Here is a 414,159-nt window from a genome sequence, read left to right as displayed (position 1 = left end):
CCCTAACCCTAACCCTAACCCTAACCCTAACCAAACACCGTACCAAAGATTGCCATGGATGATTGGACGATCATGGTCGTTGCCAAGCAGTCGGATTTAGTGAGCAGGTGCCTCTTTGACGCCGACGAAGATAGCGCACGTAGCTATGATATGGAACCCCCCAAAACGCCTGGTTTGATGAGTTCGAGAGGCCTCTTGTCATGATAGTCGCGAAGCTTGGGAAAGCTCTCGAGGGGCGGCATCAAGCTGCCCTGAGATGGGCCAAGTCCAGACCGTACAGCTTCGCATCGGTCTCTCTCGTGTAGCCAACCTCCTTCGTAGTCTTTCCCCAGCCGATCAAGCACGAGATTTATCAGGCGCGGAAGGCTAGCAAGAGGCAAGACAGTGGACAAGTACCTGGCAGGCCTCGTTAGATATGAACCAGAGCTCAATCAGGGCATCAATGTCTCATGCATGAATAATCAGAAAATATCTGCCATTGGAAAGCATGAGCAGTTCCTTAAACCATCCACATGCCACGAGCTCGACCCAGTCGGAGCCATTGAAGAATCCGGCAGGTACAGCATTGGATTGGCATACAAGGGACGTCGTCGTCGTAGTGCCACTGACGGTTTGCATCTTGTCAGTCCAAGGACAGTGCATGATGTGGAGGCCTATGAACTACATATGCAACGCCGTATTCGGGGACCCCCTGATCTCCCAGTGCTTGCAGATGGCTTTCGCCTGGAGGCGGGTAATGCTTGGCAACTTGGCCTCCTCAGTCTCATGGCTTTATGCCCCAGGCACTTTTCTTGCGACGTCGAAACATGACCAAGGTTGAGGATGGCCGTGGGAGGCCAATGTGGAAGTTGCTTCACACAGATCAAAATAAATTTCGCATCATCGCGTCGCATGGGGAAGTCAGGGTATCTCTCAGCAGTGGTAAGTGTCATGATAGTTTCCTCGTTGGTGCGAAATTGGGCTTGAAACCCTTCGTCTGAGCCAGCCTCGAAGAACAATCTGTAGACCCTTGCAATCAAGATGCGTTCTTTACCACCCATGTCAAACACAGCGAAGACGCATGTGATATGTTGGACAATTGCGGTGCAAATGAATTTTCGAAACCGGCGGATGTCGTTATCCCAGATAGGAAGCCGTGGTCGACTCCCGCGTGTAAAAGTCCTGGTGCTGGATGAAAAACTCTTCGTCTTAGCTGGAATGATCCGGCATTCTGGGAACACTCCCACCAGGACCCCGGGCGCGTCGCTCCATCCTGAGAGATGTTACAAGACAAAGTTGGGTTGTGCTTGACACTACAGGAGATTAGAAATTGCGAAGCTGTAGTTGGGAAGGAATATTGGAAATCGTCAAGACAGCTTCCGCGCCCAAACAAAGAATAAATCACAAGCAGTGTAACTGGCCAGCCTGAGTGGCTGCTGACAAGATACCAATGCAGTCTCGGAGCTCTCAAGTTGGCTGGGCTTGGTGAGGATTGACTGGAAATGATGGCAGGCACTGTAATGGATCCTGCTTGGCACACTGATATGACGAAAAACAAGATACCAGACCATTTACCAGACGTATAGACAGCAATATTGTGTTACTGTGCCAGTGCTCGAGTTTCTAGCTGTGGATAGAAGACCGCATGTGCAACGTTGAGAAGGTGTCACAAAAGATGGGATGGAATGTTTGAGGGCAGTCCGTGAAATGGCCGCAGAAGAAGGTATTGTGGGCAAATGTCAAATTGTAGAGAGCGCACGAGGTCGGCTTCTATTATACTCCCCCCTACAGCCCTACGGTTGCAGACGAGTGACCGTATCGAGATGGCGGGAGAATGAAGTTTAATCGTGATGCTAGGATGCCAAGATGGTGAAAGAAAGAAGAGCGGAATACCTTTGTGCCGAGATCAGCTAGAAAAGTTCATGTATCAGGGAAGGAACAGCTTATGTTAGACGCACCTTCCGCAACTGCAATAAGCGAGGACTTGGATATTTGGCATGCTTTCTTCTGCACCTATGCAGGCGGATTTGTATATCTAGTTGTAAAGACAGAGGGCTGGCACCCGCAGTTGGACGCTATCCAAGAGAGATCGAATAACACCAACGATCCAACACGGGATAAAGTCACAATCATTAAAGCAGAAGGGGGAGAGAGCTCTTAGCAATAAGTAGTATTATGGAATTATACGGTACATATCATATGCTTCATTGCTATTTTCAGGCTATTGACAATACATGTGTGCAGCAGCAGCTACGATATCGACAACGGCGTCTTCGTGTTCCGCATGGTGAGTTCCTCATACAAATCCGGTACTCTCTCACAAAAACGGGTACAATAGCAGTAGCCAGCTTGAATACAGTGCACCCCAGCTTAGGGCACATTATTTTCGAAATTGAATGCAGCACATGTATCATGGCCGCTGCATCGCTGTATTCAATCATTTAGTCCAGCTTGCATTCAATTCTCGGAGGCGAAAATCACTATAAAGCCTCATCACTTTCCCTCCACAACCATCTTCCCTTCATACTTCGCCTGTCACCTGTACGCCATTGCCACACAATCCAAATTGATCGTGGCCTTTCCATCCTCATCACTGTTACAGACACACGACGCTTGTCCTCAAGAGGCCACTGCCTGCTCCCGCACCTCACCATACCCATCTACCTGATCATTATAATTAGTAAGTGCCATTTCAATCCACCACACCACCTGTCCGCTGACAAGATACTAATATAACCCTGAGTCAGGCATCGGGTCAAATATGTCCACAATGGCGACCGAATCTGCTCATCTACAGAAATGGGCCAGAGGAAGCGACGGGAAGATACCAGGCCTTCGAAACGTTAAGCTACCACTCGACGACTCAAAACACCGCGTCATACTCTACCTGTGGGACCTCTACCGAATCGGCCATGGACTACCAGCCGACTATCGCGCTGAGCGGGATGCTTACCTGTATCTCCTGTTCGCCCGTGCTATGACAGAGCTCAGGAAGCGGGCATCGAAAAGCCTCAACATTCGCACATGGGCCGCTCTCCCGAATACAAAGTTTCATCGCGACATGGATATTCTCCGGAGCGTCGACAACGAGGATACTTTGAGATTCGTTGCCGACCACATCGACATGTATCGTGGGGCTGACGATGAACCTTGCGATCCTCTGAAGCATCCTTTCATACGGGTACTTTGCCCAAGAGCATGTGAGCTGCGCAGCCAAAAGATGGGCCGGCAACTGCCGATCCCTAGTACCGCCATCAAGCCAATTTCCGGCCAAGAGAAACAAGACCGGCCTGAGTGGGAAATAGTGTGCCCAGGCTATCGTGAGGCACATCTTGAGGAGCGGTACTATCCACTGGCACTGCATCTAGAGGAACGAGAGTCCAATGTTTGCTGCAACAACCTGCACTATAGCGGCCGGAATTATGAAGGGAAAGCAGACAAGGCCACCAAATTCCTTGAGCAGGGGCTTAGCAAGAAAGATCTGAAGCCGGTGTTGCGAATGTTCGCAGTGCTGGAGGATATGTACCGAACGCATAAGGTGCCTGCTAACTACGATGCGGCTCTTGACCGGAATTTATGGGACTTTGAGCGCCGCTGGACTTACGGCGCCATGAAACTGATTACTGGATGGGACTACGGAGACGTGAGTGAGGCACTGATCTGCTACAACTGGGAGCCTCGCACCCTATCTAATTCGCCCGAAGCCCATGTCAAGAGCTTGTTTTCCGACAATCAGTTCGACAATTGGCGCACCCTCCAGTCTGTCGCCAGGGCTTGTATTAATTACTTTGGGCGTGGTCCCCTCAACGCTCGCTACCTCAAGGGCACTGATGTCGCTTTGCCGTGGGCATTGCAACTTTATAAGACAAAGCCTGAACAAGAGGAGGGTACCTTGTCAGAGCCTTTCCAGTGGCGCTACGACCCACACCAGGACAGGTTCTTGCGCCTGCTGTTCCCAGACGCATCTCAGAAATGCGACTTGGAAATCATTTGGCCCGGAGACATGGGTGCCCAGACGCCGTATAGCAACCCGGCCCAGTTGCAGAAAGAGGACGCTGAACCATACAAGTTGTATCCTTTGCTGTGTATTCGCTCGAACTGTCTTGACAAGGCTGCCAAGACTATTGGGGGCTTCAAATACGACTCTCGTACTAGTCACCCACCCGAGACAGAATCCGTATATTTCAACGGGGGCGATCCAGTATTCCCAGACAAGTCATGGACGGATTCGGACGCGGACTCGGACGCGGACTCGGACGCGGACTCGGACTTGGAAGACGGCTCTGGTGGAGATATCTTGATCGACGAAAGTGAGGTGGAGGATGTTGCTGGGATCCAGGCTTCGCGTGCCAGAATTCCTCGTCGGAGCCCCTCCGTCGCAGAGATGGATGTCGGTGATGTCGGTGGTCTAGGTAGGTCTGTCAGTGGTGCCGGAGCGGGAGATCACCTAGAGTCCAGTCAGAATGGGAGCGATGTCAACCAAGAAACCGATGCTGGCGGTCGAGTAGTCACACGAGAGCCCATCGACAATCAGGCAAGGAATGATCGCAAGCGGAAAGTCGCCCCCAGCGCTGACGTACTTGCCCAGGATGGCGAGGAGATACATGATGAGGACGCGGAACCCCGAAAGTCACAGAAGCTGGGGGGTCAGGAGCAATTGACTTCCGGACAGAATGCTCAGAGACGTGGGGAGAACCTTCCGCCCGCTGAGACTGATCCTATGGTACTGGCGAGTCGTCATGACGAGCTCCAGACAAAGGTCTTCCTGCAAGAGAAGCAGCTCGAACTGCAGAACATGAAGACGGAGACTATGCAAACGACTGTCGATACACAAGCAAGGGAAGTGGCACGCCTCAATCGCGATCGTGACCTACAGGCCGATCAAATTAAGCTACTTCAGGAGGAAAAGTCTGGTCTTGAAGGGCGACTAGAGTCGCTGAAGTCTGAGAGGGACTCACTGGCGATGGACAATGACGATTCCAGGCAACAGATCACCTCGCTCAAGGACAAGATCATCGCATTCGAGAAGGCACTCAGTTCGCGGAACGAGCAGATCAAGCTTCTGAAGGAAGCCAATCAGGTACTGGAAGAGATGGTGGAACGGCTGAAGCAGAAATGATCAATTGGGAATTTGGCTTGGAGATACATTTTCCCTCTTGACTAAAGCCCGACGGATGGTGATGCCTACTCGTCTCGTCGTTAGATCGCTTATTGAGTTATGTACAAGACACAAGAAGGCGTGAGAGAGATGACCTTTGGCACCATCATTTTCATGGGCCTTGACATCCGCTCCTGCGTTTTGAGCCGCGATGATTTCATTAGTCTCTGAACATAGAGAAGACATTCATGTTTTTTAGTTTTCGCAGATACACGCAATAAATTCGTTGCCATTGCGGGGGAGCGTCAATCCGTTGTATATAGGTCCTGGTTTAACATGACGGTAGGTAAAGCGTCTTCGTAAAAAAGACCCCCCCCTCTGTGAGCTCCCCGTGCAGCATTTACATTACTGTGGGTTAGGTGTCTTCTTGAAGGAGGAGTACCCCTCCGTAATACGCAAGTGCCGGTTCTATGTGGCGATAAGCGAAGCGCCACTGTAACCCCCCCCCCCCCTCTCTCCGAGCTCCCACTAGTTTTTACATCGCCATAAGCGAGGCGTCTCAGTAGGAAAGGAATACCCCTCCCGTAGTGTATAAGTGCCAGTTTTATTTGGTTACCCCCCTTAAGCTGTAATCAAGGTTAACTGTACTTGATTTTGTTAGATAGTACTCGATTTTCAAGCACTCATGGGCGGCCGCAGTGTTGCTGGCAGGGTAGTCTCCAAGATCCAAGCCAAGACTGGCCGGCAGAGTATCTTACCGTTGTCCCAGGATCGTATATTTAAACGTGGCTATACACAGGCCTCTCACTCCCTTTCTGTCAAATCTGCATCATATCGTGACTGCCTAGCGATGATACTAGATATAAGAGCGACTCAGTCAATGGATTATTATGATATGGCACGTTTCTCCGACATTGGTACTTTGAAAGGTGCCGGTATCGGTGCCGGCCCTCTCCATAACGGGCATTTTTGCCTTCTTGTATTCCAGCTGCTCATCGATGGAGATGTAGTGGATCTCGCCCGTGTGGCTGATGACAGGACCACGACCTCCTCTCCGTGTGGGCAGTCGACGGCGCCGGAGAAGGCGGGGCGCGTCTCATTCCCGTCCAAGTGGCCGTTCCCGCGCAGGCCGGCGAGCTGATAGCGAGCCGCGGCGAGAGCCTCGGGCGGGGCGCGAAGACGCTGACGATCTCGATGTGCTGCAGGCCGTTCTGGATCAGGTCAATGGTAGTCTCGACCACGTAGGGGAGCTGGCAGGCAGCCTCTCCAAGTTGGGTTTGGTAGATCTCCCAGTTGCTGGGGGCGCGCGCCCACCCCAGCGCTCCTTTGCCATGAGCCCAAGTGTCCGGGTCAGACTCTGGCGCCGAGCCGTGGATGTCAAGGATTTGGAATTCGTCGGGGTCGTACCCGAGGCTTTGGGGGGCGTGGCGGCGAAAGTCCTTGGCGGGGATGAGGTCGGTGTGTGTTGATGGCATTTTCTCAAGTGGAGGACATTGGCTCTCGGCGACTTTTTCTGTCGCGGAAAGTTAATCTTGCCCACGATCCGAGGCTGCCCCAGCTTGAAGGGAACCAAGCCTCCCTCAATGCGATGGCAATAGTCTATTAATTGGGGAATCCGACCATATACATGCTGTTATAAGGTCAGGCTATCAGGAAATACGCACTCACGAGTCGGCAGCAAAAGGACATGTTGTTGACTTTAGCTTATTTGCTGACTCATACGGCATGCAGCGTTGTAGCATAGCTTTGGAGCTGGACCGACATGCATGATGCCATCGGTGTCGAATGAGGGCTGGCCAATTGGAACTGACAGAGTCTTGGATTGGAGAGTTAGATGCCACATGAATGTTGAGGTATCTGATTGCTGCAGCTCAGGGGCGGTGGCAATGGGACTGTTCGCGTGCGCCCGCCTCATCTAGGCAGCAGGGCCTTCTAAATTGGATAAGCCAGCCACTAAATCGCATAATCCGCACTTGTAGTGCCTTTTTGGTACTCAGTGTTAGGCGCCGCAAGCTAGCTTGCGCTGGGTAACTGTCCAAGCTGTCCTGGGCTGGGTAAACCAATGCGGGGCAGGCCACAGGTGGTTTCAGCGGTCTTGCCAGAGCTACTGCGGGGTAGATGGGCAGACCCCACGCCAAATGAATGCGCGCGAGACTGAGGAGGCTGCTCGCGAGGCACGCCAATGAGGTAGTTCTTACAGGTCGGGAGGATGGTAGTGGCGGGCGTCGGCGCGCTCAACATAGCCATTTTCTCTGGCCACATTGCCCGGGACGATGAAGAATCCGCGCCCCATCAGGCCCGGAACGTTGCTTCATTCGATGTACAGTGCGCAATATCGGGGTTGATATTTCATCGGCTCCTCTGTCAGGGAAAGGAACCGCAGCCGAATCGACGACATGCTGCAGGGCTGTTCTCGCTTGAAGGCGCCGGCGGCTGCTCGGGACGATTTCGTAGATGGGCAGGTTTGTTGAGTCCAAGGGCGGCTGCTGCTTGTTGGCCAATGTCAAGTAATATGCAAAAGCCATAGAGGAGATCCTGGAAGCAGCCTTCCAAGAGAGCTTGCATCACATCAGCGTTGTGGTTACTTCTGTATCTTGCTTAATACGGCCCACGATGGTATAAATCCAATTTGTGGTCTTGAGAACGCCCAAGAGTACTTAGAAAGCATTCGAAAGTAATCCAATCAAGAAGAGCCAAGAGTACTCAAAAGAATTGGAGAGCACCCCAGGGACACGCTCCTGGGCAACATTGCACTGTCTCATTTACTACTGTGATACTTTGGCTATGCCCATGTTCACACCCCCATCCTCAAGCCTGCACCACTGCCTCGACGATGGAAAACTCGTCCCTCTCCGAGTCCAGCACCGCCAGCCCGTCGTACGGCAAGGTGACCATGGGCGTCGTGTGCCCAAAGTCGACGCCGAACAGGATGGGAAATGCATTGGTGGAAGCCAGTCGACCCTCGCACAGGAGCTCCCGGATGACCTGCATGTAGCTTTCCCGCATTTCGGCCGAGTTATACCCAAACGGTCTGCCTACCACCAGCCCGGCGGCCTCCTCAAATACCCCTTGCGCAATCAGATCTGCCACGGCGGCCTGCACCCGGTAGAGCGGGTTGCCCTTGCCCTCGTCGTTGTCGGCCATGGCCGTCTCGAGAAGACGATGCGGCCCTTCCAGTCCGGCACAATCGCACGCACGCCGCCGAGACGCACCATGACGGTCAAGCAACCCCCGAACAGCCGGCCCCGGGCCTTACCGCCGCGCAACCAGGTCCAGCCGGGGTTGGGCACGAGCCGGGGCCGCTCCGTCGAGTCCGGGTCGGTGAAGAGGCGGGCGGGATCCGGCGCGTACATGGGCGATCGAGCCACGGCGCCAATGGGTGTGGGATCCGTCATGGCCCTAAACACATGTTGGACGCAGAATCCCAGCGCCGAGGCTTCATATGCGTCCTTTTCCGCAGCACGAGGCTCGCCTAGCTCCGGGAAGATGCCGGGCCCGTAGAAGGTGCGCAGCCCTAGCGAGTACAAGAACCAGTGCAGGCCCGTAATGTCCGAGTAGCCCACGACGATCTTGGGGTGGGCGCGTATGACGTCGTGGAGCTTCGTGTCGGCGAGAAGGGCCGGCAGCAGCTCGGTGAACGTGGAACCGCCGATGGTGGCCCAGACGACCGACACCGTGGGGTCCGAAAAGGCGGCGCGCAGCTCGGCCAGCCGATTGGCAATGCCGGACTGGATCCCGGAATCCGGGCCGTGGTAGATCTCGACGACTTGGTAGCCCCGGCTGGAGATGACGTCAATGCCGCGCGCGAGGGCGGCGGGGAGCTCGTGGTTCAGCCGCGCCGAGGGCGAGATGAGGGCAATCTTGGCGCCGGGCTGCAGAGCCCTGGGGACGACGGTCGGCGACATTGGTTTCTACTTGGGCGTCTCGTGCTTGAGGTCGGAGATAGCTGGCATCGAGTGTGATCAAGAGTGATGGGCTTGGCTTTTATAAGCACTCATTGCGCCAGTCAGGTTTCCAATGCGATGGCGTGACAAGTGGGGGGTCGTCGCCAATGGGCGGAGACAGGCGTCAGCACTTGTGCAGCTTTCGTTTCTGTAGTATGCAATACTCTCCGAGCCGAGTCGAATCCTTCGGAGTCAATTGATCAGATGAATGTGGATATCGCATCCTTTTCAGACATGTCAAGTCTAGGGCGCGCCCTTTTCTTTTGCTTACCACTTACCTGCCGAGCAGGGGGCGTAGCTCTTGCCCCTCCGACGCAGATGTAAAGCGATTGAAGCTACCCCTCCCTGCCCCCTGGCCCTGTCATTCAGCGGGCCAAAACCCTGCAGCAGCTCTAAATAGACGACGTCCCGCATTCGATGCTGTCGGCTTTTATACCGAATGATTTGGCAGCCATGATGACTGTCCTGAAGAATCATTCCTAAGCATGACGTTTCAAGTAAATGCTAGAAAACCAGTCGCTTTTGATGTTACCTGTTGCCATGATGTCCTGGCATATGCAAATCTGGTGCGGCAGGGAGAGCTCGAACAGGCACTCGCAGCTGGTGTATGATCATCCACATCCAGCCCATGGATTGTAGAGTGCAGCATTCGTTCTGACATAGAAATGCAACAACGAAAACCCATTTACTCCTGATATCTCGCAGTAATGCAGTCCTTCAGGTCCGCTTCGCCTCGGCCCTCGAGTTACAAGGGGTGCGACATCCCATTACAACGGCCAGTGGTTCCCGCCACCAACAGTGGAGGGTGTCCAATCATAGCACAGATCTGGCCCCCACGCCCAGCCGGGGCCAAGACCGTCGGCCCATGGCCCAGAAAGCTTAAAGCAACGTTCTCCAGGGGCTCCCAACGGCAATTGGCTGTCAAAATTGCAGAGCCACGATCAAGAACACAAGGGCAATAGTTATAAGCTGATTACCCAATCGGCACATCCACCATCGCCGGCCATGACGTTGAGAAAGCCTAAATCCCTCCAGTTCGGGGCGGCCTTAGATCGTACACAAGGCTATAGCTGGGACAGAACAATCTGCTGAGAGCCAGGCGCCGGCAGAGGGGGGGTTTTTTTACACAGACGCTTTGCCTAACGCTATGTAAATCCGGCACTTGTGTGCAACAGGGGGCACCACACTCATTTTACGCCTAGGTGATCAATCACGCGAGCAAAAAACCAGTCGTTACGTAGCGGTGAATATTTCGGGGTTGCAAAATAAGTCCTTTTCCTTGCACTGAGGCATGATGCCCGTGAAAGCATCGCGAAAACAAAGTCTAGAAGCAAGATCCACCCCAGCTGCCCGAGTCTGCCGGCTATCCCATTGGCCCGACGATCCGAGGCTCTGGACCAGAGATCTCTGGACTTGGGAGTGTTTCTCCAAGGAAACAACCCTTAGTACTAATACAAAGACCAAGACGATTAAACTTGACCAGCAGCGTCATCCTCGCCATCGTCGTCACCGCCGTCTTCTCCCTCCGAACCCAGCCCGCCGCTGTTTCCGCTACCGATTGCATCGCTCTCTAGCATTTCGCCATTCACAGTGCGCTCGCCTTCAGCTCTATGGAGAGCATCAATCAAGGACGCTTTGGTGGCTCCCTGGGCGGCTTGGGATGGCTCTCCAAGGGCTTCGCTGACGTAGACGTCGTTGTTCTGGAGCAGGCCGTCCGCCGTCTCCAACATGTGGCCAAGTGCGGAAACCGGGGTTGGCTCCAAGCAGGTATACCGGATGCGCGGGCTGAATCGCGTCAAGAGCGGGGCCTTGATCATCTTGCGTAGACGAAAGGAGCACTCGATGGCTCTCTCCAGGATAGCCAGCTGGGTCAGATGCTCCTTCTTGAACTTGGTGTGCCTGGGAATGGACAAGAGCTTCATGATGTCGCAAAGCTGCATGGACAAGGCGCTCTTCAGGACATGCGTCGTCCGCAGGTGCTGCCTCCACTGAGACATCGTCCTCATGCAGAAGGGATCGTCGTTGCCAGAGACAAGGTGGAAGAGGTTGGACGGCTCAGGGGCTGTGACCTTGGCGCCGGCGCCGTTGGTCTTTCGCCGCTTCGCACCCGACTTGGAGCTTTCTGCGACGGCAGGCTCCTCATCCCCTAATCTCTTGCCATTCTGCAAGCACACCGTATCCTCGCACGTCAAGATCTTGATGGGCCCACTGGCCTCGCCCGCTTTGACTCTGCGTGGCCCCAGGTTCAGGATCCCTTGCAACTTTGCCAAGCCGACGCGCAGTCTCTTCTCTATCTCCAGTCTCTCGCCGTCGTAGTCCTCGTCCGAAGTAGCGAAAACCCGACAATGCGAGGGGTTCTCTTGGAGGTAGATGCCCAGCTCGGATTCATGCGCAGCATTGACCTCGCCCATGAACTGGTTCAACAATGCTGCGAGCGTTGGATGGCGGCTCGACTCGGCCCGACTCATCATGTCCAGTCTGATCTTGTAGAACTGGCGGGCCACCTTCCAATCGTCATGGGAGTTCTCCAGGTGCAGATAGAAGACGTCCACCGTCTCCTTTTGCGCAATCTACTCCATGTTAGCACGAATTCCGTATGCCGATAGCTTGGTGGCCACTCACCCGAATGGTGCGATGGACGGCCTGCTCTTCCGTGGCCAGGTTGTACCCGGGAGTGGATACAATGACCGTCGAGCAGCAATCATGCAGGTTGATCCCGTGCGCTCCCGATGCCTGATACAGCTGCACCATCACCATGGTGGACTCCGGCTTTTCGGATCGGAATGATTCAATCAGCTTGACGCGGGCATCGTCGGGCAAACCGGAACGCATCGTATCCGTGTTGATGTACAGCAAGTTAAGCATCAACTCGATCAGGTACGCCAGAGCAGGCACCTCCTCGACAATAAGAATCTTCGAGGGTCGCTTGCCATCTTGCACCGAGCGGAGGAGCTTGGCTTCGACAATGTCGAGAATGGCCAGTAGCTTGGGAGACGACTCCACAAGATGGTACAGCCAGTCGTAGGCCGTGGTGAAGGGTGCGGCGTTCTCGTCCAGCAGGGGCTGCAAGATGCCGGTCAGATCACGTCCGAGACGGCGGGCTTCGTCGATGTACGGGACCGTCGAGTTCTTGCCCAAGCCCTTCATATGCTCGGTCCACTGGTATAGTACCGTGGAGCCGGTCAGGATATCCAATTCTCTTTGGACCCTGATGAGGTTGCCGAATATCTCGGCCACGTCAGCCTTCTTCTTGGTACTGCTGTCCACCTGGTTGCAATACTCCCTGGATCGGGGCCGGATTAGTTCATTCTGCTGCAATAGGACGGTTTGTCTTATAAATGGGAACTTACCAGGCTAGAGCCTTGTGAGCCGTTTGGTACTTGAGTTCCTCCGAGGCATTGCAATGCCGTACGCGGTAGGAGACCTTTCGGACGCGTGGCAACAATGACTGCAGGGAGACCTTTTCATGGGTCCTGTCGTTGTATACGAGTTCACTTGCCGGGCCCCGTCGAATGACAAACGCCTCCTCGAGGCGCATGGCGAATGTGGAATACATCTCTTCTTGCAACCTATCCTGCTCGTGCTTCTTGTTAAAGATCTTCTTGGTGCTGTTTAGTGTCAGTTACGAATACATTGCTAATGTTAGACCAAGTAACCGGAAGGCCGGGATAGGAAACTTGCATGGACGGATTCAAGATGGCCTCGTATGAAGACGCGTCCTCTCGCGGGTTCTCACCCTTCTTTCGATTCGACGTAAACTCGTCGAACGTCATGGCTTCGATCCGCGTTTGGGTGTCCTCCGGAAGCCTGTCCCAGTTCTTGCCGTGGAATAGTTTCACGATGTTAAACAGGTCCTGCGGTCTAGTCAGTATAGCATTCTCGACAACAGTCATGCAGAGGGCGACTCACCATGGGGTCATTGACAATCGGGGTGGCCGTAAGCCCAAGGAAGTATCTGAACTTCGTTGTGTCGATGGCCTCCCAGATCTTCGTGGCCGGGTTGCGATACTCGTGGACCTCGTCGACGATGGCTATACTGAATTCTCTCCCGGTGTTGGTGAGCTTGTTATTGCAAACTCTCCCCTTTACTTCCTCTCCCCTTGCCTCGTTTCCCGCGCCCTCGTTTCTTGGGCTTGCCCAGGACACGGCCCGCGTAGGTGTGCTTGGTCGTGATGATGAAGGGGACGATCCGCTCTTCATCCTTCCTGTTTGCGTGTGGCCCGGCCGGCTTGTCCCAGAACCTGTCAAAGTCGGGGTTTTTGCCTGTCGCATTCTCGGGGTCGGTAAAGTACTTGGGTGGCACCCGGTCTCTTAGTGGAACATTGCGCGATCCTGTGTCGCGAGAGTCACTGCCATGGGCCACAAAGGGCCGTATCAAGGTGGTGAAAGACATAATCTTCTCGTACCACTGCAGAGCGACGCCAATGTCGGGACAAACGAGGATAATCGGCTGCGTGTAACCCTCATCGTCCTCGAGAAAGCCCATACGAGCCATGTACTCCACCAGCATCAGAATGGTATGCGTCTTTCCCAGGCCCATAGCGTCGCCAAGAATGGCTCCCGTCGTCTGGATGAGGCGAAAGGTCGTGTTGGCCACTTCCGGGGTTTTGCCGCCTTCTTTGGCCGTACGCAAGGCCTCAAGCGAGCACCCAGTCACGCGGGAGATCAGAGACAGCGCTCCCGTGATCTGATGCGCAAGGAAGCCATCCTTGTCGTCGTATGCGGGAAACGCTTCTGAGCGGTAGTACTTCAGGTTTGTATCGCCATTGTGACAGCGACCGGTCGGCTTTGCCAGGGCCAACTCCAAGCAAGGCTGGATCGGGAGACCGTTGGTGAAGTTGGACCCCGTCACAAGCGACGAGACGGTCTGGTCTATGTGCAACAGGCCGTGCTCCAGGTTACCCTCGGAGTCGACGTCGACACGCTCCTGCTGGTCAAGCTCTGCTAGCTGCTTCTCGTTGAGCGCCGGGAACATGGATTGTCTCGTGTGCTTCTTATGGATTTGGCTGTGGTTCAGTGCAATGCGGAGTCTCTCGATCATCTTAGATGCATATACGTATTGCGCTTTTCGATCTGACACGTCCATGTTGTCGTAGAAAGCGGGCTCGTACACTTTGTCCTCGCCTGCAAACGTCGGACGCGGTGGCTGGTTCTCGTATCCCACCTCCAAAGCCGCATCCGGAGAGGCAGCGGGGGCAGAATCGTTGAGCGTGGCCCGGGCAGGCCGCCCGACGCCAAACACAGCATGGCCTACTGGCGCAAGTTGGGTAGATAGCCCCACGGCCATGTCGTTATACCTCGTCGATTCGAACGGGTAGTCGTGGTCCTCGTCAATATTGAGGGAGCAATGACCAATAATTATGGTCTTTTTGCTTTGACTGCTAGCCATAGTCTCCTTCGTCTCGTCCCATGACTTCAGATCGCCCTGTCCCCCTCGATATATCGGTGTATATCTGTCGGCTCGTGTGCGATCAATATCTTGAAGCACCCCGCAGTCCATCTCCCCGTCGTAAACCACGACTGACGATATATTGCGTAGCGATTCGCGATTGGTGAACCCCAGGGTCAGACGCATATCGTCACGCCACTCCGTGGACCGCTCGAATTTTGACAGGGCAATACTGCCGTGGGACATCTTGACGACTGCCGAATGTGTTGGCAATCCTTTCGCGAACGGGTCACTGTTGGACATCTCCTCCTTGATCTCGTCGGGTCCGAAGATGGGCTTGCCTCTCGGTACCAGGATGTAATCGATATCTACCGTATGCTGCGGCTTGGGACGAGTCATCTCGACGATGTGAGCTCGTCCCTTTGGCGAATCTCCCTCGTGTGTCACCATCCATCCAGGTCTTTGGTGGTGGTCGAGGGGGTGTCACGGCCGGTGAGGATCTGTTGCATCATGACATTTCGTTTCTCTTGCAGTGTCAGCCTCTGGCCGCCGTTGGTCTTCTCCACCTTCTCGACTTCCTTTCGGAGGCGTTTGTGCGTCTTGGCAAGCTCGAATTTGGTTAACAGGCGTCGATTGCATCCTCGTATCAGCGCGAGGAGCCGCAAGTATTTCTCGAACGCGATCTCGTTGAATTCTGGGTAGTGCACCAGTTCGGGGCGGGTCTCCTCGTTCCAGGGAATCTGCCACGAGACGGAAAGGTTAGTAACGTATTTGCCTGAACGCACCAATTCGACAGGAACATACCAGTGGCAGGACCCCCTCTTTGTCCTCACCGATCATGGTGGGTATCAATCTCTCGTAGCTTTCAGGATATGCTTCCTCCTCCCCTTTGGCAGTTGTCCAGACGGGATCGTGGGTTCCGGCAGCTGCCGAGAGAAACTCCAAGCCCCAGACGAAAGCCTCACACCGGGCTCGGATTGAATCAGCGTTCTTGGGACCAGTGGGGACGTTGAGTTTTCCTGTCTTCCCGTAGTCGCGAATTTTGGATTCATCCACGCGGTACTCCTCGCGAAACGTCTCGTCATCTTTGTGACGACGCCACTCCTGGAACACATGATTCATGTGTTTCTCGCTGAATACTTTTTCTAAGAATGGCTTCAGCAGTCGCGTCGCGTGGAGTACTCGAGGACTGTACATGGCACGCTTTAGGTGCCAAGTGCTGGTATAGCCCAGATAGTACGCGAGCCGATGATCACTTTGGTGGATTACTGTATGGGCCACCAGTGTATCATCGCCGGGGCCTGTGACGCGCTCGCTCTGGTTACCGGATTCGCAAATCGCGGCTTCGGGCTCGGCTTCGGGCGCTTGGCTCTGCTCGGCAGTGCCGTTCTTCGGTAAAGCCTTCTTGTTTCTCGGCATGATGACGGATCTTTGCCAGTGGGTGCGGCTCAGTTGCTTTATATTCGTTAGCTGGAATACGCCAGATTACATAGGCAAAGAGACTTTGTGAACTTGATGAGAAATAAGAAATGGCGAGAAGTAAAGCTGGAGCGCCACGGCAGGGTGAAGGGATGGTGCTGGAACAAGAGGAAATTGTGAAGTGGGAAACGGAATCATGACATCGTTCTTGACCCAGGACAGAGAATCAAGCTCAGATTATCGAAGCCGCTGCAAGTGAGCAGATACCATGTCCGGAGCGGGAAGGATGGTTGTACAAAATGAAGATTACGGAAAGACGGGCAAGATTGAGCAGACGCTGCTCACGGCCACCTTGCGCAATGGCATGGATGGGGAAAGTGTCAATCAATCATGTCGCAGACTGGACTTACCGTGGATGGTGTTGCAGTCGTTGCGATGCTGGGGATTTGGGTTAGTTGGCAGAAAGCGGTGTCCCTAGGGAAAGTTGAGGCGTAGAATGAGAAGGTGCGGGAGAGGAGCGATTGTGCAAGGAAGAGAATGAAATGAGAGAAAGAAGAGGCTTGAGAAACACAGTCTCTTAAATATGTTGCACAACCTAGGAATTCAGAGTGAATGCAAGGTTTGACTGTGGGTTGTGAATGGAAGCCCGCAGTTGAATACAGCTGGGGAAGACCAACTTGAGAGATATCGAACGACGATCAAGTCGCACGATGTTCGAACTGCAATGAGGCGGCCTCTTGAGACAATCCCATGAAGTGCGAGCCTTTGATCACCCCAATGACGATCATGGTCGTTGGAGAATCGAATACCCGAGGTTCCCACAGATTACAGGAAGAGATAGGTATGGGGTGTGCTTGTTTGACCGACCTGACCAGCTGGAGAAGGCACTTGGGAAGGGACTTGGGAAGAAGAAGGGGTAGGTCGCAACATGATGGGAAGCTGCGGCAGATGCCAGACATGGACCGTACATATCAAAGAAGGGAGTCTAAATTCGCCATGCTTTTGGAGGTTTCTTGAGGGGGGAAGGTGCTTCATCCTAAGACGCGAATGCATGTGTTCATTTTACCAGTCCAACCTAGCCACGCTCCCAAGCGCGAGCGAGGCTGGGGTGTTATATAAGCTTACTGGAACAAATCTCAGTTCCTACTAGCACTGCAAGACAGTCAACTACAATCGATGGGATGTGTCGAGGAGGTGTTAAGTAGTAGTTGGTTGAGACATTGTTCTTTCTTTTTTTACGGAGTCGCGAGATACCTGCTTGGCTTTGTCATTGTCAGAGGAAGACGACAAGTACTGAGGATGTGAACTTACCGTAGGATATTGGATTTGATCCGATTTACAAAGCAGCGTTGGGCTCTTAGGACTTGAATTCAGGTTGTGTGATGGATGGCAACCACGATAGCCAATCAACACTAACTGGCGGCCTAGAATAATCGCAAAGTCAAAGCGGCAGAGCGGAAGACCGTGGGGGGAGGATTCCCGAAAGGTGAATGGGGTCCAGTGATACTCCCATTTTCACATGAAGGGGGGATTTCGTGCAGGCAGGGGGATTTCGTGCAGGCAGGGGGATTTCGTGCAGGCAGGGGAGGGGGATCTCATAGAGAGAATTCCATCAGAAGGCGGCGACAGGCCGGGCAAACTTACCTCGGTTCTAAACTGCAGCTGGCGTAGGGGAACGGTATATGGCTAGAGGTGTTTACGTGTATCATTCTGCCTTAGTGCAAATCTATGGAGAAGAAGAGGAAATCAATATGCGGTATGACTATGACGAAAGCATGAGCCCAGAGACGCACACCGGCTGAGTCAAGTGCTACTCTACGAAGGCAATGGTCTGCAGCTGAGACATCCCTATCCAGGGTCCCTGCGTCTGCAGAGTGGAAGAAACCAAGCTGTGAGAAGAGAGAAAGAAGAACGCCCGTACTCCAAACTTCCATTACGTAGGGTGGAGGGGGATGGATGGTGGGGAGCAAGAAGGAAAGGTTCTTTGGCCTGATAGCTGGTAGGTGTGGGTGAAATTGAATATCATAGGTGATCAATGGACAACATTGAATTGAGGGAGCTTTGCTTTCAAACTGTTTCAGTGTTCTACCTCTTAAAAGAAGACATCGCAAGTACTTAATGCATTTCAACCCCGATGCATGGAACGGAGATGTTTTCATAGAAGTGAAATTTTAATTACGAGCTGTATCGGTCAACCTCCTTTTTAACGTGATACCATGACATTCTGGTAATGGATGGGCCGAATCTCTGCCACAGCCACTCCAAGTCTTCCTCATCATTGCGTTCCGGTGGGACCGAGACTTGGGGGCCGTCTGGGTTTGCCGCTGACGAGGAGATCGAGGCAATGGCTGAATCAAGAAGATGAGCGCCCTGAAGATCATTGATGGGTGAAGAACCACCATTAAGGCGTGGAGTATCCGGCAGATGAGCAACGGGACGCGTTACAGCATCTGATGGCTGGGGACTTGATTCCTGTGGACTCGATGCACCTAGAATCGACGCCTCTGGTTCTGGCGACTGCGCACCAGAAGGGCCTGGTTGTAGTGCCTGGGGTGATGACGGGTGTGGCTCTGACAGGTGTGGGTCTTGCAGCTCTGCCTCTGGGAGCTCTGTATTTGACACTTCTGGCTCTCCCATTGGTAGTCCTGCCGTGCCAGAGTCAGACTGTCGAGCGTCTTCACCAGCAACCGGAGAGGCGTTTGCGAGTGGAAGAACCGTTTCACCACGACGGGGTTTGCTTCTCTCTATCTGATTCCGCGAATGCGACTGTCGCTTCTTTCGATCAGGTTTGTACTTTCCCTTATGAGTTGGTTCCTGCGGGAAGCGAATTCGAAGCACCCGAGCCATCATCTGGGCTTGAATCGTTTTCTTGAAGTCTGATCTATCCTTGGCCGTAGGAAGAGCATGAAGCGTCTTTTGTTGTTCGGGTTCATACTTCTTCCAATATCGGATAACTGCATCCTGAAATGGTTTAATATACCAGAGTTCAACCGCAGCTGTGAACTCGAAGGCGTTTTCCCAAGGCTGCCGAGGATCCCACATAACCTCTTTGCTCACACCTGGCACATCTCTTCCAGGAAGAACCTGGATCGTGGTGGGACGGCATTCCCCATGCCCCAACCTCCCATGCTGGTGCAGGCACCCCAGCTGCGCTACATGGTCATTGGGACGAGCTGCCCAATCGACTACATGTGCCTGCCCTCGCTTCTCAAGAACGTCCATGATGAACTTCGACATCTGCCGATCGGCGGTAGTAGCCATGATGGCTGCTAATGCACCAATCTCTGCCTCTTTCTTGTAGACCCACACGGTCACGGGTTGGGGTTTCCCAAGTTGAAGGCAATTCTCTATGACGTAGACGGTTTAGCGGTTCCCTTGGGCCGCTTCTCTTCGCTCGCGAGGTAGGGCGAAGTCTTTACCGGGCCCTCCGTGAAGAGTCGATCGCTCCGATATATGATCTGCACTCTAAGAACCGGTTTTGCCTGCTGTATAGCAAGATCTGAGAAGCTAACACGTCGCAAGTCATCGATGGCCTGACTAGCTATTCGCGCATGCTCCGTCTTCTTGGCAGCAACGAGCCCTCATATCTTGGAACGGATATCGGCCGCGGTTGGTGGGGCGTGCTGAATCTGTTAACTGGCTCGGTCTTCATGTCATCTTCGGACCCGAGGTGGGATTCTGCGCCGGCGTTGGTATCTATAAAATGCATCTCAGCTTCGAGGTTTGCTAGTAACCTGGCCCACACTGATACTCACCAATATTGCCCACTGGGATCTTGTAACGACCGGATTGCCCATGCCCAGAACTTGCACAAGCTTGCAGCCGAGAGCCCGTCACTCTAGGGGCCAATTGATAACGCCATCGGCCCACTCCTCATCTAGGCCATCCTCATCGGTATCCAAGGGTAGACACATGTCAGGTAAAGACATGTTATCCCGTATCTGTTTGTACGCTGAATCGAGTCCCATCTTCAGTTCTAGCGTTCGCAAGTATGACGGATTGGAACAACCCTATTTGTTTCCATCCTGTCGGGTGCCCTTTGCCTGCACGTCATGCGAAGGAGCCTGGGTGACATCAGGCTCAGCTGTGCTGGTGGTGGATGGAGATTCATGCAAGAAGCGTGTGACATTGGGTTTTCTCAAAACCTGGTTGTCGACACTGAACTTTGCGGCGGTTTTCTCAAACAATTCTAGTGTACAGGTTGACCTTGGGGCCAGTGGCCGAGGCGGGGCCGGATCCCGTACCTGCTCAGGTGTAGGAGTAGATGGTCTGGGCGAGGACGGAGATTGCGTCTGCGGGGAGATGAGAGTGGAAGGCGAAGGTTCGGTTCGGTCTCGGGCTGTTGCTTGAGGCATCGTGACTACCGGTGATGCTCGATCGTATCCATGCCCGGCATCGTCCTTGGTGTCGGTAGGGCCCATATCGGCGCCAATGTCGTCTAACTCATCGCGTGGGTTAGCACACTAGAATGAAGTCGCACTGAGGAAGAGGTACAATAATCCAAGGGGCGAAGAGGTGAGGTTGAGACTTGTGGGCTACATACCTTTTGAACCTCTATCTTTATGCAAACTCGAGTCTGTGGCTTGGTGGAGAGCGTGAGGAGAGGTTGTTGATGGAAGGGGAATGAGTGGAGTGGAGGGGTGGGGGAGAGAAAAAAGGTAGGTAAGTGTTTGTCGAGAAAATCCCCCAGTGGGGCAAGATTGAATACTTACAGGTAGTAAACAATTGAATGGATCTTTATGTTGGCTTTTTGCAGTGTACCTGCTAAAATGCAAAATGTGCTGATGTGCTGGTCGAATGATGAATTCTGAGCACGGTTGGGCGACGTGGGTTAGGTTTGTGTTAAGAATCGGTCCAAGAGATTACCGAGAGACAGTACGCCAGAAGGGGAGATTGAGAAGGATGGCAACTGGTTGAATTGCTTGTTGCCCTCTCACCTTGTGTTATGCGATGAAGCCGATGTGCCGCTGCTATCAGTGAGGGACTTCAGGTTTGGTTTGGGTGACTGCAGCGATCGGTACTGGTGAGTATGTGAAATGATGGCGGTTGGTTGAATTGGTTTCTTCAATTGTAGTCCAGAAAAGAAAGCATTTGTGTGCGGTGAATATTCAATGTGAAATGCTGCTTGGAACAATTCAACGAATAGTATCGAATCAGACATTTATTCCCTGGCAAGACCGCGGCCAAGTAAGGCTCGTTGGGCAGACTCTAGACTGACTCCGTGTTTGATAATTGTTTATTATATAATGGCACAAGAATTGGCTTGACTCACTCGGAGATAGAGAATTAGTCAGTTCCCATGAAGCTCGTAGGCATTGATTGCTGACCTGTCCAGTTCGGTCGCTTGCATGACATATGACTGGCGCTGAGTTGATGCGAATCTCGCATCTTCTCGGCATTGACGGATGGGAGTACTTATACCACATGAATCTCCTATTCTCGTGTCTTGGGCCCAAGGCTCATCTGACCAAGACGAGATCCATTGACAGCCGTCCCCGAGTTGGCTACATATATCCAGCGAAGCATATCGAAAGTGGTGGATCCTGCACGATCTCATATAACAGTAGAATTTGCTGACTATATCCACCAATCTCAGCGCCTTCATCCGCCATGGCCGCATTTGTGCCTAGGTTGGAGAACATAGAGATCCTGGCCATGGCGCTAAGAGAACACTACGACGCCTCGACCGCCAATCCATCCCCTGCCTTCTCGGCCGAAGTACGCGGTCCGATCTACGGCCTCGACTTGGACGAACAGCTGGGACCTCACCCCGCCTGCTTCAGCCCACACGAGTTCTTTGTCTTTGTGCGCACCATCGGCACCGAGTTCGGCCGCGCCAACATGCCGCCCACGCAAATCTGCCAGGGCGTTCTCCGCTCCGAGCTCCGTGTAGTCCCCAACAGCAATGCCGACGGAGGGGCCAGGCTCAATAACGCGGCGGGCCCGCAGCTGCAACTGCAGGGCATCCCCGTTCTGTTCGCCATGGTGGCCTTCGAGCGCGGCGACGCCGCCGAGTACGCCGAGTTCGACCGGATCGTCGGCGTGGTGCACGAGCGCTGTTGTGCCTCGGCCCGGGACGCTTTGGGGGACGTCACGCGGCGTGGCGTAGGGTGGGCGCTCTGCGTCATGGGGATTGGGCGGGACTCGACGACCCGCTCCCTGCCCCAGGTGGTGGCCTTTGCCGCCGTTCGTCGGCAGCGTCCCCGGTGATGCGGACGATGGACGATGGACGATCCGGGGAACAAGCTCCGAGGTAGACACCGGATCCCGTAGATGAATTGAAGTAACGAAATGTGTACCTGTTGGAACAAGATACTGTTATGTTGCAATCAAGTTCGAATGACATTTACTTATTTTGATTGGCTTCTAAAAGGACTGCAGCTTGCTACAATTCTTGGACGAACTTGGCCTCGTCGTCCCAAATGCCGTGACCAATCGTGCTGGAGGGTTCTATATCAATCCCATGGGGCATGCCCTGCACCACAAATGCATGCGCCCGGACGCCCTGCGCCTTTAACCTCTCCGCAAAGGCGACGGCATCATCGCAAAAGAGGTCCATGCTGCCGACGCCGATCTGCGTGGGCGGGAGGCCTCGCACGTCCTGCGCCCGGCCCGGGGCGGCGGTGTCGGGCACGGCCGCCGGGCGTCCGTCCGCGGTCCAAGGCAGGTTCTTCAGGTACGCCCCCCACGCGACTTGGTTGGCGCTGGGGGTCCACGTCAAGTACGGCAGCTTGTACTCTTGGGCGTCGGCCAGCCGGGCCCGGTCGTCGAGCATGGGGTAGCGCAGCACCTGGCCGGCGATGGGCGGCGCCAGCTTCTCGTCCCGGGCCCGCAGCGCCACGGCCACCATGAGGTTGGCGCCGGCGCTGGCCCCGATCGTGACGATGCGCGCCGGGTCCAGGCGGAACTCGGCGGCGCGCCCCCGGACCCAGAGCAGGCTCGCGTACATGTCCTCCAAGGCGGCCGGGTAGGGGTGCTCGGGGGCCAGGCGGTAGTCGGTGGCGAAGACCTGGGTCGCCGCCCGCTCGGCGAAGATGGCGATCAGGGGGCGCCACCCGGCCACGGTGCCCGTCACCATGCCGCCCCCAAAGGCGAAGACGACGGACCGCTGCGCCATGTCGGGGCTCTCCTCTTGCTGCTGCTGCACGCTGCGGGGCACGAAGCGGGTCATGTTGATCTCGGTGCCGTCGGCCGAGGTGAGGGTGTGGTCCGTCATGACCATGCCGGCGGGGATGGGAGTCCTGTCAGCAGCCGACTTGGCTCCGGCGTTGATGGACGCGCGGAGGGCAAACACGTCCGGGAACGGCGGCGCCGGGGCCGGGGTTTGGCCTCCCAGCAGCCGCCAGTATTCCGGGTGGATAAAGGTTGGGCATTCCATGGCGGGCGGCGATGATGACAAGGACAAGCAGTTGATGTTGCTCACGAACAGTTCCTACGGATGGCTTGCCCTATTTATCCTACTCCCTGCCCGTCTCGCCCCGGCTTACGTCTACTTTGGGCAGACCTGGAAGTCATGTTTCATGGAGGCGCAGCAGCGAGGGGCAGTGGGTTCTCTGCACATGGTGAGTGAGATAAGGGCAAGGTTCAGGAAGAATAGGAGATCGCCTCGGCAGACGTGGGCTACCAAGATGGGCCGTACCGGCACTAGCAGGAATACCCCCTGTAAAGTACGTCAAGTAGCCAAGTTTAGCCTCTCCACCCACTATACGAACCCACTTGGCAGGGATCGTCACATCACCCGTATTATAGGCTGGCCGGGTATAATACACGAGCGGCATAAAGATATTCAGGTGATGCCAAGTAATTGCCCCTTAGTGTTGTACCCACGTAGTACCTAAGCGCAACTAGAAACACTGCCACATCCTGCCCACTGAACCCTGTTTCAACTTCACATCTCGGCACCGAGGAACATGTCATTAATTGTCTGCTACCTGCTCGCCCTTTCATGCTGTCGGATGTGTTCATGTCGGATCTCGGCGGTGCTGCCAACTGATCAATCAGCCAATATTTATTTGTCTACCAAACCAAGCAGCCTCCACACACCAGGGTGCCAGTGACCGCGGTGAAGACGGTACTGGATTGTCTTTATAGCATCCGGGTTGTCGGCCTCTCATGCCACTATGGTCAGCCATCCTTACTTGTATTCCCCCTCGACCAAAGCCTCGTGGTCGTATATGAGGCCATGTGCTGATAAGTAGTGCGTACGGAGGTGTTGCAAGTACTGCCCATCGATGTCCTGTGCAACCTTGACACGGAATCGCTCAGCCTTCTCGTCGTAGAACTTTGGATCGTCCACTTGGACCCCATCGCCGCCGGGAGGTCCGCCCATGGGTTGATGCGGCGCATTGTTCAATCGGAAACAGTATTCGCATTGGGCCTGGTTTAGACGGGTGGGATAGCCTTGTGTCTGGGCGCGGTACTTGGCGCGTTGAGCCTCATCGCCGTCGATGAGGCTGTGGATGCGGTCGCAGAGTTCAATGCGTCGCGCAGGATCCAAGACCACATCCGTGCACATGTCTCCGAGATCAGAATGCTCCCAGATCAAGCTAGGTCGCCACTCTCTGATATCCAGCCTTTCCACGCCGCCATGTTGGCCCAGGTCCCTGAGCAAACCGACAAACGGCCAGATCCATTCCGGAACGACACCGAAGCCTACTCGTTCTCCCATATCGGGGACCCAGCAATGAAGCCAGCGGTTGGCGTTGGGGAACTCACTCCGCCGCCAATATCGGTCGGCTACAAAGCGGCTGCGGGAAGTCCGCTCGTTCCAAAAGGGGTGGTCTCCTAGTCCGTCGGGTCTCATGTTGTCACGAATGCTGACTTCGGCTACCACCAGGTTTCTGACAGCAGCCAGTTCGCTAGTAGCAAGTCGCGCACTGATGAAGCGTGCAAAAGGCCCCTCGTAGCCCTCCGTTTCCCATTCATGAAGTCGTAGAAACGATGGCGCAAATCCATCGTGGCCATTGCCAATCTTCACAAGAAAGTCGGTTTCCGGACGGAGGTAGACGGTTCCAGCCTCTGCTTCTGGTGTCGTCTCGGCGTACCAGACTTCTCGATTCAGCTTCCTTCTGGTGGAACCATCAAGAAACTTGGGACCGGAAAAGGAGAGCTTGTCGACAGGGCGCATTCTATAGACCTTGAGCTGGACAGAGTAGAACTCTTGGGCAAAACGTCGCGTCTCCCGGCAGATTCCCGCCATGGTGCTGACCAGCTGCTTCCGAGGTATGATGCGTGGGCCATGGTTGCCGAACGTGTGGTCGTAGAAGACGACGCGGCCTTCGGCTTCATGCTTAAGCGCTTCTATCCAGATCTTTTCCCGCAGCTCGGGTGCTAGACCCATGAGTGAAGGCATCTCGCCTAGAGGGTTCGACCTCAACGGGAACTGATCGAGTTTACTGTGGCTCAGATCTGACTTGTCAGTGGATTGCAGATGATTGCCGGGGGATGCGAACAGAGCAAATGTTTGTACTTTGGCATGCGCAGCGCAATGACTGGGGGCGATTTGGTCCGTTGCGAACTATTGACGGATGGGGAGCGTAGACAAACGTACGAGATGTGTGAGACTTGTTTCTAAACTAGGCAATTAGTGTGATTGGTAAAGGCGGATGTGATGTTGCACGCAGAACCTGATTGCAGTAGCTGTTGTCGACTGGCAGTTGGTGCGATCGATGTGGTGAAACAAGTGAGGAGGGAAAGTTAGAAATCAGAAGTGAGAAGTCAGAGGTGATTGTATTTATAGCATTTTGGCAAGCGCCTCCATCAAACTTACATTCAATGGATGCTCTTGTGTGTATTCACTACAGACGAAAAGCTGTAGCTTGACCCAGGGAAACCACTACCTTTCCTACCTATAAAGCCTCTACAGCTGCTGCTGTTGTTCACCCACTACAACTCAGCAGTCGCATCACTAGCACATGGAAATTTTGCTACCCACACCTCTTGCCCACGATCATAGCTCACATAATTCAAATCATCATCACCCGAGGCAAGTGCTTACCCATTCCCCACCATCACCCTCTTGAATTCAAGCCTTGTAACCCACCACATCGTCACCATGCCCAGCCCGTACCAGCTCATGGGAGTCCACACCAAGGGACCCAACAAGACGACAATGGATACGTTCGTCCTCCACCGCCAGCTTGGCGGCCAGATGCTGGTCCCCGGAGACGCCGACGCCAGCCTAAACAACCACTGGGACGACGCCAAGTTTGCCGACGTCCAGAAGGCCATCACGGATGATTGGAAGACCATCAAGGATGGAGGCGATCAGCAGCGGCGTCCGCACTTTTTCAAGTCCACCTTCCACCGCAACCAGGTCCAGCACGGCAACGCCACCCTCGTTCTCGAACACGGCCGCGACGTCACCACCGAGCTCGTGGCCCTGCACCCGATCCCCGCCACCGTCATCGTGGTCCCCCACATCGAGAAGCTCCCCCGGGAGAAGCTGTTCATGCTGGCCCATAACACGGTCGAGGTGATGAGGAAAGGTACCGACCTGGACCAGTGGTGGGCGGCGGTCATCTACATGCTGCCCAAGAACCAGTCGGTTGACTGCTTCCCGTTCGCCGGCGTCCAGGCTGCCAACACGGCATAGACTCGCCATCGAGGGGAAAGGTGGCTCATGATGGGGAGCTGTGGTTTCAGTGTTGGCATCACCGTATTGAAGGGCATCACTTCATCAATCATTGCATTAGGGTAGAACTAGATATTCGGAATGAGAGGCGAAGTGTTCAGACCCGTGAATTTATTTTAGGGTTGCTAGACAACCTTGCCTATGACGTGATGTTTATTGAGCTGTCGCCATCCGCAATGTGTCGTCCCCCTGAGGTATCCTATTCAGTCTCCTCCTCCGTGCTGCTATGCCCTTATGCACTTCCACCTGGGAACAGCTGACTCCACTGCGCGTCACTGAGTTGTTTCCCTGTCAGGCCTTGAAACACACGATCCCACTGTCCCTTGGTCGCTCTTTGGCATGCCATTATGACAGCCAGTTGTCGGTACGGATCTGCCTGCCGGTCTTTTGCCATGGCTGCCAGCTCTGCTTCGATCCTTGTCTGGCGCGACTCGTTTTCGGCTGCCGTGGCCCGGAATGCTGCGATGTCGTTCTGTGCGTCCTCGAGTGCACGTTGGTTTCGGGCCCTCTCGGCATCCCACTCGGCTTTTAGATTCTCAAAGCCGAGATCGAGCTCGGCGTTGGAGTGGCGCTCGGCTTGGACCATCTCATGAAGCTTCGCGATGCAGTCATGTCCTTTATCAACATTGGCAATGGTGCTCTGCTGTGACCTTTCCAAGCCACTCATCCGGCCTTTGAGGTCTTTCACATCTTGGCCGATCGGGACGAGAAGGCGTTCCATGTCGCCCACGACGGGGTTGCTGCTGGGTGGGGTGGGTTTCTTCGGCATGTTGGCGAGAACTGAAGAGGGCTGGCTTGGAGGGAATGGGGGTCGGGCTTTCAGTTGGGGTTCGGACGTTTGCTCCGGCTTATGTAGATGCTGATGAGCGGAGAAGGAAAGGTGTAGAATGGAGGAAGGGCAGAGTGATAGTGGGAGGGAGACTGGTGGTTTTATAACATGGAAACCTCCAAGTGCTTTTGTGTGCACAACAAGGGTGCATTGAATGCAGCCGGCCACTGGGGAGCGTGTGGGGGCCTGTGGCTTGCAAAAATTGAATTGTCTGCGTTGCGCCGCTGTATTCAATGTCGTTGTCAAGATAATGACTCCTCAAGCACCTAAGTGGCTGCTGGTTGATTCCTGACAGCTTCACTTTGGATCGACAGCCACAAGTTCATCATCTTGGTTTCGCTCCTCCCCAACTGCCTCACGATCGACTAGTAAGTAGGTACCCATCCCATACACTATCAAGTCGCATTCTGACAAATGCAAGCCTCTCGACGCAAGTCCCAGCACCCATCCGAAATGGCATCATCCGTGATCCGGCTGAATCCCGAACTTTCTCGACTTCTCCGAGAATGCCGAGACGAATCAGACTTTGGCACTCTTCAGCATCTATTGAGGCACGCCAATGAAGACATGTCCATCAAGAACCTGCCGCTCGCAGGCGAGGATGGATTCTACAACCATTTCGACTTCACATTCCTCTTCGATGGCAAGCCCTACAGCTTCAACCTCACCTACATGATTAAGAATGTGACGAGACACGCCGACGAGATTGCGCGCTATGGAGTCGACATCGACAACGCCGGCAGTCTGCACCGGTTTCGAGTCGTTGCCGAAAAGGCTGATTTGTGCTTTCGCCACGCAAACGCATGGATGGCCGGAGCGAAAAGCCTGGAAATCGCTTTCCACGTGGCTACGCGGAACTTCGCGCGCCCTCTCACCGCCGCTGAGCGCCGAGGTCTCGTTGGCCTTCCTTTGCCGCCTGACCTCGACCTCAGCAGGCTGGAACCCTGGTTCGGACGAGATCGCCCTTTTCTCCAAGCCCAATGCAATGGCGCGCCGAGTGCCGCTGGTGTTGCCTCGGACTATGTACGGGGCCGACCCTCCTCGTCGTCGCAGCAAGTTACTGATCCTCGCCCATCGGCGGCGCCAGAGTACGCTGAGGGTCGGGTTTCAGTAGAGGGCGAAAATAGAGTGAGGGCTATTACGGGGGTTCTCAAGTCGCTTCTCACTCCCGAGGATGTAGGCAAAGTCCTCGCCGACGGTTTGGTGGACTATGTTCGTCCGATGGGCTCGGACGCCAAGACCTCTGATGAGATAGCAGTGCCCGGGGCCTCGTCGAAAGGTACGATTGCTTCATATTTGACAGGCACTCTTTAAGTCTGCTAACTCCCAAGAACCGACAGGTGACCTATGAACGGCATAGAAACCGCCAGCAAACCCGGACGATAATAGAATGGTTTCGATGTCAGTTTCCCAACTGTGACCCAACCAAGGATTCTTTGCCTGCGCGGTCGAAACTTCGTGTCGGCTACAAAGACACCTGGGTAGTCAAGGCACAGATCCGTTTAGGTATCAAAGTTACTGCGTCGGGGATGAGACATTGCATTGGGAGAAGAGCGTAGGCATGTCTGTTTCTAAGACAGATTTAGGTACCTAGAGGCCATCAACGAATGAGAAGAAGCTGATAGCACTGTATTATGAACTACAGAGCTATGGTCATCGACAGCTGCCTACCCCACACTGCTGCTCCTCAAGTACAGCAAACAGCTTCAAGTCTTCTAATTGGTGCTTCAGCATCGCGTCCTGTAACAAAGAACCGGGCTCGGATATAAACATGACCGCAGCTACGTCCATTCCCAGCCTGTACCATTCCCAGATTATTGCCCGTTTCCAGGTGTCATCAGAATGTCACAACCACCCGAGCAAGGAGCCCATCAGAGGGTGGCGCAAGAGCAGCCCGAAGTTGCTGATGGAAACTCATCGGGTCCGCAAAACGTCGACATTTCCCTCGAAAAGTTCAGTGTCGACATGGTCAAACTGGTCGACAACCAGGAAAAGACGACAAAGTTCATCGAGACCATCACGGAAGGGCTTAGCCAACTCAAAGCAAACACCGATGCCAAGATCAGCGCCGTGAAGTCGGAGCTGGAGAAAGAGCTGGTCGACCAGAAAGCCGCCATGGAATCCGACATCATAACAGCCAACCACACCTTGGTTGTCGTCTTTGACAAACGCATCGAGGCCCTCGACGCCAAACTGGACGGTATCAAGGCTGGACTGGAGGCGGAGCTAGCCCAGCAGAATGCCATCCTCAACCAAGCGATCGGGCAGATCCGGTATTCTCAGGACTTCGCCGCCAGCATCAACGGCCGCCTTAACCATCTCCATATGAAGATCGACACGTTCATTTACGGCCAGATGTTGCCCCCTACAGTCACGCCTACGCCCGCTCCTGCAATGCCTTCACCCCCCTGTCTTCGCAGCTCCTGTTGCCGCTTCTATGCCTGCTACTCCGACTGCCCCCTTCGCCAGACGACGAGCCACTGCCGATGCCCCTTTTGCGGCAGCTACGCCCGCTACTGCCAATCCGTCTACTCCAATCATCGCAGCTGGTGCTGTAGCGTCTCCATCCCACGCTCCTGCTCCATCTGGCCCTTTCTCCACACGAAGAGCCTCATCCGATGCCTCTGTTTCCACAGCTGTGCCCACTGCTGCAATGACTTCGACTCAAGTCCATGCTTCTGCTGGTTTCGCTATGCCCGATACGCCAACAGCCTCTTTCACGACACGGGCAGCTACGACTGGTCCCTCGCTTGCCACCCACTCATTCCATCCGCGACAAGGTCCTGCCGCTGGTAGCGTCGCCAGATCCGCACCGGCCATCGACCTCATCGGTGCTCCGGCCTCGCGGAATACCCCGGCATCACGACCTCAACAGAGACCTGTTCCCGGCCAAGGTCCCGTCCGTCACGCCGAGGACTCGACCGCGGCTACCCAGTCGCACTTTAACCGCCTTCTGAAATCCCCACATGGATCTCGTCCGGCAGGTGGGAATGACGCACCGGAGTCATGACTGGGTTTGCTCTGACGTTGGTTACGGATACGCAATCGAGTCGGCTGGAAGAGAACGTCGAACATGGCACTTGCACGCTTGAGATCCTAGCCGCGGTTCAGTTATGCTTATGGCTTCAATTCCTGTCTTCATGTCAAGACTTGTAATACTAGATAGTACCTAATCAGACAAGCTGCCCCAGCAATTGAACTCTGCTGTTTCTATAAAATCACAGGAAGCAAAGGAAGACGAAGGTGTGCTTATAGCTCGCGAGCCGTAGCGCCGCGGTCCTATCATTATGTCGTATCTATATCTATGAGCAACCGAAGCCCGTACATAAAGTATTCTCTCTAAATATGTGGTAGTGTCATTGCGAATAAACCGCCCAGAACTCCGGAACTTTTTCTTTCAAAAATCAAGCAATCTCGCCCATCGTCAAAACGCGCTCATTATATAGGCCAACTGCCTTTGGTATCATCAATCGTTCGTAACAAAGCATCTTTCAGCTCGCGTGTTCCCAGCTCGCATGCTCCCAGCTTACACGTAGTTCTCGAGCGTCTTGCGGGCACCGACGGTGTAGAGGCTCTCCATGGCGTCGGTGAGCTCGCGGACGAAGCGCTCGTCGCCGCGCAGGTCGTCACCAAACAACATCTTGATGCCGAGCAGGCCGTGGGGCCCGTGGCCGCCCTCGAGGGCCTTCTCCTTGAGCTCGGCGGCCATGGGGTCGTCGACCTTGATGGGGTTGCCGGCCTCGTCGACGGCGCTGGAGAAGCGGAACCAGCCGGCGACGGCTAGCGTCAAACGGCGCAGGGGGGCGCCGTCGGCGGGGTTGTCGGGCAGGCGGCGGATCTGCTCGGCGATGGAGGGCATGATGAACTGGGGGAACTTGCCGGAGCCGCCGAGGCAGAGGCGGGTGACCTCGTCCTTGAGGATGGGGTTGCCGAAGCGGGCGAGCAGCGTCTTGCAGTACTGGTTGATGTCGACGCCCTCGATCTCGGGCAGCAGCGGGCGCACCTCCTTCTCCATCATGTTGATGATGTACGAGTTGAAGACGGGGTCGGCGATGACGTCGTGCACGTACTCGAAGTTGGCCAGGTAGGCGAGGTAGGCCAGGGCCGAGTGCGAGGCGTTGAGCAGGCGCAGCTTGTGCATCTCGAACTGCTCGACCTCGTGCAGCGTCTTGACGACCTGGACGCCCACTTGCTCAAAGGGCGGGCGGCCGTCGCTGAACTGGTCCTCGAGCACCCACTGCATGAAGGGCTCCGTCACGACGGGCCAGGCGTCCTGGATGCCGAAGGTGTCGGCCAGGAACGTCTTGTGCTCCTCGACGGTGCGCGGCGTGATGCGGTCGACCATGCTGTTGGGGAAGGCGCCCTCCTTCTCGAGCCAGGCGTTGATGGCCGGGTCCTTGAGCTTGGCAAAGGACAGCAGCATGGCGCGCGTGATGGTGCCGTTGGCCTGCATGTTGTCGCACGACATGACGGTAAAGGGCTTGAGGCCGGCCGCGTGCCGCCGCGCCTGCGCCGCGAAGAGGAAGCCGAAGATGGTGCGCGGGGGCCCGTCGCCCTTGAGGTCGGCGACGATCTCGGGGCGGTGGGCCTCGAGCTGGTGGGTGTTCTCGTTGTAGAAGTAGCCGCTCTCGGTGATGGTCATGGAGACGATGTGGGTTTGGGGGTCGGCCATCTTGGCGACGACGGCCTCGGCGTCGTCCTCGGCCAGCAGGAAGTCGGTCAGGGGCCCGTTGACCTTGGGCACGCTGCCCTGCTCGGAGCGCTCAATGATGGTGTAGAGGTAGTCCTGGGGCTTGAGGGCGTCGCGCATGGGGGCGTCCCACTTGGTGATGCCGACGCCGCATATCGCCCAGTCCTTGAGCTTGAACTGCGACAGGAGCCGGTCGACGTAGACGCCCAGGTGCGCCCGGTGGAAGCCGCCGATGCCGACGTGGACGATGCCGTGCTTGAGGTCGTCGCGCGAGTAGCTGCACGCCTCGACGTCCGTGTTGCGCGAGCAGATCTCGGGCAGGTTCTTGTTGCTGAGTCGCAGCGCGGCGGGCGAGAGGCTGTGAGGCATGATGTGTGTGATTGTCCGTGTGTGTGTGATTACGTCCTAGGTGTTCGTGGTAGGTAGAATGGTCGTGGTGAAAGGGTATAAAGATGGTTGGACGTAAGTATGCAATGGGAAGACGAGGACAATAAGACAGAAGAATGAAACAAAGACCGCGGCACCCAGCCCGGAGCTGACGTCCTGCGCCCTCTTCTTATCTAGCAGGGCAGGCAGCTGGGTAGGATTTTCCTGCTGGGAACCGGGGCCAGGGCTTGTGGCAAAGAGCGGTGGATGACGGCGGCTCCACCTTATGCGATACGTGTAGCGCCTGGACGGGGCGTTGGAGACACTTGTCATAAATGTGGATGGCATCTCTCGAGGGTTCTCGGGTGGGTTATCGAGTGACGACAGGCCATATTTTGCTACTGTAACTTGGTAAGGGAGTTTGGTTGCCGTTGATGGCGGGCAGATTCTTTGTTTGTGAAGCAAGAAGAGGATGGTGGGGGTGTCAAAGAGCAGTGTGCAGGGCGGGACAGAATCCGGATGCCGAATGCTACCCCGTCTATCGGTGTACGCGCCCGCCTGCCGTCTTCTCGGGGGCCTAGAATCGACTTCTGGCGCCGGGAATATGAGATTATCTCGTCGACTTCCCAATACTGCAGCTGCATGCATTCGACCATTGGAAAAGTCTGGCGATGGTCAGTCGCTATGGCTGTTTGCAGCGTCGGATTGGACACATAAACTGGAGTGGGCGAGTGCTTGCTGCGTCCGGTTCGCGGAAGGCTCCAGCCCCTTGGACCCCTGACTCGAGCAAACATCTGGGCCAGGATTGCCCAGCCAGTCCAGACCCGCGAGGCCAGTCAGCCTGCACTCAGGCTTCTGCCCAGGCTTCTGCTCAGGGCCTCAGGCTTCTTGGCTGCTTCTCAGGACTCCCAGCACTACCGGCCAGGCTAACCTGGATGCTTCTGCTGGATCTACTGCTGGATGCACTGAGCCCCCACAGCACCATCAACCGCCCTGTCCGGTCCGCCCGGATCACATTTTTGCTAGTGTGACTGATTTTGGAGGCTTGCGTCATTTAGCACCGTCACCTTGACCCTGCCTTGCCATTTATCTAACCTCAACCTTTGTCGCAAAGGTTCAATAAAAAGGCAGCGAGGGCCGAATTCTCTTGGATTACACTGGGGTCTCCATCCACCCTTGGGAATGGAGGGCAGAAGTACACCTGTCGGTTGAGAGAGGCAAGAGGCGTCTCGCACAATAAGGTTCTCCCCGGTCGCAGCTCCCTCACCTCTTTCGTCGGTCGGGCTTGCTGGTAGTTCAGCCCTGCTCGCCGCAAATTACGTCAGATTGGCGCCCGCGTTTCCACTGTATCGACCCTGAGTAGAGGGCGATCGCCTTCGAATGCTTTCGCTTCCACGACCCGACGATGCGATTCCACGATGAGCGAGAACTGGGTCAAGAATGGGGTCGAGCATTTGCTCATGGCGACGTCAAGGTGCGGCTCAAGCTCAATTGACCAACCCCGCAGCGACCGATAAGCAAGGGACCATGCGTTCATCCCACTCTTATCTCCGACGGCCAGTCGCCGGTCGCAGGTTTCAGATGCCAACAAGCCAATTGAGCTCCTCAGAGCTTCTGCTTGGAGGGGCAGAATGACCAGCAGAATGACGGCCAAGCCTCAAGCCTACTTCGCCCTGTGACAATCTTGGGCTGCGGCTCGGGGGATTCTGCGACATTGGAACGGTCGTCAACAGACCTCGATCAGAAGCATAATCAAGTAAAAGGGTGGCATGGCATAGGTTAGGATCTGACTTTTGCTGCAACAATTTCGCGTATCTGCATGTAGACAGGCAGGCAGACCTCTTGGCAAAGCTACTATCTGGTTGTTGCTTGACTTTGCTGGAGCTTTTCTCCTCTATCTCGATATATTTACATCATGTCGCATCCACCAGAATGCGGAATAAACAGGCAGAAAGAGCATGTCTCTGACGTATTGAGAGATCGCCCATTGATGGATTCCATCCAACGTTTGTGAAGAACACGCATAGCCGCGGACGTACTGTAAGCTCTCAGGAGTGACCCCTGGTTCAAATTCAGAATACCCCCCACGCTTGCGCTGCATTTTGAAAACCCAATTGCATACCACAACCTGTCCGCTGCGGCCCGAACTCCCACACTCCGGATATTTCCAAAACTCCGGTCGATGCAGACGGCAGTCTTGAATTGTAAACTACAATTCGCAATCCAGGGGTGAAGCTTCTCTGCCGCTATTTGAGAACCGTGGGGGTAGCGTTTGCACATCAACACCAGCACGACGAAGCTGAAGACCAACAAGTCTCACAGCCGGCAGTTTCGTCCTCGCCAAAAACGCAATCTTCAATGTAGTTCAAAGTAAGTCAATTGACCACAGGCAATCACACTATCAATAAACAACCTCCTTATATCCAACCTTGTGTCATCTTGGCCGAGAGTCTACGGTACCATGTCTGCCAAGTTGCGCGTCGAAGTTTGGATAGCAGGTCCTGCCAGTCGCAAGGCGGGGGGATTGTCCACATGCAACCGTGACTGGATTTCGTTGCAGATGCTGCCAACGGTCTAACGACGGCAGGCAGCTCCAATTGAAACGCTCACAAGTATATTCTTCTATGGAAACAGCAGTGCAATGGCGAGGATTCTGGGCAGTCTACCCGCGTTCTACCAGATGGTTCCGTCGCATCTAAGGTTCGTCGAAAACCTCGTCGTGGCGGGCTTTGCTGATGGCTCCCGCGGCAAAGGCCTTCGTGCCCGTTGGGCCAGGAACTCAGGAGACCCAAGCTACAATACCCCCCTCACCTCTCAGTAACGAGAATTTCACTTACAATGAATGCAATCCGGTTTCCTCTTTGTCAGCTCTCAGGTGGATTCGAATGCAGCTTGCCCGGAGGCACATATATTACGTAATCACGAGTTTTGGGGGAGACTCCCCAAGGCAGCAGCCGGAATGGCATCTCGCTGAAGCCTGAAGCAGCTCTAGCTAGCGCGCCGAGGAGCCAGGCACCCATTGATGCAGAAACTACGAGGAGATGGCTCCGCCGCATCGCAGGTTGAGGATTAGAGAAAGATAAACTGTTCCGACTTTTTGATGTTCTGCTATTACATTTGCGCAAAACCAGAAGACGTGACAAAAAGACAATAGAGACAGAAACGTGAATTCGGGATATCTCTTTCAGAATCTCTTTATACCTACTTACTGACTGATGGACACAAGCATGTTCAAAAAGTACCTGGATAAGATGATGCCGGCCAGCTCCCCGCCCGAGACGGCGAAACTGGAGGACTACATCCGCAAGGCCTGGACCAAAGACCCCTCCGTCAAACCATTCACCACCGCCGAAGCAACGGGATCAGCAGGTGAAGAAGAGGGTACACCGCCGCCGCCGACGCTGCGGCGCGACCGCCCGAACCGCATCATCTACTACATCGGCAGCTTCCACCCGCCGCACCTCGGCCACGCCGCCCTGCTGGACCACGCCTACCGCCACAGCAATGACCCGGATGGTTTCAATGCCGTCGCCGTCTTCGTAATGGCGCACGGCAACAGCTGGGTGCAGCGCAAGGTCCGGAACGACGCGCAACCCTTGCAGCTCACCTTTGACCAGCGCCGACGATTAGTAGAAGACGGGCTGGGCGAAGAGAGGCGACGCTGGCTCTGGGTCCTGCCCCGCGACGTCAACGCGTGGTGGGTGTTCCAGGCCAAGCTCCACGAGGCCTGCGCCCGGGACGGGTTCGCGCTCGAGTTCCACGAGCTGCTGGGGCCCGACTACGTCAAGGCGGACAGGCCGCAGTGTCATGGCTGGCACGGCGTCGTCACCTCCAACATCTGCCGGACGGCCGACTTTGACCGGGGGGCCGGGCACTCGCTCCTTCCCATGGTCGGGTTCCAGCCCTGGGAGCAGGAGCAGAAGAACCAGCAGCAGCAGCAGCAGGGTCCAGACCAGGGGGCAGAAGAGACCAACAACAACAGCGACAGCGACAGCGAAGTCTGGATGTGCCGCAAGCACGTACAGGGCCACGGGGACTACAGCATCCGGTACATCCGGGCGACGCAGCCGGGCCTGGACCCCGACCTGAGCTCCACCCAGCTGCGCAGCATCATCGCGGCGTCGCCCCCGGACGAGCTGGCGGTGAACCTGCGTGGCCTGGCCATGAACCCGGAGCTGCTGATTCAGGTCATGCAGGAGGCCAAAGAGCAGTAGTCTGGGGTCTGGATATTACTCGGAGACCGAAAGCGAAGGCGGTTCGAGCTATCTGTGCCAAGACCACGTCGTTGGCTGACAGACAGGTGATGATCTGGCATGGCTCGTCAAGCCAAGGGCCACCGCCAATCAATAATCCGTCCCCAAGCACATGATAGTTTCGCAATCGTCCGTGCTGGCCTCGATTACCCCACTGACCCTTGATCACCTCCCCCTTCGGGCGGCTGGCCTGGGTTCGAAGAAGCATTCCATACCGCTTCTTCGCATGATGTGGGGGTGTCGCAGTAGGACAGGGGAGAAGCACTGCATGCAGTTTGTGGGGATATCGGCACGCATCATTACTGGTTGCTGCTCTACCCGCGGACGAAGAGCTCGCATCACGAAAAAGGCGGGCGGACGGGAATCGCCAGACGATAGTCCCCCGGATGGAGCGGTTGGCTTCCCCGTACTCCATACATGTCCCGCCTCCGCATAAGCTGGGTTAGAAGGGAACCAGACCCACCAACCCCCTTCACCGACCCCTAAGCAGCTAAGACCGGCGGACAAGCTGGGCGTGGGGTCTTGCATGCAGTCTGTGGTATGACATGAAGCGAGAATGGGATTGCATGGTATTGATTGCGCGTTAGCTGCTTTGGTTCAATAGTTCAATTCTTGTCTATAGCGATGCGTCTTAACACCTGGCAAGATGTGCCCAAGGTTGTAGGTATCCCCAAAAAATCAGATTGCGCCGCCCACGAAAAACCCCTTGCCGCTTTTGCCCGTCCCAGGAATGTCATAGCCCACGGGGTGTACCAAGTCGTCATGTCCCATCATCCCTGAACTTACATAATATACAAAGTAGAGTCCCCGTCCTCCCGCGCCATTCCTTATACCGAAGGCCAGATGGGCTTTTTGCACTCGCCCTGCCGCTCAATCCACTTGTTGATCTTGGGCACGATCCAGCCGCTCTTCCAGCGCTTCGCGGGGCTCTGCTCGCTGCGGTTGGGCTTGCCCAGTTTGAAGGACAGGCTCGAGGCGCAGAGGCCGTCTTGGTAGAGGAACTGGAAGCAGCTCTCGACGGCCTCGCACATGGCGCGGCAGTCCTCGAAGCTCTTGTGCGCCTTGCGCTCGACCTGCGACATGGGGCCCTTCTTGGCCCGCTCCAGCTCGAACGTGTCCCACTTGCGGCCCGAGTCGCGGTCGATGTAGAAGACGTCGTCGCTCAGGTTGTCCCAGTCCTCGCGGCTGGCCTGCATCTTGGGCGCGAAGTAGCGCGTGTAGATGTCCTTGAGCAGCAGCGTGCGCTGCGTCGTCAGCGACCGCGCCTTGTCGCGCGGCTGGAAGAAGTCGCGCTCGTACTCCCAGAAGGACGACACCTCTTCGGCGTTCATGTGGTGCATCGTGACGACGGGGTGGCACCAGTGGAGCGGTCCAAAGGGCAGCGTGTAGGGCTTCTCGCCGTTGATGGTGGGCCACTGGGGATACAAGTCAGTTTAAGGCGTCCTGCATCATGACTTGGGAAAAGAAGGGAAAAAGACAGGACTACTTACCACGTTCTTGACCGAGACGTCGGTGGCCTCCTTCAAGGCCTTGGCGAACATGTAGTCGCCACAGCAGGACTCGTGGATCCTGGTGTCCCACTTGTTGGCGATGCTCTCGTCGCCGGGCCGTCCGGCAAACTCGCGCATGGCGGCCTTGGAGACGACGTAGCCGCTGCCGCCGTGGCCGAAGGGGAACTGGCTGATCATGGTCATGCTGCCAAAGTAGTGCTTGTTGGTGGGGCTGAACTTCTTGAGCCACTGCACCAGGTTGGGCCAGAGCACGTACGTGTCGGCGTCGACGAAGATGTACCAGTCGTAGTTGGGCCGCAGGTTGAACGTCTTCTCCGCCATGTGGATGTTCTTGTACTTGTCCAGGTTCCACCCGGCCTTCGCCGCGTCCCCGCCCTCCTTGTTGCAGTTCTCCAGGTCCACCTCGCAGGCCTTTTGGTAGTTGTAGAGCACAAAGTCCGAATTGTCCTTCTTGGCCTCCTCCAGGACCGTGTCCAGGCTATCGCGGATCTCCACGCCGGCGATGGTCTGCTTCATGTCGGAGAAGATGAGGTAGTCGGGGAGGCAGCGCAACGTCGTCATCAGCTGCGTCGGCACCTTGGAAAAGGCTTCGCTTGCGCCGGTCTTCATGACGACGAGAATGTTGGAGGTTTCGGGCATCCAGGCGCAGGCGGGATCCTTGGGCGGCGGCGGTTGTGTTGCGGCGCCATCTTGAGTTTCGGTGGTGGTGTTAGCGCCGGCGGCGGCGGCAGCGGCATCCCCATGGTAATAAGGGTGTGGTGGTTTTAAGTAGGAGGGGCCCAGAATGCCGATGCGGGCGGCCGTGTAAAAAGTGGCGACCAGGAAGATGGCGAGTAGCAGGGTCGCCGTGCAAGAGCGCCGCGATTGAATCATGATGTCGAGCGGAACATGTCGGCGGGGCGAGACAAGAAAAAAAGAAGTAAAAAGGGTTTGGAGGAATGAGGGAACACAATAAAGGAAAAGAGGTAAGGCAAAGCAAGGCGAGGCGAGGCAGGTAAGACGTAACACGAGGTGTTAGGTTATGTTGGTTGGTGTGACGGATCCGGGAAGTGGTTAGAGTGCCAGTTTTGGTGTGTCATTTGTTTGTTTGACGAGTGGTGTGTCCCTTGCTGATGCTGATGCATCCGGGGCTGGCTGTTGGGTGGGCAGGTACGGCCAACAGGGAAGTGGGATCCTGCAAATCAATTACACCACCGCGGCGGCTGTGGATGGCGTCCAAAGAAATCACCTGAAGCAGGGCACCCCCGTCGCCAGCTGAATACAAGTCGGTCGCTTGGATGCAGTGTGCTTTTGCTTGCTGCCAGATGACTGGGATGCGATGCTCATTGCGATACGATACGGCCGACGCCACTTGATCACTGAAGTGCACATTCTCTCAGCACACAGCTGCAGGGAGATTACGAGGTGCATTCCCACTTAGCCAAGATGCAAGTCTCGCATGAGATGTCACGTAGGGTCAAATGGCCTGCGAGTGTCAATTGCCAAGTGCTGCTAAACCATTGACAGCTCCCATCTCACTGGCTGCAACTGTTGCAACTGCACCTAAACTCAAGCTGCCATGCGCCAACTCTCCCGGAGTAACTGCAGTTTCCTTATTTAGTCCTTCCGAGCCGCCGGGCTGGGACGAACCGAACCATTCCAAACGAAAAAGGCGCGATGCATGGGAGAATTGAACTCCAGCCCAAAATCAGCCCCCGTCGGCGACCCAGTTTCAACACAAGTCACGTCACCCGTCAGTACGCAACGCATGTTTTTGATGCAGACAGCCATCGGCTCTCGGGTGCCTGGAGAGGGGTGAACACGTAATATGGAGCCCCAGCCGTACGCGTTCGTCTGCATCAGCTATGTTGATCCAATCTCGTGGCTTGGCAACTGATCAATCTCGTCTCGCCTGTTGCCTGTCGGTGGGGTCCATCGAAAAAAGCCAAGTTGGCTTTCGCATTCTTTTTTTTTTTTCTTCATTCGGTTAATGGCGAGCGAGAACCGACAACCAAGCAAAACTGCCCAGATAAAGTAGCGTCTAGAAGCATCTTTGGCTAGGCTTAACTCCAACTGACACCGTCGCATGCAGGAGCACCAGGCACTAAGCATCAAGCACCAGCACGCCAGGGGTTTCTAGTGGCCCGCCTGGAGAACCGTGGGGTCGGCGTTTGGGGCAATCTCCTGCGTGTAAAAATAACTTGGCCGCCGCCCCGATTGAAGACGTAATCTTGGGATCGCATCAGCCCCCTTAGGAGTTCAGTGCGCTGCGCAAAACTATGTGACAACATGGCATATGTATTCTTCTCTGTCGGTCGATTTGCATTTGGATGGCTATGAGTTTGGTGGAAATAGGAGTGCTGGGTATTCAAGCAGATGACAGATGACACCCCTCCACCCACCCTCTCCTCCCGTCGCAACCACTCAAAACTGCCCGTTCTATCTGCGGACCCTAGCTCCCCGTTGCTTGTTTCTGATGTTGGAAGGGTGGTCAAGTCTGAGCCGCCTGATCGCGCGTCGTCGTGTTAGAGTTGGACGTTTGCCGAGCTAGCCCCAAGTCTGCCCCATCTGAAGTTCGGGTTGATGTTGCTTTTCGCTTTTCTTGGGTCATGTCGTGACCATGCTCCATCAGACCCAAGCGTGCACGCCCAAGGCACCCCCGCATATGGCTCAACCAACTTGCGACTGTCTTCGCAGCTTGCTCGCGTTCCGCACGATCGTACTCAACTTATGCGAAGTCATAAAAACGACTCTCGCTGACGACCTAATTTGGGAGTTACCCCGCCACCGTCCAACTCCAGGGCGGCGCTGTACATTTTGGAAGCTTGCTTGATGACATTGTGAGATGATGGCTTTAATGACTCCCTGCCGCTGGATTGTAACGGGAAGAGATACAGAAGACTTTCCTGGTTTCCATTTCAAGGGTAATGATCCCTTCCAGGTAAGGTTTTCCGGGCCATTCATTTGGGGGCTGGCCAAAGTGGCCAGCAAAGATGACGAGGGTTACCGCACGACAGTCGACGTAGCTGAACTGATACTGGAGAGACACCTAGCAAGTTGAATTGCCCGACGAGAGTAGGCTGATTAGACGACCAAATGTTATATTCCAACCAGATTGTATTGAATAGTTTGTTATGTTAAACGCAATTTCTAATAGAAATCAGAAAAACATGGACAGTACGAATTTCAGCTGTCGAAGAATAGCTTCATACCACCATGAAAATACGCCGGGGAATACTGCATGCTTCATCACATCACTCCAGTCACTAGCACACCACTCTTCCCATGAACCCTGGGACTCAATAATTGCCGTCGTCGGGAGTTACAGCTGATATGGCCACTTCAGTCCCGAGTCGACCTTGGGCGGACAGATAGGCTCGTTCCGCTTCTCGACCCACTCCTCGTAGGACTTGGGATATCGGTTCTCGAGGTCGGTCATGTAGCGCACCATTCTGTGGAGCATCACAAAGTGAAGTTAATACCTCAGCCAGAAGCACAGTTTCTCTTTTCTTGGGGTGACTTACTCATCTCGGTAAAGGGGGTTGCCAACTTTGGTGGCTGCTACCCTGATCTCGAAGACGCTAGTGTCATATCAGTTCAGTTGTATACCAGGCCATCGGTGGTCTCAACCTAGGCCCAGGATGCGTGATTCGAGTTTATACTCACAGTGCATACAGCTGGATGCGGCCGTACGAGTCCTCCTTCGGCGCCGATCTTGGATACATGCTGTGGTAGTGGTTGATGAAGGGCATGCCCGTTTTCTGACGTGCATTGTTCCAAACACCGATATCCACTGCTTGGCGATTAGCAAAGACATTCCTAGAGGCCATGGCACGGCTGAGTCTGCACATACTTTCGTTGTGGCTGTACATAGACATGGGATCAAATATGATGGCCTCCCCCTCTTCGTTGACCCCTAGATTGCCTGTCCAAAGATCGGTATGGAGCAGCCGGGGCACGACTTCTCGACCACCCGTCTCCAAGGGTCTCAACAGTCTCGGGATGATCCGGTTGAACAGCACCCCCGCGAGACGCTCAATCTCGGGGGCTCGTGGGCCCTGAGCCATCTCCTCGGCGCGAAACATGTAGCGCGTGTAGCGCGTGAAGAAGTCCTCCCAGGATCTGCTCTTGGCCACCACCACCGGCATCTGGCCGCCTGCAATGGGCACATGCCACCCATACTTCCCATCCTTGGCGATGGCCTTGTCATGAAGCTGGGCCATCCTACGAGGCAGAAGATTGATGTCGGGCGGCTCGTTGAAGATGTCGACGAAGTGGCATAGCAGGAAGAAGACGGAAGGGTCGGATGCATAGTGGCCCCAGCCGATCGGCTCCGGGCAGATGCCAGGCACCGCTTCATACATGGCCTTGAGCGACTCATACTCGCTATGGTACATGACCCTGCCAGACCGGTAGTCCGTGGTTTTGATGAAGTACGAGATGGGTTGGCCATCTAGTTCAGTCTGGATCTCGGCAGTACGAGACCAAGTACTGTTTCCATGCGGATCGATAGAAATGACTTCCGTTCCGTCCGGCAATACTGAGAAGCGTCAGATGCTGAGCTCGTGGAGTACATGGATTGATCATGATGTAGATACGAAAATCGGGAGACAAACAGAGAAACAGAGAAAAGGAAGGGGCGTATCATACAGGCCAAGACATTGTCATCGACGTCTTCAATGATATGTTGGGGAATCACGTGTGCGCCCATCGTCCACCAAGCCCCGGTGCCGTCCTCAAGACCGCTGAAGTGTTCTTTAGCTAGTATAGCATCGTTGGTAAGGAATGCCGCCCGGTTCTTTTCAATCAAGGCGTCTGCCGTCAATTGTGCATCCTTCTCGACTTTGGGCAGCGTATCCGCTCTTGCCTCAACTGAGGTTGACATCGTGCCTCCTAAGTACGGTGGGATCCCGTACCATAGAACTGGAACCTTCTCTCATAAGTAGATTTGGAGGAATGGAAACCCAAGCGGAACTAGAAAGGATGTCATGCGACGGAGAGAGATGCCTGGGGAGGTCTGGGGATTCCCGTGTCTTCAAAAGCGATTTGATCTGCGGGTGCCATTCGAATACATGCATGTACGGGGATGTTTGACCAATTGATAACCGCTGCGTTGGGTGCTCCCAGGCGAAGACTTGGGCCAGGTCAGGGGTGGCGCTTCGCTAGTATCTTGGCACCAGAGTGTTCGGGCGTGACCAATATGCAGGCGTCCTTCACCCCGCGCGAGGCTCTGAGGAAAGCGGTCACGGACATGATGTCGAGGAAGCTCTGTGCTCCCACACGCCTGTTCCCTAGTTGTTGTGTTGTCGATTCAGCGCGCGCCTTTTTGTTGTCACAGTCCAAAGTATCAAGTCACGATCGCAGAGCCCGTGGTCGACTCGGCCCGGTACACTGAGGTCTCACACCCGGGAATGCATCACCCTCCCGCGCGACTATTCCGCATTGATCAGGATGGGCTCCCCACAAAGGCCGCCCTATCACACACAGTCCAGCTCGGAGGATCATCTCTCACGCTCGTCCAGCGCTGGATGGTCGCATTCCGAAGCCGACTCCTTGCCGAGACAGTCCACCCTGCCAAATCGATCCCGCTTTACACGTCACTTCACTCTTCGGCAATCTTCGTCTCAGTCATCAGGCATCAGTGACGTAAACACCAAGGGACCCCTCGGCCTCACCACTGTCCACCAACCATCGTCGGGAGACTTGGCCACCGCACATGTCGTGTTCGTCCACGGCTTAGGTGGAGGCTCTGAACATACATGGTCCAAGAATGGCGTCCTTTGGCCACGCGACCTGCTCCCCAAGCAGCCACCTTTTAGGGAAACCAGCGTCCACATCTTTGGGTATGATTCAAACTTCAAGAAGAGCAGCACCTTGAATATTCAAGATTTCTCCAAGTCGCTGCTCAATAATCTGCTCAACAATCCCGTCGTCAACGAGTCAAACGTATGAAGCCCCTTTCTCTTTCACTTCATCCCATCATATTCTCTTGAGCAAGGAGGACCCCAAGCCAGCTTGTTGAACAGACCTGTGTATTTGGAAACGTGCCCATACCATTGCTAACAACGCAACAGAGTCCTATCATCCTCGTTGGCCACAGTATGGGCGGTCTGATCATGAAGCAGACCTATATACTTGCCAAGCAGATGACAGTATACAAGGACATTTCAGAAAGGATCAAGGCTATAGTATTTATTGCAACCCCGCACACGGGATCCGAGTTGGCACCGATACTCGACAGGATATTCCGCATGACTTCGGGGCTGAAACCATACCTCGAAGACCTACGACGCAACTCGGATACGGTACAGACGATTAACACGCTGTTCCCAGCCCACTCAACAGATCTGATGCTCCACTCCTTCTATGAAACAGAGCCTCTCAGCCTGGGGGGGCTAAGAGATGTCATGATCGTCCCCAAGGTGGACGCGATCCTCAACTATGCCCATGAACAGTCTGCTCTCTTATATGGGGACCACCGAAGCGTGTGCAAGTTTGAGTCCGCAGATGAACACAACTTTATCGCTATATGGCAAGCCATATCTTCATGTCTACCAGATAGCGCCGGACCCAAAGTGGAGATGGAAGCCACCGCGTCGCCCGTTAGCAGCATTTACCAGAGCGACACCGAAATCAGCGAGTTTCTCGGCGTTTGGGAACCCCCTGCCATGAGCTGCACCGCGTTCGAGCTGACCGTCACCCGGGAACTTGCGAATGGCTGTGCGTGGATGACGACTACTGCAAGTGGCTGCAAGATGCTACACAGCCTAGCATCTTCTGGGTCCGAGGCCCACCCGGATGTGGCAAGTCCTATCTGACCGGCCATATCGTGGAGGAGCTAGAGCTGGCCAAGAATCGATGTTGCTACTACTTCTTCAGGCACGGCGACAAGGCCAGGTCGTCCATGGAGAACTTTCTGCTTTCTATCACATGGCAGATGTCCAAGCATCCGGATGTGAGGCGACGGATTCTCCAAATTTGCAGGAGAGACCCAGGTGCGGCCTCAGGCGATTACAGGACTCTGCATAGGAAGCTCTGGGACGAAGGGATATTTCGAGCTTCGCTTGGCAACCAAGCAACGTATTTGGTGGTCGATGCCATTGACGAATGCCGCGCTGGGCCCGAGCTGGCCAAGTTCCTGCTCCGTGTTAGGGAGAAGTCCAAAGGGCTTGTGAGAATCATCGCGACATCCAGGCATCCATTCACACATTACCTCGTCCCCCCAACGTTGGTCACACCTAGAGACATCCACATACCCGATGTCCAGGGAGACATTGCCAGGTATCTCGACGCTACAGAACACGAGCTTCAAGGTGCAACCAAACGGGAAAGAAGCAGACTGAAAGAGCTTGTTCTTGAGAAGTCAAACGGGTGCTTCCTCTGGGTCGTGCTTGTGCTCCGACGGCTGCGGGGCATTCCTGGTTCTCAAGCCCGCCTGAGAGCACTCGAGGAGACCCCGCCAGGCATGGATCAGCTGTATGCGCGAATCCTGCAAACCATGCCAGACAAGGACGGTCTGGCTCAAGAGATTCTTCTTTGGGCTACATGCGCTGTTCGGCCCCTGACCACGGCGGAGTTGAAGTTTGTCCTCGAAAGCCAGACCGACGACGATATCAGCGACGTCGAATCCATCATATCCCAGTATTGCTACGACTTGGTCTACGTGGACGAGAGCTCTCGTGTCAAAATGCGTCATTCTAGTGCCACGCGCTTCCTCATGCGCAGAGACATCAATTCCGAGTTCGACGCCCTGACAATCGACGAGGAGGTTGTGAACAAGAAGCTGGGCATGGCCTGCCTTGGCTACTTGAATGGTCCCGAACTCAAGGCCAAGAAGCGCAAAATGGTGGCTACTGCTCATGAACAGTCCGCTTTCGCCTCGTATGCATGTACGGCTCTCCATGAACATGTCAACAAGTGCTCTGCATCGGACCCCGACATGCTCGAGTCGCTTGCTCTGTTCCTCAAAACGAACGTGCTACACTGGATCGAACATCTGGCCAGCATGGGTGAGCTGGACACCGTGTTGCAGATGGCGCAGGTCCTCAAGCTCTTCCTACGCCGGAAGTCCCGCGTCAGCCTCTTGTTGGGCGATGAGGTCATTGTTGTCGACGCATGGGCGACCGATCTTGTCCGACTGGTTGGCAAGTTCAACAAGCAGCTTTTGGTCCACCCGGAGTCTATTTTGAATCTCGTGCCGCCCTTCTGTCCGACCGAGTCGGCGCCGTATACCCAGTTTGCCTCTTCGGGCACTTCAGCAGCACTTCAAGTGCGCGGTCTGTCAAACAAGACTTGGGATGACTACTTGTGTGCTGTCATACCCAGTGATCCGACCATAGTCAGCGCCTCCTCTGGTGCGGCGAGACGCGAGAGACTTCCCTCGATCGGCGTGTCCGACAATGCATTTTGCATTGGGACGTCTCTTGGACGAATATGTATATTCAACGATAAGACTTGTCTCGAAGAAAAGTCGATATCCCATGGTGGCCCCGTTACCCATCTCCACTTTGCTACCTCGCGGCCGCTACTAGCAAGCTTTGGGAAGCGCATCGTTCGGATATGGAACACCGAGACGTGGGAGAAGCAGTGGGAGCTCAACACAAGGTACAACTGCCTGGCCATGCACTTTGTGGACGATGACCAGCTGCTTTTGGTAGCCCTGCATAACAACACCCTGCTAGCCTTGAACCTGATCAGCCGCACGTTCGAGGCTACCAGCTGGACCGACAACCTCGACGACCCGTACAGGAACTGGTACAGTGGCATTGCCCCCCAGTGCGCTACTTTCAACACGGACCTGGGTCTTCTTGCCGTCGGCTACACGTGTCGGAGTGTTTTGGTGTACAACTACGAGTCGGAGTCGCATCAAGTGTTTGATCACGAGAAGGGCCTCTCGGACGACGTCGAACAGGAGAAGATCATCCAGATCTACTGCATGACCTTCAGCCGGCTGCCGGATACGTCTCTGCTGGTGGTGAACTGCGGCACGGCCGAGCTGGTGCTGTTTGACACCGAGGCTGGCAACGTGGTGGCGAGGCTGTCGTCTGTGTATTTCTCCGGCCTCGTTTCCTCTCCGGATGGGAGGACCTTGGCCGCGGCGCGGAACGACGGGGCCATTGAGCTGTACGATTTTGAAACCCTGCACAAGATCTACCGCATACGTCCCAGCGATGGCGCCGTGGCCTCGTTGGCTTTTGCGTCAGACAATACCCGCTTTCTGGTCATCCGGGCCGGTACCCGCAACTGCAGTGTCTGGAGTCCCGTCTCGCTCTTCCGCCGGGACGTTGGCCATGAGAGCGTGCGATCCCCGTCCTTGGGAAGTGGCAGCCAAGACGGCGCGTATGAAAAGCAGGAGGCCGAGGTTTCTCGCATATCTGCGCTGGCTACCGACGCAGACGGCGACGTGTTCTTCGTCGGCAAGGAGGATTCGACTGTGGCAGTCCATGAGACCAAAACCGGTACTACTCTCGGGACTCTCTTCTCTCATGTCTCGTCCATCAAGGCCCTGCACTGCGGGAAAACCAAGCTGCGCCGGACTCTGTTCAGTGTGGACACCGACGGCTTCATGATGGCACACGATGTCGCCCGAGAAGGTGCTCAATGGACTGCGAAACTCCTATGGAAACATCATGTATCTTTGAAGGGGATTCGGCAGTTCTTGAGCCACCCAGACCCCTCATTTATCCTGATCTGCTCCGAGGACCAAGCAGTCGTCTGCTCTGCTCTTGACGGACAGGAGACTGCGCTACTCGAGTGCGGAGATCCGGACGGTGAGCCCCATCTATGGGCACAACACCCGAAAGACCCTTCTTTACTACTGTACCTTACGGCGACGAAAGTCCGGCTACACAAGTGGGCAGACCTGGAGATAGCCTGGACGGTACCAGGGGGTTTGTCTCTTCTGGAAGGACACCCTGCCAACCCCAGGATCCAGAAGGCGTCTACCATCTTTGCCAATACTAACACTATACTCATGATCTCGTTTGCAGCAGAGGATTTACATACGGGGGCATCTAGAATGTGTTTCCCCGCCAATAGCTTCACCACAGGAGCAGAGTCAGTGCCTGCTTTGCCTGAGTGTCAGATTCACGCCGAACCGATCACCTTGGCTGTAGGAATATTTCGTGACCGTCTGGTATTTCTCCACAGAGAAGGGTGGATATGCTCCATCAAGGCCAACGGGATGAGAGGTCGAGGTGGTGAGAAGCTGATGTTTCACTTCGCCCCGCCGGTCGACTGGCTCCGTACGAACCACGAGCCTCTCATCAGCATCACTAAGTTGGGAGACATACTGTTTGTGGTCAAAGGGGAAGTGGCGGTCGTTAAGAAAGGTCTTAATAAGGTGGTGGACGTCAACCCGTTCCAGTGAGCTTGTGGCTTTGACCGACGGCGTGAGCCGGTGTTGGAGAGCTACGTGGGTGTCAACATAGCATGCAGATATAGAGCGGAAGTTTCCCAAATTCGTAGTCCGCAATAGATCTTAATTCCATGATCTTATGCATGTGCCTCAGATTCCAGCAGCCAAATCAGCCACTCATGGCTTTCACCCTGATCGGCACGCATTTGTTGGTTGGGGATGCAGCATGCCAAGGAACCAACGAACCCCGCATTGCCCCCTGTTTGCCCTGAACATGCCCATCTGCCGGCGGACTTGACCGTCAGCACTCAATCGGCCTCATTCCAACTAGCTTTTCAAGCTTTGGGACGCCTCCAAGACAGAGAACCAAAACCACCCTTGGCTCCATGTCAATAAGGCTACTCGACAGAGTTGTGCTATCATGGTGTCAACCAATACGTCCCCTGCACCAGGGGGAGAATCGTATTCCATTCTCACACCTCGACACCGAACGGTCTTGACGATTCTTCTTGGACTGGCCAGCGTGACGTCCCCGCTGACCGCCAACATCTACCTACCCCTGCTCCCACTCCTCCAGGAGCAATACCATGCCTCGGCCCAGGCCATCAACCTCACCATCACGCTCTACGTAGTAGTGGCCGCGGTCATGCCCATCTTCTTCGCCCCGACCGCAGACCAGTACGGGCGCCGCCTGGTGAGCATCGCAAACTTGTTAGTCTACACCGCCGGCAGCGTTGGGCTGGCCGTCAACGACATCGCCGGCCGGAGCTACCCCGCCCTGCTGCTGCTCCGGGCGCTGCAGGCCTTTGGGTCCAGCGCGTGCGCCACCACCATCTGGGGCGTGGTCAGCGACGTGTGCATCCCGGCCGAGCGAGGTGGCATGGTAGGCCCGGTGATCAGCATCTCAAATATCGGCATGGCCGTGGGACCGGTGGTGGGGGGTTTGGTGGCCTGGCGGACGGGGAACGCGACTTGGGTGTTTGCGTCCATGGCCATCTTCTCGGCGGTGACCCTGGTGTCGATCACGCTGTTGCTGCCCGAGACTGCTCGCTCCGTGGTGGGCAACGGCGGCCAGGGGAAGAGACTGACCCGGAAGGGGGCTCGTCGGTGGTTGACGCTTGGACCGCGATGGTCAGCAAAAGCATCAGAATCAGAGATGGAAAGTACTGTGGGGGTCAAGAAAGACAGCACAACTAAAGGCCAGGCCTCCGCCACAAGGTCGAGTGAGAAGACCAACACCCAATCCAAGCCTCGATTCCCGAACCCGCTCTCGAGTCTCCGGATCATGCTCTGGAAGGATACCGCCCTCATCCTGTGGCTCGGCAGCTGCACCTACGCCGAGTGGTACACCATTAACGCCGCCTGGCCCCAGATCTTCAAGCAGAACTACGGCTGGAGCGAGCTCTACATCGGACTGTCCTACCTGCCGGGCGCCGTGACCATCATCATCGCCGGGTTCGTGGCGGGGCCTTGGATGCGAGCCCGCTACCGCCGTACGGCTCGTGAGGCCGGTTTGCCTGCCGACGGGCACGGGGTCGACGGCTTCCCCATCGAGAAGGCCCGCATCCGCGAGATGTGGATCGCGTACGGCGTGACGCACCTGAGCATCGGGGGGCTCGGCTGGGCGGTCCAGTACCGCGCCCACCCGGCGGTCATCCTGGTGCTGCAGGGGGTCGCGGGGTTCGTCAAGTCGCTGCTGTTCTCCTCGTTCAACACCCTCCTGATCGACGTGCACCCGGACCGCCCGAGCACGGCGGCCGCCGCAGCGTCGCTGACGCGGAGCGGCTTGAGCGGTGTCGGGCTGGCCATCCTCCAGCCGCTGGCCGACGCGTTGGGCTGGGCCTGGTTGTTTACGGTGTTGGCGCTGGTTGTTGGGGTCTCACAGGGTGTGGGTATGCTTGTGCTGCTGCGATGGGGACAGGGGTGGCGAGAGGCGAGGATGCGCGCGAGTCACTCCGGTGATAAACCACCCGACTCAAGCAAGTAAGATTGGTTGGCAGGTCTGTAAAGGGTTTATGCACCATATTTAGTTGTCTATACTGTTCTCCTCGAGGAGAAACCTTTGTCAGCAACTCGTGAAAGTCCGGGAGAAACATCTGACATGTGTTCGCTGGCGACTACTCGACAGAAACAGGAGCCGCCTCCATCTCGATCGGCTAGCTGATCTATATAGAAGATTTTACTTCCAAACCTTCTCAAGAAGTACAATCCAAGTGACCAGCTATCCAGGGACACTTGGAGGGGGCAATGGGATAACCAGAGGTCAGGTCATGTTTATCCCACCACCATCAAATGCCGAGAATTCCAGCGTTAGTCCAATGGAAGATTTATTTATTCACCTTTCTTAGCCTGGACCCTCTCAAAAGGCTTTCCAAGTATGTGAATGGTTTCCTGCAGCGCGTTTATGAGTGATTTGGCACATTCTCATGACAGCTGGGAACAATGCTATCAGCTCAAGCAAGTGGGGGTGATTGTTACGTGAAATGATTGTGTAGACTTCCGACATCGTGACTAGACCCCATTTGATTCCAACTGTTGGGCACCTACTGGCACACATCCTTACCTTACACAGTCGCTTTCTTCTTCCGGCTGAATTGCTTTATTTTATATTACTTCAGCCCATTCAAACTGAATTGAGCAAGTAGAAACTTACGTTTTTCTTGCTTGATCTTCTCTCTTCTTTGGCAATTTTTAGTCAAGGCATTCGCAACCAAGTACGCCAATACCTCACGACTTACCTCCACATGACAACTCAGCTCGACCGCATTCCGACCTGAACAACCAGTATGGTGTCGGCGCCAGACGACCGTCGATAATACAGCATCAAGACTTGCTCAGTGCTCGAGTGGTTGGTACCTACTAGTCAATCGATGTCATTCATCCTTGAGCCAATCGACCATAACCGAGTCTCGGGGGTGTGGAACACCAAGACGGAATCTTACGTCTACACGGGCGAGCAGTACAACAAGATGAGCTCTTTCCTCGCCAAGAGTCACGACGATAAGGTGGTGGTCCCCGGCTACATAATTCGCGACCTGAAGTCGGCCATCAAGCTGCGGACGAAAACTACACAATGGTATCAGGAGTCGGGCGTGTCGGATCCCGACAGCGACATTCGCCATATGCACTTTGTCACCAAGGTACTCGAGGAGATCCTGTGCGACTTACAGGCCATGCAGGCTCGGCGGGAGAATCTCAGAGCTTATCAATGCACGGCCACCATGGGAAACAATGCAGACTACGCTGCCAGGTATGGTGGCCTCATCCCGCTCAGTTCTGATCCCCTCTAGGTACACTGACACGAACTTCAGCAACCCGTACCAGGCCTTAGACATGGACGAAGACCGGGATCTCGCCGCGGACACGCCCTCTGACGAGGACGTCTTCGTTCCGGCCCAGACACAGATCCTCTACAAGATGCAAGAGGAGATGCAGGAGAAATCAGAAGACGGCAAGCCGGACGCTACTTCCGATCCAAGGTGCTTTTGCCCATTGAAGCCATGGTGGATTATATTGCTTCGCTGGCAGAAGAGGAAATGGCGCCTGCACTGCAGCCATCTCGAGGCTGTCCGGCTCCCCTGCCGCTGCCGTCGGGTCGCACCAATGTTGGTCTCATGATCCAGCTCGCCATGACCATCGCGGACGAGCTGCAGTACAGTTGGATTCGAGATTTGGCAGCTTGATTCTTGATCACGCAGGAGCTGACGATGATGTCGAATTCGCCCGACCGGACCTCGATCAGATCCTGGTCTTCCTTGGACATGACAGTGACTTGTCCAGGGAGAGATTTGGGGCCTCTACGTTTGCATCCCGCGTTCGGTTTCTAGAAGGCATCAAGGACCGCGTGGGGCCCCATTGGCCCTGGCGACGAGGCGTGGCCGGTATATCTCCCTCCACAGGCCATGGACCCGCACGAGAGACGCCCCGGCGGCCCGGGCCTGGACCTGATCGACTCCTACCGCGCCCATCAACAGCTCGGCTGCCTTCTGTTTGACTTTATGCATCTGGACCGATGTTGTCACCTCATGCCCGACCGCCTCTATGGCCCCACGCTCATCTCTCCTCTGCATGCCGAGGTCGCCAAGATTTGGTCTGGTCCGCGTGTCATCACCATCGGCGCCTGGCTCGCTACAGGCGTAATGCTGCGCACCCAGACCAACGTCGAGAAGAGCGTGCCGGGCTTTAAATCCACCAACGAGGCCATTGAGGGTTCCATTTGTCGGAGTGCCTACGCCTGTATCATTCTCAAGATGGTTCGCAATGACAACGCTTCCAATCCACTCCCCCCAATCATGACACACCCAGACGCACTCAGAAAACTAATGTGGCTGGACACGGAGGTCCTGGAGCGGAATTCGGTCGGGTTCCCGTCGCCTGCCACGATGAAGCAGGAGTGCGAAGCCAACTTCGGCGCCGTGGCGAGATACACCTGCTGTAATCGCAAGGCTATCACCCACAGACGGATCCGCCGCTACAAAGAATCGATGCAGAAGAGCGCAGCTGTCGGCGATCCGGAGCGATCCGGACCTATGTCCGACACCCATGGCGGAGCTCCAGAGGCACCCCATCGACCAGTTCTTCCTCCCGCCCCCGAAGCAGACGCCATTCCGCAGATGGACCGGAACCCTGTTGCGAACAAGTCCGCCTGCCCACCTATACAACGCCCTCCAAGTCTACGACCTGTTGCCTGACGGGACGTGGCCCGATATGGAGGTTATGCTCCTGAGACACAAAGATGTGCTATTCGCGAACCAACGTACTACCTCCTGGGGATATCATGGACCGGTACTGCCACTGGGCAGCATTGGGGTGTGCGATACGATCGTGTGGCAGGTAATATGGCATGGCCACGTTGTTCATTGTGTGCTGACTTGGTAGCTCTGGCGGCAGCTTTGGCTAGGGAGAAAACACTTGAATACTCGACCTCATTTGCATTTGAAGTAACATCAAAGATTTGGTAGAATATATTGCTGCAACGTTGAATTGAGTACTGTCATTGAAGTCTTCATGCGAAATCGAGTACTGCCACGTAAAATCGAGTATCGCATATGACTGAGTTTGATTTCATGTGTACTTTGAAACTGCGTAGAAATAGACAATGCTCCTGTCTACATCGCCTTCACCTGCAACTTTATCTTTATTCACAGAGCATCATGTAAGAAGGCATTGTTGGGAACCTGTACGTCGATGCGACCGGGGAAACGGTCTTGCACCACTAGAAGCGCTGTTTAGCTGGTTGCGAGGAAAGAGCAGGTCCCATCATCTCTTATCGATTGTTCATCCTCTACATGTACGTTTATCTGGAAGGTGCAATGCAGCCAGCTACCTGATTGTCCCGCCCCATTGCGATTTTGCTGGTTGCAATCTTTCCACTCCTTCCATGGTAGAGGATCATTGCAGCAAGGCAGCAACCAAATCTTTGCAACATCTGAAGTTGCCCGCTCGCACATCCTCCATTTCATGTTCCCTCGTCGGAAATCAATCCACTCATCAACAACACCCGACCACCAACTGCCACACATCATGGCGTCCCACCAATCCAAGCGCGCCGCCAGCCCGATCGACAGTGGTCGGCGCATCAAGGCAAGACCCGAGGATCCGGCACAGTCTGGCGCTTCTCTCGACCAACCCACCGACCCGAATGACGAGCAAGCTTCGGAGGGTCTCTCATGCAACGGGTTCGTCCTGAGCACAGAGATCGAACTTTTGATCTTTAAGCACTTGGACACCAACAGCCTGCGATCGCTCTGCTTGACCAGCAAGTACTTCCGCAAGATTGTCATGGGCGAATACTTCAGAGTGATCGCCTTGAGCGACTCTCCCAAAACCTTGTCTTCCACGATCCAAGTCATCCAAAGGCAGCCTGAGGGCTGGTTCAATCACGTCCAGTAAGTGCCCCATTCTAGAGAACACAACAAGTTTTGCTAATATGTTATAAACACAGGGAACTTTCAATTTCAATCAGCCCCAACCATCTGCAGCTGGAATATCAAGATAATCCGTTTTTCTTCACGGCCATGAAAAAAGTAACCAGCATGACCCAATGCCACTGCCCAAAGTTTCCTGCACGACTTGTCAATCTTCTTGGTGGGTCCATTCCAGGATCCGTCGCCACGCCGATGCGTTTCCCCAACCTGAGACGCCTCAGCCTTCACATTGGAGGACTAGTGCAATCTGGTGAACGTGAGCTTGAGGAACTCGCCAACTGTGGACCTCTCCAAGGACTTTCTGGTCTAACGGCGCTCTCTATTCGCGGATTAACCGGCTCTGGACGATCCGAGATGGGGCGCAAGTTTACCACTCGACTTGTCACCGCCTGCCCGTCTCTCAAGGAACTTGATATCGACACATACTGTGAAGGGTTTTGGGACGATCTGTGGAGGACTGTCTACATGGCTGAGGGCTTAGAGGCTTTACAGATGGTCTCAGATCGCCGAAATGGTTACGGGAGTATCGCCGGAGTACTTCCCTGGCTGAAAAGTCGTGGCAGTCTGAAATCCTTCTCTGTTATCGGCTGTCTAATCGAGGAGGAGCTCACTGGGGCCCGCGTTTTCTACGAAGACAGAGGAACAGATGTGAGTAGCCTTTACCCCAAGCTCCCTTTTGGCACTGTTGTAGTTTTCGGTGCATCCTCAACTGACTTTAATTCTCTTATTAACAGCTTGATCGGTTTGCGAAGCATGTCTGCCAGTGCCCTTCCCTCGACCGGGTCTCTATCCAGATAACAATCCTGGATGGTGACTACCACAACAACAGAGATGCCTTCATTGCATGGATCATCACTGGTCTCTTTCAACGTGCGCCTCACTTGAAACACATCGTTGTCGCATACAAAAAGAGGGGTTTACCATATCAGGCAATGAAGGGAGTACTACAGAAGGGTGCTCGCCTAGAGGATAAGGTGACAATTGAAAGTGAGGATTGGTCTGGATCCCCGGATGGGTTCGGCCTTCTATAGCCCCTAGGAACTGGGAAGATGATGGCATCCCACAAGAGGGAACTGGTGAGAGATGCATATGACGGGGAAATAGGAACATTTGCTGCTCTGTCATTGATGAATAGTGAGGTATAACGAGACGATGTGGCATGTAACTAGAGTGATCAAGATGCCCCTGGAATTGCTACTCCAGGGGAAGATGCAATTCAGAGACCAGATATCAGAATAATGGCCCAATTGAGAATCCCATCCAGAAACTGCGTGCATTGCAATTTTGAAAGCATCAGCCAGCGGGCAAAAGGCCCTCCCAAAATTCAAGATCAATTCTGTGTTGACTGAGGGGCAACTGGGGGGCGGGTGTTGCTGTCCCCTGTGGCTAGGCAGTGGCCACAGTAAGTATTAACAAGAAACGCCATCTTGGGGGAGCTTTCCCTAGGCACTCACTGTGAAATCCAATCGCAGCGATTGCATACACCATTCGTAGATCCCGCCAGCTACTCGCACAGAATGCCCCAGCAATTGGCTTCCAGTGCTAACTCAACTTGGTTTTGGCGACAGTCTGTTTGCCCTTTATCCAATTGTCCTTTGGCATCTTTAGTCGCATGAGGCCAGGGGTCACAGAGCCCCAACATCCAGACGAGTAACATGGCAGCCATTAGAAACATCTCCCTCTCGTCTCGTTTATACCAAAATGAACCTTTCGCCTTGTTTCCGCGGAGGAGACGTTTCGCAAGGCCATACAACAAAAGGAATGAAATTCTGACCGTGTTGCAGCTATTAGCCAAACAGCAATCACCACCGCTGCAAAGAGCTCAACCCAGACTCGGCCAGACTTACTCCCATCCACCAGCAATCCAGTAGGACCCTCGAAGCGAGATCAACTGAGAAAATCCAAGTACAAGACGGACGCCGCAGAGACTCCGCCCGACGGTCATGCCACCGCGAGGAAAACTGTTGCAAACGAGAGCCATGGTCTCCATCTCTTCGCTACGGCTGCCGCTGTCCATGATCGTCTCCAACATTCCCCAATTGCCTGAGCCTGGCCAGGCGCCGGAATGTTCAATTTCGCTGATGTCACCACTGTCGCTCTGCTCGCTACTATCTCTCCGACAGACACTTCGTTTCCACTTAAGTTGCCAAGCCCTATGCTGCCGAGGCCCCTGCCGCCAAGCCGGCCGCCAAGCCCGTTGTTAGACACGACTCGAACTACATCAAGAGACCGGTGCCCAGTCCACAGTAACATCCCCAGCGCCAGCCAGCGACCTGCTCCTTATAAGACGCAAGCGGTGGTCAGAAAGTGGTTTTGGTGTGCTCCACGCTTCCACAGCTGACTGCAATAGCTCTAACATACTTGCAACCGTCGAGTACCAATCCCGGCACCTTCCCCGTTCCAGTCGTTGGATACATTACCAACCCATTACGAGCTAGCTATAGGTTACGTAGACAAATCTTGAAGGCGGACAAGCAATCATTTGCAAGGGATCTACATCTATCGAGGTAAATCTCAAGTCATGTTTGCGTCCACCTGGTAAATTTTTCTCCCCGAGCACGCGCGTTTACTGTCACGCCAAAAAGACACAGCACTCGATAATGATCTAATCAAGGCCTTAAATTAGACATAACAGTCGTCCTACCTGTCACCATGACGTCCAACAACAACTCCATCATTGGTATGATGCTGTCCATCGACAATCTGGTCACTAGCAACCAAGAAGGCTTGGAGAACGTCTCATTTGGCATGGCTCCAAAAGACAAGGAGGACTACGAGGTGGTGTCCGAATCTCGCCGGGATCCGGCCACCACTTGGACCATTGCCCAGTTTGCCAGCTTCCGCACTGATGCGAGTAGAGCCTCCATCTCAGCGAGGGACTGTTGTTCAACACCAACCTGGCCAAGGTTCGAGAGGAACGAGCCACCGAGCCCATCACCATCAACATCGAGGACCTCTATCCCGTCCCTACCATGGTCGTTATGGTATCATCCGCTGACGTGAGCGATGATTAGAAGCTCCTGGTCAGACTCAACTCGATTACACTTATGGGCAAGATCGAAACCCCTAACGGCTTCTCGTTCATGACGGTCCTGGTGGCCTCCGACCACCCCACAAAGACTCTGCCTGCCAATTTCAAGGCATAGCCATGGCACCACAACATCTGCATTGGTACGCTCGATGGAGGAGAGGAAACACGGTCGGTTTACTACAGTGAGCACTTCAACAATCCTCCAAGCCACTACACTTCTTTTCTTTTTTCTCTCTCCTTTTTCATCATTTTCTTGGAAGTTCGTACTGACAGTGTTTGTGTGTGCCAAAGAAACACGACAGTCTCTTCGCTAAGATGTCTGCTCAGAAGACCCACCGCCATTCCAAAATCAATGAAGGGCTGCTTGCAGAGACAGAAGGTGCCACCTTGCAGCACCAGAACGATTCCAGCCCAAACACCACACAAGAATCTGTGGTCGCCACCATGCCGTCTAAGAGCGCCGACAACGGCGGTGCCAATGCCAAAAAACCAAACCCGGCCCGGCACAGGCGGCCCATCAGTCTGCTCCGGGAAATGTTGTGCCCCCGATGGCCATCGCTGGCAACAAGATGAAGAATAAGGTGGGCCAGAACGACAAGAAGACAAAGCCCTCTGGGGATGCCAACTTGCCCGGACCCAAGGGCACCAACAAGGCTGAGCTCACTGGAAGCGAGAAGCACGGTGAGCCCAGCCCTGCCAGTCCCGTCAACGGCAATGACACCAAGTCTGCCAAGGCTGCCAAACCCAAGGACGCTGTATCCACGGTCGCATCTGCTGCCAAGGCCAAGTCCAACAACAAGTCCAACAACAAGGGTAACGCAAATGAGCGCGTTATGGCTGGTGAAGGCAACGGTGCTCTCCAGATCCAATCTGCCCCCGATTCCAAGAAAGCTTCGAGCAGCCGTTCCTCCACTGGCAACGCAAAGAGAACTTCGGACGAGCCTGGCAAGAAGAGACGGGTTACGGAGATCCATTCGTGTTCTACTGCTTCCCAGCCCTCTTCGTCCAAGTAGGCGAAGACAGGCAAGACCGAGTCGCAGAACAGCCACAATGCTGCACCTCCCGCCCCAGCCGATGGCAGCGGGGACATGGTCACCCTGGCAAATAAGCAATGCGACATGCTCCAGTCAGTCTCGGCTCGGAATATGAAGCTGAGCGACGAGAACATGAAGCTGAGTAAGGAGAACCAGTCTCTGAGACGTGAGCTTGAGGCCACCAAGGCGCAGAACAAGCAGCATACAGCCCACCCACCCTCGGGTCCAGACACGGACCGAAGCCGCGACATTGCGACCCAAGCCCATCGTGAGATCAATGAGAGTCGGGCAAACTAGGTGCGAGGCATCAAAGACCGCCTCAAGGCCCTCCGCGATGACCTTGGCCGTTGAGCAATGCCTGTTACATTATGCATTTATTCAACTCCCTCTGTGGAAGCCTGGCGGTAGATGCACGTATTTGTTGTCGTTTTTGCTACCTACAGATGGTTCAAGGATTGACCGGTATCGGTTCCAGGGCGTGATACTCAGGTTCTGGACATCACCACGAATCTCGCAAAGGGGTCACCGACAAACGGAAAAGGGAATACAGTGTGCCGGCGTTGGGATCGACAGCTTCCAGAAACGCTGCACATTTCTTATTTCTTCTTGCATGCGAAGGGATGGGCGGCCAGCCAAGTCGAGTCCACGAAGCTACCAGACCCAACAATATCTACAACATACTGCTCTTCCCTCTGTTTGTCCAGCCAAAATCCCTTGATAACGGTACGAAGGCGACCAATTCTTTCTGAATTCCATTTCTTGTGATCCAGCTGCACATCGACCCGTTTGTCAAGGCGCATCCCTCGCTTCTGGTCCCAGACGCCAATACCAATACATGCACAGTAATTGTCGAGACCTCGGTGTAGAGCCAACAACCAGCTTCGGCCGGATTATGGCGAGTAGGACACTTGGCACTTCCAGTACGTCTTGCGTCTCCTGTTTGCCCCTCCCCCCATTTCCCTACATATACTGTGCGGTGGGATATCTTGCTTCAAAGGCTAAATGGTTACTCTACTGCATAGGCGCTAGTATCGTCCGGGATTTCGCAAAAGAATCCACCGTCCGACCTGAAGCCAGTGCAACGCTCCGCGCCCTCCAAGCACCCTACGAAATGTGAAATTTGCGGGATCGCATTTGCAGCTTCGAGCATGGGGCAGCACCGGGAACATGCAGCGCCGTGTCCATATTGCAAGCGGATGGTCGGCAAGAAGTGTCTCGACAGCCACCTCGGCCAGAAACACCCGGTAATGTTGGGCCCACGCAGTATATGCCAGTTTGGCTGCGGACTTCACAGCTCGAAGACGAGAGACGCCAAGATTCATGCAGCCCTGCCACGTTATGCCTGCTCGCAGTGCGGAATGATGTTCCCCGGTGACAAGAAGCGTCAACCCCTTGCTACCCACTTGGTAACTCTATTTGCGCTCCGAGGAGGACGCCACGAACCATATCGAGGAGTATTGCAAGCTCACCAACCACAGCAGGCCTTCGCCTTCTGCACAGCAGCCTGTGCATGATAGCATTCTGCCTAAGCAGCCGGGAATGGATTTTCGCCAAGAATCGAACCGGACTCGAAAGTCCACGCAAGATGCTCTCCTTCAAGCCAAGGTGGACATCATACAAGTTCGTCAGCAGTCCAACGAAAACCAATTCTTTTATTTCGATCCGTACAACATGTTGGCCATCCTAGACGCCTGCATCGGCAATTCTTTACAGCTCACTACGGCTTCGACCTACAAGAGTATCCTTAGCAAGTGTGACAAGGGGGACCAATCCGGCGGCACCTTCCCGCGAGCTTGCATCGTACTGTGCACGCCCGAGGAAGTAACCGGGATCCTGTCGAATGCCAGGAATCCCGCATGCCCGCTCTCTGCACCCAAGGCTTGGCGACATAACTTGGAGAAGAAATGTTCTCCATAGAACACGCCCTGGACTTGATGGAGATTCACACAATACTGGCTGTCTTGCCTCCATGTCAGAGATGGGCATCTGCCCCAAGGCTGACACCAAAATCGCCAATTCCACTGTCGACACGACTCCGCCGACCCAACCCTACCACGCAACCAATAACCTGCACGATCCATCCGATCCTGGTGGGATGTCTACTGTTGGAATATCATGGATTGGTATTTTGACATGCTCTATCTAAATAGTCGACAAGCTGGGGGGAATCGCAGTCACGCCTAACTTTGCATCGATCGTATTCAAGCATCCAGCGTATCTACATGTTCGTTGCATCTTCCATGCATTTTGTCTGGCCAGGATGAACTCCTGCTCTTTGTTTCCGTCTTGCCATCATGCTTTTTCGATTCTAGAGTAATGATTGACCGTTTGAGGTCAGGTCATCATCTTCAATATAAACTGCTGGCACACTGATTAGTTTCTTAGGTGACCACTGACATCATTGTCACTTCTTTTCCTGTGAGCGTATACTGACACACACACCAAATATCCCACTTCCTAGTTTGGGAGCCGTATGATTCCAACTAGAGCCTTTGGTCGCTTTCTGGTCCCTTTGTTGCACATGTGTACTGCGTTGACGAGTAAACAAACACAAAACCAAAATCCGAATTCGACGCCATTGAACCAGACATATGAACCTTGCCAGTACTCGATTTTGTGTGGCAATACTCGATTTACCAGACTCATCGAAATGCGAAGTTGCTCTGTACCTTCGTACTGCGTGCGTCTAGTGGCTGTTGAATCACCCCACAAGACGCCCCTCCCTCGTACTTTCTATATTAAGTATGGGCAAGCGCATGCTTCCTACGTGCTTAGGTAGTTAGACTGTTGCTTGCCACTGCTCCATTGGATGATTTGAAGTGCGGGTACTGCAAATCGCTACCAAACGGCCAGTGCAGCAGAATGTGCCTTCCCCATGCCTATATCCCTCCGTCCCTTCGCCATCTCGGCAAGCGCATATTGCTTGGGGTGTCAAAAATGACTGTTGCTACTAGGCAACGACTTCCGTGGATGGTTTGAAATGCGGGTCCTGACAGTTCGGCACCAAGCAGCCAGTGTCACCAGAGCATGCCGATTAGACACGCCGGGGAGCACCTGCCTATTATCTTGCGTTTCCCACACACAAATCTCAGCCCTAGAGATATCTCTTCAAAACCAATCACCGCCCGTCTGTCAGATTCTCCCCCATCTCTCCCTCGGTCTCCAACCGTCAACTCTCCCGCATGAGAATAGGTATCTCATTCATGCTCCGTAACCTGCACTCCCTTTGTCAGTAGCTATCAGCAGCTATCATCAACCATCTCCTGCTACAGCTCCAACTCCTTCTCTGCTACTATTGGCCTTCACGCCGAGTCCAGGCAAGCCTACCACATTCAGATCATCTCTTTCTCCCCTGATACAGCAATCTCAAACTAGAAACGTTGAGACATCGTGCTACAGCACAGCTAGCTCAGCATGTCTTTGCTACTCGGTGCCGCTTCGGGTGCTCTCGCATTCATGGCTTGGGGCTATGGCGTTCGGGCCTCGGCCGATGCTAATAACATCGACGACGATGCAGGCACAGACACCCAGTTTGCCGACGTTGCTCATGATGTCCCGTATCGTACTACCCATCTATCTGATATTGACTTGCATCGGATCCCCCGCACGCAGGGACTGCTTCCAGCCCCATCTGCCGGTCTTCCACTCCCTCCACTCCCACACCCACATCATACACCACATTCAGCCCAAGTCACTCAAACCAGTGTACCCGTTTCCACGCTGCAGCCTATGCATGACAGGGAGCAGCAGCTCGAGATTACGAAGCGGGAGCTGGAGGCGGAACTGCTGGCTGCCAAGACGCCCTTGGAGCAGAGCGCGACGCAGGGCAGACTCAAAGCCACAGTGAACGACCTCAATCGTCTGCGTCCACGTCGACTCAAGAAGGAACAGGCCTACGCCGTGTACCTCCAACGACAGGCGGACGCGGGTCGCCGCAAGTGGGACATGGCACAGAACGACAGTCGTAATCTCCGAGGTAGGCCCCGAGCTTTTGACTCCCAGTCCCAGAAACCAGGCCCGCCTGTCTAACTATTTGCTCTCTTGGTATAGGTCTCTCTACAAAGCCCGTGGGTGGTCGTGTAGAGGCAACCAGGGCCACTCCCAAGCTGGCAGTCGGCCAGACGCCTTGCCTTTCCGACATTGTTGCAAAGGGCAACAGAGCTGCGTCGATCGACTTCGATGATGAGTTCGGGGACGACGACGACCATGGCACCCACCGACGGAGCCCCGTCATGCGAGGCGACCCGTACATGCCACCATCTTCCCCCAGAGCTACACCTCCCCCATCTGTGGCCAGTGATGACTTCCTGGACCTCACACACACTACGCCTGCCCGTCGCCGCCTCCCACCAACACGCGTCGAGGACCCGTACCTGATATCAAGTAGCCGGAGCTCAAGCCCAAGCTTGAGTCCCAGTCCCAGCTCCTCCTCAACCATGCCGGCTACCTCACAGCCGATGCGCAAAGGTAGACGCAAGAGGGCTGCCAACAGTCCTGACCCCGACGAAGAGTACGAGGGCTCCGCAGTAATGACGGGTTTTCGGCCTGCAGATGAGACTGTGTCATCTAACAGCCGGTTGCAGCATCAGCAGAAGGCCAAGCGCGCCCGTCGGCAGTAGAATGAGCAAGGGGAGCGGGATGATCCAGGCGAGGTTTGAAGAACCAGGTGGAGGGCTAGGAACATCTGTTACCATGGCTTCCATTGTATTCGAGTTTTTCTTATGTTCTTCATTGTGATGAAATTTGCTCTTGTTAGTATCTCGGTCGGAGTAGCGTGACAGAAGAAGCTGAATGACCAAAAACTAGATGGGCCATCATATGGGTCTAGATGACATGATGAACTGAATGGCAGGGTCACTGAGTATATTTTCAGCAAGAAGCAAGACACGTAGCGGCGTAGACGGCATCACGTCTTAGTATTCAATCAAGTATCATTCCTGGACTGAACTAGATAATTCCTCCCTTCCCGATCCATAAAGATATATGGTAGTACTCAATTTTCAACAGCACTTAGGTAAGTGCACATACCCTGTGTTGGGGTGGAGCAAGTACCTGTCCAGTGGGCCACCAGTTAGATCCCCTCTCGGTTCTCGATTTTTGTATGGCAATACTCGATTTTGTATGGCAGTACTCGATTTTTATATGGTAGTACTCGCTTTTGCAGCATCGTACAAGTACGCGCACACACTGCTACTTCCTTACATACTTTACGTATATATACAAGCTCCTAAGAATCAGTGCCCGCACCGTCCCGAAGTTCAATTCCGGACATATTCTTGCAACTGTACTTGCCGACTTAGCTGCCTCGTCAACAAATCGGACCGACCCAGGCGCCAACAGCAAACACATTACACCCAACCTCGTCATATTGTAACCACCCCCAAGAGCGGCTGCCTACTGGATCAAGCAAAATCTCTGCTAGCGAGCGAGCAACTATCGCCAAACAACCTCATCGCGTCTTACCAAGACGCCTTCTACGCAGACCAAGCAGCCAGTCCCGACACACCTCACCATGGACCGGGCTGGCGAGTTGCCCGACGAGCGCTTCTGGTACGGTGCAGCCGGAGCTCAATGGCAACTGACTGGGCACACAGGGGTCCAAAGTACCAACCCTGCGGCTTTGGCCAGCGCCGGCTTGGCAATTCCGGACGACAACCGAGTAGATCTAGACCACATGATTGGAACGCTCGAGAAGCTGCGCGAGGAGGCGCAGGGCCGCCACAAGGGGGCCGAAGATGCAGGCAAGGGTGACGATAGGGGTGATGGCTGTTGGGCCTGGTGGCGAATGGCTCTCAACCGTGAAGGGAAATACCAAGGAGAGTTGTACCATTGGGAGAGATTACCGGGAGAGAGGGATTAGATGGGCTAGAAGCTCGGCTATTGACTATTCTAGTTGTGCTCTTGATTTTACTTCTTGAGCATTCTGTGAAGGTGTTCCTTGCAGGCATCGATTTGAGTCTGCACAACCGCAACTTTCTTGCGTGTCGAATCGAGTTGGGCGTCCTTGGAACGCATTCCCTCCTCAAGTTATGCGACACGGTGCTTCGGCCTTCGAGGTCCCGTTGTAGGGCCTGCATCTGTAACTCGAGGCCTTGGCGGCCTTCACGGGAAAGCGCAGCCTTCGCCTCCTGTTCTTTGGCTTTGGCAGGACCGCTGTCCGATGCATTCTTCCGTTTCTCTGTCTCCAAGAGGCTATCCAACTTGGCCACCTCGGTCTCCAAGAGGGCGACCCTGTCTTTGAGGTCTGTCTCGGTGCGGCCAGAGAAAAGCTGGGTCGAGGGTGTGCGCAGTCCACTGAGCGCGGCTGAGGATGCCCGGGGAGGGTTTGAATGGTAAGCGCCTTTCGGTGTTTATTCCTTCCTGCTCTAGTGTTTATTCCACGTTAGTCCAGTGTCTCACGAGGGATGGAATAAGTGCTTATTCCAAAAGTTCCACTCCTCTTGAGACATTCTATTCACCCCAAGCAGAGTAAATGGTGACACCGAGAGTCGATAAGTCGACGTGCGCATCTTCTTGGCTGTACTTTGTGCATCCGCGTTCGCACCCGACCTGTTGGTGCCAAGTGCGCCATCTTGGAAGTTGTCAATAGTGCGCTTCTGATGGTTTGGTTTACGGCGGCGGCTGGCAGCAGGGTTGTTCGCTCGCGGGGCCCCATTTGACGTGGCGGTGGGAGAGGCTGCTCTGGGCGCTTTCGGGATTTGTTCCCGGGCGAGCGTTCCATCCTCTTGCCGGGCCTCCGGCTTGAAAGCCGCGGTGTCACGGTCGGAGCTCGCCTGAGGTGGCCGGTCTTGGTGAGTTGGGGGCTCATTGACCATCATGATAGGCGGCTGTAGCAGATCGGGTACGGGAACATTGTTCTGCTCCTCGGGGCGACCGCCATCGGCCACATACCACGCCGGCCAGTGTTTCTGGTCAATAGGCTTCTGCACGGGCTCGAGGCACGCTGGCGTAAACATCCGGCGTTTTTCAATTCAATGTCGTCAAGGTTGGGGGTATTGGTCGCCTTGATGGATTTCTCCGTTAATTGAACACTTCTTGTGATGCTTCTCGCTCAGGGCGTGGCCTATGTTACGTCGTGCAAGAGCGACGATCCGATGGTACTGCTCGGATTCCGACTCGCCATGCTCTGGAAAGTACAGCTTGGGACGAACCTCTTCTGTCCATTCGATCTGTACAGGAAGCTAGTGTTAGTTACAGGTGTCTCTCATCACGCTTGGAGTTTGGACAGGCGTAGATGTTCTCTTACCACGGGTAGGACGGGGATTTCGACGCCTTTCGCTTTCAGTAGAGCTTCGGCTTGCTGTGGGTACGGAACGTCTTTCCAAGTCGGGCTGGGCGTGCCGGCAGGTTGAGCCAGCCATTTGCGGGCCAATACCAGCAACTTGGCGAAGATTTTGAGTTTGGTACCGAGACCTCGGATATCCAGGCGTCCGTGAGAGTTCATGGAGCTCATAAGATCGGCTTCATTAACTTCGTAGTGGCGGCGGAATCCTTCGTCGGAGCGGAAACTCAGGAACGTCTGGTACAGCTCCCGCAGTAGGATGGGGGCATTATAGGAGAGAGAGTCGAGTAGGATAGTGACGTGAATGAGAATTGCCGCAACAAACGAGTGTTGCTGTAGCCCCGGTAGACGGACATGGCGCTCTCGCTCTTCCTCAAGCCGGGGTGCAACAGCAACAAGAACTCTCGATCACCAGGGCGGGTGACAATCGGGCTCCCCTTGCCGCCCTTGGTGTGCTGCATGGCTTGCTCCATTTCCGGCTTGTCCTCGAGTCCAGACTTTTCCTCATCGCCGGTTGCGACCTGGGCTTCGAGGTGGCGGATGTTGACATCACGAGACTCAAGCTGGCCCTCTAGCTCCTTGACTCGGCCATCTCTGGCGGCCAGGGCAGTCTTCATGTTGGTTACCTGCTTCTCCAGGCTAGGATCGGGCCCTTTATTGATCTGCTCCTGGAGGTTACTCTTCTCCTGCAGAAGCTCTGAAAGGCGTCGTCTGTAGTCCATGGCTTCACGCTCCAGATCACGGATCCGGGTCTCCAGATCATCAACGTCGTCATCATGCTTGGTGATCCAGTCATCTCGCAGAGCGAGTTTGCTCGCGAGTGTGGCGTTCCGAGCTGTCAATGCGTTAACGCGGTTCGACAAAGACAAGCTACTAATTCCTGCCTGCTGACCAGGAACGAACGCCTTGGAAAATTCACCGAGTTGTTCATCGGCAACGGTGTTGCGTGATTCATTGTGAGGGGAACCGACAGGCGAAATCTTGCGTGCTTTGTTCGGGTAATCGGTCCCGTCTTCAGCATCGTCATCATCGTCTTCGATAGTGATGTAAACACGTTTGTCTCCAGGTGTAGGTTGCGACTGTTGGGAGCCCGGGGGATAATCAACGCCAGCAGCACTGCTCTTCTTACCCGAAGAGCCGGAGGCGGAAGCTGTATCAGCAGCGCGGGTCTCAGGTTTTGCATCTACGACCACCGGCATAGAATCGGGTAGCTCGTCCTCCATGTGCGAGTCCGAGTCCGAGTCGGATTCGGAATCAGGGTTGCCCGTGTCGCTAGAACCGTCAGAGCCGTTAGGACCGCCAGAGCCACCAGGATTGCCCGAGTTGCCAGAGCCCTCGCCCAGATCCGAATTGGCATTGTCAGACTGTGGCTCGCCGTCTGAGACAGACTGTCCAGGCTCGCTGAGTGGAGCAGAAACGTTTGCAGTGTTCTGCTGAGTGACCAAAGGCTGCATCCACTTTGGAGCACGCTCGGCCTTTATGGGAGATCCGATTCCTGGAACTCCATCAGGACCCGAGCGAACGAGTTGCATACTCCAGAGGATGTTGCGCTTTGTGGTGAGGCTGACCTGGCCAAGCTGCGGCTGCATGGGTATACCTTTCGCAACACGCCGATCAACGTGGTTGATGTACGACTTGCTAGCTAGGACCACCTTGGCGCAACGACGAGACACAGCGATGACTCTGTAATACTTCTTAAAGGACGACTCGCCGACTTCGGTATCATGCTGAATCTTGGGGCGTATATCATCAGTCCATGGCACCTGTGACGGTCAATTAGCATTATGTGTTGGCGTGCAGCACAATGCTGGGTGTAGCTGCGAGACAGGCATCGCATTATACTATACGTACCGAGGGGAGGACTCCTTCAACGTCGCTCTGAGAGAGCAGCTACACGACGCAGTCGGGGTATTCGACACCTTGCCAAGTAGGGTCCGCGGTACCAGCAGCTTCAGCAAGCATGTCACAGGTCCATACTAATATATTGGCCAAAACCACCGCCTTGTCCTCAATAGAGTACCGCAACTGACCATTGCTTTGGATGAGGTCCATGATTGACTCATTGCTGACTCGATAGGTGGCTTGGAATGTATCGTCCAGGTCGCATGGGAGGAACATAGCATAGTTAACGTCGAGCTGGACCCCGATCCTGGTCTTGACGCTGTATGCATTGATGATGCGTGCGACGTGTAGGGCTCGAGGGGAAAGGCAGAAGCGTCTGAAGGTAACGATGTGGGTGAAACCCAGGTAAGCAGCCAATGTCTCCTCGTTGTTATGAATCCTGAGGTGGTGCGTGAACTGATCGTCGCCAGGGTGCGTGAAACGCTCGGTGCCACCGTCCTGTTCGGCCTTGCACGACATTTTGGCGGTTGGATTGGGATGGAACTTCGTTTTGGGTTTGACGCAGATCGGGTCTGGTTATTCGTCGCTTTGACTCTCGCCGGTCGCAATAAGATGTCAGATACGAAACTGTTCAATGACGTCAGAATGTAGAAGCAAGGTGGATGAAGGCCTGAAGGAATTCCTAGGAAGGTGCAGTGTGCAAATGTGTACATGTTGCAGGCTGTGTGAACGAGGTTTTAGATAGTAAAGATATTTATTCGCAGGAAGAAGGAAAAAATAGATGAAAAAAAGAAAAGCAATACTTACAAAGGACGAAATATCTGGATGTTGTTGACTGCGATGAGCTTAGGGTGGTAGTGAGCTGGCCTGGAGTAAAATTTCCAGAATAATAGTCAACGAATGAGGAAGGCAATTTGGAGCATCAGGGCCTTGGTGCAAGAAAAGAAGGATTGGGAAGCATAGGAACAATTCAATTGCTTGATTTGATGAAAGTAACGGAATGGGAGGCTGCTTGGAACTGGATTGTGAGAAGATGAGGCTCTAGTGACCAACATGCGTTGCCCTCTAGCTTGATGATGATGGCGGTCATGTGTTGAGGCATCAGCCTCTTGATCCCTTGCCATTCCAGAGCCTGTTAACAACTTCGAGCTTTGTGCATTGTGTTCTGTTCAGTGGGATTGACCTTCTGCTCTGTGAGGGATGACTCCTTTTGTCGAAGCTATTCAACCTCGGTCTTGGCCCCCTTGAGTTCTTCTTTCTTGTTGATCACATACAAACTGAGGCCTTTCGATTATTCTCAATGACCGAAAGTAGGGGTCGCGGTGGATGCCTTGTCGGCAGCAAGGGTTCGAGACTCTATAGGCGTCGAGTCGGCTATAACTGGTGCGAGACGTCGATCTTGGTATTTGACGATATATGTGTGTCTGCGATGGTGATAGCACAAACACGACCTGCTGGATTCCAGGTGAAGCTGAAGATTTGGTTCCAGGAGTGTGAAGGTGGGGATGGAGATGTGGAAGTTTTTTTGGTGCAGGAGCGTTGTTGGTAATGGGGGAGCACCGGTGCTCAGGACTTTCATGGAGGGGATTTCATGCAGGATGGGGGATTTCATGCAGGAGATATGAAGGGGATCTTATGGAAGCAGCTCAAGGTTTTCATTCAATGGGAACATTATCTACATTTCAGCCTATTCCCTCTCATGTCATGACACTGCAGGTAGCCTTTATGTCACTTACCAGGTCCAGCAAGATGAGACTCTTTCTCATTGTACCAAGGCGTGCTGATGTGGTTCAACTCTCCTGAACAGTATCGGTGCATCTATAATTCTAAGCTTCCCTATTCTCCAGTAAATCGAAACCATTCAATGCCTATAGGCATGGTTCTGACCCTCTTGTCTGTTCAGGTCAACCAGGCTTCTTCGGCGGGTTTGATAGCTCCTCATCACTGCATCCGCTACCATCTTCCTCCTACACAAAATGCCAACTGGGTTCTTTTCACACTGACTGGCTTTTCCACTGTGAAATACCCACAAATGTAGGAAGAAACTGCATTAAAGAGGCAGAACCGCCACTTTACCATCAACAAATCACCCCAAAGCACCAACCCAGCTTCCCTGTCGAGTTTTGACTCGGAAAATCGCCGAGACACAGCCACCGCACTGCGCCGAAAAACGGCATCCGGCACTCTTTCACTTGGATTGGCTGGCAGTGACTGTGATCAATCAGCAGCTCCTCCATTGCATACAAAAGCCCTCACGTCCCAATTGCCATCACCGCCACCAGACACCCGACCGAAGCCATGGCTGACCAAAAGACCAAGTCGAGCGCCGCCCAACCCCAGTCGACTGTGCCGAAGAAACCCGATGAGACCAAGAAGCCGACCGCGCCAGAGGAATCTGATGTGACCATGAAGTTGAGAGCACGCGCCAAGGAGCTCGAGGCCAAGATTCGGCTGCAAAATGCCCAGCTGCACGCCGCCGATGACCGGATCGCCTGGGAAGATCGCAAATTGGCCTCGAAGAATGAGCAGGTTGAGTCTCTCACTGAACAGGTTGAGTCTCTCACCGAGCAGGCTGAGTCTCGTACCAAACAGCTCGCCTCCAAGGAGCAAGAGATCCAACGACTCCAGCGCAGGATCGCTGTACAAAGCGGGCGAATCACCGACCTCCAGCGCATACTGGATGCCTGCGGCAAGAAACTAGCTCTGCTTGCCCAAGAAGCCCCCGAGGAATACCGTAGTCGAATCGCCGAGCTCAAACAGGAACTCGAAAGCCTCCGGCGCTGGGACATTGGAGCGATGGATCCATCATGCATCCCGCTCTGAGCGAGTGCTTCTCAGCATACTGGTGGGCCTATTGCCTGGATCGTGCTACGCGCGTGGTTTGGTTCCGAGAGAAGAACATGGATCCGAGGAGGAGCAAAGAGCCACCTGGGCAGTCTTTGGCTACATGCTTATGGAGAACCGAGGTGTTGAGGACTTCGCCTCAAACGGCCGTATGTGGAACTAAAGACGATCCCTTCTCCCTTAGGCGACATGTGAGCCAGCCACAGTTCGTTGTGTCACATATGGCAAAGGGAAAGTTTGCATCTCAACGTTTCCTGCTCCTCTTCAAGATCACTCCGGTCTCGTATGGTCACAGGTCTTGCTACTGCCACGGCCATGGCCATGTCTTTTCTCTATTTCCTGTGTTGCCCATCTGGTCTACCTTTCACCCTACGGTGGCAATGCCCTTTTCACTAGACAGGTAGTTAACAACAGTCACTAGATGAAGGATAATGGGAGATTTGAGACCACTATAATGCCGCGTTTCGTGATCCTAGTTTCGTCATAAATATGCTCTTGCAATAAGAAACCATAACCTATTGGATGTATTAACCAGACAAGTAGTGTTTTCCTAAAAGCTACATGCATAGGAAGTTCTTCTTGCATCTCTCGATGGTGACATTCGTCGTAGCCTGCTGCTTCTCAGCCTCCGTCTCCAGCTCCTGTACTGCGCTCATGGGCGTATCGAGTTGCTCTTGGGCCCGATCTGCCCGCTTCTCCGATGCAGCCAGGGCGGTCTTGGTCTTCTTATGCGCCTCCCTCTCACTGGCCAGATATGTTTCTTTCTGCTCCAGCTTTGCCGACAGGTCATGCCGTTTCGCCTCGGTCTTCTCGACCGCTGCTTGTCCGCTTCGGAGAGCCTGCAAGAGCGTTTCGTTGTCCATGTTCTGGGACGTAGAGGCCTTGTTGTTGCTGCTTCCAGCCGTCAGTGGGTTACCATTGTCTGTCTGCTGGGCTTTGGCCCTTTTGGCCGGCGAGGGGCTCGGGCCCGCCTCCTCGCGCGCTGGTCTCTTCACTGTGAACTTGCGACTCTCCAGTCTGATGACGTTGATGTCACTGTTGGCTGTGGTGGCAGAATTCTTGGACAGCTCGATACATCGTCGGTGGTATCAGTAGTACTCGTCGCTCGTGTCGCTGGCTCTGCGAAATGCGAGAGGCCGAAATTCGTAGTTGATGGTCACCCGCGCCAGACCCGATTGTCTCATTCGGCCTCTTTTGTGTGTCTTTGGCATCTTCGTGACTCGATTCTCTCCACCAGCGCAGGAATGGCTGCTCGACATACAGCTGCTTGGCTGCCTCGGTCCCGCCCCAGCCGCGTGCGACCGTCTGTAGGATCTCGAGCTGCATGGCGGTGCATCGCAGTTCCTGGGTCGGTTTTCTTGTGGGGTACAGATGGTTCTCCGTGTCCTTCTCGACTCCTCCATGAACGTTGTCGGGGTTGTCGTGGGTGATATCTACCACTAGAGGCCGACCCGTCCAAGGCTTTGTCTCCTTGAAGTTGAATGCGTGCGGGAACATGTTGGATTTCAGGGAGAGGACGATGTAGTCGCGGACAATTCTGGGTAGCAGAATGTTGATTCTGATGAGAGCGACGATGGTGGAAATCATAAGTGTAGGGTCGATGGCGCGGTTGGTGGGATCAGCTTCCGCAGCTGCTTTGCTGCATCGGGTTGACTGGTTCGACGTGGATGCCCTGGGCGACTCGGAGTGCAGCCTGTACGGCGGCTGCAAGCTTGTCAACAAAGACTTGCTTGTCTTTGTTGAAGCTCCTCGCTGACCCATTTCTTGCTGTTGACGTCACCTCAGGCCAGTCTAGGTCTCTCGGGTGACTGTAAGGTGGGCTAACCAGGCTCCAACAGCTTATCCAAGCAGTGGCCCCCACCCTCTTACGGACAGTGGGCAGTGACACTGGTCCATCCTTGAGGACTTCTGTGTCATACCACGTCCCCTCATAGCAAGCATGCCGGTGCCTAGTCCGAGGTTGGCTCGGAGAATGCGCTAAGCGCCGTCGAGAGATGCGAGATGGTCAATTTCATGAAGCCAGCGGAGGAGGAGATCACGACACACTCGATGGGAATTTTGCAGCCCTTGAGCAGTCACGGAGAAAGTATTTAATCATTTGCAGCTTTTCGCTTAGAGGGGATCAAATCGCATCTTACTACCAAAGAATTATCTACTCTACATAACGCAAATCTCCAGACTCTCACAAAGTCCCGTCAAATGTCGAGGATGTAACTGCCCCAGCGAAGACAGGTCGGATCCAATTGTCGACAAGGGCCAATCCATGTATCATCACTTGAATGTATTGCGGAGGCAACGTGGAGCTGGATCCCGCGGCCAACTTGATTTATTCATCCTCATCCTCCTCATCCTCATCTTGATCCCCGAGTGCTGCAATCTCCTTTCCGAGCACCTTCAGGATCTCTTTGAGTGTGGCGAGGCGACTCTCCTTCAGAGCGACCTGCTGGTCAAGCCAGCCAATATGCTCATCCCGACGGGCGATTCGGCGTTTGCCCGACTCGACTTCGTTCCGGAGCGAGTCGATCGTGGCCTGGAGACGCTTGGCTTGGCCATTCCGGGCAGCCTGGCGCTTGAGGTCGGCGTTCTCGCGAGTGAGAACCTTGTTCTGGTCTCGGAGCAGAGCCAGCTTGGCTTCTCGGTCGGCGACCTTGTCCTTTTCGGCGGCTAGCTTGGCATCTCGCGTCGCGAGCTCTTCCTCGTGCTCGTTAATAAGCTCATTCAGCTCGTCGGCATCGTGCATGTCCAACTGTCTCGTAGGGCGGCGAGGGGAGTGGCCAGGACCATGGAGCCGCCGTCAGTGTTGCTCTCGTCCTGTTCGTTTTCGCTTGCGCTCGATTCGTCTTCGTTCGATGCTGATACTTCTTGCTCTCGATCGAGTCTCTCCCGCAAAGGCCGCAGGAGCTCGTACTCTGGCGTCTCCTTGATATCTTCCCATCCTCTTTCTTCCTGAGGTCGAGGGTCAGGGCGCAGTGTCGGGTTATTCTCATCTCCCGGTGCCATTCCTTTCTTGACGATGATCTTGGAGGGTCGCTTCTCGGCAATGGTCCCGTCCCAGTCTTTATGGTACTCGCCAAGCTCCACCTTGTACTTGACCGGGTCCTGAATGAAGACTAGCAGGTCCTCTTGTCCTCTGTCCTTCAATGCCCCCGAGAGTATGCCTGGGAGTTTGCCCGATCTCATCAAGCCCTGAACCGCCTTGAGGAGCCCCAAGGGAGCCTTCTTGACGTAGACCTCTGCGTGGTGCCAAGGCGATCTTGCTCCAGCTGGTTGGAAAGAGCCCATCGGGGCCATTTCGCGCAATGAATCGTGTAGGATGGAGACAATCTTGGCATCATTGGCTCGCTTAAGGTTGTGTTTGAGCTGGACCTGCGCTTTCAAGGCCTGTTTGGCCTCGTCGATGGCAATCTCAGACCAGATGCCGGGGTCCAAGCCGTCGATGCATTTGTTGGCCAAAGCCTTGTTGCTCTTGAAGACATCTTCGCGCATGTTATGTGGCTGCGCCACGTCGCTAAAGTGGTCGACCATCGTCAATGGGTAAGTGCCGAATTCAAGATCGAAGGATGTTGCTGAGTTTTCTTCGTCTTTTCTATCAATGTTTGGTCAGAGATGGATAATGAAGAGAAAATGGTATCCTGGGTTCTTACGCTGGTGGAACAGTGTGGTGCTGTTTCTATTCCCTTTTTGCAGGACCTTTGATGCACAGATTGGCGCAATGAAAATGAAATTTGCGTGGGAGGGGGATGGGTAAAGGTGTTTTTGTGGTCTTATGCGCAAGGGTCAGTGTGTGTGCAGTTGAGGGTTGGAAAGGTAGCTTGGTTTCAAAGGGTCAGTTACATTCAATTGTCTGCGGCTTTGATATCGTCGACCTGCAGCTTGGCGATGGCAAGAGAGCCCCCCGGCGGCCGAGCCGAAGAGGTCGTCGTTGTCGGCGTTCTCGGCGTTGGCGTCCCCGGCGTTGTCGTTGTCGTCGTCGTCGTCATTTCTGTCTCTCAAGGGGCCCACCGGACAATAGCCGTCCGAATCTTGGTTGTGTTCCCAGCCTCGCCGCATGTGCATTTACACACCACTGGTTCGCGCCTCCTGTGAAGCGAGTCAGGTAACGAGACAGCAGCCCCTTATTGCAGCTCCCAGAAGTCACTGCTGATGGCTTCTTTATCTTTCATTGGACGATGCGCGGCGAAGGCTACCAAGACGTCTTTGTGGCAGATCCAGGTCAACGCTGTATATAATCGGCTATTTTATGATATCCATCTATCTGCCACAAGCGCGCAAGAACTATCCAGGTCCTCTATGTAGTTGGAAACTCTGTCCACCAACCAACCTGCTTTGATGAATTGATTTGGACTGCTCAGACTACTGTTTCTGGGATGGTCAGGTTTGAGGCACCTCGACGCAGCATTGGAGTACTCCAGGCAAGGCGACTTGGCAGCGTGGCCCAGACGGAGTTCCGCAGAGGTAACACACCTGCCCGCAGAGAAGGAAAACTGGATGCAGTCGCGTTTGCACTCGCATAGTGTCCGGCAACCCTCGAAGGAGACCGGGGCCTGCCGCTCCGCATACGTCAAGGCATCGCGGTCCTTCTCGGACATCTTCTCGAAGCCTCTTCGCTGTGCTCAATCCCGGCCGCCATGTTGTCCCACGAGTCTCGCCGTTCGCGAAGCTGGGGCAGGATGATGCCTTTGAAGACATCTCCAAATCTGGGGGCACTCCCCGGATGACCAACCAGCCAACGCAGCTCGAATCTCCACATCGCCTCGTACTCCAGGCGGTTCAGGTGGTGGAAAGTGGTCGGCGAGTAGCACCAGGGCTCCCGCCCAATCTTGGAGACGTTCCAGTCCATGGTAGTCGGGCTGTCCCCCTGAAGATTGGGGAACGCCCAGAACATGTCGATCCCAACATCCCTGATAACTTTGCCAAGAACCATGTCGCCAGCCCATTGCTCCGCGGTATAAGCCTCGATCTCTGCCCTCTTCTCCCTCCATCGCTGCGACACCATCTGCATGGCCGGTTTGGAGAGCACAAACCCGGAACCCCCGTGTCCGAAAAGAACGTCGCCGATGTACATGTGCTTCCCCAGATAGTGAGGTTTCTCCGGGTCAAACTGGGACAGCCACTCCAGCATATTCTGCCAGACCAAGTAGGTGTCGCCTTCGACGAACACGAACCATTTCGCCCTGGGCCGGTGACGCAAGGCCCTTTCCACCATCGGCAGGAACTTCCACTTGTCGAGTTTCCACCCAGGGTTGTCCGTGGCCCCGCCGCCGCCGCTGCCGAACAGGGTCTGATAGTCAAGACCTTCCCTGCCGCTGGCACGGAGCTTGTTGTACAGCTCAAAGTCGGGGTTGGACCGCCGGATCTCCTCGTCCACCTCGTCGAGGACATCATGGAGGTGGTGCCCGGCAATGTCCTCTTCAAAATCCGAATAGATGACGAGATCCGGGATGCAGCTGAGCACCGTCTGGAAGTGGACGGGGAGCTTCTCGCGGGCCTCGGTGGCTCCCGTGCGAAGGACTACCAGGATGTCGTCCAGCAGAGGTGACTGTGGGCAAATCGGGGCGTTCGGTTCGGCAACACACGGAAAATGGGACCAAGGGTCCAATGACCAATAGAGGCAGAAAGTGAGAACGGCTGCGGCGAACAACACCCTTCGCGGCCTGTTATAAAGTCCCATAATGGACGGATAGTTGGCGCATCGATCAACAACGCGCTCTGATTTACTCATTTTGTTTAAGAAAGGAAAATAGGAAGAGAACTTGAAAGGCGTTTTCTTTCATTTTCCTCTTTGTTTCGCTTGGGATACCACTCCTCCGGGAATAGACCGCACCCGACAATGCGGTCGCTGCATTAGCCGCCGTGGGGAATGAGAACGGCAGGGGTGACCCAACGCAATTACATGATTGGTCCATTTCGCCATCATGGTGCATCAGTTGGGTTGCTGCAATGCTACGGGGCCTGCTCAGAAATAGAAATAACAGATGTCGGTCGGCGCGTATCCAGGCAATAAGATCCACGTTCGGTCCATCGGGATTGTTAAAACCTTTCATTCAGATCCCATATTTCTTTCTGGACCGTGTTGCACCAGATGCACACCTAATTGTCTAATATTGCGTTGTTGCTTGCCGATCGGATTCGGTTCTCATTCACTATGCTGGAACATAGGGAAGAGAATACCGGCCTCATATATTACACACCGGGAGATTCTGATAACGGGTCATTCATCTATCCATGGGTGTTTGCGGAACGATTCCGGGAGAGCTCTTCGGTGAATGTTTCGTGGATGACGCATTACGATGCGATCAATCTCTACTGCTACCAGCGAGGCAAGGTGGCATCATCAATGCAACTCTCGAGTGAGCTATGAGTGCCTGATAATCAGCATATGCATCAAGTCACTGATATTGTGTACTTATCAATAGCAAACCTAGCTGCCAGGTGGTTCCAGTGGGAGGTGCGGGTGCAGGAAACCAACCTCACCGAGCCCTACGTTTTCCGAATTGTTGATGCATTTGGGACACCAGAAGAACAAGTGCAGAGCGGGTTCTGGAGCAGCAGTTTCTTCATCATGAGAGAGGCAGCGTCTAGGTCGACTACAACTTCGACAAGCTCGTCCAGTGCATCCAGTCCTTGCGGCTCGTCCGGCCTCTCCAGTTCACCCAGCTTTCGCCCCCCTACATCGACACCGACAAGTTCCAAAACCCCCGGCCCGGCATCTTCGCCTACCACTACCAACAGCGCCCATTCACAAACCTCCATATCGTCCGCATCTGAAACCAAAGCTTCGACTCTCGGTGCAGGTACAATCACTGGGATTGTCCTGGGCTCCACCGCCGTCGCCATTGTACTTGGCTGTATGGCGTTCTGGTACGGGAGGAGGAAGGGGGTAAAGAGGGAACATGTTCCTCCATTACATTTTAGACACGAAGAAACTACAATCAAGCCCGAAGGGGATGCTTAAAAACAGGTGGCCGAGCTATATGTACAGCCCGTGGAATTGCAGGGTGGCGGTCCAACGTCTTATTACGAGCTCCCAGGAAACATGAGGTAGAGATAGGCAATTACATTATTCAAATATCCAGTGCAACGAAGCAATTGATCTACATGCACTTGTGCTCTAATACATGTTTCCTGGTATGAAAGACGGATGACCATCAGCAAGCAAAGCTCTCCTCCCGCAGCCTGACTGCTACCCCCTTTCTGCCTAGCCCAGCAACAATGGACCTAACCTCATCCGCCATACCCGGCGGCCCGCAAACCGCGACGGTCGTGCCGCCACTCTCGCGGCCTACCGCAACTTCCAGCACCGACTGGAGGTCTAAACGCATGCCGACCAAGATAGACACGTTGGCGTGACCCCAAGCCATGTTGGTCGCGGTGTTGGGACCTACTACGGCCTCCTGCCATACTGCCCGTGCCACCGCCTCAACAAGGGGTACACTTCGCACGCCCCAGTACAGCTCCGTCGTGCCCGACGAAGACGCGTTGCCTTTGAGTAGGGGCAGCATCGGCGTGATCCCCACCCCGCCCGCGATGCAGACCAGGTTTGGGTACTTCGGATACGACCCCCACCCCAAGCTGCACCGTGAGATGAGTGGTACGTCGGCGCCGTAGGACGACTCCACCAGGACCTTGACACCCTGCCTCTGCCCCGCGTGCTTCCGAAGCTTCGCGGTGAGGCCGCCTCGACGGCGAACAAAGAAGACTATGCCGGGTATCTGGGACGCGCCGGTGTGGTTCCCGACGGCCCGGCTCCTGGCGCTTACGTTCTTCTCTGCGGGCCCAGGCGATGGTGCATCCGAATCGGAGTCGGGGAGTAACGACGTGGGCCGAGCCGGGAAACTCACGGTCGCAACAGAGAACGGATGGTTCTCCCAGAAACGCCAGCTTAAAGATGGGAAGTACAGGTACGCGTGCCCTTCAGCAATCACGCCAGGTATCTGAACCATGAGATAGTCGGGATCGACGACCGTTACCTTGGCCTTCTTGAGTCCCCCGTTCCTCCAAATGCGGACCGGCCGCGCCAGGAGACGGTCGAAACCCCAGATCCCCAACGCGGCCACGAGCCAGGCCTGGTACTCCCACCGCCACCTGTAGCGGTAGAAGATGTGCAGGCAGCAGCCGGCCATCACCGCGGCAGAGAGTACGATGTGGCAGGCCAGGAAGGTCTCGTACACTCTCCGCCGCAAGGGCAGCGTCGAGGCGGGGATGAGCACCACCATGGCCACCAACGCGACGATGCCCCATATCAAGTACTCCTTCTGCGCCACGCCCGCGTGTCCCAGTACCGTGTCGTGGTGCTTCTGCAGGAAGATGGCGGAGTGGAGACAGGCTTGCAGAATGCTGATGACGGCAGTCCAGCGATGCAGCAGAAGGAACGTGGCGTGCGACCAGTCGGTCAGATGCAGCAGGAGACTGTTCCGGCTCGCGTACAGCACGGTCAGGGCGAGATTGGCGAAGCTAAAGAGCCCGACGCGGTGTCCGACCAGCGACACGAGATCTGGCCGGGTCGCCGACGGGGGGTACGCCACGGCCGTGAGGGTGATGTTGAGGATCCACAGGTAGGCAATGAAGAGGGCTTGTCCGCGCGTGGGGACGAGTCCGAGGCCCAGGAGGGGAACGGCGTGGCGGTTTCCGAGGATCGGGGGGTCGATGAGGTGGGCGAAGATGCGGCTGGACAGTGACGGCGGGAGAGGCAGGAACCGGAAAAGCGACAGGACTACTGGCGCGAGGATGCCTGTACCAAACAAGACAATTCTGTTCCAAGTCAGTAGAAGACACTGTGTGGTTGTCTAAAAAGTGAAATACCCATATCGCCCGGCTGTGTCACTGGTCGGACGAACCCGGCCGTCGCCGCCGTCTGGCTGGGCGGGACTAGGCGAAGCTGCTTTCAACGATGCTGAGAAACGGGCCTGGACCTGAGGAATCCAAGTCTCATTCAGCGATCGCATACTGTCACTTGAAATCCTCTGGCAGGTTTCTGTCGTCGGAGGGTTGCATGATTGGATCTTAGCCTCAAGGAGGCCATGCCGGTAGTTGACGGCCGGGTGGAAGATGCCCTGTCCTCCACCGACCCAAACGCCGAGCAGAACCAAATACACTCGAGGAGTCATCCGGACACTGGGCAAAGGGCAAAAGAACTCTTGCATATGAGCAGCATGATTATTGAGACATCGGGGTGACCTGGTGATATAGCAACGGCGATGCAGATCATTGCCCACTGTGCAACATCCCAGACTCTGGAGGGTTCGTGGCCGCAGGGCACCAAAGTCTATTAACCGAGAGACTTTTGACAAAGTAACACTTTCGGCAGTCTACTAGCTGGCCGGGTACCAACGATTGTCAATGACTTATCGGGGGTGAGCGACACCATGGTACTGCGCAAGCATCCTACGCTGCACGCAATCCTCTGGAGCTCCCTCTTCGCATTTACAGTAACTTTGCTTCATGCGTAACAGTGACATGCCAGGGTGCCAGAAAGGACTCTATAAAGTCAAAAATGCAGCTGCGGGCAACCGGGGCAGCAACCTGAGAAAACCTAAAAAGTAAAGTTCTTGGATATGCGTCGTCGGCTCTTGGTACTTCGAAGTGGGGGAGAACAGTTGGTCAAGTCACAAGCAGGCAAGGAGGAGACATGATTTGGAACATCAATTGGATATTTGCATTCAGAAGTATCTACCAGGAAGCCCAATATACAGTTACAGACCGATGAAGAGAACAAGCGGGTTCTCATCCAAACTATTTGAAAAGGGGTTGTACACGAATCGAAAGAAGAAGGATTGATATGCTGCTAGAGCATATCTGGTTGGATGGTTGCCTTGTCCAAGCATGCAGCTTACAGGCTGGCGACCTGGCGGGCGTGGCGGCGCTTCTTGCAGGGCTTCTTGGTAGGCTGGGCGGCGGCCGAGGTGGGAGCGGCAGCAGCAGACGAGGTCTTGGCCGGGGCGGGGGCGGCAGAAGAGGCCTTGGCGGGAGCAGAGGAGGCAGGGGCGGTGGAGGCGGGGGCAGCACCGGAGCCGGCCTTGGAAGAGCCAGCACCGAAAGCCAGCTTGGGGCCGGGGATGGGGTACGAGTCCAGCTTCTGGTAGATGTTGAACTTGATACCGGCGTCGGAGGCGGTGTAGAGCTTGGTGGCGGGAGTGCCCTCGGGCTGCTCGGTGCCGGAGCCGGTGACCTCGAGGTTGATGCACTGGGGGTAGTTCTGGGCGCCGTTCTCCTGGCCGGCCGAGTGGAGGGCGATGATCTCGTGGCGCAGGACGTAGTTGCCGGCCTTGAGGGTGGAGGGGATGGTGGCGGTCCAGCTGTTGTTGTTGGCCACGAGGTCGTCCGAGGCGAACTTGGCCGGGTTGGAGGAGCCGTCGACGAGACCGGCCTCGGCGATCTTGAAGAAGTTCAGGGCGCCGGGGCTGGCCTTGGAGCAGTCGCCGTCGCAGGCGGCCATGTAGTCGATGACGGGGCCCTTGTGAGACTCGGGCCAGGTGTCCCAGAAGAGCTCGACCTTGTCGCCAGCGGCAACCTTGGCGCTCAGGGCACCGGGGGCACCGCCACGGTGGCAGGCGATGTCGCTGGTGCCGAAGGCCTCGGGGCCGACGAAGCCGTTGTCGGTGGCGGTGTCGGCCCAGGCGATGCGGTCGACCTTGGGGTTCTCATAGGGGGCCGAGCTGGCCGGGTAGCCCTGGTAGGACTTGCCGTTGATCTTGATCTCCTGGACGTGGCCGTGGGCGGCGACGAGACCGGCACCGGCGGCAATGGCCAGGGTGAGAGGGTTGAAGGAAGGCATGTTGGGTATGTGGTGGTGTGATGGACGTGTAGTCAAAAAGTTGGACAGGGTGCAAGAAGCAAATGGGTTGCTGGTAGGCGAGAAGTTGTAGTAGTTGGCCGGCTTGCGGAGAAAAGAGTGTGAAGTTGACTGCAGTCGATACAGGAGCGAAAGAATGAAGCTCGAAAGAGTGAAAGCGAATGAATGCAATACCAATGATGCGTCTGATGAGGAGGGAAAGAGAGGAAAAAGCTAATGCATCGTGAGGATATTTCTACCTTTAAGTACGGCCGTCTTGGCAACTCATCCCATCACTTGGGTCCAGGCACCACACCCATTCTGTTCCCTTCCGCACCACTTACAAGTTACAACGGCCAGGGGGAAGTCATCCTGGCGCTCAAATCGGGTGTGCTCCACTGGTAAACGCCGAGACTGCAGGGAGGATTGTGGATGCCATTTCGACACGAATGGGACTCACAGCCTCAAGTTGTCAAAAATCCCGCCAAGGGCTCCGGGGGTGTCAATCAATGTGACGAGACCATGTGGTGAGGTCGCGGCTTACAGTACCTAGTTGTGGGCAGAGGAAATGAAATGAGCAGGGGAGAGGCTGACTGTTGGCGTTCCGGGGGGCTGTCAGGCTGTTTGTTTCATCGTAGTGGGTGCGGCGTTGAGAGAGGGGGGGCCGTTGTCAACGGGACTGCCAGACTGGGCCGATAATCACGAGACTTCAGACGAAACCCGATCCAGAAAAAAGAGGAAGAAACGCTCGAGCAGTTGTTTGTTCCAACTACTGCGACTGTATCCATACTGTTGACCGCGGTAGAATATCTCCGAGGGGAGTTGCTGTATTCGGGGAGGAATGAATCGTTTGGGTTCAATCAACACACCATTTTGTCGCTTTTACGCGACTCTCATGCACCGACAGCAATCATGTATGCACCCACCTGGGCTTGCTAGGATCCCAACAATTGACGAAATAACAACGAAAGCGACCCGGTCCTGGGCTGGCCAATTGAAGCGACTGTTGCGAAATGGCGGCATAAAGATGAAGGCATCGTCATCACCATCCATGGCCGCGGGAGATTGTCGAGGGACTGCAGGTGAAGACAAGCGAAGGGGTTTCCATGTCGAAGGCTTGCAGGTGGGGTTTTCTCGCTGGGCTAGCGGGCGGCTCAATGATTCAAGCAGGGGTTCGGCAGGGGCTCCTGGCGGGAACTTAGGCCGACTAGGCCTAGATTGGGCCTAGGGGCCAACCCGATGTGCTGGAATTCAGAGGGGTTTCCAGGGGAGTGCAGAGGAGTTCAGGGGTGACAGCCCCGAGGGTGGCGCTTGAACCACCAACCACGTCGCGGATATATTGCGATTACTCTCTGGGATCTCGACCGCGCACGCAAATCTTGCCCAAACAAAAAAGTACTCAGATCTCGCGGGCCTCTATCCGACAATGACTCTCATTTCTCGGCAGATCCCGATCCAACCAGTCTGCCGCGCTGCTGCAAGGCATCTCTCGATCTGATCAACATTGAGCGCAAGAACATCAGGAAGGAACCGAGGCCGACACCGTGCTGAGGCAAGTGGGGTTCCTCTGCTTTGGTGTCAAAACCGCGGAAGCTGCCATGGGCAATTTGAAGCGGCCCAATAAGCTGCACCACGTGTACATGTTTTACAATTGACATTATTTTCTCGTGCCGACCGACGATATTCTTTGCCGAAGCGCGTAAGGATCGGAATTACTACCTCGGCTGAAGCCGACGACTACATTTGGTTCACCGTTCCTGCAAGGGGGCTTACCAGCAGGCACCCACCCAAATTTCAGCTCGTTCTGGAAACGACAGGGACGACGAGGGCCCATGTTGGCGGTGGACCATCGATTTGTACGTGCAAAAGTACGTCCGTCAATTGCTAAACGCTCGGCAAAGCTTGTCTCAAGATGGAGGGCCCCATCCACCCTCGGTTTTCCCACCAGTCGGGTCGACCACCCGTCGCGGCGGGGCAGATTCACTCATCGTCGTCCATCGGAACAACTCAAGATTCAATTTCCGTGATATTCGATCCCTACCTACTCCGATGAAATCTACCGTACCTGGTCCAAGTACGCACACACGTCCTCCACTGTTGACAGCTGGCATGTGACTGCTCCGTAGGCTACTCTGCTTCCATGTCCAACTGCCATCCGTTGCTGGCCACCTTGGTGTATTGGTTCTTTTTGTCCGTGACGTTCTGCGGGACCTCCATGCCCTCGAGCCCCTTTCGGTACGAAGCGAGGTTCTTGAGCCGCTCGCACATTTGGCGCCCAGGGGTCGAGGTGCCGGGCCCGTCCAGGTCCATGAAGTAGGCACCCAGCCCCGCCACGAACGGCGCCGCCATCGAGGTTCCGTCCAGGACCTTGGTCTTGTTCATGGGCCAGGCCGAGAGGATGGCCACACCTGGCGCCAGAATATCCTGCGTGCGGCAATTAGTCAATAACGGTCGAACGATCTAGGGCAGCTCTGCTTACCACTTCAGGGCCGTAGTTGTTGAACTTGGCGGGCTTGTCGTTTCGGTCGATGGCGCTGACGGCGCACACCTCGGGCTCGGCTGCCGGCGAGGCCTTCCTGGCCGGCATAGCAGAGTTGCCCGACGCCGCGACCATGAAGATGCCCTTCAGGGAGGCGGCGCGCGCCGCTAGCATGACGGCGTTTGGTTTTCCCGTCTTCAGGTTTTCGGACTTGATGAACCCACCGATCGACATGCTAAACACCGACTTGTCGAGTCCTGTAGGATCCCAGCAAGCGGGAAACCGTTAGCCTAGTCTGGAAGTGATACGTATGCGATGCTACGTACGGTCGTGTTCTTCTGCATCCTTGACCGCCCACTCCAGGCCTCGGAGGAAATTGCTGTCCATTCCTTCGCCGTGCTTGTTCATGACCTTGACGGCCACCAGGTTGGCCTCTTGGGCCACACCCAACGACGAACCGCCAGCAATACCCGCACAGTCTTGAACACATTGGGCTGTTAGTATCTACATGATCAAATCGATTTCGGAAAGACAAGGGACTTACGCGTGCCATGGCCGTGGTCGTCACCGCCGACTGGCATCCACGACTCGTTGCTTTTGCATGCGTGTCAGTGATCAAGGACCCGCTCTATGCACAAGTGTTCGACTTACACGTTCTTCAGAAACGTGCCGCCCCATTTGGCCCGACCGCCGAACTCGGGGTGCTTGAGCGCGATGCCGGTGTCGATGATGTACACCCAGCCGGTCCGGCCCGTGCCATTGCGCCGGTACTCGAGAGTCTGGTTACTCTTGAGGGGCCCGTGAGAAAGTCGATGGAGGCCCCAAGATTTGGTCGATTTGTCGATCGGACCGCCGTCGACGCCGCGCTTGAAGTCGTCCAGCGATACCGGTGAGTCGGGCTCGATGAAGTCGACCTAGATGGAGGCATCCTCAATCAGGTGGGCTGGGACTTTCGACTTGGAACATGCGTGGGGTAGGGTAGGAGAATAAACATCGTGTTCGCATCAGATCCGCTACTCACGTGAGGCGATTCCGCCATGGACGCGACCGCCAGCTCGGAGCCCGGCCCGGACACGACGTGGCCCCGCAGCGAGCCCTGGCCAAAGTCGAAGCTGTAGCGGGGGACCGCGAACCCGGCGACGGTCAGGTCGCGCGTGGTGCGGCGGAGGGCGCCCGGGGGCGCGTCGCCCTTGAGCACCACGATCCAGCCGTTGACGGCCCCCTCCTTGGTGAACTGGGGCGGTTTCCGGGCCTGGGCGGTGTCCGTGCCGGGCAGGGGGGCGGCCAGGGCGGCCGAGGCGGCGAGGAGCAGGAAGGGGGCGAAGGGGAGTCTCATTTCGGGAATTGGGCGGCGGCGGCGCTTCTGCGTGGGATACGTCAGGTAGGGTGCTTTAGTTGGCGAGCGAATCCAGGAGCCCGGCCGGCTGGGGCCGAGAGCAATTTATGATCATGGTTGCTGCTCGTCTGGGTCTGTCTATCTCACGCTACTTACACGCGAGTGCACTTAATGGTCTCGAATCTGCCCCTCAAGGTTTGCCGTTCACGTATCACTTCGCTCAGCAAGGTGCCCAGCATAGATAAGTCGCACCAGACCGGACTTTAGCACCGGAGCGGCGTCATGTAGGACGATAACGCGATATGTCTTCCCAGCCTCCTGGTTTCATGATCTCTTGATCAAGGGGGGAAACAGATAGTAAACACGCCGTATCTTCTTATCAAAGTCTCAACCATGCTTTATTAGTACAGAGCGAATGTGTTCTAGCCGTCTTCTCTGTATGCGAGACGAGGGAGCCCAGGCCCGGCGACACAATTAGTGCCGGCCGAGCTTGAGTCTATTCGCGTCCCAGCCACGGAAATGTCTTCCCGCAGCCGAGCCTCTCCAAATCACGCCATAAGCCACGCCGGCGATGTACGCGAAGAGCTTCTGCCGGTCTGCCCATTACCATGCTATCTCTGTTCATTCTCATATACACGTGACACCCTGTCTGTATCGACTGCACAGGCCGCTGCTCTTCTGTAACCATGTCCACATCCGAAGGATCCTTGCCTTATCGAGGGGCTGGACGTCCCGAATGGTCCCCGACGCCGCTTCCGTGCGACTGAGATCGAAGACGGGTCCAGACTTCTTCGGGGTCGCGAGTTCAGCATTACTGTTCGCGTATTTGCCCTTCCAGAGGTCCAGAAGACCTTGGGATGAGTGTCCTGACGTTCCGCGACTGAGGCTGGTCTCCAGCTTCTTGACCCAGACCGACGGGGGAACCGTCTCGAAAGGGGTACCTTCTTGTTGCTGCTGGCCATCGCCGCTGCCACCCTCTGAGATGATCTTCAGCATCTCGTGCCAAGTGGGTTCGCGGTGAGGATTCAGCACGTGATAAACCGGGATCCCATCATCATGATTCCCTTCACCTGATTCGCTGCTGCCATTTGGCAGGTGTGGTTTGGTTTCACCCCCACGACCCAAGGCAATCTCGATGACCGCCTGCGCCGCCAGCTCGACGGGCAGCCAGTTCAGCGGCGCGTCCCCGAGGTCCGGCAGGCAGCCCGTGAAGCTCGCAGTCGACAGCATGAGGGGATACGCCTCGGTCTCGTTCCAGATGCCCAGGTGGTTCGCAAAGAGCTGGCCGACGCGGATGATGGATACCAGAGGCTGAATGTCCGAATCATTCATTTCCCCTTGTTTCGCTCTGGTGATATACTTGCCGTGGGCTGCGGCGCATATGCCCTCGGCCACCCACTTGGACCTCGCATACCCCAGAGGCGCCGCGTCGGTCGGATGCCGCGAGACCTCCTCCGCGATGCTCCCCGACGGCGACGACGGCACGTTGTTGATGACGGCCGCCGTGGAACTGACGAAGTAGAACCGCGACCCGGACTGGGCGGCGAGCCGGATCAGGTTCCGCGCGGCCGCAAAGTGCTGCCCAAACGAGCCGAGGCGCAAGCTGAAGTTGACGGGCCAGGCCGCATGGACCACAACCGCCGGCTGGTCCCGGACGATGCGCTCGAGGAGCCGCGGGGCCAGCCCCAAGTCAGGGCGGTCCAGCTCGCTCGGCAGGCAGACGATCCGACCCTCGGGCCAGCGGGTCTCGTCCCAGTCTTCCAGAGTGCCTAGGCCTCGCTTCGAGAGCGACTGGGAGACGCGGGCGTGGGCGACCGAGGGGCTCTGCGCGCGGAGAAGGCAGTAGATCCGGCTGATGCTGCTGTCCTTCAAGAGGTAGTGCACAATGTGGGCGCCGAGGGCGCCGGTCGCACCCGTCAGGACGACAGTTATACCGCCGCCACCGCCGCCGATGGGTTCCGACCGTCGGCGGAAATACAGATCATCAAAATTGCTGTTCTGCTTCACCAAGTCCCCCATCAACGCCAGATCGGCATCCCGCTCTTTGCCGCCGGGGCCGTCTTCCCCCGACTGCTTCCGCCGGACTCGCAGTACATACTCCACTAGTGCGTCAATGGTGCCGCAGTCGTAGATGACGTTCATCGGCAGCGGTCCGGACCCTTCCGGCAGCAGGTCGCGCTCGATGGCCTTGCGGACCTGGATGCAGGCGATGGAGTCCACGCCCTGCCCGTACAGATCTCGAGACGGGTACAGATCCTGCCGGCCCAACACCTGGGCGAACTTTTCGGCGATGGCCGCCGGGACGTCATCGTCATTCGACATATACTGAGACGACGTATTTGCCGCCGACCCTCCTCCTTCGTAGGCCTTGTCGATCAGATCGCCGTACTGATCCTCGGCCTGCCGGCGCATGATGGTCCCCTTGCTGCTTTTGGGCAGCGTCTTTTCCGCCCCGTCCGTCCCCGGCAGCACCACGACCAACATGGACCTGGTGAGACGCGCATGGCCCGGCGAGTCCCGGTTCAGCTTCTGTATCGCCGGCCACACCGCATCCACGACCTCGGACCCCTTCGATGCTCGACCGTCGCTCGGAAATAGAAGGGCGCCGGGGTAGTCCCTCCCACCCCCAAAGACCAACACGTCCCGCAAGCGCCACGCCGACGCGGCCAGGACGGCGCCCTCGAGCGGCGACGGGTCGAACTTCTTGCCGTTGGCCAGCGTGATCTGCGCGTCGGACCGGCTGTGGTAGCGCCACGCCCCCGGGAGGGACGGGTGCGGCGCGAACAGGTCGGCCGTCGCGTACGACCCGTCGGCGCGGTTCGTCTGGGCCCGCAGCGGCCAGCCGGGGCGCGCGACCAGCTCCGACAGGCCGTCGTCCCCGCGGGGCTCGAAAGCCAGGATCCCATCATCGTTTTCATCGGATGCGACGACGCCCGCGGCGGGGCGGAGGAACTGCCATTCCCTGTCGGTGGCGTAGTCGCGGTGCGACGACAGGAGGAAGCCGCACTCGGCGCTGCCCATGCGCGAGACGAGGTTCACGTCCTGCCCGACCAGCGCATCCCCGACGGCGGCCGGGAGCGCGGCGCCGCCCACGCCGACCAGGTCCATGGATTGCAGCAGCCGGAGCCCGTCGGCGGACTCGGACAGCATCTGCAGCACGTACGGCACCGAGGTGAAGTAGCCCACCTTGGCCACCACCTTGGCCCCCGCCGACGATGAGTTCCGCTGCCGCCTCGCGCACTCGACCGCTTTCACGACGTTGGCCCCCGTGACGGGCGCGACGCCCTCGGGGAAGCACCAGACCATGGCCCCCGCAGCCCAGGCGCGGAAGCAGTCGGCCAGGCCGCCGTGGTAGAGCGGCGTGGTCGAGAAGGTGGCGGGGCGGTTCGCGATGGTCGGGGCCGGGGCCAGGCGGGGCAGGATGCCGACGGCGCCCCAGTGGCTCTGGCGGATGGGCTTGGGCAGGCCGGACGAGGTGCCCGAGGTGTGACGGAGGTAGGCGACGTCAAGGTTCTTTCGACGGTCCGTCGAGGTCGACGACGGTTGGGACGAGTAGTGGTCATCATTGTTAGAGGGGGAGATGGCCGATCTGTCATAAGAGGGGATATCTAGTATGCTCAGGGTTTCTTGGAGGCCTTCGACCTTGTCGCGGTACATCCGATCCACGAATATGATGTCCGCGCCCGAGGTCGAGCACAAGTGTACGATTGCCTTTTCTTCCAATTGGGGCCTGTATCTTCAGCGTTAGAAGAGCGACCCATGTGGTTTTTCATAGTCATGACTTACGCCAAAAGAAAGACGGTATAGCCCAGTCGCATAAGTCCCAGCCAAGTAAGGACGAAATCCAGGCTGCTCGCGCACATCAGCCCGATGGTGCCCTTCACGTCAGGGGTAGTTTGCGGCTGCCCCAAGCGATTACTCAACACCGTAGCTGCACGGCATGAGAGCTGTTTCAGTTCCCCAAACGTCACTTGTGGCGGACGCTCATCGCTGAAGTCAGCGAACCCGATGGCTGGTTCATTCGGGATATCTCGTCCTTGGTCGTCTATCAACTCGAGCACGGTGGAGAACTCGGTGGGCTGCTCGGTCGATTGGCTCTTCTTCCACAAAGCCGCTTCGCCGAGGGTGCAGGTGAAGTAGTTCATGTCATGGGATTCCATGGCTTACTCTTCACAATTGGAACCGCACGCTCTCAACATGAGATTCATTAAAACTGTATTTAATTACTGAAGATCTAGGTCCACCAGAGATGCTTGGTGTCGCTTGAAGACTGGCAATGGTGGTGTCGGGAGCATTTCCCCCACATGCCGACTGCATCATGGCCGGAGCCGCGCATACCAGAGAAGCCACATCGAAATTTCATTTCAAGCCGTCATATAACATCCAAGTGAGGAACTCGGGAGTGAACTACTTAGGCGTAGCGAGGTGTGCTTCAAGCCAGCACACATGCTAGGCATGGTTATGACGTAATCGACTTGCAGGCGGTGCCTCACGCCAACTCCACCAAGAGCTGCACATGCCAGCAAGCGTCAAGCGTACTTGTACAGACGAGGAAACAGAGACACACACTTGGCACACCTCGGGGAGACCACCGCGCCACCAAACCATTGGACGAGCTGAAACCGTACCTGAGCATACTCGACCCCTCTACCGCGATCCCGAGCATCAACCTTAAACAACAACACCACCACCAAGACACCCAAAATGACGAAAAGAGCCATCACTGACACGATCCGCCTGGCGAGCGCCCGCCCGATCCCGCAGCTGGGGTTCGGCGTGTACAAGTCGCCGCCGGAGCTGTGCATCCAGTCGGTGCTGACGGCGCTGCGGTACGGCTACCGCCACGTCGACACGGCGCAGTACTACGCCAACGAGGCCGAGGTGGGCCAAGCTATTCAGATGACGGAGCTCGTCGACCGGGCCGACGTCTTCCTGACCACCAAGATCCTCACGCCCGCGGAGGAGGGGTCGGTGGAGGCCAACTACCGGAAGTGCGTCGAGAGCGTGCGGAAGCTGGACGCCTCCGGTGAGGATGGCGGGTACGTGGACTTGTTCCTGATCCATAGCCCCAACTGCGGCGGCGCCGAGAACCGCAAGATGCTCTGGCAGGCGCTCGAGCGGCTGCACAGGGAGGGCAAGGCCAAGAGCATCGGCGTCAGCAATTTCGGGATCCAGCACATCGAGGAGCTCAAGGCGTTTGCCGAGGTCTGGCCGCCGCACGTCAATCAGATCGAGGTAAGCACTTCACTACACCACAGTCTCCGTCTACATGTTACTGACTGACTCCTCTCAAGCTCCACCCGTGGTCGCAACAGACGGAAATCGTCGAGTACTGCGAAAAGCAGGGCATCACCATCGAGGCCTACTGCCCGCTCGTCCGCAACACCAAGGCGGATGATCCGACCCTGGCGAAAGTGGCCGAGAAGCACGGGGTGGCGCCGAGCCAGGTGCTGGTGCGGTACTGCCTGGAGCGGGGCTGGGTCCCGCTGCCCAAGAGCGACAACACGGAGCGCATCGCCATGAACGCCGACGTGTTTGAGTTCGCGCTGGATCAGGAGGACATGGCGGCGCTGAACGGGCTCAACCAGGGGGCGGCGGGGGCGATTGTGCAGGCCGTGTCAAATTAGAGGAAGTAGTGAATAAGTTGGTTCATTCGAGGCATCAGAAGAAATCACTTCATGAGATTTACATTGATTAGCTGTGTCGGTTCAGTCGGATGCAACGTGGGAGGTCCAAGCACCATTTAAATCAATTCGGCCTCTTGAAGAAACTCGACAATTTGATCTACTACTTTATTATTAAAATACATGCCGAGTCTCTATCGTATTAATCACCCTATCGAATGTTGCTATATCGAATACACCAAGAATTCCCCCTTCCACACGCTCACGATGTCTAGCAGCCAAACATCTTGGTGGTGCTGACATTGACCCGGCTCCACCGCTGGCCCCGCCGCCAGGCGCCCAGAATGCTCAGCGGCCAGTACGCGTGGTAGAGCGCGACCGCCGGCCACGGGTCCCCAGCCTCCCACGTGCCCTCCTTCCAGGTCAGAACGTGGGTGAAGAAGGCGAGGAGACCGGCGAGGAACTCCTGAAGCGCGATGCGGCCGGTCACGAGTCGGTAAGCTGGGTGCACGACCAGCGACACGAGGTCGTGGCCGATCCAGTACCGCGCGTCCGCGTCCGCCGGCGGCACGACCAGTTCCAATCCTTCCCCTCCATCGCCGTTCGCGGAACTGCCGTTGACGCGCTTGGACGGCCCGGCGGCGGACAGGTAGGCGCGCACCATGCCGCGCATCTCGGGCCCCGGCCGCGCGAACAGGACGACGGCGGTGTGGGCGCGGGGATTGCACTCGATCGCGTACATGCTGCGCCGGAACCCGTTTTCTGTCACCTCGTCTTCCTCGACCATGAAATCAAAACTCAAATGCCCCGTCATCTCCTCCGGAGTATCCGACCGCGCCACGAACTCGCGCGTGAACTTGAGCATGGCTTGGAATAAAGCCGAGCCCGCCGGCAGCGGTTGGTAGTGCATCAGCAGCTCGGCGCTGGGGCAGGCGGCGAAGCAGCGCACCTGGCCCCGCACCACGAGGGCGTGGGTGCAGTACTCGGCGCCGCCCGGGACGAACTGCTGGACGATCCAGGGGTTCGCGGCCGACACGGGGAGGCGGGCGAGGTGGGCCTCGGTTTCGTGGCGGGTGGCGAGCGGGAGGAGGGTCATGTTGCCGCGGTTGGCGTCGTCGACGCCGATGGGCTTGAGGATGAACTGTTTCGGTTTCTTCTTCTGCTTCTCGGGGTTGCTGTTTTCCTGGCCCGAGGCCGCTGAAGAAGAAGCGTCGAGGATGCGCAAGATCTCCCGCTGCGACGTTACCGTGTGCGTCTCGGGGCAGGGCAGGCCGAGCCGCGCCGTCTCCCGCATGAACGCGTCCTTCTCGTGCAGCCGCATCGTGGTCGCGAGGTCGAACTGGATACACTTGCACCTGGTGCGCCGCTCGATGGCCTCCTTGGCCACGGCGTCCTCGGCGGCGCTCGCCACGCCCGAGCACGAGACCCAGAGGTCCACGCCGTCCGTCCGGACGATGTCGACGAGCCGCTCGACGTACGCGTCGGCTTTGGAGCTGCTGCTGCCACTAATAGAATGGTGATGGTCGGGCTTGGGCATGCGGTAGAAGGCGGACAGGCTGCGCGACGAGCGGCCCGAGCACGGGATGCCGGGGGCCTCGAAGTCGGCGCCGATGACGCGGTGGCCGGACAGGTGGAAGGCCCGCGCCAGCGTCAGGCCCTTGGCCATGCCGACGCCCGTCACCAAGACGGTGCGCCGGTCTCGCGCATCTTCTTCTTGTTCTTGGTGGCGGCGCTGGTCGGGAGAGCCCGGTGGGCCGGCGGCGACGACGTATTGGGCAATGCGGCCGAGGCACAGGGCGAGCAGCGACAGCGGCAACAGTAGGATGCTGAGGGCAGTGAGACTGAAAGTCCGGATGGTGTCTGACACGGGATAGCCCGCCATGGTGACTGCGAGGTCTGAAGCTATTCCCAACGTCGTGGTTACGATGAGGTTCGTGGTCCCAGAGCAAGTAAGTGTCCGATTGGGCAAGTCCTAGGATCGACGAATCATCATGTTTAGATCCTACTCTCTCGCTTATTTCTCCTACACAGTGCACACGGCCGAGTGGGCAGGACATCCACGAAGGGAGCGGGTCCTCTCGTCGTATGGGTGGGACGGCCTACTAAACGAGCCTCCACGGGTTCGCGGCTGAAAACGGGTAGCGATCTGGGCCTAGCTGGGTAGTATGCGCCGCTAGAAGGCCATTCATCGCGGATGGGATGGTGTGCAGTAGATTAGGATAGGCCCTCCCTAGAAGGCCCGGTCCAGAGCCGCTTGGCGTCGACTACCGGGGCGATCTACCGACCAGCACCAGTAGTAGTCCCCATTGGATCTGAGTTGATGAATCATGGGAAATCTGTCGGCTGTCCACCACCTCAACATTCCCATTCCTCAGGAACGCATTCGTGTCCAAAGGTGTTTCTTTTTCCTCGAACCGATCATGCAGTTTTGGCTTGGCGAGTTGGGGTATGGAATACGTCATGACTTTGACCACCACGCGTGCCAGCCAGCCTGCATTACGTCGGAGTGAAACATCCGGGACGTCACGTACATACGCGGGGAACCGTAACGCAATACTGACCGAACGAAAGAAGAAGGACATTTCACGAACGTTTTTGGTGCTTGTTACGTTACTTGGCGCAAGGTGGTCTGTCACACTGAGTTTTCAGGAGCAACAAGTCAAGTGTTGGGAACGCAACGCTATTTCATTTAACTCTTTTTTGGAAATTCTAATATAGGATCAGCGCACCGTGGTGGCAACCGACTCTCTACACATTATGATAATAACCCCCCTTGATACTCCGGAAAATTCAATGTCCTAGTTAGGACCCCATTTAGACCCCTTCGTGATCATCGCTATGCTACTTTCGTGAACTGTGTCTTCAAAATGCAAGTCCAACGGGCTATCTACGCCTGGACCTTGATGCCGTTAGAGCCGCCGTTCAGCAGGCCATTGGCAGTCGTCTTGGCCTTCTCGAGGAGAGACTCGTTGCCGTTCGCGTGGCCGTTGGTGTGGCCATTGGTGCCTTTACCGTTCACGCTCTGTGACTCGGAAATGACGCCGGCCTGCTTGGCGGCCGCCTCGACGCCGAGCTCCTCGGTCGCGTTGTCGGTGTAGCCCGTGTCGCTCTGGTCGACGTAGGCCTCGAGACCGGCGCCCTCGCGCGGGTACGTCTTGCAGGCCGCCTTGTGCAGGCGGAGCGTCTCCTGGAGCTCCTCGACGGAGACGTCGTTGAGGAAGGAGCAGCTGCCCAGGGGGTTGGGCACGGCGAGGCGGAGCAGGCCGTCGCGGGTCTTGAGGATGGCGGCAGTGCCCTTGTCGACGACGTCGTCGTCGAATAAGGGGTGGTCGATGGACAGGCCGGCGCGGGAGAAGAGGGTGAGCAGGCGCGCGTGCTCGGCGTCGGAGAGCAGGCCGCGCTTCTTGGCCAGGGTCGCCGTAAAAGCCATGTCGATGGAGATGGCGTGGCCGTGGCGCAGGGGCGTCTCGGGGATGAGCTCGTGCAGGGGCGACCAGGTGTGGCCGTAGGCGATGACGCGGTCGAGGCCGATCTCGTGCAGGTTGGGCGACTCGAGCTTGAGCATCTCGTAGATGGCCTCGCGGTTGATGATGTCGGCGGCCGTCGCGAGCTCGCGGGTGGCGCCGTCGCCGCGGCCGAACTTGTGCTCGATGAGCTGCTCGCAGAACTTGTCGAGCAGGTCGAAGACCTGCAGGTGCGAGCACGACGAGATCTTGATGAGCTCGGCGAACCCGTTGCGCACCTGGGCGACGGGCAGGGTCCGCAGGAAGGTGAAGTCGAGGAAGGTGTGCATGGGGGCGTGGTAGGCGCCGAGCCGGTTCTTGTAGTTGCCGTAGTTGACGGCCACCTTGATGGAGACGCTGGCGTCGATGAGGCCGATGACGGTGGTGGGGACCCGGATGAAGTTGGTGTTTCTACGGTACGAAGCGCAAGCGAAGCTGGCATTAAAGTCAGTAAGAGTCTACGATTATTCTTGTTAAGGCCAGACTTACCCAGCCACATCCGTCACGAGACCACCGCCGACAACCAGCACAGGCTCCTTGCGGATGATGCCGAACTCGGTCATGGAGTCGCAGATGCTCAGGTACGTGTCGATGGTTTTGGCCTTCTCGCCGATGGACGTCTTGTGCACCTTGAGGGTGAGGCCGTAGTGCTCAAAGTACTTCTCCATCTTCTTGCCGTACATGCTGAAGACGTTCTTGTCCGTCACGGCCAGCACGCGGCCCCATTTCTTGTAGCAGTCGGCCAGGCCCGAGTTGTTGACGTCGAAGACGCCATCCACAAAGGTGAAGTCGTACTCGATCTTCTCGTAGCCCTCGACGTGGAAGCCCGCCTTGGTCTCCGAGACGTTGGCCTTGAGATCAGACATGGTGGATGGGATTTGGAGGGGTGATTTGGTGAGGGGGGAGAAGATGCTAATACACCTAATGTTCGATTGCTGGGATCTGAGGAAGGGCTGGGAGGAGAAAGGATGAGTGGGATGGGACAATGAAAACCCCATGTTGGATGCCGGCCCGTGGCCTTCAAGTAATGGCTGCGTCCCATCCCAAAGCGTACCACATCGCCGAGTCAATTCGTCATGATATTCAGTCATTGACACGACGATTCTTTGTCGAGCACTGCAACCGAATGCCACTGGCATTAGCCCACGCGCCATCCGCGCCGTCCAAATGGCTGCCTTCCGTACTGAAATGTGTTGAGACATGGCTTATTTGCATGGCGTGGATGGTGTTGCATCCCCTGGCGCTAGCATCAACGGGGGCTAGCAGGGGGCTAGCATGGAGTATGGGCTCTGGTATGGGGGGCCAAGATCCGGATGGGAAAGCTCCAAAATGCCATTCCCAATCAATGCCCATTCCCATAGTCGGACCTTTGACCGGACCAAGCCCCCCCCCCTCTCGCCTATCTGAATTCGGTCGCTAGGCCCTCGCGCTAGCGTAGAGCTGGTCATGGCGACGTATAGCAGCTACAGGAAGCCAGGTGGGGGCCCGAAGGCTCGCTTGGGCCCGGCGCCCGAGTCGATGACTTCAAGACACGAGATGGTGACACCCTCGAGCCCTTAGCAGCGAAAAACGCGTCGCAAGTGCAATTTCCCTCGGCTGCAAGCGGGGGGCATCCTGACGGGTATGTAGATCCTGGACCGAAGGGTAGCTGCCGACTGTTGGCTGGGAGACTAGGTAGGAGCCTTACAGTAGTAGTGAGCGAGCTTGGGCATGAGAAGTTGACAGGCACGCGAATCTGACTTAGAACACCATCGTTAACAATCAGATAGGTGCAATTCGACTCCTGAACTCTTGAACAGACTCTTCAAGAAGCTATCAACACATTTCACCATCATGAGCAGCACACTCAAGCAAGCCGACTTCAAGGGGCAGGCGTACCAGACCCAGGAAGATGTCTACGTATGTGTATCCCCGAATCGTACTCACCAATTCTGAACCCCGTGAGGACTGACGCCGGACCATCCAGTTTGACGATGGCCGCGAGATCGCCTTGTTGCACTTCATGTACAGCCACCCGAAACTCGAGGAGCTGCGAGGCCACCCCCAAAAGGTCCTCGACGCAATCGACGAGTACGGGCGCACCCAAAAGTACCTCATGAACATCGGCGAGTACAAATCCAAGACCGTCGTCGACCTCATCCGCAAGGAGAAGCCGCAGGTCATGCTGGAGCTGGGCGGCTATGTCGGGTACTCCGCCATCGCCTTCGGCGCCGCCGTGAAGGAAGCGGGCGGGAAACGCTACTTCAGTCTGGAGAAGAGCCCCGAGTTCGGCGCCGTGATTGCCATGCTGGTAGATCTGGCCGGATTGAGCGATGTGGTCAAGGTCATTGTCGGTAGCAGCTCCGATTCCTTACGGCGGCTTCACAGGACGGGCCAGCTCCAGCACATCGACCTCCTCTTCCTCGACCACTACAAGCCTCTCTACACCGAAGACCTGAAGCTGTGCGAAGAGCTGGATCTCGTGGGGCCCGGATCCGTTTACGCGGCCGACAATGGTGAGTAAAACCTCGCGCGAAACATTCAAAGCTATAATACGATGCGGAAGACTAACGTTGAGCGAACAGTTGTCAAACCCGGGAACCCTCCGTACCTCGAGTATGTCCGCAGCACCGTCGAGCAAAAGCGCCAGAAGGCGTCGAGCGCCAATGGCAACGGACCCAAGGGACGACCCGAGCTCGTGTACGATAGCAAGTTCGTCGAGGGTTGGGAGCCCAGCGGTGTACCGGTGAGTTTATGCGACACAGCCAGCATCATCTCCGAATACTATTTGCTAACGGTTTCATAGGATGCGCTCGAGATTACACGATGCGTACGGGTCGAATCATAGCCGGAAAATACTATCTAGCTGCATTGATGGGAAATATTCAATTTTGACATAGCAATAGTCATTTAGTTACGTTGCAATGAAGTGAATGAAATGGTACCACATACACTCCAAATGCTACCTGTCTTGCGATGGTTTGTTGTTGTAACGCTGCCATCTGCATTTCGGACCGCTTCCGGGACCTGATACCCCTCTTTTAGTGCTGGAGCCCTGGGCCCTGTAGTTTACCCCACCACTAGCGCTACAGGGGGTCGATCGCCCTAAGAATCGCCCTAGGATCGCAAGGTTCATCTCGTCTCATCTTAGCGATGCAACCCGCCCGACCCAACCTTGCGGGAAGGACAGATGGGAAAATCTCAGATCAACTAAATCCAATCAGGCAGATAAAAGTACAACCACGTGCGAAGATCTCTGCCCGGTATTGACTGGCCTTCTCTCGTAGGCGCATCTTGGTTCCATCTAGGCTATTGCCAAACCGGCTTCTGCTGAATCCCATGTGTAACTGCAACGCCTAGTCACGGCCGCCTGCAGAAGAGGAAGGGGCGACATGTGCTTCCAGGCCCTTTTGCGTCCAGTTGTCATGAATCATCACCCCGCGGTCACACAGTGCAACCCCGCGGGCATCATGACGTTTCTGGTCGGGGAAGTGATAGATCACATACTGTAGCTTGGCGCTGTTTTTCTAGCAACGGATTATTTCCGTGGTCGATAACGAAATGGGTACGATTTCATGAACGAGGTGAGTTGAACCTAAGTACGTGTCCAAGACTTGGTGGTCAAGGCCCGGCAACGTGTGTGCTCCAACATCGAGTAACCCACAATATGGCGCCTCCTCGTTCATCCACTCAGCGATATGCTTACGTAACCCTCATCACGCGCGCCAGCTACCTGGCCGGCGTGGTGCTGCTGGCCGACACGCTGCGGCGCCACGGCAGCCGGCACCCGCTCATCGTGCTCTACACGCCCAGCCTGTCGGCCGACGCCGTGCGGGCGCTGGAGCTCGAGGCGCCGCGGCAGAACCTGGTGCTGCGGCGGTGCGAGCCCCTGCTGCCGCCCGGCGACGCCCAGATCACCCTGATCGCCCAGCGCTTCGAGGACACCTGGACCAAGCTCCGCGTCTTCGAGCGGTGCGTCGACTACGACGTGGTCTGCTACCTCGACGCCGACATGGCCGTCTTCAACCGCAACATGGATGCCATCTTCGAGAGGGCGGAAAGGGAGCTGCCGGACGGCTGGCTGGGCGCCAACCACTGCTGCGTCTGCAACCGGGACAAAGACCCCTGGGCCCCGGCGGACTGGCGCCGGGAGAACTGCGCCTACACGCCCGTCTCGCACCCCGGCGGGCTCACCAAGCCGACGCAGCCGCCCAGTAGTGAGGATGGTAACGACAAGGACCACCTGGAACCCATCGCCGCCCTGGACGAGGGCCCGTCCCGCACGCACCGGCTGCTCAACGGCGGCATGTTCGTGTTCCGCCCCACGCCGGCGCTGCGCGACTCCCTGCTGTCCTTCTTCCGCACCAACGCGGCCCTGCTGTCGACCTTCAAGTTCCCGGACCAGGATTTCCTGGCGCACTTCTTCCGGGGCCGGTGGCGGGCCCTGGGGTGGCAGTACAACGCCCTCAAGACGATGCGGTACTGGCACGGCGGGCTCTGGCGCGACGGCGAGGTCGTGTGTTTGCACTACATCGTCGACAAGCCTTGGGCCCGCCGCGTGGGCGCGGACGGGGTCGCCGGGTACAAGGGACGGGACGGGGCGACGCACCAGTGGTGGTGGGACGCCTACGAGAGGTGGGAGGAGGAGCGACTGGGCGGTGGGAGCATCAACAGCGGAAAGACGGCGGAAGACGAGGGGGAGCGGTGGATAGGGAGGTGGTGGCGCTCGTTCGCAAGGGAGTGGCCCCGCCCCTGGGGGTTTCGGACGGATGGTTCGAGGGGGACGATCCGGATCTGCAGGCCATTGGGGCCTCGGTCCAGGGGTTCGCCCACAACCAGGCCCCGTCGTCGTCGCTTGAGGTGGCCACCAAGGCTTGAATGTTCGTGCGTGTCTGGCGGAAGGGCGGGCACTCAAAGTCTGAGCTGCTCGTGCCTGACTAACCTGGGGTTCTGGGGATGGGTGCGGGGAAGCCGTAGCTCGGGGTCTCGCGGTCTCGAGGTATCATGAGGCGCGGACAGTAGCGCAGTAATACAGGGGATTTTGGCTTTTTCCAGGACCTTGCCCTACGGAGAGCATGCCTTGTACGACGTGTCAGTTGATGCCGGTGCCCGTTTGTGGAATCTGAATGTGAGCTGAAGGAAAGACGAAAGTATACTCTAAAAAGGGCTCTCAGGGCTGAACTCGCTGATCGCCGTCGTCTTGTCCATTGCTAAGAACAGTAGGGTGTCGTCCGGTGAGCTGCGGGAATCGCAAACCGTAATGTGCCGAGGGCTCGACTGTTTATGTTAGACCTTTGCCGGAGTCCATAGGAGCTATATTTCCATTTTGCGTCGAGTCCCTCGTCGAATGCCTTCTCCAAAGGGAGTCCAAAAGGAAGGAAGCCAGAACCTTTAAGGGCAAGCGAGCTTCTGCATTTGCAATTGAGCAACGAACCCCCAATTCCCAATCCCGGTTCCCATTGGGAACGTGAAGTGCTTCTCATGGAGCCCGCTATTTACTTTTGCTGCAACCGTAATGCGAAACAGGCGGCCCTGGGCTGCGGGTCGAGAAGCATGTCTCAGTAAGATTGGCGAGCCATTCGCTATGACCCAGGGACCTTCGTGCAGCCAACCTAACGGCGGCTGCACACCAGATTCGAGCCGGCAGAATGGTCCAAAGAATACCCGGCTCACGTCAATCCAGATAAGCAATCGGCTATCCGCCGTCGCAATTTCCGGCGGCTTTCGCTAGGACCCAGGGCATCAAAACAACGCGCGATGAGACAGAGAGCGAGAGCGCCCGTTCTCGTTGCCCACGAAGTGGTGTGAGACGCCCATTCGAATAGATCGTAGGGCGCGCGATGGGGATTTCTATATATGGCCGTGGAAGACTTCGATTCCAGAAATACGAAAGCTGAATCAGCAAGTCCTTCCTCTCACGCACTCACTCACTCACCAACCATCCACACGCTCATTCCGAGTATCGCCAACGAACTCACGCCTCTCCTTTCGACCAACCGATCAATCGATACCGACTAAACAATAACCTAATAACCAACAACAAACCGCTCCCGCCAAAATGAAGTACTCCCTCGTCCAGGTCACCACCACCCTGCTCGCCGGCATGGCCGCCGCCCGCGGCGTCGAGAAGCGCCACGGCGGCGGCAAGAGCAGCGACAACCTGCACGTCGCCATGGCCGACGTGATCGACGCGACCAACACGCTGGACCACGTCGTGTCGGCCTACAGCGGGGGCGAGGCCGAGGAGGTCGACTGCGCCGTCAACACGGCCGTCACCGTCCTGCGCCACGCCACCGAGGTCGCCAACACCCTGGCCGCCCCCATGAGCGAGGAGGAGGCCGAGGACTGGAAGGCCTCGACCGTCAAGCTCTGCGACGTCGGCGACAGCCTCGTCAAGACTTTCGACGCGAAGGTCGAGGCCTTCAACGACGCGCGCATCTGCAACAGCGTCAACACCCACGTTACGGACTTGGGTATGTTTTTTTTTTTTTTTTTTTTTTTTTTCTTTTTTTTTCTTTTTTTTTTTCCTCGCCGAGCCCGACATTTGGAAAAAGAAAAACCGAGAGGAACAGGATGCTAACACCCCACAGACGACCAGGTCACGGCCCTGATCAAGGCCGTCGGCAACAAGCTGCCCGAGGGCAGCGACGCCGCCTTCCCGCAGAAGACCAAGACGTACTTCAGCCGGATCAAGGACGGCATGGACGAGCACTGCAACGCCTGCGGCGTCCTCGACGACGCCCCCTACTCGGGCGTGCCCCTGAACGGCAGCAGCAGCACCGGCACCACCGGCGCCGGCATCTACCCGGGTCCCATCATCACCAACGGCGCCGCGGCCGTCGGCGTGTCGGGCGTCATGGGCGTCCTGGCCCTGGTCGCCTTCTTGGTCTAGGGTGGCACCTGGGTCGGTTTTTTTTTTTTTTTTTGGAGGCGGGCTCTCTCGATCCACTGTATTTAAAGTATGGGGATAGGATGGCCGTACGCAAGCCTCGGGCTCCTGGCTTTTGCCCCATATCTAATGAGTGTCCGGCTACCCTCCCTCAATCCCGGACTGTAAGATAGCTGTAAAGTATGTACAACTCATGTATTCTAATTGAGAACAACCCGATTATGCCCCGGTCACCCGCAGCTGCTGTTTCTTTTACTCTATTTCAATGTTTGGCACCACTCAGTTGTCGCCGTTGAACGCTGCATCCTTACTTGTCATATTCGTGGGTTTAATCAATTTGAAAGATTGCGTGCAGCCAACGCGGGGTTTCCAACCCCTCAACCTTCCAGGGGTTACGCGGTGCGGGTGAGAGAGCCATTCTGGGCAGCCCCAGCTAAGCCCCAGGTTTATTTGATGCAAATGCTACGCCACGGCAGCCGGCAGCCGGCGGCTGAGCATGTATGCCAATGCGGCACACTCACTGTACATGCAACATGCGATTCTCTCTTTTGCCCGCATTGCATTTCCTCGACATGGGTGCAAAAAGTGAACGCAGACCCGGGGGAGGAAATGTGTCCATTCCTGTTTGCTTGAAGCGCCGCCCACACACGGGTGCTACTGCTACTGCTAGAGTCACGTACTAGGCGGAACTAGCGCCGACCTAGAAAAGAGAATCAAAGAGACAGAACCTTGCGTACCCGGCAAATCACAGCACGCAGCATTGCATCGCGTACGGATGCAGCCGTATGGAACATGCCGAGCCGTCGTGTCCCGCCCGAACGGCGGAAGCGCACTGAGATTAGCTGCGACAAGTAAGGAGTTTTCGATTACCTATCATCCCGTTTCCCTTCGTTCTTTCTTCCTTTCCTCTCTTCTCTTCGTGTTCCCAGCTCTCAAACCATCCCCTAAAGCCAGCCTCTTTGATTTGCCGCGCATTCCTGGCTCTAACATGACTGCCATAGATGCAAGTCCCGCAAGCAAAAGTGCCACCGGCTGCTGTCGGAGCTGAGCCGGGATGGGTACGACAGCCGCGCCCCGTGCCGGTACTGCCAGACGCACGGCTTCGAGTGCGTGACGACGCAGATGCGCAAGAAGCGCGTCTTCGCCACCGTCGAGGAGAGCCTCGAGGCGCGCGTGGGCCTGCTCGAGAGCCTGGTCAAGGGGTTGGTGCCCGAAGTTGACACGTCGAGCGTCGAGGGCCTGCGCGCGCTGGGGGTTTCGCTGGGTATCACTATGCCGGAGCTGTCGGACACCCGGCGCGGCAGCGGCACGCCCGCGGGGGCGTCTTCGTCGGACCAGGTGGATTTCAAGGGAGTTGACGGTAAATCAGGTACTGTTGCCCACGAGGGGAAGAGGGAGGAGCAGATGCCCGTCCTGCGCGACCAGCAGGGTCAGATGCAGTACATCGGCCCCGCCAGCAGCTACATCTTCCAGATCCGCATGCGCGCCATCCTCGCCGGCCGCAACTCGCACTGCCAGAGCCAGGGGCAGTTCTTCCTCTTCGCCAACAACGCCACCGACAAGGCCTGGGTGGGCAAGGTGGCGGACATCCAGCGCGAGATGAGCGCCGGGCGTACCCCGCCGCTCGAGCCCGACGAGCTTGGTAGCGGGGTTGACGAGGACGACTACGATAGCGATGATGGGCGCGAAGAATCGGTGCGCACGGAGGAGAGCCTACTGTCGGGGGCCCTCCCCAACCGGCTCGTTGATGCCTTTTTCGAGCGCATACACCCGGACTTTCCGGTGCTGTCCGAAGAGTGCTTTCGGCGGAAGTACGAGCGGTTCCGTCAGCGGAAGTCTTCGCCGCTGGGCGGCGGCGGCGGCGCAGATACCGACGCGTCTTGGGTATGCAGTTTTCTTTGCATCCTGATCCTTGCGAGGCGGACGGTCCCTCCCGACGGCGGCGATGACGACATTTTGTCTACTGCCCTAGGCCAGGAAGCCGAAGCCCGCTGGTGGCGCAAGGTGCAGACCCTATTGCCCAGCGTCGTCTTCACGTCGTGCACCACGGCGGTGCAGGCCTTGCTCCTCGCCGCCCTGCATCTCAACAACACCAACAACAAGGACTCGTGCTGGACCCTGACCGGGGCCGCAGTGCGCATCGCCATTGCCATCGGCCTGCACCGCGACGCGACGCTTGGCACCGACCCCAAAGGAGCAGCAGAGGCAGCTCAGAACCCGGTACTGCTGCTCAGGAAACGCCTCTGGTGGACGTTGTACCAGTTCGAGCTGATGCAGGCCGCCTCGCTCGACCGGCCGAGCGCAATCGATGATGCTGCGTGTAATACCCGCGTCACGATCCAGCCGCTTCCAAGCACGGGAGCCGACGCGGCGGAGTACTACTCGATCCGCCTGTTGCGGATGCTGTCGCAGGCCTGTCGGGTCGTGCGGACCATGAACAACAGTAGCTCCGCCAGCGGAGAGAGTTCCGACGATTCCTACAGTGGGCCGGTGTCCCCAGCGGCCAGCCTCATCCGCGACATGCGCAGGTGGAGGGATGGCCTCCCACGCGAACTGTCTCAGCAGGCCGCCACCATGGAAACAAGCACCTTCAAGCAGGAAGCAGGCCAAGGCTCAATCATGGCGCCGCGGTCGAGAAGGACCCTTCTCCTGATGCACGTGCAATACCACCACATTCTCTGCGTCATCACCCGGAACCCCATGCTCGCCGCCGCCAGCCGCCTGTTCGACAACAGCAGCAGCCATAATGACGACGAAAACCAGCACCACTCCTCCAACCGCCTGGGCGTCCCCGAAGGCGGCGGCGGCTGCAACGCCTTCCTCACCGACGTCTGCATCGCCGCTGCCCAGGACTCGGCCCGCCTGCTCCTCCGGCTCGACGCCGACGGCCTCTTCGACCAGGTCACCTGGTTCGACTTCTACTTCCTCTACCAGGCCGCGCAGGTCCTGGTCCTGGGCGTCATGTACGACGCCAAGCGCGGGGACAACCGCCGCCAACCTTCTCATACTACTACTCCTGCAGCAATTGATGGTGGTGGTGGTGATAGCAACAGCCGTTTGGACACGTCGCGGGCGCTGCTGCATAGCTGTGCCGAGCTCGCTGGCCGCGTCGCGCGGAACCCGCTCGTGCCGGGCACGATTCACCGGTTCGCTGTCGTGGTGGGTGAGCTGGTCGGCCTGGTCGAGGACTTTATACGAGGGCCGGCCATAGTCGAAGGCCGCGTCGCTGTTGATGTTGCTACTGGTCCGCCCACTGCCGCCTCTGCCGGTGTGCCTTTATCTTCTCATCCGGGTTTGCCGACGATGTCCGAGAGCGGCGGTGCATATGCCCACCAGCACCAGCATCAGCACCAGCAACATCAACCTTCATACTGCCATGCCGACGATGGCCCCCACATCAACGATCATCAGGCATCTCATATGGATATCGACGCAGCTGCAGCGGTATTCGAACATGAGGGCGGAATTCACCACGAGCAAGAGCCAGGTAGTAGCGACTTGGTCATGGTCGGGACGCCGTCGGACATCCAGTTCCCGGCCGACATGGCCGCTCACTTCGGATTTCCCGACGGTTCCTGGACGTACCGGGAGGGCCAGTGGAATGACTTTGGCAGCATGATTTTGGGGGGCGGCTATGGTTCTTGAGGGGATGCTGATCAATGAATGGGGTTACATACTGGGCAGGAATGGAAACCCAAAAGACGCAGTTTGCGTGTACATATGAGCCACTGTTAGTTATCCCTGTCCAGCCATCCTATCGAAGATGTTTCTGGTGCCACGTGAGCAAAATCAGACTTATTCCTGTGGATACCTATACCGGGGTGAAGCTATAGTTCATGAAGATTAAGCTTGTTTCCCTCCCGAGCTACGAACTGGTGTCCGGTAGAGCGGTATATAAAGGACTCGGTAATTGACGGATAGGGCTGTTGGGCTTTCGGCACTATTGACAGTCTCATGAGCTCCCTTGTTGCTTGCAAATGTGGGCTATTGCGCCGCCGGGGTCTTTCATCATTCGGAGTCGGCCGGCTCCTGTGCCACACCTCATACCGCTTGCCCGTACGCCTCTCATGTACCTGCTTCTTTATTCGCCGTGCCCCTGGCTGTTCATATATACCTATATACTTAACTCTGCTCTTTTCTGCCCCGTGTGGGTGCAAGCTTTCATCTCACACATCACAGCGCAACACCGTCTAAGCCTTCTATCGCCATTATCGCCAAGACACCATCCCCCTCGGCAGGGTCTATACCAAAAAACAAAATCGATGAATTTCTAAAGGATAGCAGTCGGGAAAGCTTAGCCGAGCGAAAGGCCAAAGTGCAGGGCGCCCCCTAGCGAACCACGTGGTGGAGCGCCTATACGCAATGCAACTAACTGAATATAAGTAATCCCAAGTCACGTCTCCCAATCTCATTTCGTACCATAGCCAGTGTAACCTCCGCGCGCTGTGATTGGGCGCGATCAACAGACAACTTGTTTGTTCTTTCTGACTGACACATTACATACTTACATAATGCAGGGAGCGTGATATTGAACCACTAGTCTTCATCTCGTCTTCGCATTGGAGAGATTAGCGCAGCTATAAGCCCCGACAATCTGGGTCGCGTAGGGGGCTAAACCTAGGCGGACTGCGCGGGTATAAGAGTGACCCAACCCTCGAGTCCTCTTTTCTTCCCTTGTGGAAATATGGGCAGGAATCTTGCGGATACGTTTCCGAGTGGACAATGGGGCTAGATAAGACTTTGGTTTGGGATAACTGGTATGTGCTGATGGGCGCATTTGGTTGTGGTTGTGACGGTCTTCCGGAGGTTTGGACGCTTTGGCGGTTGTAGAATGGCGGGGTGGCACTGGTCACAATGGAAAAGAGATCGCGAACTTTCTGCGTCGGATGCCGCAGCGTGCATGTAAATGGGCTGGCTCATGTCCACGTCAGAAGGAAGATGTACTGAACCGACATGAAAACTCTCAGGTTGATCAACTCAAGGGCTTTTCATTAATGGCGCATTGCCATGATCGGAGGCAGTGACGGCGAGAGTCATAATCTTCACCGATGGTACTGCCACCGGGATCGCGCAACTGGACCAAGTCAGCCGCACGCAAATTTACGATGTTGGCGGCAGTTACAATTTGCCCCGTCTTCGGCTCGACCGATAGCCGAAATAGCTGCGAACGGGAGTGTTGGTATGGAGCTGGTTTTGGTCAGATGCCAATCGCCAGTGTCTGGCCGCATCTGCCTGCCCGTCGTACAACCCTGTGCCTAGGCGAGCTAAAGTGAATTCATCTCTGCCGCTGCGCTGCGCCGGGGCGATACTCGTGCCTATCAAGGTTAAGTGGGAGAGGTAAGCTTTGTTTGTCTTCCCGAGACTGGGGCCCAGCAAAGTGGGCTTTGTATGGTGGGTAGGGCTATTCGCACGAGGCACCATCGACCGTCGTTCTGGCCTCCGCTGTTCGCTGCGGGTGTGCCAGAATGGGCAGCCAGAGGGACAACCCCTCGAGATTTGAGGGTGACCCCTGGCTACGTGTTCATCGCCTTGTTTCAGCGGTTTTGAAGCGCTCGGCATGGCAATTGGACCACCGGAGATTTGATGATCATGTACGTTCCCCCGATTTGATTATACCTGGCTCTATTCTCGTTGCGAGTCTTGCGTGCCGCGATCTCCAGTTGATGTGACCCCCGCCATCCGTCAGCCAGTGCCTGGCCTATGTAGCACTTAGCGCCATCTGCGTATCCAAGACACTTTCCTAATGTCGTGGCCCTGCAATTTCTCCATCGTCTTCCTCGTGACTTTTCTCTTCTTCGTGGCCAAGCTAGCAGATCTTTTGGAAGAGATTACGTAGTCTCTTGTGATATGTACATCCATGTCCTGAACTTAGAACTGAGAGTCGTCAACCGAATAGATCACTGTGCACCCCACCCCGTCTTGATTGGAGCCGGGTGTCGTGATGATAGTCAAAGGTGAGATGAGGTAATGTACGCACCATCTGGCACATGGGGTGCCTTCAGCAACAGCGAAACTACTGTGTGAATCGACGTCGTGCTACCTGATGCAGTGTAGAGTGAAAATGCAGCGCAGAGAGGACTGCTGGAGACCTACCGCATCTACTGGCCCTCGGCCCATCCCTCGACACTAAACAGGTTCGTCTGTGCTTTCCTTATGGGGCAAAATCGAGTCCCTGTTGGGGAAACAGGACTGACGGCCACAAAATGTAGTTCCAAGGACCCAGATCCAAGCAAAAGTGGTTGGCACCCTTGCAGGGATGGAATTCTACACAAACCCGACCGCATGTAGCATGGTACTGCAAAGTACCCCGGAAGTGGAGGGCCCTGAACGATTGGATTTAAGGAGAGGAGTGAGAAAAAGGGTCCCTTGGTCTTCCCTACAGGGCACACTCACACACACGCACTGGAGTGTAACCCACTGCCTGCGATACATAGGTACATTATAGGACAGGCATGGCTCAATAAGAGGATTCCTGCCCTGCCGCCTGCAACCGTCGAAAAGGGTTGGACACCGGTTTTGCGCCCGACGCCGTTGGCGATTCCATTTGGCACCTGTCTTGACGGTTTTCTTTTTCTGTCCCCCTTCCATCTAATCTCAATGTACTCTACACCCACAGTGACACGAGGGGATACCCAAGGGAGGCTCCAAACCTCCAGCCATCTCATGCATACAACGGTCGCCTGGTCGATCTGGTCCCACCCATTCGTTCATTCTTATAGTAAGGAAGAAGAAAACGCCATCTTCTAGGTACGGGGGATTGCGATTCAACAAGTCAGTCGTACGTGGCTTTATGGATGCATTATACAATAACTACAAGAGGCTAGTTGGACATCACTAGATGCCGACGTTCCCTCATTTGGCATCCAACCCACTGCCAGGTGCGATTGCTGCTCACGCCGGTGACATACGTAGAATCCTGCTGAAAGCTGCATGAGCGAGAAAACTCGAATCAAGGTAATGAATGCGGGTGTCCATGGATTCGCAGCGCAGGTGCCCTATTCAGGGTATTAATAATACCATATCGAGGCAGCCAGGCGGCGAGGTAGGTAGCCGGCCGCTCATGCAATGTCATGCATTACCGCAAGATCATATATACCCCTTGCCATATTAACCGGACTGGTGGTTCTCTTTTTTTTTTTTTTTTTTTTTTTTTTTCTGTAGTGGTAAACTGAAGAACTGGAAAGGCCAGGTAAGAAGGCCCGGTCAGTCCGAGGCTGGTTGTTGCTTGCTGCCGATCGTGTTTCATCCATGCAAAACGGCGATAGCCACTACGGCATCTAGCTGGCGAGTTGGGATGTGCGACCCAGGTCGGCAGCTTCTTGGCATTCCCTATCTAAAGTACTCTCGGCAGCACGGTAAAGACAGCGACCCGACTTAGCTGGACCAAACTAAGATATTGTGCCCACCCAAATGCCCGTACGAATAGCGCTAGCTCGTCCTGAAATGATGCGAATGCCGGCCGGCATGGTGGTCGACAAATAAGCTGTGGCCCGGAAGCTCACCCTTCGGTTGCTTGCCCGACCACCACCGAGTTGAAGAACTGGCTTGTCATTGCTGCATGTAGCAGCCGCATCGAGCTTCAAAATATCTTAACATTGGGAAGTTCCAGCAAGAAACAGCATCTGCCACCACGGATGCGTTCTGCTTAGCATCTGGCAAAAAGCGAGGTTGGTGGCGTTACCGCCTCGGACTTGACCTCTCCCATATGTACAAAGCAGTCTTGTAAGTCGCTGCCCTAATGCCATGCTCGTGCTACCAACTACTAAAGCGACGCACCCCATCCATCTGCCAGGCACAGTGATCGCCACTCGTCGGCTCCTTCTCCACTGTCCCTGACCATCTGCAAGGCAATTGGATGCAATGCACCTTCACCGAAATAACAACATGAAGGAACTAGCCCAGTGTGCTCAAGAAAAAAACGCGACTAGCGGCAAGCGTTTGGGTGGGATGACCAGCGACCAAGGTGAAAACCTGAAAACAAATCCCCCCTTACCCCTCACGGGGCGAAGCGGTCCTTGATTCACAATGCAGGTCCAGAGGGAAGGATGCGTACGTGCTTGGCCTATCAAATCATCATGCCACGGCAAAATTTTCTCTTTCTGCCCTTCTCAAAACTCTCAGATGCCTCACTAGTAAACATGTGCATCTGGTACCTGGATTTCAAAGCGGGCCATTACGAATGTCGTCCAACGAACCGTTGATCAGCTGTGTGGTTCACTAGCAAGCCCACCCCATCTCTCCCGTTCTAAATTTCTTCCATCGCTAGAAACAGGTGCCCGACCTTCAGAGACGGACCTCCGCCCCCTCAGTAAGAATGGTATCCCAGCCTCTGAGTAGAAAGAATTCAGATACCGCCTCTCATTCAAGTTACCGATTTCCGGCAGCTGTTGAATGTGTGTTTGTTTCCAAATCTCAAACAAGATATCGGAGATAAGAACTGTCGATATTTAGCGAAGTTTCTGTCGATTTTGGTTCCCGTTCGCGCCCGCTGGCTGGGCAGCCTAGTGCAGATCATGTCCAATCCACTTCGCCTGCAGCATCCCTGTCTGGCACTTCCACCCGAATTACGTAGGCACAGCATTGTCGTACCCTGCATATAGGTACACGAACCCGACCGCATGTAGTGAGGTGTGGTAAAGTACTGCATCGTACTCTGAAAGAACTGGAAGAGGCAGAGGGGAGTTGTAGCCATCTTGCGTTGGCCAGCAGGGGTCGCCCTGGCTCGTCACCACAACCTAGGAAATTACCACTGCACGAGAGAGAGGGAGGGAGAAGAGATGGTATCATTCTCGAGAGGTATGTATGCAGCGTTGAGAAATCGCCTGGGCTCGATGAGCAGCCCCAAGACGAAGGTGGTGTATAAATCGAGCCTGGGCGCCCAAGTCCTGCCGCCGCCATGTTGTTGGATGTTCTCATCGACTTCAATCAACAGGCGAACAAGACCAAGCAAGAGCAGGAAGTTTCATTCCTTACCCAACGCGAGTTCTTCCACTTTCTTGCCACCAGAGCCCTTGCACATCTCATCAACACCTGTCTGTCTTACTACATGGTTGCTTGACCGACCTCGGTCGTCGTGCACCTCTCCGAGTTGTCTACTACAGCTGACTGGCATACACACTCATTACTATATATATTTACGATGACTGGTTCATCCACTCGAAGCCTCTATGGAGGGTACGTTGATGCTTTCGTTGCTTCTCTTCGCCGGCCAAGAACCTGATACTCACTGCAATGTTCCCCATATTCCACGCTGTATCCCCTCTGTTTTGCAGTCCCATGAGATCGGGGTGCCGGGCATATGCCCCCGCCTTCTTGTTGGTGGGGGTGGATCAGTCCCTCCCACACAATGATTCTTTGTTTGATTTTGCCGACCCAACGTCCCTCCCTTCCCATCCCGCCCATTCTCTGTCCCCCCCACCGGTCTAGCAAAGCCACTAGCCACACAAATTGCCTTACTATTCGTCCCTTGCTGTGACTTGGGCGCGTCGAATGGAATCTCATATAGGATAATAGGGCGGCTCCATCCAAGCCCTCCCACTTAATCAATCGCCAAATCGCATCTCCCTCCGAGAAGTCAATGTCTGACGCGAGGACGAACTCGTACATGTCGGAAGTTAACGGCGGCGGTGATCCCGTGACCGCCCTGGCCCTGCGGCCTGGATCCCAGCAGAGCGCGGCTGAACGACAAGCCAGGGTTGAGCGGGAGACGGCCACATACCTGGCGCAGCTGTAGGCTACCTGCTACAGAATCTCGGAGAGCTGCACGCGCAATACAGCTTTCTTAGATGTAAGTTTCCTTTTTTTCATGGTCGTTTTTTCATGGTCGTTGGATGAGAGTCCCGAATACTTCAAGTTGTGTCATATGTTTCATCTATGGAAATGGAAGGCTCGACCGAACAGCATTCGCATGTAGTTCGCCGACCGTTGAAGGTTGTTAGTCTGACTTGGACTGACATAATCAATAGCGCAGTGACATATTGCGACCCTGGCACGTCAATTGTCCCCGTCCAGTCTGATAAAGCAGATCGGGGTACACTAACAACAACTTCCCGACGACAAGGGTCTGGCACGTGGCATGAGACCCCACCATCAAGGCTGATTCGCACCAGCGCTCGCCTACTAATACCCGAGTTAGTCGCCCCGGTCGGTCTGGCCTAGTCTCATCTCACAAAAGGTGTACCTGGGATCGTGGGGTTTTGTCCGACCGGGTTGGCTGGGATTTCCCATCTTGTTTTCTTTTCGCCTTTCTCATTTTCATCTCTAGATCATATCTTGCCGATCGGGTTTGGAGGGAAACAGCACTCCTCACGCCTAGTCTTTCCTTTCCACCTCTTTATTTGATCGCTTCTTCTTACTTGCGCGCCTCACCACACTAAATTTCGCAATCTCTCACAATCAGGCGAGGGAAACGGCACGACCATGATCTCTATATACTTCTCTTTTGTCTCTTCATGAGCTTGGTCTATTTTCTAGCATTGTCTGTCCTAGAAAGATCACGACATTATATTCGCATGACGGGGATACACTGGGTACAAGCAGATTTCGTGGGACAAGACGTAGAGATGGCAAGGAAAAGGAAAAGGTTGTCGATTTTCGACAGATTACGTTATCTGCGGCCAGACCAAGACCGGTCGCATTTCTTGTATCCACACATTCTGACCCTCAGTCCCAGCTCAAGCCTGTCTCCAAAATTTGTTAAGAACGAGCTGGCGGTTCCATTGCTAAATATAACACATGAGAACTACACTTGATGAAAAGGAGATACTGACCCGCTGTCGGATGCTCGGCTTCTTATAGCCTGCGCTGTCATCAATCATCATTGCGACGGATTCTGGATAGATTCGATCAGAGTAAAAACGTGCAATTAAGCACCACCAACCTGTTTCACGGATAACTGGGGAGCCTGCAGTTTGGGTGGCTTGGACTCAAAACTCCTACCAATGCCCCCAGGCGTTTTGCCCTGGGATGATGTATACCACTGCCGATATAGGAGTGCACAGACAAGCTGGAAAGCCTAGCCTCCAAATGGTTGGCGGGCGCCGATGAGAGAAATGCGGAGGTTGTCACCATCAGCCCATCGCATTTGGGTGAAAGCAGCTGGAGCAACGCCCCTACAACTTGGGCGACGCACCCACATACCTGCCAGTCTCAGTCGACTCTGGTTGTAATCTACTGCCTCTGGCCTTTTGACAATTAATTGGACGTGGTGTGCATTCGCGGAAATGACGAAACAACCCAGTCACCTGCGCGAAACGGCACTAGCAAGAGATGAGCAGGAACAGCAGCTAGGGAGGAAAAAAAGATCTGAAAGCCCGCCCGGGCAAAGAAGGCATGGGTCCACTATGCAGGTCCGAAGAATGGGTGGTACACCCATCCTATCGTATCGCAACGCTCATTAGGGCGTGTCGTTTCGCAGGTCGAATAACACAGACTAGTGTGAGTGGTGGCCTATCCTTCAGGGTCACCCACCGGGAAAAATCCAAGCACATGGACCCTTGTCGCTTGTTTTACTCCTCAGATCGTCAAGAGCTCCCACTTCTTCCACGGTACTTTGCAGTACCACGCGACATGCGATCGGATTTACGTAGAACAATTCCGTCCCAACCAGTTGGTTGGTCCAACGCATTACTTGGTGCGTAATACTCCTTAGTGCATCTGGGATAGGACTAGGGTTCATACGCATGTATCCCCATTGTACCCGGTAGGCTGGTTGTACCCTGAATACGCCCGAGTACCTATTTGGGGGAAACAAGAAGCTGGCAGTGCGCAGTTGCATGCGAGCGTATGAGTGGGTGTGGGCATCTTCTCGGGTCCTTAGCTTGCTGAAGGCCGTATCAGACAGCCCTTGGCGCTGCAAGATGCGGCATACTTACTACCTACTACACACCCGTGTGCTGCATCGCTGTGGTGGGTTTGGTGGCTAACGCTGCACTCATGTTCAGGTGGCCTGTTTTTCATTCCCTCTAAGCCCAGTGTGCTACTCAACGACACATGCAAGTAGACCACATTGGGAGCAACCATCACGACGATTGCACCAGCCGTCCGCCGTCGAACCGCATGTTGGAAAAGTTTCGGTGTCAAAATGCTACATGAGACCCCTGCCGACACGTTTAAGCCGTCCTGTCAATTGGCCAACGCATTTTTAAGAAACCCCACCACAGATGGTAACGGGCCACCCTGGAGTGAAATCATCGCACCCAGCGCCTGGGAAAGCCGGACTGGCCCTCTGCAAGGAACCCCCCAAGCGAGCGCAATTCGCATCCCAATTCTACCTAGCGCTCCTCATTCTGCTTCTGACTCGCGAACCTCCAAGAGAGATCCCGCACTCACATAGCAATTACATGGACGCTGGTATGTAGAGCCAACATTGTCTTCCCCAGGTCTCGTTACTATATAATTGCTAAGCGTCCTTGTCGAAAACGATTGCAGGTAAGGCCAACCATCTCCGTTTTGCTATTTGACCTATCACCCGACCTTCTCTTACCATGCACATATCCCGAAAACAATCGTAGCAAGGGACAAGGCCGAAGACGTAGTCTCGCATTGGCCCATCACTTGTCTCTCACCCTGCACCGACTCAAGCTAATACTGGTTGTTCCGTGAACTACCTGCCCATTTACTATCTAATTCATCTCATGTGCCCTCCACGCCTCGACTTACAATGCCTGGCTCATCTGCTTGCACCGTTTATGGGGGGTGCGTTACATGACACTATTTCTTGCCTTGTCATCTTCACAGACTGCTACCTGCTCTTCCAACATTGAGGTCAGTCCGACCTCATCATTATCAGCAACCTAGGTGTAGCTGAATCAGATGGTCACTCATTGTTCCCTTTCTTCCGATCAGATCTAGAACCCTTATCCATGTCAGTGTCAGTGGGTAGGTATTTGCTGGTATTGTTTAGTGTTACCGCCAAGTACCGAAGTACCTGGCCCAGCACCCTGACAGGTTTCTCTTCCACTGCAGCATCGGCATGCAACCCCACCTAAAAACGACTGTGCCAATTACTAAACATCCATCCAATCATACTACACCATCTCTTGCTACTCAAATGTGTCGAGTCTTACACGGAACAGTGCCACCCCGTCCAAGCCCCCCACCGTTGTCACCACAAACACCGAGTCCCGTCCTAAGATCAAGGCCCCTCGAAACAATGTACAGTCATACATGGCCACCAAGAACGAGGGCGGTGATCCCGTGACGGCCTTGGCCTTGAGATCCGACACGCCGTCTCAAAGCGTAGCTCAACGCCGGGCCAGGGTGCTGAACGAGATGACAGCATCACTGAACCTGTACAGTACTTCATGATCTACGCGCGCGATGCAACAAGCGCAGCGGTAAGTGCCATGTTGCTGTAGTGGAATGCGACCGATGAACGATGCATAGTTTGACTGACACAGAGTATGCAGTGCATCCGATCTCGAGACGTCAAAGCTCATCCTTTCTTTGACATACCGATTGACAGAGCTAAAAAGTTCCGGCCTGGGCTGGTGGGGGCGGTCCGCTTAATAAGCTCGTTTTTAGAGGCGACCCGCACTATGACGGGTATCCATCTGGTCGGGCAGGTAACTTTAGTTTTGTCTGTGCTCAGCTCAATCCAGCATCTTCCCTTACCTCAGACCCGAGCAGCGGAGGGCTCTTGGGATGATCACAGAGGGAGAAAAAGGAGCAGTGTACTTCTGTATAGTTCATAATTCATCTTGAAATTCCGGGTTATCTCTTCTGCGATCGCATATTCTGGGTGACAGGTCAGTATCAAGCACACGCGACACTCAACCGTAACCATGACCAATCACCCCCATCTCGCCTATCTTCCGCCAGGTCGCTCACTCTCCAACTGGGACACATGTTGAAGTGTCGAGATTGTATTATGTGATCCATCATCCTTCGAACCCGGCCGGAGAGCCGCAACTTTCTTTCGCATTGGCGCAAGATACACGGGACCGAATTGTATCGTCAATTGAACCTATTGGTGAAATTGCCCATCCGCCGCGTGGTTGATTAACGGATTGGTTGGATAGCACCTGGCCAATCATACCTGGCCACCTAAGTCCACCTCGTATGCAGCAGCGTCCGGATGTCTCATCCTCGAATTGCCCCAAAGAGATGCGGTTGCTCGCCGGCATCGGACTCGCCATCCATGACGCAAACATCCAAGCTGCCCAAATGGGTCCCGTCTAGGGCTCCCTTTGTTCCTTGGGCTAGGGCAGACAAGTCAGGCGATCCATCGGTCAATCGGTTGGTCGAGCTGTTAGAATGCACCATGCGCAAACCGATCTGCCGCTTCCTATATCTTACATAGGCTTTTGTTCACTTGGTCTCTTTCTCATTGCTGTATGTTGGTACATTTTGACTGGCTAGAATACATTAGTTAGAGTCTGAGTTTCTACGCCAATGGAGCCAGCTTCATTATAGTCAGCCGTATCATAAAGGTGTTATAGCGAAAGAAATTAAACTACCTTGTTAAAAAGTCCGATATAGGATGAAACACTGAGAATGTAGGATATTATTAACGTCGCCTTTTGGGGTATGGCACATGGTAACGCCATCATGTGTCGGCAGCATACGGATTTTGAGCCGCATGCACCAGACTGTGTGTGAGCCGCATTCTCTCGAGCAAAACAACTGAGAGCGGGTAGGGAATCGGAGAGGAGGGGGAGGGAATTGTATACACAAGACGACATGTGAGCCGCATTGGCCATGGTTCGCGCCCATGAATACTTGGGTACTTAGGCAACCATAACTAGGGCATGTACTTAGATGAGAAACACTGTATTGTACCGGTTCGCGCATATTGTATGTACAAATGTACTCACGTCTCCCATGTGCGAACCACACGTTCATAATCATTCATACATTACCTCCAAGTCGCATCTAGGAAACTGGTATTCTTACTACTATTATAAAATCCTAATTTCTTCCTCTCTAATCCCCCTGCTAATTGCTACAGTCACCTTTCCTCTTATCTTTTACATCCCTCTTCAATGAAGCGTAAAGACCTTGTCGTCCTTACTCGTTGGATATCAGTCTGATCTCGACTTTGTTCAGTGTTTTCTCGGCAGGTTTTGCTCTACTACCTCCCCTCGCTCAATGGCATAAGGCCCACGACGCCCTCACTACTTGGTCTAATCAGGAGCATCCCAACAGACGGTCCACACGTTCCCCTTCTTCTCGCGGTTTCGACTTTCATCGCTTCTCTCCCAGACCCCTTGACGAACATATTATTTGCCGTAAGATTCTCGAAGGCATCGCCAAAATGGATGGTTCTTCGGATCGCAGTGTGTACGGAGGGTACGTACGACGCATTCTTATCTCACCCGTTCCTTCCATCTACAGAAACCTGCTTTCCAAGCCTACTTCCATAACTGGAGTGATGATGTGTCTTAGTTGGTACATTTTCAGTTCTCTCCTTTGGTAAAACAATTTAAATGGGCATGTGCAGGTCTGGTGATGGCTGAGTCCAAGTGTATGCATTCCCCTTCTACAGTCGCCGAAGTGAAGGGTATCTGCACTGGCTTGGTCATGGTAGAATCTAAATGCATAAATCTCATTTCCTCTGCTGCTCACTCTTTCCTCTACCCCTTGACAAACTACTCTTGCAGGTTGCAAGATCCTATTCAGCTGTTCTTCGATCATGGGGCACGTCGCTTTCGGGACGACACCCCTCATTCTTCTTGCTGCCGACATCGATTCTTGTTTCTTGTCTGTCACCATCATTCAGAATGATCTTAGCTACCGAAGTCAAGTCATCAGACTTTCTCGAGCCCTCAATCTAACTCCCAGTCCGTGTGTAATAGAAAGACACCACGCAAGCCTTCGCACACTATCGCCGCCAACACCGGGTCCCCGTCCAAGGCGTCAACGTCTAAGAAAGCCGTCAAATCATACATGTCGAAGAAGAACAGCGGCGCAGACCCCGTAACAGCTTTATCTCTCCGGGGTGAATCATCTTCCAAGAGCGTGAGCAAGCGCCGTAGCAAAGTCAAGCGTGAGATGGCAGCATCCCTCGCAAAGCTGAATGGAAACCCGTGATTCCAACCACCACATCATCAAGCAAACTGTCCAGCTTTCAAATTTGTAAGTATTATGCCTTACGAGTATCCAGACCACCTCGTACAGGCACATAGGCGTTATTGACCATCGCTTGCATGATGTGATGGGGGCTCGATATACTAACAACATGGGACATGTAGCAGTGCGGATGCAAAAACCAGTTTACTGTGTCAAGTACCGTCTCTGCCTGACGAATCTTGGTGCCCGCTGTCCCGGACAGGGGTGGGACTTAGCGTCTTGGCTCATCCCATTCAGGACAAGTGCGGGCTCCCTGGCAAAAGTCTCCAACCATACGGAGCGCGCTACAGAACCCTCTTGGGGTGGCCCTCAGCTCATCAACCGAGATTTGGCCAAGTCATCCGCCGCCCCGTTGCAGTTCATTCCACAGACCGAGGCCGGGGTGCATCAAGCTTCAGGCCCCGGTCTGCGAGCTGCTTGTATCGACACTTGGGGGAACCAAAGCTTAGCCACATGCACAATATGTTGTCATTGTGCCTGCAGCTTATTTTTGGAAACCCCAGAATTGTCGGACGATTTGTTGATAAAAACGCCTTTGGTCACCAGTCCCTCTCCTCCCATTTCTTCCCCCCTCTCTCATCGATTTCCTTCCATTTCGCTAGTCCTCACTTTCAGTCGTGAGGTGTTGGGGGTATATTGAACGTACCATGGGCTCAATTTTCCTCCCTTTTCCATTTCATTGCCCCTCGTTGGTCGCTGCATATCAATCCACAACATAAAAATTTCTCCTACAAACTGGTAGCTGCTTGATGTTGAAAGCGCGGAGAAAGACAAATCATGTTCGTCGCATTTATGTTCTGTTTCTTGTCGGGTTTCCTTGACCTGTTTCTTTCCTTGGCTACTATACTACGACATCATGAATTACGACTGGGAAACGAAAGGATGAAAACGAGTAACAGAAGGAAAGGAAGGAATAACAGTTGGCTTTTGAAAGCATTGCATTCTCACGTTGGTTATTTCAGTTCTCAATGAATCCATGTTCTGTTCTCAATCCGAGCTCGATCCTGTCCAAGTGCCGCCTCAGCTACTCCTCTGATGAATCGCACTTTCTCAACTGTTGCATGCCAGGACTTGCGCATCTTGACCAAATTCCTTATCACTTTAACCAATCACGAGGACCAGTGGAATGCACCTCGTTGAGACTCCTGAACTCCTGCTCCTGTATTGTATGCCGCCCCCGCAGCTCTCATCGACTACAAGAATCTATTACTGTTAGCCATTTCCTTCCAAATGGCCTCACGCGCCCATCGTACCCTTTGACGGGCGACATGCCGTGGTATCTATTGGGCAATCTACTACCGTACTGACGGGCTGGCTTGACGAAAGCCAGTGGATCTGGTCTGCCCATACTGCTTCAGAAAGAAGCATTTGGATACCTCCATCTGGTATGACATCCATCCGACCGTGTATATATTCAAATAAGCACACTCTATGTGTTGCACATGGATGATCCACCGCCAAATCTCCGAGAGCGCAGGCCGTCGGAAAGCCTCGGGCTCGGGACGGCACAGGGAGGCCACCAGTCTGGTGGCCGCGGGCAGGTGGGTGCTGTCGGACAGGTCGATACGCTTGACCGCTTTGCGAATGTACGTTGTGACGTTGCAGGTCAGGTGCTGCGATCTCCTCATGAAGCTGTCGAACTTTTGTAGCTTGGCCATGCTCTCAGTCCTGTCCCAGCCGCCGCCAAATAACGGGAAGACCAGTTTTGGTCTACGACATTGCCACACTGTAATGAGATGACCCCAGAGTCTTAGCAGACGATTACTTTGACAGTAGCCAGTCTGCCACACAGGTAGCTATCTTCCAACAATCCCACGTGCGCCCCCTCCGGCGTAGCATTGTCGACGTCGCAGCACTTGCCCATCGAGACCGTCATCAAGCAATTCAAGCGCACACGCGAGTCTTCCTACTCTACGACCTTGGACATCTTTCTAAGGACAGTGAAGCTACTAAGTCCAGCTCAAGTGAAGGGGCAGAAGATCAAGAGGACCGGTGTTGAAAGGCAGGCACAACCACGAACAACGCGCGAAAAGAGTAATCCCAATCAACCTCGGTCTCGTTCCCATTCCAGTTTGTCGGTTTTCATCACCAAGGCATCCTTCACCGGCTGGATCTGCAGCAGAAGTTTCATTAAGCCACCTGGTATACTGAAGAATCTCTTCTCCAACATGCAAGCCTCTATTGAACGATTCGAGTGCTTCAGAGGTCGCGGTGGTGGCATTTCAGACTTTGTTTCTCATTGCAGTCGTTTTCAATCCCAGCCCCTCCCTGTGCCCCACTTACCCCGCCGTCACTTTTGGAAACCCCAGTGAGCGACGCTCTCTTTTATGGACTCTGCTACATTATTGCGACCAGCAACATTGTAATTTCTTGCAAACAGCAGCCGAGGAGAAGGAGTACGACAAGTAAGAAACTGAAAGGAATCTATGCACACCCGTCACGTCTCCTTACTCTGGTTAAGCTACGTCACAGTCAGGTGGGATGTGGTATTTGGTGTTGGCGTGGGATGCGTAGCGAGTCGCGACAGCTATTGACAGGCCATGCATGGGCCGTGTTTGCGCCAGGAACATTCTCCAGGGGCTGCCTCGGAGAAAGTCTGTAGGGCTGGCCTGCTCCGGCTGCCGATGGCCGGGCCGACTCGGATGCGTCTACCTGCAAGCAGCTGCCTTGCACCAACGCCGCTCACCCGATGGTAATCGGGGGCCAGCGCGTGTGATTGCCGCCTTTTGATGGTGACATTCTCATGTATCGTATGGTACTGGACGCATGTATAGAAGCGGGCATCGGTACAAGCTCGCGAGGGGCGGGTGGTTGCCTTTGGATGCGGGTGCAAGCAAGGAAAGACAGGGATGAGCACCAGACGTGCTTTCCGAAATAGAAAGTACCGCAGCCGCGAGCCTTCCTGCAGTCAAGCAAGCAAGAACAGCGCGCTTCATGTCGACGTTCCGCATATGCTCTTTCCGCGTCTATTGCCGCCGTAGACGAGGCGCGCCTCGAGAAGATCGTCCGTCAGCTTACTCCAGAGAATTCTCGCTCCCACTTAACATCATGCAGTTGGGCAATGCAAAGAACAGCGGTGAGTGCGGCGCTTGATATCCACGTTCCACCGACTATACCTCCGCGCCTATTGCCGCCGTAGGCGAGGCTTCGAGAAGGACCAGTGGCTTGACAGCAACCCAATGGGGCTGCGGTCTACATCCTTCAATTACAACATCTTTCGCTCACTGATATTGGTATTGGACTGGCTACCGGAGATTCCTTGGCTTTCACAGATGATGGTTTATAGTGTCCATATGGATTCGTCGCACGCACGCGATGGCTGCTACCGTATCCCTTTAGATATGGTGGTGCAAATAGCTCTCGAAAGATGCAAGAGGGTTCGTATCAATTATGTCTTGGATGGCATTAGGTGACATTGGGACTTCGTGTAAATATATGAACTGCCAACATGCATAAGGCTGGTGTAATGGTTCAACCTGTCTGATGTATGCGTAGGGCAAGTTTACTAGCCAAGTATCTCGTGTCGGTTGAAGCGTCAGCATCGGCAGGTCGATGGCTTTTAGAATGCTGTTCGACCTGACCAGAGAGAGTCCGACCCACGCTGCACGTCATATTCACATTTGGCAAGGAACAATTTGTGGGAGGTGCTGACCAGACAGGATACCTAACCAATAGCCGGCAACCATTGTCCCAATGCGACATCTCTGCCTTCTAGGTGCCTAAGTACTTCGAAAAGTCACCGAACAAAGTGGTTCGTCCGTCTCGCGATGACAGCTATCTTCCATCTTCAAACTACCTGGTCTTGCACAGAATATAAATATCTATCAAATAATCAGAATCTGAACGTCATGAACTCCTCCCGAGAAAAGACATGTGAAACCCTCTGGAGTTTACCAAGCAGTTACCAGATACTCTACATCCAGTGATGCCCGGCATTTAACCAGGCCCCGGTCCCGTCCGTCTTGCACTCACCAGACTGGCCCCGCCACCAACGTACCAGTCTAGGTGATGAATCCGCGAGCAAAACTTGCTGCGTCTAAATTGTATTTTCTCGGCATCCAATATTATTATTCGATTTATTTTTTTCTTGTTTGGGCTTCAAGTTGTGAAGTCTTCAGCAATGGATGGCGCTTCGGATCGTTCCGTGTGTAACGGGTAAGTGTACCTCGAGATTCAAATTTCCTCCATGTTCACCCCGTATTCCAACCCGTGCCCGATTGGGATTTGGCAAAACTCTCCTTGCATATCCCTCCACCGTCGAAGCCAGTAGCTCATCTCCATCTTGCTCATTTTTGAGCCGTTAAGATGATCATCTTCGATGCGAAAGTCCGCCCATCTACGAAGATCCCAGGTTTAGAACGCCAATTGCACCACTTGGACCACATCCCAAACTAACTATCGATATTTCCAGAGAAACCCCACACAAGCACTGGCACGCTGTTGCCAAGAAGAATAAGTCGCCATCTGAGAAGTCAATGTCTCGCAAGGCGGTCAAAACGTACCTGTCGACCTCGAACGAAGGCGGCGACCCCGTGACTGCCATGGCCCTCCGACCTGGCTCATCATCAGAAAAAAGCAGCGCCGACCGGCAGGCCAGAGTTCAGCATGAGATGGATGCAGCACTGAGGAAGATGAATAAAACTCAGTGATATCTACGCGTAATATAAAGCGCTTGCAGGTAAGTGTCTGGTAAGCATCTTGTGGCAGTTGGATGTAACTAATGAGCAACAAGTGCAAGGTTCAAGTGGGACGAAAAGTTCCGACGCCCAGGGAGTGGGGGATGCTAGCCCGTCAAATAAGGTTGGCTTAACGGCGGCCCACACCATCGGCTCAGGTACAGTGCCCTAGCACGCTCTTTGGATCCGTCGGGCGGGATCTTGCTCTTATAGACTTTGGATGAAGGCATTCGGAGGTATGCATCTCGGGCGCGACACATGATGGATGTCTGACAAGGTCACGATGGGCGGCTGATCATGGCGAATGTATGTAGCTACGTAGCGGTAGCTGAATGCGAAATCAGACGGAATATTGTGTTGGCCTGTAACAAGAATCAGTACAGTAGCTGCTAGTAATTAGGGTGGGTGCATGGGAGTCGGCGGGCAGGGCGGGAATATTCTCCGATGTTACGTGTTTGCCTGAGCCGCTCCTCGCCCTTTGTTCCGGAGCAGCCAGATTTTTCCTATCCAAGCTTATGGCAAGTGACACTGTACATACTTGCTATTATAACTCCAAGCACCCCGCGCAGGCTAACTACTATATCGGATTTTTACCTCGAGGACTACACTCTAGGAACCCTCTTCTTGAACATTTCCTTTTTGGCATGCGGCCAATCACTGTTGCACCTCCCCACCCACACCGCAGGACACATTCAGGCCGCCCGCCCTCCCTTGTCGACAAGGGTTCGTTTTGCCTGGATTCCCTCCCCCTGGCCTTCTTGTTGATTGACCACACTGGGAAAAGAGGAAGAATGCAATGTTGATCATGTACATGTATGGCACGAGGAACTCGAGGTGCTTGCGTGTCAAAGGTGGCAGGGGTTCGGAGGGAGCGATAGGTTGTTGCGGCTAACATATTTCGCTCCCCATCTAAGTATGTATGTAATGCATGGTATGTTTGGACCCTTGTCATTGTCGCTCAGTTTGTGTGAGGGCTTGCAGCAACGACCGATCATTGGGCTGCCAGCTAGCCGTTGCCCCTCATAAGAAGTCTAGCAGCGAAGACGGACGATTGATCCTTGCCATTACAGCCCGGCTTGTATGAGGGCTTGCAGCAACGACGGATGATTGGCCTCTCATGCTGGCCGGCCTGCTTGTTAGTAATGATACCTGAATTTGGCGTCGCTGCTACTATACTTTCCGGAGTCTGCGAAGCCAACACTCGCATCAGGTAGCCAAAGGTCAACGAAAGTAGCAAGCGATTAGGGGTGCACACCGGATCGCTGTCGTTGGACTTTGGCGTTGCCTAAGTACCTTCTTCCATGGTCCGCAGGCGCACCATGGCTTCCCCGAGTTTTGATTGGCTTCTGCTTGCCTGGCCGAGCTCTGATTGGATCGACATTCTCACCTTACACAAAAACATCATCATGCAAGTGTGCGGTATACATTGGCCCTTCAACCCTCTAATCCCGTTGACCGTCTGACCCCCTTCACTTTGCTTGAGTAGAACACACGTATATAAAAAGGATCCATATCCAGATGTAATAAAAGTCTAAACGGACCATCCTCCGCAGTTAGAATGCATATACCACATGATCGAAAGCTAGGTACGGACCCGACACTCAACTTAGCCCCGACCCCGTCACCCCAACTGCACCTCACATAGACCGCATCAGCAACCCATACGAAGGTCTACATCGTAACCATTTTATCAGTATCCAAGCTTGTTCATCAATTTTCTGGATTTGTATATACACCTTTTTAGGCCTGATCGCGAACTCCCTTCGGACTTTTCCATCTGCAACGGGTATGCAAACCCTGTGAGGGTCATATTTCTTACCTTACCTTCCCTTCTTTCCAACTCCTGCCGCAACTGTTTTCCGCTCCACCTGGTGCTATGACAACATGAATACTTCGGGAGACTTTCCATATATTAAGACCCCCGAATGCACGACGACAAGTATACGACTTGAACCTGGGCTTATCTGTTTACATATATCGCCAGAGAAATCACGATGCCCTCATCTAACAGTTCGATGTCCCGCAAGGCGGTCAAGTCCTTCATGTCGACCAAGAACGAAGGCGGGGACCCAGTCACTGCCCGAGGTCTCCGACCTGAGTCCTCAAAAAAGAGCACCTCCGACCGGCAGGCCAAAGTTGAGCGAGACGTCGCGGCGGCCCTCGCAAAGCTCAACGGGACCTCTGCCTAGTCCCAGAAACCAATTTATACCTTGAGGTGAAGGGATACACTTCCCAAGATCATGTGAGCGCTTCAATCTCTGTAAAAGTCACAAGCCTGCAGGTAACAGGCAGTGTTACTGACAGAAAATACGCACACAGCTAGTGAGACGAACCCTGAGCGACACACAGCCCACTTACCTAAACCGTCCAGGCACTCTTTTCTGATTCGCTACCCGACCCGCCGCTATGGAAACGTGGGGTGAGCCCACCCGACAAGGTTAAGCTTGATCGGTTCCACCATCACTAAAAATTGAGACAGGGGCCTAACGGCTTAGCGACCGACGTACATGTTCGTGCCAGGTACATCTGCCCTCGTCCGATTCGAGCGACCGATGCGCAAGAGGTACCTGGTGTCGTGCCGTAACATGCCCCCAAGCTGCAAGAGCTGGACACAACATTCTGTTTCTGCATCTCCACAGATCTCAGAGTACTTTGAAGACAGGGCCGGCCAGACTTAGCAATTGGAGAAGACCCTACGAAATTTGTTTCCTTCCACATTTCCTTGGCTGGGCATTCTGAGAGAGGGTACTGCAGAATTGATGATATACGAGATTTGGAGGAACATGGACACACAACTGGCCCCTACCTTTCCCCTTTCTTTTTATAACCGTTTCTTTCTGGACTTCGCCCACAGGCGTCTCACACATCATGTCCCACGACGGCTGCAAAGCAAAATGATGGCTTTCTACAATTGTAGAAATCGAAGGGCATATGTATCATTTCCTGCTTTCTTTCCTCTCCCCCATTTCCCATTTATTTTCGTTCTCTTTCTTAGCAAGTATCCCAGGGTTGATGGCGATGATGCTTATGGGAAAAACTCCGTGTAGGGAGGGGTATTAGTGGCATTCGGAGCAAGATCAGAACACAGAGAGCAGACGGGTGCAGCCGATTCGCTGTCGTGAGCTCCCTTGTAGCTGCACCAACGAAGTTACGACATCACGAAACAACGACGGGAAGACGTCATGCACGAGGAGATGCCAAGGAGGGAAAAAGGATTGGATCTTTAGAGACTACATTTATTTCACTGTTTCAATACACATTTCCTCTGAAAAGGTTACGACATCACGATTCGAATGACAGAAAACGATGAGTGCTTGCAGGCGTCGCAAAAAATTGGGAATCGGGTCTTCAAACAATTACATTTTCCCATTGCTTTTGTTATAATCACATCAAGACAGGCGAGTGGTCTCAATATATTTCCTTGTTTGTCTGTCCCTCGATCCAGGCCCGAGCCTTTTCCCAATCTCTCTCAAACCAAACCCGCAAGATCGGGCGCAGTATCTGTCTGGGGTATCTCTATCGTATCTTATCTTTCACCAACCCAAAAACGCCATGCCATGTCATGCCGTGCAAACTGTGGCTCTTGGACAGACAGGCCTCTCGCTCGCTCGCTCGCTCCGTACTGTAGTAGTAAGCCGCGTTTTCCTCCTCGGGGGTATCACAAAGTGTCCGCATTCCTGTTTCATCATACAAATCTCGTCCCTCATCTAGTAGGCCTGATGAGGGAGAGAGCCCAACCATAATACAATAACAATAACCTTCAGCGTCTTCATCAGAAGCTGTCGCCAATCCGCAGCACATACGGCAAATCCACCCCGTCCTCCCGCCGCGACAGCCTAATAACGCTGTTCTCGCTGTTCTGACTGGCGGATCTCCGTAAACTACTCCCGTCGCTTGCGCTCCCGCTCCTGCCGCCGCCGCCGCCAAAGGTGCTCGGCGAGTAGGGCGGCCGCGTCTGCGCGAAGCTGTTGCCGCTGTGGGTGCTCGAGCTCCGCGACAAGCCCCGCAGCCGGCCGCCGATGATACCGGGTGTGATGATGGACCGCGAGCCGCCGCCCGCCCGCGAGCTCATCGGGGTCGACGGGGCGGTGCCGTACTGCCCCCGCGAGGCCCCAGACGAGTTCCGCGCCACCATGACGGGCCGTTTCTGTTTCGGCAGCGCCCGCGGCGAGGTGACGCGGCTGACGGGCGTCCGCACGCTGGACGAGCTGGCCATGCTGTGTATGCTGCCGCCCTCGGGCGTGGTGGGGCTCGACTCGCGGGGCGCGTCGTCGTCGATGTTGCTGTGGCTGTCGGTGTACATGCTGTTGGCGTCGTTCTCGTCCATGACGTTGAGGGCGGACGGGTCCAGCGGCTGCATGCTGCGGAGCACCTCGGCGAACAGGTGCATCAGGTCCCGGAACGCCGCGTTGGACAGGGGCCGCGGGAGAAGCGCCCCCGCTCGTAGGCGTCGAGGAAGTCGGAGACGTTTCGCGTGGACGGGATGGCGCCGAGCGACGTCAGGTGGAGGACGTAGTCGCGCAGGCTCATTTGCGGCGCGCGCTGCAGCATGGCCACCGCTTCGGGGTCGAACGCGGGCAGCTCGGGCGAGGCGAAGCGGTCGGGCGGGGCCTGCGAGACGGCCTTGGCCTCGATCAGGTTCGGCAGCTCGGACAGGACGGTGCTGTACTGCAGGTTGGGCAGGTCGGGCGAGTTGGGGCTGCCCCAGCCGTTGTGCTCGATCTCGCCCCAGACGGGCTTGGTCGGGGGCAGCGCGATGCCCATCTTGCTCTCGACCGTCCGTGACTTCTTCAGCGTGGGCCAGGAAAACGGTGATCGGCGCAGCTTCTCGTTCCCGACATCGTTGGTCTTTTCGTTGTGGTGTTGGTCGAACTCGTTGTCCTCCTCCGCCAATACGCCCAGACCGAAGGGCTCTTCGTTGGGTCCGGTGACTTTCGGTCGGGCCTCCCAGGCGATGGCGGCGCTCCTGCCGACCTCCTTGGCAATCATCTGCCGGACCTGCTTCTTGACATCGCCCTTGCCGATGGGGATCGTGTTGCGCGGGATGGCGGCGAGGACGGTCCGCGTGATGTAGAGCCGCAGGAAGTAGACAAAGAGGACGATGATGACGGAGACGAGGTAGACGCCCGAGATGATGATGATGTTGGAGTACTGGAAGGTGAACAGGTAGGCCTGGCGGATGATGTCGCCCGGCACCGCGAGCAGCAGCGCGACCAGGATGAGCTGGAAGAGAAAGTAGAGCGAGTTGTAGAAGATGCGAAAGGCGGTATGCAGTTTTGCTTTTGACTGCGCCATGGTGGTTGCTGCGGTCCGTCGCTGGCCGTCAACATATTATTATTAGGGATTTTCGCACACACAACAAGGTATATCGTGGGCGAGCCTTGTTTATTAAATTAGAAGGGAGCTGCCGGCTGGACCGGTTGGCGATCTCGAAAGTCGATGGCGGCTGGGTAATTGAAGGACGGAATCATCGCATCCTATCAATCAATTGCGTGATTAGGACCAAGACATCTCGAGTCTCGCGGTCAGTCAGGCCGCAACGAAAAGAGGGACAACAGGAAAGGGAGATGACGAAGCCGTGGAAGCAGCAAAAGAGAAGGGGAGGGATCGTGGAGTGGGAAGGCCCCCAGCGGAGCTTTAAATTAGATGCTGGGGCGCCGGGAATTAGCTGCCCCGCTCCAACATGCAGGTTGCCTGCACCCTGAGGTCAGACATGTCCAACTGGAATGGTTGCCTCGTAATGTCGTGGCTGGCATGGGACGCCCTACAGCACATTTATCGTCGCCCGGATTCCTGATGGTGTACCAGGGATCTAATCTGAGAGATAAATATATTACCGATCGAAAGTATCAACATCCTTGGCTTGAATGGCGCACGATTCCAGAAGCCGTCTATTTATAATCCCCTGTGGAAATGGTCCAGAAGGCTGCCGTGCAACCGTGGCAACCCACTAGAACATTAGCCGTAAACATTCTATTTCTTTCACAGCATCAATCTTCAACAGGTGTAACTTGTCGGCGATCAATATTCAATAATTGAAGCAGACGAGTTTCATACTCAATTCATAGTTTTCTGATTACGAATCATGATCTATGTTCCATCTACCCCCTTCGAACTACAGCAATAATATTCGGCACTCATCTTTGCCGAGGTGGTACAGATGCGACCCGCCTGTGGCTTTGACCTCCAGTGGCTTTCACCGAAAACCAACCGACAGTAACGGTGAAAGAAACTGACATTATGCTACACGAATGTTTTTGCCGATTTGGCCAGTATCTGCCTGGAAAGTCCATGATGCGTTGGGTCACCTGCAACCTGAGAGGTGTACCCAAACGCCCGACGCCGACTTTGGACTATGCAAGTGTGACAAGGCTATTGGCTCCTGTCGCCAAAGCCGGGCACTGCATCTCTCTTCTGGGCGAGCAGCTCCATCTGCCGTGTTGGCGAAATGCTGTTGCTTTGTTGCGTGAAGCGCCATAGCTCGGGCAAGCGCCGAGAGACTTTCGTGTGCCACTAGCTCACTTGCTTCATCTCGGGCTGCTTTTCCTCTGCTCGCTTCTGCTGTCGCTCCTGTTGCCTCTCCTGCGGCCGCTCCTGAGGCTTCTCTACAGGAGGTGCCGGGACGGCCTTCTTCGTCGCCTCCTTGGCTAACCGGAGGTCGGTCCGGCTGAGACGCAGATCCGTGCTGTACTGCTCAAACGCACCGACGACGGTGTCGAGAGCATCCTTGAAAGCGTCCAGCATTTCCTCCACGGGCTCGCATTGCCGGCTGCCCTCCAGGTCGGTCCAGTGGATGACGAGGTTATCGCGGAAGATCTCCAGCTTCTTAATCACGGTGGTCAACGTCCGGATAATAGCCGGGACATCGCGGTGGACGTTTCCGTAATTATCCTCGCTCAAACTCGAGACAGCCAGTTGGGACAGGGTATACGCGGCGTTGATGTAGATGCTGGCCTCTCCGTGCGGAGTACCAAGGACGGCAGTGGCAAGGCGGCGCGAGAAGAGCTGCTTGAAGGGCCATCCAATAGGGTACTGCAGAAGCCACAAGAAGATGTTGGTCCACATAGCAGCAATGCCGTTGGGGTTCGCGTACTGTTGCTGCTCCTTGGTCAGAAGGGAGTCCCGGAGCTCGGTGATCGTCTGCTTGGCCAGGGGCCCGATCTCGGCGGGTTTTCTGCCCGGGGACCTCATCTTCTTGCCAACGTAAGTGCCCACCGAATCTCGGAATGTCTTGGGCGCCGGTGCATCCTGCCAGACCATGGCCGACACGGGAGGCTCGACGAGGCGAGTGGGGGGTGGGGCGGCAGCATCCTTGTTTACGGCGGCGGGCGGAGGAGCTGGCGGCTTGCCGTACTCATCGATGCGCTTCTCAATCTGCTTGATGGTGTCGAGGCAAATCACATAAAGTTGCGACCACATTGGACCATCTTTGCGATCAATGTCCTCAAAGATGCCCTTGCGGCGGGCATCAAAGTCTCGGGCAATCAGAGCCGTCTCCCAGATAGCAAATGCCTAGTCATGTTAGCAACTGCAGGGGAAATGTTGAGCGCAGAGGACACATACCTGGTTACGGGGCTTCTTCGCCTTCAGGCCATTCAAGAGACTGCCGTTGGGGTCCTTGGACTCGGCAGTCAAGGGTTGCCCGTTCTTGATGGGCTCCTTGGCCAGGCGCAGAGTCAAGGTCGCGTTGCCAAAGTTCCAAAGCAGGCACAAGAGGAAGCCTGCCAGGATGGATCGAAAGAGCATCCAGACGCTCCACGGGCCGCTGGCCGGGGGAATGTTGGTCTTGGGGAGATTGTAGAGCGGGCGGAAGAGGGTCATGGTCCACCACCACGCAGTGCGGCGGAAGAAGAGGCTGTAGAGCGTGAGGTAGTTGGCCAGACAGACGCCAATCGAGTTGGTGGCAGCACGCATGACGAGTCGCGGGGCGCACTTGACCAGCTTCTCGAAGGGATCCTCCTTGGACGCCGGCTGTCCGTTGCCATTCTCTTTCTCCTCCGACTTGGCCTTGATGGACCCCAGCAGCAGCCGGTCGTAGTCGAGAGCCGAGTGCATGATGCCCTCAAAGATGCCCAGAAGAGTCAGGCTGACAGTGTAGAACAAGGCGCGCTCGTTGAGGCGCGCTCGGCCGCTGTGGTAGGTGATCCATTGGAGGCCGGCATGCTCGCCAACGGAGTAAAGGTACACCTGGCTGAAGGAGAAGGCGGAAATGGCGTAGGTAAGGATGTTCTCGCACGTCTCGAGCGTGAGCGCATACTGGCGGAAGGTCTGGAAGCCCGAATTGGAGGTGCGCAGGCCGATGTGAGGGTGGGCTATCCGCAGAATGACGATGAAGAGCGCCGAGCCGAAGATGGCCAGGGTTCGCAGGCCTGCTATGCCCAGCGGAAACCAGGACCAGATTACGGAGGTCCAGCTAGAGAGTGTGAGGGATTCGGCGTAGGAGATGGCGAGGACGACGAGGAGGGTCGAGGCGAATCGTCGTTGGAGGCATGGTTGGAGGAAGTCCTTGTAGGGCGCCCTTCGCACCACCGGCGCAGGCATGGTGGCAATTCCCGTCTGTCTGTCTTCGTGTTTGATTGATTATCGTGGGTTCATATCGATCGGTCGAGTCGCGTAGGGAAGGGCAGTTTGGGGCAGCAGACTGGAGGGCGGGTGCGCGAGTCCAGCTGTGGATTTTATAGAATCGTTGGCAGCGGGCGGGCCAAGATGGGCAAAGTAAATAAAAAGATTCCAGCACATGGAGCATGGAGCTTTCAAAATGTTAAGGTGCAGCTGCAGCAACACCTGCTAGCAGCTAAGGCATGAGGCGCTAAGCCACAAACGGTTAGGCGTCCCCAATGCTGTCTTTCAGTGCTGGCAGTTCTGATGATGTGGCTGACAGCGACAACCACTGCATACCCGGGGCATTATGCCGAAATGCATTGCACTATATATAAAGACGGTTCAGTATGAATTTATGACTCTAATCCCAAGGCATCTACTAAGGCGGTTATGCAGCATTATCATGGCGGATACAAGTATGCAGTTGCGCATTTCCCGTTTCTGTCTGCCTGATTAGTGTGGCCGTGTACAGCACATTACGTAGCGTCCCTGCGCAATCAATCTGGGCAGTCACCAGTCACCTGAACCAACCACCAGCCCGAGATAAGCCGAACCGCTGATTGTCAATCATCAACTTTCAACATCAACAACGACGAGGTGCATCATTTGCTTGCTTTCTTTCTGCCACGACCAATCAAATTCCATCTCTCTTTTGTCATAAAACCCCCGATCCCGCTCTCTACAGCGAAAACCGCCAGCGATGTCGTTTGATCAACTCTCCAACCTGGAGTCCGGCGGCGGCGGCCGTCGGTCAGGCAACAGCAACATCAACCGCAGCGGCGGCGCCTACAGCGACTCCCCCGAGTTCTCGCGCCTGAACCAGACCCTCACCAATTCGCTCTTCCACCTGCAGGGCAACAACGACAAACTGCGCACCGAGATCGACCGCCTGGGAACGAGGCAGGACAAGCCGAGATTGCGAGAACGGGTGCAGGCCCTCCTCGAAGAATCGCGCGACCAGTTCAAGGAGGTGGGCGAGGGCGTCAAGAAGCTGCAGACGTGGGACGACCCCGTGGGCATCACGCCGACGCAAAAGTACCAACAGCAGAAACTGGCCCGCGACTTCGGCGCCAGCCTGCGCGAGTTTCAGGGCCTGCAGCGCACCGCCCTCGAGAAGCTCAACGCCAGCGTGACGGCCGCCAAGGCCGCCGCCCACGACGAAGCCCAGTCCCCGAGCGCCGAGCACTTCCACGGCAGCGGCGAGCAGCTGCAGCAGCTCCAGCAGCAGGAGCAGGCGCACCTGGCCGCGCAGGACGAGGTGGACTTCCAGGACGCCCTGATCCAGGAGCGCGAGGACGAGATCCGGCAGATCGAGGAGGGCGTGACGGACCTCAACACGCTCTTCAAGCAGGTGGCCCAGATCGTCGGGGAGCAGGGCGAGCAGCTCGAGACCATCGAGACCAACGCCATCAACGTGCGCGACGACACCCGCGGCGCCGACGTCGAGCTGCGCAGCGCGGCCCGGTACCAGAAGAACGCCCGCAGCAAGGCCTGCTGCCTGCTGCTCATCCTGGCCGTCATCTTGACGATTGTGCTGCTGGCCGTGTTCTTGGGTTGAGAGTGAAAGAGATGGGATTGATACCCGCCTACTGCTGGTTGGAGGAAAGGGAAGGTATACGGCAATGGCATTCATGGTGTTTGTGGGCGTTTATTCAAGTTGAGCGTATTTTGTTTATAGGACCTCGTTTAGTAAATTCGCAACGCAAGTGTTCAAGATGCAAAATCAGCCGGTAGAATTACCATTCTACTGTCATCCATACCGGTTACTCCGGCGGAAACTGGCAAACTTGTATAACAAGTTGGTGTATGCGGTTAGCCTATCGAAATAACCATTTATTCTCTCGTGTTGACACTCCATCCCACGGGTCACTGGCCACTGCAACGCAGTACCTCAAAGTAATGTTGAAATCAGGATCCCCCGCTTATGTACATCAGAATAGCTTCTCCCAGTCCTTGTGTCCCGTCTTAGACTTTGGGGCTACGATCATGGGGGCTATGCCCTTGCACTTCTCCATGGGCTCCTGCTTGAGCGGCATCACCAAGCTCAGCACCTGCCCGAAGGCAAAGTGCGCCGCCGCCGACGAAAGCCAGTACAGGTGGAGCGCCGCCGGCATGTCCATCAGGACGAACGTCGCGAGCGGCATGACGTAGATGATACCGCGGTACAGGCCCCGGGTCATGAGCCGCGGGTTGAACTTGGTCAGGTCCTCCTGGGGCGACTGGCGCCACCACTGTCCGAAGAGGGCGGACCGCGCGGCCTGGTTCTTGGGGACCAGGTTGAGCATCAGCATACCCACGAGGGCGACGGGCAGGATGTGGTAGGGGTCGGCGGCGGTCAGGTCGGTAAACCAGAGCGCGCCCTCGGTGGCCAGCGATGGGTCCAGGGCCGTGTTGGTAGGTCCGACGGCTGCGGAGGCCGCAGAAGAAACATCGGCTAGAGACGTATCGACGGCAGTACTGACTCCTTGGGCGACAGGACCTCCTGTGGTCGGTGTGGCGACTGCTGCAGCATTGCTTCCATCAGCAGCAACTTGGCCGGCAGCCGATTCGGCATCAAGGCTCTTCTCGCCCGTCAGCAACCCCAGCAGCACGCCTTTCTGCCCTCCGCAGACTCGGCGGATGCCATCAAGGGCCAGGAGCCAGACAGGAAAACTGGTGATGCTGAGGTAGAACCTCCACTGCCGGAGCCCCAGGGCAGAATATATTAGGTTCTGGGTCGTCTTGAGGCGGTCTTCGACCTTGGCTTTGGCCTTGGAGGTATCTGTCCGCTCACGGATAATGACGTCTCTGATGATCCTCTCGCGCCAGGCTTGCATCAGAGGCTCAACCCGCTTGCGCCGCTGCAGGAGCTTCTGGGAGTAGGCGCTGAAAGGGAGCCGGAAGACGGCATTGACCGAGACGGCGATGAGGGGGATGACTACCGCCCATGGCAGGCCGGTGTAGGCGTGAACCCCTAATATGAGGTCCTGGGTGCCTTGGACGGCCGTCAGGACGGACTCGGTGAAGATTGTGCGATGCCTTGGACGGCCAGGTTGTTGTTGTAAGTGAGCCGCAGCATTTAGGCGTTTGAGTGGTGAGTGTGGGTGGGTGAAGCTGCTGCACGGGCGCTTGAGCAGCGCAGATGCAGTGGTCGCCTGAGCGAAATGTCGTTGTAGATGAAGACTCATGATGCTACATCGTCAGAATGGGCCAATGAGATTTACAGGTGCGGCAGTTACGAATTGACCTTGGAGCTGCGCCTTCCATCACAAGATTGAGGCAGCTGATCCCGTTCCTACAATGAGAATCTCTCGCCTATCCCAATCCCAGGCACAGGGTCCAGTTGATCTTGACTGGCCCGTGCTTTCTCGAGTACCACCAAGAAGGGCTTTGACAAAGCTGTCTGTGTTATGTTCCTCGTTTAAGGTACTTAGCACTCACGACGCTGCGAAGAACACATATTTTTGGCATATGGTTATAATGTCTATGTATACTAATGCACAACTCAAATGTCTCTTACATATACAAGCAAACAGTGAATTCTCTGGATGATATCCCAGTAGATTCCAAGAGTTGATGACCAAGCCACAGCACCCCACCAAGGCCTTGACAGGCGACTCGGTTTTAGCGAGCGAGCTCCCCTGTACCCAATCTGCAGCAGGTGCATTGACAAGTGGGACGTGACGTGTGAGCCCGGCACCCGGCGAACGGAATGCTGGCTTCTGGGCAGGGACACACCATTTTCGTCCCATCCTTGACTTGATGACAGCGTAAACCTCTCTAGTTTATTTGGACTGACCACTCCCCGACACACTCTCTCCGACTTGTCCACGTCTCCTTCCTTCCTTGACTTTTCCTCCCGACAGCCAGTACATCCAATCGATGGGCGACAGCGATCACTGCACCCCAGCCTGAACAGGCACGACCGACCCTAATCGTTCCGTCCCCCGCCTTTTTTGTGTGCGCCCGAACCCGAGCTTCACGATCGAGCAACGCACGCACCGCACAGCAGTTTGTGGGATCCATTCGCTACTAAGGTCGACCTTCCCCCAAAACCCCGCCGCCTGCCACTTCACGACAATTCCCCACTGCGTGTGGTCTGGTCTACTACGAACGAATTCCATACGAAATGGCGCTGGCGACGGCAGTCTACACGCTCCTTGCGTTCGCCTGCACGCCCTTGGTCGGCCTGCTGCTCTGGAACTACGGCGTGCCGGTCCTGTTCCACACCCTGGCCAACACCGTCGGCACCACGCTGGGCTGGTACTTGCGCAAGAAGACCGACGGGCGCCGCTCCCTCATACTCCGCCTCACCGACGACGACGAGAAGGCCTACGCCGAGAACCGGTCAAGGAGCAAGAGCGGCAGCAGCAGCAGCAGCCTCGACAACGACTGGGAGAACATTGAGAAGTCGGTGCTGGGCGCCTCCCCCAACGGCGACAAGGGCGAGCAGGACTGGGACGGCATCGTCGGCTTCTTCCACCCCTTCTGCAATGCCGGCGGCGGTGGCGAGCGCGTGCTGTGGGCGGCCATTCGCGCGACGCAGAAGCGCTGGCCCAAGGCCAAGTGCGTCGTCTACACGGGCGACCACGATGTGAACAAGGAGAAGATGCTCATCCGGGTCGAGAACACCTTCAGCATCCACATCCACCCGCCCACCGTCACCTTCCTGTACCTGTCCACACGACACTGGGTTCTCTCCTCGACATGGCCGCACTTCACCCTTCTTGGCCAATCTCTTGGGTCTCTGGTGCTGGGTTGGGATGCCTTTTCTCTGCTGGTGCCCGACATCTTTGTCGACACCATGGGATACTCCTTCGTCCTCGGCCTCAGCAAGCTCTTATTTCCTCAGATGCCCACCGGCGCCTACGTACACTACCCTACCATTTCGACAGACATGCTGGACTCGCTGGATCCTACCAAGGCCAACGGAGATAAGGGGGTCAATGCCGGCCAGGGTACTGGTTTCCGAGGCAAGGCCAAGATGTTCTACTGGAAGCTGTTTGCATCGACCTACTCTTGGATGGGCGCCTCGGTCGACGTCGTCATGACCAACTCGACCTGGACCCAAGACCACATCCAGAAGATTTGGGGCCCCCGCCGCCAGCACCGGAAGCAGAACCACCCCATCGCCGTCGTCTACCCGCCTTGCGCCGTCAGCGAGCTTGCCGCCCAGATCGAAGTCGACGCCAAGAGCGAGAAGCGCCGCGAAAAGGTCCTCGTCTACATTGCCCAATTCCGGCCTGAGAAGAACCACACCCTCATCCTCGACGCCTTTGCCGAGTTTGTCAACTCCAAGACCAAGGCCTCGGAAGACGCCAAGCTGGTCCTCGTGGGTAGCGTCCGCGACGACACCGACTCGAAGCGCGTCTACCAGCTGCGCCTGCTGGTCAATGAGCTGCAGATCAAGGATCGCGTCATTTTCCAGCTCGATGCCTCGTGGCCCGACATCCTCATGTGGCTGAGCAAGGCCTACGTCGGCGTCAACGGCATGTGGAACGAGCATTTCGGCATTGGCGTCGTCGAGTACCAGGCGGCCGGTCTCATTGCCGTGGTGCACGACAGTGGTGGCCCGAAGCTTGACATTGTCATCAAGGTAGACGGAGAACCCACAGGTACAGTTTTCCCCCTTTTTCCGCATTGACCCCACTCCTGAACATTGGCTAATTGTACCCAGGATTCCACGCCACTACCGCTACCGAATTCGCCCAGGGCTTCGAGAAGGCACTGTCACTACCAGACCCCCTCTCGGTCAGAAAGCGAGCCCGTATTTCGGCCACCCGGTTCAGCGAGGAGGAGTTTGCCAAGAAGTGGCTCGCACAGATGAACCTGTTAGTAGATATCAAGGCCAGCAAGTCTTGAGTGAGAGAGATGGATAGGAGGTGAATTGATGAGCAAGAAGCAGCAAGTGTGTGATTTTGATTTTGGCCGTTGAGCCCCCCAATGCAAAAAGATAGACGGCTGGGCATTTTGATACCCCGGGGTTGCATCGGCGGAATAGATGCAAGATGGTTAGAGGGCGGCGGCAAGAAGCTACTTCGCGTCCAATAGAGATCTTTTGCAAGTGATTGGCGCTCCAGCATGCGCGGGTGAGGTCGAAACCGACTGGTTGCTTTGCACAATGTCTAAGTGACATACATAAGAACTGTAAACTGCCTGGACTGTGTCTGGTGTTGTCGAATAGCCTTGTTGAGTGCTGGGCCGCATCCATTGCCGGCCATTTCCCATCCGTTTACTCTGTTGATTCTGTTGATTCCGTTTACTCTGGCTATTCTATTTACTCCGTCTTACACAATATTTGAAGCATTCGTTACGACACTTGGATAATGCGAGAATCCATGATTATGACAAGGCAGGGCAGTGGAATGGTCTGGGTCTAACGCGTTTGCAGCCCAGCGGCCGCAGTAGACCCCATGTATTGATGGAGCTGTTTATTCTACTGCAGCCTAGGCGTTGAGGGACTCAGATTATTGCAGGTGGCAATTCCCATGTCACAAACAAGGCATATCGGATCACAATGGGAACAATCCCAAAATATGAGGTTCTAGCAAGAAGTTCTCAATTCCTCTTCTATGGTGGCAGCTTAATGCTGCGGGGTGCAGCTCTCATAAGTGTTCGTGAACCCACGTCCCTATCGACGTGGCATGGACGTTTCCGGTGTAATGTGCAATCTTTGCGGTCGTTTGCGCTGAGGGCGCCAGTGTCCATATGTTCGCATCGTGTCTGGATGCGACGTGGGACAGTCTCGATGTAGTGTACAGTTTTGCGGTCGCTTGCGCTGAGAGCGCGTCTGGTGATGTCGCTCTTGCGGGTTTCGTCGAGCAGGTTCGTCTGTGTGTTCGGTCCCGGTCCTCTTGGTCCGGCTCTTACTCGCATAGACCCGACATGACCTTCTCCATGCCCTCCTTCATCTTGCTGTGTGTCTCCAAGAGCTTGATGTGGGCCTTTTCCCTCTGATAAAGACTTGCCCGGAGGACATCATTCTCCTTCTGAAGACGGCCGCTCTTGTCCTCTGCCTCATTGTGACGACGGGCTTCTTCATGAAGACGACGGTTCTCCGCCTCCACCTCGACCAGACGTCGATTCTTCTCCGCTAACTCCGTGTCTTTGGCCTTGTATTTCTTCTCCATCTCACGTAGCTCAGCTTTGGTCGAATCGAGTCTCTCAGATAGGAAGTGGGAAATCTTGGACTGGCGTGTGAGGGCCGTAGCAGCCTTGAGGTCGTCCATGTCGGCTGGGTGGTTAGGCTTCGACTTCTTCCCGAGAGGAGAGGACCCAGAGGCGAGGTAGGGCGCCGGTCTCTTGATGATAGGCGTGCCCAGGACCCTGATCCTGATCTTAGATCTTGATGAGTCCAGGATGCTTGTGTTGGAAGGACAAGACATGGTGGCTTTCTTCGCAGTGTGGCCAGACCGAAGATATCTGGCTACGGGGCCGGATCGGTCGTACCGGAGGGTGACGATGTGGGATTGTGTTCCGTCTTCAGTGTGCTGGGCGGGTTCTTTCTCCGGCTCCCGAATGGCGCTTCCAGATAACATGTCCTGGCTATGTCCTTGATTGCTATGGTTAGCAGGCGTCGCGGAACTTGCACTGAGAAAGTGTTGCGGGAAGCTGCGGGTTGGGCGACACGACACGATGTTGTGGGCGCTTGCAGGTGCTTCCAATGAAGACCCCAAACCCAGGAAAGACGGATGGGGTGTGAAGAGGGCAACGGGAACTCACTTGTTTGACAGCTACCTTCGACTGTATCTACCAGCGAAGGTGCTTGCCACAGAGCAAAGGAAATCTAGCTGGCAGTGTTGATGAAAGTGGCGAGACAGTAATCGCCGAGGCGATTGACAGTAAGATGATGAGATCAAGATTCGCGACAGGAAAGGCAACCTAGCGGCAAAATATGTGCAGCAGGAATGATTCAAGAAATGGATGGTCAAGGAAAAAGTACCATGCCTATGTTGGGATCTTGTAGTGAAGAGGTGGTTGCCGAACCTGGAAAATGCGGCGAACGGTTGGTACAGGCCATGTAGCTGTAAAGTGAAGGTTCAGTGAGCTCGTGTAATTGATAGGGCATATCAGTAACAGAAAGGCACCGGGCTTTTACTTGCGCAAAGCTGTACACAGTTGGATGAATGCAGGTAGGTAAGCGGTATGTGATTGTTCCCCAGGGACAGCCAGTTCCAAGGAACCTTCCCAACCCTGTACAAAGTCATGTCTATCCCGCGCGGCTACCGTTCTAATCCAGCCTGCAAGTGGCAGGTGCTATCTAAGAAATGTGAAGGGTTGGTACTTGTAGCCTCGAAGGCCTCAAGCCCATTGTACCTCTTGCCATATTCAGCTGCCATTGCAGTTGGCTGGCGACCGATACAGGTCTGTCTTCTTGGTTCGTGTTCTACTCGGGCAGGGCCGATTTGGCCTTCGCCACATCATCCTTGTATTTGCTGTGTGTCTTCTTGGGCTTGAAGAAGTCCTCCTCCACCCCCTGAAGACGACGGTTCTCCTCTTCCAGTTGTTCAATGCGTTTCTCAGCCTCTTGAAGGCGACTGTCGTTGTTTCCCTGCAAACGGCTAACCTCCCCCTGAAGACGACTGTTCTCGTTCTTTGCCTCGTTAAGTAGACGATCCTTGGCTTTCATCTCCTCGTGTTTTGCCTTGAGCTTCTGTTCCGACTCGCGATTCACGCGTTCAACCGTTTTTTGAAACGTTGCAAATCTCTCTGCCTTTTTCTTTGCAGTATTATTGTTATTCTTTATCTCTCGGTCCACGAATCCCATGACCTCCTCCTCGAATGTGAGTTCAGGCTTCGCTTTGGGATCAGGTTTCGGTTTCTTCGGGGGAGCTGGCTTAGAGCCCGAAGGTGCGCCACTGGAGCCCTGTCGCTTGCGGGCATTCTTGTTCGGAAGTTGCGAAGGGCCTGCTTCGGTGTCGTCGTCGCCTGTCTCGGGCCCATGTCCATTCTTGCTGTCGCGGCTGCTCGCACCACCAGGCTCGGTTGCGGCTTGGTGGGACATCTGCTGCTTGCCGCGGAGGATGCGAAGGGGTACCTCGTCGCCACTGGAATCGGAAGGCTCTCCGTCGGTTGACGCAAAGAATATGTACGACATGGTCTTAGCTGTGCTACTGACAATTGATGTTAGCAGTGTACAGTCCACCAGCAGGAATGTATAAGTGATGAATAGATCAAGTGCTGGATACTTAAAGAGAAAGTTTCAAACCTACCTTGGTCCGCTTGGGAAAGAGGCAGTTGAATGAATTCAGGTAACTGTTGAAGCGGGTTAGATACCCATGGAGTGAGGATGGTTCAAATTGATGGGTGAGATAGGCGATGTGTGGAGGGTTGGTACTCCTAACATCCAAAGCCTTGAGCCCAACCTACCTCTTGAGAAATATTGAAAGTGATGACTGGGGCTGTAGGGTATTTGGGTTGCTACTGAAGCAGAGAGGCTACAGCTTGTGACAATGGTGAGAGATGGGAAGGCAGAGTGATATGATTAATCATGGAATGCCTTGCCAATGGTGAAGTCTGCTTCTAACCAGAGACTGGTGGCAGAATCTTACCTTTCTGGCTCGTTTTGTAGACGTGAAGATAAAAAAAAGAAAATGGTCTCAAAAGGAAAAGGATGGGAGAGATATGGATGCTGTGCTCAAGCCCAACCTACCACTAAATAATAGGCAGGAGTGTGTTGGGCTTGTTGCTGAAGCAGGAGATGAGCAGGCAGAGTGGGAGAGAGGATCGTGAAATGCCCTGGCATCAATATGTTACAGTCTGCCGGTAGGTACAAAGACTGACTGGTGAGAGTATGAGAAAATCTTACCTTTCTGGCTTGTAGCGTAGATTTGAAGTCCAATGGCAGGTCCCAGAGTAAAGAGGAAGAGGTAAGCAGGAGTGGTTTGTACGTGACTTTAAGTGATTGGGATATTGTAGAATCACTGGCTACCCAAGGGAAACAATGGGTGGTGGTGATGTACACAATTGGACTAAACGGGATGGTTGGAACTGATTATTCCAATCGATGCATACCTGCTAAGCTAGCTGTGACCATCCCCCCGATCGCGTATTATTACCTGTCCCGTGATCGATGTTCGCAGCGAGCCTGCAGAGTTGCAAACAAGAGTAATAGTAGCCAAAGTGGCAGGACCAAGGGTTTGGTAGTCAACCCTACCACCATCGTCAGCTTCACTCACTCTAAGCCTTGAAGCAAGACGTATCAGCTGCTTCATCGGTACCAAACACTATGGAATAGCCTTCCCACGGTCGTCACATAGACCCAAGATTCCATCATTCAAAGAATGGCCAAGTTGGGTACACAAGTTCACATATTATTCGAATTAGAAGGTATGTTATCCGATTTAGTAGCTAACATTATCCAAGATAGAAGACTTTCGCTATCCCATCCGCTGCGGACCAATGCTTCATGTACATGTACAGGCACCCCTACGTGCCTGCTTTCTGCGTGGCCCGTCTCCCCGAAACCCTGCCGACATGATATCTACTTCTTCTATCCTTCCATCACCATACCCCACCGGGGAGCGTTGATGATGAAGCCCATCAGGCAGCCCGAGATGATGCCGGCACAGGGGAGGGTGATGATCCAACCGCCGTAGATCCAGCCAATCATGCGCCAGTTGAGGGCACGCCAGTCGCCATTGCACAAGCCGACGCCGACGACGGCGCCGGTGATGCACTGGGTAGTCGAAACGGGGAGCTCTGTGAGTCAAGAAAGTCAGTAAATGTTGGGATCCAATGTAAACGAGAAGAGAAAGTGAGCAGCAAGGACATACTGAGACGGGTGGCAATGATGATGGTGATGGTGCTGCCGAGCTCCATGGAGAAGCCGCGCGAGGGCGAGTGCAGGGTGAGCTTGTTGCCCAGGTTGGACATGATGCGGTACCCGTACGTCCAGAGCCCAATCGCAATACCCGCGCCGCCGAAGACGAGAATCCAGATGGGCACGTTGGACTTCTTGCCGGGGACCTGCCCTTCGTTCCAGATCTGGTAGATGGTCGAGTAGGGCCCGATGGCGTTGGACACGTCGTTGGCGCCGTGCGTAAACGAGGCGGCGCAGGCGGTCAGGATCTGCAGGAAGGTGTACATGAACTCGGCCTTGTTGTTGTAGTGGGCCGAGTGGGCGTGCGTCTCCTCGAGGTCGCCCGAGAGAAGGTCCTTCTTGTGCTGCATGCTGACCACGTCGCGGTCGACGCCGTTGAACAGCAGCTTCTTGACCCACCAGAACGCCACGGGCGGCGTGAACCACTTGCCCTCGGGCTTGGGTCCGACGATGCCCTTCTTCAGCATGGGGTGGTCGTCATGCGGCTGCGAGTGCGTCTCCGAAGAGTCGAGGGCCGAGTCGATGATCTTCTTCTCGGCCGGGGTCTCGCCGGCGCGGGCCGAGTTGGCGGCGGAGGCGGACTCCTCGTCGCCGCCGGGGGCGCGGTGGGCCATGCGCTTGGCCTCAAGCTCCTCACGCGTCAGGTGGCCCTCGTAGTAGTTCTGGACGGGCCCGCCAAAGTCGGCCGGGGGCGGGGGCACGGCGCCGCGCCGCAGGAGGAGCGGGCCTTGGGGCAGGTGGTACCAGCGCAGCTGCCAGTCCTCGAGCACGACGACGCGGTAGATCCAGGGCAGCACGAAGAGGGAGGCCAGCATAGCAAAGCCGGCGCCGGCGCCGATGATGGTGCCGATGAGCTCGGGGTCGGTCAGGTTGATGGTGTAGCCGCCGCCCTTCCAGAGCAGCAGCATGCAGATGAGCGAGGCCGTCAGCCAGAAGTAGACGGGGATGGCGAACAGGGCCATCTTGACCGGGTCCTTGCGCAGCATCACGCCGAATTTGGTAATCAGGAACATGATGGCACCGAAGATGCCGGCGATGCCCGGGGCGATGATCCAGGCCAGGAACACCTGGACCACGCCGCCGTTGATGACGGCGGTTCCGGCGCCCTCCTTGACCCAGATGACGCCGTCGGCGCCCAGCGAGGCGACGCCCATGCCGATGACGCCGCCGAGGATGGAGTGGGTGGTCGAGACGGGCAGGCCGATGCGGGTGGCGATGGTGAGCCAGACGGACGAGCCGATGACGGCGCACGTCATGCCGAGCATCAGCAGGCCCGGGTTGTCGGTGAACTGGTCCGTCTCGACGATGCCGGTGCGGATGACGTCGGTGATGCGCGCGCCTACTCCGACGGCGCCCGTGAACTCCATGATGGCGGCCAGCACCATGGCCTGGACCAGGGTGACGGACCGGGACCCGACCGAGGTGGCCCACGAGTTGGCGACATCGTTGGCGCCTGTTTCATTCGGGTGGTTTTGTCAGTGGCTGTCTCCGTTACAGTAGAATCATATGAGTATATAAATGCAGCTGCGACATACCGATATTCCACGCGTCCAAGAAGGCGAAGATGGTGCCAATGGCAAAGAGGTAGTCGAGCTGATGCAGCACAGGCATCCTGTCGGTCTTGGTCAAGCCAGAAGAACGAAAGTCTCAATGACTGTCGTCTCTTTTTGGGCGTGAAGCAGTGACGCGAGGATCACTGGTTGAGTTGCGACTGCAGGACAAGAGAAGAACTCAGCTGGGGAGACGAGGCGATGCACGCGTTCATATATATATACCTGCAGGCCCTTCTACGTACTTACTACTGCTGCGCGGGATGGTTACATGCCATGTGTGGATCAGGCCGCCGATCCCAGGGCAGTGGTTCAGGGAAAAGACTTCGGTGCATGCTTCTGGGCAGAGAGGCAACTTCAACACATGCTCAGCAGCACGCAATGAGGAACCCATGATGACCGGGTTCTGGTGCAAATTCTGACCCTCAGTCGTCCCTTATGGACGTGAATGCAACCAATGATGCCGATCGACGAGGGGCGTGTTCGACTGCAGCAGCCGTTATAGCTGGATTGCGCCAGGTCTAGAGTCTTGGAAGTTTCTTGGAAGATATATGCCCAGACGTTAGATGGGTAGGTTCGGCTGCAGCCCCAATGTTCCGGTGTCTTGGTGTGTACATGTTGGATTACTGGCGTGCGAGCTGAAAACCCATCGAAGGCCTTGGCTAATCGAGAGGCAGCCCAAAGAGTTCGCCCGCATGCCGTTCGAGCCGTTCATTCGCCCGCGGATGCATGCATGGCCAAGTACCAAGATATCAGATCCCAACTGGTTCCCACTGTCATCCCGCGCATATAACCGCATGCGCTGACCGACGGCGATGAAAAGAGAAAAAGATCCGCCGAGAGACAGAAAGCTGCGCAAGACTTCTTGCCATCATCGTCCCACAGGTTGCGATGTGAATACAGACAGCGCATAGTACTCGGCTCGGCTCGACTTATGGGGAAGCCTTCCTGGAGTCCTTGAGTGCTTGGGCACGATGGTGGTTCAACTCTTTGTGGCAGTTCGAATGAACCTCCAGGGTCCAATCAATGCCACGAGCAGGCTGAACGGGTCCCCCATCTCCAAATGGGCCATATTTTGGAATAACGGTCAATCCCCCATGGTTGTCTCCTGCGCTCTCAGCAGTGCCTGTTGTTGGACCGCGGCGCGACCATGATCTCTCGTTTTCACCCGCAGCAAATGGCCCGATTTCTCGTTAACGCCCCAATAAGTCGAGCCGAGAGATCAAAGGAACATCAGCGCCTTGGCCGGCGACTTGGCAGGTATCCTTTTATATGTATTCGTGCTGCCTGGCAAGCTGGTTGACGTCGAAGAGGACTTGAGGCTCTTGGCGGGTCCATATTGCCCAGGCCAAGTAAGCACCCTATGAGAGAGCTTGATTCCACCACGTGTGCTCGGATTGAGGCCTTATTAGCGGGCGGGCAGCTTGAAGCATTCTTGGCGTGTAAGTAAGCACCGGCGCTGTCTTGTACGCCAAGCGTGGAAAGGAGCTAGGGGTCAACCCCTCGGCTGTCGTATCCTTACATCTCCACACGGTCGCCGGGTGCCAATTGATTTCCATGACGGAAAATGCAATGCCCTGGATGGCGAAAGCGCTGCCCGCGTGTGATATTAGCAGATCCGTCATCGAATATTCGGGTATCGCATTTGACAGAGAACACATCACCTATGCCAATGGCACCAAGTGATACCTGATGTGTAAAGTACATCATGATCTGGTGTGCAAAAGTGTGTGTATCTCGCCGGCGGCGGCATCATCAAGGCCAATTGGCAGAAACAGTGGAAGCAGCGTTTTCGCCATCAAGGGGACAGAAGAAAGAGTTGTACCCCAAAGTCGCTGCAGAATGTTCTGAGTCCATCCTGAGTCCTGTGCCAAAGCTGGCGCCAGTCATATCAACACACCCACAATGCTCAGGATTGGCGAGCGCAAATGGCATCACCTGACATTGGGGTCTCAACAACTCTCCCTTGTGGAAATCTGCTGAGTTGAAGACACACCAGGAACATTCCAGGACCAGCTGGAAGCGCGTGGTGGCTAATGCGACAGACGGGACGTCGTTGCTCTTCTCTCCCTGCGCTCGTTCAGCCCCAGCACGTCTTTGAGACATACGACCAATGATGAGAGGCGAATTACAGAGGGCGCTTTGGCGGTGAATCATACGCATGAGCTCCGTTCAGCCTCATCCCATCGAGCCGTTTATTTCTTTGTGCCACAAGGAATCTAGACCGGCTCCCGCATTATGGCGCGTCGCGAGCCGCAGTTCAGGCGCCACCAAAGCTGTAGCTGTTTGCGAGAGGCTGGCTGTGGCCAAGACATTGCTCAAGACCGCAACATCGTTATCGATGCTCAGCTATGCACCACCAATATGCTAGGTCGAACGTGGACTGCCTGGGGACTGGACCAGCGCCATGGGATTGCCGCTGAGCTGAAACAACCGCCGTTTTTCGCATATAGGAGGTCTAGATCGTGGGCCACGATGCCTGTGTCTTTCGACACAGTGCTGGAAAGCCGGGAGCATGCCTGCGATAGGAACACCGCTGAGGAAGCCACAATGTGATTTCTGACAATGAGAGCGGATGGGGTAGTCTCATACCTACGTTGAAAAGCATCACTGCCAAATTGGAAACATGGACCTTGTTGCAAAGACCATCAAGGGCAAGGTCGCTTCGCAACATAAAAGGGATGCCTTCGCAACATCTGGTCAATCACTTAGACCATCTCGCGGCATCCTTGGGTCATTCTTGCAGATCCAATCCCTTATCCAACAAGCTCCATCCATCTTCAATACCACTTCAATCCAGACAGAATGGCTACCGAGGCCGATACCATCGCCCTGAACCCAGGCGCTGCGGTCGTCCCGAACCCGTCTGGACCCGTGGTGGTGCGCAAGAGGACGGAGGGAGATTGGCCCGCCGATGTGGAGAAGGTCCCCATCCCGGCCTTTGACACGGGTGTTTTCATCACCGAGCTCACCAACGTGAATCTCCTTCCCAAGAAGCTGGCCCCCTTGACGGACGACGAGAAGTCGGCCGCCCGGGAGAACCCGGAAGCCCTGCTCGAGAAGGCCAGGGAAGATGAGAATCGCCCCGACAGCCTCAGGGAGGGGACCTACCGCGGGACGCAGCTGGCGCTCACCAAGGTCTACGATCTCATCGAGAAGAAGTACGGGTCGTTCATGGACACGGCCAACTTCGAGCCGACGGTGCCATCGCCCCTGTCGCTCAAGCAGAAGAAGCAGTTCTTCATCTTCACCGACCCGGCCACGGACAACTACCCGCCCCATCTCAACCTCGGCGCCAACCAGCCGGCCAACAAGGACGTGACCAAGCAGCAAGGCTCGGGCATGGACCAGGGCGAGATCTTCAGCCAGCTGCGCCTCGCCCAGCTGACCACGCTGCTGCCGGCCGTCGTGCCCGACAAGTTCGTGGACCAGACCAAGGCCGCCATCGGCCGTGGCGTCGCCACGCTGTTCGCGTACGGCAGCATGGGCCGGCCCGACCAGGGCACCACGCTGGCCGAAGTCGAGAAGTACAACAACTACGAGTCGAGCAAGTGGTTCTACCAGAAGGACATCTTCGACCTGCCCAACATCGGCAACCTGCCCGACTGGTACTCGGACGCCCGCTTCGCCCAGCAGTTCTTCACCGGCACGAACCCGACCACGATCCGGCAGGCGGGCAAATGGGCCCAGGTCTTCCTCGACGCCGCCACCGATCCCCGAGACGGCCGGATGAAGGACAAGATCGGCCAGCGAGCCCGAGAGTCGCCCGAGTCGCTCTACGTGCAGGACTACTCGTACTTCCGCGAGGCCGCCGGGACCAACGACTTCAGCTACACCTACAAGGAGACCTACGAGGAGGGCGGCAAGACCAAGGAGCGGGAGGCGACCAAGTATGCCACGGCCTCGGTCTGCCTCTTCAACCTGACGGACCGGGGCAGGCTGGAGCCGCTCGCCATCATCCTCGACTGGCGTGGCAGCGCCGACAAGTCCGTCTTCATCTACAACCGGGAGCTGAACGTGGACGAGCAGAAGGGCGACTGGGCGTGGCGATACGGTAGGTCCTTTCTTATACATCACAGCGCACCTACACAAATCACTAACCCTTATCCATTCTAGCCAAAACCTGTGTCATGGCCAGCGACTGGATCCAGCACAACGTCACCGTGCACCTGTGCCGCACCCACCTGGTCGAGGAGGCCGTCATCGTGGCCGCGAACCGGACGCTGCCGCAGGACCACGACGTCTACCAGCTGCTGTACCCGCACTGGCTCAAGACGCTGTCGCTCAACGCGGCCGCCCGCAGCGTGCTCGTGCCCCACGTCGTGGCGCCGCTCATGGGCGTGCCCAACGACAACGTCTACCAGTTCCTGCGCTGGGAGTACGAGCACTTCGACTTCCAGGGCAGCTACATCCCCGAGGACCTCCGGCGCCGCGGCTTCCCGGCCGAGCGGCTCAACGACCTCAAGTACCACAACTACGCCTGGGCCCGCTGCATCCACAGCATGTGGTACAAGATCCGCGGCTACGTCCGCGAGATGCTGCTGCTCAAGTATACCAGCGCCGACCGCGACCACGAGGTGCGCCAGGACGACTGCGTGCAGGCCTGGTCGCGCGAGATGCGCGCCCCCGCGGCGGAGCAGGGCGCCAACCTGGCCTCGTTCCCCGAGCTGACCTCGTTCGCGGCCCTCGTCGACTGCGTCACCATGTGCATCCACATCGCGTCCCCGCAGCACACGTCGGTCAACTACCTGCAGAACTACTACCAGGCCTTCGTCGTCAACAAGCCGCCGGCGCTGTACCGGGCGCCGCCGACGTCGCGGGACCAGCTGCTGGCCTACACGGAGCAGGACCTGGTCGCGGCGCTGCCCATGAACCGGCCGCACGAGTGGCTGCTGGCCTCGCACATTCCTTATTTGTTGTCGTTCAAGCCGGGCGACAAGGAGTCCCTGATTATTTACGCGGCCTCCAAGTACCACGTCTACAAGTGCAAGACGGAGCCCAAGGAGCAGCGGATCAAGGAGGCGGCCGCGCGCTTCTACGAGGAGCTCGCCCGGTCCGAGGCCGAGTTCAAGTACTACGGCGAGGCCACCGACGACCAGACCATCACCTACGACGTCCTGAGCCCGAGCTGGAATGCCGTCAGCATCTTGATCTGAGTGGGAGGGGCGTGATTAGACATGAAGTGGTACAGATTAGTTCAAGTAAACGTATGAACAGAATCAGAATCAGACTTATGAAGCAATGAAGAAACAGAGATTAAATCCAAATTAGACCGAGCAATACTTTGATAGTATTCATTAGGTGAACAAGTAGAATCGACTTTTGTAGCCCCGTATCGACGACGCCCTGGAACCTCATCCAGCACCACCAAGTCGCTGTGATGTATGCAATATCGTTACACACAAAGACACCCAAGAAACACCACGGCCTGCCCTGCACTGCCTAAAATCAAGCTAGTCCCTCCTAAACTCCTTTCGCTTTTAAAAGCCCAAAGCATTACAGCAATTATATGCACATCTCAGGATAAGGTTGCGAGTGTGTGTATGCCGCAGGGCAGCCCCATCCGAAACTGGCCCCAATAACTCTCCTTCTCGTTTTCAAGAATAGCCCGAACAACCTGCCAGAAGGGGCTACGGTGACAGCAAACCGCCTCACGCCTCACGCCTCACGCCTCGATCTCCGACAGCTCGTCGTCCATGAACAGCTTGGGCACCCGCATGTGCAGCAGCCCGTCCCTGACCTCGGTGGTGACGTGGCCCTGGTCGACGTCGACGTGAAAACTAAAGGCGCGGGCAAAGGCGCAGTCGCGGCGCTCCCGCATCAGGAAGTGGAAGGGGTGCTTCCAGCTCGTGCTGCTGTTGCTCCCGTCGCTACCATTACCACTTCCATTGCTGTTGAAGGCGAACATGCTGCTCCTCCTCTTGTTGAAGCTGCCGCTGTTGTTGCTGCCAACAAAACCCCCGAAGCTGCCGCTCCGCTTAAACTTGTCCTGCCGCGGCAATGACAGGTACTGCCGCTGCTGCTGCTGCTGCCCCTGTTGGCCGCCAGCGCCGGAAGCCGTCCGGTCCTCGGGGTGGTACCGGTGGTGGTGATGCCACTGCTGCGTGCACTGCCGGCAATTGTCGTCGTGGGACCAGACGCGCGTCAGCCCGCCGCCGTCCTCGGCCGCCTCCTCCTCCTCGACCGTCTCGGGCGGGCGCTGGGCGTCGGCCTCCACCAAAAGCACGCGCGAGTCGGTCCAGTTGAGCCGGATGTCGTCGGTCACGACCCCGGGCAGCTCGATGTCGATGAAGTAGGCGTCGTCGCTCTCGCGGATGTCGGTGCAGGGGCTCCGCGGCTCGGCGGCGGCGGCGCGCGGGTGGATGATGTCTTGGAAGAGGTGGCCCACTTTCTGGCCCGCCGTGGAGAGGAAGGGCATGTTGCTGCTGTTGCTGTGGTGATGTTGGGGGTGGGTGTTTGGAGGTTCGGGGAACGTCTCGGGGACGCCGGTGACGGGGTAGTTGTGCGACGGTGGGGATAACATGAAGAGGACGGACATATATGTAAGTAATCTGTCTGTCGTCAGAAACTAAAGTTTGGAATGGTCTGTTTCAAGAAACTTGGAGAAAGTCCGTGTAAGTAAGTAGGCATCGAGACTCGAGAGCCAGTCAGCCAAAGTGGCCAGGCCTCCTAGGAAATTTATTTATTCGGGGGGGAGGGAAACAGTCATGCCGTAGGTATCTGGGGTCACTGCTGGGGTCACATTGGGGTATCATGTGAAAACTATCGAAAGTACCAGGATTCCCTCCGCGCCTCTCCCGGGATCGCAATCCGCGGCGAACTATTGGATGCCAGAGCCATTCCGACTATGCTGTTTTCTCGTTTTTTCCCCCTCTTGTTCTGTTCTAGGTACTTAGTATCAGCAGTGCAGGCATGGGGTCTCCTGATGGTAGGTTGGGGATGGGCTGACCAGGATCCCGGCAGTGGCACGATGCGTGGATGGCGCCCCCACTAAATTCCCCAATAGGGGTGGTGCCCGGGGACAACCGCCGCGGGAGGGTACCGGTTTGCGCCGTTGCATTGCGAGCAGCTCATTTGTCTGGCCCTCAGTGCTTGTGCTAAATTTTACGTTCGGACGGCGTCATTTATACTCAGTATCTATCGGATGCGTTACATCCAACGTTGCTTGTAATTCGATAGCTGTTGGCGATTATTGATGTCAATCAAGGGTCTGCCAAGTCGCTGGACGGTGGTAGCGGTGGTCGATGGTCGATCATGGCCGTTTGTGGCCATGGTTCGTGTTGGTCATCAATCACCACGAATCCGTACAGCCCAACTGCCGGAACCAACACGACCATCTCGGGAAACGAACACTCAATATGACGCCAGCATTTGTTGGCATGCGACCTGTTCTACCTCGGCGCCCTTTTGATATTACCGTCGCATATTGATTTGTACGCTTCCCTCGGCGAACCATTCTCTTCTTCAAGGTCCCCTCTCGGTACATCTAACCGAAGCGGCGCCGAGTCAGTGACCCCACAGATTCATCGTGAAATGGGTCTGCCTGTTTAATGGACGTCCGAATAAGGTTTCTATGCAATAAAAAGCGCCGAAATTGCACGATGCTATCAGACGGTAAGTGGAGAAATGAACAGATGGGTTTTGAGAGAAGACGTTTGCTGGTCGGTATGGACGGCGTCTGGTCTACTCGATCGCGGATGTCTCGGGCGCCGTGCACCGCGATGCGACTAGATTCAACGGCCAGAAGGCGCCGTCCGATTTGTTCATCTTGGAAAAAGCCGGGGGTGGGGTATGGATATATCAATCTCTTAATAGCGGTACAATCATAGGTCAATTCATGCAAACCGTCTTCTGATGGGCGGAATGATGCTGTCGCAGTCCGTTGTTGCCGACAGCTCAAAGAGAAATGTAAAGAACGCCGCTTCGCTCCGCGAGCGTCAATAGGGGGGTTTATTTTACTTGAATCATTATCTACATCATTAAAATATGGAGGTGCCAGCCAACCACCATGAATTCAATTAAAGTCTGGCGGGTATTTCTGCTCGACGCACTGCGGATAGGTCCAGTATATCAGGCCGGTTATTAAAAAGTTCAGCATGCGCCGCCGCAGGGGGATCTCGGGCATGTAGTGTTTGGTCATATTGTACTCGAACATTAGAAGGAGGTTACCGATGAAGTTGAGGAGCCGGAAGAACCTGGGTTGCCGGAAGTCAGCATACATTATCAAGGAAGTGCTGAGCGCAAAGACCTGTGCACGACTTACATGTTCACCGTAAAGAAGACTATTGCCGCAATGGTAGCGGCGCGGATCGGGCTGGCCAAGTGCACCTCGAGGTTCTTGGCCACCATGTAGAGCGGCGGTATCCAGAGCCCGAGGATGATGAGCTCGACCAGGGCGGTCCAGTGATACGTCCTCACGTAGTTGCCCCGGAGCACGAGGAACATCATGCACACCCAAAGCAAGACGAAGTTGATCTGCCAAAAGCCAATCATCATTAGCATAAAACCCGACCACCTTTTGAGAGAGTAAGTAAGTAATAGGCTCGCGACATACCACGGACGGCACAAACACCACCAAGTCCTGCCGGAAGTACGCCAAGCTCAGCGCCCCCGCCACCACGCCGACGGAGAACTGCGCGAAGCCGAACAGGAGGAAACACCAGAGCACGCGGTAGTAGCGGTCGTAGCAGTCGCCGTGGAACTGCTCGCTGGCCCAGCTGTGGGTGCCGCCGACGACGGGCCAGCCGCACCAGCGGCAGATCCAGGCGCGCCCCGCGTTGGCGAGCACGACGGCGTCGCCCACGTGCAGGTCGCGGTTCTGCACGCTGCAGCGGAAGCACTTGGAGGTCAGCGGGTGCGAGCCGGGCTGCAGGATGAGGGCGGGCGCCGTCTCCTCGTGGGCCTCCTCGTCGGGCATGTAGTGGCAGACCTGGCAGACGCGCGGGAACTGGCTGACGAGGGCCTGGGGCCCGCCGAACAGGTCGCGCACGAAGTCGGGCGTCAGCAGGTCGTGGTAGAAGCGGCAGGTGCGGCGCAGGCGCTCCACGTCGCCGAAGCGCATCTGGTCGATGATGAGGTAGTGCAGCTCGAGCGGCAGCGCCATGAGGCGGCTGGGCGCGTCGAGGTGGGCGGCCGACCCGTTGGCCGCCACCCACTTCTCGCGCATGCGGTCGGCGAGGCCCTCGAGCGGCATGATGGCGCTGTGGATCAGCGGCGACCGCGGCGGCAGCAGGTTGCCCTCGTCGTCGTAGACGGGCGACGGCGCCCGCTGCAGGCCCTCGACGCCCCGGCGCACCAGAAATTCCAGCCCGCTGGTCGGGGTGATGGAGTTGAGCGAGTTGCGCCGGCGCTTCTCCAGGGCGCGCAGCTGGTCCCGGACCTCGAGCCGCAGCGAGTCCCGCTTGTCGCCGGGGCGCGACTTCCATGAGGCCCGCCGCTCGCTCTTGAGCGACGTCGGCCGGGAGAGCCGGAAGGAAAAGGCATCTTCGTCCATCGCTAAATTCCTCGGTTAGGTAGGTTAGGGATGGACGAGTGGCAAAACGGATCCTCTTGGCTCGACGCGACGACAATGCGATGGCGAGTTGGGGGAAATGGTATTAATGCGATTTGTTGTTTGGATGGTTAGTTAGTAGTAGAAAAGGCGGTTGTCCGTTACCCAGGCGAACCCATTGGTCACGGAGGGGTGGGACTTTGCGGAGGTTTCGATGCGGGCAGAAATTTAAATTAATTGCACTTGCACTTGCTGGGTTACCATCGCTCGCATTCCCATGCAACACCATGGCCTTTTTTGGTCAATGGCGGTGGGCGGGTGGTGGTTTTTTTCCCGTCCCCCTGGCGGGCGCCCCCGTGAAACTCCAGGTGTAAGAGGCCCAGGGGTGGAGCAGTTGAAACGGGATCGGCAGACGTTAGAGACTGTTTCGACGACCGCCTTGCTAATCACTTGCCCAAAAACTAAAACTAGACAAAAAGGCCTCGTCGTCGGGGGTAGCTGCGGTTTTCGGGACGTCAGCACTTGCCTCTCCAACTCCAGACGACGACATGGGAGATGAGATGTTTATCCTTTGCCACTTGGTCCTAGTGCCAAGTACGCCGCTCACGCTCGTTACATAGCCGCTGCCAGGTGACGACTGGTGCCACGTTTCAGAGTATTGACCCCGCCATTCATTCGCCTCGCCATCCTGCGATCCCAGCTGCCACCGAGCTGGAAACCGCTGGGCAATTCCTTCTTCCTTTCCATTGGCTCAAGTCACAAGTCAGACGCAAGACACTCACCGACAGACCATTTTTCTTATAAACAAACCTGAAAAAGCATGGAGAAACGCCGCCCACCTGCACGTCGTCAACTCAGCTTGCTTAGCTAAGTCGTTCGACTACCGAGGCTCCAGTTGCAGCGAGCTAGCTTCTGCTCAGCTCTTCCGCCCTATCTTGGCCGACCCCTGCATCATGCACGTGCTTGCCTGCCCTTGCCGATAATTCGGGTGGCTGGGGCTGCAGGTCCAGGTTCAATTGTTCTAGAGTCTAGACACTCATTCTAGATGCCACCCAGACCCGTACTCAGCCAAGGCGAGCGCCAGTACGGCGGCCCGAATAGGGCAGAGCTCTTTTAGCGCAGTCCCTTATGCTACAGGGTAGGCTCCGGCCGGACTTGATAGTCGGTCTACGCCTTAACAGGCCCCGTCTGCTTCGGAGACTCCCACCAGGGTTCTCCATATGGTCTATTGTAGAAACTCTTTATCAAGATGTGCTATGTGAGGAAACCATCAGGGTGCATTATCTCGGCAATACATGCCCTGCCAAGTTTCCAGGCGTCTGGTTGAGTTTGGTTCTTGTGCAGGATTAATGGGCGGTGGCGCGCTTACCAGAATCCAGGACGGTCTCGACTAGGACTGGGCTCGAATTCGGGTCGAGGTATAGACTGAATACATACAGAATGGCTATTTCTTAATAGGAGTAATGCTGTCATACCGTATACAGATCGATCTGAGATAGAGGTGGCTTGGATCGAGATAACTCGTAACACCGGAATGGCGTTTTGAGCTCCCTTGAGGACATAGCTAGCACATAGCGAGGGTCGGCATATGACGGACTCGCCTCTGACTGCTCGAAAAGGGCATATAAAGAGCACACAATCCGGTAGTAGTTATTGAAATCCATTCTGCACTTGATCTATAAGCCTTCACTGGAGCAAACAAGACAGTAGCCGCAGACAGCCATCGCGATGAAGTACCTGTACCTAGCAGTGCTCTCCATGCTCTCCGGGGCCGTCATGGCCTCGGAGCCGGAGCCGGACCCTCCCCTCGATGCCGACGGGAAGCCGTTCCCCGCCACCTGGGTTTACGTGGCCGAGACGTCGTACTACTGCTACGCCGACAACTGCGCGCGAGCCGTGACCGGCACCCGGACTGCTGCTGACATGCCGGCTCCGTCCGTCCGTCAGGCCGACTGCTCCAGCTACATGCACACCACCGTGACCCCTGCGCCAGTGTGAGTCCACAGGCAGATGCCCTCCCTCTTTAACTACATGCCTTGAGTAGGCAGGCGGAACGCGGTGTGCTGATGCCGGAGATATAGGACTACGACTACGACTACGACCACGACCACCACGACCACCACAACTACAACTACGACGGCGACATTGACCGCCAGGACGACTGTGGGTACCACGAAGGTCACCACCACGGCCATAACCACGACGAAGACGGTCACGGCCGCGCAGGGCCAACGCAAGCGAGAGGCCGTCACCGCAGCCGCGGCCCCAGCCGTAGCCGATGGAGAGCCGGCCAAGCAAGCCCGAGCGGCCGCGGCCACCATCCCGACCTACGCCAGCTTCTGCACCGAGCAGTTCCCCGGAGCCACGCCCCACTACTCCTCGGCTTGCAACTGTAAGACTAGCCGTTGCCCTCCGTGGCCTCTTCCAACTAAAGTTGCTAACACCCGTCCCGTAGGCTGGTCCATCACGGCTTCCTCCACCACCCTGCCTCCGCAGACCGTCACGCAGACCGCGACGCGGACCGTCACGCAAACCGACACCGTGACCGTCACGCAGGCGGCGACCACCACGGCCACATCCACGACTACGGCTTCATCCACGACCACGGCCACGGCCACAGCCACGGCCACTGTCGCACCACCCGTGGCGGGCTGCGCCAAGCCAGGGAACTGCAACGGGGGCACCCAGTACTACCCCAACAACCAGGCGTGTCCGGCCCCGAACGGCGACAAGGGCTGCGTCTGCGGCGACAGCGTCGAGGGCACGCCCACCTGCTACATGACCACCTCTGCCAATTGCGATGATTACCCGACATGCTCCTCCAGCTCGCAATGCGCCCAGGGGAAATCGTGCACGCGATTCTGCTGCAATACCGGGATCTGCGTGCTGACCGCGCCGGACAGTTCCTGCCCCAACCCCTCCTTCGCCCGGGCCATCTTCGCCCGGAAGCGGGACGCCCGGGCCGACGTGGCGCGCTCCGCGGCCGCTGCTGCTCTTGACGACGAAGACGAGGAGGAGGAGGAGGAGGAGGAGGAGGGCGACGAGGAAGAAGACGGCGAAGAGGAGGGGGAAGAGTATGAGGACGATAATGTCGCCGCCCACGTCAAACCCGCCGCCGCCGCCGCCGCCGCCCCTACCCCGCCCGTATACACGTCCGTCATCATGTGTCTCTTTGGCCCATGCGGGACCACCACCATCACCAGCAGCCCCACCGCCACGGCCGCGCCGGCCCAGGCGCTCGCCGGGCGCAGAAGAGGCGAAAGCCGCGGCCGTGGCAATGGTGTCGACGCCTTCGAGGCCGCCGCTGCCGCCCCTCTCCTCCACCCCGCTGTTTCCACCTATACGTCCGTCATCATGTGCCTCTTTGGTCCTTGCGGCACCACGACCGTCACCGTCCAGTCTCAGGCGACCGCCGCAGCATAACGAACAATGAGTAGGTAGTGGCTGGCTGGGCGGGACCAGTGACACGGAGCTATTCACTCCTTTGTTTTTGTTTTTGTTCTTCTGGGAAATGGACTGTATGCTTCAAGGAGGGATCGTCGGCAATTGGAGTGATACATGTGCATTCAATCGTTCTGGGATACCGGTAATACCTAATAATCGGACGAGGGATAAACATCAGAGTAAGAAATACGTGGTGACCCTCGAAACTCGTCTATCAAGTTACATCGTCTTACCAGGCGGCGCCACGAAAGAGTGGGAAGACGGAAGAACAAATCCGAGGGACCATATCAAAGGTCGACAAAGTGAGGACAAGAAGCGGTAAACAAAGAGGAAGGCTTGTATGTAGACTTCATGATCTGCAACTTCGTTGTTAGCAATATACTTACGAAGCTGCTCACCGTCCTATTGCAGTAAACGCTGCGAACTGCATTGAACTGCTAGACGAGATTATACTGTCATCGATTCTTCTCTCCCGGTTTTGTCTGCCGCTAGGGGTTGGCTGGCTTCGGGTTCTGGCTGAGAAAACCTTTAGCTGGACGGCTGCGCTGTTAGATCGGTGACGAGAGTAAAGATCATCTGCATCCAAGCATTGCCAAGATACGTGATGTTCCGGCAACACCTAGAAGAGGAGCAGTAAGCGTCAAATTTCTTCAAGTATCCCGTGGCGTACTTTGATATCACATGACCCCCTTGCGCCATTTGGCCGTAGATATCCGTACCAGCATTTGAAAAGAGGCACAGAGAACACAATTAATTTAGGGGGCGAAGTACGGCGCTCGACCAGATGGCTACTGAATGTCATAAATTGATCATGGTGTTGTTTTGTCCACCGGCTTCTCCTATACATGAAGTTCTTAAAAAACATTTTCGCCAGTGAAAGCAAGGGAAATCTACGAGCCACCCGGACCTCCAAGCAGGGCGAATCTTCGGACGATACTGGGTCCATATTCTTGGTACTGTGATGCAAAAGTCAGCAGGTAAACATTCAAAAACAGACCCGGGACCACCAACCTCGGCCTTCGTGTGGCAGTACGAGCGGAACTCGGGCGTCTGGCCCAGCAAGCTGCCTCCGAACCAGGGACCGTGTCGTTGACGCTTGTGTGTAATGACCTGCACTTCCAAACCGCCACTCCGCGCGCCGCCGCTGCGGACCTCGCTGGCCCGGATGCGGGCGTCGACCAGGTGCTTGATGTCGCGTTGTAAACGACGACCAAAGTCCTTGTAGAGCGTGCTGCCACCCGACAGCACAATGTTCTTGTAGAGACCCCGACGCACATCGATGGGGCTCTGCTGGATCACGTTGTCCACGACCACGGGCAGCGGGGTCAGGAAGTCGGACGAGTAGATCTCGGGGTTGAAGAAGATCTCGGGCGCCAAGAAGCGCTCGTAACCAACATCAACCTGCACCTCGCGGCCGCCGGGCTGGCGGACGACGTGCTTGGCGAACTTGGTCGGGTCGCGGTCGTACCGCGAGAACTCCTTGACGATGTCGGGGCAGACGTAGCAGTGCTCCTCCTTGATCTCCTGGGCCGTCTTCAGGGAGCTGTCGGCCTCGCCACGGTCGCGGAGCAGGGACTGGACGAAGTAGGTGATGTCTCGGCCGGCGATGGGGATCGACTTTATCGAGGAACCGATGACATAGCCCTCGGCGACGGGGATGACGTGGGTGACACCATCACCCGAGTCGATGACGGTACCGGTGAGGGAGCGATCCGACACCTTTGCTGACGTCCACGAGGCAGCCAGGGCCAGGACAGCCTGGACGGCAATGTAGAGACCGGCGCAGTTGAAAGACTCGAAGAAGATCTCGGCCGTGTTTTCTCGGTTCTCGGGAGGGTTCAGAGGCTGTGGGGCGGATTTGTCAGTACCGTAGGTCAGGGGCGGATTGTTTGATTGAGCATCCGGGGATTGGAGTGCCCAGGGGGCCAGAGGGAGGTCAACTTACGGGCTCCGTCAGTAGGAAGTAGTGATCTTCGGGCTCGACTCGAAGATACTTGAAAATGGAGTTTGACCAGAAGCGCTCCATGTGATCCTGCACCAGCATCAGTTGTCTGTTCCAGCTCGTTCGTTCTCAAGGAGCCCATACCCAGTTTTCTATTTGACCATGGCGGATGGGATAGTGCAGTCCGTATCCTGGGCGCAATCAGGTTCAGCAAGTATTCTCGTGTTTGTGCCCAATGGGTGTATTGGCTCAAGGCTCTTTCTTACCTGGTCCTCCTGATGCCGCGATGGCCTCATCGCCAATGAAGAAGTCGAGATCCTCGGTCCCTCGTTTGCCCGACAGATGGCCAGCAGGGCCGGCACCTCCTGTCAAGAAACTCGGCTTGTTTCCAACGGCCGGGCGGCCAGAGCCTGTACCGCCGGCACCACCTCCGGCACCTTTCGTTGCGATGGCGGTCGGGAAGACGAAGGAGGGAGAATCGTTACCGGCGAAACCTAGAGACGCCCAGGGCGCAAGGTAAGCAAAGGGTAGATGCGCGTGGGGGTATCGTATCGGGGGAAATCGTACCAAGCTTCGAAAAGCCCGTACCGCTGTTATTCAAAAGTCGAGTCAGCAAACCACATGGGATTCCAGCTTGGCCGCTGTCGGCATTGCGGGGTTGGGAGGTGAAGGCGGAACGTACTTGTCCATGACAACGGCCGGCGTTTGGTTCGCCATTTTGAAGGAGGATGCAGCACCCGCTGATTAAATGGCAATTGGATCTGTGTATGGGCGTTGAGCGCGGCGTGCTGGTCGGTCGTGGGGAGGGGAGTTGGGAAGCTGGCGTCGTGTGGTGCTCTCCCAACACTGGGAATAATTACGTTGCCTATCACCAGAGTTGCAGGGAGCAGCAGCAGCTCGCCGTTCGGGCTGTGATGTAGGGGGTTGTGGCGGTGTCGCGTGCTAGGCAGAGGCAGGCCACTGTAATTGCGTGGCTGGTGATCTGGTGGGGTTCATCTCTCGGGCCAATGCAGTGCACTGATCCCAGCTCTTTGGACGCCAGCCAGCTCGAGCTCTGGCTACCCCACCAAGTTCACTGAGCTTAGCTAAGTCAATTGCAGGTGCGTTGATGCAATCAGGCAACGACAGCTCGGCTTGGTTTTTGGCAACATGATCATAAATCATCACCTGTGAGTTCATGCACTTGAACCCTTGAGACATAGCAAAACTCGGTATGGTCATAAAGAATAATTGCAAATAGTAACACTTTTCGATGTCCAGCACAGATAGCAGTGAAACATTGTTGCCCATGTTGGCATCGAGAGTCTTCCAGTAGAAACACACAAATGGGGAAGCCACGACCTAATGGGTTATATTCAACATGACCACTCCACGAAAAATAAATTGAACCCAAAGACCGCAAGGAAGGAAGCAAGTCACAGACAACGGAACTGATTTGATGTTTGACTCATCCAGCCGAGGCTGAGCAGTGAGGTCATCCAATTCTGCACTGAACCTGAACCGTCTCAGCCTCTGTTCTTCCTCCATCATCAACTCCATTCCGGAGTTGGCCCATCTCGTTATATCCATTGGGCACACTCTGCTGCAGCATTTCTAGTCATCACAATTTTTACTCGGCATCATTCATACAGACCTCATCTCTGCCAGTGGATGGCCCGCACCGTCATCTACCTCACCTCTCTTCTTCCGTCGAGTGAACCAGCGCCGATACGCATCCTTGCTGTCAATCGGATCTTCCTGGGGTGTTCATCTACGTCGAAAGGGGCGAGTTGATCCAACCCCCGATCCAACACTGCACCACCGGCCCAGGTCCCATCAATGGCCTCTTGACCACCTCTCGACCCATTGTTACCTGCAGCCCCGGTTCATCGTCGACTCCGTCCCCAACCCTCCACCAAGTCCCGGACAAGACCAAGCCAAGTCTGTTGCAGGAGGGATTTCCAAATACGGTACTTGGGCTTTACACCTGTCCTGCCTGCAGCCACGCCAGTCTCCACAAGCAGTCACAAATCTTCATCTTCTGTAGCAAAGTTGCAACGGACGCCCATCACCAAGGTGGGTTTCGCAGAGGCAAACATCAGTTTCTTGCCTGATTCCCATCGCCACTGCAAACCGCAAACCCAATACTGGCAATCGGCTCCATGTCTGGCCAAGACAGCAAGCAACACCTTCCCCAGGAAGGTGGGCAAAATGAACAACAACCAGTCCTACCACTTGGGCAAGAGGAAGCTCGGGCGAGACGAGCCTGGAATTCCCCAGCCAACTCCCTCACAACGGGTTAGTGGTCCTTGCATCATCAGCTATGACGGAGACTTTGACTTAGATCCTAACGATGATTTCAAGACCGAGATCTTTTCAGAAGGTACTGAGGTGCCTGCATGGCACAATGCCCAACCCGTCTCAGACCCAGCATTGACAGCGTGGCTGGACGGCGGATCAGATCGCAAGGGAAGGCGTTGGAAGCCTCCTGTTGCCGCCATCTTCATACACGCTGGGGCCGGCTACCACAGCACTGCCAATGAACGCATCCATCTACTGGCTTGTAGCGAGTGAGTGGCGATAACTACCCACCCCGATGCGACATGTTATGCCTATACTGACAAATCCAGTGCTGTGCGCGCCGGTATGGCCGTTCTCAAGGGCGGCCTCTCGGCTGTCGACGCGGTTGAAGCAGCCATCAGAGTCCTCGAGGACAAAGAGATTACCAACGCAGGCTATGGAAGCAATTTGTCCATAGATGGCACGGTCGAGTGCGATGCTACTGTTGTTGACCACTATGGTCGAAGCGGCGCCTGTGGTGCCGTCCCCAGTAAGAACGGAGTTGGCATTTCTTTCCGAGGTATTGAGCTGACCAACTCCTTTTAGATATCAAGAACCCCGTCAGCCTGGCCAAGATGATCCTTGACAGCAGCAACGAGCCCCTCTCCCTGCGACGAGTCCCTCCCAATCTCCTGGTCGGCACTGGCGCCAAGGACTTCGCCTGGGACAAGAAGATGCCTATTGTCCCCAACGAGTTTCTCATCTCGCGCAATGCTTTGGATCGCTACAATCGCTGGAGAGAGGATCTCGAACGGGCCAAGCTGGGCGAAAAGGTTCCCGAGCAGACGCCCGCACGCACCACCAAGAAAGACCAGCGCGATCATACCAACGCCATCTTGACGGGAATGTGGAACGAGGGACAGCCGGATTCCCCGGGCCAGCCTAGCACGCCTTCGGAGAATGGAGGCTCGCCCTCTCCGCGAAATGCCTCGAACGCCCAATCTCCTCTACCCAGTCCTACTCGACACTTGCCCAAGGAACGCGGTGTCACGAACCTGCACCTACTTGGCTCCGCGACAGCGCCGAAACCTGTGTTTCCCAGCCCGCCTGCCTTGGATATGTCAATCAACAAGCGACCGCGGTTCATAACCCATCACAGCAATACTTCGCAAGACTCCGACGGCCAGGAGGACGACAGAATGGACGTCGACGAAGGCCCCCACTCTCCATTGCGAGAATCGACATTCCCCCTGCCTGCCAGCAAAACAGGATTGGCGGGCCAAGAACAAGCCGTCGAGGCTTCCAATAATGTCGATGCTGGACTCAAAGACGATGACAACATTACCGACACGGTGGGAGCCATCGCTATAGACCAGAACGGATTTATGGCCGCCGCCTCTTCTTCTGGTGGCATTGGGATGAAGTTCCGTGGTCGTGTTGGCCCAGCCGCCCTGGTCGGCATCGGCACTGCTATTGTTCCCGCCAGCGAAGACGATCCCGACGGCATCACGGTGGGCTCTGTGACCAGCGGCACTGGCGAGCACATGGCCACGACCATGGCAGCTCAGAAGTGTGCTGAACGGCTCTACCACGGAACCAGACGAGGACCTAGAGGGGTCGATGTTCCGGAGGACGACGAAAGCGCCATTCTCCAGGGGTTCGTTGTTAATGACTTTCAACAGCACCCTGGCGTCAAGTACTCGACCAGCGCCGGTGCCATCGGTGTCATGTCTGTCAAGAAAGCCCCCAAGGGCTACTATTTGTACTTTGCGCACAACACCGACAGCTTTGCGCTGGCGAGTATGAGCAGTCGTGATCGCGAGCCGTACTGCGTCATGAGCCGACTTCCCGAGGGGAGCTCTAGGGTCGCTCAAGGTGGAAGGAAGATTTCAGTGGACTGAAAGGTTCTGTTCTGCATTCTCGGCGTTTAGCTTGATACCCTACCTAGATTTTGTTGTTGTCGCCCTTCTTTTACCTCGTTTACGTATTGCATGCTGGTCCTTGGCCGATCGTATCGGTCGAGGCGGCAGCTGCTGGATAGGACAGATGATGGACCCTTTCACGAGCCTACAAACTGAACCTAATGGTTGAGCAAGGACCTGCTACGGCCAACGGCATCGAGAGACCTCACTAGATAGATCCATAGAACAGTATTCGTAGCATGAAATCATTCTTCTTATTCTGTCTAATCTCTTGTCCCAGTGCAGTGCTAACAACCAGCAACGATGAAAATGCCATGCTGAATCCCAGAGATGCTTTCTCGTCCCCCCAAAACGCCGGAACCTGATAAAAAGCCCAATTCCTATCTTGTTGTGCCTGCTTAGTCTCTGTCTGAATCCTACACCGCGAACGACCAAATGCACTTTTGCTGCCCATTAATCACTGAAGTGGAGAAACCTCAAGGCACGGGGGTGCCGGTCGCACTGCCCGTCTCCTCGCGGCCGCTGACGCCGTTGACTCGCTTCTTCTTCTTCTTTTTGCGGGGCACGACGGCGGGCTTATTGCCGTAGTTGCCGAGGGCGAGCTTGGTGCCGCAGGTGAGGCAGCCGCCGTCGGCGGGGGGCTCGCAGAAGATGGAGAGGCAGACGCTGCAGACGAAGCCGGTGTCGACGACGTCGCGGTGGCAGAAGCAGGCGGCGCGGAAGTCGACGCGGTCCTGGGTGGCCTGCAGCAGGTGGGCGCGGGCCTCGGCGTCGGGGAGGAAGCCGAGCATGAGGTAGGTGAGGAGGCCGCGGGGGTTGAGGGCGGCGGCGACGTAGCTGCCGCCCGTGATGAAGGCGGCCTGCTGGAGGAAGGTGGGGCTGGCGTGCGGGGAGAGGGCGAGGGTGTCGATGGGGATGCGGGCGTGGCTGGCGGCGAAGACGGCGTTCATGGTGGCGATGTACTGGGCCGGCTCCGAGTCCGAGACGGAGAGGACGAGGATCCGGGCGTGCAGCGTCGGGGCCTGCTGGACGCCGGCCACGGCGGCGGCGGCGCCGTTGCCGGCGGTGTTGGCGGTGGTGCTGGCGTTGGGGTCGGAGGAGGAGGGCTTCGCGGGCGCGAAGGACAGGGCCGTCTTGTTGATGTAGGAGAGGGCCGTCGTCAGGGCGCCGGCCACCAGGGTCGTGTAGGGGATGTCGCTCGCGTCGGTCTCGGCGATTAGGCTCTGAAGGGACGAGAGGATCGAGGACTCGATGGCGGCGAACTGGGGGTACTTGTTGGCTGACGAAGTCCCGTGAGGAGCGCCGGCTGCTTTGTGGTTCCCGTTCACGCCCGTCATTTCGACGTCGCCATCTCCGCCGCCGTTCGCTTTCTTGAACTTGGCAAAGGAAGAGGAAGGAGGGTTCTTGGTATTGGATCTGCTGCTGGTCGGGGGTCTCGGGTAGAGCCAGACGGCGCGGTGGCTGTGGGCGGCGAGGATGGCGACCTGGTTGTCGTTGCCAAAGGCCAGGTGGGCGTTGACGAAGACGAGGATGTTGGCGAGGGCGGCCGAGATGGAGAGGGTGGAGCCAAGGGCCTGCCAGGCGCGCGGGTTGGTGTCGATGATGATGGTGAGCAGCGAGGGCGTCTGGCCCGTGGCCGTCACCTCGTAGTGGTCCGAGGCGTCTATGCGGTTCATCTTGGGCGGTCGAGGTCGAGGTCGTCGTGGAAGGAGAGCAATCAAAGACTCAAGTGACGCATCAAGAACCGGATCGGGGATCGTCGCGCATCCGGCCCAGACAGGACATAATAGCCTGGGGGTTTGTGGTGCAAGTCGCTCGTTCTTTCAATGTCGTGTGTCGCGTACACGTCCTCCGCTGTACAACCTCTATCGCAAGTGGTTGCCTGACGTCGTTCACCAAAAGCTCATCCTAGGACGGATGGAATTATTGGTGGTCTTGCCTGGTGCTAGCGGGAAACAAGGGATGGCCAGACGTCTGAAGCTTCGATAATTTAGTGGATCGCTGGTTGTTTTAGCGGCTTGGCCCCATCAGAAATAGCACAAAGCAACATCGGCAGTGCCGCCAGTGCAGGCAGTTGGCCGGTCCTCTCTGCCTGGTTGCTGGCATGGATTTCAATTGACATCAATGCCAAGAGCCCCCAAATGAAGTCACTGCCTCTCCGTGTCGCAAAAAGGAAAAAACGTCTGGCTGGACAGGACCGCGAAACCGTTGCACCAAGCCCCTTGCGCATCCGGCACGCCCATCACAGGCGAATCGGGGCTCAACATTACACAGATTGGATGCAGATGCGGGAGCGTAGGTTTGAAACAGCAGGTCTTGTCACAACTCAGAAGGTCATGATGCTCTTGGCATGTGGCATTGATATGGCATGGCATTGATTTTTGGAAATTCCTCTATTCTCTCCTTGCTTGGTTTGCATGCAGCTATCGTCGATGTAAATACGGTCAATTTATTTGATTTGAGCTTGTAGTTGAAGCTGGGATCCATGGATGCCCCTCCGTCAAGTTTGAAGTAGAGGCGGGGCAGGATGCAGCGAAGCCAATTGGTCTCGCCTAGACGACCTGAGCTCGAGCTTTCCCCGCGACGCAGAGTCCATGTACTCCAACACACCTGACCAGATATCGGGACTGGCACCGAACTTTACAAAGACTGTGACTAAAAACATTTCATCGTAAGGCTGAACCTCCCCCCGGTGCATCAGTGACACAGGCACAGACGACGAGCAGAAGACTGATTTGCGACGGGTTGTACAGACCCGGTCCAGACCCTTTTTTACACTTTTTCGCTTCTCTGATGCCAACATCCCATTCATTGTAGCCACCCCGCCAAACAACCAACCGTATGTACGTTCATCGCCATCCCACGCAATCCCCCTCCGTCATGCTCGCAGCAGCTTATTAGAGCAAGCCCCCCGTGCCATCCGAAAAGGCTGCACGACGCGTGGTGAGCATTGCATTGCCTTGTGCCGCCCCAGATTCCAGATTCGCCAATGGCGCCAGCAAAAGGGCCATGTGAACAAGTCATCCCGCGCGCTTCCTCGCTGTACCCCGTACTGCTTTACTCACTTTATTGCCTCTTCCATACTAACTCCCAGCTCCAGCAGGCAAACCACGGCCAAGCCCACCCCTGCCAAAGGCAAATAAAATAAAAATAAGAAACCCGCTCACACACGGCTGGCTTGCCCTGCAGGTGAATGAAGCCAATCCCCTTCTGACTTTCCTCTTGTTCCCCTTGTCGCACATCCAGCCAGCCAAGCGGCAAAAGTCCAAAGCGTCCCGAGTATCTTGGCGCTGCTTCTTATTAGACCGACCTGGCGGCTTCTCGTCCAGCCTCGACAGTCACTTTCCTCCCATCTCCGCCTCTTCCCCTCCTACTTCCTCTGAGTCAAGCTCACTCCAGAATTTGACCCTCCTTCTGTGCGAGACTGTCTTACAGAGATCCAGAGAACTGTCAAATATCTCTTCAACTGACAAAAACAGACGATCTCAAGCCACCGCCACTTATTCTTCTTTCTCATTTTACCTTACCAACAATATACCGCCCACGGTCCTTGACCCCATCCAGCCATTCGCGCATACTTGATTTAATCTGCTACTGAGAGGCACCGCCCTGTCCAACCGCCATGGAAGAGGCACAAATCGCCATCACCTCCAACAAGGAGGAAATGGCCAAGCTGAGCAACGTGGATCAGGCCCAGCTCCTTCTCGCCCGCCTTATGCAAGGCGGCCAAGAAGACGTCGACACCTGCGAAGCTCTGGACCTCCTCACCAAGCTTCTCAACAATGACTTGCAGGCTTGCCAAAAGGACAAAACCCATAAGTCCATATGCAAAGTCTTCGACGACGACTGCATCGACAGCGTCTTCAGCTATCTCGACATGAGACAGGCCGAGCAAGTCCGCGGCCATGCCATCTTGACCGTCTCCGCGTACCTGAAGGCGGCCGGCGACGACGGCGCCAAGGCCCTGTCGCACTTCTTTTTCGACCGCATGAAGCGCGGCACTTACGACGACTACATTGTCGCCTTTTGTGTGGCTGCCGCCGTCTTTCCCATCGCACCGGATATCACGGCCGAGATGTTCCTTAGCGAGGGCTTCCTGGGAAGCCTGGGACCCTTGATGCGACGCAAGTGGAAGAGCCGAAAGGTCGAGACGGCATGCCTGGAGATGCTGAACGCCGCGTCCATGAACGCAAACTGCCGGGACGCGATTATCAAGTACTGCACCGAGTGGCTGGAGGAAGTGGTGGACCAGGACCCGAGCTCCATGTCATCGGCCGTCCACTCGGTCGACCCCGAAGTCGAGGGCACCCACGGATCCATCGCCATGCGGCGCCATTCGGAGGCGGTCCAGAACCTGGCGGCGGTTATCCTGGCCAAACTGAGGGTAGGCACTCTGAAGCTCCCGCTCGCTTCGCCCCCGGCGTTCGAACACCTATACTGGAAATGAAGCGGGGATGTGATTGTAGGAATGGGCTGGCTGACCTGAGGATTCAAGGCGGTACCTTCGTCAGCAAAGCCTGAGGGGGAAGGGGTGGAGGGCTCGAGGGTCTCGCTGGCCACGACCAGCATCGAGGACCTCGCCACCAAGTTCACGACTATGATACTAACGAATGTAGACCACGGGAAAAACCACGCCGTAGAGGGACTGGCGTATGCCACCATCCAACCGACGGTGAAAGAGGAGGTTATCAAGAACACGCCGCTGCTAAAAGACCTGGTCAAGATTCTGGCCGAGGCGCCGGCCAAGTCGACGACGACTTACGGAGCGCTCAGCATTTTCCAGAATCTCACCAGGTATCAGCCTGCGCTATCGGAAGAGGAGAAGAAAATGAACCAGCTGAAGGCGTATGCCAACGCTGGAGGGAAACTGGCGCAAGCCAACCCGCTGAATGACGACGAGCATACCGCCGCCAGGTGCAAAGCGGTGTTCAATGTCGGCCTCGTGCCGGTTCTCGTCACCCACAGCCGGAACGGATCGCTCGCCTCTTTGGCCATCATCATCAACATCATCTACGCACTATCTGTTTCCCCCGCTATTCGAGCTCAGCTGGCCCAGCAGGGTGCTGTTGTTCTTTTGATCGCGGCGTGGTCTGCCTTGCACACAACGGAACATGGAGCCAAGCGGATAGCGGCCCAGGCCCTGGCCAGGATCCTCATCAGCACCAACCCTGCGCTGGTATTTGGTGGCAATCGATCCAGGCCCATGAGTTCAGCCATTCGTCCTCTGGCTTCCATCATTAGACCAGACACGGCGGCTGAGCGACGAGATCTTCTTCCCACTTTTGAGAGTTTGATGGCCCTGACGAACCTTGCATCAACCGACGACGACACGCGAGTCAACATTATCCACACGGCCTGGGAACCTATTGAGGATCAAATTCTGAGCTCGAATAGCAAAGTGACCAAGGCCGCGGTGGAACTGGTCTGCAATCTTGTCCAATGCTACGAGGGCGTCGAGCTCTACGGCGGCGACAACCACAAGGCCAAGAATCGACTACACATTCTTCTCGCCCTCGCCGATGCCGAAGATGAGGGCACGCGCAGTGCGGCGGGCGGCGCTTTGGCATCGCTCACGGCCTTCGAGCCGGTCATCAAGGGGATCCTGAACCGAGAGCGCGGCGTGGACATGGTCCTCGGGCTCTGCGCGGACGAGGCGGAAGACATCCGACACCGGGGCGTGTTCGTGCTGTACAACATCCTGTCGTGCGAGGGTGAGACGGGCAAGGAGGCGCGCGCTAAGGTGCAGCTGGCCAACGGGCTGGAGATTCTCAAGGATTGCGCCAAGAAGAGCCGGAGGGCCGAGGTCGTCGAGGTCACGGTGTCGGCTTTGAAGATTTTGGTGGATGATGGGGGATCGTCGAGGATCGTCGAGGAGGTCGATTAGGTGGGAGGAAGTCTGCAGTTCGTTCACAAACACGGCTCCGGCTTTGGGGCAGAAGAATAAAGGAGCGCATGGTTTCTCATCTTACATGACTGATTTTCGATTATCCTGCAAAGTGATTCGTAGGTGCATGCCACTATTCAGAAATGAGTTCCAAGCGAATGCATGTGAAAGAGTAAGTTGATAGGTTACTTAATACCTTATATATGTTAAAATGCTTACTTTATTGAATGACTTTACCTAAAAATGAAAACCGCAATGCTCCGAGCTGATCTGATCTATCTCTATCTATCTACCGCAAATTCCAATTGCAAGGTAGCAACACGCTTCTTTTCTTCACGAGGTGAGCCCCCCGCTGTTCTTCTGCCTCGTCTCGCCCGCCGCCTCGAAGCCGACAATGTCCTTGCCTCCCTCGACATCATCTCCGAGCAGGACGCGGATGCCCTGGACGGAGCTGTAGCCCTCGCGGACCCAGGTGACGTTGTGGCCGCGGGCGGCGAGGCTGGCGGCGGTGGCGTTGTCGAAGGCGTACTCGACGGTGACGGTGTTGGGCATGAGCTGGTCGTGGAAGCGGGGCTCGCGGATGGCGTCGAGGAGCATGGTGGGGTTCTTCTTCTTCTTCTGAGGGGAAGCCATTTCGCTCTCGAGCAGGCGCCAGGCGACTTGGGCCGTCGAGCTGATGATGCGGCTCCCGCCCGCGGCGCCGTGGACGGCGTAGAGTTGACCGGGGGCGCTGGTGGCGTTGTTGGAGGAGGAGGAGGCCGAGGCGGTCTCGATGATGACGGGGTTGATGGAGCTCAGGGGCCGTTTGCCGGGGCGGACGAAGTTGGCTGGGGAGGGGGCGTAGCCGAACTCGTTGGAGACGCCGGGGATGCTGAAGTCGTTCATCTCGTTGTTGAGGATGACGCCCGTCGCGTTGACCATGATGAGGTTGCCGAACAGCAGGTTGACCGTCGAGGTCGAGGAGACGGCCATGCCCGAGGCGTCGGCCGTCACGACGTGCGAGGTGCCGTGGGAGGAGCGCGTGTACCGCGGCGGGTGCGTGTGGGTCTTGTTGCCGGTCTCGTCGTCGTCGACGGGGAAGTAGGCCTCGACGGGCTGGGTGGCGTTGTCGAGGATCTTGGACCGGGTCGCGGCGGCGTTGGAGGCGGAGAGCAGGCGCGTCTCCAGCCGGGCCAGGTCGGGGCCCAGGAAGTCCGGGTCGCCGAGCTCCTGGTGCGCGGCGTAGCCGAAGCGCATGGCCTCGTCGAAGCGGTGCAGCGTCAGGTTGGCGTCTACTTCGGAGGTGTGGTACCCCTCCATGGTCTTGAGCGTGTTGAGGCAGACGGCGCCGCTTGAGGGGGCGCCCGTCGAGAAGAGGCGGTAGTCGCCGTAGGTGATGTTGATGGGCTCGCGCAGGATGACGCGGTAGTCGCGCATGTCGTCGAGGGTCATGGTGCCGTTGGCGGCCTGCAGGGCGGCGATGGTGGCGTTGGCCTGGGCGCCCTCGTAGAAAACGTCGGCGCCGCCCTCGGCCACGGCGTCGAGGGTGTCGGCGTAGCGCTTGCGCGTCATGGTGTCGCCCAGCTCCACGCGCGAGCCGCCGGGGGCGAAGTCCTGCGCCCAGCTCGGGTCCTCGACCAGGAAGTCCCAGCCGGCGGCCTCGACGCCGTAGTCCATGTACCGCACCGCGTCCTCGGTCACCTCGAAGCCGTGGCGCGCGACGTGGGCGGCCGGGTGCACGACCGCCTGCCAGGGCAGACTGCCGAGCCTGCGGTGGGCCGCCTCGAGCCCGCGCAGCTCGCCGGGCACGGCGGCGGCGAGGCCGCCGAAGACGCTGGCCTTGGCGTCGTGCTCGAACATGCCCTCGTAGGCGGCGGCGGGCGCGGACTCGCGGTAGTCGATGACGGTGTGGTGGCCGTCGGCGTCGCGGACGAGGGCGAAGCCGCCGCCGCCGATGCCCGAGTGGTGCATGCCGATGACGCCGACGCAGAGCTGGGTGCCGACCCAGGCGTCGACGGCGTTGCCGCCGCGGGCCAGCAGGTCGATGCCGATCTGGCTGCAGGTCCGGGACTCGCTGGCCACGGCGCCGTGGGTGCTTCTCTCCTTAGCCGACGACTGCGAGGATTCCGAGTGGTGGGGGAACACGGCCTGGCCCGTTTGGTAGTCTGGCTGCTGCTGCCATGAGGGTTCATGGCTGGCGGCGGCCGAAGAAGCAGAGGCGAGGAGAGCGACGAGGCCTCCGTTTAGGGATTTGAAGAGCACTGTAGCCAGTGTGTCAGTTTTCTGTACTCTGCCATATTTTGAAACTTTTGCGCGCTTAATGTATAAGCGAACAAGTAGCATGCGACTTCTTACCCATCTTGGAAGTTGGAAACCCCTTACGGAGGCTTTCACGTTCAGTAGTTGTTCAGTGCAATCAATGCATGAGTCCACCGCTACGACGCACAAAGGAGTGGGAAAATCACGCTTCTTAATTCCAAAACGTTGGTTACTATCGGAAATGCCTACAGACTTCACCCTCGGCCAGGTTGAGCTGATATGAGCGGATGACAAATTGACGGATGGCCTGGCGTGCTCCCGAGTCGGCAAGCAGCAGGTACCTAATCGGAGGTACACTAAGTACACTAGAGATAAGATAAGCCCCAGGCCCCCACTAGACTAGCTGTGCTCCGCTGATGCAGGGACCCAGCCAATGACAGAAGCTGCTTTGGCAGCATTTTATTTTACTTGTCGCTTTTAATACAGCCAAAGGACGGACCCGATTTACATTTCAGATTCAGACTGGATGAAGAGTGAATGAGCTGGTATTGACTTGAAGCTGGTTAACAAAAACATCGATGCGAATTTCTCACCAAGGCCTATCGCGTGTTCTTCTGGGGGGCCGGTCTCTTCTTGTCACTTCTATTCCAGCTCGCTCATTTTCAGTCTCGGCCAGAGTTTGGAAGCGGAATATGTCAGATACTCTAGCTGCTGCTGCGGCACCCGCCGCCGCCGCCTCTGCGCCGCCACCCCAAGCAAAGCAAGATGCTCCTGCTGCTGCCGGTGGGCCCCGCCAACAGGGCAAGAGGCCATTCAAGCAGAATGGCGGTGGCCAAAACAAGCACAACAAGAAGAAGATGCGCAAGCGGGAACGCGACATGAAGTCGGGCTCTCATGAGGAAATCCTGGCCCTCGACATCAAGGCCCTGCTGGAGTCGCAAAAGTCGGGCGAAGGCGAAGATGCGTCAGCTGCCGCCGCGGAAGAGACCCTGCCCGAGCAGGGAAGCCACATCGACGTCGAAGTCGTCGAGCTCTCGTCAACGGGCGACGGTCTGGCCCAGCTCCCGGGCTCCAAGCAGGTCTACGTAGTGCCCTTCAGCGTGCCCGGCGACACGGTCAAGGTCAAGGCCTACCGCCACATGCAGGAGGGCTACACCATTGCCGACTTCATCTCCATCGTCAAGCCGTCGCCCCTGCGCGACGACTCGCGCATCAACTGCAAGTACTTTGCCACCTGCTCCGGCTGCCAGTTCCAGATGCTCGACTACGACGAGCAGCTGCGCCTCAAGCGCCGCATCGTCGAGAAGGCCTACCGCAACTTCTCGGAGCTGCCCCCCGAGCTCATCCCCACCATTCAGGACACCATCGGCAGCCCGCTCAAGTACGGCTACCGCACCAAGCTGACCCCCCACTTCGACGGCCCCTCCGGCTGGTCCCGGGGCAAGAACCCTTTCACCGCCCGGCCGCCCATCGGCTACATGCCCAAGGGCTCCCGCAAGACCATCGACATTGAGGACTGCCCCATCGGCACCGACGCGGTGCGGGTGGGCATGAAGAAGGAGCGCGAGCGGATGGAGACCGAGTTCAACAAGTACACCCGCGGCTCCACCATCCTCCTCCGCGAAAGCACCAAGCGCGTCCCCAAGGACGCCGCCCTTGCCGCCCCGGAGGAGACCCCGATACCAGCCGACGCCGTCGCGGTGGAGTCGGATCGGCATACGGACTACAAGACGTGCGTGACGGACAACAAGGGCATGTCGACCGAGTACATCGACGACTTCGTCTTCCACAACCCCGCCGGCTCCTTCTTCCAGAACAACAACTCCATCCTGCCGCCCTTTACCGACTACATCCGCCAGCACATCCTCCCCAAGTCCAACGCGGACCCTTCGTCCACCCCCATCAAGTACCTGGTCGACGCCTACTCGGGCTCAGGCCTCTTCACCATCACGCTGTCGTCGCAGTTCCAGCAGAGCGTCGGCATCGACATCGCCGAGCAGTCCATCGAGTACGCGCGCAAGAACGCCGAGGCCAACGGCCTGCCGCCCTCGCAGGCCAAGTTCATCGCCGCCGACGCCAACGAGCTGTTCTCGAGCCTGGGCGGGTACCCGCCCGACGAGACCGTCGTCATGCTCGACCCCCCGCGCAAAGGGTGCGACGCCAACTTCATCAACCAGCTGCTCCGGTTCGGGCCCAAGCGGGTCGTGTACGTCAGCTGCAACGTGCATACGCAGGCGCGCGACGTGGGGCACTTGGTTCGCGGCGAGACGGGCGAGGCTGCCACCGCCGCCGCTGAGGGTGGCAAGGGTGGCAAGAAGGTGCGGTATGATATCGAGAGTTTGATCGGGTTCGATTTCTTCCCGCAGACGGGGCATGTGGAGGGGGTGGCGGTGCTGAACCGGGTGGATGGGGAAGAGGGCGAGACGGACGAGATGAAGGATGTTGGGGGCGAGGCTGCGCAGGAGCCTGTGACACAGGCTTGAGGAGGTTTGGTCAAGATTGACTGGATGAGGTAGAACAATTGAAGCAAAGAACGGTGTTAGACTATGTGTGACTTGAGTGTAATGAGAATTAGTCAATACGAGGTGACTCTTGAGTGCCAACACTGTCGATGCGTTGAATGTGATCTGGATAGTTGTCGATTTGACAGATGTCCTTGTTTTACTTGCTCATGAAGATGACATCGTGACTCCGTGCCATCATCTTTCCGGTCTGCCTCATCACGGCCTTTTCACTCAGGGCACTATAGCAAAGCAAGGAGCCAAGAAACAAGCCGAGTGTGATGTATACAATGCCATTCACTCGACTCACCTTTCCAGGAACAAAGAGTTGGCTTCACCACACAATGTCTTTTTGCTGCTGCCTCCCTTTTCTATTAATTCAAAAGAGTCTACCCCGAATCTAGACCGGTCCAAATCACAGTCATCTCGCGAAGAAACCGAAAAAGCTACTTTACGCTGTGACACCTTACTACAGGAACTCTCACACCCAGTATTAACCAACACTTTCTCACCTAGCGCTACTTTTACCAAAAAGCAGCCATGCCGCCTCGATCCACCACCCTCGCGGTCGTGGGCTTCTACGCCATCTTCCTCGTCGTCGTCATCGGAGGCGCGTACCTGTTCTCCCGATCATCCGCCTTGTCCGACACCGCCTCGTCGACCGCCTCCTCCTCCTCCGGCGGCAGCGTCCACGAGAGCGGCTACGAGGCCGGCTCTGAGGGGAGCGACGGCTACGACAGCAGTACGATCGGCGAACCCGACGAGGAACGTGCGCTTCTGTATTACTATGCCTAAACGGGAAAACTGGCCACATTGTGGACGGCTTCTTATTATTAGACATGGATAACTAACGGAGGCTGCTAGAGCCATGGATTGAAGAAGAAAAAGCGAGTCCGGTAAGGTGGGTGTTGACCTATGCTGGCTAAGTAGATTTACCTTTTTGGGGTTCTTATGAGATTACTTGATAGAGCAGATGATTCGGGTCGAAGGCTGACTTACAGCTTACCCTTAATATATCTTGTTTCTCAGACTACTGTGTGTTCGTATCGTGTACTTGTGTGCCCGTGGCTGCTCCAAACCGACCCCGTATATCTATCTGAACGAAGGGAGACGATACTTCTTTGGTGATACATTTGCTCTCTGCCCCCTAGATTCGGCTTGAGAGGATATTCAACGAGTTCATTGGTGATGATGTGCGTGTGCTTTCTGTCACGATGAGGAAGCCATCAGGAAGCTTTTCATGCTGATGTCCTGTGATAGTGGCGAGCTACCAGAGCGTCTAGACAGGGACCCGTTGCCGAGCAAAATTTGCATTCTCGGCGTCGATTCGGCCCTGATGATGACCGGGATAGCACGCCAACACCCCCAGTAGCTTGTTGTCCGCACCACCATGCCCTGGGTGGCTGGCCCTGATGTCATGGCTCAGGCCCAGCGGCATGTGCCGCACGCCTGTTCGCTCTGCCAGGGATGTTCTGATTGTGACGCTTGCCAAGCGGCTTTGGGTGTTCGGTGTGTATTCCTTCCTGACTTGGTGTTTATTCTACGTTACCCCGATGTCTCACGAGAGAAAGAGAAGCCGTTTGTTCGAGAAATTCCCATTATCCCTCTATCCCAATGGGCTTTACCTTGAATGGCAAAGACGGAGGTGGTGAGTGCCGAGGTAAGAGAGACAGGGAGACGCAATGCCAGGTATGGAGGGATAGCGATGGGTATACCAGGCTGCGGAAGGGCGACACGCTGTCAGCGGACTGGGTTTGAACACGCAAAATTTGTTGTTTCATCGGTATGGTCCGTTGATACTCGTACATAGTCATGGCGTTACCCCTTAGAGCGGAGTAGGGTATCGTCTGAAGGGGGAAGAGGAGCAATAACGTCTTCCTTATCGCAGGGGAGGGGGCGTGGGCGCCGCCGCCTGTTTACTAGTCGATGTGCGCATCGGTAGACAATGTACGGCGACGTACTTCAGCAAGATGGGGTACAAGGTCGTGGAACTCGGTCTGGCCAGCAAGTGCAGCTCCTTAGGCCCACGCGCCAGGCTTTCCAACCCCGGTCGGATCATGTTGGATATGATTCGTGGCCCTATGGTGTCGTATTCCATGTCAAACCCATCCCCATTCTTTAGGTATTACATAATGGATCGTCCAGTGAAGTCACAATCGAGTGAATTACTATGTGTCCTATAGGCTACTCATGCTAAAAAAAAGAAGTAAGAAGCTTAGCAGGGCAACTCCACTGTGGCGTGCAAAACCCGATCTCTGCTTACAACAGCGCGTGCTTCTTCGGGATTCAACCAGGGATTGTTGACCAGTAAACGGCCTGAGCCGTGCTTACGCTCTGGATATTAAAGCCCGACGGTAAGTAGGATTCCAGGTCCCCGAGTCCAGTGGCGGTCTTGGAAAAGGCTGGGTGAGGCCTGGCCGTAGCAGATCTAGATCCCATCGTCAAAGCCGACCTCAGCCCGTTTGCATTGAGGTCGCTTTTCTTTTGCCCTCATTCAAGCTGTGATTCATTTCTGTCCTATCCATGCCCGACATGCGCACACATGTATTTGCAACTGCCGTCTTGTCGGTCTGTCGCACTACCACAAGCTCCCGCACAGGCAAATGACAGGTCGATCCATTGCAGCCGGGAAACGTCGGTGGCGTAGACTAGTCTGGGCTGCGCCAAGCCTCAACGTCGATCCTCAAGCATTAGTTTGCATAAGTGGGTGGTGGATGCAATACCTCAGTATGCACCGTCCTTTCCCAAGGTCTATACCTATCACGCCATCAGTATAGCGCCTCTGAAGACCGAAGACTGAAGACTGAAAACCTTCATGTCGCACATAGCCCTGTACTACCAGGTCGATCCTGCAATCCGCATCTGTAGGAATGTGGCTGCCAACAAGTATTATGCAGGATGCATCTGCACCGCCCCAACCCAAAAGCTCTTCGGCCCCGAGGTGAAACAGACCTCCCAGCCGTTGTGGCGTTTCCACGAGGGGTGTTCCTTGAAAGATATCGAGTCACTCAGGCTGTACTATTTTGGCTCTACATAGCACAGGACGTCAGTGAGGAAGTATTCAGCTGACCATGCCACGTTAGCCAATGAGATCATTCACGTTGCGGCAGATAATGCCTGCTGGTCAACACTGGATTGTGTCTGGTCGTCGACGGTGCTCCCCTATCCCTGATGATCTGCGCATAGGCCGTGTCTTCAGGGCCTTGCCGACATCGACAGATGAACAACGCATTCGCGTGAGATTGTCGGCGACCTGGAGAAGCCCGATTCTTGTTTTATGCAAGCTGCGTACGTGCCGAGGTCGGGGTTGAGAAGAGACAGCGGGGAGGCACCAGGCGTATCTGAGGTATAAATAGGGGGAAAGATCCTCTGTTCAAATTTCGACCCATCCCTCAAGTTCACCATCCAAAACTCCAACACATATCAAACAATACTCAACGTCTCACACAAGATATACCTTGCACCCACCCTTCACCACAATCCAAAATGCAGTTCTCCACGCTCCTCATGGTCGTTGTTGGCCTCGCCGTCACTGGCTCCAGCGCCGACTGCATCGTAAGACCTTCCCTTCCCTGTCTCATCGCATAACCAAATATCGCCAATCTAGACTGCCCCTCTGAATGCATCGTTTCCCCTCAAACTGTTTCAAGTACTGACGAGGAGCCCTCCGGCCTACTGTATAGCGAAAGGACAGGGGCGATGCATGCGGCCTTCAGCGTCCTATCAACTGCGGCCCGATCCCTGGCACCGACAAGCACAAGTGTTGCGTAAGTGATCGCTCTCCTTTTACTCCATTGCATTGAAGCACGGATATGGTTTGGGCTGACTCTGTGTACGTTGGGATCGAAATGTAGCAAGCCGCTGGACAGTGCCAGTAACTGGAGCATCTTGAATCGATCAGCCTTGGTGGGATCTGTTCCCACATCCCAGACGGAACTATACAGCGGGATAACCTGTGGTTCTCTCCCTTTCGGTGACAGGCGTGGGCTCGACTGTTCTGGCGTGACCAAGTTGGAGACTGGGTGCTCGAAGGAGTGGGAACGCGTTTCGTGGTAGCGTACGGACCACGATAGACATTCTTTTATGTTGAGACAGTATGAAACAAATAAAATTGATTGGCCATCAAGACTTCCCTTCATACCACCTGGCTGTGCAAACTATATCCTGCATGCTGGTTTGTTAGGAACACATCCGAGAGGTCATTAGCTCCCCGCGAAATGCATATGTTGACATCAGTCTGGCAGTTTCGTTCAGCCTTGTAGCATGGATACACGGGACGCCACTGGCCCCCAACAGCCCTCGGCCATAATTAGCTCATTATGCATGGGAGCTGAAACCTTAGTAGCCAATAACCGAGAGATGTTTAGATTTCCGGCCTGTTTGCTCTATGCTGGCTTTAAGTCAGCCTGGAATATCATGCGGACTCTGTCTTGGCATGCTGCCATTTAAAACGGTGTTGGCCGGAGTTGACAAGCTTTGTCGCGTTTCTTTTCTGTTCGATACCCACCCCCTGAGAATTCAACCTCACGCTATTGACCATGGAGTCCAACAGCCTTTGGCACATCGACGCATTTGGGCGTGTAGTTGAGATCGATAAGAAGTATCAAGCGGAAGAAATGTATTTGAGTCCTGTCGATGGGCGCCTGAAGCCGCTCTTTGTTCAAGGAATGAAGCACGACCCACACGAGCCTGGTGGTACTGAAGCCACGGGCCGGTGGCAGCGATGCGGACCGCCTGTCATGAGGGTCTCGCTGATACTTCGGCTTGTCCATTGGACTTATTCCTCCATGGTTGTGCTGAAATGGATCCCTTCTTGTTTGCTTCTCCTCCCAATGGTGAGCGGTCCTAACCCCCGGTGCCATGCTCCCGGGCCTATCCTGACGATTGTGTAGCTATTCTGGCCGCAAAACCTCGAGGGGACTTGGAGGAACAATGGAAACTACGACCAAGTGTGCGCCTTCGATCGCCAATACCCCAGAGTTGCGCGCAATCACAAGGAGAATCGTGACAGAAATGATGGTGATGCGACGCGCGAGCGCGAAAACGGAGAAGAATCTCTGCAGCCTCTACTCTCAGATGGACACATTGAGATGACATCTATTTCTCGCGCCTCTGGCGCTTCAGCTATCAACGATAATAGCAGCATCAAGGAAATACAGGACGACTACGATGACCTGCTTCCGCGCCATCTCGGACCACGCTTTCTCTGCTTCCTGCAGTACGATCCTAATGGTAATTTGACAGGATGTGAAACACGCCTCGTGGCTGATTGGGTTCGGGAGCATGGCGACGACTCTGATACAGACTTTGTGTTTCTGTCTTATACCCGGAAACAGTTCTGCGTGGCTACCAGTGAAGAACTGACGAACTGGGATGTTGATTCTACCACACGTGAAACGCTCTTCGGTATTGCGCCACAGGATCGCGAGATGCTGAGAGAGTATGGGATCAAGGCGGCTCTCGCAGCTGGAAAACATGCCTTCTGGCTAGATTTCGAATGCATTCGAGACGCCGATGGACTCTCCAAAGCCACGAGTCAGAGCTTTGATGTTTATCGCATTTGCGACATAGTCCGCGCTGCCCACTCCCTGGCTATTCTCGTCGGGCCGCCCCTCCAGAGCAGATATTCTCCTGCAACCGAACAGCTGTACAGTCCTGAGGCCCTTGCACAATGGCTTAGCGAATGGGGTACGAGGCTGTGGACGCTGCCGGAGATTCTGCTCATTTCTTCGGAGAAACGAGTCAAGATCTTTGTCGTCGACGGGCCCAGTACGCCGCTCGAGTGGGCCAAACGGCATTTCGCCTCCCGCTCAATCTGGCGGGACGCCAAGCTCGTCCGTCAGCTAATCGACCATTATGAATCCTCTATACACTTGAAGCCGCTGGAGCTCATCAGTATTGCTTTGGATTGTTTCACGAGGCGTTCGACGGAACAGTTCAACCAAGCCGATATTGTGTACGCCTTGATGGGGCTTTTACGACGTCGTCCAGCCGTCAACAAGTCGGACACGAGTTTCATAGCCTTTGCGCGACTCTCGCTCGTAAACGACACCGAATCTTTGCTTGAACGTCTCATTTGTTTACAGCCAACTCATCCAGGTTTGCCCTGGTATGACCAAGGGGACTTTTGGTCCTCCAAGCTCTGGGATGTCGAACCCACTTGCCAAGTTGCAGGCATCGTTGATGATGGAACAGTCACACTGGACAGCGCGTACGGGGCTACAATACAATGGGACTCTAGTAAGTCGTACCTGGATCTTTCTGCCTCAAGTCTTTTTTGTCCCCCGCTGATATCGGCGTCCAGTGGAACAGGTACATTTCATCAAGCGCTCAACCTTCATGAGGGCGCTTGCTAAAGTTGTTCTGCGTGGTGTCCCGGTATACCTCGTATTCGGGCTAGTCATGACAATCACCGGTGCAGCAATCAAACAGAACGGTTCTCCTACACTGCCGCTGCTGATCCCTGGAATCATCATTTTGATCCCCAGTGTGATCATATTGATCTTTGCTCCCGCCATGTTGCTCAACATTTACGACGGCAAGTTTTGGTCCACGCAGGCGCTATTTATCGGCATGGAAGGTGTGCCTTCTGAGCTCGGGTACGTCGAGAAGCGGCTGTTCGGCTCTGCCCGCGGTCGCCTCAAGTGGAGCGTTGCCGGGAGCCAGCTCTCGAGACACGAACTGTCACCTAAAGGCGAGTGCGTTGGTTTGCCACCACTCCTGGACAACAATGATCACCTGCCAGTATTCACACTGTTCGACACATTCTCCATGACCGCCGTGGCCTTCCGCTCGGCGCGGCCGCCCACATCGGTCGTGGTCTTTGGGCGCGAAGGGGGCATGCAACGCGCGGCGTTGTGCTCGTACGACTGGAAGCGCAATATATTCGCCCGCGAGCAGATCATCCGACTCAAGACGACGGTCTTGGACCGCATGCCCCGGATGGAACGGTTCCGTTTCTCGCTGGAAAGACAGCCCGCACCAGATAGCGCGCAAGGGACCAGCAGTTATTATCGCCCTCGGGAGCCCGTGGCCAAGCTGAACGTGGACTCATATACGGGCGGTGCGTTCGGGAAATGGACTACTGACGTGGCACTTCTCCCTTATATGTTTGTAAGTTGAACTTCCGTTCTTTTCTTTTCTTTTCGTTTCCTCTCATCTTTTTGTTTCTCCTTCTCTTGTTTCCTTCTGTTTTCTTTTGCCGAATCTCACGTGCTAACCATCTACTACTGTCATCAGGTCATGATTGATGAATTCGCGGTTGATGGCTTCGGCCTCATGTCTCTCGTTTACTTTTTCGGATTCCTAGTGGCCCAGCTATTCGTCCCCTTTTGCTTTAGACACATATCCATGCGTTATGTCACTGGAGGCGTCGGAATTTTAGAATGTAGGCTGAACAGATGGCCTCGTGCATTATCCTATCAGACATTGCTGACTGTAAGATCATAGATGTCATCTTCTTAAGTTGGGACCTCGTTCCGATCAGTGGTGTAATCGTATCGTACAAGACACAAAATGCCCTCTACTTATTGTTTGGTGTAGCACAGGGGCTGCTATCCTCCTCCTTTGTTTTCTTGACCCGCGAATGGTACGGGCCCACCAGTGCTGGCGCGTTCCGACTTCTGATTTGGACGTGCGGTCTGCCCCTATTCACCGGCATATGGAAGCAATTCATCGACCTGGGGCTGTCTTTATCGGACGGGTACTTCAGCTATGCCTTGACCTTGCACGTCGTCCGCCTTCTGCTGTCGGTGTATGCTTGCTTCTTCGTCGGTACGCCAGACCAAGTACATTGGTCAAATCTGCGGGATAGAGCGCGCTATGTGACAATGCAGTCGATGGTACATGATGATAGCGGGCCAACAAAAAAGGTAAGCCTCCCTCCCTGGACGTTTGCAGATATTATCTCGCTAACAACCGCGTCACGCGAAGCCACTGACAAGACTTTCGAGACTATTGAAACGGCCGCACACATGGCTCTTCTTCTCTCTTTCTTTTCTGTCGGCTGGCGTTGGTGTGATTCAAGTGGACGGACTCGAGAACCTTGATGCCCGCAGCCTGAGCTTTGTTACCGTTGCGCTCTTCCCGATCGCCCTGCTTCTCTTAGTCGGCATCGCTTTCCGAACGGCCCCCAAGTTGCGCGGTACGTTATTCCACCAGCTGTTCCTGTCCGGATACTCCAGTTTACTCACTAATAGCCAACCAACCGTACAGTGCCGGTTATACTACTGTTCCTCTGTATAACCTTTGCGCTCGCGATATCGAGCGACAACAATCTGGCCATCTCCAAACCGAGCCACTACCTCTTCGTCATGTTCCCTACCATGACTCAATTGTGTAAGTGGCCTGCTCGTCGTCCGATAAAATCTGCGGATCGTTGGCTAACACGCTGACAACAACAACAGTGGTCTGGGCGTTCCTGATAACCGAAACCCAAGAGCCGGCTTGGCGTGTCGAGACGCTGGCGGTCACGATGGGCGGCTACGCAGCTGGTCGGGTTGTATTGATTGCCGTCAAGGGCTGGAGGATGGTGCGTTGCGACTTTATTGACTGGCCGAACTGCCGCAGCGAGTTGAGCGACTGGTCATGGGAGACCCAGATCAGCTATCTTTCCGTCATGTTCGCGTTGGACGTCGCAGTCATTCTCGCTTGGGGCATCTACAAATGGAAGTCAGACCGCCACCGGCGGAGAGGTCGAGAGGTAGGTCTGCTTTCAGAGCCCGCAATTGGTGTTTTGGGATGAGACGGACGCCCGAAGTACCGGATTTGCCGCTTTCTACACTCTTTTCATGTTAGGCGGTAGTATTCCATTAGGATGACTTTTCGCGCTTTTCGATTTACAGGATTGGTTCTGATAGGTCGGTTCACGCTCTGGAACCCCTGGAGCAAATGAACGCCACCCACGTGAAGGCACGCATTGAATGGGTTCTAGCGCCCGCGTTCCCAGCCTCATGAAATCTCGTCTCTACTCTCTACTATGGTGTTTCCAGCTCATTCTCCGTGAAAACTCCAGCATTCTACCTCTCGCCATGCTCTTGCCACGTCTCATGGCCGGCCACGCGCTGTTCCGGCCAGTAACCGGGACCAAACTTCGTCCTTTAATCGGCCCCGCCGGCCGCATGATCCGGTGCTTCCAACACGACACCGGGCCCAAGCTTTTCCATGGCAGAACCCCCTTGCGATCTCACCGCACAAATGACGGTCTCATTTTCCCCTCTCCAATCCACAGCATCGGCCGCGACGATGTCCACGACGAAGGGGTGATTGACCACGACATAGAAAAGGCAAAGAGCGCGCTGATCGGGAATGACATAAGGAAGTGGCTGCTCCAGGACGACACGCTCGAGGAGGGTCTCTATTCTCTCCCTTATGATGCGATTTCCACGGCGGTCAAAAAGGCCATCAGTACACACCTCCTTCCTGACGCGAGTGAAGTCGACAACATCAAACTCGAGACGCTTTGCTGCGGGCCCTTTTCCGACGGGGTAATGCATGTAGTCGGTGGCGACGATTACGAGTACGAACCGGACGAGCTCTCCATCATGACATTCCGCTTTCCAGACCCCATGCAGGGCGGGTGTGATATGCTACTCTACCTCGGTCTTTGGCAAAACCCACACAGTTCTGGCGATGACGACGTTACCCCCTTGGAAGAAGACTTGGAACATGACAAAAGTTTGCATAGCATAGCAGATTTACAATACCGCGAACTGCTGAGATACGGCAACTACGACTGGAATAGGATGGAAGACGACGGAGGGAGGGACAACGACGAGCGCAGAGACGAGAAAGCGCGGAGGGTGACAATTACGGCCAGCCCCGCCCGTTTCACGACACGATACACCCCTGGGCTCCTACCACACGGCCCTGCAGGCGATTACGTGCTGAGGGGATGGCCGGGAGACTATCCTGCTGCCGTAGCCCGCGAAAAGGCCGCAAACCCGGGACAAACAGCCAAGAGAAGTAGGGAGAAGAGAGATAGGACGACTGGTGCAGACAGACATATTCCCTTATTACCGATTCATTGGTAGGTCGGGGTTGATGCTGGCTAGTTACATGCCATGGAACAATTCTATAGAATGCTTTGCCCTCATAATGATTTTTACTTGCATAACTATGTATGCTGGATATACTTTGCGGTTGCTCCGTGCCCCACAGTGTCTAGGCCTTTCGCACGCCCCCTACTTGATTTCCCCACTTCCGTTTTCATCATTAGACCGGAGCAGCGCGCTGCTTCAAGCGGCGTGTTGGCACCGGGCATGGTGTGCCAGTCAGTGCACCCGAAACGGATTTTATTATTGATGCAGGTCTGGGTCTACCTCATTCCTTCGTGCCAGACCCTTCTTTGACACGCTGCATGCATTCCAAAGCCTTTCTCGCCGCTCCCCTGGTGAACTCGTCCGATTCCTCCCTCTCGATTTCTCCCAGCCTACGCTCCCAATATGCCCACCGGTCCGTAGGACTCGCAAACTGCATAGCGTTGACGGGAATGTCCCTCTCGCTCCAGCTCCGCATCTCGTCCTCGACGAGCGCGGCGTACAGTTTCCCCCCGTCGTGTTCGATCCACCGGGCCGCCGCGGCGACGTGGAAGTCGAGCTTGAGCTGGCCGTCCGCCTGGCCGTCGTTTTCGGCCTCCCGGCGGTCCTCGGGGTCGGGTTTCCGCTCCAGGGCGGCGATGAGGTACTGGAAGGCCCGTTTCCACGGCAGCAGGCCGGCCGCGACCAGGCGCGCCGCCACGTCCTGCTGTTTGATGTAGACGCGGCGCCCGCGGCGCCTGGCGGCCTCGTCCGGCGCCCGGCGCGTCATCATGCCCGGCTGCATCCAGTGGGCGTCGGACCAGACCATGGGGAAGAAAGGCAGCGAGGTCCAGAGCAGCGGCTGGTCGTCGTCGTCGTCGAGGGCTTCGCCGCGGTGGATCGGATCAGGCACGCGGGATACGGCGCTCAGGAGCGCTACGAGGCCGGGGGTGCGGCCGGGAGGCCACTCGATCAGTGCGTCCACCAGTAGGGCCCATAGATGACACAGTGCAGTTGCGTCGTCGGAGTACCCTCCAAGTTCTGGCACGGGGGAACCGGAGATGGGGCGGGTGATGGCCTCGGCGGCCGCGTCGGCTGGAAGCTCTCCGTCGTGGTATAACCGCAAGACTCTAACTTCCTCTTCGTAGAAGGATGCGAGGGCTTTGTTTTGGGTCTTTTGGCGACGCTGGGATAGCTTGGTGTCAAACCACGACTGGGGAACGTCGGACAAGTCCTCGGGAAGCAGTATAGTGTCGTTGAACGTCTCAAGACTCGGGAGGGACTTGTACTACATCCGAAACGTTGTGGGGAAGGCTTCTAGACTGATGCCTAGATCTGCCTAGACACTAGACGCTGATTGGGCAAGAATGTAGACACGAGCTCCACTTGTATCACCTGCAGGAGATTAAGTATGCGACTATATCTTCCCCGGCGCCCTTCTATCGGGGCTCCTTCTTCCTTTCAGCTAACAACCCAACGTCACGATGGCGCACCAACACATCTTGGTCACGCCGCCCTCTGAGGACGCCATCCTCAATGACCTCGTGGACCATATCCGCGCCTGGAACGCGCGCGAGCCGCAGTACATCGGCCTGAACAGTTGGAACTTCGACGGCGAAATCCCGCTGCTGCTCAACCCGCGGGAAGCGCCCTTTGCCTGCCGGGAGCCGCCCGCCGTGTTCGAGGCCATCAACGCCCAGTTCTCCGCCCAAGTGCACGCCATCTTCGGCGTCCTGCAGAAGTACGAGGCGCTGGCCGAGACGGAGCCGGGCCTCATCCGCCAGGCCGACGGCCTGCAGCCCGCGATCCGCGTCAACAACCAGTCCTTCGACATCTACCCGGCCTGCCAGCACTGCGCCTACCACACCCGCCGCCTCACCGTCCGGGACCCGGACCGCCTGCCCCTGCTCCGCCGCGTGCGGCGGCTGCGCGTCTGCCGCGGCTGGACCCTTTCCGACGGGCCGGGCCGGGGCTCGACCCACATGCGGCCCGCGTCGCCGCGCGTGCCCCTCGACCTCGCCACCCGCTGCCCCGACCTCCGCGAGCTCGACTGCCCCTGGCTGTGGGAGCGCCTGCCCATCGCCTTCGCGTCCCGGGCGCTGCGCCAGTTCGCCCGCGTCTGGGAGGGTCCCTGGCGCGACTCCCGGATCGAGTTCGCGCGGGGGGTGCGCGATGTGCTGCCCCGGCTGCCGGCCTCGCTCGCCAAGGCCCGCCTTTGGTTCTGGTGTTTCAATGTCAACGGGGGCGACGCGGACCAGGCGGAGCAGATGCCTGATCTCGTCGGCACGTCGTCGTCGTCGAGTTCTGAGTTTGGAGGCAAGGACCCGGTGTCTCTTGGGTTGCGGGATCTGGGTCGCCGGCTCGAGGAACTCGACGTCCGCGCGCTCATCACCCCCGACCTTTTCGCGACGGGACGTGATGACGATGACGACGAGGGTGCCACAGATGGCAATTTGCCGTCGTGGCCACGAATGCGGCACCTCAAAGTCGAATTCCACCCGTGCGCGCCCGACGGCCGCTGGTACTTCTCCGGCCCGCGCGGCGAAGACCCCCACGCCGCCGCCGGGGGGTTCGCCATCACGACGGAGGCGCACTACCCGCCCACCGACGACGACGGCCTCCACGAGTGTGACGAAGGCGAGGCGACGCACGCACTGTGGGCCCGCGAGCAGGAGGAGCACGAGCTGACGAGGTGGGAGGAGGACATCTGGGACACCCGCGCGCCCGACATGTTCCGCACGCGGCCCATCGCGGCGCGCATCGAGCCCCTGCTCTTGGCGTTTGCCTCGTCGCTGCGGCGGGGGAACATGCCCCTCCTAGAGGACGCCGAGCTGTTCGCCTGGCTTGCGTGGCGTCCGTCCAAGGCGCGGGCACAGACGTACAAAGGTAGCGAGGATGCGCCGCCTTGTTTGGACGAGTTTGAGGACCAGGGCGCAACCATGCAGTTTCGATGGGGGGTGCGGTACGAGGCGCCGAAGGGCGGGGCCGGGAAGGGGAAGTTGACGTGGCAGGTGGGCGAGGACTGGAGGCCGGGGGACGATGTGCTCAGGGCGTTTGAGGACCTGGTAGGCGGGGATCAGGAGAATATGGAGTGGAAAACGTTCGAGTTTGTGGACTCGAGGGATTTTGGCGATGCGTTTATCGGTTAATGCCTGCACCGTGAATCGTAGCCGTGCGGGCCACACTAATATCGGTCACATCAGCCCGCTTATTGCTGTCCTTTGCCTCTTCGGACATGTCGGCTGCAAAGATCAACGCAAGATGCCTCATCCAGCCACTAGTTGGTCGGGGAGTAATGCAAATATATGATAGTAGTACATATAGCCTTTAGCCAACATCAAATCAATATCGGACGAACGTTAAAGCCAAACTCAATTTCAACCCCCGTGTTTCTTGTCATGCATGCCGAACGCAAATATGCGCAGCGCCACGAAGCCTAATGCCTGACACGAGAAGGCACATGTTAGACATCCTGCCCCTCCAATTCTCTCCGAGTCCACTGCCACACCCTAGCTCCCAGCCCCTCATCCAGCATGACGCCCGATGCCTCGGGGCGGTAGCCGACAGGCTCGTAGTGAGCCCCGTTGACGACATCCTCATCGCACGCCGTGGCGGCCCAGAGCTGGTTCTTGACGCCCTCGGCCACGGGCCGGACCACCTTGGGCACGACCGTCTTCTGCAGCCCCGCCATCTGCTCGTCGCCGGGCTCGCGGGTGAAGAGCTGGGTGTTGACCTCGCCCGGGTCCACGGACAGGATGACGAACGGCTTCTTCCCCTTGTTGGTGTTGGTGCCGCCGTGCTTGGCCACCTCGCGCGCGTACAGCATGTTGGCCGTCTTGCTCTGGATGTAGCGTTTCACTGGGGTGACGGCGCCGCCGAACGGGTCCTTGAGCGTGTCCAACTGGATCTGCTCGGGCCCGGCGTACTTCCAGGCCGACGAGGCCATGCTGACGACGCGCGCGGGGGTCCCCGTAATGGTGGAGGTATGTTGTAGCACGGGGGTAAGGAGCTTCAGCAGGAGGGCGTGGCCGATGTGGTTGGTGCCCATCTGTATTTCATAGCCCTCAGCTGTTGCCTTGGGCGGGCATCCCATAACTGTTTGGAGGGGATGTCAATATCGAATCTTTATGGGTGTAGATTGAGTAAAGTGCTGGTCACGTACGCCCAGCATTCAGCATCAGAATGTCCAGTCTGGACGACGACGCCAGGAACGTCTTGGCAGCTTTCTTGATCGAGGCGAAGGAGCTCAGGTCCATCTCCAGGAAAGACACATTGGCATCGGGTACTTGACGGTTGACCTCGGCAACCGCTTCGTTGCCCTTTACAGAGCTACGGGCGGCCATATAGATCATGGCCGGGCTGTGTTTGGCCAAGTCTAGGGACGCCTGCTTGCCTAGGCCGCTGTTGGCGCCTGTGATGAGGATGACCTTACCCTTGAGTGAGGGGATATCGGTCTCTGGGATGAAGTCGATGCCTTTTGATGCGGCCATTTCTGAACTTATGCGGAAACCGGAATTTTGGAAAGGAAAGGTTGAATGTGCTGCCAAATCTGGGAATCGGAACCACTAGATTCGATTGAAGCAGCGTACTTGCTGTTACTTATAGCCAAGTCCACGACAACGACCGGCGCGTCGCACACGGGGATAAGCGTTTGAATCCGTCAGCCGCATCGTCACTTTCCAGCTTCTTGTTGCGGAAACCCAAAAGCCCCTGACCGTTGGCGTATGTGGATTCTTGCAGCCAATCAGACGCACCCGTTTCCGACACGGCCAATCAGGCGTCGAGGATTCCGATGCGCCTAAGTCTAAAGTACAGCTCCCCAGTCAAACGTCTCCACTAGTTAGAAGCTGAACATAGTAATACTTTTGAACATTTTTAGGGGAGGCGGTTTGAACAAGGAGTATATGGAACAGTAAACGCTGCTGTCTCTTGATACGGTACGTTTTATTCCAGCAGTTACTTACCGTACGGCGTCAAATGCGGGTCATGTCTTTCACCCCACCAGATCGTACTGTATTATCGCCTTAACATGTGGAGTTCAAGGGATCCCTGCGGCGATCCCGAGAGGCCCGGCACCTGGGAATGAATGCATGACGAGGCCGTGACGACATCGATTGAGATCTCTCAACGTCTATTACGAATGAAGCTGATTTGTGCCACCGGAGATCTTCGCACATGCATTGCGACTCACACGATTCCCATCTCTCATACATAAACCCCACCCAGCGTCGTGCAAAGTCTTACCACCACTTCATCTACCTAATCATGTCACGACCAGTGTCCTTACTCACTTCAAGACTCACGATCCGTTCTGGCCTACAACTTTCCCCCACATCAGTAGCAACCCGGCTTGTCAACAGAGCAAACCATATTCGCGCTTTCAGCACCACCAAGATGTCTTCCTTCGCAACGCCCTCGAGTGAGCGCCCGAAGAATGAGATGCAGTACTTTCCCGACATGCTCACGGCCCTTCCGTCCAAGTCTGGGGAGTTCCGGAGAGTATTATGGACAGGTATGACCCGAACCTGCCGCTAGAATGATAGTATTATACTGAAAGGCTGTGTTCTGCAGGACTGTACAGCCAGCTTGTCCTAATGACCGTCCCGGTGGGTGGCGACATCGGGGACGAGGTAAATTTTGCTCCAACATCTTAAACCGTCTTGCAAAAGGGGTGGATGCATATCTAACTATCCCCTCAGGTTCATTCGGTCGACCAGATCCTCACCTTCACCTCGGGGACGGGGCTCGCGCAGATCGCCGGCAAGGAGCAAGAGGTGAAAGGGGGCGATCTGGTCATTGTGCCGGCGGGGACCCAGCACCAGTTCATCAATACGGGGCCCACGCCCCTGCTGCTGTACACCGTGTACAGCCCGGCAGAGCACAAGCCGACGACGGTGCATAAAACCAAGGAAGAGGGCGACAAGGAGGAAGAAGATGGCATCGATGTGGCCCCCGAGTGGTCCCGGAGGAGCAAGGCGCAGAACGAGAAGGATGGGTGGGTCAAGGTGCCCGAGGAGTAATGGTTGTTGAAGACGAGTAATAGGTCTTTAAATCATTAGTCTGTAGGGGATTCCAACATAATCGTCTCTCGTCTCACGTGTCCTATTGATGCCCTGATATAAGCATGGGGCTTGAAGGATGAATCCCTGCTTTGGTGTGGCTGTATGTGGCTTAGCCCTACGATTCTGACCATTCCGAGATGACAAGCGGGGCATTGCCGAAACGTTCGAATCCCCTGTCAACTTATTTGGCCCTAATGCCTGTTGTGTCATAGCTCGTCTAAAACAATCGTATGCTGACACGAGCGCGTTTTAATCTCGTCAACAGTCTTGTGGACACATCATGATTGACCAGTACAAACATGCCCCCCTCCAATCCGGCTCGATCCGCCTCCTTGATCTTCTTCCGTCCTCCAGGCCAGAGGCCCCGGTGCGGTGTCGAATTCGTCATGTCAAGTTTGCCAAGGCACAATCTGCCTACGAAGCCCTTTCGTATGTGTGGGGGGCCGCGGAAGGCAGCTGTGCGATCAACTGCGATGGGGGTGAACTTCTTGTTACGCCAAACTGTCATGATGCTGCAAGTTTTGCTCGGAAATAGGTTCTTCTAGCCGACATAATAGGCTGACAACGCCGTAGTTGAAGCAACTTCGCCGTAAATACCGCATTCGTGCGCTATGGATCGATGCAATTTGCATAGACCAAACTGCGGCAGGAGAACCCGAACGAAACGAGCAAATCAAGAATATGGGCCAGGTATACGCGAATGCTTCAACCGTGCTTGTTTGGCTCGGACCTGAGAGTCTTCCGCATGCAACTACAATGGACCTATTAGTTTTGTCCACCGCCTTGATGGCCGATTTACTACAAGGGATTTGGATAATACTGTGCGACTCGATTCACTTCAGAATATCGTCACCGACTTTTAGCTCCCTCAGTTGTACGTTTTAACACAACTCCTCAGTAAGTAGACTGCTAATGCACAGTAGGGAACCCGAAGTATAAGCAAGTTTTTCAGGCGTTAGGCACTCATCCGTGGTTCACACGCGTATGGACTGTACAGGTATGCGATCCCAGGTTTCCGGCCTGCACTAACCACATTGCACAGCACGACGAGCTGACTCACGGTACTGATCAGGAGCTCGCATTTGCAAGAAGGTGTGACATATTGTTCGGATCCAAACGGATAAGCTGGAGGCACCTGCGAGCCCTCATGATCGTCTGCGACATAACCAACAACGTGAGCGACCATGACTTGCACTTCGAGGTTGGGCCCATGTACGAGCGGATCCGGTTCCGAGAAGGTGCGCGGCGGCTGGTGAAGTCCCAGGGCAAATTCGGCCACAACAACAACGACGACTTCTTTCCCGACTGCGATGACAGACGTCGGGCGTTCCTGACCTCGATGACGGGCTTGGAGTCCAAGTTGCCACATGATAAGCTCTACGGTCTTTACCCCATACTACGGCTTCTGAGTATCGACCTGCCGGAACCTGACTACTCCGCATCCATTGTCAAGGTGGCACAAGACTTTACGCGAGCTGCTGTCGCCAGCTTGGGCACTCTTGATGTCATTACATCGGGGCTCCCGAATGAAGATCCAGTAATGCCATCTTGGATCCCGCGCAATCTGACAAATCCAAAGCCCGAGGCATGGGCACGTTAGGGCCATTCGGCAGTGTCATGGTGTTTCCGAGATGATGGGAAAAGGTCAAAGGCCCTCTTGCATCCCGAGACTGAGCCCAGCAAATTGAGTGTATTTGGGAAAAGAATTGGTGTTTTGAGGACAGTACTGGCATACACCGCCGAGCCATTGGACCCTTCCAAGGATCTCGAGGACCTTGTCCGCGTGTTTCGAGAGTGGTGTCGTTTCGCCGACACGCGCCCCGACAGGGAAGCTGCGATTGAGAAGAGCTTTAAGAGCTACGGACTTTATCGGTGGCAATACGCTCTGCTCTATCCAGATTGCCGCATACTGGAGCCAGAGGAGGTGGCAAAGCACACCCCAGCAGGCGCGACCGACAATCCAGTGACCATCATCTCCAACTACTTCCGTTACCTCATGGAGGAAAGTCCGCCTGAGGTGGAACATGAGAAAGAGTCCCTACGGGAGGCACTGCTCAATGGGAAATGGGCATTCGTTACGACAGACAGTGGATATACCGGCAGAGCGTACCGTACCTGCCGAGAAGAAGATGAAGTGTGGCTTCTGGCGGGCTCGAGTGATCCGGTGGTGCTCCGGCCGGCTGGGACTAATATAGGCGAGTTCTACTACATCACGCCTGGTTACTTTTACGGGATGATGGACAAGTCAAGGTCTGGAGATCATAAAACTATTCTAATGTAGGGGTACAAAGAGGAAACGATGTATTGTATAACATGGAGCCTCTGCCTCTGCCCCTTAGTTATTCCATCTATTTCTGGGTACACCATGGAAGTAAACGACGTAAGTATTCAGTTGTTGAAATGTCGTGCAGCTACTGGAGTTTGAATAGCATTCTCCCCTTAATCCTGGCGAAGTCGTAGTCGTCCTTTCTGAGGAAATTGAAGATATTCCATGCATTATGACCAAATCTAGCAGGAGGGGATGGAAACTCGAAAGTGACACCGATCGCGTGGCCTCGAGACGCCAGGGATTCGGCGTCTTCCCCCGGTATCACCAGCTCGAACGTCTCTGCATTCGGAAAACGGTCGACGAGGCTTTCCGCTACTTGCTCGCCGTTTTCAAAGACATCAAAAATCAGTTCTTCAGGCGGGTGATGACTGTACGTCCCAATCGCGACCGGATAGGCCTTTTGAAATGCGCCGAAGTCGAACCGCAGGTGCCGGACGTCGTGGCGGCCGGGAAACTCGGGATCCTTCCGAGCGTTGCAGTGGACGGGCATCCACTCGTGGCCAATGACGTCCCACCAGGACCACTGGTACCTCCACCTGAGCGCGCCGTAGCCGCCGACCAGGTCGTGGCACATCAGGATGTCGCGCTCGGGGTGCCAGGCGACGCCGAGCCCCGACTTCTCCGAGACGAGGCCGGGCGACTCCAGGAAGGCCTTGCGTGCCTCGTGGCAGACGTCGTGCACTGGCGGGAACCGCGGATAGACGCGCAGCCTGTTCTCGTCGGTATCGATCCACTGTGTGTCGACATGGTCTACAACATGGTCTTCTTGATAGAGTTCGACAGTCTCCTCGTCTTCGACTATGTTTTCTTCGTCAACGAAACCCTGGGTGTGCACTACATGAGGCTGTTCCACCACATAGTCCCAGATCTGCCTTCGGATCTCGGGGGGCAGGCTTGAGAACCGGTGGAACTCGGTGCACTGGGTTTCTGCCATTTTGAATTTATGTTATACGATGGCCAGAGTCGTTATTTCAATCGTCTTTTTTTGGGTGTGGAAATGTGTTAAATATGCTCATGAAAGAGGCTTTGACCTTTTTCGGAGATTGGCACGAGCCATTTGTAGTACACATGAGTTAGATGGGAGCCAGAACAACCCCAAACCTTCGTACTACAAACAGTACAGTTTACTTCCGTAGTATGTATGAGCAAGAATAAGAGGTATATTCAGTTAGGTGTGTTTGATCGGCACGGGATTCATTATTCTCTGAAAGGCGGAAAAGTGGCACGGTCTACCAGTCAGCCACCTCCGATACCTTGCAGCAATTGTGTTGGGTATATACCTAACTGCTGCCAAACTCTGATCTTGAGACTGCTGCTCCGTGGGCCGCCAAGAAGCATCGAATTGCTTGGCACAGAAACCCACTCAGATAAGCTGCAACTGTTTTAATATCGGTTTTTCTATGCGCAACCGCCATCTCGTCAAAAATAATACATGCATGAATGCATCCTCGCACTGCAGCAACATGGATCAGGTTCACTGCACCGAATTCCACCGTTTTCCCAACCTACCCCCCGAGCTGCGGCGTGCGATCTGGAACCACGCGATCCAGGAGCCCCAGGTGGTAGAAACTTATGGATTTCTGGATCGAGAGACTGGGATATGTACGCACATAGGCGACAAACTCCACGTTTTTCCGAAATTCCCACCCATATGGAGCGTTTGCCATGAAGCTCGAAAGGCCTTTGTCGAATCCCCTGGCCTCGTCTCGGAGAAGACAGGGCTCGGAGTGGCGTGGCACCCGGAGCGCGATGTTCTGAAATGCCAAAGCATCACGGGCTATCCGACTATACGATCGGACGACTGCTGGGAGTGGTCATGGTGGGATGAGATCGGCTGCGCTTCGTATGGAATCTACTCTTCGAGTCCAGGGCTATCTGGTCGTCGAGATGTTCAGAACATCCAGCTCGACCTAAGCGACTTATCCTATGCTTACCCGTTCTTGCGACGCAGGCTGGTGCACGATGGAGGAATGTTCAAGAGTGGGGACGGGGCGAGCAGGGATATTCGGGGCCGGTTCCCCAACGTCAAGACCGTGGAGCTGGTGGCCGACGGCGAGTTCCGGTCTCCTCCTGGAGAGCATCGCTTGTTTGAGGTTACTTTGAACTTCCCACCCGGACCCATTGACTTCTCGCACGCTTGGGATCTCATCAAAGGTCTCCGGGACGGTTGGCATCAGGGGTTGTCGTTGAACATTGTGGGCAGAGTGGTTTGTCGCATTTAGTGGGATATCTAAGAGAAATTGGAACCGACAGTCAATCTTCATAAACAACTATCATAGGCATGCACATGTACTCTACTCCACGGAGAGGTTCGGAGGAAAGAATATATCGCGATCATTGGCCATGGCGCCTCGAATAATGGTGACGGTGCCATTTTAATACGGCGAAGGTGCTATGATTATCTCTTTGTATACCGGTTTTAATACGATGTAATACAAATCTTCATACAAAATGAGTGTGTTGTTAATTGTGTGATATCTGGGAAATACGATAATGTCTAACAGAGTTGCCTCGACAGCCACTCGAAAATCGAAAAGAAGAAAGAAATGATAATGTGCCAAGGCAAACTTGATCTTGACAACCCAAGACACCTTTCTGTAGACATACTAGGAAGGAGTGAACAGTAGCCTACTACTCCCCCATCTTCGCAACTTCATGCCCGCCCATAATAATAGATATCACCCCCTTATGTTTGCACGAAAGCGTAGTCTCCCCTAATGACGTCGCCGTCAACGTAAGGCGCACACGACTCATGTTCCTCTGTTCGCTTGCCATCGCAGTCCTCCAGGGTGCCCTTGGTGCACCGGAAAAAGGGCGTCCAGCCAATGTACCCGGACTGCCCTGCCGGGATCACAATGGAAATTTGTTCCGATTTGCTGGTGGCGTCTTGCCACTGGACTCCGGTCGAGATGGAAATGACCCCCCACGGGTCGCCGACCGAGGTTTCGAAAGTGGTCGTCTTCGAGGCGGTCCTGGTGTGCTGGAATGTAAAGGTGCGCTCCTCCTCCTCGGCCGGGACATTGGCAGACGCGACTACGGTTTCAAAGGTCTTGTAGTAGATATCCCCGTCGGCGACATACGAGCCATCCTTGTACCCCTTGCATCGGCGGTGGAGTCTTCGCGGCCGGGACGCCGCAGCAGACGAGCTCGGGGGCGATCCGATGGCCAGGGGCTCGATAATGGTGCCGTTCTCGTACTGAAGGTAGACTCCGTGAGATCCACCGCCTCCGGCCTGCATGAAATCAATGCCACGTGTGCCGATAGGGACATGAGCCTTGTCACAGTCTCCCGAACCGCAGCAGAACTGAATCACTATTCGGCAGATTGCCGATTAGTACATAAGCCGACAAAGATGTCCCGGAGCGGATGAGGAGTGTTGAAGGAGGGTTTTAAAGCAAGACGGGTAGTTAGCCACTTACTGAATGTATCCTGGAGGCCCATCTGTGCCGAGCATTGAGCCTTGGTGGTACTGAAGATGAGGTTTCCACAGCCCTCGATGTCCAAAGAGGCGGGAGATCTGATCATGTAGTTTCCCGGCTGGCCGCCGCATGGGGCTTTGAAGTCGCCAAAGACCTTGAACTTAATGTCGCCTACAGTATCCTCGTTGAATCCCTGTCCGCCAAAGACGGTGTTGCTGTCGTAGACGACGCACTCAGGGTATCCGGGCCCACTGGATGCGAGCCCGGAGGGGCAGTCGGCGCACTTCTCATCTTTGCACCACTTCACGTCCTGGCAGGCTATGAGGCCTACGTGTACTAGGAGAGCCGCGAGAGAAGCGAGACGCATATTGGATAGGAGTAAAGGCTTCAGATGGTGTGTAGGCTAAAGGGAAGATAGAGACAATTAGAGTTTCTAGAGGAGTATCGAAAGTATGGCTGATGGATTTAACTGTAGGGTAAGTGGTGGCGAGCCGGTCGATTTTATATTACACTCATTGTGTTTCGCTTACTTTCGTTCACTCAACAAGGTGCGCTGTTGTCAATCGAGTCACGCAGTGGCAAATCGTGCATCATGATATCTGCTGTTGACGTTTAAGAAGCTCTGATGTCCTGAACATCCCATCCGGAAGGATCAGGAATCTGGCACTCTGCGTGATTGGCTGTGGACAACTCGATATTATGCTATGCGAACCAACAGTATGCGGCTAGGCCCCTAATCGAACGAGGCACCGGAACTCGGTTGCCCAAATAATCATCCACGGAGCAACTGTCAGAAAACTCTGCCTTAACAATTACTCCATATAGACCAGCAGGATTCTAGACTAACCATTCCATGCGATACATCGCTCACGAGCTGTTGCCTGGACTGAGGGGAACCGAGGTACTGGTTCACTACCTTCCTGAAACTATCCAACAGCGTCACATGCATTCAAGAGGTTTTCATACGAGACTTTCCATTCTGGGAAGGTTGAAGACCACTTGGGGGCGGTGACAGCTCGATCGTGGGCTTTTGGAAGACTTTACGAGCTGTTGCCATTCATAAATTCGTGCTTTACCAGAAGGGACGATGCTGAGAGCAAGATTCCCAATCCATCTGTGTGACTTAGCGAGTCCAGCCAACTCGGCATGTCCTTGCTGGCTCTGACATGAATACGGCCAGCGGAAAACGGTGATACTAGAGCAGCCGCAGTATGTGGAGGATAACTATATAAACCGACCATACGGCTCCCAGCAGACAAAAACACAAGTGACATCCTCAACCATCTTCTTGTTCTTTTATCCAACCTGCCAGCACATCAAACTATCCAAGCAAAAGCCCATCATCAACACCATGTCTTCTCTCAAGCTTCTCGTCACTGCCGTCCTCTCTGCCACCGGCGCCTTGGGTGCTCCAGCAAGCCTGTTAACCTCTCGTCAGGCGAGTGAGATCCCCCCCAACGCTCTGTACCTCATTGAGTGGTACCCGAACGGCTGTGGCAACGGCAACGGCCGCAGTCTCAGCGGCTACCAAGAGAGCCTGGCCGAGTGCGTCAAGTTCGACGGGCTGTTCGACCCGACCCCTACAGACTCGGCCGCCATCCGATTCCTCTTCCCCGAAGATGGGAAGGAGAACTACAAGTGGAAGCTGTTCGACGGAAACACCTGCGCCAACCAGATTGCCCAGGGAACGGGCGACCAGTGCTTCGCCGTCCCGGCCAACCAGAAAGTTGGGGCTGTCATTGTCTACACTTGAAAGGTGCGTTCGTTTCTGTTTGGTTCGGCCCCACTGATGAAGAACCTGCAGAGAGGCACAGCTGACTGGGCCCAGATATTTATAGCCGATAAACCAAGGAGGAAGCCGGTGGAGGGGGCGGTGAGGTGAGGGGGAAATCTTTGGTTTTGGTTGCCCATATCTGTCACGTTACAGTGCATTTCTATAATTTTCGTCATATTTATAAATACGCAGGATATATATTACTTTGCCGTCCAAGATTCATAATACTGGATCTTCTCCTTAAGTCGTTGTGCCAACCAATAAGACAAAACTGGTTGACGGGCTGTCTCGTTCCTTTCCTTTTTAGGAACGTGGGAGCTTCAGCTCAGCCCAGCAGATGCAGATCTGTCAGAAACCTTGCTGCAATGAAAATCTAATGAATCACCCGTGAAGATATGTTGTGCCTAGGGCGAACTTGGTGCGGCTGGTAGGTGGATCACTTCGGTTAAGTTGTTCCGGACGGCACGGGGCACGGTGCTGATGCCTGGAACCAAGCAGCTGACGTTGCTTTGATTAAGGGCTGACCTTTGCTTGCCTGGGCCGACTGATCACCCGTTTATGCACCTAATGCGGGGCCCCAAACCCGAAATTGCTTCGCGGCACAGCGCACACGGAACCAATGGCTACGTATGTGACGTCATGGTGTTCCAGGCAACCGATTAGCCAGCCTCGACCCCAACACCCAACCACTCCACTGCATCATGCAACGGCTGCATGCAGGGGCAACACCCCATTAACATCTCACGGGCCGATCCTAGTATGGAACGACAAAGTCTCACGTGGCTTTGTAGTTGCTCCATTCGGACGCCTAGAACTTGGCGGTCGCGTAGCGAGATGATGCTTGCTGACGCTCTGTTTCTGGTTCTCGCTGTCATTGGTCAATTCTCTTATAATGGAACACTTGGATCCTGTTCAAGTGCAACATCGGCTAGAAGCTGCCTGAGTTGCCACTCTGGAAGACCAACGCCTTCATGTTGTTGGTTCATGGTAGTATCGTAGGATCGGTGGACCGCAGGACACATAATATTTGACCAAGTAACGACAGCCCTGCCTCTCTGAGCCCAACACTTCCTTCCCCCATAGTCCTCCACGCCCTAATCACTCTCCCTCCACCTTTCCCAGACAAATTGATTTTCAGATTCTCAGACAACATCATCTATCATCATGTATCCTCGAAGCATTACCTCCGTCATGGTTGCGGCCGTCCTGGTCGTCTCGGCTGTCGCCCAGTCGAGCACTTCTGCCCAAGCCGAGTCGAGTTCTACCACAAGAGGAACTGCCACCGCGGAGATAACACCCGGGCCAAACGGGGAGATGAGCCGCGACTGTCTTTCCGAGGTCATGAGCAAGGTCTTCATAGACAAGCAAGACCCGCGTGGCGCTCTCGGTGACTTTGTCAGCTCCTCTAAGCTGTACGATTCGGTCAACATCCCGACGAGCGAGTGCGACCTCTTGAAAAAGATCCCCGCCACACTGCACGAGGAGTACTTCACTTTCGAGTCGTCGAGGTCGGATTGGTGGAAGTCTCACCGGTATGATCCCTACCCTGCATGGGCAATGGTGCCAGGCGTTATATATCAGAAATGACAATGGATAATGAATACTAATGATTGGGCTTTGCCTTCTTTGTGGAACAGATCCGAGTTCACCAAATGGGCATCCACCTGCTCAGGGTCCCCGAACACGGCCTGGGCTGACGTCGTGACGCCCTACCAGAGCCACTCGGCCTTCCTCGACACCTACAACCCGGCTTCGGCCACTACGTGCGAGGGCGTCACCAGGAACGCGGGTGCGCAAGAGACGTCCAGCTCCGAAGGTGCCGCGCCCCGCCAGACTATGGCCGCAGGTGCTGCTTTGGCTGCTGCCGCCGGTGTGTACGCGGCGGCTGTGGCTGTTTGAGCTCCAGTTCTGCAGAACTGGTCCCAGGGGCAACAGCCTCGGTGGAAGGAAGCTTAGACGCAGATATGTGGCGTTTGAGACGTCGCGGGCTGTACATATGTAGACCGGGTCGGGCAGCAGTATGTGTGGCGTAGAGATTGCAATAGTGGAAGAGCTGCCACACCATCCACCAATAATACCCATATAAAACACAGTATTCACTTCTAGGCCAAGCAATCATTCCCATCTGCAAACGCAAGTTGATGGCTCTGGTAAAATCAGCGTACTTGTTGTACCGCCACGCACAATATCTTCGCCATGCAGAGCCATTTGAGTGTGAGGTGGGTCTTCAATCAAGGGTTTGTTATCTATGCGAGCAGCATCGACTCTATAATATGTTTGTCTTCGAAGTGATTACAAACCTCGTATACGTTCTGTTGCTACCCGTTCCATGCGTTTCCGTGCGTGTTGGATGTCAAGGTAGCAAATTGCATATACCGAGCGACAAACTGGCCGTGTGACCACCACTGCTGTTGGATCTACTGGTTTGGCAAACATATAACGTGACATGTAATCGTCAAAATCGATCCTTGCGTGATGCTTTGCAGGGGCATCCGATGCAATGGCCCACTACAAATTCGGGTCGCTTGTTAGCATCGAACCCCCACTCGGATGGTTGTCAGGACTGGGGACTGAAGAGCTCCGACTCGGACCAAATAATACCACAAGGTGCTTACTCGTGTATCATGAATGGTGTCACATACTGTTTCGTCCGGATATGAGCAACATCATGAACATTTAGATAGGCTGCTCAAGAAGGCCGAGTGACAAGAATTTAATATGAACAGGACCGCATATGGTTCTCTCCACAGACGGCGTTACCGATGGTATGGTGTCACTCAATGCTATCCGCCCCATGCACGAAGCAAGCGACGTCAAGGCCACTATCTAGTTAGCTTGAGGCAATTGCACAATGTCGCCGACATGGTTTGGAGCATTCCACAATTAGGTCCCATGTCCTGGCACACTTCAGCCCGCATCGCCTAGCTTGAAGCCAAAAAGGGAAAGAATTGACGACTATACATATGGGCAGATGCCGCGCGAAGGTCTGTACCCTTGAAGGCTTAGTGATCCAATCCTACGCAGCATGATCAATAATCATTGAAGCCACTTTAACCAAGAGACATCATCCTAGTAGGCAAGGGTTTTCCGACGCCAAGAACGTTATGAACAGCAAATCATGCAGTGGTAAGCGACGAACTATGCGCTGAGAGGCAGACTAGCAAACCACTTGTCCCAATCCTAGCAAAGAGCAAGTTTGAAGAAGTAGCAAGCTGCATGATAGAGAAGGATACCTCCCATCGTACAACCGACCTCCAAAGCCATGGTACAGAGCTGCCGCTTATAAAGTCCAAGTATTCCGATCGAATTTCCATCCAACCTAGCGTCGATACCAATCATCACGACTACAGTCGAATCCTTCTTTCATTTCGGCCATCGCTTGGGCTCTGGCACACGGCTACTTTCCAATTACTCTAATCCTAAGCTTTCTTCGCTATTTCGCTTCACTTGAATCAACTTGGCCAACATGCGCTTCTCCTCCGGACTTATCCTCGTCAACTCAGCAATAGCGAAAGTTGTGGGTTTTGCCCTTGAAAGATCCATGATAAAGTCGGCATACTGACCACGGAGGATTCTAGGTACTCGGTGCCCTTCCCCAGGCTCCTATCCCAGGATACGGAGTCGAGCCACTGCAGTGGGCCGTGGAGGTGGCGCCTGGACAGACGGAGCTCCTGAACGGCACGGTTCAGCAGGTTCACGAGCAAGTTCTCCAAATTAACCCGGAGTTCAAGCTCAGCCCGCAGCCAAGAGAACTGCAGACCCAGACACGCCCGCACAAGCGAGACGGCGTCATCTGCTTCCAGCCATACGTCAGCAACGACCACTGGGCTGACGGGATCGATGCCATTCGGCAACTGCCTGGCGCACCTTCGCTCGGACCAGGCCCTGCCGCCTGCGGTGTCGTTAGCTGCGTCTTGGACTCTGCGGTCTGGCTCTGTAACGACGTAAGTCTGCCGTCCCTAATGCTGCCAAAGCCCTGGGAGCGGCCGTTCTATTGGCACTCACGGATTAACACATACGGCGTTTCTCTGACTTAGAATACTACCCCATTGTCTGTCGTGGGTTTCGGGCAGATGGCCGATGCTTCACAGGCTGCATTGAACGCCTGCAGCCAGATTCCAACCGGTCAACATGTGGTTCACGCCAGTAGCCAGACTTCCAAACCGGCAATTGGAACACTTTCTTAAACCTAGCAGATTGCTCAGAGATGGTTGTAGTTGATCAACGTTTATTATACATGCGACGTTTTCTTTTCTGGCCCCTGGTTGGTTCAGCAAAGGTGGACTTTTATCTACTTCTTCCGAGACACTTCAACTTCTTTTCTTAGCTACCTCCTCTTCAACAGAGAGATACGCCATTCAATCGTTATTTTTACACAACGACTTCTGTTGTCTGACCAGCATATCCTAGATCAGAATACAATTACCGTGGGACACAACAAAAATAAATACGTGCAATGTGCCAAATTTAGATGCATGAGATGTAGTCATTCTTGATACAACGTCGAGAGAAGGTGTTATCGGATCCCACACTCACCGTAACAATACGCGCGGTAGATACTTGATAAGATATTTGAGTGAACAATCGTCAAGGGGGCCATGTTTAGAGACTGGGGAGTTCGTTCCAAATCAGACTTTCCGCGGTGATATAGCTTCCAGGGTTCCTTCCAGGGTTCCAAGTCCATCGAAGCCTTCCTTCTCACCCATTCTTTCGGCCGCAACACCATGGAACGTGGGGACAGTAACGCCATGAAATGCCGACTGAGATACAACGCCCATTCCTGTCAGCCTCAAGAACCCCGGTGCATTCCAACCAATCATCTCGGCGCGTGCGATGCGTTAGATCGGACTATGGTGAGACAGGGGAGCAAATAGATACACAAAACGGGACGGGACGTCTGACAACTGCGTCAAAGCGCCCGCTAACGAAGGGTGGGCTTGTTCTCAGCCAGCCACAAACTGCAGCGCGATTCCCAGAGGCATTCCACATCATATCTATATCTGGAACGTGGCGCAAGTCTAGATGTCCTCCAGCTCATGGCCGAAACACGGACGCAGATTCGAGTGCCACATGGACAAATGCTCCAGCAGAACACTCTACCAAGAAGACATCAAGTCTGGATTCGACGCTGGGGGCGAAGTGAGGGGTATCATCGCAGATCACCGAAAGTAGTCCACGGGCAGCCACGAGGTCTAGACACTTCACCTAAGGCGAATGGTGGAAGGGGGATGTATCTTCGCAATTATGGAGTAATTGGAGATCATCGCAGGCCAATACGGTTATATAAAGTAATGCGTCCCACCCCACCAAGGTAGCAGGCGATTCCTGTCTACACAACAGTCATCAAACCCACCCCAAAACACGAGATTACCCCCCCTCTTACTCTATCAACTCGCATCTATCCTTTCACAAGATGTCTTCTTCCGCAGACAAGATCAACGAACTCTTCTGGCTCAACTACGCACAGAAGATCCAGGAGAAGGCCGGCGCCAACTTAGGGCAGGGCAGTGCCTTCTTCGTCGCCAGCGAGACCCAGCAGGGCCCCCCTGGCGGAGATGATATCCCCGACGCGTACACCAACCAAGGCCTCTATGACATTTGCAACAACCTTTTGGCGGCCGACGACCTGTTCTACACTCCCTCAGCTCAGCATGGCTATATCCAGGCATTGAACAGGTGAGGGGATCTTCCCGCATTCGATACTTGAGTTCTCCAAGCTGACAGCTGATAGTTTCCTGAACTACGTCGATATCGTGCGTCCATAGGCTCATTAATATGACTATTGTACTGAGCACTGACATTTGTTGTGCTTTAGGGAGCCGCACCAAGTGCCATCCTTGACGCGCAACTCTTCGAAGCCACCCGAACCCAGGACGCTGCCCAAGCTGCCGTCACAATGGAAAAGTCCAGAGCAGCCGCCGCTTTCAAGGAAGATCAGATGCTAGGTTTGATACAAGGCCAGAACTTCCCCACCTGGGTTCAAAACGGCGGCTTTCCAGCCTTTAAGACGGCGCTGGATTACCAGACTAGCAGTGCGTCTATGATCAAGAATATCCAGCTGAATTCCAGGGGGGGCAAGGCAGTCCAAGTCAGCAATGATCGCGATGCGCTCGCCAAGGCGCTCAATCCCCTTACGCCAACTACTGGGTATCGTGCAACTTCTCATGCCACCCATTGATGAACCAATCAGCTGACGCGGACCTAGTTTCAACATGTCATGCGCCGTCGGGTACTTTCTCGGCTGTGGCGAGCTGAATCGGTTGGTAATGTCAGGAAAAGCTGCGCCGGAGCCAGCTACCCAGCTTCTGCCGCAATACAACGCGCCTGGGTACAAGATGTTCATGCAGGATGCCCTCACCAAGTCGGGCGGGACCTACGAGCCCATCGACTCCATCGAGTTCAGCGTGGACACCAACGACGAGACCTCCAACTATGACTTTGGTCAAACCACAGTGGATGGCAAGGCAGGGTTCACCTATGGCGGCTGGTTCTCGTTCGGCGCTGGCGGCAATTACTCGGACACCTCCTCCAGGCTCGAGACGGGCAGTGACACCACTCAAATCAAGTTCAAGATACTGTTCGACAAGATGGAAACTATTTCCATCACGCCAGGGTCTTGGTGAGTTCCCTGTGACGGTTAAACCGCCGTACTGAGTGCATCGATGCAACATTCATGCTCGCATTGCCTTTATCGTGTAATGCGGTTCCTGACTAAACTGTCTCGATTTCTATAGGAATTTCGACGTCAGCGGCTACTCGCTCCGTCCCGACTCGCCAAAGGAGGTCCGGACCTTGGTGCGACCCTCGCAGCTCGTGGTGGTGACGCAGCTGGGCTACGAAATCACCCTCGCCGGCTCCTCGGCCGTGAGGATGGATGAGTTTTTCACGAAGTCCACCAGCGTCGGCGGCAGCATGAGTATCTTCGGAGTGCCCATCTCCGTGGGCGGCTCGGGCAGCATGATGGAAGAGAAGAGCACCCACAAGGCTCACTGGGACGCCGCCAGCAACACCCTCAAGGTAGTACCCAAGGACGATTCCGGCACCGCCACCGTGGTCGGCATCGTGGGCGAGAAGTTCAACACGGTTGTGGGCTAAACCTACCTGGGGCCCAGTACCCCGCTCGAGTTCTATGGTTCTCTGGAAGTGTAGGTGAAACACTGCGTAGATAGGCATTAGTGACACTGATGGCGCTTCGCACTCCCTACATGGCTTCCTTGTTTTTCATTTGGTCACCACACTAATCAGACATAGCAAGATGTGCGATAGATGCATGGCCCTAGCCCACCAACATCATCAATTACACTAGCTATCTACTAGTCGTTCCTCGTGCCAAAGGGAACAGGTGTGTCTCAGTAACCTAAGAGCCCAAATGTTCTGAGACACTCCCTGCGCAGCCATGCGTACCAGTACCCCTTATCGCCACCCCCCTGATGCCTCTTTCGGGTTCCTCCTGGAGCTGGGAGACATGAATGACCTGGTTGCCTGCCTGGAAGGTGGCGGTGGTCTTTTCCATGAAAGATCTTCTGTTTCATAGCATCCTTTCCGCCTGATGAATCCCGCTAAGTATGTTAAGGGCTGGCTAGATGGCCTTGGAGAGAAGTGACGCGACGACTACCGTGCCGGTTCCATGGCTATCCTAGACTAGAGCACAAATGTGTATATTAATATATTCTATGAATATAAGCGGTAATCATTCTTACCAAAACTTGAAGGGGGTATTATCTAGTTCGCTGTTAATGTAATAAAGATTATAGAATAATCTGTTTACGTTCGTCCGATATTCTTACTTAGTTAAGAAAGATGTTAAAAGTCGATATAAGCTCAACCAATCAGAGTACATCCCGGGCCAGGACTTGCTAATCGTGAGTAATAAACCAAATAGCGTTACAAGTCCATCAATTCGGATTCTTTCTCAGGCTCTTCCCGGCTGTGATGCCTCTTCAATCTTCGGCCACGATGCCCCGATAGCCCGAAGACAGTACCGACACGACACTGCCACCCGACCCAGCCGACTCGGCTGCCCTCTCGTTATCCTCGACCTCATCAAGGACAAAGATTCCAAACCGTCTCGGTCCCACCTCATCCCCGTCATCGTTTAGTCTTTCATTTTCATCCTGGGCCGGTTCCCACCCCATCCAGAGCCGCAGTCCCGGTCCCCCACGCAACGCAGCCGCGATCTCTTGTTCCGATCGCCGCCGCTGCGCATCGGGCGGCACCCGAGAAAGCAGGTCCCCGCCCGCTATGAGCGCCGCCATCGACGCGATGCTTGCCAGGTTACTGCGCGGCAGCACGTCGGTGCGCGGCAGCGTGACCCAGCCGACCGCGAGGAGGACGAGCGCGGCCGCCAAGAGCGCCTCCAGGATGCGCGTCGCCGTCGCGTCCTGGACCACGCGGCGCCGGCCGCTGGGGTCGGTCACCGTCGCGTTGTACAGGCGGCCGGCGTTGGTGATTGCCTGGTCTGGCTGGGCTGGGGGATGCACTCCCGCCAGCGCTGCCAGCGTGGTGTTATTAGTCTTGTTCGTCTGGACGAGCTGCGTCGCGATGTGCTGGGCCACGATGATGCCGTGGTGGTGCTTGATGGCGTCGGCGACGCGGGCGTTGGCCGCGGGGTCGCCGAGGTCGGCCCTGGCGATGGCCCAGGGGGAGGAGACGAGGAGACGAGGAGGGAGAAGAAGTTGTCGAGGGGGCCCGTGTTCATGCTGGCGAGGAAGCAGTACCAGAGGATCGACCTCGGGGATGTGCGCATGGGCCAGCGGCGGGCGGTATCTTCGATGGGCTGCGGTGGGTTCTGGGGGTCGAACGCGATGTCGGTGCCTGTGAATGTCGCGTCCACGCCCACGACCTCGTAGGTCATGTTACACCCCAGAGCGGCGCTGTGGTTCATCCTAGGCTTGGGCTTATGATCGACGCTTCCCCAGATGTAGACAAAATCACTGCAGCCGAAGACCGACACTGAGCCAAAGTAAGTCGCGTTCTCGGAAATGGAGGGAGTATGGTGCTGCCGCTGTTTCTCAGGGGTTATATTCCCGTATTTGCAGTCCTCGCCCTCAACACGCAGGTCCAGGGGGTTTTGATATGCGTTGTTGTATGCGTTGGGTTCTTGATGATGATCGGGATCGATTTGGATCTTGGCAGAGTCGTACAGCCGGCAGTTTAGGCGTGCCCGCATAGCCGGGATGACTGCAGCAACCGAGGCCGTGGAGGATAGAAAAGGAAAAGCAGTCGTGTTGGCCAGCGCTGGGAAAGCCATGTTGTCGTATGTGAACCGGGGAAAGGAGTAGTTACCCTCGAAGATCAGAGTGGAAATCATACTAGCGTTTTCTTCCTCGCGTATTTCCAGGTTGAAGGAGCTGTGTGTTCCAAGTATCACAGAATCAGTAAGTGGAGTAGGTGATATTTGGAACAGAGATCCAGAAAAGGTGTTAAATGTTGATGCAACTAAAAAGGCTGTCGTTATTGAGACTAGCGGGGATTGCTGTCCATGCATAGTGAGCGGAGTCGTCGGTGTCTGCGACATCTTGGAGACCAGCTTCCCTCTTTGACTTCTGCAATGTCGCCTCCAGAGCAATGATGATGGCCACCAGTACGGTACACATGACTGCCCGGCTCAATGGGTGCAAGATGATTGGGTGGGACAAACTCGACTCTTCCTTTTGTTGGCATTCATCCTGGCTCTTCAATTCGAACTTTCCAGTTGGTGTGATGCGAAACTGGCCCCGTCCTGGCTTTTGCTCTGGCTCGGTGTAATTACCTATCGACTCTTGGCGTTAGTAAACACGCTTCTTGGTGTGAACAGGATGTCTTAAGAGGGAACAATAGAAGCTTTTCGAATAAGCGGTTATTCCATCCCTTATAAGACAATCGGATGATGTGGAATAAACATTGGAACAGGAAGGGATAAACATCGAAAGCCACCTACAACTTGATTGGAACGTTGAGTATCACAGACATTTGCCAAGAGAACTGTCGTCAGCGAAGCCAAATGAACGCAAACGTTTCATAACCTCTCCACTATGGACCAGAAGTGATGCCATGCCAAGAATGGTACTCGGGTTGCTGGGCAAAAGGGGATGAGAAGGAACCATGAATAGCAGTATCGCACTTAGCACGATACAGAACACGACCAGCCCGGCCATCCATTGTGCTGCCCAAGAACGCACCACGAGGCAATTCTGGTCCAACGTAGCCAATCCTGTGGTAGGCTTCTTGGCTTGCTGCATCAGCGATGTTTTGGCAATGATTGCGCCGAAATGGCTGTAATAATTGGATGCAGCCTTTCCGAGGGTTTTGGAATCCAGGAGTGACATGACCTCCACGCCATGGTCTATCTGACTGTGTATGAGCATTTTCGTGTAATGATCCACGTCTATCGCATGAGAGGAGACATTGATGCTGGTGACGTTGCTGGCCCAAGGCATGCTGTGATATGTTTTGAAATGGGCATCCATCATGCTCCAGGCGTTCACAGACTTTAATGTCCTCTCAGTGCCGGGTTGCGGCGTCGTAACTGGTCCGGCATGAGTTCCGTTCTGCATAACGTCGACCGTATCCAGTGAGTACTTTGGCACACACAACTGTTGTGTTGAAGAGTCCATGGCCCCGTGATATAAGGCAGTGTGGTTTGGGGTTCTCCATCATATATGTCATATTGTAAGTAGTCGGCGAAGTAACTTAGTATTCCAAAGGTTACAAAGATCCTTCGCCCGGAGTCTCCAGTAGTGCCGTCGCACCTCGTCTCGGTAAACCTGGCGAATGGTGAAGTCGAGGTCTCTAGGCTTTGGCCCTGCCACTGCACACCATGGACTGACAAACCAGTCACATTGCACTCCGGCGAGTGAATTGACAGCTCCAATGCATCCAGAGACTGGTAATCATGATATCTCGGTGGACTTGCATCGATCAATTCGACATCCGCAGGCTGACAATGGAGCCAGGTGGCAAGCCCGTCCACGGTGACACGTGTTTCTGCGCTCGCGGGAAGGTTTGTCTGCACGGACTGAAATGCGTAGTGACTGGATATTCCTTTCGGCGGCGACAGATTCCCGTACAGCAGACCCTGCATGATGTATAAAGAGATTGTGCCAGCACTGCGTAGCCCATTGTCGCTATCGAGGAACTCGTCTTGGATGACCATGGGGTAGGACCCCTGGACGCGTGTCCACGTGAGAGTAATCAGCCCTGTCGATATCACGATGATGGCCTTGATAGCCAGTCCCACGGCAATAGTAATGGAGACCATGAAGTCCCGGCTGCGGAGAGACGTGAAGAAGGCCAAGCCCGAAAACGGCGATATGTAGTCCCGGAGGAGCGTCTGGGACACCGGGGTGCCGGGCTGCGACAGACGGATCCAGGGCGTGATCAGCTTGCTCTGATACTCCACACGGGTCCACATCGCCGCGACGACGGTAAGGAAAGCCGTAGGCCCGTAGGTCCAGAGGTAGTGTTTGTCCGAGGTGCTCGTCGCGATCCCGTTGTCCTTGTTGGAGGTGAAGAGGAGGACCTCCACGGCGACCAGGATGAGGGTGAAGACCAGAAGGAACCCCAGTAGAGCGCGCCGTGTCAAGTAGCGTGGTCGCCAGCGCAATGTGGCACCTTCCGAGAGCAGCTCATGGCCTGTCGAAGAGTCGGAAAAGGAGGCAGAGCTTGGCCGGGAAGGGGGTTCCAGATCACTGACCGCCAAGTCGTGATGGTCGTCTTGGACAGGGACCGGCAAGCTTCGCGCCGATGATACAAGGGACACCCACGACATAGCTGCAGCTTCTGCAGGCTTTTTTCGGACAGATTGTGTTTCCATTGGGCAATTTTCGATATGTAGGTCCCGGTTTCTTACGTGTTTGGTGGTGTTATAAGAAAGATCTGGAGGTCCTGGTGAAAGCTTGGAAGAATATAAATGTTTATTCGATGATGCTATAAGAACTCTGTTCATTGGTCCTCGGTTCTTGGGGGCCTTGGAGTAGAACATCTCACGCAGGGGGCTCAGTACTTCTGTACTACCCTGAGTAAAGTAGGCAGGCACTAGGCGTAGATGATGCATACTAAACACTGTCTACACTTTCGGGTAACGCGTTTCACAAGTTCCAGAACCAAAATCTAAATACAGAGTGGGATTCTCAGCACACCCGAAATCCCAAGAGAGAGATGTCACCATATCTGGGAGGCGATGGCATAACACCCAAGAGAGTCTCCCACCTACTCACACACCTACCTATCCGCGGGGCTTCATGATGGCAGAAGACCGTTGCGCAAAGCCTTACAGGTGCTTCATAGCCCCGGGGCATAACAAGACTATAAATACATGCACCCATCTTATGTCTGAGTCCATGTACTTTGAAGGGCCTGTTTCACATTTCAGCTATGTCTAGCTCTTCTACCTGTACAACTGCTGCTAATTCAATGGCGTGTCTACCCGCTGCTTACCTGTACCCTACCCATAACTCACATCAATGAAATTGATATATTGCCGTTCACAACGGAAACTCAGTACACCGTTGTAGATCACGAGGTTCACTCCCATCGATATGCTCTGTGACGCGCGTGAGTCAACGTGGTAGGTTGGCAACAGACTGCCATCAGCGCGCTTCTCCCCTAACGTGAAAACGCCACAGCCCCCTATTTCAATTGTTTGCGTGCTAAGTAGGTGTTGCTAAATTCCTTTAGCAACATTATCACTCATAGCCCCAGAGCTGCCGCAACAGAGATCGGACAGTTATAACTTAGATCGAAATGGAAATAACAACATTCGGTATGTCTTCGAGGATCATATTCACGCTTCCTCGTTCTGGAGTTTTAGCGTGGTGCAATTTCGACGTCAATTAGTGCTACTTTTCCTGCCACCTCTGACCCAATACCAAATACAATTGAGAGCCTAGTGTGCCTAATCTGCCCCCGGGGTATACGCCATATAAAAACAAAAGTCGTGGTACTCATCAAGTTCTTCCTTGTCTGATGATTCGCATGGGACAGAAGAAACGGTGTGGGGCAGACATGGCCTCACTTGGTCACTGTGCGCGGGTTAGTGTTTGCTTCCTGCTGAAATATGGGCAGCACTAGTAAGGGAACCTACAGGCGAGGACCTCGTAAGCGAACAAGGTGTCTTTGAAGGCTTGACTGTGCTGGCCCGACTTGGCCGCCTTCTTCTGCGCCTTCTCCTCGGGCGAGGTGGATGAACTGCTGAGCTTCGCCTTGGCCTTCTTCATTGCGCCGGAGATTCGGGACGAAGAGGAGGATGAAGAGGACTTTGAGACCGGGCTACTGCTATGGCTCTCCTTCATGGCTGCTATCTCGTCATACGAGTCTGCACATTGGAGTTAGAAAAGTCTTGCTCTGCTAAGAGATGTTGCATTCGGTGGAGAGGTGACCGTACCAGACGAGATGCGGGGAGCCATGTTGGTTGTGGATGACATTGCGACTAGGTTGACTGAGGTATTGGTACACGATTTGGTGATTCGAAGTTTGGTGATACTTGGAGGCAGTGTTATCTGTGTTTGAGGTAGGATGTGAAGATGCAGCTGTCTAAGTGGCAGGGGTTGATGTGCTTGTCCAAAGAAAACTGGAGATTTGTGTAAGTCCGGGGTAGGTGCTGTTTAGGGAAGTGACGAGTACCAAGTTGGGAAGGGGCATCGGGATATATATCTCTGAGTTGGACAAACAATTAAAAGGAAAGCTTTGAAATCCGTCGTCATCCACCAGGCCCGTTTGACTCAGAGCTCTTGCATCAAAATCAGCCAGCTGCAGGGTCTTTTCAGCTTTGCACGGCTTAGAGGCTCTGCGCCGAGCCTGCGTCGGCGTTCCCTCTTTGGCAAAGCCGTTGTTTGAATGCGACGCCAGTCTGATGGGCTAACTTGGGACAAGCGTCATCATGGTAGCGCCTTTCGGCCAGCGGTCAGGCACCCTGGTGGGCATACCGTCGAGGCTTGGCCAGGATTAGAAAAAGGACGACATATTCAGTGGCACCTTCCACGCCTTTGGGGTTACAGTCGACGATTTGATTCGTAATCATAGCTGACAATGCAGGCCGCTACTGCTCGCTTGGCCGAGTTACTCATCGTGCGCTGCTGTCAAAATGACTTGGGGTGACTTGGTGACTCCGCTCTAAGCCGAAGCCGAGAGCCTAGCCAGTTTTGGTGCCCCAGCCTAGAGGAATTGAGCCGAGCCTTGGCAAGTACGTCGGCTTCGGCTTCGTTGCCAGTGACTGCACTCAAATCAAGTCGATCCCCAGTGACACGCCCATCTACTCCGAACCCCAAATTGATGTCAATTGTTCCCTACGGCTTCAACACGACACGGGACTGAGTTGATCGCAAACGAAACGCGCAACTTGCGTGCGCCATCATTACGGTGCGCAATGTCAGACGGGACATCTGAGCTCCGCCGGCGAAACGGCAGGCTCCAGGCGTGCGATACCTGTCGGCAGAGAAAGGTATAGCGTGTATCCACTTTTAGCGTGGTGCAACCCCCCTATTATTAGCCATCGGCTGCGTCGTCGCCATGCCAGGCTGACATGGAAGACTCATAGGTGGCTTGCGACCATACACGTCCAGTCTGCCTCCGATGTAGGAAAGGCGGGAAGCGATGCATCTATACTATATCCGACTCGACGCCGGTCCGGCCCCATGGGAGCAAGCCGTCGTCTCAGATGCGCACAGGGGCTGACAGGTCCCGCCAGCCATCCTCTCCCTCTCCGTCCTCGGTCCAGCTCAATGAGATGCAGAGCCCAAGCCCGAGCCCGAGCTTGCGGAACAACATACTCAATCGCAGGGCTACAGGTGGCCATGGATATCTCGGTGCTACCAGCTACTCGGCCGTCTTCCAGGAGACTCGGGACAACCTGAACCTGCTCGGCGCCACGCCTCAGACGCAAGACAGTAGCCGCGATGTGCTCGGTCGGGAAGAGCCCGACATACTAACTCCAAGCATCCGGGAGCTGTGTTTCACCGTTCTTCGGCTCCTCCCACAGCCAAACAAGGTTGTTTTTCAGAAGAAGGGCAACTCCTCCGTCTATCAGTCTTACATGCACAGGGTAGCCGAGAATATCCTGAAGTCCCTCTACGAGACATGGGGCGAGCACCTCAACGCCGGCGCAGACGATGAGACCAAGCTCGAAGACATGGCCAAGGCCGTGTGCGTCAACAGCATGGAGCCCTTCTCTTATTCCATCCGAGACTCGGAGGAGTGGCTCAGCCAGTTCAGTGGGCCTAACTTGCGCTGGGAATCCATTGGTGCGTCTTCCCATCCACTCCCAAGCGCAAACAGTTTCTTCTTGTTTCTTTGCTTTTCTCCCCCTTTCTCCTTTTGTTTCGTCTGTCACTTTCCGATACACAGCCTTAGTGACGACTAACGCTTACCCCCTTTCGACATAGGCGTCCTCTTTGATTTGCTTGACACCGAGGCCAAATCGGTGAAACGCCGGTTCGTATCGGACACCCAGCATGAATACCTCGAGTATCTCAGGAGGATTGCGGCAGCGGGTATCCGGACCCTGGGACTATGCATTCAGCTGAGTCGAGAGTTCACTGAAGGCAACATCCTCCTGATCTACCTGTACCACCGTCGGGCCACACTGGAGTCAATAACCAGTGGAGATGCCAGTAAGTAATTCACCTTCTTGATCTGGTCTACGACGAGTATCCTCGAGGGCCGTTGCCAACGCAAACATATACAGGTCTTCCAACATGGCAATGCCACGCCGCCCATATGTCCCTTCTCACATTCCACGGCTTTCACGACGAGCCCAGTACCCACAGTTATCGATACAATCCGGATTATCGACCATCACTGGCGGTTGAATGTCGAAGGCGCATCCTAGCCACTTCCTTCTGTTCCGACAATGTGATGGTCACCTTCACAGGCAGACCTCCGCTGCTGGGGACGAGCTACATATCCACGCCGCTGCCACTGGACGTCTCTGACGACGTGTTGTTCTCGGACGAGCAGACACTGGTGCGGGTAGCGTCAGAAATGCTGGACGAGAGGGGATGGGGCACGTCGGGCCACTTCCACCCAGCTACCATGATACGGGCACGCGTGGTGCTTGCGCACATCAGGGCCGAGATTATCGAGCTGGCACTGGGAAAAGACCCCTTTCCATTCGAGCGCATAGGGTATGTCTGGTCGTCTCTTGTATTTGTCAAGTAATACACGCCGCCGCTAACCCGATGGGTGCCAGACAGCTCCGAGCGAAACAAATCCAGGCTGTGTCCGAGTTTCCCAAAATCGTGGTCTTTCAGCTTCATGAAATTCGGGCGGCCGATATGGACAATACCAAGGTTTACCAGCGACTTCTCGTGCGGCTTGAGATTCTGATGAACGAGTTCCTGCTGGACCGGTTGCAGTACCGTCATTTCCAAGCCGACAGCAGTGACCTTTTGGTCACCGCCTATGAGATGGTCGTGCTAGCGCTGACGGTATGGACGCACATGGATTTGTTCACCGAGAAGCGTGATTTTGACTGGGTTGTAAGTCATACCAACCGACTCCCCTACACCCATATATCAAGCTGACCGTTGTCACCCTCCTCATGATAGTTGATGGGCTACGGGGCCCCCGCGGGCGGCGTGCTGTGCATGGAGCTCCTGAACCCGACGCTGCAGGGCGCGCACCCTAAGAACGCCGAGATCAGCCGCTCGTCTATCATCCAGAAGCTCAGTCTGCTGGTCGGCTTCTTCGAGTGGGTCAGCCCCTCGGCGCCCAACGCGGCCCTCTGCGAGAACGCCATGGTGACGATCAAGCATGTCCTGGATGCGACACTCAATACAGGCCCGGCTGCCGCCGGTCAGGGGGCGATGGCCAACATGGACTGGAACTTCTCGACGCAGGTGGATTTCAACTTTGACTTGCTCGATACGTTTGATTGGTTGCGGGCGGATGGGTGATGTGATGTCATGTAGCAAACGGAAACCGACGATGTTGACATCGATTTGGCAATGCTAAACTTGAAATACGAATGCTCACTGCGAAATCGATGTTGGGGCTGCAAGCTGATGTTTTCAATTAAGAATGTAATGTCAGACTGAGCAGCCGTATTCTATATACCTCATCCTGTTCATTTCTACCATACTGGGACATGCAAGTAAGGTGCAGTCACTGGACACTATGAACTCCATGTTAGCAGCAATAGAAGTCCGGTAGTGATGGTTCAGGCCCGCAACAATGAAGGCCCCACTTCTTACTTTGGTGGCTTTCCCCAGCTTTATGCCCGCATGCCGTGTTACTGCCCGTCCATACCAGTTGCTGGGCTGTCCAACAACAACATTGAATTTCACGACGTAACATCTTTCCAAAATCCTCAACAAGCAACCCTTCTTGTTGCATCATTCCCGCATAACTTACTTCTCAACCCATCAATTCGACAAAACATCATCACCAATTCCTGCGAGATTCCACGAGACAACTTAAACCGTACAGCTCACGTGACCCGCTTACATAATTCCGTGAGGTCAGTCGTCCAAGCTTCGGCCGCGGCAGCTCGACCCTCCAAATCATTCATCCAGCGCCTGCTGACCGACCGACCGACCGACAGGGAAGCGCAGCAGCAACGCACAGAGCAGACTCTTCAAGATGGCGAGCGCTCCCACCGAGAACACCAACCCGGTGCCCGCCGGCAACAACGAGGCCCAGGCGGCCGAGGAGGAGGAGAGGAGGTCAACCCGGAGCCCCAGGAGGCTAAGATGCCGACGCGGCGGGACATCTCGCTGAAGGAGTTCCTGAACAAGATGGACGACTACGCGCCAATCGTAAGTCTGCTTTGCTACCCACCCACCTTCCTTCCCCCACCTTGCATTTCAACATCCTATTCAAACATCCTTTCTTGTTTCTTGCAAGGCGCCTGTCGCCGTACTTGCCTACGCGCGCGCGCGCACCAGCGCCGTGTTCCCAAAAATGGTGACCAACTTGCTAACCTTTGCGCCCATCGTCGCTGCCCCCGACGACAGATCCCCGACGCCGTGACCAACTACTACATGACGCGCGCGGGCCTGCCGCCGCCGCCGCAGACGGACCAGCGGCTGGCGCGCCTGCTGGCGCTGGCGACGCAAAAGTTCATCGCCGACATCGCGGCCGACGCCTACCAGTACAGCCGGATCCGCGCCTCCAACACGAGCGCCAACAACCCGATGGGCAACCTGGGCGCCGCGGCGGGCATCCCCATCCCCGGCCAGGCGGCGGGCGGCGGCGGTGGCGGCGCCGGCGGAGGCGGGTCCAAGGTCGACCAGTCGCGCGGCGCGCCGCTGGGCATTCAGCGCGCGGGTTATGGTGGGGGTGGGCAGGGCGGCTCGCAGAACCGGACGGTGCTTACCATGGAGGATCTGGGGATGGCGGTGGGGGAGTACGGCGTCAACGTCAAGCGCAGCGAGTTTTACCGATGATTCCGGCTCATGCGTCTTTCTTCGGCTACGGTACGATAAGATACGGAGTGGTGGTGTTTCTTTTTGAGACAAGGCAGACAGGAAAGGAGGCACACAGATTGCAAGTTATTTCTTCCGGTCATGGTTACGGCGTTTATGGTTATGACAACAAACAAGAGTTTCTGGGGACTTTGGCAGGGAGAGCGAAGTGCTCTTGAGAGTTCCAGTCTGGGTATCACAGATATTCTTCCCAGCAACCAGCAAAGGAAGGGGGGAGGGAATTGGTGGTTCCTCGATTGGCATTGAAACGAGGAAACACCCATCATAGCGAGACATCGATCTTTTGGTCTTCTGTACATATAATTGTAAAACACCTTGCAGCAATGATATCACCGCGTGTCGTCGCGGGTTGCTCCCTCTGCTTATTCGTACACACAAATGCGGGATGCTGTACAATCGTAGTTTTGACGTGAATGCGACTTTGTGTCCTCCGACGCCATGATATATGCTTTATTTGCTTTGTTCTTCCTCTGCTACGTCTGTCGCATTCTAGTTTACTTTCTGGACCAGATGAACGGCTTCCGCGTCCTGTGCACGGTTCGGAGTGTGTCAGCGAAAAACCGGGTTCTTCTCAAATAGCCATCATCGTCTTCTCTTCCTGCGCGATCCCAAGGGAAAAGAGAGGGAGGTAGGTTGGGGAAACGTACATCGAAAACTCGCCGAGCTTGTGGCCGACCATGTCCTCGGTGATGACGACGTCGTTGTAGACCTTGCCGTTGTGCACCTGGAACTTGAGGCCGACGAAGCTGGGCAGGATGGTGGCGGCCCGGGCCTGCGTCCGGATGGGCTTGATCTTCTCGCCGGGCTTGGGGCGCACGATCGGGAGACTGTTCGTGGGGATTGCATGTGGTTAGCGGGGCTCTCTCTTTTTATTCCCAGATAGATCAATTCGTTGGCGGTAGAGACAGGAGGTTTTGGAAGGAATGCTGGCTGCGTCGATTACTTGGCGGGCGCATTGTCGGGAGCGTAGGGAAATGGTAGGCAAAGGCGGGCGATTCTTACGGGACAATGTGAGGTCCTGTTTGCGCGCGGGCGGGTTGTTAGCTTTTTCGGGCGCTTTCCATGGTCCAATTGCCGGGGCGCGAGGGATGGGAGGGATGGGATACTTGCCTTTCCATACGGATCGGCCTTTGAGGAGACACCTGGTGGGCTGCATCGTGTCTGTTTGAGTGTGTCTGGGGAGGTGGACGCTCGCTACAAAACTGCGAACCTCGTGATGACTTCGCACGCCCAGCCGCTTCACGGACCCTCCAAGGCCAAACTAGAGCTGGGAGCTAATCGATAGAAAAGTTTCTCAGCCACGTGGGGCTAATTCCATCACTTGAGGCTGCTGAGCCACAGCTGCACCTTCGCTTACCTACAGCACTCAGCTTCTGGTATTCCCAGAGGATTGGCAAGCGCCTTCCCTACCGGCGGACAAGGTATCAGATTCCCGTCCTTGCATTGCAAGAGTGCCCTTCGTAAATTATGGATGAACTTGACTCTTTCTTGTTTCCCGGGACTTTTACCCTCCTGGACGAACACCCTCTAGATCAGCTCCCTCAATCGGGAATCCGCCAAACCGGACAATAAGGAGCCAAGAGGCACCAGTCACCCAAGCTTTGAATCTCAAATCTATCCCATCAATGAATGACACCCTCTATCTGCCCTGCTTTCTGATACACCGTCGCCGTCATGTCCGTCCGATGACAGAAATGATGATGCACCAAGAGGCCTGGCGAACTGGCTCAATGGTAGGTTGGTTGGTGTTTGCGTCGCTTGGCATACGATTCAGATTAACTCCTGGGTCCTCATCTTACAACCACTGATCGCCTCCCAAGCTCCATGGCGGCCGGGACTGAGATCGTGGAGCATGGGCGGTTAATAATTTTCCGAATACCACATGGTTGATGTTGCTTCCCCTGCCTGCCGCCACATCGTGAACCCTATCGTGGCCTATCGAGGTGCCCGGAGCAGTCTGAAACCACCACCGCTGAAGCCACCATTCATTTCCTGCCAAAGACTGGTAAGCAGGTCACACATCCAATGCAACCCAGGAGATTTGAAATTTGTCACGGCTGGATTTCCCGCCCACGTCGCCCACGAGCGACCTACCGAATGTAGAATGCTCGTTAACCTCGCAATCTGCACTCGGAAATGCCAGTTGCATCGTGGATTTGGCAAATGTTCATTTGTCATTTCGCTTGAATTTGCTGCAGCTGCTTGGCTACGTTGCACGCATTCTTGTGCATGTCTGACATCACACCAGACACAGTCGCAATGTAGGCTCGAGACGACCCTGTCTGGACTCATATCATCTGTTTGCATCAGATTCTGTCGGCAGCCTGACTGCTAAGCGGATGACGGTGCGAACCCTCGGTACAATGGATCGTTCGTTTCACCCACATCAACATTTCGCCGATTACCCTGTAGTGAGCCACCTGCCAGAACCTGCCACACCTTAAGGATAGTGATAATGGAAAACCGTTGGGCAATAGCATGGGCGTTGAGACCCGCACCGGACGTGTCGAAGTCCAGCCATGCCAGCCATACTGGCATTCATAACCGTCTTCTGAACTGACATGTTCATGCTGATCCAATCAAGGAAACCAGAGACGAGCGATTTTCCCTGGATGCAATCATTGTGGCTCAGATCTAGATCTTTACGCGACTGGTCGTTTGTTTTCAAATCTGGTACAGATCACCTCGCGCAGCGAGGACGACAAGACGGCATTGGAGGCATCCCAAGCGTAAGGCAGCCTAGGCTCTGTCTCCGACACCCCGACTAATCAATTTCCGACGAACGCACCAACTTCGGCTCGCTGCACCGGGCGTCAAATAAGCTGAACAGCTATTTGACACGGGCCACAGGCCTACCAACCTGGATTCGGCAACCGATTCGCTTTCAAGGATCAACCCATCAGTAGGAACGTGGCCTTGGCAGTTTGACAGACACTTACAGCACGGAGTCGGAACGGCAAATAAGTCTATTCGTCGGGTTGTTTCCAGGCCCCCTTCTGGAACAAACAAGGGGTCCACGCTAATGTTAAGGTGTATCGGCGATGGGCGATCATATCATCAGCGATGGCTGGCGATGGAGTTGCAGCAGGTTCCCGCTCAGGCAATGTTTCGAACCGCTGACAGCGTTTACCTACTGCACCTGAAGCAACCACCCTCTACAGCTGCGTCGTTTATTTGGTCTTCATGTCCAGGAAGCCGTCGTGAGCTGTCATTTCCCACGACGGGGGTAAAGTGAATGAATCAGCACGCGCGCACTCGGCCTACGACGTATGAACTGCTCTGGACCTATCAATACTGCTGCCAGCACCTGCATACATACAGTAAGGAGTGAATGAGTGCTGACTGCACTGCCTGGTCTTGTCGCTTCTGACAAAAAAAATCAGATGGACTTGAGACTGAAGCCTGATACGATGTTTGCGCTTGTGTTGTTTTACCACCCCGGTCATAAGGACCGCCTGCAGTCATTTTAGCGAATCAGAGCCGCTTGAGGCTCTGCCCACTAGGGATAGTAAAATAAAAAACCGGTTTTTTAGTTTTTTTCTAAAAACCTAATAAAAAACTATAAGATTTTAAAATAGAAATTATATTTATATTTCAATTTATACTTAGGCTTATATTAACTTGGAAAATCTCTTTTTTTATATCGAAATAAGTATAATTTCCGGGTAAATTAAAGATCGAGTTAAGGTTAAAATATAAATATTATAAGTAAAGTTAAATATTATAAATAAAGAACTAAAAAATAATATTTTATTAAAATTATTAAAATATTAAATATAACTCGTAATAGCTTCTTTTACTTTATTTAATATTAATAAAATAATATTAAAATATTACTTTATTATTAAATTAATATATTAAAATATTATAATTTATACACATTTATATATCTTTAAAAACTATTATTATTTAATAAAAAATCGGTATTTTAAAAAAATAAGTAAATTAACGTAGATTAAATAACTTTAAAAAACCAGTTTTTAAATTTTTTACTAGTTCTTTCGATATTCTGCGAAAGTAGTTTTTTAACAATGAACCGGTTTTTTACCATCCCTACTGCCCACGCTACCTTGATCCCGACCTACAGGGACTGTGCTCTCGGACCAGCAACGCCCTTTGCCGCCAAACAGCTCCTCATCCCACCTCCACTGCTACCTCTCCGGGGCGTCGAGTGCCAGTCTCCCAGGCCATCGGAGGGAATCCGGCGGGTCTGCGCGGCCCCACGCAAGGCGTGTCGCTCCAGAATGGATGGTCCATTGCATCGCTGTGATACCCTCTCTTCCCCAGGCGGTTCTGCCCAGCGGCCGCGCGTGTGTGTGTGCGTGTGCTACCACGCTCAGAACCACGCTGTTATTGTGGGCGGAAGAAGCCGTCCAATTCCCAATTCTATTGAGGCCTCTGCGCCAAAGTCTCGCTGTGGCCGCCAAGGTGCGGCAGACCCGGCATCCGTGCCGAGTATCACCAGCGACTTGGGACCACAAGTTGGGATGAATAGATGATAAGGGGATACACCTGCATGTTCGCCCGTTCCCTGGAGCCTGGTCCTGTCTTCGCCTTTTGCTTTTCTTGTTTGCTGGATACAAAACACAGTTCCTGCCACCGTTTCTTGTTTCGTTCTGCGTAGTGTTGCGATTGGTTGCTGGACAAAACAACCACGGTGCTGGATCCTGCATGAGAGAGTATGGGCATTCGGAGCTAACGCCCGCCTTTTTCCCACGCACACCACTTCACACACCATGGCTCGAGTCACCACCATATTCGCCATGTCCCTAACGGCGGCGACGGCGTTAGCGAGCGGCAGCGGCAGCAGTCTCGGCGGAAGAGTATCTCTCGGAGAAAACGAGTCAGGTCTTGCAGGGCTGCGGCAGTCTTCTACGGGGAGCATGCTCGACATCGACGCCGTGGTAGGGAGGAGCCCGTTCCAACAACAACAGCAGCCAGGCGGGACGAGTACAGCCAACATAGCAGTGTCGATCACGCCGGCGCCGACCGCCATCTTGAACAACCGCCAGCTGCCTGCGCCATTGCCTGCCCCGGGGGGCGGTGGCGGAAGACAACCGCTGCCGAACCCGGATACAGGCAGTGCTGCGTCGGCGCTCGCCTCGCTGTCCGCGCAGTCCTCCTCCGACGTCGCCAAAGCCTCGACGGAGGGATTCGCCTCGGGGAGCTCAGTAGCAGCCGCCCAAGCGTCCAGCCAAATAGCGAGCATCAGCGCCAGCCTCGCCGCGAGCCTCTCGAGTGCGATCGCGTCTATAACGGCGACAGCCACGCCCGGCCAGCAGGCGCCGATAACGTTGACGGTGACGCAGACGGTCACCGGCACAGCGGCGCCGGCCCAGCAGCCCCCGGCAACAGTGACCCAGACCCAGACCCAGACCCAAACCGAAACAGCCAGTGCGACTGTAGTAGTCACGTCGATAGTGGCCACGGCGTCGATGAATGCCGCCCAGGTAAGCGATGGCCCCATGACTGCGTCGAGACCAGACTAACTTATTCAGCCGACCAAGCCGGATCTGTTGCCAGCAGCACCCACGACGTCGAACGGCCTCATTTCGGATCCGACAAAAGACCCCAACTTGGTGGACCTGACAGTCAGCCAGCTGGCCGCCGTCATCATAGGGACGATTATCGGGACTGCCCTCGCAGCTGTGCTGCTTACCTTATTCTTGACCCGATTCGCTCAACGCCGGAAGGGTGGCGGCGGCCAGGTTTATGAGAACGAGCAGGACGACTCAGGTTCCCAAGCAGCCCTGAGACCTACATATGTCGCAGACGAGAAGGGAGGCGCGGCTCCCACGGAACAGCACCCCGCGGTCCGGACCAAGTCGCACAAGTCGAACCCGTCCGAGTCGTCACAGCGCATTAGCGTCTTCGATGAGCGGCCACCGGCTGGCGCAGAAACGGCCGGGTTCGGCTTCGGGCCGTTCAACTGGTCTAATGTTCGGAGTTCCATCTTCGGCTCCAAATCGACGTCCCCGTCGCAGTCGCGACCGCAGTCGGGACAGGTGGAGTTCCGGACAGCGCACAAACGAACGATTAGCAACGGAAGCAAGCCCCGGCTCATTCGGTTGGGCAGCCGCGACGACCGGTTGACGCCGGTAACCGAAAAATCGCACGAGTCGCAGGCGGTAGGCCGGAGTCAGCAGCAGCCGGGCGGACTGGTTCCTATGTCCGGGCCCCCGTCGAGGGAGATGTCGACCTCGCCGCTCAACCTGAACCCGCCCAACGCCCCGTTCCGAAACCCCTCGGGCGACGCCGTGTCTTGGGGCTCCTGGGGCGTCGCTCTTCCCGATCCAGGGCCCAAGGACCACATGGAAGTGCTGTTGAAGCAGCCGCCACGGCACCAGCACACACCATCTTCGTCGTCGAGCGGGTCTTCGAAGATCATGGACGCCAACCAACTCCAGGCGGCCATGGCGGCAGACGGCACAATAGACCCGCCGCCGTCCACCCGCCAGCCCAGCAAGCACGAGCGACGTCCGTCGTCGGGGACGTTGGGAGTCATGGGCAGCAACCCGAACGCGGGATCCTCCAGTAGACTCGACGGCCCACCCGACATGCCGTACCCTCTACCCTCGTTCGCGCCGTACGAGCAGCGCCAGCAGCAGCCTCCCCAGGGAAGCTACTGGTCCCCCACGGTCACGACCTCGGGCACCGACACCGAGTCGCCCGTCTCGTCCATCGGCGCCCTCAAGGCCTTCCCGCACCCGCCCGCCAACGTGCGCCGCAGCGTCCACGGGCGCGTGCAGTCCACGTCCTCGTCGCGCTACTCGGCCTACACAGCCGGTGACGGGCTGGACCGGCACCTGAGCCAACAGAGCGTCGACAGCAGCCACCGGCGCTCGGCCTCGGTCAACTCGTTCCTGCTGACCTCCAACACGATCCACACCAACGGCGCCACCTTCAGCCTGTTCCCGGCCCCCGCGCACGGCACCGAGACGCCGCCGCCGCCGATGCCGACGCGCTCCCTGTCCAACGCCTCGGCGGCGGCGGGGGGAAGGCGCCAGCCCGCGATGCCGCGCGCCATCTCGGCTGTTGCGCCGCCGATGCCGCCGCTCGCCTTGGGGGGCCCGCCCTCGCCGCCGGCGCTGCCTAGGGGCGTTCGGTCGAGTCGGCCGCGGGGGTCGGATATGGTGTAGCCGCGGTTATGCGCAAGAGAAGGAGAGAGATTAAGTATGCACGCCTCTCGAGGGCATGCATACATGTACCAAAACATCAAACACTGAAACATTCTCATTTTCCGGCTCTTCTCAAACCGAGGGGGGAGAGCCGGAGAAGAGAGAAGAAACGGGGACGAACTTGACGAACCTAGTTGAAACATGCTATATGCTTTTATTATATATACCCGCTGGCATTTTGGCCCCGTCCAATCCAGCTCGAGGCTGGTTTTGGTTTGGGGACGATTTTGGTTTCGCTGGATAGAGATCGAGACCGGGAAATGGAGAGAGGGAGAGCCTGGATGCAATTACCCTCTTTATTAATCTTCTACTCCTGGTTCTCGGTTCCCCTTTTTTATAATATTTTGGGTGGGTGGGGTGGCTTGCTCTTTCCCCTCGAGAGAGCTTGGGGTTGCGATGCATGGAATGAGATACCAGACCAGAAAATGGGCGAACGGCCGGCCATTGTCGCCGCCCATTGGATGAGATATATATGTACCAATTATGTATTTAGTACAGCATGTGTTAATATTACGAATGCCACGATTATCTGAACGCCTTACTATTCACACATGATGCAGTATTGATCAGAGGAGCAAGTTTGAGATATAGTAAGTTTTGAATTCTTTCAAAAAGGTAATATAACAACAAAGGCGTGTGTACCTCTCCTCCCGTCGCTGCTGCTGCTAACCCCCATTCATGTCACACGTCGCAATCCATTATTCCTAACGCCGACCAATGCAGTGAGGGAAAAAGCCTACACATCCTAAACTCTTTGATCTTCGTACAAGTCGATTTGCCTAGCATATCGACATGATAATTCGTCATGGCCGGCCGACCAGTGTTGCGGGAGGGAAAAAGGTGTAGGATTTTGTTTCTCTTTAAACTCAGATACGAAACACGTCCGGCCCCTGACACGTAGTAGGATCGCATCCACGAACCCTGCGAATCAAAAGCTTTCGTCAAAATCCCTCGAGCAGCTGTCTCTCGCCCGAATCCTTTTTTTTTTTTTGTCCCTGGGAGCCCCCAATTGACCCCGACGACCGAAACCCCGCTGTCCAACTGTTGGGCAGGAAACAAAGGGGCACGCACGAGCTACGCGCGCCAAAATGTCTCCCTTGACGCCCACACGGAGGAGCGGCGGGCTTTATACGGGCAGCTTGAACTTGCGGCCCTTCATGACCTTGGTGTAGTAGATCCAGAAGAAGTCGCTGTAGAGGACGGTCTGGACGATGCCGGCGACGAGGGCGATCCAGTCGACGTGGTGCTTGGGCTCGGTGAAGTAGCGCCAGATCCAGTTGGGGATGTAGAGGGCGCGGTAGAGGCCGAGGGCGAAGAGGTAGTGGGTGGTGATGGTCTCGGCCTCGCCGGTGCGCTGCAACATGAAGAGCTGGGGCAGGATGGCGACGGCCTCGAGCCAGATGCTGAAGGCCCAGAGCATCTCGGACAGGGTCCACTTGTAGGGGATGAGCACGGCCAGCACGGCGGCGCCGCCGAGCAGGTACTGCACGCGGAAGGTGTCGAGGTTCGGGTCGTGCGTCGGCTTGTACTTGGTCGTCATCAGGTAGACGATGTAGCCCTGCGCGCCGATGAAGAGGATCTTGAAGATGACGTTGTACACCGAGTGCGTGACGAAGAGGTCCAGGTACCGCGTGACGTAGACGAGCAGGTACAGCGCCTGCGACTTGAACGAGATGCCGGTGCAGCCCTACGCGAACGAGGAACGGGTTAGCTCACTGTCAGTTGCTCCGGGTGGTTCCGTCCATCTGCAACGCCCACGCTCTTCCTGCGTGGCAAAGCTTCATGGAATACGACACAAGACAAGAAAAGGAAAGAAACGCACATTGAGCTCCGTCATCTTATGCAGCAATATCAGAATCGACGCCAAGTGGGAGAAGTCTCCCGCGACGCGGAAGAGGTTCAACATGATGGGCTGGTTGGTTCGTCGAAGCTTGGGGGAGCTTCAAATGGTGAGGGATCGTCTTTTAATTTGTTGTTGTTGGAGTGTCAAGTTCGAGAGTCGAGGATGGGGCGTTCAATGCTGCCAAGCGCAGCAACTCGGCGGAGAAATCAATGTGGGCAGTGATGGGAGAAGTTTTCGTTGTGGTTATTGCTGTGTGCCATGAGTTGCTCAGAAGAATAAACCCATTGAATCAAGTGAAGAACATGGAACAAGAAATGTAATGGAGAAACAACAGCTCAAGACTTCAATGCCTACCTGGAAGCCAACAAGAGCCAAGAGCTAAAAGAGGACACGACGCGACAGGGCTCTAATTGGTGTCCAGATCCCTGCTAGACCTGTGGCTTGACACCCACCTTTGACACCTTGCACGCTACCGTCGGACAGTGCTACGGTGTCGTCCGCTACAGTGCCTCCGGGGGCCTATTGTACAGCAATTGCAGGCGAGCTGAAGAGATTCTAGCCACACTTGGCAGCATGCTGGCTGAACCACCACTAACGAACATCCCCTGTAGATCTTGGAATGCTTGCGCAATGATCCGCTAGCGGGTCGCTATTTTTGGGAGGCGATGCCGCTACCAGCCTGCCAGCTACCAGCTACCATTTACCATGCGGTCCACTCGGCCATTTACCCTTCTGACGTATTACAAAGCTGCCTGCCTACTGCTTCGTGAATCTTCTTGCCTCCGATGACTGCGACAGCCATGTGGCCACTCATTGATTTCTAAGGCTCGAGGCCTTTCACGGTCGGTTTCTTTTCCTTATAATAGTCTGCGAAGCGTGTCTGTGGCTTTTTCCACTACCTAATCTCTGCTGTTTCAATCCAAAACAACCCACCTGCATTACTTGACCAAACGGCAATCGCCACGACCCACGTAGCCAACCAACATCCACAACCCCCAAAGCGCAACACCGTAGGAGCCGAGGGGAACGCCGTCGCCATGGCCGACGAAGAAGTTCGCGATGTGCAGACCACACCAATAAATGAAGACCTCGTTGAAATCACTCTGACCCACGGCGGCTCGTCGCACGCCATCCTACTTCCTCACGATGCCACCATCACCGATCTGTCGGCAGCCGTCGAGACCGACCTCTCCATCCCCGTCGGCAACCAGAAATTCCTAGTCCCGAAGCTGGGCCTCCAGAAGCCGCCCTTCAAGGACCCTCAGCTATCCGCCGCCCAACTCGCCGGCAAGAAGATCACCCTCATGGGCACGACCGCCTCGGGCGTCGCCTCCCTGACCTCGGCCTCGGCCACCGCCTCCCAAGCCGTCGCGAAGCGCGAGGCCGCCCTCGCGCACCAGCGCCGCCACCAGCCCAAGGCCTTCACGACGCCCGCGACGACGACGGTCGAGACGACGTACACCTTCATGGCGATCCGGCCGCTGCCGCACCTGCCGCACCCGGAGCGGTCGCAAAAGTTCCTCGAGCGGCTCAAGGCGGACCCGGGCATCGTGGCCGCGATGCGCAAGCACCAGTTCCGCGTGGGCCTGCTGACGGAGATGGACCCCCTCGCGTACACGGAGGCGACGCACGAGGGCACGACGCGCATCCTGGGCCTGAACCGCAACCGGGGCGAGGCGGTCGAGCTGCGATTAAGGACCGACGCCTACGACGGCTACCGCGACTACAAGACGATCCGCAACACGCTGTGCCACGAGCTGGCGCACAACGTGCACTCGGACCACGACCGCAACTTCTGGGACCTCTGCCACGAGATCGAGCGCGAGGTCGCCCGTGCCGACTGGCGCAAGAACGGCCGCGCCGTCGGGGGCGAGGACCTGGCCGAGGTCTACGAGCCGAGCGAGGAGGTCGCGTACGACCACGGCGGCTGGACCGGCGGCGAGTTCGTGCTGGGCGGGGGCGCTAATGGGGCCGGGGGTCCGGCGCTGAGTCGGCGCGAGATCATTGCGAGGGCGACGGAGGAGCGCATGAAGAAGATTAATAATGACGGGCTGGGGGGCGGGAAGCCGAGGGGCTCGGGCGAAGGCTCGTCGTCTTGAGCGATTTGCTTGAACATTTGCCGTTTCTGGTTGAGGGTTTGATATGAGGAGTCTGGTTTCTACATTGCGTCGGCGTTTCTTGTTTTGAAGAGGGGGTTCACTCTACTCTGAAGGGTAAATATGGCTCTGGGTACCATATTTGCTACACTTATGATTTGTAATTACGAGGAGCTTGCCGAGGGGTTGTGATGCTTTCTCGAGACACACGAATGCAATCAATTGTCTTCGCGACAGTTCTATAAATCAACTGGTAATTGTATTGCTATATCCAGTGCCCATGCTACAATAGTCATTATGAACAACGTATTCTGGGCTATGCTATGCCTCGCGCCAAGTATGTTCGACAAAGTCTTACTACCTCCGTCTATTGCGCCGCCGCCCACACACAACATACACCATCAGGTATCACCAATCCAGGCCGATCAAACTCGAGGATATCTTTAAAAATTGAAAATGTAGGCTGGAGAAGAGGAAGAAACCAGAACCAAAGACCAACAAAAGAAAACGCCGTCTAATGCAAGAGAGAAAAGGAAAATGCAATGTGCCGTAAACTCGTATATGTCTTGAAACAGAGAGATGATGAAGATTGGAAATGAGTTAAGAAAGTGATCTGTAGAAAGTGTCGTGACGTTGACTTTCGTTGTTGATGCGAACAAGGGGGGCTGCGGGAGATCTTCTGCATCTCTCCACTTTTTCTCCGTCGTGTAAGTCGCCGCCCCTGAGATCGGCGTCGGTGTGATTATTCTTTCTACGCCAAGACGGCGTCCCCCTCGGCCTCGCCGGTGATCCTGACCCACTCCTTGCGCGCCGGCTGCCACCGGTGCCCCTGCCAGGTCGTGCTCGTCATGCTCTTGGCCCCGTACTCGCCGCGCAGGATGGGGTCGAAGCCGTAGGGCACGCTGGCGGGCACGCCCTCGAACTCGCTGCGCCGCAGCGGCCACAGGTCCGTCGTCGGGTAGTGGTGGTAGTTCTTGCAGCTCCAGATGCCCGGGGCGGCGCCCAGGGTGTCGGCGAAGCGCTGTTCCATGAGGGCGGTGATGTCGATGAACATGCCGTTCTGGGTGTCGATCCAGCGGGCGTCGATGACGTTGCGGCCGTCCTGGCGGCTGGGCTCGGCGTAGTAGGGGTTGATGTCGAGGAGGTACTGGTTGGTTATGAGCTGGGCGGTGGTGTTGGTGTTCTTCGAGTCGGCAGTGGTAGTGACGGTGGCGTTGTCCTGGTAGGTGTAGGTGTGCAGGGTGCGGTTGAAGTGCTTGCCGAGGTAGTGCAGGGTCGTCATGGTGACCTGGACGTCGAGGTCGTAGTCCCAGGGCATGATCTGGCCGTTCCACCACCAGCCCAGCAGGGTGCCGTGGGCAAGCCACGTCTCGGCGTGCAGCTCCTTCATGGTCGTCAGGTAGGGACCGGATCAGGTGCCGGAGCACGGCGCGGTGCTCCTCGTAGGGCACCTGCCCCTGGAAGAAGCGCGCGTCGTAGTGCCCCAGCTCCAGGCCGCCGCCGGGCTCGTGGAAGTACTTGGTCGTGTTGACCCGCTGTTGGTGTAGTGGCTGTTGTTGCTGTTGCTGGTCTTGAGTCTGTATCTGCTGCTGTTGCTGTTGTATGTTGTTGTTGGTCTTGCTGCTGCCTTCAGGGTGCCGGCTGGGGGCGGCGCCGACGACCGAGACGGTGCTGGCGGCGACGACGCCCAGGAGAAGTTGCTTGAGGATGTGCATGGTGGATGAGGTGTCGTTTAGGGTGAAGCTAGACCGATCTGCCGTGTATCCGTTCTGGGATCTTCAGAAGCCAAAGGACGTTCAGCTAGTTTAGTAAGAACAGCTGGATGGCGATGATGTTGATGGTATATCTGGCTCAGGTAAGAGACTATCCTTCCTGGCTACCACGACTGGGTGTTATTAGAAGAGGCGAGATGGACTTCGTCTGAAGCAGAAACAAGGATCGGCCCTCTTCCCGGTACACTAGACTTTCTCTCGAGGCGAAGGACAGCTTCAGAGTTTCGGGATACGGTTCGGGGGGCGGGTGCACCCAACAAAGAAACGGACCAGGTATGCTTCGGATGAATCAGCGTACGGTAGAGGAGGCCTTGTCCCTGTCTGCTGCAAGTCGATGAGAACACCCCAGGAAGTTCGGCAAAGACAAGATGATCGGCAACGATATAAGACTCCCCAGGATAAGACTCCTTTGCTACCTACCTGCCGGGCCCCTCAAGCCTCCCCCATCGTCGTAATCGCTTCGGCCGTGGGCGACGCCATCCTATCATACACCCAGCAGACCACGCAACACCCTCTGACGGAAGCCAGCTTGCGTGAGAAGGGCCATCATTAAAGGGATATGACCATGACCGGCAACCGGCACAGACTCTCCCTCATGGTGCCGTACGCCTCACGACTCTAGCGCCAAGCGCGGGCTTATACGCCCTCATTGCTTGTTCCCAGTCGGCTGTACCGCACTATGGTATTCTGGATTCCAGGCTAGGACGTTAGGTTGGTCGATATATTTAGCATTTTGGCTGTTAACGTGACGGTGGACGGTGGACGAGTACGTCAGCAAGCTTTAGATGGCGCTGAAGGAGGGAGCTGGGAAAAGAGTGCGCCCGATATGATGGATTCCTACGGTAAAGAAAGAAAAAAGCGTTGAGCAGTAGCATCGGGTATTGATTGGCAAGATGGGAAAGAGCTCGCGTGAGGTCTGCCTCGATATTGGACGTGCATCCTGTCGGATGCAATCAACTCTGCATCTAGTTACTCTTGTGTTTCAGTTGTCAACGTCAACAAACTGTCGACTCGGCATAGGCTTTTTGGGGATGCTTCTGACGTTGGAAGGAAGTGGCATAAATCTTATTGCTGCAGCATGATCCATCCGCCTGGCGAACCCATTCCTTCCTTCCCCGCCCAATAGATACTACCGTTCAACTGTTGGCAGCCGATATAGACAAATTCCATTCAAGAGGTATCCATCACCCAGTCGAGTCTTTCGCAGGTCAAGAACCTGCGACTAGTGGCTATCCTGCAAGGTTCCCACAACCGGCTACCCGGCATACTGGAAACCAATGATCACGTTGCGTAGTGGCAGACTAAGAACAGCCCCATCGAACACCGGATGCAAGCAAGTCTGACAAACGAAAGAAGACATACCGGGACTTGCTTGGCATTTCCCCAGACAATTCGGGTGTCTCCCGTCTTGGCAGTCTTGGCATGCATGCAGAATTCTGGGTCGGTAGATCCTACCAGTCTTGAATTGATTCCTATCCCCTTGAATGCCATAACGCTGCTTTCCGTACAATACTTCCCGTAAATGATCAACACGACCGTGCGAAACCGAGCAAGGGATCTGGACCAATAAGAGACGAGGAACAAGAGGCGGAACGTCTAAAACGCATTGTTCACTACACTAAATTATCCCTAATCCGTACAGTACGTTATTTTTGGTGGGAAGCAGCGTTATGGCATTCAAGGGGATATCAGATTGCCTTTTTGAGACTGCGCATGCAAGAGACATACAGCTGAGTACAGTGTCCAGTTGCGAAGGAAGGAGGAAAGCCTCGGCTCAAAGTTTGAGACACCACCCGTTCGCCCACATAATTTCGCAGCAGCTGAGACACCGTTTATCTGTCCACGCGGCCAATCGCCATGAGGAGGAAGAGCGAAAAGACCGAGAAAGGGCGACGGAGAAAGAAAAAGGAAGATAACGACCTCAATTACCTAGCCCTTTGGAAAGAACGCTGACGACGCCCATTAGGATGCGCCTCGGCCTCCCGCTAGATGGGCCTTTGGCGTGCGCTAAAAGGCTTGGATGTTGTTTTTCAGGGGCCCTAGAGGTGTGTGGGCACCTGACCCTTAGGGAGGAGAGGATGGGAAGCCGCTGCGATGTGACGACAGCAACATGAACGCACGGTGGCATGCTCTCCTACAAATGGGCGACGCGGCCTTTCGACGTTGTCTCTCAGCGCCCTCCCAGCTGAGGGGCGCACTGAGAGGTCGTCGAGGCTATTCACGTTGTGGCTTCAGGAACGAAGACTCCCGGCGGGCCAAACAGAAGCCGATAGAGTTCAGTAGGTATCGGCAGTGGCTTCCCGATCAGCATTTACTCATTGCATGCCAGTACATACCCACTTCGCTTGCCCTATTTGCACAATGCACAATCTGGTTACTACACTCATGTCGGCTCAACGGTTATCGAAAACATCGAACAGATCAAGATCAAGAAATGGCAATCGCTTTTTACGCTTTAATGAGAGATATTTTTGAAGTTCGTCAATCCCAAGTCGCTCTCCGAAGCAAGAGTAACAATCTCAAATCCAGACTGCTGTGGTGACGAACCAACATCTCGGTACATATCCAAATTTTCCACCCAATCCCTTGGAACCCCATTCTGATTGATTCCTACTTACGCATCCCTATTTCTCCTTGCATTTTTCCAGCATCTCCCTTTGATAGCCCTTGAAGTATTCGTACTGATGTATCGTTAGCACCTGAACCCACGAGCATGAAGTTGGAAGTAGTTATTCGAGAAGTACTTACGCTCTGCCTCAACGTCTCCCGCGCCTCGGGCCAGGCCTTCCGCCCGCAGCCGGGCACGCCGTCCGGGTTGGTGTCGAAGACGCGGTAGGCGTAGTTGTTCATGGGCCCGCGGGCGAGCCAGGTCCACAGCTCAAAGTCCTGCCACCACAGCCGCCAGCCCCGGCCCGACAGGGCGTGGTCGAGGTGCTCGTACAGGCCCGTGCCGGCGGCCCCGTGCAGGAACCGGTAGAAGGGGTGCGCCTGCACGTAGCCCGACCGCATCCCGTGCTCCTTCCGCCACTCCCGTCGCCACCAGGCGTGGTACTGGTCCACCTGCGCGTCCATCGCGGCCCGGCTCGGCAGCAGCGCCGGCGCGCGGTGGTGCTTGCTGACGGCGGCGTCCAACTGCCCCGTGGCCTTGGCCGTCTCGGCGGACCAGACCTGGGCCAGGGCCATGGATGCCAGCTCGGAGATGCTCCAGGATCCTTCCTGGGGCGCCATCCAACTCACGAACGCAATCGAATCGGCACGGCGAGGAGGGAACATCATCTGGTACAGCCGAGGCAGGTGGGGCGGCCCCTTGGGACTGGAGCGAGCCTCGTCCTGGGACCGCTGCTTGGCGAGCTCCTCGGTCGTCTGCAGCGGCAGCCCGCACGCCCCGTTCATCTCGAGCTCGGGCAGGATGTCGAAGTCGTGCGTGTAGCCGGTGCAGAAGATGACGACGTCGACGTCCACGACGGCGTCGTCGGCCAGCTGGACCTGCGTCTTGCCCACGAAATCCTTGAAGCCGCGGACAGGGGTCACGTCGCCCCGGCGCAGCGCGGGCACGAACTCGTCCTGGACGATGGGGTGGACGAACTCGAGGCTCGCGCAGGGCAGGATGTGCCAGTCCTCGCGCATGCGGCGCTCGGTGCGCCGGCGCCTCTCCTCGAGGGAGTCGCTCTTGCTCTCGACGGGCTCGGAGCGCGCGGCGTCGCGGATCATCTGGGCGTTCATGGCGCGGTTGGCGAAGGGCCACGTCAGCCAGGGCACGGCGTAGTCGAGGAAGTACTTGAGCCGCAGGCTGGGCCACGAGAAGCCCGTATCGAAGGGGACGCCGGCCTCGCCCTGCCGCGAGAAGGCGGCGCGGCCGCGCCGGTAGGACTGGTACACCTTGGCGGCGTGCTTGGACAGCTTGACGGCGGCCTCGCAGGCGGTGTTGCCGTTGCCCACCACCAGCACCCGCTTGCCCTTGTAGTCCTCCTCGCTCCGGTAGGCCTGGGCGTGGAGCACCTGGCCGGCGAACTTGGCCCGGTTGGGCATGGCGGGCAGGCTGGGCACGCTCTCGCAGCCGTGGCAGAAGGCGACCTTGTCGAAGGTCAGGATGCTGTCGCCGTTGGCGTCGGTGATGTAGATGTCCCACGCCGTGTCGGCCTTGTTCCGGACCACCTTGTGCACCGTGGTGCCGAAGCGGACGTGTTGGTTCAGGCCAAAGTGCGAAGCGTATCCCTCAAAGTACTTGGCGGCTTTGGCGCTGGTCAGGAAGTCGGGGCCGTCTTTTAAGGTCTGGTTAGTCATGACTTCGTGGTCTAGGGTCTGGATGGAATCTTTCTTTCTTACCTCGGGGCAACGGATAGTCGCTGAAGCCGGTCTATGTCCCGTTGGTTAGCTTGGGCCACAGCAAGGGAACGACGCGGGAGATTGTACATACAATAAACTTGCTGATATTCGTGACGGTGCCGTCCAGTACGGATGTGAACGTTTCGTTGCTGCTGGTGGACCACAGCCCACCAATGTGGTTACGCCTCTCAAGACCGACAGCGTTGAAGCCCTCCTCTCGCAGACACTTCAGCGTCGTCATACCGGCCGGGCCTGCATGTGATGGACAAGTATCACAGTTACTAAGAGGCCCATTGTTGGGGAAGGGGGAGAGGCTGGTGACATACCTGTGCCGATGACGGCAACGCTGACGTTCTCCATACTGTTTTCAGGGGTTGCCTTGTTCATAGCTCTTGTGTGATAGACGATTGTGTTGGTTTGGAGTCCAAATATCCTTCTGACAAGAGCAGTGCAGCATCGTCAAACGTTTATATAACCGTGCCGTGGTACCTGTGTCGAGCTGTGACGTTCATCTCGTCACGTCCGATCTTCTCCATCTTGCTAATAGCCCTCGCCGATGACACCATTTTGCTTATGCTGACACTCTTGTCTAGACAATTTGCAAATACCTCATACGATATAGGGTCGCATTGCGTGCTCACATCTTGCCTCTGAGTATCTACTTGCCGTTTACGCTGGTCCCCCGGATTGCATCAGAGGAATCCCTACACCGACACTATTTTGGCCTTTGGCGATGTGATCGAGGATGAGTCGTTCTGGTCTCTCTGCCTTGCAGCCAGCGTAGCAGTCGAATAGTCCTTGACTAAGACCTAACCAAGATCCCCGTACGTGGGCACTTGCATACAAGGGTTGCACTCGGACTGGCTCTTGGTGCTGGATCTTGTAAGCCCTGTTGATCGCTGATCGCGTATATTTCGGGCAACAGCTGAACAACAGCAGCAGCGGTACAATCAGTATAATTGCTGGTTAGACAGTGCCTGCTTAACTCCGATATTACAATCTTCTCATGATAGATGTAGTATGCCCTGTAATTACTTGAACTGAGATACTTGTTGACATTGGCCTCAGACGCAATCTCCCTTTTCCCCTCCTTTTCTTCGATATAGAGTAGCCGTGGAGCGGCGAGAGACAAAGACACCCGTTTTTGTTATTAGGTGCTGACTATGGCGCCGCTGGCATGCAGGTGAAGAAATTCAGCACACCATTGATCATAGAAATTCGTAATTCAGATGGTATCTTCTGTATCAGAAACCAATCTGTATCTTGGGTAACAATGCTCCTGACCAAAACCTCCCTTAGCGACGTCATTATGGGAGCACTCCTTGTGGCATGGGGCCTTACACAGCATGTATTTGCGAGAGCCGAGACACGTTTGGGCGGCATCAGCGGGCATAGGCGGGAATGGTCGTCAGCATAAGCGTCAGCGCCGGCGGCATGCATACATACGGGCGCGGCATCAAGGTGCGTCCCCATAAGTGGAATAGGGGGGGCCGTCACGGGACGACTGCAGGGATCAAGGGTCGGTGTGATTGAGGCTCTTAGAAAATTAGGCTGTTTTCCTGCTGCATGCCTAGCAATCACGTGCGCGGATCCTATTCGGCGGTGATCGACACCCCCCTTAAGCAAACTCCTGCCGCGTGAGACGGCGCCAATTGCCAATGGAGTGCCAAGGGTAAGCAGTATACTGATCCTTTCCCAAAGCTGCAATTCATGACACATATATACTACACACGCATTCGTCGTGTATCTCCTGAAGAATTCCTCTGCAGAGTATTTTCATGCGGACCTCCCAACTGTCAACTAACGGCCTGCATGCAATGTACGTTTAGGGTTCGTCCCTCACTCGACTGGGGATATGACGCCAAGCCGCGCGGGCAATTGGCCGTTATTGCCAGACCACCCCTTTGACGCCCGGTCCGTCCCTCCCCCTTTACTTTAAACTCCGACTCATGTAATGGATAAAATCTCCGCATCAATCAGACATGGTCGGATGCTGGCGGTCAATGCCCCGCGTGCGCAAGGGCTGACTCACACGGGCAGCTGTCAAAATAAGAGTACCGGGATCAACAACCTCTTCTGCAGGTCGCAATTCGCAATGCTGCTCCCCGCACGATGCCTGTGCCCAAGTGACCAATGATCGACGACCTGGAGCGAGAAGCGAAGCAGGGTCTGTGGGTACATGTATTCGAAGAACATTCTACGCCCAGACCCTGGACTAGAATATTCCGGGTCCGTATTGTACGCGGTGCCTATTGAAGGGTGGCACTTTTCCATGGGATACTAAAATTGGGATGCCGGTCTCCTCCTCTCCGTGTAAGCTGGTGCGTGAAGAAGCGGGCAGATGTGTTGGGATACGCGTGTTTGCTGACCTTGGCGGTTTGGTTGGTTAACATCACAGCACGCCCCTGGCCCCTGCTCAGATATTCTTGGACTCGTTGGTTGTTCTTGAAGACAACAGATTTTGTATTTTGGAATCGAACGATGCTCCTGCTCGGGCAGAAGGCAAAATACAGCACAGGTTTGACTCCTCCCCACGAGTATGTACGCCTTACGCCCTTTGCCACCCACAGCAATAAGCGCTGGTGTTTGGGAATGACCCCTCGGTCAAAGGGGAGATGACGTGATCATTTGCTTTCAGGTAACTGACGTGGGGAAAGGTGTCCATGTTTCCATATAGGGAAAATTCTACCTCGACGCCGGCCGCGTTGCGGTGTAGCTCGGCCTCGACGAAGGGACCAATGCCAGCCGTGCCATGAGTATGATGCAATATAGCAACATCCCAAATCGGAATGGATCTGCGCTTCCTCGGTATACCTCCGTCCAGAAATATCCGAGACCGCCCCTTGACTGACGGTACGGTGCAGCTCTCGCGGAATATTGAGGATCTGCTGGCTGACCACCATCCTCTGTCCCGTTCACAGCTCATCAAAATGCTTGGGGCTCGATGGGAGGTTCTACTAGCCAATAAGGCCGCTGTTGTGTGCGGTCCGTACGAGATTTTCCTGGAAAACTTGCTAGGCTAGAAGCTTCGTGCATCTATCTACCTCGGGGAGACCAACAGACTCGAAAACCGGGGTGGCTCGCCTGCTCACCGATGACCTTTATGCGGTGAGATTGTTTTAGCTTCATTGGCAGCAGGGCATGGCGCTGAGTAACTGGAGACGGGACATCAAGGTGCTCAAGTGTGTTGATCCCCGGAATCGAGTGTATGCGATACGGAAATGATGCTCTGCGCTAAAGGGGGTTGGCCTTGGAGTAGAGCACACGAAATTGGCAGACCAGACTTGCAACGGGTTTGAAGAGCATCATCTGAGCCTTCGATTCCATCTCATCTCCTCGCATGGCAAACTCCCCTAGCGCGACAATTCTTCTCAGAGCCAGTGCTTATTCCATGTTATTCCAGTACCTCATATGCTAAATATCCATGGTTATCCCAGAAGTTGCCTTGATCCGAGGTGCGAGATCACTAGGTAGCAACTGAACGGGTTACAGCCTTAGAATGCGTTTCTGTCTGGTCGGTAACCCCTATCACATCACCCGTCGTAAACACCACGACCTCCACTTCTCTCGCGACTTTGCTGTCCGTATCCGACGCAACCACCGAAAAAAGTTGGTGTGAGGCGTTCTGTGGATCGAGCTTTACAGCCCCTTGTTAAAACTTGCGTAGACTATGAAGCTATTCCCCTACTCTACATCATTAACAACCCAGCGTCGCAGTCTTTGTAGAACGGTACTCAACTTGTCCGAACCCATCCTCCGGTCCTCATCCCGCCTCCGCACCGCAAACGCGGCGGCCCGTTCCAGCACATCGCCCAGCTCGTCGGCCACGCTCAGAAAGGGCGAGTGACCGGCCCGGAGGCTGGCCGTGAACGAGCCGGCCGGGAACTGGCTCTGCATGGCCCGCTGCGCCGCGAGCGGGATGGCCTGGTCCTCCTCGGCGAAGATGTAGCCCATCTCGAACCCGTGGTCCCACGGCGCGAAGGCCGACTTGTCCTCCATGGCCTTGAGGCTGTGCGGCTGGAGGCGGGCCGCGATGTGGGCCGCGAGCGCGGGCTCGACGTCGGCGTAGAAGACGCGGTGGGGATCGATGGGGGTGATGATGTCGCTCTGGGAAGAGAGTCATTGGTTTCAGTGCTCTCCCACCTTATGCTTCTTCTTTTGTTGTATATAATAGGGTTAGGTGTGTAAGGAAGAATCAAGTATCACACCCAGTATTTACCTGCACATTCCACCACGGCGGATAAGCCTTCCCCGGGAGGTTATCCCGCAAACTAGTCCCCACGGGCACGGCAAACGCCCCCAAGTGCAACACCATCAGCACCCCGCCCTTTTTCCCCTCGCGAGCCCGCTCCGCAACGCCCAGCCCCCGCACGGCGCCGGCGGTCGGGATGCCGCCGTACGAGTGGGCCACGACCACGACCTCCTCGCCCGCGTCGCCGAGGATGCGGGCCTCAAGGCCGGCGCGGATAGCGGCCACGTCCTCGGCCAGCCCCGTCCGGGCGGGGTCCGCGGCGCCGACCGTGGCCAGCTCGACGTGGGCGGTGGCGTGGCCGCGGGCCGCGAGGTGGCGGCGCACGAGGTCGAAGGGCCAGGCCTGGTGCCAGGCGCCGGGGACGAAGAGGAAGACGGGGTGGGTGGGTGACCACGCCGCTTCGGGCGTGGGTTGGCCGATTCTCGTACACATGATGGCGAAGGGCGAGCGATCAGGGTGTAATGTGAAGGCAGTGTCTGTTGAGTCTCGTGGGATGAAGGGGGGGTTGTCACCAATGTGTCGGGCTGAAGGGTACCCACTCTCTCCCCACCTGAGCTGTGTTTCGGGGCCGCTATCACTATCACACCGAGCGGCTTGGCGCCAGTACGCTTGGGCAAAATAACTACAGTATCGCCATCGGACTAGTTCCGGGCACTTGTTTAGCCTCCCAACGGGCCAACCCTTTAGCTCTTCAACCCCTCTTGGAGAGCTTTGTGATGGTTCTCACCAGGGAGATGTACTGATTTACATCGCCTTTCCCATACACTGGGGGGCTGCATTCGTCTAATATCTGGGTATTAATGTCTTTAATTATCGCATCGTTAGCCCTATTACAATCAGACCAGGCTGAACATGGCATCATTATTTCTACGCACTATCAGTCAACTGTCTCCCTCTACCTTATGAATCCCTGGCAATGGTTGCCACCGATCACTGGATTTCATCCGTGGTGCCGCTCTCCGAGGTGGCCGGATGCGTCTTAGTCTCCCACGCATGCGGCTTCCGCCCGTAAACGACCCACCTGGAAAAAGACCGGTCAGCAATGGTTGATACCCGAGAACAGGACAGTACCAGATGAGGAGACTAGCGTAGACGTACATGGGAATGTAGGCATGTATGGCCGGACTGAGAAGGTCGGCGCGGAAGCTCATGGCGAATTCCTCGATCTGCTCGGCGGTGTAGCCCAGCGAGCTGAACATCCGGTAGGAGAGCCCGCTGATGTTGTCGTACAGGTTGCGCACCGACAGGCGGCCGACGTGCTTCATGCGCTCCTCCTTGCACCAGGGCCCAATCACACCGGCGTATTTCCGCTCCTGGACTTCGACAACTATAGGCAACAGGAAGCACGGGCTTGGGTTAGCGGCCTCCACGCCTCACAGTGGCGGTCCATGGAGCGGGGCTTGACTTACAGCCGATTTCTTCCATCCATTTCTTATAGTGCTGGCTGACCTCCACATCTCGGCCCCTCGACGCGGCTCCGGCTTTCAGCAATTGGCCCCAGCGCTCCAGAGTCGTACCTATGGTAAGTAGGCGCGAGTCAGTAAGAACCCAGCACCTCGACAGCCCTCTCTATCTCTCCGCGCCGCCCCTTTCTAGGGATCCGTGACTTACCCTCAGAACTGCCGTCCAACGAGACGACATCGGTGCAGCCGTCCACATACTCGATCCAGCCGCCGGGGTTCATGTTGTCGAAGGCCTGCTGCATGACATACTTGGGGTCGTTGAAGCACGAGAAGACGAATCGGGCGTGGATGTAATCGAACTTGGTTGGCCCAAACTCCCACGGCTCCTCGGCATCGTCGCGGATGAACTCGACATTCTCCGGCGGGTTCTCGGGCTGGATCTTGCTCAGGTCGGTTCCGATGATGTGCGATTCCGGGTGCTCTCGGGCTGGGCATCATGAGATCAGTCAGCCACCGACTACGCGTTTACATAAAGGGATATATCGAACCAAACTCCATGGCCCACAGCCCAGTTCCGGTGGCGATGTCGAGAACCTTGGGCGGGTTCGAAATGGGCGCCATGGTTAATCGATGGTGGAGCAGCACATATGTCGACATGGCCTGGAGGTCGAGGCGCTCTTGTTCTGCCTGCTTCCGTCAGCCCAATGGTGCCACCACAATGGGGTAGGGGGGTAGGGGGGTAAAGGTAGGGTAGACGAGTGCTAACCCACCGCGTCGTTGGGCAAATAGTATTTCCCTTCCTTATAACCGTGATAGCTGCGACCATTGGTCTCAACGACCGAGTTGGGCTCGACGACGGAAGCGCCGCTTGTTTCACGGTATATCTCGGCCGGAACCCAAGCCTCCGGCGGAATCCCACTTTCGCTCACCGGGACTGCGGCGGGAGACATGGTGTCAGGCCTGAGGTACAGGGGATCGATCTCGGGGAAGTCCTCTGGCAGAAACTCATGAGGCAAGAACCCGGCCCTCTTGGCGGCCGCAGAAGGATTCGAGGATGGTTCGGGGTCAGCGGCCCGTGGGACATCCTGCTTCTCCGGCTTCCGACCGTATACCGCAATCCTGTAAGCAAACGGGTCAGTGCCGTCAGAGAAACCAGACGCCTTTCACGGCTGTCCCAACTCACATGGGGAGGTATGCGTGGATTGTCGGGTCGACGAGATTGCGCCGGACCTCGGCGATGAACTGCTCGATCTGCTCGTTCGAGTACCCCGCCTTCTGGAGCATGACGTGCGCGATGCCGCTGACGCCGTCGTAAATGTCCCGCTGGCAAAACTTCCCGGCCAGTTTGATGCGCGGGTCCTTGGCCCAGCCGCCGTACGGCCAGGCGAACTTCCGCTCGACCACGTCCACGACTGCATGAGCGGCACACGCCAACGCATACGATTAGCACATGACACATTTGACCACATCTCGATAACGGTAGGTAGGTAGGTCCATGATCAACAACTTACAGCCGATTTCCTCGAGCCACTGCTTGTACTTCTCCGCCACCCGGAGGTCCCGCCCGTTGGTGGCGGCCCCCTGCTGGCAGTAGACGCTGACCTTCTCGAGCGCCGTCCCGCGGAGCGTGCCGTCGAGGCAGCCGGAAGTGCCGGTCGCGTCCATGTACTCGATCCAGCCGCCCGGGTTCAGGTTCTCGAAGGCGCGCTCCAGGACGCCCCGCGGGTTGTCGAAGCAGGTGAAGACGAGGCGGGCGTGGATGAAGTCGAACTTGGCGTCGTAGCACCACTCCTCGTCCGAGTCCTCGCGCACGAACGTCACGTTGGGGGGCTTGGTGTCGGGCTGGATCTGGCTCAGGTCCGACCCGATCACCTGCGCGTCGGGGTAAAGCTCGGCTGGGGATTCCTCAAGGTCAGCATGTACGGAGGATAGTCGGTGGGTCAGCTACTACACACCGAACTCGTTGGGCCATATCCCAGTGCCGGTGGCGAGGTCCAGCACGTGTTTTGGGTTTTTGATCGGGGCCAGAAATAGCTTGCCCCCAAGTAATATCTTCAATCCCTGATGCTGAAGGTCCAGCCGATCCTGTTCTGCCTACACGGCTGTCAGCATACCTGTTGGTGTACTTGTTCTTCACTTTGCGTCTGATAACCCACCGGGTCGTTGGGGAGGAAATACTTCCCCTCCCGGTACCCGTTGTACAGCCTTCCGTTTTCAGCCTGCACGGACGCCGGTTCCACAATCGAGCTTCCCGTCGGAACGCGGTACAGGTCGCCAGGAAGCCAAGCCTCCGGAGGGACATTGGAGGTGATCCTCGGGAGGTTTGCCGGATCGTCTCCGGCGTAGGCAGGGTCGAGTTCGGGGTAGTCTTCCGGCAGGAGCTCGTCCGGGTGCCAGCAGTCGTAGAGCTCAGACTTGGCCTGGACCTGTCTCGCTTCCAGGATCTGCGAAGGCAGCTGCAGCTGGCGAGGAATCGTCGCCGCCGGCGCCGCCGGTTGCTGGGGGACTGCGGGTGGAACGGCATTGTTCAGCACATAGCCGTCGTTACCCCCCGAGTCGTTGCCCATGAAATGTGTTTCTGGGATGGGGAGGCCAGACATCGCCCCAAAGTTTTGCATAGGGTCATTACCGGGCGACTGGAAGATGGGCGCCTGCGCTTGGGTTCCCTGTCGACCTGCCATGGGAAACTCCATGGGAAGGAGCGGTTCCGCATTGGCCTCATAGTTACTCCCAAATCCATGGAAGGGCTGCGAGGAAGAAAGCATCGTGTTAAAACTGCCATCTACTGGTATCGGCCTCATGGTATCCGGGCCGAGCCACATGAAGTCCTGCGCGCCCTCCTCTTGTTGGCGATTGGCGCTTGCGTCGCCTTGGGATTGGTAGGGGGCCGACATTGAAAATGTTGAAGATTTGTTCAATAATGGGGATGAGGATGGACAGAGGACCAACAATGGTGGGAAAGTAAAGCTGGGGATTATTAAGATAAGATCGTTCGATGTCGATGAGGGGTTAATCGGCAGCTGCACGATCGTTCGGGGCGCCGGACCGAGGACGTCCACGGTTCGGTCGTATTGCATACTACAGGGGGAAGGCATGCTCCAATAGAACACACTCAAGAGGTTGGGAATGCTGGCAGGCTCGCATCGCCACCCTGTTTGGGCCGGGCTGGCAAGGATGATAGCTCGTTACCAGAATGTCGGGTTCGAGGGGCCAATCACCACCGAGGCTTTTCATTATCACCCATGCGTCCAGATGGGACGATAAGGTTCTGAGCCAAAACGGGATCATGATTTATTAGTTATGGAGCTCGCGCCAGTCTACGCTTCTAAAACTAGGTAATGCCTTTGAAGTTGTAACTTTTGGACAAGGGGGACATCCCACACAGCAAGCGACCACAGGAGTAAAACCTACTTTCTCCATCAACAACATCTGTCTTGATTATTCCGCTTACCCCAGATAGCAACAGTGGAATGAACAAATACTACTGGAATAGTTTTCCGTGGAAGGTCTTATTCCATAAGAGACTTGACCGGTTTATTGTCGCAGGGGCATGACAGTTCATATCAATAAATGAGTGGATGCAAACGACTGAGCCGCACACTCGCATCCCCGATGTCACCCTGATCCGTTGTTAACCTAGGCACAATGCACCTCGCCATCGGAGTGAGTATGGCATTCCTATTCGTCAGTGTTAGCGTGGGAGTTTTACCACATTCCAGGGTAAACTCACAGCTGCAGCAGCCGACGTGGTCGAAGGCTCGCTCGAAGTCGTCGCAGTCGGGGCCGCGGACCCATGTCCACCGTGTCCCTCCTCTTTGCCCTCCTCCTCCTTGGCCGGCTTGCCCGTGCACCCTTCCCCGGGCACCGCGACATCAAACGCGTAAGCGTCGAGCGCAAAGTACTGCAGCGTGTGCGAGTTGCGGACGGCCCGGGCGGGCTCGGCGCGCGCCAGCTCGAGGCACTCGGCGTACGAGTCGGCAAAGTGCTCGGCGGCGCCCTCGCCCACGCTCGGCATGTGCAGCAGCCGGTGGATCAGGTCGGAGCCGAAGTAGAAGCTGAGCGCGCCCTGGGCCACGGTGTAGCCGTACCCGCACAGGCCCTCGAGCGGCTGGCGGGTGGTGTAGGACAGGGGGCAGACGACGGTCTCGTCGGTGGCGTTTTCGCCGCGCCAGTGGCCTCCCCAGCCTGGTGTTGCATTAGCAGCATATTAAAAGCATGTTTGGCAACCTGAGTATGTAAGGATACAGGGATATTGGGTGACGTACCTGGAAGAACACAGTTGCCATCCGGATCATCGCATCGGAACTTGAACCGGCTCCGGTCGCCGTTGGCGATCTTGTCGTACCACCCAATCACCTCGGCCGAAGGTGCCGTGCCAAAGTACTTTTGGAACAGCTCGGAGCTGTTACCAAAGCGCAGAACGTGGTCCTTGGCGTGGGTAGCCAGCGCGGCGGCGTCATCGAGGCCCTTCTTGAGCAGCGCCCGCTCGGTCGCGTTGCAGGACTCGTGGATGGGCCAGGCCTGCGACCCACCGGCGTTCCATAACCAAGGGGTAGGTGCCGAGGGTGCGCTGGCCGTCACAGTCTGGGTGACAGTCTCCTGGCGCCGTTGGACGGGACCGGCTGAGGCCGGGCTGCCGCTCAGGAGAGCTAGCAGGACGGTAGGGATGGTGCCTTTCATTGTGAGGTCTGTGTGTGTGCCTTGACTGGTTGGATTGGGCCGGAAGGGGTGCGGGCTGAGCGGATGAACATAACCACGGCATACAGACTTCAGACAGACTTATATAACCTTTTGGCTCTTCTCAGTTTGCACGGATTTCTCCTTTCGCCAAGATGCCTAGCCGGGCAGATTTTCAATATCTCGTCACTATCCAGTCACCTTGCTGGCCAGTATACTCAGCTCCCGATCCGCAGGATTTCTCATTTTTCCAAGCGTTTATTCCATGAGGCTAACTGATGATGGACGTTGACCCGAGGGAACGGAATAGTTGGCGGGGGACTGAGTCAGCATTCCCGCCCAGCAATCATGGTTATGACGAGATGAGGATTCCTGGCCGGGGTAGCTCGCCAAGACGCCGACGGTCAAGGGTGGGAGATTCTAGCCAGGAAAAGGTCTGGCGACGTGCATCCAGCCAAGACACGAGTTAAGTAGTTGATATGCGACGGGGCCATCAAGGTCCTTGGGTTGGGGATTAGATGGGTACGCAATAATATAGTCAGAGGATAGACTTTAAGGTACTTAGTTAAGCAAAGTTGAAACATGTATAGAGCGCACGGGCGAAGATACATACAGTTGTGCAGTCACAATGAATACTATCTACTTTTCAATTGTTCTATGATGGAAATTATATTGACCTCGACCTTTTTCAAATAGTATCTCTCTATATGAACACAGATTCGAAAGCCCGGCCAGGTGTGGGTCCAAGTTGGCGTCTTCCGATTCCGAACACCTTGATGGCCGTTATCACCAGTCGCCAAGGCACTATACCGAAATCTCGTTCCTTGGCTACGATACCTCTGAACATCATCAGCTCACCGCATCCGGTGAAATACCGCGGAAATTGGAAGTTGGTCGGTTGTCGTCGCTGTAATGCAATCCCACGGAATCCACCGGGGTGGACAGGCACCTTGTTTTTCTTTTTTCGTCGATGCATGCCAAGGTTCCCCGGCAGACACAAAAGGCTCACAAAGAGCAGGTTACCTCAGAAATAATCAACTCAAATACAACGCATTGCTATGTCATAAATACAGCCGTGTATGCCGCTTGGGAAGTCCGGAGCCCTCTCTGCTACTTGCACTAATCCCCCCACGCCCGTCTCCAAGCCTCTCTATACGTGACGATGCGCTTCATCACCTCCGCCTGCCTCGCGCTCCTGGCCACGGCCAGCGCAGCCAAGTCGCTCGCCCCCTCGCCCACCGAGTCCATCGGCTGCGAGCCGCACGGCGACCATTGGCACTGCGACGGGCCTGCTCCCACCGCGGCGCCCGTCTCTGTCTCCGGCTCGGCGGCGACAGCTGCCGCGACAACCACAGCAACGGAGCATGATCATGATCATGACCATGACCATGACCACGAGCACGAGCACGAGTCAGGCACTGGCAGTCTCAAGCCAAGTCCCACCGAGTCGACAGGCTGTCATGCGCATGGCGACCACTGGTAAGTTTTTAGTCCCAGCCCTTGCGCTCCCTGATACAACATGTGCAAAGGGACGTTCCTAACCCATCATCCAAACCCCAGGCACTGCGACGGACCGGTCGGCGCCGCGACCACCGGAAGCTCCCCGAACTCCGCCGTGAGCCTGGCCCCGAGCCCGACCAACTCAGTTGGCTGCAAACCCCACGGAAACCACTGGTCAGTTCCCCCTCCCTTGCCCTCGTTAACACGGCGAGACAAGGCTTGCTAAACCGGATCCCGTTTTTCCCTCATCAGGCACTGCGACGGGCCAGCCAGCGCCTCGTCGGCACCGACCGGATCTTCGCAGACATCCTCGGGCACAGGACCGGCTGCTGCGTCGTCGACCACACCCGCCAGCGCTGGAGCGGCCCCGCGTGGAGCCAGTGGGGTGGCAGTAGTGGGTGCGGTTCTGGCAGCATGGGTCTTGTGAGAAACTAAAAAAAAGGCTTTTCGTCCGAACCGAAAAGGACAAAAATCTGGGTCTGACCAAACGGCGACAGACAGGACCCTTTTTACAAAATGCATGGAACTTATTTAGACAGCCAAAGTCAGAAAAGTTCCTTTTTACTTTATCATTTCTTGCAGATATATTACGTAAAACGAACCACGCGTGGTGGGTGCGGAGCTAGTGCTGACCCTCGATACGAGAAGACCGTGCGATTGTGATTCGATGCTGCCTAGACTGGCCGCGGTTTCTCGAGGCCCGAATTGGCGGATAGATTTTCGCCAGAGCTGGGGACGTCGGGTGACGTGGCTGACATCGCTTTTCGCCATTTATATAATTTCGAATGCGCAAGTTGAATATCTGATTTTCTAGCAATATAATAGACCTGTGTAACCCTTGCATTTCCAACCGAGCGGCAAAATGTCCCGTCGCGACCCCAGCCGTCTGACGATGTATTCCACCCCATCCGGCTCGGGCACCGCCCTCGCCGCCGAAGACCAGCCGCTCCTCGGACGCCGACCGGGCGACGCAGGCCGCGCCCACGACTTCGACGACTGGGAGGACGATGATGACGACGAAGACGAAGACGACGATGACAGGGAGAAATACATTCTCCGGTTCCTCCCCGTCGCCTTGACCGCCGTCCTGGCCATGACGGCGACGGGCATCTCCAGCGTAATCGTCTACGACAGGATCGCGTGCCCGGACGGGCGGGACTGCGGCGATCGGTGGCGTCTCGAGTACTACCGCACCCTCGAAGTGGCGCGGACCGTCGCCAACGCCTGCGGCGTCCTCTCCGTCGGCATCGCGCGGATCTGGGTCGAGTCCGACCCCAAGTTCTGCCTCTACCTCTGGCTCGCGTGCCGCGCGCTGGGCGTGTGCGTTCTGCTCCTAGGATGTGAGCGCCGAAACCCCTCTCCATCTCTCCCTGTTATGTTTCTGGCGGCTTCGGGAAGAAAGAAAAACGATTGCTGGCCTGATGCGCGCGCGTGGACTGACTGATTGGACAGATTTCCTAACCAACATCCACGTCGCCGCCTCGAGCAGCGTCCTCGACGGCCTGGCCAACGGCAACATCCTGTACTTCGTGCTCGCCGCCGTCTACGTCCGGACCCGGGTCCCCGGCCGCTTCGCGCGCCTGGTGGGGACCTCGCTGGTGCTCTACCTGGTCGGCTGCGCCGTCGGCCCCTGGGCCCCCGCCCTGGTCCCCTCCAGCCTCCTGTTCGGCTTCGCCGCCACCCTCGTCCTCTTGGGGCTGACGGCCGCCTATCTCGTCGTCTTCATTCCAGCGGGCGCCTTCCCGGTGAGAGGCCACATCGGTGACGGCGATGCATCACCTTCCGCGACGACGACGACGAGAAGAAGGGCTATCGCCTCGGCCATGGTCAGTCCCTTCTACTACTTGTACGCCGAGTCCGCCGTCCGGCTCCCCGCCCTGGCGCTGCTTTTGCACCACACGACCCAGGGCTTCCTCTTCATCGCCATCATCGTCCACGCCGTGATCGACCTGGGCTTCTACGGGTTGCAAAACGGCATCGTCTTCGGCATCGAATCGGCGGTGCCGGCCGTTTTCCTGATGCTCGCCCTCTTCGGTGTCCCCGGGCTCCAGAGGATGTGGAAGCGAGGACGCCGTGCCACGGACGACAACGACGATGCTTCCAGCGAAGCCGGTAACAGCAGCCGAAGCAGCATCAGCGAGGGGGGTACAAGAAGGAACACGCGTGCGCCGTCGACCCGGGATTTCGTGTGCTCCATCATCTGCATGCTGGCGCAGCTTGTCGCCCTCCCTTGGTTCCTCGCAGTGACGGCGGAAAGCAGCGGCGCCGTCTACGGCTTGGTGGCCGTCGCCTCCCTTGGCATGGCCGCGCCCGCCTTCTTGAAGAGCTACACCGTCTCCATCGTGGACGCCAAGACGTCGGCGCTGGGGACGCTGACGCTCATGGAGAGCTTCGGCACGCTGATCGCCCCGCTGTTGGTCACCAGTTTCCAGTTCTGGTTCTGGCGGAACGCGATCGTGATCTTGGCGCCGTCGCTGGTGGGGGCGTCGATGGTTTGCTTGGTTGTTAGTTATTTCATGGCGAGATACGCCATGGCTTGGAGGTAAAGGTTGAACGAGACGAAGACGCGGCTTAAGGGCCCCCAAAAAGTAAGGACTGTCCAAGACTTTGGGCCATTCCGTTATATCGTCCGGTTGAACGGAGCAGTTTGGTAATAGTTGCGATTATACCAAAGGCAATGATGCTCCGACTGGATGGAGTTACCAACGAGTCAAGGTCTGATGAAGTACGGATGCGCCAGGCAATCTCGTCATGAAAATATGACATGCCCAAAATCCAGACTCCATAGAGGTGAAAAAACGTATCTAGCCCTCTATGACCCGCAGAGAGTCGGAGTATCAAATCAAGCTTCCTGTTAGCTTGCAAGTGTGGGGACTCCAGGTTTAAGCGGGTCCCGGGTCTAGATTCACAAGTCTCGGTACCCGGGTAAGTTCCTGGGGTCCCTGATGAGCCTTTCTCTTTCGGGTGACAACTACTACGGGGAAGTATTTGCAATGGATGACAGGTTGAGTGACAAAGTGGATGCATGAAGTAGAAGCTGTCTCCAGTATGACGCTGGGGATGAGTGAGTCGAATTAAGCATCTGCCATTGCCACGGCGCCTTCGAGAGACTACCGTCGTTCTGATGGTATTAGCCCAAGTGATCTTCAAAGTTGGAAGGAAGCTGAGCCATGAAGGAAATTAAAGATCTCAGCCCCCGAGGTTCGTAGTCCGGGGCTAGACTCCTCTGATCCCTGCTTCGATGCAAGGGGCATAGACTGTACGGCTTCTAGCCGCACTAGAGCGGCTGGGCTAGCGTGGACTATTGGCACCAAAGAGCACGTCGGCGACTTTAAACCCAACTCTAGTCGATCTTATAAGTGTAGCTGACGCGCTTTCAGCTGCGATCTAGCAGGCGCCAACCAGCTAATTTGCCAGCCGCATACGATACTTTATATATTAGAGAAGGCCGATGCAACATGGCGCATCGACGGGACTCTTTGCTATGCCCATTCGTTCGTTCATTCACTCATTCATTCGTTTGTACTGACCAGAATACACTCTTTCAACAGCCCGGATCCCGTGGCTCTTAATTTACAATAATAATGCAGCTGCACCCCTTCCTGGCCGCGGGCCTCGGCGCCGCCGTCGTGGCCGCCGCCCCGTCACCCCTCATCATCTCATCGCCGGTCCTGAGCCCGCAGCAGCTGTCCTGCGACGACATCCCGGCGCTGCCGGTCCTGCAGGCCCTAGGCGACGCCGCCGCCGCCTCCATCTGCAGCCGGCTCGCCCCGGTCCCGACGCAGACGGCCCAGAGCACGACGACGCGGACGGAGACGGCCACGGCCACCGTCACCGAGACCGTCACCGAGACCGACGCCCAGACGGCCTCGGTGACGGCCAGCACCGTCGTCCAGACCACCGAGACTGCCATCGTCGACGGGCCCACGGACATCTCGACGGAAACCATCACGTGCGTGCCACAGTCAAGTGCTCAGTCATGTTGTGTTATATATTAATAAGAGTTGCTGACCCCCGCCAACAGCGAGACCGCGACCATCACCCAGCCCGCCACCTCCACCGTCTATACGACAAGAGCGGTGTATGTCTCGACCCCCCCTCAACTCTCATGTTTCCTCGCTGCCGTACCAAAGGATTCTCCGTTTTCTTTTCCTTTTCTTTAGTTTTTCTTCTGACACGAAACCCACAGGACGGTCACGACGGTCGGACGAACCGGTCCCTACAAGAAGAAGCACAAGCGCGGCGACAAGTGCGCGGCCAAGCCCAAGTCGAGCAGCAGCAGCAGCTCCGCCACTACTACGACCAGCTCCGCCCCGACCAGCTCCGCTTCGAGCGACCCCGTCGATGGTAAGCCTACGTGCCCTTCTTTGCTCCCGCCATGAAATTCATCTGCCTGACGCCCTAAACAGCCCTCGAGAGCTTCCCCGACGACGTCGTCGCCGCGGCGTGCGCCTGCCTCAACCTCGCCGCCCCGACCACGACAGAAACCGTCACCGTGACCGCGACGGTCCCCGCCTCGGCCTCGGCAACCCAGTCGACGTCCGTGACCGTCTCCCCCACACTCGCGACCGCGTTCCAGACCGTCACGGCCGGCACCGAGACCGCCACCACCACCACCACGGCCCCGGGCCTGACGACGGTCGTCACCACGGCCACCACGGCCACCACCACCGCCACCGTGGTAACCGCGACCGTCACCACCGCCGACCCCACCGCCCCCGCCACGACGAGCACCGTGACGTCCAACTGGCAGTACGTCCAGGCCTTCGACAACCGCTGCGCCCCGACCAAGTGGGGCTTCTCGGGCGACAACTACGGCGGCAGCCCGCCCACCTACGGCGGCGCCTTCCAGAGCTGCGTCGACCAGTGCGCCGGCGACTACCGCTGCGGCCAGATCTACTTCACCTACGACGACCCCGTCCGCGAGTACGGCGGCGTCTGCTACACGGGCGGCCACCCGGAAATCGCCCCCTCCGGTACCAACAGCGTCAACGACCGCATCACCTGGCGAAGCGGCGCCGACTTCCAGTGCGGGATCCCCTACGAATCCGTGCACGGAGTGTGGTACAACAAGCCTATGTAGGCGTAGGCGAACAAGCAACAATCAGGGCCCAATCGCACTCACTACCCTAAGTACCATGGTTGGTCGTGTGACGTCTAGTATACTTACTTTCCAACTCCTCAAAGCAGACGCGGGCCGAGTCAACAGCCGTGCTTTCATCAACTAATATCGCTTTCTCTTCTCACTACCAAGTAATTACTTAGCAAAGACAGCTCAGGGGGTAATAATATGCAGCGCTTTAGTACTTGTAACATGGATTTATATCTATCTGTCGTACTTCCAAGGCCCATCCAAGATCGATTTCGATTTGGTTTCATGTTTTATATGCATTTGTTATCGTCTTGTTTCTATATTCGTGCACCATCGAGTCCAAGTCAAAAGCAATCAATCAATCTACTTGCATCATCCCAACCAGCCGCCAACGCCGCAGAATGCCCACTCACCTACCTACCCTGCCCTGCCTCCCTACCTGATCAATATCATTTTGAAAGAACAGAAAGAGAAAAAAAGCCTTACCAATCCGTAAACAACTAACAATGCAACTCGTGCTCGATATCTATAATATTTAACCGATCCATCTGCGAGCACTCTGGAACAGCCTCAACCAAGGTCCGTACAGCTCCCACTCCTTCCGCTGGTTGGGAGGCAGGTAGCTGGCCACATCGGCCATGACGGTGCGTTCGGGATGGGGCATAATAGCCAGCACGCGACCGTCGGCGCTAGAGACGGCCGCCACACCGCCGGGGCTGCCGTTGGGGTTGTAGGGGTACTGCTCCGTCACCTGGAGGCGGTTGTCGACGTAACGAACGGGTACTTGCTTGCCCTGCGACAGGGTCTCGAGGTCGCCGTCCGCAGAGAAAGAGGCGCGGCCCTCGCCGTGGGAGACGGCGATGGGCAGGTAGGAGCCGCCCATGCCTTGGAAGAAGACGGGCGACGCGCTCTCGTCCACCTTGACCATGCTGAAACGCGCCTCAAACTGGTCGCTCCGGTTGGCGACGAAGTCGGGCCAGGCGCTGGCGCCGGGGATGATCTCCTTCAACTTGGAGAGGGCCTGGCAACCATTGCAGACACCGAGCGAGAATGTGTTTGTCCGCTTGAAGAACTCTTCAAACTCCACTCGGGCATTCTCGTGCAACAGGACAGACTTGGCCCAGCCTTGACCGGCGCCCAGGACGTCACCGTAACTAAAACCACCACAGGCGGCGAGACCAGAGAACTCGGTGAGTTTGCGACCATTGAGAATATCCGACATGTGGATATCGACCGGGTCGAAACCGGCCGCCTTGAAGGCGAAGGCCATCTCAGCATACGAGTTGACACCCTGCTCTCGGAGGATAGCAACACGAGGCCGCTTGAACATCCCAGTGAAAGATGCAGTCAGGGGGATGATGTTCTCGGATGGGGAGTATGTGAGTCGGTACGAGATACCGGGGTCCTCCGAGTCCGAGACGGTGGCATATTCCGACTCGGCGCAGGCCGGGTTGTCTCGGATCTTCTGCATCTCGTACGAAGTCTTGGCCCACCACTGCTGCATCTCGGCCCGCTCGATAGAGGCGAAGACAGGCTGGGTGCCGTAACGGATGGTCAAGTTTTGCTTCTTGTAGGACTGGACGATACCGCAGCGCTTGATCAGACCGGGCGGGGGTCCGCAGGTGGCAAAGCATCTCTTGAAGTTGATCTCGTCCTTGGCGCGAACCTGGAAGACGGCGCCCAGCTCCTCATTGAAGAGAGCCTCGGTCATGTCCTTGAGGCTGCCAGACTTGGCAACATCATCCAGGAACATGCTGACGCCGCATCGGCCGGCAAACATCATCTCCGCAATCGTAGTGAAAAGACCACCATCCGAGATATCGTGGTAAGCAAGGACGATTCCGCTCTCGTGAAGCTGGGCAATGGCATCGAAGTAATCTCGGAGCAGCTCAACATCGCGGACATCGGGCGACTCGTTTCCGACCTGACCGAACGACTGTGCGAGAGCAGAACCACCCAGAGCCTTCCGGCCCTGGGCCAGATCGACGTACATCAGCAGCGTATCGCCGACGTCTTCGACGCGTCGGAGTTGCGGGGTCCAGGTGTTCTTGATGTCTTCGACAGTTGTGAAGGCGGAGATGACCACAGACATGGGGGCAGTGACACTCTTGTTGCCCGCATCGTCCTTCCAAGATGCCTTCATGGACATAGAGTCCTTACCTACGGGAATGCTCACACCAAGTTGCGGGCACATTTGCGCACCGATAGCTTCCACGGCCTCGAATAGCGCTGCTCCCTCACCGGGTTCCTTCACAGCAGACATCCAGTTAGCCGAGAGCTTGACGCGCTCGAGGTCGCCCTTGTGGGCACCACCTAGGATATGGGCGGCACCGAGGTTGAGTAAACTCTCAGCCACGGCCATTCGTGCAGAGGCGGCCGCGGAAATCAAGGCCAAGGTAGGCTTTTCACCCATCGCCATAGCCTCACCCGTCTTCATCTCCTCCAGGCTGAAAGAGGTCGCAGTGACGGCAACGTCGGCAACGGGAGTCTGCCATGGGCCGACCATCTGGTCTCTGGTAGTGAGACCACCGACGGTCCGATCGCCGATAGTAATCAAGAAGGACTTGGAGCCGACAGCGGGCATGTGAAGAACGCGCTGTGCGGATTTCTTGAAAAGCTCAGTCTCACTGGTGGACTCGCCGAAAGCACTCTTCATGCTTGCGACGGGGTCAAAAGCCGGCAGCGAAGGCTTCAAAGAAGTGACAACACGTTCCTGCTTTCGGCCAGCCGGGAACAGCAGATCCATGGGGAGATCGATGGGGTACGGGTGTTCCTTGGAGTCTCGGTCAGAGAGGATAAGCTTGGCAGATCCGCTGGCCGGCTGAGGCAGAACCCGTCCAACATCCGAGAAACCGCAGCGCTCCCTCCGGCAAATGCTGACAAATTTGTTAATGTCGTCGGGGTTGACCAGAAGGACATATCGTTCTTGCGCCTCGTTGCAGAAGATCTCCATGGGGCTCATGCTTTGGTCGGCGCTTTCGACTTGGCGCAGCTCAAATTGACCGCCGAATCCGCTGTCCTTTACCAGTTCCGGCAAAGCATTGCTGAGACCACCGGCGCCAACATCATGGATGAAGGCAATGGGGCTTAGGTCGCCCAATTCATTGCAAGTGTTGATGACCATCTGAGCACGTCGCTCCATCTCGGGGTTGCCACGCTGAACACTGGCGAAATCGAGTTCGGCACTGGCTTCGTTGCCCGTAGCCGATGACGCAGCACCACCACCAAGACCGATGAGCATTGCAGGGCCTCCGAGAACAATGACATGTGCGCCCTCGTGCACTTTCTTCTCGTCCTTCAACGCATGCTGGGGTCGAACGGAGCCAACACCACCGGCAATCTATCGAGAGGTTAGCCGAGAATAATTAGACAAAATGGATATACTGACCATGATCGGCTTATGGTATCCCTTGTATTCTTGCGACTCGGGGTTGAGCGCGTTGGTCTGTAATGTGCGGAAAACACCGGTCAAGGAAGGGCGACCAAACTATTGAGAGGTCAGCATATGGTCCAGTCCGGAGACAACTGGCAAGAGATGACCTACTTCGTTGTTGAAGCGAGCAGATCCAATCGGAGCCTCGAGCATAATGTCCATAGCGCTGGCATAATGCGAAGGCCGGCCGATATCAGCCTCCCATGGGTAGGCGTCTGCTTGGCCAGGAATATGAAGGTCGGAAACAAAGAAGCCGCAGAGGCCAGCCTTGGGGGTGGAACCACGACCCACGGCACCCTGGACAGAGGTTAGCAACCGACACTTAGACTTGAATGATAGTGGCACTTATGTACATACCTCATCTCGGATTTCTCCTCCACTACCAGTAGCCGCACCAGGGAAGGGGCTGATGGCTGTGGGGTGATTGTGCTGGTGAAATATCAGCGATTGTTGTCGGTAGTACGGAAGTCCTCGTGCCAGGGACTTACCGTCTCAACCTTGATTAGGGGCATGACGGTTTCCTTGGTCAACTTGTAGCTGCCGGTCGAGTAGTCAGGGGCCCAGTGGTTGCCGTCCAGGCCGCTCATCACCGCCGCATTGTCGCTGTAGGCCGACTCGGTGTACTGGGGGTTCTTCTGGTGGGTGTTCTTGATCATGCCGAAAAGACTCTGGGTTTTCTGTTCGCCGTCGACGTTCCAGGCCGAGTTGAAAACGTGATGCCGGCAGTGCTCGCTGTTGACCTGGGCGAACATGAACAGCTCCACGTCGCTCGGGGGACGTCCGAGCTCCTTGTACTTGCTGACGAGGTACTCCATGTTGGACTCGTCGAGACCGAGGCCATTCTTCTTGTTGTAGTCATGGAGAACTTCGAGAGCGTCCTGGCCCTCTGCAAAGATGTCGACAATAACGAGCTGTCTTCGCTCGCCCTCGGTGAAGATGGTAGAGGAGGTCGGCGAGTCGAGGCTGATGGTCTCGGTCATGCGGTCGTAGATGGTGTCTCGGAAGGATGCAATGTCCTCGACGCTCTTGAACTTGTTCTCGCCCTCCAACTCTATACGAATGACGCGGCCCCTTTCGATCCTTCGCACCTGGTCTTGCAGGTTGCAGACGTGGGCGATGCTCGTGGCCTTGGAGCTCCACGGGGAGATGTTCCTGGGCGTAATGTAGACATCGAGGACGTTGGGCATGTCGCTGGAGACTACGCCGGTGCTTTGCTCGACGGGAACGCCCAACAACCCCTTGACGGCATCAAGGCTGCCCGCCTCCTTATTGAACTGCACGTAGAACACCCACTGGCCGGTGATGCCGGCGACTTTTTCGGTGTCGACATTGGCGTTGATTCGGGCCAGGAGTTTGGCCTCCTCTGCCTTGGTCAAGCACGGCCCGCCGACAATCGTTTCGTACATTTTGGGGGTAGGAAAGTGATTGAACAGCGACGTGCGCAGCCCGTTTGGATGTGACTCCGGGGTGGTGGAAACGAAGTTCGGTGTCGTACGTAAGTCGCCAAAGTTGTTCAATGCGTTCTCGGATGGATGGCGGGGTATTTCCAGCAACGCAGCGGGCAGCGGGCGGCGTGGGAAAAATTGTTATCGATTAGAGATTTTTTGGAGGGGCTAAGCTGTCACCTTTTAGGAGTGGAGGCGGGGGGCTTGGGGGCCGACACAGCGTTCGCGGGGATAAGCCTTACGCCCTACAGGCAGCGGCTAGGGTCCTGTCTCTAATCGTGGAGGGCAGATGGCGGGTTACCTGCGTCAACTGTACGTCAGGCTGCGCCGGCTCATTGTTACTGACACTGAGCGGCTGTTTGTCAGTGAATATGTCACTGGTAAATACTCTCGATGGTCTATATGTATGTACTTACTTCCAAGACACTGATGTCCTGGTCACTGTGGTAATGTGGTATGCAGCAGGGGAAATATCCCACTCAGCTATGACTTACTACAGCAGGTTTTATATATTCATCAGGGGGAAATCTATCATGCTCATTACTGTGCGCAAAATACATATTATAAGTTAAGTATCTTGAATTTAACATGAAGAGCACAGCACGCCTTGCTATTCGCAGCCCAATCATTAGGGGGCTGCTAAAGGCTTGAGGGCGTATTCAATGTAGTGGTACTGTTCAGTGGTCGTGATGATGTCCCCACTTTTGTAGGCTAGTAAGCGGCGGCGGCTCCCATTTTTATGGCTGGTAAGAATTTCATGGTAGGACAAGGTGTGACAAGATGTCCGTAATTGGAACCCAGAAACGTCGTACAAAGCCAAAGCAGAAGCCTGTACTCCCAATTGAGGCTGCCATAACAGCATGGGCTTCGAACTTACCGGCAGAGTCTGGCGCACCAGGGGAAATCAACGCCACTGAGCTTGCCGCCCAGGCCCCTAAAAGATGGACCGTTTACGAGCCCATGGTCCTGCTGCCGTCGGGCTCCTTCGCATCGCCAGCATGGGTTTCTCTCAAGTCAACACTATCAACTACACAACTCGGCGACTTGTGGTCGAGGATACTGTCCGAGATCTCCCGCAAATCGGGCACTTCTTTCACCCATCTTGCCGTGAATGAAGGCATACCGCTGCATCTGCGGGAACAGGACGATTGCGGCCCCGCCGAGGAGGGCAAGGAGAACATCCTAAGGAGTCCAAGCGGTCTACAGGTCCTGTACGGCGACTTCGGGTCATGCGACCTGCACCTGGCCGGTGAGGAAGTGTCCGAGGCGGATTTCGAGGCCGCCTTTTGGGTTTCCACCAAGCAGAACGGCATACACCAAACATGGGCACCGCGGTGGACCATGTTCAGCCGGGGCAACATCAAAGAAAAAGCCCGGGTCCTTTCCTTCCATGAGCCGATTGAACCGGCGCTGCAGCACAGGGCCATGAGCTCGAGCGTGTTGTGCAACCAGTGGGCGGTGGACATGTACGCCGGGATCGGGTACTTCGTCTTCTCGTATGCGAAGCTCGGCATGCGCGTGCTGTGCTGGGAGCTCAACCCCTGGAGCGTGGAAGGCCTGCGGCGGGGCGCACTTGCCAATGGCTGGAGTGTGCGGGTGATACGAGGGGCCGAGCTGACTTCCGACGTGGATTTTAGCGAGATCGTGGCAGGAGACGTGAAGATCGTGGTGTTCCAAGAAGACAACGCGATGGCTCTGCAGCGAATACAAAAAGCCAGGAAGAAACTGGCGAAACAGCAGCTGGACGTTCTTCACGTCAATTGCGGATTTCTCCCAAGCAGCGAGCTGTGTTGGAAGGACGCCATGGAGATTGCCAAGGAGAGTCCCCAGGCATGGTTGCATCTACATGAAAATGTTAGCGTGGCAGACATCGAAAAGAGGCGGCTAGACATCAAGGAGACGTTGGCCGGCATGGTGCCACGCGGAGATCCTTCCCGGACTTGCGCATTGGTTGATGTAGAGCACGCTGAGCTTGTCAAGACATATGCCCCTGGCGTGTGGCACTGCGTATTCGACGCGTATGCTTGCACGTCATAACGATTGGAGTGTAATTGGCAATTCCCATATGAATGTACTACAAATAGTCACCAGGCCGTTTGCGCAAGTGAGGGAAGCATCTGCTGCAATTGGGCAGCTTATGTTAATGCAAGGGCGGCAGCTGCTGTGTGTTGAACCTGATGATACCTCATAACCTCCATCCATACGGAAGGTATGGTATGTGATCCGGTTCCTGCATGGGCTCATGGGTGGGTGGGGTCAAAGCAGGTAAGGAACCCGAAAGGTTGAGACCATCAGATTGATCGATCAGTGACTCCTCCAGTCGACGGCCCCTGGTCTGATCTGATCTTCTCGGCTACCTAAATGCATGCAGGCGGCTTGTCGCCCGGATACCACTTACCAATACGTTAGAAGCTCGACGAGACTGCGACCAGAGTGGAAAACACACAGTTATGTGGCTCCAAGAAAGAGTGGGACATTTACAGTTCTCATCAGGTGCGACGCTCGACGATCTGTCGCTGTTCGATCCGGATCTGTTGTCTGGAGAGCAAGCATGCGACATAGACCAATCACTGCCCGCGGAATGGCTCGGACCTCGTCCGGGTCGCGCAACGCCCCCAACGACCCCTCACTAAAGCCTATCAGCATCGAGATCCAGTGGCGATACACCGTTCCACGGCCAAGATTCCACGACGACTGCAGTCATTAAATTTTCCTGTCCGGGAGGGATGGGCTGACGCTCCAATTCCACTTTAAGGCTTGGACCTCCGACATGACTTCCTACCGGCCCCTCTTTCCCAAGGTCGACCCCGAAGGCAGCGCTAGCGAGCCGGCAGACGCCGCGCTAGCCAAGATCAGCCGACGGAAGCTCACCACCATCGCATGCGTCCACTGCCGCGTCAAGAAGACAAAGGCGGGTGACCCTGCTGTTCACCATGTACAAAAATAGTCAATTCCCCCCCTTCGGTGTACTGACCTGAGCCACGGCACAGTGTGACGGAGAGCGCCCGAGCTGCAAGCGGTGCTCAGACAAAAGGATCGACTGCGTCTACCCCGACGACGGCGACGCACACATCCGCACGTCCCGGCTGGCCGGCTACGAGTGTCTGCTCGGCACGCTGCGCAGCGGGTCGGAAACGGAGGCCAAAACGCTCATCCACCGCTTGCGGCACACGGCCAGCTCCACCGAGGACAAATCCAACAAGGACAAGCTGATAGAGTATCATGATTACGTCAAGCGGCTTCAAGAAGTCCCCGAGGAGGAGGCCGTGGGCCTCGTCACCCGGCTCCGGTCGGGCGAGGCGTTGGGTGACGTCTTCCGGGATACGCGGCGCACCAGCCAGACCGGAGATTCGTCCCATCACCATGATGGTAGTAGCCCTGCCCAAGAGGCCGAGGATGGGGCGTCTCCGCCAGAAACCAACCACCCCCGTTCACTTCCAAGGCGGGTGGCTTCGTCCGGTCATCTGGACGCCGAGCCAGTGGTGGCCCCCGAGGAACCCAACCAGTTGGAGGACATACTGTACTGCTGGAACCGCATGTCCGTCTCCGACACAACCCGGATCCAGGCTGCCGTGGACGCCTTTTTCGAGTTGAGTGGGCAATGGTTCATGGTGTTTTCCAAGGAGGCCATCATGAAATACCACCGGGACATCTATGTCGACAGCCTGGACCTGCCGCAGGCCGTGAAGCAGGCCGAGCTGTGCTGCCTATGTGCCGTCGCCGCCATGGGCATGCGTTACGCCCACAACGACGAGCTCGCCGTCGGGTACTCCGAGACTCTCTACCACACCGCCACCAATTACTTCGCCCTGCTGTACAAGATCCTCCCGCTGGACGCCATCAAGGTCTGTACCCTCCTGGCCAACTTCAACATCAAGTCCAAGCGCACCACCGCGCTGGCCTTTGTCGAGATCGGCCTCAGCCTCTGCATGAAGCACAACCTCAGCGACCACAACTTCCGCGAGCCGGGCATGGCCCAGGACACCTGGATCAACCACCGCAAGACCTGGCGGACGCTGCTGTTCCAGTCTCTGCTCCTCTCCTCCTCCCTCGGCTACGTCTACGGGGGCGGCCTCTTCTTCGACGAGTTCCCGGTCTCGGACGTCGCGCTCGAGACGGTCCCGATGCTGCACATCAACGTCTCCCGCGAGCTCACCAAGCTCTGCCTCCTCAAGGCGAATATCTCCCGGATGGATTTCACGCTCCAGGGACAGGCGGCGGCCAGCCCGGGGCTGCTGATGCAGGACCTGCAGGAGTGGTACCGGAAGCTGCCCAACGATCTGTACCTGGCCGCCTTGATCGAGGAGCAGGCCAAGGAGAAGCGCGTAGCTATCTACTACGTCAATCTGATGTTTCTCAGCGCCACGGGGCTGCTGTACCGCCGCACCACAGGCCGCTTCCTTCGGTCGGTTGGCCTCGTGGCGCGGGATGCCGTGCAGGAATACCATGTGTCCAACAAGTCCGTTTTCGACAACGCCACCGAAGGAGTCCTGGGGGCACAACAAGCCGCGCGGATCTTCGAATTTCTCGTGTTGGAGGATGTGGGCATTTGGAAGTGCTGGCTGGTCATGTAAGCTGTGATTAGATTTCCACCCCCTTGCCCAGACTCGTCTTCTTTTCTTCTTATTCTTCTTTCATCTTTTTCTATTCGTACCAAGGCTCTCCCCGGCAGAAACAAACACTAAGATGGCGACTTCGCAGATTCCAAGCCTACACGACCTGCACCGTCCTCCTCCACGCGGTCCTACAGCAACAGATCCACGGCGACAGGACCGAGTCCTGGACCGTCAACCTGCAGCACGCGCAGTCCTGCCTGGCGATCCTCGACCGCTGCGGACCGGCCGACTCCACCATCAGCCAGATGCACAGCCAGCTGGCCGCCATCTTCCGCCACGCGGGCGGCTTCACACCGCAGCCGAGGTCCTTGGGACACGCGCCCCCGGCGTCGCTGGTCTTTCTCCCGCCAGACTACCTCCTGACGCTCCCCGACATCATCGTGGGCGACGCCGCGTTGGAGCGCGTCCGGCTGTCGAGGAGCCTGCTGGTCAGGCTCTGCGGTCCTTTCGAGAATATGGACCAGTGGGGCATGTCGGAGACGTACATGATCCCCGGCGACCCCGCGATGATCGAAGGGTAGAATCGGCGTGCCGCGTTAGTCTATCACCTACCACTCACTTCCTTGCCCGGTGAGCAGGAGAACTTGTGTTGGGGGCTGGGCTGTTGAGAATCGGTCGCTCCTTGTGGGTCTACGGAATGCAGGCTTCGTGACGAAGCACGATTACCGTGATTGTAGGCAGAAGGAAGCAACTCGAAATGATTGATTATCAAACTTCAAAACTCCTAGACCTGGCCAAGAGATACAGAACCGGCCTGCTGAGTTTCCCATCTACTCGGCACCAGGACACATGCACGTTGAACGTGGCAAGGGATAACGCGAAATCCGCATGGGCTATGCTGGCCAGCATGCTGAGAGTGGACAGCGAATTGAAAAAGGACAAGTTGAAAAACAAGAAAAAAGGAGACAATTTGGGGCCCAAGGGGAGCGAATTCATAGGCACGACGTGTACTGGAAGGGAAAGTAGTTCATCAGCATCTCCCACCCCCATGAAGATGAAACGCGGTGCCAGGAGGTCGAGAAATCTCGAGACGTCAAGAGATGGGGCCTTGTTTCTGTGTTCATGGCCCTGTTAGGAGAAGGGCTTGAAAGAGTTGGCCAGGTAAACTGGTGGTGTACGTAGAAACGTTGGTCCCAGCCAGAATCAAATCGATGTACGTGTTTATTGTTCTCATAACCACATATAATCCAAATGAGCAACTGTGGCTTGTAAATTGCAGATCATGAAGCTGACATATATGCCTGGCGGGAAGCAGGTGGGCGCGACGCGTCTTCCCATGTGGCTTTGCTGGGGCAGCAAGGCTACCAAGATTCTGAGGTCAACTTGGATGAACAACCTAATTTTACCAGGTAGGAAGCGATGATGGGCTTTCAATTATAAAGGTACAGTGAGGCTCGTGATGATAGGCAACAAGGCGAAGGGGAAAAAGAATCAATAAATGGCGGCAAAGTGGTGGGTCGAAAGGGAGATGGCAAGGGAACAATACGTGTTGTAAAAAGAATTAAAAACATTCCTTAAAAAATGCCCACAAGGAGATTCGAACCCTGTCCCTCGCGTTTTGGCGTACTGACGCCTGTTTTCCTGAGCTCGACACATCGTCCCAAATCGTCCCGAGGATGCCTCCCACCATCCCGGCCCCCCTTGTGAGATTTGAGCACTGCGCACGCAACCACACAACACAGCTACAAAACAATAGTTCAAAACCTACAATTAGATAATATCCAAATAGAATAAAAAGACAAACTTGAATGGCAAAAAAGCTCTGCTCGTGCGCGCCCGAACATACGAAAAACCCCAGGGTTGTCGTCCGCCCTGGATGGGACCCCAGTGTTTTGTCTAACCACTTTTACATCATGTCGCTCTGCCTGCAGGTCAGAGACGATAACCAGCTCGGCCACGGAACCGCAGAAGGCGCGCTGCTGCTGGCGCTGCGCTGCGCAACTTTGGATCTCGCCGCCGAAGGGAAGGTGAGGCCCCACCTGTGACCCGTCTGCTGGTGGTTGGGAATTTGTTGCTGTATTATGGCTTAAGTACCCACAGCCTTTGGTAACTGGGCATATAGAGTCAGTGGTGATGGTAGAGGTGTGGATATATGGGTTGCCCTTGCCTCCGTTCACAGGTATCGGAGGATTCCCGTTGTGAGGTAAGTCAGGAGATATGGACAGGCTACCTAGATGCAGATATGGTACTGGGATGGTAGCAACAACAACGACGAGGTAGCGCCTGGTCAAGAGTTATTCAAAGGCGTGTTCATATTGAGGGACTACGTGCTGTGATATGTCTGACATGCGTACAGAACAAGATGGCAAAGTGAGAAAATGCTGAATAAAAAGAAGACGATATATACAGGAGCAAGGAGATGGTATATGGTTTGACAAGAAGATGCAAAAAAAGAAAAAGAATAAGATATTACAGGTTGAGTAGAAGAAATGACAAAAAAGCAACGAACCGGTGTGCACCCCGGTAAGTATCGGAAACCCACTTTGGGACAGGAGGATAGACAGTCGGGATCGGTCGGGGTCGGTTGGTGTCTGTTGGTCGCGCTCTCTGCCGGGGTTTCTCTAGTCCTTTTTTATGTTTTAAGTGTGCCTCTCTTCGATGGTGCAGAACAACCATTAAGCCAACCAATTCAGTTGACTCGCTGGGGACTGGGAGAAAATGCATCAATTGGCATTTATGTGTCTACCTACTGAGGTTTGGGAGCTTCCATAGCTAGGTAGCTAGGTAGCTAGGTAAGCTGCTTGGGTTGATTGTTTGGCGGTGATTGTCACTGGCACCTACAGAGGTAGGGGACGTAGCTTGCGATGAAGGAGACAGGGACGGGGTGCCTACACAATCTCTTCACCTGGACCTGGTAAACCAACATTGAGTCGAGCTGGCGGGATGAGGCTATTCCAAGACTATTGCACGCAAGTGGGAGAATATAGGTAGGTCCAGAGATATTGAATAACATTGCTCAGTCTAACGCATGGCTCTGGTCTATGGGGGTATCATTACGCTGCTACATCGCCGTCCACCGCATTCTCCTGCTCCTTCTGCTCCTTCTTGATCTCCTCGATCCTCATCAAGGCATCCTCCTTCCAATGCCGGTACTCCTCCCGCTTGCGGTCCGTCATGACCCAGCGGCCCTGGAACATGCTGTCCCCCCTCTGCATCTGCACCCGGTCCATGGCCTCGTCGTCATCGTCATCACCGCCGCCATCTCCATCGGGATCCGAGCCCTGGTTGCCCTTGCCGGTGCCGCATGCGTCCACCATATCTTGTATGCTGCCGTACCAGCCGGACTCCTGCCAGCCGCTCTTGGTCCCCTTCTCCACCGTCTTGTCGATGTCCTTGGTCCTGATGTCGGACCAGCCATCCCACGCCGCGTCCTCGTCGTCCTCGAACCCCTTGACCTCCACGGTGTCACGCGCTTTCATGATGGCCTTCAGCACCTGCTCGCGGGTCTTGGCATACACCTTGGGGTCGGGGTTATCCGTCTCGAGAGAGATAATTTGCCACATTGTGAGGAAGGCGATGCCGGCTAGGAGCGGCGTGAGGTTGGCGTTGACCCAGTCGTCCGTCGTACGTCGGCCGCGGGGCAGCACAATCGACTCCATGCCCGCCAGGACGATGCGGCCGATGCGGCTCTGGTTCATCTGGATGCACATGAACTGAATGGTGGGCCGGATCCAGGGGGGCAGCGTATCGTGGTCCTGGGCTTTCCGCTTGCCGGGCGTCACGAGCCCCTTCTTGGCCGACGTCGATTTGGTCGGCGTCCCATCCCCCCTTGGTCGGAACTGCGCCAGCGACGCTTCCTTGGTGGGCGTGCCCCGGTTGTGCGTTTCTCTCAATAGTGGCCGCGCTGCCAAACAGCCCCTGGGCTTCTCGGAGCTTGCTGCTCGGCGTCCTGACCCGTCCGCTCTTAGCGACCGCGTTCGCGGGCAGGATGTTGTCCAGATGGGTGTACAATCGCTTGTAGATACGCGGTGGTACCGGGGGGCGCGCCTGTATTTGCGGCAGGTCCAGGCTCGTCTTCAGCCGTTCGCAGGCGAGGTTGGCGCATGCGTACTCGCGCGCGACCTCTTCTTCGGCCTTGAGGGTGCTGGCATTGTGTCGCGACTGCGTCAGGAGACTCGAGGCGAGGTCCACAAGAGGGCGAGGCAGGGATGCCGCAGAAGGATAGGTTGGCACGAGCGAGAGGAGCGTCGTCTCCAAAGTGCGCGACATGGTTGAGCGATTCGAGGTCGATGTCGAGAAGTGACTGACTTCGCGTCGGCACGCGTCGAGGTCGAGTTTCGCCTGAAGTCGGGTGAAGGTGGAGTTTTTGGGACGTTGCTCCGGGCTGCCAGCAGAGTTCCCGCTACGACCCTGGCGGCGCTGAAACCTGACGTCAGTGGGTCGCTGGAGCTTCAGCCGCTCGAAATTCAATTCTTCCAGTGCAACACAGTCAACACTACTTGGGCGTGCCTGCCATTTTCGAAGTTCGTTGTCGGTCCTCAGGCGACAGTCTAAACAAAATACATCGATGATACGGCGGTTCAAGATGCAAAGGGCCAAGCAAATCGGATTGAGGGTACCTGACAAGACGGCGAAACATGTGAGCCAGGCCATGGCAGGTTTAGCGTCGCATCTTCTTCCCCCCAAAACCCCCCCTGCCCACCTAGCAACCGCAAGCTAAACCTGCAGCGCTGGCGATCCCCCTGTCATGTTGAAATGCCAAACCTGGGATCGGGGAGCGCTTGCTGACGGGAATCTCCAAATCCAAACCCGACTTTTCGCATCCCGAAACGAAACAAAACCTCCTGTCACTATTTGTTACGTCGCATATCCTCGAGTCCACCATCGACCAACATTGACAATTGACCGATTTTTGTTGCCTCGAATCACCCGACACACATTCCAAGATGCGATCCACGATATTAGTGACGTTGAGCCTGCTTAGCGGAGCTCTGGCACACGGTGATCATGGCGGCTCGCAAAAGCCCATGGTCGACGAAAAGGCCGATTGGATGACCAAACACATGGCCGGTACGTTTTTCCCCAGTGTTACCAACTACTGCAATCCATTCTCGTGCTTCCACAGACAAAGCGGCCGGATTTGCTTGTCTGCTTGCGACACATAACTCCGAAACAATTGCTGTTGTGTCCCGTTGCTTCAATCAAAGCTCGTCAGCGCTAACTTCTTTTATTCTTTTCGGCCAGAGGAACACCATATCTCCGACTTCGATGCCTCCTCCTTCTTCGCGCTGCACGACTTCGATGCCGACGGGCACTGGGAGCACGAGGAGATCCAGCGGACGTACGGCCTGATGGACGAGTCGAACGCGGCGGTCCCGGCGCACCGCAAGGCCGACATCGCGCACGAGGTGGCGAACCTGATGGACACGGACAACGACGGCTTCGTGTCGCGGTCCGAGTTCGTCGACTTCATCAACGCGGGCAAGACGCTGCCGGACATGGGGACCGGTCCGGGCCACCACGGCGACGACGAGTACGAGTACGAGATCCACCACTGGGAAAAGTACCACGGCGACGACACCACGATGGAGGACCTCACCCACCCCGAGGACATTGCGCACTTCAAGAAGCACGAGGAGATGGAGGAGGCCGAGGAACGCCTCGAGCAGATGAACCGCATGCGCATCATTGAGGGCAACATTCCCAAGCTGTTCCAGAGGGGCGGCTAGAAACAGAGCTTTACTTGGGCGGCGAACGGGAAGGGAGGATCCACGACGTGTATACGGTATGGGTTGAACGCGCGGATCTTACGATTATATGTTGTAATGTGTATTGAGAGGAACATGTACGCATAGAACTAGGTCCTATGTGGCCGATCATGGAGGATGAGGTGCAGGCGCCCCCCTGCTGAATATGAAGATGACGATGTTCTTGCTCACACTCGAGATGCTCTTGACAAATGGTCTTCGGACCTTGCACGGCGAAACCCACATGTTGGCTAAGTAAGAGCCAAAGCATAAGCGCATGTTATGCACCCGTATTTCAAACATCGACGTCGATGTGCTTGGAGATTCACGATCGCCAAGCTTTCGCTAGTTTGATATGACGAAGCGCGGTCAAGTTCCTAAGCAAGTCATGGTTCATCCAAACAGAAATGGATCGATGGCATTGCTTCATTGCAGCCAATTGATCACCCGCTGTGGTCGCAGACCCAGACATTGGTGTTGTTTGCCCAGAAGTGACACTGAATAAACGCCGGAATAGCAAGATTAATTGCCGATGCTGAAATCACTCGAATGGAATAATCAGTCGTATCAACACTGAAAGTATCTACTATAGATTATATATACAAGCGTAATGAGCCGGATACTGTCTGCTCTTATCTTGCTGATGTCCCGCAGCGCCATTGGGCGGGGCTTTGCGCCGGCAACGAATGGTTCTCTTCTCTGGGCAAATGCTAGCCGAAGGAGATGTCAAAACTGTCGCGGGCACCCCTTGCCCAGGTTGGGATATTCTGGGACTACAAGCCAGCAGATAAGGAAGGCGATTGACCCCCTAATTCAATAATAGAAAAATGCATGCGCGATGCATCGAATGACCTGACCTGTCAAGCAGCCTCGTTTATCTTTACATCAATCTGGGCCCTTGCACCATGCGGTTCTTTCTTATGGCGATCCTGGTCTAAGGTTGCGGTGCCAAGATAGATCGCATTGAAGACTAAAGATTGGAACGGCACATGGCCAACCTCCCATCACTGCACTGTTGATACGCTTGCAGTTGAACAACTACCTATCAATTCAACATATCATACAGCCATAGTAGGTATCTCTAAAGCATCGCATGCTCTTTGCTGGCCATCTGATTCGTACATACACACAGATAATGCTGGCATTGCCATGCCTTTCGCGTTATGGACTGATGTCACCCCTCGGACGCCTGCCATGTTTGAAGAAGGTGCCAGTGGCAGGGCGGTTTGAATTAAAATGCGACGACATGATTGCTGGCTGCGACCTCCTGGCTCGACTCCCCAAATAAACAGCGGATGCTGGTTGCCCGAACGGGCAAGTCGGGGCGGAGCCCCTTCATGCGCCAAGGCCCGTCCGGTGTGTCGTACCGTCGCATCCCCAAGACGGCCAGGGCGGGTCACGAATTCCCACCACCCAGAGCAGAGAGGCCATCCCAATATCAGTTTACCCGTTTGGGCCGTATATGGGCTCTCTGATATGACCACTCGCAACTGCCGCATGTCGTAGCGAGGCTACTTACGGATAGGTACGTAGTAAGTAGTAGGTATGTTCATGGGCCTGGGCGATATCTGTGCCCCCATTCCCTGGTCGGCAAATAGGCCGAGAGATCTCGCTCGCGCTCCACGATAGGAAGGTGATCAGGGTTCAGCGTTTACATAAACCGGGCGAGCCCTCGCTCTCTCCCTGGGTATTCTCGTGAAACTTTGCCTCGATTGTTTCGTGTAGATTTGCAAGAAAGTGCTTCTGTCCTACTATTCTCTCACTTATATTCTTGAAAGCGCAACCGCGTTGCTTTACTCTCTGCTTCTGACCCTAACACCTTCAACAAGACCCAATCCCAAATCACGTCACCACCAAGACAACCAAAATGAAGCTCTCCCTCCTCGCCACCGCCGCCGCCAGCCTAGCCGTCGCCGAAGCCGCCATCAACTGGACCCTCGAGAAGGCCGGGAACCCGAGCGCGGACCAGTCCGACGCCTACGCCAAGATCGAGTCCGCCATGAAGCTGGCGGCGGCGCGGCACGCCCGGCTGGGCTCGGCCTCGAAGAACATCCGCGTCTACTACACGCCCGGGGTGCCGACGGCCGAGGCCAACTACAACGGCGACCTGCGCTTCGGCTCGAACCGGGCCTACATGAACGAGCGCACGGCGCTGCACGAGGTGTCGCACACGCTGGGGGTGGGGCAGACGGCGGCCTTCGACCGCAAGTGCGCGGCGGGCGACTGGGCGACGGCGCTGCCCTTGTTGCGGAGCTGGGACGGGCAGAGTGCCAAGATCAGCTGTGGCGGGTCGCACTTCTGGCCGTACGGGCTCAACTACGACAACGAGTGGAGCGAGACCAATGCGGACCGCAACGTGCTCCTGGTCAACGCCATGATTAAGGACGGCATGTGAGTCGGATTGAAGGGGGAGGCTTGATTTGCTGAGGGGGAGGCGCAAGGGGCAGTGGGCGTGTTCTTGTATATACTTTCTTGACGGGCAAGCGTTTCTGTGCTCGCACTTTGGACATTGGCGTAGCGAATTTTCATCATTATTTCCAGCAGCATGACCGTGTGTTTTCCCATCGACGTTCGGCCGCCACACTTGCGCCTCAATCGTCACCGTAATCACAGAACGTGCAATTGGGAGCTTTATCATTAGTCTCAGAACAGTACTGTTGGTTGATACAAGCGCTAAAACTCCTTTCCCCATCCCCAAACCCGACATTACCCAATTGTGTGTGGTATTATCCCCATCATCATACAACGTAAACCTCCTCGACGTCCGACACGGCGCCGCCGCTGCCGCTGCTGTAATTGCTCGCGCCGTCCCGGAAGTCCGCCATGGACACCAGCCCCGCGCGCGGCGCGTAGGCCCGCTGCGACATGCGCGCCAGCGAGCGCATAAAGGCCGGGACCGAGCAGCCGAGCTCCTCGTCCTCGCCCCAGGCCTGCGCGACGCCGAGGCGGAGGGAGCACTCGTGCATCTCGGCGATCTCGCGGCTGTCCCAGATGCCCTCGCGGCGGTTGAGCGACCGCAGCAGCTCCAGGGCGCGCGCCTGCTGCGCCCCGTCGCGGCACACGCTGAAGATGAAGGACAGGTCCGAGATGAGGTCCCCGTCGAGCGAGAAGGTCGGCTTGCCGGCGGCCAGGAACGGCGCCGCCAGCCGCTCGGCCCGCTGCAGGCACGCCTCGGCCGTCGCGGGCGCGAGGCCCCGCGGGTCGCCGCCGTGGTGGGAGAGCTCGACGGCCATCTCCCAGAAGCTCTGCTGCAGGCGCAGCCGGGCCAGCATGCCGCGGTCGCGGTCCGAGAGCTCCGGGTCCGGCGGCAGCGCCCGGGCCGTGCGCTCGAAGCGCCGGTTCCAGGCGTAGAACCGGTCGTTCCAGTGCTCCTCCCAGAGGGGGCCGAAGACCTTGGTGGCCGTGACGGCGTGGTTGTCGGACACGGTCAGGGAGGCCATCTTGCCCTCGGGCGTCGGGGGCCGCGACGGATGATGGATCAGGTGCTGCTGCTCGGCCTCGTGCAGCGCGAGGAAGTGGCCGATGTCCAGCGTCCGCAGCGAGTACATGGCATCGTTCAGGTCGTCGAAGGCCTGCTCCTCCTCGGCGGCCATGGGGGCGATGGGCATGTTGCTGGGCAGCGCCGGCGTCAGGGGCGCGTCCATGAAGGCCGAGAACTCGAGGCCCAGGCGGGCGAACATGTCGTACGTCTGCTGCCACAGGCCCGCGTCGCGGATCTTGCTGCCGGCGTCCAGCGACGCGAGCAGCTGGAAGCCCGACTGGATGTGCTTGATGGACTCCGAGTATCGACCCATGAGGCTCTCAAAGGTCACAAACATCAGGCAGCAGAGCAGGGCGCCGTGGGTGGAGGCGACCGAGTTGGGCGACGACATGGCCTTCACCAGGCTCGAGATGGCCCGATTGTACTGCTGGATGGCGGCATTCTCCTGGCCCGTATCCCAACTCGACGAGCTGGATGGTGATGTGTAAGCTCGGATGACGAAGAGCTGATGTGCGGCGCCGACAGCAGAGATGGTCTGCCGCAAGTAGTCTTCTTGATGCGCTATAGGCAGCGCGTACGCATCCCAGTAGTCTAGCAGGCCGGCCGAGTCGGCCAGGCCAAAACGGGTGCAGACGCGGAAGTGGTGGAAGTACCGCGCCTCGGTGGCGGACTCGAAGACGATGGGGTTGATGGTGAAGAGTGGAGTACTACTACTCCGCCGCGACGGGCTGCTCCTACAACTGCTAGCTGGGCTGCCCCCGCGAGTGCTGTTGGTAGATTTCGCCACCGTCTGCGAAAGGGAAGAGCCGGCGCCATCCTCCTTGGACGACGACGACGGGGGCTGGGCCGAAGGATAGCCGTCGCAGACCACCTTTGCGGCGGCGCAGCGACGGCATGTGGGTTTTGTTTCGTCACATTTCTTGTGGCGGATTCTGCGCCGACATGGTCATTTGGTCAGTGAAGGCGAACATTTAGGACAATAACATACGACGGAGTGGTCAGGTAGGTTGGAGAGATTGGGCGATTGGGGAAATCTTTGTTACCTGCTGCACGGTACCAATCAATGAGTTAGCCAAGCCTCCATCTCGCACCAGAAACGCCAGCAAGGGCCACCACTACACTCACCAAGTCATGCAGCCGGTGCGGGCCCGATGGCTGAAGGCCCGGGTGTACTTCTTCTTCTTGGCCTGCGTTGGAGGTGGAGCCGCGACGTCTCCGGAGTAGGACGTGCTGCTGCTGCTGGTTTTCCTGACCGTCATGGCGCCCGTCGTCACCTGTGGTTTCGGCTCCTCCTTCTCCCCCTCGCGAATAGGCTCTGGAGACAAGGCGTAGAGAAAAGCATCGGTGTCGGGCGGGCAATCGAACGCGAGACCTTCTTGACTCGTGTAGAGTTGCTCAAGAGACGACTCGGGAAAACCGCTGCTGCTGCTGCTGCTGAGGAGAGTACCGTCGAAGTCCTGAGGAGGTACCTCGAGGGCGGCCTTCGTCCTGTCGGCCAAGGAATGCGAGATCATGTTGCCACAAAAAAAGGACCGGTAGAGATGAGACCTCCCTCCTCGCTGGTAACGGTACACAAGGAGAATTAACAGCAGGAAGGACAAGCCATGGGGGAGTCGGGAATTATCCCCCTCTATCCTTTTCGCCATTCGGCAGAGTGGAGCGGCAGCGAATGAAATGCCGGCGTGACACATTAGCCTGCACCATGCAACCCACCAAGGGGCCAATAAAGCATAGCCAGATGGGTCCCGAGCGCTGGAAAGGGCACTGGCTCGGAGCCCGAGGACCCTGAAGATTCGCGGCGAGCTAACCAATCACCGATCCACAATTTGCTCTCCACCGCGAAACAGGCCTGGACTTGACGCTTCCGCGAGTCACGTCGGGGGAGAGCCGGGGTCCAACCTGTCAGAAGAAGTTTAATAGATCCCATCTCACCAAAAGTCGGAACGAAACAGTCCAGAAGGCTGGCATCATCTCGGCAGGCCGCCGTGGTCGGGTACGGGGATCGTCGTTGACTGGGTTCCGCCTTGGTCCCAGCCGTTTGGTAGCCAGCTACTTAGTATTACTAGTAGCCAACAGGTCAGGAGCTTCCTTCCTCTTCCACGTCGTTGGGACCCCCCATTTTCGGAAACTGGGACGTTGCGCAAGATGGAGACCGCGGGGCTGATCTGCCCGAGGAGCGCAGCCCGAGAGTCCGCTACCTCCGGGGCCCCCCTTCGATCCACAGGCCGATTGATCGTCCCATAGCAAAGCAGGCTGAGCAATGCCTATCTATCGGCAACCTGCGAAGCCGCGGTCGGTATCGCGGCAGAACCTTGGGAAATTGGATAATGGCATCTGATAACCACGATTGAGGCCTCCTCCGAGTCGGCTGCCATTGCCATCCCGAAAAGAAGAAAGATGCATAAACCCTCCCTGGGCCGCTGCTACTTGAGCCTAAGGAGATCAACAGTCAAGTAACTCTGTCCATCACAGCCAAGCAATCAAAGACGATCTCCCGTCGCTAACATCGAAACATTCCCATCCTATTTAAGGTCATCCTCATCACGCGGCCTCACCACTGTTTCGAAACAGACTACTGCTGCTGCTGCTCGTCGTCATCACCAGTACAACTACTACTCACCTTTTCTTGCGCTCACCCAAGGCCGCCGCTCATTCGCAAACCAAGTCGCAATGGCGTTCCACATGCGCGAGGCGACCGCGGACGACATCCCGGCGCTCTGCGACGTCTTCTTCGACGCCTTCTCCGAGGACCCCATCTCCAGCCGCATCTTCCCGCGCTCCTCGCCCCTCGCGCAGGCCGAGATCCTCGACACCTTCGCCCACAGCGTCGCCGAGCCCGACGTCCGCGTCTTCGTCGTGACCGAAGACAACAAGGACAGTAAGGACGACATCCTCGGCTACGTCGAGTGGGTCGCCCCCGATCGGAGCCCTACTCCCCCCCGCCCCCGGCCCCCGACACCACCGGCGCCAAGGCCCAGGCCCTGGCCCAGCAGTTCTTCGAGGTCATGGAGCGCAAGCAGCGCGAGCACATGGGCCGCACGCCGCACTGGCACCTGGCCTTCATCGGGGTGCGGCAGCGGGCGCAGGGGCGGGGCGTGGCGCGGCAGCTGATCCAGTGGGGGATCGACCGGGCCGACGCGGACGGGGTGGAGGCCTACGTGCAGTCGAGCCCCATGGCGGCGGCGCGCTACCGCCGGTACGGGTTCGAGGATATCGACACGCACCATTTCGAGCTGGCGGGGGACTACCACGAGGTGTTTTTGAAGCGGAAGCCTCGGCAGCAGAAGGAGCAAAAGAAGCAGGAGCAGGAGCAGCAGCAAGGGCAAGAGCGGTCATCGAAGGATGCGAAGTTGTCGGCTGAAGAGGTGTCGCAGCTGTTCAAGTCGCATGGCGGGGCTGGCGAGGAGCAGTCCCAGAAGAGTATAGAGAGGTTCGAGCATTCTCCCAGCGTCATTGCGCAGGTTGGCTGAACTGGGTGAATGTCGTCGTGGTAGCCCATCAGTTCGGTGGTCAATGGACTGCGATGTTGCTAGGCTGCCTAAGTAATGAGCACGAGCGAGTGCAAGGAGGGCAGTTGGCCGAGAGTGTTGCGCGCTCGCAGCTTCATTTAAGTAATATATTTTAGAATCTATGCATCTAGCCCCTTTACCGATACATTCAGTACTCGAACGGCAGTACCCTATCATGTTCATCTGCTACTGAATTGTGGTGTCAGCCTCATTGCCCCGCCATGGATCCCCCTGTCCTAGGCCTTTGCCTTGCATGCCAGCTCCAGGTACTGACTGGCCACATCCACCACCATATCCCCCCAAGTCTTAAACGTGAACCCGAAGTCCAACTCGGTCTGGTGCGCATCCCAGTCAATGGGAACCGTCTCCTGGTTTCCCCGCGTAAACGTCCCATCCCTGGCAGCCTCGGGAAAGCGCTCCTGCACAACGTCCCAAGCCTCGTTAAACACATGCGGCCGTGTCGCCCCAATATTCCTGGGCGTCGCCGCGGCCCCCTGCTCGTCCAGCGCGCGAAGGAAGAGCGCCGCGGCGTCGTCCACGTGGCAAGCCCCCGACGGCATGGGGGCAGGCGCCGCCTGTCCCGTGACGACGCCCAGCAGGATCCGGTTCGTACCCGCCATGAGGTCCCCGACCCGCCGCGCCCGCTCGTCGCGGCCAAAAACAAAACCCGGGAAGACGTGGACCACCTCGAAGGCGGGCCGTTCGTCCTGGACGAACCGCTCGGCCGCGTTGAGGGCGCCGATCTTGCCCGCCGCGTACGCGGGGAGCATCGCGTCGAACGGGCCCGGCGGCGCGTCGGGCAGCCGGGACGCGGGCGTGACCTTTTCGCCGTTCGGCGGGTAGGGGGTGTTGGCGAAGACGGAGGAGGCGATGATGAGTTTCTTCAGCGCCGGTTCCCGGATGGCGGCGTGCAGCATGCTGGTGACGCTCTTGACGTTGGGCTCGTAGATGCCGGTCTGAGGGTCCAGGAAAGGGGAGGGCAGCGGCGAGGCGATGTGGATGACGTGGGTGACGCCCTTGATGGCCTCTTCGTAGGCCGCCGGGGCCGTGATGTCGGGCACCTCGACGAAAGAGAGACGATCGGTCGCGTTCAGGGCTTGCACCTTGGGGTGTTGGGCCAGCTCGTCGGATTTCGACTGGGAGCGGACGGCGGCTCGAACGGTGTAGCCTCGCTCTAAGGCGTTGAGCAGCACCTTGAAGCCGATGAAGCCGTTGGCGCCGGTAAGCAGAAGAATGGGAGCCATTGTGGATCGAATTAGTACACTGCAGACAGACAGGCACCTGTAATGGGGTAAAGGCTGTGTCTCCCTCGGAAGCACTATGGCGGGGAAACTGGTTCTCAGGGAGAGATGACCCCGGGAACAAAGTATCTGGGAGCTTCTAGGGAGCCTTGAATCGATTTGAAACTTTTTATTTTCGGTGGCGATGGACTCTGCTACCACGGTCGAAATGAAGAAGGGACTTTGAGCTTGGAGTCCATGAATATATAGAAAACGGGCACTTGGGTGCTGCAGCGGTTTCTTTCAGCCATGGAAACATATGGTATTCATCGATATGATTACCAACCCCACACCATCCGGCGTTGGACGTCGAGATAAATAGCCGCCCCCTTGCATACAACAATCAAGAATAGTAGTAAATAGGGAAGGGAGTAGAACGCCACCCGCAGATGTGATGTACTGCTAATCCCCTCACCGTACTTTACTGGGCATCACGTTCACCGCTACCTACTCGCCGGATTCGAAATCTGGACCACCATCTCGGCCAACTCGGACGCGAAGTTGACGTACGGCGAGTGACCCGAAGGAAGCGCCGCGGTACGTATCGCGACCCCGGTATCCACCGCGTTCTTGACGCAAAAGTCCTGGAACTCGGGCGGCAGCCACCGGTCCTCGGTCGCGCGGACATACAGTGTCGGCACATCTCGCCACGCCTCATAGGTCGTGGTCCCCTCCGTCAAGGCGGCCGCGTTGCCCCATTGCAGGAGACGCTGCTGCTCCTCCTGGTCGTCCGGGGCCAGGTCCGGATAAAGCAGCGCGACGGGGTCCGTAGGGAACCACGTGCCGTCGTCGGCGAACTGCACGAGCCCCTCTCTACCAGGGAGGTTGACTGATTGCACGACGGTGCGGATGCTCTGGTGGAGGGCGAGCAGGAAGGCGGCGGCGTAAAGAAGGTGGACCACGCCGCCCGGCAGGCCCTGGGCTTCGCGGTCTTTGCGGGTCAGGCCCCGGAGTGCGGTCGTGCCGACGACGCCCCCGTACGAGTGCATGAGCACAATGACCTCCTTGCGCTCGTCCTTGACCAGTCGCTGCACTACCTGTCGCACAACTTGTACGTCGTCGTCGAAGGAAGAGTCCGGAGGTCGGTGGCCGTTGTTGGTCGGCAGCGCTGGGACGTAGACAACGAAACCCTTGGCGTCCAAGATGCCGACCAGCTTGTGAAAGGCGGCAGGCGCCGTCCAGGCTCCGGGGACGATGACCACGCTCCGCGATTCGGCGGACATGGCGCTATACCAGATAGATGGGGAGTATCGACGATGGGCAACTGCTGGACAGTGAGAGAAGCAGAAGAGAGAGATTGCGACACGAGTAGGGTATGGCACTATTTCGCGATGATGTACCAGAGCCCCGGCGACAGTACTTGGGAAGATATGCAGGCTCACGAGTAGAGGCAGGCTCGCGAGTGCTGGAACTAAAGAAGGGAGAAACAGCTGAGACCTGGGTAGGGGTTGCCATCCCTCGCAGGACACGTGATGACAGACAACATGCTATCACTGGACAACAGTCAGCTCCCTTACTTCAGCGAGTTGCCCCCAATGCCAAATAATCCCACTGGCTTGCCGGATGGCCATTGGGCCTCTATCGGCTTCCTTCCACCATCTATCATTTTGGTGTATGGGAAGGTTTGCACCAGTCAGTCGCTAGGGCCGGATTGTTTCCCATCAGCCAGTCTGCCTCCATGCCCGGTAGACCTCCCCATGCGGGGGCTTCTCTCAGGCTTTGCGCCGCTCCGGTACGAGTCTGACAGTGAGAGGGGATACTGTAGTATTTTACCCAAATGGCTTCGGTTTGGCTGGCGTCGCCATCTCGATGGGCGTGAATGGGATGACTAGATAGCGCCGGACTCTGCCCTCGAAGTCGCCTGACAGTTGAGCTGTTGCATGCTATCGAAATCTCGATTGCATCCGCGAGGCTGCCTAAGATCACGGTGGTCGTTTCCGGACTGGATCTTCATTGAGGGACGCATAGTGTTTTATTCATACCAATTGTCAGTTATCAGAGGAAATGCATCGTTGGTCTTTTGCCTTCTCGAGTTGAGGCAGTCGGCCGCTGTAGGTTTTCCATTGATCCTGTTAATTTTAGGGCATTAAACAATCCGAGGGGTATGTGGCTTGAGCGCTGTAACACCTGTGACGTAAGGCCCATCGGAACTTCGATCACTCACCCCAACGCGCTCAGAACCGCGATTGTTTACTTCCGGAGCATAGTGATCTACAGACCCAAGTAAATATCCCGGCAGTATTGACATCAGAGGTTGACATCATTGTCCATAATGTGAATTCGGTCATAATTGAGCATACACATAGGGAAACATAAAGAGAAGCTGCCAACGCAAAAGGTGGATGATTGAATTGAGCGTCTCACTTGCCCCTGCTTCTGCGCATCACGACAGATAGCCCCAATTGATTGCAGTAATTGACTTCACATCAAACCACACTATAAATTTCTATACTTTCCATGCCCACAATGGCGCCATTGCTGAATGGCGTCTACAGAGTGAATTGGCCTGTATCCACGCGATCCAAGTCGTCAAAAGCCCAATCGAGAAGAAAAGCATGCAAGATTAATCGGCCCAAGTCTTGCAGGCCACCTTGCCGCGAGCATGAGAGACCATCAACCCATTTCTCGGTTTCATTATTGGTAAATCCTCCCTCTGCGCTTCCCATGTTACCTCGAGAACTTTGGCGCTGACAAGTCACAACGGCAGGCGCCCGAGTCGCGGAAAAGCAATACCCAGCTCGTCGAGGACCTCAAATCCGCGCCGGGGGTGGACGAGTCCAAGCTGAAGAACCGCGTGGCGTTCGCCATCCACGAAGACGCCAATGACGTCCCCACGAGGGAGCCGGCCAGCCTGGACCCGGGAAAGAACGACTGGGAGGTGCACGGCGGCCGGCTCGGGCGGGACCACACGCTGGAGGACGTGCCGAACCACTATCTGCGGGACCGCCTCATGAGCTTCACCAACAGGTGCATGCCCAAAGACCAATCCCCCGAGGCGCGGCGCCGGGTCTTCTCGGACCTCAACGAAGGCGAAATCGCCGCCTACTCGAGGATAATTCGAAAGGACGAGGCCACCTTAGGGCACGGGTACCAGTTGGGGAGCGGTAGCGAATGGCGGGAGCGCTGCGCGCGGCATGAGAAGCAGCAGAAGCGCCTGCAGAAGATGGACAGCATCACGAAGATTGCCCACGAGACCGAGTTCCTCAGCAACATGGGGCAAGCCGCCGAGCTAGAGGAGCAGCATAGGTTCATGGACCACATCGACCCGGACATCGACATGACGCCCCACCCGATCGGTCAGCATCGCAACTACGACGACCTCCCACCCATCTGGGCATCGGTATTCCACTTCGGGCACCGAAACCGCGAGCCCAGCAAGCCCTCGCCGCGGGAGAGGAAGGCCCTACCCGCGCCCTTCTACTCGGAGATCAACTACGACTGCGACCAGGTCCGGGCCCTGGTCAAGCGCTTCATTCGGGCCGACTTGCCACGGATCTGGGACCTGGAAAAGTTCCGCCTGGTGTGCGGTCTCCAGCGGCCGGAGCTCAATGAGTTCCTGGAGCAATCCGGCCCCGAGGCCGGCGCCCAGAGCCCGGCGTACGGCCTCTGTTGGGAGTTCATGCGCCGCCGCCAGACGCTCGGCCTGCATCCCTTCTTCGACGAGAAGAAGGCCGACAGGATCTTTCCCTTACACTTGGCCAAGCGGCGGCCCGCCAAGGGTGGGAGGCCCAAGCAGTCAACGCGGCAGCAGCAGGCGAAGAGGAAACGCGAGGTGGAAAAGGCGCGGAAGCACCATCGCCCTACGGATGCGGAACTGCGTGAGAGGCGGCGCGCCGAAGCGGAGTCTAAAGAGAAGGAGCAGCGGCAACAGGAGCAGCATAAGCAAGAGGAGCAGCAGAAACAAGAGGGGCCGCACAAGCAACATGAGCAACATCAGAAGAAGAAGAAGCGCGAGCTGCCCGTGGAACGCCCGGCGCGAGCTTCTAAGCGAATCAAGGCCCAGAAGGCCGGCGGTTAAGGGACGAACACTGATGGCTAGGTGGGGTAAACTGCATCATGCGATGAGTCTGCAAATGTCAAAACCCACCATATTTCATATCTTCCGCACTGCATGTACGATAGCCAGCGATGTAAGAATACTCCAGCATGAAATCCATGCAGTGCTCAATGTCAGCGCTGTTTCGCGAAACTGCCGGCGATGACGTCACGTGCGATCCGCGCCAGGGCTCCACAACAGCGTGACGGGTCGCATCATCAGATCGAATTGATCGCAAACCCCTATGTCAACATCAAGTCTAACCGGGGTTCGAAAATGGCAAAAGCAAAGCCAAATCTTCTGCTATGCTTTGATGCATTCGGCACATTATTCAAACCGAAACACACAGTCGCCCTGCAGTATGCCGAAGTCGCACGACAATGTGGCTTCACTGGCTTTACCGACAGTGACCTTCAATCGACCCTGAAGGCGGCGATCAAGGGCGAGTCGAAACAGAACCCCAACTACGGCAAGGCGACAGGACTCGGCGCAACCAAGTGGTGGACCAATGTACGTCCTCTGTTCAACCCCAATCGCCTTTGTGCGACCAGCCAGGACGCTTGCCTGTTGACACCGAGCTGCAGGTAATCCATAATACCTTCGCCCCTTTGAGCAAGGATGGCCAAGCCCTGCCTACGGACCTGGCCCCCAAACTCCTACACCGCTTCGCATCCAAAGAAGGCTACGATGTCGAGCCCGGCTTGGTCTCTACCTTGCGGGCGCTGAAACAGCAGCAAGGCAGCCCCGAACGGCGGTTCGGCAGGATCGTCGTCGGTGTCGTGACCAACTCAGACGACCGCGTCCCTAGCATCCTTTCATCATTTGGCCTCAACATCAGCCCCTTGCGCTACGGCAGCCAGATCGACGACCCCGCCGCTATTTCCAGGATGGACTACGACATCGACTTCCACTGCATGTCGTACGACGTCGGCGTCGAGAAGCCGGACAAGCGCATCTTCGAGTCGGCCGAGCACATGCTGGCGCAGGTCGTCGCCGCTCGCGAAGGCAAGAGCCTGGCGGAGACCGAGGCGGGTCTCGAGACGTGGGAGAAGGTGTACGTCGGCGACGAGCACGCCAAGGACGTCGTCGGTGCCGCGAAGGCGGGTTGGGACCCGGTACTGCTCGACGCGGACGGGGCGTTTGAGGATATCCCTAAACTAGCGGACTCCCAGGGTCCTACTCTGGCTGATTCATTTCTAGGCCATTCCGTGGTGAAGGTGGTTTCGATTCGGGAGCTGGTGATGTGGCTTACAGGGCAGTAGCGAGCTCAATGGCCTTTCAGCTAACCCCGCCCGTAAGCATCTAATCTGGCGTATTGAGTTGGGTCTGGTTCGCAGCTGGTCAGCGACAAGAACTGCCAAATGGCACCGCCCCCTCAATGTGAGATGAGGATACTTTTGATTTATCTGAATTTTCTTCATAGATCTGATCTTTAGGGCCGAAGGGTGGCTTCCGATGTACATACATTAGCGGCCCATTTTCTCTAAAAATAGATGGCCGGGCTGGTTGGCGGGGGCGGCTGAGCCTGCTAGGGCCAGCATACTGGGGCGACCGCCCAGCGGCTCAGCCTGCGCCTAGGACAGCCAAAGTAACGCCAACAAAACTCCAGACTTATTACAAGCACGTTTCCCACGTTCGCACGATGGTCGAACAGACAACAATGGTTTTCCAAATGGAAAAGCGTAGAAATCCAGACTCGTGTCGATCATCACATCTGTTACCAATGTTTTAATGACAGAAGCCTGTTGTGATGATTCCGGTGTCTTGCCAATGTCCTTTACCCGCGTACGCTCCTAGGGCTGTGTAGTCCGCCTACTTATTAGCATGCAACCCCCGTAATATGCAGGCCCAGATGTCGAAACACCAACAGTAAGCAGGCATTAGGCATCCCCTAACCCCCACCTTGTTGCCTGTCAGCCAGCCTGTGCCACCATACCTGAATCCTTCAAATGGTTCGCGTCTCCCAACCTCGTTTCATGTCGGACAGATGGCAGTCATTTCAGTCATATCCTCTCGTCCTCTGCCAGCACGGGTGGCCAACAAACTTTCGCTGCTAATCTTCTGGCTCGCGCGAGACCGCCACTTACACGGTTTTCTCCTTTCCCCAACAACGACCTGCCGGTACCTTGAGACGAGCCGAAAAGGGCACTCGTAAATTAACCATGTCGAAATACTTCAGCCTCAAGTCGCAACCCGTCGACAACGACATCATCCCCGCCGACGTCGAGGACCCGCCTCCGCAACGCCAACAGCCGTCCTCCGTCGCAGCAGCAGGAAGCCGCGGCATGCCCCGAAACGTGCGCACCATCCACGACTACCCGCGGCCCGCCGGCCAGGGCGTCGCATGGCAGCAGCGCAACTGCCCGAACGCGCGCTTCTGCTGGCCCTCCGACTGGTCCTCCTGGACCCTCGACACGGGCGGCGACGGGCCCGCCCTGATGCGCCGGCTCTGCATGTGGGTCACGCTCGCGACGCGGACGGCGCTGGCCGTCTTCTCGCTCGTCTTCCTGTTCGTCGGGTTCGCGGTCGGCGAGTTCGTCGTCCACGTCATCCTCGACGTCCTGGGCTTCTTCTTCATCGCTTGGTGCCTGGCACGCATTGGGGATGCGGTGGGGGAGCGGCGGGTGATGGGGAGGTTGGTGGTAAGTTGTTCTTTTTCTTTTCTGTTTTTGGTCGCAAACAGCACAGCTTCATCTAGTTTGAGGGGAAATATGGAAAGGGTGAAAGCTGACGGGATATCATAGGGACGGTGGCATTTCGATCTGTTCTTGCTCGGCTCGGCGGCCGTCCACATCGTCATGATCGCCACCGTGTTCATCTACAAGTCCAGAGTGGGCTTTTTGACCAGCTGGTACGGAATGTGAGTACTTGCCTCGTGTTGTGTCAACTTGGTTTCTGGATAGTAACCTCTAATACTGACTGGTCGTTTAGGTGGATCCTGATATTCGCTGTGGCTTGGATCGCGGGTTGGGCACCCGAAGGAGACTCATATGTCTAGGCATGAGCGCCAAACGTTCTGGCTTCAGATTTCATGTTGGATATAGCCATGATGCTTCTCGGGTGTTTGAAGAATTTCTTTGTATTAGTATCTTAAGTACCAGACTAAACTGACTCTTGAATATACCATACGGAATACGACTCGGTTGGTTTGGTTTGGTTGATGATATATTTATAAACATTGCTACTCAAAACTCGTTGGTTTTTCAAGTGCCCCAGACTCGCTTCTAGATTACCCTTATAGAAGCTCACACAAGTTGAGTGCAAATACGAGTTTGAATGTCGTTCCCACCCTTAGGTATCTACCAATGTTTATTTACTGCTGTTCTTATGACTTAACCCCACTGCATGTCCTAGTTTCGGATTACCCTTTATGGTTATTGGGTAGGGTGACTTGTGAATTGTGCTGATGGTGTCTTTTGGTACCCAGAAGTCACCGTGTGGTGTTCGGAATGTCACGGGGTGAAGATTCGGTCGGTCCAACTCATGTGCCACCCGCATCACTTGCTGGTACACGCCATAGTAGGACTCCGGTTGGGATCGGGGCGGCCTCGGGTGACCCTCCCCCGTCAGGAGCGATCTCCATTTGGGGTCGTACCGGTCGAGCCCTCTCCCCAGGTTTCTGTAGACGGTGAAGCGAACATGGAGCTCGAGCCCGCGGACCTCGAGGCTCCGCTCCAAGTCGCAGTGGCAGACTTTGCAGGAGTGAAGGTCACCCAGCCTGCCCCCATCACTGTCCCAGCTGATATTCTCGGCTTGTTTGCCATGTTGATGTAAAGAGAATAGGCGGGTTCCATGTCGATAGTGTTCATCGACGATCTGTTTCTGTTTCTCGGACAAACGCTCTGTATGGCGTATGTGCGCCGAGGCCCTAGGCCAGACATCCTGACCGGGTCGTAACATAACCTGGGTGAGCGACACGGTGATGTGGGGACACATGGTGATGGCCAGATCCTCCGGGTCTGCGTTGTGCAGATAGACCACGTAACTGATCTCTTGCTTTTGGAGATATTCCACCGAGAAGTACAGCTCACTTGACCATCGGCAGATGGGGCTATTGGGGATCGGAGATTCGACCGTGCCGCTGCAGCTAATAGGCGGAACAAAGGATGAGATAGTTGCCCAGCCCTGCTCCTCGATGGTGCGACATGTGGAATGTACGTGGTAGAAAGCAAGGTGATAGGGCATAGCTGGATGTATGGGCGCCAGGGTCCCAAAGGATGCCATATCGAATGGCACAAAAGTTGGCCACGAGAGTTTGGGGTCGCCGCTTTCTATATACAACGAAGTATCGCCAGGAAGCCGCCCCGGGTAGTAGGGTACGTCAGGAACAGCGGTGCTAATGGATGAGTACGGTGGTGGTGATTCCTTTTCCTGCTCCTCGGAATATTGCTGAGTACCTTCCTTGGTGCCGACTGATGAGGCATTGTCCGCTACCGTGCTGCTTCGTTGAGATGCGAGGCTGCGTGACAGAAACTTGGGGAGCTTGGAAGGTACGGACCGGACGAAAGCGAAACGACCTGGCGTCCTGTGTTGGGTGTCAGGCTTTTCAGCCTGTTCCGCGCCAGATTTGTCATTCCGCTCTGCGGCAGGTTTGTGAGGCTGTTCCACAACAGGCTTGTCAACATCTTTCGCGGCAGGCTTGTAAAGCTGTCCCATGGCAGGCTTTTCGCCCTGTTCCACAATGCACAGCCGGCCCCCATCCTGTGACAACTTCATCGGCGCATTTGGTGGAAGCAGTGGGTTGTAGAACATTGATGGCTGCTTATGGGAATCGCAACCCCTGGCGGTTTGGCTGGCACAAGCCATATGGCCGTACCACTTCTGACTTGAACCAGTTGGCCGCGAGTCAGCAGGCTGTGAAGGCTGATGATGACTGGCTGGTGATGAGGACATGGCGATGGTGTTCCCCGGAGAATGTTTGTGCTTGGGCTGAAGGCGATAAAAATCTTTCGCGTGCAGCATGGGAATCGTTGGAAGTTGGGAAAAAGAATCCAGTAATAACCCGAACGTATCTAAAACTGGAGAAAACCTTTTCTTCCTCATTTTCTCTTTACATAGTTTGAGCAGTGTTGGTTCGAACCGAAGAGGAGAAAGTTTTGTTTTATGCGTCGTTTAGGTGCACGTACCAACAAGACTGTAATCTGCTTTATGGGCTCAACGCATTCATCCAGTAGGTCCCTGTACCCATCAATAATTAGAGACTTCAGCTGTAGGTGTTCTGGGTAACGTGGCGTTACGTATGGGAAGAATCATGTTTATTTGCTACTTTGGTTTGGCCACGTGGTACATGAGAACGCCTCCAATGTTGACCACGGGAAAACAACCTAGGGGAAGCTCAACAGCTTCCGGCGTCTCCACGGCGTGGGCTAGGAGCTCTCAGACGGCCCAAACAACCTGCGCCTCGATCTTGGAGGCTGCCATCGCACGTTGCGGCGGTACCCACCTGCAGCATGACATCCATTATTATTCTGTGATCAAGCTCTTGTGTCTTGGGCATTTTGCCTCGAGTATCCGTCATCCGAGGGGAAGCCTTCGCCAGACCTTGGGTTTCCTCAATGGTGTGACGACACCGCATCACAATTCTTCGATGGTTAACAATGGCCAGGTATGATGGTTATCGATAGCCAAATAAGAGAGGAGAAGAGGCGAGGAAAGGTTCGGGCTACTGCTTCTTGGCCTCTGCCTCGGACGGGGGCTCGGGCTCGGACCGGGGCGGGACAAAGCGCTTCTTCTGCTGCCGGATCATTTCTTCCAGCCGCGCGATCTGCTCTTGCTGCTGCCCGTGCTGGTCCTTGATCTCATCCAGCTCATGCTGGATCTTCTCGTCAGAGGTCTTGGGTCCCTCGACCAAAAGGTTTCAAAGGACGCCCCGGCGTCCCCACAGAAAAACGACATCCAACAAGAGTGCAGCCACAACTGCGACATACTGTTGGAGCGTCCCCGAGATGTTATACTGGTACTGCCACCAGGAGGGCGATCCGGCGGGGCCGACCGGAGCCTCTCCCGTAGGAGTGGCCGTGATAGTGACGGTCGCGCGGGTGATGGTGATGGTGGCGGGTGTGGGGGTGACGGTGATGTACACCGGAACAACGTGCGAGAGGCTCATGTTGTCTGTCTGTCTGTCCGTCCGTCCGTCTGTCCGTCCGACCGTCTGGCTGGCTGGCTGGCTGGCTGGCTGGCTGGCTGGCTGGCTGGCTGGCTGGCTGGCTGGCTGGCAATTTTGCTAGAGGGCTCAAAATCGGTTTTCTTTCTTGTTTCGTTTAGTTCTTTATTTGTTCCGATTCCTTTTTGACTTGTTTCGCCCCGTTCTTGATTCATTTTGTTGGGTTCTTATTGGGCGTGCTTAGCAGTTCGCTGGTTGGTTACCCATTGGTAGCATGTGATCGATAGGTTGTTCTCGATCTTCCATTCCGAAGGGTACTGGAGGTACCGAGTGATGTCCCCCGGAAGAGGTGTTGGTGTGGTAGTATAAGAGGCGTGACGATGACGATGAGGAACGCTATGGTGGCCTGTTGCTTGTGCGAGTGCGTGCGAGTGCGTGCGAGTGCTTGCGTGCGTATGGCGGTGGCGGAGGAGGTGCCGTTGTTGTTGACACCTTTTCCAGAGTTCCTGGGCCGCGCAGCCAGAGCTTGGTCGAGTGCGGCATCGACCCCAGAGCCCGAGGGGTTTCCTGTTGTGTCGCTGGTGCGTGTGTTCTCTGGGTTCGATTGATTGGTGTTTGCTCGCTCGCTCGCTCGTGCGCAGAGTGTCTCTTGAACCTCGTGTTCACCAAGTAATGGAGGGAAAAGAGGCGTTGTTGTAGACACAACCTGCCCGGAAGACATTTGCGGTGTTGCTTCCTCGGCATTGACCAAACCATGCAATTCAGTCCGTGACTCCATTGTGGAAATGCAGCTTCCACAAATTCCTTCCGTATTCAGTATTGCTCCAATGGAATAAACGTTTATTCCGCTGAATAATATCTGTTTGCCCAACCTGACTTGCTGATTATCCCGAAATACCCCACATCAAATGTCAATACAGAAGGCCAGAATTCCAATGACAACGGCAGCAGCAGCACCACCAGAAGGCCTAGCATTGCAGAAGCGTCAACATCAGCAAAACGATGGCGCTCCGCTGCTGTCGAACCCCAACAAATACCCGCTTGCGACCGGACGCGTCCTGGCCTGAATTTTTCAAGAAGCAACTTGAGGCGATCCAGCAACCTGTCGCCCCTGTTCTCTCTCTTATTTGGCCACCCATTATCATTTTACTTGGCTATCATCTACCATCGAAGACGCGTGATGCGGTGTCGTCACACCATTCCCTAAATACCGTTAGGGGATGGGGTCTGAACCAAAGGAGACTGTAGGTCAGACTATATCAAGAAGATTCTGAAGAAGCTCGCGTCCACAGCGCAGCGACAGACAACGGAGCAGCAGCTGGAGGAGATCAAGCAGAACCACCAGCAGATGATCGTGCTGCGCGAGCAGCAACAGCACCTCGAGCAGCAGCAGCAAAGCGGATCGCGCAGCTGGAAGCCCGAGTCCAGCAGCTGCAGCCCCCAAACCTCAACGACATCCCGCTCGATACCTACCGCACCCAGGAGTAGCCCGAGTCGCCCCCACCTTTTCTCTCTCTTATTTGGCTATCGATAAGAGACCCCAGATGTCACCGCCAGTCGCCCTCCTGGTGGCAATACCAGTACAATGTGTCGGGCGCAGTCCAGCTGTGGGCAACCGCTGTGGCTACAATCATGGGCGGCCTGTGGCTTCTGTGGAAGCAGAACAAGGTCGAGGGCGGCCTACCCATCTGGGCAGCCCAGATGGGTGAAGGCCACCCTGGAAGCCCTCGAATGGCTGTGCGGGTGGTTTTGCGCCTGGGTTTGGAAGGTCGTCGTCGGCTTGGCCGACAATATCAAGACGATTTTGAAGAAGCCCGCTCCCGCGGCGCAGCGACAGACGATCGAGCAGCAGCTCGAGGAGATCAAGCCGTAGCAGCACCAGCAGCACCAGCACCAGCAGTAGGCAAAAGCGGGTCGGGCAGCAGCGGATCGAGCAGCTGGAGACCCGAACCAGTTGAATAACGCATTCAGTCGACCAGGGCAAGAAATATTATCCTTCTGTGACCATCCAAACCGGCTCGAAGTTACAGTGCCGCGCTGGCAAGTGGCTGATAAGCCCTTGGTATGTGGTGGAACGGCGTTACGATAGTTCCTCTATCTTCGTGGCGTTACATAAAGGACCGCTTCTTGCTTTTCTCTAGTAATACGTAAATACCTGATGTGGAGCACCTGGAACAGGTGGTGGTATATAAATTACTCACCAAGATGATGCACCTAGGGTGGGAGTTTACGTTTCACAGTTCAGCCAGTGCTTCGCCGTCTCTCCCTCCATAACTCGAAAGCCTCACTTTGTAGTATGTTAGGGGCCCAACCATCCTGCGTCCATCAAGAGGATATTCAGTTCTCACTCTACAGGACGAGGAAACACCAGGCCTGATTGTGGACATATCACCCCGTACCCTCGACATCATACCAGGAGATGGTTCTATTTGGATGTGATGCAATGCCATTTAGTCATTGGGGTGTCCTTCTTCTTACTATCAGGCTGTTGTTTCCAGCAGGGGTGGAAGACGTCACATCTGCTTGATGCAAAGAGACATTATACACCCACTATCCGGTATAACACTCGAACTCCTCCGATCCAGGCCATGCCGACGAGGGCCACTCCGACGAGGGCCAGAGAGGTTCCGTCTCTACATGTAAAGTCACCCCGCTTGGCTCAACCTCCCACCAAGCTCTCGCATCTCGCCCGATAGGCCGGCGTGGGCTCCGTGTCCGGGTCAAAGTCGGTCTGGCACGCAAGTATGATGTGCTCGAGGTTTCGGAATCGCGCCGCCTTTGTTGCCGTGAATCCGGAAAATAAAACCTCGAGCACTTTGTCGTGCGGAACTTGCCCTGCAGATAACAAAGTCAGCTCCGTCACCGATACGGGGACCAAGTCGCCCAGCCGGAGGCCGAGCGTTTCTGCGTCTTCTTCGGTCAGGTCATCCACGGATTTGCTGGCCCGAGATGCAGCGTGGGAGAGGTGGCAATGAAAACTATTGAGCGGCAGGACGAGCTGACGTAGTCGGGGGAACTGTTTCAGGGACATTATACCGGGGATCTAAATGTGTATTGTCAGTAGTTGCTCTTTTTGAATGGACATGTAGGGCCAGCGGGAATCGCTCACTGGTGCAAGATGCGTTGTATAAGCCTCGAAGCAGAGCCGCTCCAGCTGAGACCCGGCCTCGCGCTCGATCAAACGCAGGAAACTGCATACGTCCAACTCGCGGCGTGGTGCATCTTCCGGCGTGGAATGGGAGTATACAAGAGTCTTTAGACGCTTATTGGATCGTAAAAAGGCCGCCATAGCCACTTCATCGATACAACAGGACGTCATGTATGCGTGCTCTAGCGTCTCAACGAAGCTAGCCTGCGATGGCCCGTACGTGTCCAGCGCTATGGAGCCGTGGCCGTGGAAAGTGCGTAGCTCTGGCAGAGTCAAGAAGGGCCGCAGTCCGATAAAGTCAACGGCATTTCCGTAATAACTAGAGACGTTGGAATCGAACCGGGTGAGCTGGGCCAGGCTCGGGCTCAGATACGGCGTGCTGCGCTGCCTCGCCACGCCTACAATCGCCCTGATGAGCTTGTCGATTTCCTCGGTCAGTTTCCAATACCGCGGCAGCAGAAGCGACTTGGCATTGGGCAGAAGCGTCAAAACAAAGACGCCTGCATGGTGGGAGAATCGGGTAGACCTGTACTCCTCAGCAACGCGAGCGTAGTATTCTCTCCAGTCCAGCCCCGCCAGTTTCAAGTAGGGGGAATTGGCAAACAAGTCGACGATCGGACTGCCGGCCTCGCGATCTGGCACTCTGGGAGTCAGGCTGTGCGTGGTGGGGTAGTTGTCCCAACAGAGGTCTGCATATCGAATATAGCGAGCCACGATAGGCTCGGCCGCGATGCGCTCCAGGAGATCGAAGGCATTCCCCATGGGCCGCCACAGGGGGTCCTCGAGTACCGGGGGAGGGCGCCGCCGATACTCGAATCTATGGAACTGACGGCGTAGCAGGTTGTGATGCTTCGTTAGGGGCTTGCATAGCTGGTAAATGTGCTTGCAGCTCAGAGCCAGGCTCTCGAATCCTTCGGGCAGAGCAGCAGATATGATTTCTAGCACTAGCTCGGGGGGCAAATGCGCGAGGCCTAACATGGTAGCAGACTTGGGAGAAAGATACGACATCGGCCCATAGAGTCAGTAGGGTAGTGGAAACAAATTCCGCGCCCTTGTGAGAGTCTTGGCGTTCTGCCACTACGATACAGTCAACGGATCAAGGTTGGCGAGTCTGGCAAAGAAACGCCCCGAGTCCTTCAACACATTTGAAATGTCATCAAATAATAGAAGCAATGGGAATGGATGACTGTCCTGGGTCCTTGGTGGAGGTTGAGCTTAATGATATAATGTTGTTGTCTAAGGTGCACGCGCTCTGGGGGCTTGCATCATGTCAGCCAACGCATCCATGGGTCCTTAGTGGGCCTTGCTTCTTTGAACATTAGGGGAATTCAGATGTTGGGTGAGTTTCTGCGGGATTCGATTTGCTACGAACCGGGCCACAGACTGCCCACATCTTTGGCTGTGCCGCTTTGAGCTTCAGTACCGCCTCCTGGATTTGTGTGGGTGACATTTTCGTAATCGAATATCTCCGTAATATCGACAACGTTGCTCCAAGAAGATTAATTAATGAATATAGAACACACCTAAAACGAACTGAAGATTGTCATTGTAACAAAGGCCCCTGCGAGGAGTAGAAAAATAAAAGTATTTCCGCGTAGTCCTGGGGTCCAAGCTACCCTAGCTCAGTAACGCTACTCCAGGTCTTTATCCATTCTTCTACAATACCCTCATAGTCATGCGGCCTGTACTGCCCCAGCAGGTCACTCAGCCACCCTTCCTTTCTCGTGCTAGACAAGCCCAAGTCGCCCAACAGAAGATCAATATAAGGGATACTATCGAGCACCAGGTCTGGAAACGCTGAGCCGAGATGGCGCAGCCGGTGATACTCCGCCTGCAGGTAAGCCCACTCGCTGCAAGCCAGGACACCTGTTAGCGGCGTCCTGAGCTTGTCTTGCATCCAGGCCGTGATCCATAGCGCCTGGGCCTGGGCCACGAGGACGGTGAGAACAGACTGGTGGAAGCCTATGAAAGCAAGGCTGTTGCGTTGTTGCTGGGTGCACAGATGCAGTGGGACCATGTGTCTGTAGAGTCGCTGAGGATCCTTAAAGCGAGTTCCCCATCCAAAAGGTAGAGTACCGAGGCCGGAGCGGACGCAGCGAGGCCCACGAGCCCGGCGCGATATACTGCGACGACGCCAAGACGCACAGATCTAGGAACTTCCAGAACAGCCCGCAGATCACGGCCCCAAGCCATGAGCGTTGGAACAGGCGCTGCTTTTCGGACGCAAGGGGGTTGGGATTGAACCACGAAAAGAGCCGCGTGGACGCGAGCCGGGAGACGGAAAGGAAGTCCATCAGCCCCCGGCGGCGCCACATCCAGCTGGGCCCTCGACCGGAAGGCCGGATCAGCATGTGCACTCGGGCACTCGGGGCCGACATCTGGGCGGCCAAGTAGCACGCATCCATGGCCGACTTGTTGGCTCCGATCACCACGATGTCTTGGGTGAGCGCGTTGAATCTTTGAGCATGTGTCGGCAAGGACTTGGCGTGAAATATGTCGCCACGGAAGTTGCCTTGCTGGGGCAGCTGCGGCATGTTGGGCTCTGAAGTGAGGCCCGTAGCGACGACCACTTTGCGGGCGTTCACGGCGCTTGTCTGGTCTGACGCGGTACTCCGGTACTCAACACACCAGAGCTAGTCGACGGCCGAGGAGACATCATGCACTTCGCTCTGCATCCGGAGTCTCCTATGCAGATCGAAGCGGACAGCGAAGTCCATCAAGTATTGGTGCACAACCGGCCCGGGTATATGGTCACTAGGCCTGATGCCATAATGTGCCTCGTCGAGGGGGAAGTCGCTGAACTCGTAGGTACCGACCACATTGTTCGTCTTGAGCCCGTGGTAGAGTCTCTCGGAAGCCCATACGCCGCAAGAGTCTCAGCGTAGTCGATGATGAGCAGGTTGCATTCCGGGTCGCATTGCAGGAACGTTTTGGCTATGGCCAAGCCATGCCAACCCGCACCTATGATGAGGAGGTCGAAAATATCCATGGCCATTTTATGCAGGAGATGCTCAGAACTATTTTGTTGGATCATTCAAATGGTGGTTGTTCATTTACATTTGACAGGTCAGTCACGCGACATTTGGACAACGCATCCAGAATACTCGGGGAATTGTTCACCACGACGAGACTGGCGGTTAATACGAGGCCGCCGTACCGATCTCAGTCGTCAAAGATAGATAGCTCGTTGTGCTTCAGCATCAGCCAACCTACCGGGACACCATCTTCGAAGAGGATGCGGAAGCAAACCACGAGCGAGCTGAACCAGCCCAGGCCCAGCACGCATAACCCCGGCAATCATGAGCTGGAAGTCCAGGGGCAGCCACTCGGCCTCGGTGAAGCAGTACGCGTCCATCCACCCGGCGTCCTCGAGCTCGCGGAACTGCAGGCGCCACCACTTCGCATCAGCGGACCAGCCAGGAATCACATCGCGTATGAGGCGCTGCTGTCGGGTGGCGACATCGGGGATGGCCTGGCCTTCTTTCAGCGGTACCGGGAATGGCGACGAGCAGGGGCCCACGGTGGTATTTACCAAGTACTTTTGGCTCCTGATGTTGACAATCGTGGTTACATGCACTCTGCGAGGAAAATCATGATGAGAAATCACTCTTTGTAGTTCAATGAAGACACACTGATTGTAGGGGATTTGGCAACATACAACGGGCCGTAGGCGATCTTCATCCGGTCTACTGACTCGTCCGCCACGGGGCGGGCAGGCGCGTTGAGGCGCCCTCCGCTAAAGTAGGCAGAAAAGCCATGGCCAACAATGTCGTTGGGTTTCTTGAGCGATTACTCCACGTCCATGTTCCTGTCGTTCATATGAATGACGCATCCGTCTTAGACAACCTAGAAGCTGTTCTCAAGACTGTCGATGCGGCAGTCGTCGGGCCGGGCCCCGGCCACCCATCCATACGAGAGGATGTGGGTTTCATCGACTAGCTAAAGAGGCTACCTGAAGCAAGCCTTGTCCCCTTATTCGGCATCTGCCTTGGTTTCCAATCGCTCGGCCTCACACACGCAGCCCAAGTGAGCCGTTTGAGGCGGCCCCGCCACGGCATCGCCAGCCAGGTCTCGCACAGTAACACAGACATCGAGATGCCGGCAGGCCAGACGGAGCTGCCCACGTAGACCCGCAACCCGATCCTGTGGCACCTAGATTACGCAAGGCCTCAGGGCATCATCCGGATCGAGGGCGGCGGCGAAAAGGACTCAGGCGCACCCAGCGCCGCGACCGCCCAAGCCCCGCCACTGCGCGAGCTCCTGGAGCAGCAGCTGGACGGGGGCCAACAGGCAGCGGGTCTGCGCGATGACGTCCTCGCGGCGTTGACGGGTCGCCTGGCCCGGGCGCTCATGATCCCCGCCCGCGAGGTGGATACGCTCAAGTCCCCAGCGAACCTCGGCGCCGACTCGCTGGTGGCCGTCGAGGTGCGCAACTGGCTGCTGCGCGAGGGCGGCGTGGCGTTCCCCGTCTTCGAGATCCTGCAGGCGCCGGGCGTGGTGGCGCTGGCGGGGGCCATCGTGGATGCAGCCAAGGCCAAGTACACCGAGGGAAAGAAGTAAGGAATAGTGGGTCATCGTGAAAACCAGCCAGGGTGGGAGAATGGGGGTTGGCATTGGGTGCGCCCCCGTGTTGTGTAATGTTTTTGGTTTAGTTCATATCTCATTTCCCCTTATACTACATACTGAGTCTGTACTTGTATGCAAAGAGGCGCTGGGTCGCACCTCTCGGGATGGTATCCTTCTCGTCAACGTTCAATCAAGGTTCAAAACAGAAACTGTGCCTCCTTGCACGTGGTTCCCTGCCCGACCGCTCTGTCGCGGGCGCTCACAGCGCTCTCAGGCCACTTCTCGATGAGCCACATCGTAACAGAAGCTTCCAGTCCTCTACTGGAAGTCGTTGGGCCAGCACTTCTCCTTGGGCCAGTTCTTGGCGTCGTGAGTGGCGGCGTGCGTCTCCAGCTGCACCTTGTTGGTGTTCACAATCTCCTTGCGGCAGTTTTGGCACTGGATAAGGGGAAAGGGTTGGGCACATGATCAGCTTTGCAATTTTGCAGTTAATACGTGGGGTCACGTTGGTGTGGTGAAGCTCACGATGGATGTGGGCTTGGGGGGCTTGACGGGCAGGCCGTTGGCCTTGACCGGGGCGCGCGTGCCGGCCTTGTCGGCGGCCTTGTGCTCGCGTTGCACCTGGGAGACGGTTAGCTTTGGGCCTTGGGACAGTTGCGAAAGATTTGCTTTACTTACTCTAGCTTTCTTACTGATGGGCATGTTGACGGTTGATGTGCAAGATAATCACAGTAATTTGGCTGGTGATGGTTCAAGGAGTTCAAGTGAGTTGTCGCGGGGGGACGGAGGGAAGGGAAAATTATTTTTGTTTCGACCCTGCAGCGGACTAGCCGCCTAGGGCGCACAAAGAAGTGGGATGGTTAGCTGCGAGGCGCCCGAAATAGAGGTAGCGCTGGGCCGTTGGGCTCCATTTTCCAGCGCCACCATCAGGCGATTAAGGCCTGGCCAGCTGATGGTGCACAGCCACAGATAGCCGCCACAATGCCGTGCAGTTGGTATTGGGGCAGTGCCGAATGGATAAGAAGACCGCCTACTGCCTACAGCAGCCTATCTCGACGCCCTCGGGATTAAACCCGCCGAGCAGCATGTCGCAAGCATGCACATTTGGATGTGCCATTGGCCAAACCCACCCCTAACATTCGTTAGATGATAAGCTCCATCGCCAATGATAATGCACGACTATCACGGGCCAGAAAAGGTCGCATTTTGCTGAAGTAGCTATCCCCTTGACGGCAAGCACTGCTCTTGATATATTACTTCATGTAAATGATCGCCCTCAGTTTTTTCAATCGAATGCAGTTGCAATGAAATTAACGTCATGCTAGTAGCACCTAGCGGTCCCTGATATGTAACTACAGCACACAATCATCGGGTGGGAGCAGCGCTTCCGCCACCAAGCGAATGTTATCCCTTCCCAATCAGGGGTATTTGGGTTTCGGGAAACACCCCAATTTCCATCCGAATGGCCCCTGAAATTGATTTTACGTTCTGACCATTGCGTCGAGTTCCGCTGGCTCTCGGGATGCAGACAATTCTCTCGGATGTCGACCCATGATGTCATCATCTGCCCCGGGCACCTCAACGTAGTGCGTTGTGCTGCCCGCCTCCACCGGCAAAGCTTTGCTAGGCTCATCTGGGCGGACGTTATGATCGTATTCTTCATTTTGACGGTGTCGTGTCCGGCGTTTTCTGACCAGGAATACTGCAGCGGCAGATCCGCCGATCAAGAGTAGCCCGAGAGGGACACCCAACCCAACGCCAATCTTGGCACCGGAGCTTAGTCCAGTACTGGAGCCCATCCCATCGTCGGCGTTGGGCTGACTGGTCGTGGGTGTGGGGGACACTGAACTTTTAGCAGGGTCTGGCCAAGTTGGATCATCTCCTTCCCTCCTCACGACGATTCCGTGTGCATAGGCTCTCTTATTTTGATTGTGTAGGGTGTTCGTGGATGTGGCAAGCGAGAACGCTCCTCCGTCCAATGTCGTCCATACGGCAACGGACATCGAACTGTCGGAGGCGAACTTCGTATAGCATGCGTTGGCGTCGTCAGTTCCCCGGGAAGACTGGCAGCTAAAACCACTGCAGCGAGCAAGTGCACGGGGTCAATGAAAGCCTCTGCATAAGAAAGCAAATTCTTTCGCGGTGTTATTATGGGGCGTACCTGGGGCAACATGTAGCAATAGTAACGGTTTCCGATATGCCGCCGGTGCATGCGTGCTGATAACCTTGGGGACAAACCCCCGGGGAGTAGTAGCCGCTGATCGGTTCGTACCCACTGGGAAAACAAGCCGGGGCGTCTGTGCCAACTGTCCCGTACTGGAGCCATGTATCACGATTTCTCTGAGCTATGAACCAGGTCGAGCAGCTCGTGGCGGTGGGTGTGAAAGTGGTGGTGAGGCTACCGATGTTGGTTGGGTCTGTTGCCATGGCGTCTTTGATAGACTGGAATTTCTTTTGACGGTGTAAGAGGTGAATATATCGCAAGGTGATGATAGAGGCACGGTAGAGTTGAAAGGAAGAAGATAAGTCATGTTCCGTGGCTGAACAAGGTGACGTTTGCTTTCTACTTGGTTCAATTATGGCCCGCTCATCCTTGCTATAAGGGGCGATGGGGGTACTTTGCATTTGTATTTGTATATTAAGCTGGTTCTATTATAGGAGGAGACCTCCAAAAGGGCTGATGCTCTCAAATTGGTACCATGCAAGTGCTAGCTGCGTTGAATGTTGATTGGATGTAATTCTTCGAGTTTGCCGCGTAATCATATTGCTTGGGTGAGATTACCAGAGTGGGTGTGCCCTTGGCATCGAATAGCCTGCGCAAGCCGCAGAGGATAGATGTACAGCCAGTACTTAAAATTATGCCTATCGATAATACAAGTTATACCTACGGTGAAACGTCGACTCCTTGCAAGACACAAACATCGAACGCCGTGGACGAACCGCCATATTGGTACCATCCTATGATTGGAGGGCAAGAGGGTAAGCTTAGTATGAACCGACAATGTGAGAAGAAAAAGAAAAGAAAAGAAATAGAATTCGGGGGTGCTGACAAGCCACTGGCGCGATGGCTGAGATCCCGAGGGACTTGGCACCTTGGCGCAGTCGAGAGCCTGATCCCAAGTCCCGACGCCTGCTAGGCGCGAGCCGCATCCCAGTGTGAGCCGCTGTGGCTGCATCCGATGAATGTCCCCCCTCGGCCAACCAAGCGCCGCGATTCTAAGCGCCTCAGTCTAGAAAGTCACAACCTAATCGACATCTGACACTTCTTTTCTGGCCTACCCAATTACCCCTCCTGTTTTAATAAACGCTACATCGCCCAGGCAAAAATAGCACAAACAGCAGTTTGCTTACGTACATCTGCGCGCTCAAGCGTATCTAATCCTGGCCATCCCTAGGCGTCCTCCACATGACTCACGCCCGGTTTGGCTTCATAATTCTGGGGATTCTCTTGATTTAGGGTGGTGGCTCGGCCATGTTCTGCCTCTATTTCCCGCCGCGGCATCGCGTGCCCGTACTTGGCCTTGCGGCCCCTGGCCTCCCAGAGGAGCACAGCGGGTAGAGACAGGTACGACAAAACAGACACGATAAGTAAGCACAGACTCGTCGCAAACGCGGTGAGATACCATGGTGCAGCGTAGTCTGGGTACAACTGACAAGAGATACATACAGATCAGTTATGTGTAGCATAGAACAGAGCGAGAGGGAATTGTACCTGGGGAGAGAGGATGCTGGCCAAAAAGATTGCCCCGATCTGGATTCCGCCGCCGACGGCCTGCTCCGAAGCACCGTACAGCGTACTGCTACGGTACGCGATGGCGACCGGCTGCGCGATCGAGCTCAGTTGGCCGAGGTACATCAGGCCGTAGAGCGAGGTGTTGGATAGGCCACCGAAAGACTCCTGGGCAGATGCCCAGGTCCAGACGGCATAGCAGGGGATGGCGCCCAGTGTGGGCAGGACGAAGTGCCACATGCGCTCGCGCGTCCAATCCGAGTGCAGCGTCCAGAGCCAGCAGACTGGGATCATGTAGAAGTAAACGATGGCAACGTAGCTGTTGGCCTTCTGGGGCGAGAACCCCATAAACTGGAGGCGATGGGAGATTAAGAAACATGTCAGTTGCCACATTTAAAGAATTCATGGAGTTGGGGGCTTGGGTTTGGAGCCTCTCTGCGTTGAGTCGAAAAGCAAATCATACCTCGTGCAAGATCGTGGGGGCAAATGCGACTTGGGCCGTCACGACTAGGGTCAGACAAGTGAACGAGCCGAAGAATATGTAAGTCGACGGACGCGCTAGCATTGCACGTACTGCAGCCCAGTCCCATGTCTTGTCGGTCTGACGTGCGGTGCCTACTGCGAGTCGATTGATAGCGATGTAGCGTTCTGGTTGGAAGTCAGCTCAGGCCTCTCACTTCGGTCCCATAGTGGATAATATACGCACGGCGCTCGCTGAGCCCTTTTGATGTCTCGGGGAAGGTCAGGAGGAGAAATTGCACAGGCACGGCCATGAAAACGGTGACGGCGCCCTCGATGAGCACCATCCACTGCCAAGAGGCCAAGCCGTGACGGCCGTTCAGCTTGTCGATTCCCACCGCGACGAACCCGGAGCATCCAGAGCCGAGAGCACTGGTGCTGAAGAAGACCCCGACCCTCCATGCTCGCTCGACGGGCTTGTACCAGAACGAAAAGAAGAGGATGCAAGCGGGCACGACGCCGGACTCGGGGAAGCCGAGGAAGAAACGCGCCGCGAGGAGGCTCGCGGCGCTCTTGGTGGCCGCCATGCACATGCCTATGGTCCCGAATAGCACCATGACGACGGGCAGGTACCGTTTGGCATTGAACCTTTTGATGATTAGATTGGAGGGGATGATGAAGAACAGGACCGAGATGTAGGTGACGGACACCGCCTAGCACACGTTTAGATGGCTTCAACGAAGGATTGCACACGTGAAGGTGATTCTTGCCCAATTGAAGTCACGCCCAGCCAAGTGGAGTGTCTTGGAGATGTTGTCGTTTGTTTCAGACCGCAAGATCTTGACATTCCCAATATTGGCGCGGTCTGACCCCATTCGCAATCAGTCACTATATCCGTTTTGAGTGGCGAAAGTCCGGGCTGACTGACCTAGATAGGCGAAGAAATAGACCAAGCAGCACGGGAACAACACCCTGAAGTCAAGTTTTCGGACCAATCTACGCTCCTCTTCCACGGACCAGTCCGGCTCGACGGTTGTCTTGGCGGCGCGGTCTTCGCTGCTCTCTGCGATGATAGAAATCAGCAGTAGATCTAGAGAGGGAGAACCTGGCGAGTCCTACCATGTATGCCATTTGTCCTCTTGGGCCACAGCACATGGCGGAGAGACCATCCACCCACATGGACTCCGTCTCTCTCGACTGTGTCTCGGTCATTTCTGGACTGCATGTTGGTCTTATAGCACTTCGTATGGCCAAGGCTCTGTATTTCCCGGGAGATGGATGATCGGCCTGAGATTCAGATTTGGTGAATTTACGATATGGGATACACTTTCTTCTGGTTGCGTCACCGGCACCAAACAGGATTATGCGGTGACACACGTCTTGGTGCTACTTCTGTGCCCACTACGCCCCCGCAATCCATGCAAGAGCCTTCGCGATGATCGGGTACTAATTTGGGGCAAATGCGGCAGTATCAGTAACACGTGTGTAATTATGTACACGTTAGATGGGTAATAAATATTCTTCCCTATCGTTGAGACTATGCACAGGGGTCATGCGTCCGGTTCCGTAGATCTTCCCCGTTTGGTGACGCTTGCCTGGATGACGATTCGGGGTAAACATCTCGGAGCTGTCAAATTGAGATCTCCTAAGACATGAACAGCCAGGCGTAAAAGATAGAGATAATGCTATTGCATCTAACCATATCTCTCCTGATGTAACTAGACCAATAATTTTGAGACAGATTCCAGAACATCATATGTTCCTCAATCTTTCCAAATGTGTTCGCACAGTCCAAATCAGTTGCTGCAAAAGAATCATCTAATATACATAACGTTACGAATGAGAAAAAGAAAAGAGAAAAAGGACACCAATGCCCTCGAAACACACCACGAACCCTCCAGTAATATACGAAGTAGTAGCGCCCAACCAGTAACTAGGCCTTCTTGAAAAACCGACGATGCAGTGAGCCCGGCAACTTCCAAAAGTCTCCCGAGTTGACTCTCCAATAAGGCTTGTCAGCCTCTGGCAAGTGATCCATATCCACGCCCGAGACCAGCTCCAGTCGATCTCCCCCCTTTTCTCGGACGCTGATGGTGGTGTTCCACGGGAGTTCCTTGCCCTCACGCAGCCGCGGCGCGGGCTGCGAACCGAGCGACATGACAACAAGTTCCCCGACGTCGGTCAGCATCTTGTACGTGACCGGCTTGCGCCGCACAGCGAGGAATATCGAGTAGCCGGCATAGGCGAGCACCATGACTGCGTGAGTGAAGAGCACACAGACAGCAAAGATCGTCACGCCGGACAGTAGCCCGTAACCCCACCCGTAGCGGTATATATCGATCGTGATGGAGTAGACTCCAGGAGGGGGCTCAGAGCCTCCGTAAATCACATCATAGTCGGCCCAATCCGCTACTCGAGAAATCCCATCCGTGACGGCTAGGCTCAGGATGCGGGCCGCTAGTCGCTCCACCGAAGACCCATCCCACGTTTCGTTGTCTCCCTGGACATGGCTCGGAGCGCCCCACTCGACTCTCGTCCAGATTGGCAAGCCGTCGCCAGCTCGAGGCCATTGTGACATGTGCCTCCACAATAGAGCTTCGATGCTGGATACGTTGACGGTCTCGCCATTGCCCGCCTTGACTAGACGACCGCCAAGATTCAGCATATTTGCCCATTCGACGCCGATTCGTATGGGCTCACTGGCACCGTATTCCTTTGAAAGTTCGTTATAGTCCCAGACATAGCCTAGGTCTGGGAGGATCGCTTTGGTCAGGTTGCTAGGAACTATGTCGGTCGTGTTGGCGTCCCATTCCGTATTGACAGGAGCCCATCGTGCGACCACGGCACAGGGGCAGATGACGGCTTCCTGTCGCAAAGTGGTGTCATTGACTATATCCACACCGGAAAGGTTCTGGAAGGCCTGCGGCAAGGTGACCAGCACGCCAATTGACTTCTGGGATGTGTTGTGCATGTCGATCCACGTCAAGTTGACCGTCGAGCTTGGTCCCGAACCCGTCGCGTTCCAGATGCTGGCAGGAATTGTCCAATTGCGCCCAAAGTTGTTGATTTCCAGAGTTTGGTTTTTGGAAAGCCGGGACCTTGGAATTGATGTGCATTGGACCTGAGTAACGACACCGTTGATGGCCCGCGACGGTTCAAAGCGCGGGCGCTCGATTTCCTGCGTCAAGTTCACGTACCCGTACTGCATGTCATCCCATACCTGTGTGTACAACTCTGTCACGGCATTGTGTAAGGTGGCAGCTGTCTCAGTAGTCAACCAGCTGTAGCTCGACGTGGACGCCAGTATTCTTTGGTAGCGGCCATTGGACTCAGCCATGGTCAGGTTTTCTGGCGTTGCTCTGAGTGCATTGGAGCCTGACCACTCATTGAGTTCTTCCCAGCCACTACCTGGACACCACAAGGACGAGTTGATTTGTGAACAACCATATTGTCCCCAAAGCTCATGGACGTTGTTGGTGGACAGGTCCATTGGATACATTTCTCTCTCTGTACAGTTGTAGGAAATCCAGGGGCGATTTCCGTCGAAGGGAGTAGAGACGTACCACCATCTTAACGATGGCAGGACCAAGATAGCCGACGCGGGTCCGACCAACTTTGCAAGAAGTACCGAAATGAAAAGGACCATCGTAACCACCACCGCCCCCGGGTCTTGCAGCGGCTTGACGAATGTAGGACTCCACAATCGCTTTCGGAACATAACACTGAGATACTCAATCTGATATCCGCTAACGAGATGGCCAACAGATAGTCCACTCTGAATTGTAAGACGCCTCCTGATCAGGTGAAGGACTATGGCGAGCAGAGACATGATGATGAAAGTCTCATGGGCCTTGGCTGCAAACTGAAGCGCCTTCAGCGCGTCATTTTGACTGAGAAGAGCAAAGTACCATGTGTAATTCCACTCGTGTTCGTCCACCCAGTAGTAATCGACGAATGACAAGGAAACGAGGTACAAGGTGACGGCGAGCGCGATAATGTGGCAGACCCACCCCAACGCCAACTCTCTGGTAAAAGATCGAGCCATGGCCACTTCGGTGCGAATTTCGGCTGATTGCGACTGTACGGTTCCGGTAGATACATGTGCGTCGCTGTTGGTGTCCTGTTGAGCTGCCACATCGGTGCGATCGGCTTCTGTCAAGTTTGTTCGGGGTTCTACAGTCTCATCTTTGTCGGAGGAGTTGATTTGGCTACTCCCGCGCTCGTGCTTCACTTCCTCGTTTGCTGCTGTTTCTGTCTCTTTGTCGGGCTCTGGCGTTGATGCCATCCCGACAATCGGTGGGGTCAACGGTGATGCCATTACTCTACTCGGACAGGAAAGAAATATGGAATCGGCATAAACTCATCGAAAGAAATATGGAATAAGCGCAAATTCAACGTCGCCTTAAGAAAAGCTCCAGGCAAACGATCCAGTCGGCGACTGATACTTCAAGCAGGCTGAAATTCTAGAACTATCGATTGCAAGTGAGACAGCCCTTCAACATGCAGATGCGTGCCATCGTTCAACTTTTCTGTTACTGTGATTGGCAGCTGGGCAACCTTGATATATATTTAGCAGCTATTTCAGCCACGCATGAGCACATGTTGTACCGGTACTTGCCATTGAAGCAGAAATGTCTGTGAGAGTAGCAGCAAGGTGGCAGGGGTGAATGAGAGCCTCAAGGTAAGAGACGCCCCTCTTCCCTGTGAGACCTGCTACTTGTTGTTCTCAGGCGGCTTGGCAGCGAGTTTCTGCCGAGAAAAGGCTGGGGTTACACAACTCCGTGAGATATCAAAATGAAGCGTACGTACATATGATTGGGTCTTGGCATCTGACTGCGTGCATGACACCGCTCGCCCGAAAAGCAACCACAAGGCATCCTTTTGCTTGACTCATACTGCCGAGCAGCTTAGGAGGAGTGGTCGGGCGGACAATTAACCAGAGAGGAAAAGATGGTAAATCCCGAAGGTACAGCTATATCGTCTGATGATAACAAGAAACCTCATTCATTGGACAAATCAATAAGCCAATAGAAACTCGTCCGCAGTTTTAACGCTCAAGTTACGTATCTCCACCCCCTTTCCCCGCCCGTCTGCTTCGACCTCCCTTCAGCCTCATCCAGCGCCTTATTCAATTTGGTCGCGCGCCACTTGGCCAGCCCCGCTGACACCACGACGAGGAGGCATCCAACCAAGACCAAACCTCCACCGAGGCGGTAGTAGGGCTCGTGGGCGCGGGGCCAAAAGTAGGGGCTGAACCAGTGGCTGACCTGGCTGATGCAATTCGCAATGGCAATCAAAGCTGCCTTTTTGCTACGGGGTGCGGGTACGAGCGTGGTTTCCCACGACAGTTGTAGGTTCAGCCCGTTATACGTCCCCGAGATGAGCAAGAAGAGCCCAAAGTAGCGCGCCCCCACGTTGGTCGTGGATATGAGCACCGCACACCCCACAGCGCTGCCGAGAATGGGCAGAACGATGTGCCAGAACGACTCCTGGCGGCGCCCAGACGACCAGGCCACGGCGCAGGCGAACGCGAAAGCGAACGCGTAAGGCGGGGCTTGGATGAAGTAGGTGGTGAGCTCGCCCAGGTCAAAGGTGTTGACGATCTGCACAACAAGTCAGCCGGTAGGTTCAGGTCGACCTCTCCGTCAGACTTACCGATGGGAAGAAGTCCTTAAAGCTCTGCGCCGTGACGAGGGCAAAGTGCATAAGGCAGAAGAACCACGTAAAGGGGTCCTTGACGGCCTCCTTGACGCCGTCCCACGTCCCGCCGATCCCCTCCTCCTTGCCGCCGTTGGAGCAGAGCACGCGGTACTGCGCCATCTCCCTCTCGGCGGGGGTCAGGAACCGGGTGTTGTGCGGGTAGTCGGGGAGCAGCAAGAGGGCCCCGAGGGCCACCACGATGGAGGCGATCCCCTCGATGAGGAAGAACCACTGCCACGAGTGCAGCCCGGCGACCCCGCTCATGGTGGTCAGGATGCCGGCGGCGAGGAAGCCGGAGATGATGTTGGAGATGGTGTTGCCGGCGTGCCAGACGGCCATGCGCGTGGGGTTCTCTTGCTTGGTGTACCAGGAAGACGTCACTATCGAGAGTGTCAGAACCGGTCATCCATGGTCCAGGCACTGTTTGGGAACCCCTTACTCAAAGTGATACCAGGGAAGAAAGGGGCTTCTGCCAAGCCGGTGAAGAATCGACAGGCAGCGAATCCGGCGCCGCTACAGTTCGTCAAAGTCAGTGCACAATTGCCATCTCTGACACAGTTGCCCAACTTACTCTTTCAAGGCGGGCGTGCAGATGGTGCACGCGCTCCACCCCAGCATGGCACATGGGAGAAACCACCTCGGGCTTGCCTTGGCCAGCCACAGGTTTCCCGGCAACTGACCAACGAGATACCCGATGTAGAACGCGGAGATGCCGAGGTTCCAAATGGTGTCCGACATATGGAGGTCCTCCTGCATGCCGGCAAGTCTCGCGTTGGACACGTTGATCCGATCGAGGTAGCTGTCGCGTGTCAGTCAGGGGGGTTCATGCAAAGCCAAATGTCAAACAGGGTCCAGTTCACCACATCAGGAACATCAAGGTGATGGCCGGCATCATGCGCATGTCGATCTTCTTGAGAACCCGCTTGCCCAGCGCCTCCATCTCCGCGTCACCAAGGCTGCGGAGAAGCTCAAAGCGCCCTTGGATCTCGCGCTGAGAGAACTGGGGTTTGGTCTCGGGCTTCTTTTCGAGCTGCGTCACATCAACGTGACCAACGTCTTTTCCGATGCCATCCTGGCTGTTGCAAATCGACGAATTACTCATGGCTCAATCAGTGCTCGAGTGAAACGGCCAGGGTGGAGTATTGCCTCGTGGACCCTCCGCCCCCTTTTACTCCAGGAACCCTCGACTTCTATATATCCGTTTCGATTCCCTTTTTCTTGGGGAATTACCACGCTGATGCGGGGTTTTTATCTGCTTCTGCCTTCTACCCGAATACCACTGCAGCGCACATGAATCCATATCACCAACCGAAGGGATCGATGGCAAACATTTCCATTTGGGATTCAATAATGCAACAGCAGTCGCCGGGGTCCTGGCAGTTCTAAGGCGCGGCGTGCGGGGTGACCAGATAAAGGACAGGAGAGTCCGGTCCCAAGAACCAACTGACGCTCCCACGGGAAGGCTTTGACCCAAGTGGGTGGTAACCCCTGAATGGTGACAGCCCTGGCTTTGGGATAACACCGTACCGTGGGCGATCGACTGGTCATTTCATCCAATCAGGCGTCATCGTATCCGGTGGAATAAACATTCTGCCAATGGCCCAAATGGGTCCTTGTCGGTACGACTAATAATGCCGTGTTGAAAACAACGCCTTCTCCATTATTATGGAGATATATGTTTAAGATGTCGTGGGGTATCGCACCCTGAGTCGTGTCGCATGCTCCAATATATGTAGGGTTGCATTTCGCAAGGGGTGTCTTTCCCGCGGCAACAAAATTAAACCAATCAGAGTTCTTGCCGTGTCTAGCCCTGAACCCAAGATCCACACGGGTAGCCAGCTTGGCTTCCCGCGGGGTCAGGCGTATTTCCCGCATACGGTACTGTGCCGCCAAATTACCACTCCTTTCCCGTCCGTAATTCCTCCGACTGCTTACAGACGAAACATCCAATGCGATGCATTCAAGACCATCGGGATCCGTGACTGCATCCGGCCGGCCTCGGCGGCGGGCGGCCGAGGCGTGCACATTCTGCCGTAAACGCAAGGTGGGTCGGCTCGCCTTCTCTACGAAATCTGTTCACCGGATACGAAGGGGAGGGCATCGTATTCCCCACAAGAAGCTGACCCATCCTCGCCAGATGAAATGCAACAACGAGCAGCCCACATGTGCCAATTGCAGGACATATGGCAAAGATTGCACTTACGAGCCCCTGACGGCTTCTCATCTGACTCAGCACGCTGCTTCTTCCGAGCCAAGACGGATCTCGCAGCATATCCGGCAGAGAAAGGTCAGGGCTGCCGCCATATCTGCTGACCAAGCTCAAATTGAGTCAAATCCGCCCCGAGTGGAAGTTGGCAGCCCGGCCTTCGAGGGTAATAGGGATACAGATGCCGTGCCTTCGTCGGTCCTTCCGAAGGACCCCGACCCGTCGGGCTGCCAGCCACCCGACAATGGACGCGACCCCTCGTCCCAACCTAAGCCGCCAGCCTCCTCCGGAACTTACCGTCCTGACGTGTCGCGCATGGTAGTCTCGGCGAATGGCATCTCGAGCTACCATGGCCGGACCAGTACACTGTTTGAGGAGACTATCCAGGAGCGCACGTCGGCCGCCGAGTCGAGACCCAGTATGCCGGACGAATGGACGGAAAAGGGACTTGTGGCCGAAGCCGCAAAACAAGGTATGTACCCATATGAACTCGGGGCCTTTCGGGGCTCATAAAATTTTGTATCTGACAAGACATAGGTCAGCTAGAGGAGTTCAACCATCGCGCCGGGACGCTGGACTTTGACGGAGTAGACCCGGAGTTGGGCATGCACCTCCTGTCCCTGCACTGGAACCGGCAGCATCACTCTTTTCTCATCACCTACCGACCGGCGTTTATGCGCGACATGGCTTGTGGGGGGCCCTACTTCTCGAAGATCTTGCTGAATGCCATCTATTTTGGCGCCTCTAAGTTCAGCCCCCGGCGAGAGGTCCGTCGTGATCCGGATGACGTCCGGACAGCGGGTTGGCAGTTCCGAGAGCGCGTGCGGACCCTGCTCGGCAGCGCCCTCGACCGCAGCGAGATCACCACGATCCAAGCTCTGCTGGTAATGACGAACTCACTATTCGCCCTTGGAGATGAACGCAGTGCTGCTTGGCTCTATGCAGGGCTGGCGTTCCGGATGATCATCGATCTCGGCATGCATGTCGATGCGCCGGATCTATCCGGAAGCCCTCGGAAGTTTTCCGACGAGGACGTGGAAATCCGGAGAAGAGTTTTCTGGGGTGCATTCGGTAAGTTGGATATTTAGCCTTGATTCACGACCTTGTGGCGATGGGACACCAGGGATGGCCGACTAACAACCACGTCATACTTTGCAGTGGTGGACAAGATCCAAAGTCTATACCAGGGCCGTCCGGCAACGCTCCGAGAGTCAGACACGGCCGTACCGATCAAATTTCTCGACACGTATGAGGAGTTCCAGAACTGGCAACCATTCGCCTACTCTGTCAAGAGCACTCAGTACTCCGGGAGCCCTGCCTACAGCGTTTCGACCTTCACCTCCTTGTGTCGCCTTTCGGTCGTAATGAGCGACATTTTGAGCTGCATCTATACCGAACGGACGTTTGACCGGAATGCTTCCGATCTATGTGCGGTGCTCGAGAGTCTCAACTCCAAACTCGCAGCCTGGAAGGATGCTTTGCCGGCGCATCTGACCTTTGACCCTGCCAAATCCACCCAGGTTCCCCCGCCGCATGTGCTCAGTTTGCAGTGAGTTTTTACCGCCATCCTGATGTCTTATCCTGATTGGCTGACCCAGATCTTCCTTAGCGCCATGTACCACGTACTGTCCATTCTGCTCCATCGCCCCTTCGTCGCCGATGGCCATCTATACAACACTTCTCGCTCCATACCCGTCAACTCCTTCCTAATCTGCGCGTCTGCTGCGGATAGCATATCGGCCCTTCTCCGGGTCTACGACCGCACGTTCTCCGTACGCCATGCGCCATATCTTATATCCTACGCCACCTATGTTGCGGCTACCATTCATGTGCGCATCGCCGCTAGGCGCAATGCAGCCTCGGAAGCTCGCGAGAACTTGCAGACCTGCCTCGGCGTGTTCCGGGACAACGAAAAGACAAACTGGGCGGTGAGAAGGGCCAAGTCGATCGTACAAAGCCTTATAAAGAGGCTTGGCGTAAACCTATCTGAAATCCGGGACGATCCGGGTGGTCCCGCCCCGACCCAGGTTCGACCGAGATCTCCGTGTCATGATGGCCAGGTACCGAGATTCGATAACCGTTCATCCGATGCAATAACCGCTTCGACTACAAGTACTAATATTCAGGTATTATCCGGAAATTCAAATTCGCCGTCCGCGGGCTGGTACGACATCGATGGCATCATCCAAAGTTTCGTGCGTGGGCAGAACGGCAACTACGCGGACGATGCCGGCGCATCGAGCCAGGTGGAGAATTACCAAATGCCACACGAGGCAACCAGTGGTGTAGTGCCCGAGGCGCGCGATTTCAGCGGAAGCATTGGGGTCGATGGAAACCCGGCATCCTGGGTCGGCTTTCTCCCGGGCGGGGGAGCCTCCGGGGCAGCAACCGCATCATTCGATGACTTGCTGTTCGGATTCAATGGATCCGCACTAGATAGCTCGTTCTACTAACTCGAAAAGTGAGCCAAGGATCTACATACGCTCTGCCAGGGAAGTCTCACCCACTGTGCAGTGTGGACCCACATATAGAACCCCTTCCCGCGGGAAGAGAACGATCCCGCGGGTTTTGTTGGCTACCCGCCGATACTCCCTGATTATTCAGCGTCATAAAATCCGGTCGTAAAAGTGTCCAAGCATATACTGGTGACATTGTTCTATTGCTGGGGAGTCGTATAAGAGGTAGAGGCAGCGTGGTCATGAGCTGCATCACCAACCAGATGTCTCTCCCAGGGCACTAAGCTGTTCTCTCTGCCGCGTTGCCCTTTCGGTTCATATGCCGTTCCCGTCAAGTGCTGCCCTGCGAGCATCCTTTCGACGCAGTCTAGCAAGGAGACAGCTTCATCAATTTGCGCATACCACTACCGTCATTGAGACCTTGCCTACACCACCACCGCCGCCGTTCCTCCTGACCATGGCCGTGACCCCCCAGCGCAGAGCCCGTCGCTCCATCCCCGCCGTCCTCATGCGCGCCGGCACCTCCAAGGGCCTCTTCCTGCACCGCGCCCACCTCCCCCCTCGGAGGCGGACTGGGCCGCCCCCCTCCTGGCCGCCATGGGGTCGCGGTACCACGACGCCCGCCAGATCGACGGCGTCGGGGGCGCCAGCAGCGTCACCTCCAAGGTGGCCGTCGTGAGCCCCTCGCAGCGGCCCGGCGTCGACGTGGACTACACCTTCGTCCAGGTCGCGGTCGGGGCCGAGACCATCGACCTGACGGGTAACTGCGGCAACATGTGTGCCGGGGTCGGGCCCTTTGCCATCCAGGAGGGACTGGTGCCAGTTCCCGCCGGGTTCCGGTCGGTGGACGTGCGCATCTTTAATACCAACACGGAACGGCTCGTCGTTGAGACGGTCGAGGTCGACGAGGACGGTTACGTGGTCGAAGACGGGGACTGCCGGATACCGGGCGTCAAGGGCCCCGGCAGCGAGATCAAGGTCGCGTTCCTGGACCCTGCGGGCAGCATGACGGGCCGCCTGTTCCCGAGCGGGAAGCAGTCCGAATGGCTCCGCGTCGAGCATGATAATGATGATGCTGTTAGCGTACTCCCGCCCTTCAGCGTGGAAGTGACGCTCATCGACGCGGCCAACCCGTTCGTCCTCGTCAACGCCGAGACGCTCCCGGCGCTGGTCCGGAGCCAGCCGCGGGACTCGCCCGTTTCCCTCGGGGTGGCCGAGTCCATCCGGCGGCTCGGGGCGGTGCGCATGGGGCTGGCTGCTACGGTCGAGGCCGCGGCGCGGGTGTGCGGGACGCCGAAGCTGGCGTACGTGTCGCGATCACCGCTAGTGTCAACGACGGACATTATTCCTGGAGTCGGGGGTGAGGCTTCGGCTCCAGCCGATGTCCAGGTTCTGGCGTACAGCATGGGCCGGCCGCATCCCAGCCTGCAGCTCACGGGCGGCGTGGGTCTGGCCAGCGCCGTGGCCATGGAAGGGACGGTAGCGGGCAAGCTAGCGAAAAGAGGCAAGAGGATGGAACCGCCATCAGTAGCAACGGACGGCTTCCCGCCGACGCCGAGGAGAACGCCGAGCCCACTGTCGGGATTGGCAGGCCACGACGGCAGCCCATTTTCGGGGGCGGCGTCGGAAGCGTCGGAGCTCCTGGCAGACGTGCATGACATTACCAAGAGGAATATCAGGCTTGCGCATAGCACTGGAGTTATGGAGGTAGAGACTTGGACACGGTTGGGCTCCGAGGATGGGCCGGCCATTGACAGGTGTGTTGTCTCGCGGACTGCCCGGAGGCTATTTGAAGGAAATGTGTTCTACTACACGTAACATATGAACTTTACATCAATGATGAAACTGGGTAGTTCTGATGTATTCTATTAGTCCCGTGTGGCGTGCTGGTGGATCGGAGCGTCATCCGAGTCGAGGAGCTTCCAAGATGCGTTGAAGGAACCTTTCCGATTTGTTGATAACGTCTGTCCTTGAACTTTAATGAATCTGCATACTCTACAATGGCGGCAAAGACGAACATTCATCATGGACAACCAAAATGTCCGACACCCAAACGAGCCGGAAAGCTCCTACAGTACACAGAACTCCCCCAATCCCTTCCACCCCCCATTCAAACCTTCGAATTCGACGCCGTCGCCCCCTGCGTCCCCGGCCCCCCGCCCATGCCCGATTGGAACCCCGGGACGCCCGACGGCATATTGTTCGACGCCCCGCTCTTCATGCTCTGCGTCGCCTCGCGCGCCGCGTCCAGGGTGCTGCTCCCGCCGCTCCCCTCCATGTTGTCGCCGCCCGGCTTGAGGGCGTTGAGCACGCCGCCGCCCCCGCGGTCCTGGCTCTCGTGCGCGGCGCCGCCGGGCAGCTGCGTGCTGTCCTGCTTGGCGTTGCTGCTGCCGGGTTTGATGGTGTCTTTGAGCTTGTCGACGAGGCCGCGGCCGTCTTTCTGCGGGAAGGTAAGGACTGTGTTAGCTACGGGGTGTGCGAGGGGTAAAGATGGGGAACGTACATTGCCGCTTGTGGGAATGCCCGCGGGTGGTCCGCCTGTCGACATATTGCTGATTTGGTAATAGTGTCCTTAGTAATTTGGCACTTGTGTTTCGAGAAGGAGAGATAGATGAGTTGGTTGGAGCTACAAGACATTGAGCGCGGTCGCGGTGCCCCTCGGGACCCTCGACTCTTTTATCATACCATCGATTCCAACAAACATGTGCGTGTCGGCTTGACGTAGTGCTACGCGCTTCACACGCCATGCGAACCTTCCTTCAGTGGTCCCGTCACCATGATGTGATGTGGCGGGGGCGACTCCGGCCGTGACTACGCAATTACTCCCTTTTGTAGAACGCGGTTCCCGTACTAACTTGTTAATGATCCAAACTTCGCTGAGATAAGGCATTCGAATTGCACAGCTGCTCGTGATGTATGTAGTGGTAAAGGGATCTTGCTGTGGTAGGTCCCGAGTAAGCCTGAGTCCCAAGTGGGTCGTCGTAGGCTCATGTTGTGTCTCGGATGGTCGTCAACCACCAATTGACTGTAGGCTGGGAGCTTGCTTACTTGGCGGAGAAGCGGATATAAAACACCGTAAGAGCAGATTTGTTACCACCCAGAAACGTATCTCCATAGGAAGCCCTTGATAGCTCAGTTGGCAGAGCGATGGACTGTAATTGTTACAATACGCTTGTATATCCACAGGTCGCCGGTTCAAATCCGGCTCGAGGGACTTTATTTTTGTATTTTTGCAGCACACAATTCGCCGACATTGTTTTTCGTAATTGCTCTCTGCTAATGCGTTTTTGCGTATTGGCTGCAGCGAATGTCGCAACCGGAATCTTGGACAACATGTATTGGTAACGCAGATCGAGAAATGAGTTGACGGATTCGCACGGGAGGTGCGGGAATAGCGCATGCACGGCGACCAGCCATGCGTAGAAGCGAAACCACACAGCTCCCTGCATGGCCTCTAGAGGCCCCTTAGTCCAAATGATCTATGTCAAAACGCCCTCAATCTTTGATATATCCCATGTTACCAAGTAACATGCGCATCTTTACCTCAAATCCTCTACCCAGGTGCATTTCACCAAACCACACTCTACAGGGTAGCTCCAGGGCAGCCACGGGGTAACTTACAGGGTAGCCCATCTACACTTACACAAACAAATCAACCCTCCCGCGCCCACCAACCGCCCGAATCTTGCCCCCAATCTCCAGCGGACTCCCCTCAAACACCAAGAACTCTTGCGCCGCTACCTCCTTCTCCTCCTCCTTGTCGTCCAGTCCCAGCATCTTATACACATTCCCCCCCACCAACTCCAACGCCTCCCGCTCGCTCAACCTTCCTTCTCCATTGCGATACGCAATCCCCGCCAACAGCCCCATATCCCGCACCACCCAATCCTCCTCGAGCCCAATCGCCACGACCACGCCCGCCTTGACGAGCGCATCCACCGCCGTGCCGTTGGTCAGCGGCGCCCCCGTCAACGCGCGGCGCTGGTCCCACGACGTGCGGTACGACTGCAGCGGCGACAGCACTACACCCACCTCGGCCGCCGCCAGCTCCTCCGCGACCAGGTGCGACTCGGCGCCGCCCAGGATGACGACCGTCAGCTTGGACGTGCCGGCCTCCTCGACCTGCTTCTTCAGCCTGAGCGCACCCGCAATGCCGTCAGCACTGTGGACCGTAATGGCCAGCGGCGCCTCGCCGCGGACCACCTTCCGCAAGTAAGCCTCCTCCGAGAACGCGTCAGTCGTCTCGTTGTTGTTGTTACCCGCAGCCGCCTCCTCGCCCACCGCCTTAAGCAACTTCCCCCGCAGCGCCCCCACAGCGCCAGAAACCGTCCCAGCACCCCCCGACTTGGCCGCCCCCTCCTGCAGCGTATAGTGCACCGCCACATCCTCCGCAAACACAGCCCCGTCCTCAAGGACATGATCGAAACCCCACGTGCGGAACCCGGCGCTGGTGCCGAAGTGCGTGCCCGCCGACGAGAAGGCGGGGGCCGAGACGGCGCGCGTGACGCCGTAGCGGTGCGCGTACCGCAGCTTCTTGGTGCCGAGGCGCAGGCCGTCGACGCCGCGGCTGAACTGCGAGGTGGACTGGCCGTTGTCGGTGCTGGCCTCGGCGTCGATGGCGTTGAGGCCCAGGAGGGAGCCGAAGGCCGTGAAGGGCTGGGTGAGGTAGCCGTTCTTCAGGTGGACGACGGCGCGCTTCTCGGCCGCGGCGAGCTCAGAGGAGCAGGCGCCGACGCAAATGACTTTGCCGTTGGAGATGGCGACCGTCAGGTTGGTTTGGGCGGATCCGTCGGCAGTCTCGAAGCCGGGGAGGTACGAGGTCGTGACGCCGGTGAAGACGACGTCGGCGACTTTCGCCGACTCGTCCGCGGGCATCTCGAACGTGGTCTGCGGGTCAATCGGGCCCTTGACCGGCTTCTCGAGCTCGACGGGGTCGTCGAACTGCGCCGTGCCGTCGATCCAGACCTGCACGGGCGCCGCGCCGACGCTCAGCGGATCGCTGTCCCAGACCACGACATCGGCGTCGTAGCCGGGCTTGACCTTGCCGAGGCGCCCGCCCAGGCCCAGCCGCTCGGCGGGCGCCGTCGTCACCGAGGCCAGGGCGACGGCGTAGGGCAGGCCGTACCCAAAAGCCTTGGCGGCCTCGAAGACGACGTGCTGCGCGTTGAGGACGGGGTTGTCGCTGACGTAGATGGGCGTCAGCCCGACCTCCCAGAGCGTCTTGCCGGCGTACTCGGACCCGACGTAGGCCTCGGCCTTGTACCACATGTTGTCAGCGAAGAGGGCCGAGGCGGGCGGGGTGGGGCCCCAGGCGCGCTTGAGGATCTCGGGCACGAGGTAGGTCTGGTGCGCGTGGTGGAAGGCGCGGATCGAGAAGTTGAACTCGTTGGTGTGGTCGACGAAGGCCTCGAGGTCCGGGATCGTGTAGCAGTGCGCGTTGATGTGCACCTGCCCCCGCAGCGCGGCGCCCAGCGACTCCCACTTCAGGTCCTGCGGCAGGTAGCTGTCCATCGTCTCAATTCCCGAAGCCTCGGCCCGGGCGCACCAGTCGTCCTGGGCCTGGTTCAGCTTGGCGGCCGTCTCGAAGGCGCGGCGGAACTCCCAGGACTCGCCGAGCCGGCTGACGGGGCCGTGCTCGCCGACCTTGCCGTAGACGCGCTTGGCGTTCTCGCCGCACGCCATCTTCATGTAGCGCCAGCTGCGGTCCGGGTCGGCCAGCATGTCGGCGACCGAGATCTCGCGGCGGCCGTCGGGCGGGCCCACGGCGTGCTTGATGGGGTAGGCCTCGCCGCCGATGTTGTTGCCGGACCCCGGCAGGACCAGGCTGGTCGTGACGCCGCCCGACTTGATGACCTGGATCTGGTGGTCCTGGGGCTGCAGGCCGTCGATGGAGCGCACGTAGGGCGTGATGTCGGCCGACATCTCGTTGGTGTCGTCGTTGCCCTCGAGCTCGGGCAGCGAGTCCACGCCGGCGTGGCTGTGCATGTCGATGATGCCCGTGGTCAATTGACGGCCCTTGGCGTCCCACACGAGGGTGTCAGATGCGACGCTCTTGGCGGAGATGTCCTTTCCGACCTTCTTGATGAGGCCGTACTCGATGTAGACATCGGCATGGATCCATTCGTAGCCCTTGCCGGCCCAGGCGTCCTCGGCACTGGTGCCCTTGGCCGGCTCGCCCACCCAGACGGTCGCGTTCTTGATGAGCGTCGGCTTGTGGCCGTCGACGTAGCGCGCATTGCGCTCGCGGCCTAGGCCGACGGGGTCCTCGGGCTTCTTGTGCAGCTTGGCGCAGGTCTGCAGGTCGGCCTGCAGCTTGTCCGCCGACAGCAGCGACGGGTTGCGCCGGGCCCCCGCACCGGTCGGGGAGCCGCTGCCCGAGATCTGCCGCCATTGGGCGTAGACGATGAAGCCGAGGCACGCGAGCCCCACGAACTTGAGGGCGCGTGTAAGTCGCGCCGGTCGGCGCCTGCGCCAACGCGGCGGTGGGGGTGGGGCAGGCCCGGCAGCTCTGCTGTACGGTGGCAGCAACATGTCTCCTTCCTTCTCGAAGCCCATCTTTGATGTTGATGAGTCCTTAGGAACGAGATTGAGATGGAGAGGAGGAGAGATAGAGATGAAAGGAGAGGTTGAGTCAAGTCATTCTTGTTGATCTTGAGATCAGTGCACTTATTGAATGGGATGGTATCATACCGACTAAGCTCAAGTTAGAAGGTGGTGGGGTTGTCTTTAAGTCATGAGCCGTCCGCCCCCTCGATAAGCTATGGGGTTGAGACGATCGCGAAATGACACTGTGCATGCTCGCCCCAAAACAGAACAAGTGCAGTTCCTGTCGCTGCCTACATGTAGAGTTGCATCATCATGATGCTTTCTTTTACGCTGCAGAATTTGCTAGAAAAAGTTCCAAGTTCTTCAGCTTTACTTTCAGTATCTAAAATAGCACCAAGATCTTACGCAGTTGTGCTGCAATGCAGCTCGGCTGGCTCTGGTAAGTAGACCTGTGCGATGCGGTAAGCTATTGGGGCCTGCAGGGTCCTGCTAGCGCCTGCCACCGATGTGTAGACCACACCACTTCCACCCCACTCTTTTATCGGCTTGGGCGTTGGTGTCTACGGCACTCACGCGAGCAGATCGATAGGTCCAGTATCTCCATGATGTAAGCGCGAAACGTCAGCTCTGTATTGCTTGCTACCAAATATGAGTATTCATTTTTCCTCTTGAGATCTTTTGATGAGCGATCCTCGATATCGTGTCTCTTTCAGGGTCGAGGCCTAAGGCTCGTCCACTCGTCTCCGTTTCCCGTGGGTGATGGAATCCATCTCCATGTTCTCCTCCCTTTGGCTCCGCGGCGCCGTGACCATCAGCCCCGTCTGCAACGCCTCGAGGGTAATTGGTTCCTTCTTGATGAAACACCACTTTGTCGCATTCTTCACCGCGTGCTTGATGTCGCGCCCGTTGACCCTCCAGGAAGCCAGATCCCGGAAATCCGCCTCTGCCAGGCGTATGTCATCAAGAGTCGAGTTTGGAGTTGGGCTCGGGATCGAAGCCGGGGTCACTGTCATATCGTCATTGATATCTTCGAATAATGGCGGTTGCTGGGTCGGCATCGGCAGCAGGTTTCGCCACAGCTGAAGCCGCGTCGCGAAGTCGAGGCAGGGGTATTCGAGATGGATGTCGAGGCGGGATATGATGGCGGGGTCCACGCCCTCGAGGAGGTTTGTGGTCATGAAGATGATGCCAGAATAGTACTCGAGCGTCGCCAGGAGGACTGGAAAGGCTATGTCAGCAGAGTGGCCGCGGAGCTAGTCTTTTGGCAACTGATGGACAGTCGGGAAAGAAAGCACCCACCGCAGCAGAGATCTTCACTAGCGTGTGTGTCCCGATCACGATCGCGGATCAAAGCATCGGCCTCTGGAGTTGAAGTCGTCAGAGTCAGAAGTCTTGGTTGGAAGTTTGGAAGCCGTATAGCTCACCATCTAGCAGCAGGACACCGTCCCATTCTTCGCACATACGATAAGCCTTCTGCAGCGAGGAACTCACTGTAGAAGGCTTTGAGCCCAATTTGCCCGCCTGTAGATGGTACAGAGGTTTCTTTACCTTGTCCGAGACTTGCGTATTGCTCAGCACAACTGAACCAGGGCTAAACAGACATAACATACTTGGTATGTGATACTTACCGGATTCCACGGTTAAAGTCTTTCCGGTACCGGTGGGACCACTCAAAAGGATTACAAGTCCCTTGCCTTAACATCCGGTCAGATTGGTCAGGTATCATAGGGGTGAAAGAGCAACGCGATCTTACCTTTACCAGCCACGAAGTCGCACCCAAGCGCCTGGGTCGTTTTGTGGGTTTCCACGAACGTTCGCACAATATCTTTGGTGGATTCGGGCAGTACGAGTTGGTCAAAGGCGGCATCATTCCAGGAAGTTGGTGACAGACCATCGATTGAAACGATCGCTGGCGAGACGGCTTGGTTAGCATGTCTCTGTGTTATCTCTCCTGGTATTGATGGGTGTCGAGTGACTATTTACCCACCCCAAATTTTCTCCTTCAAGTGGTAGGCCACTGTCGTTGGAGACATGAGCATCAGACACGTTCTGTTCGCTCCAATGACCTCCCGAAAAACGCCCTGTTCCTGGAGTGTAGGGCGTCGTCCTTGCGGGAACGGCCATCCCGAGCGATCGGGAATGTCTGGTGTCAATCGGGTCACGTTTCTCGCTACGGAGATATGGTTTTTGCCTTGGTAAACATCGACAACGACTCTCCCATTTGACTAGATGTACTTGCTTAGTGAGTGGGTAAATGGGAATTCAGCACCTTTGGATACTTGCTTACCTTGATATATAGCCACTCATCTACAACGTCGTATTCATCCTCGAGGTAGTACCTAAGTACCTGTCTGCGACCATGTGCTTGGCCATCATAGTCGAGCAACGAAATGTCCTGATATTCCAGAGCTTTCGCACCACGCTTGGCCAGACTCTCTTCCAGGGCCTTCTGCTCCGGATGGAAACGAAGAGGATAGGCTTCGAGCTCGTTGATGTTGCGGGTGCCAGTGAACTCTTTGAGCGTGATCTCGACTGATTCCCACCCAAAAATCGAGCCGTCGAAGGCCAGGGAACGGCATTCCAAACGCCAGTCTTGCAACTTCACAACCTCCAAAGCACGGTCGTGACCTCCATGTCGGCTGTACACAATCGCGCCCTTGGGGAACAATGCCCATATATTGGCGGCGTCAATCATGCCCTTGCTTTGGAGGTCTTTCATCTTCGGGCCCATTTCGCGGAACAGGCCATCCATGCAATCGACCAGTAGTTTCATATGTTGCTTTTCTTCACCTCCGTCTTCCAGTTGACCAAATATGTCGCGGATGCGCGAGTACCCGAAGAAAAGCGACTTGAACGGTGCCCCCACGACCATGGCGTCGGTGGGGTATGTAGCCCCCAGGTCCGTAAGGAGAGGTCGGATCAGCTTCCGGATCAAGGGGCTTTGGATGTCGACGGACTCGATGGTGTAATCGTTGAGCCCGCGGACTGTGGTGGAGGTGCGGCTTTTGCATCTGTACAAGATAATGGCTGCGCCAATGTACTTTTGCTTGATTTCGGGGGGTACTTCGTCTGGCTCATCTTCGACCCAGTTCTTGCAGCAGATGCAGGTCGGGGGACCTTCATAGAAGGTTTGGACGAAGACCCCCTCCCCGTCCAACCCTCCGGGACTGTGATGTTTGGCAACGAAGGGCAGGTCGGAAGGACTGTTGGGGTCTGCGGGAAAACGTAGGACGTGCCGCTGGTCCCTGTGGCAAACACATTGCCCTGCGGATTGGTTGAATTGAAGTTGTAAGCTAGGTACCAATGTTGCGTTAGACTCTGAGTATTGTCGAGAGGTCAAGACACTAAAGACCCAGAACCATTCCAACTTACCCATTTCACGTGAAGTAGATCTGGAAATTCAACACCGTTGATGAGTAAGGCACGGCTCGCCAATAATTTGTCTGAAAGGTGGAAGACGGGATAATCAAGGAAACGATTGATGTATCCCGAAGATAATAAACTATGGTGCACTCCCCCGAACTGATGTTGCAACTTGCGAACTACTTAATTACGACTACTCATCGCTCATGCTCAAGGCAACACTTGCCTTGTCAAACCACATATGGATACCTGGCTGCAGACTCGCTTAACTGGACGGCAATTTACAAGATTCAAGCTGCCGTGCAACAATATTTGAAACTACCGTTAGGGACGTCGCAGTTTGCACTGTCGGGCCATTGGTCGTTCGGGGTAACACAAGTCTGGCGTCTCCCCCCATTTGCAAACACGTTTGATCTCGAGCTTGTTACGTATGCATCCATGGTTTGAGTGTGACGATACGTTAACACTACTCGGAAACATACACGGAATGAGAAAATAAAACCGCCCAACACCCTACTCCCCGTACGCCGCCACGGAATGCATCAGTAACCGACCGCCAAATTGAACACACATCCTGTCGTCCCACCGACTCATCCCGAAACCACGCGCCCAAGCCCGAAGGCCTCCTTTGTATGATGACCCCGTCCTAATCCGCCTTGCAAGTCTCGTCCCTCCCCTTCATGCAATCCGAAATATAATTGACCGTCGTCCGACAAGCCAACTTCGACCCGTCCGCGCGCCACTGGTCCCAGTGTTTCGAGCCGCACTTGGCCGCCCCGTTCTTACGAAGGTCCTGGTAGTCGCCCCAGAGCTGGTTGCCCGAGCGGCGGCACTCGGCGTCGCCCTCGACCGACACGTGGCAGCCGGCGGCGACGGTGGTGCCCTGCGCGCCCGCGCCCGAGCACGCGCCCGCGCACTGGTTGTACACGCTGGGCCGGTACCGGTAGGCGTCGTCCTTGATCAGGAAGTTGTTGACGGCCTCGTCGCAGTACTTCACCTGCATGGCGCCGCACATGCCGGAGCCCTTGCGGTCGTAGGTGTCGCGGCTCGTCAGGGGCAGGGTGGAGGCGCTGGCGCCCGCGGCGAGGAGGGGGCCGAGGGTGAGGAGGGTGGTGGTGAAGTGCATGGTGCCTTGGATTGGGCGAAAAGAAGAAAAAAAGATTCTGTTGGCGGCGAAGGAGAATGGGCGTGATGATTGATCGTGTGGAAGAGGCCAATCGCAGAGTGTCGTTGGTGCCGGTTATTGGGTGTAAGTGGCGATGGTGTTAGACGATGCGAGAGCTGTTGATGTTGATGATTGATTTCCTGGTAATGTGCAGGACGTAGATCTCGACTATATACATGATGAGAATTTTAGGCACCTGTATTTCACTTGGCTACTCACCATCAACTATCTCGACGTCCATTTGAGATACAGTAACGTATGAATGCTATATTGCACGTAGTAAGCACTGCCTCTATACGGTTTCAACTGCGTACAGTAATTGCCGACTCAGCGCTGCCATGCTGCAAGACCTTGTGGGGTCGGCGCCCATTGCGGACGACTAGACGAACTACCATTGAGTAAAATCGCATGGTCTCCCGCAACGCTAGCGGCTGGCAAGTCTATTTTGAGAATATGTCAGTGTAGACATGGGCTTGTAGTCTGATACATTGTCGATCATTCATAATTGGTTGAAAGGTAGGTGATGATATTGTTGGTCTGGTTCGAGGCCAAGATGCATGCGCACTAGATTGGCCAGCGTAAGCGCTTAGTTTAGCAGGTTAGCAGCTCGTAGGTAGGCCCTGTGTGTGCAAAAGAGCAAACCGCTGTAGCGCTTCTTCGCTGAAAAGAAAGTCTACCCAATCACTTCCGCTCCAACATGTTGGCCAATCCATTTCACGAGCTACACAGTGAAGAATCCCGGTAGATACTTTAGATGCAACGACATTACGCACTGCAATTAGATTCTTGATATATAAGTACTCCTTGAATCAATGGCACTCACGCATTCGGGGAATGAGGCCCAAGAGGCAGCTCGGTTGGCTGTCGCTCGGATCTATCTAGCCGCTGTTCAGCCATGACAGCATTGAGCATATCTATCACAGTCGCCCAAACCAGACTACCCGCGATAACTTCGTTGCCCTGGACAATCCCATTTTTAATCTACTCATCTCAGCTGGAGCGTCGTCGCTCCTCTTCCTCTCGTAGTTTAGCAGCATGTCGGTGAGCATACGGGTATTGGGTTTCGTCGAACATGGGACGTCCTGCTGCTGCCCTCGTCGCGTTGACTTGGTATTGCAGCAGCCCAAATGCGTCCAAGTCCTCCGTTCTAGTGGGTTATGATTGGCGGAGGGTCATCATCGTATTCCCATGCGCCGTCCACGCCGAGGTACAATTCCGCGCTGGTACCGTGAACTGAGTACATGCACGTGTGCATCTGAAAGTTGAACAGTATTGATGGCTCGATGCGCGCTACCGCTTGTAGAACTTGCTCCCAGGTTCCGGATTTGAACTCAACCTCGAGTAACAGAACCGACTCGAGAGTATCCCGGCTCCCGCCGATCAGTCTCATCAAGTTTGCCGGCGAAATAGTCGTCCCCTGAAGCTTGAGTGATCTGAGGCGCCACGAACGGGGAGCAGCCAGGCCGTCCAGATCCACGGCTTCACAGCTACCCAGGTCCAGAGACTGAAGGTTTTCAGCCAACGCCACCAACTCGATGACATTCCCAACACATTCCCTGTTCGAAGGGGCGTCGTACCAATGTCTCTGGGGGTAAGGCCAGTCTATCTGGCTCTTCGACTCTGTCAAGTGGATTCCCAGATGTCGCAAACGTCGAAAAACCTCTGCAATGTGATTGCGCGATGGGCGCGATTCGTCGTGGAGCAATCGAGCCAGATCATGTGCAAATGGGTAGTTGATATGGAGTTCCTGCAGCTTTGGAAGATCTAGATCCAGCAGAGCCACGCTCAATGTTTTGAGGACAGGCTGGAGGATCCGGGTGTCCGCCGGGCTATGAACGAAGCCCAGAGCTGTCAGGTTCGGAAGTCTGGCAAGGCAAGGGGGCAGAAGCCCAGCCACATGCTCCGTGTGCCGGGAAAGTGTCGAGTACTAGGGTAGATCATCCGGTCTCGCGATGCCGAAATCGACACGCCGAACGCAACCGGCGAGACGACTCGTGGAAATCTGCAGTAGTCTCGACATCTCCTTCAACGCTTCGATCGACGAAACGACATCGACACGCCGGAAGAGCAGCGGGGTAGCGCAGCCGCAGCATTTCTTACTGACCAAGCGTAGGCTTGCTAGATCATGGAGTTGACGCGGGTTGGGTTTTGCAGGGTTAAACATGATCTCGTCGCCGGGGCAGACACAGTCGTCTGCAACGAGATAGGATGTGATCTTCAGATTAAATATCAACGTTATGTCCTGTATCTAAGATTCGTGGCAGACCTACCTCGCAGATCAGTTCGACTGGAAGTTGCATCTTTACCCTGTAGCTAAGCTTTTAAGAGACTCGATCAGGCAACAAGCACAAGAAATCGACGAACACGATACAATTTGCTCGGAGTGAGAGCATGAATCTGTATGCAGTCTAGTATCTGCACGCGGGCATCATCGAATCCAAGCCTGCCATAGATAAGAAAATCGATTCTCCTTCTTGTCTGCCTTTGAGGGGTGACTGTCAACTCATGCCTGTTTGGTTTGTTTGTTGTTTTGTTTGTTTTGAGGGGAGGGGAGGGGGGTTGGGACGTGATGCGGGAAGCGGCAGTACAGCGTCGTATCGGCTACCTCCCGCACCTATGTCATATCGCCTGCAGAATTTGGTATTACCAGTAACATATATATTGCCATTGCAGACTCGCCCTATAGCTTACGCCAATCAGCACTCCCTATGCCGGGAGCGGCGGCACCTGGCCCTGACCGAGAATGCAACCGCAATGATACCCTGCAAAAAGACATCGTCATGATGTCTGGTTCATTTCTCATCCCATGCAGCATCTGGGCGGAGCGCGGCGACGTCTAGCAAACGATTGGACCATCCCCGCCGATGTACCGGGGTGATGCAGCTTAGATGGCCCAAGAAGCATCACTACTGTCCACCTATCCCCTTGATAGCGAAAACGCTGCTCCCGCCAGATGATGCTGTACTGTACATATCAGTCCGTTGAATAGGATAATCAGTTGGATAATCCAGCCTGTTAATCATCCACGAGAAATGCAGTACGAAAAGCAGCGCTATCGCCATCAATGAGATATGTCGTCTAAGAAACTTACCGCCGCCATCCAGCCAGAGCTTCATGGAGGAGGTAACGGATCCGGAAGCGTCCCATCCGCCAACATCCTCTCGTAAGCTCGTTGTTCCTCCCGGTAGCCCACATAGCGGCGGATATACCGATACGTAGTCTCGTCGATCGCGCGCAGCCCCGCGGCCGCCCTGTGCTCGTTGACCTGAAACTGCACCAGCCCGAGCGCGTCGAAGTCGGCCCAGTGGCAGGTCTCGATCGGGTCGGGATCGTCCGGCTCCGGCACGTAGGTCGCGCGCAGCGCCCGGCTGGGCCCGGTCCTCGAGTAGCCGCACGACTCCATGTGGAAGCCGGTCAGTCCACGTCTCTCAGCTGGATGGACTCCAACGAGTCCCGGCTGGTGCCGATGACCTCCTCAAGCTTTTCCGACGGGGACTCCATATGCCCGAGGGCGAGGGAGCGGAGGCGCCACGCGGTTGGGATGTGGAAGTTGGCCAGAGTCACTGTTTCCGTGCTGCTAATGGCTAGCGACTGCAGCGCTTGGGCGGCCCCTAGTATGTCGCGGAAGCTGCGGAGGTACAGTATTCGTTGAAATGGACGCCTGGTCGGCGCTTCCTGTATGTGGAGACCTAGGTGTCGGAGACGACCAACCAGCGGCCAGATACGGTGTCCCGACGAAGGTGCCTCGCCGGCGAGCAGCTGGGTAAAGACTCCGGCGGTAGGGAAGCCCAGATCCAGTTCCCGGGGCTGTGGGAGGTCTACGTCGACCAAGCTCGTCTTCAACGAATTGATCAGCGACTTGTTGATTTCGGGCGAGAGTTCACCACCGACATACGACGACGTGCCACCGACGAAGTCAAGAGAACTCAGTTTTGGAAGACGCCCCAGACAAGGAGCCAAGAGCTCAGCAAGATCCTCGGCACATCGGGCATTCTCTGCCCGATCTGAAGATGCGCTGCGACCGGTCCCGAGATCAACGTGCCGCACATATCCTGCGTACGGACTGGTCGACACATCGCGCAGACGCGAGATCTTACCCACCGTCGCATCGATGTGCCGGAAAAGCAGCGGCGTAGCGCAACGGCAAAAGACCTTATTGGCCAAGCGCAGGCAGGCCAGGCTCGCGCGGCCTTCGGGGTCCGTCTTCTCGCGGCGAGGCTTAATCTCGTCGCCGGGCAGGATGCGGCTGGAAGCCTCGGCGTAGAATGTGATCTTCGGAGTATCAGCTTTCAAGTGGTGGAAGACGACAATGGTTCACAGCACACGTACTTCGTCGATCAGTTCAGGAGGAAGTTCCATCTGTACCTATCTTTGATCATATATCCTCGAGCAGAACAACTATATATGTGCAACATTCAAGGAAACTCAATGTGTTTTCGATCAGGCGCGCTTGGAATTATGGATGTGCTGATATGTAGGAACGTCAATCTCCAAATCAGCCTGAGTACAAGTCGGGAGAAATAAGCCAGAAGCGGATGTGGGGGTTGGCCAATAAGAGATCTGGAGATGTGTCACTGAAACAAGTTAATGTAGAGGATGACCAAGATGCATGCATGTAACTGCAAAGGAGATCTATTTTGGTATCTATCATCATCAAACCGTATCTACAACTACTTTTTTCGTGTCATTCAGTCCGCCCCTAGACAATCTCACAACATCATGATGTCTTAGCAGCATCCTCGCCATTTGTCTTCGCTTCCGCCGCCGCATCCTCCTCGTAGCCCTCGGTCTTCATGTCTAACAAACCAAGATCCTCCTCCTCCTCGTGCGTCCGCGTGTAGTCCTCGCTCGTGATCTGCGGGTCGTCCTGGTCGGGGTCGACCAGCTTCTGGACGTAGCTCGAGGCCAGGGGATCCGTCAGGATGATGGTGAACTTCTTCTCGCCCTTGATGGCGGCGTCCAGCCCGCTGAAGAACTCGTCCCACTTCGACTTCTCGCCGCTGGCCAGCGAGTCGCCGCTCTCGCCCGACTGGAAGATCTGGTTGTGCAGGTCGGTCCGGACTTGGGTCAGGAGGCCCTCGACCGTGGTGAAGCGACCGCCCAGTGTACCGGGGTTAACGTGAAGGCTGAGCTCCGGGCACTCGAGCGCACAGCTTTCGCTCTTCAGGATATCTCTTGCCAGATCCACCGATTCATCCACCTTGAGCGTAATCTTCTTGCCCAGTTCCGGGATCTCTCCTCCCGTCTTGACGTCGTTTGACTTGTAACCACAGTCTTCGCATGCCGTTGACATCAACACAACAGCCTTGAAATGTGGGATGTCGACCATCTTCATGTTGGTGGTGCAAGGGTGCATGCATCCAGGGCATGTGGCCGGGAAGGAGTAGACTGTGTCGGGAATGATGTTGTCCTCGGGGCTTGTGGTGGTAGCGTCAATGACGTTGGGGTCCTGCGCCGCAAGTCCCAGGGCAGCGTTTTGCTCCGGTGTCCGCAAGTAGTCGCGCTTGTACCACTTCCCTACGCCATCCTTGATATCGGGCGAGATCCAGGAGTTGCCGGATGGGTCGTCCAGCGACACACGGAAGGGGAAGCTCTTGCCGGCAAGCATGTCACGACCCTTGGTGATGATTTCGGCAATCTTGCCGTGAATCTCCGGGGCCTGCTCTTTGCGCGCCTCTTGGCCCAGCTCCAGGTCATCAATGATGGTCGACAGGAGACCCTCGACATTTGTGAGCTGTCCGCGGCCGGCGGGAACCTCGACATCGAGCTCGATGAATTTGACGACGGCGTTATCAGACTTGACCACGGTTCGGGCGAAGTCCTCCGCATCGTTGAGTCGCAGTTCGTACCGAGATCCCCGGGGCTGGATGGTGCCGGCGGCTTGGATTTCGGTGTTGGCGAAGTGGCAGTGCTCGCAGGAGAAGGACATGATGATGACCTCGCGGAAGTAGGGGATCATGGTCAGCATCATTCGCGTCATGCCCTGGGCCGATAGATGTTAGCGCATGGATAAAAACAGACAGTATGGATAAAGTAAGTGGTGTATCCTGCTTACATTCTCGTGGCAGTTCATGCAGAGCGACTCAATCTCCTCGACGACCTTGCCATCGTCTTCGCCATTTTCTTGCCCCGCGCCGTTAGTCTGGCCCGTCTGGCTCGCCTTTTGCCCAATGGTCTCGAAGAACTCGGCCGAGGAGAGGGTCTTGGTCGTCGCGTCTTGGCTATCGTTTGCCGACATCTTGAATGTTTTCAAACTCGTTGTCCGTATGGCAGAGAAATGTGAATACCTAACAAAATAGGTTGGGCTGCGGGCTTGTCGCAAAGTGACTCTTAAATGTTTGGAGGGGTTATGTTTTCGCAGCATCGAAAATTTTGGAGGGGCACATTAGTGCGTCCGCGGGGTCGCCAAGAGCCTGATGACATAGCCCAACCAGCTGGGGTCCAGAATGTTCCATACTGTTAGCGGCCAGAGCCTGCAGCCATTTCAGGATCCCATCCAGGCAGGGTAACACTGGATCGAATTTTGATACAGATCCATCCTCAAAATGCCATGTTGCCGTGCCATTCGAGCCGGCGTGCAGAGAGGACATCATTTCTTCATGAAATCAGCCAGGCTAAGTCCAAGCCCCACTTTGGGAGCAGATGAGGAGGCTTGCGACTGAAGCAGAGCCTGCAGGCCCTGTTTTCGGTTTTTAGCTCTCTTCTTGCTGCTGGCGTTGGCGGACGGCGGCGCCTTGACTGGCTCGCTGGGCTGAGGCGCATTCGCCTTTGCGCCGGGAGCGGTCGGGAGACCTGGTGTTGTCGCGGTACTTGGTTTTGCCTTTGCTCTCCGTGGAATTGCCGGGGGTGGCGGGAAATCGAGCTTTGTGTAGCGATCGCACATCTGGCAGGTTATGACTTTACGAATGCCCGCCACGCGACCAGATCTTTTCGCGTCTGGTTTCGCGGCCACTGCTGCTGCCCCTTTCCTGCTGCGGCGTTTGCGAATAGCCTTGTCCGTTTCCAGCTTCAGTGCATCGCCAGCGCCGGGAACCATTATGTGACCGCACGAGCCGCATGTATGCTCTCTCTGTCGGTCTGATAGCTCCAGGTTGTTCTCAAACATGAAAGCATTCCTCTTGGCCATGATATGTGCTGAAGTTTCCGGCGCCGTCTGGGCCAGCAAATGAGCCGCGTCCGTCAAAAAACGCAGGCTCGGTTCAAGAGTCTCCTTCTCCATGGTGAATGTGTTTGGTCTTTGCCCAACCAAACTGGCGAAGACAGGAAATGATGATGGGATCGGGGAGCTCTGGACGTTGCGATAACACCTTGATATGAGAAAAAGGAATGAGTTTGAGGCTGCACAGTTTAGCGGTGGTCAGGGCGCGACAAGATAAAGACCCACTGTAAACCGTTTATGTTCAATGGGCGGCCACCTACGGAATTTGGATCATCAGTGAGAAGGACAAGACGTACATGTTTGGTCCTTACAAAATCTTTACATTACGACATGAACGTGACAACCTCGGGAGATAATAATCCCCGGCGTATCTGGTAGCATCTCAAAGGCGTGCGCCCATGGTCGCTCTTTGATGTCTTGCCCTACGACAAGCACCGTGTCAAGTCGACTCGAAAATGAGGCATTACGTGTCAATCGCAAGCTTACCTACAATCTGGCATAGCACACGCTCGTTGGATGTTTAGCGCCGGCATGGCTGAAGACTAGGAGCTCCTGAAATGCAGGCAATACCAATGGGAAAGCTGAAAAGCCGGGTGACTCAGTCAGCCACAGAGTGCATATGCAGTATCACCAAAGGTCCCGATGAGTGTTCGGTGTAGGCCATTGCGAAGGGGCAATCCTATGAAATCTACGGCTGGAATGCCGATTCCATACTTGCGCTTGCGATCCCTAAACATTCCGTCATCGCGACGAGGAGTCACCCGAAGAAATACCTTCGGGCTAACAAAGCCATTGTCGGGTGAGGCCGGTAGCTGAACTTTAGGGCTAATTAAGGACTGTCAATTATATTGCCTTCAAAAGAATACATATATATAAGCAGTTCGTCTCCCTAGCTGAGGCAACGAGATAGCACCAAGTTATTGTTATTCAATAACGCACACTGTCAAGGTTGGTCTCCATCGAGCAATCGGACTGGTATACAGCATCGGTTACCATTATGTTCAATTTGAACTTCTGTCTGTCTTATGATTGGATCTACTGGACGCGGCCGACCGGTCCGCCCTCTACGTTACCGGCCGGCATTGAGCGCACCTTCGTCGAGACGCCCCAAGGCAAGCTCGAGCTGCTCTGCGCCAAGCCGCCCAACCAGCCCGCCAAAACCACCAACCCCGTCGTCGTCTTCGCGCACGGCGGCATGGGCTGCGCCCGCGTCTGGACGCCCTACATGCTCTACCTGGCGCGGCGCGGCGTCACGAGCTACGCCGTCTCCACGCGCGGCCACGGCGAGAGCTGGCACCCGTCCTTCCTGCGCATGCTCTACCTGACGACGAAGCGGGACCTCGGCGACGACCTCGTGGCGGGCATCAAGGAGGTGCAGGCGCGTTCGGGCGGCGGCGAGGTCGTCTTGGTAGGCCACTCTAGCGGGGGCGGCTTGAGCCAATTCCTTCTCAGTGAGGGCAATGTCCGGGTCAAGGGGCTGGGTCTGCTCGGGGCAGTACCCGGCACCGGATCGTAAGTACACACGCGCCATTCATAGATATGCCTTAGTTAGCATTTGCAAGCAATGAGTGGCTGACACTGCCAAATAGATTCAAGGTTTACTTCAACTGGGCTTGCTTCGATCCCTGGTTCGCCATCCGCATGATCTTCCACGGATGGCACTCCAACTCACCCTTATCGCACCCGTTCTTGACAAGGCGGGCCTTCTTCAGCGAGGAGTACCCCGAGGACGATTTGCTGGAGTTCCAGCGGCACCTGAATCGCTACGAGAGCTTCTGGTGGCCGATGGGCATGCTGGCTCCCTTTGTCGACGCCCGAAAGCTTCTGGGCAACATCCTCGGCTGGAACAGGAGCAGCGACAGGATCCTGATCATGGCCGGCACCGGCGATAAGCTGATGACGCGAGACGTCCAGATCAAGGCCGCCGAGACGTACCGCGGCGCCATATGGGCTTCGATGAGGGCGAAGAAGCTCGAAGCCAACAGTGCACCGGTCAAGGAGCTGAAAGGCGATGGTGGGGAGGACAACAGCGGACAGGGCATCAGACTGGCCTGGGTGCCCGGTGCTGGACACCATGTGCAGAACGATGTGCAATGGAAAGTCGGAGCCGCCAAGCTGTTTGCATGGCTGGAGCAGCTCTAGAAGGGAGTTGCATTTCATTCGTCGTCGTTTGTCTGATACCTACCTGCACAGCATGCATTGTAATTCTCTCCACTTCGACAGGGCAGCCTTTTGCCCAGATATGCTCAATACCCTGGACTATTCTTAATGAAAAGATGAAGTCGTGCATGAGAATTTGCATTGCATACAGTGTGTATCACGTCTGAGGAAGGAGTCATTCGTGAGTCACCCAAGCCCCTGTCTGCCGTACTCTCAGTGCTTTGCAGTAGCGTACCTGCTTGATGAAATAAACCGCCCATGAAACAGGAGTTGTAAGCATCCGCACGGGCCACATCTCAGCACTCGCTAAATCAGCACCGTTGCACCGCTACCGATTGAATTGACCCACTGTAGTCGAACATTGGTTGTTGAAATAGAGGAAGGGCCTGTCCCATCAGCATCTCTTGTTTACCTTGTCCGCCAACTTCAACCATCCAACATGGCGAGTCAAAAAATTCTGCAGGAGATAGGTGGTCTCCGTGTGGCATTTGAGGGTTGTGTAAGCACTGAAATATCCCAATTGCATGCAATGAATGCATGACGCAGGTACCAATTTGATACTGACCTTTTCATCCAGGGCCATGGCACACTCGATGCCATCTACGCGGCCACACAGCATGCCGCCAAGGTCCGGGGATGGTCCAAGGTCGACCTCCTGATCATCGGCGGCGACTTCCAGGCCGTGCGCAACGTGGCCGACATCACGGTCATGTCGGTGCCCACCAAGTACCGGCAGCTGGGCGACTTCCCCAAGTACTACCGCGGCACCGCCAAGGCGCCCATCCTGACCCTGTTCATCGGCGGCAACCACGAGGCCGCCTCGCACCTGTGGGAGCTGTACTACGGCGGCTGGGTCGCGCCCAACATCTACTACATGGGCGCCGCCAACGTGCTGCGCTGCGGCCCGCTGCGCATCGCCGGCATGAGCGGCATCTGGAAGGGCTACAACTACAACCGCCCCCACATCGAGCGCCTGCCATTCAACAGCGACGACATCAAGAGCTTCTACCACATCCGCGAGATCGACGTGCGCAAGCTCCTCCAGATCCGCGAGCAGGTCGACCTGGGCGTCAGCCACGACTGGCCCCGCGCCATCGAGCGCCACGGCAACGAGGCGGCCCTGTTCCGCGAGAAGCCCTTCTTCGCCAATGAGTCGCGGGACGGCACGCTGGGCAGTTTGGCGGCGACGTACGTCCTCGACCGGCTCCGACCGTCGTACTGGCTGTCCGCGCACATGCATTGCAAGTTTACCGCCATCAAGACGTTCGATGCGCCCGACGCAGCAGCCGGCCCAGCCACGGGCACAGAGCCTTCTCAACCAGCAGCAGTAGAGCCGGTGGTGGCTGCGGAACCCGCTGCGAACCCGGACGAGATTGATCTAGATATGGATGACGAGGACGACAGTGCAGAGCCTCCGAAACCCGCGACCGAAGCCCCGAAGCCACAGGCGGAAGAAGCAAAGCCCAGTGACACAATTACTACTACCAGCAGCATAGTACCGGATGAGCTGAGAGCCCAACTGCCCGCGGCCTTTGCCCGGCCAACCCACAAGCCCAAGACCATACCCGGACAACCTGTCCCACCCACCATCACCAATACCACGACCCGCTTCATCGCCCTCGACAAAGCCGTCCCGGGCAAGAAGTTCCTCCAGCTCTCGTACCTCACGCCCACGAACCCCGCCCCCGCCGACGCAGAGGCAGCGGCGACGACCCCCGACAGCGAGCCCAAGTTCACCTACGACCCCGAGTGGCTCGCCATCACGCGCGTCTTCCACCAGTACCTCGCCTTCGGCCACGAGGACCGCGAGAACGCCAAGTTGCCGCCGGATCTGGGCGAGGCCGTGTATGCGCCCCTGATCGACGCGGAGCGCGCCTGGGTCGACGAGCACGTGGTCAAGGCCGGCAAGCTGGACGTGCCGTACAACTTCGAAATCACGGCGCCGCCGCTGGCCGAGGACGAGCCGGTGCCCGATCTGAACCACGCCAACATACAGCCCCAAGAGTACACGAGCCCGCAGACGGCGGCGTTTTGCGAGCTGCTGGGGCTGCCGACCTTGTGGGACGCGACGGACAAGGAGCGGAATCTGCGTAGGCACCAGGGGCCGGCGCCGTCGATGCCGCGCAAGGATAGGGATGGGGCCCGTGGTGGAGGGGGACGCGGTGGTGGCTTTGGGGGAGGACGGGGCCGGGGACGAGGGGGAGGAGGTCGTGGGCAGGGGAGGGGGCGTGGTGGACGGTACTGAATTGATACCCCAGTTGACAATGTATGAACTTATTTAAGAGCTACGAGATGAAAAGTGGTGTATTCTGACTCGTTAACTTACATCTGTCGCATTGATCCAATTGATATGATAGTATTGGTCCGATGATCTTCGAGCTGTCCAGGGCGTATGCATCTTTTGCTGCATTCAGGCTGTCTTTAGACGGCCACCAATCTCCTTGGTCCACTTTTGTCCATCAAAACCACAACTTCCAAATAACTACAGGTCGCACACAAGAGACAGTCAATCCAGCCAGACTGGTGGCGATCATGATTTAGAGGTGTTTTTCTGATGTGCGCACAATTGCAAAGAAATATAGTACCTCAAAAACAATCCGATTCCCATCACCGCGCGCCATGTATGCTTTCAAGGCTTGTGTAGTGTAGTGGCTATCACTCCAGATTCTGATCCATAAGCCATCATTATTCTGGCAACCCCTGTTCGATCCAGGGCACGAGCTGTTATTTTTGCATTTTCTGCATCTTTTCCTTTCGCCCGGCCTCAGGCTTCTTTTTCGCATATGTGGTTGGTTTTTGTCGCAATTGGCGACGGTGAGGTGTTGACATGCGTGCATGAGGACGGTGCATCCTTTCAGCCTTTTGATTTGGAGCAATCCATGCAGAGGTGCATGAGGGTGTTGCCCAATCCCAAATAGACCATCCATACTAGGTAAAGATATCACAGTCAGTGCCAAAATTCGCGTTCCCTCTCCTTTCGATTTTTTCCCCCCTCTCTCTATCTCCTTTATCTTCTTTCTTCTTGTCATTAGATCATGTCGTCCAATGGCACTCGAGGTGCAGCTGCACAGTGACCCGACTGGAAGGGTTGGAACTCTAACGGTGAAAACCCGCGCAAGCCTTACCCGACCACCAGCCCCGTTCCAAGGGGTCGGAGATAAATAAACGTTATGAATGGATTATCTGATCTAACCAACTGTATACTGGACTGTTCACAAGAAGCAGCTGTTTGAATCCACAAGAAACTCGTGCCGACGAAATCAAGTCCCTTGCATCCGGCAGCTCATTAAATATTCGCGCGTATAAGTCTGGAAGAACAGAGCCAGGCTCTTTGCTCCTTGGAGCTACTGGCAATCAATTGCTGCTGTTCTTATCGGGCCATGCAGCCCAGAATTTGAGTTTATGGACATCGTGGTTCCCGCAACCGTTTGTTGGTTTGTGGGTTTCTCGGGCTATAGATGGAGCATGAATCAATAGCCAACCCTGAATCGGAGATGGGCTTTTCGAATGCAGCCAAAAGCTGCTCGCAGACTTGTCACATTGGTTGAATTTGCGAACCAACTGTGTAGACGAGGCTTCTTCAGCAGTTGGAATTGACAGGCTGAAATTGATGTCCTGAGAATAAAGGGGGGAAGGGGGGGTTCACTAAGACTTATACCTCTACTCGATATGGGAGACGAGCCGACATCCAAATGCTATTCTGTCTGTCAAAACCATTCCATAGTGTCCTGTAGATTGAATCCTCTGAGAAAATTCCCATTGCCAGTGGTTCCCTCAGTGCGAACACTGCAGGCAAGAGACAACTCCGAAAGCCCATCCCCCATTTTCCTAATCCCATTCCACCCGAATAATCAGTAGCAATCATCAGTGACTCAACAATCGGCCCTGAAAATATACTGCTGCCTGTTTTATTCTCCCATCATGGCAAAGGAGGGCCCGAGAGAATGGCGAATACTGGTCCTTTGGAAACTCTATACTGCAAAACACCCATCTCCGGGCCTCCACCCCAGACTGGATCGCCCATTCTCTGGTTCAACAAGTGGCTCAAGTAAAAGCTAGAAGTGAAAAAAAGAAGCAGATGAATTGTCTACTGCCTACCCGAAAACTCTATTCATGTCTTCTCCGAAGACTGCTCTGCTCTTTCTGGCAGGTATAAATACTTTCTGATTTCCTGCTCTTGTTACTTTTCCTTCCTGTAAACCCTGCTCTCTATCCTCGGAATCCAGTCCAAACCAAACACAACCAACAAGCACTTGCTTCTTCAAAAGACACTCCAGCACACAACTATTGTCCAACCTCACTTGGGTATTTGCTCTACCCCACAACCAAACCTCACTATACTCTTTGTAACGCCATCTCTCTCTCTCACTCTCGCCCGCTCTTTCACACACCAAACACCATGTCTTCCACCATGCAAAACATTATGGGCTGCTCCAGCTGGACTGCCGACTTCGACAAAGCCGTTGAAGATATTCGCATGGCCGAGGCCGATGTCGAGCTGAACCGCCTGACAGATGAGGCCGCAGTGGCCAAGGCACCACAACAACAACAGCAGCAAGACCAAGCCTCTGACAAGGATGGTGGTGCATCAGCCACCCCTCAGTCTCTCCCTTCTGCCCCCGAGACCGAGAAGATCGAAGCCGAGGAATGTCCCATCTGCCAGGAAGAGTCGAAGCAGCCACAAGCTGACTTCGTCACGCTTCCCTGCCCAGGCGCCCACCGCGCCCATCCCGAATGCTTCAAGGAATGGATCGAGTCCGACTGCGGCGGCCACGACAAGTGCCCCATGTGCCGCGCGTCGCTGTACCACAGCTGCGAGCACCTCCTGAACGTCAATCTCCTGGTGGCGGGCACCGTCATCCCCCAGCAGGCACTCGAGGCCCCTTGCAATGCCAGGTGCAGGGGACTAGAGGAGGAGTACCAACAACGCCGCCGCAAATTTCTATATCAGTATAGTCAAGCCATGCATCAAGTTGGAGGCATGATCGAGGGACGACGCCGACGCGTTTTGGTGCGTGATCCTGCACACATCGACATCGACCGCCTGCGCCGCTTGAACGATGTCGTGGCACGCAGGATGGGCCACATGGTCCATCATGTTCTGCATTGGCTGCACGAGCTCCAGCGGGCGTCCCAAGCTGGCACCAACAGATGGGAAGGAGGTGTGGCAGACGGCCTCAATGAAGTTTACACTCGTCTGGGTACGGGCCTGCAAATGCTCCGGCGCTGGGAATCTGTAGTGGAGGGAGACCTGGGCCGACGCGAGGATGAAGCCTGGTGGCGCCGGCAAAACGCAATCTTGGAGGGGTTCCCCGACTGGTACGAGCATATCAGTGAGGGTGTGCTAGGTTTTCAAGAAGAGTACCTAGCCCACGATCGCATGCAGCCGGCCCCCAACCGCCGCCAGCAGCAGGAGGCTACGGATGACGGTGACTCCGTGGCAACGCAGGAGAGCGACGAATCTGACGATGACTCGGAATTTGACGATGACGGGGAATCTGACGATGATGAAGAATCTGACGACGAGGCTGATACGGTCCCAGCTGCTGCTCCTCCTACACCCATCGGCCACGACTGGAGCGTCCACACCTGGAGCCGCCCAAGCATCGGGCAGGCACAGCCAAGCCCCGACAATGCCGAGCCTGCCGAGGACTGGTCAAACGCCATCTCCGGCGCTGCAGAGCAGCAGGAGCAGCAGCAGCAGCAACCTGAGCACGAGCACCAACTCGCTCAAGCACCAGTCGAGGCAGCACCTGGCTCATCCAACCCATCCACACCAGCATCGTCGGGACTCGCAGCCGTCGCGAGGGGAGCACTGGCATGGATGCGACCCGTCTGGATCCAGCCGGGGCGACCAGTCGTGCCGGGATTGACCTTCGCCCAGGTACTTTCCCAGCCCAACGTGCCCCCGTGTGAAGCACCAGCAGCTCCTCCCCGGGAGACGGAACCCGTCGAGGGCGAGACAGATGAGACTGAGGAGGCCGCGGCGGCGGAGGAGGCGGAGGAGGAGTCAGACTGGTCGGAGCAGTTCAGGGCGGAGCAAGAACGTCTTGAACGCCGGCAAGAGGGCCCCAAGCTATGAGAGCTTCTCGGTGGTGTAAGGGGTGCAGTATGGAGAACGGCAGTCGAAGGAGTCGACGACGGGGTAGAGTTTTGGGGCCGGCAGGTTCGAATGCTCTTGAAATTGGCATGGAGTTCGGGAGCTGGAGTCCAATTGGATGATACCCATTTGAGATTGTTTTTGGGTCACTGGCAAGCACCTTCCTTTATTGTTGTTTGCTATGTACAGCTTATTTGCGTGGTACCTTCCACATCATACGCTTAGGTACATACTTCACTATGTACCAATCTAATGTTCATAATCATCAAATATGAAGACATCACATTCAGCCTCACCTCTTGAGACACTAGTAGCAGTAGAGCTTCGGTTACAGGCGCATTGACTCGTACTCAACATCGTACCGGTTCGTTGAGGCTAATCAGGTAATGTAACCGTCAGGGGATCCTTTTAGGGGGTAGTGCGGATCTCGTACAATTTTCGACCCCATCGCAATCCCCTCGGATGCGCGGCCCCAGAAACAATGCTCGGGCTGACTTACGTCACCTGGGCCACCCAACAGTGGGCACAGGACAAGATCCATGCAGGGTTCAGTTGGGATCGCGAGATCACCTGACGTGTTGGTGAATGTAGGGAGAGTTGTGTCCGTGAATGGTAAAAGCGGTTATCCCACCAGCTTATGTCACACTGAACAGATTAGGGCGTTGAGGGTGAAGGCAGTGATCCCACCAGCTGATGCCATACTGAACAAATTAGGGATCACTTGGTGCCATTGGCATAACGTTTGTTCCGTTGGATATGATGACCGACGGGACGGGATGTACTGGCATAATCATTATTCACGGGAAGCATAATAACAAGAGCAACGCTTTCGCCGAGTTGATGTTGACAAGTAATGGTATAATGCAATATTGAAGTAATCGTGATGTATCCCTTGATTAAAAGCTTGGTCTCCACGGAGAAACTGGAGCTTCGCAGAGTGACGGGGACGAATTTGCTTTTCCATCTATTATAGACGATCAACCCACGGAGGATAGAGGAGATCGTATATGCTTAAGATGGGTGGTGGGTAAAGAATGGAGAGAAGTTGGGATGAAATGAGGAGCATCACCAGGCGCCAATAGTCACCGTCATACTTACCCTTCAAGGCATCAATACACACACGAAGCCCAACCGTACCAGGAAGAACAGGTCTTGAATTGGTAGCATTGCTGCTCGTAAACACATCTTCGTCGGTAAGACCCGAAACACCACAACGCCATATCCGTGAATGAGCAACGTCCCTGCCCAACGCCATCCGATTCATGCCTCGTTCAATCGTATCATGTTTGCTCTTGGGGAAGGAGAAGTGTGAGCGGTATCGCCACCAAGCTAGACCCCACGGGGTGGAGGTGGTTTCTTACTGTCGAGGCCCAAGAAGTCTGCCGCGACGAGAAGCTCGAGGCAGAGCTCGGCCGGGATGTCCATGTCCGGCACATCTTCCTTCTCACGGTTCTTGTACCAGTAGTGGAAGTACTCGACGACCTTTTCCATTACCTGACCACTTGAACCAGATCCGTCTGTCAGTGCAAGCTCCTTCGGTGTGTGGTTTCGGGTTGAGTGAGTGGGCAATGAATGCGCAATGCAGACAGAGAGCAGAGGCCAAATTCTCAGATCAAGTGTAGTTTGGTGTCATGCAGTCCACGATGAGTGGTCCTTCGGTAAAGACATAGCGAAATGTGGTTTCATCAAGGAGGCTAGCTCTCTTCTCTGGGAGGGAGGATGGAGGAAGGGGGCAGAAAGATGGACTGGACCCAGGATGTCGAGATCCCGAATAGGAAATAGTGTAGCCTTACCTGATCTCCTCGAACTTGCATCGGCCGCTCAGACGGGCTTCTCTGAAGCTATCTATTGCAGAAAACACTTACTTAGCCGGGATGCGACCTGAGAGAAAGGCACGGGAGGTGGTCCTCACTCTTCGTGTCGACCATGCTCTTGATCATGGGGCTGATGAGCACCGCCTCGCGCAAGACGACGAACTCGAAGCCGTCGTTGGAGACGAGCGTGACGTACTTGCTAACTTCTTCTTCGGCCATCACGACAGACGGAGCCGATCGCTCTGGGTCTTGGCTCTGGAGAAGGGGAGTAAGCGAGAAGGAGGCTCTTTTTCTGGTTGGTGAGAGGAAGGAAAAAAGGAGGAGCTGGCCGTCGGACGCGTCGATTTGGACGTCAATTTGTAGGCAGAGATTTTTTCAGTCGCGATGGGATTTGGCTAGGCTTGACCGCACTTGAGCTCGTAAGCGTGTGGGCGGCCCGTGCAGAGTCCTAGTGCCAATGGTCGCTAGAATGGATCGGTGATGACGGGATCGGGGAATTGAAGCTGAGCTGGCAGCAGGTTAGTAGGGACTAGGGCGGGACATGTAGCCTGGTTGAGAGCCTGGTCGAACTGGTGGACTGAACCAAGGAAGTCGACTGGGGGGGAAACAGGGAGATAGCAGATAACACGGACCGGAGAGCAATCTGTAACACATGCAACGCAGGCGGAGTGGGGCGGCTGCTCGTCCACTGCCAGCCAGAGGGCCTACGGGCAGTGAGGGAAACAGAGGAAACAGGCTATTATTGCCGGGGGGCTACTGTCGCAGTGGTACTGCAGTGGTGGTACTGCAAGCTGATAGCGGGGACAGCTCTGGCCCAGCCACCCCTCTACTACCCGTTGCCCCGCCGACCCGTAGAAAGTTGGGCGTCAGCTCAAGCCGCCAACCACATCCATTAAACCGCTAAATGCATGCCTTGGAACGGCCAATGAAGCTGTTCGCTTCAAACAACAAGTCCGGCAGTGCAGCTCGCAACCCATCCCGTTCCCATCATCCCACTTCGTCCAATCCATCTACCTTGTGCCTGTTGTTGCCCATCGATACAGCTAAACACACACAACTCAACTTCTACTATCCCGCCTCACCCTCAACACGCCTCACACGCCCTTGCCTCTCTTCAATAATTAACCTTCTTCGAGAAGTCAATAAGAGCAGTCTCACTCTTCATTCCATCCAACCTCCGCCACCTGCCAATTCCCACCAACCAACCACCTCGAAAAAGACCTTCTGTTTCGGGTGTCTCCAGCATTTCTCAACCCGCCCGCCCGCACACACGCACATTGACACACACACACACCACAACACCGGAATTCAGTCATAATTCGATAGCCACTTTACTAAAAAGCTCGACGTTCCTCAACACGCGATCGCCGTCATGGCGCAGTACTCCAACCGCAATTCCTACTACGGCAGCAGCAGCAGCCAGCCGATGGGCGAGAAGTACGACAATGGTCTCCAGCGCAAACCCACCGGCGCCCGAGAGCAGCGTAATACGCGATCCAGCGAAGGCACCGTCAGCACCACCATGAGCTCCTCGACAGGTAGAGAGTCGTCGGCGACCCATGTCACGGAGGCTCCCGCCTACTCCAAGAAGATCGTCGTCGTCGGCGACGGTGGCTGCGGCAAGACATGTTTACTTATCAGCTACAGCCAAGGCTACTTCCCCGAGGTGAGTCAATTTCCTCCCCGCCATCAGCGTGCTCAAGGTCGAGGCCACCCACCTTGCTAACCACCACGCTTAGAAATACGTGCCCACCGTCTTCGAGAACTACATCACATACCCCACACATCAGCGCACCGGTAAAACCGTCGAGCTGGCGCTCTGGGATACCGCCGGCCAGGAAGAGTACGACAGGTTGCGCCCGCTGTCGTACCCCGAAACCGATCTCATCTTTGTCTGCTTCGCCATCGACTGCCCTAACTCATTAGACAATGTACTAGACAAGGTATGTTGACATCCATCTCTCCCTCTCGGACTGAGGTAAACATGAATGCTGACCCATGCCACAGTGGTATCCCGAAGTTCTGCATTTCTGCCCCTACACGCCGCTGGTGCTCGTCGGCCTCAAGTCAGATCTGCGGCACAAGAAGACGTGTGTCGAGATGCTCAAGACGCAAGGCCTGACGCCCGTAACGACAGATCAGGGCCAAACCGTCGCCAAGAAGATGAACGCCCAGTACATGGAATGTAGCAGCAAGGAGATGTCGGGTGTGGACGAGATCTTCGAGAAGGCCATCGACACGGTTGTCTTTAACGACCGTCGCAACCTGGAGGCGGCCATGGCCGAAGCTGGCAGCGGCTCATCAAAAAGCACGGGCAGCTCCAAACGGGATAGCATGGGCATACCCGGCGTCCGCGCTTTTAAGAAGAAGAGACGGATGTGTCGGCCACTGTAAAGCGCGCGCGCATGCCCACGCTTTCCAGCGCATCCACCGCGATGCCGTGATACGGAGGGTGCGTCCTGGGGAAAGGCGCAGGCAACGCTCTACCACCAGACGACCGGAGGAGGAGGGGTGGTAATGCCTACGACAAGAGACAACGCACTATTCTTGCACGATATTTATTATTTGCCACGACGCTTTTATTTTCACGACAGACGACCTAGGGAAATCCTGGGGAACATCCAAAGCCGTTGTAAGAGGAAGAGGAAGACTGAGGAGCTGCTATGGACGACCAAGAGAGCTTCCTGTATATGCTGCTTTCCCCTCGCATCATAGATCTTTCATCGCACCGGCGTTCCTCGGGTCTTTTTCGATCTTTTTGTTTTTCTATCTGCCGAGGGGACGGAGGAGGTCACTGCATGGGACAAGGAGACACGAGAAAGGAGAATGACGAAACGCGGAGCCGCTTGGCCACTTGGCTAGACTGTGGCGTCTTGTATAGGCCTCAATGGAGGGTGCCGCTACGTGCGAAACGAACTACCCTGTTTTCTTAAATTCTCTCTCTCTACTGGAGGAGAGAGAACAGAAGCAGGGGGATGAGTATTGAAACTTTGAGAACACGAGTGTATTGATCATGGATGAAGGTTTTATTTTCTGCCGAGGGAGACGGGGAGAGAGAGAGAGGAGAAGGAGACAGTGAGAAGATTCTTTCCTTTTGTTGTATCTGCTCTCATCATCAAGGATAGGGTGGTCTCTTTTTTTTGGCTTGCGGTTTTGGTGTTTCACCTCTATTTTTTTCTTGTTGATCCAAGAGACACACAAAACAAAACATCAGCATAGTGGTCCGGCTATAGGGAATACAAAAACACTTGAAACAGCTCTCGCATTTGCTTCTGCTCCATCTTTGTGATATCGTGACATGTCTACATATCCTTCCGCAGGGTAATCGGCCAGAAACATCCGTAGGCTGTGAGTCATGTGTGTGCATCCTTGGGATTGGCCCTCTCGTGCTATTCTATATCGCGGCCGCTGGTCCCGGGTATCAAGTGATGGTTTGCGCTCCATCCGTAGCATCGCGCCGTGATTGTTATTTCCTTCGTAAAGCGTTTCGTTCTTCCAGTCCTACGTTCCCGGTTTCAATCCTGACCCTCCTCCTTGATGCGCTCGGTCTGGTCCTCGTCGTCGTCCTCCATCTTGGTATCGTGCCCCTCCTCGTCCTCGCCCGCGGCGGCGGTCGCGGGCTGTTGCTCCGGCTCCTTGGCCATGACGCCCTCGAACTGCGACCACAGGGCCTCGACCGAGGAGAACTCGTGGCCGACGGCGATGACGGCCTCGAGGGAGCGGTTGAGCTTGTTGATGTTGGCTAGGACGTGCTCGAAGTTCTGGTGAATCGCGACCCGGGTTAGCACTGAGAGGGAACCAATTGGCGGAATGGGAGGAAACGTACCATGGCGATCTCGCCGATGAGGAGCTCGCGCTGCTGCTCGAAGAAGGTCTTTTCGCGCGCCATGCCGAAGGAGGAGGCCGGGCGCTGGTTCGTGGACATGCTGGGCGGCGGTGTGTGCTATTTGCGTGGTGTGTCGTCTGCTGAGTCGAGACGCGCTTTGCGCTTTCGCTTTTAGTGGTTGCTTGTCCTTGCTGGCCTTGGTGGGGTTGGTTGCCGTCCCCAATTGAACTTCCCGCCTTGCAGCAGTCGGGCTACTTTAGGCGGCGTCACTGTAGTGCTCGGCTGGTACCTTAGGTAGCGAAGCGGGCAGGCAGTGCCTGGACTCCATGTGTGACAACTGGCTGGGAGATGGAGTTGGGTGCGGGGTCGCCTAATGCTGCTCGTTCTTCCTAGGTTTCTTCCCGTTCCCCTCTCCCCTTCCAGTGAAGTGGGTGGGAGAAGGGAAACGAATCTTGCCGGACGGCGTCTGCCCAGATAGAGATAGATCAGATCCACACAGATGCTAGGATGGAAGCAGCTGTTTATTTTGACGACAGCCAACGACGACTTACCCCTCCATCGCTTGACTTATTTTGAGAAGCAATTAGTTCGTGTCGTCAATCAATTCTTCTGGTGCCAAGCACCGGGTGCTCATGTAATTATTTCATTCAATCAATCCCATTGATACCTGTCGCCCTCTTTGGATCTAGTCGATATCATTGATCATCGAGTCAGTGACCTGCAACTTACTCCGTATGCAGGCGAGATATTTCCTAGATCCCGGCAATCTTGGGTCATTTTCCCCTGCTTGCCCCCTGGCCTGTATGCCGTGTGCGTATAAGCCTGCAGGGCGGTGGGCGTCATGGCAACGGATTCTTTGCCATCCGGTCTGCTAGCGGCGCCCTAGTAGATCCTGCCATCTGAAGGCTGCATACAACAAGACGTGCTTTGCGCACTTCCGCCTATTCGATCGCTTGAAGTCCCCCCGGTGGGATCCTGGTTGTCTGTACGGAATATTTGTCTAGGACATAATTGATTGAGCGGTGTCAATCTTGTTGCTCAGCTGGCTGGTCCACATCCAGACCCAGCTCTCCGTACCATGTAACCTCTCGGAGGGTCTTCTCGGAAGGTTTTCTCTCGACTATAGATAGACCCGCGTCTCATCTGCCTGGCCTCACAAGGTTGTGTACGCTTACCGGTTTACCACCTAGTAAGGACGATTGCTAGCCAATATGCTGCGCCTGTCTACCCGACTGTTGGCGCTTCTGGCCTGCATATCGGCTTTTGCCACGAGCAAGCCCCTTGAGCATACCGAGTTTGACGCTGTCACTGCTCTGCAAAACCATGGCTTCCAGGTCGGCCAGTACAGAGACCTAGCCTCTCTGGCGTCTACTTCTTCCAACCGCGCTTGCGAGATCGCTGTAAGTTGCGATTCTCATCCCACTCACCGTCCTGCCGTTCCTCTTCTTTTTCTTCTTGGCTAACACCGTGATCTTATTTGCTTGAAGTGCAAGTCACTGGAGAAGCACTTCGGGGCAGACTCGGTTGACCGTCCCGACGAGGCAACGTACACCAGCTACTTGGGCACCTACTGGTCTGCTCTCCAGTCCGACGTGCATCCCTACTGCATCTTCAAGCCGTCTACTCCTGAGGATGTGTCGGTTTTGGTTCTGCTGTCCCGCCTCGCCCAGTGCCCCTTCGCTGTGAGGAGTGGTGGCCACGCGGCTTTCGCCGGCGCATCCAGCATTGAGGGCGGCATTACCGTGTCGTTCCAGAACCTCAAAGGCGTTGCCTTATCTACCGACAAGAAGGTCGCCTCAGTGCAACCTGGCAACACATGGGGTAGCGTTTACTCGGCCCTCCAGAAGGACGATGTCGCAGTCATTGGAGGACGGATTGAGAACATTGGTGTCGGCGGGCTCACCACAGGGGGTAAGCTCAATTGGAACTGATTACCCGATGGCAACGACGCTGGCATGCTGACTCTTGACATTCATCAGGCGGCATCTCGTTCTTTTCGAGCTTGTATGGGCTGGCCTGCGATAATGTAGTTGCTTACGATGTAAGATGACGTTCCCTTGTTGAGCACCCGTTCTTGGTGCAATCGCTCACTACCAGACAGGTCGTTGACGCTCAGGGTAACATCGTGACGGCGAGCCAAAAAGAGAATCCGGATCTGTATTGGGCACTTCGTGGTGGAGGAAACAACTTCGGTATCGTGGTCAGCTTCCACCTGGAAACCATCCCCTTGCCGGGGGGTCGGATGTGGGGAGGCAATCTGGTCTACGAAGAGTCCTCCTTCGACGAGGTGTGCAAGGCCTTCTCCGCCACCGTCGACAACATCGCCAGCAAGGACCACCGAGCGGGCATGTGGTTAGCCATGGCCGCCCAGAATGGCACCAAGATCGCCTCGATCGAGCAGTACTACGCCGAGCCCGACGGCCACAATTCGCCCGCCTGGGAGGCCTTCAAGGACGTGCCGGTCGTCTCGGACACCCGCCAGAACCGCGTCTTGTTCAACTACACCGCCGAGCTCCAGGCCATGAACCCCGACGGCCTGCGCGAGATATACTACGGCCTCAGCCTCCTGGCCTCGGCCGACGTGCTCATCGCCGCCAAGGACATCTTCTACGAGGAGATCGGCGCGCTGGACGGCGTGAGCAACCTCCTGCCCGTCCTGGCCTGCCAGGCCTTCACGCTGCCCATCCTGGCCAAGATGCAGAAGAACGGCGGCAACCCGCTGGGCCTCGAGGACGCGTTGGCGGCCGACCGGCCCGTCTACGTGATGCAGGTGGCGGCCTGGTGGGATCGCCAGGAGGATGACGCGGCCGTCTACGGCGTCTTCTCCCAGATCTTGAACCGGATCAAGGCCGCGTCGGTCGCGCACGGCGCCGCCAACGTCTACGTCTACATGAACTACGCCAGCATGTTCCAGGACGTCATCAGCAGCTACGGGGCGGAGAACAAGGCGCGGCTAAAGGCGGTGGCGGCCCGGTACGACCCCGCGGGCGTCTTTCAGAGGCTTCAGCCGGGGTACTTTAAGCTGGATCGGGCGCCGGTGCCGGGGTCGGGGTACTTCTCGCATTAATCTAGAGCTTCCACTTTGCTTGTAGCTATTCATCAATCTTCGTACCTTGTGGCCATCGCGTTTCAAGATCTAGGCCAGGCCAGGCACCAAACGACACAGCAAAGCTTTGTTGAATGATATATTGGATCTTTCCTGCCATTTTGTCCAGATTCCGGATGTTTCCGTGCGCCTGCAGCGTTGCCTATCTCGCCAGCGAAGTCCCGAGTCTTCGAACCAACAAAGGGGCTTGTGCTTTGGGGAAACGGAAAGCCGACATGCCCCAAACATGCTGTACATATCCGATTGGGCGACGCCTTGCAATCCGGGGGTAACGTACAGGTTGGCCGACCCGAAGGTTCCCTTTTACGCGCCCGAGGGCCGGCTTCTTTAAGCGAAGTGCATCGAGTCAACCACCATCAAGGTCAATTGACACCTAGCTGTAAGATGGAGCCGAAGTAAAAGAACCACTAGCGTTGTTAGGAATCGAACCTAACTCCATTTATCACTCCATCTCCAGCTCGTTGAGGACCATGATGGATGGATAGTAGCCGGATAGGTGTTCTGGGGCAACCCTCCGTAAGAGAGCCATGGTGTTTCAAGACCTGGAGTCCCCCTGAGACTGTAAGTTTTCTGGATTGTCATAACTGACCTTCACGCCTTGCATGCAGGCCAAGCTTAAGGACCATGATGGACGGAGACTAGCCATAGGATATGGATGTGGTGCAAGCCTCCTACAGCACCTCGGCAAGAGAGCCATGGTGGTTCTCAAGGTCACGGTGGGACTGGAAGCAAGTAGACGCCATTGATTTTGCTACGGCTCGTGAACCAAAGCAGTAGTTCGCAAGATCCGACAATATTGAAGGACAAACCAACTATGATCCACCGGCAAACAGCCGACTGCCCGGCCAGTTGAATATAAGACTGGATATCCGGCAGAGACAGTTTCTCGCATACTTCGATACAGCATTCGAGATTTCAGTATAATGAAGTCTGCAGTCGCGTACTTCCTCCTGCCCGCTCTTGTGGCGGGGGCTCGTCCAGTACTTGACTGGACGCTTATTAAAAACAGTCCATACCCTCCCAACATCCACATTCCCATCGGTATAGCAGCACATACCTGGAAGTGGAACCTCACGGCCGACTACGAGAAAGCCAAGAAGCCAATCAACCTGTTGAATCAAGCTTTGACCGATATTGGGCAAGAAGGAGATGGGGAAGGTTTGGAGGCCTTTGGAGCTTGTGACGTACTCGCTCCGGGGTTTGGCCCAGTTCCTTCCCCAGACACTGACACTGCCTTCCTCCAATCGCCCGCTCTTTCGTCCGCCGCAACCGGGGCCCTACTTCCAAATGGCCACGCCCGGCAGTTCCAAAACCTGCAGGCTAGCAACAGCGCGTACGGATACATGGGGTTTATTACCCTAACGGTGGGAGTCCCGTTTCTCTTCTACTTAATAGTGAGGCCAGAAGAACTGACAAACATCGCCCGACAGAGCTACGATACCAACCAGTGTGCCCAACAGTGTAACATCACACAAGGCTGCTCGTCCTTCAACATATATTTTGAGCGATCTCCGACAGTTGGTCAGTCGCTCGCCCAGGCAGCCTATGTACTTAACTGATACCCAGGCTAACAACATACAACAGATCCCGGACAGGGATGCAATAACCCCCCATCTACGAATGTAATCAAATGCGTCTTGTGGGGCGGATATCTTTCTGCGCAGAATGCCAACAACCGGTAATCAATCATCATTTGGCTATTTGGAAACCAGGCAGAAACTGAAAATCATGATCCAGGGTCAATGGCGAGCTGATTTCCACGTCGTCATGGCTGGCAGCAACGGCTACCAGCGAACCGCACCTCCCGCCGTGAATGGCTTTACGGGGGCTTTTCTCGATAATGCCATCATCAGCAACCCGACTGACTGCAACGGGAACAACACCTGTAGGCCTTCCCCCTTTAGCCGGCTATTATACCGCAACCGTCTCGACATATTACTTACCGCAGTCCCGTACAGTGGTGGGTGCAGAACTATTCACTACCAGCTACTTCGATCCAAATCTTTGTGCCACCAAATGTCAGGCCACGAACGACCAAAGCACCAAAAACCCTCCAGCCAACGGGGCAAGCCCACTGCTATGCAAATCATTCAACACCTATATCCTCGCCCAGAACGGGAACACCAGAGGTCAATATTGCGCACTCTACTCCCAGACCTGGGCCCCGGGCATGCAAAACTATGCTACTGAAACCGTTGCTCAGCCTTACCCTGGCGGGGACGTATATACCTTCGGAGAGAGCTACACCTACACCAACACCTCGTCCCCGGGCCTACCCATCTGCCCCAGCGACATCGCGTATCTGAAGACAGCAGGGGCCGACTTCTGCACCAGCTACAACCAGTACACGCCCCCCGTCGTGTCGACCCAGACCACGACCACAGTCCTCCACAGCGCGACAGCCACGGCCACGCAAACATCTACCGCCGCCACCACCACCCTGACTACTGCCGTGGCGACCTCCGTAACTACCGCCGTGGCCACCTCCGTGTCTACCGCCGTGGCCACCTCCTCGACCACCGCCGTGGCCACCATCTCGACCGCCACCACCACCACTACCACGCAGACCACTTACCCCTACAACCAGGCCAAACTTGCAGCTCTACATGATAATGGCATCCAGGCCCGACCACTAGCTGCTGTGCATGCTACTCCGGTGGCCACCCCCTCCTCCATCGCCGGATGGGAGGCCGCCTCTATCTCAGCAGCCTGCTCCCAAGTCGCCACGGGGACACAGACGTCTACAGGGACCCTCTACAGCGACACTACTGCCACGACATCGACCACGGCCACCACCATCACCTCCACTACCCAAACCCAGGTAAGATAATACTGGATAAAAGTCCTTATTACTTGGCGTTCATACTGATTTCTTCCACAATAGACCACCACTTCGACGACGCTCACGACCGCCACTTCGACGACGCTTACGACCACGACTTCTACAACTCTCACGACCACCACTTCCACGACTCGCACGACCACCACTTCCACTTCCACGACCCTCACCAGCGTGACTCCCACCCCCACCTTCAAGATCCAAGTTTTCAAGGACTCTAATGCCCAAGGCGGCGGCAACAACGGGGACGTCGTCACCGGTCAGTGGCTGCAATCATTCCAGGCCGCTACCGATGGCGGCCGCCGCATCCATTTTACTGACCAGATGAGTGCCGCTGACGTGTGGAGCCTGGACCCGGCCACCAACAACGGCGGCTTCCAAGTGCTGATCCCCGCCACGGACTGGGGCAACCTGACCTGGTACCGACCCAAGCAGATCTACAACGGCGGCGGCAGCAACGGCGGGCCCAACGGCGGGCCCAGCCTGGTCTACATCAATGACCACACCATCTACGGCCAGCAGCAGGGGCAGGCCCTCACCTGCCAGCTGAAGGGCGGCATCCAGCAGCAGGGCCAGACGGGCCAGGTGCTCTGCGTCCAGCCTAACGGCCCTATCCAGTTCTTGGCGATGGCTGTTTGGAATGAGAACCAATTCGGGATATCGCAAGTAAATGCTAACCCCAACGGACAAGACGGCCCCGTGTCTGAGTACCTGGTGCTTCAATATACCATCGTCTGAGGCCCCGTGTCGAGGGTGTCGGAAGGAGAAGGGTAGCCCAAAACATGGGGTCTTAGAGGGCACGCGATGCCTGTGACATTGACACCATCTTGTAGTCGAAGACACCAAGAGGTAATAAACTATTACTATGAATGTACCCATCTACCAGCAAGTCATGACCACGGCTCACGATTGTGTTTCAAAATGAAATGCTAACTCGCCCTGCCACTTTGCATCCGTGATGGGGGGCGGCAAATACGTACTTGACTCGTCTCATCCTCTCAAGTGCTTTTCGGCTCATAACTCGACATCGAACCGACACAAAAGAAGAAGAAAAGAAAGAAATGCCCCAAACGCGGCTCTACCCACACCACATGGCGGCAACCGACTTGTTTCCTCTCCGATACCTATCGCTGTCGCTCGCTACGGACTGCCAAGTGTCAGACTGCGCAGTCGAAACATTCCGGGCCAGCTCCGTAAGCTTTAGTGCGATCCTATGAAATCCAACGCGACCAGCGCTGCTACCAAAACTGAACTCTGCAGTATAGCCGAGGTACTTCAAGCTGTACATTGTTCCAGCTTCATCTTCAACACAGTTTCGGGGCTGCATATTCTCCTGGGAATCTGGACGCTGGCAGTATCGGATAACCCCTGCGCAATTTGTGTTACGACGCTCCATCCACTGTGATTGGTCCAAAAGTTACATCCTCTGGTTTACCAGACCCCGCCAGCCTGCCAGAAGCCCTGCCAAAAACCCTGCTTGATACAAGGTGGCTGATTTCTCGAACCAACAAAGGACACGCCCCAAGCATGTTGTACACATCCGATTGGGCGAGACTGGTAACTACGCCTCGCAATGCGGGGGTAACGTACAGATGGGCCGACCCGAAGGATACTCTTTTACGCGCCCGAGCCGGCTTTGCTTAGCGAAGTGCATCAAGTCAACTACCATCAATGGTCAATTGACACTTAGCTGTACCTCGTCTCATTTCACTATTCAGACTTCAGCGCGGAAGGCTGAGCTACGATCCCGGAAGCACGTTGCCCGTATTTGATTTGGTTTGCTTTTCCCTGACCTTTTCGCTATCGCAATTTTGAACATCCGTTCTGAAAGAGGCGGGTGCGCAGAATAGAGCGCCATGTGAGCTGTGATCGAAGCACATTGTGGTGTGGTTACAGTGCATCCATGGCCAAGTTCTTAGCCCCAACCCATAGCAAGGCCCAAACACTCTACCAATAACCCCCCCTGTACTGATACTATCACCCAGCATACTGGCTGTGCACGCGCTTAGGACGATTGGTTTCGAAGGAGGCCACCCAGCAGGTCACCCCCAAAAAGGGGCTACTGCAACCGCTCTCCCGACCCAACTCACAACCGCCCAGCTGCATGATTAAGAACAAGAAGCATCGTGTTCCCAGCTAGCGTATCCCCCTATAGTGCACTCCGCACTCCCATCCCCACACTCCTCACACTTGGTCCATTAATAGTAGTTGACCACCCTAAGAGCAACCATCATCGACATTAAACCTGGAGAGTTCTGCTGCCGGTACATCAAATCGCAGCAATGTCAACGTCTCTATTCGGGACGATGGCCGTTCCGAGAGATCGCGCCAATGCGAGAGCCCTTGTGGAGAAGATCACCAAAGAACATGGCCATCTGAGCGACGAGAAGCTCCGAGACCTCAAACCAGAACTACGTCGCGAGATACAGGAAGCTTTCCTCAAGAAGGACCTCATGATTGGTTCAAGCGTAATTGCGTTCGTCACCCCAATCCTTATGCCAGCACGACAGTCAAGTCACTCATATTGCCATATTACAGTCTGTCCAAGAACCTATACACGAGCAAGGCGCGCTTCGTGTTCGAACTGCTGCAGAATGCCGACGACAACAGCTACCGCAACGCCAACAGTCGGGGAGCCGAGCCTTTCGTTTCGTTTCAAGTCCATCCCCGTCGCATCGTGGTCGAGTGCAACGAAGACGGGTTTACTCATGAGAACCTGTCGGCCATCTGCTCCGTCGGCCAGAGCTCCAAGAAGGGCGCACAGGGCTACATAGGCGAGAAGGGGATCGGGTTCAAGTCGGTTTTCATGGCAGCATGGAAAGTCCATATCCAGTCCGGTGCTTTCTCCTTCTCCTTCACGCACAAGCCTGGCGGGTCTGGAATGGGCATGATATCGCCCATATGGGAGGATGGAGGGGAAGAGTTGCCGTCATCGGCTCTAACGAGAATTACGCTCTATCTCCACGAGACTGGGGATGAGGCTATGATGGCAAAGACACGCCAAACCATCGAGGAACAATTCGAGGAGCTACAGGAGACGTTCTTGTTGTTCATGAAGAACCTGCGAAGGATCAAGGTCGCCTTCCACAACGATATGGGGGAACAGACGTCATCGGCTGAATACTCTGTTGAGAAGCCGAAGCCTGACCGTGCGGTACTGAGACGGAGCAAATCCAGAGGGGGCACGGTAAATACCAAGGCCAAACACTTTCATGTTACGACCCACGAGGCGACGAACCTCGCCAGGAACGACAACAGGTGTTACTCCGCAAGCGAAGAAGCTTCACACGCCTACTCCAAGTCTCAGATCGTTCTGGCCTTTCCTCTTTCAAAAAGATCCGAACCCATTATTAAGCCCCAGGATGTGTTTGTCTTTCTTCCAGTGAGGCCAGCTGGATTCCACTTCTTGATACAGGCTGACTTTGTCACTGATGCTGCTCGGCAAGACATCGTCAGGGATTCGCTACGGAACTCGAGTCTCTTGGACGGAATTGCCGATGCTTTCATCCAGGCGGTTCTCCAGTTCTGCGAACATAACGCCCTTAAATACCAATGGATGCGATACTTGCCAGACAAAGAGAACAAGACCTGGGGCCCGCTGTGGTCCTCTCTGGTGAACAAAATCGCCGACCGAATCAGCAAGACACCCTTACTATTCGGCCGATTACGACCCAACCAACGATATCTCATCAATTACATGTTCCCCTTGACCGATCTACTCATGGACGGGGAAGGAAACCCACTATTTGAAGATGTTTTAGCAAACCGTTTTCTTTCGTCTGACTATGCCAGAAGTGACACGGCTTTGCTTAACCCATATGGCCTAGCAGCGGTCACAGTCAACGAAATCTTGCGGTTGCTTCGAACAGACCTGGTTCGAGGCTCACTTTCTCGAATGTATTCGCCCGGAACAACAGAGGACTGGCATGAAAGAACTGCCAAATTACTGCATTACCTTGTCGATCTAAAGAACGTAGACGCAAGAACGGATCTTCGGAAACTGAATCTACTTCCGCTGGATGATGGTAGTTGGGTGTCCGTGTTGTCGGGTCCTGTGTTCTTCGCCCACACAGAGGCGTTGGAGATACCCCCAGGTACTGGGCTGCGTCTGATCTCGAAACGCACGACGAACCATCATAGAAAGGTTCTTTTCAAGGATTTGGGGGTCACAGAAGCCGCCACAAACTTTGTCCGCAAGAGACTCCTGCTGGAGTATCAGCCCGCCAACCGACACCCTGTTGCATCGATCTCTGTCTCCAAGGCCCAACTCGAGTTTCTCTATCTTTCCCACCATTTGGCAAATGATTTCGAAAGCTCAGACTATTTCAGTCTGGCTGTATTCGACCATAGAGGAGCACTTCAAAGACCGTCTCTCACAACTGTATACGTCAAGAATGATGATGCATACGGGCCCTGGCAACTTTTCCAGCCAACCCAGCCAGGATCTGGACCAGGTAAGAGATTTCCGGTTTCCATTCAGTTTTTTTCCTTTTACCGAAGCAGCTATCCCTCCCAGGTTCAGCGGTGGCGCCCTACATGTCTTTTAGCCTGTGGGACGGGGGTAGATGCACCGCTTGATCTATCCGTCCCTAGTATTTTTTTTTTTTTTTCTTGAGACAATGTGTTTACTCCGGTAAGAGTAATACTGACGTCGAGTGTTACTAGGTGATGGTGCACCTGGTCATGATACCCCCTGTTTTTTGCATACCGAATACTTCCAAGACAGTCCTGCAACCCCTCCAGGCCAAGACTTGACATGGCTCCAGTGGTTCTATGAAGAACTGGGAGTCGAAGGGAAAGTATCCATGGGTGAAAATAGACTGAACGCAGACGGAGAGTACTTGCAGCGCTATAGACCAGAGCGCTTCCTGAACTGCTTTTGCTCGTGGGCGCAAGACAGGGCAGCCGACTCGGTACAATACCTCAAGGACATTGAGGTCCTATGTGGTGAAGATGGAGAGACTGATTTGGTGCCGTTCAAATCCGCATACTTCCCTACCGAAACCCTCAAAGGCCGCGTCGATCGATTTCTTCCTCCGGGTGCCTTCTTCCCATGGCTCTGGATCGACAAGAACGAACCATTCGGGGTCATTCCGCTACAGTGGGCGAGCTTGCTGAGAAAAGTGGGTGCTGGTACACCCTCTTCTGACATCGACTTCGCTTTGGACATGCTCAAGTACTTCGCGGAGGCAATCGAGGTTCATAACATGAGTCTTTCGGAGAAAGTTAGGATATTCGAGCTTTATGAGCACATCTCAATAGAGCATCGCGGGGCAAAGGCGGGGACGAAGAGCCAGGCAGACACAACCGCCCATATTCGGTAGGTCCTTGATAACCACCACACCTGACCGCAAACTCTGACATGGACAGGAATTTCTTTGATGAGAATATGTCCGTATATGTCCCGCTAAGCCCTAGATATTGCTCATGGGAGTCTCCAAGCGAGTGCGTCTGGAAGGCACCTCAAAAGTTGGAGTCCAAGTACGCTCTGGAATGTCTTTACAAGGCAGACAAAGGCTTTGCCAATTTCAGACACCTGTCCAGCTTTTTCACGGATGTTTTGGGAATCGGAAATTGCGACCCAACGATCTTGGTCCATGAATTAAGGGTCCTCAAGGTATTGGATTCACACGACATTGACACCATCAGCGGTATCTATGCTGGGTTGCAGTCCATGAAGTCGCGAATCATTGGCTTAACCATGGATGAAGTGCGGTAAGTATAAACACCTAACCAAACGACCGTTTTATCAGCCACTGACTGGAGATTTAGACGTGCCTTTGAGGCCGATGCACTCATCTACGTCCCCCTTGATGATGACTCGTCGTGGTACACGACTTCCCAGTGCGTCTGGTCTAGCGCAGCGAGGCTCCGGGGAAGAGTTTCGCTGAATGACGAATACGGCAAGTTTGAGGACCTGTTCGTGAACATTCTTGGAGTCAAGCAGGTGGACCTCCAGATGGCGGTCGATGAGTTGAAAGAAATTGCAAGCAAGCCAGACGCCACCCGGAAAGAGGTCAACGAGTCAATCTGGACGGTGAATTCCTTGCTTCCCGGGTCGTTGCAACCCCCAAGCCCTGACGATGTGGTGTCGGGTCGCATATTCCCGGTCAGGAATCCGACTGGGACCGTCAGGCCGTATTCCACCGCCACCGAGTTCTTCATAGCCGACCGGGAATCGCTCAGGTCAGCGTTCCAGTCCAAAGTGCGGTTTTTGGACTTCAGCTTGGAAGAGGTGGTGCGGCTCCGGCCCTTCTTGGACTGGGCAGGTCTCGAGCTCAGGTACCTCTCAAAGTGCGTGCGCGAGGTGACCTCTTTCCACGGTGATGTGGCCAGACCGACTTCGAACCCGGATCGCCAAATTCGCAACCGTGCCCATGCCATTCTGAGGTTAGTTGTTAACCACTCATTGCAATGCGTCGACCGTGCTGACCATTTCCGATCGCAGAATAGCGAATCATTTCAACAGTCCCCGCGCGCAGGGCCAGAACGGCCAACACCTCTTCTATGAGATGCTGAAGACTGCCGAGATCTATGAGACGAATGGTATCTCGTCGGATCTGGTTCTTACCCAAGACAATGTTCCGCACACGGTGGCGGGCAAAATACAGACTCTGCATATCGACGAGAGCCGTGGATGCCTCAAGGTCTACGTGCCGCAAAGCAAAGATGACCAGGAGTACATATTCACCAATGTCCTCTCGCGAAGGCTGTTCGAATGGATGATGGAACATCCAGTGACGCACATATCAGGGCATAGTGCGGCTATGGCCAAGGACGGGGCGTCGGCCACCCGAGACGTTCTGCTGGCCCCGCGCTCGCGGCTGGACCGGGCCCTGGACGACAACGGCATATCCATGATTGATATCGAGACCACTGACGAAGACGCGGTACCAGCGCCTGAGTCTCCGACAACGCCAGTGGAAGTCACGAAAGAAAGCTCCGATCGAACTGACAGCGACACTGCCCTTGAGACTCCTATCACATCCAATGCAGAAATCTCACCGGCACGGGAGGCAGCGGAAGCCCCGAGGAGAAGCGCGCTGCCCTCGCCATCAGAACGTCGTGAGGATGTCCCTAGGAGGCGTTTGTCCATCTCGCCTCCCGCGACCCCTGCGATCCCTGCGACCCCAAGTCGTGCGACCCCAGCACTGGATGCAGTGGCGAATCAAGGCTATGTAGCCCTTTTAGACAAGGTAATTGGGCTGGGAAGGCGGAACGACATACCAACCCGCGGAGTTTTCAACATGAGGCTGCTACAGGCCAGGATTCCTGGTGCTTCAGATGCGTCGAATTGGGGTTTGGGCTCCTTACCCCAGATGGAACGCGACTGCAAGGTCGGAGCGGCAGGCGAGCTCTATGTACGTACAACCGCCACGCCCCTTCTTACCACTGAATTGTTTACGGCTAACGTATAATATGGCCACAGGTGTTTGAGCTCCTGGCCAATTTGACCGAGCCGCGCATCCTGCCCGGCTTCTCCCGATCCAACTGGCAGAGCACCATCCGCCGCTACGTGACCGTGCACCCGGAGTACCGCGCGATGCCCCCCTGGCTGGGGAGGGAGACGTCCGACCTGGTATACAGCGACACCGAGGGCGCATTGACGGATTGCCTGATCGACCGCGGCTTTCTGGACCAGCAGGAATGGGCTGGAAAACGACCGCAGTACTTCTTGGAGGTGAAGACGACCACCTCGAATTGCGACACGCCATTCTACATGAGCAAGGCACAGTACAGAAGGGTAAGCAGTTTCCATCGGTGAAGGAGAACCATATGGAGGGGCGGGAATAGCAATGCTGACTGACTATCGATCCCCTAGATGCAAGAAAATTCCGTCGCCGCCGGAAACAAAAGTACTATTTACGTAATATTCCGAGTCTACTACCTTGGCCAGGACAGCATGGGCCTCAAAATCTACGTCGACCCGGAAGCGTTGAGGGTATCGCAGAGCTTGAAGTTTACTGCCGAGTCGTGGTCGGTGACGCCGGCATATGGATGATGGATTTACGTGGGGAAATAGGTCAGGGTATCTTATCTGGACTTAGGGGATTGTGGGTATCGGTTTTCATGTTACTTAGGTCAGATACGATTGTTCTTTCCACTTTCTGCTTACGATTTGAAAGATCGTGTCTACGTGGTGGAACATGTGCGAAATCGCGGTGACTTTTTCAGGGGTCAACTCTAACCCCTTTTCGGATCTCCACTGTTTCTTTCTCCCCACTATTTCCTTCTATCCTGCGCCAAGTCCCTACTTCTCGGCAATTGCCGGCGCTTGGGCAGGGCTAAATCTGACCCAAAAAGGGGGCCGTTCCCAAAATGTTAACCACTTGAAATCCTTCTCGAACGACAAGTCCTCGTAGCCGGGAGCCGCCTCGAGGTCGAAATGCCACAAGGTCTTGGCGATGAACAGGCGGATCACCGTCATGGCGATGGCACCGCCCGGGCAGCCTCGGGGACCCTGACTGAACGGCTTGGAGGCCGCGAGGTTGTCATCCTTGTACGCTGGGTCGAACCGGGAATGGTCGGCCGGCAGCCACCTTTCCGGATGGAACTGGAGTGGGTCCGAAAAGTACCTCGAGCTCCTGGCCGCGGCGATGTAGCTGATTTGACAGATAACCTAGTTGATTCAATATCAGCATCAGTGCGCTAAAGCGAATTATCAACTAATCGTTCGGGGAGTCGCCACATAACTCAAGCGGGTTGTCCGCGTACGGCAAAAGGGGCAGGGATACACTTACCCCTTTGGGGATGTATTGGCCATCCACCACCGCACCGGGACTCACGCGCGGCAAGCCGTCGACTGTCGCCTGGTGGAGGCGGAGACTCTCCCGCTGGCAGGCCTGCAGGTACTTCAGAGTCGCGGCACTATCCGTAGTGATCGCGTCGGGAGTCGCAAATGCGGACCTCACTTCCTGCACCAAAGCCGCGTGCGCATCGGGCGCCCCGAGGAGGAAGAAGATCAGCGAGTAGAACTGGTCGGCCAGGGGCATCCAGCTAGCCAGGAGCAGCTGCGCCGCCACGTTCTCCAGGTGGTAGATGTGCTTCCGGTCCTCGGGCACGGGCGCGTCGGCGGGGACGAGCTGCTCGAAGTAGTCTAAGGTGCTCCGTCCGGCCGCGGCGCTCGATGCGCGTCTGGACGTCTTCGGTGTTCATCCGGATCAGCTGGGGCATCAGGGGCCAGACGGACGGCGGGATGGTGAGGTACATCAGCGGGGTCAGGAGGCGGAACTTCCGGGTGACCTCGCTCATGGTGACGAAGAGGTTCAGCTTCAGCGTGCCACTCAATAGAACCGAGTCCTTCACTGTATCGTGTGTTAGCGATATTCTCGGCGATTGAGAGCTGTGCGGCCGCTTACGATCTCGCATTTGATCCATTTCGCGACCGTATGTCATGTCGGCGGAGAGATCCAACGCCAGCCAGTCTGACCATCGTTGCATGTCAGCTCCTTTCCCTTGCGTACCGACTTCCTTCATCCGCTCGATGAAGAGGTCGATATGCTTGATGATAGTTGCCTCTTTCGCTTTGAGGTTCCTTGTACTAAACGCGGGGGCGAGCTTCTTGGCGATTTCGCGGTGCCTCACGGGATCCGTCTCCCCCGAGATACCGCCGTCGCCGGTATCCAAGGCATCGTAGCCGACCTGGACGAACAGCTCCAAGTTCTTGTCTACAGCAAGGTATATGTCTACATCCAATTCGTGATGTTGGTGAACGATTGATGACGGTGTATGGGGACAGGTATGGCAGGGACTACCGACCTTTTGCTGCTTTTGGTGTGAGAAACACCAGTTCATTGGGACCAATCCGAACAACGTCGCCTGATTGAATGATATCAGTAACTCGCACTCAGATATGATTAGAGTCTTCAACATTCTTACCATACTGCCTGAGCGCATCTTCGATGACCCATGGGTATCTCCCTGTAATCCTAAAGACACCGAGGTCAGTTTGCCTCAACGGCCCAGCTGCAGTGCACTGATGCGTCACCTTCAGCGCATACCTGACGTACGCCCACCAAAGGCCGGTGACAGCAGCAAGCCTTGGCCCGGGGTTTTTGGAGAGTGGATGGAACTTGAGTCGGTAGACCACTTGGGCCATGCAGTATGCAATGACCTGTGTGGAACGTTGAAGCGTTTTGTGTCAGTATGAACTACATGTAGCGCAATGCCTGCGTAATCCCAGGTCGACTCACCAATGCACTTGTAGTAGGCAGAAGCTTGGCGCTGGCTAAATTGCTGCTCACTCGGTCGCGAAAGTTCTCTGATAAGGCCATGATGACGTTGCCGACAGCCGGCAAGAGAAATCAAGCACGAATCTGCTGCCCGGCGACATGTCAACACCGGAAAGATTTCGAAAGCTCATTATCAATTGAGGAGGCAGTTGCAGTTGGTTCTGATTTCCAAGAGTCGAGGGTCTAGCCAACACCTAGCTACCCCTAGCTACAGCCCCCTTGCGCTGAAGCGGGGTTTGTGGCACACTACTTAATTGTGAATGATGTGCCATAGCTAAGGCCTGCATGTATGCGTATTGGTCGGCAACAGCTCCCTGCGTTCTACGCTACCACTCAGCTGGCGTGCTCAAAAGAACGCAGAGCTTGCTGTGTATGATGCCACCTTCATTGCTTCCGCTTGCCCAAATAGCTACGTGAACACGATTGTATGTACCGTCAATGATTCGCCTGCTTGAGTCGCATGAGAAATTCCGATATCTTGTGTCTCTTGGAATGTGCAATTCTGCCACCAAGGATCGTGCGCATAACGACCCTGAACCCAGAAGCCAAATCGTTTGTTGCCAGACCTGATGCTACCGAACATGCCCCCTGTTCCCGACTTGCCATGGTGTATCTAGTCCAAAGAGCTTGCCAACTTGCTAAAGACGGCAATTTGTTCTTTTTCTGCCTCGGGGCATCCTAGCGACATCCTCCTACAGCCTTACAAGCTGTTCGCCGAGCTTTGGTAAGCAACCTATATATAGCACAGCCTTGCGTTTCTCCAGATGTCGGTCTCTTTTCGGTTGCTTTGGTTTCAGCTGACAGCTTACATACGCCCACGTTTACTCAGTAAGTTCCAGAGCAGGCTGACAGGCGGGGCCTATAATTAAGCTGCGTGCATAATCTCTGGTCCAATTAAGCACCAGCGCAGTACACCTACCATCAAAGATGAGGAGCGACAGTCTCGAAGCAAACTTTTAAAAGTGGTGGCTTAGCCCCCCCCCCCCAAAGTCAGAAATTGCAAACTCACAACGTCGCCCTGCAACGGCCTACTATGCAGTAGACAATCACCCACATATGTCATTATACCAAATATTACAACTTTTGGGTGGCTGAATACAATAGCGCTGATGCTTTCGTGCAATGGATGTGGTTGGGTAGCCTGATGTGAATAGAAGGTATATTAAGACGTCAATAAGGTCAATGTTTATCAACATCACTCTATTAATTCTGCATGACTATGCCTCTCCCTGTACAATCGTATAACCGCGACATCAAGCCTTCGTATAACCATGTCTTCCCAGCTGTTGAAGAATAGGGACACCCTCATAGACTGGTCGACGCTGCCAGATCATTCGCATATCTCCCCGACCTTTCAGACAGAGGGTTTCGCAACTGTACCTTTAGAGTCCGCATGCCCGCAAGACGATACTCTCTGCGAAGAAACCGCCTCCTCAACACCTTACGAAAGTTCCGTCTTCTCCGAAAGCTCGACACTCCCCGAGCTCGACCACCACCGGACCCGGACTCTCCGTGACAAGCTAGGTCTCACCGGGCTGCTAGTACTGACTTTGGGTACCATTTGCCTTCTCGGGACGCCCTGCTTCCTTATATTCCTCTGGCATGGGGCTAGGCAGATCGGGATGCACCAGGACCCCGGCCGTGTCTGGACCAATATCGTCTTCTCGAACTGGGCAACCAGGAGCATCACCATATGTGCCACTCTGATCCGCTCGGCTATCACGGCGCAGGCGGCACTCATCACCTCCATGGTAGCATCCATCCTTGTCGAATCTGCCGGCGTCAATATAGAGGATCTCCCCATGCTGTCGGTTCTGCGCGCCATCAAAGTCTCACCCCTCAATCTCTTGATCCCAAATGTCCTAAAAGGCGGACCGCGCCGCCTGATTGGTGCACTGTGTACCGCGGCCATAGTTATCAGTTCAGTCATGACGATTGTCAGCCAGCTAACATCGACTATCCTTCTGTCCGACTTCAATACTACCCCCATACCCGGACCCCAGGCGGTGGAAAATCTGGTCATTGGAGGGTTTGTAATCGGAGGTGACAGCAACAACTACGGCTACGGCTCCGCACCCGCCAACTGGTGGAGGTTTGCGGAGTACAATGGATCGGCCAGGAACGTCACGGAAGTTGGGAACACCACATTCACCGACACGGGTCGCGTGTTCCGGGCGGCCATCCCATCGTCTGACCAGGTGTTCCGCGAGAACCTGCGGCACTACGAGGGCCCAGCCAACTCCTGGGATGCCCGCGTCGTCTGTCTGAACCCGAAGCTGTCGCACATTAGCTTCTCGACCAACGACTACTACGACACCGCGGAGCTGCACGGGACGGTCGATTTCGACCTCACCAACGACACCTACTCCGGCCTGCGAGTAGGCACCAGTGCCAACGGAACCCAAGCTTCGTTCACATGCACCGTGCCCTACCGGGACGGAGCCTCTATCTGCATACTGGACTCGGACATCTCGCTGAAGGCCCCGACCGAAGATGTGCAGCCCATATACAGCGAAATGGCCGGCCGCTATGTGATAGTCCGCTGGAGCTTCTCGCCCAACGAAACCAAGACGGAGTCGGACGAGACCCTAGCGGATCTGAAGACGCTGGTCAACATATCCACCAACGCATGGCCTCGGGGCTGGCAGCAGCAGCACCGAAAGTCCTGGACGGAGCTGATCAGCCCGTCCGGCGCCGACGTCTTCGGCATCTCGGCCTGCTTCACCATGGACGGCCTCCCCATGACGGGGCAGCCGGTCTCCATGTCGGCCAACTCCTCCGCCCTCGAGCCCAAGCTGGGCTACACGCGATCGGCCTCCAAGCCCCTGCTGGCGTCCCAGGAGCCGACCCTGCAGATCCGGGGGCAGATGGGCGTGTACCCCGACGAGCAAACCATGGAGGAGCGCGGGGTGCTCTCCCTCGCGTTCCAAGACGGCCACTGCCACAATCGCTACGTTCTTTCCGGCAACAGCAGTCACCGCGACAACGTCGTCCTCGGCGGCCTGGGCGCGGCCCTCGCCCGCTCGCGGACCCTGCCCCTGTCGGTGAACCGGCAGCTCCTCACGCTCGTGGACAAGAGCGAGCGCAAGGTGCAGCAGGCGCACGCCTGCCTCGTGCTCGACGTTCTAGCCACGGCGGACGACCCGGCCCTGGCCGTGCAGTCGCTGTCGACGGCGCTCGTGCAGATGCTGCACTTCGACGAGGACTACCGCTGGAACACGACGGCGGCGGCCGCGTACACGGTGGCCGCCGCGGTCGCGGTGCCGTCGAGCCGCGCCGGGCTGTTCGCGGTTACGGGCATGATCGCCGCGCACCTGTTCGTGCTGGCCGGCGTAGTCTTGCCTGCGTTTTTGGGGCGGACAAGGGTGACGCTGCTGGGCAACATGTGGCTCGCTGTGGCGCAGACCATGTCGGATCGGACGCTCGAGCTGCTGGCGCATAGCCACGACCTGACGGACAAGGAGGTGGCCAAAGTCTTACATGGTCCGAGGAAAGGGCCCGGGCTGCCGGGGGTGATTCGACGGCGACATAATGGGCGGGCGGAGTTTGGTCCACGATAATTGGCGAGGTGTTAGTCCTGGCGAGTGTCCCTTTCCAGCGGCCTTGCTCGAACGCATTGAAACCTACGAGCTACCCTGTACTCATCCTGCAGCCGCGCTGTACACCACATCCAAGGCCTTTAGCTGCTACCCTGTAGGCGTTACCCTGTAGCTACCCTGTGGCACTGTCGCTCGCTTAATAGGCTGCCTAGCCCTAACCGCACGGGGAATATATCGATCAAGTAATATTAGACTATAGAATTCGTAATATACATATATTTATACTTCCTCCCACCTGGCTCGCCTCACAAGAGTAGAGCCGCTTTCTCGCGTCAATTCCCACCATATGCTTTGCGAATGCCATCAACATGGAACTTGTCACGTTCAGGGAGCCCACACGCAATGCGGGCCACATCCAAGTTCGACGTGAGAGCAACACAACGCCCCTGCAGACGAGCAGCTCGCCCCGGCTGACATCGGCTTGATTGCATCACGCCCAACTATCCCCTGCGGCGCCATCCTCACGATCCAGCATTCGCGTGGAATCGTCGCAGCACCAACGGGAACAATGCTGGGAACAATGCTAGAATCAACATGCTCCGCTGATGCTGACTTGCGTATTAGCCACCGGATTTGGCAGGCTTGGGCCCACAACAGAAGAACATTTACGTCGAACTCGTCTCCGTATCACACGGGATCGGGAGCATCAAGTGCCTTGGGATTGGTCATTCGGATTGCAGTGTTCTGCGCTGAAGCCTGCATATAATTACACCCAGGTCTCGCCGGTGCTCACTTCGCATCAGCTGTGATGTCAGGCTTCATTCGGAAGAAATCTATAGTATAGTAGCTCCATAGGCTTCAAGTATAGTTGAATTTAGATGGTGAGCAGACCATGCCGACCGTTTCGCGAGCATTCCAAGCCTCCTAGGGTGGCTTCTCCAATCAGTGTGTGTTGAACAGCAGCTAGGTGGCGTGCCAAGATCTGGAATCAAATGCCGTTCGGGGTTGTTGGCGTGGACTGCCTGGTTCGCGGACTACAGTAACCTGCATGGATTACGCCAAAAAAATATTATCTACAATCGTTGCGTAGCACAGACGTAGAAGATGACAGACAGTGCACATGGTCCATGAAATACAATCGCCACACTCCTTTGAAACGGTAGTGGCACCTTCCACCTGGCTAGCGGTATCCTTAGCGTCAGAATTATCATGTCAACATGACTGAACCAAGTATTCATGCCGCCGCGCGCTTAGATAGCGCCGGCGAGAATCCTGCACTCGAGTCTGTCTTGGGGTCGGTCTATGAGCGCGCCAATTGACAAGCTGGCCGACTCATTCAGTTCCTTGCGAAATAGTTGGTTTATCGCAGCTCGGAAGACTTGGATTATTATTGACTGTAGTGGCCGTAGTGGAGCATGATAGTGATCAACCCCGCTCCTGGCGCTAGCGAGCAGCGTCAGGCCAGAAGCTAGGCGTCGAATGCCACCACCGGAAAATGGAATTCCTACATGTAGAGAGGCACTCCGTACTGGAGCTCCCAATGGTCGCTCTCGGACTGCGACTTGACCCTTTTGACCATTTGTTTGTCCTTTCCAGCTGTCCGGGTCGGCCGAGTCAATCCAACCAGACGGGACTGACCAATGACAGTTAGGAGAGATTGGCCGGGCTGGCGGAACCGATGCGATGCGGACCTTGACCAGAACCCTGACGTCCGCGAGCATGAGAGCAACGCTGCTCCGGCCCCGCTCAACTGCGCTTGACTGTCGCCTCCAAAACCTGCTTCTCCACCGAGTAACGGCTGACTGGACTCATGCACCACACTACGCTCGTTACGGTCCAAGATGGACGATCGCATGCAACGGATACCAACTATTTACCAAATATAAAGTGGCTACCAAAGGCAGTCCGAGCCTGCGTACGCGTTGCCGGTTGGTGCCTGCCGGCACTTGTTCAAAAGATCTACTGTTTTTCGTCATTGTCTCCACCACCTGCTTTTATCGCATTTTACTTTTGCCCTAAGGCAATGTTACAGTAACCAGGCGTGCAGGCTAATTTACCACATTGGTTCTCGCTCTTCCCAACCTTAGCATTGCGTCGAACCAAAAGCTCAAGATCCAGCCATCCATTTTTGACGTTCCCCATGGCGAGCGATGAAGGAAAGACCAAAGGCGGTACCCGCGGGGCTTCCAATGCCCAACCGGGTCTGCCAGGCACTGCAGCTGCCACGGGCCGAAACAAGAGGAGCCGCCGGGCCAGCGACGTGACCCGAAACGCTTGCAACGAGTGTAAGAGGAAGCGCGCCAAGGTACCCTTTCCCCCCCTTTTTCTTTTCTAGTGTCACAATGTTTTGTGACGATCCGAGACTTGTGATTGACCGCCACTACAGTGCGACGGCAATAACCCATGCCGGAGATGTTCAGAGCATGGGGTAGCAGCCCATTGCCATTATGAGAAGCCGTTGAAGCAATCCAAAGACAGCCTCCGCGAGGAAGTCGACCAATTGAAACGCTGCCTTCATCACAACGAGTCTGTGCTGGCGGGGCTTACCAACCCCGAGATGTACAACCAAGTGCTCGCCCGGTTGCGTGGTGGCCAGAGCGTCGATGCTGTCTCTCAATGGCTGCAAGATACCGTGCCCTCGGAGGCCGAAGATGACGGGACCCCGCCGGCTCCGGCAGCTTCGGCAGCCTCGGTAGCAGACGACGGCTCCTCTCTGTCCCTGACCCAATCACATTCGACCCAACAGTCTACGCAATATTCGGATGTCACCACTCCCCTGCCCGACTGGGCGGGCAAGGCACCAGACAGCGAAATGCCTGATCGGAACCCCATCCCGTCGTCTGCCGGCGCCGGCTTCCCCCCCGAAATCACCATGTGGACCACGAGTATGGCGTCTTATAACAGAGTCCTGCCCACGATACTCTCTCCATCCGTCCCGCAGGGCGCCACCGATTACAATTTCATGGACTACATGTCGCCCGCCGTGGCGCTGTCCGACCAGAACCTCTGCGGCAGCACGTGGACCAACGTAACGCAGGACATGGTTCTGGTTCAACACTTGCTCGCTCTCTACTTTTGCTGGGAATACCCGACATTTGCCACGATCCACAAGGAGTATTTCCTGGCGGACTTTCTGAGCGGGAGACAAAGGTACTGCTCGGCGACGCTGGTCAACGCCTTGCTATCCCTGGGCTGCCTGTTCTCCTCGGGCGCCACCCCGTCGGATGAGTCGCAGGCCCTTAGTGACCACTTCTTCCAAGAGTCCCTGAGGCTCGCGGCCCAAGACAGCAACCAATACACCCTGACCAACATCCAATCCATGAGCATCATGGCCATCCGCGAGGTGAGGTGCGGGCGGAACACGGAAAGCAGGTACTATGCCGGACAGAGCATGCGGTTGGCCCTCGAGATGGGCATACGCCAGGACGGCCACTTCGGTGACGCGGGCAACATCGCCGTCTCCAACACGACGTTCTGGGGGGCCTTCGCCCTGGACAACGTCTGGTCCATGGTGGTGGGCACGTTGCCGCTGACCTCGCGTGCGCCGTCGCTACCTCCGAGACCGCCCATGAACGCCGACATCGAGGCGGCACCGTGGACCCCATATCCACCCCAAGGTAGGTCTCCCCAACGTAGAGAGAGAGAGTCTCGGAGCGGCTGACCCCCTACTGCTAACACTCCGAACCAGATCACACGGCCCTGGGAGCGTCGACTTGTACGCAACCCCTGCATATGCAGGCGTCCAACACGCAGTCCGTTTTCAAGTGCTTCTGCGAGATCAGCCAGCTGGGCCACAGCACGGCGTACCTCATGCAGACGCCTCACGTCCCCGTCACGGCCCACGCTCTTTTGGAAGCCTACAACCGCTACCTGGACTGGTATAACGGGATTCCCGAGGCCCTCCGTCTGGGCGCCAACTACACACCCTCGGTCTTCGTTGTCCACATCTACTACCACTGTGCCATCATGCTCCTCTTCCGCCCGTACATCCGCTTGCGCATAAAAGGCTCGACCGTCGTACCACGTGACGTCTGCACCGAAGCCGCCGACGCCGTTCGGGCCCTCCTGCGGTCCTACACCCAGCTCTATACCCTTCGGTATACGCCGTCCTTTCTGCCTTACCTCACCCTCATCTCGTCCACCATGCGCCTGGCCGCGGCCACGGCCGAAGCCAGTCCAAGCCCGCTTGCGGGGGCTTCGTCGGACGAGCTGCTGGACGACGTCCGGCGTGTCATCGCGACCGTGCCGCTCGACTTTGGAGACTTGGCCAGCGCCCTTGCGCACACGAACGCCCAAGGCGGCGTGCCGCGGTCCGAGTTCAGCCCGGACGTCACCGAGTCCCTGGAGCAGGGCATCAGCGACCTGACGGAGATGAGGCTGTTCAACCTGGCCGCCAAGCAGGCGCTGCACGCGCTGCAGCACCTGCACGCGCTGCAGCACCTGCACGCGCTGTGGAACAACGACCCCGCCGCGACGGCAGAGGCAGAGGCAGAGGCAGAGGCAGGCGCGCAAAGAAAATCCAAACCCACACCCGCATTCGGATCCGAGTTTCACCTACAGGCGCAGCTCGCGCTCGCTTCGGGGGTCTCGTTGGAAGACGCCGGCTTTGCCATGTTCTTCTAGACTGATCCGAGCGGCGTCAAAGCCCTCAAACTCGGAGAGAGGTAGGCGCTAGAACTGTCCGGGGGTGTAAGTGCAAACGCAGACGCCTCTTGAAACGACGAATTGGACAAAGCTCCTGCTGAGCCTCGACGAGTCACTGTCGGCGCATCTGCAGAGGTGGCGTGTTCCAAGCCGTTAGTTAGCCTGGTCGCGAGCTGCCTTGCCGACAGCGCGCATCATTCATGACATGAAATACGCTGCGCCTGCTGTCCTACCAGCCAGCGCACAACTCTTTCTGTCGATCCAGCTCTGTCCGTACTGTAAACGCGATAGTCACTTTTGGGCGGCTGCATGGCGCATCTCTCCAGGAACGACGCCGGACAGTGGTTCCTGGCGAGCTTTGCCGCGTTCATGGCGTCCGAGAAGGACGAACAGAAAGTCATTCACCGGGTACGTCCTACCGCTTCACCGTCATCTCTGCTAAGCCTGGCGATGCAGTTGGTTGCGCACGATGTCAGTGACGACGTCGAGGCAGAGGCCATGAGGACGGAATAGCCCAAGGGCATTCGCGTCCGCCGTCCAATAGCATGAATGTTATCTTAGCCGATGGTTCAATTCAATCACTGTTCACTGTCAGTTCATAAGGCATTCCGGCGTAACGTGGTGAATTGAATAAGACCTTGAACCTTTTGACCAAGGGTTCCTTGATGAGAAGGCGTCGCACTCCGACTCGATCGGTCGCTGTTTTGGGTTTGAATCACGCCAGGTGAGTCTGCTACTGGGCTTTGGGTATCAAAATAGGCTTGCATTTGCGAATCGACTGGTTGGGACGATAACTAGTCGTCATTCTGGCCATAAGAGTCCTGCGAGTCGATGGGACACATAGTCGCTCAGCCGGCTGCTTCGACGGCAGATGTGTTGGAAGGAAGCAAAAGAACCAGCGGAGACATTTGGTCGGAAACCCAGCTTTGAGAGAGTGCTGTAGCAACACTTGTGGCCGAAGCACCTCTCTCCTCCAACAGGTAGTTAGATCAAGTCCACAGCGTCAAAAGCGAATAGAATACATGGAATATGAACATCTTCATTAAACACATAATCATAGCACGTTATCAGAACTCCTCCGTCCTGCCATAATCTCCCTGGGGGCTCAAGTCAGCAATCGGCAGTCGCTCCTAGATCTGGGCCTCACAATCTAACTCGGTTCTACCACCCCATCCTCCCCCTTGCCGACTCTGTTACCGTGAGTGGCTACCCCTGCCGGAGATCCTAACATCCGCACCGCCCCAAACGGCCCTAATCACCGACTCCCCCGTCGTCACCTGCCCTTTTTTGGAAGCAGCGACGACCCAGAGCAGCGCCGCCAGGACGGCCGCCAGCACGAGCGCAAGCAGGACCTGGAACAAGGCCAGCTGCAGGTCGTCCTTCTGCTTGATGACGGAGAAGCGCTCCGACGAGAAGGCGACGCGCGAGTACAGCGTCTGCCAGCCCAGCCCCGGGAAATGCCTCTGCAGCGCCTCCTCGAGCCGCCGGCGCAGCAGCTGCGGGTACTGCGTCGCCCGCAGGCCGTTGCGCATGACGTGGTAGTTGTCGAGGGCCAGCTGGTTCATGACGGCGACGTCGGGCTGGCGGTGGGCGCTGTACTCGGCGAGGGGCTCGGAAGACGGAGACGATGACTCCAAGCTCAGGCGGTCGCTGCACGGGTACTGGCTCTGGCTCTTTCGGCCGCACGTCAGACGGTCCAGGTAGCCGTCGTCGAACAGGACGCGCACGTCCTCGAGGCCCGTGTTGAGGCCCTGCCCGTAAAAGGGCACCATGGTGTGCGCCGCGTCGCCGACGAGCACGCACGCGTCCCCGTGGCTGACGGGCGCGACGCGCAGGTCGTGCAGCGCGGCGGGTTGGGTCTGCGCGAACTGCGCGGCCAGCTCGGCGGGCGTGAGGAGCCGCGGCACGATTCCCGGGAAGTGCGCGTCGAAGAACTGGACGAGCCCCGCGCGGTCGTGGCCGGCGGCGCGGGCTCGGAGGTGGCGGAAGACGGCCTCCGGGGCGAAGAGGTTGCAGGTGAAGGTGCCCTGCGGGTTCGGGAGGGCGATGAACATGAAGTCGCGCGTCGGCCAGACGTGCAGGTGGTCCAGGGGCAGTTTGGGCTGGCCGTCGGGGCCCTGCGGGATGTGGAACTCGCACCACCACGTGTCGAGCCAGCGGGTCGTCGTGTTGAGGTGGCTGAAGCGGGCGAGGTGGTGGCGGACGGCGGAGTGGGAGCCGTCGGCGCCTATGATAAGGTCGAAGCGGGCGCGGGTGAAGGACTGGACGCCGAACGGGTCCGATCGCGAGTCGGTGAAGATGGCTTCCCTGGCGTTGAGGTCGGCGTGCAGGAGCTTCCGGTTGAAGAAGACCCTGGCGTTGGGGAGGGCGAAGACGCGGTTCAGCAGGACCATGCGCAGGTCTTCCCGACTCACGACGGTGAGGTCCTTTCCCTCGGTGCTGTAGCGGACCTGGGTGGTCGTCAGTTCTCCCGTCGCGCTCACGCCGTGGACTTCGCGCGAGTGCACGCCGATGGTCCCCTTGAGGACGTCGCGGACTAGATCTCTGTCGCCGCTGCGCTCCAGGGCCTTGAAGCCGCGGTCCGACATTGTGATGTTGATCGACTTTCCGACCTGGTGCGTCGTCGTCTTCTCTTCACACCTGGGGTCTGTCACATTCCGTCTCGAGTCAGTTATTTCGGCAGACAGGGAAGGGCAGGGAAAGATGGATAACGTACCTCCTCGCATCTCGTAAATTTCGACTTCGTGGCCCCGGAGGCCGGCGTAGATGGCCGCCAGTGCACCGACGGGACCACCACCACAGATAACGACCTTCATGATGGACTAAGGGTTGATGAGAGCTTTAGAGGATTAGACGGTAGATCAGATGTTGATGAATCAGACAAGAGGTTTTGAGCTTCCAAGCTTCGTTCTTCTTATATCGTGTTTGGCGAGTGTGGAGAAATCGAAACGCAACTTTAGGCGGAGCAATGCTGTCTTTTTGTATCTGACGGGAGGGAGCTTGTCGATGAGCTCTTGGTGTCGTCTTGTACCTTTGCTTGTTTGCCCTTGGAAGTCCCATCATGTCCTTGTCCCCCAGACCGGCCGTCCGCCGCCGCTAGCCCCCCAATCTTCGCCTCTTGCCTGTCCCTCTTACGTCGTCACGATGGTCCGGGAAGGGCCAAGCACAGACTAAACATCGTGACAGCGGGCATGAGCGACCACGAACAGGCCCCTGTGGTGGCAAGTGGTGGAGGCTCGGTTCTGACCGGGGACCTGGGTATAGAGGCAGATTGGCATTGCTTCGCATTATGGAGGAGTTAGTCTGTCGTTGGCGTCCACACGTGCGCAGCCTCATACGCAGGGTCTGGTCTGCAGGGTCTGGTCTGCAGGGTCTGGTCTGCAGGGTCCAACATGCATACTCTAAAGCTTAGTAGTGGGATCTGGCTGTAGATCGGGTTTAGCCCTACGTATTGGCCCTTGGTGGAGGTCGGGTGGCTTCCCGTACGGTTTCGGCCGACCCGGTCCGCGCCGGGGTAACCCAGATCCTGCCCCCAGACAGCCTGGATCGGAGGCCCCCAAAAAGCTTATCAGTATACAGATACTAGGGGCTGCTAGCCGGGATCGAATGCTAGATCGCCTTGTTTTCTGTCTATATGCGTGTTTCTCTTCTCTCTTATTGTCATACGTGTTTCTCATAGAGATTATTCGGTTCGAGTTGCTCCGTCTGATGCAGCATAATGCTGGACGATCCAAAGTTTACTTGGCGTAGCTTGGCCAGCACGAGGCCACCCACGTAAACGGATTCGAATGACGGCATCCACTGACAGTCATCTCAGACCCCCTACCCTAAACTATCTCTATTTCGACGTTGGTCACGGAGTAGGCTGTGGTTGTTAACGTCGCCGTGGCAATATGGAGTCAACGGTCGTGACGTCGACGGGGGCTCGAGAGTATATGAAGCTAGCTGAGCGCCCTAGCCGGGCCGTTAAACTGTTAACTGGCTGGGGTAAATAACTGTAGCCCAAGTATTGTTGCTGTGTAGATCGAATCCTCGCATGTGGCGCCACCTACGTAGCCACCCGCGTCAAATAAGCATTTCTTACCTCGACTAGGTCCCGATCCCACGGTCCAGGCGCCCAAACCAGATCCTTGGTAATCAGTCAAAGCGCCCACATCGGCACCTTGCGTCATTGGCGGGCTGCGTGGCTGGTGGTAGAACGCTCCGGGTTCTGTATTGGCTGGTTCGTGTAAGCACTATGTATGATGTGGGATCAGACTAGCATCAATTAGGACCACTACCAGGCTTTCTGCCCCGCGCCGTTGGAGGACCGGGGGGCCCCCCGGCGCCTACAACGGACGGACAGAAATAGAACATGTACACTTTAGCCACTGAAAGTAAAATGTAGCCTCAAGTAGTTCCGCGAGTCTATTACCCCTGCTATTTACCACACCTCACTCGTCTCCATTTACCTCCATTTCCCACAACCTTAGCTCATTCTTTGTCAGTCTCCCGATTTAGTTCGTGGACGATTTGCGAAAAAGGAAACTGCCTAATTCACTATGGCTGCATCTGCGACCACGACAGTAGAGTTGTCCGACCTCCCCAGCGCGCACATCAACGGAGACAAGGCAGCGCATTCGGACAACGACTTGCACAACACACATAGCCCCAGGAGCGACGATGCCGCCTCTACCACCAGCGGCGACGGCGCGCCTGCCGAAACTGTGGTGGCCACACCGCACGGCCGGCAATTCAGCGCAACCAAGTCGACCCTCATCATCGCGGTGCTGACGGGCGTCAGCTTCCTCAACACCATGGGCTCCGGCATCCTGACCGTCTCGCTGCCCGTCATGGCCGGCGACCTGGCGCTCGACGACTCGCTGCTGCTGTGGCCGGCGTCCGTCTACGCCCTGGCGGCGGGCTGCACGCTGTTGTTGTTCGGGGCGGTGGGGGACCTCGTCGGCCCCCGCCGGCTCTGGCTCGCCGGCGCCGCGCTCTACGGCCTCTTCACCCTGGGCGTCGGCCTCGCCCGCACGGGCGCCCAGCTCATCGCCTTCCGCACCGTCCTCGGCGTGGCCATCGCCATGTGCCTGCCCACCGCCCTCAGCGTGACCGTCCACGCCTTCCGCCCGGGCCGCTGGCGCAACATGGCCTTCGCCTGCCAGGGCATGGGGCAGCCCCTCGGCTACTCCTTTGGTCTCATCCTCGGCGGCGTCTTCGCCGGCACCGACGTCGGTTGGCGTTGGGGGTTTTATGCGTCGGCTATCCTCAACTTCCTGTTGGTGTTGGCGGCTTTTCCCTCGCTGCCTGCGCCGGCGCGGGAGAAGGAGTTTACTTTCCGGTCGCTGCTTCGGGATGTGGATTGGATCGGGGCGTGCTGTCTTAGTTTGTCGCTGGGGTTGCTTTCTTACGTTTTCTCGTATGTACTTCATCTTTGCTGATCTCGTTGATTTGTCCCCACCTTTGCCACCTTCAGCTTACTGACGTCCCGACAGCGTCGTGAGCCGCGACTACAACAGCCTCAAGTCGGCCCAGAACATCGTGCTGCTGGTCCTGGCCGTCCTCCTCATTCCCGGCTTCGCCCTCTGGGCCGAGTGGCAGGAGCGTCGCGGGCGGCCGGCGCTGATCCCCAACAGCCTCTGGAGGAACGCGGCCTTCACCTCGACCTGTATTACTGTGTTCTTCACCTGGGCCGTCTTCAACGCGTTTCAGTACTTCAGCGCCTTGTTCTTCGAGCGCGTGCTGCACCTCTCGGCCCTGCAGGCGGCGATTCGGTTTTTGCCGATGGTGTTTGTTGGGGCGGCTACTAATGTGGTAAGTGCTGTGCTTTCTGTTACCTAAATCAGTTGTATACCCCTCGCCAAATGATATGACTTAGGCTTGGTATTAACAGATGTTCCAAACTCTCTCTAGGTCACGGGGTATTGTGTGGATAAAGTGCACGTTCGAGATTTGGTAGCATACTCTGCCGTTATCAGCATGGTGTGTCCACTCATCATGGCCCTGATTCAGCCCTCCTGGATCTACTGGCAAGGCGCTTTCATTGCGATGCTGCTTATCCCGCTGCATCCTGATGGTAAACCTCTCTCTCTCTCTCTCTCTCTCTCTCTCTCAAAAGCAAGCCCATGCCGCCATGCGCATACTAACATCTACCTCCCAGTGCTTTTCACCGTGTCCAGCCTCATCATCTCCAAGGCGTACCCCGGCAAATCCCAATCCCTGGCTGGGGCCGTGTTCAACGCCATTTCGCAGGTGGGCAACTCGGTGGGCCTGGCCGTGACGGCCGCTATCAGCTCGTCCGTCACGCAGCACCGCGGAGCGGACGAGGCGGACGAGGAGAAACTGCTGGCGGGGTACCATGCGGCGTTCTGGACCATGTTCGCCTCCATGGTCGTCGTGGTTTTCGTCTCGTTCTTTGGGCTCAAGCAGGGAGGGAAGGTCGGGGCTTCTAAATGAGTACATGTATTTTGTGTAATTATATGAGATATATATGACGTTAAAAATAGACGCAATCTACGGGCAGTATGGCGTCTCTGTGCTTTGGGGTTCATAGAGGCGTCCAGACGGCGTTTCACCACTTTCTCTGTGTTGTATGGCTAATAGTACTGGCTATGGAGTTCATGCTGCAAGGAAAAGAGCTCATTCGATCATGCCGAGCTTTTCTAATACTATGTGCCCATGGCGGGCACAAGATCTGGGCTCTTTTGTTTGAGCACGGCAATTGAGTGGCAGCGTAGATTGCGAGGCACTGCCTGCCGAATCGGGCGGTTCCAGCGGTCGCTCGTCGCGCCGCGCTTACCCCAACAAGCTGGCATTACATGGGCATGTGTCTTGACTAATGAACTCGGATTTGGACATGTAGACCTATCATTATTCGTGTTCATGCAGGCAGTTATTTTCGGTGCCACTTTTTTACTGCCACCCGTCCCTCCCACATGCACCTCGCTTACCCCGGATTGCCAAACCGTCTCCCCTAGCGCGGGGCTGGCCCCAGGTAATCTATCCGCGGTACCCCAAATGCAGTCTTCCTGCCGCTCATACATTATCACACGGCTTCGCACATACTGCAACCCCGCTCATCGCGATGTTAGAGCCAGAACGCCACTCGCAGTCGAGCTTCATGTCCATTGTGATCTAGCCAAGTATGTACAATTACGTAGCCACGGCTTCCAAACGCCATTGAAGAGAGGGGGTAAGTGGAAACTGCCATATCGCCAGGCCTAGGCCTAAGGGGCGCGGCGAGACCTCGACATTGCGATGGAGTTCGGACGAAGTGAAAGTGTCCCCTTAACCTTATATATATACCACGTGGCTCTCACGCCACTTGTTGACTTGCCCGACTCTCTCGCAGGACTGAAAGCTTTACACTACTGTACTAGCTCGTAGAAGACATGGCAAACCTTCTCAGCGGATCAGCCCTCATCACAGGTGCTGCATCAGGTGCGTGTGAAAACCTTTCCTCCCTCTCTTCTTACCCGGGTCCCGCTCTGTCGTTGATTCTAACCTCTAACCATCTCGCTTCCTAGGCATCGGCCACCAAACCGCCCTCGCCTTCGCCAAGTACGGCAAAACCAAACTGGCCCTAGCCGGCCTCGACCCGGGCGCCCTCGCCAAAACGGCCGAGGCGATCCGGGCGCAGTACCCCGACGTCGAAACCCTAGAGCTCCGGATGGACGTGCGCAGCACGGCCGAGGTGAAAGCCGGCTTCGACGCCGCCATCGCCAAATTCGGCCGCCTCGACGTCGCCGTCCTCAACGCGGGGGTCCGGGGCCCCCAGACCCTGACGGACGAGACCGACGACGCGGCCTTCGACGAGACCCTCGACATCAACCTGGCAGGCGTGTGGCGCTGCCAGCGCGAGGCCCTGCGCGTCATGCTCGCGCAGGAGGACCGGGGCCCCCGCGAGGGCCGGGGGCGCATCATCAACACGGCGTCCATCCTGGGGCTGTTCGGGCCGCCGCCCGGGCTGCCGCACACGCCCTACGCGGCGGCCAAGCACGGGGTCGTGGGCCTGACCAAGGCGGATGCCGTCGTCTACGGCCAGCAGGGGATTCGCATCAATTGCATCTGCCCGGGGTATGTGACAACCTGCCATAATAACCCATCTTTCCTTGACCCTCTCTGTTCATACATAATAATGTTGATGCGCGATGTTTGGTCGCCTGCTTACCTATCTCCCAGTTGGACAATGACCCCGCTCATTACGGACCCGGATGACCCAGCGCTGTGCCGGGTGGTTGAGCGTGGCCCTGTCCCGCGCCTCGCTCAGGTGGAAGAGATTGCCGATGCCACCGTGTTCCTGGCTTCGCCTCTGAGCAGTTTCATGCAGGGCGCGTCGTTGGTCGTGGACGGTGGTTTCACGTTGACCTAATTGCGGAGAAACGTGGGGGTGCACAAGTTGCAGGGGGTTATTCGGCTCACTGTGGCAGCTGGGGGGGGGGGGTGCTAGCTAAACACTCATTCAAAACGTGCACTCGATGCTTTAAAGGCTAGTAGTGCAATAATACAACGTACAGAGCGCAACCAGAGAAATGAATATGAACACCTTGACGACAAAGAATTTCCCAATCCCCATCAATGCTTTGCGCGTTAGACGTTGTTGGTTCGTAGATTCTAGATGCTAGGTAAAGACTGTCGATCGATTAGACTCCTGTCAGCGACAGTAGTTCCCGCGATGGGGTCGTGGCCGTGGGGCGCGGGGCAAGCAACGATTGACATTGACAGTGGGGTCCAACAGCAGTACCAACAATAACACCTCCTTGCTCCCCTCTTGACGAAGTGGGGGCGGATGCAGGCTTGATTCCTTCACTACCGTTCACCACCAAGGCATGATTTTGGGGGTTTCCCTTTGGAATCGAAGCCAAGTATTACGGCTATGGCTCACTCATGTATGAATGGAGGCCCTCCAGCCGACATCTTGTCTCTGATTTGCGACCACTTTGTCGGCGACAGTCAGACCCTCGTTCGTCTCGGGCGCGTCTCCCGGTCCTGGCGCATTTTCTCAATTCCCTTTCTGCTCAAACAGGTCAACCTCAGCTGCCACAACAACGGTCGAATCCCAAAGGATGAGATGGTGGAGGACACTTCCCCATCAGTACTCGACTGCCCCCGGGGAATTGGGTCGTCATGGCCGACTTTTCGGACGAGTACCGAGTAATACCGCCCTCGCAATCTGGTCCCGCGACAACGTGCGTTTCTCCGTCTCATGGCCGAGTGCCCGTAGCTGGCCCTTCATGTAAGAGCGCTGACTTGGACTCTCATTTGGCGAGACTTTGGCGAAGATAACCTCCGCGAGATCGACAGGTGCACCTGGGAGGTCTTCGGGCGTATGCAGAATGTCGTCTCCTTGGACCTCGCCTCGCTGCACCAGATCGGCGAAGAGCCGTACATCCGCCAAAGTCCCGCCAAGCTCTTCCCCGCCGTGAGGGAGCTCCGCCTCCAACCCGTTCCTTACGACGAACGGTACCTTATCCATTATCCCACGGCCTACCTGCAATTGAGACCTGATTGCCAGGCCAGAAGGGGTCTGGCCCGGGACTTCTTCGACCGCTTGTCTCTTGTACTGCACTCGGAGAGGTTCCCCCGCCTGACACGCGTCGAACTGCGAGGCTTCGGGATCCTCGAACGCGACCGCTATCGTCAACACATGGAACGCATCCCGGATTTTGAGGCGACGCGAGATTCCTTGCGTGCGTGCCTCTTTGTGGACAAAGACCTGACGAAAGCCCCCAATCTGGACTACCGGAAGGCATTCTTGGGCTATGCCTACTCTCTGCCAGACATGGACGAAGCCAGGGTCGACGAATTGAGGACGATTGTGAGGGGGAGTTAGCGGGACTATGTTTCCTCGGCCAGTGTTTACTGTCGCTTCTTTAAAGATGCGTGTCTGTATCATGTAGTTCGTCATATGCGTGGTTATTAGTGTGGGAAATGTACTCTGATCCGCGTCTGCAGCTCAAATACTAGAGGGGAGATGACCCCAAATCGGTCGCTGCAAGGTCAATAATTGGCGAGATGGGCTTTGGTCTCATTTGCTCGCCCACTTGCCACATGACTATGCCTATCCACCCGTCGCAGACTTCTGCCATTAGATGCTTAGCATACATCATCTTGCATGAGCACATGCTCCCGTCCAAACTGCATCGAGCCACCGACACGACGTTCGTTGCAACCCAAGACGGCCGGGGATGAGTCAGCGCACTGCATGATGCAGGAGTCCGGGGGGTAGATTGCGCACTTACGAACACAAGAAAAATGTTGGGATAGGTGAAATCAGGATTTTATTATTAAAAGAAACAGAATGCTCTTGGTCCCGGGCACTTTGCATTGACCATATCTTTTCAATATACTTCGTCTGAGATATTGCTCTAACGCTGTACGTTGAGGAACATACCAACAAATCGGATCAGCCCTATCTAAGTCTAGCTCGATGGCGCAGCGCATTCTCGACGCTATTGTACCGACCTCGGGGCTCGGGCTCGGGTCCGTCGTGGGATTCGCCTGGTGTCTCGTCATCGGCGGGGTCGCGGCGGTGGCGTGGCGCATCGTCTACAGCTTGTACTTCCACCCCCTCAGAGGCTTCCCAGGGCCGTGGTACACAGCTTGCACATCGTTGCCTCTGGGCATAGCCGGGTTGTCTCGCTCAGAGCCGGAATGGATCTGCGGTCTCGTTGAAAAGTATAGTAGTAAGTGATGATGTGAACACATTTCCCTTTCCACCTTCCCACCTCGTTCCTCGAGAGATCAGAGAGAAAAAGTGAGACCGGCTTGATAACAAACACATCTTCGTATAATGCAGAGGAGGGTTCCCCCATCCGCATCACGCCGGACCTGCTCCTCTTCCCCAAGGCCCGCCAGCTGCGCGACATCTACTGGGACGCCGCCTGCAATACCAAGGGCGGCATCTACCACCACAACGCCACCGGCCCCACGTCGCTCTTCACCACCATCGGCGGGGACGACCACCGCAAGCTGCGCAAGGCGCTCGGCGGCTCCTTCTGGTCCGTGAGCACCCTGAGGAAGACGTGGGAGGCCAGGATCGACGACCTCATTGTGAACTGGGTCGCCAACCGGAAGAAGTCATCCGAGATTGGAAGGCCGATGGTGCTGAGCAACAAGACTTCGTAAGTTGCAATTGCCTGACATATAGCAGGCCATTGTTTTTCTCTCCTGAGAGCCGGTTACTAACGCTGTCAAATGTGAATTTTGCGAGGACAGTGAGTTCGCCGCCGACGTCATGACCACGGTCCTCTTCACCAAGGGCTGGGGCTTCGTCCAGAACGACCGGGACGAGCGCGGCATGCTGCAAGCCTGGCGCGACGGCGTCGGCCTCTTCGGCCTGGCCATCCGCTGGCGCCTCCTGCGCGACGTGATCCTGAACTCCAAGCTCAAGGACTACATCCTGCCCCAGCTGTCGGACGACCGGGGCAACGGCTGGCTCATGACGCAGGGGGCGCGCGAGATCTCGAACCGGCACGGCCAGCTACAGAAAAGGAGTACGGAAAAGGGTGGAGGGGAGAACAGCTTGCCTTCGTTCAACGATGCGCTGCAGACGGCCATCGACGCCCGCGTCGACGACGAGCCGCTCAACGACACGCAGAAGCTCGCGCACATGACCCTGCTCATCCAGGCCGGCGCCGACACCACGGGCACCGGGCTCGGCCTCACCCTGCGCCTGATCCTCCAGCACCCGGAGGTCCTGGCCAAGGTCCGCGAGGAGATGGCGGCTGCCGAGGCCAAGGGCGCCCTGAGCAGCCCCGTCGTGCAGTACGACGAGACGAAGCGGCACCTGCCCTACCTGAGCGCCTGTATCCGCGAGAGCCTGCGCCTGGACCCGCCGATCCCGCAGCTCCTGTCGCGCCAGGTGCCGGCCGGGGGCAAGACCATCGACGGGGTCCCCGTCCCGGCCGGGGCGCAGGTGCTGAGCTACGCCTTCCTGGTGCAGCGGGACGCCGAGGCCTTCGGGCCGGAGCCCGTGGACGAGTTCCGGCCGGAGCGGTGGCTCGAGAGCGAGGAGCGGTCGGCTCGCATGGAGGCGAACATGCTTACGTTCGGCATGGGGCCCCGGGTCTGCCTGGGCAAGGAGCTGGCGCTGATGGAGATGCATAAGCTGGTGCCCGAGGTGCTGCGGCGTTTCGACATCGAGGTGCTCGAGGAGGGGCGGTACTGCGTTTGTGGGGGGCTGGCGTATTTGCGGCCGGGGCTGTTGGTCAGGCTGGCTCCGTGGAAGTAGAGTGTGTCGGTCTTGGGGGCTTGAAATTCCATTTCCGGCTGGTGCGGAGATATTAAGTTGTTAGTCATCATTCAGGCCACCATCCTTTGACCCCCCTTGTGCAACAAGATAGCTTGTCTCATCAGGCTGAAATCTCATGTTATGGTTGATTACTGTCTCTCAAGGGTTGAGGTTCCGCGGAGGGGATCAGCATCGATTATTATCATGTAACGCCCACTTCTTTAGATGCGCAATTATTCCAGTTTTCGGCATTCAGCAGGGAGTGTGTCAAGTTGATTCTACCTGATGGCATTCTGCTTGAACTAAACGAGGGTCTACCGGGTACCATGGTATCTCAAGAAGCTAAGTGGTCGCCTTTCCATGCAGGTATGATGTGGCAGCCTGCAGGTCGCAATTTTCCGCATACATAGCATAAGCACTTAAGAGCAAGACCGTGGCCCATCTTTTTGAACAGAAGATGAAAGATTGATCACACCTGACCATCAAAATCATCTCGTACTTGTCTCTCGGTGTAATTAAATTCGCCTTACCGGGCTTCTTTCTCATCATGGTTGAAGTTCATTTCAATTCATACCGTCTACACAAACGTGTTCTGGAGTCGTGGTTAAGATCTCTCTTCAACGATCCAACAATTAATGTTAATGTGGTACGAACTACGGGTAACAATGAAGTGTGTATGACTAACTCTCCTTATAATAGACATATGACGACATGTACATAGCAACATTGCCTAGAGAGTTGACCAGGGTAAGTCTTTAATTCACTATACTAATGCTGCACACTGTATTAATTACTCAGTAACTAGGAAGAAAGGGATAATGTCGGGAGGGAATTACACAGAGCACAAAAATTGCCTCCACCAACATAATGTCATGCCCGTGATGGGTGTCTCAAGGCATGTAGAAGGGGCACTGGCGTGCGATACGTAATATAATTGGAACGCTCTGAGGAATTTAATTGGACTTGGAGTTTTGTTCTACACACCCCTAGTAACTTGTACTTGCTTGCTTTTTCCAAGCCTTCCTATCAAGTGCGGTGAACCCCGCTTTCAAATGCAACCTGATCATTATCGCCCGAGAACGCGTGTATTGCTGATCAGCCCTCATCACCTTTCAAATTAGCCTGGGACATGTATCAAGATCTAGGACAGCAGCACAAACTTATTCATAGTCGTTTCTCGCACTGATACCCATTGATTATAAGAACATATGACTCTTGAAAATTTGACGCACCCTAATTTCACGTGACAATAATCATCCCAACCTTCTCATCTTTTCATCCTTGCGTCCCATATGAGAAGCAACCTGATAAATGCCCTTCCACAACCCACAAGCCCAGACACATCACCCTGATTACTTTACCGCCGCTCATATTGGTTCCCGGCGTCGAACCTTCCCAGGTTCCTTCATCTCACATCTCTCATCGCTTAGCTTTGATACTATATTCCATACCCCGGACGCGCATCAGACAGATATCTTGACAAGATATAGAATTGTCCCTGCAGCATCGCACGTTACGACACACCATCAATTCACGATGGGCTTGTGTAATAACTGTGAAAGGCTGTGGTACGAGTTGCTAAACACATCCCGTGCGTACAGGGATGGGGGGGCAATTCACATATAGGTTGGAGCAGCGTCTCTGTGGTCGGCGATTGGCAACATGACCAAAATTGCTCCTTGTGTGTCCTCTATATCTACCCCTCTTTGGTAAAGGATTCGAAGTATGAAGAGGCTCTTCTGACCAAGATGAACGAATCAGCCGAACTCGAGCTGAGTGCCTGGGAAGATCTGGCGGGTCAGATTTGTTATTTCAAAGGTTACGTGCGTGTTGAAAAAAGAATTGTATCAAGATCCAGCACGGAAGGCCTAATCATTTGGGCAGATGATGGTATGTGTAAACTCTCGGAAAACGTATTGACCATCTTATAACTAGCTGCCATTAGGAACTCCTGCTTCTGAATCCAGCTTATTTAGCACCAGCCCACCACTGGCTTCAGATAGCACTGCAGAGGCGATGTGTCTTTACAAGGCCTGGTTTGCAACTTGTCGCTTTCAGCACGAAGAATGCAGGAATACCATAGCCGGGATCCAGGTCGACGAGGAACGAGGCCCAGAGCTACCTACTCGTGTTCTGGATGTTGGCACCGGGGCAATTAACAAGATTCACCTTCTGGAAAGCAATGGATCCCGAGGGGAATACTGCGCACTCAGCTATTGCTGGGGTCCCGCCAACACGCAGACTTTTCTTACCAAGAAAGACACTCTCGAACATCGTCTCCAAGGGATTAACTTTGAAGACTTACCTCAAACCTTCCAAGATGCGGTTCGACTGACCCGTGTACTTGGTATGAGGTACCTTTGGATTGACGGGCTTTGCATCATCCAAGATGACGTTCATGACTGGGAATCCGAAGCCAGCCAAATGGGTTTTGCATATGAAAATGCCTCTCTTGTAATCGCTGCTTCTGGTTCAGTGAGTGCACAAGATGGTTGCTTTGTTATCCAACCCAGAGCCCTGGACTCTATTGATCTTCCTTATTATACAGAGAACGGCCAGGTTGAGGGGCTGATCCACGCATGTGCCCAAGTGCCCGGGGAAGACAACCAACCATGCACTGGGCCACTCCAAAGGAGGGGTTGGACTTTGCAAGAACTCTTCTTCGCGAGAAGGGCTGTTCATTTCATGCCCGGCGGCCCGTCCTGGAGTTGCAAAGTGCTGACGCTTGATGAAAGAAACCGACACAAAGATCTCTTATTCTATACAGGCTGGGAGTCGGTGCTAGATCACTACACAACAAGGCAACTTACGTACAAATCTGATCGCCTCATGGCAATACAGGGGTACGCCACCGAGCTACAGAAAAAGACCGGGGATAAATATAACCGAGGAATCTTTCAATCTAAGCTTCCTGATCAACTCCTCTGGATGAATAAGGATGGGTCAAGCGCATATAATCCCGCAGAGGACCTCGTCGAGGTACCCTCGTGGTCTTGGGCTTCAAAAGGTGGTACCAAAGCCTGGTGGGCTGGTCATTTCTCACTTCGTTTGTTTCCTATGGCACCTGTCGTCACCCATGACAAATTCCACATTCTGGACTCTGGCGACTTGTTGACCAATGGCTGCACGGTCATGCGGTATTTGTCCACTATCATCGACTCAGATACACCGCCCCAACCACTCCAAGACCTGTCGGACGAAACATCAGATATGGCACCCCAAATGCCGTGCAATGTCTATCTTACCGAATCATTGGAGTCTCCGGAACTGAGACTTCAAGGAAAAGCTTATTTTGATGGTTATCTATACCACTCAGTCTTTTTCCTCCCGCTACTAACAACGGTGGCAGACTGTGATCACTCACGGAGGTATGAGAAGCGCCGCCCTCCTGCCACGTTTCCCCAGCTTCTATATATACTACTTTCGAGACAGTTAAATTACTGACCATATAAATAGTGCACCATCAAGTTTGTCGGATGATATCACATCCAACACATCATCGAGTTCACTGTGCGGTTGTATTGACTATGTAAGTTTTTCGGTGGCCAAAGATTAACTTCTATTTACTGATGGGCCTTGCAATACTTGTTCAGAAACGTTTCCTTGGTCTTTTACTCACCCAGGAGCCCGAACAGGACGAAACGTATCGGCGGGTTGGGGTAGGGATGATCTTCGCGCCACACGACGAACCTGATTCTTGGCCACTCAAGACCATTCGCATTGTTTGATGGTGTAAGCCGCGCAATGGTATTTTCTTTGGTGCCTTTCGGAGTTGGTGGGGCTGTTACTCATAACGTTTTCACTCACTGGTTACGGTGGTATTAGGTCCAGGGTAAACGTAGTGGTGCACACTCTTTTGGTAGCAATTTGGACATTGGACATAATTAGCTCACGATGTCATAAACATGCAATACTTCAGCTATTCGACTGGCATAATCAGTTCACGATGTCATAAACGTGCAGTACTTCAGCTATTCGACTGGCATTCTTCTCTATCTATGGACTCATGCAATTCGAATGCTGCTCTTGGGCTATACGCCGTCAACGTCTCCTGGCTCTCCGCCCCTTTCCAGCTATTGTGATCTACGAACCAGAACTCCAACGCACTGTTCAACGTGTCATGCCTCACCTTCCTCGGCGTCTTGTCCCGAACCGTCTCCGACCCGCGTCTACCACCGTACACATCATCGCCGCCGCCGCCGCCCTCTTCAAACCCACTGTCGCCGCCCATGGATCGCGGCTGATCATGCCCGGGCCCCTGCTCCTCCGTCTGCCCGCGAGACTGGAGGTAGTGGAGGAATCCCGAAACGCCCGGCATGTTGGCGGTGATGATGGCGACGGCGAACTCGACCGACGTGACGATGGTGACGGAGCCGAAGACGTAGGTGACGTCGGCCGTGTTGCTCAGCTGCCACAGCACGATGAAGCGCAGCAGCGAGACGGCGACGGCGGCGCCGCCCATGGTGAAGAGAAATATGAGGCCGAGGCGGCGCCGGAGCGAGGCTTGCAGGCTCCAGATCGGGAATATGGGCATAATATAGATGATGGCGTCGACGGAGACGTTCTATTTAAGCGGTGGAGGTATGTCAACATCAGCCAGACCGAGACGCTTTATATATATATATATATATGAATAAAGAAAAAGAAAAGAAATCAAGGGTCTACTAACAGCAACGGATGGGAGGTAATACGCCAGGCTCGACGCGATGCACCGGCGGTTGGGGTACGACTCGGGATGGAAGTAGGCGTCGATGGGCATGCACTGCAGGCCGTAGAAGGCCCAGGTCCCGACCGTTTGGCAGCAGACAAGGCCCATCACGGCGTAGACTGCGCGTTGGAACCAAATCGTAGCGGTGAGGGCTCGGAGATAGAAGCAGAGGAACGACATCTTGATGAGCAGCTGCAGAAAGAGGTAGTAGAACTCCTCAGCGAACAGATACTAAAGTCGGCAACGGTCAGCCACCCTCCCTCAGGTTTCAGCCGAGCGTGGTGGGATGCTCGAGGCTTGGGGACATACAAAATTGATCCGTGCCACATTCTCGGCAGGGACGACTCGTATATGTCTACACTCAATGCCAGTTAGCAAGCGTCCACGTGCTTCAGGAAGAGAAGGTCAAGTGCCCAAACTCGTCAACTTACAGACCGCCACCAAGAATGGTCCACATCCAAGCGATAGACTGCTGGCCCATCCATACCGGAAGGATGATTGCCATGAGCCAATCGTCGGCTCCAAATGACTTGCAAATGAATCGACGGGTATAGAGGCGGACCAGGACGGACGCCATGCACAGCGCCGCGACCGGGATGGTGACGAACCACACAAAAAACTGCATATTCTCCAGGACCACTGGTCCCTCGACGCCGGCATGATGAATAGTCGACACGGTAGCTGCTGGGTTTTCGGTAGAAGTCGTCATTAATAAGGCCAAGATCAGATGGAAGGCCAAACAAGAAAGGTGAGGCGCAAATGCACTGGGGGGCGCCAGTTATGTAACGTTCGGAAAGCCTACCGACAAGGCCGTGGTCAAAGCGAAACGGTGTAGCCACAGCCGTGTCGTCAACGGCAGTCTCGAAGTAAATGACGTGCCCAGTGTTGCATGCCGAGACACTGGGTCGTTGTTTTGCCTGGGATTGTACCAGGGAAACCGACGAGCCAGGTCCGGTCATTATTCAGACAGGGGGATGGACCCGCAAAAGGCACATGATCTGCTCTCGTTTTGGCAGATAAGCTACAATCGGTATAGGCATCAATTGCATACATGTGAGTAAGCCATAGGAACGGGAAGGAAATTGTCAGGTGCCGGCATGGGAGATACTGCCTTGTTCGAAGTCAATTTCGACGGTCAAACGTAGAGGTTGAGTGGGTGGGGACTTTCCTCCCCAGAGACAGACTAACTTCACAAAAGGGGCAGCCGACAAAAATCCGGCATCCAGGTTCACGAGCAGAGGCCAAGCGTTCTAGAAGATCTTCTCGGTGAATATGCCGAGAAGGGCATTTCGTAATCTTTACACCTTGGTTGCACCTGTGACACGACGCCGGGTGCGGGCTAGATGTTTCGGGAAGCAAATGTGGAGGATGGGTGATTTGACAGCCATTCGCGGCACTGGTTCGTCCTGGGTATTCGGATGGTTACCGACCCACATATATAGCCCTTCTTAATCCGAGCCTCTCTATTTTGGGAATTGGATCACCCGTTACCCACTTCTACGTGCGCAATGCCTGCCATGGATCACCCGTCAGGCGGGGACTGCACCTCACATAAAACATGCCCGTCCACCCTACCGGCTTGCTGGGTGATGAAAAGGACGGTTTCCTGTCGATTCTTTGATCTCTTCCCCGAACGGGTTACCCGGTTTCTCAAATTCCCCGTCTTGGATGAGCTAACCCGAACAAGAGGGACACCCGGCACTTAGGACACAGCACCATGGAACCCCAGGAGATACGCATCCAGCCCCTCGGGGAGACTTGCGGGGTCGACCGTTTTGAGCTTTCGGACATGGACCACACCATGCCCAAAATCTACGTGCAGATTGCCGAGATATTCGAGCTGCCGCCGAATGCCGACCGCGACGGCATCGTGCAGAACCTGACCCAGGGGCTGGCGTTCGCACTCGGGCAGTATCCGGTCATGGCGGGGGTGCTGCGCATGGACGCGTCCAACGGTCGCATGTGGGTCACCAAGAAGGAGGACTCGACGGTGGGTCTCTTCGTCAAAGATGCCTCGGCACCGAAAGCAGACCTACCATCGTTCGAGTACCTCGAGGCCAACGACTTCCCCGTCCAGCTGATCGACGGCCACAAGGTCCTCCCGAGGATCGTGACGGAGAAGCAGCTCTTCTCGCCGCTTGGCGAGAATGCCGACGACGATGCGACCGTCATCTCCACCTTTCAGATCACCTTCATTGAGGGCGGCCTCATCCTGGCGGCCGCCATCCACCACAATTGCTCCGACGGACCCGGCTGTAACGGTTTTTTAACGACGTGGGCCGAGAACTCCGCCGCGGCCTCGCGCGGTGAGCCCTTCAAGCCCATCGACGCGGCCAACACGGCCCGGGACCAGCTCAGCGCCCCCAAGCCGAGCGCCGAGCGCTGGCAGGAGCTCGACGGCAAGTTCCCCATCCTCAAGAACCTCGGGGCGCCGCCCCCGGCCCCGCCGCCCGACTTCGTGATGCCCAACCTCAAGATCCGCATGTGGCACGTGTCGCGAAGCCGCGCCGCGGAGCTCAAGGCGGCGTGCGCCCAGGCCGATGAGGGGAAATGGGTGTCGACCTACGACTGCATCATGGCCTTGTTCTGGAAGACCATCACCCGGGCGAAGCTGCCGTTCCTCAAGCCGGCGATGAGCAAGGAGGTCATCATGGCGCACGCGGTCAACACGCGTAGCATGCTGGAGCCCCCGCTGCCCGACCGCTTCCTGGGCAACGCGGTGGCACTCCCGCGCGTGTCTGCCGGCTCCATCGAGGAGCTGGTACGGTCCGACGACGAAAGCAACCTACCCCAGCTGGCGGCCGCGGTGCGCGAGTCCATCCGGACTATCACGCCGCAGTACACCGCGGAGCTGCCCGAGTGGGTCGCGGGGCTCGAGGACCGGCGCTACATCGCCATCGCCATGGACTCGTTCCTGGGCATGGACCTCGCGGGGACCAGCTGGCAGGCCATGACGCCGTACGAGCAGCACGACTTCGGGTTCGGGCTGCCCAGGGCGATGCGGTGGCCGCATCCGCAGTTCGAGGGGTACGTGTTCGTGCTACCGTCGCGGGCGGCCGTAAAGAAGGGCGGAGATGCTGGTGGGGATGATAATGACGAGGGGTTGGAGATTTGCGTTTGCTTGGAGGAGACCTGTCACGATCGGTTGCTCCAGGATGCTGAACTACTTAGGTACGCTCAACCACGTGGGTTAAATGCTTGAAGGAAAACTTGGCCATGAGGATCTTACGGTACGGCATTCTCTACGGTCGTACTTTTAGCCTAGATCTTCAAGGTCCAACAGACATCGGACCAGCTAACGCGAGTTGCATAACTCCGCAAGCGTACCATGCGGCACTGTCGCGGTCGTTTTGAACCAACCGTTGTGCCAGGGGTCGCCATCGGGTTGCATCCGGCTATTTTCTACAATGCCCCACTCAAGCCAGTCAACCCCTCGGACACAAACATGGAGCCGTATTCAACCTAGGACCACATATCATCCCACTTGACCTCTTGACCGCGGCTCGGTTTCTTCTGATGTTTAGCTGAAGTATATATCTGCTGCTTATCGACCATGGCGACTACCAACGAAGCCAAACCCCTGGCCGAGGTCAGGCCATCAATCCACGAGCCCCAGCACCTCTTCCTCGGCGGCTCCGCCACCCCCAGCGCCGATGGCTCGACCTTCCCCGTCGTCAACCCCATGACGGGCGACAAGCTCTACGACTGCGCCTCGGCCACCCTCGACGACTGCACCCGCGCCATCAGCTTCGCCGCCGCCGCCTTCGGCCCCTGGTCCCGCAGCAGCCCCTCCTCGCGGCGCCAGATCTTCCTCAGGGCCGCCGACATCCTCGAGCGGTACCTGCACGAGGACGCGCCCGAGATCCTGTCGTCGGAGGTCTCGGCCACCAGGGGCTGGGTCCGGGTTAATATCCTGGGCACCGCCGGTACGATCCGCGAGGTGGCCAGCATGGCGACGCATATTAAGGGGAGATTATCCCGGCAGAGCGGCCGGGGATGACGATCCTCGTCGAGCGCGAGCCGATGGGGGTCGTATTTGCTATCAGTCCTTGGAATGCACCGGTACGTGCTTATCTTTGTCTCGGGACGCTCCCCGGATCTATATGTCGTCTCGGAACCGACTCCGACTAACCCATCTCCTTGCGCAGGTCAACCTGACAGCCCGCGCGGTCTGCATGCCCCTCATGTGCGGCAACACCGTCGTCCTCAAACCCTCCGAGTTCTCCCCCAAGAGCCAGAACCTCGTCGTCCGCGCCCTGCACGAAGCCGGCCTGCCCGCGGGCTGCCTCAACTACCTGCCCGTCTCGCCGGCGCAGACACCCGCGGCGACCGCGCACATCGTCCAGCACCCCGCGGTCCGCCACGTCAACTTCACGGGCAGCGACCGCGTCGGCAAGATCATCGCGGGGCTGGCGGCGTCGTGCCTCAAGCCGTGCGTGCTCGAGCTCGGCGGCAAGGCCCCGCTCCTCGTGCTCGAGGACGCCGACCTGAGCGACGCGGTCGAGGCCGTCGCGTTTGGGGCGCTCGCCAACGCGGGGCAGATCTGCATGTCCACGGAGCGGGTGCTAGTGCACGAGTCGGTCGCGGAGGAGTTCAAACAGCTTTTAGTCAAGCGCGTCGCCGAAATCAAGGTCGGCGACCCCGCCGAGGACGACACCGTCTCCATCTCGGGCCTGTTCAGCCCCGTGCACGCGCGGCGCGTCAAGGAGATGCTGGAAGCCGCGCGCGGGGCCGGCGCCCGGCTCCTGCTCGGGGACCTGAACCTCGTGGGGCCGCGGGGGACTATCATGGGTCCCCATATCCTCGACGGCGTCACGCCCGACATGGACATCTTTCGGCGCGAGAGCTTCGGGCCGCTGGTTTGCTTGACCGAGTTCCGCGGCGACGACGACGAGGAGGCTGTCCGGCTGGCCAACGACAGCGAGTACAGCCTCTCGGGCGCCGTCTTCTCGCGGGACGTGATGCGGGCGCTCGCGGTGGCGCGGCGGATGCGGGCGGGGGCGTGTCACGTCAATGGGTCGACCATCTTCTTCGAGCCGACGGTGCCCAATGGCGGGACCGGGGGCAGTTCCGGGTATGGGCGCTTTGGCGGGATGGCGGGGGTGGAGGAGTTTACGCAGCGGAAGATTATTACGCTGGCTAAGGGGGACATGAAGTATCCGTTTTGAATTAAGAGCAATCTTAAAGGCTACTTAGTCTCGGAAATCAAATTCAGTCATTGAGCCTTCTACAGGAATCTGTGATTGTTGCGATGCCAGACACAAAAGCATCCCGAGCTCTGCTCGGAACGGTCCCCGGACATGGGATCCATGACGACTCAAACCCAATATCATCTTTGCAGCAGAAGCTACCCCTGAAAGGTTCCCGAGCTAGAATTAGACTCTCGGAACGACCCCGAACTGATGCCCCTTAGAACAGGCTGTCCCCGGAGTGTCACTTTAGGTAGTTTGTGAACCTCCCATGCCTCCTTCAACTATTCCCTTGCTTTTGATGTTACATTCGGGTGGGCTCAATCGCCCTGGCGGATGAGAAGTGGCCCATCAGAGTGGCCGTTTTGTCTTGTCAGTGAGGGGTAGTTACACGCTGGTGCCTGCTACCCGCCTTGCAGCAACCCCCTGTTTTCTCGTATATCCGCTGTAGGTGATTGGATGCTAGATGTCACGATCATGTGACTTCAGGCTGGGACACATTCTAACTTCGGGTTCTGGCTCTCGGTCGGGAGGCCGCGTTTTCTCTTGCCTTTCCAATGAACTTCAACCTACGATATACATAATCAAGCTCACGTGCAAGATGAGCTTTGTAGAGAAGGTCGAGTCGAGATTGAGGCGCGATGCGCAATCGAAGAAGCGTTTGAGCTCAAGTCTCTCGACTCCTTCGGTGTCAAGCCCGCCCAATCCGTCGATTTCGGAATTGAATGAGACGCCTCGTATCCTGCCAGATCCAAGTTGGGATACCCAAGACAAAGATACAGACTCGAAACCAAACACGGCTTCAACTAAACCAGCACATTCGCCAATATCCTCTGTGTGGAGCGAAGCATGGGACGAGCTTCTCAAGAACCCCGAGACCGCTTCTCTGGCACGGCGATACGAGTCTCTGTTACTCGAATCGGCTGCGACCTCCGTGCCACCGGGCACGGAGCTGCCGTATGGGAAGCATGAGCGGTTGCAGTTTCTCATTGAGCGCCAAGCGCAGGAGATCGAGAAGAATGAGTGGAAGCTCCGCTTTCGGGGGTACGATTTCAAGGTCAAGGCTCTTATCGAGCCCGCTGTCGCCATCACTCAATGTGAGTCTGGAGGTGTAAGCAACTGATTATAGCTTCTAATGTGATGACAGCGACCAAAAGCTTCATCGGAAACGCGGTAGAAGCGAGTCCTCCAGCATCCCTGGCTTGGGCAGGAGTTTGCCTGCTGCTTCCCGTAAGTTCTCTCTGTACCAGCCACATCAACACCGAGTGTTAACTGGCGCCACATCCAGCTTGTTCTCAACCCCAGCGAGGGTGAAGAGGCACGCGTCAAAGGACTTGAATACCTATCCACCGTGCTGAGGCAATGCAAACTGCGCGAGCATGTCTATCATCGAAGATACGAGTCTATTGCGGGCGAGGCTCTAAGGCGTGACTTTGAACAGGCTCATCTTGTTTACCGAGAGAGCCTGCGATTGCTATACGTCAAGATCTTGAGGTTTGAGATCACTTGCTACGTTTTCCTTGCTGGCGACACGTCGAAGCGACTTGCCAAGGGCGTCGCGAAGTGGGACGACTGGAACGAACTCATCGACGCCGTCAAGGCTCAGCAGGCCTCCGTTGCACAAATCGAGGACAACTGGCGCGACGTGAGGCTGCAAGAGGAGTGGGAGGCAAAGCAGCAAGAGCACCGCCAACGTATTTCCGCGGTCGATGCTGTCACTTTGGAGTTGTCGCGGATGAAAAAGCTTATCCACAAACAGCAGAGTCAGAGAGACAGGTCTGATCTACTGCGCTGGTTGTCGTCTGTGGCTGACCCTTCGACGAATTATGCGGCGGCTCGCGACAAACATACGCAGAAGACAGGCCAGTGGATACTGGAAGAAAAAAAGTTCCGCAGCTGGATGTCTAACGGCAATTCATTCTTGTGGTTGCATGGTAAAGGTAAGAGGGCGTCTGGAGATCGTCACGTCAAACGCTGACAGTTAGGGGCTCCGCAGCTGGCTCAGGGAAGTCATTTCTCAGGTACGTATCCTTTTATCTTCACGATATACTAGTTGCGCATCCGTCATCGAAGCTGAAACCACTGGTAGCACCACTGTGATTCACTATCTCCAGGGTCACTGTTCCGCAAGCCCCGATCAGATATACAACACCGTGGCGTATTTCTACTTCGACTTCCGCGATCCCGCTAAACAGATAAGAACCAACTTCCTTCGGTCCATCATAGCTCAGATTTGCCAGGGCCGGCCAGACACACCCGAGTCATTGCGCCAGCTGTCCAAGTTTCGAGATCTTGACCAAGTCCCTCCGGCAGAAAACCTTCAGGCGGCCCTTTTGTCCGCCGTCCAGGACTTTTCCAACGTGTATATCGTGCTGGACGCCTTGGATGAGTGTCCACAGAGTGGCTATGAGCGTGATAAGGTGCTGCAGTGCCTTCACGAGATTCGAGGCTGGGGTGTCTCCCCTCTACACGTGTTGATGACAAGCCGCCGCGAGCACGATATTGCATCTTATCTCTACGCTGTCGCAGATGCAGAAGACAAGGGAACAGTCTCGAGCCCCATGTCGCAGATGAGTCTCGAGTTCCGTGCCTCGGAAATAGGCAGCGATATCGAAGCTTATATCGACGCGCAACTGAGCGGTCTTCGATTTCGCTATTGGAAACTCGAGTTAAGGCAAAAGGTTCGCACGGCTCTCTTGGAGAAATCCCAAGGAATGTAAGTACGGAAACCAGCACATACCAACATTACACTCAGGCAACAACATCAGCTAACGGGGAAAGCCAGGTTCCAATATGTGGCAATGCAGCTCGAAGTTCTCCACAGCACCAGAATCAGCATGATTGAAGCGGCACTTGACGAGCTGCCAGACGACATCGACATGGTCTACGAACGAGCACTCCAGCAAAGTCCGGATTCATCCATCACGATTCGTGCGCTCAAATGGCTTGCTTACCTCGAGGGGGATATAGACATGAAGACACTCGTCTTTTTCGCTAGACTGAAACCAGTCTTCCATTACGAGCCCTCGGAAGACAACGTCGAGGTTCAAAGTCTATACGATCATGACTTGGACATCGCAGCCCCAGAGGATCTACTTCGCTGGCTTCCCGGTCTGGTGACGGTATATATTGTTGAGTATGGTTACCAATGGGTCCGCCTGTGCCACTTCTCTCTACTCGAATTTCTCATTTCCCCACGAACCAAAGAGGTTTGGCGCATTGAACCGACCGAGGTACGGTTGCATATCGCCAAGTCAAGCCTTGCATACTACTTGTGTACCATCGATTGTGATTTGCATCCACCCATCATCACCCCGTGGAAGGAACATCCGTCAGTTTGCGCCCACAACATGCGCCGCGGTCTCATAACGCTAGCGGATATAGAAGTACAGAGTTACCCAGATATATTGACCGCCTTGGTCAGGACGCTGTTCGACCCGTGTTCGCACTACTTTGGTCGTCTCCCAGGTGTATTGCCATCGATTGGCTCTCAGGGATTAAAATATCTGCCCAAGGTTGAGAAGCCCTTGCAGCTTCTGTACCGACGAGGTCTGAAACCACTCGTCCCTACGATCATCCAAGCCATTCCCGAAGTCATCAATATGGTTGAGAACACAGAGGACAAGCTACATCCTACTACCGTCCTCAATCTAGCGGCTCGCAAACATGATCATGAGATGGTTAGGACTTTGCTTGGCTTGGGAGCAGATCAATTTGCCGACCAGGACCCTGATAGCTGTGCCTTGCGTGCGTGCTTCTACGGATATCATATCTCGGGTGGCGATGAAGAGTTCGAAAAACTGGTCAACTGCGTCAAGCTCCTCCTTGACGCAGGGGGGCCAGAGGTCATACAGCGGTCCTTGGAAAACTCGAGCGATTCGACCGGCCCTCTGGAATGGCTCATGAGGTTACCGTGTGCGTGGGATTCCAAGCTGGTTCCCTACCTGGCCGAAATTTTGGCTGCACACGGTGCCGACCTAACCATGACACTGACAAGGCTCGTTTCTAATTTGAATATCAAGAAGGCCACATGGTTAATTGGCCACGGAGCAGAGGTTACCGAACGTGCGATGCAAGAAGCCCAAAATGGGCTTTTCGCACGTGGTCTCTGGTGTAAATGTAGGGGCGAATGTCCCGGTGATGGCTCCTGCCGCCTCGACGCATGGAGCCGGGGTTATTTTCGCCTCCTACAGCTTCTGCTTTCCAGGGGAGGAGTAGTCCCTCCCGGTGAAGAGGAGATTTTGGTCTACAGGCGCCAACTTCGCGATTGCTCGCCTACATATGGCTTGCAGAATAGCCCCTGGGATGCCGTCAAAAGACGATCGTTTCGCATCGTTTTTGGAACCAAAAGCCGTGACGGTACTTACGTGAAGTCGCCCGAAGAAGCCATGGAGGATCTTGAACGATGGAACCTAATCAACCGATGGCTGTTGTCGGAGAAGTCGTCGCCGTGGCCGCCGGAGGTGCCCCCTCCCGGCGAAAAGGACATGGCTTTTTTCGAGCGATGGTGGGAGTTGGGGGGCCACAAGAGGATTGATGAGGAGTAGTTTTTGAACAGCAGAAAGTGATTTTGGTATTCTAATACGCATAGATCTACTAATTACATATCATTCTACCCACGCGACCTTGTAGATCCTCGGACACAGCGAGGCAGCGTACTCGGCCCGTCCCGGCGGGGGCACAGCTACCCAAGCCAGGCCCTTCTCCTGGTAGTCGTCATGCCACAAGACCACGGGCCAGGAGTCTACCTCGGAGCCCTCGTCCTGGGACAACCGGAACAGGCCGAATCCCCGCAGACCGACGAGGGGCGTCCACATGGCGCACTGGATGGCGAACTCCTCTCGGAGGTTGGCCGCGCGGTCGCGTCCCATGGGCTCGCCGGCGCGTCGAGGTCCCACGGCGGGCTCTTGCAGCAGGGCCAGCCGTTCGCAGAGGACGTCCACCGCGCCGTCGTCGGTGGAGAGGGCCCGGAGCTGGCGCTGCAGCGCAGCGACTTGGCAGGCGTCGGCGGTGTTGTCCTCGGCGAGCTCGAGGAGGAGGAGGTCGTGGTCGTCTCGCGACCATGCCCTGCCAGCCTCTTGGAGGAACCAACACCTATCTTTCATGGACCCTTCGGCAAACACCTTGCGGGAGACGACGCCTACCGTCCGAAGGCAGGGGAAGAACCGCGGGTTGAACAGGCCCTCGATGAAGCAGTGGGGATCGTTCCTTCGGCAGTCGGTGATGATGACATGGCGCACGCAGCTGGCCAGCTCCTCGATGTCCTGGATCGCGTGGGTTTCGAAGGCGGTCCGGGGGTAAGAGGTGTTATTCGGATAGTCCAGCTCGACCAACAGAGTGTCCCGCTCCGGGTCAAACCAGGTGTATTCTACCCAATCTTCGGCAAGCTCGTGTCTCGACAGATACTCCTCCGGGATACTTCTGTACTGGTCGACACTGACCACTCTCCCCTCGCCGGCCACGGCTCTCGCCTCCCGGCATGCGTGGGCGACGCCTGGCGGCCCATAGCGCCGCCTGTCAAACCCCAGTACATAGGTGGCATACCTATCCCGAGGTCTCGTAATGATATACTTGCCATCAACAACATGGTAGTCCTTGCTCCAGAGGCATTCATTGATTGACACGACCCGTCGAGGGAGGGCCAAGTCCCAGATTTGATTTCGCACTTCGGGCGGGAGGCGAGCGAAGGGATGAAACGAGGACGGGGAAATCGTGTCTTGGGACGAGATCGTGTCTTGGTGCTGGTCCCGAAGAGCCTCCTCGTCCCAAAGAGCCTCCAGTCCTTCGGATTCCGAATCGGCCGCCTCGTCAGGCGTACTTGTGCGTGTCGCGTTGCCCTCCGACCACGTCGTCATGATAAGGTTAGGATAGTCTTTGCCCTAGACAAATGCAAATTTGGCGTGGGGACACAAATGTGCTGGTGGCAGGTGGCAGACAGCTGCGCCCTGACTCGTGTCGCTGCAACATTACCAGCTTCAGCTTCCTTGCCTACGAACCATTTGCCGGCACTTACACTCTCAATCGCGCATCTCAATCAGGCCAGCCGTTCTCGCCAAGACATCTCACCCGTCTCACCACGTGCGTTTACAGTAGACACAGCAATGGTCCATTTTTATCACGGTGACTTATGCACACCACCCTTTTGCGTGCCTACACTAGAGTGTCTAGTTGCCGTTTGCATATGCACGTTATGCCAACTGAACCCCAGCTGAGGGGGGCGCTGACAGGTTGGTTGGAGTCCCAAAGTAGCCATCAGAATCTGATCAGTAATGTTACACTGCTCTCCATGAAACAAAACCAGAAGGGAGGGGCGGCTGGCTGTCTGGAACGGGCATCTATTGGCGACGGTCCGGGGGGGGGGGGAAGTTCCGGGCTTTTGCAGTACGTGACGATCAGAACCCATGTTTTATCACATTCAAGCTGGGGCTTTTGTTCGGGCAGCAGCGTTTGCCGATTATGCGGGCCGGCCCCTGGCCGCTGAACGTGGCCAACCAACCGGCCAATAAGACGTCGCCATTTTCAGCACACGCAGGGGGATATGAGATGTCCTGCTGTAGCTTCAAGCGAGCGGTCCGTTCCTGCCCTCTTCACTTCTGACCCAGTGCCATCCACTATCAAGCCGAAAGTTCCGACACTGATGAGAAGCATGTCAGGCTGAGAGCAAAAACATAATCCCCAGCCCCCTAAAAGTTCTACCCGGCTTCGAATTCGCAAGGCTCTGGGAAGGCTATTTATAGCGCCATTGATAGATGCTGAGCTGGGGGCTGAGCCAGCCTTCTCCGCACGCAGACTCCGTCTCATTGGATTGTTGGCAGTGTGCACGGCATGATAACATGCATGGCGATGCAACGGTTCTTTGGAGAATTGATACACCACCTGTACTGGCAGGGGTCGCCTGTGTCACATTGCAAGCAGGCTGGGCTGACATGTCCAAAGGAGGGGAAGAGTTCTGGGTTCTGTTGCGACAGTTATCTTTGTCGTCTGTCTCTGCTGCATCAAGATGGCGGCGGAGATCTCTGGGCTCTTTACCAATGCGGATATATCAATCTCGACGGGCGCCCCCTCTTGGGCTGTTTTTAGATACGAGACCTTGAAGAGAGCCCAGTGTTTACTTAGCAAATTACATCTTTGTTACTGGCCAAGTACCGTCTGTGGCCAAAATGGGCGCCTACGTCTCCGTGTACGAATGCAGCAGCCACTACAATGTGACAATCGATTGCACCCACTCAGATTATAACAATGAAACCAAGAAATATCACTCGCTGTCTGATTTCGAGTATGGGGCGTTTCCCAGCAATCCCGATGTTGCTGGAATTGGGGTACGTCCGTCCCCATCTCGAGCACCCTCAATGCCTGCCGATGATAAACTAATCAGGTACCAAGATTGTCGGAGTTTTCATCGGGGTGACATGCTTTGCCTTGGCCGCCAGCGCCTTTATCGTCATATGGCAACTCTCCAAAACGATGAGCTGGAAGTCGACCCGCTCGGAAGAGTAAGTCGGGATCACCTCCTGGGCGTGGGAATAGGGGACCCAACAGTGTCTAACCACAGCCACAGAGAGAAGCTCGCCCAGCCGGACCGCATCAGCCTGACAGACATCCTGGAGAGCCTGGTGCTGACGTCGAGCGACCAGCAAGTCTTCACGGGCGCCGCCTACGCCCTGACGCTGCGGTACTGGCAGGGCTGCAAGATCTCGGCCTACCACTACAACATCGTCGGCAACATGATGCTCATCAGCTGCGCGACGCACCTCATGTCCGTCACCGTCGTGCGCCACTACTGGCAGTACCCCCTGCTGGCCCTGCTGCGGGTGCTGTGCGTCACGGGCGTCTTCATCGTCACCGGCCTGCTCATGGTGAACCAGAACGCCGCCGACGCCGACATCAAGTTCCCGACCGAGGTGCCGCCCGCCAACGAGACCATGAGCCTGCTGTTTCTACCCGCGGCGTGCTTCGAAACGGGCAACTCCCCGCTCAAGGACACGTTCCGGAACACGACGGCCGACGCCAACACCTTCTTCGCCAAGAACCTGAACCAGTCCACGCCCGGCAACACCATCCACGGCTGGAACTGGTACATCATCCTGCTGCTCTTCTACCTGGCCGCCATCGTCGCCGAGGCGATCCGCTACCTCCGCCGAAACAAGCACCACGCCGGCTGGCGCGGCGCGCTGGGCAAGCGCATGTCGCGCGTCTTCCCGCCCCGGACGCGCCTGCGCAAGGCCGTCTCGTTCGGCTACCTGGCCTACCTCACCGGCGGCGTCGTCGTCAGCGCCATCGCCGTCGTCAAGTCTATTATTTACATCTTCCAACTGCGCGACTGGGTCGAGCGCTCTGGCTGGATGGAGACGGACAATGGCATCAACCCGGAGAACGACTGGTCCTCGTTTGGGCAGCTGGTGCCCATTTTCATGAGCGGCTTTATCCTGTTTACGATTGCCCAGTCCGTGAGCGGTATGTCTGTCCTCTTCTTCTTCATTTTGTTTTCCCCGAGTCCATCTACCCCCTGTTCACGGCCCCTATTTCTACCCGAAGCAAATCACAATGTGGCATCAATGCATACTGCAATCATGGAATGAGGGCTCAACTCCCAATTCAGACAGGCGTTCGCTAACATCAGACACAGAGAAAGTAACCCAGAAACGCAAGTACAAACACGCACACGATGACAAGCCCATCCAAAACAACTCAAATATCTTCTACGACCCCAAACAGAACTACTCCTCCCTCAACAACAACGCCGCCCCCGGCGACAACAAGACCGACACCGCATACTACGGCGCCAGCCAACAGATAGCATCACCGCCCGCCGGCCGTGGTTCCGGCTCCTCCCAGGTCTCTCCGTTCCACACCCCTACCCACAGCGCCAGCAACGTCAGCACCCCACGCCCCGGCAACGCCGTCAGCTTTGCCGGGTCCACGCCCCAGCTGCCAGGTCTGGGTCTGCAGAATAATTCCCCACTCCTCGGCCATGGCGGCAGTAGTAGTGGTGGTAGTATCGTGTCGCCGCCGGCAAATGCCGCGACCACGCTACCTCGGCCCCCGACTTCCCGGTACAGCAGCGGCTACTCATCCACCGCTCGGCCCGTATCCCCGCCGAGCCCGACGCCGGCGGCGATGTCGCGGCCGTCCAGCGGGACGTACGCTCCCTTGGCGCAGCAGGACGATGGAGCTGGCGGGAGTCCCGGATATCATCAACACAGTCGAGGGGCTTCCGGTGCGTCGTGGTCAGCAGCAGCTGAGGGGACGCGGACGTCGGATGGTTCTTGGGGGTCTTCACGGGGTCGGTAGGGGGCTTTAACGCATAAGATGGATTAGTGCCGACTTGCTGGTGATGATGATGCTGGATCAGTATCTACGTTGTTTCTTGATCTCGAATTGTTCATGATATCCTCTGTTTCCGAGCTTTGATTTCTCTTGCTGGGCATGAATACAAGCCTACATGGTACCTGTATACGGTTAGAAGCGTAGGAAAGATGACTGGAGTATATGCTACGACTTAAGGGGGCTGGGAACGGGGCCAGTCCATAAACAACATTCGCTACAGCGGCGTCTCGGTTTGCACACAAGTTCCCACATGTATCGTCGTCTTGCTCGTTCGACAGTGAGCTCTCTCGCCTGACCACCATTTGATGTAGATGGACCAACTCTTAGTCTTGACAGTACCACCGAGTGCCGGCAGGAACACCAGGCACATCTATGAAGCTCGCTTCAACTCATGCTTGGGTCGACTTGATGCGTCAACCACGGACGAACGGCTCCGAGCAGTACCCATTGCATCTACTGCTAGATAGAAGATGAAACGACATGTTGCATGAAGTACCAACACACAGCAAGCCGTCAACGTAAAATATCAGATCAGACACCACACAGCATCTCAAGATGGCGTTCATCTATCCGTGATATGCTAAAGGGAGCACCGAGACGAGAGATTACAGTGAGAACGCCAGTATCTGAGACCGGCCTAAGCCTGCCTCGTCGCTCGTTCGTAATGACGCAATGCATACCGGTCTCTGTATCGCGCCAGTCACATCGCGTCAAATCGTTAGCAACACCCATGTCAGCCACAAGTCTCAGCGCCTGCGTCCTGTCGACAGCTGGATGAAGACATCAACCGACGAAGACGAAAGCTTGCGGGCTCAGATAAGGGGAAACAGCATCATTTTCCGGTGCTAGGGCTTGAAGAGCAAGGCACCATCGATGCAGCCAACCACGAAAAGTCCATAAACACGATGGACGGGTGCGTACATACATCCATGCCGCCCCGGATCACGCTTCTCGACGCATGGCATATTGAGAAGCGGGCCAACCAGTCTGAGACAAGCCGCGCAGTTGCCTGGGGTTACTGACCACATATGTATAAAAAAAGGTAAGACTTGGGCTATGGCCCATTTTGCTCGGCCGCGAGGGAAAAGGTGAGACATGTTGCTGCGGACTTAGGTTAGCTGGGCTCCCCAAGAGGTCTCAGTCCTGATTCATTCTCCGCAAGAAACGTCGCAACGGACGTATCCTTGGCGACGACTCATGTGTAGTCACTTCGCCGTGCAGGCAGACAGCCTAAATAGCCATAAGCGAGTTGCTGCATGGCAGCGCAATTTATCACACCGAAATCTGCCATCACCAACTGCGAGTAAGGAGTGCCGGCGCAATCACAATCAGATTTGGCGGACGAGCTTGGCAGGGAGAGAAAGCCCTCTCGCGCATCAGGGGTATTATTGATCAAGTGACTATCTAGTCACGAGCAGCAGCCACGAGGCAATGTTAGGTAGAACGGCGGGAGCCAATGTCTTTGATCGGCGAACCAAACCTGGAGAATTTCGTTTTCACCCCGTACCTGCCCGTTCCCTCAGCCATCAAACATGCCGGCAAGCGTCGTGCGGTGACACGCATCCGGCTGGATACCGATTGGACGGGCGGCCAAGCGATCAATCTACCGTTTCATGGAGCAAGTTGGACCCAAATCAAACCCGCTGGAGATTGGGGGAGGAGCCGATTTGTTAAACACAACAGCCGACCACAATATACGACGCAATAAACTTAGCACTCATCAGAGAAAGCCAACCACTGGCCGACCCGTTCCATCGGATACTCGCTGCTGTGGAGCAGGCAAAGAGGGGCCAGCGTGTCCCGATTGAAGAAGCTGTCAGCGGCCAGGTAGGTATTGTTACTTTGTTCGTGACCCGTACGGCTCGACGCTAGCTAGCTGAGCCCGCGATGGGGCATGGTTGGTGGTCACACACGTGAATCTCTCCTTGTACAAGGCTAGATGCAGCTGCCACAGCAGCCCGCACTGCAGCATCTCGGCTAAGCCAACCGACCGTATTTACGCGAGGGGTCCATTACGGTGCTTCAGCTGCTACGAGGACTGATCTGATCAAGGGGGCTGACTGCAGGATGCGGTGTTATGCAATATGTGGCTTCTGCAGGTCCCCGCCAGACTGGCGAAAGGGCACAGAAGAAGTCGAGTGAGAAGGGCATGGGGTTTGGGGGGGCAGTGCGAACAGCATCAGCCAAAATGCTCGTCGACTGGTTCGCCGACGCGACGCATGCTTCGGATACGACTGCCAATATCGATGTTGTATAACGCGTCTCGGCCCCCAACCAAGTATCTCGTACCTGTAGCCGGAAAGTGAGTACGGTTGGAACGCTAGACGCCTGTCCCTTGGCCTAGGGGACCAACGGCATATATCCTAGATCGAAGCACGCCGTCCGCAGCAGAGGGTCGCAGTCTCGGCGCAGATCCATGTCGTCAACGGGATATTGGTACGAGCAGGTGGGGTCTACCAGGAATCAGAACCCTAGATCGCAATCCAACGATTCGCAAGGCAAAGAGGAGTTGAATCTGCCATGGACAACGAAAGCCGGAGTCGACCAGGTTGACGGGAAATTGTAATATTTAATTCGTTCGGGGCGAGCCAATGACAAGGCAGCAGAGGTCCAGTCGGCATCCGGGGAATAGATGCCTCTCACCGTTGGACTGGGTGCGCTTGCTGCGCCTGGAAAATGTACCGCTGACAATTGAACGTACCGAACAGAACGGATCGCGCACATAGTTCGGGATGCACCAAGGCACAGGCAAGTTAACTTGCATTCCAGGTCATTGCATTGTTGGCTCGAGATTGCAGCCGGTTTTCTGTGGGGAGTCTGAACAGAGTAGGAATGCTTGGGAGCAGTGGTGTTGGTCACGCGAGTGCTCGGGGTCTTTGTGACGGCGACCAGGTGCGACAAGCTGCTGAGTGGCTCGTGGTTGCCTCGCAGGCAGTAGGTGCATTCGTATGTATCCGTATGCACGCGTTGCTTTCGCCCCCAATACGACCGATCTACATTTGGCAATGCGAATCGAATCAGCAACGACAACCTAGGCGGTCGGTGGCGCTTGCTTGCAGCGATGGCTGGGCGAATAGGCGCCATCCCCGGAACACTGCGTGCTGAGCCGCCGCCCACGCGAGGTCATGTGACTCATAATACCGTGGGCTTGGGCCAAGCAGCAAGGTCAGGCGATAAAAGAAGAATAGGGGTCAGGTCAGGGCAGTGAGGGGCTAGCGGCAGATCCCCAGCAGAGTCAGGAGAGCTTAAGCAAGGGATGATACAGGGGGATTTGCTTCTAGAAGACGAAGCCTGGTTCGTTATGAGGCCGGCAAGTTTGAGGCGCGGTCGCTCACCGTTGGACGGGGACTGCTCACAGCTGGTTCGAGGGAAGCCGGCAAAGAACAGGCCATGACGGGCATATGAACCAGCCGCCAATGTATGTATGTCTCACAGCCTCCGAGTGGGCTCGACCGCGCTCATTCGCCAGGGGAGGACAGAAAAGAGGAAATCGTGGATATTGTCTCCGCCAGAAAGAGACTGAGAGAAATGGGTCCCCACCTACTATTGAAGCTGATCGACGAGATTTTCTCTCTTTACATGACGATATGTTGTATTGGCCGAGAACCAGACAGACCGAACTCGTGGTGATGATGAAAGAGAAGATGATGACAATAAGGAGGGCATTTCCCGGGTCTCCACCAACCAGATTTCCTGGAAGATCCCGAGTGGTCGAGGGCCGCCGAATCTGGCGATAGTCGATTACCGCAATCTAGGAACAGCGGTCACTTGAGATGCGCACGTTGGGCGGCGGGATCCAACATCGATGCGCACAACTAGCACGCAAACACGACCTGGGGCGTGCCGTTTCTGCATCAGAATCAGGACCACGAGAAAATGAACGAGACTTGCTTCAATAGACAATGCCAAGCCATGTGGTGAGTAGCTGACCGACACGCTACAGTGCCAGTGGCAATGGCAGGCAACGTCCTTGTCCTTATTGAGATCTGTAAGAAAAGGGAGATGGAGCCTTCGTAACGGGCCGGATGGACGGACAGAAGAAGCTTGGCCGAACTAGGACAAGCCTAAGGGATGCCCCGTCAACCAGTCGCTGGGGGGCCGTCCGTCTTTTTTCGTTCGACGGGGGCCCAGGTGGATAGACGCAATTTCCGTGATATTGTTGTTGTTTTTGGTGAACCCAAGAATGAATACTAATACTGTACGGTAACGTAAGGTTAAGTAGGTGAGCTGAGGTGACCAGCCGGAACGTTGGTTGCTTGGTGTAACGCACGCATACGCAAACGGGAGAGAAAACCAACAGCGGCAGGCGTGTGTGATGCGTGTGCTTGATGAGGTCATTGCGACACCTACTCCTCTCTCCCCAATCGTTAGTTGACAGACTTACCTGGGCATGGGAGCCGCGCTGGCGATACGCGAGATTGGCTGGCATCAAAAACAAGATGGGAAAAGAGACGTATAATAACCATAAAACTACTGTGTAGTATTCGGGTCCCGTCGACCCCATAACCTCTGCGACGATAAGGTGAAGGAAGGGACGGATGTATTGGAATCAATGGGATCCCCGACGAACATGTCAGTGACAGGAGCAGTTTGAAGAAGAAGTGCTGCTGTCCGCCCTCCGCCGTCCCCACAGTGGGCCTGGATGAGGCTGGTGCGCTGTACGCTGCTGGCAAGAACGGGAATCGGTGGGTGGTTGGGCGCCACAGCCGACCATTTTAGCAGCAACACTCAGGGCACCTCCACTAATCGCTCAACCCCTGTGCTGTGCAGGCAACGAAGAAGAAGAAGCCCAGATGGGACGAACTTGTTGATTCTCCCGTCACAGTCCCCCATATCTGATGGAGAAACTGCCCAAGTCAAGAAGAGCCTTGCGAACCGCCTTGTTGCAAATGGGCAAGTAGCCTGACAGGTTGCAGTATGTCACAAGCGATTGCGTTACCCAACGGTTTGCAGATTCGATCAGTCAAGAACTGCCGCTAAATCCTAACAGCCTCAGAAGGCATGGGCTTTTCCTGCCCAATGCGCCTCCCCTGAAAGGTCAGCTAAACATGCATTGGCCTGCCCATGATCCAGCACTGCACTGTCCCTCGCAACATTAATTGATTGATGATATCGTCCAGGAGCCAGCTGCCAGCGCCATAGCAAGTGCGTGATCTTTCAGACAAGGTACCTGTCTAGATAGCCACTTGGATGCGTATCAATGTCGGTGATGTCATACGCTCTATAAGGATACCTCGTAGAGCATATTGACCACAGCGGTGTCGGCTGACTACCTCCCTAATGTTACAGATGCGGCGTACCTTACATTGAGCATGGCATTGATGCGTCAGGGACCGAGACCACACCAAGCTCCCAAACTCCCAAATCATCAGCTTTTAAACCCCACGAACAGTGCAACGTGCCAACACCAGGCCTACCATCCACTTGCAGTAAAAACTGCTGCCCTTTTTGCCATGGGGATTCGTACGCTCGGGATACTGGCTCGAGACCCCCCGAAATCAACGCTGCGATTGGCATTGGTAGTCTAACGACTTTGGGACATAGCTTCGTGGTAGCTAATCTGGAATTTTTCCTATTCCATCCCGTTTCCAGCCCATTGCATGTTACCACGCTATTTATCCCCTGCTCTGAGTTCTCCCGAGGCTTCCATCCAATACTTCTAGAATGGAAGATTGATTGATTCATTGTTCTGTATGTATGGAAATACCTGAGCACCGTTCTTTTCATGAACAAGAAAGAATCGTCTATGCGGCCAGCCGTGTATTGGAAAACGTGGGAAACGTGCCCTGGGCCCTGTTCCTATTCAGCCCGTCATTGCATTGAGCAGCTCCAAACTTTGGTACCTGAGATGCTTTTTAGGGTTTGACAGCAATGCAGCTGTCAGCAAAAGCTGCAGCAGCATTGGCTCACTACCTCGTGCTTGCCAGCAGTAAAAGAAAGCAGGTGCATGAGACTACCTCGAATATATTGGCAGCCTACATCCTCTACTTGGATAAGCTGCCTGATGAGCCTGCCTCAGCTCCTACTACTAGGTATTCAACGTCTGCATCGACAAGAAATATCCTCCATTGGACGAGGGGCATCCACTTATTAAGATCGCTTCCTCGTTTTGAGCTTGGCCGGCTCGCCCTGGCTCCCGCTGCATCATCAGACACGCGCATATCATCTGCCCTACTTGCAAATCGCAAAAACCCCGTTGCGTTTCGCAGCACGCGAACAGACAATCCGCTGATGCGCAGAGAGACTCGGTCGTGTTCTTGAGCCCCTTGGGCTGACTCGATGGGTGCCGAAATGGTTTTGTTCAGATTCGTCAAGATCGGATTTCAGTAGGGGCGCTCTTTCTTCAAGCAAGTGCAAGTACAAGTACAAGGGTACCTGTACCTGCCCGCCGAGTTTAATAGGGAGCAAGCAAGCAGCCAGCAGCAGCAGGGACGGCCGGCTAATGGACGGGCCACTAAGAACATGGAAGCCAGCCCACTGGCAAACCCACATCCACTTTGGAGCAATAGGAAGCCCCATCGAAGCAGATTGGAAAGTCGAGGGACAAGGAGGGCTTCAGGGTTGCCCAGCAGTCTACGTTAGCGTTCCATTGCTGAACAACCTGACCCTCTTTCTTCAATGCCCCCATCCCACACTGGGACACAAACCCACCACCCCCCTTTAGCTTTTAGGGAGAAGGCGAAGGAGAAGAAGAAACACATAGGCCTTTGCAGGAGAGAACGGCCTTCGTGTACAGTGCAGATACCACATACTAGACGGGGAGACAGGAGGGCCTATCTCGCATTGAGCAGAGCTCTTTTTCATCTCATTGGATTCTGCACCTGGCGCATCACATTGCGTTGGAGCGACTCATCGTCAAAAGGTCACTGCACTGCACACACCACACACCGACAGACATCAGGACCCCTGGACGCAAGCAGCAGACCCTTTCCGTGTGTCTCTGCCGCTCTCTCCCCTCGCATCCTGTTTCTGTTTTTTGTTCCCGCTTCACCGAGCAAAAGTTATAGAGAGAAAGGCAAGAGAAGAAAGTGGGAAAAAGAGAGAAAAAAAAGTTTGATACTTTTTTTGTCGTCGCAATCTGGTCGCAGAGCATTCTCTGCCTGTCAAAACACACGCCCACACGCCCACACCCACACCTAACCTGCCTGCTCATATACTTTTTTCGCCTTACCTAAGTCGCCTACCTGCGTATTGCCTACCAACCTACCTAAGCTTTAGGGGCAGCCGAAGAGAAAGAAGGAGAGAGAGAGAGAGAGAGGAGACCATCGTCACACTATTTTTACCAGCTTTACCTCCCGCTACCGAGCTACAGGTGCTGCCCATCCACCACCGTCCACCATCCACCATCCGTACCTTACCACGCTCTCGAAAAGCAAGAAGCAGGAAAATCGGGTTTCTGGGTTTCTGGGGTCTTTGCGCCCAAACTCAGTTTTTCTCCGCCGACATTTTTTTTCCATTCCTCCCGCCCTCCTCACCTCCCAATCCTTGGTCCTTACCTTACCTCATCAGACCGACCGATAGATAGACAGACCATTATCCTACCTGCCTGCCGTTGTTGCTGGAGTCTTGACGTCTTGGTCCTCTCCCCCCCAAGCCTGTCTCGAGACAAGCCTTGTTATACTTGATCGCCTTGCCCTACCTGCATCATCCCAGGTGCATACATCCCGGAAAAGCAGAAGTCGCTAACAGCTAACTCGGTATCCATCCCGTGACCGAGTGCGACTTGTTTTTATTTTCCTCTCCGGCTTTTTTTGCGTCGCTCTCTCTGGGCCCCTCTCCTCCCAAACCCACCCTCCTGTTCAAATCCTGCCAGCTTGAGCTATCGCCGCTGCTTACTGGCTCTTTGCTCTCCGTTGCTTGGGCAATTTGTGCTTTCCAGCCATTTTCCCATCCCACCCCCCGTGCCCTGCACACACACTTGCAACGACAAGCGAGCGACCTGACCACCTCGTGCTCCTGCACCTCCAACCCTCCCGTCTTCGCCTTGGCCATCTCCAGCAATAAGCACAGTCGATCCGGGTAGAAAAGCCGCACCCTTTTGGCCTATCATTTCAAACCCCTCCGCCCTCACTCGCGACCAGCTTTTTCATTTGACCTCTACAAGTCATCTGCCCTGCCTGGTTCGCGTCGCCACAACACCTCCCGGACCAGCAAGAGATCGATTTGGGGGACAAGAAGGGATCGGCAGCCTGCTAGTTAGGTAACTAGCAGCTGCGTCTTTCCCCTCGCGGATTCTGGTTATTCTCAATAGCAACCACACCCTCAAAATAGCTTCATCACCATGAATCAACAGCAACACGACATGTATTACGACTACCCCCCGTCAGCGAACAGGTCGCCGGGTTCGACGAGACAAGGCTATGCCACCGTCGGTTTGGGCTCGGGACTGCAAGGCCATCGTTCTGCCCAAAGGCCCATGGACAACCTCGGCGGCCCCCTGGGCTCCTCGGCCCTATACTCGCCCGACGAGCGGTTCGACGCGATGCATCGGTTCGACCGTCTCAACCCGAGCTCCATGCAACAACAAAGCGGTTATATGCTCGAGAACAGCCAGACCTGGGGATACAACAACGCTGGTGGCGCCGCAACCATGAATGGTCCCCTGAATGGCAACGGTCGAATCGGTTCGCGACCTGTCAATCGCAGAGCTGCTCTGCCTACCGTAAGTCCACCAGGCCTTGGATTTGCCACCTGCGACGTTTGCTAACTCCACTGATCCACCGCAGAACTGGACCGACCAGCAGGCACCTCAACACGTGCACTCTATGAACCAAATGTACGACGGAAACATGTCGATGAACGACAGCGACATGGATCTCGCCGATCGAGTCCTCACGACCCCGGCCTCTGGCGATTCCGAGCAGCTTATCCCTACCGCCATCGTCATTAAGAACATCCAATTCCAGTGCCGGAAGGAGATGCTGCAAGGGATCATGGCCACCATGAACCTTCCTCAGCCCTACGCGTTCAACTACCACTTCGACAAGGGCGTGTTCCGAGGCCTGGCCTTTGCCAACTTCTCGACCCCCGAGGACACGGCTATTGTGATCCAGAAGATGAACGGAATGGAGGTCATGGGCCGCAAGCTCCGAGTCGAGTACAAGAAGATGCTGCCGCAGGAAGAGCGAGATCGCATCGATCGGGAAAAGCGAGAGAAGAGGGGTCAGCTCGAAGAGCAGCACCGCGCGCCTCTGCCAGTCCATCAACAGCACGCTCTGCAAGCTCTCGGTGTTAGCGTGAGCAAGCAGCCCACTGGATCCCCTTTGCGCGACGTAGATTTGAATGACCCTGACACACTCGAATACTACACGCAGCTTACCCTGTTCAAGAACGACCCCAGCCGCGAGGTTCACATCTTCCCGCCTGATGTCGCACCGGAACAACGCCGACAGATTCACATTCTGGCCCATAACATGGGGCTGGAGCACCGTTCCGTTGGTGAGGCTGACAGACGCCAGATCCAGGTCATGAAGAGGCCCCAGAACTCGCCCCCTGCCCACGTGCAGACCCAGCTGCCGCCTAATGTCTCTTGGGAAGACCACCGCAGAGGCCTTAGCCGCGCTGCCACCTTTGACTTTGCCGCCCGGAGAGACGGGTCCGGCGCCTACCACACCGTAGGCAGACAGGGGCCGACATTGGAGGTTCCCGGCAGCCCCGAGTACAACAACCCGCAGAGCCTTCAGAAGGCCAAGAGTTTCGCCGACCTGCGCAAGAGCCCCAGTCCCGCTCCGTCTGGCTCAAGCTATGCTGGTATCGGCAACGGCTTCGCTTCCTCGCGTTACGCCGACTACAACCTCACCACGCCTCCTAACCTGACTCCGACCTCGGCTCAGAACACGAGCGCCGGCCCTGATATGCTGGCCAACAACATGGGTGGCCTGAACCTTGGCTACGACTCGGCCCACCTTCGCTCTCGCGAGGCTCCTGGCGCTATTGGCAGTCAGAGACCCGGTGCTAACGGCTCTGCTGGCCGAACTGCGCCTGACCGACAGCCTAGAGGTCCTGAATGGGGCGAGGCCTTCAGCGGCCGAAATCGCGGCCACATGCAGCGAGGCAGTGGTAAGCTTGCACATTCTCTCAATTTACCACTGAACCCCCGTCTTCGAATACAGCTAACATATAGTGCCTCATCCAGACTCTTCGGACGCAGGACGCAGCTCCGGCGCTTCTCGCTTCCACTAAGGGATTCCTTCGGCGGAAGAATCCCTTGCTCCATCGACCCTGTCGCTTCCTCGACACAATGATGCTCGAACGAGAGACGATTTACGACATACTTAGAGATATAGAATGCTTCAAGCTTCCAACACTGCGTCTGTTCCCTGAGCCGATCGCCAGATGGGCTTGGAGAGGCTGACGTGATTTCTCGATACGGGGGAGTGCTGTGCTGACCCGGGCCACTCTCCCCCTCCTTGGCATTCGACTCAACCCGCTATTAACGCCTTGTAATATGATTTTGCTTTTATGTTCTGCTTTCAAATGTCGGAGGTGATCTGGAAGTCCAGACCTCTTGTGTCGCGGCTTGTTTGACGGAGTTGCATCAGTGCTGGATGTACCGTTCGGCGGTGGTGGAAGCGATTTGCCCAACTAATCGGGGGACAAAGCACTGCGTGGAAACGAACGCGCCTCTCTGCCGGCCGTTCTATATGACTATACCCTTTTTACGATGACCGACGCCACCGCGTACCAACCGAAAAGTTAACTGGATACAACAAACATACAGCGACGATATGGGCGACCATTCACGGCATCACGATATCCAACTTCTATACCCTCCTGGGATTCCTTGCCTGCCCTGGGTCGCCCACCCCTCGTGGTTTTTGATAGGGCCGAAGGGTACGGTGGAGTCTGTTCACGATGGTTACGCTGTTACGACGCATATGCACATCAATTAGATGGCAAGGCGATGCTGGTTGGCTGGCTAGCTGGCGAATGAGATGCCTAATTTAATCAACAATACACCTATCCGCAACATACATCTTGGGACGCGAAGCAGCAGCACCAAAACACCAGTTTCCGCTTGGGAATGAAGAACGAAAATATGAAGAGAAGAAAGAAAGAAAGAAGAAAGGAGAAGACGGGAAGAAGACGGGAAGAAGACGACGACGACGAGACGTGGCATTATGTGCAGTGGCAGTTGAGCTGGACTGCCCAAATTTATACGAAGACAACAGACCGGCCAGACGGGGAGGAGAGCCGGGGACGAAGAAGGGGCATATGGTGTGGGTGGCACGTGGCGGAAGGAAACGTATGAAGTCTCTTGTGGAAAGTTTTTCTGTATATCAGTGCATTTTGTTTTTTCTGACCCTGTTTTTGCTCCATGTTCGTGTGTTTTGTTTTTCGTTTTCCATCATCAGCCATAACTGGGGTGTTCTGGTCTCGCGCTCAGTCATTACCACCAACCATCATCAATCCTATCAGCTCGTCCAAATCTCTCTTGGTCTCTCAAAGTAATATCCATCTCTTATCTGCTGGATCCACGTCTCCGCTTGCGGCTCCCCAATTCGCTGGCTTGGGACCACCGCTACCCGACTTCGTAGCGACAATGACAACGGAGTAGGAGCCTATTATGCGCTGTTGCTTCGGATTGGGGATTACTGCTACGGTGCATGGTTGGGAATAAGGGGCCGGGCTCTGTAATTTTGGGAGGAATGGTCTTGTTTTTACGTTTCGGGGATTCCGAGTCCCATGTGGGAGAGTAGGTAGTATATCTATTCACCTGCTGGTGTTACCGACAACCTTCGCTTTTTAGATGAAACGAAGGGCGAGAGGAAAGAAAGAGAAAGAGAAATGATAATATATGCCAAAGTTCCAATACCAACGCGCCTTGAGAACGGGGTTACCGACAGCCGGACATGGAGTCCGGTGGGTGAAGACCATGTGGATTTCTTCCACCTGGGCAAACAACGCATACAATGATGGGTCCAGCTAGTTTCCCAACCTACCTATCATCTACCGGTTACCTGACAGAAATGGGACTTGTTGACTTTAATGCAGTGCTGTAGCGGAAACGTTTCTATTTCCCCTCCAAAAAAAAAAGAATATTCGTCGTAGTCGTGGCCAATACTGACTTTATCCTGTACCCCGCCATGCCATCAATGCACCACGTACATACATACGTCAAACCTTCTCACTTCGCTTTTTCGCGAATGGGGATTGAAAGAAACTTTAGGGTTAGGATTTTCCAGTTCACCTCGTGGTTTTCCGCGCATTTGGTTTGGTTTGGGCGGTTATGGGACGACGTGCCGGCCCGCGGTGGACACTGCAAAGTGTGTGGTGGCGACGGGAAGTCAAAAACGGGGTGGGTTTAAGTTGGGTTGGGCGTCAGACGTTTCTCGCGTGCAAGGCAGCGACAAGGTTCCGTCAAAGAAAGTGTCGACAAAGCGGGAGACGAGGACGGGATGAACCTTTTTCTCGCAAAAATAACGAGGCAGATCCAGTCACTTGGTCGGCGCTGGCGAGTGGGATTGAGAAGGTTTCTTGACTTTGACTTGATTGATTGATTACCCCTAGTTAGATACTACGAAAGGTGCATCCCATTTTCCCCTCCTCCTAACCACGTGTCCCGGTATTACAGCATTAGGTACTCGGGTAAGTAAATAAGTACGTATAGACAGAGGAAATCCTTTTTGACCCTCCATATTCTCCCTCTGAGCGGGAACACAGGAAAAAGCCCCTCGCGGTGTCGTCCCCCAATCCTTAGACGCCCGGCTGAGTGAAGCCAGGAAGCTGGGGCCAGTCGCCCAGCCGCGCCGGGTCCCCACCGATGCGGACCCAGACCGCGTGGCTGGGCGTGGGCCCGTCGAGCACGAACATCTGGTACCATGACGGCGGGCTCACGTTGGCGTTGGGCGGCGCCGTGACGGTGCAGCTGTTGCCGTTGCAGGTCAGGGCCGGGAACAGCGTGCGCTGGCCCATGCTGTTACCGTGCGTCGAGCCGACGGCAGCGAGCAGGGACACCCGAATAGCGCCGCCCGATGTGGATGTGAGCTGGAAGTTCACCTTGTCGCCGTAGGCCCAGTCCTTGTTGGTGATGGTGAAGGTGGGCTTCGGGGCGCCCGACAGGATGTAGTCGGGGGAGAAGTACTCGAGGCGGTGCTCCTGGGGGTGCTTGTCGTCCTCGGGGTCGGAGCCCGACACGAGGATGCGGCCGTCCGACATGAGGACGGCCTCGGAGTGGTACAGGCGCGGGATCGTCGTGTTGGCCCACATGGTCATGCGGCTGCCGAGGGGCTTGGCCGGGTCGTACAGCACCGCCGACAGGTTGGGCGGGTCGGGCTGCAGGCCGAAGCCGGCGCGGCCGTTGTAGGAGCCGCCCATAATGACGTAGCGGCCGTCGGGGAGGGCGACCATCAGGCTGACGACACGGGTCGAGGGCTGTATTGCCAGAGTTAGCAGTTGCTTGAGTCGCTATGATTAAGTGAACGAAAGGAAGGAGGGACTCACCATTCTCTCGATGCGCCACTGGGCACCGGCATTGTCAGGCTCGGTAGAGATGCAGTTGTCGATGCCGAAGTTGGCGCCGTCGGTGGTACCCCCGCAGACCAAGACGGTCAAGGGGTCGGTGTAGGGCGCGTAATGGGGCATGAGCATCATGGTGCCCTGGAGCGGGTAGTTGCGGCCGGCGTCGGGGTTGTTGACGGCGCCGGGCATCTTGGGCAGCGAGCGGATGCTGTGGAAGTCGACCTGCGAGATGATGCGGGCCTCGTTGTACTGCGCGAAGAACATGTCGCCCGACGGCAGGACCGCGACGAAGGGGTACGAGTTGACCTTCTCGACGTTGGCGAGGTAGTCGAGGTAGGTGACGGCGGTGACGCCCGGCGGCTTGGGCACGACCTCGGCGCTCGGCACCATGGGCCCGTCGGAGCCGTCCTCGCCGCCCATGACCAGGATCGAGCCGTTGGACAGGGTGGCGGCCGTGGGGTACCAGCGGCCGGCCATGAGGGCCAGCTTGGTGTAGTCCTCCTCCCACTGGTTGGTGCCGTTGGTGCCGAGCTCGCTGTCGGGCGTGAAGAGGCGGATGCCGTACAGCGAATCGAGGGACCAGCCGCCCAGATTGATCTGGCGGCCGACCTTGTCGGGCATGACGATGGAGCCCGAGCAGAAGACGTCCGTCTTGAGCTGGAGCTCGCGGAAGGCGGTGCCGTACTGCGGCGCCAGCGAGGGGTCGAACTCGAAGGAGCCGCTGCTGTTGGCCTCCTTGGACGTGCCGTGCTTCTCCACGAAGACGACCTTGTCGTTGATGCCGACCGTGCTGATCAGCGGGATGATGGGCGCAGACATGATGAAGTCGTAGCTGCCGGCGGCGGGGCCCGAGGCATACGACCAGGTCGTCAGCTGGGGACCGGTCCAACGGTAGTACGAGATTCTGTTGCCACCACCTAGAAGACGTCAGTAATTGAGAGGACGCTACGATGAGGGGGAGGGGCGAACATACCGCATAGAATCTGGGGATCACCAGGGCAGGCAACACTGCACTCGGATTCGGGTAGAAGGGTAGCTTTGGCACCCAATGGGACATCACCGCAGACTGCGAGTTTGAGTCAGTTACACCACCAAATGAACCGAGAAGCCATTGCCGACTTACAGCACTGATAACCATACTCGAGACCGCCAGCCTCATAGCCGAAGCGACTGCACCCAGCGATGCACTCGGAGATGGTGGCATTCTCGATGTTGTTGGACATCCATGGGAAAGTACGGTCAGCGATGTCATCCCTGGACCCAGTATTAGTATGCAGCGACGGAGTGCAAATGACGATTAAGAGAGGATGCGACGTACGCGATACAGCCGACGTATTCCCAATTGGCCGGGAGGTTCTCGGTCTGGGGCTTGGGCGGCTGGTACACGATGAGGGTGTCGTTGGAGTAGACGGACAGCCTGTTGCCGGCACCGCACTTCTGGCCCGGGTTGCCCGCGCAGGCCATGCTGCAGTCCGAGTCGCCAACGAGCTCGGCGCCGTTGCGGACGAAGTTGTCGCAGAAGCACTGCGCGCCGTACTCCATGCCCGAGACGGCGTAGCCGAGGCCGACGCAGGTCTCGACGCAGGACTCGACCGTCAGCGTCTGGCTGTCGGGCTGCTGGTTCAAGAAGGCGCGGCCGCTGCTGCCTTCTGTGTAGCAGCCCTTGTAGGCCCAGGGCGCGGGCAGCTCGGCGGGGCTGCCGGACGAGGTGGGCTCCGAGGGCTTGGTGGAGATGGTCGCGGTCGGGTTCGAGCCGGACCCGATCAGGGACCAGACGCTGAGCCGGCTGCCGCCTCCGCAGATCTGGGCCGAGTCACCGTTGCAGGCCATGTTGCAGCCTTGGGAAACCTGGGCGCCGCCGTTGGCGTACTCGTTACCACAGTAGCACTCTCCCGAGTACTCAGTTCCTGCGATGGTGTATCCGTCTTTTTTGCAAGCAGCAGTGCAGAGGTCGTTGGTCACTTGGTCCGAGTCAGCTAATCCCGTCCCGGATAGAAAGGAGTGTCTCGACAGAGTACGTACTAGCAGCGGAACCACCAGGCACGCCGGCGCCGTGTGTGAGAGTTCTGCCTCCATTTCCTTCACTGGATTACCTGTCAGTCAGAACTATGCGCGGTAGGAAAAGGTGACGAGGAGCACTGACGTGTAACATCCTTCGTACTTCCAGCCGTCAATAGCAGCCGGAGGAACAGGGGTCTTAGCGAGACCGCTGAATACGGACAGTCTGTTTCCAGCTCCGCAGGGTTGAGTGTTGTCGCCGGCACAGGGGACGCTGCATTCGGAATCATCCACGATGGTCGAAGCCTCGTTGGGCTTGTCACCGCAGTCTTGAGATGGGGTCAGCGACGAGCAAGTATATCACGGGCACTTGGGTCAACTGACAGCACTCGGCGCCGTACTCGGTTCCAGCCATGCCGTAGCCTCTATCCATGCAGAAGAGGGCGCAATCCTCGTTGGTCATGCTGGTGCCGTTGTTGTACCCATCGCCACCCAAGGCTCTCTTGCCCTCTGCATTGTCGCTGCGTGGGATTGTCAGCTCGAGTGGGCACATCCGACAAAGCTAGTATCTAAACTCACATATAACAGGCGACATAAGTCCAGTTGTTGGGGATGTCGGTAGGGATGCTCAGCGCTCTGGGCACTATCAAGCCGGCCGCAGCGAACTACACATTCAAGACGGGTAAGAAGACGACGTCATGGTGCTAAGTGCAAGGGCCCGAGGGACCATGAGACCTACCTGGGCAAGCAGCGCCGTTGACACAACGGCAGCGGAACGAAAGGAAGCCATAGCGAGCTACTGGCAAGATGTCGAACGAGTGTGCATATCGAGTGACAGAGGTTGGGGCCAAGTGAAGGATCGGGGTGAGACCCTGTGCTATATAGTAGTAGCCATGACAAGAGCCCTAAGAAGAAGCAGACATCTATCTTGTGTGGCTTACGGCCTGCATTGATGTGGAGATTCAGCCAGAGCTTGACTGGGGTGTCTTCAGCTGGGGGAAGCGATGATGAACATGATGGGGAGGGGGGGTTCATGTGTTCGCTGGCCCAATAGCATTTCCCTCACCGGACCCGAGAGGGCCGGTCAAGTTGAATTGAAAGGGGGCCATGCGGACAGCAAGACAGCAAGAAGCAAGCGTCGCCGAAGCAGATAGCGGAAAGTCCTACACGAGATGGAATGGTGATATCCACAAATACCCATTGGCGCGGCCGGCCGGTTGGGAATTGGGAAGCTAAGAAGGAATTTGGGGGACACGCTGCTGGGATCAGGCCATGGGGCGACAGCTCAGGTGGAGCAATCAGATATCGGGCGCATCCACATTGGGGGGGGATGGATTTCTATTTCCAGGCCGTTCTGATCGGCTCTGGCACGCGTTGCCGGGTATCAGTGCCATGGCCTTCCACGGCGTGCCATGTAGTCCCGATGACAACTGGTGAAATCTCTTCTTGCCTAGTGCGGCGTCGCATTCTTGTCCCTGGACTTGCAGGAGGCATCCCTGTCGCGCGTTTTCATGACGGCGGGTGATTGGGTGTGACAGGCGACAGCGAAACCTGGGAGCCCACTACGAAAGGCACCGTCCTTGTTGGGTTGGGATATCCAGGATCCCCAAAGGGCGAATCGGGGGAATGTCAATCAATGTGATCAAGATAGATACTACGTCGTAGTCGCCATGCCGGTGTGGATGGGGCCAGTGCTCGTCTAGGCAAGCCGAGAGGGTCAACTGCATGCAGCAGGCAGTCTCTCGATAGACGAGTCAACATTGGCACTGGCCTTGCTTTCGCAGATCATCACCCAACACACGACGCACCACCGTTGGGTCGCGCGAGCCAGAGTCAACGGACGGGTCGCCGAGATCTGACTATTGAACTTCGGGCGATAGCTTAAACTGTCTGCATGGTAAGACCCAACCGCCAGGCAAAGGCAAGAGAAAAAAGCAAAAGATGCATGTCAGACACACGCCCATTCAAGGCAAGCGCAAGTAAGCGATGCAGATGAATGTGGATTTACGGATTTGTGCCAGTGAGATGATGGAAGCAAACCGTCACTGATGAGGATGGGTGTGGCCGAAGAACCGCCAGTCTCTGGTTGGGAGGAGAGGGGATACGAGCTGCGATGCAGCATCGCGGATTTCATCTCGTATTCGAGGGGTAGCAGATTGATTGATCGCGGACGATAAGGGTGATAAGTCGCGCTTACAAGGACCTTATTCTCCCATCAAAATGTGGTGGGATGGGGGTTATTTTGCACTTTCGATTGACAGTGCATGGCAGGTGCGTTGTGATACGCTACTGGCAGCCTGTTCCTAGTGGTTTAACGCCTAGAGGAACGCCTAAGGTAGCGCCTTCCTAGCACTTAACAGGCCCAACTAAATCGGCACCAACTTAACCAGTCAGCCCAAGGGAAAAAAGAAGACACCAAGCCCGCGTTCTGACGCTGTCCACTATGACAAGAAAACGCCGCTGCGGAGTCCCATCAGTTCGTTGCTTCTCCTTTCTAATTACGAGCATTCGATCCAATCAGTAGTTAGCTTCAAATGCCAGCATCCGAGGACTGCTTTCTCATCCTCCCCCAGGTCAAGCCACCAGCCACGGCGCGCTCTTGACGGTGCATGGTTCCCCAAGAAATGCCTCCCAGGGTCCAACAGGGACCCGACACCGTGGCGTCGATCCTGATCATCAAATTCCCCTCTCAGCCTCCAGCGCTCGGGACTCGCCGATAAACTACATATGCGCAGGCTTTCCCTGCCAAGGCCCCGGATCAAGAGCAATCCTGCTTTTCAGGTGACAGGTTCAGATGCAGATGCGCGCCGCCCAGAGCAGGCCAATCCAAAAACCAGGATGCAAACATGTTATGGCTTCATGGTCAGACGGTCTCGACTCTTGGTTTCCCAGCGCTTGACGTGGCGTTCAGCTGCATCTCCATGCAGCATGCAGTGCTACGCCGCCCAACTTACGATAGCAAGATATCAAGGCTCCATTCTTCTCCATCTCCACGCCTAGCCGACGACACCCTAGCCCGCAGGTCGCTGGCCTTCGGATCGGCCCTGTCGAACCTCCAGATAATGCACGCTGGTTGCAGCTTCTTCCGATGCCCAGCCGCCGCTGGTAAGCCTGCTGGCCAAGGTCTCAATTTCGAGTCTTCGTGGCTGTGAAGATCCGAGAGCCTCATCCATCAGGGGCAAAGGAAAACCCGGCGCATCCCCTCCCACGTTGTCTGGTTGTGGTCGGGGACGGCCCTTCCCTTCCTCCCCTTTTTCTCATCTCATCAACTCGCAGCAAACGGTTCATCAAGATCTCTCTTAGTGAGAACTAGTGCCAGGTCCCAACCTTGTTGACCAGTTAGTTCAACGTCCCCAGCGGTCGTGCCCAGACTGCCAACGCAAGCAACCCATTCGCGCATGGCCAGTGTGAGTGGCGCCACTGTCCTGTCAGCAACAGCTCTTGGAACCTGACCTCATTGGTCGACCCGACCAGATGGCTGACACCTCGTGTTTGCTTTTTCGATTTGTCGTATCCCAAATGAGCAAACTTCTTGATTCTCACATATTTCTGCTTCTGATGAGACATTTGGCCGGGATGACTGCCAGGCAACCAGTCAAGAACAGCGGTGAATCTGCAGTAATACACGCAAACAAGCCCATACACATCTCCTTCATTACAGGCCGGCGTCTACTGCAAGCCATCATCTTCAGTAAGCAAATCAACTATTGAGAACTCACATTCAAAGCCGCGACTATGTGCCATCCGGACTCCCGGATAACTTTCTCCTTGTCGCCTTCCCAATCCAGAAGACATACTGTCATGATGAGTGTGGTCATCAGGACAGGACGCGTTGGCCACATGAACAGCAGCATTAGCACCAGCCACTGCCACTGCCACCATCAATCCGGCATGCACCCGGGTTGATAAGCTTTCCTGCATACCACCCACACGATCGCAACGTACCGCTCCTCGCTTGCATTGTGTTTCCCCAAACTGTCCGGGTGCGCGACCGATTCTGATGGCCACAACCTAGGCGAGAGCCTCTGCAGCTTTCGCCAGAGATCAGCGTGGCTGCAGACTCAGCCACCGACGCAATCGTGCTTTTTTCTTCGCGGGTGGTATAATGAATACTAATCATCCAGGATTGCTAGCGAAAGAGAAAATAACTATCCTTGCCGGTTGTTACAAGCGCTGTCGCGCTTCATGTCCGGGGATCATGGGGCGCAGTGTCGATTATGCAGTTGTAGATGAATGTCGTTCGATGGCGCTCTGCCGTGATATCGCTCCTATGGGTAGAGAGGTCTTGTGTCCCCAACCCGTACCCCCCTTTCGGCTTCCTGCTTCTATTGAAAGCAAGGAAGAGCAAATAAGGGGGGGATCACCAACCCAATGGCGACTTCCCGCGCAGCCTCGGCTCGGGCCGACCCTGGCCACTTCGGAGGACCGCCTGCTCAGGTGATGTCAACGTTAAGCGTGGTGGCAAGATTCTCTCGAGAAGGTTTCATGGGCGTGTTATTTTACAAGTGTGGTGATGGTTTCTCGGAAACCAGGCGTAGGGGCAAACGAACGAATGAGGGCTAGGGCGTGGTACTAATGCAAGTTCGAACATTTAATCAAGTCGAGACGTCTATCCCGAGCCGTTTTGACTGACCACTGGCCTGTCCCGAGCCGCTTTGACTGACCATTGAGGCCAATGATATGTTTGCCCATTACTGTCAACGTTCGCGAACCATGTACTGATGCTTAGCTCACCTAACCCCCCTTTTCTCTGTTATCCCGTGATCATATGATATGCTTACATTGATCCTCAAGTTTTCACTACCGAGGCTATTCTGTTGAGTGACATCTAATCGTACATGGAAACGCATATTTCCTATGCATATCATGTTACAGATATACCGTTCGATGTATACTTAGGGAGATACTCTGATGGATAATCCGTCTCCTGATATGTCTTTGAAAGTCCTGAAAGTCTGGCTGGACTGAGTCTGGGCGAGTTTATGAGTGGCACTGAAGATCCGTGTTTGCGTGAAGCCTACTCAATAGGGGTGACTTTCATTCCACCCCTATTCATATGCTTGCAGGCAAGAGTCCTGCCTTGAACGGGCTATTCAGCCTCCACATTACCATATGTTTGATGTGCCTGACTGCTGTGTTTGATGGCATTCAGTCAAGGCCTGATATACCTACCTGCATGAGCCCCGCAGCCCATGTTGCGTGTGGTACAACCTTCGATGCTCGCTCTGCGGAACGATCTCTGAGCCTGGTGTGAGGCTCCCAAACGATCTCTTACGGCGCCTAGTCTCGTGCATTCTGGCTGACACTGTACGCAGTATATGGTGGTTTCAACCCGTATATATCTAGTCAGCACCAAGCCGTAACTGTGTCCTCAACAAGAACCGTAATTGAGACCGGCGATTTCGTCCAATTCAAGGCCAACTTTAGGGGTCCCGTGATGGCACTGTAAGTTTGAATGGGCTACCCTCGTTAGCCTAAAAGCCTAGGGTGTTTTCTGTGATGCTTGTCTTGAGACGGGCCCGAGTTTGGAGAATCCCGTAACTAACATGAAATTTCACCCCATCGGAGCCTACTCGCTTCGCATATGGGCGAACCAACCTTCCCCTCACACCTTGCCGACGGCGCCCGCCTGGAGATGATCCGGGGCTGGGTGAATCTCTGAAGCAGATACGCGCGCTTCGGTTTATGGCGGAAAGCGGACCGGCCCGGTCGTCATCCGCGGCTCCAAGAAGCGACTGATATGTAGCTTCGGGAACCCCGGGCACTGGGGCTCTTTCCACAGCCGACTTAGCTACCTGCCGCAAATCCTGTTGTGACGACGGGACCACGAGATAAGGACTATTACTGACATCACCAATACGGGCATATGTGGGCACACCTGTCGGGTCTCTCCAACAAATGTTTGACAGTTACCTGATAGAGTGTTGTAAATAAACTGTTTTCCTAAGTTGCAGGGTGAACCAAGTGTTAATGAAAGAGCCCCGGTCCGTCTGATGCTGGCTCCTCGGTGCTCCACCGCCAGGGCTTCGGCTTCATGCAGAAAGAAGGTTTCTCTTCCAGTATCAGTATATACAGAACTTGGCAACGTGGTGCATAAGCCTTCGATCAACAAGCACTGGTGCAACCGATGTGACGTGACAAGTGGCACTGTTATCGTGTAGGAGTTGCACGTGATGTTGTTTCTCTTGTGTCAGCGCCACCGGTGCCATGCGCTGATCCACACTATCTGGCAAAGTGTCCGCCCACTTCATAGCCATGCATAAGCCGGTCGCCAACCATCGTCTCATTACGTCAACGGAGCGGTAGCTAAGTGGTATAGCGTGGGATTGCAGTTGCTCTTCAGCCAATCATCCTAAGGTCGCGTGTTCGATCCACGCTCGCTCCTGATTGTATTGAACTTTTGCCGC

At 55.9% G+C, this 414,159-nt stretch overlaps 164 protein-coding genes across 164 annotated transcripts; 82 read left to right on the top strand and 82 right to left on the bottom strand.

Moving 5' to 3' along the window:
• Window positions 1-2,749: 2,749 nt before the first annotated feature.
• On the top strand, window positions 2,750-5,098 carry PG985_009764 (uncharacterized protein; the record flags this gene model as incomplete). Its single annotated transcript, XM_066829532.1, has 1 exon — window positions 2,750-5,098. The coding sequence occupies one exon, from the start codon at window positions 2,750-2,752 to the stop codon at window positions 5,096-5,098; it is 2,349 nt and encodes a 782-aa protein (XP_066684444.1).
• A 971-nt stretch (window positions 5,099-6,069) lies between these two features.
• PG985_009763 (uncharacterized protein) lies at window positions 6,070-6,552 on the bottom strand (the record flags this gene model as incomplete). Its single annotated transcript, XM_066829531.1, has 1 exon — window positions 6,070-6,552. One exon carries the CDS (start codon window positions 6,550-6,552, stop codon window positions 6,070-6,072), a length of 483 nt encoding a protein of 160 aa, XP_066684443.1.
• A 1,333-nt stretch (window positions 6,553-7,885) lies between these two features.
• Window positions 7,886-8,982, bottom strand: PG985_009762 (uncharacterized protein; the record flags this gene model as incomplete). Its single annotated transcript, XM_066829530.1, has 2 exons — window positions 7,886-8,247; window positions 8,271-8,982. 2 exons carry the CDS (start codon window positions 8,980-8,982, stop codon window positions 7,886-7,888), a joined length of 1,074 nt encoding a protein of 357 aa, XP_066684442.1.
• Window positions 8,983-10,490: 1,508 nt separating this feature from the next.
• On the bottom strand, window positions 10,491-14,809 carry PG985_009761 (SNF2 family N-terminal domain-containing protein; the record flags this gene model as incomplete). Its single annotated transcript, XM_066829529.1, has 6 exons — window positions 10,491-11,591; window positions 11,644-12,304; window positions 12,372-12,629; window positions 12,670-12,875; window positions 12,931-13,052; window positions 13,111-14,809. The coding sequence occupies 6 exons, from the start codon at window positions 14,807-14,809 to the stop codon at window positions 10,491-10,493; spliced, it is 4,047 nt and encodes a 1,348-aa protein (XP_066684441.1).
• A 44-nt stretch (window positions 14,810-14,853) lies between these two features.
• On the bottom strand, window positions 14,854-15,829 carry PG985_009760 (uncharacterized protein; the record flags this gene model as incomplete). Its single annotated transcript, XM_066829528.1, has 2 exons — window positions 14,854-15,150; window positions 15,215-15,829. The coding sequence occupies 2 exons, from the start codon at window positions 15,827-15,829 to the stop codon at window positions 14,854-14,856; spliced, it is 912 nt and encodes a 303-aa protein (XP_066684440.1).
• A 2,175-nt stretch (window positions 15,830-18,004) lies between these two features.
• PG985_009759 (uncharacterized protein) lies at window positions 18,005-19,090 on the bottom strand (the record flags this gene model as incomplete). Its single annotated transcript, XM_066829527.1, has 1 exon — window positions 18,005-19,090. One exon carries the CDS (start codon window positions 19,088-19,090, stop codon window positions 18,005-18,007), a length of 1,086 nt encoding a protein of 361 aa, XP_066684439.1.
• Window positions 19,091-19,839: 749 nt separating this feature from the next.
• PG985_009758 (uncharacterized protein) lies at window positions 19,840-20,250 on the bottom strand (the record flags this gene model as incomplete). Its single annotated transcript, XM_066829526.1, has 1 exon — window positions 19,840-20,250. One exon carries the CDS (start codon window positions 20,248-20,250, stop codon window positions 19,840-19,842), a length of 411 nt encoding a protein of 136 aa, XP_066684438.1.
• A 1,189-nt stretch (window positions 20,251-21,439) lies between these two features.
• On the top strand, window positions 21,440-22,039 carry PG985_009757 (uncharacterized protein; the record flags this gene model as incomplete). The annotated part of the gene is made up of 1 exon (XM_066829525.1): window positions 21,440-22,039. The coding sequence occupies one exon, from the start codon at window positions 21,440-21,442 to the stop codon at window positions 22,037-22,039; it is 600 nt and encodes a 199-aa protein (XP_066684437.1).
• A 175-nt stretch (window positions 22,040-22,214) lies between these two features.
• On the bottom strand, window positions 22,215-23,207 carry PG985_009756 (uncharacterized protein; the record flags this gene model as incomplete). The annotated part of the gene is made up of 1 exon (XM_066829524.1): window positions 22,215-23,207. One exon carries the CDS (start codon window positions 23,205-23,207, stop codon window positions 22,215-22,217), a length of 993 nt encoding a protein of 330 aa, XP_066684436.1.
• A 756-nt stretch (window positions 23,208-23,963) lies between these two features.
• PG985_009755 (uncharacterized protein) lies at window positions 23,964-25,169 on the bottom strand (the record flags this gene model as incomplete). The annotated part of the gene is made up of 1 exon (XM_066829523.1): window positions 23,964-25,169. One exon carries the CDS (start codon window positions 25,167-25,169, stop codon window positions 23,964-23,966), a length of 1,206 nt encoding a protein of 401 aa, XP_066684435.1.
• A 714-nt stretch (window positions 25,170-25,883) lies between these two features.
• Window positions 25,884-26,423, top strand: PG985_009754 (uncharacterized protein; the record flags this gene model as incomplete). The annotated part of the gene is made up of 1 exon (XM_066829522.1): window positions 25,884-26,423. The coding sequence occupies one exon, from the start codon at window positions 25,884-25,886 to the stop codon at window positions 26,421-26,423; it is 540 nt and encodes a 179-aa protein (XP_066684434.1).
• Window positions 26,424-26,694: 271 nt separating this feature from the next.
• On the bottom strand, window positions 26,695-27,231 carry PG985_009753 (uncharacterized protein; the record flags this gene model as incomplete). The annotated part of the gene is made up of 1 exon (XM_066829521.1): window positions 26,695-27,231. The coding sequence occupies one exon, from the start codon at window positions 27,229-27,231 to the stop codon at window positions 26,695-26,697; it is 537 nt and encodes a 178-aa protein (XP_066684433.1).
• Window positions 27,232-27,744: 513 nt separating this feature from the next.
• Window positions 27,745-28,605, top strand: PG985_009752 (uncharacterized protein; the record flags this gene model as incomplete). The annotated part of the gene is made up of 1 exon (XM_066829520.1): window positions 27,745-28,605. The coding sequence occupies one exon, from the start codon at window positions 27,745-27,747 to the stop codon at window positions 28,603-28,605; it is 861 nt and encodes a 286-aa protein (XP_066684432.1).
• Window positions 28,606-29,205: 600 nt separating this feature from the next.
• On the bottom strand, window positions 29,206-30,366 carry PG985_009751 (uncharacterized protein; the record flags this gene model as incomplete). The annotated part of the gene is made up of 3 exons (XM_066829519.1): window positions 29,206-29,505; window positions 29,740-29,939; window positions 30,291-30,366. The coding sequence occupies 3 exons, from the start codon at window positions 30,364-30,366 to the stop codon at window positions 29,206-29,208; spliced, it is 576 nt and encodes a 191-aa protein (XP_066684431.1).
• Window positions 30,367-30,817: 451 nt separating this feature from the next.
• Window positions 30,818-32,350, bottom strand: PG985_009750 (uncharacterized protein; the record flags this gene model as incomplete). Its single annotated transcript, XM_066829518.1, has 1 exon — window positions 30,818-32,350. One exon carries the CDS (start codon window positions 32,348-32,350, stop codon window positions 30,818-30,820), a length of 1,533 nt encoding a protein of 510 aa, XP_066684430.1.
• A 3,224-nt stretch (window positions 32,351-35,574) lies between these two features.
• On the top strand, window positions 35,575-36,561 carry PG985_009749 (uncharacterized protein; the record flags this gene model as incomplete). The annotated part of the gene is made up of 1 exon (XM_066829517.1): window positions 35,575-36,561. The coding sequence occupies one exon, from the start codon at window positions 35,575-35,577 to the stop codon at window positions 36,559-36,561; it is 987 nt and encodes a 328-aa protein (XP_066684429.1).
• Window positions 36,562-37,427: 866 nt separating this feature from the next.
• Window positions 37,428-38,984, bottom strand: PG985_009748 (glycosyltransferase family 31 protein; the record flags this gene model as incomplete). Its single annotated transcript, XM_066829516.1, has 2 exons — window positions 37,428-38,015; window positions 38,091-38,984. 2 exons carry the CDS (start codon window positions 38,982-38,984, stop codon window positions 37,428-37,430), a joined length of 1,482 nt encoding a protein of 493 aa, XP_066684428.1.
• Window positions 38,985-41,412: 2,428 nt separating this feature from the next.
• PG985_009747 (Fructosamine kinase-domain-containing protein) lies at window positions 41,413-42,975 on the bottom strand (the record flags this gene model as incomplete). The annotated part of the gene is made up of 4 exons (XM_066829515.1): window positions 41,413-41,542; window positions 41,615-41,671; window positions 41,757-42,630; window positions 42,741-42,975. 4 exons carry the CDS (start codon window positions 42,973-42,975, stop codon window positions 41,413-41,415), a joined length of 1,296 nt encoding a protein of 431 aa, XP_066684427.1.
• A 566-nt stretch (window positions 42,976-43,541) lies between these two features.
• On the top strand, window positions 43,542-48,459 carry PG985_009746 (uncharacterized protein; the record flags this gene model as incomplete). The annotated part of the gene is made up of 3 exons (XM_066829514.1): window positions 43,542-44,036; window positions 44,165-44,871; window positions 44,970-48,459. 3 exons carry the CDS (start codon window positions 43,542-43,544, stop codon window positions 48,457-48,459), a joined length of 4,692 nt encoding a protein of 1,563 aa, XP_066684426.1.
• Window positions 48,460-48,868: 409 nt separating this feature from the next.
• On the top strand, window positions 48,869-50,434 carry PG985_009745 (uncharacterized protein; the record flags this gene model as incomplete). Its single annotated transcript, XM_066829513.1, has 1 exon — window positions 48,869-50,434. The coding sequence occupies one exon, from the start codon at window positions 48,869-48,871 to the stop codon at window positions 50,432-50,434; it is 1,566 nt and encodes a 521-aa protein (XP_066684425.1).
• Window positions 50,435-51,317: 883 nt separating this feature from the next.
• Window positions 51,318-53,138, top strand: PG985_009744 (uncharacterized protein; the record flags this gene model as incomplete). The annotated part of the gene is made up of 3 exons (XM_066829512.1): window positions 51,318-51,697; window positions 51,759-51,926; window positions 52,286-53,138. 3 exons carry the CDS (start codon window positions 51,318-51,320, stop codon window positions 53,136-53,138), a joined length of 1,401 nt encoding a protein of 466 aa, XP_066684424.1.
• An 832-nt stretch (window positions 53,139-53,970) lies between these two features.
• On the top strand, window positions 53,971-54,339 carry PG985_009743 (uncharacterized protein; the record flags this gene model as incomplete). Its single annotated transcript, XM_066829511.1, has 1 exon — window positions 53,971-54,339. The coding sequence occupies one exon, from the start codon at window positions 53,971-53,973 to the stop codon at window positions 54,337-54,339; it is 369 nt and encodes a 122-aa protein (XP_066684423.1).
• A 2,687-nt stretch (window positions 54,340-57,026) lies between these two features.
• On the top strand, window positions 57,027-57,388 carry PG985_009742 (uncharacterized protein; the record flags this gene model as incomplete). The annotated part of the gene is made up of 2 exons (XM_066829510.1): window positions 57,027-57,155; window positions 57,233-57,388. The coding sequence occupies 2 exons, from the start codon at window positions 57,027-57,029 to the stop codon at window positions 57,386-57,388; spliced, it is 285 nt and encodes a 94-aa protein (XP_066684422.1).
• A 565-nt stretch (window positions 57,389-57,953) lies between these two features.
• On the top strand, window positions 57,954-58,736 carry PG985_009741 (uncharacterized protein; the record flags this gene model as incomplete). Its single annotated transcript, XM_066829509.1, has 2 exons — window positions 57,954-58,364; window positions 58,419-58,736. The coding sequence occupies 2 exons, from the start codon at window positions 57,954-57,956 to the stop codon at window positions 58,734-58,736; spliced, it is 729 nt and encodes a 242-aa protein (XP_066684421.1).
• A 3,117-nt stretch (window positions 58,737-61,853) lies between these two features.
• PG985_009740 (uncharacterized protein) lies at window positions 61,854-63,058 on the top strand (the record flags this gene model as incomplete). The annotated part of the gene is made up of 2 exons (XM_066829508.1): window positions 61,854-62,415; window positions 62,490-63,058. 2 exons carry the CDS (start codon window positions 61,854-61,856, stop codon window positions 63,056-63,058), a joined length of 1,131 nt encoding a protein of 376 aa, XP_066684420.1.
• An 893-nt stretch (window positions 63,059-63,951) lies between these two features.
• PG985_009739 (uncharacterized protein) lies at window positions 63,952-64,299 on the top strand (the record flags this gene model as incomplete). The annotated part of the gene is made up of 1 exon (XM_066829507.1): window positions 63,952-64,299. The coding sequence occupies one exon, from the start codon at window positions 63,952-63,954 to the stop codon at window positions 64,297-64,299; it is 348 nt and encodes a 115-aa protein (XP_066684419.1).
• Window positions 64,300-65,948: 1,649 nt separating this feature from the next.
• On the bottom strand, window positions 65,949-68,082 carry PG985_009738 (uncharacterized protein; the record flags this gene model as incomplete). The annotated part of the gene is made up of 2 exons (XM_066829506.1): window positions 65,949-67,484; window positions 67,699-68,082. 2 exons carry the CDS (start codon window positions 68,080-68,082, stop codon window positions 65,949-65,951), a joined length of 1,920 nt encoding a protein of 639 aa, XP_066684418.1.
• A 1,779-nt stretch (window positions 68,083-69,861) lies between these two features.
• On the top strand, window positions 69,862-70,386 carry PG985_009737 (uncharacterized protein; the record flags this gene model as incomplete). The annotated part of the gene is made up of 1 exon (XM_066829505.1): window positions 69,862-70,386. One exon carries the CDS (start codon window positions 69,862-69,864, stop codon window positions 70,384-70,386), a length of 525 nt encoding a protein of 174 aa, XP_066684417.1.
• Window positions 70,387-70,964: 578 nt separating this feature from the next.
• PG985_009736 (uncharacterized protein) lies at window positions 70,965-71,994 on the bottom strand (the record flags this gene model as incomplete). The annotated part of the gene is made up of 2 exons (XM_066829504.1): window positions 70,965-71,442; window positions 71,669-71,994. 2 exons carry the CDS (start codon window positions 71,992-71,994, stop codon window positions 70,965-70,967), a joined length of 804 nt encoding a protein of 267 aa, XP_066684416.1.
• A 739-nt stretch (window positions 71,995-72,733) lies between these two features.
• PG985_009735 (uncharacterized protein) lies at window positions 72,734-73,932 on the bottom strand (the record flags this gene model as incomplete). Its single annotated transcript, XM_066829503.1, has 2 exons — window positions 72,734-73,153; window positions 73,189-73,932. The coding sequence occupies 2 exons, from the start codon at window positions 73,930-73,932 to the stop codon at window positions 72,734-72,736; spliced, it is 1,164 nt and encodes a 387-aa protein (XP_066684415.1).
• Window positions 73,933-74,968: 1,036 nt separating this feature from the next.
• PG985_009734 (uncharacterized protein) lies at window positions 74,969-76,129 on the bottom strand (the record flags this gene model as incomplete). Its single annotated transcript, XM_066829502.1, has 1 exon — window positions 74,969-76,129. The coding sequence occupies one exon, from the start codon at window positions 76,127-76,129 to the stop codon at window positions 74,969-74,971; it is 1,161 nt and encodes a 386-aa protein (XP_066684414.1).
• Window positions 76,130-76,552: 423 nt separating this feature from the next.
• Window positions 76,553-77,362, top strand: PG985_009733 (uncharacterized protein; the record flags this gene model as incomplete). The annotated part of the gene is made up of 2 exons (XM_066829501.1): window positions 76,553-76,757; window positions 76,824-77,362. 2 exons carry the CDS (start codon window positions 76,553-76,555, stop codon window positions 77,360-77,362), a joined length of 744 nt encoding a protein of 247 aa, XP_066684413.1.
• A 193-nt stretch (window positions 77,363-77,555) lies between these two features.
• On the bottom strand, window positions 77,556-79,213 carry PG985_009732 (uncharacterized protein; the record flags this gene model as incomplete). Its single annotated transcript, XM_066829500.1, has 2 exons — window positions 77,556-79,138; window positions 79,210-79,213. The coding sequence occupies 2 exons, from the start codon at window positions 79,211-79,213 to the stop codon at window positions 77,556-77,558; spliced, it is 1,587 nt and encodes a 528-aa protein (XP_066684412.1).
• A 1,023-nt stretch (window positions 79,214-80,236) lies between these two features.
• Window positions 80,237-81,181, bottom strand: PG985_009731 (endoglucanase; the record flags this gene model as incomplete). Its single annotated transcript, XM_066829499.1, has 1 exon — window positions 80,237-81,181. One exon carries the CDS (start codon window positions 81,179-81,181, stop codon window positions 80,237-80,239), a length of 945 nt encoding a protein of 314 aa, XP_066684411.1.
• Window positions 81,182-83,305: 2,124 nt separating this feature from the next.
• Window positions 83,306-84,993, bottom strand: PG985_009730 (uncharacterized protein; the record flags this gene model as incomplete). Its single annotated transcript, XM_066829498.1, has 6 exons — window positions 83,306-83,602; window positions 83,658-83,914; window positions 83,984-84,136; window positions 84,202-84,251; window positions 84,309-84,571; window positions 84,679-84,993. 6 exons carry the CDS (start codon window positions 84,991-84,993, stop codon window positions 83,306-83,308), a joined length of 1,335 nt encoding a protein of 444 aa, XP_066684410.1.
• A 627-nt stretch (window positions 84,994-85,620) lies between these two features.
• On the bottom strand, window positions 85,621-89,138 carry PG985_009729 (uncharacterized protein; the record flags this gene model as incomplete). The annotated part of the gene is made up of 2 exons (XM_066829497.1): window positions 85,621-88,723; window positions 88,780-89,138. 2 exons carry the CDS (start codon window positions 89,136-89,138, stop codon window positions 85,621-85,623), a joined length of 3,462 nt encoding a protein of 1,153 aa, XP_066684409.1.
• A 559-nt stretch (window positions 89,139-89,697) lies between these two features.
• PG985_009728 (NADP-dependent oxidoreductase domain-containing protein) lies at window positions 89,698-90,620 on the top strand (the record flags this gene model as incomplete). Its single annotated transcript, XM_066829496.1, has 2 exons — window positions 89,698-90,228; window positions 90,288-90,620. The coding sequence occupies 2 exons, from the start codon at window positions 89,698-89,700 to the stop codon at window positions 90,618-90,620; spliced, it is 864 nt and encodes a 287-aa protein (XP_066684408.1).
• A 268-nt stretch (window positions 90,621-90,888) lies between these two features.
• PG985_009727 (uncharacterized protein) lies at window positions 90,889-92,499 on the bottom strand (the record flags this gene model as incomplete). The annotated part of the gene is made up of 1 exon (XM_066829495.1): window positions 90,889-92,499. The coding sequence occupies one exon, from the start codon at window positions 92,497-92,499 to the stop codon at window positions 90,889-90,891; it is 1,611 nt and encodes a 536-aa protein (XP_066684407.1).
• A 1,005-nt stretch (window positions 92,500-93,504) lies between these two features.
• Window positions 93,505-94,986, bottom strand: PG985_009726 (uncharacterized protein; the record flags this gene model as incomplete). Its single annotated transcript, XM_066829494.1, has 2 exons — window positions 93,505-94,555; window positions 94,610-94,986. The coding sequence occupies 2 exons, from the start codon at window positions 94,984-94,986 to the stop codon at window positions 93,505-93,507; spliced, it is 1,428 nt and encodes a 475-aa protein (XP_066684406.1).
• A 967-nt stretch (window positions 94,987-95,953) lies between these two features.
• Window positions 95,954-96,947, top strand: PG985_009725 (uncharacterized protein; the record flags this gene model as incomplete). Its single annotated transcript, XM_066829493.1, has 4 exons — window positions 95,954-96,019; window positions 96,087-96,615; window positions 96,685-96,845; window positions 96,906-96,947. 4 exons carry the CDS (start codon window positions 95,954-95,956, stop codon window positions 96,945-96,947), a joined length of 798 nt encoding a protein of 265 aa, XP_066684405.1.
• An 819-nt stretch (window positions 96,948-97,766) lies between these two features.
• PG985_009724 (NADP-dependent oxidoreductase domain-containing protein) lies at window positions 97,767-98,977 on the top strand (the record flags this gene model as incomplete). Its single annotated transcript, XM_066829492.1, has 2 exons — window positions 97,767-98,734; window positions 98,812-98,977. 2 exons carry the CDS (start codon window positions 97,767-97,769, stop codon window positions 98,975-98,977), a joined length of 1,134 nt encoding a protein of 377 aa, XP_066684404.1.
• A 1,180-nt stretch (window positions 98,978-100,157) lies between these two features.
• PG985_009723 (uncharacterized protein) lies at window positions 100,158-100,991 on the top strand (the record flags this gene model as incomplete). Its single annotated transcript, XM_066829491.1, has 2 exons — window positions 100,158-100,572; window positions 100,690-100,991. 2 exons carry the CDS (start codon window positions 100,158-100,160, stop codon window positions 100,989-100,991), a joined length of 717 nt encoding a protein of 238 aa, XP_066684403.1.
• Window positions 100,992-101,780: 789 nt separating this feature from the next.
• PG985_009722 (uncharacterized protein) lies at window positions 101,781-104,633 on the top strand (the record flags this gene model as incomplete). Its single annotated transcript, XM_066829490.1, has 2 exons — window positions 101,781-101,839; window positions 101,990-104,633. The coding sequence occupies 2 exons, from the start codon at window positions 101,781-101,783 to the stop codon at window positions 104,631-104,633; spliced, it is 2,703 nt and encodes a 900-aa protein (XP_066684402.1).
• A 9,016-nt stretch (window positions 104,634-113,649) lies between these two features.
• PG985_009721 (uncharacterized protein) lies at window positions 113,650-114,383 on the top strand (the record flags this gene model as incomplete). Its single annotated transcript, XM_066829489.1, has 5 exons — window positions 113,650-113,684; window positions 113,727-113,753; window positions 114,065-114,227; window positions 114,287-114,325; window positions 114,375-114,383. 5 exons carry the CDS (start codon window positions 113,650-113,652, stop codon window positions 114,381-114,383), a joined length of 273 nt encoding a protein of 90 aa, XP_066684401.1.
• A 2,239-nt stretch (window positions 114,384-116,622) lies between these two features.
• Window positions 116,623-117,020, top strand: PG985_009720 (uncharacterized protein; the record flags this gene model as incomplete). The annotated part of the gene is made up of 2 exons (XM_066829488.1): window positions 116,623-116,690; window positions 116,735-117,020. 2 exons carry the CDS (start codon window positions 116,623-116,625, stop codon window positions 117,018-117,020), a joined length of 354 nt encoding a protein of 117 aa, XP_066684400.1.
• A 1,453-nt stretch (window positions 117,021-118,473) lies between these two features.
• PG985_009719 (uncharacterized protein) lies at window positions 118,474-118,717 on the bottom strand (the record flags this gene model as incomplete). The annotated part of the gene is given in 2 exon segments (XM_066829487.1): window positions 118,474-118,488; window positions 118,502-118,717. The coding sequence occupies 2 exon segments, from the start codon at window positions 118,715-118,717 to the stop codon at window positions 118,474-118,476; spliced, it is 231 nt and encodes a 76-aa protein (XP_066684399.1).
• A 2,462-nt stretch (window positions 118,718-121,179) lies between these two features.
• Window positions 121,180-121,708, top strand: PG985_009718 (uncharacterized protein; the record flags this gene model as incomplete). The annotated part of the gene is made up of 2 exons (XM_066829486.1): window positions 121,180-121,214; window positions 121,471-121,708. The coding sequence occupies 2 exons, from the start codon at window positions 121,180-121,182 to the stop codon at window positions 121,706-121,708; spliced, it is 273 nt and encodes a 90-aa protein (XP_066684398.1).
• Window positions 121,709-123,054: 1,346 nt separating this feature from the next.
• Window positions 123,055-123,924, top strand: PG985_009717 (uncharacterized protein; the record flags this gene model as incomplete). Its single annotated transcript, XM_066829485.1, has 3 exons — window positions 123,055-123,149; window positions 123,480-123,521; window positions 123,747-123,924. The coding sequence occupies 3 exons, from the start codon at window positions 123,055-123,057 to the stop codon at window positions 123,922-123,924; spliced, it is 315 nt and encodes a 104-aa protein (XP_066684397.1).
• Window positions 123,925-125,507: 1,583 nt separating this feature from the next.
• On the bottom strand, window positions 125,508-126,095 carry PG985_009716 (sucrase/ferredoxin domain-containing protein; the record flags this gene model as incomplete). The annotated part of the gene is made up of 1 exon (XM_066829484.1): window positions 125,508-126,095. The coding sequence occupies one exon, from the start codon at window positions 126,093-126,095 to the stop codon at window positions 125,508-125,510; it is 588 nt and encodes a 195-aa protein (XP_066684396.1).
• A 29-nt stretch (window positions 126,096-126,124) lies between these two features.
• On the bottom strand, window positions 126,125-127,030 carry PG985_009715 (Sucrase/ferredoxin domain-containing protein; the record flags this gene model as incomplete). Its single annotated transcript, XM_066829483.1, has 1 exon — window positions 126,125-127,030. The coding sequence occupies one exon, from the start codon at window positions 127,028-127,030 to the stop codon at window positions 126,125-126,127; it is 906 nt and encodes a 301-aa protein (XP_066684395.1).
• A 1,218-nt stretch (window positions 127,031-128,248) lies between these two features.
• Window positions 128,249-130,276, bottom strand: PG985_009714 (uncharacterized protein; the record flags this gene model as incomplete). The annotated part of the gene is made up of 2 exons (XM_066829482.1): window positions 128,249-129,247; window positions 129,299-130,276. The coding sequence occupies 2 exons, from the start codon at window positions 130,274-130,276 to the stop codon at window positions 128,249-128,251; spliced, it is 1,977 nt and encodes a 658-aa protein (XP_066684394.1).
• Window positions 130,277-131,036: 760 nt separating this feature from the next.
• Window positions 131,037-131,894, top strand: PG985_009713 (uncharacterized protein; the record flags this gene model as incomplete). Its single annotated transcript, XM_066829481.1, has 1 exon — window positions 131,037-131,894. One exon carries the CDS (start codon window positions 131,037-131,039, stop codon window positions 131,892-131,894), a length of 858 nt encoding a protein of 285 aa, XP_066684393.1.
• A 373-nt stretch (window positions 131,895-132,267) lies between these two features.
• On the bottom strand, window positions 132,268-133,503 carry PG985_009712 (uncharacterized protein; the record flags this gene model as incomplete). Its single annotated transcript, XM_066829480.1, has 1 exon — window positions 132,268-133,503. One exon carries the CDS (start codon window positions 133,501-133,503, stop codon window positions 132,268-132,270), a length of 1,236 nt encoding a protein of 411 aa, XP_066684392.1.
• Window positions 133,504-134,444: 941 nt separating this feature from the next.
• PG985_009711 (uncharacterized protein) lies at window positions 134,445-136,177 on the top strand (the record flags this gene model as incomplete). Its single annotated transcript, XM_066829479.1, has 2 exons — window positions 134,445-135,930; window positions 135,993-136,177. The coding sequence occupies 2 exons, from the start codon at window positions 134,445-134,447 to the stop codon at window positions 136,175-136,177; spliced, it is 1,671 nt and encodes a 556-aa protein (XP_066684391.1).
• Window positions 136,178-136,885: 708 nt separating this feature from the next.
• On the bottom strand, window positions 136,886-137,853 carry PG985_009710 (uncharacterized protein; the record flags this gene model as incomplete). The annotated part of the gene is made up of 2 exons (XM_066829478.1): window positions 136,886-137,117; window positions 137,186-137,853. 2 exons carry the CDS (start codon window positions 137,851-137,853, stop codon window positions 136,886-136,888), a joined length of 900 nt encoding a protein of 299 aa, XP_066684390.1.
• Window positions 137,854-138,701: 848 nt separating this feature from the next.
• PG985_009709 (uncharacterized protein) lies at window positions 138,702-139,412 on the bottom strand (the record flags this gene model as incomplete). Its single annotated transcript, XM_066829477.1, has 1 exon — window positions 138,702-139,412. One exon carries the CDS (start codon window positions 139,410-139,412, stop codon window positions 138,702-138,704), a length of 711 nt encoding a protein of 236 aa, XP_066684389.1.
• A 1,395-nt stretch (window positions 139,413-140,807) lies between these two features.
• On the bottom strand, window positions 140,808-142,748 carry PG985_009708 (phosphate-repressible Na+/phosphate cotransporter Pho89; the record flags this gene model as incomplete). Its single annotated transcript, XM_066829476.1, has 3 exons — window positions 140,808-141,016; window positions 141,091-142,590; window positions 142,673-142,748. 3 exons carry the CDS (start codon window positions 142,746-142,748, stop codon window positions 140,808-140,810), a joined length of 1,785 nt encoding a protein of 594 aa, XP_066684388.1.
• A 2,744-nt stretch (window positions 142,749-145,492) lies between these two features.
• PG985_009707 (uncharacterized protein) lies at window positions 145,493-147,843 on the top strand (the record flags this gene model as incomplete). The annotated part of the gene is made up of 2 exons (XM_066829475.1): window positions 145,493-146,741; window positions 146,804-147,843. 2 exons carry the CDS (start codon window positions 145,493-145,495, stop codon window positions 147,841-147,843), a joined length of 2,289 nt encoding a protein of 762 aa, XP_066684387.1.
• A 509-nt stretch (window positions 147,844-148,352) lies between these two features.
• Window positions 148,353-149,210, bottom strand: PG985_009706 (uncharacterized protein; the record flags this gene model as incomplete). The annotated part of the gene is made up of 1 exon (XM_066829474.1): window positions 148,353-149,210. The coding sequence occupies one exon, from the start codon at window positions 149,208-149,210 to the stop codon at window positions 148,353-148,355; it is 858 nt and encodes a 285-aa protein (XP_066684386.1).
• A 1,491-nt stretch (window positions 149,211-150,701) lies between these two features.
• PG985_009705 (uncharacterized protein) lies at window positions 150,702-152,180 on the bottom strand (the record flags this gene model as incomplete). The annotated part of the gene is made up of 3 exons (XM_066829473.1): window positions 150,702-150,882; window positions 150,951-151,162; window positions 151,242-152,180. The coding sequence occupies 3 exons, from the start codon at window positions 152,178-152,180 to the stop codon at window positions 150,702-150,704; spliced, it is 1,332 nt and encodes a 443-aa protein (XP_066684385.1).
• Window positions 152,181-153,905: 1,725 nt separating this feature from the next.
• PG985_009704 (uncharacterized protein) lies at window positions 153,906-155,600 on the top strand (the record flags this gene model as incomplete). Its single annotated transcript, XM_066829472.1, has 2 exons — window positions 153,906-154,171; window positions 154,259-155,600. The coding sequence occupies 2 exons, from the start codon at window positions 153,906-153,908 to the stop codon at window positions 155,598-155,600; spliced, it is 1,608 nt and encodes a 535-aa protein (XP_066684384.1).
• Window positions 155,601-156,511: 911 nt separating this feature from the next.
• PG985_009703 (Arp2/3 complex subunit- actin nucleation center) lies at window positions 156,512-158,280 on the bottom strand (the record flags this gene model as incomplete). The annotated part of the gene is made up of 7 exons (XM_066829471.1): window positions 156,512-156,577; window positions 156,633-157,466; window positions 157,567-157,653; window positions 157,708-157,754; window positions 157,830-158,057; window positions 158,131-158,153; window positions 158,246-158,280. The coding sequence occupies 7 exons, from the start codon at window positions 158,278-158,280 to the stop codon at window positions 156,512-156,514; spliced, it is 1,320 nt and encodes a 439-aa protein (XP_066684383.1).
• Window positions 158,281-159,753: 1,473 nt separating this feature from the next.
• Window positions 159,754-161,723, top strand: PG985_009702 (aspartylglucosaminidase-like protein; the record flags this gene model as incomplete). Its single annotated transcript, XM_066829470.1, has 3 exons — window positions 159,754-160,112; window positions 160,173-160,372; window positions 160,429-161,723. The coding sequence occupies 3 exons, from the start codon at window positions 159,754-159,756 to the stop codon at window positions 161,721-161,723; spliced, it is 1,854 nt and encodes a 617-aa protein (XP_066684382.1).
• Window positions 161,724-162,220: 497 nt separating this feature from the next.
• Window positions 162,221-163,420, bottom strand: PG985_009701 (TFIIH subunit Tfb4/p34; the record flags this gene model as incomplete). Its single annotated transcript, XM_066829469.1, has 1 exon — window positions 162,221-163,420. The coding sequence occupies one exon, from the start codon at window positions 163,418-163,420 to the stop codon at window positions 162,221-162,223; it is 1,200 nt and encodes a 399-aa protein (XP_066684381.1).
• Window positions 163,421-165,366: 1,946 nt separating this feature from the next.
• PG985_009700 (uncharacterized protein) lies at window positions 165,367-167,628 on the top strand (the record flags this gene model as incomplete). Its single annotated transcript, XM_066829468.1, has 2 exons — window positions 165,367-166,128; window positions 166,240-167,628. 2 exons carry the CDS (start codon window positions 165,367-165,369, stop codon window positions 167,626-167,628), a joined length of 2,151 nt encoding a protein of 716 aa, XP_066684380.1.
• Window positions 167,629-167,961: 333 nt separating this feature from the next.
• On the bottom strand, window positions 167,962-169,966 carry PG985_009699 (gamma-glutamyltranspeptidase; the record flags this gene model as incomplete). Its single annotated transcript, XM_066829467.1, has 2 exons — window positions 167,962-169,868; window positions 169,963-169,966. The coding sequence occupies 2 exons, from the start codon at window positions 169,964-169,966 to the stop codon at window positions 167,962-167,964; spliced, it is 1,911 nt and encodes a 636-aa protein (XP_066684379.1).
• A 478-nt stretch (window positions 169,967-170,444) lies between these two features.
• PG985_009698 (uracil-5--methyltransferase) lies at window positions 170,445-172,349 on the top strand (the record flags this gene model as incomplete). Its single annotated transcript, XM_066829466.1, has 1 exon — window positions 170,445-172,349. One exon carries the CDS (start codon window positions 170,445-170,447, stop codon window positions 172,347-172,349), a length of 1,905 nt encoding a protein of 634 aa, XP_066684378.1.
• Window positions 172,350-172,907: 558 nt separating this feature from the next.
• Window positions 172,908-173,162, top strand: PG985_009697 (uncharacterized protein; the record flags this gene model as incomplete). Its single annotated transcript, XM_066829465.1, has 1 exon — window positions 172,908-173,162. One exon carries the CDS (start codon window positions 172,908-172,910, stop codon window positions 173,160-173,162), a length of 255 nt encoding a protein of 84 aa, XP_066684377.1.
• Window positions 173,163-176,905: 3,743 nt separating this feature from the next.
• Window positions 176,906-182,398, top strand: PG985_009696 (uncharacterized protein; the record flags this gene model as incomplete). The annotated part of the gene is made up of 9 exons (XM_066829464.1): window positions 176,906-177,202; window positions 177,260-178,607; window positions 178,672-179,480; window positions 179,607-179,754; window positions 179,817-180,381; window positions 180,425-180,510; window positions 180,582-180,704; window positions 180,773-181,068; window positions 181,358-182,398. 9 exons carry the CDS (start codon window positions 176,906-176,908, stop codon window positions 182,396-182,398), a joined length of 4,713 nt encoding a protein of 1,570 aa, XP_066684376.1.
• A 289-nt stretch (window positions 182,399-182,687) lies between these two features.
• Window positions 182,688-183,212, bottom strand: PG985_009695 (uncharacterized protein; the record flags this gene model as incomplete). Its single annotated transcript, XM_066829463.1, has 1 exon — window positions 182,688-183,212. The coding sequence occupies one exon, from the start codon at window positions 183,210-183,212 to the stop codon at window positions 182,688-182,690; it is 525 nt and encodes a 174-aa protein (XP_066684375.1).
• A 655-nt stretch (window positions 183,213-183,867) lies between these two features.
• Window positions 183,868-185,532, top strand: PG985_009694 (uncharacterized protein; the record flags this gene model as incomplete). Its single annotated transcript, XM_066829462.1, has 1 exon — window positions 183,868-185,532. The coding sequence occupies one exon, from the start codon at window positions 183,868-183,870 to the stop codon at window positions 185,530-185,532; it is 1,665 nt and encodes a 554-aa protein (XP_066684374.1).
• A 314-nt stretch (window positions 185,533-185,846) lies between these two features.
• Window positions 185,847-186,873, bottom strand: PG985_009693 (uncharacterized protein; the record flags this gene model as incomplete). Its single annotated transcript, XM_066829461.1, has 2 exons — window positions 185,847-186,478; window positions 186,546-186,873. 2 exons carry the CDS (start codon window positions 186,871-186,873, stop codon window positions 185,847-185,849), a joined length of 960 nt encoding a protein of 319 aa, XP_066684373.1.
• Window positions 186,874-187,777: 904 nt separating this feature from the next.
• PG985_009692 (uncharacterized protein) lies at window positions 187,778-188,403 on the top strand (the record flags this gene model as incomplete). The annotated part of the gene is made up of 3 exons (XM_066829460.1): window positions 187,778-187,895; window positions 187,955-188,013; window positions 188,083-188,403. 3 exons carry the CDS (start codon window positions 187,778-187,780, stop codon window positions 188,401-188,403), a joined length of 498 nt encoding a protein of 165 aa, XP_066684372.1.
• Window positions 188,404-188,725: 322 nt separating this feature from the next.
• PG985_009691 (uncharacterized protein) lies at window positions 188,726-190,045 on the top strand (the record flags this gene model as incomplete). The annotated part of the gene is made up of 3 exons (XM_066829459.1): window positions 188,726-188,935; window positions 189,019-189,213; window positions 189,488-190,045. 3 exons carry the CDS (start codon window positions 188,726-188,728, stop codon window positions 190,043-190,045), a joined length of 963 nt encoding a protein of 320 aa, XP_066684371.1.
• Window positions 190,046-190,810: 765 nt separating this feature from the next.
• On the top strand, window positions 190,811-191,672 carry PG985_009690 (uncharacterized protein; the record flags this gene model as incomplete). The annotated part of the gene is made up of 2 exons (XM_066829458.1): window positions 190,811-190,825; window positions 190,875-191,672. The coding sequence occupies 2 exons, from the start codon at window positions 190,811-190,813 to the stop codon at window positions 191,670-191,672; spliced, it is 813 nt and encodes a 270-aa protein (XP_066684370.1).
• Window positions 191,673-192,237: 565 nt separating this feature from the next.
• PG985_009689 (uncharacterized protein) lies at window positions 192,238-192,996 on the top strand (the record flags this gene model as incomplete). The annotated part of the gene is made up of 1 exon (XM_066829457.1): window positions 192,238-192,996. The coding sequence occupies one exon, from the start codon at window positions 192,238-192,240 to the stop codon at window positions 192,994-192,996; it is 759 nt and encodes a 252-aa protein (XP_066684369.1).
• A 464-nt stretch (window positions 192,997-193,460) lies between these two features.
• Window positions 193,461-194,560, bottom strand: PG985_009688 (uncharacterized protein; the record flags this gene model as incomplete). Its single annotated transcript, XM_066829456.1, has 2 exons — window positions 193,461-194,086; window positions 194,194-194,560. 2 exons carry the CDS (start codon window positions 194,558-194,560, stop codon window positions 193,461-193,463), a joined length of 993 nt encoding a protein of 330 aa, XP_066684368.1.
• A 984-nt stretch (window positions 194,561-195,544) lies between these two features.
• Window positions 195,545-195,946, top strand: PG985_009687 (uncharacterized protein; the record flags this gene model as incomplete). Its single annotated transcript, XM_066829455.1, has 1 exon — window positions 195,545-195,946. One exon carries the CDS (start codon window positions 195,545-195,547, stop codon window positions 195,944-195,946), a length of 402 nt encoding a protein of 133 aa, XP_066684367.1.
• A 1,185-nt stretch (window positions 195,947-197,131) lies between these two features.
• Window positions 197,132-197,554, top strand: PG985_009686 (uncharacterized protein; the record flags this gene model as incomplete). The annotated part of the gene is made up of 1 exon (XM_066829454.1): window positions 197,132-197,554. One exon carries the CDS (start codon window positions 197,132-197,134, stop codon window positions 197,552-197,554), a length of 423 nt encoding a protein of 140 aa, XP_066684366.1.
• A 9-nt stretch (window positions 197,555-197,563) lies between these two features.
• PG985_009685 (uncharacterized protein) lies at window positions 197,564-197,866 on the top strand (the record flags this gene model as incomplete). The annotated part of the gene is made up of 1 exon (XM_066829453.1): window positions 197,564-197,866. The coding sequence occupies one exon, from the start codon at window positions 197,564-197,566 to the stop codon at window positions 197,864-197,866; it is 303 nt and encodes a 100-aa protein (XP_066684365.1).
• Window positions 197,867-199,433: 1,567 nt separating this feature from the next.
• PG985_009684 (uncharacterized protein) lies at window positions 199,434-200,154 on the top strand (the record flags this gene model as incomplete). Its single annotated transcript, XM_066829452.1, has 3 exons — window positions 199,434-199,484; window positions 199,546-199,911; window positions 200,005-200,154. The coding sequence occupies 3 exons, from the start codon at window positions 199,434-199,436 to the stop codon at window positions 200,152-200,154; spliced, it is 567 nt and encodes a 188-aa protein (XP_066684364.1).
• Window positions 200,155-201,380: 1,226 nt separating this feature from the next.
• On the top strand, window positions 201,381-201,647 carry PG985_009683 (uncharacterized protein; the record flags this gene model as incomplete). The annotated part of the gene is made up of 1 exon (XM_066829451.1): window positions 201,381-201,647. One exon carries the CDS (start codon window positions 201,381-201,383, stop codon window positions 201,645-201,647), a length of 267 nt encoding a protein of 88 aa, XP_066684363.1.
• Window positions 201,648-202,302: 655 nt separating this feature from the next.
• PG985_009682 (uncharacterized protein) lies at window positions 202,303-203,062 on the top strand (the record flags this gene model as incomplete). Its single annotated transcript, XM_066829450.1, has 2 exons — window positions 202,303-202,586; window positions 202,702-203,062. The coding sequence occupies 2 exons, from the start codon at window positions 202,303-202,305 to the stop codon at window positions 203,060-203,062; spliced, it is 645 nt and encodes a 214-aa protein (XP_066684362.1).
• Window positions 203,063-203,907: 845 nt separating this feature from the next.
• Window positions 203,908-205,277, bottom strand: PG985_009681 (uncharacterized protein; the record flags this gene model as incomplete). Its single annotated transcript, XM_066829449.1, has 2 exons — window positions 203,908-204,592; window positions 204,685-205,277. 2 exons carry the CDS (start codon window positions 205,275-205,277, stop codon window positions 203,908-203,910), a joined length of 1,278 nt encoding a protein of 425 aa, XP_066684361.1.
• A 1,161-nt stretch (window positions 205,278-206,438) lies between these two features.
• PG985_009680 (uncharacterized protein) lies at window positions 206,439-207,716 on the bottom strand (the record flags this gene model as incomplete). The annotated part of the gene is made up of 1 exon (XM_066829448.1): window positions 206,439-207,716. The coding sequence occupies one exon, from the start codon at window positions 207,714-207,716 to the stop codon at window positions 206,439-206,441; it is 1,278 nt and encodes a 425-aa protein (XP_066684360.1).
• Window positions 207,717-208,957: 1,241 nt separating this feature from the next.
• PG985_009679 (uncharacterized protein) lies at window positions 208,958-209,352 on the bottom strand (the record flags this gene model as incomplete). Its single annotated transcript, XM_066829447.1, has 3 exons — window positions 208,958-208,968; window positions 209,031-209,261; window positions 209,331-209,352. The coding sequence occupies 3 exons, from the start codon at window positions 209,350-209,352 to the stop codon at window positions 208,958-208,960; spliced, it is 264 nt and encodes an 87-aa protein (XP_066684359.1).
• Window positions 209,353-210,602: 1,250 nt separating this feature from the next.
• PG985_009678 (sorbicillinoid biosynthetic cluster transcription factor sor4) lies at window positions 210,603-212,838 on the top strand (the record flags this gene model as incomplete). Its single annotated transcript, XM_066829446.1, has 5 exons — window positions 210,603-211,185; window positions 211,327-211,554; window positions 211,629-212,067; window positions 212,133-212,421; window positions 212,491-212,838. 5 exons carry the CDS (start codon window positions 210,603-210,605, stop codon window positions 212,836-212,838), a joined length of 1,887 nt encoding a protein of 628 aa, XP_066684358.1.
• A 570-nt stretch (window positions 212,839-213,408) lies between these two features.
• PG985_009677 (transcription initiation factor tfiid subunit 10) lies at window positions 213,409-214,329 on the top strand (the record flags this gene model as incomplete). Its single annotated transcript, XM_066829445.1, has 2 exons — window positions 213,409-213,699; window positions 213,898-214,329. Coding segments are annotated over 2 exons (723 nt in total), but the record flags the coding sequence as incomplete, so codon positions are not given.
• Window positions 214,330-214,862: 533 nt separating this feature from the next.
• On the bottom strand, window positions 214,863-215,524 carry PG985_009676 (mitochondrial 37S ribosomal uS19m domain-containing protein; the record flags this gene model as incomplete). The annotated part of the gene is made up of 3 exons (XM_066829444.1): window positions 214,863-214,896; window positions 215,016-215,195; window positions 215,376-215,524. 3 exons carry the CDS (start codon window positions 215,522-215,524, stop codon window positions 214,863-214,865), a joined length of 363 nt encoding a protein of 120 aa, XP_066684356.1.
• Window positions 215,525-219,104: 3,580 nt separating this feature from the next.
• On the top strand, window positions 219,105-221,507 carry PG985_009675 (uncharacterized protein; the record flags this gene model as incomplete). The annotated part of the gene is made up of 2 exons (XM_066829443.1): window positions 219,105-219,818; window positions 219,876-221,507. The coding sequence occupies 2 exons, from the start codon at window positions 219,105-219,107 to the stop codon at window positions 221,505-221,507; spliced, it is 2,346 nt and encodes a 781-aa protein (XP_066684355.1).
• A 1,165-nt stretch (window positions 221,508-222,672) lies between these two features.
• On the bottom strand, window positions 222,673-223,452 carry PG985_009674 (ER lumen protein retaining receptor; the record flags this gene model as incomplete). Its single annotated transcript, XM_066829442.1, has 2 exons — window positions 222,673-223,233; window positions 223,369-223,452. The coding sequence occupies 2 exons, from the start codon at window positions 223,450-223,452 to the stop codon at window positions 222,673-222,675; spliced, it is 645 nt and encodes a 214-aa protein (XP_066684354.1).
• Window positions 223,453-224,426: 974 nt separating this feature from the next.
• PG985_009673 (Ubiquitin and WLM domain-containing metalloprotease) lies at window positions 224,427-225,488 on the top strand (the record flags this gene model as incomplete). The annotated part of the gene is made up of 1 exon (XM_066829441.1): window positions 224,427-225,488. The coding sequence occupies one exon, from the start codon at window positions 224,427-224,429 to the stop codon at window positions 225,486-225,488; it is 1,062 nt and encodes a 353-aa protein (XP_066684353.1).
• Window positions 225,489-226,236: 748 nt separating this feature from the next.
• On the bottom strand, window positions 226,237-227,200 carry PG985_009672 (uncharacterized protein; the record flags this gene model as incomplete). Its single annotated transcript, XM_066829440.1, has 2 exons — window positions 226,237-226,869; window positions 226,913-227,200. 2 exons carry the CDS (start codon window positions 227,198-227,200, stop codon window positions 226,237-226,239), a joined length of 921 nt encoding a protein of 306 aa, XP_066684352.1.
• A 2,681-nt stretch (window positions 227,201-229,881) lies between these two features.
• On the bottom strand, window positions 229,882-231,943 carry PG985_009671 (uncharacterized protein; the record flags this gene model as incomplete). The annotated part of the gene is made up of 5 exons (XM_066829439.1): window positions 229,882-229,938; window positions 230,006-231,519; window positions 231,584-231,614; window positions 231,675-231,835; window positions 231,910-231,943. 5 exons carry the CDS (start codon window positions 231,941-231,943, stop codon window positions 229,882-229,884), a joined length of 1,797 nt encoding a protein of 598 aa, XP_066684351.1.
• Window positions 231,944-235,267: 3,324 nt separating this feature from the next.
• On the bottom strand, window positions 235,268-236,267 carry PG985_009670 (uncharacterized protein; the record flags this gene model as incomplete). The annotated part of the gene is made up of 2 exons (XM_066829438.1): window positions 235,268-235,690; window positions 235,803-236,267. 2 exons carry the CDS (start codon window positions 236,265-236,267, stop codon window positions 235,268-235,270), a joined length of 888 nt encoding a protein of 295 aa, XP_066684350.1.
• Window positions 236,268-236,765: 498 nt separating this feature from the next.
• PG985_009669 (Secondary metabolism regulator LAE1) lies at window positions 236,766-240,132 on the bottom strand (the record flags this gene model as incomplete). The annotated part of the gene is made up of 10 exons (XM_066829437.1): window positions 236,766-236,856; window positions 236,889-237,162; window positions 237,245-237,352; window positions 237,447-237,725; window positions 237,787-237,925; window positions 238,009-238,357; window positions 238,422-238,650; window positions 238,750-239,133; window positions 239,194-239,332; window positions 239,395-240,132. 10 exons carry the CDS (start codon window positions 240,130-240,132, stop codon window positions 236,766-236,768), a joined length of 2,730 nt encoding a protein of 909 aa, XP_066684349.1.
• Window positions 240,133-240,874: 742 nt separating this feature from the next.
• PG985_009668 (uncharacterized protein) lies at window positions 240,875-241,918 on the bottom strand (the record flags this gene model as incomplete). The annotated part of the gene is made up of 3 exons (XM_066829436.1): window positions 240,875-240,916; window positions 240,969-241,423; window positions 241,504-241,918. 3 exons carry the CDS (start codon window positions 241,916-241,918, stop codon window positions 240,875-240,877), a joined length of 912 nt encoding a protein of 303 aa, XP_066684348.1.
• Window positions 241,919-243,077: 1,159 nt separating this feature from the next.
• Window positions 243,078-243,850, top strand: PG985_009667 (uncharacterized protein; the record flags this gene model as incomplete). The annotated part of the gene is made up of 3 exons (XM_066829435.1): window positions 243,078-243,394; window positions 243,476-243,530; window positions 243,668-243,850. The coding sequence occupies 3 exons, from the start codon at window positions 243,078-243,080 to the stop codon at window positions 243,848-243,850; spliced, it is 555 nt and encodes a 184-aa protein (XP_066684347.1).
• A 427-nt stretch (window positions 243,851-244,277) lies between these two features.
• Window positions 244,278-245,961, top strand: PG985_009666 (uncharacterized protein; the record flags this gene model as incomplete). Its single annotated transcript, XM_066829434.1, has 2 exons — window positions 244,278-244,755; window positions 244,868-245,961. The coding sequence occupies 2 exons, from the start codon at window positions 244,278-244,280 to the stop codon at window positions 245,959-245,961; spliced, it is 1,572 nt and encodes a 523-aa protein (XP_066684346.1).
• Window positions 245,962-246,999: 1,038 nt separating this feature from the next.
• PG985_009665 (uncharacterized protein) lies at window positions 247,000-248,498 on the top strand (the record flags this gene model as incomplete). The annotated part of the gene is made up of 3 exons (XM_066829433.1): window positions 247,000-247,367; window positions 247,605-247,762; window positions 247,825-248,498. 3 exons carry the CDS (start codon window positions 247,000-247,002, stop codon window positions 248,496-248,498), a joined length of 1,200 nt encoding a protein of 399 aa, XP_066684345.1.
• A 544-nt stretch (window positions 248,499-249,042) lies between these two features.
• On the bottom strand, window positions 249,043-253,346 carry PG985_009664 (phosphoribosylformylglycinamidine synthase; the record flags this gene model as incomplete). The annotated part of the gene is made up of 5 exons (XM_066829432.1): window positions 249,043-251,847; window positions 251,896-251,994; window positions 252,052-252,237; window positions 252,298-252,369; window positions 252,429-253,346. 5 exons carry the CDS (start codon window positions 253,344-253,346, stop codon window positions 249,043-249,045), a joined length of 4,080 nt encoding a protein of 1,359 aa, XP_066684344.1.
• Window positions 253,347-254,165: 819 nt separating this feature from the next.
• On the top strand, window positions 254,166-255,422 carry PG985_009663 (uncharacterized protein; the record flags this gene model as incomplete). The annotated part of the gene is made up of 1 exon (XM_066829431.1): window positions 254,166-255,422. The coding sequence occupies one exon, from the start codon at window positions 254,166-254,168 to the stop codon at window positions 255,420-255,422; it is 1,257 nt and encodes a 418-aa protein (XP_066684343.1).
• A 733-nt stretch (window positions 255,423-256,155) lies between these two features.
• On the top strand, window positions 256,156-258,522 carry PG985_009662 (uncharacterized protein; the record flags this gene model as incomplete). Its single annotated transcript, XM_066829430.1, has 3 exons — window positions 256,156-256,311; window positions 256,376-257,955; window positions 258,156-258,522. The coding sequence occupies 3 exons, from the start codon at window positions 256,156-256,158 to the stop codon at window positions 258,520-258,522; spliced, it is 2,103 nt and encodes a 700-aa protein (XP_066684342.1).
• Window positions 258,523-259,854: 1,332 nt separating this feature from the next.
• On the top strand, window positions 259,855-260,277 carry PG985_009661 (uncharacterized protein; the record flags this gene model as incomplete). Its single annotated transcript, XM_066829429.1, has 2 exons — window positions 259,855-259,968; window positions 260,182-260,277. The coding sequence occupies 2 exons, from the start codon at window positions 259,855-259,857 to the stop codon at window positions 260,275-260,277; spliced, it is 210 nt and encodes a 69-aa protein (XP_066684341.1).
• Window positions 260,278-260,994: 717 nt separating this feature from the next.
• On the bottom strand, window positions 260,995-262,210 carry PG985_009660 (uncharacterized protein; the record flags this gene model as incomplete). Its single annotated transcript, XM_066829428.1, has 2 exons — window positions 260,995-261,829; window positions 261,855-262,210. 2 exons carry the CDS (start codon window positions 262,208-262,210, stop codon window positions 260,995-260,997), a joined length of 1,191 nt encoding a protein of 396 aa, XP_066684340.1.
• Window positions 262,211-262,887: 677 nt separating this feature from the next.
• Window positions 262,888-263,670, top strand: PG985_009659 (calcium-binding protein; the record flags this gene model as incomplete). Its single annotated transcript, XM_066829427.1, has 2 exons — window positions 262,888-263,011; window positions 263,186-263,670. 2 exons carry the CDS (start codon window positions 262,888-262,890, stop codon window positions 263,668-263,670), a joined length of 609 nt encoding a protein of 202 aa, XP_066684339.1.
• Window positions 263,671-265,555: 1,885 nt separating this feature from the next.
• On the top strand, window positions 265,556-266,083 carry PG985_009658 (uncharacterized protein; the record flags this gene model as incomplete). Its single annotated transcript, XM_066829426.1, has 1 exon — window positions 265,556-266,083. One exon carries the CDS (start codon window positions 265,556-265,558, stop codon window positions 266,081-266,083), a length of 528 nt encoding a protein of 175 aa, XP_066684338.1.
• Window positions 266,084-266,426: 343 nt separating this feature from the next.
• PG985_009657 (uncharacterized protein) lies at window positions 266,427-268,683 on the bottom strand (the record flags this gene model as incomplete). The annotated part of the gene is made up of 3 exons (XM_066829425.1): window positions 266,427-268,101; window positions 268,213-268,215; window positions 268,295-268,683. 3 exons carry the CDS (start codon window positions 268,681-268,683, stop codon window positions 266,427-266,429), a joined length of 2,067 nt encoding a protein of 688 aa, XP_066684337.1.
• Window positions 268,684-269,839: 1,156 nt separating this feature from the next.
• Window positions 269,840-270,639, top strand: PG985_009656 (uncharacterized protein; the record flags this gene model as incomplete). The annotated part of the gene is made up of 2 exons (XM_066829424.1): window positions 269,840-270,079; window positions 270,142-270,639. 2 exons carry the CDS (start codon window positions 269,840-269,842, stop codon window positions 270,637-270,639), a joined length of 738 nt encoding a protein of 245 aa, XP_066684336.1.
• A 275-nt stretch (window positions 270,640-270,914) lies between these two features.
• Window positions 270,915-271,922, bottom strand: PG985_009655 (uncharacterized protein; the record flags this gene model as incomplete). The annotated part of the gene is made up of 1 exon (XM_066829423.1): window positions 270,915-271,922. One exon carries the CDS (start codon window positions 271,920-271,922, stop codon window positions 270,915-270,917), a length of 1,008 nt encoding a protein of 335 aa, XP_066684335.1.
• Window positions 271,923-272,401: 479 nt separating this feature from the next.
• On the bottom strand, window positions 272,402-273,181 carry PG985_009654 (uncharacterized protein; the record flags this gene model as incomplete). The annotated part of the gene is made up of 1 exon (XM_066829422.1): window positions 272,402-273,181. The coding sequence occupies one exon, from the start codon at window positions 273,179-273,181 to the stop codon at window positions 272,402-272,404; it is 780 nt and encodes a 259-aa protein (XP_066684334.1).
• Window positions 273,182-274,424: 1,243 nt separating this feature from the next.
• Window positions 274,425-275,976, top strand: PG985_009653 (uncharacterized protein; the record flags this gene model as incomplete). The annotated part of the gene is made up of 2 exons (XM_066829421.1): window positions 274,425-274,454; window positions 274,666-275,976. The coding sequence occupies 2 exons, from the start codon at window positions 274,425-274,427 to the stop codon at window positions 275,974-275,976; spliced, it is 1,341 nt and encodes a 446-aa protein (XP_066684333.1).
• A 180-nt stretch (window positions 275,977-276,156) lies between these two features.
• Window positions 276,157-277,256, top strand: PG985_009652 (haloacid dehalogenase-like hydrolase; the record flags this gene model as incomplete). Its single annotated transcript, XM_066829420.1, has 2 exons — window positions 276,157-276,504; window positions 276,579-277,256. 2 exons carry the CDS (start codon window positions 276,157-276,159, stop codon window positions 277,254-277,256), a joined length of 1,026 nt encoding a protein of 341 aa, XP_066684332.1.
• A 900-nt stretch (window positions 277,257-278,156) lies between these two features.
• PG985_009651 (uncharacterized protein) lies at window positions 278,157-278,992 on the top strand (the record flags this gene model as incomplete). The annotated part of the gene is made up of 3 exons (XM_066829419.1): window positions 278,157-278,636; window positions 278,739-278,854; window positions 278,926-278,992. 3 exons carry the CDS (start codon window positions 278,157-278,159, stop codon window positions 278,990-278,992), a joined length of 663 nt encoding a protein of 220 aa, XP_066684331.1.
• A 311-nt stretch (window positions 278,993-279,303) lies between these two features.
• PG985_009650 (uncharacterized protein) lies at window positions 279,304-280,710 on the bottom strand (the record flags this gene model as incomplete). Its single annotated transcript, XM_066829418.1, has 1 exon — window positions 279,304-280,710. One exon carries the CDS (start codon window positions 280,708-280,710, stop codon window positions 279,304-279,306), a length of 1,407 nt encoding a protein of 468 aa, XP_066684330.1.
• A 946-nt stretch (window positions 280,711-281,656) lies between these two features.
• PG985_009649 (uncharacterized protein) lies at window positions 281,657-282,100 on the bottom strand (the record flags this gene model as incomplete). Its single annotated transcript, XM_066829417.1, has 2 exons — window positions 281,657-281,806; window positions 281,912-282,100. 2 exons carry the CDS (start codon window positions 282,098-282,100, stop codon window positions 281,657-281,659), a joined length of 339 nt encoding a protein of 112 aa, XP_066684329.1.
• A 256-nt stretch (window positions 282,101-282,356) lies between these two features.
• On the bottom strand, window positions 282,357-282,875 carry PG985_009648 (uncharacterized protein; the record flags this gene model as incomplete). Its single annotated transcript, XM_066829416.1, has 1 exon — window positions 282,357-282,875. One exon carries the CDS (start codon window positions 282,873-282,875, stop codon window positions 282,357-282,359), a length of 519 nt encoding a protein of 172 aa, XP_066684328.1.
• A 224-nt stretch (window positions 282,876-283,099) lies between these two features.
• PG985_009647 (uncharacterized protein) lies at window positions 283,100-284,059 on the top strand (the record flags this gene model as incomplete). The annotated part of the gene is made up of 3 exons (XM_066829415.1): window positions 283,100-283,341; window positions 283,390-283,581; window positions 283,642-284,059. 3 exons carry the CDS (start codon window positions 283,100-283,102, stop codon window positions 284,057-284,059), a joined length of 852 nt encoding a protein of 283 aa, XP_066684327.1.
• A 697-nt stretch (window positions 284,060-284,756) lies between these two features.
• On the bottom strand, window positions 284,757-286,223 carry PG985_009646 (uncharacterized protein; the record flags this gene model as incomplete). The annotated part of the gene is made up of 2 exons (XM_066829414.1): window positions 284,757-285,140; window positions 285,207-286,223. The coding sequence occupies 2 exons, from the start codon at window positions 286,221-286,223 to the stop codon at window positions 284,757-284,759; spliced, it is 1,401 nt and encodes a 466-aa protein (XP_066684326.1).
• A 634-nt stretch (window positions 286,224-286,857) lies between these two features.
• Window positions 286,858-287,262, bottom strand: PG985_009645 (uncharacterized protein; the record flags this gene model as incomplete). Its single annotated transcript, XM_066829413.1, has 1 exon — window positions 286,858-287,262. The coding sequence occupies one exon, from the start codon at window positions 287,260-287,262 to the stop codon at window positions 286,858-286,860; it is 405 nt and encodes a 134-aa protein (XP_066684325.1).
• Window positions 287,263-287,287: 25 nt separating this feature from the next.
• On the bottom strand, window positions 287,288-288,240 carry PG985_009644 (uncharacterized protein; the record flags this gene model as incomplete). The annotated part of the gene is given in 3 exon segments (XM_066829412.1): window positions 287,288-287,878; window positions 287,909-288,092; window positions 288,110-288,240. The coding sequence occupies 3 exon segments, from the start codon at window positions 288,238-288,240 to the stop codon at window positions 287,288-287,290; spliced, it is 906 nt and encodes a 301-aa protein (XP_066684324.1).
• A 174-nt stretch (window positions 288,241-288,414) lies between these two features.
• On the bottom strand, window positions 288,415-288,926 carry PG985_009643 (uncharacterized protein; the record flags this gene model as incomplete). The annotated part of the gene is made up of 2 exons (XM_066829411.1): window positions 288,415-288,823; window positions 288,904-288,926. The coding sequence occupies 2 exons, from the start codon at window positions 288,924-288,926 to the stop codon at window positions 288,415-288,417; spliced, it is 432 nt and encodes a 143-aa protein (XP_066684323.1).
• A 75-nt stretch (window positions 288,927-289,001) lies between these two features.
• Window positions 289,002-289,805, top strand: PG985_009642 (uncharacterized protein; the record flags this gene model as incomplete). Its single annotated transcript, XM_066829410.1, has 2 exons — window positions 289,002-289,166; window positions 289,419-289,805. The coding sequence occupies 2 exons, from the start codon at window positions 289,002-289,004 to the stop codon at window positions 289,803-289,805; spliced, it is 552 nt and encodes a 183-aa protein (XP_066684322.1).
• Window positions 289,806-290,129: 324 nt separating this feature from the next.
• Window positions 290,130-290,513, bottom strand: PG985_009641 (uncharacterized protein; the record flags this gene model as incomplete). The annotated part of the gene is made up of 3 exons (XM_066829409.1): window positions 290,130-290,249; window positions 290,337-290,432; window positions 290,490-290,513. 3 exons carry the CDS (start codon window positions 290,511-290,513, stop codon window positions 290,130-290,132), a joined length of 240 nt encoding a protein of 79 aa, XP_066684321.1.
• A 779-nt stretch (window positions 290,514-291,292) lies between these two features.
• PG985_009640 (uncharacterized protein) lies at window positions 291,293-292,238 on the bottom strand (the record flags this gene model as incomplete). The annotated part of the gene is made up of 2 exons (XM_066829408.1): window positions 291,293-291,890; window positions 291,973-292,238. 2 exons carry the CDS (start codon window positions 292,236-292,238, stop codon window positions 291,293-291,295), a joined length of 864 nt encoding a protein of 287 aa, XP_066684320.1.
• A 964-nt stretch (window positions 292,239-293,202) lies between these two features.
• Window positions 293,203-294,617, bottom strand: PG985_009639 (uncharacterized protein; the record flags this gene model as incomplete). Its single annotated transcript, XM_066829407.1, has 4 exons — window positions 293,203-293,460; window positions 293,524-293,892; window positions 294,116-294,189; window positions 294,248-294,617. 4 exons carry the CDS (start codon window positions 294,615-294,617, stop codon window positions 293,203-293,205), a joined length of 1,071 nt encoding a protein of 356 aa, XP_066684319.1.
• A 1,316-nt stretch (window positions 294,618-295,933) lies between these two features.
• Window positions 295,934-298,285, bottom strand: PG985_009638 (uncharacterized protein; the record flags this gene model as incomplete). Its single annotated transcript, XM_066829406.1, has 1 exon — window positions 295,934-298,285. The coding sequence occupies one exon, from the start codon at window positions 298,283-298,285 to the stop codon at window positions 295,934-295,936; it is 2,352 nt and encodes a 783-aa protein (XP_066684318.1).
• A 769-nt stretch (window positions 298,286-299,054) lies between these two features.
• On the bottom strand, window positions 299,055-300,802 carry PG985_009637 (uncharacterized protein; the record flags this gene model as incomplete). Its single annotated transcript, XM_066829405.1, has 5 exons — window positions 299,055-299,603; window positions 299,656-300,080; window positions 300,140-300,213; window positions 300,272-300,499; window positions 300,561-300,802. 5 exons carry the CDS (start codon window positions 300,800-300,802, stop codon window positions 299,055-299,057), a joined length of 1,518 nt encoding a protein of 505 aa, XP_066684317.1.
• An 852-nt stretch (window positions 300,803-301,654) lies between these two features.
• Window positions 301,655-304,359, top strand: PG985_009636 (fungal-specific transcription factor domain-containing protein; the record flags this gene model as incomplete). Its single annotated transcript, XM_066829404.1, has 4 exons — window positions 301,655-302,378; window positions 302,444-302,977; window positions 303,065-303,455; window positions 303,516-304,359. 4 exons carry the CDS (start codon window positions 301,655-301,657, stop codon window positions 304,357-304,359), a joined length of 2,493 nt encoding a protein of 830 aa, XP_066684316.1.
• Window positions 304,360-304,959: 600 nt separating this feature from the next.
• PG985_009635 (uncharacterized protein) lies at window positions 304,960-306,180 on the top strand (the record flags this gene model as incomplete). The annotated part of the gene is made up of 1 exon (XM_066829403.1): window positions 304,960-306,180. One exon carries the CDS (start codon window positions 304,960-304,962, stop codon window positions 306,178-306,180), a length of 1,221 nt encoding a protein of 406 aa, XP_066684315.1.
• A 292-nt stretch (window positions 306,181-306,472) lies between these two features.
• On the bottom strand, window positions 306,473-306,910 carry PG985_009634 (uncharacterized protein; the record flags this gene model as incomplete). The annotated part of the gene is made up of 2 exons (XM_066829402.1): window positions 306,473-306,802; window positions 306,866-306,910. The coding sequence occupies 2 exons, from the start codon at window positions 306,908-306,910 to the stop codon at window positions 306,473-306,475; spliced, it is 375 nt and encodes a 124-aa protein (XP_066684314.1).
• A 1,091-nt stretch (window positions 306,911-308,001) lies between these two features.
• PG985_009633 (uncharacterized protein) lies at window positions 308,002-310,917 on the bottom strand (the record flags this gene model as incomplete). Its single annotated transcript, XM_066829401.1, has 1 exon — window positions 308,002-310,917. The coding sequence occupies one exon, from the start codon at window positions 310,915-310,917 to the stop codon at window positions 308,002-308,004; it is 2,916 nt and encodes a 971-aa protein (XP_066684313.1).
• A 713-nt stretch (window positions 310,918-311,630) lies between these two features.
• On the bottom strand, window positions 311,631-315,397 carry PG985_009632 (Vacuolar protein sorting-associated protein 4B; the record flags this gene model as incomplete). The annotated part of the gene is made up of 8 exons (XM_066829400.1): window positions 311,631-312,136; window positions 312,208-312,270; window positions 312,333-312,488; window positions 312,537-312,602; window positions 312,662-312,829; window positions 312,896-313,133; window positions 313,196-314,121; window positions 315,058-315,397. The coding sequence occupies 8 exons, from the start codon at window positions 315,395-315,397 to the stop codon at window positions 311,631-311,633; spliced, it is 2,463 nt and encodes an 820-aa protein (XP_066684312.1).
• Window positions 315,398-316,583: 1,186 nt separating this feature from the next.
• Window positions 316,584-317,736, bottom strand: PG985_009631 (uncharacterized protein; the record flags this gene model as incomplete). The annotated part of the gene is made up of 3 exons (XM_066829399.1): window positions 316,584-317,265; window positions 317,365-317,651; window positions 317,707-317,736. 3 exons carry the CDS (start codon window positions 317,734-317,736, stop codon window positions 316,584-316,586), a joined length of 999 nt encoding a protein of 332 aa, XP_066684311.1.
• Window positions 317,737-318,235: 499 nt separating this feature from the next.
• Window positions 318,236-318,839, bottom strand: PG985_009630 (protease inhibitor; the record flags this gene model as incomplete). Its single annotated transcript, XM_066829398.1, has 2 exons — window positions 318,236-318,251; window positions 318,565-318,839. The coding sequence occupies 2 exons, from the start codon at window positions 318,837-318,839 to the stop codon at window positions 318,236-318,238; spliced, it is 291 nt and encodes a 96-aa protein (XP_066684310.1).
• Window positions 318,840-318,850: 11 nt separating this feature from the next.
• PG985_009629 (uncharacterized protein) lies at window positions 318,851-319,795 on the bottom strand (the record flags this gene model as incomplete). The annotated part of the gene is made up of 2 exons (XM_066829397.1): window positions 318,851-319,708; window positions 319,766-319,795. The coding sequence occupies 2 exons, from the start codon at window positions 319,793-319,795 to the stop codon at window positions 318,851-318,853; spliced, it is 888 nt and encodes a 295-aa protein (XP_066684309.1).
• Window positions 319,796-320,153: 358 nt separating this feature from the next.
• PG985_009628 (ZPR1 zinc-finger domain-containing protein) lies at window positions 320,154-321,674 on the bottom strand (the record flags this gene model as incomplete). The annotated part of the gene is made up of 2 exons (XM_066829396.1): window positions 320,154-321,419; window positions 321,492-321,674. The coding sequence occupies 2 exons, from the start codon at window positions 321,672-321,674 to the stop codon at window positions 320,154-320,156; spliced, it is 1,449 nt and encodes a 482-aa protein (XP_066684308.1).
• Window positions 321,675-322,025: 351 nt separating this feature from the next.
• On the bottom strand, window positions 322,026-322,655 carry PG985_009627 (uncharacterized protein; the record flags this gene model as incomplete). The annotated part of the gene is made up of 1 exon (XM_066829395.1): window positions 322,026-322,655. One exon carries the CDS (start codon window positions 322,653-322,655, stop codon window positions 322,026-322,028), a length of 630 nt encoding a protein of 209 aa, XP_066684307.1.
• Window positions 322,656-323,592: 937 nt separating this feature from the next.
• On the top strand, window positions 323,593-324,737 carry PG985_009626 (Arylesterase; the record flags this gene model as incomplete). The annotated part of the gene is made up of 2 exons (XM_066829394.1): window positions 323,593-324,107; window positions 324,185-324,737. The coding sequence occupies 2 exons, from the start codon at window positions 323,593-323,595 to the stop codon at window positions 324,735-324,737; spliced, it is 1,068 nt and encodes a 355-aa protein (XP_066684306.1).
• Window positions 324,738-325,194: 457 nt separating this feature from the next.
• PG985_009625 (uncharacterized protein) lies at window positions 325,195-327,296 on the top strand (the record flags this gene model as incomplete). The annotated part of the gene is made up of 3 exons (XM_066829393.1): window positions 325,195-325,254; window positions 325,333-326,845; window positions 327,244-327,296. The coding sequence occupies 3 exons, from the start codon at window positions 325,195-325,197 to the stop codon at window positions 327,294-327,296; spliced, it is 1,626 nt and encodes a 541-aa protein (XP_066684305.1).
• A 1,858-nt stretch (window positions 327,297-329,154) lies between these two features.
• On the top strand, window positions 329,155-330,837 carry PG985_009624 (uncharacterized protein; the record flags this gene model as incomplete). Its single annotated transcript, XM_066829392.1, has 1 exon — window positions 329,155-330,837. One exon carries the CDS (start codon window positions 329,155-329,157, stop codon window positions 330,835-330,837), a length of 1,683 nt encoding a protein of 560 aa, XP_066684304.1.
• Window positions 330,838-332,184: 1,347 nt separating this feature from the next.
• Window positions 332,185-332,888, bottom strand: PG985_009623 (BTB/POZ protein; the record flags this gene model as incomplete). The annotated part of the gene is made up of 3 exons (XM_066829391.1): window positions 332,185-332,356; window positions 332,649-332,700; window positions 332,768-332,888. 3 exons carry the CDS (start codon window positions 332,886-332,888, stop codon window positions 332,185-332,187), a joined length of 345 nt encoding a protein of 114 aa, XP_066684303.1.
• Window positions 332,889-334,041: 1,153 nt separating this feature from the next.
• PG985_009622 (Ras family protein) lies at window positions 334,042-335,063 on the top strand (the record flags this gene model as incomplete). Its single annotated transcript, XM_066829390.1, has 3 exons — window positions 334,042-334,335; window positions 334,409-334,612; window positions 334,677-335,063. 3 exons carry the CDS (start codon window positions 334,042-334,044, stop codon window positions 335,061-335,063), a joined length of 885 nt encoding a protein of 294 aa, XP_066684302.1.
• A 1,121-nt stretch (window positions 335,064-336,184) lies between these two features.
• On the bottom strand, window positions 336,185-336,594 carry PG985_009621 (dash complex- subunit dad1; the record flags this gene model as incomplete). Its single annotated transcript, XM_066829389.1, has 2 exons — window positions 336,185-336,430; window positions 336,496-336,594. 2 exons carry the CDS (start codon window positions 336,592-336,594, stop codon window positions 336,185-336,187), a joined length of 345 nt encoding a protein of 114 aa, XP_066684301.1.
• Window positions 336,595-337,706: 1,112 nt separating this feature from the next.
• On the top strand, window positions 337,707-340,347 carry PG985_009620 (FAD binding domain-containing protein; the record flags this gene model as incomplete). The annotated part of the gene is made up of 4 exons (XM_066829388.1): window positions 337,707-337,895; window positions 337,983-338,406; window positions 338,853-339,304; window positions 340,279-340,347. The coding sequence occupies 4 exons, from the start codon at window positions 337,707-337,709 to the stop codon at window positions 340,345-340,347; spliced, it is 1,134 nt and encodes a 377-aa protein (XP_066684300.1).
• A 177-nt stretch (window positions 340,348-340,524) lies between these two features.
• Window positions 340,525-341,283, top strand: PG985_009619 (uncharacterized protein; the record flags this gene model as incomplete). Its single annotated transcript, XM_066829387.1, has 2 exons — window positions 340,525-341,148; window positions 341,197-341,283. 2 exons carry the CDS (start codon window positions 340,525-340,527, stop codon window positions 341,281-341,283), a joined length of 711 nt encoding a protein of 236 aa, XP_066684299.1.
• An 85-nt stretch (window positions 341,284-341,368) lies between these two features.
• PG985_009618 (carbohydrate-binding-like protein) lies at window positions 341,369-343,178 on the top strand (the record flags this gene model as incomplete). The annotated part of the gene is made up of 3 exons (XM_066829386.1): window positions 341,369-341,486; window positions 341,560-342,422; window positions 342,486-343,178. The coding sequence occupies 3 exons, from the start codon at window positions 341,369-341,371 to the stop codon at window positions 343,176-343,178; spliced, it is 1,674 nt and encodes a 557-aa protein (XP_066684298.1).
• A 1,544-nt stretch (window positions 343,179-344,722) lies between these two features.
• Window positions 344,723-350,442, top strand: PG985_009617 (uncharacterized protein; the record flags this gene model as incomplete). The annotated part of the gene is made up of 8 exons (XM_066829385.1): window positions 344,723-344,916; window positions 344,979-346,894; window positions 347,106-347,760; window positions 347,811-348,155; window positions 348,213-348,830; window positions 348,910-349,801; window positions 349,870-350,184; window positions 350,263-350,442. 8 exons carry the CDS (start codon window positions 344,723-344,725, stop codon window positions 350,440-350,442), a joined length of 5,115 nt encoding a protein of 1,704 aa, XP_066684297.1.
• Window positions 350,443-350,691: 249 nt separating this feature from the next.
• On the bottom strand, window positions 350,692-352,714 carry PG985_009616 (uncharacterized protein; the record flags this gene model as incomplete). Its single annotated transcript, XM_066829384.1, has 7 exons — window positions 350,692-351,060; window positions 351,182-351,575; window positions 351,631-351,745; window positions 351,800-352,126; window positions 352,200-352,259; window positions 352,320-352,554; window positions 352,634-352,714. 7 exons carry the CDS (start codon window positions 352,712-352,714, stop codon window positions 350,692-350,694), a joined length of 1,581 nt encoding a protein of 526 aa, XP_066684296.1.
• Window positions 352,715-353,943: 1,229 nt separating this feature from the next.
• On the top strand, window positions 353,944-356,964 carry PG985_009615 (uncharacterized protein; the record flags this gene model as incomplete). The annotated part of the gene is made up of 2 exons (XM_066829383.1): window positions 353,944-356,145; window positions 356,836-356,964. 2 exons carry the CDS (start codon window positions 353,944-353,946, stop codon window positions 356,962-356,964), a joined length of 2,331 nt encoding a protein of 776 aa, XP_066684295.1.
• Window positions 356,965-358,351: 1,387 nt separating this feature from the next.
• On the top strand, window positions 358,352-360,834 carry PG985_009614 (uncharacterized protein; the record flags this gene model as incomplete). The annotated part of the gene is made up of 3 exons (XM_066829382.1): window positions 358,352-358,516; window positions 358,598-359,828; window positions 359,900-360,834. The coding sequence occupies 3 exons, from the start codon at window positions 358,352-358,354 to the stop codon at window positions 360,832-360,834; spliced, it is 2,331 nt and encodes a 776-aa protein (XP_066684294.1).
• A 1,214-nt stretch (window positions 360,835-362,048) lies between these two features.
• PG985_009613 (Kynurenine 3-monooxygenase) lies at window positions 362,049-363,671 on the bottom strand (the record flags this gene model as incomplete). The annotated part of the gene is made up of 2 exons (XM_066829381.1): window positions 362,049-363,502; window positions 363,572-363,671. The coding sequence occupies 2 exons, from the start codon at window positions 363,669-363,671 to the stop codon at window positions 362,049-362,051; spliced, it is 1,554 nt and encodes a 517-aa protein (XP_066684293.1).
• A 1,725-nt stretch (window positions 363,672-365,396) lies between these two features.
• Window positions 365,397-367,293, top strand: PG985_009612 (uncharacterized protein; the record flags this gene model as incomplete). The annotated part of the gene is made up of 3 exons (XM_066829380.1): window positions 365,397-366,256; window positions 366,333-366,651; window positions 366,751-367,293. The coding sequence occupies 3 exons, from the start codon at window positions 365,397-365,399 to the stop codon at window positions 367,291-367,293; spliced, it is 1,722 nt and encodes a 573-aa protein (XP_066684292.1).
• A 935-nt stretch (window positions 367,294-368,228) lies between these two features.
• Window positions 368,229-369,208, top strand: PG985_009611 (uncharacterized protein; the record flags this gene model as incomplete). Its single annotated transcript, XM_066829379.1, has 3 exons — window positions 368,229-368,277; window positions 368,364-368,913; window positions 369,019-369,208. 3 exons carry the CDS (start codon window positions 368,229-368,231, stop codon window positions 369,206-369,208), a joined length of 789 nt encoding a protein of 262 aa, XP_066684291.1.
• A 753-nt stretch (window positions 369,209-369,961) lies between these two features.
• PG985_009610 (uncharacterized protein) lies at window positions 369,962-371,043 on the bottom strand (the record flags this gene model as incomplete). Its single annotated transcript, XM_066829378.1, has 2 exons — window positions 369,962-370,723; window positions 370,942-371,043. 2 exons carry the CDS (start codon window positions 371,041-371,043, stop codon window positions 369,962-369,964), a joined length of 864 nt encoding a protein of 287 aa, XP_066684290.1.
• Window positions 371,044-371,266: 223 nt separating this feature from the next.
• On the top strand, window positions 371,267-373,069 carry PG985_009609 (cytochrome P450; the record flags this gene model as incomplete). Its single annotated transcript, XM_066829377.1, has 3 exons — window positions 371,267-371,522; window positions 371,636-371,960; window positions 372,055-373,069. 3 exons carry the CDS (start codon window positions 371,267-371,269, stop codon window positions 373,067-373,069), a joined length of 1,596 nt encoding a protein of 531 aa, XP_066684289.1.
• Window positions 373,070-377,036: 3,967 nt separating this feature from the next.
• Window positions 377,037-378,486, bottom strand: PG985_009608 (uncharacterized protein; the record flags this gene model as incomplete). Its single annotated transcript, XM_066829376.1, has 4 exons — window positions 377,037-377,633; window positions 377,739-378,008; window positions 378,087-378,132; window positions 378,209-378,486. The coding sequence occupies 4 exons, from the start codon at window positions 378,484-378,486 to the stop codon at window positions 377,037-377,039; spliced, it is 1,191 nt and encodes a 396-aa protein (XP_066684288.1).
• Window positions 378,487-379,494: 1,008 nt separating this feature from the next.
• PG985_009607 (uncharacterized protein) lies at window positions 379,495-380,979 on the top strand (the record flags this gene model as incomplete). The annotated part of the gene is made up of 1 exon (XM_066829375.1): window positions 379,495-380,979. One exon carries the CDS (start codon window positions 379,495-379,497, stop codon window positions 380,977-380,979), a length of 1,485 nt encoding a protein of 494 aa, XP_066684287.1.
• Window positions 380,980-381,330: 351 nt separating this feature from the next.
• PG985_009606 (aldehyde dehydrogenase) lies at window positions 381,331-382,945 on the top strand (the record flags this gene model as incomplete). The annotated part of the gene is made up of 3 exons (XM_066829374.1): window positions 381,331-381,703; window positions 381,745-381,839; window positions 381,926-382,945. 3 exons carry the CDS (start codon window positions 381,331-381,333, stop codon window positions 382,943-382,945), a joined length of 1,488 nt encoding a protein of 495 aa, XP_066684286.1.
• Window positions 382,946-383,567: 622 nt separating this feature from the next.
• On the top strand, window positions 383,568-387,513 carry PG985_009605 (uncharacterized protein; the record flags this gene model as incomplete). The annotated part of the gene is made up of 6 exons (XM_066829373.1): window positions 383,568-384,063; window positions 384,114-384,196; window positions 384,255-384,906; window positions 384,948-384,987; window positions 385,056-385,682; window positions 385,752-387,513. 6 exons carry the CDS (start codon window positions 383,568-383,570, stop codon window positions 387,511-387,513), a joined length of 3,660 nt encoding a protein of 1,219 aa, XP_066684285.1.
• Window positions 387,514-387,573: 60 nt separating this feature from the next.
• On the bottom strand, window positions 387,574-388,821 carry PG985_009604 (uncharacterized protein; the record flags this gene model as incomplete). Its single annotated transcript, XM_066829372.1, has 1 exon — window positions 387,574-388,821. The coding sequence occupies one exon, from the start codon at window positions 388,819-388,821 to the stop codon at window positions 387,574-387,576; it is 1,248 nt and encodes a 415-aa protein (XP_066684284.1).
• A 1,305-nt stretch (window positions 388,822-390,126) lies between these two features.
• Window positions 390,127-392,257, top strand: PG985_009603 (uncharacterized protein; the record flags this gene model as incomplete). Its single annotated transcript, XM_066829371.1, has 4 exons — window positions 390,127-390,289; window positions 390,342-390,459; window positions 390,525-391,420; window positions 391,593-392,257. The coding sequence occupies 4 exons, from the start codon at window positions 390,127-390,129 to the stop codon at window positions 392,255-392,257; spliced, it is 1,842 nt and encodes a 613-aa protein (XP_066684283.1).
• An 8,317-nt stretch (window positions 392,258-400,574) lies between these two features.
• PG985_009602 (R3H domain-containing protein) lies at window positions 400,575-402,475 on the top strand (the record flags this gene model as incomplete). The annotated part of the gene is made up of 3 exons (XM_066829370.1): window positions 400,575-400,955; window positions 401,020-402,352; window positions 402,429-402,475. 3 exons carry the CDS (start codon window positions 400,575-400,577, stop codon window positions 402,473-402,475), a joined length of 1,761 nt encoding a protein of 586 aa, XP_066684282.1.
• Window positions 402,476-404,989: 2,514 nt separating this feature from the next.
• Window positions 404,990-408,542, bottom strand: PG985_009601 (uncharacterized protein; the record flags this gene model as incomplete). Its single annotated transcript, XM_066829369.1, has 10 exons — window positions 404,990-405,667; window positions 405,737-406,671; window positions 406,728-406,820; window positions 406,878-407,008; window positions 407,073-407,715; window positions 407,777-407,838; window positions 407,898-408,081; window positions 408,137-408,273; window positions 408,332-408,417; window positions 408,492-408,542. 10 exons carry the CDS (start codon window positions 408,540-408,542, stop codon window positions 404,990-404,992), a joined length of 3,000 nt encoding a protein of 999 aa, XP_066684281.1.
• Between the last annotated feature and the right edge of the window lie 5,617 nt (window positions 408,543-414,159).

This window comes from Apiospora marii (genome assembly GCF_038362585.1).
Source record: "Apiospora marii strain CBS 49790 chromosome Unknown utg000005l_segment0_segment0, whole genome shotgun sequence".
NCBI classification, from domain to species: domain Eukaryota; kingdom Fungi; phylum Ascomycota; class Sordariomycetes; order Amphisphaeriales; family Apiosporaceae; genus Apiospora; species Apiospora marii.
Note: the sequence above shows the minus strand (reverse complement) of the source record. Positions and strands in the feature narration are given on the sequence as shown.